This window comes from Camelus dromedarius, chromosome 19, assembly GCF_036321535.1.
Source record: "Camelus dromedarius isolate mCamDro1 chromosome 19, mCamDro1.pat, whole genome shotgun sequence".
NCBI classification, from domain to species: domain Eukaryota; kingdom Metazoa; phylum Chordata; class Mammalia; order Artiodactyla; family Camelidae; genus Camelus; species Camelus dromedarius.
This window is the reverse complement of record NC_087454.1, coordinates 839,266-1,408,424: the sequence shown is the minus strand read 5'-3', so window position 1 is coordinate 1,408,424 and position 569,159 is coordinate 839,266. Positions and strand designations below refer to the sequence as shown.

The window sequence follows — 569,159 nt, the reverse complement described above, 5'->3', positions numbered from 1 at the left end:
AGCGCCCAGAAGACGAGAGCAGTGAGGACAGGAGAGAGCCCAGGAGAGACCTTCTGTGGAAAATCTCAGGCATGTTCTGACCAGAATAACGCAGCAAACCTCCGTGCCCACGGACAGCCTCAGTGATGACCAGCTCCGGGCCACGCAGTCTCCCCTGCACCCCCACCCCACCACCTCACCCCACTGGAGTGTCCCGAGGCAAACCCCAGGCCCCAAACCGCTCCCTTCACGGTACTTTCATATGCAGGGAGAGCACACTTAAACTAGGATAAGTTTGTCACAGAGAAGGTGCCTATGAACTCCAAGGGAAAGCAAAACTGGAAAACAAGCAAAAGCAATGCCACTGAAGGGACATGTGAAGGACCGGGTGGGGCAGCGGGGAAAGGCATTCGCCCCCAGGAAGATTTCTCAGACTTTGATTACGGTTTACTTTTGAAATAGACGTAAGAATCCATCACACTCCTTTTTTCCTAATCAAAACTGCAGCAGAAATCAGTTAATTGAGAAATAAGATAGAGATTAGGGGGAAGAACCCATTCACCCTGTAAGGTTAAACATGAAAGAAACATATTTGAGCTGCGCTGGTCCGTGGTCGCAACACTTTCTAAATATATGGGCCGTGACCATATTTTTAAAGTTTATGTTTATTTTGCTTCGTTCCACGAGATGTAAACCGGGATATTCAGTTATAAAACAACATTTTATGGCTTCTGGGTAATTCCCCGAGAGAGGAAAATAAAGTTTATCTCCCCCCCGAAAAGTGATAAATGTTTAACGAAGCATCTAGACCGTTCCCCTTAAAGGTTAGGCATGACTTCTGAGAATATTTTTATACGCATCTGATTTCTTCCACCCGAATTTAGTTGATGAATCAGAATCCAGGTGTGAGTGTGGAAAAAAGGAAAGAAACCTGTGTCTCTAAAAGCAGGATTTAGTCCTCAGGCCAGGGCTCGTCCTGGCAGCTGCGAGTTCTGTCCCCGGGAAGGGTCACAGCTCGTCAGGAAGAAACACCCCGTCAGAGCTTGTGGACAAGAGCCTGGGATGTCAGCCCCGCTCAGCCGGCCAGCTCCTGAAGAATGGGCGCGAGGACCCCATGTGTCACACACAGAGATGGCTCCACACGCACACGCCACCAAGGGCCCTCTGGGCCAAAGGCAGTTTTCAACCCAACTAGGTCTGGAAAAGGAAAGAACCAACCAGAAACAAATGTATGGAAATCTGCTTAGAATAAACAAAGATTTCCAAGCGAAAGAGGAAAAATCTCGCCACGGCCCATTTGGGGTTTCACCCTAGGTCACCCTCTCTGAGAAGCCCTAGACGCGATGACCCTTCTGGAGGCCACCCTGCACCCACATCGGGTGTGCCCGGGGCTCCGTCACCCGCGTGCGGAGGGGCTGAGCAGGACTGTGGTGTTGAGTCCCGTGTGCCAGTGTGCGCTGTGCTCAGAGGCACCCTCACTCCTGCCCCTCACTTCCTTAGGGCATACGTGCTGCCTCCTTCCTGCACCTCTGGTTCCCATGACACGGAATTCAGGAGCAGGGGGCTGGAAATCTCTCCGTGTTCTGTGGGGCTGCGGGGCCACCAGGCCCTGCCCCCGCCGAGGACCCCTCCTGCCCAAGCCCCGTCCCAGTCCTGTCCCCAATGCCCCCTTCCACCCGGGACGGGGGGCGCCGAGCCTGGCTGCCGACCCAAGTGGACTTTCTCTCCCTCGGGTTTGTTTTCTCAGCTGGTGGCCCGCGCTCTGTTCCAGCACCGCCAGGGCTGGTGGAAAGCGGGGCCCTCCAAAACCTAACGGTCCATCATTGTAAAGAAGTGGTTTGGAGCCAAGAAGGGCGCCCAGTTCAGCTCCGCGCCCGGCCCGCTCTGTTTCCTTAGTGCGTGGGAGGGAGCGCTGTGTGCGTGGCTCACGTCTCACACTCCGCCTGCAGGAAGCCCGCCAGCCCGGGCCGGGGCTCCTCAGGCCTTCCTCCTCCTCGGTGCCTAGCCTTCCCGCCACTTACGCTCCGTCTCCCTGCTTTTCACCAAACACACAGGCGCTCGGCCTCCACCGTCCATACCCCGAGGGGCGGTGTGTCTCCTCCCAGACACCTGTCCTCCTGGCACTCCAGCGACCCTTCGCCTCATCCTTTCTCTCTCTGACCAAATGCCATGAGAGCTGGATTTCAAGAGCCTGGCTCACAGCTTCTCACTGGGAGCTGAGAGGACGGAGTCCTGAGAACCCAGCTCCTTCCTGACACGCCCTACGGCTGGGCCTTCTCCTTTCCCCTCAGCCTGTAAGTGGTCCCTGTGCCTTGTCTCCAAAGAGCCCCCGCCAGTCGGCTCCACGGTGAGAGCAGACACTCAGCCAGGCTGCTCTCTTTGATGGGAGGGGGCAGCGTGGAGGGTGACCAGTGAGTAGGGCTGACACACCAAAGCCCCCACCGCGGCCGGGACAGAACCCGTCCACCTGCCACGAGGCTGCTCAACCAGCAGCCCCGGTCTCAGGCCAGGCCAGGAGGAGAGGCAGAGCGTCAGCAAGGGACTCCCTTCCCGGTGGCCCAGGTGTGGCCGTGGTCCTTTGTGCATTGTATTCTCAGGGGTCAGGGCCCAGAGCAGGGAAGGCAGTGAAAAGGAAAGAGGGCCTGAAAGGACGAGAAGGGGCAACGGGAGGAGGGGGACAGCATGGCCCCCAGACTTTGGCCGGTCTCACGAGCCACCCAAACACCAGCTTCTAACTTCGAGCTGTCAAGACTCATCTCCCAGAAAACTCGGAGCCGAGAAGAAGGCATAATCTCCTGGAAAGGGACCCCCCAGTTTCTCCGGATGTTCTGCTTTACTCTGTGGGGAGGGAAAGGCCTCGGCTGAGAGAAGCAAGCATGTTGGCCCTGGAGGAGGAAGGTCACCGAGTGCGAGCAGCTTATTCGCCTTTGGAAATATTACGTTTCAGCAGAAGGAGCCAGGAATAAGGTATCATTTGTTAACTTTGCTAATCCACGAAGCACACGTTGGACAGCGGAGCCATCGTGTGGGGCTCTCCGCTGCGCGCCCTCCAACAAGGAAACGGGCCCCGCCGAGTCTGGGTGTGGTGCGCTCTAAGACCACATAAAGCTTTCAGCAGCTTTGTGCAACGTTGATTTTTATTTTCAGGAACAGCACACATTGAATCCGTACAACAGGGAGAAACCGCGGCCTCCCCTCTCCTCTTCGGGAAGTGCGTGACTAGTAAATTGCTGGACAGTTCAAATGGTTTGTGGTGATTTTACCACATCAGCTCCAGAATACAGGAGCTGTGTTTTGTGTGTGTGGTGGGCTTTCTCCTAAGTGAAAGATCCCAGGACTGTAGGCACGTGTTGAGTTAACAGGAGTGTTTGTGTCCGGCTTCTCATTCCGCTGACAGAAAGCTGGGGCCTAGATGGGGTCAAGGCAGGCGTGAGTGCACGAGCCAGCGTGGGGACGGGGGCGGGGACAGGGACCTGGCCGTGCGCAGACCAGGAGGGCAGGGACGAGTACGGAGTGGGAGGTCGGCTGGTGGCCGCCCAGCCACCCAGCCGCCCAGCGCTCTGTCCACTGCCGGCGACTCATCTTAGCTTGGGCTGTGGGGCAGCAGCTCTGTCTTTCCTCCAAACAGTCCTTTGATTTACAGTCTGCAGGGGCAGGGGCGGGGGTCAGAGCCCGTGCCAGGTGCCATGGACAAGACGGTGCTGGAGATGCCGTTTCCTGGAAACCCGACCCCTCAGCAGCCTGTTCTGCGTGACTTGCAAGTGCTCCGCCCGGACTGGCCAGAACCTGCCGGCGGCGTCTTCCTTCCTCATTCCCATGACACGGGACAGGGCGGGGCAGGCAAGGACAGAGGGCGAACTGAAAATACAGGCTGAAAGGGTCCCTTTCTTTGATTCCCGTTCCCCTGACAATGACCCGTCTGAGGAAGTGGGTGGCTGACAGGAGAGACAAGTGACAGATGGAGTGAATCAGAGGCTAAACCACAGTCGGGAAGGTGGGCCGGCCCCCAGGGTCACGGTGCTGCTGCCAGCCTAGAGCACAGCACCGGCTCGGCCCGGCAGAGGCAGCCGTGGGCAGGCCACCCCTCCCTCTTCCCCCGGGGCAGGCCTGGACCATGGGCCTTCCCTCCCCCTGCTCTCAGGGGCCAGCTCAGCGAAGCTCATGGGCCACGTCAGGCCACACGGACTCTCTGGAGAGGTTTGCTGGAGAGACACAGAGAGAACTGCCGACCACCCAGTCCTGGAACGCGAGCCTTCAGTGGCTCACCTGGGAGCACGGCCAGCGGGCAGGAGAGCAGATGGAGAGCCTGGGCGGAGGGAAGGGAGGGCCGATCTGTTACGCCCAAGGTCAGACCCGGCCCTCTCAGGACATCCCCACTGGCGTTAAGTCAGCAGCTGCAGTTCTATCGCCGGCCGAAGAAAGACAGGACCCGCGATGCCGTGTTCTCTCCACACCACCGGGAGGGTGGGACGGCTGTGAAGCCACGGCGAGTCCTGCCAGAAAGGCCAGCACGTTAGGCCCAATCATGTCCCACTAAGCATTAACCCAGGCGGGCTTCTTGGAGGAGGGTACACAACAGCAGTGGCCGCCGCTTTGTCCACTGCTTAGACCAAGTGTGAACCGAGTTACGGCGGAGGCGTGTGCCGGTTACACTGGCCTCACAGACAGAGGCCATCTGCACTCAGGGGCCATTTGCTGGTTGAGGGCAAACAGAAGGAGAGGATGTGGGGCAGAGGGGCTCGGGTCTGGGGTTATTACATCCTGAGCTGCCTGCAGGACACCAACGTTGGAGTCCAGTTGGCACGTCCGAGGACCACTCTGAGGCTGGGCATGGAGATGTGGGCTGGAGACACCAAATTTGGAGCCGACGACATGGGGCCCAAACCATGGACACAGGTGGACAAGCATGCGAGAGGGATGACCACAGGTCTTCTTCAGGTCGGTGATCTTTAGAGGCCAAGACAAGGGACAGGGAACCAGAAAGGAAGGGACAAGGATGGCTGAGAGGGAGGAGGAGGACCTGTGGGGAACGAAATCTCGGACCCACATTTCTGAAAGCAGTCGGTGAAACCAGATGCCCACAGAGGCTGAAATGCAGAGGAGCCGGCAACTGTCCCCTGCACTCGGTGATCTGGGGTGACAGTGACACGCCCCGCCCCAGACGTCGGGGTGCTGCCCCCACCTCCTTCCCAGGGAGCCCGCGTCTCTCCGAGCCCTTCCCGGAGCCTCGGCTGTCTTCTTGCTGTGTCTCCTCCAAACCTCCAGGGCAGCTCTCAGCACACTCCCGGGAAATGACTCCCCTCCACACTGTTCTCCTACAAGACTACTAGCTCCGTAACTGCAGTAGAATTTGCATGTAGAGTGACAGCTCAGCCAGCACTCACACAAGCGTGCCCCGGCGTAGCCCCAGCCAGGTCAGGACTCATGCGTGTGCTTCTAGGACCCGAGGCGCCTGCCCCCGCCCCTTCCCGCTCTCCTGACACGTCACCATAGACTCGCGCTGCCTGCTCTGAATGTAATATAAATGGAATCGCAGAGTGTGTGCCTCTGGAGACGGAGATGCATGTTTCTGCTCCAACACGGGTCACCAGGTTGTTACCCATGGCCACCATCTGTTCTGAAGGTGGAAGAGCTACACCACAGCTCCTGGACCCACGTGTCTGTCACCGGACCTGTGAAATCTGGAGACCCAGATGGTGGGTGAAGAACAGTGAGTCATCCCCCCCGCCATGGGCCCAGGGCTCCCTCGCAGGGGTGCACGCCCAGGGGTGCAGGGCTGGCTCTGTCCTTTGACCTTTTGTCCTCGGCACTCCATCCCACATGTCAGGCCAACAGAGCGGACATCTAGAAAGTACAAGCTGCCCTTGAAATCATAAACAGCTTTCCAACAGAGCTCTTACAAGAAGTTAAATTTAATGCCACTTAATAGGGTCTTCATGGTATTAGCAGCGAATACTTTTAGGTCAGTCTCCAAGCAGGTGTATCAAAATTGAAGGGACAGGCCAAAAGCTCAGTTAGCAAGAGACATAAGCCCCTCTTCTTAGAGAACTCATATCCAAGATCAAATTGTTTTTTCAAGAAAATTATGTAATTTCAGTAAATGAGGTAAACAGCCCTTGAAATGAATGGGGCGGAATACAGAGAATCGGTTGCACCGCGGGCTCAGGAAGTAGACCGCAGTCTTGCCCGGGGAAGGGCGGGTGAGACACACGATCTGGAAGGAGGTCGGGGCCAGGGCAACTGCTTTTGCACAGGAAGTACGTTTGGGCAGAAACTGGGCTTCAGCAGGTGCCTCAGCAAGCGCCCAGGAACAACAGGACAAGAAAGAACCTCACCGACCAAGGTCCCAAAGTTACACTTTCCTCTGTGAATACCTGCTTTGGTTTCCACCGGTTAGAAGAAGTAAATACCAGGGAGGCGTGAGAAATGGGCTTTGGTGGCCGGGAGCACCGTGCCAGCCTTGGCTCTGCCTGCCACCACCTTCTCTTCCTTTCTCCCCTGATGGGCAGAATATGACCGCACGTTTGGCCTGAGTTTGCAAGAAAAGAAGTGAAGCCTTAACTCAAAGAAAAGATGAAAGGAACTGTCAGAGGCATAACTTCTGGTTTGGACCCAGGCCTCGTCTTTGTCCCTTCTCACCCCACCCTCCCACCCCGGCTCACCCTTCGCCCCAAGGGTGACCCAAGTCCACATGTGCAGTCAGAGTTTTTTGGCCTTTTTCTAGGTCTCCTCCCACCCTCTTGGAACTCTTTCCAAGGAAGGGGGAATAACTCCTTGCTTACCCAGCTTAAACTATCGATACCAAAGGGTTAAACAAATAATTCAGGCAGAGGGTGATGAGGAGGGTGAGCTCCAGGCCACTGACTGTGACTGGCAGACGCTGATAAGAAGCGCAGGGCCAGCTGGAAAAGGAATGAACACAAAGAGAGGGTCGGCCCTGGGGAACAAACGAGCATGTCAGCTCTGACCCCACCCTCTGTTTCCACTGGCATTTGTTTGCTCTGTGCTCTCTCACGTTAACAACGTATGAGGGTCTGAGTGGAAAACAGCCTGAAAAAACAAGACTTTATGGGAGACAGTGACATTGTTTTCACTGTGGCACAGGGATTTGTGGAACTGGAGACACTGGGGTCTCTGGGTCTGGGAGTGAGGGGTCTGCTCGCCTAAGTTGGTGACACGAGCTTCCTGCGATGCTTGGTCTTGGCAGTTCAGAAATTCCAACGAGGATTTACATCTAAGGAGGCATAGGGAACCTGTGGTCACAACTCCAAGGGCAGCGTTTACACTGGGTGTCACTGGGGCGCAGATTAGGAAGGGACACTGTGACTGACTGCACTTCTGTGTCGAACGTTGGCCACATATCCTGAGATATCCAGGACACCGTCAGATGTTAAATTGGGTTCCTCACTGTCTCGGTAAGTCTACTCCAGATGTCAGGGTCCCAAGTCCTGTGTTTGGGGAACACACACACACACACACACACACACACGCATATATGCACATACATACAAACACACATACACACAAATACACACATGCACATACATACACACATGTACACACATACACATAGGCACATACACACACACACAGTGTGAGCCTGCCGGGTGGAGGGGCGGGCAGTGGCTGCAGGACCTACAAGGAGCAGCCCCCCGGGGGAGCCCCCGCTGACCCCCCTCTGCCGCCGCCCTCTCCTGTCTCTACGCACCCAAGTCCGACAGTCAATTTGCTCTAGTTCAGTTCTTAACTAGCAATTGTTAGAAAGTGTGGGAGGTCCAACTAAACCAAAAGTTCCCACAAAAGGCAAGCACACAGCAGGGTATAAAGCAGATAGATGATCGACAAGCAATTCTTTCTTTGACTTGACAGTGCCCCCTCCTTTTACTAGATATGCTGAAGGTCTCTTTCCTGAAGAAGTAACCTCTTCTTAAGGAACATACAGCTTCTAATAGCACTGAAAACTCCTGTCTCCGACCACCACCTTCGCTCTCTTGCTCAGCCCCTCTGATCGCCAACTCAGTGACGCATCCGCCTCATGGCTGCCTCTAACCCTCCCAACCTGGCCCCTCCGCGAGCCACTCTCAAGCGAGACCCCGCCTTAAACTCACTCAGCCTAAACCCCGCAGTGAGTCACTTCTCTGCACATACATCCTCAACTCTCTGCTTCTTTCTGGCTTGGTCCTGTTTCCTTAACAAAAAATACAATCTCAGTTAGGTCTGACTCCCAAGAAACTTAATTCTTCTTCACTTACCTCATCCTCTTCCCACCATTCACCACTCATGCTCCTTGGTATTTACCCAAATCTACATCCACACAAAAACTTGCACATGTAAGTTTATAGCAGCTTTACCCAAAACTGCCAAAACTTGGAGGCTACCAAGATGTCCTTCGGCAGGTGGATGGATAAGCAAGCTGTGGTCCATCCAGCCAAAAGAGTATTAGCCAACGCTAAAACGAAATGGGCTATCAGGCCATGGAAAGACGTGGAAAACCTTAAATGCATATTACTGAGTAAAAGGAGCCAATCTGAAAAGGCTGCTTAGTGTATTTTCCATCTATATGACACTCTGCAGGAGGCAGGCTGTGACAATATGGAGACTGTGAAAATATCAGTGGCTGCCAGAGGCTGGCAGGGGGAGGGGTTTTAGGGCATAGAATCACTCTGTGTGACACTGCAACACTGGGGACATGTCACACACGTGTCCGAACCTGCAAAATATGCAACACCGAGTGACCCATAATGTAAACTGTGAGCTCTGAGTGACAATCGCTGTAACAAGTGTCCCTCTCTGGGGGGGAGGCTGTTAATTCAGTAAACGGTGCACGTCTGGGGGCAGGAGTCAGGCGGGAAATCTCTGGACCTTCCAAATTTGCTACGACCCTAAAGCTGCCCTAAAAATACATACAGTTGTTAAGAATGCCTGTAGGTTGCTGAGATTCCCTGTCCTGCTGGAAGCATCAGACCTGCGGGAGTGAGGAAGGAGAATGTTCAGTTTTGCAAAGCTCTCCAGGAAACTCACATCCCTGCCACGTGCCCACGAGGGCCACACGCTAGAGCTCTTAGACTTCAACACAGTGGTTTTCAAATTTCTCTTTAGTTTTTGAACCCTGTCTTTAAGTATCAGCCTATAATTTCCTAATAGGTCAACTCTGATTTAAGCCCACAGAAGGGGGTCCTCGGAAAAGCACGTCTCCTTGCAGTGGCCTCCGAGGGACAGGGCTGGCCTCCCCAAGGCTTCGTACAGGTCTGTGACAGAAGGTGTAACTCAAGGCCGACTTCTTTCAGGAAATGCTATAAAGTCAACCTGTTAAGCAATTCCACCGTCACTTCTCCTCATTAAATGCGGCCTCACTAATGTCCACATGACTCCCCCTGGAAGATCTGCACGCACTTCACTCCTTCACTTCATCCAGAGCTTTACTCAAACGCCAGCTCCTCAAAGACGCCTCCCTGGTCCACACTCCCTACTCCCGCCCTTATCAACACCTGGAATTATACAGCATGTGTATATTCAGATTTGGGTACTTGGCAGAGATTATCTTGAAATAAAAGCAGTGACCCTGTCACTACAAGGTAAACGACAATCAGTCTCATTGACAATCATAAAAATTTGAGCTATCTAGTAAAAATTAGTCTAGGAAAACATGATCTATCACTGCGAGCAGCCTACCGATGCTTTAGGACTTTTTGATGAGTTTGGTGGTGATACTATGAATGTGACATTTTGATACTGTGAATGAAATATGTCAACATTTAGAAAATATAAAAAACTCAATGAGAGCCCAGGAACAACTTGGTCAGCTGGCCTTCCACAAGGGCACCAAGAACAGTGTTTTCAACAAGTGGTGCTGGGAAAACTGGACACCCACGTGCAAAAGTTGATGCTGATCTTAAACATACACAAAAATTAGCTCAAAATCCACCCTAAATGTAAGACCTTAAACTGTAGAACTCTTAGAAGGAAGAATTGATGGAAAGTTTCATGACATTGGTTTGGCAAGGACTTCCTGAACACGATACCAAAACCACAGGCAAAAAAAGTAAAAAGATACAAATTGGACTATATCAAAATTAAAAACTTCTGCGCATCAAAGGACACCATCAACAGAGTGAAAAGGAAACCTATGAAATAATAGAAAATATCTGCAAGTCATATACATGAGAAGGGTTGATATGAAGACGAAAACTCCTGCAACTCAACAACAATAAACAAATAACTTGATTAAAAAGTGGGCAAAGAAGATACAGAAACGGCCAAAAAGTACGTGAAAAGATGCTCAACATCATTAGTCATAAGAGCAATGAAAATCAAAATCACAATGAGATATTGCCTCACATCCATTAAGATATTTACCATTTTTTTTTTTAAGGAAAAGAAGTGTTGGCAAGGGTGTAGAGAAATTGGAACCCTTGTGCTGTCCTGGTGGTGGAGCTGTAAAACGGTGCAGCCACTATGGAAAGTAGTAAGGCGTTAAATTACATGCAGAATAGAATTGACATATGGTCCAGTCATTCCACTTCCAGGCATCCTTCTAAAAGAACTGAAAGCAGGGTCTCCAACAGATATTTGCAAACCCATGAGCAATGCAACACTATTCTCAACAGCCAAGAGGCAGAGGCAACCAAAGTGTCCACTGATGGATAAATAGATAAACAAAACGTGGTCTATGCATACAGCGGAGTGCTGTTCAGCCTTAAAAAGAAAGGAAATTATAACATAGGATATACCTCAGAGGAACCTTGAGGACATTACGCTCAATGAAATAAGCCAATCGCAAAAGGACAAAAACTGTGATTCCACTTACACGAGGTACCTAGAGGAGTCAAATGGTAAACTTTTTTAATGGTACAGAATTGCAGTTTTGCAAGATGAAAAAGTTTAGGAACTTGGTTGCACAACAATGTGATTATGCTTAACTTTATTGAACCGTACACTTAAGAATGGTTAAGATGGTAAATTTCATGTTATGCACTTTTTTTCACAGAAAAAATTTTAATTAAAAACCTCTATCATCAAATGACACAAGCCAACAGAGTGAAAAGGCAACCCACAGAACGGAAGAAGTATTTGTAAAGCATATATCTGATAAGATGTTAATATCCATCATATATAAAAGCCCCTACAACTGAACAACAGAAAACCAAGTAACTGATTCAGAAATGAGGAGAGAATTTGAATGGCCACTTCTTCAAAGAAGATACACAAAGGCCAACGAGCACGAGGAGAGGTGGTAGACCAGTCGTTAGGAAAAGCACGGCCAGAGCACAGTGAGCTCCCACTTCGCGCCCCCCAGGACGGCTGCTGTCATGGCTGACTTTGCGTGTCAGCCTGGCCGGTCCAGGCGGTGCCGACAGCTGGTCAAACACTGCTCTGAGCGTGTCTGTGAGGGTGTCCGGGGATGCGATCAGCATCGATCAGACAGACGTCAGACTGTCGCCCACGATGTGAGTGTGCCTCCTCACATCCAGCTGAAGCCCGAGCAGACCCAGACGGCTGAGCAGAGGGAACTTCTCCTTCTCTTTCAGTTTTTCAAGATGGAAAGAGTCTTGGAGATGGAGGGTGTGATGGCTGCATGGCCAGGTGAATGCACTTAAAACTACGGCCCTGTACACTTAAAAATGGTCAAGACGGTGAATTTTATGTTATGCCTATATTACCACAATTTTAAAATAAAGAAATAAATAAAAATTATTCATGGGCGAAAAAGAGCCAAAGTACAAAATACACCAATGGATTTTGCAGTAGCGTGGTTCCAAAATTCAAGGATACTGTTCCAGAGCCTACGTTACACCTAACTTTTAATAATTATCATTAATTTTTTATGAAGACTCAGAGAAGAATAATTATAATTATCCAAAAGGCTATTAAAGTATTCTCCTTTTGCAGGTACATCTATGTGAGCCCAGATTTTCTCCATACACTTCAATCAGAACAACAGACTGAACGCAAAGCAAGTAGGAGAATCCAATTGTCTTCAGAAAGGAAGGTGATCTGCAAAAATGTAAAACAATGCCACTCTACTCACTAATTGTTTTGTTTTGGAAACTGCCATTTTCATAAAATTATGGTTCTTATGTCAACATGTAACAGGTTTACCATTTTTATATGAATTAATAAGCATTTTTCAATTTGCTCAGTTTTGACTTCTAATATATTGAATATCTGCAGATACACTGTGCATGAAGAGTCTTCAGCAACGTTTCTGAGTGAGAAGGGGCACCAAAGCCAAGACGTCTGAAAACTACTGATTCAAACCAGTGCACCACAGAGGATAAGGCATTCAGTCCTTTTCTTTCTCCTCGACCCTTGAATGACTACAGCTTTAATTAACAGACAGAATTCAGGCAGCCGCACTCAGGGGGCCAGCAGTGTGAACCTAGCATCATTGGGCTGACATCACGATGTCAGTGGGGCTGTCTACCCTCCCGAGGCTTCAGGGGGGAATCCGTTTCTAGCCTCTTGCAGGTTTGGGGGTTGCCAGCCTCCCCTGGCTTGTGGCCACATCACTCCAGTCTCTCCTCCACCTTCAGCGGGTCTCCACTGTCTGGCACCTTCCACGCTCTCTGTTATGTGACTGGATTGGATGCCACCTGTTTCACTGTGTAGGTCAAGCAACCCCATCAAAATTACATTCATTTAATATTTCATGAGGTCCAAACAGTGTCAATTTTTAAAATTTGACTTGTTCATAGTGGTTGCTTTTTAGTGTTTTCTCAATCCACAATAAAGGGGTACTAAGAAGGCAATGGGGCAACGCCCGACCACCTGGCCATGAGTCTCAGCTCCTCACCTCCGAGTTGTGCCCTTAGGAGAGCCAGTCGTTCTTGGGGCATCAGTCTGCTCATCTGAAAACGGGGTGCTGACAACACTGCCCACGTAGGACTGCTGCGGGTGAGACGAGTCGATCCCTGTGAAGGCCTAGCCCAGCACCCTGAGGACGGTAAGCATTCTGCATATCAGTTGTCATTACTGATGTCATGTGAATGAGGGTAACAGGGAGAAGTTGGATGCGGTTAGGACTGAGGTCACGGGAACCGGGATGGCTGCTGCTGCTACACTTACACTTGGTGCTGAGGACGTATCTGTTCGACAAGTCACAGGGCACCGGCCCCCGGGGCCCCCACCAGGCACCACTTGCATTTCACCTACCTCTCACGGGTCTCCCTGCCCCCGCGCACCCCAAGGGCACCTGCACACGACAGGGGGCAGCTCTGGAGACGGTCCAAAGCCGGAGGCAGTGGGGGCTTCTCCCTGGCTTTGGGCCTAGCCTCTTTCTGAACGTGAATAGGATACGTTTTTGGAGAAGTGACAGCATGTTTTCTGTGAATAGCTGCGTCACTTTTATTCCTCTTCCTGTTTCCACCATTTGGAGTATTTATAAAGTTTTCCATTTGATCCTTTTTTGGGACAGACAGCTTGTTTGGAAAAAAGGGACCAATAACCACTAAGTAGAATGGATCCCAAGGAGCCGGCCCTACAAAGAGCATCGTCGGCAGGGCCCCTCCTGCCCCAGGGTGGAGGGAGGCCGTCCGGGTTGGGATGCAGGGGCGCGAGGATGTGAACGCAGCAGGACAACGTCAGGTCCGCGTGGAGCGGACCACCAGGCTGCTTTTTCTGCTCTCGCCTGGAATTCATTTTCAGTCGATACGTGTGTGCAAAAGCACAAAGGCAGTTGCCCAGAAGACAGGACGGAAAACGAGGGTTATTGCAGGTGGTGCTGAACGGCTCTGTGGTTTCTCTCCCACAGGAATCCAGAAAGGGAGGCTCTGTAGATCTGTCTCCAGAAACTAAGTCCTGAGTGTGAGCAGGGAAGCAACGGGCCATAGAGCGAACGCCTGGGATGGAGGAGGACTGGGGCCACCGGTCCGCAAACACGATGTGTTTGTGGGGGGGCCTTGCTGCCAGCCTGCTGAGTTCTCAAGGCCCAGCGACTACTTTCTGAACCCAAACAAATGAGTCAGTGCATTTCCCAGAACGGGTTTTCAAGCCGGCTTCCTTGCCATGCTGGAGACCCAACCAGCCCATTTATAACACGCCGTTTCAGGGCACGGTGAGAGCCGCCCAGCGCAGCACCCAGCGCCGACACAGGGCCGCGGCGCGCGCCCTCCTCGAAGCCCCTCTGGCTGAAGGTGTCCCCGGGCCCTGACTCCTCAAAGGAAGATGCCCACTGTGCTGAGGAGCCCGGGTGTCACATCGCGGGCACGGCGAGGGTCCTTTCTGTGTGGCTTCCTTTCAGTCTGTCTGACCTTTAAGGAGAGAACACCTGGAGACTGGCTCTCGGCCCTGTCGCCACCGTCAGGAGTGAGTCTCCTCCAAGTGATGGCTCTGTGGTCTGGCAGCAGAGGCCTGACCTTTCCAGGCAGCCCGGTGGCGGGGCCAGTCCTTGGTAAGGCCGGCTCACGTGGCTGGGGCCGGACTCAGAACCAGGGGGACGGGCGAGCGTCAGAACGCCCCCAGAACGGCCAGCAGGATGCACAGCTGGCCTAGCGAGGCGGCGCTGGAGAGGGCTCCCCAGGCCGATGGCCAGCAGGTGCTCTGCCCGCGCTCAGGTGTTCTACCAGGAAGTGTCCAAAGCTCTTCCTTGTAGGATGTTACTCAAATTCAAGCGAGTATTATAAAAGTCACAGCAAAGTATTTAGCCGTATTAAGTAAGTAGACCATTCATCACAGTAAAGGAAAGGGAGCTGGGAGCTAACGTACTTCTAAGCATTTCATTCAAGGGAGAAGGAGGAGGGGAAACACATAATATATCTTAGGAACATTAACGTCCTGTTATTGTTAGGAACTGCTGGGACCTCATTAGAGCCTATGAAAACATCATCTGTAAGTACTGAAAGGCCATAAATCGCCAGTCGTCCACGGAGAAGGCAGGTAAAGGGGGAAGAAAAGAGGGGGGCGAGGGAACAGGAGAGCTGCCATACCTCTGTTGGTTTCCTCGCCAACACGCGAGCCAGGCTTGCCGCCGACTGGCTTCCCAGAAGGATTATGTGAATTCGGCTTCCTGACACAGGTTGATATGGTTGGAGACCATATTTATTATTTTAAAGTAATTATCGACAGTTAATAAAATCAGTTTAGGAGAGTTTTTTTTCTTTTCTGTTTTCATACTGTTACCTCTCAGCAGTCTTGGTTCTTCCTTGGACATGGAAATTCCTTTTCATAAACTTCATCCTGGGACTAAAATTGAGCCAGTTCTGAAGAGCTGAGCAGAAATTAAGCATTAAGGTTAAAGTTGCTCATTTTGGACGAACTCAGCGTTGTCCCTGGATCCACGGATGATGGCAGACAGCCAAGGAGCATCTTCCAGGCCAAATGCCTTTGCAAGATTACGGGACTACACAGTTCATCTGTTCTCTAGTGGAACTGGAAAATGGTCCCAGATAATAAGTAACTGTGCTCTTCTCGGGAAGAAAAACAAGATGCGCAGCTTCAGCAGCGAGGTCTGTGGAGAGGAGCCAGCAGAGTGACTGCGGCAACAAGAACACGCCAGCTGAGAGGGGACTCTCTTGATAAACAGACTGTAGTGTCTTCCACACCCAATAAATACCACTCTTTTCTATAAAAGAGATTAGCTGGTTCTTCAGTTGGCCAGTCTGTTTTATGACAAAAATTCTTTAATATCTGAGCAGCTTTTATATGTGGAGAGGAAAACACGCTCCCTGTTTTTCGTACTTTTTTTTATCATCATTGATCATTTTTTAAACACTTAACACTTCCCTAAATATTTTACCCACTACTTTCATAAACTGATCAAATAAAAAGCTAAATTATTAAATAGCTATTAAATATAAGGTTATGAAGTTACAAAATTTGATTCAACATTAAACAAATGATTGATAACAAAAATGAATGAGAGTCTTCCAAAGACTTAATGGGTCTTTAAGTCCTTCCGGCGCTCTGAGCACGTTAGGACGCATTATTACAATGAAAGTGAATTACAACGAACACACGATGGATCACTGCACTTACATCCAAGCTGGGTTACTAAAGAGTTAGTTCCACAGATTTAACTTTGCTTCTCTATTCGTTATTCTTATTAGTGCTCTAATTTCTTTCTGGAGCACAAAATTCACTCATGTAACCAAGAAAGCTAGGTTAATTTTTCAGACGAGCTGACTGCAGACATGCCTTTTGAGACCGAAGACAAGATTTAGGCAGCTTCCAAGGAAACTGGCCAAGTTCACTCACCCAGGCCCCTTGTTACAGTTGCTTGTTCCATTACTTCAGAAATTCTCCTGATGACTAGTTTTGGAAATTTTGATGTGTTTTGATTTTTGTGACCTTAATATTTATTATCAATAACAAGCAGTGTTTATTTGGCATGTCTTGTCTGTACTATATATCTGATACAAGTTCACTTTTTGGCTCTCATTCTAAGTAAGACCCAGTTTGGTTTACTGAAATCAAAGCTTTTGGTTGATCTGGGTCTATGAAATATTGTAACATTTCTTTCTCATCAACCATTAGAAGCCATTCGTCATCTCCCTTTGTGTTTAGGGGGCTGGGGTGGTTTCGTCCCCATCTTTAGGGTCCCAGGTCCCCGTCCCCTCCATCTGCCTTCACACGTAGACTCGATTAAGTAAGTGCGACACAGAAACGAGCAGAACGCTTCTGAAAGAAACTGAGGAGCCCAGAGAAACGGCCTCCTGTGCACATGCACAGAGTGCGTTTTAAACTTGACTTTGTGTGCACTTTGAAGGTGAGCACCACCTGATCGCCACTGTGACCCTCTGTCAGCACCTGTCCCATCATCTCAGCACCATGGTCTCTAAGTGTGGTCCCAGGTGAACCACATGCCCCACCTGGGAACTTGGGAGAAATTCTAGTTCTCTGGTTCCGTCCCAGACCCACTGAGTAAGAGACCCTAAGAGCAGGGCCCGAGAGCGGGACTGTTGGGTCATAGGGTAACTCTATTTCCAGTCTTTTGAGAAATCTCCATACTGTTTTCCACAGTGGCCGCACCAAACTGCATTCCCACCGGCAGTGTCGGAGGGTTTCCTTTTCTCCACACCCTCTCCAGCATATATCCTTCGTGGGCTTTTGAACGATGGCCGTTCTGACTGGCGTGAGGTGATACCTCATTCTAGTTTTGATTTGCGTTTCTCTGATAATTAGCGATATTGAGCATTTTTTCATGTGCCTATTGGTCATTTGTACGTCTTCACTGGAGAATTGTTTGTTTAGGTCTTCTGCCCATTTTTGGATTGGGTTGTTTGTTTTTTTGTTATTAAGTTGTATAAGCTGTTTGTATATTCTGGAAATTAAGCCCTTGTCAGTCACATTGTTTGCAAATATTTTCTCTCATTCGTGGTAAGTTGTTTTTTTATTTTATTTATGGTTTCCTTTGCTGTGCAAGAAGTTATGTTTAATTAGGTCCCATTTGTTTATTTTTGCTCTTATTTCTGTTGCCTCAGTAGACTGCCCTACGAGAACATCACTAAGATTTATGTCAGAGAATGTTTGCGTATGTTCTATTCTAGGAAGTTTATGGCATCTTGTCTTATGTTTGAGTCTTTAAGCCATTTTGAGTTTATTTTTGTGTATGGTGTGAGGGAGTGCTCTAACTTCACTGATTTACACGTGGCTGTCCAGCTTTCCCAGCACCCCTTGTCCAAGAGGCTGTTTTTCCTCCAGTGTATATTCTTGCCTTGTTTGTCAAAGAGTAACTGACTGTAAGTGTGTGGGTTTATTTCTAGTCCATCGATCCATATGTCTCTTTTTATGCCAATACTACACTGTTTTGATTACTGTAGCTTATGTGCAGCAACATGGATGGCCCTGGAGATTGTCATACTAAATGAAGTAAACCAGGAAGAGAAAGAGAAATACCATGATACCACTTATGTGTGGAATCCAAACAAAAGGGGGGGGGCACAAATGAACTTATTTACAAAATGGAGACAGACTCAAAGACAGAAAACAAATTTATGGTTACCAGAGGGATTAGGGGATGGGGAGGGATAAATTGGGAGTTTGGGTTTAGCAGATACAAACTACCATATAAAAAATAGATAAACAGCAAGGTCCTACTGTACAGCACAGGGAACTATATTCAATACCTTGTAACAGCCCATAATGAAAAAAATATGTACCTATACATGTATAACTGAATCACTGTGCTGTACACCAGAAACTAACACAACACGGTAAATCTACTACAATAAAAAAGAAAAAGAGCAGGGTCCACAGTCCATGTTCCCACTCATCCACTTGCGTGCCACGTAACTGGCGCACGCAGACATTTGATGGCTTCTGCTACAGCGTCTCCAGCGAGCACTGTCTTGTCTCCTTATCTCCTTGCACCTGCAGTCATCATATAGAAGGTTATAGTGAGATGTGCCCCAAACGTTGAGATTACTAATCCCTGAGGATGAAGCCAGCAGGAATGATTGCTTACTGGAACAGTTCTGTCCTGAAGAAATAACCAACCCTATGAAGTGTCACAGGGATGTATTACGATGAAGACAGGAGCGTGCTAAGTCAAGTCACAGAAACTGAGAACAACAATCTAACTAATGGAATTAAAACTTAAATCAAGGAGAATGAGTCTTAAAACAGGGAAACTGTGTAGAGAGTGGGGGGAGGGGGGATGTGAAATAACAAAAGATATATTCATTGGCCTCTGCCCTCCTCCATTCCCTGGTTCCTGACACAGAGCTCCCTAAATCCCTTGGCATTCCCTGGGTGACAAGAGTGTCTTTTGTTCTAATGAAGCGACTCCCGGTGGACTTCTAGAGAGCTTCCAGACGGGGCCTGGTCACCAGAAAGACCCAACCATGATTAGAGGCTTGACCTTTAAGCCCCACCCTCCATCCGTCAGGGAGGGGCAGGGCTGCAGACTGAGGGGGTCATGCCCACATAAGGATGCCACCATTAAAATCCCCAAAGTACTTGTTCTGAGAGTGCTGGTTGCTCAACACGTGGCGGTGCTGGAGGCTGGCACACCTGGAGGTGGCGTGGAAGCTCCACCCCTTCTGTACCTTGCCCTGTGCGTCTCTTCCCTTAGGGTGTTCATCTGTGTCCTTTATCATATCCTTTTATATTAAGCCAGTAAATGTAAGTAAGTGTCTCCCTGAGTTCTGTGAGCCAATCTAGCAAATTATCAAACCCAAGGAGCAGGTAGTGGGGACCCTCATTTACAGCCCATCAGTCAGAAGCACAGAGGATGATCTGGGCCTCGTGATCGGCATCTGAGTAGAGGGAGGGCAATCTTGTGGGACTAAGCTCCTAACCGCCTGTGGGACCCAACATTAATTCTAGGCACAGAGTGTTAGAATTGAGTTAAATTATAGGATACCCAGCTGGTGTCAGAGACTGCGTGATGGAAAACCTATACCTCTCGTGTAAGAAGGGAAGTGTGGTGTGTGTGTGGTTTGGGAGATTAAAGGAGAAGCACGGGAACATCTTCCTTATATAGAAAAAAGAGATTCTTTGCAAAAGGCTAAGAACTCTGGGGCCTAGAAAATGTTACTCTGTTCTGAACAGGGACCATTTAGCTGCCCCTCTCTGCCCTACATGCAAGCTAGTTATGCTGCTGCGGGAAGTCACACAACTGTATAGACGTGTCTGCTGTGAATTCTTGATTTTCAGCTTTGGTTGGGCCAAGAATATATTCTACCATCTTCCTACTTGCCTTAAGTCAGACTTGCCTAAAACTCGTCACACCATCACCTGGACCTTCGCTCTCAAAATGCAGCCCTGCTGCCAGTTCAGAGAGAAAAGAAGCCATCAGATCCGAGATCCCTCAGATTCCTGCTGTGAGACACACGGACTCAATCTGCAAACACAACATCCTTTCTTCTTCCTTCCCACTCCTGGGCACACATCCGGAAAAGACGACAACTCTTAACTCGAAAAGATACACGTGCCCCGGTGTTCACAGCAGCACTATTTACAGTAGCCAAGACATGGAAACAACTTAAATGTCCATCAACAGAGGACTGGATAAAGAAGATGTGGTGTATTTATACAATGGAATACTACTTGGCCATGAAAAATGAAATATTGCCATTTGCAGCAACACGGATGGACTTAGAGATTGTCATACGACGTGAAGTCAGACAGAGGAAGACAAATATCATATATCACTTACATGTGGAATCTAAAAAAAGGACACAAATGAACTTATCTATAAAACAGAGACAGACTCACAGACATAGAAAACAAACTTATGGTTACCAGGGGGAAAGGGATAAATTAGGAATTTGGGATTAACAGATACACACTACTATATATAAAATATATTCTCCTAAAAGTCTATACTCAGTCAAATTATTTTTTCAAGAAGAAGAAATAATTGACATAGAAAACAAACTATGGTTACCAAAGGAGAAAGGGCAGGGCAGAGATAAATTAGGAGTTTGGGATTAACATATATATATTACTATACATAAATTAGATAAACAGCAAGGACCTATTGTATAGCCCAGGGAACTATATTCAATTTCTTGTAATAACATACAATGAAAAAGAATCTGAAAAGAAAAAAAACTATGTATATGTATAATTGAATTGCTTTGCTGTACAACTGAAACAAACATTTTAAATCAACTATACTACAATAAAAATTTTTAAAAAGAAATTGTTTCAGAAAAACAAAACCTGACAGAGCTTAGCTCAACAGACTCTTTCAAGGCCTGAATTACAAGTAGAAATTCTAAAGAATACAAAAACTACTAGAAATTAAAAGAAAAAATAAAATATTTGATAACTTCAAATTTTAAAAATTGATTTTCATCAAAAGACATTTTGAAGAGAATGAGAAAACAAGAGAAAAAGGGAAGAAGACACTTGCGATATGAGTAATCCACGAACTCTAGTCTCCACCCTATGTAAAGCGCTCCTACTACTTACCAAGAATAACACAACACACCCAAACAGGCATGCACACACCAAAACCCCAGATGGGCAACAGACATACTTTAAATGCTGAAATTTATTAGGAAATGCAAACTAAAGTCACAATGAGATGCCACCACACCAGGTTGTCAAGTATCTTCAGGCTTGCTGATACCAAGTGTTGGCTTTCATACACTGCTGTTGAGGGTATAAACCAAGAGCAGGATGTTACGGACGGTAATAATAGAGGTACATTTTCAAACTGGGAGATTTGGGATGAACTTTCTAAAAATTTAGCTGAGATCAAAGAATAAGGAGTTGGTAGGATCAAGTAATTTCCAGGTAGAGAGAACACTTTGTACAAAGGTCTGAACTGAAAAAGGACTTGGCGTGTTTGAGGCACTGAAGGACAGTCAGGTGGCTGAAGCAGAAGGAGCGAGGGGCACAGGGCCAGAGCAGCACAGGACTGAGACCCACAAGGTAGGCAGGAGACGTGCCTGCAGGCCGCCTCATGGATTCCGATGACTATCCTGAGCCGCTGGAGGCCATCGAAGGGCTCAGGCAAAGGAATGACGTTCTCAGATATACATTTCAAAGATCTCTCTGGTCAGCAGTAGGAAAACGGGTTGAGTGTGTGCGTGTGCAAGATTGGATACAGGAAAACCACTTGGCCTTTTTCCATAATCCAGGCAATTAATGATGATGACATAGTCTAGGGAGGAGTAAAACAGACTGTGAATATTTAGGAAGTGAAACTGGCAGAACCTGTGGTGGCCTGGATGTGGTGCTGAGGAGGAAGGGGAACACACAGGATGACTCTGGTGTCCGGGGTCTGCCTTGTAACACCAGCGGCACTGGGGGCCATACGTGTGCTGAGGGAGGCAGCCCTGGAAGGGGACACGGCTGTGTGAGGAAGGGAGAACCAGTCCAGCTCTGTACATGCTGATTCTGAGATGCTCATTTTGCCTCCAGGTACAGATGTGGAGCATGCACGTGGCATGTAAATCTAGATGCAGCAGGGTCCCGCGGCTGGCTCACCACGCCGCGCCTCTCACCACGCCGCCTTCAGTGGTATCGTGTCAGTGGCTCAGTCTTGGCTGTGGTGAGAATACTTACACCATGGAGACTGGCAAATGCTGTACTTCAGGGTCTTCCCCTCTGGAGGCCGGCTGTTAAACATCTACCTGCGCAGCCCTCTGGACCCGAGGAGACGTCTGGTCTGGAGATACAAGACCCGGGGGGCCGCGGGAGGCGCTTGGCTGAACTGCACTCAGCAGAAGCTCATTCTCCACACGGAGCTGGGAGTCTAAGCAGGGAACCTGCCCTGCCATCCCCGGAACACCGCCTGCTGCTGCCGGATGAGCCCAACAAGCTGGGGATAGTTTTATAAGAAAAGGAGTGAAAAGGAAATGTTTGCCAAAGAATGCCAACTCTCCCCGTTCCTGGCCTGCTCTTGTGGCCAGGCACGCGCAGCGGCCCCAGGTTTGTGTGCGTGTTCCCTTTCCTGGACTTGCTTTCTGGGGATCCTTCGTGGCTTGATGCCAGCCCTGTGGACACCACATGGGCGGCAGGCCTTATGCACACCTGGCCCCCCGACCTTCCACCCAGGCACAGGCAGGCGGACGGCGTAAGAGCCCTGCCGACAGCCTGTTTCCACCCACAGAACCACGTCCTTCCAGGCAGCACATGGAAGCAGAGCTGCAGGAAACAGTGGCCAAGGGGTCTGTCAACTGGAGCAGGTCGTCTGGCTCAAAGAAGCGCTCCCAGGGCTTGTGATGCAGGGGTCTGGGGGCAGCTCTGCCCTGGGGGAGGTCCTGCCACACCTTCAGCAACACAGCTCTCACCACGTGACCGCGATCAGCACCTGCCTCTGCGGTGGGACTTCACAGCCTCCCCAGAACGTCCACATCTAGTCTCTCAGTCTCTCACCTTCCTCTTCCACAGCAGTTTGGGGAGTCGAAAGCACAAGCACTGCTGTCGTCCTCCGCTGCACACGTGCAGTAAGTAACTGAGGCTCAGAAAGTGTAGCTTTCCAGCCCCTGAAATTAACATGGGCCACCCAGCAACATGGTGCTAAGACTGAGCAACATTCATGCCAAGGGTTTCCCATTTCTGCTCTCCAGCGTCTTGTGGTTGGCTTCCCTGCCTTCTCCGGGTTTGAATTCCAGGCGATGGAAATCATTTGTACTTACAATGGAACATATAATTCTATGTATAATTGTATCTATTAGTAACAGTATCTAGTTTGTCTTCAGAAACGTCCAAACAGGTAAGACTGCTTTTCTACGAGGTCCCAGGAAGAGCTCCAAGCAGTGTTCATCGTATATGTGTTAACATAAATTATAATATAAAAAGTGGTTTTAAAAGTAACCTTCCTCTAATTTTAAAAGTAGGGTATATGTTTGTATTATAAAATTTAGAAAATCAGGAGTAATCATTCGTAATTAATATTCAAAACAAAAACATTTGGTGTAGTGGAAACATTAAAATAAACATCAGCGTAAGTATATAACCCACCAAGATGGTGCCTATCTGGAAAGTGCGCTCATTTGAGAGTATCAGTCGTGGTGTTTACGGTATGATGAATACTCGTGTGTGTGTGCTCACACGTCCACATTTTTCACATCTCGCCCTGCAGACTCCCCTCAGGTGCCCACCTTAGCGGGGACCTCTGGGGCGCTGTGGACTGTGAGACCCTGACTCCGGGGGGCTAGGATGTCCCCAGCGCTCCGTGCCCGCCGGTGTTCACCTGTGTGCAGCCCCTGCCACGTGCAGCAGGGCTGACTGCATAACAGGAAGTTCCAGAAATGAGGAGTCCTGACTCCGAAGACTGGATGACTAAAGACACTGTGGCTTCATCTTGCTCTCTTTCGGGTCTCTCCCTCTGAGGGAAATCAGCCACCAAGCCATGAGGATGCTCGAGGAGCCCCACCGACGGGGCCTCGCGGACTGGGATCCAGGCCTTGGGATGAGGCTGCCACAGCAGACTGGACTACAACCTCATGAGAGGCACCAAGCCAGAACACCCGGCCGAGACACTCCTGAATTCCTGATTTGCAGAAACTATGAATTAATAACCCTTTATTGCTGGTTTAAGCCAGCAAGTCTGCAGCAATAGATAACTAAGACATGGGCTCTAAGCCAGGCAACCTAGCTGAAATCCAGGCCTTGGGAAACTCACTTCACCTCTTATTTACACATTCTTTGAACTTGAAATAATACTTACCTCAAAGCATCGCTTTAAAGAGCAAATGTGATCCTATAACACAGAAGTGCTTGGCACAAGGCTGACATTCTTAGAATGGCTAATTCATACCAGTTTTCCCAGAGCTTTCTCAGTTTGGTACTGCAGGTCCAGCACCAGGAGAACCTCCTCACCCAGGGCAGACAGCTAGGTGGTCACTCTAACGTTCACTGGAATTGTCTGAAGGTGAAAGGTGTCAGCGGTAAAGAGTTAAGCAAGGAAGTCTCGCAGCCGCAGGTAGACCAGCCCACATCCTAACCTCCCCACAATGAAGGGACTCCGGCTACAGGGTTTCATCGCTGTGCTGTGAGACCCGGACTCCAGGCTGCACTTCTCAGAGGCTCTGCAGTGACTGCAGAGGCATCTGGTCTGCTAGGAGCTCTGCCATCTCCATCACTCTGGCCTTCAGGGAGATTCGGGCTCTGCCCTTGACCGTTCCTTCTGAAGGATGGGGTGGGGCCTGACCCACACCACCACCAAGACTCGTCTAGAGCACCTCCCTGCTGCACACACTGCTGAAGTCTGCGGAACTGGAAGAAAAATACCACTTCTCCCATGTGAGAAACGGCTACTCCAGAGCCCAGTGCGTAAGCCTGACCTCAGGGGCCCTACCAGGCAGGCTCCCTGGCCAGTCTCGAGTCGGCCTCCACCGGTGGAGGCCCCTGGGTGCCCCAGGCTCCTCAGAGTCCACCTCCCTCTGTTCTGCCTGGAGTTCTCACCCACAGGCCTCCTCGCACGGGCACATCTCCCCCATCTGCCCGCAAAGGACCAGCTCCCTCTCACGCTGCACGTCTATGCCGGGGCCCTGCTCCCTCTTGGAAAGCTCCTCCCCCTCCCAGGGAGCAGTGCCTGTCCAGCAGACACAGCAAGTCACATCATGGTTGCCTCTTTGTCTGCCTGTCCCTGCCTGCCCTCTGCCCCCATCTCAGTCTACTCAAGCTCAAGACCTATGTCTCATCCCTCCTCCTCCCCATAATAGTGCCCACCACATAATAGATGCCCAATAAGTAATCCTTGACTGAGCGCACAAACACATGAATAAATGCCTTTCATTCCCCTTGGCTCCACTTCCCGATGACCAACAACCGGAAAGCAGAGAAAAATGCTCCTTCCCCCAGGAGCACAGTTTGCTGTTTGCCACGGGGTTGGGGGCAGGACTGCTGGCCCAGCGCTGGCCCGCGAGGCCGAGGCGGACGCAGACTGACAGCACCTCACTGTCAGGGACAGCCCACCCCAAGCCAAGGCCCAGTCTGCTAATCACTCGTGAAGAATGACCTGTTTTCTGTCCACAGTGCTCTTTTCAGAAGTCAAGAATAAAAGTAAGGAATCTTGAGAGAGTTTTCTTTCTTCTTTAAAACAAAACGACATGGACCTGGACTGGACCCTTTGACAAACTCCAGTGCTCGGTGTATTCCTTGTAATTGGGAGCTCCCACCCTCAGCTACTGAATTACCCGCCGGCAGACGTGCCCGTGGGGAGCCAGGTCGTTGGGGTAACACACAGGAATGAGTAGCAGGCAGGCCCTGGGGTCCCGGCCCTGCGGACAAAGGTGGGCAGCACAGGTCACGTGAATGAGCACGTGGGCTGCTGCAGGGCTGGGCTTCCTGCCAGCCGTGCCTGTTTCATGCAGCACGCGTCTCAGCGGAGAGAAGAGGAATGCCTTCCAGAAACCCCGGCACCCCGACATCTGGTTTAGTGCTCTTCCCAGCTGCCTGAATAAAGTGACTTGCTGCTTTCAAAATCAGGTCAAAGTAAATCAAGGGGAAGGATGTTTTGACAAACAGACTTCACTCCCTCTGGTAAACAAGAAAAAACGGAAAAAAGAAAAAGTCAAGGCCAAGCCTTGTGAGGAGGAGCAGGAGTGGGCAGCCTGCGGTACCCGAGCGGATGAAACTCTAAGACAGCCTGTCTGCTAGGATGTGAACAGGGCAGGGGAGCAGCTGCATCTCACAAGCCTGCTTTACTAGGAATTTGCTATGATGAGGCTGCTATTTGGACGCAAGCATCACGCTGTCCGGGGTTCTCCCAGACAGAGTGAAGGATCAAGGCAAGAGTGAGTCGGACTGACCCCTGCAGCCGCCCGCGTCGAGGGGAGGGAGGCAACGTCAGTTGACCGTCTTGTCCTTTTACGTATATTCTTTGAAGTCATCCTTGCTACAAAAGCTGAAAGGACAGTGTTCTCACCTCAACTTTATGAGTCAGATTAAGCACCTTGAGTGCTCGCAACCAAGAAACGGCAGCTCCTGGCCCGTGGCGCCGCTGCTGTTCCAGCGTGTGCCGCGCCGCCTCCAGGCCGCGTCCTCGCGTGGCCGTCTCAGACCCCGTCCCGTGCCAGGGGTGAGCCGCTCTGTCCTCTAGTTCCTTGCAGAGTTCCCTGGACCTCTGACAGTCGTAGCAGGCCGTGGGTCAGAGCTCCTCAGCAAGCCTGGGGCTCGAGGCTCAGAGCTCTGCGTCACTTCTCAGTCCTGCCTTCTGTGACACTGGGACTTCAGATATTTTCCACAAGTCGGAGGGAGTGTCAAGGTAACTGCATAAAACTCACACTCACTTATGATTCTCTCTCTTTTTTTTCAATTTGAAAATCCAAATTTTGCATCTGCTCACAGAGCCTTGTCTGGAATTAACCAGACAAAGTGATACCCTTGCACTATAGAGTGGGTGCAGAACTAAGGACGTGAACTGAATTTATAGCAGGTGCCCTTTCTTGCCAAGAAACTCATCCAACTGGGGTTGGAAAACCAACCCTCAAATGCTGGGTATTAATTGGACCCTTGGCCAAAACAGTCCCTCTATCAGCCAGTTAAGGCCCTTGGAGCAAGTGCACACTGTTATCCAGAGCCAACACACACGGCTCACGCCCAGTCACACACCACTGCCTCCCTCTGCCCCCTCATCTCCAGCGACTTGAGTTTCCCTTCTCCAGTCTGCTGGCAAAATCAGGGGGCTTTGGAAGTTCTCCAGGGCCCAACTACCCGTGAGTATTAAAAAAAGCAGCCATGGCTAGTTCCTGAGACTTGCGGAAAGTTTGTGAATTTTCAGCAACGGTCCTGGAGGAATTTGTGTTCTTCTGGAAAGAGACAGCGAGAAGTGGGAACCACGAGAGTGAGAATTCTGGAGGCCAGTGGATGGTTGAAATGGGTAGAAGACGTGCCGGTGCCTCACTACCTTCCTTTCCAATCTGGAAGGAGTGTGTATTCAGGACCTGCACTCCCTCTGTGGTTAGTTTCCAGGCTGGTGTGTACCAGTGACAAACGTGTTACCCGCGGCTGACTGAGAAGACCCGTAAGCCAGAAGCCTGAGCATCCCTGGACTTGGACTCTGTCGCCTTTCTAGCGAAGGGACCCTGGGCAGGGGACCTAAACTCTCACACTCCTGTGCTGTTGACATCAGTTGCCGAATGGTTGAAGGAAAAACTGTTTCACACACTGCACACGTAGCGCGTCCTCATTGCCTGTTACTCATTCTTGATATTGCTCTCTGCTGACCATTCTCCCAAAGCCTCCCTAACTCAGTGGATGACTCCTCTCCACAAAAAATAAGCATAACGTAAAACAGAGAAAAACCAGGTCCTACTGCACAGCGTGGGGAACTATACTCAATACCTTGTAATTGCCTACAATAGAAAAGAACATGAAAAGGAGCACATATGTACGTATGTACAACTGACTCACTGTGCTGTACATTAGAAATTAACACAACACTGTAAATCGACCGTACTTCAATTAAAAAAAACAAAAGTATGTGATTGGACATGATTCAAGCCCCAAATCTGGAAAACTGTTTTCTAACAGAGGCCAGAGGTTTTCCTATGTACACACACACACGTAGACCAGGCTAAGCCCTGGGAGACTGTCTGGTGAACTGCAGAGTGCGGGTGTCCAGCCGCACGTGTAAGAAGCAGTAGGGCTCTTTTGATCTATGACCAGAGGACAGGGAACCAAGGCAACTGCAATGTAGTTTTGGCCAAAGAGAGCAGGTTCACTCGAAATATTCCAGTCGTTAAGGAAAATGTGAAGGCTTTTTATGGACTGAATTATCTGGAAAATTGCTTCAGGCTCCCCGAGCATCAGTATCCAGTGACATACGACTTCCGTACTGCACACAAGCTGCATGGCAGCCACAGACGCAATAGTGACCAGTCATGACAGACTGAGTGGGGAGGGGACATTCCCAGCTGACAGCCATCAGCTCACATGGCTCAATGGCACTAGATGTCATCACCTGCCTGAGCAGTGGCTCTGCGGGGCGGTGCCAGCCTGGTCTGACTGGCTGCAAGAAAGCCAACTGTGATGTTCAAAAAAGGAGAAAGATTTCACTTTGAACTTTCTGGTATTATTCCTGACAGTTGTCCAAGATCTGGCACAGTTGGTTTTGTCCAAGAAAAATGTAGTGGCTACCACAATGATCATTCATGGAGTAGCCTCAGAATTCTTTGCTCCCAAGCCAAACATGAAGTGTGTTATGAAAAAAAAATCATCGCTGTGCATCCATCTGTGCCCCTCGATTCCCCCTCCTTCATTAAACTGCCTTGTCATCGTCACATTTCTCATCTTTCCCTTCCCCACATCTGCCCTGACCGTTAAAGTAATACAAAGACACAAGCATCCGTCCAACATGCATTTTTACTGAGTTCCCTCCATACACAGGAGGCTGAAGGTTGATGCTGAGGTTGGAGGAGTAAGAAACTTGTGCGAACGGCCAGCAGGACCTGTGAAGAAGCAAAGGCCTTATTCTGGGGCCACAGGAAAGATGTTCACCAGGGCCACGGCTAGCTAGACTTGTGACAACTTGGATCGCAAGTGACAGAATTCTCACTCAATTAGCCTAAGCAGCAAAGGGACAGAAGAGCATCACATGCCCTGCAGGCAGAGGCCAGAAGCCGCTTCGCTGCGGGATCCAGGGACCAAGGTGGCGCCCTTCCCCCTATCCCTTGTTCTTTGGCTCCCGTTCCTGTGTCCAGTGCTCTGCCTGCAAGTTCCAGGCCTTTCCCATCCTTTCGGACAGTGTGCTCAGAGAAGAGTGCCTGCTGCTGCCTCCCCACATCCACGGCATCTCCCACACAGTCTGTCACAAGCCCAGAGGGTTTGCAGCCTCTCTCAGGGGAGCCAGAGGGCCGCGGTCCTCCCTGAGTGGCTGGTCCAAGTAACTGAGAATCGCCTGCCCAGAACTGCATGAAAATGTGTGTGCACGTGTGTGCTCACAGCTGCGGTGTGTGTCTGTGCACGTGTGTGTGTGTGAGACGGAAGAAGAAAAGAATGGAAAAGGGAGGCCCAAGGGGAGGGGTCAGAGTAACAGCCTGAACCAGCTGGTGCCCGGAAGGTGGAGGGACAGGTGTGGGGACATCACAGGGCAGGGAAGCACCCAGGGAGGGTGGGACCAGGACCGGCCAGGCGCTGGTGTGGGGGACTCCACGGGTCCCGTGGTACGGACTGACATAAGGGAAAATTGAATAGAAGCAGGTCTGTGGGATGGCTTTGGTTTCCTGGTTTTGTTTCTTAACACACATTCAGACTTAATTTTAAGTCAAAGGCTATTCCTGAAAATTGTGAGCCATAAGGGATAGTGTCATCAGAGCTGCTATAAAGGAATCTAAGACGTATAGTTTCCTCTTTGAGGCTTGAGATCTAACACAGACACCATTAAAGAACACCCTGAGATGGCACAGATGCAAAATGATTATTTTTTACCACATGTAATAAAATGGAGCACAGAAATAAAATATTGCCTCAAACTGAGAATGGTTAGAATTTATGATTTTTTTGGGTAACAGGTAAATATTTTTAGCATTCATGGGATAATTAAATACATGTAATTAAATAAATGAGGACAAGTTGACAAAAACAGGAATACAGTGACAGGGCAAGCACTGGTACTAAAACAGATGTTAGACAGGTGGAAAGTAAGCAGGCAGGCGGATAAACTAGTTCCCAAATCATCATAACCTGGGTGGCTTAAAGCAACAGAAACATTCTCTTAGAATCTGAAGGCTGGAAGTCTGAGATCAAGGTCTCAACAGGACCACACACTCCCTGCAGGGACTCTGGGGAGGATCCTTTCTGTCTCAGCTTCTGGGGGCTCCTGGAGGTCCTTGGCTCGTGGGTGCATCACTGCAATGTCTGCCCCCGTGGTCACAGGCCCCCTGCTCCCCTCTCTGTGTCTCTCCCTGTGTGTCTCTTGTAAAGACACCTGTCACGGGGTGTAGGGCTACCCAGATAATCTAAGATGATCTCATTTTCAGGTCCTTCACTCAGTTACCTCTGCAAAGATTCTTTTTCCAAATAAGGTCATATTCACAGATTCGGGGAATTAAGACGTGGACATATCATTTTGAGGGTTCTCCATTTCACCCCTACTGTGTAGACAGATAATAGACAGGGCTTCCATTTGTATGCTACATTTTATTAAATTCCACTCAGTGTCCAGTCTTATTTATTCTCTTCTCCTAATTACAGAACTTCTGCAACTTAAGCAGCTCTGAGTCTCCAGCATTAGTTTTACCGCATCATTTTGGGCCATAAGCTCACAAAGGACTACATTTTTAAAAAGATGATTGTCAAACCAGATGCTAGAAGCTCTCATGAGACACTCTATAATTTAAACCACAGGCTCCTTGGGCTGTGTTTTAAGAAGGACAGTCCTATAATAAAAATACTGTGCGTACTTCCCCTTGGCCTTGCACAGGCCTAGTTGCACAAAGCCCATCACCTGTGAGCAGGCAAGCTTCTGGGACTGGATGGGTGGGTGTAAAGCAAGTACTTGCTTGAAATCTGTCTCTCAGCCAAGAAATAGTCACCATGCCCACAGCGCCAAGACTGGCAGTTCCTGGACACAGTTACAATATAAGGCAAGTCTATGGAAAAAAGGTATTTTAAGAGTATCCCATCCCTTTAATCGTCTGTTCTTCATTGCTGAAAGAACTTAAAAATAAATAAAATAAAATAATCTGTTCGGGACAGTGGAAGAGGAAGACTGGGGTTTACTTCTGTTTAATTTCCAAGATGCAAACAACCAAAAGAAAACTTTAGACTTTTTCTGCCCCACAGACTGTTCTGGGTGGACTGGCTGCATGGCTGTCAGCGAAAGCATGGTGCGTGGTGAGGCCACTGGCCTATGGCAGTGGGCCTGGGGGGAGGGGTGTGTGTGTAACGGGCTGGAAAAGCGAAACGAAAGAAAAAGATGTTTTTATCAGGAAAAGGTTCAATATACAGTAGTTGAGTATAATAGATACATTTGTTCATTTTAATTGATCAATTATCTCTCAATTTATAACTTTCATTTTCCTTCATTTTAGTGAAAGTTCTGCGACTAAGCGTATAAAATGGCTAATAATGCTTTTTATTGCCATAATCTAGCCATATTTCCATCTATGTGCCAAAATAAAACAGAGAGAAATTATGTTTATTATTTTTAAAAGAACTAATTTAAGCCATTGTGGTAACATCTCTCTGGCAAGTTTAGAGTAACCTTCAGCCCAGTTACAAATGCAAACCCTGTGTAGAACGTTTGGCTTATTTCTTCTGTTCTGTAGGAAGAGCTTCTGTTTTATCTTTCACTTTATGCAAACACTTTTTTGTTTTTTCGATGTATTCTTGGATATATATGCACCACAAATTACACGAAGAGTTAAAGAAATGTTCCAAGTGAAAACCTCCTCTACTTGCCTGTTACCTTCTGGACATTTCAAGCAGAGGAAAGTTAATCCACATAAGTACTCACTTAAGTATCTCCAACAACCCATGTACATATCTCAACATTTATCTTCCTTTTACTCTTTGTTTGTGTTGAAAGCTTCTTCACTTAAAAAAAAAAACCTTGCAATACAGCATTCCTTTGAGCAGAAATTCCATTAATAGGGCCAGAATTATGTAGGAAATAAAATGAGCTAGAACTAGTATTATTCACTTATACTTACAGTTTAATACCATATTATTAAATTTTCAGTTCCTATTATTAAAATGACATTTATATCCTATTCAACTGCCTGGATAAAAAAAAAAAATCAGCTCTTGAGAAGCACAGTGACCAAGTGCAGAATAAACTATAATGCTTAGAATTAACTGATTCTATTACTCAACAAAAATAAAAAGTATCATGTAAGTGGTAAAGGTTGCCGAGAACAGCTGGAAAATACTGCCCTCTTGATAGGAGTTACCTTAATTGTGAAGTAATTCCCAAGCCAGGATATCATTATTTAAATGTGCTTTTCTGTCCCCTGGGCAGTATTTTACTATTTTGCGTCTAACTAATAAAGTTTACCTCAGTTGTTTATTTATAGTTATTGCTGTCAGTTGCCAAGCCAATAAAATACATAAACCCTATTATTTATCACAAGAAATACGTGTGTTTTACAGACACTTATGTAAACTTTCTGTGCAGTTTACAGGTTCTGTAACCGATAGTTAGTCTCTAAACATCTGAGACAGCTTCTGCCTGAGGGCAGCGTTTCCCAGCTGTGACATTAAACATTAGTCACTACCTATTTTGTAAGATTTTTAAATTAATACACGTTATGACTCCACATTCAATTAGTACTCCATTCATCCAGTCGCACGCCTCCTGGGTGCCAGGCGCCGTGTCAGGTCCTGGGGCTACGAAAGACGTTATTGGTGAAGGAGGGCTCAGTGTCCCTCACCTTCCTGACAGTGCAGCCTATCGGACTCTGAACTCTGAGAAAGAGGCAATGAGGACACACCTGCCAGCTTTTGCTTTAATATAATTTTAAACAGGACTTCTTTCCTGGGGAATTCACAAGAAGCCAGTTGCCAAAACTAAAAGAAAATGATGATGATAATGATGATGATGATGATGATGATAATTATAAAAAGAAGACTCTCTGAAGAGCATTATGGGTCCCATTTCAGTCCGGGGAACAGAACCAGGTGATGTCTAAAACGGACCAAGCGAAGAGCAGGGGGACCAGGTGCACCATGACCAGCCTGACCTGCATGATGTTCAGCCACAGCGCCACCTTGGGCGGGCTCTCAGAGCAACCTTCTATGCTGAACAGCACAGTCAGCACCTTCCGGTGCTGGTTAGTTGTAGATGAGATACAGTTATACACAAAAACTCCTTATTTGCAGAGCACTGAATGAGAGATACTGAGCCATGGCTCCTGGGGAAATACAGGGTTAGGCTCCCACGAGCCTCTGATCAGAACATTTTTGTTAACTGATCAACACAGAACCTGCTTTATGCATGCTTCTGTTCAAAGATACCTTCTTTGATATACATTACTGTTTCGTTAATACCGAGCTCAGGGCCAGCAGCACTGTGACTCTGTTCATCCAACACACGCATTTTCTCCTTGAGAAGTCATGACTTTCAGTCATGCTCTCAGGAGGACCAGATGGCATTCATCACTCCACCTGGGGGCCACTAAACAGAGAAATCACCAACAAAAGGCACAAAAGTGCAAAAACCGGGGCCCTAAGTTGACCTGCAAAATGACACTTGTTTATAGAATGAGAACTGAACCAAAGAGGCAGAGCATCCACCTCACCTGAGACCACGTGCATCAGGCAACCCAATCTGCTGCTGCTCTGTGCATGTCCACAAACGACCACCAAAGCCCCGGAAGTGCTGATCCCGGGGTTACAGACAAATGTCAGTGAGTAGGCGAATTCACAAATACTGAGGAGCAATTTATGAGTCTGTCAAGACATTTTTAAATTTTTATTGAGAAAATGATCAAACATACAGAAAAATAGAGAGAAGAACTTTTTTTATATCTGAATCTCTTTTCTCAAAATCACCTCTATGACGTGCACGTTTCAGAAGGTGAAATGTGCCCGCATTCCTCAGATGGCGGCACATGAGCTCACAGCCTGCGGGGCTGATGGGCTGTCACCTGGCATTGGCCCCGCTGGGTCTTTTGAGAATCAGCGATGACTGGAAACCATTCTGAACGTGTCATGATGAACAAATGGGAGAGTTATAAGTAGGGGTGAAAAAAAGCCTTTTATTTGGGAAAAACAGGGATTAACGGGTGAAAAGAGAATTTACTCATCAAGGATACGTGAACCGTACTCTGTCACTTAGAGCCCAGCACAAGCCTAGAGGTGACAGCGTCCCGCTGCCGGCGATGAGGTAACAGCTCTCCATGTCTGCAGAGCATCTGGGTGGATTCTAAACAACCCAATATGCTGCAGAAAATTGACCCCCAAAAGCTGCTCTAAGGAAGTGTCCTGGTTGGAAAACTCAAGGGTAAACTCAAGTGTGGGCTACGTGGGTGTGAAGTGACTGCTCGGAGGAATTTTTAGAATTTCAAACAGAAACCTCTTTACCCAGGAGTTTACAATACTAACTGCCAAAACCAAAAGCAAGTTACAATGATGAAAGAACCCAAACTGCTTACAAAGAAAGGAGAAGAAATCCTTCTTTTTGGGCAAAGAAACTAAAGATTCAAGAAACCAAACTGGTTAGAAAGAAAGGAGAAGAAATCCTTTTTGGGCAAAGAAACTAAAGATTCTTTTTCTCTAAGTTTCACATTCATCTTTTTAAAAAAATATTTCTTCCCATAAAATGTCACAGCATAGTAAGCACTCGTACCATAAAATCTCAAGGATACTTTCTAAGCAGTTTTGTTTTCACTCACATTCCTGAAATGAGCACAGAAATTGAAACATCTGCCTTATGCCTGTGAATTTCAGACCCTAAACACATACCTCAGTGGACTTTGAGAGCCTAACACATTCTTAACCAAAGGCCATTTGGATTACCTTTCCCTCCCCTGTTCGTGCCATTTTCCAAAGCAGGAAACGTATCATGTATCCTATCATTTGACCCAAACCAATTTTTCTGGGTTTCATGGTCATCATCTCCCTCTTCCTGGAACAGAAAGCTTGAAAATGTTGCCAAAAGTAATTCAGACTTTGCCGCTGGTCACTTCCTAGACAAGGCTGCCTCGACGACCAATACCTGGTTGCCTGACGTGTCAGTTTGTGTAATGAGATCCTGCTGTCCGTCGTGTGGACAGACGTTTGAAGAGGACGCAAGACAGAGGGCTAAGTCAGCCTCAGTCACCTACCCCTGATGAGTCAGGGGAGACAGAAGTCACTGCGATAACGGGTTTTGTCGAGGGGAAAACAAAATTTAGGAAGCCAGGAACTAAATAGGATGCCAGCCACATGTTAAAATACGTCTTTTTAAGGCACCAGGATTGGCGGAGGAGGGGGGTGAGGCAGAAGTGAGCCAGCATCAAATTAGGGTGGCTGGCTTTGTCCTTCATCAGTCGGTGCTGGCTCACTTCCTAGACCATTCAATCTATCTTCATTTCTCTGGCAGCTGACATTTGCCTGCAACAAGGCATTCCTAAGACGACACGATCCAAGAATGTCTTTTATTTACATTATGATATTCAACACAGCCCTTATTTCTTAATTCACATAAGTAAAGACATCTTAAACTTCTCATTTAGCATAAAGCAATACTCTGTGCTCTGATCAAAGACCGTAACTCCTGGGCTCCTTTTGCCTGGCTAATTTCACTACAATGTTCTCCTTCAAAGAATTAGTAGTTTTATTTTTAAAAGAAAGAATAGAGAAGAGCAGGCAGTGAGACTGTGACTTCAGCAAAAAATGGGTTGTCAAATTTGGAATAACCATCTAAAGATTAAATGTCCTTTCCAAAAAGGTTAGTAATACTTAGACGGTGACCAATTACCACCCATCCAATTGGGTTCCTTTCCTTAGTGACACTTTTATCTTGGTTTTAAAAACTGCACAGTGTCCAAAGAATGAATTCCTTACTCAGAAAATTTTAATATCAACTTCCACTTCGATTTGGGGAAACTGTTTCTACCAAAATTAGACAGAACTATTTATATAATTTCTTGGTACCATCAATGCTGAAAAAATTTTAAAAATTAGGACTTTTTTTACCCAAAGAGAAATACCATCATGATATTTCTCCCTCAACTCATCTCCTTCACATTCCATATTCATTATTTCCTGAATCAAGGACAGTGTGTACCTCACACATTAATCGTACATCTGGGACATCCAGCCAGCACTTTTTGACGTGTGTTTGTGTGTGTGTGTGTGTGTGTGTGTGTGTGTGTGTGTTAGAGCCTTATTTATTCCATCAGCCATGTCCTCATTGATTCCTCAGCACAACTCAACCATTCACATACGTAGACATACACGTGTATTTCTGCCATGTAGTCAAAATCTGGGCTTTATCTATTTGATGTGCTTGTGCTGAAGGTTCACTGGCCACAAGATGGGCTCTGTTGCTCAGTCTTTCCACTGACTAAAGCTACTGGGAATGCCATTCATACTGGCTCTGTGTTTGCAGAAGGAACAAGATACTATAACTTGAGTTTAACAGAGCATGGCCAGAACATATGTATATTACCCAGAGTGCCAGCAGGGCACTTGGCCAGGAGAAGCAGATGCGTAGAGGCAGGGCTCTTTCTACTTTCCTGGGCCTCCCCTCCCTGTCTTTGACCATAGTCAGCTCTTCCCTGATGGAGGCTGCCTGTCTCACTGCAGCAGAGATAATTAAGAAGCAAGAGAGCACTCCAAAATGGCAACGTAGGAAGATCCTGAACTCATCTCCTCCCACGGACACAACATCTACAACCATGTATAAAATAATTCCCTTGGAAAGGGACCTGAAAACTAGATGAATGGTCTCCATAACAGAGGATAGCACTGAGATGGCTGGGAGAGGCAGAGAGAGGGTCTCACCAAGGAAGAACCCACACCCCAGCCATGGAAACCCACGACAGGGAGGGGTCACAGATCTCTTCCCTGAGGAGAAAGGGATGTGAGCTCCTCTGTCCTGCACCCGAGAGACAAGCCCCCAAACACCTGGCCTTGAAAACCATCAGGAAACACATCCAGGAAAACTGTAAGTCTGCTCTTAAAGGGCCCACATGCAGACTCACTCAGCCTAAAAGCCAGCACAAAAACACCAGATTGAAAAGTGCATAGACCATTAGGGAAGGGGACACATTTACTAATCTCGAAGCCTCCACAGAGAGGCAGCAATCAGTTGGGATGCTCCCCAGGGAAAGAGTCGCTGCTGGAGCCACTTCTGTGATCTCAGGCTACCTTGCTAATTCTGGTGCTGGCAGTTGAGAAGAGAGAGAGAGAGAAAATGCCAGAAAAATTATTTGAAAAGATAGTGGCTGGAAACTTCCCTAATCTGGGGAAGGAAAGTGACATCCAGGTCCAGGAAGTCCAGAGACTTCCAAATAAGATAAATCCAAAGATACACATCCTAAGACACATTATAATTAAAATGGTAAAAGTTAAAGAGAGAACCTTAAAAGCAGCAAGAGAAAAACAGTTGCATACAAGGGAAACCCCAGGCTATCAGCAGATTTTTTCAGTAGAAACTCTGAAGTCCAGAAGGGAGTGGCATGAGGCATATGCAAAGTGCTGAAAGGAAAAAATTTCCAGACAAGAACTCTCTACCCAGCAAAGTTATCACTCAGAATTGAAGGAGAGATCAAGAGTTTTCCAGATAAGCAGACACTAAGCAAGTTCATCACCACTGAACTGGCCTTACTAGAAATGTTAAAGGGACTTCTAATTAAGCATAAAAGAAGTGACACTAATCAATATAAGAGAACCCAAGAAAGTAAACATCTCACTGGAAAGGTAAATGTATAATAACGGCAGTGGATCAATCACTTGTAAAACAGGCATGAAGATTAAGAGACAAAAGTAATAAAATTAACTAAAATTCAGTACTTAGTTAAGGGATGCATAAAATAAAAATATGTAAAATGTGTCATTGAAAGTATAAAATGGTGGGAGGAGTAAAAAGATAAAGCTTTGAAATGTGATCAAATTTAAGCTGTTACCCACTTAAAACAAGCTACTGTTCACAGTAACCACAAGAAAAAAAGACTTACAGTAAATATACAAAAGAAAATGGGAAAGAAATCTAAACATAGCACTAGAGAAAACTACCAAACACAAGGAAAGAAAGAACAAGAAGAATGAAGGAACAGAGAGGAACCACAAAAACAGCCAGAAAACAGTTAACAAAATGGAAATAACTACATACTATCAATAACTACTTTAAATGTAAATGGACTGAACACGCCAATCAAAAGACATAGAGTGGCTGAATGGAGGGAAAACAACAACAACGACAACAAGAGCCATCTATATTCTGCCTAAAAGAGATTCACTTCAGAAGAAAGAACACACACAGACTGAAAGTGAAGGGATGGAAAAAGATGTTCTATGCATAGGAAAATGAAAGGAAAAGAAGCCAGAGTAGCCAAACTCGTATCAGAAAAAATAGACTTTAAGGCAAAGATTGCAATATAAGACAAAGGAAGGCATTACACAATAATAAAAGGTCAATACAGCAAGAGGGTATAACATTTATAAATGTATATGCACCCAACAGAGAAGCACCAAGACATATAAAGCAAATATTAACCGACTGAGAGGGAGAAATTAAAAGCAATACAATAATAGGAGACTTTAATATCTCACTTACATCAATGGATAGATCATCCAAACAGAAAATCAATAAGGAAACGCTTGCCTTTAATGACACATTAGACCATACGGAGTTAATAGAGAGCTACAGAACATTCCATGAAAAGCAGAAGAATACACATTCTTCTCAAGTGCACATGGAACATTCTCCAGGATAGATCACATGTTAGGTCACAAAACAAATCTTCATAAATCCTAGAAGTTTATATCATATCAAGCATCTCCTTCAGCCACATGGTATGAAACTAGAAATCAGTCAAGGAAAAAGTGAGAAAAACCACAAAAATATGGAGATTAAACAACATGCTCTTGAACAATCAATCGGTCATCATAGGAGAAATCAAGGGAGAAATAAAAATACCTTGAGATAAATAAAAACAAAAATACAATATACAAAAATATAAAGGATGCAACAAAATTGGTTCTAAGAGGGAAATTCATAGTATTATAGCCCAACCTCAAGAAACAAAAATAATTGCAAATAAAAAATCTAACTTTACACCTAAAGGAATTACAAAAAGAATAATCGAAGTCCAAAATTAGTAGAAGGAAGGAAATAACAAATATCAGAGCAGAAATAAATGAAATAGAGACTTAAAAAATAGAAAAATAAAAAAACTAACATCTGATTCTTTAAAACTATAAAAAAAAGTCAAACCTTTAGCTAGACTAACCAAGAAAAAGAGAAGATTCAAATAAATAACTTCAGAAATGAATGAGAAGTTTCAGTTGATACCACAGAAATATAAAGAATCATAAGAGACTACTATGAATAATTATACGCTAACAAATTGGACAACCTAGAAGAAATGGATAAATTCCAAGAAATATACAATTTCCCAAGACTGAATTATGAAGAAATAGAAAATCTTAATAAACTGATTACTAGCAAGGAGATTGAATCAGTAATCAAACATCTCCCAACAAATAAAAGCTGAGGACAAGACGGCTTCACGGGTGAATTCTACCAAATATTTAAAGAAAGGTTAACAGTCATGGTTCTCAAACTCCTCAAAAAAAACTGAAGAGGATAGAAGACTTCCAAACACATTTTACGAGGGCAGCATCACCCTGATACCAAAACCAGACAAAGGTGCCACAAAAAAAAGGAAAATTACAGGCCAATATCCTTGATGAACATAGATGCAAAAATCCTCAACAAAATATTAGCAAACTGAATGCAACAATATCATTAAAAGAATCATATATCACAATCAAGTGATATTTATTCCAGAGATACAAGGATGGTTCAACATCTGCAAATCATGACACATCACATTAACAAAGTGAAGGCTAAAAATCACATGACCATCTCAATAGATGCAAAAATTTGACAAAATCCAACATCCACTTATGATTAAAAAAAAAAAAACTCTCAACACAGTGGTATAGAAGGAATATACCTCAACATAATAAAGGCCATATATGACAAGCACTAACATCATTCTCAATGGTGAAAAGCTGAAAGTTTTCCTCAAAGATCAGGAACAAGACCAGGATGCCCACTCTTGCCACTTTTATTCAACATAGTATTGGAAGTCCCAGCCACAGCAATTAGGCAAGAAAAATAAATAAAATGCATTCAAACTGGAAAAGAAAAAGCAAAACTACCACTATTTGCAGATGACATGATACTGTATGTAAGAAATCCTAAAGATGCCACCAAAAAAAAAAAAAATCATTAGAACTAATACATGAATTGAGTAAAGTCACAAGGAGTCTTCTTCCCACTATACTAGTTGCCTCTCTACCCGATTTCCACACTGGATTTTAGTAGAGTGGCTAATTTTTGTATAACTTGACCATCAGATGACATTCATTCTTCTCTCCTTGTTTTTAACAAGATTGAGCAAGAAAAGACTGCAGAATAAACAAGTTGTAAACATTTAAACACAAATTTACTTTTCACATCAGTTCACCTGGGAGGAGAGGTGGGAAAGAGACACCTCTTACATAACTATCTCACTGCCTCCTGCTGCGGAGATACTAAAGGAACCGGAGATACTAAAGGAACCGCCGTTGCCTCAAAGGTGTTAAGAATGCCTAGAATCACATGCACTTGAAAGAGAGCCCTGAGTGTCAATGAGATCAGTGCTGCAATGTGCGTCCGAGGTCAGGGGTGGGAAACGTGACCTCTGAGAAATAGCACTGGCTCTGAGAAGTCCCACAAGAACAGTTTAACAGTCCTTAACCTGGAACTGACTGCAGGGCCTTCCCTTTGCCCCTCTCTCCCTCCTTTTTTCCTTTCTTCCATTTTCCCCTCCCTCCATCTCTGTTTCTTCCTTCTTCACTATTTTTGGAGCCCCTCACAAGACTAGTGGAGGAACACTCTTTATGGAAGGATTCTAGTCACCCCGAATGGCTTGCTGCAGAAACAGACCAGAGCCTCCGTCACACTGATAAAGGCTCCGCCTCTCTCAGAAAGATTCTCCTCAGTGAGACAGGAGGGTCCTGACTTCCCAGGGGTACGAGAATTCACCGAGTCAGTCATGCATGATGCTTGAAGTGGCAGGACACACGGTAAATGTTCAACACGCGGGAGCTCCTGTCATTGTGTTACTGTCTTTAATTACCGGGCTCACCCTGGTAGATGCACCTTCTCTGAGACGTTCATGGTTGTGGGGGTGGTATGTTCAGAACAGTCCTCTTGATGGCAACCACCTCTGAGTCAACAAATGAACTGGATGCTTGCAAGACTTTCTATTTTTAACATTTTTTTAACCAACCTCTCTTACTGGTAGGTGGTGGGTGGCAGCTGTTTGCAATTACAGCCATCTATGTGGTCCACAGGTGAGCCAGGGCTGGGACTCTGGCTTTTTGTGACACATTTTCAAGTAACTCGCTGCCACATTGCCCTTGGCAGCCAAGCCACATTCAGTGGAATTGTGCTAAAAGAGACGTGCGAAGTGAGGGCTTCCTAAAAACAGAAGGTGACTCATGCTCGTAAACGGTCATCACCATGGTAACTCTTGAAACACGCTGCCTAGTCTGGGCTGACGGGGGTTGGGGGTGGCGGGGTGGACCTTTGGGCACGTCCATGAACCCTCTGTGGTTGACACTATTGGGTTTCCCTCTGGGGCTTCTTCCTCCATCTTTACTCATGTGGCCAGGAGACAGGTTGGTGCTGACCAAAGGGCTCCTCGGCCAAGCAGGAAGACGATCTCCTTCCTGGATTGCTGCAAACCCTGGACCACACGGGGCCAACCCGAGGGTAGCTGCCATCAACCACAGTGTGGGTGGACTGGGGTGGGGGCTGCTTGTTTTAAAATCATGAGATACCAAAACCAAGCAAATAGTTACATAAAAGACGTTCGGCATATATGCCCTCTTTTCGTCACTGTAAGAGCTACCAAGCCCTAGAATAAGGGAAAGGCAGCTTGGGGAGACTCTTCATTAGAAAAGCACCTTGAGCTCTCTACATGTGTGTTCACTCCAGCGGCCCCACTCCTGGCTGTGACTCTGGATGAGCCTGATTTTCCCCATCTGGCTGTGGGTGTGCTCACACAACTGCATGTGCATGTGTGTTGTGGGCACACATCTGGTATGTGTGTCTACTGGGTGGAGAGGATCTGTGTGGTGTGTGTGTGTCGGGTTGTGAGGTGTGTTAGGTATGTGGCTGTGACCGTGTGTTGCACGTGTTTGTGTGATGTGTCTATATCAAGGGACAGATGCTCCCGGCGTGAATAGAAAGGATCTTCCCCCAAATAAAAAAACTCGTCGTGCCCTCCCCTTGGTCACTGCCAGGGCTGAGCTTAGCACCGGTCACACAGCACAGGGGGCAGATAACCACCCCGGGCACACACTGCGGGAGGAATAAAGTATACAGATGTGCTCCCAGATGCCAGTGGTATTCCTGCACTTTGTGCTGTATCAGTGACTGTCAAATATTAAAACAGGACATCTGTTTTCACCACTTCTTTCTAATCTGCCCATGTTTACAGCCTTGGAACAGAAGAAGGAGTCAGGAAGAAAGGAGAGTAGGAAGAGAGAGGAGATGAGATGGAAGGGGAGAAGGAGAACCAGACACAGCACTAGGAGTGGGCCAAGGAGACGGTGGGACTGACACGTGCCACGGAGAGGACCCACTCCAACCACCCTGATGCTGGGAATAAGAGCCAGGTGTGTCTGAGGACAGGTGTCTGAGGACAGGTGAGCTAGCGGCTGCACACTGTCATCACCCTCACCTGCGTGCTCCCACCTGTGCTGTGCTGGCTGGCCTGGGGCTGCAGGTTCAAAGTGGGGTTTGTGTGCCCATTCCCTTGTGAAAAGTGTTGAATTTTCCCCCAGTGCACACTTTTACATAATTGTTCATGTTCTTGTTCATAATGAGAATAACACGATACTCATGCAAAGAACCCAGGTGTTCTGGAACAGTCCTCTTTCAGGTAAAAGCTCTGGGCGGGGCGGCAGGGGGACATATTAGCTGTCATCTGATAGACTCTACATCCAGTGCAAAACCTCCCCTCTCCCAGTTTCCCTTGAAATGAAACCAAACCAAATTATGATCATTACCAACAGCTGACTAGCATAAACGACACTGGCCAGCAATGCAGGGGCTCAGTGATCGGGCTGGTTTTCCCATAAAACGCTGAGTAAATAAACTTCTAACCTCCATTTCCATCTGTCTAGGGATTTTAAACATGTTCGTTAAACTCATTCACAGAACGTCACAGCCAGAAGGGACTTTAGAGATTATCTGTGCAAGTATCTCATTTTTAGATGGGAAACTGATGCCCAAATGTATAAATGACCTGCCCAAGGGCCCTGGCATGTTTGCTGGGAGCGAGGCTAAGCCCTGAAAGTGTGCTCTCTGCTCCGGGTTCCCCGCGGCCGTCAAGGACCGGAGCCCGCCTGTGACACAGAGCAAGCTGGCTCAGGGGGGCTGCTTCTCTGAACGAGCAGGAAGAGGGCCTCTACTGCTGACTTCATTTAAAGGTCTTTCAGTGAATCCGGTTGCAAACACATCTGTGCCGCTCACGAGAGACGGTGTGCGGCTGGCTGTGAGGACACACAGACGTTCAGTAGACTCTGCCTCTACACTTCCTCTCGCGTCGTCCTTTGCAGAATAAGACAGGTTCCCAGTCTCTTTCAGGGCATCTGTATCTAATCGGCCTGAGTGAGGAAGGGGCAGAAAGCATCACTAAGGAGCATTCTTGAACTTGAAGCGAGGCACTCTTACCTCCTGTGAAATATGTGTGCGCGCATCTGTCTTGCTCAGAAAGAAATATGAGAGCAAAGTTTCCTTCTTTGAGGGAAAGAGAAAGAGGCCAATATATTACAAGCTCAGAGCATAAGAGACTTTGGCAAATACAGACTGGCCTGTCTGCTTTATTACTTTTGAGATTATGTGGAAACTAGGTGGGTGGGAAAGCACCACTTCCCTCTGTGCCGACTGAAACAATGGCGTAGCTACCTCCAGCTGTGAACTGTGACAGGGACGAGGTCTCGATACTTGGACGTGGACCCCAGATGAGGCAAGGGGAGGCTGAAAAGCAGAGTTTGCAAGTCCTCAGGGATACACGACCCACATGTCTGCAGACGTCTTCATTTCTTCATTCCTCAGAAGCTTCCACTGACATGCCTGGGCTCAGGCTCCGTGCTGCCTGCAGTTCCCCTCCAGTCACCTTGGCCTGTGTAACCCCACACGTGCTTCCGGCCTCAGCTGAAGTCCGATTTCCTGAGGTGTTTTCCTGCCTGACTGAACCTGTGTTCCCTACCTCCGGGTCCCAGGGGCTCGGGGTGCCTCTCCCACACTCGTGCAAACCCCGGCCCTGCCAGGCTGGGAGTCACAACAGGTGAAGCACACCTGTCCACTCACAGCTGTCTCCCCACACCCAGCGGAACACTCGGCACATGGGGAGCCCTCAGCACGTCCTTTTGGCTGGAGAGATGGGGACGCATCCTCTCTTCTTTCAGAGGCTGTGTTCCAAATACCTCTTTTCAAACTACAGAAGGAAAAGCCCTTATTTTTCTCAAGTCCTGCTTTCTTGACCACTTTCCTGCACTGAAATAGTTTTAAGGGGAGCACAGATTGTGGAAGATCAGGCCAACTCCCTGCCATCTGCATTGGCAGAGAATTTCACTTAAGATTCCCAGAAAATGGCTGAGATGTGGCGAACGTGCAGGACAGCCCCAGACAATACGGAAGTAAATGGCGTGACTGGGTCCCAATACAGTATTACCTACAAAACCGGGTTCAGGCTGGGTTTGGCCTAGGGCCAGAGTCTGCCCACCCTGATCTAAATGACGCATTGAGACCAATGAAGGCATAGCAGAGAGTTAAAGCACCACCTCCTAGTGCTTTGAATCAAGAGAAATGATGGGAGAACAGAATCACTTTGCAGAAGAGGATAAAATGGTCATACTGAATTAAAAATGGGAAAAACTAAACCTTAATTTTCAATACTGTATTCACATTGAAAGCAGTGATTTGGTATAAAATCCTTTATAGCACTGATCAATAGATAAAGCACTATAAACATAAATGTAGACTTACAATATAAAATTCTGTAACGTATCTGCAGAATTTATAAATAAATGGAGCTTATGCATAGTTTTTTGACTGCACATACTCACATATTAAACATACTTAAACCCCAGGGTATTCTGTGAGGATTTTTTTTCTTTAAAAGAGGCTGTCTGAACACTTCAGGCTGAGAACCACTGGCCTAGACGGAACTGACGCTCTGACGAAGCTCTTCAACGTTCAAGGAAGCTCAGGAACTAAACAGCATAAAGTGTCAAAGGCCAGACTCCAGTAAGAACTCGTTCAAAGGCCCCGTTTGCACCATCATAGCAGCTTCTCAGTAGGAAGGGGTCTTGGTCGGTTGGTCGAATGTCAGGTTTCTTTTTGGGCTGTTTAGCTTTGTTGCCTTAGTTTCAACATCCCAGGTAGTGTTCTAATCAACACGGAAGTGAGAAAGCACTCAGGTGTGGGTCCTTTTGGAGAGACAGTATGATGAAGCCTATGAAGCTGATACACACGTGTGTGCACACGCGCACACACACACACTCACCAAACAAGCTTGTGGAAGGGGGGTGCTCTGGCACATCTGAAGTCCGCTTGGTTAAGGCCTGTTTCCCCAGTGTTGTCTCACTGCCCAGTGTGACGCTACTGCTCTTTTTTGTGAATGTTCTTCATCAGATTAGGGAACTTTCTATTCCTGGTTTGCTGGGACTTTTTATCATGAAGGAGTATTCAATTTTGTCCAGGGTTTTTCCTTCATCCATCAACATGGTCATATGATTTCCCCATTTTTTCCCCTACTAATCTGATGAATTACATTGATTGAGTCTCAAATGCTAAACCACCCTGGGTTCCTGGAATAAACCACACTTGGCATGATGTATTATCCCTTTGATACATCACTGGATCTCGTTTGCTAATAATTTTGTTGGGGAGTTTAGCATCTTGTAATTTTCCTTTCTTGTAATGTCTTTTTCAGGTTTTGATATTCAGGGTAGACTGGCCTCGTAAAAAGAGAAAGCATTCCCTTTTTCCTATGTTCTGGAAAAGTCTGTCTAACTTAATTATTGTTTCATCCTTAAATGTTTGGAAGAACTGACCAGTGAAACCATCTGGACCTAATTTTATCTCATATAAAGGATCTTAGAAATCCTTACTTCACTTTTTCATAACAGGACGAAAGTCGACATAGAGATCAGATTATAGACTGGAGCTGCCACCTCTGAGTACCTCCCACACCGCACCTCCCAGCCCTCACCCTTATCTTATCCCTGGACGTGAAGGGACGTGGGGCACCTCGTCCCCACAGCCTCATCAGCATAAACCCTCCAGCATGTTGAGCAGCACAATGAGTAACCGGAGGCCAGTGGAATAGTTACCAGAATAGACTGTCTGATACACTTCCCTCATGTACAGGGATCCAGACGTCGTGAGGCTCAAGGTTCTGAATCAGGCAAAATAAGGCACGTTCTGCTAGGGCAGCAGGCAAGTCCAGACCCTTGGGGGCTTCCTCTGTTGCCCACAGCACAGGTCCTGCTGGAGGACCCCTGGCCCAGCTAAGCAGCTGCTCCTGCCTGGAGCTGTCCTGCCAGAGGTGCAGAGGGTGGGGAGACAGAGAACTGAGTTCCCGTATGTGGCAGGGGTCACAGCACTTACGTCCTGCTCATCTCAGCAGGACAGTCCAAACAGAGCCAGGCAGGGCAGGGATGAACTTGAGCCACAAGCTCTAACCAGATCAGAGCAACGGTCTTGGCGTCCCCAGCCCGAGCTGCTCTCTCCTGGACAAGAAACCTACCCACTCAAGGCCTCATCTCCTGAGGAAGTAAAAATAACACCCCCAAGGAGGACGTGTGACCACGCACCGACCGTGCCTGTCACAAACACTCAACAAGGGTAATCATCGTGACTCCTCACTGTGTGCAGTAGTTCCTTGTGGGGGAGGGGAGAGGAGAGCAGGAAAAGAGTACGTGGGGGGTGCGTTCATATAGTTGGAAAACACTGAAACGCACCTTCCTCCGAGGACAGGATCACGTTCTGAGAGACGGCTGAGAACTTGGTCTGCATGGGCCTGTGTCAATACCGTCAGCCACCAAGCGCCACAGAGCCCGTCTGTAAGTGTCTGCACCCACCTGTCGTGAAGCAGACAGACCAGCCTCAATGGGCTGGACTATGCCGTCCCCAAGTTTCCACTCCAGGGAGCAACGTCTACTGCGATTGAAGATTTTACTTCAGTTGGAATCTGTCAAATACCACAGAGAAACCACAACTGAACTCTCTTAGCAAAGGTCAAGATTTGTGGAAATGAAAACAAAGAAAACAAACGAAAGAAAAATCTTCTTCAAAACAAGAGAACAGTCTTCTTCAACTTTAGGAAGAAATGACCCACTTTTTCTTTATGGACTATCAGGTACAAAGCATTATAATAAAGTGTATGTATTCCAGGGAAGTAAATCAATCAACAATTGTGAATTAAATTCCTACTATGTGCAACAGCTCTTGGAATGTGGGTCATTTGCTTTTCCAACTGCAACCATTATTCAACTTTCTAGGCAGAACCTTCTCGGTTGTTGGCTGGGTCAGAAGAGGTCAGCACGAAACCCGATTTTAAAATGCAGTTTGGAAGGATGAACTTCCAAGGGGCCGCAACAAGCAAGCACACAGCAGGATTACAGAATAGCTGTCCCCTGTCAACAGTGGCCTTCCCCACACTTTGTTCCTTCAGGAGGGCCGTCTGGAAGCAGTGACTCTACCTCACTGGGTGTTTGGGCCGATGGCCTGGAGTAAGCCGTGACCCTCTTGTTAAACAGAAAGGGGGTCTCTGAGGAAGCCCCTCGGCATCTGGGATTCCACTTGCTCCCCCGCCTCTCTCTGGCCTCCACAAGGTCCACCTGATTCTGCAGCCCATCAGCCCCTGGCCCCTTCTGCTCACATTTACAAAGAACAGCTGTGTCTCGGACTCTGCACCGGATCACAGAGCTACAGAGCAGAGGAAACGCTAGGCCGCACTTCTGAGAAAGTCGCAATCCGGTAGGAAAGCGCGGTGTGAGCGGGGGCCGCACGAGGGAACTGCTGGCAACCTCAAGCGTGTGCATGCCCCCAGGTTCATCAGAGCGGGGACCCCCCCCCCGCCACCCCTACAGACTGACAGGACTTCCAGGGTCAGGATTCCTCTGTCCTTGGAGGAGATGCACTCCCTTGCTCTCTTCTGGATGTGGAAACCCTGGAAGGCTCCCCCACCACCTTCCTCAGCAGCCCTGAGGTCCCCTGGCCTGCCTCTCACGGCCCCCGGCACCGCACCCTCCTCCTTTACTGGCCACATGGGTCCTCCCAGGCCCCGCAGCCCCTCCTCTCTGTCTGCGTGAGTCCACTTGCATCCCTTCCCCTCAACTCCCAGTGCTGGGAGGACCCAGACTCTCCCAAGGCCTCCCTCCCTCCCTGGGGGCACACGGCTTCAGACCTTCTTCAGGTCCACGATGAGGTGAGGACTCCCTGGGTGGCATGACTGTTTTCCACTCAGTCCTGGAAACACACTGGCATCATCACTTCTCCTTTTCAGGCACCGCTGCTGGGACAGGCCTAGATCTCTGGAATACCTGGCAGGTGGGGGGACCTCCTCCCGGATATTCCGGCCACTCATTTCGTGGTCCTGAGTCAGCGCCATGGCCTGGGGCTGTGAGAGCAGCACACTGCACAACTTCAGGAGCGGACCACTGGGTCCGAGGGAAGATGCACACTCAACTTCACACGGAAACTAGGGTTTTCCAGAGTGACTGGACCAGTTTGCACTCCTGTTAGCAACGCCCCATCTCCCCACATTTCTGTCAGCGCTTGCGTCACCCGGCCTTCTAACTGTTGCCATTCTGATGAGTCTGGTGGTTTCCACTGCTGCTGCTTCTAGAGCTGGACTGTCGTTGACACTGGGCTCTTTCGTTTGTAGTCTGTCCTGGTCATGAGCCTGTGTCAGAGTGGGTACTGGGAAATATGCTCAGCCTGTATGGTATACTTAAAGATGACAGATAAGAGACAGCCAGTCCCCGACGTGGGAACTCTAAAGGCATCTCCTCCGCGGGTCCTCACAACCACACTGGTCCAGGGCTTTCCCACAGTCCTACTGTGGTGACCAGGCGCACCGCCGAGACAGTGAAGGGGCGACGGGACCACGGGCGGCACAGGCACAAGCTTTGCACTGAAGTTCCAGGACTGACAGCGGTGACGGCTGCCCAACAGTGTGGATGCAGTTAATGCCACTGAACTGCCACTTAGAAATGATGGAAATCATGAGCCTTATTGGTTTACTCTACCACTGTCTTTAAAAGCCACTCTGGCTGCTTTGTGGAGAACTGGCTGGGAAGACAGGAGTGGAAGCAGAAAGACCAGCCAGAAGCGACCACAGAGCCGAGGCAGGAGACAGGACTTAGACTGGGGGGGGCGGGGAAGAGCAGGTGTGGATGGAGTGGATTTGGGAATCCAAGCATTTCCCTCTTAACACCATTAATTTGTTTCTGAAAATCACCCATTGTTTGGAGATGGAAAAAAGTTACACTGCTTTGCAGGGTTTCCTAAAACATAACTGCAACATAGAAACACAGAGGCAGTATCTAATGTTAGGATGTAAAATGCTTAAATGATCACCTCCTGATCTTCAGATACTGAATGTGATTGTTGCACACCCTGCATTAACTTGGTTTGTAGGCAGGAACACGTACAGCCAGTTACACTACAGCATAAATGCTTTGTTTACAGTGACCCATGAATTCATTGGCTTAAAAAATGCAGACAAAAATTCACAGTAGGGAACTGCTGCTTGCTTTATTCACAGTTCCCGGGGATCAGAGCGCAGCCGTCGTGGTGAGGGGCAGGGTATGTGTAATTGTCTCCTGCAAGCAGAGATGCCGGCATGGAAGGGTGGAGCACGCAAGCTCCTCCTTCGTGATGACACTGCGCTGCTCATCCTGGAACCTCACCTCTGCATTTCGTACTGTGTGACGTAACAGATTTCCAAATTATTAAAGTGAAAAGAAAAAGCACTTATACTAGTTTACTTTGTGGCTCTCCAGCTGGTTCAGCGACATCGTCATGCTGCCCGGTTCTACGTGCTGATACATCTCGCACTAGGCTCCCACTCGTGAGCTCACCAGACTAAGACTGCAGGCGAGTTAGAGGAGAGGTCCCAGGATGCAGGGGGGAAAAACTTGCTTATAGATAATCTGCCAAATGATGATCTCTACTTGGAGGATTTAAAATGAATTTTTCTTATTAAAGTACATTTTTGAGAAGGAAGAAAGACATGCTATCATATATACACTTAAAAAGATTGAGGTAAAATGTAGCCAGTCATCCATGGGCTAATCCATATTAATTTAATATAAAAATACAGCATGCCAGCTTTTTCTGAGTGTGCATCTGAACTAGAGGTCTCAGGAGTCCTTATTAATAAAACATGATGCTGCTTCTGAGCAGGAGCCCTGGGGAACGGTGCTGACAAGAAGGAAAAGGCAAGGAAACTTCAGAGTCTGGTCTGCTGGAAAGGGGGATTAAAAATACCCACAAGAAGAAAAGCGAGAATTAGAAAAAATACAGCTGCACTTTTTTTGAATCTCTAATCTTTTCTCCTTCCATATATTATTTAGCAGAGGTGTTGCTGTAATAGGTTCTCAATAAACACAGCAGATACAGAATGAAGGAGTGAGTGAACGAACGAGTGAACAGCTGGCCGAGGCGCATCACCTGGGACCGTGTCTGTGGAGGGCGGCGGAGAGTGTGGGAGGTGATGCTCAGGAGCCGAGGACTTGGCAGTAACTTACCTCCTCTTCCTTGCCCCCCATGGTGGCACAGCCTCCCTCTCCGAGAGCAGGTCTAATGGCTGCACGGAGCCCTAAAACCTAACTATGGCTTCATCCCTTGATGTAAGCCTCTAATTGTGAAATCACGTGTACTCTGCTGGGTTTTTATGCTGTGCATTTTACGCATCAACACACAATATAAATTTTAAAAACTTTTGAGGGCCAAAAGACTTTTAAAATATGATGGAAAAAAAGTGGGCCAATTAATGTGTGGGCAAGTCCAAAAAAAATGGCTTAGTTATGCTCCATAAGTTCACTGTTCAAGTAGGACTCAGAGTCAAAACCACCACTAATTTAAACCTCCATCCTTGTCCTGACTCAGAAACACATTTTGACAGCGTAGTCGACCTGATCTAGCCACTCAGGGCCTCCATTCCCCCAACAAAAAAGGGCCGGATCAGGCAGGGCCGCAGAGTCAGTCATTCCGCGCTTGCAGTGAGTAGTGGTTTAAACTACTGTCGGAAGAAGTACATACACCCAGCGCTCTGACTGGACTGCAGCCACCAAGGAAGAAACCTGGGCTGCTCTCCAAGAATCTTAAAACTTACTTAGAATTTTAAGTTGTGTTGCTTTATGGATACAAACTGAATCTGTTTTTAACTGAAATATTTGATTTGTGTGCTCATACAAACACTGTTAGTTATCCAACACCAACTTCCAACGTTACAGAAGTTATTTTAAGTCTAAATGTATGCCTACTAGTGTTCGGGGGAGGTGCTGTTTTTTAGCCTGCAATTCTAAAATCGTGCCTAGGAACAGACGTTCCTGTCTTTAGGCATTAATGCTACCCTTCAAGTTACATATGTTGGAAAACTGAAGTATGGTATCATCATTTTGTGCAGATTTAGATATTTTAGCTGACCTAAAAATCACAAAATATACAGCATTTATGGTTTTATGGAGATTTCCCTAAACCAACCCACCCTTCCACCCCCACTTCTAAGGAATCTGGCCCATTACAGTTGCACAAACGTCACTTATATGTGTTTCTTCCACGCAGCTTCTATGTTTTAAACTGATTGTACACATTCTATTCAGAACGAATACAAAAGTAATGTCAAATGCAGCCATATTACAGAAACAGTAGCAAAAATGTTTGGTTAAACTAATTTCTAATCAAATGTGTGGTTCCCAGCACGTTTATTGGGAAGTGGCTTTCTGCAGTAAAAGGTACATACAGACATAAACATCAGGACTTAATGATTAAATCAATGTAGCTCCATTAAAATAATAGTGTTCTAGATCCACGAAGAATGGATTCAAAGTACAAAGAATCAGTCACTGGACCCTCACTTTAACCAGTAATTTTAAATTTCCCTCTCACCATTTAATGAATGAGATACAAACAGCTAATGCAAGTTTCACCTCTTTTCCTTAATTTATCTTCAATATGCGTACATTTTTTGTAGATACTGACAGGCATATGCAGAATAGATAAACAAGATTATACTGTATAGCACAGGGAAATATATACAAGATCTTGTGGTAGCTCACAGCAAAAAAAAAAATGTGACAATGAATATATGTTCATATATGACTGAAAACTTGTGCTCTACACTGGAATTTGACACAACATTGTAAAATGACTATAGCTCAATTTTAAAAAGTTTAAAAAAATAAATAAAAATGAAAAGACAAAAAAGCTGGAACCAGAGATATTTACAAAAGGAATCATTAGCACCACAAAGATTTATAACTCCTGCAACTTTCTTAAGTATACTGGAAATGGTTGTAGCCGTACGTGATCCCAACACATATCAACTCATATAGAAAAAACCAATCACACATAAAGGCACATTTCTGTGAAGTCCACTGGTAAGGGAAAGTAAAGAGTCTGAACTGTTAAGTAGAGGAGTTTTGCATTTACAGCAGTTTCTATAAACCTTGACACAAACAGAATTCCATGATGAGGCCAGCAGGTGGCGGTATTGACTACATGGGAACAGCCTGAACCTGGCTGGAACTTACTGTTTCAAGAGTAACTCCCAAGAAATACAAATGAGTTAATCTTATCTGTGTTTTGAAACTTTCAAAGATACTATTCCATCCTATCAGAGACTACTGTGAACTCCCTTTGTAAAGCCTGGTGATCCACCTATTTCTCTTGGCTCCATGTCTCACATTCAAGAGACGGGGGTGTCTTTCGTTTCCAAGTCTCCGTAACCAGTGGAACACACTTTATCTATTTCACAGCAAGACAGGCACCGCTGTTTACCTTGCCTAGGACAGAGTTTTGGAACGACAAGAGAATTTTCCTATCAACAGGCAGAGCCCCACATGCCTGAGACAAAAACAAGTTTACGTCTGGAGTTACAAACACAACAAGACGGCAGCCTGCTCAGATTAGTTTATACACCACTATCAAGTCAGGATCTTCTGACAACCTTCTCTTTTACTGTATTTTTATTTGATATCACTTATCTGTGGTTTTTTTCCTTTGCTCACAAAGTGGAACAATCTCTGACATGAGGACCTGGAATCACACCAACAAGATAAAAGTGAAAGTGGTCACAGCGGCGAGGACACGCTTTACAAACGTAGGTGCTGGTGCAACAACTTTGGGACCAAAGGTTTTGGGCTTGCTGTAAGTGTTCCTTCCAGGAGGCACTGCTGAAATGCTCCATGAGTTGTTTACCCCTTTCAAGTAGGGCAGGGGTTGGCAAACTTCTTAAAGGGCCAGAAAGAAAATACTTTAGGTTTTGAGAGTCAACAGGCAAAATTGAGGATATTTTGTGTGTACCTACACAACCATTTAATAGTGTAAGGACCAGTCTTAATGCAAGAACGGCACAATACCCGCTGGCAGACCAGATCTGGCGTCCAGGCCATAGTCTGCCTACTACTTTCTAGAGAATAAACTCTACTGTGGGTTTTTCTAGCCAAGTGCAAAGACTCTCAGATAGATTCTCGCCTTGTACATTGTGTTAAATTTTTTCTATTTAAATTTTTTCCCTGATTAAAGCTATATGGAATTTCATACTAATCTTTTGTATTTTTAAACATATATTGTATTATTGTTATTAAGAAACAAAAATCCTGGACCTGAGATCAGAAAATTTGGTCCAAAAGACACTCATGATGCCGTCCACAGGGCTGGGTTTGGTGAGGGACCTTGTGGGGGGTGGGCTCGGGGCAGGCCGAAGAGAAAACAGCCACAAATAAACAGCCATAATGCTGTGCACAATGTGCAAATCACAGTATAAGCTTTCCAGTAAAAGCTTTACTTAGAAAGCCTTTGAACACTGTGTTAATGTTTTAATTGAAATTTAAAATTTATACTTTTTAAAAATCATTAGCACTGTAGGCTTTTACAGAAAAGATTCCCCTTCTTGCCAACTTCGGGCCGCACAGCACGTTCCCCCACAGCAACTGTGGACGTCTGTGCTCTGGAGATCTGCGGGACTAATGAACTCATCTGCAGAATTTAGAATGAGATGCGAGTTTCGGGTTCACAGTTTCTTTTTCTTCCATTTCCCCAGATCACAGGATACTTCACGAAGCAGATTAGCCAGTAGGAGAAGAGAGGCGTGAACCACAGGCCCGCTCAGTCGCGGTTTCACCTTCGGCCCGCAGCGCAGTCAGAGGTACGCGCAGAAGCTTGCGTTGCAGGAGGGAGGAGAAAAAACGCACAGGCATGCCGTGCACTGGGCCCTGCCCTGCGGCTGAGAGGGGCCTTTGGCAGAGCTCAGTCCAGCCCTCCAGTTTTGCAGGTGGGTAACTGCGCCCCGAGCACTGTGGCAGTTTACTCAAAGGCACACAGCAGGGCACTGACTGGGCTTACGCGCAGTCCCCTTAAGACAAACTTTACAGTTCCAAGAGTAGAGCTGAGAGACTTATCTTTTTCTTAGTAAATGAGTTTTTACTTAGACTCACAAGACGAGCACGCATTACAAGCTAACGTGAACGCCTCCTGGCACTGTCAGAGATCCAGCAACAACGGGGTCTAAGGGGCACAGCTCACCACTCCAGGCTGGTTCTGGTGTCAACCATCGAGTTGTGAGGCAGTTAATTTGCTCAGCCAGCCTGTAGATGCCCAGGAAACTGAATTCTGCATCCTTTGGGTGGGGACCAGTCACACTGTGTCTGCAGCCCCCAATCACAGCACTGGGCTGCCTCGGACCACTGCAGAGAGAAAGTCAGTGGGCCCTACCTTTGGTGGAATCACCAAAGAGAGACCAGGCATTTCAAAGCTGGGCTCTCCACAAACAAAAACAGACCAATCCTTTACATACATAAAATAAACAAAAGCCTCTCACACCTTTACATATAAACACAGCAAACTGCATTGTTACAATCAAGTCACATCAGTAAATGTTGTTTTTAGATTTAAGGCTTTGGGACACTCTGTGACCCACAAAATAAATTGTTATCCCAAAGTGGCATTTGCTCAGGGGGTTCCAGGATGCTGAAGTGGGTTGCCCGTGGGCCCCACCAAGACAGTCTACACATCTGGGTTCCAGGCGACTAGGACGGTTTCCATTCTACTAAGTTGTGCCACCTTCTAACCTGTAACCTCATCACCACTCAGCCTCTCCACTCATCTGTCCACCCTTCCCAAAGGAAATGGGAGGATTTTTTTTTTTTCATTTTACCTTACTTCCTAAGATGTTTTCCAATACGAAAGCAGACAAATGCCAACTGCAATGTGCAAACTGGCTTGTAGAAGGCAAATCTGGAGCCGCCCCAGGCCCAGAGGTGGCCCTCTTCTCTTCCATAGGGAAGACAACCTCTGCAGGCACCATTTTCCGGGCCAGCCTAGCTCACCGCTCTTCTTGAAAATTTTCTTTCAAAGCAGTGGCCTAGAGGGGGCTGTCATCACAGCAACCCCAAAGTGCCCCAGACACTGGCTGGGCCAATCAGAGCCCATCGCAGAGCTGTTTTTAACTGAAGGTGGCCTGGAAGAGTTTTTACTTCTCTGGTTGCAAGGTCTTAAAGAAGTGAGCCTCAATCTCCCGGGGCCCTGCCCTGGCTCTGTGATGGAGCCTCTCTGGAGCAGGAAAGACAAGCAGAGTCAGAGGCGAGGCTGAGAGAGACAGAGAGAGGCAGAGAGAGATTCTTACAATAGTAAGTCTTCCAAACCACGAGCAGAGTGTCCTTCCATTCGTTTGCACTTTCTTTGATTTCTTTCGTTAACATTTTAGTTTTCAGTATATAGGCCTCTCACCTTCTTGGTAAAATTTATCTTAGGTATTTTACTCTTTTTTTGATACAAGTGTAAATGAGATGATTTTCTCAGTTTTTTGGACAGTTTGTTATTATGTATAGAAACATGACAGATTTCTGCATATTGATTTTGTATTCTACAGCTCTACTCAATTTATTAGTTCTAAGTGTTTTAGTGGAGGCTTTAGGGTTTTCATAGATCATCTGATGTTATCTGCAAAGAGTGACAATTTTATTTCTCCAATCTAGATTACTTTTATTTCTTTTAATTGCATAATTGCCTTGGGTAGGACTTTGAATACTATGCTGAATAAAAGTGGCAAGGGTGGGCATCCTTGTCTTGTTCTTGATCTTAGAGGAAAAGCTTTCAGCTTTTCACCACTGAATACGGTGTCAGCTGTGGGCTTGTCATATATGGCCTTTATTAGGTTCCCTCCATACCTACTTTGTGAGTTTTTATCATGTCAGATGCTCTACTGAGATGATGAGATGATTTCAGCCTGCATTTTGTCAGTGTGCTGTATCAGGCTGACTGATCTGCAAATGCTGACCCATCCTTGCATCCCTGGGATAAACCCTACTTGATTGTGGTGTCTCATCCTCTGAATACACTGTTGAATTTGGTTTGCTAATGTTTTATTGAGAGTTCCTGCATCTCGCTCACTTGGGATATTTCTTTTCTTGTGGAGTCCCTGTCTGAGTTTTGGGATCAGGGTAAAGCTGTCCTCATAAAATAAATTTGGAAGCATTCCTTCCTCTTCTGTTTTTTGGAAGGATTAGAGAAAAATTAGTGTTAATTCTTCATTGAATGTTTGGTAGACTTTACCAGTGAAGCTGTCTGGTCCTGGACTTTTGCTTGTTGCGAAGTTTTTGATTACTGATTCAATCTCTGTACTAGTAATTGTCTGTTTAGATTTTTCTATTTCTTCATGATTCAGTCTTGGTAGGTTGTATCCATTTCTAGGAATTTATCCATTTCTCCATTTTTGTTTAATTCCCTGGCCTTTTATTGTTCATAGTACTCTCTTATGATCCTTTGTATTTCTGTGGTTTACATTGTAGTATCTCTTCTTTCATTCTGATTTTATTTATTTGATTCTTTTTTTTTTTTTTTTTGGTGACTCTATCCAAAGTTTCATCAATTTTGTTTATCTTTTCGAAGAATCAACTTAATTTCATTGGTGTTTTCTATTGTCTTTTTAGTCTCTGTTTCATTTTATTCCACTCTGATCTTTGTTATTTTCTTCATTGTACTAACTTCGGGGTTCATTTGTTCTTCTCTTTCTAGTTCCTTAAGGTATAAATTTAGGTTGTTTATTTGATATCTTTCTTGTTTCTTGATGTAGGCATTTATCACTATAAATTTGCCTCTTAGAACTGCTTTTGCTGCATCCTGTGAGTTTTGATATGTTATACTTCCATTTTCATTTGTCTCAAGGTATTTTTTTCTCTCGATTTCTTCTTGAACAATAGTTGCTCAGTAACAAGTTTTTAAATCTCCACATATTCATAGTTTCATCTTTTTTATTTGCATGATTAAATTATGGTGCACTCGATTTTTGCTAGAAAGTTTTGAAATAGGACTTTTAGGAGACTTTGACCTATATTTTTGTCACTTTCTTGACCGTTGAGTTTATAGAGGAAAGATGGATCCTGTAGATCCTTTTCTAGGTCAGTCCAACCAGCTTTCCTCATCCAGGATTTAGCATCTGAGGTTCTGACCAGCATGTGTACAAGTTGATATAGGTCAGGTAATCCTAGGTCTTATGTCTTAAGTTCTTCTGTAAATATCTGCTGGTCTTGCTTGAGTTTAGGGAAATCTTTCATTATAGTTTTTAATTCAGCTCAGATCCAAGGTTTAAATTCTACAGCTGTCTGCATATGAGACTCGTGGGAGGGAAACAACTGCATTTTGGGTGTTAGGAGAGTTGTCTGGAAAACTTAGGGCATCTGAAGAAGGAGAAGTTGAGAGAGCAGCTGATGGAGGCACAGGAGGAGGAGGATCAAAAGGATGAGGAGGAGAAGGACAGCTGGACATCAAAATGGGTCTAGTTTACTCAGGTTTGCTGAATTGCTCATCAGCTTCAGTCAAAGAAACTTTTAGTGAAGACTTCTGACTCAGAATTTTGTTTGGAGACCTCTGCATATCAATAAAAAAATGCTGCCCATTGGGTCCAAGAAATATTATTTCCTTTCTTCTTCTCAAATAAATAATTGTGTTCAAATCAAATATTCCCCAGAGTGGCTACTGAAGGCCTATATCATCTTTGGTGAAGTTTTGCCACTTAGAAAGAGAGGCACAAAGATTAGGGTTGTAAAGACAGTACATACAAGCAGCAGCACTTTTTCAAGGTATAGGAGAGGATTTAGACTTAGACAACCCCATGAGAGCTGGCAACGGTCAGGAGGAACATAATGCTTATCTCCCCATGTCTCAGCCCCCTGCCTGACAGTTGGCTCCCTCCAAATGTAGGAGTCTACTCCCCACAATCCGTGCCCCCAAAAGGCAGAAAAATAGCGAGAACATTCTCTGTTCTCAAAACTCTCAGGACACAAAATCAAGACAGAAGGGGAGCCTCATTAATCAGATTTATTGGTGACCCGATGCAGAATTTGTCCCAGTAGACGCTGGTCTGGTGAGACCTGCAGATGCACAGATCTGCAAAGTCAGCCCAAACAAAAGCCTGTGTCCTGCCCCGTGGTTCTCCTTCTTATGACAGCACAACACAAAACTGAGAAACAAAAGACAGCAAAAAGGGATGGGAAAGAATGGCCTGACTCCACTAAAGAGGCCAAAATAATGGGAATCAGTATCAAAAGCTGGGTTTCAAACCGAGAATGAACAGCTAAGGACCCCAACACAGAGAGAGTGGAGTTTAGACCCAGTGCTGAGCCACCTTATCAGTGCTGTGAGCAGCCAGGTGCAAGGGGCCCCTGGGGTCCAAACCTAGGGTCCACACCTGGCTGAGGGCTGGGCTCCATGGCAACAGGCAGTGCAAGTCGTGTATCAGCGGGACCTTCACTATAACTATGGAAATAAACAAAGACCAACCAAATGAGAAAATCCCACACTTACGTTTGCCAGAGACTCAAAGCCAGGAAAAGGAGCAGGAAAGCTTTACAGTGGAATCAAGGGAAGGCTTCAGGTGTGCCCTGACTGGAGGCTGTTGACCTGGGGAAGCTGTCAGCAGGGGACGTAAAAGAGGGTGTACGTGCGATTGGTTAGGGGTGTGTATTTGGATTTCTCTGGTGCTACGTTGGAAACGGGGGTAAAATTAGGGAAGCTATCAGTTGTTAATCAAGTCCTGGCCAACTGGGCTGATTATTACAGAGAAGTTATTGTATGGCTTCCTGTACTGGTTGCTACAGACAGTGATTTGGTTTTCTGAACTGGTGACTGTAGGTAATGGGTTGGATTCCTGGGGTGGTTGCTGCAGATTATGGGTCAGAGCTCTATTCTATGTAGACAACCATCTGGCTGTTGTCCGTTGGTGTGTTCAGTCTCAGCCCAGAGCCTTCAACTCTTTTGCTCCTGGGACTTTGTCTTATGTGGATGAAAGGAGCTGTGGACATGGTTACACATAGCAACGCTGTTTTGAGAGAAAAAAGGAAAGACTGAAATAAGCAAAATCTCTCTCCTCGGGGCACAGGAAGAATCAGTGAGAGTGCATCCCTGTAACGGGATACTAAGTGAGTGTCCCCTTCTCCGTGTCCCCAGGTCCCTTACACTCATGTGGCACCCGTCCTGTGTCAGACTCCTCTAACGCATGCTTAAGGAAACAGAAGCAAAATTTAACTTTATTAACTGTTGTGTCCTCTCAATAAATATTTGTCAGTTGAGAGTGAAATACAGGGTAGCTGTTTCTCTCCATTCAGAGGCTAGGCAGTCATAAAAAGCAGTGCAGAGTTTAAATTTCACAAACAGAAAAACACAATTCCATAAATTAAGGCAAGTTTATTTTACCATGAATTTGGATGTTAGAACAGAACACATTTACAGAAGCAACGTGACTGCTAATTCAAATTAAAGAAGGTTCTTGGGACATTAGCGAACAGAATCGGTCCGCAGGCTCCTTCTCTAAAGGCCCAGATGGTAAATATTTTGGGCTTCAAGGCTCATACTGTATCTGCCACCTATTCTTCTTTGTTGTTTGTAAGTATGCTTGCTTAACAACCTTTTAAAAATGTAAAACCTTCCTTATTTCTAGAGCTGTATAAAAACAAGTCACACACTGGATTTGGAGGTTACAGATGTCTGTTGAAAAGCCAAAGTCCCCTGACTTCTTTCTTGAGAGAGGACGCTGGAGGAGTATCTGAGTCTGAAAATCTAACTATCACAGGAAGGGTGTCAAGTGGACTCTTTCAGGCAGAGAAACAGCGGAAGAAAAGAGACCGAGTGCCTCCAGAAACACCTGGAGGACTTGCTGAGACCCAGGTCACATGGGGCCTTGTTCCCCTGTGACGCTAAGGTTTCTTGTCCAGGTCCTCATCTTGAGACCCACTGCTGTAGAGATGGAATCACTAAGTGACTGCCTAGCCTCTGGTTGGAGAGAAACAGCTACCCTGCATTTCACTCTCAGCCAACAAATATTTATTTAGAGGACCTCAGGTCCTTACTTTGTGCAGCCTTTCCTTTGCTGCATCATTAAGACTCTTCTCGCAACTAAAACAATGTTTCGAGGCATTAATTCCTGTCTCTGCTGCCAGTGTGTCAGGCCCTCCACGGACGGCAGACTGAAACTCCAGTCTCCCCCCATTTTGAGGACAAAGGGAAGAGAAGGTTGTCAAGCCTGTAGCATCCCCTAAGGAGCAGCCTGGGAACGAGAACACAGCAAGAATCCAGGAGTATGACCCCTCTGAACCGGGGCCTCTGCGCTGCCACTCCCGGAGGCAAGCCCAGTGCCGAAGGCTGCTGACCTGCCAGGAACCAGGGCAGAAGGAAGTGGCAGCCTGTGTAACCAGTTCAGCCAGTCTTCAAGGGCCTGAGGCTCCAAGACTGTACAGGGTTTGATCTTTTATTTTTTTCTATTTTACATGCATTTATTTCATTCTGTTCACGTTGTACAATGTTTCACAACCTACAAAGTACAGAAGCCTAATCCATTTTCCAATGCCAGGTCAGAGCTAAGCTGTGGAAAAGGAAAACAGTGCAGCAAGTTCCAGGAAGAGCTGGGTGTCCGGCAGCAGGCCTGCTGCCCAGCACGCTGGGTGTGGGAGGCTGCAGGGGGACCTCCCTGTTCCTGCCATGAGGCCTCCTCGGTTCAGTGTGTCTTTCCTTTTGAGGGCAGGACCAGGGAACTTAGAACAGGTCTGACACAGATTGCTTCTACTCCATTCGGGTTAAAATTCATTGGGCATTTGCAACAGAGCTGTTTGAAATAAACCTCATTTGGTCCAGAAATGCACTCTCCTGTCTGGTCTTACAATATTTACAATGAAAATAGCACTACTTTGGATCTATAACCGGCTTCCTGAGTGGGCCTGCCGCATCTCCTTCGGCCTCTGGCTCCTCCTGTCTCCAGGACTCTGGCAACCTCCTGTCACCTCTGATTCTGACCTTGGTGGCCAGACTGCTCCCTGACCCCCACCCCAGGATCTCCTGGTCTTCTCCATCCTTCTGCAGCTGAATCAGGCCCCTGGGTCCACCTGGCCAGCAGGGGGGCCTTGTGTACAGTGCTGCCCGGGGAAGCACTGTGCGCAGTGCCAGGCCCGGCAAGTGCGGGGCCTGCGGACCCACCTGCATGCACACCTCCTAGATGCTGGCCTCCGGCAGCCTCACATGCAAGCTGGGTTCACCCAGGAGATGACAGCTCTAAGCTGTGCCTTCTTGGAGGGGTACGTGCAGTAGTTTTCTGGCTGGAAAAGTCGGGGGACCGGTGCTGTGCCTCCAGGCAGAATGCTTGTGCTTGGAGTCCAGGCTGGGCCAAAGGCAGGAGTCCCATGACCCTGGCAGGAGCTGTGGGAACAGCCTTCACCACCTCCATGCACCCAGGTGCCATGGACCATCCTGGTGCCCAAGTTTGTGCGTGTCCTTGTCTAGCCTTCCACCTTCACCTGCCCCTTCCTTCCCCTGATGAAGCAGGTTCTCACCCTTTCCTGGTGGATGCATATGTCAGCGTCAGCCTGGTTTACCACCTTCCTGAGCCCCATCTGGCTGTGTCAGCTGTGCCGCTGTCCCGCTACACCGCATGCAGTGTCTCCCTGGCACGCAGACAGGCTCATTTGCTGAATTGGTTTACGTGCAGACTTAGAACAGTGCCGCTGGTAACTGGTGCTGCTCAAGTCCCAAGTCCCAGCACTCGCTATTATTACCTTCGGCACCTAAGCAAGGCTGGGCTTTCCGCGAGAGCTCAGTAAATATTTTTTAAATGAATGAACAAACAAACAGTATGACTCATGGTTATGAGGCCACCCCCTTCCCCAAGGTTCCTGCAGTTCACCCATTGTCCTTGGAAACACTAATTGCTTAGGAAAATCCAGACCCCATCGGGCAGACTTTGAAAGACCCCACCCCCAAGGCCTGAAGCCTGTGTCAGTCATAAAACACTCTCCCAGGGGTTCCAACAGAGTGAATGTGTCCTGTGAATAAGATGGGGAAGGGGCTCTTTAAGGAACAGCTCTTCCCACAGGGTGTGCCTGAAGGCACAGGTGTGGGAGACCAGGGAGCACTGTGCTTATGTTACTTCTCTGGATCATGGGTAGCAATTCCAGTTTAAACAGCCAGTGGGGGAGGAGGGTGGGAGTGTGGGGGAGAAGGAAGAGAGTAATTCTTAAAAAAGCTAAATGTATAAACAACGAGTTTATACTGTATAGCACAGGAAACTATATTCAGTATCTTGTAGTAAAATATGGTGAAAAAGAATAGGAAAACAAGCATATGTATGTTCCTGTATGACTGAAGCATTGTGCTGTACACCAGAAATTGACACACGGTAAACTGACTATACTTCAATGAAAATATTAAAAAAAAAAAAAAAAGCTACTGAGCAGCCAGCAGAGTGACAACTTCAGTTATTTCCAGTAAGAGAAACGCAGAGGGAGCTGGTAGCAGGACTGCATCTGCTCAGGGAGAACGTTCTGAAGAACCAAGAAGTCGTCACCTCTTATGCGGAAAAGAGGAACAGGAGACTAGTGGGTGGTAGTGTAAACATGTAAAACCACAGTTTTAAAATTTTTTCCGAACTTCAAAATTTATTTAGCAGAACACCTGTTGGGGGGAGGGCTCTTTTTGCTTTGTTACTAATTGCTAACATTACTGCATAAGTGTCAGAATTTCTAACTTAAAACTTTCTGAGATTTTTCTTTGTGGCCTTTACATGATCAGTTTTTACAAAGTTACAGAAACATTTTAAAAGAATGATTATACAACTGTAAAGATTCCACAAAAAAACTATTAGAACTAATGAATTCAGCTGAATTGAGGATGCAAAATCAACATGCAAAAATAATTTGCATTTCTATTCTATACCTTAACAATGAACAATCCAAAAAAGAAATAAAGAAAACGATACTTCCAATGGTATCAAAAAGAATAATATACTTATTAACTTAACCAAAGAGGCAAAAGACTTGTATACTAAAACTACAAATCAGTTCTGAAAGAAATTTAAGGACACAAATGTATGGAAGAATGTCCCATGTTCATGGATTGGAAGACTTAATATTGTTATGATGACAGTACCATCCAAAGCAACCTACATATTCAATGTAAACTCTATTAAAATCTCACTGATGTTTTTTGCAGAAATAGAAAAATCCATCCTAAAATTCATATGAAATTCTAAGAGACTCCAAACAGCTGAAACAGTCTTGAGAAAGAAGAACATGGTTGGAGGACTCACCCCTGTTATTTTAAAAACTACTACAAACCAAACAAAAACAAACCAAAACTGTAAATACTGGCACAGGGATAGACCAATGGAACAGAACAGAGAGCACAGAAATAAACCCCTACATCTATGATCAATTAATTTTGGACAAGGGTGCCGAGATCATTCAGTGGAGAAAAGACAGTGTTTTCAACAAATGATTTTGAGAAAACTGGACCTCTACATTGCAAAGTAGTGAAGTTGGGCCCTTGCCTTATACCACACACAAATGTTAGCTCAGATGGATCACAGGCCTAAACATAAGCATAAAGGTAACTCTCACAAGAAAACACAGGGGAAGCTTTAAGGCATTGGGTTTGGCAGTGATTCCTTGGATGTGACACCAAAAGCACAGGCAAAACAATGTAAAAATAGGTAAGTGGGACTTCTTCAAAACCAAAAACTCTGACTCACTGGAAAACAGTATCAAGAGTGAGAAGACAAACCTAAGAATGAGAGGAAGTATCTGCAAAGCATACAGATCAGAGTTTCATATTCAAAATATATAAAGAGCTTCTAAAACTCAACAACAACAACAAAAATAACCCAATTTTAAAATGGGCAAAAGACTTGAATAGACATATCTCCAACGAAGATATTCAAATGGCCAATAAGCACATGAAAAGATGCTCAACACCACAAGCCATGAAGGAAATGCAAATCAAAATCACAATGAGACGACACTTCACACCCTTCAGGGTGGTTAGCAAGGATGTGGCTAAGTCAGGACCCCACACACCCCTGCTAGTTAATACGAAATGCTGCAGCCGGTGTGGAATACGGTGATTCCTCAAAAAGTTAACATAGGATTGCCATGTGATCCAACAATTCCACTTCTTGGTATATACCCAAAAGTATTGAAAGCAGAGATTCAAACAGGTATTTGTAAATCAGTGTTCACGGCAGCTTCATCCAGAATAGCGAGAAGATGGAAAAATCTCAAATGTCCACTGAGAAAAAGAGGAGACACCAGCGTCAAAGCAGCGTAAGTCGTTCTTCCTCCCCAACCCCCTTTTTCGACAATCAATCCGACATCCATAATTGAACAAAAGCACCTCTGCACATTACACCAAGGGACCCGGGAGGTTTCCAGCCCATCTGTTCATCCAAAGATAAACAGGACCTCAGTAAGGGCTGCAGATCCCAAAGAGGCAGTGAACCTGCCACACTCCTGCTCGTGGTGACCAGAAACCAAGAACCTGGAGAGCGCAAAACTGAGCAGATACCCACAGCGGAGAGAATTTGTGAACTCCAGCCTGCCTGAGGGAAGACTTCAGCACTCCACAGGAGTGGGACAGAGATGAGTCTGGATGCAGAGAAGAGTCAGGAACTCATGAAGGTGGCCCCCTCCCCAGGGCAACACTGCAGGGGCCTGGGCTTTTGGTGGCAGCTGTTGGGGCCTCCCAGCAGAGAAGGTGGAAAGCTAAAGTGGTGAGTGACCACCTCGCTACACAAGCTGTGCAGGCTGCAGGGGGAGTAATCCACCTCCCCAGCATCACCAGAGTTCTGAGAAGGGACTCCAGGACTGGGGGAGAGAGGAGAGATGGAATGAAGCAGATGACAATAATAAATGGCACTGTTCCTGTATCAGGGCCTCAGCAGGACGTCCTCCCACAAACCTCTGGGGGCAGGGGTCAGATCGATGTTGTCAAAGGGTACAAACCTGCAACAAGCAGTAAAAAGTCCTAGAGATCCAATGCACAGTATAGTCAATACAGACAACTGTATTATTATAATCATTAATCTTGCTAAGAGACTAGAACTTAATTCCAATTACTAAAGAAATGATAATTATGTAATGTGACAGAAGTGCTAATTATTGCTACAATGGCAAACATGTTACAATGTATGTGTATCAAATTAACATATTATACACCTTAAATTTACAGTTATTGTACAAATATATTTCAATTTAAAAATGAGACAATAGTAAAATCATTATAGCTTACAATAAAAAATGTCCACTGATCGATGAAAGTATAAACAAAATGTGGATCACCCACAATGGAATACTCTTCAGCTTTAAACAGGAAAGAAAACCTGACACCTGTGGCAACATGGATGAACCTTGAAAATATAGTAAGTGAAATACGCCAGATGAAAAGAACAAATATTGTGATTCCACTTATCTGACGTACCAAAAAATAGGGAAATTCAAAAGAAAAAAAGTATTCAATGTCTCTTTTCCTCTACCTTGCCTGCTTTCTTCCTGATTTACACGCTGGTCTTGGATTGACACCACCTTGCTTCTTCAGTCCCACCAGATGCCGTCATTCCTCGTCTACTGTTCACTAGGTTTACCAGGTATTCACCACTGTCCTTAAGCTTTATCTCTCTTGCACATCAGATCTTCCACTAGGATTATCTTCTTTTGCTTGCAGTATGTTCATTAGTATTTCCTTAAGTGGGGGCCTGCTGAGAGTGAATTCTGTTTTTATTTATCGGAAGATGCTGCTTTCCAGCTCACTTTTGGAAAGGTATTTTTTGCTGGTTATAGAACACACGGTTGGCAGTATGCTGAGTTCTGACTTCAGGGCCGCTGTTGAGAAGCTTGCTTTTGCGCTGTTAGTATTTTGAATGTAGCTGCCTGTAAGATGTTCTTTGTCCTTCATGAGTTTTATTAAGATTTGTTATTGGACTATGGTATCTACCTGAAGCTAGAAAAGAGTTTCTTTTCACTCAGTGGGCTTCTTGAATTTGTGAACTGGTGGTCTTTCATTAGTTCTAGAAAATCCTCAACAATCATCTCAAACATTACCTGTCATTTTCTCTGCTTCTTTGGAACTCCAGTTAGACATCTTAGAGCTCAACTTTCTAATCCTTCTTCTATCTTTTGTTCCTTTCGTTTCTCTATGCTACATTCTGGATAATGTATTCTGACCTGCTTCTCAACTTGTTCATTTTCTCTGCAGCAGAGGTGAACCTTCTGTTAAACAATCCAACATTGGATTTTAAAACATTTTTAAAGTTTTTTTTTTTATTTTCCATTTCTTATTCTATTTTCTAGTTCTTTTTTAGATTTACCAGGTCACTTTTCATAGGGTTCTATTCCCCATATATAATTTTTCTTTAAACATAGTGAATATGACTGTTTTATGATCAATAATTTCATTACCTAAAGTCTTTGCAAGGCTGTATCTGAAAAATTAGGTTCCTGTCCACGATACAGTGTATCTATGATACTTTTTTATTGTGTGCTAGGTGCTGTCCATAAAAAATTACTTGTGGACATTCTTTTGAGGCTTAAGATAGAAGTACCTCTACCCACTTGCCAGGTATCTTGTGGCTCTGTCAGTCCAGGGCCACTTACTTGATTTTATCTTTTTACTTTTTAAACAATGCTATTGAGATATAATTACATAAAACTTACATATTTTAATTATATATATATATATATGTATATCAGTGACTTTTGAAAATGTTTACAGCTACGTAACCACCACTGACATCGTGATATAGAATATTTTTCTCCTTGGAAAGTTCCCTTGTGCTCTGTGGTAATCCTTCTTTCCCACCATCAACCTCAAACAGCCACTAATCTGCTTTCTGTCATTCTACATCAGTTTAGCCTGCTCTAGAATTTCATATAAATAGAATCATAGAGTATGCATGATTCTGTGTCTACCTACTTAGCTCAGCCTTATGTTTTTGACATCTATTCATGCTGTGTGTACCAGTAATTTGCTCTTTTAATTTCAGACTAGTAATTCACAGCATAAATACATATTAATTTATTTATCCATTCTCCAGTTCATGGACACTTGAAGTTTTTCCAGGTTTTGGTCATTATGAATAAGGTTGCCATGAACAGTTACTTACAAATATTTCTGTAAACGTGCTGGGTCATGTGGGTGGTACAGGAATGACTTTATGAGAAACTATCAGAGTGCCTTCCAAAGGGATTGTACCAAGCTAACATTTAAATACACTTAAGGCTTAAATATTTCTGACCATGTAGGAGACATGAGTGTGTGCTACAGATACAGGTGGGGAGCTAAGGATCACCACATCTGGGACATGTTTCCCTGCCCTCCACTCCACCTCTGCTCAGCTCAGGGACAACTTTTCTTGCAGATGCCTGGTCAGAGTTCACTTCTGATATACTTTACCCTGGGGTCTAGCCCTTTCCACAACCCCCCGCTTCTTAGGCTGACCATGGAATTTGCTTTCTGTCACCTCCTGAAGTCATCAAAACCAAAGACTGGGTGCACTGGTGTCAGCAAATGCCCTCAAATGCCTTCTTGCTTTGCTGTTAGATTTTGGATAGCCAATTCCTTACACCTTGGCAGTTTTCTGATGCTTTTAATAAAGTATCTTTTATATTTTATCCAAAACTTTAGGTGTTTTCAGGCTGAGGGTTGGTTCCAACAATTTAGACCACGTTGACAAAGTGTTCTTTCCTTTCCTCTCCTCTGTTGTATCAGAAGACAGATCTGTTTTATATTTTACTGATGTTTCTAAATTATCTGAATTTTTGTAGTGGGTATGTGTTCCACTTACAATCAATAAAAATAATACATGCATTTTCAATTTGAATTAAAAGATCTACTGTGGTTATCTTTAAATTTTTCTGAAAATAAGCTGTGCCTAATTTTTCCTGAAGGCACATGGTGGAAAACTACGAGGAGCACTTTCCCTGTTTCCTTTAAAAGAGCCAAGTTTTGTGTCTCATGGAGGAGGGGTGAAGGCAGGTGTGGGCTTAGAGTAGCAGGCACAACACCAGACTAGTTATTGTGGTCAAACTGTGTCCCCCCAAAAGACACGCTGAAGTCCTAAAAGAATGTGACCTTATTTGGAAAAAGGGTCCTTGCAGATGTAAGTAATTAAGATGAAGTCACACTGGAGTAGGGTGGGGCCTGAATTAAATATTACTTATAAGAAGAGAGAACAAAGACAGCGACACACAGGAGAGCATCATGTGAATATGGAGGTAGAGACTGGAGTGACGCACTGACAAGGCAGGTGATGCCAGCACTGCCAGCAGCCGGAGGCCAGAAGCGAGTCGTGAACCGGACTCCCCCTCACAACCTCATAGGGAACCAACCCTTCTGACAACTTGATCTTGGGCTGCTAACCTCCAGGACCGTGAAAAAGTAAATTTCTGTTTTAAGCCACCTAGTTTGTGGTACTTTGTTCCACCAGCCCCGGAAAACTAACTCACAAGTGGAAGAAAAAGTTCTATGCAGGAGTTCATTAGTGTGGAAGAGTAGGGAAAGCCCAAATCCTAGTGGCAGACGGTGTGAGTCTGAGTATAGTGCAAACCGCTTGGGATAGATCTGGATACATCACTCTCAGGCCCATGCAGTGTCAGGACCTCTGTAGTGTGGACATGTGAGCCAGACCCGAGAGCTACTCTAAAGGCGTGGCTGCACAAAGTAGGGGGACACCCTGAGCAGCAGCATTGCTGGGCCCAAAAGACAGTATGACCTAGACTGTGAGCATCTTGGTTGCACCCCTGGGGTGTGGTTTAACATGTTCCTCTGTCTCCTTCTGTTAACCAGAAATACACGACAGCATCCATTTCAGGGGTGGCCTAGATGACACTGCACAAAAATGACCAGATTCAGGGGCTACAGACAGTACTGGCGTATGGACAACAGTGTGGAGGCTCCCTATCACTCCATGTCTGGGTATTTGTCCAAAGAATTGAAAACAGGATCTCAGAGAGCTATCTGCACTCCCAGGTTCACTCCAGCATTATTCACATCACAGCCAAGATGTGGAAACAGCCTACATATCCACCAATTGATGAATGGATAAAGAAATGTGGTCTACGCATACAACAAAATATTATTTATCCCTGTGAAGGAAGGAAATCTGTCCATGGAAGAAGGAAACATGTTATAACATGGATGAACCATGAGGACGTTATACTAAGTACAATAAACCAGTCCCAGAAGGACAAATGCTACGTGAATTCATTTAAATGAAGTATCTGGAGATATCAAACTCACAAAAGCAGAAATGAACGCAGCAGAACTGGGGCTGCCAGGGAGTGGGGGTGGGTAGAGAAAGGGTAGAGAGTGCCAGTCGTGAAAGGTGGGAAATGCCTGGGGTCTGCTGTACAACAGTGTGCCTGCAGTTAAATACCATAAATCCCTCAGTCTGTGAATCAAACTTACACAAGAAGAATTAATGGGAGGAAAATGTTCATTCTGTGTGTATATGGGAGGCCTCAGAGAAACAAAATGAAATTCCCAAAGAGCTGACCAGAATCAGAGGCTTATATACCATTTTAACAAAGGGCGATAAATTCGTACAGAAAGGCCAAGACAAACGAAAAGAGTCTGGGCTCTCAGGGGCAGTACATTTGGGAAAGTAAACGTCTGGGAGAAACCAGCAGAAGGTATTCAGTAAGGTCTGTTTATGCAGGTGCATCTCGGTATGTTCCATCTCCTGTGACAAAGATTGAGCCTCACTTCCTGTTATGGGGGGGGACACCTTCACCAGGGAAATGTGCATCCTCCCTTGAGGCAGATAGGTAGAAGGCAGAAAGCTTCCCTGGTGTCTGCTTTTTCTCTCTGTTTTCATTTCAAAATGATTCTTATGCCTCAGTGGCATATTTCGGGGTGGCCTATTCTGATCCCCTTCAATGTCTTCCTCAAGGTTAAGAGCCACCTGGGCTTAACACCTGGCCTTTCCCGGGCACGTCGTCCTGGGCTTGGCTAGGCTGGCAGCTCTGTGACCATCAGGAACCAGACTCCTCCCACCTGCTGCTCTGCCTCCTCGTCCCCCACGCTTGGTGCTGGAGCTCCAGCTGTGACAGCACGTTCTAGCCGGCAGGGAAGGGCGGCGGGAAGGGCAGCAGGGAGAACACCATGTCCCCCTCCGGTTAGGACACTAACTGGCTAAACGATTCTCTGCACTGGGTACAGAGTGCTAAGAACCCGTCACCCATCTCAGCGGAGCCAAGAGGCCTGATACACTGGATTCCTCTTGCAAAGTGGGGGGTTTCTCACATTTCCACCGTATGGCTAATATTTTCTGGTAGCAATAAAGTAAGATTTCACACTTTTTTTTTTTCCAATCGTCTCTGCCAGTGATCGAGCAGAAACACACCCTGGTATTCAAATAAAGTGACTTCTGCCGTGGAAAAAGCCAAGCCTTAAGCTATAAAACTTCAAAACCAATCTAAAATTGGTATAGCAACTCCCAAAGAGCCCTTACATCATTAAAAATGGAGTGGAAATGTTAAAATTGAATTTTCAAAGGCCAGAGGTATGGGATATTTTCTGCATAGATGTCAGTAAGGTGTTTCAGTGGTGCCACTGTGAGACAAATAAAACAGGGCTGATGTGGTGCGTATACTCATATGTGCTTTTTCCGGGATTCTCGTCATCTTTGATTTTCTTGTTCCTGGAAAAGGCTTACTCAACCATGAGGCTTTTTTTGTAATAAGACCTTTCCAAAGGTCTCTGGTTCAATGGCACTCAATAAATCTTTTAAAGTAGTAAAATTGAAAGCAACATTTTTTAAATGCCCCAGGACAATATCCTGTCTCACAAACATTAGGGTTAGTACTCAAGGAAGAGAATTTTTGGTAGAACACTGGCAGAGTTTAGCGCAGCATCCTCACAACAGTCTGGAAGAGATCTCCAAGAGCTCACTCCCTGGTGAGGAAAGCCAAACTTTATCAAGAGGATGATGATTAGATTATTGAGGATACTCTGGTCCCTGATCTAGCAGTGATTCTCCACCGTCAGCAACCTGATGATAGGCAGGCTACAAGGAATCATAAAGAAAGAAAGAAAGGACATTCCAGTCCCTTCTGGTGATGCATACCTCACTATTCCAGGCAAAGATGAGATATCCAGCTGTTAAACGTTTTTTTTAATCAGAATTTCAGACTACTAAAATGTATGCTTATAAAGAATAGAGTATTATACCTATTTGTGAAAAGATATCCTATTTCACATTTTAGAGAGTATTTTATTTTGAATTAAATAAAATCATTATTTCCTTAAAAACTTGAATTTGTAGGTTCTAAGATGTGACTAAGCCCTACTTTACTACTGTAGGGATCCACTGGACCCCCACGGTTTGTATAAAGATTATTTTAAAAAGTGGAAACATTTGGGTTTGATGGGGCTCAGAGCAGGCTGCCCCAAAATATGATACTTTGGCATACTGATTATTTTGAACAAAAGTTACTTAAGAAACAGCCAATGCATGAAGGACACTCTTACCCTCCTCTGTTCCCCTGAAAGTATGAAATAAATCTCCCTTGTGAAAGGTACCCTCCCTGTACCAGGAGGTAGACAGACATCTTTATCACCAGAGATAGAGAATTTAGAGCCAAGAAGACTGTTTAAACAAACCTGTTACTTCTACACTAATTTACTACCCAAAGCCCAAACTTCTTTGTCTTGTCAATTCTTCACAAATTTATTGTTTCTTTGTCTAATAGGTATAAAAGCTGCCTGCTTTGGCCACTTCTTTGAGTCTCGTATTTCTATGAGCTCCCATATACAGGAATTAAATTCGTATTTCTCCTATTAATCTGTCTCATGTCAATTTAATTATTAGACCAGTCAAAGAGCTTAGAAGAGAAAAGAGGAAAAGTCGTTCTCCCCTACAGTTTTGGCAAGTGAGCCAGGAGACGGTATCGGCTGGAAGCTGTTCTCCAGGGCTGCTGCCGCTGAGGGTCCTGGGACTTCTGGTCAGCGCTGGCAGAAGGGGAGGATTCCTACCACATCAGTCCCCCACATCTCTGCACGTGGAGTTGGTCTGTTAAAAGCCAGAGTGGTGAGAGCCCTTTTCTTTTTCTGAATTTAGATCAGTAGGAGAAGACATCTGTGTAAACTGGTTCCTGGGGTGCAGCGACTCTAGTAAAGATCTGCTTTGAGTATCTTGCATTCTGTGGACTCTGTCCTCTCAGATATCAGTTGTTCTCTTTAGTCTGTTTTTTGCGTCACCTGTCATAAGAAGGAAAACCACAGAGCAGAACACAGGCATAGGTCCTGTACGCCCGTTATTCAAGCTGGCCTCACACACCGGTGAGGTCACGCTTCTCACCAGAATGGCGTCTGTTTAGACAAACTTTGCTGTAGGTCCCTGATGTAAAAACCGGATGAAGGTTCAGTTTCATGCTATTCTAGGCCCTGAGAGCTTGGTCGATGACTAGTGAGAATATTCAGTCTGGCCTCTGCCACCCAGAAAGCGCGTACACTACGATACAGCTGGCAGCCATTCCAACAGACTGGGATTCCAAGACACAAGTCACAAGTGTGCTCTTCGTTCAGCCGCCAGCTCTCAGGGGAGTCTGTCATAAGGGATCACAATCCACAAAGGGCCTCTGTCATCTCCACTTTCACCACTCATAACAAGAAGAGGTGAAAGAAATCTTCACCCAACAAGATGTTGTGCTTATAAAATTCAAAAGACTCCACAGAAAAACTATCACAATTCCTCAGTAAATTTAACAAGTTCATGAAGTGAGATCAACATAAAAAAATCAATCGTATTTTTAATATTAGCAACAAACCAACAGAAAAATGAAATTTGGAAGATGACAGTTTACAATAACTTCAAAAATAGATGAAAAACCTCGGAGTAAATCTAATAAAAAAAAAGTGTTAACACCTCTACATCAAAAACTACAAACCACTACTGAGAGAAACTGAAGTACTGTAAACGAATGGAAGGTTATATTATGTTCTCGGATTGGAGGACTCAATACTGTAGCGATTTGAGGTCTCCTGAAATTAACAGAGTTAAACTGAGAATTTAGCAGATGTCTTGAGGGAAATCCAACAGAGTACAGGGGTCAGTTGCCTACCTCTTTTCTCAAAAAAATCTAGCCTCTAAGTCTCTAATTTTGTCTTGGTAAGAAACCTCTTCTGTTCTTAGCAGGAATCATATCCGCAATCTCTTGGCCTGAAATCTTGGTCTCTTGCTCTACACCCAGAATCAACAAGCGCCCTGAGGGAAAAGCGGCTGTACACTGTCAGCTCAATTCTCTGCATGGTCCTCCCTTCTCCAGGATTTTGTGCCCTTAATTCCACTTGCTCAGCAGTACGTAGAGGCTTCCAAAACTTATTTCTAGACTACGGATTTGCCTGACTTTTCTAGCTGTTCTTAGAGGGTGTATTGTGCAATCTATGTGTTCTGTCACACCTGGACCCTGGTTATCTTTTTCAAACACAAGTTTTACTATATTCTCCTCAGCCTGACTTCCTTATTGCCCACAGAATAAAATCCAAACTCCTTACCAGATAAGACAAGTTCCTGTTCACCATCTGGTCCTGTGTACCTTTCTAGCCTTATCTCCTTCTGCCCCCTTTCATTCACCCTGTAACAGTCAAACTGAACTGTTCATCAATCCTCGAACATGTCGTACGCCCCCACCTTCTGAAGCCTCTTCACATGCTGTATCTCTTACTGGAAATTCACTTTCCCTTAAATCCTTCCAAGCTACTCCATCATTAAGACACACCTTAAATGCCACTTCTTCTATGAAGCCATTGCCAATGCTCCCAGACACAGTGAGACACTCCTTCCCGTAAGTGCCCATGCTGATGCTTCCATTTTCACACTCCCTTTGGTTACGACATGTTAATGTATCTGTCTTCTCCAACAGACTCTGAGATACTTGAAGGCAAGGCTGTGCTATGATGGCTCTTGTATTTTCAGTGTCCAGCACGATGCTTGTCATATAAAACACTCAGGTTTAGGAGATCTTGTTTCGTATTTTTTCACCAAGAGCCCTTGAACTTTTTTCTACTTGCTATCCTAACCATTCCACTTTCCCCTTTTGCCTTTCACAGCCAGACATTACCACAAATTATCTCCAATTCTACATTAATTACCTCAATTTCCCCATCATCCAATGCTTCCTCCTCCACTAAAATTTGGAAATTGCCCTCACCACTTTACAGAAACAACACTCTTGAAACCTCCAATAATTTCCTTCTCATTATGTAACTTTTTAAAAAATATATTGTATGTAAGACAAAACAATCAACAGGCACATGGAAGATGCCCAGTATCACTAATCATCAGGCAGATGCAAGTCAAAACCGTAATGAGATATCACCTCACACCTGTCAGAATGGCTATTATCAAAAATACAAGAAATAGCAAGTGTTGGTAAGGATGTGGAGAAAAGGGAATCCTTGTGCACTGCTGGTGGGGGTGTAAACTGGTGTAGTCACTGTGGAAACCACCACAGAGGTTCCTGAAAAAATTAAAAATGGAACTCCCATATGATCCAGCAATTGTACTTCTGGGGATTTAGCCAAAGCAACAAACACACTAAGTCAAAAAGATATCTGCACCCCCATGTTTACTGCAGCATTATCGCCAACAGCCAAGACATGGAAACAACCTGTGTTCATCAACAGATAAACAGATTAAAAAATACGGAACACCCCCCCCACACACACACACCATGGAATGTTATTTAGCCATAAAAAAGAAGGAAATCCTGCCATTTGTGACAACATGGATGGACCCTGAGGGCATTATACTGAGATAAAATCAGAGAGAGAAAGACAAATACTGAATTTTCTCACTTACATGTGAAATCTTGTTTAAAAATTGAACTCGAGAGGGCAGCGCAGGGTCCCCTAGCCTTGCGGAATGTAAATTGGTGCAGCCACTGTGGAAAACAGTACGAGGTTCCAACAAAGACTAAAAGTAGAACTGCCTTATGATCTAGCAATTCCACCTGTGGTTACATATCCAGAAAAAATGAAAACAGTAATTAGAAAAAATGCACGCACCCAATGTTCATAGCAGCACTATTTACAATAGCCAAGACATAACAACCTAAGTGTCCATCACCAGATGACTGGATAAAGAAGTTGTATATATATATACACAATGCAGTATTATTTAGCCATTAAAAAGAAAAGAATGAAATTCTGCCATTTGCAGCAATGTGGATGGATCTAGAGAATATTATGCTTAGTGAATAAGTCAGACATCGAAAGAAAAATACTGTATGATATCATTTGTATCTAGAATCTAAAAAATAATGTATATGAATGTATATGCAAAACAGAAACAGACTCAGATATAGAAAACTAGTGGTTACAAAAGGAGGGCTGGTAGGGGCCAATGAGGGATGTGGGGTTAAGAGATACAAACTACTATATATAATTATAACATAGACAAGCAACAAGGGTTTATTGCATAGAACAGGGAAATAGAGCCATTGTTTTTAAATTATTTTTAATGGAGTATAATCTGTAAAAATACTGAATCACAATGCTGTATACCAGAAACTATTATTATAAGTCAACTATATTTCAATTTTTTAAAAAATCGAGGTCACAGATATGGAGAACAGATAGAATGATTGCTAGAAGTGGGGTTGGGGGAGGTGAGCGAAATGGGTGAAGGTGGTCAGAAAAGTACAAACTTTCAGTTGTAAGAGAAATAAGCCCTGGGGATGTAATGTACAGCAAGGTGACTGTTAACAACACTGTATTGTATATTTGGAACTTGCTTAAAGAGTAGGCTTAAAAGTGTTCATCGCAGGAAAAAATTGTAACTATGCGTGGCAATGGATGTTAACTAAACTTACTGTGATAATTATTTTGCAATAAACACATCAAACCATTTAGGTTGTAGATCTAAAATTAATACAATGTGCTATATGTCAATTATATGCCAATTTAAAATAATTAAAACGTATTTGTATATAGTTTGCTTTTCGGATAGACTGTTAAAAGTGGACAGTAGAAAGTTTGTGGGTATTTCCACCAGAAGCTCTTACACTTACTAAGTCAGACAACAAACGAAGGCCATCTGCCAAGGTCTTACCTAATCGCATCCCGCTAAGTCTCCTCCGTATCCGCCAAGACTGCAGATCATCGTCTTCGGATCTCCTTGCTCCGCTGTGACAGTGCGCCCCTCTGGCACTGGCTCACCCCCACTTCTTCTGTGTACCGACTCGTGTGGGCCTGAAAGAGAATCCAAAGGGAAATGGTCAAAGCTTGATGGGCCGTGACCAGCTGACGAGACAGCAGCAGTGACCGCACCTCAGCCCAGCTGTGGTCACCGGGCTGCCCTTTCTGGGGTCCACAGTCAGGAGCAGGGGCTGAGGACACGACTACCCCAGGTCACTGAGTGAAGGCCCAGGCGGACCCCACATGACTGGGAAATGGGGCTGGAGAAGAACAACAATCATGCGAGAGGGGAAGCAGCACTGGTGACAAGCCACAAACGTGCACCGCACGCCGGTCAGGGCGCCCAGGCGAGGTCGGGAGGGGCGGGGGTGCGTCTCCGGCTGGCGGCGGCAAAGCGCCCGGGAGCCCCGGACCCGCCGCACTCGGCCCCGCGGGTCCTCCCGCGGCCCGGGCTTCCCCCAGCCCCTGCGTACTCGCCCCGGCGCTCCCTGCAGCCCGCCTGCCTCCTCAGGTGCCCACCTGCCCTCAGCACTGCCGCAGCGGCACGGGGCGGGGGGTCCTCCGACGTCACCAAGCCTACGCGTGCGGCCTTCTCCTCGGACTCAGAGCTGCGGCTTTCTGATTCCCCACTGGGTATTCCTGTCACCAGCAAAGCCCGGAACGACCCCCGGGAACTGAAAACAGAACCTGGGTAATGAAGTCTAACCTTCCTTTCCCTTCGTGCTTGGTGGCGCGGCCGCGTGCAGAGGCCTCGCCGGGCCCTTCAGACCAACTTCCTGGTGCGAAAGAGCGGCACCTGCACCTCGGCTCCGTGCGCAGAAGCCCCGCCCACAGCACGGGACTCAAGATGGCGGCGGCGGGCCGTGCGCAGAGAGGCTGCACCTGCTCGGGACCGGAGCCTGAGCGGCGCAGCCACGCCCACCCACGAGAACCCCGCCCCCTCCCCAACCTATAAAATGGCGCCGCCCCGCTTGGCGCGAGCTTGTGCACTTATTTCTTATCCCGGGAGGTTGCTTTCGTTTGCTTCTGAACGGAATGGCCGTCTGGTTCTGCTGGCTCGAGTGACACATGGGAGGAGGACCTTGTAGGGGACCAACTCAAAAAGGTCAGTAACGTTACCTCCTCAATGTCCTTTCATCTCAGAATCCTACTCGTCGTCTTCCCCTCAGACTTCTGACTTGCCCATTCCTGTGAGGACTTAACCCGCTTGGGCGTCTGTTTCCTCATCTGAAAACGAGTGATTTCCGTACAGAGCTGTGGGGGTGAGACAGTAGCGGTGTGAGCGCTGCCGAGGCTCCGGCGGGTTTGCGCTCCTGCGAGGGGGCTGCGCGGCTGTCCCCCGGGTCCCCGCCCGGTCCTTCCCGGAGCGGGGTCTCCGCCGCCCTGCCGCCTTCCGCCAGGACGGGCCCCGTCGGTCAAGGCCTGACATACCGCTGGTCTCGTCCTCGGCTTCAGAGCCTTTCTTCTTCCCGTTTTATTAGGAAACATTGTAAACGCAGAGCAAAGTTAAAAGAGTTGTATAACAAACATCCGTGCCCACTGTGAGCGAGTCACTGTACACTCGCTTTGTTGCATGTCTTTCCATCCATCCGTCCATCTTAGTTTTGGAGGCGTTTAAAAATAAATTACAGTCATCAATGCACGTCCCTGTAAATACTCAATTTAAATGTCATCACCTTGGGTCTCTCTTTGTTGCCAGTTTTTCTTCCTTGATAAAACTCATGTATGATGTAATGTACAAATCTTCTGTGTCCATTCACTGTTTTTACCAATGAATGTACCCTTTTACCCAATTCTGTATCAAGATACAGAATTATTACCATCACCCCCCAAAGTTTCCTGATACCCCTTGTCAGTCATCTCCCACTTTTCCTCCGCAAAGTAACCGTGGTTCTGAGTTTTGTTTTGGTTTGGGGTTTTTTGCACTTAGATGAGTTTTGTCTGGCCGTATTAATTCACAGCGACGTAAACCATGAAGTAGTCTTCTAATTAGTTTCCCTGCCTCAGCTAAAGTTCCTCTTTCTATCTTAATTCATTGCTCATCCGGAAGCTAAAATCATCTCCTGAAGCGCCTCTTTGTCATCCACACCACCCACCCTGTTTCCTAATCTCATCACCTGTGAAGTGCCAGTTGCTGACATGGACCGACCCCCACGTGGCTCCAGCCTGTTTTGAGCTTCAGTTCCACCCTCCTGGGGTATAAAACTTTTGAACCTCACTCAAGGCATCACACACTGCCTTGGATTTAGTTAGTTGTAGAAAACTGGACCAAAAGCACTTTGAAGACCACAGAAGTGTCCCAAGATCTTTTTATGCCACAATATCTGAGAATTTCCTTGTACATAATTAGATATTCATGGAATAAACTGATGAATTTGAAAAGGAGAATGAATGATATTGGAAAAGAGACTGAATTGGAAAAGGGAGTGTCTTTTAACTGTCTGACACTACCCCAGCATTAACTTGGATTAGTTATACTTAACTGTGTCTGTCTCATGAGAACAGGCCTGTAAAAATTCCCCAAAGAACCCTGCAAATTGTAGAGATGAGAAAAAGAGAGACAGTTGGTGGTCAAGAAGGGAAATTCTCTGAAATTTTTGATTAGGATTCTAACGTGTAATCTTATGCCACTGATACAGAGATTGAAATTTAGATCTTTCTGAGTTACTTCTTGTCAACTAAAGACCCTAATGTTCTAGTTTCACATGTAGAGCTAAGAGCAGTTGGTCTCAACTGTGTCTGCATACTAGAAGCACCAGAGGAGCTTTTAAAATCTCCTGATGCCCTCACTCCACCTTCAGCGATCCTGATTCCGTCTGTCTGGGGTTCAGCCCAGGCTTGGTATGCTTTTAAAGCTCTCCAGGTGATTCTAATGTGTAGTCGTCACTGCCAGATGAATGGTTCTTACACAGAGACTCAGCCTCACAGTCTGTGATAAATACACAAGCAAATTTAATGTTACTTTCCTTCCCTCCAGAGACCCAGTGGGAAAGGAAAGAAAATTCCAAGCCAAAGAGGAGAATTAGGGGTATTAGTTTTTTACCACTGCTGGCAGAGTAAGAGCATGTGTATACCAGGGAGAAGAGGAGAGGATTTTTCTAAGAGCTACAGGTTCTTGGAAAGCTGGGCCCTTCCTCTTAGAGCTGGAAGAAGAGCTGGTCAGCCACTACCAGGCAGGAATCACATCAGCAGTAAGGTTCATACAAACCCTCTTGCTTCACACTGTCCCAGGGAGCTGCCCTGGGCTTGGGCGGCTCAGCAACGTGGGAAGTGACCAGGAGGGCAGGGATGGAGGGTTTGCAGGCAGAAATAACCATCATCCTTTGAGAAAGTCATAACCAGAAGACATTCACTTACTGTATTTCCAGTGTAGGGTTGGGGCCTGTCTTATGGGAGGGTTGGGAGCAGAATGGGTCAGTCAAGTTTCCATCTAACAACCAAAGGAAATCAGTGGCCCTCAACCATGTCACTTCATGGTAGTCATGGAAAGTAGTATAGTCGTCCATTCACTAGTAAACTGCAGGGGATGGCAAGGAATCTGGATGGACTTGGTGAAAACACCATTGCTTTTGCTTTGCATTGTACAGTTAAAAGAAAATAAATGATAAGTATTCAGGAAAATATTATATACTGAATCTGCTTAAAATTTCCAAATAAAATCTGATTGAAACTTTTTAAAATAAAATTGAACTTGTTTTGAAACCAAGCAGGACCCTGAAGAGCCTTTTGGGGTACAAATGCCCCTCTGTGCCCCCTTGTTTCATGTTTGTAATAAAAAGGCTTTCATCTCCTAGGCCTTCCCCAGATCCAAAGAGCAGACTCAAGCAGTTGACAGGACAACAGAGTTACAGGACTCCTAGGTCCTCCTGAAGGGATACTGATAGCAATCTGCCACATTGATTGCACCCAAGCCAGTGCATCCATGCCAGGATCTCAGTTCCAAGTCGCCACCCTCCAGCCACTGTTTCCTATTTTGTTTCTGGCTTCTTCCAGCACTTCCACAGTCGTCCTGTCTTGCCAGGACCCACTGCACATCAGTCAATCCACACTCACTGTCCCTCACCCCTCATTTCCTCCCTTCTCTCCTTGTTGATGTTAATTCCATGTTTTATCACTATCAACACGCTCTTCTATTCACCCTCCTCCTCTCTCGTTGGTCATACCCCTTTACCAAAATCGCAGTTCTGGATAAATCCAACTCTCTGCGTGGGCCATGCAGTTGAACACAACCCAAGAAAAACTCTTTAATATGCTGACTGGTCTTGCTTTTGAATAGGTGACAACTAACTGAGTGATCCCTTAGGGTTGCCAGGCATTGTCCCTGATCTGTTTGCATTTCTGCTTTTCTAGATGACTCTCACACCCCCTCCTCAAGTTTCTAACACCTCCCCCATCCTCACTCTGAGCCAATAACCGTACTTTCTCCTTAACTGAGAAAATGGAAACAAACAGAAAAGAGTCCCACAAGCCCTACTACCACACACCACCTCTGCTAACCTGTGCGCCTACCCTGTGCCCTGTTTCTGTGGATTAGTCGTCTGAGACCCCAGGGAAGGCTGGCCTGTGCCTGTCCCTCTTGTCCCCTCAGGGTCACCACCGTAGCAGACCTCCCTTGTCTCTCTCCTGCATCACTGGTTTGGTCCTTCCTAGCTGGATTGTCCCCATATACAACGAACACACAATTATTTTATGTAGCCCCATTTCCCCTTCTAGTCCCTTCCATTTCTCTCCTTCCTTTTGTAGCAAAACCAATCCAAACTCCTACCTTTGCTGTTTTCAGTTTCCATCTCTTTGTTTTCTCCTCATTTCACTCCAAGTACCACCAACTAAAACTGTTTCTGGCAAGGTTATGCATCAAGCACCCTGCTGCCAAACCCACTGGCCAATTCTCTGTCCTCATCTTATTTGAACAATTAGCAGCATTAGACACCGTTGATCACTCTTCCCTTAAAAGACTTTTTTTCCTTGACTCCCAGGGTACCACACTCTCCTGATTTTTCCTACTGGCTATGCCTCATTTCTCCAAATTCTCAATGTTGGAGGACCTCAGGCCTCAGACTTCAGACAGCTCTTCCTATCTATACTCATTCTCTTTATATGTCATCTGTGTGCAGTCTGACTCTCCCATCTTGTGTCTCTAAGTCAATTCCTGCCCCCTGAACCCCAGACTGAAATATCCTACATCCTGCTCAGTAGCTCCTTCAGATGCCTAAAAAGCATCTTGAACCTAACACATCCAAAACTGACCTCCTGTCTCCCACCCAAACCTGTTTCTTCTCACAGTCTTCTCCAGCTTAATTAATAGCATGCCCATTCTTCCAATTGCTCAGGCCTAAAACCTCAAAGTGACCTTTGACTTCTTTCTTTCTCCTCACTTTCTAATCCTTTAGCAGATTCTGTTTAGTATACATTTAAGTTGTATCAAAGTACAACCCTTCTGACCCTCTCACTGCTACTATCTTGGTCAAAGCCTACATTAGCATGTGTTGCCTGGGCTATTTGAGTAGTTTCTTAACTATTCTTTCTGTTCCTTCCTTTCCCCTCAAACACTCTATTCTCAACACAGCAGCCAAACTGACCCTTTAAATATGTAAGTTAGATAATTTACTCTTCTATTTAAACCTCCCAATGGCTTCTCCTCTCACTTAGCATAAAAGGTAACATCACAGAATTGACTACAGTTCTCTACCTGACTATTATCTATAGCTATATAACAAAGCAACCCAAAACTTGGCTGCATAAAATGACACTTAATTGTTTTATGTATTAGGTCACAATTTGGTCAGGAATCTGGGAGCATCTGAACTGAGTAACTCTGGCTGAAGGGCTCTCATGAGGTTGCAGTCAAGCTGCTGGCCAGGCTTAATCATTTCAAGTATCTGCTGAGGCTAAAGGATCCACTTCCAAGCTCACTCATGTAACTGGTGGCCAGCTTCAGTTTCTCGAAAGATGCCAGACTGAGGTCCTCAGCTTCTCACTATGCCGTGTGGTCCTCTCCATAGGGCTGCTCCCAGCATCCCATCTGTCATTTTCTCTTTGCTCGAAGTGAGTGAATTGGTGTAACCACACTCAAAGGAAGAGATCACACAAAGGAGGGAATCCCAGGAGCTGGGGATCTCTGCAGCCACCTCGGAGACTGCCCACCATGGTGATCTTTCATGCTGCACCCTCTCAGCCCCCAGCCCCTAGTTCGTAGTACTCCAGGCTCTCTGGCGCTTTCCTTTTCCCTGTGAGAGCCAAGCACATAGTCAACTCAGAGCTTTTGCCTTTACTTTCCCTCAGCCTTGAGCACATTCCTCCAATTCCTTCATGGCTTGCTCCCTTACTTCTTTTATATTTTTGTTGAAATATCACCTTCCCAGTGAGACCTTCTCGAACCATACAGTCTAGAAACACAGCCCTCTGCTTCAACCTCTTGATACCCTCTATCCCCTTCTCTACTCTCTTTTCCTATTTTTCATATTGATTTCTAACATACTGTTTTACTTATTTATTTGTTTATTTTCTAACTGCTCTCTCTGCTGTGGTATCTTCTTAACTGGCTCCTAGGCCTTCAATGTTGCATTCCTTCTATAACCAAACGAGTATGCTATTAAAAAGGCACATGTGACAGTTATTGTTTCACATTCTAAAACTCTTCAGTGACTTGTGAGAGCCCAAAGCAGTTGACTTGTTGGGTGGGGCAAGACCAAGCTAGGATCAATACTGACCTCTAGAAGGTCATTTAGAACTAAATGTGTGTGGTAGCAAACAATGTTGGTTCTCTGCATACATCCCTCCTGTGGGACTTAACACTTCCATGTTTCCAACTTCATCTGTTTTTGAAGAAATATTCTACACCCCCAATCATATCAGCAGCCTTCAAACAAGATTAACAGAAGTTGGAGTATAAATACCTCTGCTCCTACACCCTGGTGAGATAACTAAAAAGTGCTATTCTATGCTGTTTTCAAGTTTTCCTACATGATTAGGCTCAGTCACCTGTATTATCAGCAGTAGCTAGCTTGATAACACACCCTGAACTGGTTGCCTTCCATTCTTTGTATCACTTTCTCTCTCCACTACTGGATTTCTTGCAGCTGCCAAATAGACTACTTGCATTTAAATTCTGTCTCAATATCTGATTAAGAAATACTCCTAACCAAAACAAGGTATAGGGAGAGTCACAGCTGGGCATCAGGAAGCCTGGTATGCCAGATGTCTCGGGGTGATACAACCCAGTAGTGAACTTTCCCTCCCCAAATGTCAGTAACAGTCTAGCTCCTTACAGTGGCAAATAAGGTCCATCACTGCCTATTTTCAGCTTTCTTCTCCAGTTCCATTTCCAACTCACCTTTTGAGGTTCAGTCCCTTGTTTTACCTTTGGATGCCATTTTGTTTGTTTGTTTTTAGACCCTAATTCTGTCATTCCAGATTAAATTCAGAATAGCAAAAAGGATAAAGAATCATACCTATCTGGTATAATCCCCAGATTCATTTCTGAGAATGGTCCTCTAGGTCCACTCTGGTGATCCACATGGTTGGTGGCTCTGAAAGTATCTAAACTTCTAGAGATCCTTAAGGAAGCCGGTGGGTCTAGAAATGTCTCAGCCAGAGTTCTTTAGTTGTTCGAGAATGGAATGCACTTGACCTAATCTTGTACATCTTGGGTTCTCAAGTGGCAGAAAAATTTCACCAATTAGGTTCATTATGATTGTGGAGTTACCATAATTACTGATTCGCTGAACCAAGTTACATTATCCACTAATGCTTAGTTTCATTTCACTTAATTTCATTACTGGAAGTTTAGGTAACAGAGTGGTGCCCATAGCTTTGTTTCACCCTATCAAACTTTATGATCTGTTAACACCTCCTAAGTCAGAATGCTTGAGATTTTCCCTGTCTTGGTTTGTGATAAGCATGGAGGAAGAGTTAGAGAGCTAGTGGGCACCTTGAGTTTACCTAGTTCCCTTTCCTGTTTTCCTGTTAACTCTCTGGGATAGAGAGTTATCTCACTTCTACAGATCAAAGCTCTGTAATGATTCACATTATACTACTTCCCGGCTAACCCGGCGTTAACAATCAGTTATCACATCGCCTGGTAGGCAGTAGGCACTTATATTTTCTGAGTGAAGGCTGAATAAGTACAAAGTCCAATCTGAGTTTAAATATAGGTTCCTTTTGTCTTTCTTGGACTTCAGCAAACAAAACTCCCCAGCGTTTTCCTCAAAGCCCTTTATTGGACCTGAAGAGAACACAAAATTTCTTGACAAAATTACTTTTTAAAACTTTTTAACAGGAGCAATTTTTTTTTTTTTTGCTTTTAACATTTTATTGGTAATTCTGGTTACTAGTATCAGTATTTTAGGGAGGAACACTGAATCCAATAAACTGAAAAGGCTTGCACAGATAGAGTGAAGAAGAAGGAAGGAGAACGAACATTCCTGACCTTGAATGTCATCATCCAAAAGGATTAATTTTTAAGCTGCCCCCATAAAATAGAACCAACAGTTAGAAGAACAGCATTGTCTGTTTCTCATTAAGGTTCAATTCAGTAAGTATTTATTGAATGTCTTTCCAGTGCATTCTGGGCATGTTGAAAGAAATAAAATGCACAGTCTTGCTTTTGAGGAGCTGGTAAGTCCAGACGTGCTCTACTTTCTCCACAGTGTTTTAATTCATTAAGAACTCTGTCTTGGTTTTATATAACCCAAGAAGGCTTCTGCAGGGAACACTAGTTCCTAGTGTTTACATGCCTTAGAGCTTTGAGTCAGGAGGCAGAGAAAAGACAGGTAGGGAGGTGTGAAACTTTTTAACTGACCAAGAGTTTCCGTTCACCTTGAATTCTCTTTCATTTTTGCTATTTCATGTTTTTTTCCCTGTATTTCTAAATGCAATCAAAAATTTATGCTGGATCCCAAAGACGTTCATATAAACATTCTATATATAAATGAAATTCCCAGTGTAGCAGAGTGGACTGTATGCTATTGTGAAGAAATGCTTTATAACTTTTCCTTCTATTTATTCTCATTGCCCTTTACAACTCCATGAATTAGCCCTTTATGTGAATTTTTTTTCAGGGATTTTTAAAAAGACAGGCAACAGTTTCTTAAAATTTGCAATAACCATTCTTAGATGACACATTATAAGGTTTTGGACCCAATTCCAACGTGTGCTTTTTAGGGAGCGTTCCCACGCCACCAAGGAGCAACTCTCTTACACCAGCTGGGTGTCCCACAGTTCAACTCAGTTTTTACACTGTTTATCTGAAGATAGCATCAGATCCCACAGGCTAAGGGCTCAGCCCCATGGGTCTGCCTTTCATTGCTGACACCAAACACAAGCCCAGGTTGTCACCTGTGCTTCTGACTGACTGGCTACAGACTGCCACGACCCTCTCCATAGCTGGGACTAATTTGCTAGAGTGGCTCCCAGAACTCAGGGTGCCCATGGACTCAGCTGGATTAGTGACTGATGGCAGTTCCCAGTGTGGGTGACTAGGTATCCATTCCAAGGGGCAGAAGTTCTTCACCCCACACCCTTTATCCTTTCTCCTAACAAACCACTTATTTCTGTGAGCCAGGGCCATTCTAGAAAAATCCCATTTCTCTGACACCAACTAAAGGCTTTGGTCACCAAGTCCAACGTGTGGAGGGGGGTTCTGAGTTGTTCTTCTACCGCTTAGAGACCTTGAGGGACAACTGTTATCTCTGCTGTTACTGTGATCAGCATAGGTCTTTTTTTTTTTTTTTTTTTTTAAGACTTGCTATTTTAGGTTCACAGTAAAATTGAGAGGAACGTATAGAGATTTCTCATATACATCCTCCCCCTACACGTGCACAGTGTCCTGCATTATCTACATTTTTACTGTCACCATAGTTTTGCCTTTTCCAGAATGTCATACAGTTGGAATCATACACTATATAGCTTTCTCAGATTAGCTTCTTTCACTTAGTAATATGCATCATTCCATGTCTTTAGTAAGTTTCCTCCATGCCTTTTTATGACTTAATAGTTCATATCTTTTAAGCATGGAGTAATATTCCATTGTCCAGATGTACCACAGTTTACTTAGCCATTCACTATTGGGAAAAATAAACTCGCACTCACAGTAACAACATAAATTATAAAACCTTGGCATGAATCTAGTAAGAAAAGTGTTTGAGCTATGTGACAAAAAAATATAAAACTTTAAAGTTCTAAATTAAAGCATGGATACAATTCTATAAAAACATAAATACTTTGTATTAATCTGTTCATTTAAAGTTATTCCCCCTTGAAAATCCCAGTGGAAAGATTAACAAGGTGATTCTTGTATTTTTTCAGAAAGAAAAAATATACAGTTATAGAAAGGAAAATCTGAAAATGAAGACCTGTACAGAGTAAAATGATATAACAAATATACTGTATGCAATAAAGCTATTATATTAAAAGGATTTGGTATTGAAAAAGGAATAGATAATTAAATGAATCAATGAAACAGATGAGATTCTGGTAATAAGATTCATATATAAATTGTAGTTTAAGATACAATGAAAGAAAAATAGACTAATCAATAGATGGCTTTGAGATAATTGGCTATCCATTTGAGAAAAAAATATTACATTTTACATAAAAATACAAATATAGGAAAAATTAGGCAACAGTTCTATAATCTTGCTGTGAGGAGTTATCTTTCTAAATAAATACTAAAAACAAAGGAAAAATGAAAAGCAACTTAATGGGAGTGAGTATTTGTAACATAAAATAACAGAGTATTGCTATTCATCATACATAAAAAGCATTAACAAATCTGTAAGAAGATAAACAACCCAACGGAAGACGGACAAAATGTATGTCATGATGATTTAGGGAAAAATAAATAAAATTTGTAAAATAACCATTTGAAGAAATGCTCAACTTCACTAATAATCAAGAACATGTAAATTACAAAGCCACTTACACCATCAGGTTTTGGAGAGTTCCAGACCGCATACTCAGTTTGGTGAATGGGCTGGAGAATCGGGTATATTTAAGCACTGTAAGTGGACATGTAAACCACCGTTACCTCTGGGGAAGGCAGCTTGGATCCTCTGGTCCAGTATCTGGCATATGGCAGTCATGTAATGAGCATCTGTTGACTTAATGCGAGAAGACGTCTGTGAATGGAAAAAGCTTGGACTTTGCTGTCAGAGTTGAATTTTATTCCTGGCCCTGTCATTTATTTACTAAGTAAACTTCAAGCAATTTTCTTCACTTCCTTAGGCTCCAACTTCCTTTTCTAGAAAATGGAGATACTTCCTATCTTTCAGAGCTCCGAGAAACAATGAAACAACACACATGCAGTGTTTCATCCAATGGCCCCCAAATTAAAGGAGCTGGATAAATGGAAGACTTGCCTCTCCCACACGGTTTCTCTGGCCACCTAGGACAACCCCACATCCTCAGAACACTTTACCAGTCTCTTTTTACATCCTCCTTCCTGGTTATCCATCACCTCTGCTTAAATCCAGCCTTCCCAAATCTGCCCTTTTATGCTGCCAACCATTCATTCAAATATTCACGGTGAGAATAGGATTCACTGTCACATCGGTCTTTTGACAGACTCATCATCACTGGCTTTTGTGGGTTGAATTGTATCCCCCAAAAGATGTCCCAACCTGAGGCTTCTGGGAATGGGACCTTATTTGGAAATAAGATCTTTGCAGATGTGATCGAGTTAAATGAGGTCACACTGGAGGAAGATACGCCTTAAATCAGTACGACTCAGTGTCCTTATAAAAAGAGGGAAATTTGGACTCATGCATGTGCTGGGAGAACTCCAAGGGATGATGGAGGCAGAGGCTGAAGGGATGCTAAGGCTAATTGGTAAGTACAGGAAACTTGGAAGAGGCAAGGGGAGATCCTCTCCCAGAGTCCTCAAAGGGAACGCAGCCGTTCTGACACCCTGGTTTCAGACTTCTAGCCTCCAGACTGTGAGACAGTAAATCTGTTCTAAGGCACCAAGTCTGTGGCACTTTGGTAAGGCAGCCCCAGGAGACTACCCCACAGATCATCTGATACCAATTTTTGGCTTAGTAACAGTCTGTGGAACAAACAGAGGCAACACCTGGTTTTAATAATTCTGGATAAATTCCCTAAAATATAAGCTTGGTTTTTTAACATGAAGTGAAGCTTAGACAAGAGGGGAATATTTAATGATTAGGTGGGTAAAAAAAATTCTAAGGAAACAAAGCAACATAGTAGTTCTCAGGCCACCTAGCCTGAGGAAGGATGGTTACAGGTTGGATTCCCAGCCAGTGAGCCCGGAAGACCCACGTTTCCCTGGCAGTGTGGAGATGACATGCTCTTAGCAGCCACTCGAGTTCTGTGGCTGCTGGGTTCCTTTCTCCTGTGCTGCGTGGTAGCCTAGAGGTCTATATCACTGAGACCACATTGCATTGTGAGTGACAGAATACTCAGAGTGGTTTAAAAAATCAAGAACTTAACTATCTCACATAACAAGAAGCCTAAAGGTAAGAAGTTTGAGGATTGGTTCCAAATTTCTTCTCTACAATTTTTGACTTGCCCTTATAGTCACAAGATGGCTGCTGCAGCTCCAGGCATCTTGCCCTCAGAGAACAACACCCAAAAGCAGAAGGTGGGAAAACCCTTTCCAGAAGTTCTCAGCAGACTCTGTCTTGTGTTAGGCCCTGATTTCTTAGGTCTGGAGCTGTCAGAGCTAATGGACATGCAAGCCCACAGCTTTCATAGTTACACGCTTTCAGGGTGACTGTGCATGTTCGGAGCCTGAGTTTATTAAATAACCAGTGGATAATGCACCAGTGTGGCATTGGGTGCTTAGTCAGAACCCCACCTGGAATCTGGATGTGGATCTAGGTGACGTGCCTGTCAGAGAGTTTTTGAAGCCATAATTATGTAAATATGCTGATTTTCCAGGTTGATATATTTTAAGTCTTAATAGTTAATCTCCACAAATGGCTCTCCCAAATAGCCATGCCTCTGAGTATTCACGCTTTGCTGCAGCCCCTTCCCCCAGAATATGGGCTGGCTTGCTTTTGACCAATAGAATATGCATGACTCCTGCATGAGCCTGGATCATACAAAGCCTGGGACTCTTGGAACGTTTCCTCTTGTGAAGCCAGCTGCCCTGTAATAGAATTCCCACCCTCAGAAGTCCGAGCTAGCCACAGAGAGAGGACGCATGGAGAGCAAGAGCTGCCCAGCTGGCCTCTGGTTACCCCACCCACGCATGAGGCCTGTGGGTGGACTTTCAGTGCAATCAGTCCTTCAGAAGATTCCAGCCCCCAGCCCCAGATGCCATTTGACTGTAACCAGAAGGGTGACCTTACTGACAACTTGCCATCTTAACATAGTCAACACACAGAACTACAAGTGATGATAATTTTTTGTTGACGCCACCAGATTTTGGGGCCTTTAAAGAGAGGGTGTGGTGGACAGACACTAGGGTCAGTAATTTCCAACTCCTAGTATTTAAGCCTTCGTGGGATCCCCTCCCCTGAGTGAGAGTGGGATCTGTGACTTGCTTCTAATCAACAGAATGTGGCAAAGGTGATGGGATGTCACTGCCTTTTTGGGTTATGTCATACAAGACTCTGTCTTAGGATACTGGAGTGAGGATTCTCTTCGCTGGCTTGATGCAGAGAGCAGCCACATCAAGGAAGTCCATAGAGCAAGGGATAGCAGGTGGCCCCTAGGGCCTAAGGCTGGACTCTTCTGAGGGCCAGCAAAAAGCCAGGGTCCTCAGTCACACATCCACACAGAAATGAATTCTGCCACCCACCCAATGAACTTGGAAGCAGATTCTTCCCCTGTCAAGCCCCAGATGAGAACATAGCCCAGGTGAATTCTTAGTTGCAGTCACATGAGAGACCCTGAGCAGGGGACCCAGACTAACCTTGCCCAGATTCCTACCCACAGAAACTGAGATAGTAGATGTGTATTGTTTTCAGCTGCTACGTTTGTGGTGATTAGTTACATAGCATAGGAAACTAATGCAAGGGGTGAGTGTATTTTGCATGAGGAGGGAGGTGAATTGAGTGGCCAAGGATGGCCTGTGGTAGACAGTTTCCAAAGAGGGCCCTCTGCATGTTCACACTGCTCCTGACAGCAAGAGGTGGGCTCTAATTCCCTCCTCTGGAGTTTGGGCTGGTTTTCCTCGGTGTTTCGTTTTGACCAAAGGAATGTGATGGAAGTGATGTTCTGAGACTTCAAGGTTATCATAAGGAGGCTTGAAGTTTCTTCTGAGGTCCTTCAGAACCCCCATGCTTGGTAGTCCTGACCCACTGTGCAAACTGTTTGCCATGCTGACATGGCCACGTGGAGAGACCAGCTGGAGAGGGAGGCCTGGCCAGCTTACCCCCTAGCCGAGCCCAGCCTCCCAGCCTTCCCTGCAAGGCACCAGACTGTGAGTGAAGATTTTCTGGGCTCTTCAGACCATACTCACCATCACTGTATACCTCCCAGTGAGCCCATTTGATGTCCTGAGGAGCAGAAGTACAGCCCAGTGGATCTCAGCTCGAATTACAGACCCAGAGAATGGTGACCAGTAATCAGGCGGGATCTGGCTGGGCCTCTTCCAGGAAAGGCAGAATATCACCAGCGCTAACCTAGGGTGTCTCCCGTGGGAGTGAGGATACGGGGACACAACGGCAGAACAGTGTCCCCATAGCATCTCTTTGGGTTGCACCGCATGAACACGTCGGTCCTTCTTAACAAGGAGAACGGAATTGTCACGGTGAGTTCAGACTCGTCTGCACTCTCTGTGGGAGCTTGTTTCCTCCCGCACTTGCTGGACGCTCCTGCGCTGGGGGTCCCCAGCGTCCGCCGTCACTCACGGCGGCAGCAGCACCGCCAGTTCTGATGTAGCCTCAGCTCTCCTTGCTGCTTGCCGGCAGCTGAAGCTTCTGCCCACCCCTCCCACTCTCTGCTCTTCACAGAGGTCCCGAGAGGGCAGCTCGCTCAGGCAGGGCTTACAGGGCTTACTTGAAGAACTTAGGGTGAAACGCTGCAGAGCTGCATCTGAGGATTATTTGGTGGCTCCATCCACTGCCACAGCAGAAGTGAATCTTTTTATGAATGATTAGGATACGATCGAGGATGGAGCCCAGGGACTCTTCAGACCTCCTTCTAATCCTGGAGAAGATCCTTGAGGCATGGCTCCCAGAGATGGAAAGAAGTCCTCCGTTGGTGGGGAGGAGGGGGCCATTTAAAAAAATGTATTAGGATCAAACTTCTTTTCACCATTCCTCCCAGGAGGACAAGCAGATTCTCTTCTGCATAGGATTTGTGGTACTTGCCTTTATAATCCTGACATTCCTCCGTTCCTCATATGGATTAGGCCCCAGCCAAGGCCTTGTTAGGCATACAGGCCCTGCAGGGCTGGTTGGAAGCCACTGCTAGTTGAAATGGACTCGGCCTGGAGGAGCTTGAAATTTATGACAGCATCTTGAGTATTTTCAACATGCTAGTGCAGATGGTAGAGTTTTCTGGAATGAGAATCCTTAAGATTAAAAACGAGACCTGTATCTTAACCTTGAGGCAATTTCGACATATAAGGATCAGACTAGTAGCCAGGGGCTGGAAAGTTTTCGTAGGCGGTCAAGGGGGTTTTATCACCTCATCTAATTTAAAGAATAATGTGTTACGTCACCTCTAGTGTTTTGTGTTACTGGAGATTCACTTTGTACTGAGCAAGGCTTTAGGAAATACCACAAAGAGGGGATTGAGCACATATGCCGTTCTCACACCCAGAGAGGATGCTGAAAATCAGAGCCAAGGAAGACTCTAAGCTTCACGTGTTCCTCCCAGGGTTGATGACAGTAATGGGAAAACAGCATTGTGTGCCTCGAGTGGAGATTCTGATTAGACGTCGGGGCCTCGAGGCTCTGCTCCCTGGGATTTTGTGAATTAGGCAACTGAGATCACCCAAGTGGAAGACTTTCCCAGTGGATAGCTCTTTTAGCTTGAAAATTATTAGTCTGGCTAAAAAAACCTGACAGTCTGAAAACAAAGAAGGGAGTGGCAAGGTGATGTTATACACACGTGCTCCACTAGAGATGGAGGTCTGTGTAACCCAGCCCAGAATGCATACTTGCAAGGCACGTTTTCCTGAAGACGGAGAGCTCTCTGATGGAAAGTTGTACAAGTGAGGACATGAGGAATACACGTCTTCAACTATTTTGAATACATTTTCCCTTTTCTAAAAGCATGGTCTAAAAAACTTGCCATAGTGTGATTTCATTAGTCAAGGGGGATACCCCAGAGTGGAGGTGACAGGTTTCAGGAAGTACTTACAACCCTCTGGGCTGTCTCACTATTTCCTCTTAATTCTGTTTCTAAAATTCTGCTGCTCCTGCTGCGAATATTAAAAAAGGAGATGCATGTTAATCTCATTCTGAAGAGAAGCATAGTGGTAGAACAGAGATCTAAGCTGTTCCAATGGATTTTATCAGATTCTACTTAAAAATTCACTACTATCCTGCTCTTTTTCCCTGAGAACCATTTACACCACAGAAAACTGGTATAAATCCTGAAATGGAGGAAAAGTAAAAAGGAAATGGTCTCTTCTTCTTCCCTGTATGTTTTCCCTGCTACATCTTTTCCTGCCCCAACACACGCACACGCACAAGGAGCCATTTCATTGGCCTCTCAGTGGAGGGTAGGAGCACCGCGTCTCTTCTCCTGTCTGTCCTGCTTGGTCGCTCAGTGGACAGTGGAACACAAACCACTTGAGAGCATTTCAAGTAGAAAGGGATTTAGGGCAAGAGATTCCATTTACAAACTCTTTGCAAGAAAAGTTTGGCAGTTAAAAAAATAAACTTAAACATGTAATTACCATTTGGCCCAGCAATTACACTCTTGGGCAAAATGAAAACTATAGTCACAGAAAAACCTTTACGTGAATATTTGTAGCAGCTTTATTTACAGCAGCCCCAAACTTTCTAGCCCAGATACCCTTCAATGGGTGAACGGCTCAGCGAACTTGGAGCAACCTCACTGTGGACAACTACTCAACAGTAAGGAGTGAACTTTTTGTTTTTTCTTTAAATGGAGAGACTGATTACTGCACCCAGGAGCATACTAAGCATATGCTCTCCCACTGAGCTATACCCACCCCCCAAAAGGAATGAGCTACTGATACACACAATTTGAAAGGATCTCCAGGAAACTTAGGCTGAGTGAAAAAAGCTAACCCCCAAAGATTGCAAGCTGTATGATTCCACTTTTGACACTTTTTGAAGAGACAAAACTTTAGAGGTGGAGGACAGACATTAGGGTTGGGGCTGTAAAAAGACAGCAGGAGGCATCCTTGTATCGTTAGACCTGTCTGGTGTTTTGACCTTGGTGGTAGATAAATGAACCTACGCACGTGGTAAAATGGCACAGAATCACACCCTGAGGTGCCAGTGAGTACACTGGGGAAAGCTGAATAACAGCGGCAAGTCGTGTCAATGTCAGTGTCTTGCTTGTGATATTGCACTGAAGGTTTTGGGCAAGTGACCATGGGGGAGGTTGGGTAAAGGGCACATGGGATGTCACTGTGATATTTCTCACAAATACACTTGGATCTACAATAATCTTAATAAAAACCTTGGTTTAAAAAAAAATCTTTGTAGGGAGTAGAGGAACAGAAGCTAGAGGGCTCTGATGCCAAGCTACGCACCGTAGCTGTAGGCCAGAATTTAGGAAGCTGCTGCTGCCACCACCCCAGTTAGCTCTCGTACTCATGAGACTTGTGACAGACCCTAAACTTGGAATCCAGTTGCCAGAAACTTTCAGGTCAGTGTGCCCAGCAGTAGAAAGATGGCTCCCGTTTCACTTCCACGTGCCACATGTCTTGACTGGTAGAACTCAATTTCCAAAACACTAGATGCAAAATGATCTGGAAGTGTGGGTTTTAGCACTTCAGTTTTTCCAAACAGAATATGGAATGGGATTGGAAGAGCCAGTCATGATTTCTACCATTACCAGCCACTAGCTGTGTGACCTTGGCAACAGGTTTTACAAGCTGCATTCACCATTCTTCGATGACACATTATAAGGCTCTGGACACCATTCCACTGTGTGTTTTGGGGAAGGTTTCCCATATCACGTAGGAGTAATTCGACATCAGCTGGGTGTCCTACAGTGCAACTCAGTTCTAACACTTCTTACCCTGAGGGCTCCGTCTGTAAGCCAAGAAGAGAGGCTGCAGGAGGAACTAATCCTGCGATACCTTGATCTTGGAGTTCCAGCCTCCAGAGTGAAAGGAAGCAGATGTCCATCGTTTAAGCCCTCTGCCTGTGGAACTTTGTGATGGCAGCCTTAGCAAACCAATGTACTGCCCTATGACTGTTACCGGGCCCTCTCTAGACTCGTGGACAGCAAGACAGTAAAAATGAACGTCACTCCCACAAGACTCCTAGGCAAGCAAAGCTTTTTATTAAGAGGAGAGCTTGTGCGCAAGGGAGAAGGGGGAAGAAAGTCCCAGCTCCCCAAGGACTTTCAGGGAAGGGGTTTTAAAGGCAGCAAGAGGGAGGGCACACAGGGTGCATGGTCAGCTTGGGCTCAGTTCTCAGATGGGTGCCATCAAGGGGAACTTTCCAGCATTATCAACCTTCTGGTTTCTGGTTTCAACCAGTCTGGGGTCTGCATGCTTGCCGTCAGCAGTTTTCACCGGGCGGGGGCAGGGTGGGGGTGCGTCTGTCTGCTTCCGGCCAAATAACTTAGGATGTGTGTCAGGCCTTTACCTACGTCTTTCAGGGAACTTGGAGTTCGGAGATTCTGCTCTGTGGCAGATTTAGAGTCCTGCTTTTGTCCTTTGGCGATTGTGTACATATATCAGTGGAGCAGAGGTGGAGCTAGTCTTTTACTCCGAAGGTCTTTGGTTATGGTCTCAGAAGCCCCTACCTTCAGGGGCTTTGTTTTCCTGGGCCTGTCAGTCCCACTTGCTCTAGGCCGTTCCCTTGGTCCTTTCCACAGTGACTGTACTCTTGTCTCCCTGTCTCACCACCCTTCTGCAGAGCAGTTTTCTAGAGAAATATCCTTTTTAAACTTTCCACTGTGTCTCTGAACTACCATTTCCCTCAATATTTTGCAATAATTTTATTTACAGGCCCCCAAGTATAATTGATTTTCTTTCCACGGAACTTCTACTGTCACGCCTCTCACCAGGACAGGCGAGTGTCCAGTGTCCAGCAGTGTGATGGGAGGCCTCAGCTGCAGGGTAATCTTGGCACGTCCTCCCTAAGTATCCACTTGTTCAGCAGTTTTGGGGAAATGTTAAATAATTTACCTGCAAATTTATTCAAAGCATGTTTATACTAAAACAAACGTTAAGTTTTTAATGTGATCGTTTCAAATTCAAAGACTTTTTTTGATTATAGTGGGATCCCCTGAGTGAAAGTGTTTCCTCTCCTCTGCCTCAGGGCCTCTTCATTCACCGCGGAGGCAGCCCTGTGCCACTGCAAGAAACAGACGTTCCTTCAGTCCTTCTCTGCACAGAATGGGTAGAGAGGCAAGTGAAACCAAAGGCAAGTCTCCCTACAAAGCTAAGGAGTCTTCCTGACACGCTCAGGGGACAGCGGGATGTTAATCAAATCCTGATCTTTCCTGTCTTGGGATTTGAGGTCTGTAAGGGGTCTTGCAGCCACTCAGGTTGTGATGTGAGGTGTGGGTCGGCGTTGATCTATCGGGGAGAGGAATATGCAGTGCAGAGAAGCGGAGCAGTGGAGACATGAAAGTTCCTGTTTCTGCCCTGGACTCCAGCCCACTGCTTAGGTACACACACCTGCTACCCCGCCAGTGTCTGAGTCAGCTCTCCTGCTTTCTCTGCCCAACGTGCAGCTACCACATGGAAGCCAAATTCAACAGACATTAAGCTAGGACCCCACCTTGATTGCATTTGAATTATCTCTTGAAATTGGACATGTCCAGGTTCACTGACCCATGAGGTCTTTTCAGTATTTCCTTATGCTGCACATGGGTGGGGCTGGAGAATTTCTTGTCGTGGCCTTCCTGGCCTCTGACTAGAACATTTTGAATCGAGTTACTTGTAACATCGTGCGTGGTCCTAAGCCTCAGAAAAATGCGAGAAGGGCCCCAAAGCAGGCTAGCAGTGAGGCCAGTCATTCCCCACACCAGTGATCGCATTCAGGGGCCTTGTATCACTAGTGCCCTTCAGGAAGCGCAGAACCGGACTCCTCAAAAGGCATTACAACAGCTTTCCAGGAATTACTTTCGAAGCCGATGACCCAGGACCCGTGACCCCTAGATTGGGAATTCAGGGCCTTCTATCAGAACGGTCAGCCCCGAGTTCCTCCCAGCATCCTCGGGTACTATGAGGATTCCTAGGAGATTCGGAGGGTGGAGGGGAGGACGTGCAGACGGTGAAGACCTGGCCCCGCCGGCCCGCCCGGTCTACTCCCCGCCCTTGCAAGGGGTAGGCCTGGCGCCAAAACCGGGCATCCTAGCCTCTCCAGAGGATGCGCACCTGCCGGCGTAGACTCCGCCCAAAGCCCCGCCCCTCAGGCGCAGGCCCCGCCCGGAGCCCCGCCCCGCCAGGCCCGCGCGCCGCCGGCGGGGAGGGCGGGGCCTGCCGCCGGCGCGGCGGAGCGTCGCGCGGTGACGCGGCTGACGCGGCGCCCGCTAGGCCGCAGCCCCGCCGCCGGCCTCCCCGCCCCCGGCCCGCCCCGGCCGGCCTCCCGGGCGGCCCTGTCAGAGTGTGGCGGCCGGCCGAGCGGAGCGCTCGGTTCCTGCAGCCGGTCAGGCGGCTCGCGCGGCACACCCCCGTCCCTCGGCGCCTCCGCCTCAGCCCGGGGACATGGCCCACGCGCCGGCGCGCTGCCCCAGCGCCCGCGGCGCCGGGGACGGTGAGACGGGCAAGCCCAGGAAGGTGGCGCTCATCACGGGCATCACGGGCCAGGTGAGCGAGGGCGGGGGCCGCGGGCACGTGTGCGCTCGCCGGCCTCGGGGGACGGCTCCGGGGCGCGTGGCGGGCGGGACGCCGGCGTCCGGGCTGAGGTCCGCACGCGAGCCAGGGTCCGCCCGGCCGCCCGCCCGCGGGGAGGGCCGGGGTCTGGGGCGCGGGTCGCTCGCCGGCCCTGCGGATGCCCGGACGCGGGCGGAGGCTTCCGTGCTGAGCTGCCCTCGTCGGGCTTCCAGACCGACAAGGAAATAAAAGCGGGGCTGTGCTGTCACAGACCAGGAAATGTTTTCGTGTTCTGTGTTTGTGTTTTAATAAAAAGCACACGTCGCAGAAACTTCTGTAATCACACGCACCCGAGATTCGCCGCTCGCACCTGTCGTGTGGGACCGGCCGGTCCCCGCTCCCAGCCGCCGGCCCGGGAGGAGCTGCCCCGAAGCCGGCACCGCGTGCAGCGGGCATGGCTGGGGCCGGCCGGCCTCCGTGTCCTCCTGAGCGGTGCCGTCCGACACTCAGTGCTCGTGAAATGATTGTGTAGAAAAAAATGTGTGCCTGCCCCTGGAGTTCTCCTGGTGGTGGCCAGCAGTATTACTGTGAAATAAAGGTGGTAATAGTACTAGCTAATGCATGTTGTGCTTATTACATTCCAGTCACTTGGCTCATTGAATTTTCACAACTATTCTTCGCGGGGGTAATTTTATGATCCCCACTTCACAGATGTGGAAACTGAGGCCTGAGGTCAAACAACTAGGAAGTGTCCAGTTGGGATTGGAACTGCTCTCAGAGCTCTCTAGGTTAGAAAGGAAGTTGAAATTGTCTAGACTTACAGTCAAAGAATGTTGGACAGTTTTAACTGCCGGATACCTGATTACTTTCTGGTTATTCATGCATCTTACTCTGTTTAAGGTAATTACGATAAACACATGTTTGAAAGCTGATGGTAGAGCTATGTGGGCAGGGATCTGAGGTTGAGGTAGAGAACCATTAAATTCAGTCAAGGGCCTATATGCTTTCAGTATCGTCAGGGAGTTAGTTAAGCTGTTAATGTAACTATTGGTAGAGCTCAGACCAATTTAAGTGACCAGCAGTATGCATCCATGCAGGTTAGAAATGAAACCTGGTTTGGAGCCGTGAGTGCAGTCATCTGGTTGGTACCCAGTGGCCAGGGATGTACCCCAGTGGCCCGGCCTGCTTTGTCCTATAGGCTGCCACTGGGGTGTCTTCCTGAGCACGTGTTCAGCATGCTACTCCCTGGCCAGACATTTTGACTCCCCACTTCATTTCCAACTTTACTGCTTGAATGTCAGGCTCCTTTTAACCTCTGCACCAGTATCTCCCTCTTCCCTCCAGCACCCACCCTCGGCATGTCCCCTGACTTGTTGGGTGTTGTGTTGGCTCCTGCAGCCCCCAGCACAGAACTCTTGTTGCCATGTGAATCCTTGCTCACAGAGTTTACTGCTCTGCTCTGTTTTGCATTTATCTTCTAGCACAGTGACTCCCAGCGTGGGTATCACCGTCTCTGGAGTGTGGTTAGTGCAGGGTTCTGAAAGTCCAACCTGGTGTCTTTTTTCCTAATATTCTTGGGTGAGAGCTTACTGAGCTACTTATCCTGCTAACCATTTTATATATCCCTACCTAAGAGGCTGATACAATTTTTGTCCCCATTTTACACCTGGCTAAGTGAGGTTAAGTATGTGTTCGCCGAGGGCGCACACCTCCTGAGCGTCAGAGCTGAGATTTGAACCCAGGAGTTGCTCGGAGCCATTTTGTTGTATTGCCTCTGTGGTAAGCCGCACACATTAAATTACAGGGTGTGTGTGTGTGTGTGTGTTTGAAAGTGAGAGAGGGAGGGGAAGAGAGAGAGAGATGTGGGGGAGACAGAGATGGTTTTACTCTAAGACAGGTGGTCTCAGATTCACGGTGAGGGGAGCTGCGCTCAGGGCTCCCATGACAGGTGTTGTCCCAAGTTGTCCCAAGTTGTCCCACTTGAGGACGAGTGCCGGTGGCCAGGCTGCCTGTCTGCTGTGCGTCTGTAGTGCTCGCTGTCAGCAGTTGGTCCAGCTTCCTTCCTTTTCTCTCTTATTGACACAGTAGTTGTGAATCCTTTCCCAAAGTTCTTTACCTTATTAAATCACCTTGAAGAAAATCAGGCTCTGGCCTGGCCTTGTTGCCTTCCGCCCTGTGCAGCCACCCCCAGGGTTCACCTCTGTTGTCTCGTCATGAGGGAACGTTCATGCTGTGATTTGGAGTATCACTGCCTTGTACCTCTTGGGGACATTATTTTGTGGCTGAGTGCCCTCACAAGTCCTACTTTTTTAACTCAACTAAAAGCAGCTGTATTCTGACTAAACCAGCCAAGTGTAGCCATTCCAGGCTTTGTGTTTTCGTTTCTTTGTATTTACATATATGCAGTCCCTGTTGGCTGTGTAGGTAATTTACATATCTTAGTTCTTTGATGGTACTTTTCCCAGTGTTCTCAGTTCTCTGATCATTTTTACAGGAAGAGATGAAAATGAAGCAGGGTGCCTTTCCCTGCCCAGACCCCAGGCTTCTGGTGGAGGGTTGAAAGCCAGTATCCAACGGGTGGGCTCCTCAGGAGCAGGGAGGCCTGGGGTTCAGCGTGGGTGAAGGTATCTGGATGAAAACTGACTGGAGAGTTGCCCGAGAGCCCCAACGAGCACGAAGCCGATCAGAGCGTTCAGTGTGCTGGGGAGTCGAGGTGGGAGGTGGGAGGTGGGAGGTGAGATGCTGGATTGCGTGAGCCTTCTCCCACCTGCACGCCGACCTGAGTTTCAGCTCCGGGTTTGCTCGCTGTGCCCTTAGACACTTCCTTCCTTCCTCTCTGCAGAGGGGGTTGTCCGTGCCGTCAAGCCCAGGTTTGGTTTTCCTTAGGAGATTCAGGAGTCCCCTATTCTGGACTCTTGTACCTGTTTGTAAGCTGGAAAATCTTTTGGCCTGCAAAATGCTCTTAGCAGATTCTTTGACTTGACTTTCCCTCTGGTGGGTTAGTTTTGTCTGCAGAGATGCTCCCTTGACCTGAGAGTGGCTTCCCGCTTCTCATCCACTGTGCAGCCCATCCTGGCTACTAGCAGCGCTTTACTTCATACCTCCTAAACTTCCAGTGGCAATTTTTTTTTTCATGCTTAATTAATCTTTTCTTTCAGAAGCAATTGCATTTGGTGTAAATCATCTTCTACTTAGTAACAGGAGTATGAGTGACCAAATTACTTCAGTCAACAAATGTTTGAGTGCCAGCTACGTGTCGGGCAGACAAAAGTGAGCATCCTGTGACACCGATGTTCCAGATGGTGATGGTGACAGGGCGATAGGTGGGTGACAGTAATTGACGGTGTTGAGTGTTCACTTAGTGTCAGGCAGTGTTCAGCCGCCTTCCACCGCTTCTGAAGCCGCGGAGCCCTCCTCTGAGGCGGTTTTCTTATTACCCCCAAGGAACACAGGTTCACGGTATTGTCCAAAGATCACTCTTTATCCTTGTTTGCAAAGTCAGATTTGAAATATAAATACCAGCAATTGTGTTTTCTATCAAGTTTGTAATTCGTATCAACAAGTACATTCTAAGGAGAAGTAAATAATTTGTGTATCAAATTAGAAAAATAAAACATATTCAAGAGCTTTTTTTTTCCTTGCAGTTGTGGAAAGGTGTGGATTATAGGAGTAAAATAAGCCTGTGTTAATCACTGCATGCCCCTCATTTGATTTTCTTTGCTGTTATTGGGGTCAGACCATTAGTTAATTCGTGGGAGGGCCCATGTTGACAGCTAATCATGCAAACCTTCTGGAGGCTGGGACTCTGTCTTGGAGCCATTGGAGGAGGAGGTGGATTTCTTTGCCCACTTGGTTTTGAACTACTGCTCAGCTCCTTGGGAGCTGTATTGCTGTGGGCAGGTTGTTTACCTTTGCTGCCAGGTTGGAAGAGTTATGCCTCCCAAATAGGAAAGGAGTCGGCCCATTGCTAGAATGGACCTTCTCTTCACAGCGCCAACAAGATGATAAGCGTCCTGGACTTCTAGGAAAAGATGCTGTACGTGGACGTATGAATAGTTAGCCGTGGGTTGTTCAGGGATCTGTTATCTAGGGGCAGAAAGTTCCACAGTACTTGGAATCGGCCACAGGCTGTAAGGTACTGGGAGGCCAACACATTTGACGTCCGCTGAGTCTTACAGTGCAAAGCAGATCTGGGAGCCGGGCTTATCTTCCCTTCTAAGAGGATTGTGGGCCGTGGACTCCACTCTAAATCTTCCTTGCTGTGATTTGCAGTCTGGGATGAAAGCCTTGGCATAATCGGAAACGAGAAAGATACCTCGAGTGCTGTCCTGGTTTGATCAAAGACTGTCGTGTGGTAGGAACATTTTTTCTGTCTTTACATTCCATATAATTAATTGATTAACTGAGGAAAGAATGTGGACCTGAGAATCGGGCTGAGCTGCACCAAGTAACTGTAAGGCCTCAATTTTTTCTTGATCCGTATTGCCTGGGGAAGGCGCGACCTGGTGGCCTCTGAAGGCTGTTCAGAGTAAAGTGCTGTGAGCTCGGGATCGAACACCAAGTTGTAACTGGTTGTGCGCAAAAAAGTCTCGTGCTTAACGAGTGCAGTCCTTTAATACCAGTTTTAAAACTAAGGCCAATAGGAGAATTCAAAAAATTACAGAACCAGTGAACTGTTAACTGCAGCGAATCACAAGGCGATCTCCCCTTAAATAAAAACGATCTAAAGTATTAATGCGACAGATTTATTGAGCATCACTTCCCTTGAACGTTTTTGGTTATAAATGCCGTTGTGTTAAAAGATTAGTTGTGAGGCCTTTCTGGAGGAAGCTGGGCTGTCTGGGGACCACCTGTGTGCTTCTTTATTCTCCTTTTTGACGTGGAAGTCTCCATAGTCTTGTATCCAGCCAAGGATGTTCCTGTTTTCATGCTCACTTTTCTGTCTTAAAAGCAGTTTGTCCGGCCTTTACCGTTTATTCTATTTGGAGACCTTGGCAATTATTTGATCAGATACATTTAAGTTTGTACCAGGGAATCACAGACCAAGTGAAGAAACATTTATGAACTGTCATCTTGTGATGACATAACCTACAGGGCAGGTCAGATTGGTTTTTTTTGGCTGATCAAATTTGAATTTAACAGAATATTTCCAGTATAGTCCCTAATGGTGAGTTAGTGTGAGCCAGGCAGTTGATTTTTTTTAGGGTTTGATAATTAATTTTTGAGCCAGTATCATGGCCAGAGACATACGTGTATAAAATCAGATGGCTTTGTTTTCTACTAGAATACTAGGCATACGGTTACTTGAACGAGTATGCAGTTTTGTGTGTTTTGTTCACTGTAGTATCCTCACCACTTAATGTGTGGAGTGTAAGACGTGGTCCTGGACTCGGGACTCAGTCGACAGGGAGGGAGGAAGCAGAGGTGCAGGAACCGAGATGTGATGCTGTGCCTGTGGCTCCTGGTGGGAAGAGGACCAGCTTTGTAGATTGTGGGGAGGGGGTGAGGTCATGGGGACTGGTGCAGTTGGGAAGGCTGCGTGGGTGGGGCTCCAAGGACAGTCAGGTTTAGAGAGGGGTGCCGAGGGCACTGAAGAGGCTGGTGCAGGGATGGAGTTCTGGGAAATAGTCCACTGAAAGTCCAGAGGTCCAGATGCTGGCAGGCCTTGAGCAGCAGGGTCGGGGCTTGGGTTTGATGAAGCAGGCAGCAGGGGAGGCTGCGAGTGACAGAAAGAGCTCAGCCTTGGGTTAGTCTGAAACCTGGGCTCAAATCCTGCTTTAAAAAAAGTGCATTTAAAGACCTCTGCCACTTACTGGCTGAGCATCCTTGCGTGGGTTTCTTCATAACCTTGAACCCTAGTTTCCTCTTCTTTAAGAGGCAGTTAGTTATACCCACATCACCAGCTGACGTGCAGATCAGATGTGATGCCCAGCACGTGCTGTCTGTGAAAGTGTAGTGCTTATTCTTTCTTGTGTTCTGTGGGGTACGTTCTCCAGGAGGGGAAGAATGTGCAGGATGGAGAGGGTTTTGAGAGGGTGTTGGTGTAGACGACAGAGTGGGTTTAGGAGTAAACACGGAGCCAGGGAGACCTGCCGGGAGTCTCCTGTAGGTAGGGATGAGGATGGAGGTACAGCAGTGCTGCTTGTGGAGGAGGAAAGGGGACCGGGGGACCACAGGCCTGTGCAATCGGGTGGGTGCGGGGAGGGAGGGGAGGAGGTGGAGGCTGGTGTTGCCACGCCAGACACGCAGTCACTGGGCGATGTTGCCACGCCAGACACACAGTCACTGGGGAGGATGGCCGGTTTTCTGGGGCAGGTAGTGAATTCAGTTTTGTTCCTGCTGAGTTTGAGGTGTAAGCATGACGTCTAAGTTCTGATAACCTGTGGGCATTTAAAACATAAGCCCGGAATGCAGGTGAGAGGTCGTGGCCACACAGGCCTTCTCCCGGCCTGGACCACAGCCGTGAGGCGGGGGACCCCTGTGTGGCCTGCTGCCCAGTCCTCTTGCCCACCCCCAGAACCTTCTGTGGTTCCTGCTTCCTGGCGTATGACGAGCTTTCCCCCTTTCGTTTCACGGCTGAAGTTAACAAGCTTACTTCAGTTTTACCTCAGTTCTCCCTCCCTGCCTCCCTATTGACGTCTGTATTCCTAATGCCACACCCTTGTCTGAGATCCCTTCAGCTTTCAGATTGTTGCCTGTTTGAGGAATATTGGGAATCCCACGTTTTGAGACTAATTGGAAGCAAGGCGTTCAGTCCCCTTAGCCCTTCCCGTAGGGGCTCAGTGCCTACAGTGGGGTGACTGTGTGACGCGGACCAGCAGGTGGTCCCGCGGGTGGAAAACCTGAGATTGCATCTTGTCAAGGGGCCGAACCTAGTCTTTGGCAGGTCGGTAAGCAGTTTTCTCGCCAAGTTTTGTGTAGTAACTCATTGCTTGTAGAAATAGAGATACTAAGTATTTACTAAGTATTTTGGAAGGTCTTCACAGAGTGGTTGCGCCTCGCGCTTGGTCCTGCGTCTGTGCGCAGTCACCGAGTTTGAAGTGGTGCTGGAGTGAGCAGCCCAGTCCGGAGAGCAGATAGTTTGTTCGTTCACGAGGAGGGAAAGTGCTGCGAGTTTGCACCTCTGACCGTCTTTCTTTTCTTGTTTTTTTCTTTTTAATAACATGATTTCCTATATTTCTTAGAAGAGCACTCTTTTTAGTAACTTTTCACAAAAGTAGTTGGTTTTTCAGTGTTCTTTTTTAATACTTTTATATTTGTTCTTTAAAAATGATGAATGGAAGTTTTACAGACATGTGTAGGCCACAGTATTGTTTTTTGGTGACCGTTGTTGATAAACATAAGCATAATTTCTTTTAGCTTAAAGTGGAATTCCTCAAAATGTAATCTTGCTTGCAAGAGGCCTACTGGAGTGGACGGAGTCCCGGAGACAGAGGACAGGGTGATGAGAGGCCCAAGGTTGCTTCAGGCTGGCTGGGCTCCTGTGTCCCTGATGGTGGCCTGAGGCACGGTGCTCCCGGGTCCGACAGGACCTGGTTACTCAGGGCTCGGCGGCTGTCGGGGCTTCACTTTGCTCCAGATCCGCAGGCCCCCCGAGGCCTGTGGGGAAGGGGTGGCAGGTTGAGGTCCATGCTGCAAACGCAATGGGTGTGCGTCACAGTTGAGAAACCCTAGGGTTAGGGAGCTCTGCTTTTCCATGGGGGCTGCTAGTGCATCCGCCCCACCTTTGCCTGGGAGGTAGACACTACCTTTGTTGTTTGGGATAGCAAACAAATCCTCCCTCTGCTCCAGAGAGAGGGACCTGCCTCTGTCTTAAAAGCCCGTCTCCTTTACAGAGCACCTTTGACAGCCAGCACTGAACAGGAGCGGGTGGGACCCAGGGAGGAATGCCTCCCGGCTCCGTGTACTCGGTATGGGTGGAAACTCAGCAGCTTGACAGTGTAGAGAAGTCCCCCCCCCCCCACTTCTCTGCACATCCTTATGGGGAGCTGGACCCTTGTCTTGGATCCCTATTTTCTGTCCTTTTTACCTGAAGAACAAAATGGCAAGACCTGGGCTTGGTGCTTAGTGTGGAGCGGATGCACGGGCCTTGCCTGCTGTACGTCTTCTGTTTTGCTGTGCCTGGAGGGGCGGGCAGCGCAGGAGGACTGCCTCTGGAGATGCTGAGGAGGTTTAATCGGACAGGTTGGTCACTGCTGGCCTGAAGAACCCCAACTCAGAAGGACTCTTCTCCAGCCCAGGGGAAGAGCACACCCATGCTTCCCCCCGGCCGATCGCAGCTGGGGTGCTGTGTTCTGTCTTCCTCAGCAGGCCCCTGTGGGGACACATGCTGGCACTCATTTTTTATTTACCCACTGATGAATGTAAATTTTCTTCATTACTCTTAATGCTTTTTCCTGCTTCATTTAAAATCATACCTACCTTACCGTTCTTGGCTTTGCCTTGGGATCACCCTGCCCTTCACGAGCGCGCCTGTCTAGTGCCCGTGGCCTGATCGCGCACCCTGCCCTCCGGGGAGAAACAGGAGGTCTTGCCAGGTTTCTAAAGGTCCCTCAAGTCTTGGGGATTGTGAGTCCTGGTGCTCTTACCAGCATGTACTCTGACAACCTGCACGCTTTGTCAGGCTGGGTCTGCTGTTCTGCACTGAAGGAATGCTTTCTTCGAGGCAGGTCAGGCGGCACGACTGCTTAGCAGGTCAGAGGGCTCGGTGTGGCCTGCGGCTCTGCGCTGCTCAGCGGTCGTTTCGCTTCCCGGTGGTATTAGCCGTATGTGTGTATGTTATTTCCTAGTTTTCAGAGCATTTAAAAAGTCATTTCCACTGTTCTAAGTGGTGTTCTGCGAGGCAGGCAGAGCAGGGATTGCTTCGTTTTATAGGTGTGATGACCAAGACCAGAGTGGTCAAATGTTTCATAGTGTCTTGGGGCTGGTGACCAAGAACACGGTGACTCCCAGGTTTTTCTGCCCTCTTCCAGATCACCAAAGTTTACTAGATTTAATTTTTCTACGTTTTGTCACCAGTGTTTTAATCCAGGCTGGTGTTTTCCTTTACGTTCCGTGAACGGACTGTGTAGGTAGAGTAATGCCCCCACTCCAGCCTCAGGTTGTCCACGTCCTAGTTTTGGAACCTGTGAGTATGTTACCTCTTGTGGCAAAAGGGACTTCGCGGATGTGGTTCAATAAGGGGTTTTGAGATGGGGAGAAGGCCCTGGATTATCTGAGTCTGATATTGTAGGGGATCTTTAAATGGGGAGGAGGGAGACAGAAGTGTCAGGAAGGTGGCATTGTGAGGAAGACTCACCTGGCCAGTGCTGGCTTTGAAGACAGAAGGGGCCACAAGCTGAGGAACATGGCAGCCTCTGGAAGCTGGGAGAGGCCAGGGAAGGGGCCCTCCCCGGAGCACCCAGAAAGCACCAAGGCTGGTTGACTTGTGGCTTTCAGACTTCTGACCTGCTGAATTGTAAGGGCTGTTTTAAGCCATTACAGTTTATGGTAACTTTTTCTTTCTGCCTTCCTTTTCCAGCCCTCATTCATTTCCTTCATGTTGGAATTCTTTGCACATTTATAATTATCCCACAAATATTTTTGTACGCCTTCTGCGGGTGAGACATCCCTTCCTTTGGTGTTACGGAGAACACCCGATGTCCCCGTGCTCAAGGACCGTGATCTGATGAGCAGCATGGATGGGTCACTTCAGCAGGTGTTTATTCAGCACTTGAGCTCTGCAGGCACTTTAATGGCCTGTGGAGTCTGTGCCAACATGCTCCTAGGAGAAAGCTGTTCTGTCATCACCACCATTATTGTTCTGAAAATAGAGTTCTCCTGTTTTAATTGTTTAGATTTACATGTAGGTGAAAACAGCAAACAGACTCGAGGATACGGAGAACAAGCAGTGATCACCCGAGGGGAGGGAAGTGGGGGAGGGCGGAAGAGGTGAAGGGTCTAGAGGTACAAACTGTTCATGTCACTGAATGCAACTATGTGTGTCCTCTGCAAGGTGAGGCCAAAAAAATACCCAAACATCGGATTTTTGGAACAGAGATTTATTGCCAAGCAAGTAGAACGAATGGCTTGTGCCCCCCAAAACCCCCAACCCTCCGGAGTTCAGCTGAGCGTTTTCGAGGCCTGGGTGGGAGCGGGGGGGCTAGTTCCGGGGTGTGTGATCAGCTGTGCACAGCTCTGGTTGGTTGATGTGGTCAGTCCTTAGGTGCCGGAAGGCCTAGGGGCCATGTGCTCATGATCATCAAGCAGTTCATTTCTTCCACTTGGTGGTGGTTTTTAGCATCTGAAAAACTCAGGACATCTGCACGAGATGCTATTATCTGGGTGCTTCAGAGGGGAGCCACAGCAGAGCATACGGGGAGGGTCTGTCCCGGGAGGGCCCCACAGGATCCTGCTCTGTTACAGTTCCCCCCGTTTCTGTGATGCTTCTCAGTCTTGAGAAGGGTGCCGGACAAGAAGGGGAATGACGTTGTGGACAGAGAGTTTCATCGTGAACTCGGCAGAGGAGCTCGGTTTCTGTCTCCAATCCGGTTTCATCCTTCCCCAGATCTTTCAGGGAGTGGGGCGATGACAGCTCTGGCTACTTCTGCTGAAACAGGGCATAGTCCTACCTCGATTTGGAGGCTGGACACTGAGTTGGAAATATTCCTGAGGTCCAAGTCATGAATCTGAGTCATGGGTCTGAGTCTTCTGTGATTAAGATCTCATTCCCTGAGGACTTCAGGAGAATGATCCTGAGAACTAGTCTGGACCTGGCACTTTGGGGGAGACTTGTAGCCAGGTAGCCAGTTGTCTACTTTTATCCAAGTAGGTTTTAATTTTTGATGTGGGATTAACATAACAGGAGCTATTGGCCATTATACATCTTTTTTTTCTGCTAACATCTGATCTAAAGCAATTGTCTAAAAATTTAATATTTACAAGAGGAGACCCTGAGGTCATAAGTTTGCAGCTGCCAGCAGACACCACTCTGAGAACTGCTGGTGGTATCCCAAGTATGATGCAGCTCAGAAAGTCAGGTTCTCATCAAAACAGGAATGTGCCTGAGATCATGTCCACAGTGGCCACCTAGTTTTCCTTGGGTGTCTGAACCACAGCTACTCCGTTTAGACTTTGAAATGCATTCCCCTCCTCAAGCCCAAAGCAAATGTACAACCCATATCCAAAAGGCAATAAAATAAACTTTACTGACCAAAGCAGCCCAAGTCAAACCACGTATAAGTCAGAGTGACTACCCTGGACCTCAGTATGTGCAGATCTCCCCGTCATTCCCCCTTTTGATTGCAACTCTTTCGGTAGAAAGCATTGGTGATCAAAACAGCTGTCTGTCATGCTGGGTGGTAGCTCCTGCCCCACGTGTAGGTCATGCCCCTTGGTGCTGGGCGTCCTTTATATTTGCCTAGTTATCCATATGGGGGAAACTAACCAGATATCGCGAACAGGCTCCTAGGTATGCTAACAGGGAAGCACTTTACAGGCCGTACGTTTGTCACTTACACCCAGCTGTTACACAAGCATCGTACGTGTGCTGTTAGCAGTAGACTTAAAGTGAGCATTGGTATACATCCTGAGTAGTTGCAATCTGACAACTGCATTCGCGAATTCTCTGTCCTAAACACAGCGGGCAATATTGGTAGGGAGACAATGGTAAATTTCAATTAGAAAACAGATTAAAAGCCAGTGGTACTTCAGGCAAGATCAGAGAACTGTAGCCGTGTTCATCAGTTCTCTCTGCAACAGTTCCATGAAATCAGAGTTTTCCTTAGACTTTTTAAATATCTTACCCAGCTTAGCAGCATGATTGAAAGAGACCTGTACTTGTCAGGAAGTCCCCTTTATGAGTCTAAGCTAATGGCCAGAACCATGACTGATAGCGTTATACCAGGACAGATCCACATTTTAGAAGCTCCACATAATTTCCAGAATGTCCACATCAACGTTTATCCATAGCATATAATCGAGGAGGCTTACCAGTTAGTTGACAATGCTTCCCCTGCAATTTAATGTAAACAGCCAATCCTAGTCAAGTATTTTTCTCCGAGATGTCTCAGGGGCCCTCTGAAGCATCCCAAAATCAGCTGAAATCAAAAGAAGTTCAATTAGAATTTGATAGGAAGTTTGTCAGAAATAGCAAATTAAGTTTCATACAATCTGTTATCAGAAGCATTCCAAGTAAACTTGTTCTCTTAACAAGTGAAGAACCAAATCTAGTCCTAAAGCAGGCTACTTTTAATAACAAAACCCACTTACCTAATTAGGTTTAATTTCTGCCTGACCATGCACAAAACTCCTTCTTTAGGGCTCCCTTTCTACAAACTTCCCACAACTTTCTGTATCCATTAGTTCGTCCCTTATTTTTTTCTCCATCCCGAAACAACCAGCTCTAGGACCAAATCACTTTATTTTCCCTTAAAAAAAAAAAAGAGTAGAAGTGCATTTTGTTAACTCAAAACACACATCCCACTTTCCTGCTGTATATTGAAATGTTTCCCCCATTAATTTTAGTAGCTTCAATTACATACTTAAATTAGAATCCTCAGTTCTTAAGAACCTTAATTTCTAGTGAATGTGTCAGTATCTTAGCTTGGGAATGACCTAACTACTCAACTATTCAGTGAACTTCCATCATTTAACCCAGTTCAGCACACCTCTAAAGTGTCAAGTTATCAAGTATCTGGAGAGATTATTTTCAATTAGATATTCCTAAAACGTGGTTATTTCTAAAGAGTTCACCCAAAAGCTCTTATCTCATTTGCATTCAATTCACTTACAAGAATATTATACCGAGTTAATTCATTTTTTCTTTCTGCTGACAGAACAGGGTCTGCAACAGAAACATGAACTTAACTGACTTTCAGTAAGTCTACGCACTACTGACCGAAATAAATGCACAGCCCAAAAGTTGAGAGTTACGTTTTATTTGGTGGACATTCTGAGGACCCTTCGAGCCCGGGATGACGGCCTCTCAGATCGCTCTGAGGGACTGCTCCGAAGAGGTAGGGGAGGAGCTAGGGTATATAGGAGCTTTACAACAAAGACCAGGTAGTCAGAATATTAAAAGATTACTTGTTATCTAAAGAAAACCAGGCATCTCAAGTTAAAGAATTTAGCGCTTTTTTATGTATGGGAGGAAGCAAACATTTGGGCTTATTGAATTCATCCCTTTGATAAGCACCTAACTATCTGGAGCCAGTATCCTGTCGTTTCTTATTCTGAGTCCCCTCAGAGGGCACCATTGTGAGTGGCTGCAGAGTTTGGGCTGCAGGCTTGTCTTCACTGGGGGGTGGCGGCAGCAGCTGATGACTTGATGGCTTCAGCATTCTTTGTTTACTGATATGGCGTGCAGTATTCTTCATTCACAGCACAATAAAAGACACCTCTGTATTGATTATACCAGCAAGCTTAAGCTAGCTTTAATATCAGGTATTGAAACAAAGCAGGACCCTGTGGGGTCCTCCCCTGTTCCTTGTTTGTAGGAAGTAGGCTTCATTCAGCCTCCCTGACCTTCCCTGAATCCCAAAGGGCAGTTTCAAAGGATTGCTAATCCAAGAAGAGAGAGATAATGTTGAAACAAGGAAAGAACAGCCAAGAAAACAGTGCATCTTTGGGCAGGATCCTGGTTCCTCCTCACGGAATATAGGTAACAGTATCTTTGAGTCCTGCAGGAACTGAGGCCCCCACCCAGGTGAAGGATGGTAACTTCAAGCTGAGCACGGAATTCCTGGAACACTGCCCTAGTACCTCCCCACCGGCCAGTCAGAAGGAAGTCACACACCTGCAGCCCTCGCCAGAAATTTTGCCTATAGAAACTTTGCCTGAAGACCATCAGGCAGTCAGGGTTTTTTGAGCACGAACCACCTGTTCCCCTTGCTTGGCCCTGCAATAAACCTTTCTTTGCTCCAAACTCCAGTGTTCCGGTCTGGCCTCACTGTGCGGCAGGCATACAAACTTTTGTTCGGTAACGATATCAATAAAATACTATTTCCTAGATCACACAAACCTGAAACTTGTTCTGTCTAGCTTCTTTTCTGCTTAGCATTTGTAAGCATTTACTTTTAAGTCAATTAGAGCTCACTCACAAGTTGTTTTTTTTTTTTTTGTTTTTTTTTTTTTTTTACGTAAAGGCAGAACCAGAGATCTCAGTTTTTCCACAAGAGTTTAAAAAAGCTTTTTTTTTCTCCCTTGAAAGCCCAGGTAGATCATTTGCATTTCAAAGGTACAGGAAGGAAAATGTAAATTCCTCTAACTGCTTTTACAAAACACGACCATCTTGGCTGTTTTCAGGGCTTTTTTTCCCTCCCAGTTCCCAAATATCCACTTCAGTTTAAAGAAGTAACAGATTCTCTCTCATTCACATGCCTCACTTTCAGCAAAACTATGAAGAGAGAACAGAATTTGGATTCTGGTACTGAGACACCCCCCCCCCCCCCAAAGAACAGCCAAATTGCAAAAGGCCCACTTTGATATAATAGCAGAGTCATTAGGAGCCACTGTTCTCCAGGTCTCTGAGAGTTCTGAGTCCACAGTGTTACAACAAAAAATACTGTCTTTCACTCATGGGAGCATAGCTGAAGATCTCCCAGTTTTGCAGAATATATCCAAGGGGACTATAAGTTGGAACAGAGCTCTGATCATCCATACTTAATTATTCACAGCTAACGTCAGATATTAAGCAAACAGCAATTCAAATGGTCATAATTCCCTCGCCCCCAAAGGGGAGAACCCCAACCAGTGACCCGTCAGAGATGAAGCTGAGAGATCAAGGCTAGAGAGGGAAAACGCAGACCACGGCTCTGCCACAGGTGCGGCCAGTGCAGCAGGGGAGGGTCCCTGGTCTCAGCTGGCCAGCACACGTGCTGATACACCCACACGCATGCAAACAACAAACGTCGTCCCACAAACAAAACATCAGTGAGGTGTAGGCCCCGGATTCCACTTCCAACTCTCAGATGGAGAGCTTCCAGCGAGCCCAGAATGGCTCAATTCCTGGGTGGGAATGAACCCAGGTGGAGCGGGTAGAATTTTTCATCCTGCTCAAGCCAGAGTGGCTCACCCAAAAATGATACACACAAAAACACAAAACAGCAAATAAGCTATGATCGCACAGACAGAGAATCAAAAATGTCTTAAAATCCCACTTCCACTCCCAGACGGAGGCCTCCAAACATCCTCCCAGCTCTCCAAAGAGAAGGGACCTAGGTGGCCGCCTTCCCGGTGGAGCCCAGAAGGAGTGGAGAGAATCTCCAGCCTGCACAAGCTGGAGCGACTCACCCCCAGTGACACCGAATGTGGACACAGTTGTGGACGTTTCTTGGCTCCAAACAGTCTCGTGCTGGGGTGGCTGAGGCTGTCGGGCAGGTCAGTCCCTCCCCATTCCCTTGAGCAAAGTGAGCTCTGCAGCTGCTGGGACCCAGGGAAGGGGCTGCCCCCGGCCAGAGTCAACCTGCCATGGGCACAGACTCCTAGGCTGAGCCTCACCAAAATTATCACAAAAGCAGATTCGTGGGCCCAATACACAGTTGAGCCAAAAAATACCAAAACATCGGAGTTGGGAGCAAAGATAGGTTGATTGCTGGGCCGAGCAACGAGGACAAGTGGCCTGTGCCCCCAAAACTCCCTGACCTCTGCGCAGGGTTTCAGCTGAGCACGTTTAAAGGGAGCAGAAGGCGGGGCGTCCCAGGGTGTGTGGTCAGCTATGCACATTTCTCTGATTGGTTCATTGGGGGGGGGGGGATCAGTTTACGTGCCAGAAAGCCTGGGGGCTACATACTCTCCATCATCAAGTAGTTAATTTTTTCCATTTGGTGGTTTTTAGCATCTGAAAAACTCAGGAAATCTGCAGGAGATACTGTCTTCTGGGTACTTCGTAGGGGAGCTCCAGCAGAGTCTACAGGGAGAGGTCAGCAGAGGTCCGGGAAGGCCCCATAGAGTCCTGCTGGTGCACACCAGGTGCAACATAAGTTACAAGGATGCAGTGCACAGCACGGGGCATGTAGCCAGTGTTTTATAATAGCTTTGTATGGAGTATGAGCTACAAAAATGCACACCTGAGACTCACATAACATTATAAATCAACCATACTAAAATAATTAAACAGCAGAATTCTCTTTTGTTGGCTTTGAGGAAGCCAGTGGCCTTGTCAGCAGGGAACTGTGGTGACATCTAGGGGCTGAGGGTGGTCTCCTGGTGACGGCCAGCGAGGTAAGGCCTTTGGTCCTAGAGCCACAATAACTGAGTTCTGCCAACAGACAGAGCCAACGCTCAGATCCACTCAGGCTTTAGGTGAGACTTGACACCTGACTTGTAGCTCAGAGATGACCCGGCCGCACGGGCCAGGCTCCAGACCAGAGAGAACATGAACTAGTAAAGGTGGGGCGATTTCAGCTGCCGACCTGGCGGTGGTGCTGTTTTGCAGGGGGGGGGGGCAACGAGTGCGCACTGAGGTATTGCCACAGCGCGCCAGCATTAGCTAAGGTAGTGTGCACGCCCTGTCAGCGGCGTGAATACACACTGCGGTCCCCGGGGCACGGCGTGGTAGGGGAGGTGGCGGAAAACCTCACGGAGGAGGTGCTTCTGAGCTGCGCTCTAGGCGGCAGTAGGACTTGAGATGGTCACTTCTCCGGGCAGAGGGGCGTGGCCACAGGTGTTGTCTGGTTCTCAGGACTCAAATATAAATCTCCTGGCCTGTGGTGACCACTTTCTGTGCATCTGGCCTGCACGATCTAGAGCAGGGCTGAATGGTGGACACTGGGGCTGCCGGGAGACCCTGGGGTTACTGCCCTTCCACTGCCGCGGCCTCCCGGGGTCCTGTTCACTCCTGGGCGCCATGACGGTGCACGGCAGGTCTTGGTTGGCTGTGTGAGATTTCGCTTTCTGCCACTTCCTTTGGCTGTGGGGCGGGCTCCCACCCGACAGAGCCTGCCAGGGAGCTCGCAGAGCCAGGATCGCGGGGCCCTCGCAGCCCTGGCCCTGCAGCTGTCCTCAGTCTCTGCCGTGCTTAGAGGGGCTATGCAAATTACTGTGTTGTTTCAACTTTAGCTTGGAGCCTGAAACTGAAAGCAAGTTTTGGGGAACTTCTGAGTGGTTTGACTTGGTTTTGTGAGGTTGGGCAGCCCCAGATACAAGGTCAAGGATGAATAGGAAGGTGTTGGGGGGTTGTCTCTGAGGGGAGATGACAATACAAAATATATTTTTCAGAGTTTGACATTTCTACATTTAAATACAAACGTTGGGAAGGAGATGTAGGAGTTGGAACAAATTCTGAAATGTCTCTGCTGTTTTGTCTTTCAGCTTTTTTGTGACCTCTGATGGTTTTTCATTTGACCACCTCGTCTATCTTGACTAATTTAGGAAGTTTTGAATTATTTCAACTTACATAGTATTGTCTTTCCGTTGAGCTGTGTTTTAACCTTTACTGACATTTGAGCATTTAGGTTTTATGCTATCTAAGCATAGCCAAAAGTTTATACTGTTGCCCAGCTGTTATTTAATTTTGATTTTAATTCCTAAAAATAAGGGAGTGTTTTAGAAGGAATTCCTTCGTTGAGCCAGGCCAGTGGTTGGGAGCCCGGCTAGAAGTGCTTGGAGACCCTTTGTGGGGCAGCACTTAGTGGGGGCTTAGGGTCGGTCCAGAGACCTGCTCCTGCTGGGCTTTTGAACCACACAGGCCCCCCCCTCCGCCCTGGGCTTGGGTTTTCTTCTCGTCCAGTGCGCGTTCCAGGACAGGCATGAATGCGCAGCTGGCGTCCAGAAGTGGATGTCTCCCCGTGCCTTCCTCGCAGGTATAATGGAAACTGCTCTGAGGAGGATGCTGACCACTGCGGATGGCATTCAGGGCCACTCGGGTTTGGGAAGGGCTCCAGGGTTGGCCTCTGCAGGGCCCCACGGAGCCCGTCTCAGGAGAGGCGGCCACGTTCCTGGGCATCTGGGCCACAGTGCGCATGCAGCCGAGGCTGCCCCAGGGGCTCTGGGCAGGAAGGAGCCTTTGAGGTTTATGAGGCAGGGGTCCAGGTGGGACCAGCTGGGTTACGGTTTGCCTTCCTCAGGTGGAACAGCAGGGTATGCTTTGAAAGTGTAATGTAGCTTTATACCCTGACGTTTTTAGTTGCAGTAAGGTTGTGTTAACACGCACATAGTTTTGCTTGGTGATTTTGGCAAAGTGGGCATTTCTGGCATCCTAGTCCTGGCCGGGGAGCAGAGAGGAGTCGTTGCTAGAGGAAGGGGAGAGCCAGTGGCGTGGGTCTGGACTGCAGCACTCTCTGGCGTGTCCGCCTGCACGGCTCCCGTCTGCGCCAGGAGGACTGGAGCCCCCAGAGCTGGGAGGGATGCTCTGAATGCCGCACGTTACGGGCCTCTGGAGCCAGGTTTGTTTTCCGCTGGGTGCTCTCCTGTGCAGAAATGGGTGGCAGGTGACAGGTCGCCGATTTGCCAGCGTATTTTTGGAAGGGTTTGTTGACACACACCCTCCAGACCAGCGAGGACCAGTCCAGAGGGCAGGTCGGTTAAGGTAGGGACAGAGAGGGGCTGGGGTGGGCAGCGAGGAAAGAGGGTAGCAGCAGGCTGCAGGTGATGAGATGTTGTATGTGGTGAGCACTGAGTGACAGTCACATTGACACAGCCTTGCTGTTTGTGTCCAAGAGAAGCCAAGCCTGCGCTGACAGGTGTCTGCCTTCTTGTCTCTTGAGGGAAAGCTGTGCCTCTGCAGCTCGGGGGTTCTGTCCAGGTTCGGCTCCAGCGGGTCAAAGTTGCTGCTGACTCTCCTTCCGTGCTCTGCTCCCTAGTGGAAGGATGGCGTGGGCAGGTGTCCCTTGGCACCCAGAACTGGGAAGGGGGCTGCAGGCAGGTTCTGGGCAGCCCTCCCCGTGGCCGAGCCCAGAGGATCTGGGCCACCTTCTCCTCACTCGCATGGCTGTGGGGATCCAGCTGCCCCTGTGACCTGTGGCACACCTGTGCAGAGCAGCCCCTTATTCTGGAGTCTGACAGAGACAGCCCTGTCCTGCCCACCCGGCCCTTCAGCTCAGCTGGGACTAACGTGTCGCCTTGCTCACGGTGCCCGTCTGCTCCTGCTGGCGTTTCTTCTCCCACTCACTCTCTAGGAGTTCCTGAAACTCTCACCAGGGTCAGCCATTTCTCTAGATCTGGAGCACATTCCAAAAGAATCCTTTATTTTCCTTTTTGGTGTCTTGATCTGCGATTTCAGTCCTCTCTGAAGAAATGCAGCGGCTTTTGCCGCTGAAGGCGGAACCGTCTGTAAAGTGTGGATGGCTCTCAGGGCGGGTGGCACACCGGAATCACTTGGGGAGCTTGAAAAGGTCTTGGCCCTTCCTATGTTCAGTTTGGTGGGTTTAGGATGGGACTTAGACTCTGCTGTTTGTGAAAATGTTCCCAGTCCTTCAGGACGAGCCTGAGCAGAGACCTGCCGGTCACAGGGAATGTGACAGTGACTGGAAGATGAAGCCATTTTTTCCTTAGCATTTTCCCCATTTAAGAAAGTAATAATGCACGCTCATGCTCACTACAGAAAAGTTGGAAAGGTTAGGAGGATATAAAGGATCAGGGGAAAACCCCCTCATAATTAGTCAAATCAGAACCAACCACAGGCAGCATCATCGTTATCTTTTTCTCACTGTTTTGTCCGTTTCTAATTCCTTCACTGCTTTTCAGAACACGTTCCTGGCCTGCAGTAGGATGTGGCTCTCCGGGGGATCTGGGCTCTTTCCTGGGTGCGTCCCAGGAGTCAGCAGTTGTTCTGATGGAGCACAGGGGTGTCGTGGCTGCAGAACTCGCCTCCGGGTTCAGGGCGAGGAGAATCCGGACCTCAAGGTTTCTCATCGTGTCACCCACCTGGCACCTCCGAGGCCCCTGTGACAGTTGTCACCGACTTCTGCTTGTATGTCTTAGTTCAAAAGTTATTCATTTTTGCTGGTTTTCTGTTTTGAGTGAAATTATGTACTTTAGGGGAATAAATGCAAATAGGAGCAGAGTCCATTTATTTAGACGTGTTAAATGCAAAACCAGTAAAGGAGCATCTCTGTAATGGTCCCTGAGGACGCGGTTAGGGGCTCACACTCCGCCCATCCCGACTGGGAGGTTTCACACCTTCGTTGTTGGGCCTGTTGCCCTGGGTGCATTTGTAAGGTAACTTTTATTAATGATACAGTCTATGAAAGCACTGAACGCGATTTATTAATATTTAAATTTAATTACAACACATAGCAGCGCCAGAATGTTGTTGCATTTCTATTTTTGTGGACAGTTATGTGTGAACCTAACAGAGCCAGCTGGCGATCACGGTTTCACCGGCCTCTTCGTGCCCAGACATGTCCTTTCAGAGTTTGTGGACATGTCCTGGCCCTGCTGCAGAGGGGATGCTCACTTCAAGGTTTTATATTATTTCTCCCCGAGAACTGGGACTCTGCACCCACGGCCAGTGCTGGCGGAAGTCAGGTGTGTGCTTGGTGAGCGCTGGGGGGGTGAGGTAGAGAGTCCTCACCTGCTGAAGGTTCCGTCTGGATTTCTGTGGATTTCCTCCTCTTGAAAGTTGGCCTTGTGCTGTGTGGACGTGGGGAGCTGTGGGAAGGAGACAGAGCACAGGGTGGGAGTCTTGACTGCCCACCCTGCTGGGTGTCATCTCTTAGAGACTGTTCCTTGTGTGACTTGTTTTCTTTCCCCCCACCCCCGTTTCTTTCTTTTCACAGTTGTCAACCCCCTGCCCCCCTGCACAGGGAGACCTTCCCTCTTCTTTGTGAGGTTAGGCCTTCAGGGCTCGGAGTGGGAACAGCTTATCCGGGGACAGAGTTCACATGCTGGAAGTGAGATACAGGAGCTCTGTACCTGCTGTCCCCGCCCTCCTGCGGTCCTTGCCCTCCTGCATCCCCGGGTTGCCTTGTAGGTGCTCACTGTGCCTTAGGAGAGCTTAGAAAACAAACAGTGGAATCTTAATTAAATAGACTCTGGAAGGAGCACTCAGGATGTTTGCAGGTCGAGGTCCGGTGGAGACCTCTTTCCTGAACCCACCCCCGTGTCCCGCCCTGTGAGCACTTCCTTGTTCTACTCTGTGCTGACGTTCTACGGTCTTTCCCTCCTGATCCAGCTTGATGTGTAATTGCAGGTGCCTTTCTGCTTCCTTTTTGCTGCGATATTGATCATCAGTGTTGGTCTATAGCAAACACGCTGATCCGGACGCAGACTGGAAAATGTGGGCTGGCAGCAGTTCATGCTTCCCAGGGAGCACCCGGACCAGCCGGATGAGCTACGTGGCAGGAGCAGGGCCCTCAGTCAGGCGGAGGCGCAGTGTGTTCTGGCCCCTGCCGTTCAGAACGTCCAGGCGATACAGGCCTGGGTTTGAAGTCACGCAGATGCACCTGTCTTCCAGTTCTTCGATGTGTAGCTTTGAGGCCTCTCTGCGCCTCGGTTTTCTCTTCTATAAAATGGGCACGGCAATGCTGCCTGCCTCGGAGGGTGAGGGTGGATGAGACATGCATGTTGAGGACACAGGGAGGACACGCCCGGCCCCTGGCGGGTAGTAAGACGTTCTCACTGTTCACGCTCTCACTATTACCACCTGGGCGCTAGTCTCCTTGCCCCAGAGTTGCTTCCCTGTAGATGTGCTCTCATTAGACAGGACACCCCACCAGCTCTTCTTTTCGTGTCTGAGCAGCCATGTTTCTGTGCGGGGACTGGGTGTCAGTCAGCAAGCGCTGTGCTCGGGACGTTGTCCACACGTGTTCTGAGACAGCAATACCGAGCTCCACTGAGCATTTCTGAGCACTGATCCCTTTTGCTCCTGTAATGATAGCCTTACATGCTGAAAGGTTAAAACTACCTGATGCACTCTTACAGTTAATGTATTTTTCCTACAAGAAGCATTGTTGGGATCTTTTAATTGGGAAGCAGTTGGTTGCAAATTGAAGACAGTTTCCAGTTTATTGGCGCATCGCAGGGCTTTGGCCATCACTCCCGCACTGGGGGTGCCTGGTCGTCTGAGTCTGGCGCCCAGGGGCTGCCTTCAGGTCATGTACCCGTTAGAGCCCCTGCAGTGAAAGCTGAGTTACAGCGAAGGTCTGCGTCTGCAGGAACGTGAAGAGCGCCTCCACTGACTGCCCCGCGGCCTCACAGCAGAGTGTCTGCAGTCACCGTGCCCACTGCCTCCTCTCTTAAGGACTGTCCACCTCACTGCACTGGTTACTCTCCCGTCACAGCCTGAAACCCCAGTATCTGAGGTCACTGAAGACCTTTCGTGGCTAAACACTTGTCGTTGTCTTCCTAGCTTTCTCGGCCCCGCTGTCGCCACGAGGCACTTTTTCCTGGTTTTTCTTCTTCCTCACGGTCAGTGCTGCCGCCTCCTCCTCCCTGACCCCACAAAGGTGGCTGCATCTTAAGGTCCCACTCCAGGCTCTCTTCCCTGTCCTGCTACGGCCTGTGGCTGCAGCTGCAGCCTCTCCCCTCTCGGGAGTCCCGGGGCGCTGTCTCCAGTCGGAACTGTTCTGGACGCCTCAGCGTTTCCAGGGAGCTGTTTCGTAGGCAGCTCCGGCTCCACTGGCTAGAGGTGAGCTTGCCCTTCCCTCCATCCTGCTCATCGTTCTGTTCCCAGCGAGTTCAGAGCCAAGGTCAGAAATCCTGCCCTCTTCCCCCACGCCTTCCGTCCCCACCAGGTCCTGCTGGGTTCACCCAGTCACGGGGCTCCCGCAGTTGTGTCTGTGGTCCCCTCGCCGCCCCGCTGGGTCCCCGAGTCCTGCCTGGGGTGCTGTAGTCCCCTCCTCCCTGGCCGCAGTTCTTGCCTCCCCCTTTCCGTTCATCTGCTGCCAGTGAGTTCCAGCTAAAATGACCATCTGGTCTCGTCACCCCTCGGTGGCTCTCTTGCCGAAGGGGACGTGTGACCCCCCAGCACCTGGGCCCCTGGTGACCAGTGCTTTCCTGCCTCTGCAGCACTGCCCCTCTGCCAGGCGTGTGCACCCCGGCATCCGGTGCTCCCCATATCTGCATTCGTCAGGGTCTCCGGGGGTGGGGTGTGTGGATTCAGGAAGGCGGAGGTTTACGAGGAGAACTGGCTTACCTGGGAGTCTAGTAAACCCAAAATCCACGGGGCCGGCTGGAGACCCCGGGGAGAGCTGACATTGCAGGGAGTCCTGAGTCCAAAGGGGGCTGGAGTCAGAGTCCTACCTCCTTGGGTGAGGCCTTTGGCTGAGCGGATGGAGCCCGTTCCGCTGGGGGTGGGGGTAGGGGTGGGGGGTGCCTGCCTTACTCAGGTCTGCTGCTCTGAGCATTGGTCACAGTACAGAATACCTTCATGGCGACCTGCAGACTGTGTTTGACCAAATACCTGGGCACCGTAGTCCCGCTCAGAGGACACAGAAAGTTAACCATCACAGTATCTTTCTTAGCCTCTCTTGAGTTCTCTCTCCGTGCACACATTTCTCCACACCACCCCCAGGCCTGAGGTGCCCACCGACTGCCCGTCCGCCCGGAGCCCGCCCCTGCCCGGCCTCCCCAGCCACCCCGTTCAGCTGGTGGTTGCCTGGGTCACAGCAGTGTTTCTCTGCCTTACGTCTTCTCCACTTGCTTGTCTTCCTGGACAGAATGACGATGGCTCGAGGACTGAGCCTCTGTCCCACCCAGTCTCCACGGCGTGAGCCCGTGGTGCACGCAGAGCAGCTGCGCAGTGAGAGAGTGAGAAGGTGGAGGGGTGGAGAAGTTTGGGCCAAAGGGTCTGAGACGAGCGGTGGGAGTGGAAGCAGACTGGGGAGAAGAGTGGCGGTTTGGGAACCACCCCAAGGCGAGGAGTCACCCGTCACAGTGGCAGGTGGGGTCTGTAATCCTCAGGGGAATTAGGTCTGCAGTCGGATCAAAACGAGGGTCCGAGTGGACCCCTGAGAAGGTCCAGAACTCAGCGCCAGAGTGCATTTCCCGGGGGGGCTGTTCCCGCGGTGTCCTGAGTTTGCGGCTCTGACGCTGTGACTGTCGCTTGTCCAAATTCCGCAGGTTAGATGCTTCTTGCTAATCAGCTCTGGGTGGGTGAGCCCATCAGAAACATGTCTTTTGTTTTTCATTATCTTGGAGAATAATCTGGGTGGAGTTTCTGTATAACTTCTATTTCTTATTTAAGATGACCTGTTTCTTTTTGACCCTTCAGCTTTCATTTTCTCTTTTTTCTCCTCATGGTGGCCTGGCTGCCTCTTAAAGGGGCCGCACTGAGCTTCCTGCTTGCCTTGTGGGCCGAGGCTACCAGTCTGTCTCATACTGCACAGTGCGTTCTGAAAGTAATCTTTCCTTTTGTTTTTGTTTGGGACTGCTTTAATAGTAAGAGTTTCTAATGAAGTCTTTTACTCATACTGTGAAATTCACTAAGGTCACTTTGTAAAGGAACATTTTCGATGACACTTTATGATAATGTAATACTGTATCTAGGGGAGCCCAGACAAGGTAAAATGCAGTTGAAGTCATGTGGACGGGTGAATGAATGGCGGCACTGAAGGTGAGGGTGGAATTCTGCAGTGAAGCCAGGTGCAGAGTACCGTGGACCCCTTCTCAGAGGAGGCACAGCTTTGTCTCTAAGCTTTACTGCAACCAAAACACAGAGAGAAATACAGTTGCTCGCACAAATCATGGTATATGAGAAAAAAAGCAACTTGCTGAAATCTGGGCACATTTTTGTTGGATTTCCCTGTTGAAGTCAGTGCCCAGTAGGACGGTCCATCCACTGCGTGGTCCTCGAGCTGAGGTGACTGGTCTGTGACAAGATGGGCACAGAAGTGGTGGTCACTTTCGCTGCTTCTCTAGCAGGTAGCATCGCAGTGGCACCTGGTTCCGCGCTTGGAGCTGGAGGGACGTGGGCTCCCAGCTCCCTGAGAATCTCGCTTTTACTCAGATTTTATTTTATTTTAAAATTTCATCCATTTTTTGAGTGTGTCATAATTCACCTAATTTAAATACGGAGAGTATGAATAGGTGTCCAGGTGAGGCTCCCTCCCCAGCCCTCCTGTCAGAGGCGCACCTGAGCCTGTGGCCTGTGTGCCGTGTTCAGCTCGGGGTGGAGGACCCGTGGCCTCAGACAACTGTCTGGGGACCCGGGTGGGCCCTGGGCCCGTGGGGCGGCCGCGTGGGCCCGCGGCGGGCTGGCCTGGGCGCCGAGTCGGTGCAGGCATGCTGTGCAGCCTGGTCTTGGAAGCCCGTGGCGAGGGGAGGGAAGGAGCGGCTTCTGCTTCCAGGCGCAGTGTCGGTGAGATGGACACTGATGGTTGGCGGGGACTGGCTGCTCCCTGTGCTCGGAGCTGGCCTCAGGGCCCACGTCCTCCCTCACACAGAGGAGCCATACTGACTGTCGTCCGGAGGAATTTCGCAGTGGACGTTACCTAACCTTGGCTGGGAAATCGCCTCAGCAAACAGCTATAGAGCATTTATAATTCTGAGCAATTTACATTCTTATTCATCTTCTTAGATGTGTCCCGAATGTGCCAAGATGCAGCCTGGGCCCCTGGAGGCATGGACTTGCTGCTCAGGGGAGTGGCACCTTCTCTTTGAACGAGGGGCTAAGTAACAACCGTGCTGGTGTGGAGGGAGCAGGCCACAGCAGGTTGGGTATGAAGGGCCCAGGCTCTGGGTCCGGTTTTGGGACTTTGTGACCCGATAAACTTCACCCCCAGAACCTCGGTTTCTCAATCTATTGAATGAGGATAATTGACCCTTGAGTGCAGGGCTGTTGGCACAGAGCCCAGCTCACAGCAAGTGGTGTGTCATCTCTTCTCTGAAACACTTGAAAATACACACACATTAAACTGTGTAAAGCATCCCACATCACAAACGCCCGTGTCTAGGTTTCTTGAAGGGCTGTCACATGGGAGGGATGAAAACACAGGTTGCGGTAGAGTCCTGCGCTCTCTAGGGTGGGGCGGGCAGGCGCCTGCTTTCCGCTCCCCGAGGTGCATCCCTTAGTGTCCGGCAGAGACAGGCCCGTGATCCAGGAGACAGTGGTGGACTCAGGTATTTTGTGGTTCCTGGGTCTCCTGATGTGACTGCTCTGCTGTCATCTGGCACCTCGTGTGGGCGCAGGTGTTTCCATCCCTAGGTTTTCTCAGTACAACCATGAGGAGAGGGAGCCTGGGTCTTTCGAGGCGCAGAAAGGTGGGGTCCGTTTTGTTGTTTGTCACTTTCCTTCCCTTTAACCTCCCAGTTTCCAGAGGGTGGATTCTGGTTATCTTGGTACTCAGATGAGTTCATTGTAACCCTGCAGCTTTCTTTTCCTTTTGCTCCCTGAGGTTTTCCTTGCAGCTCTGCTGATGTTTTTTAAAAAGGGGTGAGTTAGAAAATGGCTCGTCAGGCTTGGGTTGGAGATTGCTGTGTGGTCAGGGTGCGGCTGTGGGGAGAGGTGACGGGGAGACCCCGGGTCCCCAGGCCCGTGTGACGCTGGGCTTTACCGGCCGCTGCTCCGCGCCCCTGGGGCCCGGGAGCGTCTGCTTTCAGTCAGTCTTGGAGACACAGCTGAAACAGCCCCAGAGCCCGAGTGAACATGAGTAAAATATTGCTTGACTTTTTATCATCTGGAGCAAAGCTCATCTTGTCTTTCCTTCTTTCAAAGAAGGGCTGTTGTTTCTTGGGAGCTTTGGCTCTGGTTCACTCCGTAAGTGTTCCCGCGGTGGGCGGTGTGCACCGGGCCCTCGTGGGGCTGGGCCGTCCAGAGAAGAGGAAGGGCCGCCTTGCCCTCAGCGCGTTCTCTTACTTTCATTAAAGTGCCCTGAAACGCCGTGACCCGCACCAAAAGCCATTTTACTTACCATCTAAGTCGCACGAAGGTTAACAGCAGCTGGGCCGTCCGGGTGCCTGTGTGCGCCAGGCCCTGAGTGTGCTGAGAGGTCCGCGTGTTTGGACTTCCTGAGGGGACCATCACTTCGTAAGTCATTTACCAAATTATTGCAAGCGTGGCTTGATGTTCAGTGTTTAAAACGGGGTTGGGAGGCCTTTTCTCGCCTCACACCTCAGCGAAAGACAGAGTTCAAAAGCAAGTTGGTGAAGTTATATATACAGTTCCTTTAAAATTAAACAACAAGCCACAAATAGGAACTTTCACCTAATACTAAAATACTGTATTATATACAATATGCTATTGTATTTTATTATATAAATGTTACATTGTGTTATAACAACATCAGAGTTTATTACAAATATACCGTGGCCTGTATTACGGGAAAGCACTTGTAGCCGAGCTCCCCAGCTCTGGGTGCAGAGCAGACTGAGCGAGTCCAGGTGAAGACGCACAGAGGAGCCCGGGGAGGGCGCTTTTCCTAGTGACGGGCGGGGTGGTTGGTGGGAGTGGAGGAGAAGCCGGAGGGGAGAAGAGGGGAGGGCCAGGTGGGAGGGTGGGGGCGCAGGGGGGCTGAGAAGGTTTTAAGCAGATCACAGTGAGGTGTCCCAGCAAGGGCTTCACAGACACTGGCTTCTGATGATCACGACCCCTCTCCCCTGGGGCCCTGCTCACCAGGTACCACTGACCCCCGCGTGGAGGGGTCGCCGCAGCTCCCCGCCCACCTCTCCTGCCCACCTTCTAGCCCACCTCCCTTGCCTGGCGGGGTCGGAGCACTGCTGGCCCCCAGGACTCAGTGAGCAGCTGGAGACGGGTGTGTGCGTGGGGGCCTGTGCCACTTCGGTCCTTGTGCTGGTGGTGGGCGGGCTATGCTGGGCTTGGGCCCAAGGGCACGGTGGCTGGAGGGGTCCCCGGTGTGGGGGTGGTTGAGTTCAGTGTCTCTAAAGAGGACTCTAAAGAGGACCTACCCACGCAGGGGCCCCAGGGGAGGGGTCACGCAGGCAGGGGCCCCTGTGCGGGTAGGTCGGGTGTGTAGTGTACCTGGAGCACATGTGAGATGCCGTGTGCTCGGGATACACCTGAACTTAGTAATTCTGTTTTATCCTTAGAAGTAAAATTTTCATCTGTGAGAATCGGCCGTAGCAGTTCTAAATGAGATGGTTTTTTAAAAACTCTTCTTGGATTTCAGACCCTTGGACTGAAGCCTGGACCTTCGTGCACGGAGAGGCATGTGTGCAGCAGGTGTGTGCACGGGCACAGACGCACGCACAGGGCCCCTGCGGCGCGCCTGCCCCTCCGGTCCAGCTGCGGCTGCTTTTCTACAGCCCTGCGTCAGCAGACAGCGCGCTTCTCTCAGTGTCCACGTTTCACTGATCGTGGATCTGGGCACTGGGAAGTGACACTGACCGTTACTCTCTTTACAGAGTTTAACAACGTCATCCACCTGTTCCTGAACTTTAAATACTATAAAGTTAGCAATTAAAATTATTCCCTGATATGAGTCCTTTAAAGTTGTATACATCGTCCTCTTTAAAAAGGCATTTTAATCCCAAATATTTAAAATTTTTACTTATACTCTACCTTACCCTGAAAATGATATAAGGCAACTTTATTTATGAGTTTGAACTTTTTATTAAGGAAATTTTCAAATATACACTAAAATGGAAGTCACAGCATATTGGTCCTCCACATACTTGTCACTCTGCGATGCAACAATTATTAGCTGGTAGCAAAGTTTATTTCATGTGTAGCTTTATATTCTTCCATGACCCCCTCCCCCAAGTTTCTAACAGCAAATTCTGGGCACATTATTACAGCTGTATTTATTTAGAGTAATTTTATCTGTAAAAGATTCTCTTTAAAAACAACCGTACTGCCATTATTGTATTTAACAACTTAATGCGAACAATGAGGTATCTGTCAGTATTCAGATTTCTCCAGTTGTCTCGCAGTTGTTTTTAATGATTTGTTTGCTTGAATCAGCATCCAGATAAGGCCCATATGTTGCAATTGGCTTGTGTCTCTTAAGTCTTTTAATCTCCTTAAACCACTTCCCTCCTTCCTACCTTCTCTCCCTTCCTGCCTCCTTGTCGCTGCCCCTCCCCATCTTTCTCTCCCTTCTCCCCTCTGTCTCTCTGCTTCTGTCTCTCTCTCTGTCTCTGTATTTCCTTGTCTCTGTCTCTCTCAGTCCTTTCTGTCTCTCTGTCTCTGTGCTTCTGTCTTTTTCTCTGTCTCTCTCAGTGTCTCTGTCTCTGTGTCTCTCGCCTCTCTTGGATGAAGGTATCAGCTGTTCGCTGTGTCTTGTGCCCGTAGCGTGACTCTGGCTGGCTCAGCCACTCCCACCCCCGTGCTTCCTGAGGTGGTCGTAGGTGTGAAGGCTTGGTCAGCCTCGGTCTCGATGCAGGGGTGGGCGAGGGCACGGGTCGGGTCGTTTGCGGCTGGACTTCCGTCGGGAGGTGTAGCACATCTTGTTTTTCTCCCTGTAGTGACAGCAGCCATGGAGGGTCACTGTCAGGATCCATTGTTTTATTAGAGGCTGCAAAGTGGTGACAGTGGAATTCTGTAGCCCCTTCTTCATCAATCAGCTGAAATACTTCTAAAAAGAGAAGCTTGGTTATCCTGAGGCACAGGAAAGACAAAATAGTCAGTTCTTTTTCTTAATCAGTTTTTACTGAGTTGGTCCATCCTGTCTTCTAATGGCCTGTTTTTTGGCACCGTTACTGACTCGTGGATTCCGTATTTCTGCCGTGTTCCGGTCCGCGGTGCTTTGTTGCTGCTCACGTGGCCTGGCCTGTGGCCTCGGCGTCCTCTGGTGCCGCTGTGGTGGTCTCTGCTTCCGCCGCTTCCTGGGGTGACCGGACCGTCCCTGTGTTTTTCTGCTCCAAATCTGGAATCAGTTATTTCTCCAGGGAGCTCAGGGCAGGTTTATTTTCACGTTGAAAGTCTTTAAATAAAAAACGCACAGTCTTTCCTTTGTTTATTGTGCTGCTGCTGCAGCACGGACTTCGGTCGGAGCTTCGTTTCTCTCTTGGGCGTGGCGTCTGGTGCTGTGTTTTGCGCGTCATGGGGCTTAGTACGCATTTGCCACGCCATGCTGTGATCTCTTACTGGACCAGCAGCTCGGGGAGCGGGGGTTCTGTCCTCCTCTGCCTCTGGGGGTGAGCCCTGGCCGCCCTGGTCTGGGTGCTCGGCCACGACCCACGTGCCTTGTTGCACAGGCTGGCCTGTCAGCTGTTCCACGCTGAGCAGCTTCTCAGTCGTTGCAGGTGCCTTTGTACCGGCACGTGTACAGCTGTCGCCCCCAAGTCCCTCGCTGCTGCTGGTCCCCCTCCTGAGATCTGAGCTCAGACCCAGAGACGCGGCCCCACGGCCCCCTGCCCGCCTCGGCCTGCTCGTTGTGGGTGCGTCTGCCCGCACTGCGACCGGGCCTTCCAGGCCTGCCACGGTTTCATTCAGTATTTTACTCCACCTGTGCCCCTGCCCCCAGTAATAGAACTCTGTACCTTTATGACAAAATTCATTTGTATTTTATTTGCTCTTTTTTCCAAGTCAGTGAACATCAAAAATCTCATTTAGTTCCTACAGCTGCTCCTTCAGGATTGTCGGGTCTATGTTGAATTTCCATTTCACGAGAGAAGAAAACTGGAAGCTGGAAAGCTTAGTGGGTTAGTGGGCCTCCCGTCCCCGCGAGTCAGTGATGGGTGGGTGAGCAGCCGGAACGAGGCCTGAGGGCTTCAGGGGTCTCCTCGGGGCCTCACCAACACCCGTAACTCGGGGGACTCCTGGCCAAGGATTCTGAGGCACCTTTGAGTCTAGAGGGGCTAAGATGGCTTTCCTGAGTCACACCTGCTCCCTTCTGTTGACCTTGTTCTGCGCTATGGTTTTACGATTTCCAGTCCATGCTGTGAATGGAGATTTGCAGTGAGACCCCGTGTGCCCGTTACCGAGGTAAGGGAGTTGGGGAGTCAGGGGCAGCCGGGGGTGGTTTTCACTTCCCTGGCCCTGGGTCCTTCAGCCGCCTGCAGAGAAGTCAAAGCCACGTGCCACACAGGAGAAACTGTAAGAAAAAGTGACACTTTTCTTTTTAAAAATTTAAACTGATTTTTTTTTAAAACAGAACTAGCTATTCAGAAAAAAAATGACTCTTTTTACTTAATTGGAAGATAACAATGTGCTCTGTGGTCTGAGGTCAGAGTCCGTGTTGGGCCACGCAAGTGCATGATGATCTTAAGGTCATTCTCAAGCAGTAAAACTCAGCATTTCTAATTTAGTTTTCAAGAGTTGATGTCACTTCAGTTTCCTGGAAGAGACAGCCAGAAGAGTAAGCAGCCCCTTCCTAGTGCGAAGGCCGCCGGAGACGTTTTCTGCAGCAAGCGCGCTTTTCACGCAACTGCATGGAGATGTGCCTTTCTCAGAGAAGACGCACGTTTAAGTGTCAATTCTAACTGCATAGGGAGTGTCTTGTAACTTGTATTGTTTTCTAAAAATTGTAATGGTCTCACAGTTTTGTCCATTTGATTTTTCATTTCTTTTCCTGTCATGCATATTCTTCAGAGTTGTAGTCCTGCAAATGCTCTCTGCTGAAACAGGTTTGTCTAAGTTGGGGAAAATTCTAAACCGTTAATGTGTTCATGTGCTTGCGTGTTTAAGTCACTGAGAAAGGCCTTCCTGGACTCTAACAGCCCCAGGTAGAAAATTACAGCCTTGAGGATAACACTCAGGGAGTCAGCTGAAGTGCTGGTGCTTTGTAATTAAATCCAGATGTCACAAAAAGCTCATGTCCGAGGGAGTGTAACTTCTCTTTATCACATCATAACGTAGCACATCTAGTTGACTTTTTAATCAATTGAATTACAGAGAAATTTAACACAGGTTCTGAATGAAAAACAAGTAGGCACTATGAAGTTCTCCACACAGTTCTACTGTAATTACTTAATTGAATGAACTGTAACTTAGAAGGGATGGGTTGAATTATCGATTGTTGAAAGCTTAATTGAATTTTAGGTGATTGAACTGGGAAAGATGACAGGGAAGTTGCTTAAGTGCTATGTCTTGCAGGAGTACTTAATTCTAATTCCCATTTTGGCTTACCTGACAGATTAGAAGTTGTTAACTTGGTAGTTTTGTTTTCAAATGGAATAAATATTTTTATGGGAATTTGGAATTCTGCAGTAAATTTCTGGCCTCATTTTTACTAATACTTTCTGATCCTATAGCACAGAAGACTTTAAGAGCACTAATGAAAAAACAGAATTTTTTTGCCTTACATGTCCTTTGAAAGTTTGAAAAAAGGGAGGAATTTCACTATAAAAGAGCAGCTTTGGGCAGAAGCCCTCCTTAAACATGCAGGACAGAGTACTATTGTACTGGTCTTATCTGAGGTTTAAAGTATACATTAGAGGATGCTAGCAGGAAGAGTGGTTGAAGATAATCAGGTGTTATTTGGAACACAGATGCTCCGTCAGCGCCCTTGCAGGAGCGGGGCTCCTGCTGTGACGCCTGCAGCAGGCACTTGCTGGGTGTCCTCCCTGCTCAGGCCCCGTGCTGAGGACCGGGCGCAGCAGCCGGAGGGCGCCTCGGCCGCCGTCCCCCCGCGGGCGCCCCAGACACCCTTCCTGTGTCTCCTGGGATCCTGGTGGGGCGGGGTGGGGGCAGACGCACAGTACACCAGCCAGCTGAGAAAGCCGACTATCTCTTCGGAGTACGGCCACTCTTCTGGGAAGCCCGCTGCCGACCCCCTGTCACGTCTGTGCTGAGCCGTGTGCACCCCTCGCCCACCGTGGGCGCCCTCCCAGGGCCGAGTTGCACGGGGAGGGGTGGGATTTCGTTAGAAAACAGCTGGTGAGCAGACACGCGCCAGCGCGCTGTCTCCTGACAGCCAGGGTGTCCTGAATGTTCACTGTGTGCGGGGCCAGCTGCGCTCAGTGCTGCGTGTGCAGGATTGCACTTCACCCTTCTGCCCGTGCAAGCGTGGGTGCAGGAGCCGAGGGTGCAGAGGAGAGCTTGGCCCAGGCAGTGCTCTGGCCCTGGGCCGCGAGCCCGGCTCTCGGGCCCCAGACCTCGCCTTCTCCAAGTGCCGTCTGTGAAGTGTTCCATGCACACTGGTTAACGATAATAAAAGAGGAATTGAAAAGCGGAGTTGGTGAACGTTCGTTCAATAGCTAGAAACCTCGGCTGACACGAAGCCTCTTGCTTCTCTACAGGGTGGAGCAAACTGCTGCTGTCCTTGTCACTGCTTCTGTGTGCCGCAGCATGTCACCTGGGTGCACGCCCAGGCTGTCCCTCGTGGCTGCTGTCAGCGAGGTCCCGGGTCCTCCGTCCGCCTGTCCTCATGCCGCTCCTCGTGGCAGTGCTGAGCTGGGCACCTGGCTCAGAGAGCCTTTATTTCATTGAAATAGCTTAAGAATCAGTCTTCAGCTCCGTGTTAAACGTTGTGATAAATCATGTGTTAAAATCCCCAAGACAGATTTTCTCCTTAATTTAAGGTTTAGTCTGTTTTATATCTTAGTTTGTCCTTTTTCAGGACCACTTACCCAGTTTTTAGAGATTTCAGTAAATGCACGTGTTTGGTAACACTAAGTATAAGTCGTGTACGCAGTGGGAGTTTTCCTCAAATTCGGCTCTTCAGTGTGTGTCTGGGTGTGGGTGTGTGAAAGCTACGTCACACTTCAGGGTTTGAACGTGGCTTTTATGTTTCTGCACTTCGTACTTGTGAAGTCTTAGACGGCCGGTGTCCCAGGCCTGCCTGTCCTGGAGGAGGTCTTGCCCAGGGACACCTGCCTGTTGTGCAGAGAAGGCAGTCCTGGGACTGGGGAGACATGAGCCGTCACGTCTGGAAGGGAACGCGTAGCGGCATCTGCCCGCAAAAGGTGCTAACTCTGAGCTCAGCACGGGGCCACCAGTGCTCTTATGTGGTCTCCTAGCGATGCTTGAAACAACACCCAAACAAGCAAAGCCTGTCATGTGCTAATCCTGAATGCTGTCGTCATTTGACGTAAAGGATAACGCCTGAATAGTTAGGAAGCAGCCTCCGGAGAGGAGATTTTGTAAGAAGCCTGGGGGTTGAGCCCTGGGCTTCTCTGATAGTATCCTTTCTTTGCAACTGCCATGTGAGTACTCACTCTGGGTCCGCACCGTAGGCCAGGACGCTCACTAATAGGTAAGGCGATGGGGACCCCCAAGGGACGGTGACCCGGGAGTGCCAGAAGGGGTTTCCAGAGCTGAGCCTGGGGCCTCGTTCAGCCGCGCCCCTGCCCTGGTCCCTGGGCAGAGCCGCAGTGTTGGGTGAGCGTCCGTGCCGGCGGCCGCCCCGGGGTTCTTACCTGTGCCGCTGAGAAGGGTGGGTGCCCTTCACGCAAGGCTTCCTTGCTTCTCCTTAAGTAAGGCTGGTGCTAGGGCGTGTTCAGACGGGTGGGCCAAAGCTGCCTTGTTGTCATCTGTTCTGCAGGCCTTAGGTCCAGCTATTTAACAAAAATGGGCAAGTTTTACTTGAAGAAAATAATGAAAAACGATCTTTCTGAAATTGTGGGTTCTCAAATTACCACGTCTTGGGCACGCGGTTTTCTAAAGTGCTTTTACTTCCCTTTGGGAATTTCAGCTGCACAGGCCTCGTGCAGAGTCTGGGCTGCCCTCAGCCTGCGGGGAGGGTTTTGAGCAGACATGTGAACGGTTTCCTCTGATGCAGACCCTTGGGCTGTGAGCAGCGCCACCTCCTCAGGCCCCGTGGGGCGGTGAGGAAAGTGTGTGTCCGCGCCATGTACGCCTGGCACGTGGTTCTGTGGCTGCAACGTGTGGTGGCCTAGGAGTAGTAGCTGCCCGCTTCACCTTCGCTGTGGACTTAATGTGGATCCCGAGGTGAGTTGCTCGGCCTTTCTTTGTACAGTTTTGCCGTCCACGAATCGGGATGGAGAGTGGTGATAACGCAGCCACACTGTCAGCTCTGATACAGCCGGAGACAGAACAGGCCACGCTTCAAGATGACGGACGGATTCTTTCTAATCTGGGAAGGGGACACTAGTCCACCTCTGCCAGCTCACCTCCCGCAGCCCAGGTCTTGCACGTGCCTGGGAAGAGCTCCTGGATTGGCAGGTGTACACACATGCTTAACTTCTTGATTCCCAAGGTCCTCATGTAGAGAAATCATCTCAAGTCTTCCTACCCAGAGGAATTTACTTGTGTAACCCCCTCAGGCTTAAGAAAGTTGCTTCTGGCAATGTCAGTATTGCGGTCTCCTGGGTGACCTTCCTGGGAGGCCTTTCCTGACAGAAGTGAAGGAGGGTCTGAGAGGAGGACGCTTTTGTTTTTATTTAAGGGTGGTGTGCACACAGCTCTCGTGGACAGCATTCAGCCTCCAGCAGTATCACTGAGCCTCGTCAGAGCAGCGCAGATGAGCTGATGGGCAGTTTGAACCTGATACACATTTTCTAGCTTGATGACAGTCCCAAACTCTGTCATTATCGCTGCAGTGATTTGTTTTTGTTGTGGCCTTGGAGGCCAGTCAGTGGTTCACCGTTCGGAGTGAGCTTGAAGGGCGGCATCTTCCGGCCTTATTAGCAGGTACTCTGATGCTGTGCCTGCATTCTGGCCGAGGAGTGATGCTCTGTGGGGCTTCCGAAAGGGCTGCTGCAAGGGAGTGGGGAGGAGCGCCCCCTTAGCCCTTCCCTGCTGCCTGGTGTGCGGATGCAGTGTCTGGAGCTCCAGCTGCAGTGTTGGGTGATGAAGCAGACCAAGGACGGAAGCCAGAGACATGGAGGGAGCTTGTCGATCTGGCGTCAGCGCCGCACCAGCCCTGGACTGCTGCCCGCCAGGCTGCTCTTATGTGATGCAGCTGCAACCAGTTTTGGGGAACTTATATTTTCATGGTCATCTTCGACTTTAGCGGCACAATTGTGAACGTCGTGAATGAGCAGATCTTGGGGGGTTCATAAATGTGCCCCTCCTCCCTTCATGGCCCCTAGCAGTCAGTACTCAGTCCAGGTTGCAAGTAAGGAAATCCTCAGATTACAGAGTATCAGTGCACTGTTCCTGGACACATATGCCTGGAAAACTTTACACACAGGTCCTCAGAGTATGCTCCCCAGATCAGCGGCTCTGGCACCAACTGGGAACTTGTTTGTAGTCTCCAGGCCACACCCAGACCTTCAGATTAGAACTCTGGACGGAGGGCCCAGCAGTCTTTGTAACGGGGGATTCAGATGCAGACCAAGGCGTGGGGCCCACTGCTTTGAGATCTTCTGCATCTCCTCCCTCCAGCAGACGAAGCGGACTGCGCTTATGGGGTCGGCCCAGCCACAGTGGGCTGGTTGGGTTTGAAGTTGATGAAAATGGCCATGTGGTTTCTGCTCAAGTTGTTCTCCCACATTTACTGTGGACCCACGAAGGAGCGCTTAAACACGCGTGTGACTCAGCGGAAGAGAGGAGTGTACTCAGGCTTGCCGTGCCTTCCAGCGCTTCCCCAGGACCACTCATGTTTGCCAGTCAGTGCAGCCCACCTGGCGTGAGAGCCCAGGGCCATCCAGCAGCACTCGGAACGGCCCTTTGTTTGACTTCAGATTTGGATATCGGTGCTTTTTATTATGTTCTCTGTTCTACCATCAAACTACGTCAGTGAAAGATGGACAAATTGCTGAAAAAGGCAGCGTAGAAAAACTGACTCGTGATGGAACAGAGCACACGCATGGCAGCGTGTCCACTAAGGAGGCCGACAGCGTTGTCAGAATGCCGCCCTCACACACATGCAGAAGCCCCGCCAAGCAAAGACCCGGGGGCTGGGCTGAGCGTGGGAAAGGGAGCCGGCATGCAGCGCCCGGGGCAGCAGAAGGCAGGGGGCCCGAGCGGCAGGTGCGCGGTGCTGAGGCCAGAGCTCCCTGGTGAGGTCTCTGACGTGTGCAGAGCCACGTCTCTGAGGACCTGGAAGACCCTGGCCGGGCATTTGGGGTTTATTCTCATGAAACTGGGAACGAATTGGGGGGTGTTGTGCTCTGATCTGAGGTTCGACAGGCCTGTTCCGGCTGCGGTGCTGGAGGGTGGACTGTAGAGGGCAGCAGAGGGTGGGGGGGCCAGCTGGAGGCTGTTAGGATGGTTTGGATTCCAGGAAATTGTGACTTGGATGGGAGGGCGCGGTGGGAAGAGGTCGGATTTGGAAAGTGTGTTGGAGGCAGAATGCATGGGGTTTGCTGCAGAACTGGGCTTGAGGAGATGGGCTTGTCGGTGAGGAAGTGTTATGCGCGGCTAATGTGCCCCGAGCAGAGGGCGAAGAATCCGGCGTTCTGGACCCCAGGCCGCACTGCGCTGCTCCGTGCGCACTGGTCAGCTCTCGTCATGTCTCAGCTGCCCCGTTCGCAGAGTGCACGCCGCCCGCCTGGGAGGCTGCGGGGAGAGTGAAGTGAGAAGAGGCACGTCAGGCGTTGCGAACAAGACCTGTCAGAGGCAAGTGGTCGACTCTGACATAGTGACCTTTTGGCAGACAGTCATTACTGCTTCCCTCCGCAAAAGTTTTCACATAAAAAGCGTCAGTGTTGGCAGAGGCTCCCTGTCAGGACACACGCTGTGGGTGAGCTCTGCTGTGGGAACAGTGGCTGTCTCAGCGCTGGCCTGGCGGTGACTCAGTAGGAGGGCAGACAGACGCCCTGCCGGGGGCCTGGGCTCAGCCGGACGGAGCGCTCGGCCAGGCCCAGGCCCAGGCACTTTGCTGCAGGTTCACAGTAGGATGAGGTGGTGATCCCTGGTGGTCCAGAGCACCAGGACAGAGCTGCCCTGCTGCATAACGGCCAACAAAGAGGTGTTGGCGTCATGGCCTCCGCTACAGGCCAGTCCACGGCTCCAGGGACAGGAGCTTCGCACACCGTGCACAGGCGGCACTCTCGTAGCACAGGCACCCCAACGCATTGGTTTGCCACTGTCTGCAGCAGCTTTCTTTAAGAATGCCTGTCACTCAGATTAAGGAGGTGTGAGGTTGTTCAGAGAGCCCTCAGCCTCGCCTCAAGGGAAACCAGACCCTCCCCACACCGCACCCCCTGAAGAAAAATGATAAATGCTGATATATTTCCAGCCACGCTTATTTTATCTCACTGGTAATTTTTACTTGTTCAAAACGCATTGGTTTTCCTAAGCTAGTATATGACCATTTAAAATGGTTCATTTCTGGGACTGCTGTGAAGATGCTTCCCGCCCTCCCTCATCCTCCTGAAAGGGCCCCTGCAGGTGCCCGTCTAGGGATACATCACTGCGACCCCCCTAGACTCCTTACATTTCTTTGGCAAGCCAGTTAGACACTATTTTGAAAACACAAAGTGCATTTTAGAGTCAACCACTTTCTCCAAATCGTTATGGAAAACACTGCAGGGACGTTTTAAAAATCATTTAAGAAAATCTTGACACGTGAAACAGAAATTGCAGCCTAAACGTCACAGCAGCATGGACACAGGCTCCCACAGTGGGGCCGCTGTACTGTGTCTGGAGAAACTTGGCATTTTGTGTGAGCACAAGTCAATCGCAGGAACTCGGTCATAAATGCCCCGGTTTCCTGCCGGTGTGGGCCTCTCCGCCGCTGCCGCGGGCTGGCAGGAGCACGCGCGTGAATAGCAGCTGGCAGTGAAGCCCGGCGGGGAAGGCAGTGTTATTTTTAAGTTGGGGACTTGTTTTTCATACTTTTCTTTTCGTACATATTCTTTCCCAATTTTACCATCATTTTTCATTTCAAAATTGAATAAATGTCCTCAAAGTGACAGGAAAGACTACATTGAATCAATAAATGTAACTCCCTCCAGCCCCCCAGTGGCCTCAAATAACTTCAGTACATAAGCATCAGCCTTTTATTAATTGGACAGGCCTTCAAAAATGAGGAAAAGTAATTTATGTTGGCAATTTGATTAACAGGCTTCCTATGAACACACATTCCTATAAAACTAACAAGTATGAACCATTCAAGACACACCAAGAGAAGTTCTTAGAAACCTTTCAAATGAAAATACTGCAGACTACTCCAGGCAGAGTGGGTGCATGGCCCCCACCCAGAGGCCTTAGCTGCTGGACTCCAGCTGGCTTTCTGCAGAACCTGTCACGTATGAAAGGCTGGGGTTGCTTCTCCAGGAGTGTGACCGTGATCTGGGGGACCTTCTTTGTTTCCTCCTCTGCATCAGACCCTGTCCACTATGGTCCAGAACCGAGGGCACAGCTCGTCTTCATTAGAGTGAGAGGAATTTCAGTTCCGAAGCAGTGCATTCTGTTGAGATGAGCACAACCAACTTGGTGCCGTGTTAAATTCAGTAGCTCCTCCGGGCCTCCCCACCCCCCACCCCCTTTCCATGATGTCGGTCTCTGGGCCTGTGGGCCATCATGGCTGCCCCTGTGTACGTGGTTTTCATTGGTTAGCTGCATCCCCGTGAACATAGTCAGGCTCCTCCGCCCAGTCAGGGGCACAGAGAGAATTGCAAGGTAGTCAAATGAGCATTTGAGTTGAAACCAGACATTCAGGCACACTGATGTTGGAGAAAATTGTATCTGTTGAAGACAAAGAAACTGAGAAGGGCGGCAGTCTCCCACGACTGTGCGAAGCCCATATCGAGCTCCTGGAGCCAGCAGGGGCGAGGCATGCTTGGCCATCATGTCATTATTCGTTATGAGGTCGTGCTGGTTGACAACAACAAGAGTGGCTGACATAAATGTATTGGAAAGGACCCCGTAGTGGATACTGAGTTATTTTTTAAAGTTTTTTTCCCCCTAAAACCACTCTATGAGGCTTGAGTTTTAAAAAAAAAATCGTTTTCGTACTCAGAATACTTAAGAATTTTCTGTGCTCATCTGAGATTTTTCTTGTTACCATGTTGAACATCTGCACAATGGGTTGAACTAAAACACACGAAAAGAGCTTGGACCCAACACACAGCCCACGAGAGAAAAGGCCATCCGGGGACCGCTGAACGGTCACATCAGAAGTCAGGCTGCGTCTGTGAGCGCTTGCTTACTGTTGAGAATGAAATAACTACCTGTTGGCATGATTTATGTTGTTCTTTTCAACGTACTAGGTTAAACCATGTGAAATCACCAACATGCCACCATTTTGACCCATAAATGTTGCAGCATTGTCTGGCTCAGGATAGAATTTAGTTTCCAGATTTCAGGTGGTTGCTATTACAGTCATTCGTGTAAGAATTCGCCCAGCTTTTTAATTCACGTGCCCGGGCCTGAGGACAAGCCAGCAACACAGAAAGAACCCAAGAGTGCGGAGCTGTGGGGCCTCAGGGGTCCTAGGGCGGCGGGCCCTTGAGCACCAAGGTGGTACCTCCCAGCGTAGACTATAACGAGCAGTCGTTTGGGTTCTTCCAAACTGGGTTCTCATGCCAGGAAGGCTGCGCTGACTGGCCAGCCCCGGGGGAGCCTCTGAGAGGCTGTTCCCACTTCCTCGAGGGCGGCCTGATCTCTTGCATGAATTGATGCGTCTTTTTTTTGCTTAGTGTATCTGAAGCCCTGTCACTGAGTTCATACTTTTTAAAGAAAGATTGCTGTTTTTTAAAAAATGAAGTCACTCGCTTGCCATTTCTTTATCCCTGGAATATTCCTTGTTCTGAAGTCTTCTTTGTCTGATACTAATTGTCTTGTGGTTAGTGTTTGTATTGTGTATCTAAAACTGTGTGTCTTTGAGTTTAATAGCACCCTGATCTACTAATTTAGAGGCCAGACTTCTGAAAGTCTTAGTTATTTGGAAAAAACGAAGCTTCCTAGGCACTTAGTCCTCACGTATCTGCAGTGACGCCTACCCCGTCTCCCTGCCGCCACCCCGCTGCCTGTATCCTCTTCAGTGCCGTGAATCAGTGTGACCCTTCGTGTGTAATGCCATCCTCTCCCTAAAACCCGTGCTTTTCAGAAAAAGCCAGAGTCCTTAACGGGCCTGTAGCCTTTCAGGAAATGGTTCCTGCTGCTTCTTCAACCCTGTTTCCTACCACTTTTCCCCTCTGGCCCAGCCCCGCCGGCCGCCTTGCCATCCTGTGACTGCACCAGGTGCCCTCTGCCCAGGGCCTTTGCACGGGCCGTTCCCACCGCCTCCCTTCCCCGCCCTGCTAAATGCCGACTCCTCACGAGGCTGCCCTGAGTTCTGTTGTAAACAGGGGCCCCTCTGCCCCCCCAAGTCTCTCTGCAGCACTTTGACCCAAAGCATGCGCATTGTCCATCCCCCTTGAAGTTTAGGGGCTAAGATTATACTCCCCACCGGGTCCCTACTGCCTGGAGTGCCACCGGACACACGAGATGTGTGGCAGACTTGTTCAGTCAGTGGATGGGTGTGTTCGTACCCAGAGTGAGGCTTCCAGGTGACAGCGTTTGTACGTGCGCGTGTGCGCGCATGCGTGTGTGTATTTGTATGTAACTAGTATTTCCAGTCTGCTCTGGGCTGGAACGGTGTTTACTATATGATTTGGGATTTTTAAACCCTTTATCTTTTGGAAATATGATTTTCAGACTTTCCAGTTTGTTTTTAAGCAGTTATTCCCTGTATCTGCTCTGTACTTGGTACTGTTTCTCAGTACTGCTGAAAAGTGGTCGGCAGGCAGGTAAGAGTCCTGCTGTTAAGAAGTTCATACTTGAGTAAAGGAGACGGAAATAAGTGAAGATAATTTCAACAGGTGAGAAATACCATGAGAACCGTTTCAGGAACAGGCGTAGTTTGGGCCGTGGGCCGGGGTCCTGCAGTGGGCTGTGGATAAGCAGGCTTCCTGAGGAGGTGTCCCAGGAGCTGAAAAGTGGACAGGAGGAGTCAGCAGCTCGGAGGAGGTGCTGGGGCAGCAGTGGCTGGGGCTGGGGGGGATGGGCAGAGAGCAAGCGGGGGCCAGCCCTGTAGTTTCCGGGTTGCATTATATCCCAGTTGAAATGGGGAGCCAGTGAAAGGACATCTGATTTATATTGTATAAAGATCTCTAGCTGCTGGTGAGTTGTTGTGTCAGGGAGTTAATTTATTTTGGGTTCCTGTTAAGGTCTAATAGAGAGATTTTAGTATAATACTTAATTTTTATTGCCATCCATAAAAGTGGAATTTTTTTCATTAAATGGGTTTTAGGGAAATCTCAATTATTAAATAAACAACACCATGTATTGTGGACATGACAGTTAAAAACACAGTAAATTAGACTAAATATATATACCATTAGGACAAATAAAATTGAACAATATTGGATTATAAAGTCTTATATGATGAAATAGGAAATTGCATTTCAAAATTGCATTTTTAATATTTCAAATGTTGAAATTACTTTTCAAATGAGTAGATTGTTAGAAATTAGAGGCTCAGCTTTGTGAATAAGGACAGCACGCTCTCTCGCTAGGGCAGCAGCGCGAACGTTCGCCTCACCCGCGTTGCCGCCTTCGTTCGAGCGCTCCTGCCTCTTCCCTGAGCTGGGCGCGGCCACCGGTGGGCCCGCGGCGCCTGGCGGACGGCTGTGCTGCTGCTGGTCCGGGGCCTGAGGCCTCCGCCGCCTGGGTTCCGGGCCCCACGGGGTGCCCGGGCGGCCCACCCTCGAACTTGGTGCGAAGGCTGATGTGGGGCAGAGGCTGTGACAGTTCTCCGTTTCCGGTCTCATGCAGTCAGCCATGGTTTTCTGATTCTGTGAAGTGCCTTCTCTCAGGAAAGTAGAGCTTGCCTTTCTCAGTTCTTGTCTGCAGCTCTTTTTCCTTCACCGCTCCGTTCCCTCCCCTTTTTGTTTCTAAACCCAGTGATCCCTGGGGCGCGATTAGAAATTGGTAGAACCTTAGACCTTCCAGTCACTGCGGAGTCGGATCACGCTTCCCACGGCGCGGGAAGGAACCAGCCGGGCGGAAAGCTGCGGCACTGCAGGAGGGGCGGGGCGCGCGCGCTCAGCCGGGCCGAGCCTCTCCGTGTTCTGGACGTATTTCTCTTCCTTACAGTATTTTTTCCTGTAATGAGGCGGGCAGTGCTGAGATACCTGCTAACAAGGTAACCTCTTGAGGACGCGTACAGTCTTTCAGGAATTACATACATTTGTGTGTGTGCACGTGTATAAATGTATGTATGTGGGAAAGTGTGTGCATGCATGTGTGTTCACGTGGGTATGTGCACGTGTGTCTGTGTATGTGCGTGTGTGCATGTGGGTGTGTGCATGCGGGTGTGTGTGCATGTGTATAAATGTATGCATGTGGGAAAGTATGCATGTAGGTGTGTATGCATGTGTGTTCATGTGGGTGTGCATGTGTCTGTGTGCACATGTGTGTACATGTGGTTATGTGCCCATGTGGGTGTGTGCATGTGGGTGTGTATAAATGTATGCATATGGGAAAGTATGCATGTAGGTGTGTGTGTTCATGTAGGTGTGTGCATGTGTGTGCATGTAGGCATGTGTGCATGTGCAAAAGTGTGTTTGTGGGTGTATGTGTCCACATGTCCGGATTGCTCGTCATGGTCGAGGAAGTCAGCCCTCTAGCTCCTGGTTGAGGTCTGCGTTCTTTGTTCCTCCTGTCATCAGCCAGCCCTGGTTTCAGCTTGCAGGGGCTGCGAACCTCAGGAAATTACGAGTGCCTTCTCGTCACCTGCTGCGGGCGCCTCTCACCGGCTCCTTGTTACGGATGGGACAGCGTCTCCCTGGTGGTGAATGACCAGCTGGGGTTTGAACCCTGACCTTCTGACTCAAAAGCTCAGCCCCTCCCGCCAGCACCCTTTTTGTTTCTTAAAGAGACGCATGAAAGACTGGGACTTAAACCTACTGTTGGCCCTGCAGACTGTAAGACTAAGGGAAGGCTGGCTTCTTAAGGAGTGTTCTTCCTTGTCGCCCCTGCCTTGCCACAGACCTCGTGGGAAAGCAGTGCCCTGGTTTCTCACAGTGCTGTTTATTTCATGGTAGCCTAAAATTAGGAAGTTTTGAAAATTAAAGCCATATTGTCTGGTTCAAGCGTTTCAGGGAAATGAGACCCTTTGATGTGCACTGGGGAAAATGCCCCTCGACCGTGTCCCGAGCCTGCATCCCTCTCCTGGATGTGCTCACACCCTGGTGCTCCCCTGCGAAGGCAAATGGTGCAGAACCAGGCAGGCCTTTTTACGGGAAGTCTAGTCATTTTTATAGACCTGGCCAGTGACGTGGTCAGGGTTAGCAACTTGCTCCAGACCACACAAGGAGCTAGAGAAACAGCTGGCCAGAGAGCCGCCGCCTTCCAGCCAAATGGTCTTTTCCTAAAACTATCTACCTCCCTCAGGAAACTGGTCTTTTAATAGCAGCCTCGCCTCCACCAAGAACCTGGGCTGGAGGATGGATAGAGCCTCCTCTCCCTTCGTGTTTCCACCCGGCACACTGTGTGGCTCAGAACCCGGGTGAGCCCGGGGCGCGAGCACCTTGACTGGAGGTGCCGCGTCCACCCCCCAGGAAAATCGGGGGAGCAGAGGCTGTCGTGAGTGAGTTAGCTGCTGGTTCCGCTAGAGCTGGGCTTGGTGGTTCTTCACGGACCAGATCGCTGGAGCCTCGGTGAGGCGGCTGCCTGCCCCGGGAGGGGGTGGGGCTGCTGCCAGACAGGCCACCCCGCCCCCGTCACTGGTTGAGAGACTGAAAGTGTCACTGTTTTCCCCACTTGGAGTCAGGCTGTATGTAATCCTGGCCACCATCACCGCCAGGCCTGTCTCAGGTCCCTGGCTGGGAGGCTTCTCTCGTTCAAGGGGAAGGTCTGCCCTGGACACTCTGCTTCTGTAAAAATCCCAGCACCTTGAAGTCTCTTTGGGAGTTCCTGTGGTGGACGTGAGCTGATGTCAAGCAGTCGTGGAGACTGACATCCTGCAACTCTCCTCTTACAGACAGAGAACACCTCTTTAACTTTCCTCTGTTTTTCAAGCCGTGTCTCTTTGGCACCTCTCACTACCTTGTTGACAGTGAAAACTGTCCCGTTGGAAGCTGCGTCTGCTCTGTTCTGAACTGCCCAGACCTAGGCAAGGCGTAAAAAAGCCACCCGCAGGCCTGCTGTGTGGTCTCCAGTTGCTGAGCTCTTTGGATTCGGTGTTCAGTGTGGGCTTTGCCACGCAGAAGTCCACGAGGACCGTCGCAGAGACCTGCGGGGAAGAGGCTCACCTGGCCTTACGCGGCCAGCAGCAGTTAATTCCACAAGTGCCTCTGCGTGCAGTTGTGCGGTGTGACGTGCACTGTCACTGACTTGGGGTGGGCGTGCGTTCGGTCAGCTCGACGGCGAGCGGACCAGGAAGTGCGGCCAGCGCAGTGAGCGAGGCCTGCCGCCAGGGGGCGCCAGTCCCTGCCAGCTCCGCTCAGCTCTGCCCTGAGACGCTTGAGTGAAAACCCTCTGAGAAGTGACTTTTCCCCCACAGTCTTGGAGAGCTAAAGCAGAAATTGTGTGCCTGGCTAGGATTTACAAGCTTTCGGGTCCACACACAGTGCTTTGCTTAGGCTTAGATAAAAGCTTGAACAGTATTTCCCTTTTTGGCTGAAGTAGGTGCCCCCAAATTGTCATTTGAGGATGTTATGATAATCCACTTTGCTATTTATTTTGACATATACTTTCCACAGTTACAAATAAAATTAATAGACATTTTGAAACTCAGTCAGGCTGGTTTATATTATTTTATGTTTCTGTTCTTTGGAAAGGGAGGAGACAGCACCTGAGAAATCAACACGTAATTTTTGTGGACTTCTTATTTCACAGGAAGAATGGGTTTTTAAAACCTGTTTTATTCCATGAGAAGGGAGTTGTTCTGTAGCTTACCACTAACACTAGACAAAAAGCACTAAGAAGCCAAAACAGTTCCTTTGTTTTAGAATACACGTGCAATAAAGTGCAAGTAAAATTAACCCTTGGGTACTTCTTTTGGTAGATCGGGGGATAGCATCTTCATTTTGGTTTTTTTACTTTTTAATTTTCAATCACAGATTTCCTGGAATTAGGATTTTTTTTCTTGGTAAGCTTAAGGCAATTAGAAAATAAAACACTTCTTCAAAAAATTTAGTGTCCAGTTTCCTGTTTATGTGGGTCTTTTTCTTTCTGCTTCAGCTTTTGGACAGAGTCACTTGCATTACATAATAGAAAAGGGAAGGAAGGTGAAATTCAAATCAGGTTTTTTTTTTTTCTTCTTTGTACTAATTCTTAAACCTTTTGCTGGAGAAAAGAATGAAATGAGGTTTTAAAAACATGTTTTAAGATGGCCGTGATTTTATTTACTCTGTTAACGTTATGCAAGTGCAATTACGTCAGAAAGAAAACCAAAATCTTCATTGATACTGTTAAACATGCTGTTTTCTTGTCCTCTTTTGTGAAGCAGAGGCTGGTAATTCCCAGGATAAGTTTGAGGAGTGGTTGTGAGCAACAGAAGAGCCGTCGCTTGGCTGTGGTTGGTCAGGAGCGGTGTTCCTGGGTCTGAAAGCCTTGATATACGTTCCACTGCCTGTACTGATTTCCCCTTTACTTGGGTAGCCATGTGGTAACCAGGAGTCTTCAACAATGGACCTTTGTTAAGGTTTTAATTTCTGTCAAGGAAATTGATGTGACTTTAAAAAACTCTTGCTGTGTGAGAACAGTGTAGACCAAGTTGCATGTTTCCCCTCCCCCATGATTAGGAAAATAAAACAACAAAAAGTGTGTGTGGGTAGCACTTTTTATTTCTGCTTCTCTTCTATTTATTTTGGTGGCTTGGAATCTTTTTTGTCATAATGATAAGCAAGTTGATGAAGGAAGTCAAATTGGTAGAAAATATGTAAGGATATAATTTAGTGTTACAATATTTTTTTACATAGTATGTATTTATTGGGTTTAAACAACTTTGTGTGTGTGTGTTTAAAATGTCCCATAAGGAGCTGACCTTTAAGAATCGTGAAGCACATTTTCCCCAACTTTATTTTTCCTATTTCTTTATAAGGCTTTAAAGTTTTTTTTGCATTGTGAATATTTTAATGCCATTTCCTCCTGCTTTAGAACTCTTTTAAATTTGTTTCATTTTTTTGTATGTTGCTTCCGAAATTACAGTGAATTTAAAAATTAAGCCCTGATGTGTGCAGAATATTGAAGTGCATTGATCAGTCGGTGCCTCCCCCCAGGCACACAGGCCAGCTGTTGACAACGCTGAGATTAAGTCAGGATTTCCCGAGGCGTGGGAACCGCCTGGCCTGACTTGCGTCGTGCTGAACTGAGGAGGAAGGTAGTATTTATGCGCCTCTTTTTACAGCGCTTTCACTAAGCTTCCCCTGTTTCGGGTCCATGTGGCCATTTTGGGAGTATTTGATGCCTTTACAATCCTAAAATGAAATTCATGGATAACATCTCTTGACTACATACATTAAATTTTTTAAAAATCCATATAATGTTTTTATGACAGCCAAAAAAAAAAAATGAAAGGAAAGTAGTTGATAAGGGAACCTGTGTTTCTGCACATGAATGTGTGGACGCTGCCGCGCTGGAGCCTCTGCTGCGCCTCGTGTGGGGTCGGGCGTGGCGGCTACAGGTGTGACCGAGACGCCCGTGGGCGGCTGTGCAGCTCGGCAGTGCTGGCAGCCGTGCTGCTGGCATCACCGTTTTTTAAGGTGGTCCAGTTTGGTTAAGTCTGGAATAAAGTGGTAGTTTTTCTTAACCCGTACTTTGTAGCTTGTGCTTTGTGTCTGTAAAAACCCACTTGGATTCATCCTCAGATAATTGTAAATGATTATTTTAAATGCACAGGAATATCCAGCAGGACTCTGGGAGGCTGTGGGGACACAGGACAGTCTTTGGCTGTGCACTCCCGGGCACTGCAGTGCGACCCCAGCCTTCCTGGCCTTCCCAGCAGGTGCCACGGCACCGCCCCGCTGCGGCAGCCCGGAAGTCTCCAGAAATGCCCAGAGCCTGAAGGGGACGAGCCCGGGGTGCATCTCCCGCAAACCGCCCGGCCATGTTCATTCACCCCCACTGTCTAGAGCCGTCTTCGTGGCTGGTAGTGATGGGTGCTGGGGAGTCGAGGGTGGTGACACTGGCTTCCTTCCCGAGAGGGCCCACCCTTGAATGCGACACCACAGATGTGTGCTGTGGAAGGGAAGGAGAGGTGACGTGGTCGCAGGTGGGATCCAGAAAAAGTCAGGTGCGAGTCATTACTGAGATAAGCTGTTCCCCCAACCTTCGCGTCCTCTCCTGTCGCAGCCGGCCCTCAGGGTCCTGGGCAGGGGCCGCTGCGGCGGGGAGCCCTGGTGGCAGTTCAGCTCTGCCCCTTACAAGCAGGGGGACTGCGAACAAAACCTCACGTGTCCCAGGGCCGGCTCTGTGATCTGTAGAAGCGAGGACAGTGAAGCAACCTCCCTAGTAAGATCGCTGTCAGAGTTAAGTGAGAAGCGTTGTGTAAAGAGAGCGCAGTGTCTCACAGCGGGAGGTGTGTGCCCGCTTGTCCTTCGCTGCCTCTTAGCAGAACAGAAAGCTGGCAGTAACTGGGTCCGGGTTTCTCTAATACGAGACTGTTTGCTCTTTTATTACAAATATTAAACAAGTAAAATTCCCGTGGTTCGTAATATCAGGTGTTCATTCCACACCTGCTCTTCCCCCTCCCTGGTTATTTTCTTTAGAAACAAAATATAAAAGAAAAAGCATTTTGTACTTTACGTGGAAGTTGGAGATTGAATGTTTTCAGTTGGCTCGGTTGCCTTCCTGACTTGACGACCTCACCTCTGCCTTGAAACTGAGGAGAAAAGGAGACAGGAGACGTGGAGGGTCAGACAGAGGCCTGCTGAAATACATGTTACCTTACCGAAGTCTGCGAAAGGTTCACGCTAACTGTACACGCTATCCCCAGAGCTCCCGGAGCTCCGTCACTGAAAGGAGAGTGGCTTGTTCCACGTTGTCACCAACCTGGTAGTCATGGAGCCACAGGTATCTCGGTCACACAAAGTTGGAGCAGAGCTGGTCTTGTGCTACAGTGGTTCGTACTGGTAGACCTTAGTCATCAGTTACGTGGTAGAATGTGGAAGCCATTCCCCCAAACCAGTGGAGTGTAGACCGAGAAGAATTGCTGTCAGATACGGAAGCGTGTTTCCAGTCCTCCAGAGAGGCGTCCTGGCTTCTCGTTCTGCACATGCCATCAAAGTGAGTGTGCTCTGGAGGTGTCCCCAGAACTACGACGGCAGGAGAGGACCTGCGGAGCGAGCGGGGCTCCACAGGGCCGTGGTTCCAGTTCTTGCTTCCGGGCCTTGTCCAGACCCAGTCAGCCAGGATTTCCTAGGGTGCGGACTGGGGTCTTTGCTTCGATTCTGATGAAAGAATTGTGTGGGTTAGGGCATCGCCGCCCTGGACTGGGAAATTGACCCCGCAGAGGTGAAGACCAGCCTGCGCCTGTGGTGGTTCGCTCTGTGTCTCTGCTGGCTGTTCCCCCTGAGTCTCGGAGACGACACAGGTAGAAAGAAACGTCTGTCCTCCTGACTGCCCCCAACTCCTAGTCCTGCTGTCGGCTGGATCTGTGCCCCCCGTTCCGCAGGCTCAGGACGTCTGTTCCTCTGAATGGCTTTCTGCTCCCTTTGTCCTCAGCCCGTTTACTGCCGTGTGTTCTGTCCCTGTCATTTTTCTGATGTCCTCGTCCCTTCTCGGTGCCACTGTTCCTGTCTGTTTTCATTAACCCTCACCTGGGATCTGCGGTCTCGGTGGTTTTGCTGGCCCCCTCTTGCCCCCCAGTTCAGGCACGTGTGAGGTCTGTTCTGAGAGCACCTGCTGGTATCGTGTGGTAACTGCAGTGCCGAGCGCTCCCGCCCTTCCGCAGGGTCCGCACAGCTTTCGGTCTCCTGCGTGTGGCTGGTGTGGCCGAGGTGGACGGGGACTGTGGTTCTACCCTTGTCCCCCTGTCCTCACCGCTACATTGTTGCCTGCGGGGACGCGTGTCCCTACGGGGGCCTCTCCCTGTTGCTCTCCTGTGCGTCGTGACCAGCTCAGGTGTCAGGTGCTCGAGGAAGGCTGCCTGGTCCCTCCTTTCCCGGACGTGCCCTCGTCTGCCCTGGAGTCATCCACTGTGCGTGATGGCTTCTTGGTTGTTGGCTGTCCTTGTTGTTGTGCATAGAGCCCCTTGAGAACCGAGACTCACCTTGAAACCCCTGCAATGTTTAGTGAGGAACCTTAGATGTTCCAGGCGAGGCAACAACCATGTGTGGGTTCTTTAAAATTGAAATCACCCAGAAAATCTTCCCCTGCTGCAAGGAGTAAGAATTGCAAGGTCGGGAGTTTATTTGTGGATACTAACTGCTGTGTATAAAATAGACACGCGGCAGGTTTCTTCTGTACAGCACAGAGGACTGCACTGACTATGCTGTAGTAACCTATAATGGAAAAGAATGTGAAAGCAAATACATGTGTGTATCTGTGTGACCAGAACACCACGCTGTGCACCAGAAATTGACACAACGTTGTAAACTGACTAGACTTCAATTAAAAAAACAAGAATCGCAGCCTCGCTACCTTTTCCTAGTTCAGCATGAACCCCATCCCTGCAGAGGAGCATTCGGGGACCTCCAGGGGCCGGTTGGTGATGTGACTGTGGTGGACCCTATCAGACGCTGCAGTGAGGCAGCGGGAGAGGCTGAAAGAAGGTTCTTGATACTGTTTTCATAGGCAGCTTTAAATAACCTTTGGTTTAGGAAGTAAAGTATTAAATATGGGAAAGCTAAAATTACTTCTATTTGACCACAGATGAGTTTTAGCTACATTGGACCTGGTGTCAGAGGAGAGAATTCCGAGTATTTGGGTAAAATCATCAAGTCCATGCCCCCGTTCTGTGCAGGGGGAGCCCTGTGCCTCCGTTGCTGCCTCCCTCGGCACCCTCCCTCCTCCGTGGGGATGGGCATCCTGCCGCCTGGGGGCCTGGCCGGCTGTCGGCCTGGCTGTGTGGGCGGGTGACTTATCCGCTGTTGAGGGACGTGGAGTGGGTGCTGGCCGTGCCCGAGCTGAGCTGACCGGTCCACATGGAGCCTGGAGACCGGGCGTCTCTGCTTCCGGGGGAAATTACCCATGGGTGTTGTTTTCTGGTGTTTTAGAGGCAAGAACTGAATTCATTGACTCTGAAATGAGAGTACTGGTTTCAATCCATAACTTTCTGCTTCTTAGTAAGTGACTGTATTGAAAACACTTTTGAACAACCAGTCTTTTGAAAACAGCAGTCTCAGCGTGAGGACCTTGCTCATTCCGTCCTCGTGTGGACGCCGTCCTCTGTCACCCCTAACGGGAGGAAAGGCAGACAGGAGTCCCGGCCCCGCGTGCTGGTCCTTCTGTCCTGCTTGCTTGACATGTTGTCCTCGGCAGAGGCACTTAATTTCATTTCAAATCTCAGTGTTCTCTTCTGGAAACGGGGAATCGTGTTGGCACCGCGCTCGTGGGCTTGTGGGTGGGGGCAGCGGGCCGAGGGGTTACGTGAGACACCCCGAGCACTGTCTCTCTCGTGACGCGAGGTTTTTCTGCGAGGCGTTTCCATGCTTCCATTTCAGGTTTTGTCTGAGAGCTTGGTACCTTTCCAGGGAGCAGCTTAGGTCTCCTGGGTTGAGAGTCAAGCTTGTGGCCGTGACTAATGGGGCCACAGGTAAATTGAATCCAGAGAACTGTGAATGCTTGTCGAGTGATGAATGGAAGAATGGGGCTTATTTCCCAAGCACGTTATGGGGTCTGCTAGTCACTGTGGCTTCGCCCCGGCCAGCAGAGTGGAGCTGAAGCAGAGTCTGGAGATACAGGAAGGTCCCTCCTCGGCCTGAGTCCACTGACCGGCTGCCGGCGTCATCTCTCCTGCCCCAGCGCTGAAAAGGGCTAGCTGAGCCCAGCTGGGTGTAGTCTGTGAACATGACTTTGAAGGAGGAGTACCGCAGGTCCTGAGTGCTGCCATTGCAACATCAGTCACGCAGCCCTGCTGCGTAGTGAGACACCAAGTGTGGTCACCCTGAGAGCAGCATGTGTACGACATTCTAATGGTCTGGCAAAGGTTTTAAAACAGTTACTGTTTTTCAACGTAGAGAATCACTAATGTTGAACAGTAGGCCCTGCTTTTAGTTGAAAGTATCGAATTTACCACATATGGCATTATGTATAAATGTGTGTACTTCCGTATGTATTTATTTCTGAAATGTGGCAGGAGCTCAAGCAACAGCTGCTTTTAGGTGCCCGTTTGGGTCAGAACAGCACCCTGGGAGGGTGTGGCGTGTGGCCACCGTGGCTTCGGCCCTGCGCCTTGATTAGTCACATCTTGATAAGTGAACCCGTGTAGGCGCTTGTGTGGTTCAGTCCTTGCTTGACAGAATGGAATTTTTTTCTTTAAATTAGTAAACAAACTAAACAATGGTCTTCAGTGTGTGTTAGAGTGAATGCTTGAGGGCAGCTGGCAGGGACACCAAATGCAGAGCCGAGCGCTGGTGGCAAGTTCGCCTTAGTGGCGCAGGGCTGGGTCCCCATTGCCTCCGCAGCGGTGGCTGCGGGGTGGGGCTCGCCGTGGCCCTCCATCCGCGTGGCTTCACGTCTTCAGTTGCTTTAGCGGACATCTTCAAATGGCACCCTTGGCCTTATTTTGGGGATCAGTGAAGCTAAATAGGTAAATGTAGGTCAGGTTCCAGTAATTGGTTTTCCTATTTTTAGGGGTGGGCCCGGTTCTGTGCTGCAGTAACATAAGCGAGTGAGTTTGCAGTTGCTGCACAGGTAATGTTCTAATAACACTGCACATCAAAAACAACAACCCCAGCAAACCTGAAACGCGAGCAGCTTTCATCTTCCTGTCTTCCCCTTTCTTCTTGTCCGTATGCACACTTGGGTTTTACGTGGTGAAATTCATTGCTTTCTGGGGCCAGGATGGCTGTGTTTGTGCCACCTGGCAGCTTCGGTAGCGGCAGCTTCGGTGAATGAAGCTTATCCAGGTTGAGAATCAATGCTGCAGACATCATGCTGAGTTTAATAGAATAAAAATTTAACACATGTATGTCAATGGATTCACTTTTTGAGAGATACTTACTAAATATCTCTGGTTCTCCATTTTCTCATCTGTAAAATGGGGATGGTATCAGCTGAGGGGTTTGAGGAGCTGGAGGAACAGGAGTGGGGAGGGTGTGAGCTTGTGTGTGGGACTCCAGACACTCAGGGCGTGGCCCCGGAGGGCCCCAGCACGTTCTGAACGGGCTTCATTTTTAACCACCAGCTGACGAGGTCTGAGGAAGAGTAGTTATATATGCAGCAGGTTTAACATCAGCCTGGCCCCAGGGTGGCAGCTGGAACTGTCTGCTGAGGCACCGAGTCTGCCGTGGGAGGAATTCTGAGTGTCTTCACTGACCTGGGACGTGGGTGAAGGAACTCGCAGGTAGGGTGGAAGGACGCTGGCCGGAGGCACTGAGCACAAATCTTGGCGGCTCAGCTGTGGAAGTGAGTAAGGTGGCTGCTGGAGGGCCACTGTTGTTGGCTTCAGACACTGGTGAAGATGTAGTGTAATTCTTCCTCGTTGTTGGATCCTCAAAACTGGTATCTGATTGGTCACACGTTTAGAAGTAGTGAGTTTTATTTTTTAGTTAGGATTTGTGAAAATATCTGGTTGAATTTTTATTGATTTATAACGCACACACAGAAATACGTGCGGAAGTCGTGTAAAGCTCAATGAACTGTCGCAAGTGGGTCCACCTGTGCAACCAAGAACGGGCATCGGCTTCGCTCAGGCCCCGACACTCGCTTTCTTCCTCCCTCCTCCCCACAAGTAACCAGTCTCTTCCCAGCCGGCACTGTAGACAGAGCTTGCTTTTTACATGTGTTTGATTACAGAAAATTGTAAACGTACACAAAATAAACACGACAGCCTAGCGGACCCATCCCTAGCTTCAGCCACTGCTGAGGGTCTGCCCCATCTGTGTCATCTGAGCTTCACCCCGTTCCTCATTTTGCTACTTTTTCAGTCCCTTGTTTTTGTGACGTAAGATGTAAGTACTTTTAAAGGCGCGAATCTAAACCGAGCAGTTGTGAGGAATAAGAGCCCCCATATAACCTTCACAGTTGAAGAAGAGAATGTTTTCATCTCCCCAGAACATTTCTCGTGCTCCCTCCCCGGCGATTCGCCTCTCCCAGGGGCACCCACTGCTGTGACTTTTCCACCGCAGGTCCGTTTCGGCTGAAATCAGACCACGTGTGGTATTTGATGTCCAGCTTGCTCCCTCGGCACAGCGCTTACGAGGTGCACCCGCCACGTGCGTTTCAGCCTCTTCTCTCCACACCACTGAGGGTGGTTCTGCCCCAAAGCCCCACAGCCCGCACGTCATTTTCCTGTTGGGGACGTGTGGGGCATCTCCTCCAGGAACACTCTTTTTTTTAATTGAAGTATAGTTGATTGACAGCACTGTGTTAATTTCAGGTGTACAGCCACGTGATTTGGTTGTACCTATGTATGTGTATATCTGTACTCTTGTGACTCCATTGTAGGCTATTACAAGATATTGAATGTAGTTCTCAGTGCTACAGAGTAAATCTTTTTTATCTATTTTATGTGTAGTGATGTGTATCTGTTAATCCCATACTCTCAGTTTATCCCTCCCCCTTTCCTCTTTGGTAACCGTGAGTTTGTTGTCTATGTCTGTGGGTCCGTTTCTGTTTTATAAATAAGTTCATTTGTACTATTTTTTAGGTTCCACATATAAGTGATATCATACACTGTTTGGTTTTTTCTGTCTGACTCACTTCATTTTAGGATAATGCCCTCAAGATCCATCTGTGCTGTTGCAAATGGCAACATTTCATTCTTTTTTGTGGCTGAGTAGTATTCCATTCTATATGTAGACTGCAACTTCTTTATCCACTCACCTGCTGATGGACAGTCAGGTTGCTTCCATGTCTTGACTGTTGATAGTGCCGCTGTGACCATTGGAAATTGCAAGTAGTGATTTTGATCAGTTATTTGACCACTGTGTAACATAAAGACCATGCAGTCAGAGGGGTGCAGTGTTTCAGGAACAGACGGTGATGCGTGTGGACGCGAGGGCTGCACCTGGGCCGGCGGCACGCCGCGCGCCTGATCGTGCTCTGCAGGAGGGAATTGTTGTTCTTGACGTGAAACTAAAATGCTTAGGCTGTTGTGCAACATGGCTCCACGTGCACCTTTCCCGTCTAGCTGGGCTGTTCTCTTGCAGTCTTCACTGATCAGCTAAGTGCTGAGCATTTTGCAGAAGCCAGGGAAGGCCTTGGCGTCACAGTGGAGTTCAGATCCTGGTTTTGCCTGCGGTCTTGACTGCCCCCCTCCCCGCCCTGGGTCTCCCCACAGAACCCGAGCTCTGTGAGCCAGGTCCTGCTCTGCCATCCATCGACACAGCTCCATCCCAGAACAGCGCCCGGTGCCGATGGCAGGAGTAAACAGCGACTCGGTGCCGAGTGTGTCCAAGCGGGGAGTGTGGCCGTGTGCCCAGGCCCTGGGAGACGCGCAGGAAACTAGATGCCCTGTGGGAACGTGTTAGGGCAGGGTTTTGACCATGGCCACTAATAATTGAAATTTCAAGGGTATGTTTTGTACGTCTTCTTTTTTATTCCATTTTTTAAAGAAACTCACTTTTACTGTACTTTATAAAAAAGTAGTTCCGTGATAGATTGGAAAGGAAGAGAAAGGCTCCTTTCATCACAGGCAGCGTGAGAAGTACTCTGCGGCAGAGTGGCAGGTGCTGATGCCGGGTGAGTGCAGGTCAGGAAAGGCCGCCCTGAAGGTAAGATTTGAGCTAAAGTCTGAGGATCCAGAGATCTTTCTAGGCCTCCGGGCAGCAACAAGCCTAGTCAGTTCTGTTCTAGGGACGGGAGAGGCCGGGCGCACAGTAAGAAAGTGAGGAGGAGGAGCTGGGAGGTGGGCAAGGGCCTCTTGATGTTGACAGCGAGGTTGAGCGCCGACTGGCTGATTGTCGAATGGTTTCCAGCAGGGACATGGTGTGGTCTCTCATTCCTAGTTTAAAAAGATGGCTTTCGCAATGTGGACGTTAGGTTCAGGAGTGGAGGAGAAGGTACCCGTCAGGAGACTGGTGTCCTCCTCCAGGGGAGAGTGACGGTGGAGTGGGCAGGAAGGTGCTGACCACAGACTCGTCTGTGTGGGGTTTGAAGTTGCACGGATGGGACTTGCTGACTGGATTTGGAGAGGAAAGATGGGAGGCCAGGGTGGATCCTAAGTGTTTGTCTTGATAATTTGGATGAACAGAGATGCCATTTGTTGAAGGGAAAGACACTTTTTGAAGAGGGTTGGGTGGGAGTTGGGAACTGAGAAGTGTTACCTTCCTTGCTCCTGTATGCCTTCTCACAAACCCTTTGAAAGTGGGACTCCACAGTTTTGACTTACGAAATACGGGTGACTTGGCGAGGAAATCCCTAGTGAAGTAGGCCACTAGGAGCCTCCAGCTGGCTCTCATGGCTCAGAGACGTTGGAGAAAGAAATCTGTTTGTTAATCAAATATTTTGGAAACTCAGAAAAATTCTTTGGACCGCTGGGAGGATGTGTCCACGTTAGCTGTTGCTTATTCCGGACGCGCATCCTGCTGTGTGTCTGCTTAGCTGGCAGGTGTTTGTGTCAGCTCACCCTGCAGAGGAGCAGCTGCCCAGCTGGTGAGGGGTGGCCTTGTGGGCAGTCCTACAGCTTTGCCATGCAGTGTCCTTTCCTTCAGGCAATGAGAGAAAAAAAGGGAACAATGCAACTTGCATATTAGCTTTTCGCTCCTGAACTTTGTTTTCAAAACTACTTTTGTGTTTGCTGATACCCCGTTTTTTCTTTAGTAAATTCAAATGGTGAAAAAGGTGACTCCAGACTGTCAGGCTGCCCGGGAAAGGTGCACACCAGAACTAGTCTGCTTCTCAGCCGTCCTCCAGACTGGCGACTGTGCGGGGTGCTGGTCACAGATTTCATCATGAGTCTTGACCTTTTCCAAACATCTCTACTCTGAGGGGCTCTGTGTGACATGGCCGTGCACTTGGGCAGCCTGGTGGGAGCACTGCTCCTGCCCTGTTTCCTCGTCTGTAAAATGGGAGTAAAAACAGCCCTGGTCAGATGGAGACAATACTGGTTGTGCGCGTGGACACTGAGTTTTTAATAAGTGCAAAGTGCTTAGAACAGTTGTGAGGGTGTTAGGTGTCAAGCAGGCATTATTACTGTCACTGAGAACAGCCTTCCTGGATGTTTTGTTCCTGGCGTGAGTCTGGGGGCAGTGGAGCCGGGGGCGGTGATGGAGCCGGGGCCGCAGGGCTGCTGCCTGCCTTCATTCCCCCGGGGGTCCCTGCAGGGCCGTGGGGGTCACATCCCCACATGGAACTCACCTTCCTCAAGGGCGTGGTGGAGTCTCCTCGCCCAAGAGTTTCCTCTTTGAGCTCAGGAAGTCTTTGATTTAGTTCTGTCGAGCCCGGGAGCCGTGTTCTTGTTATTTGTAAACTGCTTGAACTTGCTGCGCCTTTTTAAAGGCTAACAGTGTTTCAGTCACCTTGCACTTGCCCTTCTCATACAGCTGGAGATGCACTGTTTCTCTTTTTGAATGAATGCTTTTTACGTTAACTTACGTCAATAACTAAAACATCTTTTCCAAGAAGCCAAAATGTGATGGTTTCTTAGGTCCCCAAATCTGGCCAGCCCTGAGAGTCCTCGGGGAGGTCTTGGACACGGTTGTGCTGGGCTGTGCCACGTTGCCGGCCCCCTGGTGGCTGTGACGGTGGGTGAGGGTCTCGGGCGCGGTGCGCTTGGGTGGCGGCCCCTCCCTGCCCCACACAGAAGGACAGGGAGGTGGCGCACAGGGCCCCGCCGCCCCCAGCTGCAGGTCTTCTACTGCTTCCTGTATTTTGAGTATGTCATCGAGCCTTAAAAAAGTCAGCGCCTTTCAATTCTGTTCCCATTTGTTGTATTGTTCTTTGACCATCTGAATAGCACTGGGGATGAAAATGAAATGAAAAAAAATCAGGACAGTCATACCCTTAAAACAGAAGAATCTTCTTTATCTAGAAAAATGTGAACGATTCTGCAGGCGTAGTTTTGAAAAAGTGAAATAGGGGGTTTGAACATGGAGTTCTAAATTTTTCTGTGTAAGGCCTGAAGATACCTTGATAGAACAGAATGGGAGGAAATACTTCGACCTTTTCTTAAAGTGCGTTTGCAGGCATTTGCTCGAATCCCCAGGCTTCCTGAGTGGGCAGGAAAGTTCACATTTTTTGAGATTCGACACTTCTGAGCCTCCAGCATCTAATCACAGAACCTTCACACAGAAGATGCTCAACAAACATTTACTGAACAAGTGAGAGGGTCCAGGGTGCAGGACTAGGTGGTGTTTGCCAGGGCCCACTTGTCTGTAACCTGGCACTGAGCCTCTCCGTTCTGCTTAACAGTTGTGCTGTGCTGGCACCTGGGGCTGGAATCCCGATGTGTGCCTTTGCTGGTGACCTGGCCTTTGTCTGGTGGTGCAGCTTGATTTGCTCCTGGGTGTACTGGTGACACCCGCCTGCCCCCTCCAGTCCTTAGGATGAGGGGGAGTGTTACCTGGCTCCTGACACGCAGGTGCTTGAGGTGTAGAAGCTGTTCCTAAAACTGACCTAGCGACACGCCAGCCTGGCACGTGGCGGACGTGGACGCGCCCATTTATAATCTGAGTGCAGGCTTTGTCTCCGTGTGGGGACTGATGCTGCAGGGCTCACACACCGAGCTGTCTTCCTTTGCGCCTCATCTGCAGCACGACCTTTGCAGGTGGTCGGGTGAATCCGTTTTCCCTGACGACTGACGTGAACGGACCTTCCCGTCTGCACTGCCTGTCGGTACAGCTGCAGGGTGTGCCCGCGCAGTCAGGACTGAGGACTTACACGGAGACGCAGGAATGCGCGGCGAACTCTCCTGTGTCCTCAGTCCCCGCTTTTGAACCCTGAACTCGCGCGTCCGCCTGCCTTCCTGCCCCCTGCGCCTGCGGGCCTGGGACAACATGGCCGCATCTGGTGTGCATTAGCTTTATCATTCCCGCCGCTGGCGCAGGTGGCCTGAGAGGGTTCGTTCTGAGGTGTGTTGGCTTAATCTGTGGACTTGTGCTTTCGCTCGTTCGATTTCTCACAGTGAACGGAAAGTTTCCACCGCTCACCCCGTCCTTGGGGGGAGCTGTAGGTATCAGCGGGGGGACAGGAAGCTCTCTGTTTGCCTGTGTGACGCTGGAAGGCTGTGGGCCATACGTTTTCTTTGGAGTGTATCTGACTGTTTCCTAAGTGTTGATAAGTAGTGGTTTGTTATTTTTAAGGTAACCTGAAATTGCAGGTTTGGTTTCCTTTTTGTTCCATGAATTACTTAGTGTAGTTGTTTTTTTTTTTTTTTAATTTTTTTTCAGTTTCAGCTTTATTTTTACTATAAAGTTTTTCTTCACTTAAATGTTACTTAAAAATAATGTTTGCTATTTTTTTCCAATCCAGAGAAGAGTGAAGAGGCGCCCACAACCCCACTGTCTATCTATTAATATTTTTAAGGTAATAAAAGCAGCAGCCATTCATGGCCAGACAGCGGAAGCAGTTCAGGAGAGAACAGCATGGTAGCACGTAATTCTTCCTGGGAAGAAGCCATATTTATTGACACTATCTGCATAGATCTTTCTTTTGTTTTAAAAGTAACACAGAAGGAGTCGTGGTGACGTAGTTCCAGCCTTGATTTCTCACTTGATGACATACCTTGGACGTCTTCACTTGTTCATGTACATAAGGCTGTAGGATTCTTTTCTTTTTAATGGGGTTGTAATATTTTAAATATAAAGTTGGTCACTAATTTTGCTGCTTTGGAAATTGAGACTGTGGCTTTGTTATATTTATACGTGTTGGGAACTTTCTGAGGTTTTCTTTGTGTCCTGATACGGTATCAGTTTTTTTAAATGTTCCATTCATGCTTAGAAGCGAGGTAATTTTTCATACGTGAGTTACACAGTCTGATAGAAATCCGTTACCTCCACCAGCTGCATGGCTCCCGTCCGCTGCGCTCTGTGCGTTTCCCTGCCGGTCCGTCAGGCGGAGCCGCGTGCGCTGTGGCCCTCTGGGTTCTGTGGGGCCTGTTCTCCCTGCACCTGGAGCAGCTTCGCTTCCTCTTCAGGCCGGTGACATTTGACACACAAAAATTCACAGCCGTTCCATCTTAACCATTGTTCCGCTCAGAGCTTCTGCCTGGAAATCTGCTTTGTCTCATGTCAGTGTCGCCGCCCCCTCTCTTGTATGTTTACCTGCTGCGTGTTTATCAGACCTGTTTTTTTTTGAGAGGTGGTATCTTATTTTTTCCCCTAACCTGAGAGGCTTTCACAGGAAGTTGAATTCATTTATAATGACCATCATAGCCGGTAAGTCTGGACATGCTTCTGTTCTGCCTTCTTATTTCTTAGTTTTACTGTGTTCTTGCCTCACGTGGGGGTGGGGAGGTTTGTTGCGCCATGTACCCTGCCTTTTCCTGGTGTCTCCACAGTGCTTGGAAGGCGCCTGCTGTGAACTCTGCAGTCGGAGAGAGCGCCGCAGACCCGCCTGCCGCCAGGGTCGTGTCCCGCCCTTCCGTGGGCCGCCTTTGCCCTGCGCTGCCTTTCCCGCAGCTGGAGACCGGGCGTCTGCGGTCCGTGTGGCCGAGTCGATGTCACTCCAAGGACTCTCACCTGCTGTCTGCTGGATGGCCGTCTTCTCCCTCTGTCCCCACGTGGTTGTCCCTCGGGCTGTGCTGTCTGTGTCCTGATGCTTCTCACAAGGACACCAGTCATGTTGGACTGAGACACGACCTCCCTTTCCTTCAGTTACCTCTTTAAAGGCCCCGTTTTCAAATACAGTCGCCTCCTGAGGTCCTGGGGTCAGGACCTCCGCATGTGGGCTTCAGGAGGACCGTTCATCTCCTAACACCTAATGTCCTGTGAAGGTGGAATTTTTTAAACTGTCCTGATGGACACATTTCATGTGTTTCAATCCATTGCAGTCATTGTCAGTGAGTTATTGTCACTGTCCAGCGTCCTTCAGACATAACCCAGTGTTCTTGAATACTTTCTTGCTTTCTACATCCTTCTGGATCAAGGTGTTTAGACCATCTCGCTGCCCAGACCTACAGTCAGCTGTTTCTTCCAGGACTCTGGGTTGCTTTAGTGGGATCTCATGCCAGGTGATTCTAAGTACCTGGTCTGTGGAAACCTCATGGCTGGGCCTGTTTATGGTCACAGTGCGGGAGGCGCTGCAGGGTGGCCATTAAGGTGTGTGCTCCGGAGCGCCCCCTGCCCAGATGCAGCCTCACCCCACGATGCACATGCGTTGCCAGCTCGGCCCCTGGCAAGGCTCCCAGCTTCTCTGCACCTTAATCCCATCACCACACTCGTTTGGCCACTGGTGGTAGGAGCGCCGTGAAGGCAAGGGCTTCCTCTGGACCTTCACAGCTCTGCTTTGAGCACCTGGACCTGGGCCTGGCACATAATTTGCACTCAGTAAATATTTGTTCAATGAATGTATCTATGAAATGAAAATAATCTCTTATTTTGATTATCTCTTATAGGGTAATGAGATACTTGGGGATAATGTTTATAAAATGCTCATTCCTGTCGAGACCTGTGAAAGGTCTAAGATTTTACCCAACTTATAGGCTAACAAGATGGCCTGCCAGTTTCATGGGAAGTGGCAGAAGCCTTAAGACTCCTGGGTCAGAGATAGAAGGCTTTCCTACTTGCAGCAGCAGCAGTGACCCAGGGGCTGCGTTCTCCTACTCTCAGTGCCCAGCCTGTTTTCTCCGGGCGACGTGAAGACCGCAGGGTGAGATCTGTGCCCGTGGTGGCTACGTGGGGGACAGGAGCCCCAGGCTTGGGGAGCCTGAGTCTTTCACGGTGGGCAGCAAGCCGACTGTTCTGGGGGGACATGCTCTATCACTATACAGACGTCCTTGAAAAGACAGTTTGGAGCAACAGGGCACCCAGTGCCTCGCTTGCAAGATGTGCAGAAACCTGAGAGAGCGCACTGATTCGTGTGGTCGGTCCACACCAGCCACCACTGTGGTGCTGTGGTGGCCGTGTGCTCACTTCCCGGCCCGACCAACAGGTCTCTTCTTGCTGCCTTCGTCTGGTCCTCGTTTAACCCTTCCCTGCCCATCTTTTCCTGGATGTGTACTTTGTGGGTTTTGACACTTTCATCATAATTTGACTTGCTACTTTTGATTGCTTGTTAATTTCAAGCTGGGTGTGTGTGCTTGTGTGCACGTGCGTGTTTTAAATCGTAGCCCTTACCTCTGCAGTAACCCTCTCTGCACTCGAGCTTTGGTCTTCCTGGGTGTGGCGGAGTGCGTCTGCTTCTCCCCTTCTCTCCCACCACCACTCTTTCTTCCCTCCATGCCTCCCCTCCCCCTCCTCTTTCCCGTTTGTGTGGACTCTGTCTGGCGGACTGTCACACAAGGCCTCCTGTCTTGCCAGAGGACTGATGTGGGGACACTAAATGTTTCTGCACCCTCTTCCTCTTTTCCTGTTATTCTTCTTGTCATTTGAATGTGGGTAAGGGCTGGCCCTGCGTCTCATGAGACCCTGGGAACTCGTGTGACAGTCTCATGTACTTTACTCCTCAGGTTAAAAACACAGACTGCTGACCTCAGGCTCGTGGGTTCCTGAACTCCCTTACTATTGTGTGTTTGTAATTTTTAATGGTATCGTTTTGATTGACAGATACTTACTAGTAATTTTTGTTAGTCTGGGTCATACATGTTTTTAGAGTTTTAAGTCTTCCAAAAAAGGAAACTGGGCAAGTGGGTGAGTCTTTAACGTGATTTTGCTTTTTCACTTAGTTTAGGATGTGCAGGAACAGGGGTAAGGCCTTGAAGCAGTCTGGCAGTACCAGGCTTCTCCTGCCATCTCTTTTCTGTTACCCAGCGTGGAGCACATCCTGTCCGGGCGGGGAGTGGGGTCGAGGACCCCGTCCAGAGCTGGAAGAGGCCCCTGCATCTGTTCCCTCGGATGCTGCATGTGAGGGTGGTGTTCTGATGGAGGAGGGGTGTGACCTAAAAATCGCAGGTCCTGGCAACGATTTTATGAAAGTAAAGGGAAAAATAAGTTGTTCTCCATGGCCTCATCGAGTTGCAGTTGTGATCATTCATTTCTCACAGCCTCTGTTTCCCGGCAGGTTTAAAACTGCCTTTTTTTGGGGAGAGTGGGGGCTGCCTGGTTGCTTTAAACTGTTACATGTACTGTTGTTGAGTGAGCTGTTTCTTGTGAGGATTTTTGAGCTTTTTTTTTTTTTATATCACATGGACTTTTGGTTAACTACTTTTATAAAAACGTATCTTCACTTTCACTCTCCAGTTTCTCAGCGTGCCTCCCGGCTCTCGTCCCCGGTTTATGTCTGGTGGTCGTGACGCCGCCTGTGTTTGAAGTTATCCCAGGTACTAAAAAGGTGAATGAGCTTTAGTTTTTCCCCGAGAAAGTCGATCGTGGAGTCTAATGTGAAATCCACGAATTCTCTTTGAATCTTAATCTTTTTAAACACTATCTACTGCTTAAAACATTTAGCAGTAAGGTGATATGGTTCCCAATCTCTGCACTGTGTCTTGTCAATAATACATCCAGATGGAGTTAAAAATATCAGTTATTATATCTGTTCTCTTGTCTATACTTAGAAATCCATGAAAATTCAGGGTAAACTTTATTCCTCTAAATATTCAGAAGCAGAGTTCCTTTAATTATTCTGATCTTGCCATCAGTGGTTGTATTAAACTTATATTTAGAAACAGAGTCCTTATTTGGCATAGATTTTGCCCCATTTTGAGAGTTTGTTTTAAAATAAGCAGTTGACGTGTTCTGGCTGGCATTTGAAGAATGTGACTAATTCATTCAGCTTCAGAGAGTGTAGCAAAGAGAGGAAGAGGCTCAGAGGCCCCGGCGTGCGGGGCAGGAGTCCTCTGAGGACACACGGCGACAGGGTGCGAGGTGTCCGCACACACAGCGATGCGACGGGAGGTGCGGTGACAGTTCCAGCTCCGCGTGCCGGGGCTCTCGTTCTGTTATGGATGTGACCGTTTGCTCACTCTCACTTATTTCCACTCCTGAGCCTTAGGCCTTGAGGTGGTCCCGGCGAGGCTGTCGGCCCGGAGGGAGCTGTGTCCCCCGTCCCACTGTGGTCGGCAGCACCCCATCCCCTTCCCTCCCGCTGCGTGTGCACGTGTGCACCTCGAGGGCCGAGGAGCTGGGAGGAACTGCCACGTCAGCGATGCCCACGCCCTGTTCTTCTGAGGAGGGATGGAGAGCAGGGAGGAGGAGAACTTAGGAAAAACAAAGATGGAAGCGGCTCCCTGGAGGAGCTTGTCCCTGCTCAGTGCAGAGGCCGAAAGGACGCCCCACAGGGGGAGCCACGCTGTTGTTGGAGACACGTCCTGCCTCGGCGTTGGCGACACTCACCTGACCCGGGTCCGGGATGGTGGACCCTGGCAAATGCTGCCGAGAAGGCTCCTCCATCCTCGAGAGCTCCCAACCTGCTGAGCGTGAGTCCACAGGGACTCCACGCCCAAGAGAAAAAGACAAGAGTTATGCCCGGGGGACTAGTGGGCTGATGCGGACGGCGGTGTGCGTGCGCCCCAGGAGGGTGGGCGTTGCTGACACGGGGGCTATGACTTGTGGTGGGGCGGGCAGGGCGCGTGGGGAGTCCTCGGGGGAGCAGCGTGTGGGCAGGCCTGGTAGGGAGAGCGAGCAGGTAAAGTGATGGAGACATCACCTGTGGGTGCGGAGGGAGACTGCGAGGGAGGAGGTGGGGTGCTGCGCATCTCGCTGGAGGAACGAGGTGTTTGATGGCGGGGTGGGGGAGGGGGTAGAGTTGAAGAGGGTTGATGCTGTCGGTGTTGGGTTCTGGATGGCGCTCTGGTAGGTCACAGTCCTGTGGACGAGGGTTAGACGGAGGGGGTGAGGCTGTGGCCAGAGAGGCCTGCCGCAGTCCAGACGGGGGAGTGACGGGGCCCTGAGGGGAGAGAAGGAGGTGGCTGTGAGCCAGTGTGGAGGACACAGCTCCCTTGGGAGCGACTGACTGACCGGGGCACCGGAGGGAACAAGGTTCTAGGGCCCAGAGTCAGATCTGCGTTTGAATTCCCGCTGAGGGTCCTTGCTAATGTCCCTGGGTCCTCGGAGCCTGTTTCTCCTCCTGTGCCCTGAGTTCTCTCACAGGATGTTTTGAAGGTTAAAACTAGAAGAGATAATTCGAATTGTAACACTTCCTTAGTGGAGGGCCTGATGAGGAGTAGCAGCCCGGAGGCCGGCAGCTGTCAACCATGATGATGTTGGTTTTACTGTTGGGGACTTGCCCTAGGAATTGTGACTCGCTGGAGCTGCAGGAAGACGTGGGCAGGAGCGGCCTGGCTTCCACTCACTCTCCTGGATGCTCGATGCTCTTCTGCAGTCTGGGGACTGCCTTCGGCTCTGGGAGATGGCACATCCCCGTCACGTGAACACTCGCTCCCCGGTTTTCTCACTCTGTTCGCCGGGCTGCCTGTAGAATGCTGGTTGGCGCTGGTCAGTCTGTCCCTCGCGTTTCTTCTGTATTTTCCGTCTTTCTTCTTCCTTATGAGTCATGGTGGGTGACTTCTTCCAACTTGCTAGTTATTATTTTTCACCTTTGTCCAGCCTACTGGTCAACCCATCTTTGAGTTTTTCACTTTGATGGCTATGTATTTTAACCTCTGGAATTTCTGTGTTTCTTTTGCAGAGCTGCCTGTTTTTATTTCATACTGTCCTGTTCTTACATTATGAATTTGACTCCTTTCTTCATTTCTTGCACATAGTTATTTTAAAGCCCGCGTTTAATGGTGCAGCTCCAGAAATCAGAAAGTGTTGTAACAGTTCGGTTGGTTGGCTGGCTGACACAGGGACTGGGAAGTGGCTGAACTTGACCTGGAAGCTGAGGGACACTGGAATATTAGAATGGGTTCACTGTTTAAGACCTGCTGACCCACCCGGGGAGGGGGTCACAAGACACCCCTTTCCCCACAGCTGGGAGGGGCCCAGGAGCCTTCGGGAGCTTGGATCGCTGTTTTCTGGGGGCTCAGCCTTGCGGTGGGAACTGGAGTCACCGAAGAGGGGAACCTAAATGCCAGGGGAGTAATCAGGTCCCGGGAGCAGGGGCCAAGGGGCAGCGCTCAACCCCCCGAGGCCAGTAGGCACGGCTGTTGTAACGGACCCAGAGTCAAAGCGGCGATCGGACAGTCTGTGGCCCGACTGGTCGAGGGCCATGTTCCTAGAAGCGAAACTGACAGGAAGGCCGCCGAGTTCTTCCTTGGTCTGTGTGGGCAGAGGTGTTCCGGGCCAAGTGGGCAGGAGCCTGACCCGAATCATAAAAACGAGGGGTCACATCCCCTCAATCAGTGCCCAGCCTTGAGCCAGGTTGTAGACCCAGAACCCCTCAAACGAAGGGGAGGCCAGCTCTTCTTGAGAAGGACCCCCCGTCCACTGCCAGAAATTCACGCTGCTAGTCTTTCTCCCAGCCTTCACCAGCGGGACCTGCGGCCTTTGCAAGGGTGACCGTGTACGGGGGAGAGGGAGACAACTGGGTTTTCAGGCTCTGAACTGATCTAGTTCTGGGAGACCCTGGGCCTGAGTGGACACTAGCTCCGGGAGATGCACAGTGTCACAGGTCAGAGCAGCTGCGCACGGAGTCAGACCGTCAGTGGAATTTTGCCTGAGGTCCGTCTCACGGTGGGTCCCGAGCCTGTCCTGTGGTCATTTCCCCAGCTGTGGATGAGTAAGTCCCTCATGGACTCACGCTCAGCAGGCCGTCGGGAGCTCTCGAGGATGGAGGAGCCTTCTCGGCAGCATTTGCCAGGGCCCACCAACCCGGACCTGGGTCAGGTGAGTGTCGCCAACGCCGAGGCAGGACGTGTCTCCAACAACAGCGTGGCTCCCCCTGCGGGGCGTCCTTTCAGCCTCTGCACTGAGCCAGGGACAAGCTCCTCCAGGGAGCCGCTCCCACCTAAGTTCTCCTCCTCCCTGCTCTCCATTCCCCCTCAGAAGAACAGGGCGTGGGCATCGCTGACGTGGCAGTTCCTCCCGGCTCCCCACCTCGGCCCTCGGGGTGCACACGTACACACGCAGCGGGGGGACGGGGAGGGGGGCTGCTGTGCTCTGTCGTCGGGTGGGTATGGAGGTGCAGGCTGGGCTGAGCAGGCCTGGGGGTGTGTGGGGCTGCAGGAAGACGTGGCTTCCTGATCCGTCCCACTGACCCTTCTCCCACCTTGCGTCCGTGTCCTTGCAGGGGCTCCCGGGGTCAGCTGTCAGAGCAAGAGAATGTGGCCTGGTTTTCGGTGGTTCTGTCAGTCTCCCTGACGGACAGCAGAGCCGGGAACTCCTCCCGGCGGGCAGAACTGTAAGCCGGGCGCCCGGCTGTTCACTGCGCCTGGAGGGTTAGGTGGTCAGATGTACGATACGGGCGGACCCCTGGGTGTGGGGCCAGTGGTTTGGCTGGATGGTCAGGGACTTGGGAGAAACGTGAGTGGAAAATTGGTGACAGGGAAATTTGAGGAAGAGATATGTGGATAGACCTGTCTGAATGGGCAGGAACATTTGCGTCCCATGTGAACGCTCACCTAAGGGTGACCTCAGCAGAGGAGGATTTTTCTGTGGGTCCCAGTCAGCCTCTTCCCCCTGCCCTGTCGCCGCCCAGGGGGCTCCTGAGCACAGTGGCCGTGTGGCGGGGTGGAGGTGGTACTTGGGCCCAGCAGTGTGGCTCTCTCCTCACCAAGGCTGACCCGGCTTCGGCAGAGGCCAGCGTGGGGCCCCTGAAAGGGCACCTTCCCGGACGGCCGGGCAGCTACGTGTGGCACCGTCATCACGTTGGACCACTTCCCTCACGGGCCGGGCAGCGTTTACTGGAGTAGATACTTCCTCTAGACACAGGCTTGCCCTCCCTGCACGCCCAGGCCACCACGCGTGGACTGCCAGGCTGCCTGCCCCACCTCCTGCAGCTCTGCTCCCGACGGGCCAGCCCTCCTCCCCAGTCCCCCCGCTGTCCCAAAGCAGCTGGCTTGGCCCAACAGTGGAGTGGCGGTTTTCCTGGTCCTCGGTCATGGTTTGGATAGTATTTTGTTGTCATCTGGGCCACACAGTCACTGTCATTCAGTGTTACACACTGAGCCCCCAGGGCCGATGTCGAGGCTCCAATGGACACTCGAGCACCTTCCCAGCCTCCCGCCGGCAGCGCAGCGGTGGCGTCAGTGAGAAAACTGGAGGGCTTTCTGAATCGACAGGCTGCCGCCCCTCTCATTTTCATTCTTAGATGTGGTCACGGAGCACTTACGGCAACCGCGAAGGGTGGCCGCAGGCACACGGGATGGCGGGAACGGGGTGAGAGTGTGGGGTCCCAGGACCTGGAGACCAGGCCGGGGCACCAGCCCCGGGGAAGCAGTGGCGGGAGGAAGGCGCATGTGTCACCTGCACCACCCTGGCCTCCGTCCGACCCAGGACCGATCCAGTGAGTCTTGCATGCGGCCCCATCGCACAGCGCCAGGAAGGGATGTGTGTGTGTGTGTGTGTGTGTGTGTGTGTGTGTGTGTGGTGGAACAGGAAAACCTAGTACCTTTGATCCCATCATTTGAACCAGGAATAATAAATGTAACTATTTTAAGTATGAAGTTTAGAATTCCAACCCGGAAACACAAAAACAAATTTACTCTTTTCTGTTAAGCAATCAGATCTGCTTGCTCGTGGCAGACAAATAGTTTCAAGCCCCAGAGGTATAAGGAAAAAATTATGGGAAAGAACTTTGTGAACAGATGTCTATTATTTGATTTTAGCTGTGGAAAACCACAGTCTTAATTTGTGGAACACTGGTGTTCCGTGGGAGGAGAATTTGAGAACCGCTGGACTTGTCTGATCGGTTCCTCTTCACCGGGGCCCTGCTAACCGGGTCTTGCTCCACACTTCAAGGCCGCATCGCTGCAGGCGGAGCCGTGAGAGCCGGGCGCCCACGCTGTGGGTCAGGTGTGCTGTCTGTCCTCGGAAGCTGGGCTCCTCTTTTTAACCCGGCGCTGGGACACGCACCCTGGGGTGGCTCTGGGGCTGGGCAGCCTCCAGAGACTGCCTCTGAAAGCCGTGACCTTATCAGGCAGAGACAGTTTCCTGTGTCGTTAAGATGTTCCTTGGCAGAATATTATTTTTCTTGGTGAATGTATTGTGGTGTAAACCATGCACGCAGAGCCAGCTCTCTGTTCTCCTGAGTGAATTAGCTGTATTGTCGCTTATCTGTGGCAGATCTTGCTTTTAAGTTTATTGACAGGGACTCCTGTCATTAGTGACTTGCTCAGTTGAGGTCTTGGCTTTCTTTTTATTCTGCTTTTTTTTTTTTTTTTTTTTTTTTTGCAGCCTGAGTCACAGCCAGGAAGTCCTTTGAAACCAAACCCTTATTTGTGTTTCAGGGAGAGTTCGGGAAATGGTAACTCTGCTTAAAAAGGCGCTTTGGTTTCTCTGCTGAGGTCCTTCATTGTTTCACTAGCCTGGTGTGTGTTCTTGTTCTGTCCAAGAGGCGTTGTCCAGGGGCCTGTGTGGGGACCTGGGTCTTCCCAGCCGCCTGTGGGTCAGCGCATCACAGCACACCTTTGTTACGATGTTGGAAATGAATTTCCAGAGCCTCACGTACGTCCGGGTGGAAATCCAGGCATCCTCAGAGAAACACTCAGAGGCTTTCCTCTCTTCTGTCCCCTGCCTTGTTTGTAAATCTTGTCCCGGTTCCCAGTGTGGTGGGCACGGTGGGTGCTCTGTGAACACCTGCTGTCACTCATGGCACTCGATACTACTTAACAGCTTGTTTCAGTTGATGAGTGAAACTAACTTATACGTAGTATCAGAGATTATTAGACTCTGAATTTTTCTTAGCATAATACTTTGGACAAAGTTTATTAAAAATATCTCAAAGAGCAGCAAGGTATGTTTTGCAAGAATAACAGTACATACCTAGGGAAGTGATATTTGTTAGCATACTTGTAATCTGTGTTTAGCAAACTGAGTTGTCTTTAAAACATTAATTTAGAAATATGCGTATCAACTGATTAATCTGGAGTTGGTTCTTCCTGTCTGAGATGGTCTCCATCTGCCAGGTGGTGCCATCGCAGGGCTCCCTCCCCAGGGCTTCGTGCAGGTTAAAGGAGAGACACTGTTTGTTAGATGCTTCGCGGGACCGAGACGCTCCCCATTAGTGCTGGCCGCTCTCATCAGCTCCTCTGGCGAAGGATGACTGCCCAGATCCACTCTTCTCAGAGTTTAGATGTTGTATGTGCCTTAAGCTGCTATTTATAAAGATAAAAACGATTGTAAAAAGCTTTTGGAAAATATGGTACTATGTGTTTTTTATAAGTAGAGAAATTTACATTTGTCTTTTAAAATTTATTTAAAATATGTTAGTTTTAGGCTTAACTATATCATAGGTAACTCTAAAAGCATTGAATTATATTTGCAGTTAAATAATTTTTGTTGGCTTCCGTGTTCATTTACGGTTCTGTGCATGGTGCTCACATAATGTGACCATAAAGCTGCATATTTGCGCATATTACTCACAAAGAATTTTTTAGAATAACGCTTTGGCCCACGTTTGATGTATATGCTAAGGTTTGGGCTTGGTTTAGCTTCACAAGTGGTGGTGGTGAGACTTTGGTTGTATTTTGTAACGTGTGAAAATTCTGAAAATGCTCTGAGGAAACAGAGGAAAAATGCATCATTGTTTTTTTAATACGGCCAAGAAGGTATGTTTGCTGTCGTGTACCCAGAGCGTGTAATTACCGGCCCTCCCCCTGCCCTTCACTCTTATTTTCCATGATTTAATTTTCTGTAGAGTTAACTTTGAAGGTTCTTGGTGTAAGTGGCTGTGTTTGTCAAGCCAGCTGAGGACTTGGGAACGACCACCTCACTCCGCCGGCAGGCCGGTGCTCACTAAGGTGGACACACCGAGGGGAGGAAGAGCCGGAGTGGCCGTGTCTGGATGTGGTGGTTTGGGTGACGGTCGGGGAGAAGTCGGAAGGCAGTTTGCTCAGCCCCCGTCCCCGGCCTTCCCCACAGCGGTGCGGGAGGGTCAGGGCAGTGGACTTAGGACAGGCAGATGGCCAGCAGGTACCCAGTGGGGATTTCTACAAAGGGGGACCAGCTGTGCCCTGGGATTCTCGACGCGGCTGCCGGTTCCTAGTTCAGGTCCTCTGACGCGTGGTCACAAGGGAAGCACATCTGGGCATCAAGATGGTAGGGGTTTGAGGTTGATTGGAAATTGTGCTTCATATTTCTTCTTCACTTTTCAGGGGGAGAAAGCCCCAGACGATGGTCGCAGGCCATCTGTGCTGTACTCTGGTGTTCTGTTCTGACTGTACTCCAGGAAGCGTGCTCTTCCTCTAGACAGAGGCTCCCTCTCGGAGGAACCGTCTGAATGGGAGCTGGGACAGCCTGTTGGTTTCTGTTCCGCTGTGTACACGTCTAGGGCATGTGTGCTTTTTGTTTGCTTTTTTAACATTACCAGTGCTGTGAAGGGAAAAGAAGGCTTGGAACCAGCAGGGTGGCGACGGGGCCACTGTGGGAGCCGAGAGTGAAAGAAGGTGCTGTGGAGGGGAGGGGTGGGTGTGGCTGGGGCTGAGGTTCGTTTTTGTCTCTGCGATCCCGTCAGAGACAATAGTGAATCACAGGGTGCCAGGCCGGCGGGTTTGAATGCTGCTTTCCAAACAGAGGCGTCTCCCCCAGACACACGGGAAAGGCTAACACACGCGGCCTGTTCTGCTTGTAGTTTCGCCCTCGCGGGTCAGAGGAGTCCTGCTGAACGGTGCCAGCATCATTTAGGCTGGAACACATATTGTATTGGGTAACAGAGGAATTTAAAAATTCCTGTTGTTTTTCCCCGGGGCGCTCTCCCCCAGTGGGCTGGCGGTGAAGTACTTTTGCAAGTGTCCCCATTCATCTCCGACTGATGCAGGATGCGAAGTGGCTTGCGGTTTCCTAATTATTGAAGCCCTAATTTCTTTGGCAGGTCTGTCCTCTGTAGATTTCCTTTTGGCAGCAGAAATGTGCACTCCTGTGACACGATGAGCTCTGGCTCCTTTCGTGCAGGAGACGTTCGTGTGATGGGGGATCTTTTGTGTCCGGAGCTCCAGCTCAGCTGTCCTTGTCAGTGGGCTGAAGTGGGGTTTCACCACTTGCTTGTTTCCTGGCTCCCTTGAAACGAATCTGACACCGATGACCCCCTTCCACCCCAGACATCACCGTGTCGTGATTTCCACATTCAGAAGGAAGACGCAGACTCTAAAGAGGCTTGAGCTCTGGAGCACTTGTCTAGCGGGAGTCTCTCTGGGACCTCGGTGCCTGAAGCGTGTGGTTCACGGATGAGCAGTGTCCCCGAGAGCCTGACAGACTTGCAGAGCCTCGGCCCCGCTGCCGCCCGCGGAGTCAGAGCGTGCGTGGTGACAAGGTCCTGTTGTTTGGGTACACAGTCAAGTGTGGGAAGCGCTGCTCCGGAGCCCACGGAGCCCACCAAGACCACCTGTGCACCACGGCTCTTCCGGGCGGGGCTGCTAGTGGTTTAATCACTCATTTCCGCACTTTACGCAAAAGCGAAATTCCTCTGAAATACAAAGGGATAGAGTTTATTATGTGCATAGATAGGGAAAAATCAGAATTGGTTCTGTGTTTCTACATTCTCTTTGGCAAGTTTAGCAATGTGGGCAAAGCTGTGACATTTGGCTCTTATTTAAAACTCCGAGTGCTTTTTTGCTTTCGTCTCGTTTTCATAGGACATCTGAGAGGGTATGGGTTGATATTTGGTGAAAGGAAAACAGAGCGTATTCAGTGTGGAAATTAGGAAGCTCTCATGCAGAGGGACAAAAATAATGTCTACCCCAAATATACATGTGCTTTAACAGTGTTGTTTTGAATCACATTCTCTGTTCCTTACTGACTTTAGGATAAGGAGAAGGTAATTTACATTGTTGGTCACATTATGAAATTAAAAATTTTTTTATTAAGAAAACCTAAAGTATCAATACAGTCTGTTTAGGTAGTTACCAGTGATATATTCTGAGACTGTATTTTAAAAAAACCAAAGACCTTTTAGCTTGTTGTGAAAATCAGTTTTGGTCGTGGGCCTAACTCATTAGTTCGTTCATTTCTTTCGTCATTTACTTCTTGGGCGTATGGTTTGGGATAACACTTGTGTGAGGCATGGCTCTCTCCCTCCAGGACTCGGAAGTCTTCATTAGATTTTCTTAATAAAAAAATGAGTATCGTTTTTTTTAAGTGAGAGCATTTGTTTCAAGTTACAGAATAGGAACATACATATAACTGAATTCCCTCGGAAGGATGTTCTCGAGTGATTGAAATGTGTCTGCCCCTAGTGTTTCTCCTTCACACTTTGCCTTGAAAGTGTAACATACAACTTAACACATAGGGAAGAACCGGTTTTTAAGGTGCTAAGTAGTGTATTTAATTTTCTAAGCCCTGGGGCAGAAAGTGGCAGCAACTGAACAGATTTTAAAAAATGCACTCTACCATCTCTTCAGATTTTCCTTAACGTTTAATAACAACATGTTAAGTGTCCCACCTTCCGTGAATCTTTAAAAGAAGAAGTAACCCCAATACTCGCTTTTAATAAATGCCAAAAATGATTTTAATTTGCTTTTGTGGTTGGTTTATTCGTTACAGCTGTTTGATTTTGTAAATAGACCGGTCCGGTCTAAAATATCTTTTCAAGTTATGGCCACTGTATTTGGTTCCATGTACCTACATTTCAACTCACATCTGAAAAATCTTCAGAGAAGCCACTTTCAGCAGAATCGCTGACTCTCGCCCTCCCCTACAAGAGGGAGGACAGTCGGATGGAGCTGATGCTTAAGAGGAAATTGGCATCACGGGCCTTCCTCCCACACTTCATTTTTCTTAAGGAAGTGGTATTCCCAAGTGCTCCATTAATGGCGACTCCTGTGCACATGGTGCCTAAATGTGAAATATTTAAAACAAGTATGTTCTTCTTATCTGCTGCCTGGGACACACCAGCCTCCTCCTGTGGGTCAGACACAGTAAGGCTGAAATGTTGAGCCGTCGCGTATTGGTGGCACGGAAACCAAATGCTTCCTTTTACATGAGAGACGCCTAGAATAAATTTTGGGCATTCGATCACAAGGTTTAGCTACAAAAGATATACCCCCAAATGGTAATTACCTTTCAAGTCAGTCTAGAAGTCTACTCAGGTTTTGGAAACTGTCCACAATTTTCTGCTTTCTTTATTAATTGTCAAATTAAGAGAAAAAAATCCTTGTCTTTTTGTACTTTACCGTCTCCTTTTGTGTTCTGTCTGTTAAGTGTAATCATTGGGGAATGGTAGAGATAAACTTGGTTAGACATAAACTTTTAACTGGTGATAACAAATATCTCTGATTTGCATCATCTGCATGTATCATGTTGGGCCCATAAAGCCTCATGGAAAGAAGTGAGATTGTTTCCTTAAGTTGGGTTCTGGAGTCCCTGTGCCCATGTGGTGGGAGGGCCTGACACCCGTGTCCTTGAGGATGAGCCTCACCTCTGGTTTGGGAAATACATTTCACACATAAAGTGTGATTACATGTATTATGAGTTAAAGAACATAAGAGGTTATGAAAGAACGGTTAAAATAACCAGCCTCTTGAAGGTTTAATATTAGGTTGAGCCACGTGAAATAGGTAAAAAGCTGTATGTAACTGAACTGTTGACCAGATTTCGTATGGTTCAACCCATCACGGTACTCTTTGGAATTGTCTGGTTTGGTCTAAGCTAAACTTTAAAAAAAAAAAAATCTCAATAGACTTTTCTAGAACTTGCCTTTAGCCAGATAAAAATCAACATTGGATTGGGTCTGGCTAGAAGTTCAGGTCCTTAGTGATAAAGAGTTTGAAAAATTTAGCTTTTCCTCTGATCATTCATTTAATTACAACTCGATGCATGCGTTTATTGATATGTTGTTTAGTCTCATACTGTAAACTTAGAATTAGTCAAGAGAAAAGTTTTGAGTGGCACCAGACGGCAAACATCTGGATGTTGAGTGGCCTAAGCTTAGGTGGAAAAAATCTTTCAGTGAGTTTGAGTTGGAAAAAGAGTTGGTACATACTTGTGGTCATTGACTTTCTTTCCTAGTTTATGTGCCAAAATCAGAATTATGGATCCTAACCACTTCCCAGTATCTTAATTTAATTTTGAGTATAAGAGTGCTTTTCAAACATTGTTTTTGTGTGTTAGTTAATGAAAATTATTAACAGAAATCTGAACTGAACAGAAAATTTATTTATGTGCCATTTTGATACTGAATGGAATTTCTGAAATAGAAGTGAAAGATTCCCCAAATAGGATCACTTTATGTATTCACAAGGCATTTTTCTTTTAAGTCCAAAAAAATGTGGATTGGGCCAATGTCCTTAGAAGAAGAAAGACTAAACATACTCCATGTGTTTTCCACTTCTGTATCTAAAATCTACCATGAAATATCAAATCTTTTTATTTGAATTTTTAGTAAATGTGATTGTGACTTGGAGTTGAACGTGCCATGGGAAAGAACAGTTGGAAGATAGTTACACAGGGAAACGTAAAAGCAGCCTTAATAAATACGTTCTGACTTTTTATGCGAAATGTTATGTGGACAAGGCAGAAATCAAACTGTAGAAAGTCTCTCATCACGTTTACCCCTAGTGGGCTCTTCTCCCCTCAGACTACAGTTCTTGGTGCATCTTTTCAAAAATGTTCTTATGCGCAAGCCAGTACGTATCCTTTACAAATTTGCATAAACGTTATATTTTACACGAAAGTCTGCCCCTTGCTGGACTAAACAGCCTTGTTCACGCACATGAATGAAGCTGAATAAAAGTATGGTGTTGATACCTTGTTTTGATTTACATTTATTTTGTTTTGAGTAGGGGTCCATATCTTGCATGTAACATTTATTTTCTATTTATGTATACATTTTCTGTTAATTGCCTGTTCATAGCTGCGTCTTTTTCCTACTGGACTGCTTGGTTTTTTTCTGGGCATGTTCTTTGTGGGCGTTCGCTCTTTTTGCCGTATTGAAGATAATTTTTTCCCCTTCATTTTCTCATTTTGTTTTTAACGATTTGGTATTTTTTGGCCCTACAGAAATCTTAAATTTTTCTGTCATCAGTCAAGTTATCAGTCTTCCTCTTTACAATCTGGATATTGCATCCTGCTTAATGTATTCCCTGCTCTAAGATTATAAATACACGTGTCCATCTTCTAGTGTTTGTAAGCTTTGCTTGTTAGGCCTGAATTTTATTTTGGTGTAAGGACTGGGGTAGGGTTGTGACTTAATTTGTTTTTTTCCTAAAATGCTGTATCCCAGCATCATTCGTTCAATAGTCCATCTTTCCTCCGTCGGCTGACACGCTGCTTGTGCCTTCCGCTGCATTCCTGTGTGTTTGGGGCTGTGTCCAGGCTTCGGTTGCATCACCGTGTCTCTCTGCTATCTTATGTTTCATGATACATAATTTTCATGACCAACAGGATTTTATCCCTCCTACTAATCTTTTTTGGAATTTCTAGATTATTCTTGCATGTTTATTTGACTCTAGTGTATAATTTTGCTGCTTTCTGTCCAAAAACCTATAATCTGCATTGAATCAAATTTAAGGTTAATTAGGGCTCAGTGATATCGTCGTAATGTTAAACCTTCTAATCCAAGGGCAAGGATTATCCTAGAATATTTGAAAAGACCTCTGTTTATACATCTTTGAAGAGTTTAAAGCTTGCTTTATGTGATTATTATTAATATATAACTCTATTTTGGGTATTTAAATTTTGTTGCTAGTATAAATAAGATATTTCCCCCCAGTTTAATTTTATTGTTTTTATATTGGAAAACTCTTGATTTTGAATAATAATTTTGTAACCAGCTAATTTAAAAGAGTTTTGTTTTTTAGGTGTACAATTACATCATCTACAAAATGATCATTTTTATGTTCTTTCTCATCTAATTGTCTTCATTTGTAGCAGGAAGAAATCCTTATCTTTTAAATACTTTCTAAATTTGACCAGTAAAATACTTTGAATTTACTTTGATTATAAATAGCTTTTTAAGGAAGGTCCTTTTGAATATAGTTTTCTGTTTAATAAAAGGAATTTAAGTACCACTTTTAAAGAAATAAAACCAAATCATAAGGAAATAAAGACATGGACTTAGGTATTTGTTTACATTATTATTTTCATTTCCTAGGACTGTCTATGTTTATGACATTGACCTGTCAGCTTGTGTGTGGCCCATAAATATGGTGGACTTTCCACCAGAAGACGCAAACTTTAATTTGGAAGCCTACACAGATCAGCAAATGCCATTTTAGGTCAGTGTTTCTGACACCTTTTGGTAAGAGAATGTGCACTATTTTAAGGAGTGTATTTTAAATTAGAAGTCATGTAATTATTTTAATTTATCTCAGGAAAAAAGTATTTCCTCTGTTTCTAGTATGTGTTTTTGTGGTTGACTTTTGCTTAAAAATGAGGTTAAGGACAAACCAAGGTAATTTAAAGAAAAAAGTAAAAATAGTATATAAATGTCAGAAAGCTTTTAAAGCGTGAGAGAGATTGAAATTTGGAAAATCCAGTTTGGGATTAACAATATTGTACACACCTTTTCAGAGAACAGGAGCAGTCTTCTATGTGTTTTGTCAATAGCAGTACTTAATAATAATACTGAAGGTAAGAATGATACTGGGGATTATTGTGAGCCAGCGATTGCATTCAGAGATTTTCTACATTACGGTGCACTGGTTGTCAGAGCTCATCTTCCTAGTCGCACATTCTCGGTGAGACGGTGGGGCGCACTTGCATGAGACTGCATGGCTAGCCAGTGGCTGTCTTGCACATTCATCGTGAACTTTATTCAGAATCCACTTTGACTCATTCAAATTTATGTGACAGTTATTTTTTGAAATTTATACTTCCCTTTAGGGAATCTTCAGTAAATATATAGTATTTTTAAGCTAATTTGCTTTTATAGACAAAAACATAAGAATACCTTGTCTCAGTACATCCTGCTGTATCACTGATAACTCAGGCATCTCTAAGGGACATTCGCCAGTGTAAGAGCAGGTCCAATCAGATTTATATTCACAGTTGCTAAATATTCAAGCTGGTTGGAAGCTGTGAACTCTGACTGTGGTCTGTATAATTTTTTTTGTGGAATGGAAAACGATAACTTATATTTGGTATTGCATAACAAAGAAAGAAGAATTGATCCACTTAGAAATATGAGCTAACCACAACACTTTCAAATTTATTGAGTGATTAGAACTCAATATATGGTGAATATCTACAAAGCTTGCAGAAACATCCAGTCTACTGAACGTTATTTAGTATTAATTATTGTGCGTTATTCATCTGAAATAATTGCTCCTTATAGGTGGAAGTAAGTTCAGAGATTACTTTAGAATTCAAGCTCTAATTTTGTAGTTGAGAAAACTAAAGCCAAAAGCAGGAAGCGATTTTCCCACAGGGCAGCGTGGTAAGTGACAAAGCCAGGTGGGCGCCGGCCCACGTCCCTCCAGTCCCGCGGAGGTGGCCTCGCGTCACAGGGAGAAGGAGACCTGACACCTGGGGGACGGGCCCCACTCGGAGGAATTCCTCACCGATTTCGCCTCTGTGGGAAATTCTGGTTTGGTTGTTGTCTAGTCAGTTCCTAGCACTGTTCGTCTTTCTGTACCTCGTCCTAAAAGAAAATCGCTGACAAGTGTTTGTTCCTCCCCGGCAGCGTGTGCTGGGTGGAACGAGCGCTGCTGGCAGAGGTAACGAAGCACTCATGGCCCGGACCCCTGGGGCCGCATCACGGCGGCGTTAGCCTCCAGCGCCTGTGGTTCTTAGTGCAAAGTGAGTTTCAGGGACCACCCTCCACCGCAGACCGACATAGAGCGCCTTCTAAGTATTCCTTCTGCTTCCGGGATGCATAAGGTACTTTGAAGACACTTTAAAAAAAAAAAAAAAGAAAAAGAGAGCTCCTAGACGGAAACCTGGGCGCAGTTACTGCGTGCGTCGCGGGCGGGGATGTGCCTTGCGCTCCATCTGCCCACAGCTTGTAAAGTCAGTTAAATATAGTCCCGGCCGGGCTCTGGAACAGCAAATAGGAAAGAAGGGAAAGCTGGGGGCGTGCTGGTGAAAAACACTTCAAAGTAATTTATTTTGACGCTTCTTAAAGGCGTCTTTGTAAATGCACTTTTAAATAGCAGTTCTGTTTCCTGACTCCCCGCGAGAGCGCAGAAGGGCCCGGGTTGAGGAGGGCTGGCGTGGGAATGCTTTCGGCTCTGTGGCTGCGTGTGTAGGGCGGCTGCTCTCCTCCGCGCCGCACGGGCGGTTTTGTTTTGTTTTGTTTTTTCTTAATGGACCTACATTCAGGTGCCTGCAAAGCCAGTTCGTGGCACACACCTTGTATAATCCTCACCGTCAAGTTTCCAAAGAGAAGGAGACACAGAAATGGCCCAATGCTCAGTAGCAGTTTGGGGAATAAATAGAAAAGGCCCCCATCCTGTTATCCTTCCATCCATTCCAGTGACGTCAGCCAAGCCGACTGCCTCTTCAAGCCAAACTGCTGTCTTCTCCATGGATTTCCCCATTAATAAGGAAACAGCTACCTGCCTTCCCCGGTTAGGTAACTGCTCTGATGCAGAGCGTGTAGCCTCCTTACGCGTCTGACGCAACCGCGGGCGGCAGTAGAACAGTTTCTGTTACTTTTTACATCGTCTGTGTTTTGTGTTGTCAAGGCCTGGTTTCCTCACTGGTGAAGGGGTTAGACTCGGCTGCCCTCCAGGGCCTCTCCAGGGCTAATTGTGTGGTTCATCACTGCGTCGAGGATGCTTTGGGGCCCCCGCGGGCCGACTCCCGCTGCTCTCCCGCTGCATTTCCACTCCCCGCGAACGTCGCTCCCGGGGACTTGCTCGTGGCTTTTCATGAGGCCCAGCCCCGGGAACGCCACCTCTTTCACAAAACTGATGGGACCCGGCGCCGTGTGACAGCAGGTCTGAGAGCCCCTGCCCTGGGCCGCCGCCGCCTTAGATGTGGGCACGAGCCCGCGCCGAGGATGCTTTCAAGGCCGGTGTTTATACTCGGCCGCCCTACTTAGGGCTTCGAAGTGCATGTGGAGCCCCTGAATAGATCTATTAACTGGAGGTTTTCACCCTGCAAGTCAGAATTTACCACTCTCGGCTTAGTCACACCGGCACTTAATTTATTTTGGATCAGCCCCTTTAGCAGGGAACTTAAGGTTTCACTGCTCAAAAAATGCTTTTGAAGCGTTATTTACTCTGTTGCTCACTCAACATCTGACAAAAATGTGAAAATGCTTCCAGGAATAGTAAAAATGTGTTTCAAAATACTGGACTGAAACAGGAGGTTTAGTTCTGTGATCTGGGTGCCCCGCTTCGAGAATGTCTAATATACAACCTTCAGAGACGCTTTGACACAGGAGTCTTTGAAATTCGGATACTCCTACCATATTTTAAATGTGAGTCAATATATAAATATTTTGTTAAGACGTGTTGTCAGCAACACATCTATTTCGTTATGCATAAAATCTACTTTTAGTTTCTAAGTTGCTGAATTGTCTAGTGTGCTCAGGGGGCTTTCTCTAAAGCACTTTTACTAGGCTTGGATGCATCTTTATATTTTTTGGAGAATCTTAGAAACAGTTCCGTTTTGTAGCGTGATCTGCATTGTAAGCCTCTCATTAAGGACTGAATCTCTGAAAACTGCAAGATTGTTGCTGACCTCACTGGATTGACGGTGACGGTGTGCGTCTCTGGCGAGGGGAGGGCTCCACGGGTGACTGGGGGGGGGGCTCCAGAGGGAGGACCCAGGAACGATGATGCAGACGTTTCCAGCATCTTAAAGCCAGACAAGAGATAATTAATTCCAGGGTTTCAGTGTTACAGTAATCTGAGTGTAGGTCTTTCCTCCCCCTCTGGAGTATTATCAGAATATCTTAAACTTTTGGACTAAGTCGCTGGAAAGTTCAGGTTCAGGATCTCGTGCGTGCTTCTGGGCTGGCAACCCCTGTCACGCAGCACTGAAGTGAGGGGCTTTTTGAGTCTCAACAGAGTCTGCTGGGCCAGAGGTTAAGAATTTCCATCTTGATTTTGTTCACGATTTGTTTCAGAGCATCATTTTTGCAGTTTGGCCACCTGGTAACTTCTTTTAGTTTTCATCAAAACTGATTAGTTTTCTGAATGTTTATTTTCCTCCAAAGTACTGCCTTTGACTAACATATCACAAGAATATAGATATTCTAAATTTAAGAAGTAGCCGAATCAGCCTGAGTCAGACTGGAACCGCATATTCTTCTGCTGCCTGGTCCCGCAGCTTCAGCTCTCGGCGTTGGGGGGTCATCAGTGACTCCGTCTTTTGTGTCTTCACATCCCCTACCAAGGGGTCTCCTTCTGCTCTGCTTATTGAGTTCCTTTACATCTTCAAAAGGCTGTCCCCAAATTCATCTTGGCAGATTGTACCTGACAGCTCTCTTCCTGGATATAGACTACATTTAGAGAAAATGTTAACCGCTTTCTGTGCAAGCAGCTCTATAGTAGAAAACGCTCCGAGGAAAGATGGACAGTTTCTCACGCCCCCGTAGGAACCTACTCTCTCGTTGCAGAAGCCAGAAAAGGAAAATCAAACATCCACATATAGAGATCATTTTTTTTCTCCTTGAGGGGGTGGCTAAGGAGCAGGTTCGCGTGTGCGCGAACGCCAGAGCAGGGGAGAGGTTAATTACGTTAGAATACCTGAAGGAGCCCAGAGACTGGCTTTTTCTGATATTATCCTAGAATTCAGCTCTTTAAGAGCTGTAGGGGCCATTAGGGATTATGTAATTTAATTAAATTCCAGTCTTTTATTACCAGAGGTTGCTTACTAGACATGTCCATTTAAGTATTTTGTTATTGCCTAAAACCCAAAATGCCTAAAATTAATTATGTTTCCCACCAAACCAGCCCCCAGTGTCCCCCATCCTCTTCCCAGTCCCCCCAGTGTGCGCCGTCCTCCAGTCTCCCCAGTGTGAGCCCCCCCCGGCCCCCCCAGTGTGCACCGTCCTCCTGGTCCCCCAGTGTACGCTGTCCTCCCAGTCCACCTGGCTCCTCCTTTTCTCTGCCCTAAACTCGTGACGTTGCCTGTCTTTTCCGTGTTATCACCACCCTGGTTTAGGAGCTCAGCCACCATTTTCTGAACCATGAGGTGGCTTTCTGCGGAGTCTCCCTTCCCACTGCTTTTCCGGTTTTCCATCAGTCCTGTTCACCCTACGGATCCTGAAGCCATGCATTTTCACGGATGTTGAACTTAGTGATTTAACAGTTACGTGCAGTGTGCAGATTGTGGCTGGGCCTTGGGTTAAAAAATAAAAAACTACTAAGACATTTTGAGGGCAGTTGGGAAACTTAAAAGCTGACTTTTTTAACAGTACTGAGGTCACAGGAGAGTTTCCATCTCCTTAGAGGTTGCCTGCCAAGGACGTACCATGAAGGTGAAGTGTTGTCTCCGTCTGGCTTCCCACTGGGCCCCGCCCGCCGGAGGGCGCGCGTGCCCGAGGCAGGGAGACAGGGCGAAGGTGAGAAACTGGACATTGTTTCATCGACTTTGATGTCGATGTGAAATTTTTCAAGATGAAAAGTTGGGGGGGAAATCTGCGATTACTGCGGAGACTATAGGCAGGTTTCGGGTCCCGTGGCAGCACCGTGGCTTGGCAGCGAGGGCGGAGAAGTCCTCGCGGGGCGCGGCCGTGCGCCCCGGGGGGCGGGGTCGGGGTGGGTGGAGCCTGGCGCCCCGGGGGGGGTCGGGGTCGGGGTGGGTGGAGCCTGGCGCCCCGGGGGGGCGGGGTGGGTGGAGCCTGGCGGTCCCGGGGGGCAGGGGGTCGCGGGCCGGCACGCCTCTGACCTGGGCATCACCTGCGCTGCGCCTGGGCGCCGGCTGGTCTGCACGCGCTCCCCCTGTGCCCGTTCTCCAGCCTCCTCAGAGCAGCTGTGCCGCCAAGGGTCCGTTCCTGCTTGTTGTCCTGTCTGGGCTTCCCTGCTGCCCTCTCCAGCTCTGCGTCCAGTGACCAGTGATTTGAACTATTCTTGGAATAGCACTGTCAGCTCCTTGGTTCTGGTCCTTCTTTTTTCCCTCTCTGCAAACTTCCAGCCCTGAATCAGTCTATTTTTTTCCCCTTTAACCTTGCTTGTGCTGAAATGACTGACTGTTCCTGGGAAAAAGTAACCCAAGTACGTATACGGTCTCCCTTTTTACTCAGAGTTTCCAGGCTCCTTCGGGCTCACGGTGGCCACCCTGTGTGGTCGGCCTTCTGCTCTCCTGACGAGAAGTGGCCAAGTCTACCTCTTTCCTCAAGCTCCCCGGTCAGTCTTGAGCTGCTGGCCTTTAGCGAGTCACCTTGCTTTTTAGTTCTCGACATACCCTGCCTCCTCTTTCCCCTCTGAGCTTTCTGCATCCGTGCCCACCCTTCTCCCGGCCTGGGGGGACCTTGTCTGTCCCGCTCAGACCCGGCCTTTTCCATCTCCGCTGGAGCCTGGTCCCTGGCTGGACCCGACGGCTGCTCTTCCCTTCTGCTTGTCCATCCGTCTCTCTCCATTGGCTCCCTTCCCCAGCCTGCTGGCCTGTCCTAATCTCTTCCTTCTTAAGGAATAATGTTTACCATTTATTAAGGGCCTGTTTTATGCCATGTGCTTTATTTTTAATTAGGAAATACTCAATACATGAAAAATAATGTGTAATATCTATGCAATTTATGAAGCATAATGACGATAAAATGAAAACTGGGTTAGTCTTCCTCTAACTTAAAAAAATAGTAGTCCTGGTTAAAGCCCCCTGAGTGCCCCTGCTGCCAAAGCCAGGGGGGCCCACACTGTGACTCGGGCCTGCGCTGGGTAGTTCCGTGTGCCTTTTGCTCATAAACGTTATTCTGTACGGTATGCGATGGCCGTACCTAACTGACCACGAAGTCAAAGAATACAGAACACCTGTTTTTTTTCCAGTTTGACTGAACTATAGTTGACACACAGAGCTGTGTAAGTTTAAGATGTTCAGCAAGGTGACTTGACTCACATGTATTGTGACATGATCACCACAGTGAGTGTAATTATCGTCCATCATCTCAAAAAAATGGTGTTTTTCCCTTGTGACGAGAGCTCTTAGATCCCTTCTCTTAGCAGCTCCCTTGTACAGCACACAGCAGCGTTCGGTGTAGCCACCGGGTGCACAGTTCGTCCCTGGTGTTTATCTTGTAGCTGGAGTTTGTAGCTTCCACCACCGTCCTCCAGTCTGCGTCCCCTCACCCTCTGCCTCTGGCAACCACAAGTCTGATCTCTTTCTAGGAGGTTTTTTAAGAGTCCACACGTAAGTGAGATCATACAGTACTTGTCCTTCTGTGTCTGACTTTATTTCATTAGCATAATGGCCTCAAGGTCCACTCATGTTGTCAAAAATGGCAAGGTTTCCTGCTTTTTAGTGGCTGAGTAATATTCTGTTGTGTGTACACTAGGACTTCTTTATCCATTCGTCCGTCAGTGGACACCGAGGCTGTTTCCACGTTGTGACTGTCGTGAACAATGCTGCTGTGAGCATGGGGTGCAGCAGTCAGAACATCTCATTCTGACTCTGTGCAGTGCTTCCTCCTAGCCGTGTGACCTGCCTTCACCTCCCCAGGACTTCATTCCCACCCTGGAGATTGAGATACCCCCGCCCCCCCGCTTGCAGGTTGTTCACGGGGCTGGCGCCCACAGAGCAGGGCTGCTGTTTCTGCCCTGCGGGAAGTGCTGCCTGCTGCTGTTACTGTTAGCACATACACCGACACAACTCTCCTCGCCCACGTTCTCATCCTCTGAAGTGCAAAGCTTCTCTGTGACACTCCATCTGGAACATCAGTAGATACTTGACGCACGAAAGAAAGAGTGAAGAGATACGTGTGGCCTTTGGGAGCCAGGGTGTGAAACGTGCTCGCAGGAAACACTTTTTATTTGGTTAGGCTGTTGGGATGGAGTGATAGTTAAATGAGAGTTTTAAGTTCTTTACTAGAAAACTGAGCTTTAATCAGTTGGACCCGTGGTTTCTCAATGGTCTACTGGAGAGGCCCTGGTGGCCTGGAGGGGCCGGGGGCTGGGGGATGTGACACCAGGGCAGGGAGGCCAAGAGCATGGAGGGGACCCCCCCCCCATTTCCAAGTCCTTCCACAGCTCCCCTGCCTTGAAACCAGAGAGCTCTGCTTCAGTTTTGCTGGAAAGGGGCCTTAGTTGTGGGAGTAGCCCAGCCGCTTGTCCCGGTGTGCTGGGTGCAGGGTGGCCTGGCTGCTGGAGGCGGGAGGACCAGGCAGGGCCCAGCGAGGCAGGTGCAAGTGGACAGCACTGTTGACAGAGAGACAGAGAGAGACAGGTGGACAGACAGAGAGGGAGAGAGAGAGAGAGAGAGAGAGAGAGAGGCCCATGTGTACTCCATGTTCTAAGGCAGGGAGACCAAAGCGTCCAGCGGACGGTTTTGGTACGTGAGTGGCAGGCAGGGTGGGGGCACGTCTGCTGGAGGACAGGGCCTGAGACGAGACAGCACGCACACTGCGCTTTGCTTCCTGAGCAGACGCGAGCGGCGCTCTGAGTGCCTGTGAACAGCGTGCTGGGTCCCAGCCCGCGCTGTGTCGTGGGCCTGTCCTCCCAGCCCTGTGGTCCCACACGGGGGGCTGCAGCCCATCGGCAGTGACACACAAGGGAGGTGACAGCAGCTGCCAAGGAAAGAGCTGAGTGCTTGAGTGGTTCGGACGGGCAAGCCAGGCCCAGCCAGGGCGGAGCAGGTCATGAAGCACTTTCTGAAGAAAGGATGGTCAAAGTCACATCTCAAATCATGGGCGTCATGCTTGGTGGGGGCATGGAAGGTGGATGGTCAGGAGGGTCGAGGAAGAAGGAGCAGCCTGTGGAGCTGGGGAGGGATGGATGAAGCCAGAGCGGGTCCGTGCAGCTGGAGGCAGGGCCCCGGGAGCCAGGGCCCTGGGAGCAGGACGGGGCCTCCTGGAGCCTGTGGTTCCTGACAGCCAGCCGCAGGTGCGGGGAGATGGGGCTCCTCCTGAACCCTGTCTGGCACCGCCACAGCTATCCTGGCCGCTCCCCATTCTCTCCCATCTTACCTTAGTTTTCTGGGGCTCTGACAGAGCAAAATATCACAGATTGGGTCCCTTAAACAGCAACGGTTTATTTTTGCACAGTTCTGAAAACTCACAGCTCTGGAAGTCCAGGATCAAGGGATCTGAAGGGTTGGCTGCTTCCTAAGGCCACGAGGGAGGGTCTGTCCAGGCCTGTCCTCTCGCCTTTGGTGGCTTATGGGCCATGTTTGGTATCTTTTGGCTTCTCCTGTCTCTCCCTCCGTCTTCACTTGCTGTCGCCCCATGTGTCTGGGTCCAAGTTTCCCCTCTGTGCCGGGTACCAGTCAGGGTAGTTTGGAGTCCACCTCACTCTACTGTGACCTCATCTTAACTAATTCATCCTCAGTGACCCTGTTTCCAAATAAGGTCGAATTCTCAGATACTGGGAGTTAGGACTTCAGGATATGAATTCTCAGGGGGACACTATTCAGTGTGTGACTGGTCCCTCTTTGAGCTTGGTGCTATGTTTTTAGAAAACAGTCCCTTCAGATGTGAACTTTTTCTCCTCTTTGTCCTAAGGCCTAGAGACAAAAACAGAATTGAAACTGGCTTGTAGTAAACATGCAGTAAAATTTACATAATAAGGTCTTTGTTCACATGTCATGATTTACCTCCACCTTGCAAGAAAATACAAGTGCCCATTGTTGAGTGTTAACCTGTTAGACAGTTGCTGCCAAGTGGATGTTATTAACCTGAAACCAGTGGGACCCACATGTGTGTTCTGATGGGGGTGGGGGAGACGGAGGGGGAGAGGGAAAGAGAGACAGAGACACAGGGACAGGGAGAGACAGAGAGACACAGACGGCCAGACAGGAACAGAGAGACAGACACAGGGACAGACAAGGACAGAGACAGGGACAGGCATGGAGTGCAGGTAGAGCTGAGCCTGACTTCCCGGGTGTGGTCAGAGTTTGCAGCAGGTGCCCAGCGGACCCTGGGGGACTGCGGGGTGGGTGTGAGGCCGCTGGGCCCCAAGGAGCTGCAGGCAGCTGCATAGGTCCAGGGGCTGGAGAGCGGCTCCCGGCCACCTGCTCGTCCTTCCCCTCGTCCTGCGGTTCTTTGCGCCTGGGGACCTGCTGTCCATTCAGAGGGTGTTGCACGTGGTGTGAATTCTTCCTCCTCCCGCAGTCTTCCTGCCCATCCGAGTCCACGGTCAGCCCTGGGCCACTGTTGCGGGTTTTGTGACGGCTGGTTCCACCCCGTGGGCGTGTGAGGGGCGGCCGCTCTAGTGGGTGAGTGTCTGTGCTGCAGCTTAGTAACAGCATGGCTGCTACCCCTGGTTCAGCACAGTAGTTTTTCTTCAGTTAGTATTCCGGCGACGCATGTGTGTGACAGAGAGGCCTGCGGCCAGCTCGGGGCGTGGGGTCTTAGAGCGGAGGAAGTGTCTTGGTGTTCAGGGCCCAGGTCCTGCCAGCGAGGGCCGTCTCCTCCCGTGATGGCTGTGCAGCCAGCGGCCTGCCCCGCAGTCTCCAGGCTGGCCGGGCCCCTTCGCGCAGGTGTCCCTGAGGGCTTCCTGGGGGCCCGCCCCACTCCCTGGAGTACTTCATTGCTGGCTTTTTTTTGGTCCTCCTTCGTAGCCCAGTTTTTCTGTTTCATTTTGGTCCTTCAGCTACTTGAAGGCACTGCTATTTTGTCCCCCCTTGAATATTTTCTTTGGGAACAACACTTTCCATTCTTTTACGCCGTGTCTCATTTGTTATTGTCTGAAGTCACTTTAGCTTGCCCGTGTCCCTTAGAAGACTGGAACCACCTCCTGGAGCTGGTGGTTTTATGCAGATACGGGCAGAGAAGCCTCCTGTGCTGTTACGCATTGCGTTTCCCAGGGTGGCAGGTCCCGCACCGTGGAGACCTGGCGTCCAGCCTTGTGTCGTCCAAGGCCTCCTCAGCCAAGTGGGGAGCTCCTGCGAGTGTTTCTCGGAAGCCTCCGGTGGTGCTGTGTCATGTGTCTGTGTGCAGCTCATGCTCACCGGCCTGAACCACGTGCCTTCCAGAGTGTGTCTCGGGTCAGGGTTTCCCTGGCTGCGTTGGGGACCATGAAGAGCGGAGTGCTAACAGGTGCTGTCTCGGCCCTTGGAGGGCGTGGGTGCCTGTCACCGAGGGACCTGGGACACGCTGCTCCTGGCGCTCTGCCTGCTGACTCCCAGGCTGCCCTGCTCGCTGAGGCCCTGAGAGGCCTGTGGTGATGGTTTTCCTTTCCTAGGGCTGCTCCCCCAACCCCCCATGCAGGGGGTTAAAATTGCAGATTTGTCCCCTCTCCATCCTGGAGGCCAGACGTGGGCAGGCAGCTGGCACCCTGCGACTTGTGGCCCCACCAGTACTGTCTCCTCCCTTTCCCCTGCCTGAAATCCCTCTGGGCCTTCCTCTTGCAAGCACGCCTGTGATGGGATGCAGGGCCCACCCAGGTAATCCAAGATCATCTCCCAGCTCAAGATCCTGGCCTCGGTCACATCTGCAGAGCAGTTTTTGGTGTAAGACCACATTCACTGGTGGCAGGGCTCGGGCCGTGGCCGTGTCTTCGGGGGCTGGGATCTGTCCTGCCGCGGTGATGCGACCGCTCGCCGTCATCTGTCCTCTCCGGCGCAGCAGGCTTTGCTCCGCTCCTCCTGCCCACTCCTCCGTGGCCCGGGTTGCTTTCCCCTCATCCGCAGTGTTTATCTTCACGCTCAAGTCTTCCTCCTCTTTCACTGTGCCTTCCTGTCCGTCCCGTCTCCCTACTTTCAGTGGCGAGGTGGGTCAGTTTATAGGTGTGACACACCCTGCCCCTCCTGTGTCGTTGCTCCTAGGCTCTGTGCCCTTGTTGACCTGTGGACAGTGTGGGACAGCGGGCGGGAGTCTCTGGAGTCAGACTGTCTGGGTCTCTGTCCCAGGCTCATTGGGGAACAGCTGTGTGACTTTGGGTGCGTCATATAACTGCTTCTGCCTACGTGTCATTGTCTGTAAAGGGTGGTAATTAAATACTTTAAAGAGTTGTGAGAATTACATACATTAATAAATGTAAATTGCTGAGAACACAGCCTGTCCACAGTCATAGGCCCAAGCCACATGTGGCCCTTGAACAATGAAGATGTGCTTTTCATGACTGGGGATTGGAATTCTTAAAATGGAAGCAAAATCAAACGTGTTTCTGTTAAACACACTTCCTCGTGTTGGTAGGACTGCATTCAGTGTAACTGATTATTTTGCGCAGGTCTTGGTGGTTTCACTAGTTTATTCACTTCAGTTTTTTGCCCCGTGTTCCGTCTAACATTGTAATTTATTTATTTGACTATTTTATGTAGACAGCATGACTTTCAATGATGCATGTACAACAGTGTTGGTAGTTAAACTGAGATGTTTATCATTTTTTTTTAATGACGTGTAGTCAGTTTACAGTGTCGGGTCAGTTTCTGGTGTGCAGCACAATGCTTCAGCCACACATGAACATACATGTATTCCTTTTCATATTCTTTTTCATTAAAGGTTATTGCAAGATATTGAATGAGATGTTTATAATTTTAATTAAAATATAATTGCACTATTTTTCTAGTTAAAATAAGTGTAGACCAATTTTAAAGTTTAAACCAAAGGCACACGGCTGTTGCAGAACTGAGTGCAGAGACAGAAGCTGGTGCTACGGTCAGAGCAGCGAGGCTGGGAGACAGGGCTTCCGTGCTGAACTGTGTCTGCAGTTTGCTGGGCCTGAGCAGATCAGAAAATGTTAAGGGATATTTTCAACAAATCCATAGTGGATTTGATTAGAAGTTTCTTCTCAAAGGTCTGAAAAGAAATTAATGCATTTATTTGCCTGAAATCTGAATTAAATATCCAGTAAGTTAAAAAATTTTAACAGGATGTGAGCTTGTAACTTTGGTCACTATAAAATAATTTGGATTAATGCACGAAAGGGGAAACTGTTTTTAGAGAGTTGGCAAAAGACATTATTTCAGTTAATGAAGTTTTATTAGAAAATTATGAGAATAGACAAAAAATGTTTTACAGAAATTTAAAGATATTTAGTTAAATCCTCAAACAGTTGCCTGTAGAATCCAAGGTCTCCCTAACATTATCAAAGATCAGTTGACTTAAAACTTCAAGCACTTTTTTTTAGCTTTACACAGACTGTTAGTCTGTGCCCGGTAATACACTGGACACCCTTTTTCTCAAAGGATTTCAAAATTTACCAAGAAATACTATAAATTTTTGGCCAGAAATGCCAAATTTGTAGCATAGATATTTCTGAATGTTTTACATATGTCAAAGGAGAATTTCAGATGGATATGAAAGAATTAATTTCTATCATGACAGATAGTTCTCTGGCTATATGAGGTCAAATATTTTCATTTATTAGAATTTTAAAACAAGAGACTGATATTCCTCTTACTGCTCATCCTGCTATGTTCTGAAGCTAACTGTCAAGAGTGTCGCAGGTACCATATAAAAATGGATCGGTCTGCACATGGAAAGCAGTGACTCATAGCCAGTCAGTAGACCTGTGGGGGAGGTGGGGGCTGAGGGCGTGGTCGCAGGTCTTTGCCGGTGCTCGTCCTTGGAGTCACCGATGAGCTTTACAGAACTGCTGGAACTTTTACTCCAGTATAAGATTTTCTTTTCTATCTTGAAACACAAGGAACTGTTGCGGCATAGTCAGAAATTATAAAGAAAACACGATGGAGTGATACATGTTTTCTTGCTCGTATCACACTGCTTTTTTTTTATTTTTAAAAAATTGTATAGTCAGTTTACAATGTGTCAATTTCTGGTGTACAGCATAAAGTTTCAGTCATACATATACATACATATATTCATTTTCATATCTTTTTCATTATAGGTTACTACAAGATATTGAATATTGTTCCCTGTGCTATACAGTAGAAACTTATTGTTTATCTATTTTTATGTATAGTGGCTAACATTTGTAAATCTCAAATTCCCAAATTGATCCCCTCCCACCCCCTTTCCCCAGTAACCATAAGATTGTTTACTAAGTCTGCCAATCTATTTCTGTTTTGTAGATAAGTTCATAATGTCCTCTTTTTTTTTGTTAAGATACCACGTATGAGTGATATCATATAGTATTTTTCTTTCTCTTTCTGGCTTACTTCACTTAGAATGATGATCTCCAGGTCCATTCATGTTGTTGTAAGTGGCATTATTTTATTCTTTTTCATGGCTGAGTAATATTCCATTGAATAAATACACCACAGCTTCTTTATCCAGTCATCTGTCCATAGGCACTTAGGTTTGCACTGCCTTTGAATGAGCTAAATTTGAAGCTCTAAGAAAAGGACAGCTTGTTTGTGCTCACCTAGGGAGGTATGAGAATTATGTTGAAATGAAAGGTTTCCATAATACAAATCAATAATAACGATCTTACACATTTTTGTAACATGAATCAATATTCAGAAAAGTCTTATTTTTAATAGTGTTACATAAACTGGCTGTAAAAGCTAGGCAGACCTGGAAGAACACTCTCAGAGCTGCTTTCCCATTTGTGCAAATGCTCCTTTGGAGTCACGGTTAATACTTGACACAGTTGTTAGAGAGTCATTGAGCTCACTGAGCAGATGTGGATTTTAAGCTGATAGACTTTTGCTCTAAAGTCAGATCAGATTTTATTAAAACAAAGTGAATCAATTTTGCCAACGTGTATACGAATGTTAAAGGAAAGTGATTTTTTGATACTGAGTTCAGTTTTTGGAAGAATTTTAAGTATATGTACTTGATACAACCTGGGTATGTGGATTTACTTTTTCAACTGCCAACTTTATGAAATCTAAATATAGATTTCTGAAAAAGTATTTCTAAAGAAAATTTAGATCTGAACTGAGATGTGCTGTAAGTATAAAATAACAGATTTCAAAGACTTTAATACAAAAAAGAACGTAAAATATCTCGTTAGTAATTTTTCATTAACAGTACTGGTCTGATAGGATTCTGGATACGTTGGGTTAAATAAACATACTGTTAAAATTAACTTTTACAGATTTTTTACCTTTTTAAAATTGGCTACTGGAAAATGTAAAATGACACATGGTCACAGTATTTCTACTGGCCGGTATCAGCCTCACACATCCCGGCGTCCACGGCATAAGTGTCTGCACTGACACGGTGGTGCTGGTGACGAGGATGTGCTGACTCCTGTCCTCTCACTAGACCATAAATCCACAGGGCAGGAAGCGCGCCTCCCCCGACTTGCGTTTGCTGTATCGCGTTGCACGTTCCTTTAGATTTAATAGATGTTTACCTGTTGACTGGTTGTTGCGGGATCTGCTTTTCACATTCAAACTACAGACTTACTTTTTTTTATCCTCAGGATAATGGCATGAAAGTCCCTTTGAGTGAGCACACAGACACACACATGTATACGCACACACAGGGTGTTCTGTGCCGCATCCTTGAAGGAGGGCTGGTTGTAATCAGTCATTCTTAATGGTGGATTGTTGCAAACGTCATTGATGATGCTTATTTAAAGATGGTTTTTACTAAACTTTATATGAGTTTTATATGCATGTATTAGTTAATTAAAAAGCTTTAAAAAACCTGCTGTGGCATCTTATTGTGGTTGAAATACTTTTATTTCGATTGAAAGAGATGTATTGTGGACTAATATTGTAGCGCAGACCAGACAAATCGGTTTCCCATACTGCCGAGTTCCCTGACTAGCTGTGTGACCTTGAACAGAGGGTTTACGCTTTCTGAAGTTCAGTTTTCTCACGTGGAAAAATGGGGCTGATACCAGCTGTGTCACCCGCATGTTGTGAGATACGAATGGGAGGACTATCTTAGCAATCAAGAATTACGGAAATGTAAGGTATTCTTAACTGATGGAAATAAATACTTCGAAGAACATATGTGCTATAATGTAAGCTTGAATTAACTGCATCTATTAAAAGGTGTGGCTTAGGGTGAGAGCCCATCTGAACTTTAAGCCTAGTGTTCTGGTAGGAAAAGGAACCACTCCCAGTTTTTCTGAATGTATGATCCAGGTCTACAAACATAGTCAGATACCCTGCACAAGTCATGCACATCAGGAGGGAGACCGTCTGGGAAGCAACGCCGCAGTTAGATATTTAGGTACTACAAAACTGGACCGCAAGGTGGTTGCAGTCAGGTGAGACAGGGTTAGGGACACGTGGGGTCAGTCTGGGGCCCTGGCACGGTTGGGAGTTTGGAGCTGATGTGACCAAGATGGGGAACATGTCCAGTTCCTACTCGAGTGGACACTTTTCACCTAGAGAATCACCTCCCACCCCTCGACACCCTTACAAAACTCTGGTCTTCAGTGGTGGGGATTCTTGATAATGTTTCCTCTCAGTCCTGTTGAGTGGAGATTTAGAGGTGCACGGCTGGGTGAGAGCTGAGCCCCGTGGCTGTGAAAGACGACAAAATGACAAGATGGAAACAACCAGAAGCAGAAGCCCACGGAGTCTGACCCGCAGACGGTACCTTTGTCCTGGTCTGTGTAGGGACCGGCGTCTGGAAGGCAGTGACACGAGGCAGGGCCGCGAGCATGATGTGGCACGTCCTCTTACATACGTGGTTTTCCCCCCAGAGTGTTTTTTTGATGCCTCTCTGAGTGGCAGAACCTTAATGCGTAATACAGAAAAGCTGACAAGTAAATAGAGGTCTCCTGTCCACGAGACTGCGCTGTCCGGGGAGCACCTGCCCGCAGACGCCGCACCGCACGGAGACCAGCAGCGACCCGGTGGTCACGGGCGCTCCCACGCCGCGCCGTCCCCCTGGCCCCCGGGCTCTGAGTGTCGGCTTCATTAGGTTTGTGATACGCAGCTCTCTGGGTGGACACTCGCAGGTGTCTCCACGTGCACTCCCGTGCGCGGGCTTGAGTTCCGTCTGCCGTTCAGTGGCTTTAAGTTCTACAAACCACAGTTGTTAAGCTGGGTCTTTCCTCTGTGATTCACAGCGTCTCCAGCCTGGCGGGGCTCTGCAGAGGTGGGTCGGGGTGCCGAGTGGTGACGTTTCTGTCACAGCACACACGTGGGACAGGGACAGCTGTAGCTGGACTGCACCAACTAGTTGTATCCCTGAAGGAAACGGGTAAAGACAGCAAGAATATTTGTAAATGGTTAAATCCTGCTTGTCACCAGCAGTGACGGTTCAGTGTCAACCTGATTGGCGAACGTGCCGTTACATGGGGGGTACGTAGTCGTCAGCACATGTCTCCTCTTGTTACTCCTATGACCTTTTAAAGCCAGTAAACAAAAGGACATTTGTTTTGTCTTCCTCCGTTAGCCAGGACACAAATTATAAAAAGAAATGCACTAGGAAACGTTAATAAATCAGGTAAATGCTAAAATTTAATAACTCTTTTCTTTTCAGTACTAAGGTTTTTTTTTCTTCCAAATTTAAAGTTTCTCATTAAGCATGGCCTTGAACGCTGGACAGAGTGCAGCTCTGTTTGAGTTAGAGTACCTGCAGGAAATCATTTCCTCTGTAAATCACTTGGATGAGTAGAACTACGTAAGCATGAAATTTGCAGAGAAACAGCCTCTAGTTGTGTGGACTGTCGCTCTGAGAGATAATGAGAAAGGGAACAGGAAGGAGAGAAACTCTGTTTTCAATTGTTGTCCAATTTTAATTTATATATATTTACTGCAAAGATTATTTTTAAGCATGAAGTGTGCTGGTAATTTATTGCTGATTTCCCTAGAGATCTGAACTAATCTCTGTCAGTGTACTTGGAGCCTTGAGTTACAGAGACCTTCAGTTAGTACATTGTTCTTAGCTTGAAAGGCGCTACTCACAGCGCACTGACCTGGCCGGTTAGGCAGATCTGTGACGGACTTTGACAGGGATGTGCGTCTTGTGTTTCTCCTGTTTCTTCCCTCCTTGATTTCACGCTTGGGGTGGTGTTTATGTCCCCAGGGCCGTGCGCCATCCAGGACCGTTGAAGGTGGGTGGGCAGTGTTTTGGACCTTGTCTATCACCCCCCAGCCCTGCCTGTGGCCGGGCTGTGCGTCTGCAGGGGTCCCTGCGAGCAGAGCACGTTGATGCACTGTGCAGGTTACATGGATGCTTTCGCTTCCTGCCCACGTGTGGGCTTGCTGATGTCTGTCAGGTGTAGGGGCCTGAGCCTCCCTGGGCCGGGGAGTGCCTGGCCTCCCAGATCCTTGTCAGAGCAACGGGGCCGGGACGCAGTCTCTCCTCTCCTCTTGGTCCTGTCTTCCCCGACACCTGCGGCCAGGCGGACGTTCCCTGTCCACTGGTCTGTGACAATGCGTTGTTAGTGCATCCTACGGAGACCGGGTTTTGTGATGACACGTCTGCGGGCCCGTCAGTGTGGGGTGACTGAACCTATCAGTGAAGCAGACTGCCGTGTGACTAATTCATGACAAACCTGAACAGTGTGAATCCTCACTCTGGCTCCTGCCTGGGGTCGTGGGCGGGTGCTGGCTGTCCGGTGGCTGTTTGTGACGTGGAGGTGACAACAGTGCCAGCTCCACGGGGTCACTGTGAAGATGGAAAGGTTAGCAGACCTACGGCGCTCGCAGCGCAGCGGGCGTATGCCGAGAGCATCCTCTTCTTACCATTGTCATCGCCGACTGTAGTGACATCCCTGCAGGACAGGAGCCAGCGTGCGTGTCAAGAATGGGAGAGAGAAAAGGCCCAGAGGTTCGGACAGAAGGAGCTTGCATTTCAAGAACACAGTGGGAGGCGGTCCTCGAGTACTTGGCGCTTCTGTTCGCGCGGATGCGAGCAGGCCAGTTCATGCGCGTCGCGTGCGCCAGCGCACGGGCAGGCGCTCAACGGACGCCTCTAACACGTGACTTTTGAGGCCTTTGAGACTTTTCTGGGGCTGTGTTGGAGAGTGTGTGTTGTCCTAATTATCTAAAATTAAAAATTAAAATTATGTTTCTGTGCTTCGTTAGTAGCTCTTCCTTCTAGCTCGCTCTTCTTACAGTGTTTGCCCGCGTGGCAGAAATTCACTTTGCCGTGCGGGGTCCGGGGCACTGCACGTGCCGCGTGGAGGTCAGGTTCTGGTGTTTTCATTCTTTGCTCAGTGAACTAAGAGTTTACAACAGTCATTTTCAGTTTGAAAGGAACGTGTGTCTTAAATCAGGTTATTGTGGGTGTTCTGCCACTAAAGATCTGCTCATCTGTTTCAGAGTATTTTTTGAGTGGCTTTTGTTGGAGATAAACATTAGTCAATGTTAGATATGCTCTAGGTACAGAGAAGGACAAGCTACCTGGCAAAATACAGCCTTCTAGAGAAATGCGTAAGAAACATAAAAGATAAGAATAAATAAGCCCCAGAAGAAATGTTGTCTGTGGTCATAAACACAAACCTTTCAGTATTAATACTAAGCAGAAAACAGAAAGAAAAACATCACTTTTTAACCTATCAAACTGGGAAAATATTCTTTCTGAAATTAACCTCTTAGGTCATTTCTCCCCTCTGTGATGTTTTATGTTGAGTTTGCCACTGGACACAAGACTTAACGTTAGAATCTTTTGAACCTGCATGTTAACTTGAGATTAACATTAGAGAAATTGTGAAAATGCTTGGGGGAAGTACTCGGGGAGATGGTAGACCAGGAGGTACTGGGCCTGCGTCTAGAGCTGCTTCTGGCCTTCCAGCTCCTCGCGGTTTATGGGCGGTCTTGTGGTGGCAGCAGAGCCACTGTCGCCCCGGACGCATGTGGGCGGCGCCTGTGCCGGCTGAGCACCTGCCGAGGGGCTCCTTCCCCAGCGAGAGGGTCGGTGGGGGCGGGTTCCGGGCGGGGTGGCTCAGCCCTGGGCTGCTGCGCAGGGTGTTGGTCACGTTTCTGGGTCACTGTGCTCCTCTCAAAGGACGCGCAAGCTGGTGCTCTGGCGACAGCAGCTTTTATGGGGAAGTGATTTTCATCTCTAAGGACTACAAGACATGGGAGTTATTTGTGTGCTTTCAATAGTGGTATGTCCGCATTTTCCTGGTTCCTGTTTACCAGGGAGTCAGCTGGTTATCGCATTCCTACCAATCGTCGGCTGCGTTCTTGTTCTTCGCTCTGGTCACGTGCGTGTGTTTCGGGTGGTTCTCCACTGTAGGCTTTAGTCCAGGCTCTTCATTTTAGATCTTTTTGTAGTACTTTTTAGTGAAAAATTCTGAGATCTGAGAGTTTGGAGACTGACTTTTCCTTTCCTTTCCTTTCCTTTCCTTTCCTTTCCTTTCCTTTCCTTTCCTTTCCTTTCCTTTCCTTTCCTTTCCTCTTCTCTTCTTTCTTTCTTTCTTTCTTTCTTTCTTTCTTTCTTTCTTTCTTTCTTTCTTTCTTTCTTTCTTTCTTTCTTTCTTTCTTTCTTTCTTTCTTTCTTTCGTTCTTTTACACTAAACATTTTAATGTTGTGAATCTCAATTTCCTGATCTGTAAAGTGACAGTTGGATTAATTAATCCCTGTGGTCTTTGAATTCTGTGGGTCTGACAGAGACTTTGTGCAGTGATTTGTGCCACGGATGCGAGCCAGGTGGAAGCACTTCTCAGATATATTCTGCTTCAGGCTTCTTCCCGCGCAGGGGCTAATCTTCCCATGGAAGTTTTCATTCCAGTTCAGAACAATGTCTGTCAGTCTTTGAGGTGTGTGTACATCTCCCACTGGAAGTGCAGATTACTTTGGTATTGGAGCTGGTGTGAGCTGGAGAGATGCTTACCTTAGAGTGACTCGAGCACACGGACTTGAAGCGCGCAGGCCGTGCCGTGAACGTCCCTGCCACTTACGGAACGGTGTTTATTTCTTGCTGCTGGAGATGGTCTACACAAAGGGGTTCGCTTTAGTAGTGGCCTTCTTTAGCCCAATACTACCCAGCTCCTCTGCTTGAAGAAGCTGCCAGACGGTGCGAGCCAGAAACACGCAGGACAGTGGGGTGTGCAGCTCGGGGACCAGGTCCTCAAGTTGCGCACAAGAAAGTGCCCTGCCCTTTGTTCCTCTGGGCAGAAGTGAATCCACGTTGGAAGAGAGAAGAGCGATGCTGTCTCTCCTCGGCAGGAAGGGACACAGCCTGGCACCTGCGTTTCGGACTTGGAGGACGTGGTGGACGTGGTGGCCGTGAGGGCCGTGAGGGCTTATTTCAGTCTCCTCGGAAACTCTCTGTGCTTCCTTCAGCTTTTTACAAATGTGCAATTTTAGGTAATTTGATACTTCAGTCAAGGTATGATTCGGTTATTTCTGGAACTACTGTGAATTTTACCTGGAACAGTTCTGAGGACTCCATGGAAGGTGCCGAGCATCGGCGCCCAAGGTGGATTGGGCCACAGGCATCAGGCACCCCCGAAATCTGAGCATTTTGGGCCCAGGGCAGTTTTCCTGCCCACTTGGCCTGCAGCCGCCAGCCCAAGTCCACCCCCAGACCGCGCTGCGCTGCTTCCCAAGTCGTGCGCGTGCCCGCGAGAGGCCGGAGGGAGCCCTGCGCTGCGTCCTGCCCCTCCTCCCGGCTCCGGGTGTCCTCCGGTGATGGGGTCTCTCTGCCTCCGGTCACTTGATTAAACTAGAAGCACCGTTTGATCCATAAAACACCCTGTAATGGAAATGACCAAATCAGTGTGGTTTGAAAATTGAGTCTGTTATGGTCTTTTCCTTATTTTGTTGGGTTTGCACATGTTTTGGTAGGCCTGGTGGAAGAGGCTGTCCCCGAGGTCAGAGTCATGGGGGACCGGGGGCCTCATCCTGGCCCCCTGCCCCGCCTGCCTCCCATGCCTCGCGTGCCGAGCGGCTGCTTGCCTTCCAGGCGAGTTCCTGCAAGAGCAAGGTAGCAGACCGCGGCCAAAGCCATGGTGCTTACGTAAAACGTCAGTTACAGCATTTAGCCTGGCATGGGTGCTCTCACCAACCACGTGCGAAGTTAAATTGAGAAGAGTCACAGCTGGAACAATTACACGTTTTCTGCAACAAGGACTGAACCCCGCCTGGAATGTATCCCAGATCTGTTGTGTTCCCAGTGAACAAGTTGTTGCAATTTAGCCTGTGAGGTCCTTGGTGTTGAGGAGTTAAGTGTCAGCCTCTCACGTTGGTTGCAGGTTCTCAGCTGCCATAACATTTGTCTTCAGTCTGTGGAAGCATCTTTGGAGGGGGGGCTTTGATACAGGGGCCGGGGGCCCGGAGACCAGGAGCCCTCGCCCTGCTGGGTTCCCACACTGTGCAGCTGGGCCCTATCACTTGGGAGACCTGGCAAGGAAGTGAGGGGGAAGTGAGTGCGGCTGCTGGTGCAGAATGTTCCAGCGCGGCTGGAAAGTTTGAGAACGGCCCGGGCGAGAAGAACGAGACCTATTGACAGGGTTCGGCCCTGGGCAGGCCTGTTTCACATCAGCGCTCTGAGTAATCACTGCTCGCCCTCCCCCGCCGTCTCCCACACTTTCACCTCTGCCTTTTGGTTGTGTGTTTTTTTTTTTTTCATTCTAGGCAACCCTGGTGGAACACAAAGCAGTTTAACTTTTTCTTCTAAGAGAAATGATAAGATGTGGTATAGTGTTGTCTGCTTCAAAATGACACCACCACCAACAAAAACAAAGCAAAACGTACTTCCTAGAGCCATCTGAGCGTCTGTAAAATTACTGTTACTGCTATTGTGAGGGTTTTTTCCTATTAAGCTGTGTTCTTATTGTTCGGTTTGTAAGACCACTGATTGTTCTCAGATTTCCTGTCGTCCTGTGGACCCATCTGTCTCGTCCTGGATTGTTTGGCTCTGTTGTCTGATTGACTTTGCACGTCGGGTATGTAAAGCCACACAATTGTGTGCATATCCTCAGACTGAGGGGGAGAGGAATACACAGACAGTTTTTCTTCATCCCCTGTGAGTCTGTAAACCAGAGTATTTATGTCCAGGAGTCAGAAGGAAATTTGCTGGAGGTTTTAATGAACCACAAACTGTGTCTCTTGCCCACTGCACCCTGTCATCCTGCCTGAGTCTCTGTGTGACTTTTGCGCAGATGTAGTGAACGCTTCCTTGGCAGCCCTGCCATTTTCAGGACCCACAGGACGTCTCCAGTTCCACCTCGAAGTTAAGTAATGACAGTAATGAAGCCGCCCCTGTTTTTCTTTTCCCTGGAATATGTGGTAGGAACTTTTGAATCTCAGAGGGATATTTGAAGCTTTCTCACGCTGAGGAGACCAAGGAAACCCAAATATTCCCAAACAGTTTTTAAAAATTTTTTAATTATTATTATTAGGGGGGAGATAATTAGGTTTGTATGTGTATTTATTTTTAGAGGAGGTGCTGGGGACTGAACCCAGGGCCTTGTGCGTGCTAGGCGTGTGCTCTGCCACTTGAGCTATGCCTTCCCCCACAACCAGTCTCCAGCACACACATTTCCAGTAGTTGGAGCCTCTCATTTTTGTGTTAAGTCTGGAGGGGGTGGAGGGGACCCCCCCAGGCAGAAGGCAGAAGGGCAGTTCCAGGGTTGACTGCAGAACACCCTGGCGGTAGCCCAGCTCATTTTCTGAGCAGGGCTGGCGATGTTTTACTGAACCTCTGGACTGTGCTCTCATTCCCTGTGCCTCTTAATACTTTAATTAGATGACTCTCATACCTTCTTTCCATAAAAGTGACACATGGAATGTTTCACAGAGACCTCCCCCTTGCCTAGAAATTTTTTAAAGAATTTTGAAAAATGAGATGAGCATCTCTGTGTTTAGACACCTGCATCATAATGTAGAAACTAACTGCATGGTTTAAGATACTTATTATTTAGATACTTCTTATTTTATAAAAAATAAGCACCCCCCTTTTATTGAAAGTCTGCATGTACCTGCACGCCGCACACTCAGTGATGATGTAAATCTGACCCTGTCCCCACCCCCACCCCACCCCAACCCTAAACCCTTTCTTTGGTGACTTTCCAGAAGCCTTGGGTTAGAAGCCAGCTCCACCAGTACCCGAAGGCCGCCCCCGAGAGTGCCCCCCACCTCCCCTGCACTTGCCCTGCCCCACCAGCCCGGGGCCCCTGTCTCATCCCTCCCCCGGGACCCTTTTCACAGCACCCCCCCCCCATGTTAGTCAGGTTCCTGCTCCGTGTTCCTGCAGCTCACGGCCTTCCGCTTTGCCGCGTGCAGTGTGCACCTTGCACAGAGCTGCCAAGGGCAAAACCTGACCCCAGACCATGTGACTCCCAAGTGCTCCCTGTTGCCTGGACCGCATCCCTGGGGTTCACTTCTTTCTCGGGACGTGATGACGGGGACACTTTCCTGGGCTCCGGCGGTGTGCCCGTGAAGCAGTGCCTGTGCAAGAGCGCGGGGACAGTGTCACCATCAGTGTCTGTACTGTTTTCTGTTGTCGCGTGAGCCTCCACTCGGCTCCTGGAGCCGCTGCGACGCGGGGGGCGCCATTGTCCTGGCCTCTCGGGGCTGATCTTGTCACTTTCCTTCTCTTCCCAGGATGGCTCCTACTTGGCCGAGTTCCTGCTGGAGAAGGGCTACGAGGTGAGCGCCCCGGAGCCGCCGCAGGCTGGTGGGACCGTGGACACGGCGGCCTCGCTTCCTCTGCTGCCGTCCTGCTGCGTGTGTTTTCCACCGGACGCTGATAACAAATCCCAATCAGGGGAAGAAGGTGCCTCCGGGCTTGTAACCGCGCCAGCTCATTGTGCTGTTTATCTGCGGCCGAGCGCTGGTGGCTTCCCCTGTCCCTAGCATTTCACTGCTCTGCATGCTTCCCACACTCTCAGCCGCAGCCCGTGGTGGGGTCAGCGTGTGACGTCACGTGCGGCACAATAAAGGCCCCTCACGGGGACGTCACTTAGCTCGGAGCTTGCACAGGGCGACAGGAGCTAGGCTGATCTTTGGCAAGCTTGAATGAAAGTTTGCACTTTGAGATTTCTCTTTCTAGTGGGCAGCCAGGGTTTCGTGGGCCGGCCTGCGTCTGCTTGTCCTCCCCCCGCCCTCCTTCCCACACCTGTCCCGCTCTCCCTGGAGGAAGCAAGGGTTTACGTGTTAGACTGCGGGTAGCTCAGTGGTGCTCTTACCTTTTTTGAGAACAGTTTTCAGATGCGCACAGCTCTGTAAGTTCACGCGGGACAGAACCGAACTGCCCAGGACCCACCTGTTCCGGGCATGCTGATGGTAGTAATTACAGATTCCGTGTTTCCCCAGGGGCAGGTGCGCTGTTTACAAACTGTGTTCTCTGGGCAGATGGAAAAACAACAGCAAGGACTTGGGTGTCTAAACACCCACAGAATTCGAAGGAAAGGAACCTAGCTTTCTCACTGTTGCTCAGAACCTTTTCTGTGAACTTTGACTTTTAGACTTTAGGAGGTCTTAGCAGGGATGTTTACACCTCTGTGTCCTTGTCCAGAGCTGTGTACATCTCGTGATGTCAAAATAAGGCGGATGTAATTATGAAAAGATACACGTGCACATGCTCGTGTGCACAGATGCCTTGATAATTGAGTGACAAATCCATGTTCTGCAGAGCAGGGATTTTTAGGGTATATTGTATATAGAAGAGTTGGTTTTAGGTAAAGACTGATACGTATTCAGGCTGGACCAACTCGATGCATTAATAATTCTAAAAGGAAAGGTTTGTCAGAGAGACAGACTTGTTTCAGCCACTGGGATCAGCTGACAGGGGATTGCTCGCTGAGGAGGGGTTAGTGATGTGGCTCTGCACCCAGTGAGCCTTGGCTCACTGGGAGGGGCTAATAATTGAGTAATCCTGACAGGGCCAGCCCCCCCACCGCCCCGCCCCGAACACGGCACTTGTCAGTTTAATGTGGAGGAGGAAAACTTTCCTCAACCCTGTCGGGGTCCCTGGCTGGGCCTGAAAATTAAATTGAAAGCATACAAATTTATTTAATAGAAGTTTTATGTGACATGGGAGTCGTCATAAGAGAATGGCTTGGGGGTTCTCAACCTTCAGTGGGTGGCGAACCCCTGGGGGCCCCAGCGAAGGCACGCAGGTGGCTGAGTCAGCGGTCTGGGAGCCGGCCCTCCTAGCAGGCCTGTCGTTGCTGCCAGGGCTCTAGGTAGGTCCTGCAGTTTGAGAACCACTGTAATGAAGGTGCAGATGAGATCATTTAATTACACGGTGAAGATGAACAACATTTCTTAAGAAACCGTGGTGTGTAGGACCTGGCTTCCCCGAGCTCTCTTGTTATTTGGAATCTAGTCTTTGTGTAAGGACTGCCACAGGCTCGGAAAGGACTGGAAAGCACATGCTTTGGGGTGGCAGAGTATCAACCCTGGGAGAGGAGCCACAGATGCCGAAACAGGCTGCATGCGGGCTGGTTCCTCCTGGACAGGGAAGGGGCGGTCCTCGGGGGCCGGCAGCTCCGGGCCAGCCCTGCAGGATGCAGACTGGGCGGCCGGACCCGACGGGAAAGCGGCAGTTCGGGGGGGAAGCGGGTTGAGGACAGAGGCGGGCGGCTGGGGAGAGAGGAGGGGCGGCTCTGGCCCCAGACGGCCTCTGTGTGGAGGCGGCAGAGCACGTGAGACACGTTCCTTTGCTTCTCTAACTAGAAAACTGGTAAGGGTCTAAGAAGCTGGAAGCAGCGCTAAACGCTTGAGTGTGGCTTGAGAAGGAGGTCAGGTACCGATAGGTCTGCTGGCTGCGATCAGTTGCCTTGTGTGACCTCACGCATTAGATTTCTGAGGCTGGGAGGCCTGGTCACCTAATGTGGCCACTGAAGTCCACGCGTGGGATCGTGCCCTGAACGGATGACTTCATGTGGGAAAGAAGGGTTGTTTCATCGCTGGTCCGCTTGGCAGAGAAGAGACTGTTGAAAGCTTTTAAAGCTGTGGTTTTCAGAGCGGCTCCGTTCTTGAGTTGCTCACAATTAGACATGACGGAAGGCACCGAAAGCCTGGGGCTCAGCCACGTTCATTATTTATAGAGTATCTCACAGGTGTCATCCCACGGTGAGGAAGACTGAGAATTCTCAGGTTTTATAGAAAATCATCCTTTAAAACTTTACACGTTTGCGTGAACACACTGTTGAAGTGCGGAGCCTAATGCTCCTGACACGCTTCCTGCCAGCTCGGAGCCAGGCTGGTGCGCCGGGCCGTCCAGCTCGCTGTGGTGAGGAGGCCCTTGGGCTCAGTGTGTCCTCCTCCCCTGGCCCTTGTGGGCTCTGGGCCTCCCTGAGACGTGGGTGGTGGGCGTGGCCGCTCCCGCGGTGCCCTGAGCCGAGGGGGACACGCAGGAACCTTGGTCTAGACGGTGTGGTGCAGGAGTGGCTGGCGGCCCCGCGCCTGGTGCCGGCAAGCCCAGGGGTGCTGATGGTGGAGGCGGCCCAGTGTGTCAGGGACAGGAGGGCGTGTGGCACTGCCTCGGTCCCAGCCCCGTGCTGGGATCTCTGGTCATCAGGGAAGAAGGAAACCTGCAAAGTGAAGCTCCCGTGGAGCTCATTCTGGTTTCAGGTGCCTTCCGAGGATCCGCGTTGGCAGAGACGCCCTCAACATGCTTCTGTCCTCATTTGGTACAAAATACAGAGAGAAACCAGGAAATGAAAGACAAGGTTAAACCCTTGAAAAGCTAAAATCTATCTGGGAGTACATGAAAAATCTGTATTAAATACTTGGTAACAACTACAACACAGTGTATCAGAAATTAAAAGAGAGAAGAGGTAAATTGTGGGTTTCCCTTCCAGGAAAGAACCTGAAGCCAGGGAGTGTCAGGAGGACAGGAAAGAGGGGTTTTGGGGACTGTGCTGGTGCTGTCTCTGGGAGATCGTGTGTTGGAACCAGGGTTCCTGTGCACCCCGTCTTACTGTGAGAACACGTGACCGACTTTTTCCAAGTTGTTGGGTATCCTAGAAGCCTTAGTTAAAAAAAAAAAGGCAAAGCTTTTGTGGCTTCCACTCAGCCCACGCTGAGCGTCGGCATGAGGGGCCACATCCCCTGGTACCACGACCACGTGCTGGGGGCGTGGTCTCAGGCAGCAGTAGGCATGTGGTTGTGAAGATTAGGTGAGCTGACGTGTGTGGAGTGCAGTGTCTGTCACGGTCACTGCCACGGACATGCCAGCGATCAAGGTGACCTTCTCAGAAGGCAGGTGGCGGTAACATCCCAGGAGGCATCCTTGCCCCCAGGAGAAATCTAGACACTGAAGAGCTTTAAATCCAGTGGCAATCATTTTCTGTTTTCTTGACTGTAATCAGCCAGTCAGTGCATCCATCAATCAGCGTGTCTCTGTTCTGCTGCCTAATCTGACTCTAGGTTTTGAAGTCAGTCCAGCTTTGTTCTGACATTGAGAGAACTTGAAATTTTCCTTTTCTCAATTAGTTAAATGGGACATGAGGTTTGTTTGTCAAAAATACTTCCGTTTAAGACTTCAGTTTTTCAGGATTCTATTTTGTTTTTGAACTGCTACAATTTAATAATGATTTTGACTAAGTTTATAGGGGAGCAAATGTAACTCATTTATCTTTGCACTTTGGTTTTCTAACTCATTTCCTTTTCTCCAAAAATCCTTATAAAAACAAACAACCCCCCATCCCTCCTGTAAAGAAAAAGCCTCTAACCTCAAATTCCTAACTAGATCATCCAGTGTGCACACATTTCGGCTCGTCTTCGTGTTTGTTCTCGCCTGTCTCAGAAGTAGACCCAGCCTCCAGTGGTTCTTAGAATAATGCTTGCTGTCATGGGTTAAGCATTTGGCAGATGTCTCTTTCCCTGTGCACACATACCAAAAGTTGGGAGTGAGGGGAAATTAAAACACAGTTGTTTTTTTTTTTTTGGTATTAAAAAAAAAAAAAGACCCCAAAGCTAGTGCCTAATGGTTTTGGTTTTAAGTGTGACAGTAGTGTCCTGAGTTATTTGTTTGAACTGCCTTTGGGTAACTGTGATTTTCATACTGGATCCATCAATACCCTGAATGATTTAATCAGGCCTTTATGTAAAATGTTTACATATATAGCATTTCTCTTTGGTTTGGGCTGCGGGAGTATGTGACTTACCGAGAAACCAGCAATCAAGAGAAAAAACAGACTAAACCAGATTACTTATTTTATTATCTGTTTTTAGAACATATAAATTCCTCTCTGTCCAATTAATTATCAGCCTACATCTGAGAAATCTGTTTCAGAAATGACTTTGGTGCTAAACACCAGTTTTGACATGTAGAAGTATGTATGTGAACTTGAATTTTATTAAACAAAATTTATTAAGTTTATAGAGTAGTTCAGCTTTACAATTAAGTAACAACTTGAAAAATTGGAGACCGTGAATCTGAGTAAATTTTAAGCTTAATGTAAATGTTACTTTCTTTACTTCTAAATTGAGTAACAGATATGTTTACCCGAATCTCAATTTAAATGTTTCCTAGATTTTACGTTTTGCCCTCCAGAGTGTCACCCAAGTTTGTGATGCTCCCATCTCGAAATGTTGTCACGTTGCCCAGATTTCCCTGGTCTGGTTCTTTCGGAAAATGATGTGGACGAATGCTTTTCTCTTTGGCTGAAGCCACCAGCCAACAGCATGATTAATTGTGGGTGTGTCCTTTGTAGAAGTCAGTTTCTCACTATGCCATGTAGAATGACGGCGACATTTCTTTCTATTCGAAAGAGAGTCTTAAGTGCTTATAATTTCCCCCCTGCATTTGGAATATTTGAGTCATGCCAAGGATTAATTTTTTGTTTGAAACAGACAGAAAACGATTGAGTTAAAATATAGAAGTGTATTCAGCTGGAAAGAAACTACCCAATGTTGGAAGGGACACTTCTAAAATAAGAGAAGGGTTAAAACTGCCAGCAGTGGAGGTGGCGCTCGGGCAGCCGCTGACCGCGCTGGTGTCGGTCGCCGGCACAGAGGCAGCAGTCTTGACACAGAAGGGAGTGAGGGCGGGTCCTGGACAATGTCTCTAACGTGTCCGACACAAAACAGCCTTCTCTTCAGTACCAGACGGGTATGCGTTCTTGTTCCGATGACTTTTTTCACTCACACATACCATGGGTAAGCCAAAGATGAAAATTTTTAAAACTTCCCTCTTCAGTTGAGTTTCCTCCATGTCTTAAACCTGGCAGCACAGCAGTCTCGTCCCTAACCATTGCTGTCGCCCTTCCTTGGCTCCTCCACACGCCTGCGCTGCGGCAGCTGTGCCTCCTGGCACCGCGGGCCCGCGCTGTGTGCGGGGCGGGTGTGAGATGCAGGGCCCGGGCCCTGGGGGGTGGCGCTTCGGGCCCCCCCCCCCCCCCGCCCCGAGCTCTGAGTGAGAGGCCGGCCAGGGCTGTTTGCCCGATCTGGCCTCACGTGGTCTGTCTGCGGTTTCAAATGGAAGAGATATTTTTGTCAGCAGCAGGACTGTAAACGTGTATGTGTTTGGAAAGGAGACATTTCAGTATCTACAACCAAGCACTCACTGTGAAGTCACACAATTATCTAATTACTTTCATTGAGGCTGCAGTAAAGACGCTGGAGGAAGGTGGGGGAGGGTGCTGGTGGCAGGCGGGCTGGGGCTGGGGGGACCGTCAGCCTTAGGGCGACTTCTCGTAATTTGGAAATAACGTCTACACCTGAGAGTTGCATATTTTTCCACAAAGCTGGACACGAGCAGAATAACTCCTGAACTGCTCCTCACTCCTTGCTGCACATTTGTGATTGGTTCTTGTCTTCCCTTCCACGCTGTGAAAATGCAGGTCCACGGAATCGTCCGGCGCTCCAGTTCGTTCAACACGGGCCGGATTGAACACCTGTACAAGAACCCCCAGGCGCATATCGAAGGAAGTAAGTCGTTCTCTCCAAACTCTCTGTGTAACTTCCTGTTAGCGCTAAGGTATTTTCAAACGTCATTTTTCTCACAGCCTCACATCGCACGTATTTACCCACAGTTACCTGCATTGAGTGCTGTCTGCACGCTTTGCAAACCCTGCCCTGGGCCTCAGGGTCACCTTGGTTAGGCTGTAGCAGGGGTTCCAGTCAGGACGTGCCGCCCAGGAGCCCAGAGCAGACCTGCCTCTGATCCCCCTTCTCCCCATGTCCCTGTCCCCGCCAGTGAGGTCAAGTTAAGCAGTCTTTGTACATACTTGATTTTTCAAATAATTTGTGAAGACAGGTCCAAAAACGGATGGCAATCAAGGTCATTGTCAGTGTTTGCGGCTGTTACTTCCGTTAATAAAACTGTCTGCACAACACGGTGGTGGCGATTTCTCATTTATCTTTCCAGCAGTTCCTGAGGTTGTGACCAAGACCTTTTTATAGATAGTGGCAGAGAGAGGCTGTGACTTTATCAGGGCCACACCCCTTGTGAAAGACAGAGCTGGGACGAGGACACTGGCTTTTAGCTCCAGGTTCAGCCTGCTTCGCTCATCCAGGTTTCCAGCGGGCAGGGCTGACCCCGGCAGCTTGTAAACCATAAGTGAGCTTGTACTCACCTCTGGGCCCCGAGTGCTTGAAGGTTCGGGCCACTTGTACAGGTCGATGACCTCCTGTTGTCCCGAGTAAGGCTTTCCAGTGTAGTATCTCGGTCATTCAGTGACGCCTCCTTGAACACTGTTACCGCTTTGTGCAGAGTGCAGAGCCGTGTGACCGTTGGATCTAGACGTAGAGCAGGATCACGTAGAAATAATGAGTGTCCAGTCAGCAAGCCGCCCATCTGCCTGTGTCACCTCCTGACGCTGATGACGCCCGTGGGAGGACCTGTGTAGACTGAGGGTTGGAAGAGGCTAGTTGTCCTGCAATCAGCTGTGTCCTGCATCAGGCATTTCGTGGGTGGCTGAGAACTGGTGTTTACGAAGGACCTAAAAATCGCTGGATGCGAGTATCTGAGTAGAGCCATCCTCGCTGCTGTTGGTACCACGGACTTCTTGAGAGAATGCACACTGTTTCCACGTTTTCTTTGTCTGACCCTCACTCTTATGTAACATGTCTTATCACCTAGGAGTCACAAAGCATGTTCATTGTGTAGCATCTGCCATGGTATTATGTCTTTTAAAAAAGTTCATCTGAGTTTTTACGAGTTCTTTATGGATGTGGGCGATGGATGTGAATTTCATTCTGCTGTTTAGTTTCTTTAAAAGTGTCCGTCATAGCCTGCTACTCTGGTTTTCAGACTTTCAGAATATACATTCCAATTTTGATATTTTAAAAAAACGGGCAGCTGTTGCTTCCTTGTGTCTGACGGTGTGTTTTTGAATCCTGAAGACATGAAGCTGCACTACGGTGACCTCACCGACAGCACCTGCCTCGTGAAGATCATCAACGAGGTGAAGCCCACGGAGATCTACAACCTCGGGGCCCAGAGCCACGTCAAGGTCAGCCGCCCGCGTCGCTCTGCTTCCTCTGCTGTTCCTGGGCTGTTCTGGGGTCTGCTTCTGCCTGTGGCTTCTTGGGACGACGACACAGCCACCACACCCAGTCCTCGAGTCTCACTGTTGATGTTAGTTTGGGTATTAATGAATCCTAGTAGAAATGCTGATACATTTTTAAAAAGTGCGTTGTCTGTTATTGAAAACCTTAATTGCTAACATCAAAACAGCAGTATTCATTCTGGGGGGTTGATCTTAGAGTCACGAACCCTGCTTCAGTGTATTTTCTGCCGTTTCAAATCACATTGTGAATGCAGTGTTTTGTTAAAATGTTGGAAAATGTTAAGTCAATGAAACTTCTATTCTAATATTAATTTTTGGTAGTGATTATATTACTGGCTGAGAAAAAAAGATCTTTGAGTCCCAATATGTTAAATTTAGTGGAATTAGCTTTTTATTGTAAGTAGTCAGTTATTGGAAGAAAAGCTGTTTCTAGCCTCTTGTCTCCTCAGTGTGACGCAGGGCATGTGATTCGTCGCCCTTTATGCAGGTTCTCTGGTAGTCTGTCTGCCTCTCCTGCAGCTTTTCAGTAAACCCGAGAAGCCAATCCCCGGGGCTCTAGCAGTGCGCTCCGTCCGAGGGTTTGTTGCTATCCCCTCGTGCTAACTCAGTGAGTGGAATTTGAAGCCAGGGATGATACGAGTTCTGTTGGGATACTTACTCCATCAGGATATTAGTGGAGCTTAGAAATAAAAACAGGTAACTCTAACTTAAAACAGCCCACATCCCCCCAAAAAAGGTCCAGAAAAATCTGTCGGCATTTTTTAGCCGTTTAATGAAGAAATTGGCAGTCTCACTTCAGAAGGTATCTGGAGTGATCTGCTGCTCCTCCGTACCCCAGCCCTGGGCGGAGTGGAGCCTCACGCCCTTGTGTAAAGTTGCCAGCAGGTGGAATGAGCAGCCGTGGAGCGCAGGGGGCGCGGCGAAGGGCTGAGCCCGCGTACGTGGCGGGGGCCAGGTCTCCAGCCTGAGCGTGAGCCCCACGCGCACTTCGCTCTCACGCGAGCCGTGGCCGCGGCCCCCTGCAGTCGGCAGCCTGCTCTCATCTGTCTGTGCTGTCTCAGGAGCAGCTCTTCCTCTCTTACCCTCTGAACGCTGTTCTGGACCTGGACCTGAGCCCTGGGCTGGAGAAGGCGTCAGGGCCTCCAGGTCAGAGCGGAGCTGTTTTCGCCAGTGTTTCTAATGTAATTTCCACCGAAAGGGTGTCCACACCTCCTCTGCCCCGCAGGTCGCCCTCCTGCCCGTGGAGAAGCAGTGGCCCTCAGCCCGCTGGAGGCCGTTGGTGCCCCTTCCCTGTGACCGCCACCCCGCCGCACGCCGTGCCCCAGATAAAACGGGGTGTTTGGGAACGAACGCTCTGTGATTCGCTTTCCTTCAGATTAACCCATTTCCTTTGTGGTGGACAGTGGGGTTATCACCTCTACAAGTCATAACTGGCGTGGTGGGTCATAACTAACTGGCATGGCGGGTCATAACTGGCGTGGTGGGTCGTAACTGGCATGGTGGGAAGACGCAGGAAGGTTATAAAGGTTTGTTTATGGGGGCCCTGTCCCTGTCATTCTGGTATTAAATAAGCCAGTCTTTCCCTTTTTCCCTTTCTGTGGTTCAGAAAGTTTGATACACTTGCCTTCCTTCAAGTGCCCTTAGTGTCTGTACCGTGAGCGCAGAAGGCACGGGAGGCTGAGCTGATTCCCTCTGCGTTGCTCTGTGTGTGAAGTTTATCTGCTTTTGTTCTGTTTTGCTTTTTCTCCTGAAGGCCAGTTAATTGGCAGAAATGGTGCTTGTTAATTGACTATGAACTTTGGCTTGTGAGACTGTTTGCCCGCAACAGTATTGGTGTGCGTGGTGGAGTGGGGGCCCGGGGATGTGTAAAACCCACCTCTGTGGGGGCTCCGCTCTCACAGGGGTGACCTGTGACCAGTGACAGGGCTGCCGCTGGTGTCTGTGAGTCTGCAGAGACAGGGGAGCGAGGGCGTCAGGCTGAGGAGCTGGGGCACGGTGTCGAGGAGGAGATTCAGGAAGAAAGTTTCCAGATGTCCCAATTGGGAACTGGTGGTTGAAACAGAGGTCCTAACACGAGGCCAAGAGTGAGAGGCAAGAAGACTGGGAACATTCTGCGGCACGATGCACGTTCTGGATTAGTGAGCAGAGAGTCTGGGGGAGAAATGGGAGGTGGGGTCACTGGGAGGCTGGGCTGGGCTTGGGCACCTGTCTGCTTTTGAACAGGAGAGAAGTAGATTTAGAGATGAGTCTAGAGGTGAGGCTTCAGGGGAGATTGGAAGCTGCTGGGGGAAGAAGGAGGCAGGGGTGAGTGTGAGGAGGACGGAACAGTAGGCCTGACCCCTCCGCAGGCGAGACGCAGATGAGGAGGAGGGACTACGGGGCTGTTGGAGTTGGCTGGGGACGTCACGGGCTCCCTCCTGGGTTCGCTGTGCCGCAGCACCTGCAGGACACTCAGGTGGAGTAGGTCAGGGGCATTTAAAACATGCTGTGGGACTGGGGGAGATTTGGGGTTGAGGGGTGTGAGTTCAGCTCTGGGTTCTTGAGATGCCAAAGAGCAGTGGACAGAAGACTGACCCTCGGGGGCATGGGTGCATTTAGAGTTGAGGGAGTCGTCGCGGAGGACGAGACAGTGGGTAATGGAGAGGCAGGAGGGGGTGTCGGGGGCGTGAGGCCCATGCAGAGGTCAGTGGCCCCTGCAGTTAGGTTGGGGAGGACCTGTGACTTCTAGAAAAAGCATTCCAGTGACAGGACGGAAGAGCCAGCCAGAGGCAGGGGGTCTGGAGGTTGGGGGTTGTGCGGGCAGCGCACTGGAAGTCCCTGGGCCAGGGGAGCGGGAGCTTGACCGTGAGGCGCCCCTCAGCACGCGCTGCGGCTGCCGGGCCTCCCGCAGGTTTCCCGTGTGTGAGTGTCCGGGGGGGCCCCGAGCACCTGAGGCTGGGGTGTGTCCCGGTGGTGCTGCCTCTGGTCTGGGGCGCCACGTTGAGAACCCCTGCTCTGATGTGTCGGGCTCCTCAGTCTGTCCGTGTGCAGCACGTGCCCTAGATTCCTTCTTCATAGGCCTTCTTCCTTCCATGCGTCAGCTGTTGAATTCGATATAAAATCGTCCTGTTCCCTGGCAGCTAATGACGATGTGAGCCTCTAAGGTCCTCCACATTCAGTCTTTTTCTGAGCCACATGTGGTCCAGGAGAACGGAGACTTCTTGGGGACTCCTGGTGTCTTAGAGGAACAGTGTGAGCACAGCCCACTGTCAGTGTCTTTTGAAAGCCCATTTCCACACCAGTGCTTCTTCTGTGATCTAACGTCAGACTGACTCTTAGTCATGGAAAGAGTGGGTGTGGGGAGGGGCTGGCCTGGTGGCAGCTGGTGATGACAGACTGTGGTGGCTGGGGACGTGGCTTTGCCCCCACCGACCAAGGCTCTGCGCTGGGCTTGGGCCGTCTGCCTGTCCTTCCAGCAGCTTCTTTCGGGTTAGGAAGGAAAAAACATGTATTTTCCTTCCTTACAACTAATTTCTCTGTATTAATCAGCTTTCTAGGATTTGTTGTATTTGTAGACAATAGTTTTTAAGCACAAGTTCTTTCTGACATGGGGTGTTTGTAAGAAGTTAATTCGAATACATTCTGAGTGTTTGGTTTGGAGCTCTGTAGAAAGGAGGCTCTAATATTATCAGCACACTTCGTGTTGCATCTTGAATCCGTGACTTGTAGACGGAGCGTTGTTTGTGTTGGCTTCTGCTTACACAGAATAACATCTTCTATCGCTCTCACTTCCAGTTAATTTGATGTGGGCTATGGTATGCTAAAAGTAAGGAAAATAAAATAATAGGAAGTTGGTCTGGTTTCCTGTAGGAAACCAATGAAGATGAAATTGGTTCTTGGAATAAACCCACAGCAGTCTGGGAAATACTGACTGAAGACATTTTTCTGAATCATAAACAGAAAAATTATGAGTCATGAAGTGTAGGTCATTCAGAGGCTGATTTGATCTTCTGTAGGAGAAAGTGAGCGATGACTGAAATGTACTAGTTATTAAAAGCAGTTAAGCCTAGCCTGCTGACATCACCCGAGTAGGAACAAGTTAGCCCCTGCGCAGTCAGCCCTGCTCGTTTTCGTGGGGATGTGTGTTAGGAGCCTGCTTTATTGTTCTTTTAAAGTTTTGTACCGTGTAAATAATAGTTTTTCAGCACTTTCTGCCTTAAATTCCGTATCTGTTCACCATTAGTCACTGTCCTGGTTTTGGATTTTTCCACCATTCGTCACAGCTTCTTTGGGAACCTGACTTCATTCTCGAAGTCACTCTGCTGGACAAGACCCTTCTACAGTGAATCTCGCCCGGTGTTACCATTCTGTTTCACAGTGTTGTGCTGAGAAATAATTTAATATGATTTTCATTTTACAAGTGAAGTTTCCTGCTCAAAGGCACACCTTTGGTTACTCGCCAGGCCTTGAGACTTTGTATTTGACAGTTTAAAGACCATCCAAGAAAATGATTATCTCTGTTAGTAATAATTCTCATGTAAAATACCTCACTTCACGTCCCGTCTCTCCCCGGATACGCAGGCTTCCCCTTAAGCTTACTCTTTCCCTTATGTCTTTAGTGGAGACAGAACATCATCTCTTTTGACTTCTGCGATGCTTTCAGATCCCTCCTCAGTGGTGAAGACCGTTATTACAACGTCTTCCTTGAATTTCTCTCATTCGAATTGAATGACTCTGTCCATGTCTCTCTGATTATCTTTATTATTTCCTTTTCAGCTCTCCGTAAGTCATTTGTTTGCTGTTTCCTGACAGCTAGGAGGCCTACGTGCCCAGAAGGTAGCCCGGGGCGCGGCCCGCGGAGAGGGAGCAGGATTTCCTTGTCCAGCCATGTGGGACCAGCGAGCAGATCTGAACTCGGGGCACAGGGGCCGAGTCTCAGTCGTCCTCCGGGCGGGACGTCCGGCCTGGGAAGCCAGGCAGGAAGCAGAGCTGACTGGGAGCCAGGACGCTGGAGCCTGGCTGGCCGAGTCAGCCTCCCTCCGAGCGAGGGGAGGCGGGAGGGCCAGTGCAGGGGGTGGAACGGGCGGCCCTGGGGAGGGATGGAGCAAGGGGGTCAGGCTCCTGAGGGGAAGAACTTCGTCTCCAGTGGTCCCGACCCCACATCGCCTCCCACTCTGCTGGGCTGCGCTGACAGGGAGGGGACAGGGCCCTGGGGAGCTGTACGGCCAGGGCAGGTGCCTGGCTGGACGTCTGCTGGGTGCCTGACTAACCAGCTCTGAACAAGACAAGGTGCACGTCCAGGAGGGTCAGGGCGGCCTGGTGAAAAGCCGGGGCTAACCGCGCAGAGGAGGGCTCTCCTGTGCCTTTGCTCATTCATGGATTTTGGGCCCTGGGGGCCTGACAGGGAGGTGGGAGGGAGAGGACAATGAGGAGTAGCAGGGGCACTGCTGCTGGGAAGGGGGCTGTCGCTGTCAGGACACCCCTAGACGTGGGGGGGTTGAGCCCACACCCCCTGCGTTGCAGGTCCCCAGTCCGTCAGTCCGGTGTCCTGGCCACCTCACGCCTTTCTCCAGGCCTGTCCAGCGGGCTCCCGCTGCACCGATGGTGATGAGAGTTGGAGTAGATGACTGTCACGGGGCAGGAGGAGGGGCTGTCCTGAGACCCTGCCATACACGCAGAAGTTCTCCCAGGGGGCCCCCAGGACGCGTTCTAAAGCTTCAGATCCAGACCGGCCCCGAGCATGTCTCTGGCTTCAGCTCAGACCCACCCGCTCCCCGGGAAGTGAGCACCCACCTCGGCTGGGGGTCCAAGGCTGTGCAGAGGGCTACACTCTTGCTAGGTCTTGGCTGCCTCCTTCCCTCACCTGCCCCCAAGCTTCGCTCAGATGTCAGCGTCTCGGCCAGGCCTCCTGACCCTCCTGTTGACCAGGGAGTTCCCCGGGGGGCCGGTCCATCCTGCAGGAGGAGGCTGGTCTGCGGGGTGGGGGAGCAGTGGGAGGGTGGGACATGACATGTGGCACTCTGTCCCCCTCCCCGTCCTGTCCCGGGTGCGCTCAGCTCCTCGTGCGGCTCAGTGGGTGTCCGGAGAGGAGGACGCCAGGTGGGCCGCCGGCTCCAGTGCCCCGCGCGGGGCCTGCCCTTGGCCCTGCTCCGACTGGAACCGTGTGCAGAAAGGCTTTCCTCATTCGGAGGCCTGGAGTTCCTGCCGCGGAAACGTCACTGGTGACGACATGTCATAGGAGGGAAGTGATGTTTGGACCCTTTGTGTTTTATTAAATTGGCCGTGGAATTCCGAGGCGGAGGAGATCTTGGCGATGAGCCAGCTCGAGCCTGTGTCACAAAGTGCCGCCGGGACGGCGCGTCTGGTCCCACCGCGGTCCTAGGGGCCGGGCATCACTGCGCTGTGAGGGGAGGACAGCCAGGACCCACCGCTCTGGTCACTTCCCCCCACACCACACAGTGCAGCGGGTTTGAGTTAAAAACACTGCTTTTCCTCGCCGGAGGGAACTGGTTATAATGATCACCATATGAGTAGTGTTTGCATAGCTGGGAAGATGCCCAAATACAGCCATCGAGGTGCGATGTTAGCACAGAAGAGATACGAAAACAGAGTCAGTGTGGAGGGAAAGGGGCACCACAGGGCTGATCAGCAGGAACAGTCACAGTCTTTCTGGTTTGGAGACTTCAGCTCAGTTCAGCTCAGTATCTGCGTTGAGTGCCTATGCTGTGCTATGCCTGAGTTTCCCTAAAAGCCGTGGGAGGCTGATGGTATTTGCTACTTACGGAATCAGAAGAATCAGCAGCTTGATAACCAGAAAGACTAATTTGTTCCTATTAATGGACTTATTTTTTAAAGAAATTGCCAAGTCAGCTTACTGTCAATTAACCTGTTTTCTAAGATTTAAAAATAAATACTTCTGGTTTAATTCTGCAGAGACATTTTGGTCCACATTTTGATACACACAGACTACAGCGCTGCCCTGGGTCTCTGAGGATGCCTTAGTCTGCTTCGTAGATTACAAATTAATACAGGCTCATATATTTTATGAGATTTAAGATTAATGCTTACATTTTCATATGTAATTTTTACATGTGCTCAGAGCAACATAAAATCACTCTAGTTTGCAAGAAAAGTATTAACATTGGAATTGTGAAGGTCCCTAGTGGGCAGAGGGCTTCCCCTGTGAAGAGTGGTGAGAGAGACTCTGAGGACGTGAGTATCGCAGGAGTGTGTCTGCATGCAGACCTGACGTCCACGCACTCTGTAGTGTGTCGCCTCTGGAGGAATTAGCTCCCTTCTCAGGGAAGTGAGGAAGGTGAGTGGATGGATGCTGGATGCTTTTTCCCTCCACAGGCCTGTGGCCTCGGCGACGACAAACCTCTGTGCTCAAGTGAGCCTGCGCTTTTACTTACTCTGTTCTCCCGTCTTCATTCCTTTCTGATCAGCCCCGCTGTCTGTCACCTGGGCGGCCCCCGTGACATTCAATAATTTGATTACCGCTTTAGTTTGTTACAAGGTGAAGTTGCAATATAAGAAGCCTTTTTCATTGTATAGTTTAATGGTTGTGCTTGTCCTAAACTCCACTCCTGTAAGTGTGGTTAATCAGGGTAGCATTTTTTATCTTATGTTCATGAGGGCAGCTCGGGGCCGTACTCTGCTGGTGGGTCCCCGTGTGTCATCTGGCTCAAATTCTCCTTGGAAGCCTGTTACGGATTTGAGCAATTGAATTCAAATCTAAAACCACTTAAATAGTCCTTTATAGTCCATTAAGAGTTTATATGAGAGAGAAAACTCTATGAAAGTTCTCTCCTCCCTGTTCAAACAGATTGTTCTGTTTTATTAGATCTAGGTGGTATTGTAATTTTGATAACAGCTAATAATGTTCGGAATTTCTCTTATAAATTAGTGGACCACACAAAGGTATGTTTGTTGGGCTTTGTCCTCTTAATTCACTTAAAATAGAGACTGGTTTACTACATAAAATCCAAAGTATTGTTTTAGCTTTGCAACAGTTCAGGTAAAATTAATGCAAATAGCTAAATGAACACGTGTATCTTAACATCAATTTCTAGATACATCTATAAACACAAATGGTAAACAAATAGTAAGTCAGTGAAGGTACTGTGAGTGAAGCTTTTTGTTTTGGACTTTTAACGATGAGTGGAAAACTCGTTTTGGATTCCCAATCAGATTAGAATGCATAATGTACATAAACTGAGTTGTAGACATAAATAATACCTTGTTTAATACCACAGATAATATATTTGCCCCCTTACCCCCCTGGCCCACACAGAACTTGTGTGTAAATTTAAGAATTTAAACTTAACTGCTCCTTTAAAACACCAAATAGAGCTTGGTATCAAGTAAGATTTCTACATTATCCTTTTAGTACAAATGGAGTTTATAGAATTCTCTTTGTTAAAGTTGGATCCTTGAAGTTGGTGTAATAAGATAAAATGAAACCTTTTCTATTTCAAAGAAATTTAACGTGTGACATCTTTTTTTGTGTATTTCTACTGTAAATCATGAATTAGTTACCTTACCAGTGCCAGCAAGAAATAAATTAATTTGTTTAATTTGGATTTCCATGTTTTGAAAAATACCTGGCATCAAAGATTATTAGGTTTCATTATGTTACTCCTTCTGGTAATATTCACATGACGTGTGTGTTGCTTGGGGATGTTAATTTAAACGTCATTCGTGTTGAAGTCAAATGTGCTTTATTTGTAAGCAACTGTGCAGAAAGGCTTGGTTTGGCTCGTTAAGCTACGTTAAGTTCGTCATTAGAATCGCTCGGGCTGAGAGTTCCTTGGAAGTGTTGAGTTTTAGGTGATGAGCTGCGCTTGCACGTGTGGCAATGATAATGTCGATGATGGAGCCGGGCTGTTCTCCGAGGCTGGCCTGCTGGTAGCTGCCGCGCAGTTCGGGGGGGTGGGGGGGCAAGTCGGCGGAGGGAGGCAGCCGCGGCCAGCTTTCCGCTGCATTGGACTTGTCAGGGTGGAAGCTCTTCATGCGTCTCCTTCACGCACTCACCCATGCGTTTTACTGGTGCCAGTTATTTTAACAGTAAAAAGTCTCCTACAAGTCAGTAGTGTTGACAAAATAAAGCTTTAGGGAGCATTCTTGAGGACTAGTAACGCATCTTTAGTCCTGATTGGAAATATCAATCTTTACTTTTACTGTGTGGATTAATTGTTAAGTGGTTTGTTTTGCTTAAGGGTCTTATGTGGTTCACCCTGGAGTGATCTTCTTGTTTGTGTGTTTTTTTGACACTGACATTTGTCAGGACAGCTCAGAGCCAGCGTATCAGCCTCCAGGAAGCCCGGGAGGCGCTCTCAGGCTCGAACTGACTTCTCTCTTCCCTGGAAAAGAATCGTTGAGTGTCTGACAGTGATTAGGTGATTATTGGATCACAGCATTTGAGTTACTGGTGATTTAAATAATATGAGCGGGTACTTTTTTATCTGGTTTCCATGCACTCACTTTACCTTAAACACTACGAGAGCGATCATTTCATTGCATCGTTTGGCAAGATATTTTGATCGCAATTTTGCAAAATTCATTAATTTCATTTAAGTGACTTAAAACTTCAACTTTTCTTGTTACCATTTCTCTTTCTTTCTTTCTTTCTTTCTTTCTTTCTTTCTTTCTTTCTTTCTTTCTTTCTTTCTTTCTTTCTTTCTTTCTTCTTCTTCTTTTTTTTTTTTTACATTTCAACTGCTTCTTTTTCAATCATAGCCCTGAGGAAGTGGCCGTATTAGCTAAAATCTGTCAACAGCAACAGTGGAAAGAACTGCCGGTTTGGGTTTATGTTCAGTGACGCGTGTTCGGTGCTTTTTCAGTTTTAGGACGCTGCTTCACGGGGAATAAATAGAAACTCCGTGGGGAAGCAAATTATTCCTGAAGCTTCCCTTGTCATCCATCTGGATTAGCGAGAGGTGGCTCTTCTGGGAGAGGGGGCACTTGCTGGGGCAGGAGGCGTGCTGTGCTTGGCTGTGCACATAGATGGCAGCAGAGAGTCACAGACGGCGGGAGGAAGGAAAAGATGAGCGGGGTACAAACTGACTTGCCCCGCGTGGTGCCTGTGTCCGCAGTCAAACAGTGAGAAAGCAAGCCACCGTTGGTAACACCCGAGCTAGGAGAGAGGAAGGCTGTGAGGAGCTAGAGTGTACTGAGCTTCCGGACAAGTCCTGGGGGGAAGGCTCACTCTCTTAAGGTATGTCCCCCTCTCCTGTAAGACGGTGGAAATCAGCTAGGATAACACGCAGGTCAAAATGAAGAGACAGGGAAGGGCTGGGGAGGGGAGAGGGAGGGGAGGGGAATCCGGACACGGGCTGCAGCGGGAGGGGCGGCCCGCTGCCCGCGTGCTGCGCTGTGGAGCTTGGCCTGCACGTCTCCTCCTCAGTTAAGCAAGTTACAAAGAGGAAATGTCAGTCCACGAACCAGGCAAACATTCCAGGGGAACATTTGCTCAAATGTCAGCGTTTCAGAAAACAGAACTGCAGTCTGTTATGGTCTGGTCCCCACGCTGGATTTGCTGTTAAACATACAAGTTCAAATGTGTTTCTTCAGAATGCACTCGCAATTAACAAGTCATTTTACGTCTTAATGAGCATTCCTCCGTGATGACATAATCACTGCAAAAGGTGACAGTCATCAGTACAATTAATATTTAATATGTGTCTGCTTCTGAGAACCTTTCTGTGGCTACCCACAAATTTCCAAGGTAGTTTTCAAGTTTCAGAATTGAATGTGGTGAAATCACAGACTTGAGGATCGAATGAAGTAAAATCGTGTTAATTAGAAATGTGACATGGAAGCAAGATATAAAAAAGCAGTGTGTCGCGTGCCCTGAACCAGCGAATCCTGTCAGTGTCCCTCCCCGTGCGCTTGGCCGGCCCCTCCGTAGCTCCGAGTCGCCATGGCTGTGCTCAGGAAGACGGCTCCCTACCCTGCACTTTCCTCTGCTCTGCTCTCGGGCGATTTAGTACCACAGGCCAACCTCTGTGTCACAGAGTCCCTTCCACAGTGTGTGTAACCAGTTGCTCAAACAGCGTCTGGCAAGTCTCTCTTGTGACAGCAACTTATTTCTCACGTAATTATTTTTTTTAGTAAATTTGATATCTTAACAACCCCTTCCCTCATTTCTGGGTTCAAAAAAATAACACTTACTATAATTTATTTCTCCTCCCTCACGAAGGCTTACTTGACAGCGAGTCTCCGTCCCTCTCCTGAGGCGGGGGGCGGGCACGCGGTGGCCGGGCCGACAGGCCTCGCTGCTGTCGGGATGAAGCTGGAGGTGGATCCCGGCCGCCGCTCGTCGCTTACTAGTGATACGTGGTTATGCCCTGTCCCACATCCATGGACACGGAAGATACATGCTTACGCAGTATGTTGTTTTTCTGTTTCAAGCCATCTGTGTGTGGACTTCAGATGTGCACAGATGAGTTCGTGTTACTCTCACTGTTTCGTGCTGTGGGCTGTGTAAACACAAGAAGTAAGACAAATTTAAACTCATCAAAATTTGAATTGGATTCTAAACATGTAATTCTTTTATTATTTTCTGGGCTTTCAGTTTAGTTAATTACATGGATTTTTTTTTAGAAGATAAACTCTTACCATCACACAGTTCTTAAAATCAAAGTCTATTGTTTGAATGAGTGGCAGTTATATGTCAATTTCTTTATAAATTATTGTCAAAGTAGCAAATGTATTTGTTTCAGATTTAGGTCTGAAAGTACATGATTTGTTTTAGATTAACACGTGCTGTTTGAGAACAACTGTTAGCCAGAATGTAGTATGTTTTGAAGGTGACATTATACTTTTTCTTTTATGCTTTCTGTCTCTCTTTGGGCCATCATTGAGCTTAGACCGTGTGCTTTAGTACCATGCAGATTATTTGTGTGACCTTTCACTGCAGCAGTTTCCCAAAAAAAGGGCAATATCGCAACACCACTTCCTCCAGCTTCTTGGTTTCAAAGAATCGTGCCTGAAGTAGGCAAATCTAACAGAAGGACATTGTTTTAAAACTTTTTCTTTTAACCAATGTATTGGTTTTCTTAATATTAGCACTGGCACATTAGTGTTCTGTGATAAAACGTTTAAAATATTTTACATAGGTAGATAAATATAGAATAATTAAAACATTTTCAACTTGTTTACAGCCTTTTAAATGGATTTTAGAAGGGATGCACTTAATAAATAATTTTTGATGCACTTTTAAGCTAGAAAATCTGACTTTATGTGAGCTATAGAGGTCTTTCAAATTTTTATTGGCAGCTTATAACCGATTGTAATTTGTGGTGGCTTTACATTTGTAAAATGAATCTTACAAAATCTTGGCTATTTGAAAATTTGCTGGTAGCTTATGTAATGCTTGTCTTGACTATGCCCAAATTGTGCTTTTTAAAAAAAACCTGATAAAAATGTTGAATATGCAGATATTTTTAAATTCTTCAAATTGATAGACAAGAGAGACTTATAACCCCAAAGCATAGTTTCTCATGTGACCATTGCTTTTCATGGAGTGTTAATCATCAGTGGAAAAATGGATTAATGTCATATAAATGCCCTGAAGTTCAATTTTGGCTCCAAATTGATCCTTTTAAAAATTCCTTTCTTCTTTTCCACAGGCTGCGTCTTTGTTTTGGGGCCGAGCACTTGAGCTCGTAATGTGTTCTTTGAGGAGGGACTTCCCATAGGCCTGACGTGCCCTTGTGCTGGGAGAGGCGCACGTCCCTGGTGCTGTCTCTGCCCTCCTCTGCGCTGCTCTCTCGCTCAGTTTCTCCTGGAAGGTCCGCTGGAGGGGCTGCACATCGTCCCGGCGCAGCTCTGCTGGCACAGGATCAGAGGCTAATCCGTGAAACACAGTTTAAAAACTCTCCAAGGTGTGAAATATTAGCTTGTCATTTTTTCTCGAGTTTTCTCTTTTGACAAGCTTTGTTGAATTTTCTTCTTTTTTCCGTATGTGTTCTGCCGTGCTAATTCTGAAGGAATTTATAGATGTATCATTTGGGAAAAGATGTATTTTAACTGACAACATAAATATCCCAGTTACACAGTTATCTGGTCAGAGATTTTAAATCACAAACTAGTGAAAATTTGTTCTTTATAATGTAGCATAAATTACATTTAGTGTTTTCAGTAAAAACTTTTCAGTAAAAGTTTGACATGAACACTGTCACTTTTTTTTAAAAAGAAACCTTAATATCAGCTTATACGCTCATGAAATATTTAATAGAAACATTGCAGGGTAATTTTATCTTCTTTCATAATAGAAGTTTACAAAGCGTTTTGACTTGCCTTGCTCATTTTCCTACAAATACCAGTGCAGTTGAGAACTTGCAGTGGCGTCGGTCCTCGCACTGAGTTAGGCTTCTGTGTGTGGAGCACCAGCGACAAGGTGCAGGGGCGGGAGGCTCACCTTCACTTCCAAGGGCCCGGCAGTTCCTCCGCGTGACCCGAATTCCAGCTGTTAGCCCATGACGTCTGCGTTGTGTTCCAATCACAGGTTTGTCTGAGGTTTTTTCAGTGTTAGCTGTGTGACCTGGTGCTGTTTGCAGCATCACGACCTCTCACTGCTGTGGGCTCTGCTGCTGTCGTTTTCTGTTTATTTGCAATCCTCCGTCTGTGTTCAACTGAAGACACATGTTTGTTGCCACCTGCCAGACCCCTTACTGAATAATCTGTACTTTATTTAACTTGTGTTGTGACCGTAGACCTTTATGAACAGAGCTTCATAAAATTAAATCGTTTGTTGTTTATACAGATACGTTAGTGAAACATCGCGTAATGATGAAAACACTGATTGTCGGAACATTTAAGACATTAAGAAAGGACGGTACAGCTCGGTGTTAGAGTGCGTGCCTAGCATGCACGAGGTCCTGGATTCAACCCCCAGTGCCTCTGTTAAAAATAATAATAATAAATAAATGAGCCTCGCTACCTCCCACCACTAAAAAAAAGAAAAAAAATTAAAGACATTAAAAAGACATTTAAACATCACTAATGTCTGAAAATTTGTAAGTTGTTTGTCTTTTAGAAGTTTATGATAAATCTAAAAGATAACCATAGTTTAGTATGTTGAAAATTAATAGGTACGTATTTATTTAACCCAGTTTCAATTATTTAATTATTCTATGATTTAAGCCTCATTGGTCTTATGTCTGTGATCAATATATTGAAATGTAAAACATTCTCAGTACTAGCACAGGGTGTTTTTTCTTTATGAGGAGAAATAAAAGGAATTAGACTAGCCAGAGTCTTTTTAGTCATGTAGAGCAAAACTTCTGAGTCGAGCATGTAACTTCTCTGGACCTCAGTTTTCTCATCTGTAAAATGGGGATATGAGGCTTTGTGAAGTAAGGGTTAGGTTAAATGCTCTCTAAGATCTCTTTCAACCCTAAAATTGTGTGATTTTATGATTTGTTTTAGCAGTCGTGTTATACTTATCAATATAAATTACATCTTGTGTAATGTAAACGTTAAGTGTTAATAAAAACTAAGGATGAGAAGTTCAAACAATCTCTCTTAAAAACCATACTTTTGGGGAAGAATCAATGGACAGGTTTTAGTGTATAGTGATTTTCTCAAGAAATATGTGAAATCCTCATTTAGAGCAGACTTGCATCTTTTAGGACATTCACTGCAGGAGAGTGGTAACGAGGTGTTTGCCTTGTAGGATGACGAGTTTGACATGTCAGTATTGGCGACTCTACTGTATGTGTGTTAAGTGGGGGCTTACAGTGGGAAGTGTGGTGGTTAAGTATGGACAATGATTTTAGAAAACAAAAAGTGAAAGTTTAAAAGCTGTGTCTGTAAAAGATAACATAATTTTACTAGCACAGCCCAAATCCATCAGCTGGCAGGAAAAAAATAATTAGAAGGTTTAATTCCCAAGATGTTTATTTTTTGTTAATGTTTTTCTCTGAGTAAGGGGATTGTCTATTCCTAGAGTTTATAAAAGTCACAGGAAGTCCATAGCTCTTCTTTTCCTCTTAGCTACGTTGTATTTAAATGCTGCGTTCCCAAGTGAAAGACGCCTGCAATAAACGTCCGTGGGTCCGGTTACTGTTAAGTCGTCCAGGTTCCTTTCCCACTTAGTGGCATTTCATGCATTCCAGGCGACAGACCTGCTTTTAGGTTGGTTTCTTAAGCGTACTGTCAGTCTTACTTTAACCCCAATTAGGGCATTCCTAAATATTTACTCTGAGCTTTTTATAAGTTTCCTTATATGATGTGAAAATCTTAAGTTTTGTGCAGGGATTGCTGTAAGTGTAATTCAAATAATTATGTAAAAGCTTTCCTCGTGTCTTTCTTCTGTGCAAGTACTCTAAGTATTCACGAATTTGTTCCTAAATGAAGTTATAATTTACATATAAATTCTTAGGTAGTTCTTTATCTTTTGCTAGCTGCAATAAAAGCTTAAAATTTTCAAGTAGATTACTTTCTTTGTGACTAAATCTTCATTATTTGAAGAGCGATTATAAAAACAACTTAACGTATAATTTTAAAAAAAATATCCTAGCTTCTTTGGTTTTACTACTAAAAGGAAATACTTAGCCAGCTTTGCACTGTGTTTGCCATGCTTTGCGTAGCTCACTGACATTTTTTTTTCAGCTGTGGTACTGAATTTAGAAAATACTTGAAAATTAATTATGGACTATGATTAGTGGCCACAGCATATCTGTTTGACATTTCTTTTGTTGTCACCATCCTAGCTGTCTAGACTGGGCCTACCTTCTTGTAATGGCAAGATCCTAGTCCAATTCTTTCAGTTTTTTTTTTTTTTTTTCCTACTAGCTAACTGAATCTTACAGACGTTCAGCTCCTTGCTTGGGGTCGCCCCGGGTCCAGCAGCTCGGGTGTGGGGGCAGAGCGAGGCCTGGAGGTGAGGCTCTCCTGCTCTTTGTCCAGGGCTCAGCCTTCCCTGCCATTGCCTCTCGCTTGCTTTGTCAAAGGGTGACGTGGATGGATGGCTTGGAATTCTTTCAAAGCCTTTTCTCTGTAATAATGATGGCAAAGATGTCAAGCATTTGTCAGGGGCCACTAATACATGTTGTGACAGCAGTTTTGGGGGGGGAAGGTGGATTTATTACTAATAAAACATTAGAACTCTTATGTTTAAAGCCAGCATGATTTACATTCGGTTCACCCCTCCTTGCTCTGCCTGCCCATTTTGATTTAAGCGGCCCTGCCGGTTCACCGCCGTGCTGGCCACCCCTGCACCGCCACCCCGGGCAGATAGCTGGTGGATGGGAGGTGAAAGGGCGTCGATAGGACCAGCTGCTTGCTGGCTCTCAAGAACAGCAGGCCAGGCGCTGTTCTGTGGGGGTTGTGTGCACTCTTACCTAGAATAATAAAATGTGAGAATGCAGAATCTTCAGATTCTGAAAATCCAACGGTCTGGAACAGCCTCTTTTGGACTTTCGGGTGTTCGTGCAGTTCTTCTGTTTATTGCCTGGAACTTGCAAACTTGCGTGGTTTATTTTCCCTTTTCCTCTCAAGTAGCATCATTTTCTTTATATTTCACACAGCGTGATAACCTTAAAATGAAACCTGTGAAGTAGATTCTCGTTGCCTGTCAGTATACACACAGAAAAGACGAAACGCTGATTCTTTGACCCTTAAACACATGGCCAGCTTAAAATACAAGACCCGTGATCAGTAGCTTAAATGTTCTCTAGACGTGTGTATACACGACCGAAAAACACGCTGGTGTTGGCTTTGGGGTTGTCGTGACGGGAGAGGGGTTGTCACGAGGGACCTGCGCCTCAGGACTGTTACCCGTCTGCTCTGATGTGGGAGCCCCCTCATCGGGCAGGGGTCGAGGAGGCTTTCCTGTCCCCAGGCTTGGGAGAACTCTCTTCCCTAAGTCTGTCCTGGAAGTGGGGAGCGGTGTGTGGACCTCACAGCCTGACAGCCGACTGAAATACTTTTCAGAGCTAACCGTACGTTGTTCTTAATGGTTCTGAATTGCCTCTGACCTAGTGACAGCTATTACCCTCCGTACCATTTTCCTCAAAATGGCAAACCATTGATGGAGTGGTTTCCACTCATCAGTTAACACTGAGAGTTTTATTTCTGAAACAGACACAGTGAATACTTCCCCTATTGGATTGTGCTTAAATTGTGCTCAAGTTTACAAGTGTATTGTGTTTTCTTAAAACAGAAGCACATTCTAGTAATAAAAGAAAAGTGAGTTAAATATATATATTTTTTAAATTTGGAAATCATAAAATATACTTTATTTCTCTGTAAAGCTTTTATGCTGCTTCGAAACAACCTGATGTGTAAACCCTTAATTTAGAAAACAAAGTAGGATCATCATGTTTAACTATAAAATGAGCGTTTACTTTGTAAAGGAATTCATTTGGGGCTGCTTTTTAGTACACATTCTGTATCAGTTTCCTGAACGTTAAGACGCGTCCTTACGGCCTGTGGATTAGAAGACAGTTATGTAACGTCGGAGCTGTGTCTCTGACGGCGACGGGGCTGAGCTCTGTGTGGCCACTGGATGTCCGGGCGTTCCTTTCTGTGAAATGCCTTTTCCTAGTCTTTGTCCGTTCAGTTCTCCTGCCGTTTTTATTGCTGATTTGTAGGAATTCCTATAAATCTGTTATCAGTTAAATGTCGCTGTAAATACACTATTCCAGTTTGTCACTTCGTTGCTGACTTTGTGGTGTCCTTCACTGAGCCTGAGTCTTAATTTTTGCTTTTTTGTGGTCAAGGCCTTTTAGGGGTGCTTCGTGGAGTCTGTGTGAGAAGTGCCCTCGTGGACAGCGTGCCTTCTCAGGGTCCGCCGCTGCGGGGGCCCTTTGGGCTCCTTTAGAAGTTGTCACCCAGTGTGTGTTGTTGGAAGGGCTCACACCCTAGACTGAGACCAGACGACCCCCACGCTTGCTTCAGCTTTGCAATTCCAAGATTCTATCAGACGAGGGAGAGCAAAGGGCGGTGCGGTCTGAAGCCCACACCAGGCTTGCGGGAGACCTCCTGTGTGCCCCCGAATGGGAGACGCCGCTCAGTCTCAGGCGCACTGTCGTTTTATTTTACGGACCATTGGGAAGTAGTAGGCTTTTCTAACTAGCCTGTGACACAGTTCTTCCTACCCCTTAAAGTTCTTTCATTTCACACTTACTGAAAAGGTCACGTAGACTTACTAGCACAGATTTGCATTAGGTTTTACTCCTGTGCACGTCCCAAAGCAGAACACAAGTGAAAGGAGACGTGGACTTGCAGACCTTCCTTCCGTGACAGTAGCTGCTTCCGCTAATGCCACATCTGTGTCCCACTGGGTCCTTCTGGTCCTTCCTGTGTGCGGTGACTTGTTCTCGGCCGGACGAGCCTGTGGGTGCAGGTGGGGGGCAGGCGGTCCTCGCACCCGGCCCAGCCTAAGGGGCAGCCGATGGTGGAGGTACCACGGTGGGGAAGGTGGCCTCTGTGGGCTGGCGGCGTCCGTGCCGCGCTGTCAAACTCGATGCCGTTTGTTTAGTGCCCCCTGGTCCACACCAGGGCAACAACCAGCCGCCGTCTGGCTCTGAGCGAGAAAGCCGCGATGTTTCAGCGTGGGTGAGGGTGAGCCTGTGCGCACCTGCGCGGGCTGAGCGAGCCTGGGGTTTCGCGGGGCGGCTCCTCCTGCCTTTTGTGCAGCGGGGCCTTCCCTGCGGCGGCCCCGGCTGAGCACCAACCGCCTGCAGCTTCTTGCCAGGAGGCCCCACGGTCAACCGAAGCTGCTTCTCCCCAGTCTCCGGGCCGCCGGCTTGCTCTCCCCGGACCCCAGGCCGCAGCACAGCTGCCCTCTTCTGTGCTCGCACGGGCCTGCCGTCGGCCCTCTCCCCCCGTGCGCAGCCCGTGGCATCCCTCGTGAGGTGCAGGGTTGGCCAGGCCCGCGGCGCCGCCGTGGCCGCCGTCTGGCCTTCTGTGCAGGCCAGGCCACTGCTCTGGTGGCAGCCTGCTCTGCTGCTGGGTGACCATGAAGAGGCCCACGTCTTTCTCAGGGTTTGGCCACCTGCTGTGTTTGCTTCCACCCTACTTTTATCGTCTAATATTTGGGCCTCCTGGAGGGCTTCAGATCTGCCTTTGGGTCACTATCCCATACGTGGAAGTCAGACATTTCCAGCCTGCAGTGACAGAAAAATTAAAACTTTATTCTGGGATGCAGTGTCCAGTGTCACTGCCACCTCTAGCGTGACATTTTCTCGTGCATGCGGGGTGTTTCCTAAGCCTGTCCACCCCCCTGACGTGGATGTTGGGCCGAGCAGACGGGACGGAGCCCGTGTTGCCCCCAGCAGGGTGTTCCCGGGGGTCAGTGTCAGCGCTGGCCTTGGGCTCCTGCCGGGAGGGTAGTTCAGACAATTAGAGTCTCCCTGCTTCCTCGCCATCCTCTCCATGATCGTCATGGCGAGCTTGATTGAGGCTTGAAGATTGCGGAATTTGCACAGGATTATTTCTGGAGCAATCTGTCTTCTACCTTAAGCACTGGTTTTCCATTATATCAGCTCTTTTAAAGTGTTTTCAATGAAATTTTGTTCCTAAATTACAGAAGTAACAAAGCGTCAGAGCAAATTTGGAAAATCAACAACCGTTGTCTAAAATCGTAACTCTGGCACTATGTTCTGCTGGGTGTTTTTAATGTTTTTCTTTCTAGTCTGTTGACTTATATGGACTCACAACATGCATTCAGCTGTGTGTTTTTTTAAATAAAATTTTTATAAAATAATTCTTTTTTAAATAATAGGCAGCGTTTCAGTGGCTGTATAATCTTACGTGTCTTTTCATTTGAAGAATCACCTAGGGCGATTTTTTAACTTTACATTTATATTGAACATGAAAGTTAAAATGCCCTCACACATTTTTATTATTTTTCTGGCTCCTCTCCCTGACTGTCTGCAGTGGGTACTGTGATGGGCATCAGCTGCCGCCTCTGGCTAGGGGTTAGTTGAATCCGTGCTGACCATCTGAAATGGTCATTCCTTTTTTTTTTTTTTTTTTTTTTTCCTGACATTACTTTTTAAGACAAATCCATGGTTTTGTTTTCTCATTTTTTCTTATTTTACAAAAATTAAGAGTATGTAATGCAAACAAAACCTCAGGTTTTGGGTCTGTTTTTTTTTTTTTTTTCCAGGTGTTTTCTTTGTCTTCTTTTAAATACTAAAGAATGTTGGTGGTCCTGTAGACGTGTTTTTCTTTTCAAATAGAGATTTCTGAGTGCCCGACAGGAATGGCACAGGCTACGTGGGTTTGAGCTGAGTTCTCAGTCCATTTAGGTCCACCTGGGGAGACTGGTCACGTGGGGAACAGAGCTGGTGGTGAGACTATGGATTTCCTGCTTTGCCCTACTTTTTATAGTTTTGGCATGTTTCAATGGGCAGGTTCAAAACACAGCCCAGAAAACAGAATAATGAATAATTTTTTTTCTCTGAATTTGTATAATCGTAACTATTGGCTTATTACACATACCTCTGTATTTCCTGACAGCCTTCCAGTATCTTTCCTTAGCCATCAAACGTTCTGCTTTATTTAGAATACCATCCACATTGCCATTAAATTAAGTCGTTCTTTTCTCTGGAATGTCTCAGGCTCTCTGGGTGAGCTTTTGTTTTTACTCCCCAGAGAAATGCACTGAATTCTGAGTCTCTGTTTCATTTTGAGGGAACGTCTGTAGTGTTTCCTTCTTCCGTGCTCACCGATACGGATGTCAGTGCTGGCACATGGTCTGTGCTCACTGCTAAGAGGTCTTAAGCAAGCCCGTACGTTTCCTAGACCGATAGAACCCCCGGGTCTTAGAAAGTCACCCAGCCTGGCTCTGCATCTGGCACTTGACTTTTCTCGGTCTGCGTCTGTTGCCCACAACCTGGTTGGCACCCGTCTGCAACACGATGAGTGCTAAAACTGTCCCAGGCGCTGCACGTGTGCCCAGAAGACGGAAATAGTTAACGGCAGCCCCTCTTCCTCGAGCAAACTTGAGTGGAGGTGATATTGCGGGAGAAGAACAGAGAGGGCCGTGTGACCTTGGATGAGGGGTGAGTAGCTCTGAGGATGCAGGCGGTTTGGAGGAGAGGTGATGTCGGGGGAAACTGCAGAGAGGGGGCTGCGTCAGAGCTGTGCTTTGGGAGATGGTCGGAGAAGGGAGCTGGTTCCGAGAGGACGGTTGGGCCGAGATGGGCTTGTGCGGGTGGGGGCGGGGGGCGCAGCGAGGAGCGCCGCGTCCACCCGCTGCCCCCCTGCGACCACCCTGACTGGCCGCTCCGCCCTCAGACGGTCCTGCTGGAAGACCTCTGTCCCTGTAGCTGGCTCTGCACCCGTGGGGTCTAGCTTTGCCCTTGGGAACCCACGCAAGACAAGTCCAATCATTGTGTTACGTTTCTGCTCTTGAGTTTGGGGAAGGTTGCTACTCCCACGTGTGCGCCCCTCCCGACTTCAGCCCGGCCCCCTCTCCTCCGGGGCGCCCGCCCTGCTCCCTCCAGGTGTCCCCACCCCCCACTTGCGGATTCAGGGTCCCACGACTCTCCTGCCTCTGGCTTCTGACCCGCTGAACTTGGTGTTTGCTCGGGGTTGCGGCAGACAGCTAATGGTGTTTTGGTGTGTGTTGGTTTCACATCCATCCAAACATCTGGTGAGGACATTTCAGACCACACTGGGCTTTCTATGAAGATACTTCAAGAGTGAGCAGCTCCAGCTGAACATCGTGACGTCTCCCCTACTATAAACCTAGACGCGATTTAGTTGGCAACTCAGAAGTGGAGCGTGGAAACGAAATGAGATACGCTCCCCCGTGGCGGTCGCATTGTACACCCCAAAGGGATCAATGCTGATACTGCGCATAAAGTGAGCTTTCATGAAAGCTCGGAGTTTCCAAATATTTATCATGGCAGTGTTCTGCACTTAAATCACGTCGTGAATGTAGTGTCGTTTTCCCTTTTAGTTCCGTTAGGCCGATGGTTTGAACTAGTAAGTGATGAGACCTTGAAACTTCAGCCGAGTCCTTCTTTGATACTGTAGAGCACATACTCCACTCGGGTTGTGGACTTGTTCACGTTACTTTATGCCATTATAAACATAGTAAGAGTTCAAATATTTTTAAGTATTTGTTTTAATTTGAACTAGTATCAGTATAAATCAAAGTTCCGTTCCAAGAGCTTTCGGGTTTTGTGCCACCATAATTAAGATTGAGAAACGAGGTTTTTTCGTTTTGTTGCTCTAGCCTGTGATTTAAATCCCAGAAAGCAATGTAAAGCGGGTCATTTTATAAACTTAGGAGTTTTAAAAACCTGTCCTTGTGTGTTCAGGTTGAGTATTGCTTTGAGAACTTCAGAGATTTGTTGGTATTTGGCACGCACGGCGTCCAGGGTGTTCCCTGTGTGTTTGCGGGCGGCTGGCCTAGTGAAGTAACTTGTTTCTAGCGGTAAATAACTTTGTTTATGCCTAGCAAGCGAATGTGTCCATCTTGGTTTGGCAAATACTAATTTTTTTTAAGTGTGGGAATTTCTTTTACATGTTTTCTTTTTTTCTTTTTTTGCCAGGAGATTTTGGACCAGATATTTTCTTAGTTTACCACAATAGTTTCTGTGTACAGAGATTTGAATTCATTGTTTTGTTCCATATCCAGGGACACTGTAGGCTAGATTATTTGGATCAAATTTTCTATTGAAAACAACTGAAAATACAGGATAAAAAGTCTGAAATCTCCTTAAATAACAGAAGAATAAACAAGATTGTAAGCAGCTCAGGAAGGTGGGGCAGTCAGCCACACATTCAGGCTGTTTTAATCCTGACAGCGTTTGGGCAACTGGAACGAGCCTGACAGTCTTGTGCGATGAGCGAGGCAGAGGTGAAAGGCCAGTGTCCCTGGGTTTAGGGTGAACTCGGTGTAAACCCAGCTCCACCTCCAGGCGGTGCCACAGGAGAGTCGCTCTGGTGCTCGGCAGAGCGGAGTGGAGGGAACTCCCGGGCAGGTGTCCCCCACGCTGCCCTCAGGCGTGTTACAATCCGGAACCATATCACCTGGTAGCCCAGAGCCTTTTACACCAAGGTTTAGTTTTAGGAATTCACAGATTCGTAGAACCCTTAGGTTCCTGACAGAAGCTACCAGGATTCCCCTCCGGAGGAAGTCGGCACGAGGACGCCTCCCCAGCGGCTGCACGAGGGTGCGCGGTGCGCTGTGGGAAGTGACCGGACGCCGGAGAGACGCCGTCTCTGCTGAGCCCCCTCCTGTCTCTGCCGCCCCTTCCCTTCCTCCTCGTGCTCCCCTCGCCTCTCCCCCGTGCTGTCCGCGCTCCTCGGGGCCTGCAGCGGCTCAGGGTCCTCACGGACCGTTAGTCCTCGTTCCTCGTGTGCCATCTGGTCGGCTTCTTCCTTGTCACCTCACAGTCTGTTTGTAGAGCCTTCCAGTTGACCTTGGGCTCATTCTTTTCCTTCCCAAATTCAACAGCAAACCAGGCTCAGGCTGATCAGGTCCGTTCCCAGAGCCCTTCCGTCGTTCCCAAGTGAACGTTCCACCTGGTCTCTCTGTGGTCTGGTCACAGCCAGACCCCCCTTCGTTACACGGAGGCTGGGCCGAGGCACTGGGACCTGGGTGATGGTTTAGGGCCGCACATTCCCACGGCGCGGCGCGTGCCGGGGTGGTAGCCTGCACGCTCGCCTCGAAGCTCCTTGAAGAATGACCATTCTTTTCTTTTGTTTTACTGTTGGCACTGGCTCTTCATAGAGTGATTTACACGTAGTAATTGTGCAACAGACATTCACTGAGTGAACCAGTGACCAAGAGAAAGCAGGTGACAGCTTGGCTGAGAGGACGCGTGAGTTCCAAGGCGGGCGCAGGCCCGTGGGAGGGACTCCGTGCTGACTGGCGCCCTTGGGTTTGCAGGACATTTTCTTGAGTCTTCTAATCAGTCTCCGCTTGTCTTCATGCTGGCCTGTGGTACAGGCGGAGCAGACGCCTGTCCCTGCCTTTCCACCGGCAGGCTCACTTCTCGCCGGGCGTTCGAGTCCCTTCTGGAAGCACTGACTGCCCCCGACCGTGCGCCCCCACTTCTGCTCCCGACTGCGGGCTTGTTCTCTGGCCTGGGCTCCCAGCGCTAATTAGCCTTGTAACCTTGGCAAGACACTTGTCCCTTTTCGCCTGTAGCATTTTCACCTGTAAGATTGATACTCCTCGTCACAGCGTTTTATCACAGCTGTCTGCTTCTCATTCTGACCTCTTTAAGCACCGCTCTTTCCCCATTCCAGTGCGTGAGCAGGTGAGACAGGTAGGCGGGTGAGCGCCGAGCTGGCTGGTAAGCCCAGAGCGCCTCCTGAAACTCTTGCGGGGTTAGGAAAGCAAAGCCCTTACTTGTGCAAACAGAACACGTCGGCAGAGTGTGTACAGTGAGCTAACAAGCGTCTTGGGACACAAAACTTGGGCAATGGAGATAAGCTACCTTGATTATAGACGTGTCACTCAATCCGGAATTTTGGCAAAAAATAAAAACTTCTTTGATGTTGATAATGTTTTAGAGCAAAGAGTCAAACTGTGACAGGTCTTGGGACCATTCAGAGTTCAAGGCCCGCAGCTTGCGTCCGGAGCGGGTGCAGTGGCGCTCAGGGGCACGGGAGCGCGCAACGTGGCCCGGTGCTGACGCAGGTGGTTCCGCTGGCGTAGCATTTAGCGGGCGCCTGCAGTTTCCAGGCGTTGGGGATCAGCATGGCCGTCTGTCCTCTCGTTTGAAAAGTGGAGATGAAATCATGGGCCCGCATGCGAATTCCGTCTCTTCTGGTGGAAATTCTCCCAGGGAGATTTCTGCTAAGACTACATTTGGAGAGAATCCATGGGCCCCGGAGGTGTTCCTGCAGCAGTGTCACGCTGACCCCCTTCTGTAGGTGGGTGTCCCTTGTGGCAGCTTGTCTGGTGGCGACGCCGAGTCCTTCGGCTCGAGGAGCACCTCCTGCAGTCGGGACGAGGGACGAAGGAGCAGCGGCCACTCTTTCATCCACAAGAAAGGAGAGGTTTCTTCAGGTGGACGCGTGAGGTGTGTTTCTTCAGGAGGGAGTCGCACCGTGCTCTCCCTGGCCCCTCCAATCTGTCCGACGGGGTTTCCAAGGACCCCAACCGTTCGTCACGGCCTGTGCTTTGTGGTCTGTGCTGTGTGGGACCCACACCCACCGTGCTCGCAGGGCTGGAGAAGCCCGCGTGAGGCCGAGGTGCTCGGAGCCTCGTGGGTGACACCTGTGGTAATAACTCTTTAGTATTTTAGCTCAGCATTTCATCAGGTTTTTGTATGTTAATATTTTATTTGGAGCAGTATTGTGATTTTCCAAGTGAGTTCTCTGATGGAAACTCCTGGATCCACGAAGGACACAGGCAAATATTTGAGAGCTTTCTTCCTGCTCCCGACAGCAGCTGCCACCAGGGCACAGTATCGTCCTAAGAGGGGGACCTGCAGCCCGAGCGCTCCCCATCAGAGCCCTTCTCCCGTGGCCTTGGCGGAGCGCGGAGGGCCTGGGGTCACACTGCCACCCCTTCCTCGTGTGGCCCTCTGCCGGCCCATGGCCCAGAGGGAGGGAAGACACCTGATGTGTGCAGGCAGAGCGCATCCCAGCCACAGCTGCCTTCACAGGGGCTGTTGTGCGGATTGACGAGCGTGCCGGTGCGGGGAGCCTTCCTCACTCACCACAGGACGGAGGCCCCGGCCCGAGGTGGCGGCTGCGGTGAGGCCCGCCCTCTGCTCCCTGAGCCCGCTGTTCTCTCGAGACTTCGGTGGAGCTGCTCCTTGGCCAGTGTGCCTTGGAAGGTCCGGGCCTCAGTGTGTGGGGTCAGGGGTCAGGGTGACGGGGACCCAGGGTGTGCACGGTGTGATTTTCCTTTGTACAAGACTACGTGCTTCTCTGGACTGTGTCCTGGAACAAAAGGAGTGTTGCTTCCAGCAGAGGGTGAAAGCGGGGGGGGACGTCAGCTGGGGTTTGCAGGTCCCGCCGCCGCCAGGCTTAGGCGGCAGGCGTCACTGCCGCCTGCAGGTAAAGGGCCAGCGCCTCAGACTCCGCGTTAGTGGGGTGCTCCTCTGGGTGTCACCTCGGAAGGAAGGAAAGCTCGTGCTGGGGGCAGTGTCTGTTTTCACCTGTGTGGGCCGACCACACCCCGTGAGTAGGGAGACCCTGGATTTGAATACAGGTCTGTGTGACGACCGAAATGTCTGAATTTCACGGTAGATGTTTTCCTTCTGATGAGACTGACGTGAAAAAGTCAAGTAGAAGTAGGGGCATAAGGGTGCTGGAAACAGGTGCGCAGGCAGGTGACTGAAGGATGATGGTCTTCCTTCAGGGTGAACCGTCATCCCACCTTGAATTAAGACCGTCATGGTTTCAGTCATTTGCTCGACTTCGTGAGCAGGTAAGCTTGGTTGACTTGTGAAGCGAAAGAGCTGCAGGTGAGGAAAGGGAAATGAGGAGGTGTGAGCCACGTTACAGGTGTCTGGGGGGCCGTGTGGAAGGGAGGGAGAGCCGGGTGGAGCCCGGCATTTGGGGCGTGCTCCTAAAGGCTCCTAAGGCAAGAGAAGCCCTCTTTGCTGTTTGCTTTTTTGGAGGAAGAGGGACCGCTTCCAGGAACCTAAGGACCCCGTGACGCTGGTTAAGCGTTGCTGCAGAAGAGGCGGGCTTCTCTGAGGGCGCGCGCGTCAGTTCAGGGTGTTTGCTGGCTTCCTTGGCTCGCCTGGAAAACTGGCGAAACCTGGCAAAGGAGCGGGCTCCTAGGGTTTGCACTGACTGCAGAAGTTGGTTATGGGTTTACGTGACAGTTGCGCGGCTGGTCCTTGCACTTCAGTTGTGTTAGGAAGACCCCGACGCAGGGGATGGCCCGCTCCGGTCTGCTCGGCCTGTCTGTGGGCCAGACTCTTCCTTCTGGGAAGCTGAAGGCAAGAGTTTTATTGGGATTATTTTATTACAGCTTCTTGCTGTGAATCGAAGGGTAATTGGCTGATCGAGGCGCTGGTAGCAATTTCAGAGATTGGAAAATTGGTTCTCCGTCTGCCGCTTGAACAAATAAGCAGCTTCTCGAATGTACAACCAACTAGTTCATTCAAAACGGTGTCTTTGCAGGGAGGCCCCCTGTTCCCTGGTTTATTGTGGTCTGTGCGAGTTAGAAGACTTTCCCCCCTCAGCCCCCCAAACCCAGAAATGCAGGTGCGCCTCCGTTACAGGTGGAGGTGCGCGGGCGCGCACAGGCTTAGGCGCAGAGCGCCCATGACGACGGGGCAGAGGCTGAGGCTGCCTGGTCAAGGGGGCTTCGTCATCTGACCCGAGACTCGGCGGGAGAAGTGAGTTACCAGCATGTCCCTGGAATGCAGAGTCCAGCGCAGAACTTTACATACAGAGGCTGCTCCATAAAATATTTGTCAATTTGCTTCTTTCTACCAGAACTGTCCTTGAGACATAGGATTTTGACCGCTGATTTATGATTCATTGTATCTTGAATATCGTTTATTTAGCATGAATTTTTCTTTCTCTTCAAGTTGAAATAATTTCTGTTAATGGGGGACATTAGAATGTCTACCCCCCAATTAACTGGAAGGTTTTGGTAAAAGCAGACCTGTCAGGAATCACTAGCGAATGGTAAATACACCGTAATTTCAAAATTGCTTGATGACGGGCCTTCCCGACACACTGCAGTGGCACTGAAGACTCAGGACGCAGGAAGGCGCGCGGGGAAGCTGAGCCCCTGTCGTGAGTCGGGGCAGACGTGCTTTCCGAGGGCACAGACGCCGCCTTCGACCCCGTGGTGACATCTCGGTGGGAACGTCCCTGATTTGATTCTTATGCCTTAAATAGTTGTCATGCTTCTTGTTTTTCTGCCCGTTTTGTACTTTGTAACCCACTGGAGTAACTCAAGGAGTTTCTGTGGGTTTGCACTTTCCCAGGGCTGTCAGAGAACACTCTGAGGGTTAGAGGTGACCTGCAGTACTTTAACTGTTGTTGTTAATTGTCCAGTAATAATACGGCTTTGGGGCAGTTAGCTTAGACACTGTGGCAGGTCTCCTCTGGTCTCGGTGACCGGGACTCCGTGTGGCTCCTGTTGGGAAAGTCAAGGTGTGGCTGAGGACCACCTTGGCCTTCACCAGGTGCGCACCTTGTGTGGAGTCTGCACGTGTTAAACGTATCTACTCTTGTGCTGATTAAAACCCACGGTGTCTGTTTTTAAACCTCAGTCTGATTTTACCCTGAATGCCTGCATTTTGTGTTTCAGACAAATGCTAATGTTTTATGAGACTTCCAAAAACAGTGGATTACAGAAAGTGGAGATGTGTCTTTTAAAAAAGACGTCTTATGAAGAACAGGTAGGCTCGAGTACTTGCCAGGAGCAAGGTGTGTAATTGTGGGTACGTCGTTTAACTGTTTGGGGCTCAGTTTTTATTATCTGTCAAATAAGGATATTAGGTTAGATCGATGTTTTCAGACTTTCTGCCTCCTGGAACCCACAGTAAGAAATACACTTGTGAAGAAGTGTGGTGCACACATGTGAGTGTGTCAGAAATGACAGTAGTTTGGAGCAGAGCAGAGCAGAGCAGAGCGCTTCCCCACGACGTGCAGTTCGTTCTTTGTGCTGTTTTCAATTAACTTCGAGACCTACAACCGTCACTTCTCGTTTGGAAAGCACAAGATTAGATGTCCTCAGGCCTATCAATTTTAGAATTTAACACTGAACTTTGGAAATCAATTTTATAATTTTTTGACAGAAAATACAAGTGAGTTTTTGGCAGTGACAAACTTGTAATTCTCACTGTAACGTGGTTGGGGGTCCGAGCTCCTGGCTTTGTGGGTGGAGCGGGCAGGTGCCGTGTGGTACTCCCAGGCTGGGTGGTCACCTGGGCACTGCCTGGGCCAGCAGCAGTGACCCCTGCCCCCGTGTCGTCCTTCGGAGCTGAAGTCACCAGGACTCGGCAACCCAGATTCTAATGGCAGGCTGATCAGACAGAAGAAGAGGTGTGACATTTACTCGTGTGCCACCCGACTTCCCCGGTTATGAAGAGGAAATCTCTGCAGTGCGTCGGGGGACGTGGCACGGGAGCCAAAACTCTGGTCGGTGACTTCGAGCAGTGGGGCCTCGCGATGTGTGTGTCTGCTCATTGTGGGTCTGTGTGTGACTCGAGTGCCCCGCGGGGGACACTTACTGTGTCGTGTGTCTTTGGGTCTTGCTTCTTGTCTTCACTTTGGATGTTACTACTGTGCGTGTGCTGCTCCGTCCTGGGTGGGATGAGCAGTAGATGTGGATGTCGAGCACGTTAGAACAACGAGCTGGTTACAGCCCCCTGCAGTGTGTGGCCATGGTGAGACTGAGCTGGACGTTGGGCTGGTGGTCACAACACCCTCTGCTCGCTTGTCCTCCTGGGGGCAGATGCTCTGGGCGTGGGCAGTGTTTCTGGGACCCACCTTTGTGGGTGTCATTTTGCCCAGGGAGGTGGGGGGTGGTCTCAGGAACAAGCGCATTTACTCAGGACTTCCAAAACCCTCATGAAAGCAGATGGGAAAGGGGGTGCTACGTACCCTGGGCTTTCCGGGCGGGTACCCCTCCTCTAGAAAGGACAAGAGGGTTGCAGTCAAAGCCACTCTTGTCCGTCGTGGCTTGGGGAGTGCGGAGTGTGCCCGAGACCGTTGTTCGTCTTGCAGGTAAAAGGCAGATGCGTTTAGGACCCAAGGTTGGAGGAGCGAGACCGGGTTGGTTGGTAGACCAGATGACTAGGTGGGGGCGGTGGCGGGGGCAGTGGCGGGGGCAGTGGCGGGGGCAGTGGCGGGGGCAGTGGCGGGGGCAGGAGGCCCGGGACAGCCCAGGGCAGGACGTGGACAGACAGGCCTGCAGGGCCTGGAGGAGCTCAGCAGGGAGGGGCTGGGCCTCCAGGGAAGGGGCCGGGCCACTCTCCTGCCAGGCACCTCGCAGCGCTGGGAGGAAGCCCCCGGCTGCGGACCGTGTGTTGCGGGGGTCAGGGCACCCGCCCTGCCCTGAGTTCTTGTTCTGTTTGTACTGGCGTTTTCCTTGCGCTAAGTCATGATTTTACCATGATCCTTTTTTTCTGGCTTCAGAAGTTTAAAATATAGAACATGGGTGTCTCCCTGAGGCTGACATCAAACATTCGCTGATATACTCGATGAACAAAGCTTTAGTAAAAACATCAAACTGGTCTGTGGTGTTTTCTGCTCTCCCGTACAGCAGGGGATGTTATCTCAATTTTACTGAAAATCGAGGCTCCTCTTAGTTGTCATATGAAATTGCCATTTTGAGGCCCCAGATGGTTGACTATCAGCTGTATCAGGTCGTTCAACCTCGTGACTTACCGAAGATCAATCACCCAGAAAGTGGCATTCCGACTCGCGTCTGATGACCCCAAATCCTGTCTTCATTTTTTCCTACCGTCCTATATGGAATTTACCTCATTTAAAACCTCACCCAGTGCCCAAAGGTGTTGTCCTGCTCCGATGCTGAAGTCCGACGCACATTCGAGACTGGCAGCAGGAAGTGGGGCAGGGATGGTCACAGGGGACATCTTGTCCACTGTTGTTTGGAGTAAGGGTTTCGGAGGGAGGGGGGCTGCTGGGTTCCCCGTGTAACTGCCTCTAAGTCCCTTTATTTACTGAAGGTGAGCGTGGTTGTGGGGCTGGGACTGAAGCAGAAGGCCGTTCCTGCGAAGCCCAGTGTGTTCCTTCCCCACGTGTCTCCGAGTGCCTGCTCCCCCTCCTGGAGACCGGGGTGCCCTCCCAAGATGCGGGAAGGCGGGGAGTAACTGGATACGCTTAGAAACGGTGCCTCCCCGTCCCGAGCTCTTCCCGAGGTGCTCACGTGCGCTCTGTGCAGACGTGGCAGGACATGGCAGGTGGGAGCTGTATTAATTTTCCCTGTGCCCTGACTGTCTAATCTAAACATTCCAACGTTGAAAACAAAGCCGACAGTTGATATTTCTAGGGAAGGGTCACTGAGCCTCAGATGGGTAAAAAGAACATATGCAGAAAGAAAACAGTATTTGGATGCAGACTATCCGAACCCAAGACAGAGAAGGGTCACACACTCGTCCCTTGCAAGGGGGCAGAAATTCACAGATGTGTTTGTGATTTCACCAGCTACAGGGATTTCGAATGTTGAAATGGCACTTGGAACAGGAAGATGGGGTTCAGATCAGAGCACAGTGAGTAACAAAGTGGAAATGTTGTTATTCTAGCAGCTCACAGACGCTTCATTGTGCTTCCTCTGCTCAGTCCTGGCGAGATGGTCTTGAAAGAGTGATGCCTGTTGTTCTTGGCGTTTATTGATTTTCTTCCATGCAGTGTGCAGGCCCTGCTGCTTGTCCTAAAATACTGAAATTGAGAGAAGACTGACTTTGGATGACTTCCAGTGTGTCTCCGTCAGAAATGGGCCACTCAGAGACAAAACCATGACTCCCACAGTCCACTCCCTACTGCTATGAACCCGCAATTTATAGTTCATTCGCTTAATAGCTTTGAGAGAATTGGAAATTCCAGCCTGGTTTGGAGCAGAACTACTTCCGTGCTCCGTCAGCTCTATCACAGAGAAAGGTCGGCAGCCCGAGGCACGCTGGGCGCCCTGCGTTCTGCAGGTGGCGTGGAGACCACCCGTGGGGCTGTGGGGGGCTACGGGGTAGAGTGACGGGGCAAAGAGGCTTTCCCCCGTCCCCCCCGGCTTTGCAGGTTCTAGGGGATCTGAACTGTAGAAACAGAATGAGCTGTGTTTTAAGTAAACCCCTGCCGACTTGTGCTATGACGAGTCGTGTGAAGGGAGAGTGACCACGCAGGGCATGTTCAGGGCAGTCCCCCGCCAGCCCGCTGACGCACACGCGGGTCTCTGCCCTGACGAAGGTGGGTGTGCGAGTGGACGGAGGGCGTTCCCGTTGTTTCTGCTCATTTTTCCTTTGGGGCCTCTATGCTGGTGTTTGCATTTAGAGGCTCAGGAAACGAGGCCTGGGTGTGTGGTGTGAACCGCCCAGGGTCACGTTAAAAGTGGAGAACATGGGCACAGACGGCGTACGGGGCCATCTCGGGGTCGGGCGGTCGTCACCAAGTTGCTCCCTGTCCTGCCGCCCGGGAAGCTGTCAGTATGGCAGTTGAGGGGGTGAGAGTTTTAGTTCCTTCTCTCTCTGTTTTTTAAGTAAAGGAGCCCATGTGTCATTGTTTTCCAGTGTTTTAGTCCTTGCTGTTGTTGTGCAGGAATACGGGACGCTTACTCTTGGTTAGAGACCCAGCCTCTGGCCCGTCTTCAGTCTCCTGTCTTCCCTCCGTTGTCCTGCTCAGGCCCCATTTCGGGAGCTCCTTTCACGTGGGAGGCAGCTGGGGGGGCGAATGAAGGCGCACGGCTTTGTTTTTGTCCTCGGGAAGCTCATCATGGGGCAGAGGGCTTCCGGGGGGAATCCCAGAGGCCTCAGCCCGCCTGGCGCCCCCTGCACTCACACTGAAGGAACGAAGGTGTCTATAAGATTCCTTAGTTCAGTTCAACTCTCCAGGCAAGGAGGACGTGCAGGGAGAACTGAGCACTCGGCCCTGACGTGTCTGCTGTGGACCTCAGCTGGCGGTGCAGGAGTTGAGGGCTACGGGTCGAGTTTGGCCCGGTTAACACCTGGACGTGGGGCTCTGGGGTGCACTTGCTGGGAAATCCCTCCTGCGGGCAGCCATGTGGGGTGGGGGAGGCGTCGGGAAGCGTGCGTGACCCCGGCCGTGCTGGGCGGGCGTCTGTGCCTTGGGGCCGGGGAGTCGTGCACGAGTCACGCTGTGTGGGGTGGGAGTGGTGAGGCGGGCAGCATCCTCGAGGACCAAGCCGCGTCCAGCGTTGCTGGGTCTGTGGTGCGTGCTCTGGACGTGGCTGTGTCAGAGCCGGGGAGAGGAGGGAGTGGAAGGAGCGGGGGGTTGTGGGGGTGCTGGGAAGGGAGCGGGGGGCAGTGAGTGCGGGTCCTGGGGCCACGGTGGGGAGAACCGGACCAGACACGGCCTTCGGACTGAGGGGCGCAGGTGTGCTTGGGGCGGCTGTGAGGTCCCCTGACTTCTGTCGTGTGGTGTCTCCTTCCCTTTGTTATTCGATTTTTAAGGGTCCTCAGTATTAATGTCTCTAAACATCTATAAAAATGTGTTTTTGGTTAGTATATTTTATCACTTTTCCAGCCTCCGCTCTGTGTCTTCCTTCATCAAATTGCTAGATCTTAAATAAAGGACATGTATCACCATGTCCTACAGAACTTGCTTCCTTTGTAATTTTCTGTGTTTTATTTTGTATCCTTAAATCCATTATTCTGAGACAGCGTCCACAGGCGTTAGACGGCCAGGGAGGGCCATGGCGTGAAAATGGCACGGGGGCGGGGCACTGCCCTGCGGCTGGCCTGTGTGTCCCCAGCACAGGGGCTTCGCGGAAGTCTGAGCGGATGTCTGGTGAAGGAGGGGGGACAGGTGTGTGCTCAGCATGGGAGACCCCTTACCGCCAAGGGTCTCAGCTCTCGTCGCAGTCCTGTCCCAGGGGGCCCTGGACAGTCTGAGCCGGGCCACCACCGCCCCCACGGCCACGCCTGTCACTCTGAGAGCCAGTGTGGAGTCGGGTGAAAGTGTGCCCCGTGATTTGAAGCCCACCCTGTACCTTCCAGGTGAGCGTGCAGACGAGATGTTTAGCGTTTTGGAATACAGTTTTCTGTGAAGCAGCACGATAATAGGAAATAATATAAAAATTGTTCACGTGGATTATGGCATTTGCTTGTGCAAACATAACAGAAGTAAATTAACTGCAAATGCTTGGAGTGGTAAGAATATGTAATAATACTTTTTCTTTACGCCCCATTTCTCTATTATCTTAGCTTTATGACATTAAAATATATGTCAGATATCAAAGACCGCCTCTTGTTGAACTGTTGGTAGTTGAGTTAAAACCGTAACTTTCGTGACTGACTTGCTAGGATTTGAGCTTATTTTGAAGAAGAGTGAGATGGAACCTAGCCACACTCGTCTGTCCTTGTTGAATGTGGAGGTAGTTCCCCTTTCATGATCATCTTCCCTCTGCAGAGGTTATGTGATTGCAAAGGTCAGCACGCGTAATCTCGTTCACCGAGGTCTAGCCAGACCCTCAGGTGTCAGTGCCCCAAGAGAGAAGTCCTGCTTTATTTACCCGGTGAGAATAGCCATTAAAATACTATGTTGCGATTGTGTATGAACTGGGTATTTAAAAAATAGCACGTGAGCTCCTTGTTATGGGCAGACAGGGTGGATAAATTTCTTTCCCCGAAGGTTCTTCGGTGCCTGCAGTGAGCGGGGCATGGGTGAGTTCTGAGTGGATGTTTTTATCCGCACTGTTTGCAGGACCTGCTCTATACCGCGTGCGCAGCCTGAGGTATTGTTAGTTATTTCTTAGTTTGGAGAAGTTTTGCATGTGTTAAATTCGGGTGGGCACGAGACACTTCCTCGTAAGTCCTAGTTCTGGAGTAACACAGAATGACTTTCCTCCTTTTTACGTAAATCTTCCTTCCTCTGGAACACAAGACACCCCTCCTCTGTGTGTTCCCCACTGTCCCGGAGCCCCACCCAGCGCAGCGCGCTGGCCGCCCTGGCCCGTGAGCACCTCTGCTCGGACAGGATGCGTCCTGCGGGCTCAGCGGTGCCGACGCCTCCCTGATGCGGCAGGTATCCCTCCACTTGCGTGGCTGACACCGTCTTAGCTTTTTTGATTTTTACGCCACTCTGAAAGGCCTAAGTGCTCTGCTCTTTAACACATTCCTGGCTTAACTGCTGTCCAGTCATGTGTCTCCCTTCCTAGATGGGGAGATTTATGTAACTGTGAATGTCCGATGTTGCAATTTGTCCTCCTAATTTTGATCCAAAAGCTATTTAAAATTGTTTGTTGGGTTGACTGGTTCCCTGGCTGCTCGGAAACCCAGAGAGATGGAGCGTCACCATCGCCTTCTCCTCGAGAGCCTGGCCTGTGCAGGGATTTAGGCTTCTATTATCCTGCCTGTTTTGCTCTCCTGTCTTCTGTTTGTTATGTGATTTGCATCGTAGGGAAGTCAGAACGTCACCTCCACCCTCTTAGGATCTCAGGCTGGGCTCGAGATCTAAATCGACGCAAGAGAGGGGCACCCGGAGTCTCCCCGTGCAGGGCCCAGGGAGGGCAAGGCCGCAGCGTGCTCGCACCAGGCGTGGAAGGGGCCGCGGGCACTGAGAGCTGTGCAGCAGGTCGGCTTGGACTGTGTCCTCGGCCCCCACGCCCCAGGTCTGTGGCGAGCAGCTCTTTCCTCCTGGGGTCGGAGGCTCCTTCCCATGGGAGATCTCTGCTGCCTTCAGGGCGGAAGGAGGTCAGGGCACTCTCAGTGCTCCTGCTGTTTTCCAGGTACCTTTGGCTCAAAATACCCCTTAAGCCAAAGTGGCATGCTTTGCGGTGGCGGGTTCGGCCACCTTTGGGGTGGATCTGTAATTAAATATCCAAGACTTTCGGTAGAAGACTGGCTTGCGCCCCAGTGCTTTCGGTCATGCTTCCTTACTTGGTTTGCTGCTCACGTGCTCTGACGAGGATTTCAGAGAAGAGACTTTCAGGGTAGCAGTGGGGAGAGGTTGGGAATGTGGGGTCTGGAGCTTGGGGTCTGGGCCCAAACCCTGCCTCTGCCGTTTTCTGGCTTTTGTGACTTTGGACGAGACACTTAGTCCTTCTCTGCCCCGTTTCCTTATCTCTGAGATGGATAATAATGGTACTGACGTCATAGGGTTGTTGTGAGGGTAATAGAGATGTGAGTGGGGTGCTCAGCGTGACTCCCCCTCCAAAAAAAAAAAAAAAAGCACTGTATCAGTGGAATGTTGTGGGACTCATAACAAATCACCTGATGTGAAATCGGCCTACCTCTGGAAGCCAGGGAGGCGGGACCCCTTCTGTCTTCCCACACCAGCTACACTGACCCGACCAGCCTGGAACCCTCCACTCCCCCCGGGACAGCTAAGTGCAGGCGGCAGGGCTGGGGACCAGAGCCCAGGAAAAGGTGTTGAGGGGCGTGGAGTGGGGCCGCAGGGAAGGAGGAGGACATGGACGGAGCGTGTCTGCCGGCCAGCCCTGGGAGGGCGGCCGGGCGGCTTCCAGCAGGGGGCTCAGTTCCCCCCCATCCCCCTACGTTTCTTGTGAACCTCCTCTTGGGCTTGGGGTCTCTTTTTCTCCTTCCCAAAACACTTTGAATGTTGACAAACTGAAAGGTAGGTAATTACCCTTATACAGTTGTGCTCATTAACTGATGACAGTGTGCTGCTTCAGAACGCAGACTCAGGAAGTAGCTCCCTGAGCTTGCGTCACCCTCTGCGATCCGTGTAATGTGTGCAGACATAATTACGACGGGTTTGCTCTTCGGGTGGTGGGGACCCCGAGATCTGCTCTCTGTGTTTGGAAAACCCTCTGGTGAGGCACCGTTTGTTGGGGTTTGACTTGGCGAGGCATCTTTTCCAGGTGGTCCGTGATTAGTTCTTCGTTCTTGGCATCTTTATTTGCAGGTCATCTGTTTATGTAACCTGGTTGGTCCGTCACCCGGGCCTGTAGCTTCGCCGGTAACATCTGTTAGCTCGTGACTGTCTGTGACCAGCGGTGCTGGGGGCGTCAACGAGGTTTATTTACTGCTGTTCTCTCTCACCTGCTCCAAGTGCTTGTAACTTTCAAGCAGCTTTTCCCGACCGGTTCTTGCCGCACATTTGGCTTGCAACAAAAGTGACTTTTGTCTTGTGACGGAAGTGGGCCCAGCTGTCTGACATCATGACAGGTGGGGCAGTGTTGAGGGCAGTGGAGACGCCAGCTTCCACACGCCTTGTTCCCTCTGGCCTGGGCTCCGCTCGCGGGTCCCTGGCGGCCCTGTGGCCTGAGCCTCCTTTGCCGGCTTGGGAACGTGCCTGCGGGAACCAGCCCGCGGCGGGCTCGGCTGCAGGGGCAGCGTGGCCGTGGACGCATTCTGCGTTAGCAGTTACTAAACGGTCTGGTTTTATTTCTAGTGCTGAGAATCGTTTGTAGCATTTGCCGTGGTTTGCTTTTGTTTCTGTGTAGTTTCCCACTCCGTGAAGCTCGGCCGTGGTCCTCATGGTTGTGAATACTTGTACTTTTTGGTTCCTTTGCCTTTTACACCTCAAGTATGGACATGTATTTACTTTAAAATTGAAAAAAATACAAGAAGTCTCTGCCACTGTAGACAAATGAATTCCTTTAGAAATGAGGCCTTTCTCTTGCTGACTGGGTGTCTTTAATCTTGGAAGTACCAGAGTCTGTTATTAGAGCAGGAATTGATGCAAAAGTTTAGCCTCATCCCTACTTCAGGGTTTGTTAAAACACCCTCCCTTCCTTGCAGTCAGAGAAGGTACACAGTCAGCGTTTTAAGTCCCACGCTTCCCGCTCGTGGGTAACAGCTGTGTCCCCGGCTCCCTGGAACAAACGCCGTGTGTGTAAGCTCTGACCGAGGCAGACTGGTGGCGATGACTGCAGCGTACTGGGGGCAGTGGGCTTTGTGGACCTGTCTACCCCACAAGTGAGGAGGAGCCATGAGTATCTTCATTTCACAGGCAAGGAGACTAAGGCTCGGGAGAACCGACTGACGCTCTCCAGGACGTCCCAGACCAGTGGGGTCACGTGAGCTGCTGACCGTGCACGGCCCGGCCACCTTTCCCCGAGGCTTTACACTAATGCGTCCAGCTTGACGATGAAATCAATGCGTTCCAACGTAAAACTTGGCGACTTGGATCACCAATAAAGGTGTTGTTTTTTTAATTTGATTTTTGGTTGTTAGATGCGTGAAGGAAGAAGGACTGGCCTTAAGATGTTAGCGGACGGGTACTTCTGAACGTGGTTGATGTACATATTCACTGAAGCTGGAGCCCGCTTCCTCTCAGGTCAGCGCAGACTCCCACACTTCTGGGCTCTCCCGATGCCTGCGGTCCCCGTCCTGAGCGTAGGAACCCTTCCCCTAACTTGCTGCAAACAGCACGTGTTCTGACCCAACAATGAAAACCACCAACAACATACTCACAGTTTTTTTCCCCGAGTTGGACCTATGTGTGCAGTTCTGTGAGATTCCCAGCACACAGGTGATGTTTCTCGAAGGCAGGAAGTGGCCCAGAAGAACGACTGTTGTCACGGCTGTTCGGGCCTGTCAGGGTGCCCCTTCTGCGCCGGCCCCCTTCAGTGCGTGAACTAGAGCTTCTTCTGGGTCCTGGGGACACATCCCCGCAACCCCGTGACCATGCCTCGGGGCCAGTGCAGGGAGTGTTGCTGGCAGAACACTTTCACTGGTTTCTTGTGCTGATCTCGGCATAATTGGGGTCAGGAACATGTTGCGTGAATGGCTATCACTGAGTTCTCAGTTTTCCTCAGCTGCAGACTCTCAGCACTGGGAAATGACCCAAGCCCACGACCTTGCAGTGACTTAGGGCGCCAGGTGTCAAAGTCACAACTCACAGCCAGAGCAACACTGAGAGCTCTTAACGCAGGTGAGGGTAGAGGGTGACCAGTGAGACAGAACGTAAACCAGCAGTGTGCCCCTCTGCCCTCTTGTCCCTCGGGGCTGCTGTGAGCATCCGGACGGAGGTGCAGGAACGTGGGTTGGTAGCCACCTACGAAGGTCGTTACTGCTGAGCAACGTGTGACATCATTCTCACCCCCCAGAGGGGCAGCGGCAGCCCTGGGAGATGTGGGGGGACCACCAACCCACCGGGAAGTGGTTCCCTCTGCTTCCAGGATGCCATGGTCGTTTCTTCCTTGCCGGGCTCTGGACCCAGAGGAGGTGGTCTGGGTGAAGGCTGTGGGTGTGGGCTGAGGGCCGGGAAGGCCGTGTTCGAGCAGCCCTGCTGGCAGTGTGAGCTGGGTGATGAGGACCCGTGACAGCCACTCTGCTCGTGGGCAGGCCGGGCCCGGGGCTGGGGTGTCAGGGTCCAGGTGGACGTTTGACTTGCAGGACTGTGTGAGGGAAACCAGACCCCCTCCTTTGGAGCGTGTTGGCCTCTTCCTGGACGGGGAGCTTGGCGTCCGTGTAACCACCACCCCCAGACCCCTTCCCAGGGCACCGGCGCTGGTGTAGGAGATGCTCCTCGGGGTCTTGGGTGCCCCCCCGCCTCCAGACAGCCCTGTGTGGACGCCTTCCCTGGGCGCCTTTAGCCTTTACCTCGGAGTAAGACAAAGGTAAACTTCTCTTCCACTCGACTTCTTCCAGACATGATAGTAGTTACTGTGGCGCGTCTTCATTCCACGTTAATTCCTCGCGGCCTTTTTCACAGCTTTCCGCGGGCGCGCACCCCCCCACCCCCCATCCACAAAACCTGCACCCCGATAACCCACAGAGCGGGCGTGGCGCGCCGGCCCACGCGGGGAGCGCCCCGCCCGCCCCGCCCCGGGAGCTGCTGCCCGCACGTAGCGCGGACGACTGCGGCCCCTGTGGGCCGCCGGGGTCGCCCTGGGGCCGGGCGAGCTCCGGTTAATTAAAGTCGGCTTTGTTTCCTCTTCCTGCCGGTCCACCAGTGGGTCTGCGCCACCGTCATTCTGGCCTCGTGAGCTTTTTGCTTCTGCTTCTCTGTCCTGGGCCTGGCGTTTTAGTCTCTCACTGCTCATTTCCCCCGAGTGCACTGGCAGAGACCCTGGTGCCCGCGCTTCCGCGCCTCTGTCAGGGCTGCCCTTCCTCCCAGCTCACTGGCCTCTCTTTCCAGCTTTTGTCGCTGACACACTCGATCTCAGGACTGAATATGCGGATGGACGGACCAGGCCAAGGCCGCGGGCAGTGCCGGTGCTGGGTCTGAGCTGGGTCAGCACTGCTCGGCCCGCAGGCCCGCCCTGCCCAGCGTGGCGTCTGTGATGGTGATTCACACTTATGTTTAATTAGTTACAATGAAGTGAAATGAAACCCTCAGTCCCCAGGTTGCCAGAGCCCACGTGCGCTGCCGGGCAGCAGTGGTGCAGGATGCTTCTGTCTCGCAGGACGTTCTCCCACACGGCGTTTCTCTGCACAGGTGTCGGGCCCTTGGCCATGAAAGAGCAGGAGATGCTGCGAATCGTGCGTCCGCGGCTCCCCCGCTGGTGCCTTGAGCTTACTGTCGCAGGTCCCCACGGTGACGCGGTGGCTTACAGTGGCTTGCGTGGTGACCCAGTGTACGTGGGGATCCGGCAGTTTTCACAGAAAAGATGCAGTTTAATTTGTGTTTTGAAGAATGACTGTGATTTGAGAGTCGATGTCAGAGGAATTGCCACTTTCTTGGGGGAAGCTGGAAATACAGATGGAAATGAGTAATTCAACACGTGGAGGTTGGAGTGTGCGAGGGTTTCAAATGTACCCAGACAAGGAAGAATAAACACATAAACATGAAGCGAATGCGCGCGTGTGTGAAGCACTGCCGCAGTGCAAGTGTGGACTGGGGGCAGCCCTCAGTGGCTCGCTCGCTCCCTCGCACGCACCTGTGGGGCCCGGCGTGGTCCTGGCCCTGAGCGGTGTAGGGAGAGCCAGGGTCTCTGCCCCCCAGGGGCTCACGGGTCAGTGGGACACGCAGACAGAAGCAGGTGGCCGTGTGCTGTGCTTGAGACCAGATGTCCTTGGGAGGAAGGCCACTAGGGTGGGAAGGTTACCCCATCTCTCGAGGTGGCAGTTTTACCAGGACGGCGGCGCCCTGAGTGCTGGGGGCTGGGGGCTGCTGCGTGCCCGTCACCTCAGCTCACGGGGGCCGCCAGCCGTGCTGCCTCCACGCGGACACAGGTTCCCATTCTCAGCCGCCCCAAAGGCACTGGGAATACAGTCTCATTTAAAACTGTGATGAGGTTAAATTAAGATCCCACGAGCATCAGAAGGCTTTTGGTTGGCGTACAGTCAGCGTGTTGTTACCTGGGGCAGCTCACGGGCGGTGGGAGTCATGCCGCGTGTGGGTGGAAAGCAGGTGACCGGCAGTCGAGTGGACTGGTCCCCCGGGCACGTGAGGGGCGTGTTCTATGTGCAGAGATGGTGCATTTAACCTTCATCATGGAGTAATAATAGCAGGGTTTTAGGTGACGATTTTGAGGCAGCTAGAAAGCCACAAAACTTGAAACGCGCGTGACTCCAAATCCCAGCCCCGGGACCCCTCCTGCACTGACTGCCGCGTCGTCAATCCACAGGCCGGTGTGTACTACCTAGTGCTGGTTGGGGCCTTTTAGGTGACGCGATGAGAAGCCCACGGACTGCGTGGGATCCCAGCTAACGTTCCCAGTCCTTCAGCAGCTTAGTCCTGCCCGAGGCCGAGGGGCGAGACGGTTGAGAAGGAGAAAATGACGCGACCGTCTTGAGGCAAGATTCTGGGCAGGGCAAGCGCCGGCCACAGCCAGACGTGGCGGCGTGTGGGAGGGCGGCGGGCGTCACAGGGTCAACAGTGAGCCGGGGCGGTGAGGGCGGTGCCCCCGTGTCACTGGTGTGCAGGTGTTGGGACGGCACGCCTGGGTGTGGTGTCCTTTGTGTTTATCCTGCTTGGTGTTTGCTGAGCTTTATGAATCTGTAACTTAAAGACTTTTACCCTATTGGGAAAATTTATTTGTTCTGCACTACTGTCTTCTTTCTCTCTGGGAACCCAGTTGTGGAGGTGCTTTACTGTCATCCGGAAGGTCCCTGAGGTCTTCTCATTTTGTGCGGTGACTCCCCTCAGCTCCTGAGAGTCCGGAGCTGCGTTTGCTCCGTCTTCAGCGTCGCCGCCCTTTCCTTCGTCCTCACCCACCTGCTGCGAAGGCCATTTGCTGCTTAGCAAAGCCCATTTCATGTCAGTGCAATGTTTTTTTTTGGATCTAGAGTTTTTATTTGGTTCTTTTTCCCAAATAGATCCTGTTTCTCTAGTGAGATTTCAGCTCATTCGTCACGAGTGAATTTTCCTGGATGTCCTTGGTCGGAGTCACCGGAGCTGCTGACCCGACACCCGGACCGTCTCGGCACCAGCCTTTGCTGATTATCTTGTCTTGTGAGACTGGGTCAGGCTTTCCTTTCTGGATTCTGTTACATTCCTCCTAATGGTGTTGATTTTTCTGTTTTTTTGTTTTTGCAAAAAGATGATTTGGATGACTGAGACTGCAGGTCCGTGGGAGATTCGGCCATGTTTACACACAGGCTGTGCATTGAGGCTTCTGTCCCTGCCTCTGCCGGGACTCCCCGGCACTGCCAGCCTCGTTTCTGGTAGCTGTGGTTGCCCTAAACGCTGCTGTCCTTTGGTTCTTCAAGCCGGTGAAACAGTGGGTTTCCTGTCTCTGCTTGGTACAAATGGGAGCCTCCCCTTAGGCTAAAATTCATGAAAAACACGGAAGTCACTTGGAGTTATTCCTTCTTTATCTCTGTTGCAGGTGTCACCTCCATCCAGAATCTGCTTTTGGATGCTCTCAAATATCTTGGCTGTTGTGTTGTGTTGTGTTGTGTTGAAGTTGCCCAAGGTTTACAGTTCTTATCTGCAGACAGTTCACAAAACAGGCATTTTTTTCCTTCCTTTTTAAGAGGATGCTTCTGGACTGCTTACTTTTTAATATTTGCAAGTGTTTTTTTGTGACGGAGACATATGTAAAGGTTACATTCTGTGTTGGAAGCAGAGTGAAATTTCCGCACTCCAGCGTGCTGGAGGGGAGGGTTACAGCTTGTGTGTCATTTCCCACGAGAACTGAATGTACGGCTTTGACACTTGGGTTTCTTTCCTGAGTGTAATTTATTCTGAATTCTGAATGAGCACATTTGTATGTTTCTTGTAGCAATTAGAATGTTTTCTTTAATATTTTGAAACATTTGATTTGATAATAAGATACTAGCTTTCACAAATCAAGTGTAAAAGCTTTGACTATTCAAGTAATTCCATGGATGGAGGGCATGAATATAAGTGACTTACTATTGTGTAAATTTTTATATAATGATAGAAAAAAGACTGATTAATATGATAATTGCCCAACTATTTACTTGATTTACATAATTTTAACCTAATTGGCAATGCATATGCATCAAAGAAATATTTTATATTAAGTTATTCTGTGATTATAGCACAAAAATCTAGAGTTTTTTGCTTGATCATATTGAATCTAAAACATTAATTTTCTCAATGTATTTAATCTCTTATTTTACATTATGTGCTGCAAAATTTTAGTCTGTTGAGAACGTTATTAAGTTAGAAATGTGTGTCTCTGTCTTCTATGATTTTCTCAAATTTGAACTTTTTGATACAGTATTTGACAGGGCAACTAAAAAAAGTTAATAGGTATGAGCGAGGATGTGAAAAATTATCCTGAAAAATTAAAAAATATAAAATTTGTTTTTTTATTTGCTAATTTGTTGAAAATCACAGAAAAGCCCACTAGAGCCCAAACTCATGAAACGCCTCACGCCAGTCCACGTCGTGTGAATGTGTGTGTTTGGGGATTTAATTATACTCGTTTTTATGTATTATTTCTGAATTCTTTGTACTTCCACTTTATCATGACCAAACATGGGACTTTATTTTCAAACAGTGTCCGTATAAGACATTTACTTTTTAAAAATCATAGGATGGTAATATTTTATGATAATGTTTTAAAACTTAAATTTATTAATATTTTGGATTCACGAATATATATATGTATGTCTGTTTTGGGGAAAAGTAACAGATAGATTCTCTTGCAAAGATTGTTCAGTTTTGGAAATTAACTATCTTTCTTAGCAATCTCTTGTCATTTAAAACTGGGGATAAAAAAAGTCAAGAGGTGGTTTAACAGGATGCGTCAGCTGCAAGGAGCAGAAAACCCAACTAAAAGTCCGCCAAACAATGAAAAGGTTTTCAACTTGCATAACAGGAAGTCTGGGCACAGGGCCAGGTCAGTGGTGTCAGCGTGGACAGAAGCTCCTTCCGTGTTTTTGGCCTGACAGCCTTATCGTATTCACTTGGTTCTAGGGCTAGTCCCCTCATTGTCACAAAATGGTTGCTATAGCTCCAGACATCCCGACTTTCTTCCATGAAGGTATTATTAGAGGGGAAAACCTTTTCCTGGTGTTTCCTCATATCTCCTTGGTCAGGGGATAGAATTATCATAACTGGTTTGCAGCAATTATGATTTGCTTTCTCAGTCTAGACCATGTGTTTCCTGACCACACAGCAGAGTGAATACTAGAACAAAATTAGGACTTTGGCTGCCAGCAAGGAAGGGGTGGGAGGGAGACTGTTGTTCTTACAAACAGATTTTAGATAATGAACAACTTTTCATTCAGTTCCTTGAAAGAGCCGTTTTCTCTTGCTTCTGGGACCTTATTGCTGTCTGGAATTTTCTTCTCCTCCACCTAATAGATTCTTTCTTGTATTTTAACTCTGAGCTTAGATATAATTTCTTTGGGGAAGTCTTTCTATGTATGAGAAAGAAAGAAAAGAAAAGGAGACTTGGAGGCCAAAAGCAGTGCTACAGATATATATTACCTTTACAATGATAAAGATTCCGTTCCGAGGAAGAGATAACAATTCTAGATTTGTCTGCACTTAGCAACCTAGCTTCAAACTGTATAAAGCAGAAATGACCAAATAAGATGGGAAGTAGACAAATGGTAACCATAGCAGATTTTACCATGCTTTCCTTATAACTGCTAGAAGGAAACAAAATGTATATAAATACAGCAAAATGGAACAACGTGATTAACTCACTAGAGACAGGAAATACATCTCGTGGCTTCGTACACACTTGGGGCAGCTTCGCAGCCTCAGTCTCTTCCAGGGATCGTAAAAGAAACAACACTCCCCAGCTCGTTTAAGGAAGCAGTATAACTTCGATGGTGTAAGTTAACAAGAACATGAAGAGAAAAAGACACTGCAGACCACTCTCACTAGTGACCTTTCATACAAAAACCTGTACGCAAGGCCAGCAACATACAGTAAGGCTGGCACATTGTTAGCCAAGTGAGTGCATTCCAGGAATGCACGTATTTAGCATTTTAAAGTTAATTTCTATTTTATCATGTTACTTAAATAAAGGTGAAAAAATTATTTATTTTCTCACCAGAAGCAGAAAATTATCTGATAATAATGGAACTTATAGTGTGTACCACAGTGTGCTGCTTAGTCTCACGCCGGTGCGGTCACGGACAGTCACAGACGTCACCATCGTCATCATCACCATCATCAGCATCTCATCAAGCTGTCGTGCTGTGCACTGGAGGTCAGCGGAGCTCCAGCTTTCTGGAGGCTCGAGGGAGAACGTCCCGCCTTCCTGCTTCCGGAGGTGCGCATGCCCCGTCGCTCGTGGCTGCACCCCCCCGCTCTGTCTTTGTGCTGCCGTGGCTCGTGGCTGCACCCCCTGCTCTGTCGTCGTGCTGCCGTGGCTCATGGCTGCATCCCCCTGCTCTGTCTTCGTGCTTTCGTGGCTCGTGGCTGCACCCCCGCTCTGTCTTCGTGCCGCCGTGGCTCGTGGCTGCACCCCCCACTCTGTCTTTGAGCCATCTCTGACTGACTTTCCTGCTTCTCTCCGCCTTAAAAGGGCCCCAGGGATCGTACTGGGCCCACCTTGCTAATCCGGGACACTTAACCATTTCATGATCCTGGACTGAATCACACGTGCAGAGACCTTTTGCTGTGAGACAGGTCGTATTCACTGTTCCTGGTCGGAGGACGTGGACATCTTTGGGGGAGTGTCATTCTGCCTAGCGCAGCGTAGCTAAAGAAAGTGTACAAAGAACATTGTGCGTAATTACGAAAATCCTTCTGCTGTTGGAATGAGAAGGCTGCCCGCTGACACCATGCTGTTTGACTTTGCGATGGAGGACGTAGCCAGTGCCACTGGGCAAATAGGAAAACAAAATAATTAAAATTCAGGTTTGAGAAGGAAGAAACCCCCTTATTGTTTGCAGATGAGCATGACCGTGTACAAAGGAAAATCCAGAAGAACCTGTAGACATATTATTAGAGTTAATATGTAATTTTAGGAACGGACTTAGCTTGGCCTCTCATGACAAAATACCATAGTCTGGATGTCTGAAACAGACTTCTTTCTCAAGGTTCTGAAAGCTGGAAGTCCAAGACCCAGGTGCAGCGGGATCGGTGCGGGCGAGGGCTCTGGCTTGTAGACGGTGACTTCCCACTGTGTCCTCACGTGGTGCTGGTGGGGCTTTGTGGCGTGTGCTCTTCGCGGGCCCCCCTCCCGTCATGAGGCCCCTGCTCACCTGGTCTTGCCTGACCCCGACTAGCTCCCAGGGCTTCTCCTCCAGATACCGTCTCACTGGGTGTTGGGGCTTCTGCATGTGAATTTGGGGGGGACACACTAACTCCATGGCATTCCACTCCCGATCCGTCAGAGCTCAAGTCCTTCTTGCATACAAAGTACGTTCATTCCACCTTCCGCGGAAGTCTGGAACGTTTTTTCACCCAAGTTCTTTGCCATTTTATAACAGAATTAATCGCCTTTCCTCCAGTTTCTGATAAGTGATCCTCGTTCCTGTCCGAGACCGTACCAGACTCGTCCTCGGCACCCGTTTCCAGTCTACATTTCAGGTCCCCTCCAGCCCCCGCCCAAGTACCCAGTTTAAAAGCTGCGTCCACGCTTCCAGGTACCTGTGAGAGCAGCTCGGCTCTCAGTACCGGCACCTGCCTTCTGCCGTGACAGATTCCATCGCCTGGGGCTTAACCCTCCGAGATCCACTTTCTCGTGGTTCTGGGGGCTGCACGTCGATGGTCCGGCTGACTGGGCCCCGGGCGAGGGCTCCGTTCCTGGTGGGCGGACGGCTGGCGCCTTCCTGCTGTTTCCTCCGTGTCCGGGAGGGAGAGAGGGAGCTCTGGTGTCCCTTCTCACAAGGGCACCAGTCTCACCTGGAGGGCCCCACACCAGGACCCCTGTGACCTTGTCTGACCCTACTTACCTTGTAAAGGCCCCACCCCCAATGCCATCATGTTGGGGTTAGGGCTTCGGCATAGACATTTGGGGGACACAGATGTTCAGTCCATAACAGGGTATTGCCAGATACAAAATCAATACAGTGAATAAAATCAGTTTTATTTCTGTACCACAGCAATAGGCAGAAAACGGAATATTAGAAAGATTGTTTACAGTAGCAGAAAAATGTCAAATGTGGTTAAAAAAATGTACGGTATCACAACAGGAAAAAGCACTGGGAGGAGTTACAAAAGGCCTAAGCAAAGGAGGTGAAGTGTCAGAAGACGTAGATTCTTCCCTGACACCGCTGTGGGTTCTTTATCGCAATCCCAGCAGGTAGGTGTGCACGTGAGCCGACAGGCTGGTGGTCAAGTGTGTGTGGAAGTGCAGAGGGACGGGGACACCACACCCCGTGGGAGGAGACAGCTCGGGGCGGCTCAGTTGTTCACGACGATTCGTGTGAAGTCACGGTAGTTAAAGCACTGAGGTGTCGGCCTGACAGCACCAAGGACGGAGGGAGAGCAGAGGCGTGAGCGCCAGCACGGTATGCGCACTGTCCTGCCCACAGCTGGCCACGTGGAAGAACCTTGCACCACGTGTGACGGCTCCAGGTGGGCTGTAGGTCTGAGTGTTGAAGCAAAGTAAGTCATCTTCTAGGCCATCATTAGCAGAGTGTTTTCATGACTCAGTGTAGGGGAAGGTTTTTCATCCAGGACGTAAAAAGTTCACCAGATTAGTTGCTTGGTCTTTGCGGCTGGAATTACTTCCTGCCTGTCAGCTGTCAGGGAGCTGGAGGAAGGAGAAGTCTACACCGGGAGAGTGAGCACTGAGCTCCTGGGCACTGGCTTTAAGGGTTTTTGCACCTTGCAGTGGTGGTGTTGGTACGCAGTGTAGATGCGGTGGTCGAGCATTGAAGAAACACTGGCCCAGCTTCATCGGGCAGCCTCTGGAGTGGCAGCCCGGTTATCAGACTGATGCCTGGTTTTCTAAAATGAGATGTAGTTTGACAGACAGAATATTCTTTATGGGGTGACAATGCTTTTTAAAAATACTCACGATGTATAATTTTACTTTATGAGACTTTAGTCTTAAAAATTATGTGAACGATTTGGATATAATTCAGTTTAAAAACAACCATACCAGACAACTTGCTACTTTAGAGGAATTCCACGCAGCGTTTGCTTTACAAAGACAGAGATCCCTCTGGGGCCAGGAACTGTGCGTCGCCCCATGCCTCCGGGCCACTGCTTCCTGGGGTTGTGCACAAGGATGCTTCGCTTGCGTACTTTGTGCTCATATGTTAATACAACTCAGACTGTGCACGGCCATCAACAGAGACGGGTCACTTTGTGTTCCAGTGGGTAACATCAGACGTCCGTCACGGCGAGCCTGTAACTTAGGGTGTGAGTTGGGTGTTGGTGTTAGTATGTGTATGTTCAGGCTGCTTCTGATTTTTGTGTCTGGAGTTTGTCCAAACGTACCTGTGAAGTGACATTTGTACTCGGCATAGTCAGCCTCCGGTAATCCCCGCATGCGTGCGAGCCTGCCTGTGGTCCCGAGAGTGCACGGTGGGGGGTGTTTCTGCTTGGATGTAAGAGTAACTCCGCAGACCATCCCTTGCGGCAAGGAGCAGGGTGGACGTGGGGTGAGCGGAGCACTTCCGGTGTCACACCCACTGCCTCTGTTTCTTCATCACTCCCCTCCGACGGGTTCCTTGCTTTCTCTCCACGTGGCTGGTTGGGGTGCACTTCTGCCGTTCGCACCGGAAGTTTTTCTGGTAGTCTCCAAGTGTGTATGTTCTTACAGGATCATACTTAATGCACAGTTGTTGTTTAGAACACGTGTGAAGCGGTGTGTTCACCAGACCCCCGCTCTCCCCTTCCCCCCGTCCCGGGGGCCCCAGCGGGTGAGGGTCTGGGAGGGACCCGCCGTCTGCAGTGCACGGTGGGGAGGACATCGAGGGTTCAGTGGGCAGAGTGGCCTGGGTGTCCAGAGGGCTCCGTAAAAACGTCCCAGGCACGATGGTTTAATTAAATGGCCTCAGATGAGCGTCACGGGGGCTGTTCTCGCGACCTGCAGCCTTTTACGTCACACACCACGTTCTCCGGGCAACTGTAATGGCCACGCTCCCCTGTGCTTTATCTCTTCATTTACTGCTTTGTCACAGGGGTGCGCACCGCGGCGCTCTTCTGGGCGTCGTTCCTCCATTTTGTCGCCCTTTGCAGAAGGCTTTGCGGTCATTAGAGATCCTGCTTCTGCAGGCACCACGTGTGCATGCTTTGTACGTGGGTGCACGTGGGCCTCCTGTGGCCTCATGCTGACCACTCGCTGGCGCTCACCTTGCTCCAGAGATGCCGACTTCGGCGAGGGAGCTGGCTTCTCTCGCCTCTGGTTCCACTGCTCGGTGCCCTTGCAGCTGTTTCTTTCTTTTTTTTCTTGTATTTCTTTAATTGAAATGTAGTCAGTTTACAATGTTGTGTCAGTCCTGGTGCACAGCACAGCGCTCCAGTCACATGTGAACACGCATACATTTGTTTTCATGTTCTTTTTCACCATGGGCTGCTACAGGATACCGGATAGAGCTCCCCGTGCTCTCGCAGCTCTGAGAGCGGATGTGTTTTTCTGTTCAAGTCAGCGTGCCCTCTGGTAGTAAGGAACAGGTGACTAACGGGCACAGGGATGGTGTGGCGAGCGTGTTCGCTGCAAAGTGCCAGTGTTTCAGACAGCAGGTGGGCCAGTAGGTTGTGTTCCTGTTTCCCAGTGCACATTCTGAATAGTAGCCGCTCTCTGTTTTCAGACACACTGGTTCTGTCTCTAAACTGCCAGCTCACACGATTGCATCTGCTTCGGTAGGATTTCGGCCCAGTGGACGGGCTCGCATGACTCGATACTGACGGGCGTTGATGACCGTGCACGTTGGACTGGCCTTCAGTTTGGTCCTTGTAACCTGGAGGCCAGGCGCTCCCTCATCCGCATTTTCTCTCCCTCTGTGTGGAGAGATGATTGTGGTCTAGCGGTCCTCTTATTCAGGTGGCGGGGAACCGTGTGGGGCCGCGCTCTTGGGGGAGCGTGTGCAGCAAGGTTCGCCCTCCCCCTGTGTTCGGTTAGCATCTCCAGGCAGAGGTTCTCAGTAGCTGAGACTCTGAATTGATCACGTTTTTGACCTCAGATGTCATCTTGCTAGTGGCAGCTGAGAGCAGCGTGTGTCCCTGCGGGGCCGAGCCGCCCCTGGTCGGGCGGTGCGTTTCTGCGGGGCGCTTCCTTGCTGCTTGCTTCTCCCAGGCCTTTGCGTCCGGGGAGCGCCTTCGAGAAAAGCGACCTGGAGCCGTGTCTCCTTGCAGGGTTTTTGCTTTTCATCTCTCGTCCCCACACAGCAGGACGTGGCTCTGCCAGTCAGCCTGGTCTCGCTGCGGCAGAGGGGCCGGTGGGGCAGGACAGGACTGGTGCGCAGGGCGCCGAGCACCCAGACCTGCCGTCTTCCCCGGCCTGCTGGCCCGCTTTCCAGCTTCTGCCCTGAGAGCTCACCTATCAAGACACTTTGTCGGTGGGAGGGATGTGGTGTGACCCTTCACTTAGCTCTGCCCTGGCTCCCAGTCTGTCAGCAGACAGCTGCCTTGCACCCACAGGCCTGCGTCCCCACCCTTTGCTGGGGACACTTCCTGGGCTGGGGACAAACCCACATTGTGTCGCCGGGGTGGGAGGGGCTGGGCCCACGGCAGGCTCTGCTCCACGAGGCGTCTTTGGTGAGCCAGGCCTTCCCCCCTGGATTTCAGGGCTCAAGGCTAATGTTAGGTGCAAGGCTTACCGAGTGAGTGGGTGCACTGCAGACACAGGGCGGAGGAGGGGCCGGGGTTCACACTACCTGTGCCGGGGGTGCGGTGTCCTGTCTTCTCTGCCCTCGCTCTCCTCCGGCCCGTCTGCATTTACTCCTCATCTTTCTGCTTTAGGAACAATGTGCACGTTAGCAACTTTGAGACCCTAGTGATGAGAAGGCCAGCTCCAGGGTCTGTAAACACTGGGGAGACCCCGAGACAGGCGGGGTGTCCAGGCTCCCTCGTCACAGCCTCGTTTGTAGAAACTGCTTTAAAATGTGGCTGAACAATGATGCTGTCACAGACGTGCAGTTTTCTTCTGGGCGCAAGGCGGGACCCACCCTCCCCGCCCATTTGATCTCTGACTTTCCTGAGCCGGTTTCCTTTGCTGCCCGCGCCCCCGCCCCTCATTGTTCTGGAAGCTTAGCCAGGATGCAGCGTCTTTGTTCCTGGGGGTCCGGGATGAGCAGCCCCGCCGTGAGGGGACCCGTGTGGCAGTGGGGATGTTCTGCTTGAAGGCTCCTGTTCCTGCCACGTGGCAGCGCTCTGACCCACTCAGACTTGGAATCAGTCCGCTTTGCCTTCCTTTTGCACCGTTTGCAAATCTCCACTAAGATTTTCATCTCTCTCCTACTTTCCTTTCTTTTCCTTCTACAAGAAAGAGCATTCAGGAGGGGAGGGCCTCGGCGAGCCCCGGCCCACGCAGCGCCGAGCGGACGATCGGTGTGCCCTTTCTGTTGGGCGCTCTTCAGTGGAGACGCCTCTCACTAGGGAACATGGACGCTCGTGACTCTGCCGAGGCTCTTCTGTCTCCTGAGTCCCCACCGCCACCTCCTTTCTGCCTCCAGAAACGAATCCCAGTGGAGCAGAGGAGACGTAGAGGCGTGCAGGGAGTGCTTATTGTGAACCCCGCTTCTGACGGTGCATCCTTCGGCCCAGGTGCCGCAGGAGGACCTGCACCCACACTGACGTGGGGGACACTGCCTGCCAGGTTTCAGGACAGCAGCACCGCACTGGCTCTCTGGCCTCTCCATGAAGCAGCTCTGTCTTCGGTTTATTTCCCCTGGAACGCTCTTCATGGAGATAACCGCGCACTCTCAGTACGTCCTCTGTTTACATCCTGACATTTACAGGAAGACAATTATCATTAATCAGCATATATGATTCTATTGTTTAAAGCTGTCTTGGCGCTTTGCCTGGAGCCCTGCTCATTTGGAATAGACAGTGGACAGACACTGCAGCGGACAACCCAGGAGTGTCTGCGCACGCACTGGGGACGGCTGAAGCCCGGAGCCGTAGAAGTGCCTGCGACAGACCTTCCCACGTGGACATCCCTGGGGCTTCTAGGTGCGGCAGCAAACCAACCCGATGTTCAGCAACAAGATGCTGAAAAGCAGTGATCTTGTTTGCAGTGAGCAAACGTGTTACAGAATCAGTAAGTGAGTTTATTCCTGCGACGTGCATTTATAAAAGACGGCGTCATGATCTGTTTCACTGCTGTGTTTAGATCTTTATCCAGCCAGAACCTAATTTATCAACACCTTGTTATCTTAAATGCTTTCCACAGCAGGGTCATAAATCCTCCCTAAAAGGGCCTCATTTCACCCTGTAATTAAGTCTCCCTGATCCCCTTCACGGACTTGAGAAGGGAGTTAAGGGTTTGTTGATTTTCATTATGCGCACAAATGCTTGTGTTACATCCAAGCGGGCTGGAAGGAGAACGCTGTCCTCGCCAGATTCGAGCTTCACTTAGGTTAGCTCCCGTGATGCATATGACGGGGTGGGGGGGTGCACAGAAGTGAGTGGGAGAGCCTGGAGGACTCGCGAGACACAGAAAAGAGGAAAACGTGGAAGAGACGGCATCAAGGTGGAGGCGGGAGGCGAGAGCAGTGGGTGCCTCTGTGGGCAGTAAAGGAAGACTTGCTGAAGGCTGACTCGTTACTCGGGTTGGCCCTGAGGATGGAGGAGCCTTGAACTTCAGGAGATGAGAGGGGAGACACGGCGCAGAGGTGCGGAGGAGCACGGGGGAAAGGAAGTCTGCCCCGCGGGCGAGCGGGGGACGTGCCCTCGGCGGTTCGCGGGGAGGCCTGCCTGAGCTGGCCGAGCCTGGACCGGCTTCTGTCTGTGACCCTCGGAGTGGTGTGATGCTGAGAGTCTGGAATCCTGGAAGGCAGCCTAGGGAACTGTGTTTGCTCAGGTAGTAGGAGGTTTGGAAGTGGTCGACTCGGCGGTGTGGCCGGTCGCGGCGCTGTGGGGGCGGCGGGGGCTTCTGCCGTTCCTCTCCGCCATCCTCCCCGCACGCCCTTCCACGTGGTCTCTGGGAGGTCGCCTCGCTGGGGCAGGGGTTCCCAGACAACACCTGGAGAACTGTCGCTTTGGGTAAATGGCTGCAGGCGTGGCCTGGGGGCCAGACGAGCCCGGAGGTCGGACGGCTGCTGCACTCTGTGACAGCGTCGCTCAGCGGTCGCTCACTTCCTAGCCGGTGCACCCGGTCGGAGTGCACAGTTCAGTGGTTTTTAGCACATTCACAAAGTTGTGCCACCGTTGTCACAGTTGGCCTTGAACGTTGTCGTCACCCCAGAAAGAAAGCCCTTTCCTGTCACAGTCGCTGGTTCCGTCCAAGACCCTCAACCCGTGGCAGCTCCTCCGCACCCCCCGCCTCTGTGGCTGGGCCTGTTCTGCACACTTCAGGTAAATGGGTCACATAATACGCAGTCTGTTGTAACTGGCAGTCACTGCATTTTTAAACGGTTGTAAAAGAAAAACACAAAGAATGTACAACAGATTGTGTATGGCCTGCAGAGTTTAAAGCATTGACTGTCCAGCCCTTAACAGAAAGGCCTGTGGACTTGCCATAGGTCAGTGTGCGTTTTTGGTCAGAGGGATTTTTGAGCACCTCCCTCCTATATACGTACTACGTGCATTTACGCAAATACGTGTATTTGTACATTGTGTACCCTAGTCCAGTACCATGTATTGTATAAATTATTCATTCAAAAATTGAAATGAAAGCGATAAAAACAAGTATAAAAGCTTGAGTGTTTTTCCATTTCTCGGTGAAGGATTCTGTGTGCCTCTCTACGGGTGCATGTTCCGCTCAGGATCGGTGAGGCCGGGATATTTATTTATAAATAGACGGCATTAGAAACATCTCGGCATTTATCAAGAACACAGGACCCAGGCCTCAGAGCTCCTGAGAGACTCCGAGTTGAACCGGAGAACCTGCATCCTGCGAGAACCTGGTGATTCTGACGTCAGTCGGGCCCCCTGCCCTGCCCTGCCCTCGGCTCTTGGGTCCCGCGTACGGGCCCGTGGCAGGGACAGTGCCGGGAACCTCGGGCCCAAGAAAGCAAATTTCCAGGAACGTTCATATCATGAGAACATCCTTTTAAGACATACATTTCTTCTGAGGAATCGAACATTGCCGCTTTGTCCTTGGGAAATACCCTGAAGGCAGTTTAAGCTTCAGAGATCAAGTGAAGAGTTTGGTGGGTGCCTGACCAGTTTCAACACGCGTGTTTTCCAGAATGTCTGTGAGGGCTTCCTCGGGCCCCGGGACAGAAGTGCTGGAAATCCTTCCCCCCGTCTGCCATCAGACCATGCGGTGCTTCTTGAGGGGGGTGAATGCTGCGCCAGTTAGTGGTGTAGGAGCAGGATAACCGGACCTTCGGGGGCTTCTCGGAGCGCCCTCCCTGTTAACTGCACAGTTGGGTTTATGGTTTCTTTAAGCAATTACTATTCATTGGTTAATGAATCATTGAATCATTGACTCAGTGATTTTGCGTATATCATTCCGTGGTCATATGGTTTGGCTCAAATGACAAATGAAGACAACATCCATTTAAAATAATCCAGGAAAGGGAAAGACTGGGGCTCCACAGACCTCGGTCTTTCTCTTCCTGCCTGGCTGTTCATTCAGCTGGTTCATTCGTTCGGCAAGATTTATATATTCTTTCCTCTGAGTCAGTACCGGTAACTTTGTTCAGCCACATGTTAACAAGGGCTTTATTTATTTCACTTTCATTTTTGTGACTTTTAATTTGGGAATTTTAAAAATGAAATTTGAAAAATTCCCAACTGTTGTTAAAGGTTTTCTTTGCACTCCCTCCTTCCAGGATTCAGTGAGTTGCGTCGCCAGCCAGTGAGAGCAACTGTTCTGTGTCTGTCGAGATGGGTTGCGTTCCAAGGACGACACTGTTTTCACGGTGCCCTTTTGGGAGGTGGTTCAGCTAGCAGTTGAATTGGCAGGTTTGCAATAATGCGTGGAGCTCTGACTACTAGTTACGTTGCTGGTTAAATCAGACTCCTTGTGAGCAAGTCACTTCTTCTTGTTTGCCTGGATGTGTATTGTTACTTCTGTAAGCGCCACAAGGCCAGGGATCTTTGTTTTGTTCTCTGGGCTTGCTAGGCGCCTAAAATAATATCTGTCACTCGGTAAATATTTAATGAATGAGTGGATTCCAGGACTTATTTTGAAAAGGGTTTAAGGAGTATTAAGGAGTATTAAGGAGTGCAGTGATACGTCCAATATGCTGAGAGAAAATAGACTTAATATTGCTGAGGAAGAAGCTGAGACAGTGGGAAAGTGTAGGTGGGACAGTACCAGGAACGAGATCAGTGTGCAGATCACACATGTGAAATTCGACCGACTTCCCGCTGAAGGGGTGTAGGTTTGGCTTGGAGATTTCCAGCTGCACAGGATTCTGTATCAGGCAGATAAAAGGCAAATTAGATTTACTGTCCCTTCAGCGTCCTTGACCTTGACCTTGACAAAAGCGTCCCTTTCGGATGCTCAATGTTGATCACAGGGAGACAGGGGCGGAGTGTGTCTGTCACCCCCACCAGGAGGGCGGTTCAGTGTGGGCCTTGCGGACGCCGCGCCAGCCAGCGCCGCCAGTGCCCCGACGAGGGCCGCGAATGTTCCCTTCCCTTTGATCATCTGTGCTTGTTCCTTGTGGACCTTTGTGTGTCCACATTTTCAATATTAGTTCTGATTGTAAAATTACACACTTTCAATAGAGGTGCCGAGTTTAGAGGAAACGAGGCCATGATAAAACACAAAGCGCTTTTTTCTCAGAAAGCGTTTTATTAAAATGTTCGTTGTACTTTCAAAGTCTTAAAACTGTAGAGGCCACAAAGTGATGGCCGTGAACCTAATACTTCCTAAAGGTATGGCTATCTAAAAATCAGAAGAGAACGTGCCAAGCCTTTAGGGTTTAATGGCCTGCCCGCCTCTTCCCTGCTGTCTCTCCTTGGCCCCCGGCCCCTGACGGCCAGTAACAGGCGGTTCTCACACCCCGCTTTGCTCTTTCCCTGGACCCCGCCTGGCTGTCTTCACACGTCTCACGGGCTGTGTTCTCTGTGACACCATTCCTGGTCACCACGTCTAGAACTACACGCGTGTGCGCGCGCACACACACGAACACGCACACGCACGCATGCTCTCTCTGTCCCTCCGTCGCTCTGTCTTCTCCCTGCAGCACCGGCCACCGGCCGGCACGTTACTTGCCCACCTGGTCGGGCGCCTCTCCGACTGTGTCTTTGTCTGCTGCTCAGGCCTGTGCCTTCAGTGCCTGGGGGACCTGGGCCATAGACAAGGTTCCATGTTTGCTGAGTGAATGGGTTCCCAGCTCCTGTTGAGACATTGATGAGCACTGAGCCCAGTCAGGTTCCTGTGTGGGGACGGTCACCTGAGGCCAGGCAGGAGGGGAGAGAGCTCTCCAGTTCACCGCTTCTCTCGGTGGTGGTGGTGGCGGTGCCACCCTGCACGCCCGCATCAAGCCGTGCACGTCAACACGGTGGCTCCTTTGTGCTCACGGAAGCCTGAGGGGCGCGGCGCGGGGTCCACTGGCAGCGTGTTTACATCACATGCTTGCCCTGTGGGCGCTTGGCTCTGTGACCCCGACGTGGACTCGTATGACCCTTGTCATGGGAGAGTGCTGTCAGCGTCGTGATTGGCCCTGTTTGTGCGAAGGGGCCTGGAGGAGAGCCTCGTTACTGTACTGGTGTTGAGCCACATCCTGGGCTTTTCACATTTTAGCGAAACGTGGGCTGTGCGTCGCGGTTTCCAGGCAGAACGTGTTGGCCTGGGGACGCCCGCATCTGGCGAAGCCCTTCCAGCCGTCTGACTGTGCGTGCTCAGCGTGCTCGGTGCGCGCTGCCTTCTTTGGAGAAGTGTGCGTGTTGGCAAGTGTGCTGCTTCTAAAACAATCCATTGCTTTCCCCATCAGAAAGCGGCAGCTCCAAAGGAGCTGTTACAGCAAGTCTTAAACGTTCTCTGCTCGCATCTCGCTGATCCCTGGAGGGGCTGGAGCCTTTGAGACACACTGTGGTCAAGTCTGTTGTACCAACTCCGCTTGCTGCAAATCCCTGGGGAAATTTTAGATAAGAAAGCATTTTATGTGGTCCATGCAAAAAAACATCGGGGCGACACTGAAAGTTGTGGTTCCCTCCTTAACCTCTCCCTACAAATTCTCAGGTGCTGAGAGAAAGACAGCCCAGGGTCCTTCTTTACAGGCAGCAGAGGAAGTTTGCCTTGGTCCACTGCTTCTTGGCTTTCCTGCTTCACAAATTTGACGCAGGTTTTCTTGTCTCCCATCCCTAGAGGTACTTCAAGAAAGTGTGGGTAGAAATTTAATCTTGTTCACTCTTTACTTTGAAATCAGCTTTTAAAAAAGTCCAGAGCAAGGGCTCAGGCTCTGGAGGGGACCGGCGGTTGCCGGCCGTGGGGGAGCTCCGGCGGCCGTGCAGGGCGGGCTGACAGGTGGGGGTGTCCCTGGGTGGGCACCCATTTCCCTCGCCTTCAACCCGGCCACTTGTCTGGATTGTCTGTAAGCAGCTCACTCTCTCCTGGGAAGAAACACAGCTCAACAGTTAGATAGCATGCATGTCTGTCCCACGGTCATGACTTGATCAGGACTAGTTCAAAATCCTGAGGGACCCAGAGAAAGGAAAATCATCTCTCTTGCCGCCTCTTCCACACCCCAGTGTGTGATTCAGAGTGACACAAAATTTAAATTCATGCTTAAATTAACATAGCTTCTTTGAAATATTTCCTTGAAATAGTTCGATGTCAAAATTCTAGATAACTTTATTACAGACAAACTGTTTCTCTTTTGGGGTGACCCGTGGCACCTCAAACACATGCTTTTTTCAGCCCGTGATGTGGTCCAGCAGGAGGTCAGCCCCCGAGCCCGTGGGAACACAATGCAAGGATATTCCCTGTGGAACGAGCATGTGTGTCCCGGCCGTGTGAAACGTGCCGCTCACGTCGTGGGGAGACGGCGGGCTGGACGGGAGGCGCAGTGTGTGGTCCGGGCTGCCTTCCACGTGCCCACGCCCTGGACAAAGTGTAATGAGGTTTTGCTAGGTATTTTGCATCCCTCTTAGTTGAGGCTCCAAGAAACAGCAAAATGCCCCAAGGACTCTCGGCCGACGGTGAGGAGGAAGATGTGGGGTCAGGAGCAGGGCACGCCGACAATTGGACAGTCATCAGCCGAGTCATTAAATAAGGGTTGTGATTTATTTCACTGTAGTTGAAAAATATCTGATGAGGGTGTGTGCGAGACAGAAAGGGTGGGGAGGACACAGGGAGAGGGCGATGGGAGGCTGAAAATGGTGGCCGGAGTCGAGTTCAAGTTAATGCTTGCCGGGACGCTGACTGGGCTCGTTTTTCTGTCTTGAAGGAGCCCAGACTTTAACACAAGGCTTTGCGTTTCTTAGACACACACAATATATGTTTTTTACTTTATGGTGAAGCTCTTAGGAAATCTCCACCTCCTCATTCCCTCTGGTTAGAAAAAAGCTCCGCGGCCAAGCCATCTATCTTGTGTAATTATCCTCATAAACCTCCGAAGTACGCTCCTCTCCCGACGCGGCGCTGGCGTGGGTCCGGGCACAGTCCCCAGCGCGGTAATTACAGGTCCTAAGAGGAGTGCCGCCGTCAGGATTTACCGCCTTTGCTGCGGACGCATAAATCATCCCGCGGAGCGGTGAGTGGACGGCCGCGCAGCGCTTTGTTTGCGTTGGGCGTTCTCTGCAGCTTCTCCGCGTGAGGGCTAGGGCGTCCGAGGCCCTTTGTAGAGGGTGCTTATCGTTAATAGAAAGCAGCATGTGTGCGTCCTGCAGGCCCGCTTCCTTATTTAAAGTGGGCATCCTTCCTCCCCTGCGATGTGTTTCCTCTCTCGTTGCAGGACCGAGGGCCAGGCCTTTGTAAGCCCTTAAAGGCACATCCCTTCCAGATGACCTTTTGTCCTGAGCGGCTGAGATGTATTGTTTAGTCCGCTCAGAATTACACGGGGTGTCCTAGGAATTTTTGCTTTGGTTAATTAAATTTGGAAACGTGTCATTTTTTCCTATTATAAAGCGTAAATGAAAGTGCAGTCAAATTGATTTTGGAGCTCTGGTAGATGAGATAATTGCAAGCGGGTAAATGATTTAGGATTTGAAAATACGTGTGCCTTTTCTCTGCTGAGAGAAACTTGAAACATATTTAACTCCACTTAAATTATCTCCTCGTCTGGGCCCCTTTCCACTCATAAAGGTGTTACGTCCACGTTATGCTGAGCAAACTCATCCTGACCAGTGGTACCAAACAGAGGGAGACTCCGCTTGAATAAAGCATTCTTTTTACACTTAAAGATGACACAGGACCCGCAGCTGAGCTTACGAAAAGCCGCAAGATGCTGTGTGTGTAAGACCTCGTCAGGCCCTCGTACAGTTGGTATCGCTAAGGTTCCTCTTTTGCCAAGAATTTTTTGTTTCTCTGTAACTATTCAAAGTTTTTTTTAAAACCTTTGTTCAAAGAACTGTAGACACTGGAACTTTTTTTAATCGGAGAGCACAGAAGAAAGGTCTGTGCAGGGATGGTAAGTTGATTAGTTCTAGAACTATAGAAAGCCAGTTTGATTATGCAGATAATTTCCTGAAGTTTTTACTTTTCGTTTATCATATATTTTTAATAAAAGAATTTGGCGTCAACTTTATGAAACCTAAGTTTATGACTTCTTGTTAAGTCTGTATCGTGACACGCCACTCCACCTTCCCTTCCAGTAACTGCAACGTGCTCTGTGGTCCTCTGGTTACCTGCGACCTGCTTCTGGAAGCGTCTTGTCTCTTATTTGCTATTCACACATCAGTAAATTCTGCTGTTCCCGCAGAGTCGCCAAATCTGCTGTCCCTGCGCGTTCCTGTTCTCAGTCCAGACTCTAGCACTCTCCCCCTGTCTTCTTTTCCTTGTAAGAACCCCCGCTATATTTCTGCATATCTTATATACCCACATAAAAACCGTCTTTCTCTGCCTCCCACTTGAAGAAGCATCACCCAGGCCCCCTTCTGAACACACCAGAAATCAAGGCAAGAGGAAGAGAGCCGCCCTGGGTGTCAGAGCCCTGCCGGTTCCGCTCCCTGTCGGACGCCTTGGTTTCCTCCCACACCTTTGCCGGTTGTCCCCGCAGCTCAGCGGACCCCGTGACCTCCTGGCCGGTGTGTCTCCCCTGCCCCAGCCGTTCCCGGCCCCTGCCCTGGCCCGGGGCCACGTCAGAACACCCAGCTCAAAAGGACGGACAGGGATGGCGTCTTCCCGGAGCCTTTGTCGCTAGAGGCTCCTGTTTCACACCATCCCTCTCCGGTCTCAGCTCTTTGTCCGCTGTGCTGCTGTTGCTTGTATGTGTGCTAATACATATCTCGTAGTTTCTGGCTTTTATTTTAATTTTATTTTAATTTTTAAATTTAAAAAATTTTTAAATTTTATTTTAATTTTTAATTTTTATTCTGTTTTTTCCTTGGACTTTATTCTTGTCTTATTTCTTATAGGATCCATATCCTTCTTTGGAAAAAATTTTTGACTCATTTCCTGCTTCTTGGTAACATCTCAGAAGTAGTGCAAAGGTCTTCCATAGGCAAGATTCAGTAAGCCAATGAGGATGTGACATTCATTTTATAAAGTTGCTAGTTTAGACGTGGTTTCTGTTTACGAAGATCCCACTTTCTCTGGTGGCCAGGCCGTCCACCCCTCAGCCACCCACACGGGGCTCCGTGGAGTTCACACCGCGGCGTCTCAAGGGTGTCGTCAAAACCCGTCCTTGTGAATCCTGGCAAACGTTGCCAGGCTGCGAGCAGTTTAGGAAGTGTTACTGCTGAGACGGAACGTTCTGCTGGGAGCTTGTGCAGAAAACACACACACACACACACACACACACACACACACACACACACACACACACACACACACACACACACACACACACACACACACACACACACACACACACACACACACACACACACACACACACACTGACGCTCACGGCCAGGCTGCACCTGTAGCCGGTGAAGTCGAAAATAAAAACGTCGGTTCCACGTGGTTTTCTTGGTGGTTTCAAACAGCGGATTCTCGTTTGCCAAGAAGCATGGTTGTGAATTAATAGTAAACCTTCTCTTCATGTTTCGTGTGTAAATTGCAGGGGTCGTTTCATGTGACCCCGTGTTTGAAAAGTCCTTTCTGTCCTCATTCTCCACTTCACCAGACCCGCCGCTCGGCCGTGAGGACGTACGTTTGCATCAGGGTGGAGGGCGATGCAGGCGGGTGGGGCCGGGGAGCCTCTGGCTCTGAACTGAGAGAAGCTGGGTCGGTTCCCCACCCGAGGTGAAGGGAGCCACGCGGCCACAAAGCCTGGGGCCTGCGGCGCGGGGCCCGGGTGGGCCCTTCAGCCCCGATGCCCGTGGAGCGCTGTTGTATTTGGCAGCCGAGTGGTGCTAACTGAGCTGAAGTGATAGTTCTGAGGGTTAAACCTTTTACATTAAAAGTATTACAGTAAAGCCTGAGCATTTAAGCAAAATGTGCTAAGCAATCTTAAATTTCATTGTAAGAGTGATTTTTTTCATGTTAAAAACCTTTAGAGGCCATGGAGCCGTTTAAAAAACTTTTTTTTTCTTTAAGAAAAGATGACATCTTAGAGTAAGGGAGATGTGATAAGTTAACGTGTGACTGGTGAAGTCGCCCTCTTCACAGCCAAACAAGCATTATTTCTCCGTAGGTTTGTTAGGGTGAAGAAAGAACTTGCCCCACCCCCCGTTTTTTTTTTTTCTTCATTTTTCATATTCCAAATGCTGACTTCAGCTTGAAGCATGTGTCCACGTGGCCAGAGAACATCCCCGCTTGGCCCCGGCGTGCTTCTTTGCTCTTCCTGCGTGGCTGTTCACCCGTTCGTTCATTTTAAATCCAAAGGTGAAGGGACAAGGTAGAGAGAACTTTCTTTTAAGCTAGCACAGTTGTTATTCATGAAATATGTGAGTTTGAATTTACTTGGCTAATAACAGCATATATAAAGTTAATAAATGCTTGATTTGACATTTTTTCAAGTTCAAAAAGAAAGAAATCCTCATTTGTGTGTGTGCACATGCACACATTAAGAGCTCTAAATATTTATTTTAACAGTCTCGAAGCTCGTTAAATGGCCATTTTATCCTGGCCATTTAATAGGCACTCATTAAATATTTATCGAACACACACACACACACACCCCCCATCAGATTTAGAAAGCCAATAGTTTAAGTTTTGAATTCTTCCAGTATCTTTTTATGTCAGACCTTCGTTTATGGGTTTAGCAATATGTGGATACAAATGGAAATAGATTTCCTTTCAAAAGCAAAACAAAATCAATTCTAATATCGTCTGCTTTTTTGGGCACTTTGTTCTGTTTCTTCTTCCATTTAATGTTAAGCTCCTTTAGTCCTTTTTCCCCCGGAATGATTGCGGTAAAGGTGATGACGACATTCCCGCAAGGTGTTAACGTTGCTCATGGTCGCTGTGGATTTATCTTTTTCCTTGTTTGTGATTACCGTGTCTTTTTGGTGGATGGTTTGATCGGTATGTAGTGTGCCTCATTGTTCTTGTTACTACTAGGATTTAAAGCAGAAAGAGGACTAGTATTTCTGAACCAACTTTCTTTTTGTAAGTAGTTGCCTGGGATTTCTTTTTCTGTTATTTTTTTCAACCATTCAGTGTCCTTTTGCTTTAGTATATAGTTATAAAAAAAAAAAGAATTAGGCATTTCTTTCTTGTGAGTTCAGTTTTTATTATTTATCGCTTTCACGGAGAATTTAATGTTTTTACATTTATTGTTACAGCTGCCGTGCAGGTGCTTGTTTCTGTCTCAGTGTGTGTTTCCTACTTTTTCTTGGCGTGTCTTGTGTCGTCTTTTCTCCTTCAGTTACTCTGAGTCTTCAATTTCTTTTTCCTCAGCTACCGGTTCAGAAGTTGCACTGTTTCCGTTCGTGTTCTTCTTGCTGTGATGCTTAGTTTCAACACCCATACTTGGTAAAGTCTAACCTGACTCACGGTGCTCCCCGCCCCGCAGACATTAAGCGGACCAGCGGCCTCCAGCCCCCAGCGCACTGCTGCCCAGTATTCTCCCTCTACCCTGTGCGTATCTCTGAAATTCATCATGATTATTGCTCTGTTTTTAAACATAGCTCAGAACTTTTTTGGGTTTAGCCATATGCTTACCAGCTAATTTACTCGGTCTTCCTTCTTTCCTCCTGTTCCTGCTTGTTTGTGGTCCTTGAGTGGTGGTTTTAGTGAAGGTATGAGCTGTAAACCCTCTACCTGTGTCTGAGAATACGTTAGTTTTGCTACACACGGGGGTGGTAGTCTGGCTGGTGTTTGGATGTTCTGTCTACTCCTCAGTCCATCCATTGATGACTTTGTTACTGGTTTACACACTGTATGGAACTTCTACTTGGTGCCTTTTTCAGTTCTCCCCTCCTTGCTTCGTAGTTGCTTCTTCTACCTCTTTGATGACTTCAAACACACCTGCTTCAGAGAGCCTGTCACACTCTCACCTCCCAGTCCTGGAGCGAAGGTTCTCCTGGGAGCTGACTCTGCTTTCTGCACAGGGTGGGGGGCCTGGGCTGTGGCAGGCTCCCTGCAGGGGCTTTGCCTCGGTGCGGGCAGCACCCAACACGTCCCCCTGGGTCCAGCCAAGTTTTTATGTTGTGAATTCTGAGAATTGTAGCGCAGAACAGTTTGTTCATTCAACAAATAGTACGAGGAAGCGACAGATGTCCTGTCCTTTTGTAGCTTGTAACCACCCTAATTAATGACACACTTCAAAGAGTTTCAAGTAGGTGTAAATATGACAGGAGCAGCTTTATTCTAACGTCTACATAAAGATGAGTTTAACTCGACAGCAGAAGCACATACTCAGGTAGCTGCCACTATTTTCAACGTCAGTGAAATTTGATGTGAGTTTGAGGACGGTTTTCAATATAACGTAAAATGAAATTCCAGTCAGCTGTTTGAAAAATGCCTGAAACGCCTCTGGGAACGCAGTTTGACAATTGTTCACCTAATTCTAGGCCCTGCGTCAGGACTGCCTGACCCGGTCTGCCAGGTAGGCCCAGGATCTGCGTCCAGAAGGAGAAGAACTGTAGATGGCAATTATAAATGCTTTCCAAAAATTCTTAATTATGTGTTAAGAACACACGGCTCTTGAAGGCAAGTGGCTTTGTTTTCCTCAGAAAGCAAGCTGATTCGAGTTTCAGGGGCTTTTCTTGGTGTTCTGAAGCCCCAAAATTGCCTGCCTGCAGCACTCTAATCAGCTTCCAGATGACGTACATAGAAAGCAGAGCCTTATCTTTCTTAGGAATGCTGTTCTCTCGTATATTCAAATACAGAGCGAAAATCAAAAATGCAGATTTGGGTCTAGAGTGTCTGGGCCCAGCACCGTGGTCTGTGCGTGATAACAAACGCTGTGTTTCCCAGACGCTCAGTTTTCTGCCGGGTTAAACGTGGGGGCGGCTTTCGTTTTGTAATCTGCGTAACTGCTAGCACGTTTAGCAGGTGATCTCACTTGTAATTTTTTTCCCCTCCTTTTAAAATTTAAATTTTAAAAATGATTGACTCGCTGTGATGTTTTGAATAACGTGTAGCATTACTGTACTGCTTTTCTCGGTTTTCATAAAGCTTTTATTTACTTATTTTTAGTTCTTATTTTTTTATTGAAGTGTAGTCGATTTACAGCGTTAGGTTCAGGTGTTCAGCAGGGCGATTCAGGTGTACACAACATGCATGTGTAAGTATGTAGACAGACGATATTTCCTTTTTACCTTCTGAATCCCACAGAGGTAGAGGATACCAGAAAAGTGCTCCAGCACTGTCCCTCGGCTTCGGGAACGCCAGTCGCTGCCAGTCAGGGTCCAGGAGGCGCCCCTCGGTGCTCGTGTCGTGTGCACTGCTCGCATGTGGTGCCTTGAAGGTGGCCTGCACCCTCTGCACATGTGTTTGCTCTGCTTTTCTTCAGCCCCCACCCCCATGAAGTTAAAACTTGTGCCCCGACTCTGGTTTCTCTAGACTCTGCTCCCCGTCCTTTGGGCGCCACATCCCCCTGGTGGTGGTGTAACTGACAGACGTCGCCCGTGCAGCTCCACCCCGTCGTCTCGCGAGGTGCAGGGCCTGTCAGGCCGTAAGACAGATGCAAAACTCGGGTTTCCGTGAAAAGCGTTCCCTCGACCTCAGGCCCAGCTCTCCTCGTCCTTCGGTGTAAGTGGGGTGACCCCAGGGCCACTTGAGGTTTGCTGGCGTCAAGAGAGACAGTGGCCGGGTGTGATGAGGCTTCGCCGTCTCACCCGCTTTACATCGTGGCTACGCAGCCGAGGAGGCCTGGCTCCTGCCGCGGCCGCTGGGCGCTGTGGGTTGGTCGCCTCTCCTCCCAGCCTGGCTGGGCTGGACGGGCCGCCATGTGTCGGGAGCCGCCTCCGCAGACGGGCGGGGCGGGACCCCACTTGGAACCGGTCTCCGGTGGCTGTGACTGCTGTGCTCTGCCACTGGGCCGCCTTACGCCCAGGGCTAGAGCTTGAGAGGTCAAAGGTCAAAAGGTGGAGGCTGAGTCATGAGTGTTTTGCACATTGTATTAATTTTTAGCTCTTTTTCTCTTTTTGTATCTTCATTTCTGTATTTACAGTTTCTGGAGACTGGACCCTTGAGCGTCTGCGCTCAGCCTCTGGGTGCTCATTTTCCCTCTCGGCTGCTAGGAAAAGGCACTGCGGTCTCCCCATCTGCGGAGGGCGTATTCTCATGGTCCTGAGGCCTCGACAGGCAGCATCGCGGCTGTCGTCACTGCTGTTACTTCAGACATTAGCTCGTTTATCCTTTCTTTTGTGCTGTATTCCTAAATTTTAGGTTTAGTAGATGAAGAGGATCAGCATTTGGCTCCTGGGAGTGTCTGGTTATAAATAGACCGGAAAGTCTCAGCACGGGGGCTGCCACCTCCCTCAGCCCCTCACAAATACTTGAAAGCAAATGATTCATCAAGTAGAATCACTAAGCACAGAAAGCTGCCAATCTGTAGAATCTGACCCCTCCTAATCAGAGCGAGGCAGCAGGACGTTGAGTTCCTGCCCTGCACCTGATTGAAGCCAAACGCACAGGGGACAGCTGGCCAAGGAGGAAGCGCGGGGCCGCCCCAGCGGGGGTGCGAGAGCGGCAGACGTGTGGAGGAGAGTGACTTTAGAAAGCCTGCCACGTTTGTTTTATTTTTCCAGATATGCCTAGTAGATAAGCACAGTTTCAAGCTTCAAGCTTTTCAGTAGCATTCCAGGTAAGATTTAAGGAAAACAAACCTATGTGCGATTTAAGCAGCATGTCTTCCTGTGCAGGTGGGTGTGTTATTTTCAGATAATTCTGTTATCATCTGATTTTGCAAGTTTTCCCTGTAGACATTTATCGTAGCTATTGAAACATCACTTTATATATATATATTTATATATAAAAAAATGACATATAAGTATATGTAATAACGTAAATAAATACAATCACACATGTAAATAAATATATTTATATAAATAAACATGATATGTATTTATAAATAGAATGTAATATATTTATATAAAATGTGCTTATGTATATAAAACACAATATATGTTTATATATAAAACACTTAATATATGTTTATATATAAAACGCTTAATAAAACTGAAATTCAATGGGGGAAAACATTTACATATATATATATAAAAAATATTAAGATCTTATGTTATTTTGGTTCCTAAATCTTGCTGCTTAGGACTCTGTGCTTCCTCTCTGGTGCTGTTACACCCCGGCAGTGAACGAGTGCCGGTTGCTCCACATCTTCCCCGGCATCTGGTGGTGGCAGGGCTCCAGTTGTGGTCGTCCCGACAGGCCTGTAGTGGCGTCTCGCTGTTCTGATTTGCGTTTCCCTAATCACGCAGGACGTGGCGCGTCTTTCCGTGTGCCTGTTTGCCGTCTGTGTGTCTTTATTGGTGAGGTGTGAGCCGTGTACTTGAATCGTTTGCTTTTAATTTGTCACGTGTTTTTGGCCTTATCTTTTTTTGCCTTATTTGGGTTGAACTGGGTATTTTAAAACATTTCAACAGTCTCCATCGCATTTGTCTGCACATCTTTGTTTAAATGTTCGGCGAGCGCGCTCATGCTTTGGGACCGCGTGCGTCTGTCTTGCCAGTCTCTGCTCGGTCCTGCGGGCGGCGCTGCGCCCTGCCCCGTGTCTGTCGGGGGCGACGACAGTAAGCCGCCTTCACTCATTCTGGTCTTGGTGCCATTATTTTCATAGGTTGCCCTTTTACATATCTTTGTAACCTGACAATTTGTTGTTATTTTTGGTTCGAACAACTTTGAAGAAATGTTTAAATGAGTCAAGGAGTCATACTCACTTCTGACACTCTTCATTCTCTGTACAGATGCGGATTTCCACGTGATACAGGTTTGGTTCAACCTGGAGCACTTCTGGTTCCATTTTATGTAGCACCTGTCTTCTCTCAGTAAATCTTCTCAGCTATTGTTTGTCTGAAACAAACACTTTATTTCACCTTCTTTTTTAAGGTTTTTTTTTTTGATTGGACATAGAATACTAGTAACTTTCAGCCGTTTTAAGATCTTCCTCCCTTTGTATTCTGTTTTACATCGTCTGACAAGTAATCCCAGTCATTTTTGTCTTTGTTTCCTGGTAGAGCTTTTCCCCTCTGCTTTTTAGCAGTTTCCCTATGTCCTGGTTTACAGTAGTTTTATTATCATAACCTAAACTATATGGTTTTCTAGGTGTTTATCCTTCTTGGGATTCATTAGGTTTCTTGGATCTGAAGGATTCAAATTATGGTTCTTCATTAAATTATGATTGTCGGCTGTTATATCTAGAAATATTGGCTTGTATTTCAATACATGTGTATTTGACCACTTAATATTTTCCCATTTACCACTGAGGCTGTGTTCAAAGTAAATCTAAGTGATGTCTTTTGATGAATAGCATAACACGGATGTTTTGATTCTTGGTGGAATTTTGCAGCTTTCTTCGCTTTCCATTCCTAATTGGGATTAGTAATTTTGATCATATTTTAATATTTATTCTCCCTTTCAATTTGTACTATCTTTTCTTTACCAGTTTTCATCTCTTCCTTCTCTGATTTTTTTGGTACAGATTAAATTTTCTCTCTGATTTAGCCTCCTCTTAGACCCGCCTTGCCTCACCTTGACCTGTGTCTGCTGCTTTGAACGTGTCATTGTCTTTTGAATTAAATGCAAGGCTTTCAGGCTTAACGTATGGTTCTTTTCAAATCCCTTTAGATTTTATATATACATACAGTTTTCCCCTCTTTTCCCAGCTTTCTTCTCTTCGCTGCTTCCTTTCTTTCCTTGGGATCCTGTTACTCGGTTCAGATTTGGCATTTCAATTAAAAGAAGAGAGGCTGTGGGTAGTTTTTCTTCGGCCTTTCAAGCCCCATTGGGGGCCCGTTTCCTTCACTGATTGTTCTTTGTTCAAAGGGACAAACGTTAGAAATCCTTTTGGAATATTAGAGCCCAGAGTTCCCCTGAGCCCTCCGTGGTCGTGAGTGATGTGACATGTGACAGACTGAGGAGTAAGTTTTGTCTTGCTGCCATTTCAAGAGAGAAAGCCTCCTGTTCTCTGGGACAGACGTCCCTCTTTCTGGGTTGATGTCTGTATGGTGTCATTTATTTGGATGTGGGCCAGTAATGACTGATTTCAAATGCCCTGCTCGTGATTTTCTTCTGCTGATTGTATATTTATACGTATTTTTCTTCACCTCATCTCTTAATACGGTGAGTACGCATCTAATACGTTTCTTAAAATCATTCAGGACATTTTGAAAACCTCCTTGAGCTGACACAGTCTTTTTCCCTGTGTCTTACTTACCCTTGGAGTCTGCTGGTCACCTTCCTGTGTTAGATTGTGGTGTTCTGTGTTTGCAGACATCCCCGAGTTGTCTAGAACTGCTAGTTCTGCAGCAGAGATGGTTTTGAAGTCACTGTGCACAACAGAATGAAGCAGGTTTTAAAAAACGAAATTCTGGAAAAAAGTTGAAGGTGATTTGTGGAAAACCAGACACTTGGGGGGCGCGGCATGTACCACCCGGTTGCTCCGCTTACCCAGCGCCCGGCTTCCAGGTGGCTGACCAGCCCGCGTGGCCCGCAGCGCAGCGGGCTCTGGCAGTTCTGCCTGGAGTGATGCAGGCACAGCTGGAAGCTTCCCGGGCTCCGGGCTGGCGCGTGTGGCGCTGATCCCCGGCCTTTAACGTCACGTCCCTGAGGCGCGTGCAACTTCCCAGAGCTTCAGGCTGGGAGTCTTGGAACCTTCTCTGGCTTTGCCAGCAGTTAGTTATAGGCCCTAAGATCTCTGAAGTGTGCTTTTCCAAACCACTGGTTCCTACATCTCACTGGACGTGCAGAGGTGACGCTCCCCACCCCTCGAGGTTCTGGCCGCACGGGTCTGGGACGCGGGAAGTACATGTACGGGGCGCCACCTCGGAGGCGCCGCTCCCTGCGGAGTCGGGCTGGCCGCTGCTCACCTGCGGCTTCGTCGATGGGAGTCGGGAAGGGCAGAGCGTGGGCTCTGCGTAGTTTAGGAACGGACGGCCCCGCATGTGCTCTCAGATGTGACAGGCTGTCAAGAAGTGGAACTAGGTTCAAACTCAGCCACTTTCCTCATTTGTCAGGTTAGAAAATAATACCCAAGTCGTGGACTGTTGTACGAAATACCGGACGTAAAATGGGAGCTGTGAGCCAGTGCTTTCAGCTTGCTGCCTGCTTCGTTTTCACAAACTCGGTCACCAACCCGGCTGCTTGCTTTTCTGGCGAAGCAGGTGAGAGAGAAAGCAGAAACCAGAGCACGACCCCAGGAAACACGTGGCTGGTCGGGCCTCTTCCGAGCCCAGGTGGGCGCCGGAGGGGCACGTGGCTGGAGCATCGGGAGCTGAGCGAACATTTGGCAGGGTTCTCAGGAAGAGCATGGAGCACTGGTGGTCTGAGACTCATTCCAGAGCTAAAATATTTTGGTCTTTTTTCTGAATTGAGCCATTTTCTAGTACCATGGCCTGTGGGTGTGGCTTGAGGAAAATGTAAGCTAAGTTCCTAAGTTTCAGCCCGGTGCCTGTGACACGCGCTTCTCTCTTCTCCAGTGGTACAGACTGTTAGCGTCTCAGCCCCTGACCCGCAAGCTCAGGGTGAGCTGTGAGTCACGCAGCCCCTGTCACGGGCAGCGGTCAAAGAGGTGCCAGGACACCCTGACGGCTGCGTCACTGTACAGCCTGCTCCAGAGTCCCTTCTGCATCAGGTCGTCCCCGCCGCTGCCGGGGAGGAAGAGCCTGACACGGCAGCGTGAGAAGTGACGCTGTAAACACTCACATCCAGCCGCATGTTCAAGTTATTAATCAAGAATGCATATGGGAAGCAGTAGGGATGTTTTGTATTTGTAAAAACGATGTTGAAAATAGCTTCCTTCTGAGATTTAGCGCCAAGAAGATGCTTCAGCCTTCTGAGGAGCCGACGCACATCGTCTTAACCAGACAGTGGGAGAGGGTGGGATGGTGTCTGAGCTCATCATTCTGTTCTATTTCTGAAGCACTTTTGGTGTAAATAGAGTGTGAATTACAAGTTTTGGAATTCGTATTTCAGAAGAAAATGGGGTAGAAATTACAACTTTTCAAATATTCTGAAATCAAACAAAATAATAAAATGAGGTCACAGTGTGCTTTCTTTACAAGACATGGTAGTGAGCCTTTAAGGTTTTATGTCTAAGTTACAGATGAACCAGAAAAGAGCCACGTAACCAGACACACGGGAAGCGGGAATATACCCATTGGCACAGCTGAGTTAACTGCTTTTCTGAGAATCCTCCTGTTATGTGAACATTTTTTCCCCCGAAATGTAGCCCTTTCTAATGTCATCAGCTTAACTGGGAAGAGCTAAACGTTGTCAACAGTGCAGCTGGCTCTAAACTTCAAACCACGAGAAGAAATGAAAAGTTTAGGCCCTTTTATGAGAAAACCAAGTAAATCTGAGAACATAGTGAGGGAACGGAGTGTAATCCCACATTCAAGAGAACGTGGACAGAAAATGAGAAGTCGCAAGGGGATATTAATTAACTTCAAGGGTAAATTTCTCGTGGAATTTTTTGTTCTAAATCACCAGGGAGGCAGTGTTTTCCAGAGGTGCGCGTGCTCAGACCCGTGAGAGAACGTCATTGCTTGTAATTAGGAGGCCGCTTTTGGTGCGTTAGAACGGTGTCGTTTTGAGCTGCTGTTTCTTCAGTGAGCCGCGCACTCTGTGTTCCCCACAGAGAGAGTGAGAGGACACCTTGGGGGGGTGCCTTCCTGGGATAGGTGCACCCCCGGGGACGCTGAGCCCCTGCCTTGCACACCTTGAGACTCTTGGCGACTCCACCCCATCGAAACTTGCCGAAAATCAGTCTCAAAAATTTAAAAAGTTGCTCAAAATTTATTATTTTGTGTTATATTTTTAAGAGTACAAATACCAGTCTACGTGAAACCTTCTTTTCCCTTCTGTCACTTCTTTTCTACCTCTAGGAAAAGTCACAAGACAGGACATTACTTAACAGCGGGTTGGTGGTGACCCCTCAGAGAAACTTCCACTGAAGTGTACTGTTCAAAACTCGTCTAGGCTCGAGGGCAGAGAATTCGCGGTCTCCCCTGGGGCTGCCCTCCTGCCTGCTCTGATTGATAACTTCACGCACTTCGGGTTCATGTAAATTAATTTAAAGGTCGGGCTGATGTGTTTTTGTGATGATTGATGTATTGGGGGAAGTTAAATACTTTGCTAACTTTTTGGTTACAGGATGGAAAAGGTGGTGGAGAATGATTGGTGGGCAGACAGCAACACGATGTTGAAAAGTGTGTTTTCAGTTAAGACAGGGAAAATGCATAAGTAAAACAGAATAAAAACATATGTAAAAATTCACTTTTAGGTTTACCTATTAATAAATAGAAGTCGGTTTTGAGGCAGCTGTTAAGACTGCGTTGCTATGAACAGAGATTCAGGACCAGTTCTCCTCCTTCGCCCCGAAGCCAGGGGCTCGGATGATTTCTGTCTGTCTGTCCGTCCGTGCAGCCGGGTGGAGGTGGCGGGCTCAGGCAGAGCTGTTCTGACTGCCGCTGGTTGTGCTTTTCTGGAGCTCAGAAGATTGTTGAACTAGAGACGTGGGTTTAGGGGTGATTAGCGTGTAAGGGGAACTGAATGTGAAGCAGTCAGTCTGGCAGAGAGAGCTCTATGGGGCGAAGGTGGTCTTTGGGAAAACCAGGAGGTAAGGCTGTCCTGGGTGGGAAGGGCCTGGCTAAGGGTGATGAGAGAAGTCGGAGGAGAGTTAGGAGTTGATGGGGTCCAGAAACCACAGGAAGGGTGCATTTTAAGAAGCATGGAACAGTCTCATGTAGTGACAGCGTCAGAATACTGCCGACCGGAGCAGATCCAGCTGTCTGGAAGCCTTTCGTTGGAGGCGTGTGCCAACTGGCGTATCTCTGGTTTTCTCCGTGAGATTGGACACACTGGTTTTGGGGCTGGAGAAGACGAATGGTTGGGTTTTAGTCGGATTAATGGAAGATCAGGAGGTGAGGGCTTGGTCCTGGTAGGATGAGTAAGGAATACACAGGCTTTCCCCAGTCTCAGCGCAATTTCTCATAGACGGTAAGCCAACAGAAACGACAACTATGAACCTTGGTTTCGCATGTTCAGGGGCCAGTTGATTTAGGCCGTGAACTCCCGTGTCTGTCCACGCCACGCCACACGAATTGTCTCTCCTCTTTCCTTCTGAGCTGAAATCATGGAGGGGCAGTCATTCTTGGTGGGCTGAGCAGCCCTGTGGGCTGGCTGGCTGACTTCCTTGCCCCTCGCTTGGCCTGTGCAGTTGGCTCCCTGAATGCTGGTGATACTCACCATCGTGCACAGGGCCCTGTGTTTTGAGGTAATTTAAAACCTTATTAATCCAGGCCCCACTGAGTCAGGATTTGAGCAATTCCAGACACAGGCTTATTAAAACTCACCGTAACAGTCTCTGAAAAAAAGTTCCACTGAGCAAACTAATAGTGCAAACAAGATTTTAGCAAGAATGTTCAAAGTACTTAAAACAGGGCTTTGTTTATAAGCACCCGTAAGTACTTCTTAAGTACTTCAGAAGCTCTCACTGACTTATAAACCACCTACGCACTCATTGCAAATCACCCTCATCTCGTTATGGAATCTGTGGATTGATACTTGGCGAGATTTTATTAGTCTAATTCCAGTTGCTGTGTTGTAGACACTAGTGTTCAGCAGCTGATGTCAAACATTAGCGCAAGCAATTTTCTAAAGAGCAGTGGTAAATCCAAACACCAGAAACCCATCGAGAGCGCGCTTAAAATTCAAGTCCGTCTTTGTACTCCTGGCTGTTCTGTCCCACGGTCCTGAGAACCATTAGCCCTGCACTCTGCACGCGCAGTTTTCAGAACTGTCAGTGGCTGGAATGTTCCGAATTCCTTTCCCTGCTTCCTGACTGACGGTCCCAGAAGCCCAGAACTCGGTATCAGCCACGAGGCCGGTGGTGTTTCAGGAAGCGTCAGTCAGTAAGAGTATCGGACCTGCCACAGAGGGTGGTGGAGTCTCTGCGTCAAGTCCTCTGTGTCCGGGGATCAGGGGCTGTCCGGGTTCCCCAGTGTAAATAATATGTTTTATCACTTGGAAGGACTTGTGATGAGAACGACTTTAATTTTTTGAATTAGCTAATATTATAGTAAATTACTAAGTGATTGTAAAATTCAAAAAATGACGAAATTCTGCTGTCAAGTTTTGAGTTGCATTGCGGTTGCCGCGGCGGCTGTCGTGCGGAAGGGAGAAGGAACGGCGGCTCCCTGACGGGCCCGCCCTGCTGGCACCCACTGAGCCCCACACCCAGAAAAGGTGCTTTGGAAAACTGGCTGCTGGAAACCTCGTCTGCCCTTGTGGGGGTCAGTGTGGGTGACTGGCAGATAGTCCCTAAGCTGTGGGTCCCAGAGGTTGCCCTGTGGGGTGCCGTTTCGGCAACACTCTCTAAAAAGGGTTAATACGTAATTTAAAATGGAGAGATACACTCCCAGATGCGTTTTATTTCAGTGCCCACTGAGCCACTGAGTGCTTTGTACTCTTGAAGAGGAGGGCCTTTGGTGGCAAGCTGAATTGCAGCCGTGGAAGATCTAGTTACGTGGTGTGCAGCACAGGACATTACGCGAATATAGCATTGGTTCCCAGTGTAACATGTGGTGCGGATGTCGAAATGTCAAAATACAAATGCCTACAACCGCTCTCGACCAGAAATTTAGGGCAAAACAACCTTCCTGGGTAAACGCAGCGCTGGAAAGGGGTCAGAATACACAGGCTTTGGTGCAGTTGTAGCTTAGAATGATGGCTGTGGCCCTAACCTGGGGCAGTGCTTTCCCTTCCCCTCGAGAGGCGTCGAGTCAGCCCTGAGAGGACTTGATCCCTCCCTGGTCCCCGGCGGGCCTCAGTGCTGCCACCGCGCCGCAGGGGGACCCCTCCGAGGCGGGGAGCGCGCGGCGCGGCTGCTCCGGTCAGGGAGGACGCCGGCCCCGTGTGGCGCCTCGCTGCCAGCGGCCTGTCCGACTCCGGGGAGGGCCCTTGGGATTTGCTGCTGTTGCCGCTCGGGAGTGTTGCTTCCCCTTGTGTCACAGATCCTCGTGGGGTCGGGTCGGGTATGAAGACCAGGGCTGTCTGCACGGACGGCTTAGTGAGCAGAGTGCTTGCTGGGCGTTCAGTTTGGCAGTGCTTGGACTCCTTGGAATTGTAAGTAAATTATTTTATTTATGGTTTCTCAATTTGCAGAATTGCAATAATATGCATCCTCTCCTTACCTCAAAGGGGTTTGAGGGGTGTTAATGAAATAATATCTGAAACCTCTGTGGGCTCCTGCGGCCGCCGCGGAGACAAACGATACCGCCCTCTGTCAGCGGCAGTACCAGCCCGGCTCGCCCCGCGTACGGACTGACTGCGGCTCGGCAGTGAATCTTCCCCCGTGTGGCCCCCAATTGTCATCCTGACGCCCCTTTGCAGGGACGTTAGCTCAGAAAGCGTGCACTTAATCATCGAGCTGTTGTAGAAGGCGGCCTTGTGTTGGCCGGGAGTCTGCATAGTCAGACAGGCCCTGCGCGTTGGAGGTACTCTTAATTTTTCCATGACTTTTGTTAGTTGGAACGCAGGTTCACAGACGCTCCACCTTTTCAAAACAACCTGCATACCGAGAGCTTCTCCACAGCCGGGTAAGACTGATAGACGTCTTTTCTGGCGTTATTTCAAAATGCCACTAAAAGCCATTGACTCATGCACTTTAAATGGGGGAGCTGTGAATGAAATCTCCAGTTGTGAACATGTGATTACAGTTTGATAAAGCCGCTGCTTTTAAAAAGTAGGGCTGAGCAACCGTGTGACTCCCCAGCACAGAACATTCACCACGTGGAAAGGCGACGTCGTCTGACAGGCCCTTTGGGCCCCGCCTCACCCGCCCCCGCCTGCGGTCGGCCCTCCTCCCCCGTCCACACGGCCTGCCCCGTCCGCCCTCCTCCCCCGTCCACACGGCCTGCCCCGTCCGCACGGCCTTCCCCGTCCACACGGCCTGCCCCGCCCTGTTGCGGCGGATTCACGGAAGCCTCGGTGCTTCTGAGCGCTCCACGTGCGAGCTCTTCCCAGGTATTTGGTGGCCTGCCGTCTCGCTCCCGTGGGGTCTCTGTTGGGATGGCACCTCTCAGCAGGCAGAGACGCTGCGTGTCACCCGTCACTGGGAGGGACCCAAACCTGACCCCCAGGCTCTTTAAAGCCTCTGGAGCCCCTCGGCCCACCCCAGGGTGCCTGAGCTCCCCGCCTGGCAGATGCCACCCCGTCCTGCTGGCGGCCCTGCCGTGACCACCTGCCCTCGGCTGGCCCTTCACTTTCTAACACGGAACCTGTTCAGAGCTAACCCACTCTCCTGCCTCCGTTTCTCCCTCCCCAACTTCACTTGTTTATTCTTCTAAGACTTGAAATCCTCCAAATAAACTTGTATTGTCTAATTCTGCTTGAATTTCTGATTATTTTCATTGTAAACACTTGTAAGCTAATATGTTTTGTGTCCACAACATTTTGTCTTTTTTATATCCTGCTTTTAAAACTGTATAAAATACCTTTTTTTTCCAGTTTATGCTCTTTTCTGGAATTAGATGTACAGTTGATATTAGTGTTTCTGCTTTTTACTTTGTTAGCATTTGTTTTCCCCTTGTTTCCAGTCTTTCTGCTTCATATTTTGGGCATTTGCCTTGATAATAGCACCTTAATTAAAATTTTAAAGGACTCCAAGGACTTTTGAGTCTTAGAGGAATTCAAGGCACTCACATCTGTTTGACTACTGACCTGTCTGTCCCAAAGCCTGCCATCATGGTTTACGTTTTTGGAAACTTGTTGTGCTCTCTCTCTCTTTCTTTCCTTGTTTCTGACGGCTCTCACTCACCTCCTCTTCTCGGAGCTGTGGCCCGCCCCCAGCTGTGGGAGCTCTGCATTCCAGCTCCGCTTTGCTCCTTGTTTCTCATAAGAACACTTGAAACTATGAATTCCAGGAATTTAATAGTATCCGCATCTCACTGCGTCCTTGCCAAGGATAAAAGGAAATTTCGTGCATGCTTTTTGCTTATCTGCTCTTCCCCACTTGAATCCTAGGTTTTTAGAAATCATCTGTATTTTAAATACTAGATCAGATTTTTTTTTACATTGTACCTTTTAAGTTTTAATATCTTTCCGAACAATTGCAGCCAATTCCACAGCCGCATTATCAAACGTGGTTTGGGCTAATTATGATTTTTATTGTCTTCATTGCTTGCTGCTCGCTGGTTGAATCATTCGTTGGGGTTTTTCCCTTCTGAAATGCTGCCACAAGTACTCTTGCTGGAGAAGAGTGCATTGGTGGGTGCTTTCTGAGGACTCTCACTTTTGAACATGGTTTTATCTTCACGTTTAATGTTACGTTGTGTTTCAGCTCTGGTCACAGTCCTTTCGCTCAGATTGTGTGCTGCTTGCCCCGCCGTCTTTAGCGTTTAGACACTGTTTACAGCGCCTCTTCCCTGTCCCCCCCCAGCTCCCCCGGGGCTCCCGGAGACCCCTCCTAGTTTCGCACTTAGAAATGCCCACATCCGGGTGGCCTGGGCTCTGCTCCCCAGGGACGATTTCCCTGTGGCTGAAGGCCCCTCTGTCCTCGTGGGTTCCAGAGCCGCGGCCCCAGCTGTACCGGGTGTGCTTCTTGTTTGTCTCTCATCAGTTTCCTGCACATCCTGGAGGATTACTGAGTTGGTTTCAGGTCAAGAATTTGGTTTTCTTCCGTGTTTTACTTGATTACCTGAAGTCTCCAGCGAGCATCTTGGCTGAGCAGTGGTGTTTTAATTTCCTCCAGCTCTTCCTCGGTCCTTCGTTGTTCCTAATATTTTACACAGTATCTCGTCCTGCTGCTGAGCTGACGCCCTGAGGGAGGGCCTTTTCCCTGAATCACTCGGTTTGCCCCCTCCTGGTTTTGCACACTGACCCTCCGGTGCGGCCTGTGATTCTTCACTGCTGGGTCGTTTGCATGGAAGGTGTGAACTGATCAGGGCTGGTGGTGGACCCCGCCCTCAGTGGGTTGGGCGTCTCTGCTCTCCCCTGGGGCCTCTGCGCACCAAATGGTCAATGGGGATAAGCTCCACAGGGGTCCACAGGCCAAAAGGGAGCATCCCCTCCAGGTGTGACGCCTGGGAACGGGCGAGGCCGCAGCCCCTTCTAGGAAGCCCCCAGGATGTTGAGTGGGACATCTTCTGTTTCTGCAGGACGGGTGATCTGTGCCCACAGCAGCGCGCCTCGAGGGGCGAGGTCCGGATTCATGAGGTCAGCAGCTGTGCCCCCCCACTTCCTGGGACTCAGAACTCACACTTTCTCTCTCCCCCCACAACCACCTCTCCCCTGCCGTCAGAGCAGACTGTGTAGGAAGCGGGGAGAGTCATCAGGCAGGGGCCTCGGCCTCCTGGGGCTGCCGTGGCCCTTCCCTCCTCTCACCAAGCTCAGAGGGGCGGGTGTCACAGGAACTGCCTGGGAAATTGGTGCTGCTCCAGGAAAGACTGCATCTCAGTTCTGGGTTGGAAATCTGTGTAGGTGATGTGGCTGGAGCTCTTGGTTGTCCCCCGTTCTCAGTTCTCCCCTTCTCAGTGATAGAATTCTGAATGTTTACTGAGTACATGTTCTTCTGTAATAATTATATTTCCAGCTCCCATTATAGCTAGGTGTGGGTGTGTGCGTGTGCGTGCGCGTGTGCGCACGTGTGTAACGAGGAAGGGAGGAATCCTCTTTGTGGGAAGGTGATGTCATGGCAGGAACCATGGCAGCCACTTTGCAGCAAGGGTTGGGAACCATATTATGTGGGTAGTGGAACAGGACCCTTAATAGTTGTGGGGCTGCCAGACTAGCCTTGTCTCTAGGCTTTTGTAAGTGAAAGAGGAGCTTTCTTCTTGTATGAGCGTCTCTTTTCTATCAATTTCATATGAGCCCAGTCCCAGCTACTGGAGGCAGTCTCCCCGAGCAGAGGGGGAGAGAACTGGAGAGAAGTGGCAGGGCAGACAGGAAGGATAGCAGTGGAGGAGCCACCCTCTGGTCAGGAAGGCTGGCTGCCCAGCAGGGACACCTGGCGCGGACAGACTGTGGGGTGTCCAACTGAGGCAGCTGTCGGGGTGGGGAGTGGACCAGGAGAGGCGGGCTCAGAGCCAGACTCCCTGCTCGGGGAACTGTGCGGTGGTCCAGCGGCCCCATGCCCCAGGCCCCTTGAAGGATTCACTTCAGCAAATTAGGCTGGAATCGTCGTGTGTCCATCTGCCACCCAGCGACCCAGCTGGTTGTTGGGTGGAGAGGCGGGAACTGTAACCCCGAGCAGTGAAGCAGGCCTGGGAAGAGGGAGGGTCCCTACAGCAGGTTGGGCCCTGCCCTGCAGTCAGAGGTGCTGGGTCGGAGGGAGGATCAGAGTAGAGTGCGCCTTGCCCACCCGTGCCTGGTGCCGCCGCCGGCCTGCCTCGGGGAGCGGCGGCGTCCGGAGGGCCCAGGAGGGTCCGGGACCTGCCTGCGGGGCTGCGAGTCCCGTGGCCGGAGGTGGGATACTGGGAGGTGCCTGGTGGGGCGTTGGGGGAGGAGCTGCATCTCATGTTGGTTTCCGCAGGTGCACTGTCTCCATGGACCTGGGCCCCGTGGGAACGCTGATGGGGGGAGTTGCTTCTCTTTCCCTGTCCTCCCTGAGACGAGGCAGCAGTGGAACGTGTCGGCCACCCTCCGTGTCTGGAGGCTCCGACAGAGCCCCGAGCATGTGGCTTTGTTCTGCCTTCACTCCCTCTCCTCACCCCGGGGCGGGGTCTGGGGGGCATGTGGTCACAGCTACCTCGTCCAGCAGGGAGTGTGCCCAGGGCAGGGGAGCTGGGGTGCAGGGGCTCCCACATCCCCTCCGCACCGATGGGCCTCGTCTCCATCGTGAGAGGTCTGTGGCCCCACATCTCAGAGCAGTCGTCCCTGCCATGGGAGCCTGGGGCGTCACGGCCCTGGCCACCGGGCTTCTGTGGCTTCTGTGGCCCATTTCTCCCTGGCCGTGTTGACAGCCAGATGGCTGCTTTGGGCCTGCAAGCTCCTCCAGGACTGTGGGGTGACTGCCTGCCTGTGAGGTTTCACCCTCTGCGTGTGTCCTGTTACTGGTAACTCAGCCCTGGCTGCTTTCCCCCATCAATCTGAACACACACGAGTGAATGAAACGTGTTACCTGCTGTGCTGTGTCAGTAAACAGAGGATTCTGCAGCCATCGAGCCGTTGCCTGCAGCCACCAGGATGCTGGGCCCTGAGGGCCTCAGGGTGGAAGCAGGATGCCCGCCACCCTGAGGGTGTCCCCTGAGGGCCTCAGGGTGGGAAGCACAGGACACTGGCCCTGGAGAGCCACAGTGCGCATCCCAGGAATGAAGTCAGTGAGCCCCGACTCCTGCGTCTTCCATGCAGGGGACAGCGCGCGGTTCCTCAACTTGAGCCACCTGGTCTTTAGCGAGCAGGACTCTCTTGATGTGCCGACCACCGGGTCGTGTTCCAAGACCTCCTCCCTCTCCTGGCTCCTCCCCTGCCTCGTCGGAGAGGCCCTTCCAGCCTGTGAGGGGCGCCTCCGGGCTTCAGGGCTTAGAAGGGCCCCCAGCAAAGCGTAACTGACTTCTAGGTTGTGCTTTTTCTCCCGTTGGCATGTGCTTCATGTTCAGACGTTCTTTCATTTTCTTTTGTTAGGTGGCCCTGCCTTGTGTTTCAGACTGTTTGCTGTTGGTCTTAATTGTATGTCGCTGTGCTGATTTCAGAATGATTTCTTCTTTAAAGGGGAAGTTCTCTGTGCCTCCGAGTGCCTGGTTTCCCGTGCCCGTCCGCCTTCTGTCCCGGCTCATCAGAAGTGCCACGACTGCTCGAGGCCCAGACCCCTCGGGGCGTGCTTACTGCCCCCACCCGGGCGTGTCGTCTCGCTTCCCGGAGCTCTGACTGTGCCCTGAAGCGGTCTCAGCGTTGCTGTGTGTGTGTGGCCCTGGTTCCCTGCAGGCCTGTCACGGCGGAGACTGTTCCCAGAGCCTGCGCCGTGCCGGCTGGTGAAGTGTCCCCGTGCTTGCTGGGCTCACGTACGGTGTGCCTTCCTGACGCTCGGTGGAAGTCACACGCCGCAGGGTGCGGACTGTCGCCTGTCACTTCCCTCCCGGGGAGACGGAATCACTAAGACTCGCTCTCAGGAGGCGCAGCTGAGGCTTCGGTCCTCTCCTCTCACACGTCCGCTTCATGGCAAGATCGTCCCGTTTGTTTTGGTTGGAAGGTGTTGTGAGTGTGTTGTGTTCAGGGAGAGTAATTCAACTGTTTTTAGTGTAAAAAGAACAAGAAAATAAAATAGTGTGGGTTTATATGTCTTGGGAGCCAAAGAATATGAGTACAAATTGAATGAACAAGAAAATTATTCAGATTCTAACTATAACGTGTGCTTACAAAACCCGTCTTTAAATTCCTTCCTCGTAAGTTCCCTGTGCGTCCCGACAGCAGTTTCCATCGGGGGGGCCTGTCAGAGGCCCGTCTCCACCTGCTTCCCAAGCCAGGAACTTAGGTCCAATGACTTGTATCAGGAGGGTGTGGAGGTGGGTGGTCAGGGGTGGACGGGAGGGTGTGGAGGTGGGGGGGGTCAGGGGTGGATGGGGGTGTGGAGGTGGAGGGGTCAGGGGTGGACGGGAGGGTGTGGAGGTGGGGGGGTCGGGGTGGATGGGGGTGTGGAGGTGGGGGGGTCAGAGGTGGACGGGAGGGTGTGGAGGTGGGGGGGTCAGAGGTGGACGGGAGGGTGTGGAGGTGGGGGGGTCAGAGGTGGACGGGAGGGTGTGGAGGTGGGGGGGTCAGAGGTGGACGGGAGGGTGTGGAGGTGGGGGGGTCAGAGGTGGACGGGAGGGTGTGGAGGTGGGGGGGTCGGGGTGGATGGGGTGTGGAGGTGGGGGGGTCAGGGGTGGACGGGAGGGTGTGGAGGTGGGGGGGTCAGAGGTGGACGGGAGGGTGTGGAGGTGGGGGGGTCAGAGGTGGACGGGAGGTGTGGAGGGGGGGTCAGAGGTGGACGGGAGGGTGTGGAGATGGGGGGGGTCAGAGGTGGATGGGGGTGTGGAGGTGGGGGGGTCAGAGGTGGACGGGAGGGTGTGGAGGTGGGGGGGTCAGAGGTGGACGGGAGGGTGTGGAGGTGGGGGGGTCAGAGGTGGACGGGAGGTGTGGAGGGGGGGTCAGAGGTGGACGGGAGGGTGTGGAGGTGGGGGTGTCAGAGGTGGATGGGGGTGTGGAGGTGGGGGGGTCAGAGGTGGACGGGAGGGTGTGGAGGTGGGGGGGTCAGAGGTGGACGGGAGGGTGTGGAGGTGGGGGGGGCAGAGCCTCATGGATCTGGGGAGACCTCGCATCTCGGGTCCATGATGCTGGAAAACAGGAAAGTGGCAGCCAGCTGAAGTCCCACTTAATTAAGTTCCAGATGTGACTAACGATGCATCTTTGTCTCTCTTTAAAAAGAGCTTTTTTGAACTTACGCAAACCCCTCTACCCTTTACCTATGTTCTCTCTAAGTGGAGGGGTCATTAAAGATTGCGGTCTCGAGAATAAATTAAATGTTGTGACATTAGCTTTAACTTAAAACAGTGCAAAAACTTAGAGTTTTCTGATGACCTTTGAGGACAGACACAGAGGAGTGAGGTGTTCTGAAGAGGGGGTGCAGCGCGCGTCTGTAGGGGTGTCTTTGTCTGCCGCTGGGTGATAGGCCTTTACCTCGTGGTCAGGGTTCCTCTGGTATTTCCCACCTGCTCTGAGCAGGGTCCTCCCGGGAGGCGCCGTGTGCACAGACTGAGGCCCTCAGGGAGGCGGCGGGCCGCTGGACCCAAGGACGCACTCTCCCAGGTGGTAGAGGAAAGTCTGCCTCGGCTCCTGGGGCCGAGGGGCTTTGCCAAAAGGAGGATGAGAAAATGTATTCTGAATTAATAAGAAAGACGACCTAGAACACACGATCATCGGCAACCTGATTCTAAATCACAGCCACCCTGTGTTTAGGAAGAAGAAGCACCATATTAAATTGCAGGAAGAACTGGGCCACCAGTGTCTGGCCAGGGGCACAGAAAACATGACCGTGGAGGGGCCGCTGGTGAGGGGCGGGGCTGGTGGCAGCAGGTTGCTTCCTTGTGTCACTGCTTTTCCCTGGTGTCAGTCCCAGCTCCACGGCTTGCTGACTGTGACCTGGGAGAGCCTTCGCTGCCCTCAGCGTGGTTTTCCCCAGTGTGAGTGAAGCACCTGTGGTGGTGGTTTCTGACGCACAGACTTGTGCTGGTGCTGGGAGGACCGCGTGCGGGGGGAGACCTGGGCCAGGGCTGGCCTCCTGCACGCGCCCTCGCTGGGACCGCCTGTCGCTGTGTTTGCTCCTGAGGTCAGTGGAGCCTCCTTCACCTGAATGTGCAGCCTGACCCCGCATCCCCATTCCCGGCTTCTTCCCCTGCACGCCTCTGACCACCGTGAGACTCGTCTGCATCGCACCCCTTCAGACAGGCCGCGCGAGGAGGTCAGCCCCCCGCGGGCAGGGCTTTTGCTGGGTCCCCGCACCGTCTCCCTGGTGCCTCCGGCAGGGCCAGGGCCGTGTGAGTCGCTCTCTCAATGTTTACCGGAATACTTAAAGATGACCAAATGCTGCTTTTGCAAATGTTGTGACTGTATCTGCAGGAAAAAGTGAAAGAAAAGTCAGATGCGAGGAGCTTCCATGTCAGGGAGGCACGACAACTTTCGATGGGCTTTAAGCTCTGAGCGTATTTGAAATGTATGTCTATAAATAGAAAAGAGTGAAAAATCGTTGTCGAAAAAGGGTTTTAAAAATTCCTTTCCCACATTTAGTCTCAGTCTCCTTTTCCCTTGACACAAATAAGGGAAAACGAATGGGCTATCTTCTTACATCTTCATACTGATGTTCTCTGGTGATTTCTCAAGTCCCTTTTCTGCCTCTCAACTTCCGAGCAGCAGTTAAGCCCCTCGCACAGCTGGGTCTGGCTTGTGCGCTCAGACGCACGGGGCACTGGAGCCACTCGCTGCGCGGGGCGGGCGCTGTCCCCAGCAGCACGACCGTTTCTGGCGCGCCTGCTTGGTTGCGGTGCTTTGCGCGTGGAGCCGAGAGCGGTGCTTGGTCTCCTACGGAAGGTGCGGCGAGTTGCTTCTCTGCTCGTTCTCCATCGCTCTTACCTTCCGTCGCCACCCAGATTCAGTGTCAAGCTGAGCATTTTTGAGCAGTGGTTTGGAGATTATCCTGAAAGATAAATTGCTGTTACCAAATATCCCTGACAGCTCCCCAGATCATTAAATTAACAGCAGTGAACGGAGAGAGAACTAAAACTAATGGCCAGATTAAGGGTTCCTGACAGGAGGTTAGAATCGTTGTGATTTGCAGGGTCTCAGGGGACCCCCTTCACCCCCATCTCATTTTCACGTTGAAGTTTCCGTTTGTGCGAGCTTGTCCTTTGTGTAGAAGTTGAAGATAAGCTGTCGCAAACTTCCGTGGTTGTGCAGCCCCTCGTGCTGACCGACTCAAGGCAGCTTTCTTCGTTATTTGATTCTTCATATATTTCCTGCTCCCTTGAAGGTAGTGAAAGATTAGGCTTCCTGGGGGGAACTGGGAGTCTAAACCAAATCGCCGACGCTTCTCAGAAATGCCAGTTCTGAGTCACTGAGGGCGGTCAGGCTAGACGTGTCCCCACCTGGCGTCGGCCGGTCCGGGCTGCGCTCCCGCCCTCCTGGCGGTTAACGTCCAGAGCAGCCCTGGTGCCTCCGGGAGGCAGCGCAGGCAGCCTCAGCTCGTCCAGCTTCGGAGCACTCCCAGGGAAGGTCATGCTCTCAGACGTGTCTAAGAACACAAAGAACATCATTCGCAAATTGCCCGTGATTTAAGCCCTTGTCTTACTGCAATAAATCTCAAAGGAAAGTGATGTTCTTTTGCGTAACAGAAACGCTGGAACTTGAAATTACTGGTGCTCACGTGTTTTCTAGGTTGTTGATTTTCAAACTATCGTAAATATGCCCGAGCTGGGTGCGTGGTGTGTCGTGGGGAACGAAGTGGGCATACTCAGCATGGAGGGGCGCCGGGGCCGGACGCCCGCTGCGCTCGGGACTTGCTCACTCTGTGCAAGCGGCTCTCGGCCCCGCAGACCGCTGCCGCTGCCCGCCCTCGAAGGCCTGGTCTGGTGGTCCAGCTCGGTCTCCCTCCTCTTTCCATGCAACCTCTGTTACGCTCCTGACTCTGTGCTGGGTGATGAGGGTCGAGGGAAGACGTACGTCTGCGGAAAGCACACCCATTCCTGCCGTCTGTTCTTGCCGTGATGTTCAGGTGTGTTTCCTAAAGACTGCACCTTGCTTCTGTCTTCACAGCTTGGGTTTTGCTGACTGCTTTATTTCCAGAATTTTGAGTCTTTTCCAACTCTGTTCTTACTTCATTTTGCCTGTTTTTCAAAATTATTTCTCGTTTTTAGCTGAGTTTTTCTTGGTCCCTTTGGGGTGTAATGTCAAGGTTACAGAGATGTTGAAGAGAAAAGTTTACTGTCGGTTCAGATGCAGTGTTAGCTCCATCTCCTCTGGAGTAAATTCTTCCGTGGGGTGTAGATCTTTCTGGTTCTGTCTTTAACATTAATATTCTTTTTTAAAAATTTGGTTCACAGGCCTATATTAAATAGGAGCCCCTCTCGCTTTCTGCCTTATCCCTTCTTGTTGAGCTTCGTACTGGCCACCGCCAGCCTCTAGAATGTTCTAGTCCAGAACCACGTTATGGCTTAGAGTCTCCAGGGAGCCCTGACACCGGGCAGCAGGCTGTCTGGTCGGCCGTAGACCCTTCTGGCGTCTTGGGGCAGATCCTCACGTGAAGCTGTCGGCTGCCATGGGCCCCTCATTGTGGACAACTCGGCTTTATGTTGACACAGACAAAAAGACAAAGTTCCAGGCTGGCAGAAGCAGCTTTTTTGTCTTCCTTTCATGGGCTGCATAATTGTGCCCCAGTCCTTGGTTTTAAACTGCAAGTGTGGCTTGAGCCCTCTCCCCGCCAGACGCCGTTAGCCTGTTCACCTGTCACTCCCGAGAGCTGAACACCCCCGGCCTGAGCGGAGGCTTGATCTCCAGCAGGGCTGTGGCTGGGCCTCGACACCTGCTCTGTCTCAGTGTCTCCTGTTTGGAGTTAAGGCCGCACAACTATGTGTTTTTAATTTTCTTCTTTCTACGGCCGTCATTGCTGTGCTCAGAGTGTCACGGACAGAGGGCTGTGGCCTTACAATGGCAGGTGACAGGCCTCAGTGATGTGTCTTGAGGGCAGGAGTAAATCATTGTTTGGAGTTATTACGCTAAGGTGTTGGTATCCACCTGAAAGCTGTGGGAGCCATTACACTTTTAGAAGGATGTGTCCTGGTTGGATTTTACGTTTTAGGAGAGTAATTCGGTACCTGGTGGATGGATTTTCAGAAGGCCAGGGAGGAGGTTGGCAGCTGTGTGGAGGGTCCACATGAAGGGTCGTGAGGGGCCCAGGCGCGAAGTGGTGGGTTCCTGCAGGCACTAGCTGGGGTTGCCAGGGGGTTACAGGCCACCCAGCGCCGCCCAGTGTCCTTCACCTTCCAGGCCAGCCTTGCTTCCGGACTGCTCCTCGGGTCCCGCGGCTACTGGCTGTCTGGAGCAGGAGGCTGCGCGTCTGCCTGCTCCCTTGCTTCTCCTGGTGTGGGCTGGGTGCTGCCGCGAGGCACGGGCGCGTGCGGTCACGTGGGAGTGACGGCGGAGGGCTGAGTCCCGAGGGGGCCACGGGCTGCTGGTGACAGGGTGAGGGCTGGAGCCCGCGTTTCGTCTGCCGTGACCGGTGACTGCGTGTCAGCCCGTCCCGTCTCTTCTGCCTGCCTGCCTGCCTGTCTGCCTGCCCCAGCGGCATCTTCCTCGCCTGGGCAGGTCACTCTCATAACAAGCCCATGTTTCTCTGCTTCACAGAACTCGCAGGTTCTCCGTCTTCTTTTCCTGCTAAACTCCGACCTGGGTGCTGACTGTTTTCCTCTTTACTCCGAAATCAGCCTCCTCCTGGTTTCATGTGTCTGTTTGCCTGACCTGCTGTAGGTGCAGCCGTCACCCCCCCGCCACCCCGTCCTCAGGGCCTCAGTGTCCCCGCTTTCTCACGTCCGCTCAGGCCTCAAGGGAACAGAAACTGACCTACGGAGCAGCAGGCCACAAATTGGACAGCATTCAAAAAAAAAAAATAAGACATATATCCTGTCCAGTGAGACCTTTGTTTTCCTGTAAAATCTGAATTTTGTGCTGCACAGCACTTTTGATGTGGAAAAAACCATGAAAACACAGCATTTTCTCCACATTTTTTGTTACAGAAAGATACTATTTTAAAAATGCTGCCTAACACCACTGAACGAGCACTGAAAGCGTTAGTAACAGTCGCACTGTGATTGGCTTCTTGGAGATGCTGCCACACATGCTGAATTGCCTTAATCTCATGCTCACGTCGGGTTTTTGCATCATTTTGCTGTTGTGAAAATGATCTCTCTTTAGAACTAACACATGGAACTTAGCAATAGGCGTCCAGAGAGGAAGGAGCAATTTTGAAATCACGGTGTTTCCCAAGGACGCCTGCTGTATTTGGTGATACTGAAATGCTTTTCTTGTTCATTCCCTCGAGAACTACGCCTGCCTTCCCCGTGGTGCGCCGGGCACAGGGCTCCGCGCTCAGTGGAGACCGCCATGGGGGTGAGTTAGTCCCTGCCTCGAAAATTCACGGTTTCTTGATTTGCACATGTTAACCGCTATATATGAAAATAGATAAAAAACCAGATTTCTTCTGTACGGCACAGGCAACTATATTCAATATCTTGTAATAACCTTTAATGAAAAAGAATATGAAAGCCAGTAGATGTATGTATATGCGTGACTGGGACACTGTGCTGCACACCAGAAACTGACACATTGTAACTGACTGTACTTCAATTAAAAAAAATTAATAAAATAAAATTCATGGTTTCTTTTATGCAAAATCTGCTTCTCAAGAGAATGAGTTGCTCCAAAGGGAGCGTATTAAGCAGATTGTTTTCAGGTGGGGCTCCCTTCTGTCTTGTTAATTGAGTGCTCCATCGGACCTCGGGGAAGGGCGTGCCTCATTTAGGTCTCCTGGACTCCCCACGAGCTGGCTTGTGAGCGCTCTGTTACATCCTTTATCACTGCACAAAGCCTTAGTCATCGCAGCCACTTCCTGGCTGAGGGCTCACAAACGGGAGAGCGCGAACTTTCTTTTAACTCTCTCCCCACATGACAGCTGCTCTGTTTCCTTGAGCATTTTCCCTGTGCTCCGGACACCGTGAGTTCCAGACGCTGTCCTTATGGCACGTTACCTCCACTGCGCAGGAACGCGGGGCACTGCTTTCTCGTTTGCTCTGCTCTGTGGGGGACACTCCACGTTTTCTTGGTCTTTCAGCATCGAACCAAAGCCTGGTATCTTCAGGAAGTCCTCTGAGGCTGTGGGTCCATCGTGCTTTTTTTCCTCTCCTGTTTCTTAAGTGCGTTATCTCCAATGGTCTGGTCTGAAATGTTTTGCCATTTTCCAAGCCTTTCAGGCAGCTCCATGTGATCTGCAAGTTACTGTTTATAATTGATTTTTCACTGTTCTGGAAAAACAATGAAAGTTTGGAGATTTTCATCCGGTACCTCCTTTCCCAGATTGTTTTGAGTAAGGACAGCCCCTAGACTCGCCGGGGACGGGATCCGCTTCTGTGTTTTTGTTCCTGGCTGCAGCGCTCTGTCTGTGCGTTCCGGGGTGGGGTGCTGGGCAGGGAGCCCGGAGCCCCTGCTGGCGCGTAAGGGGTGGGGTTTCCTCCCACCAGCAGAGCTTCTGTGATCACTTTGTAAATGCACGTGTCGAGGCCTCTGAGTGTCTGGGTGACCCCACCCGTGTTTCCCCCTTACTCCTCCTTACCTGCGTGACTGTCCCTTAGAGTTTTGACCCCTAACTGCCCGTGGAGCTGGCCCATTACCGTTCACTTGCTAGATTTTTCTCTGAAAACTACACCCCTCACTTGAGTCCCCTGCAGTGCGGCTGCCGCTTGCTTCTTACTAGCCTGCTGGCGTCTTCATCACGGAGGACTTCCCACCCCTCAGGCTCGGCGCTTTGTCTGCCTCCCAGTTCTCCTCCGAGGTCTAGGAAGTTCGCTGTCCCCCCCCCCCCCAACTTCAGGTGGCAGTTCGGGACGGGAGTGCCCTTGTCCTCACGGCGAGCAGAGTGGAAAGCCCCCACCTCTTTAAAATGATTCCGGGTCATTGAAAGCCAGCCCCCTCTCTGCTCCCCCCGCTGGGCTTCGCCGGCTCCCCGCGCAGCCCGTGTCCCCCGGGAGCGCCTGGCTCTTCCTCCAGCGCCTCCGCTTCGACGCCGTCAGCAGAACGCCCAGCTTTCTTGTGACATGTCACTTACTTCAACGAGCATTTTGCGCGTTTCTCCCAGAGGACTAGGTATTTTTTCCGTATTAGTCCTTCTAAAACTGATACACTAGATGCCGTTTTTGGAAGAAAAAGTAGGTCAGGAGATGGGGGGCGAAGGACAGAAAACAGTTTGTTGCCCACGTGACATGCGGGGCCATAGTCAGTCTTGCCTAGTGGCTCACAGCCGCTGGGCCACGGGTCCCCTGGGCCACAGCTCCCTGCGCCGAACTGTTTCCCGCCGGAAGCTTTAGCTCCCCGTGCGGGGTGACGCACCCTCCCACGTGGAGGGCCGAGCCCCGCGTTACACGCCTGCGGCCTGTGGCAGCTTCTCAGACGCACTTAGCCGTTTCAGTGAGTTCTCACGTTTCTGTTCTGATGGTCTGTTAACTGAAGGGTGACTGGCTGTTCAGCTGTGAAGTGGGCTCCATTCCCACTTCCAGGGGGCGGCCCTTCCTGGGGGAGCACAGGGGATACTTTACAGTAACCGGGGAGACTGGGGTGCTCGCTGTGCCCGGTCCTCGGAGCTGCAGCTGAAGCAACTTGTCATGGTTTTGTCTGCGCAGAGGGCTCCCCGCGTTTCCCCCGCCCGAGTGTAACTGGCAACTGAAATTAAATCCCGCAGTCGTGTCTGCGTTACTTCAACGAAGAGTTTGAACCCTTGATCAATACCTGAAGGCTCCCGGTTAAGCACCCAATTTAAATAACCCCCTAGTCTGTCCTGTGTCCTCACACTCGCCCACGAAGCCCTCAGGACTCTTAGGTACTCTTGTGTGCGTGGCCAGAATAACCCACACATCTGCAGAGCTCAGAGCTGGTGTGGCCGTTCACCTTGACTATATGTGCAGCTCCGGTGTCACAGTGATGCCTCCGTGCGCCTGGGGGCTCCTGATGGTTAGGCGCTGATGTCAGGAATGTCGTGACTGATTCAGGCCCTAGAGGAATCGCAGATGGGACAGGTGGGACGGGACACCTTGAGGTGGCATGTGTGTCAGAGCCGGCTCTGCTGCAGGGAGCTTGGAGCTTGTGAGTGTGGCCGCACAGGGACCGAGGGCCTCGGGCTTGTCTTCCTCAGGCGTGTCCTAAAATCCTGAAACCGGCAGGCCTCCCGGTGGAGCTTCCCCTCCCCTTCTGAGGCCGGGCACTGAGTCTCAGCACTGAGGGTTACAGGGGCAGCGGCTGGATCCCTGGGTTACGGTTGCAGTGTAAAAGCCTGGCCTGTGACATCATCATGTGACTTGGCACCGTGTAGACAACCCTGGGGTGGCGCTGGTATCAGTGCCGTGATGGGCAGAGCCGTCCTGTGTGGCCGGGCGGCCGCCCCCGCAGCCTCAGACAGACAGCCAGCCATCCTCTCGGAGAGAAGGCCCACCTGGTGCTCCCACGGCTGAGGGGCGGTGCTTACCCTCAAAATGGAAGGAAATCCCAAATTTCAGGTAGAAGTTAGTGAAAATGAAGACGCATGTGTTTCTCCTCCCAATCCACGTGCCCCCGGGTTCTGTCTGTGGACCCAGAGGACCTCGGGTCGACACCCAGCGTGACCGGCTTCAGTATGTAGGCTTCCCTGCTGTTTCTGCTTGTCCACAAGGAGTCTATAGGAAACTGGGGATTTACCTCCGGGGCCGTTTTCCCATATAAAAATCATGGCAGGTTTTTCTTTGTTTTTCACCAGCTGCTAAACCTCTGTACAATGGGGAGGGAAAAGATGGCTCATTTGTGACAACTGGAGCCACAGAGTATTTTTAAATTAAGATTTTTCTACAAAACCAGGAGACTTAGTGTCATTGTCACCTTTGTTTTGCGTTCTAGCCTGTCTTAACTGGGAAAGCAAGAATAGTTTTAAGGAACTGGACCAGAGATTCCCGGGGGACACAGCAGGTGGCAAAGCATTGTGACCAAAGAGCTATCGCTGAAATGGGGGAACCCCGGCCGTTTGGAGAAGGAGACTGTCAAACGGAAGGCGTGTCCTTGAGCCCCCTGGCCTGCCTTCCTCCCCGAGTCCGTGAGTGGAGGAGCGAGCAGGTCTCAACGCAGACTTGTGCTCTTAGAGAGTGCAAACCCTTCAGAAAACCCTGAGACCCGAGCACGCTTTATCTTTTTGAGGCTGACTAGTAAACGTCTCAGTTTGCCTCTGTGGATAAACGGTAAGCTGGGGAAGAAGTCGTTGTCTGTCCAGCAGCTCTTTCCGCGTCCTGTGTACTGAGCAGGAGGGCCGAGATGGGAGAGCCTGGCTGGTGTGGGCGGTGGGCGGATGGACAGAGGCAGTGGCTTGGTCAGTTGTTAGGGAGCTTGGGTGGTTATCTTGTCCAAACACGATGAAAGTTCTGATTTCCGATGGGAGTCGTTAGTCGAGTATTTCAGAAAACTTAATGGAAACTCCATATTAATTTACGTTGAGCAAACAAAGGCTGTCCAAGATGTCACATTTGTTTAGTCTGGCTAGAATTCATCACTCCGGTGGACGAATAACCTTCTGATTGTTAGCTGTTTCAAAGTATAATTATAAATGTTTTTGAACAAAACTATAATTGCAGGAAAATAAGGAAAAATCGTATAAAATTGGCTTTTGAATGTGAGGAATAAAAGGCTCTGGGCTGGAAGCAAGGGGAGCTGAGATGGGGGCCGTGGCGGGAGGCCCTCCCTCTGCGCTGGGACCTGCCGGCCCCGTGCCTGTGGAGCAGAGCGCAGCCTGGCGTCAGGCCCCCCGAAGGGCCGCTGCTGATGTGTGCAAGGTTAACTCCTCCCGGGGTCTCTCCTCGTCTCCATCGGGACCGCAGCCTCGCTGTTTCCCAGACGTGGCCACGTCTCCACGTGCTCACGTCTGCCACCTCCTCCGGGGCCCTTCTCTGATCTGTCCTTGTCATCTCTCCCTCTTCTGGGCTTCTGTCCCCCTCACACCCCCCCCCACAACAGCCTCATAACCCTCCCAGCCACGTCTCCCTCACCCCTGCTGCATCCGTCTGTCTTCACGCCTCTGCTCTGTGCCCGTCAGGCCAGCGAGGAGGACAGGGCTTTTCCCTTCACCTTTGCCCATCCTGTGGTCAGGACACGGTGCCCTGCTGCTCTGCTCAGCATAGGGTCCTTAAACAGGGATGCGTCCCCTGGGCTGCAGCCCCTCTGGACCACCGCCTGCCTCACTCTTCCCGTCCCAGCTGCTAGGTCCCCGGCGGCTGGGCTGGGCTCCTGCGACCCGGGGAGCCTGATTCATGATGGAGAGAGATGCTTTCCTGTTGCTGTCCCTGATTAATAACTTTCCCTTGCAGATGGAGAGTCCTGCAGGGCAGTAAACGGTGCAGCTGCCTGTGTGGTCCCAGGCACTCCCAGCTCCCGGAGCCGGAGCCGGAGCCGCCTCCTGCTCTGAGAAGTCAGACATCCAGCGCAGTGCTGGTCTCCGTGTGTCTTTCCCACGTGGAGTTCTTTTGCACCAACAATCATCTCTTTTTCTGAGGTGACATTTGTATTCAGGAGACTTTGGTTCCTTCACTGAGATTTTAAAAATCAAATTTGCTTCATCTGTGAAGTTTGCTGCATTCTTAATTGTACGGTCAGGTCACTGAGAAGTTACCTGCTCAGACTTCACACCTCATGCTGTCTCGTTCCTCCAGCCACTGTTCTTAGCGCCTTCTGTGGTGGGCACTCGCTCAGTGGTGGGGAGCACGAGAAAGACAGAAAGCAAGGCTCTAGTCCTCGGGAGCTTCCGGGCCCCTGAACAGTTGAAGAGTGTTCCCTGTGGCCCCTGCGCTGGACGCTGGGATGTCGTTACTTGCTCTGTTAGCTGGGAGCCCGGCACGGAGGGCCCAGGCCTGCCGTGGCAGGTCTGGTTCAGTGAGAGCGCTCCCAGAGCTGGGGCGCTGCGCTCCGGTCTGCAGGTGGTGTGGACTTGCAGCGCAGGCTTCGGTGCCCGGACCCGGGTCCCTCCAGGGGACCATTCCTGATCGTTGTCGTCTCCGACGAGGCTGTGCTCTCCCCCTCATATAAATCAGGATAATTCTGGGCGTGTGTGTTTGTGTCTTTGAGTGTTGGTAAGTGCAGTCTGCTGTATATCTGAACTTAAGTTTACTGGTTCTTTTGACTTCGACTGCTCTGGCCCTCAGGCTCTGTGACGCCCCGCCCCGTGGGTGCCTGTCCCACTGCAGGCTCCCTGGGTTCTGGGTGACCTGCCCTCCCACACCTGCTCCATAATTACAGTCGAAGGTGGTCCTCCTTTACCCTGAGTTCTGCAGCTTATGTAATAGTGTAACTGGTAGAGCGTTGTCACGGTTGTGCTGAGGCTTTGAAATTTACACAGCGTTTTATCTGCCCTTCTTCTTAGGACGTCACCTGTTTCAACACTGTTAACTCATCAGCCTTCTTCTGTCATTCTGATAGCCCATTTTCTCTGTTCCTTTTTGTGGTTTTATTTTGATATTTGCACGTTTGACATTAAACCCCACAGTAGTTTCCGTGCTGTCTTCATTCACCCGACAAGTGCCATGACAGACACTTGGGGCGGGGGGCGGCTGCAGAGAACGAGACAGAAGCCCTGCCCTCATGGGCTCCCCGTCAGAGGGGGAGACAGGTGATGCGTGGGCCGTCAGATAAAGTAAGACGCCAAGTGGAGAAGACTGAGCAGTGTGGAGGCCCGGGCTTTGTGGGTGGAGGCCAGGTGTGTGAGGGAGACAGCTGAGCAGAGTTGGGAGAAGGAAGGTGGGCACGGGGTGGGGGAGACACGGGCCTGAGGCCTGAGGCGGGGGTGGCGCCGGGTCAGCACATGGGGCAGGGGAGGCCAGGGGTCGTGGGGGCGGTGGGAGGAGGGCAGCAGTCCGTCCTGGGAAAGGAGGTGGGACGGGGAGGTGCTGAGACTGGGTCAGTGAGGAGGGGGAGTCGGCGTGCGTCCGGGCCTTGGTCCGAGCAGCAGGTGAAGAGGTGCCGTTTGGGTTGCGGGGGGACAAGGGAGGAGAGCTCGGGCGGCGGCATCGAGGATCCCGTCTGCAGTCGGGTCAGTGTGCAGTGACGGCCCGCAGCTCAGGGAGACGGCAGAAACACGAGGTGCTGCTCAGGCCGAGGGGGCCTCAGGCCGTGTGCACAGAGGTGTGGGTTCTGGCCCTGGACTCGGCGGGACCACGGCTGAGGCAGTGGGATGTCCATGTGCAGACAGTTTGGACCTCTAACCCGTATCATATGTAAGAATGAACTAGAACTGCACTGTAGACCTAAATGTGAGAAATAAAAGTATACAGCGCTTAGAATGAAATGTAGGGTAAACCTCATGCTCTCGGGTGAAGCCGAACATTCTGAGACACGACTGCACAAGCACAGGCTACGAAAGAGAACTGAGGTGAGTCAAGCTTCTGTGCTTCGTAGGATGCCTTGACCTCACACGTGTTCCAGGCCCAGAGCGTCTCGGTGAAACTGGGAGGAAGAAGTGAAAAGACATCCCTCGTCAGGGGAGAAAGTTGCAGGTCATACATCTGACAGGAGACTTTAGCTAGAGTACATGCAGAACTTTCACGGCTCAGTAGTGGAAGGACAAATAACCAGCTTAGAGAAGTGCAGAGGGTCTGCACAGACGTCTCTCCGAGCAGGTGCACAGATGGCCGACGAGCACATGAAAGGAAGCCGAGAGCGCTGGCCGTCAGGGGAGCGAAGCCTAGGCCCCAGTGAGGAGCTTAAGCCACAGAGAGACTCGTGCGAAGCCGCCAGCTCCAGATCGCCAGAGCGTCCTGAGGAAGGAGGGGGAGGCGTCACCCTGTCTGATTTCAAACTCATGTAGAAGCTACCGTCATCGGAACAGTGTGGTGTTGGCCTAAAGCCAGACAGATCAGTGAGGCGCCACCTCACGCCAGGCAGAACGGCCCTCGTTCAAAAGTCCACAAATGGCAAATGCTGGAGAGGCTGTGGAGAAAGGGGAACCCTCCTCCGCTGCTGGTGGGAACGCAGTCTGGTGCAGCCACTGTGGGAAACAGTATGGAGAGTCCTCAAAACACTAGGAATAGACTTACCATGTGACCCAGGAATCCCGCTCCTGGGCATATATCCACAAGGAAGCCTGCTTCAAAAAGACACCTGCACCCCAATGTTCATAGCAGCGCTATTTACAATAGCCAAGACATGGAAACAGCCTAAATGTCCATCAACAGGTGACTAGATAAAGAAGAGGTGGTATATTTATACAAAGGAATACTATTCAGCCATAAAAAACAACATAATGCCATTTGCAGCAACATGGATGCTCCTGGAAAATGTCATTCTAAGTGAAGTAAGCCAGATAGAGAAAGAAAAATACCATATGAGGTCGCTCATATGTGGAATCTAAAAAACAAACAAACAAACAAAACATAAATACAAAACAGAAACAGACTCATAGACATAGAATACAAACTTGTGGTTGCCAAGGGGGTGGGGGGTGGGAAGGGACAGACTGGGATTTCAAAATGTAGAACAGATAAACAAGATTATACTGTATAGCACAGGGAAACATACACAAGATCTTATGGTAGCTCACAGAAAAATAAATGTGACTATGAATATATATATACGTTCATGTTTAACTGACAATTTGTGCTCTACACTGGAATTTGACACAACATTGTAAAATTATTATAAATCAATAAAAAATGTTAAAAGAAAAAACAGACCAAAAAAAAAAAAAAATCAGACAGATCAGTGGAACAGAACAGACAGCCCAGAAGAAAACCTACACATACGTGGTCAACAAGTGTACAACAAAGGAGGCAAGAAGATACAGCAGGAAGAGGACAGTCACTTCAGTAAACCGTGCTGGGGAAACCGGACAGCCACCTGGAGAAGAACAGAACTGGACCACTGTCTCATACCACACACAGAAGTTAACTCAAAACGGATCAGAGATTTGAACCTGAAACCTAAAACTTCTAGAGGAAAACGTAGGCAGTAAACTTGTTGATGTCAATTTGGATGATGATCTTTTGGATTTAACACCAAAACCGAAGGCCACAAAAGCAAAACTAAACGAGTGGGACTGCATCACCCTGAAAAGTCTGCTCAGCACGGGGAACCAGCAGTAAAACGAAAAGGCAGCCTCTGGAGGGGGGGCAGTGTTTGCAAACCATGCGTCTCATGAGGGGTTAGCAGTGGCAAAACAGCCGGGAACGTAGCACACAGACAGTCCGATTTGAAAAACAGGCAGAGGCTGCGGATCGACGCTTTTCCAGAGAAGACGTGGAGATGCCGACGGGGGCCTGGCGCCCAGCACCTCTCATCGTCAGGCGGGTGCCGGTCAGGGCCCTGAGACGCCCCCTCACACCCGGCAGAGTGGCCGTCGTCAGAAAGGCCAGAGGGAACACGCGCTGGGAGGATGTGGAGAAAGGGACCTGTGCACTCTGTGGCTGGGGGTGTGGGTCCGTGCAGCCAGTACTGGAAAGCAGCGTGGAGATTCCTCAGAAAATTAAAGATAGAACCACCGCACGACCCAGCAACTCCTCTTCTGGGTGCTAATCAAAGAAAACAAAGACCCCAACTAGAAAAGGCATCTGCCCCCCACGTTCACTGCAGTCTGACTCACAGCAGCCGAGACCCGGGGGCGGCCCAGGTGTGCCTGTTGGGCGAGCGGACCAAGCAGGTGCGGAGCGCGCCCGTGTGCGTGGGTGTGAACACCGCTCGTCCGAAAGGGGAGCGCGTCCTGCCTCTGCAGTGATGTGAATGGGACTTGAGGACGTCGTCCTAAGTGAGGACGGTGTACAGCCTCACGTACACGTGGAATCTGAGAAGAAATGGGCTCATAGACACGGAGAACAGGCTGGTGGTCGCCAGAGGCAGATGGCGGGGAGTGGGCAAAGTGGGGGAGGGGGTCACAGGTACAAACTCCAGTAAGAAGTGCTTTGTGGGGCTGTAACATTCAGCATGGCGACTGCAGTTACTAATACTGGATTGTGCATTTGAGAGCTGCTTAGAGAATAGATCTTAACAGTTCTCATCAAAAGAAAACAAATTTTGTAACCCTGTGTGGATGTTGACTAGATACATTGCGGTAATAATTTTGCAATATACGTGTATATCGAATCATTATGTTTTACACCTGAAACTACTATTAATGTTATGTGTCGATTGTATCTCAGTGGAAAAACCACAATGACATTCCGCTTCACACCCACCGGGACGTCTGTAATCAAAGAGACAGACCACAAAAGTGCTGGGTGGGGTGTGGAGAAACTGGAGCCCTCGCTCGCTGCCGGGGAGGCTGTGAAATGGCGCAGCCGCTTTGGAGAACAGTCTGGCATTTCCTCAGGAGGGTGCACACAGTGTTGCCAAATGACTGAGGGTACGTGTCCCAGAGAAGGGAAAATGTATGTGAAAGAGGCCAGTCACAGAGGCCGCATGTTGTACGTGGTTCCGCTTACACGGTCTGTGCAGGAAGGTGAATGCACCCGGGCGGGAGGCAGAGTGTGGCTGTTGGGCGGGGGCAGGAGGGGAAGTGACCGCGCATGGGCATGGGGTTTCTCCTGGGGATGGTGAAGATGTTCTGGAGCTAGAGGATTGTATGATGCTGTGAGTATGCTAAAAACCACCGGATTGTGTAAAACTGAATTTTGTGTTAGGCCAGTTTTATTGCAACAAACTGTTACATAAAAATAATAAAATAGCCCCCAATTTGACTTTCTCGGCTTTGGAAGGTTGTGAGTGAAACATACATACTGTCTTCTGTTTTGTCTCTTGGCTGCCACGTGAGCTTTACCCACAGGCCTGGAGGACAGAGGTGAATTCCGTGGTCGGAGTCAGGTGCCTGGTGGGCGGGCTCGGGAGGTCTCTGCGCCCCCTGAGCACAGCTGAGGTCACCGTGCTAACGGGGACACTCGGGACTGGGCAGGCTGCGCACTCAGCGGACAGCGGGAGGCACAGCCGCCCTGTGCTGCTGCGTCTGGCCAGGGACAGAGATTCTCAGCCTTACTACTTTAGGACATTTGGACATTAGGTTAATTTATTGTATTTACAAATAATGTGAGAAAAAAGCGTATCAGTCACAGTTACTTTTCTAAAGAATGTGTTCGAGAACTGGGGCAAGACACTGAATTCTCCCTTAATTCCCCCTCCTCAGGAGTCGTTCAGGGCGCACCCGCGTCTGGCCGCATTCAGTGTGCCGCAGAGGTAAACGACGTGTAGATAGGTGGTGGAATATACTGAAAGCCATTCTTGTAGGTTAAGTAAACATAAGAACTAAGTCAACTTCGCTCCAAAAGCACATGTTCTCAAACTTCATTGTGCATAAAAATCAACTGGGACTCAGTAAACCTGTGAATTTCCCAGCACCCCCCCCCCCAACCCCCAGAGGTGGTTCTGTCTGAGTGTTGAAGGAGCAGCCGGATGACCCTGAGGAGCAGGCGTCTGCGTTTTGAAAAACACTGTCGGGGGACTTCAGCCGAGAACTGGGAGGTGACACGTGTGGTCACAGCGGCCTTCGTGTTACCGCAGATAATGAAGCCCTGTCCCGTTCGATGTTAGAGACAGAGGCTGCCCCAGTCTCATTCTGCTGTTGGAAAGCACTGTTCTTGACAAGCAGAGCATTTCAGGGTAGGAGAAAGCAGAGTCCTGCTACCCCGGTGGCACCTCCGTTGCTCTTGCCGTGAATTTAGCCCCGTCTTCCCTGCTGTTCCCAGATCTCCTTCGACCTGGCCGAGTACACGGCTGACGTGGATGGGGTTGGCACCTTGCGGCTCCTGGACGCAGTCAAGACCTGCGGCCTCATCGGCTCCGTGAAGTTCTACCAGGCCTCCACCAGCGAGCTCTATGGGAAAGTGCAGGAAATACCCCAGAAGGAGACCACGCCTTTCTACCCTCGGTCGCCATACGGTGAGGGCACGCGTGGCGGGTGTTCCTGCTGAGGTTCTGTCCTGCCTCCAGCTGGCGTCCCTGCTGAGGGCCCCACTGGGGTTGGCTGAAGCGACGGTCCTGCGGGGACGCGCACCTCGTACCTGGCCGCCCGCTGGGCCTGGGCCTGCCGTTGCCTCTGGGAGGAATCCCCACCTCCCGTCCCCATCCTTGCTCACATGGCCCTTCTGTACCGATCACTTTATAAGGAGAACTCGGCCCAGCAGGACTCGTTTTACTGAGCTGTCAGGAGACTGTGCTGAAGAGATAAGGTTTCGGGTCTTTTATTTCCATTCCCCGATGAACGTCTCCCTGAGCTCCAACCCTTAAACGAAGTCTGTTACATCTAATACATTTATAAAAGGAGTATTCATGAAAGACTAAAGTGACAAAATGTGAAAGCATCTAGACTATTAAGATATCCTTTTTTTTTTTTTTTTTTTTTTTTACTTCCTAATTCCTTAAAGCTGAGAAGAAGGGAGTAAGACGCAGGAAAGGTACTTTGATATGTTGCACACACTGCCGTTGAGTTGATTGGATTGTGAAATTACAGAGGCACGGAGCTCCTGAGTGTGTCGTCACCGCATGGTTAACTGGGAAAGGGGCCTCTATTTTGTCTTGGGCTTTTGGTTCTTTTTTTTCTATCCTGACACGTTACAAATTGTAAATTTTGCACGTTGTTGCTTGTTGACGTGAAAATCACTGTCTTGTGTGATAATCACTGACTTTTTCCCTTGCTTCTCACCAGGGGCGGCGAAGCTCTACGCCTACTGGATCGTGGTGAACTTCCGAGAGGCGTACAACCTCTTCGCGGTCAACGGCATCCTCTTTAATCACGAGAGCCCCAGGAGAGGTGGGTCCGTGCACTCGCGCTTGTGTGTCTGCACCGTCCTGTGCAGAGGGGCCGTCGTCACACGTCTGTTCTCTCTCTGAGCACGTCAGTGTTGTGGTGAATGAAGAAACGTAAATCCTCCTCAGTTACTTATCAGTTTTGTTGGCTTTTCTATTCAGAGTCCCGGTTTCACTGTTTCCTTGGCTGGTCTGTCCAGCTGGGTTTCAGCCTGAGTGTCAGGACGTGTTGTGGGAACGCCCAGGGCTTGTCCCTGACGCCGCTGACTCCCGGAAGCACCGCCGGTCATCTGTCTGTTCTCACCTCGAGTCAGTAGGGTGTTCAGAAACTTGCTTTACCTTCCATTTAAGCGAACACTCAGAGATTACTATGCTTCTAGACTATTTAAGATACATTTGAAATCACTTATGTTTAGAATCGCGAGCGCGTTTTGGAGAAAACCGTATTTGTTTGCGTCGGTCTTTCCACGGTCATTGTTGAGACTGTTAGCGCCACGCCAGCTCTCCCATCCCAAGTACTAGGTTTTAAGTAAGAGAATATGTACTCCTACCATCAATTCTGATTTACTGAAGCGTGGGGCGTCTTGACAAAACACGTGCACTCTACAGAGCAAAAATCGTACGACCTGATTCTAAGAAGTTTGATTAGGTCTCACTGTCGTTTAGCCTTTTAGCTTGAGAATGCACGAGGTGTCCAGCATTGTAAGGTTTCCATGGCCGACCGTTAACGCTTAGAGCTCCGTCAGTGAGATTCCTGTGACTGTGCAGCCGCGTAATTAAACCAGCAAGTCACAAGGAAGGAGGAATGTGACACTTACAAGGTATGTTTAGTGTCAGAACCTTTCGTTTTGTAAATGTGTAAGTTAAAATTTCCCACGACGGGCTGGTGAGGCATCAGAATCCAGCCCGTGGTCCCTGTTGTGGGAAGGAAAGCAAGTGAAGGGCGGCCGAACCTTCCTGTCTCTGAATTCCGTGCTTCTGGGTGTCCTCGGCAGAGGTGGGGGGGTTTCTGCTGCTGAGCCTGGGGCCCCGGGGAGCCGCCCTCAGCGGTGGGTTCAGGCCACGACTACCGCTGCCTCCTCCGTCAGTCAGGGAGGCGCACGTTGTTACCTGGCTTCTGTGCCCCCTCAGCTTTTCCACCTGCAAGAAATACATGCAACCCCGTGTTCTGGATCAGGTTAGGATCAGGAAAGCATTCTTAGTGCAGAACGAGAAGGTGCGTGTGGTTGTCCCTCCCCGTCCTTCACTGCACACCTCCCCAGGAGAGCTGTTTTTTGTCTTTGCATTAATCACTTTTTTAAAAAATACATTTTTAAAGCAATTTTTTTTATTTGAAAGAAAAGTAAACAGTAGAGGCTGGTATAAGGAGAAAAGTAAGCCTGCCTCCCTGTGCGGACGGCCGGCCCTGCCCTGAGCCCACTGTTCACACCCTGAGGAAGTGTCGCTGGTGCCGGTCTCTGACACATGCACACAGTGTGCTGCATCTGGGGTTAACCTTTGCTAAAGACTTGACTTGTGGCATGTATCACTTTGTTTTTTTTTCATTATATATCTGGATTTTTTAAATATTCCCTATTCACATTAAATTTTTTTTTTTTTTTTTTTAGTGGGGGGAGGTAATTAAGTTTATTTATTTATTTAAACTTTTTTAATGGAGGGACTGGGGATTGAACCCAGGACCTTGTGCATGCTAAGCACGTGCTCTACCACTGAGCTACACCCTCCCCCTTGTTATGCATCTGGAAACCAATGAGATCTCATTTTTTATTTCCTTCGTATAAGCAAATAATGAAAAATGACGACTGTCGAGGTAGGTGTGCAAGTGATGTAATACTTGCTTGGTAACTGATCCTCAGTGCTCACAGCCCTTCTTGAAAATGGAAATTTCAGTTTCATACTAATTAGTCTGCCAGTGGTGTGGTCGTGTTGTCACACTTCGCTGTCGTTTTCCGCGGAGATTCTTTGCCACGCTGAGAGGGCCTCCACGGTGGGGACTGTGTCGGGTTCCTGAATCCCCAGCCCCCGCAGCGGTGCCTGTCTGCTCGTGAGCGTTCAGCAAATACCTTTCAGTGGACGAACGGAGGAACAGCTCACGTCTCGGTAAACCTTCGCTGACCTGGAAGTTAGGCGGTCTGCACTGGAGAATGCTGGGGGTTTATAGGATAGTCTCAAATAAATGCCGTCTTGCTAATTTCATACAGACAGCAGCTGAAGGTGGCCGGCTGTTCTTCTGTTTCTCACTGAGGTGCAGTTGATTTACAGTTTACATCAGTTTCAGGTGTACAACGTAGCGATTCACAGTCTTCAGAGGCTGCACGCCATTTACAGTTATTAGAAAATGCTGGGTGCTCCCAGGGTGGACGGTAGTCTTACAGCTGTTTTATACATAGTAGCTGGTGGCAAACTGCTCTGAGGGAAAGTTCAGCCTGGTAGACTTTATAAATGAACCAAACTCCCTTTAGTTCATCCTCGTATGTGCCTGTGATCGCACCAGCGCTCGGAGTGGGTTTGTCGCCTTAAGTAGGTGAGCGCTTTCTCTGACTGTTGCGCTGATGAACCTCGGCCTGGCCTCGGGCACCTCACCACAGGTGCCCTATTAAGTGGAGCCCATGTGGATGCTGCCTTTTGGGGACATGGCTTTTTTTTCTAACAAAAAGTAATTGACAAGGCTGTTTTGACTGCATGTATAACATTCCATGAGAATCTCTGACCTTAAAAAGTACAGAAGTATTTTCTAGTAGAAAGAAATTCTAGACTAGAGGTTGGCCAACGGTGGCTCACTGGCCCAGTCCAGCCCCCAGCCTGTTGTTGTAAGTGGCGCGCTGGTGGCGCTCGGCCGCGCTGGGGGTCACGCAGGACCCGCGGCCGCTTCCCTTGTAGGGGCCTGGGGCCAGCGGGCCCCACCTGCTTCCTGCTCGGCCCTGTAGGAAGGTGTCTGCTGGCCCCACTGGGGAACAGTTGGGTCTTCAACATCCCAAAACCTTCAGTTGGGTTTCTTTGTGTATATGGAAATTAATACATATATTTGTGTATGTGGAAATTAATACAAAGTGTGAAAACTTTCTGATGTAAAAATACTTATTAGCCCATCAGGTAGCGTCCTTTCTCTGAAGGAGCTTTCAGGGGATGAACAGTTGACAGCCGCCACAGTATAGTCTCCCCAGTACCGTCAGAATTTATGAGACAGAAAGGAATTTAAAGATCATTCCACTCTTTATCTCATCAGTGAAGAAACTGAAGCAGCGTGAGACTGAGTGTCCGAGGTCACAGAAGTAACAGACGTCAGCAGTGAGGCCGGGGACAGTCGTGGGGCCGGTGGGAGTGGCACACGCGTGTCCCCTTGTAGGGCTCACGCGTGTGTGGGGCTCAGAGGGAGCAGACCACACCCCCCTCCGCAGGCACAGCTGGGACTCGGCGCGAATGAAGCCCTGTTCTCTTTGCTAAAAGGCATCCATTCGTTTGGCTAAATGCAATATTCCCTGCCGGGTGTTCAGCAGAAATAGTTGCAATCAAACACCGGTTTTATAATGTTTAAGTACAAATGTGATACGAAGCGAATAACATTTCCTGAGTATCACCAAAACTGGCCAAGAGGAAAAACAGAGCTAACACGAAGGCACTAGAACCCACGTGGCAGGGAGAAGTGGTGAGGCGCTTCAGGTGCACCATAACGAGCAGCCTGACCACCGCGAGGGGACGGGGCGCTGCCCCTGGCAGACGTGCCGCCGTTTTTGGAGGATGCAGCACCTTCCCCCAAGTGTGGGCTTCAGGAGAAATCACATGGATCGGTCTAATCACAGTGTTCACCTGACTGAGAGAATCTGGCATCTTAAGGTTCATGAACTTGTGGTTTTAAATTTTAGACTTGAGCTTTTTTTTTTAACTGCCAAGTGTTTTGCTTCTTAAAATGTCTAAGTATATTTATTATCATAAGTTAATCTTCAGACTTTTTAAAACTATAATTCATGTAAAAATTAACTACTTAAGTCACAGTAAAATCCTGGAGACTTTTCCCTTTTATTTTTTCTAAAGATTGTTTTGCATTCATTGCTGTAAAGAAAAGATTAATGCTGCAGGATCGGATGCTCCCCAGGAGTGGAGGATTGGGTGACGGGAGAGGGTGACCTTGCCCCTAGAGGGTGTGTGACAGTGTCTGAGGACATTGCTGGCTGTCTCCACTGGAGGTGGGGTGTGTGGCCAGCATCTTGGGTGCCTGCAGCAGTCCTCCCGCTGGGGACAGTCGTGCTGAGAGTCGAGGGCAGCCGTCCTCACCCCCGATTTGCCACCAGGTCTAGATGAGTGTCACCTTCAGTACAGGATCTTCCTTTCCTTCCCGTGTCACTTGTGCTCTGCAGAGCCTCCTCCGGAGAGCTACGGCGGACGTTCAGCTGGACGAGGGGAAGGGCCCCGACCTGAGTAGCCCCACGGGGACCTGTGGGGCCTTCAGTGTCCTGGTGGCTGCAGGCCAGACCCCGGTCAGGGGAGCCCAGGGGACAGAGCTGTCATTCCAGGCTCTCCTGACCACTTGGGGCTGAATTCTGTCTTCAGTGAGCCCTGGTCCACAGACCCGCGTCCAGATGGGTCTGTGACCCTCCTTCCACCTCCAAAGTAAATGAGCATTTTTAGCTTTTGTCACAAATTGTAGCAAGAACACGGCTTTCCTTTGGGGTAAGCTGCAGGCTCTGTGTTCCGGTAGGAGGCGACCATTAAAACGGATTTGAGGTGGGATTTTTCAACATGTAGGATGATAGTGATGTTACTGTGTGTATTTGAGAATTCTCCTGTAAACTTATTGGCGTTCACAGGTATTTTGTGCTTTAAGAGAGAACAGAACTCACAGTGTGAATGAGACAGCCGGGACTTCCTTTCATCTAAAATCCCGATGGACAGAAAGCACTCCTCTTCCTGGACGTGTGTGTCTGTAAATAAAATAAGCCTCAAGAAATTCCGTAGTTAGTGTTGGTCAGTGTGACTGCACAGGTAAATCACGCTGCTACAGAAATACCTGGAAACAAGGAAGCCACCGTCGAACCGCCCAATGCTCTGTATTCATGTCTGTTGAAGGAGCTGTGGGAGTTTTTAGATGAGCACCGCGGCCTTAATTCACTGAGTGCAGTTCAGCTGCCCGTTGTGAGGCCGGGGCTGCGCAATGTTGCCTTAGGGCTGAGCGGAGCCTCGCAGGTTTGCACTGAACTGTATTGTCTGTGGTGAGCACTTGGACTGTGGGCCACTCATCTGGACCCACAGGTGCCGAGTGGCCTCTCCGGTTGGACCCGGGTGCTTGGAGGTTGCAGAGCCATGGGCCTGGGTTGTCCTCCTTGGAGAGATGAGCTGTAACTGCACAAACATGGAAGGCTTTTGAAGCAGTACTTGGTCTCATTGAGGTGGGTGTTACCACTGAAGAGAGTCAAGTCCTTCCCACCTGGTGAGGTGAGACTTCCGGGATTATTCAGTTGACTTTTCAAATGCTCTGCAGTTTCTGTGGCATTTGCATTTGAAGCCAGGCTGGCGACCGTCCGGTGTCGCAGGGCAGGGCTCCCCCATGTCAGCAGGCTGGGCTCTCGGGCTGAGGGTGCGTCCAGCCCCGGGACCCACGCAGACCCGTGTCCTCGTCTGCCTGACCTGTAAATGAGGGACTTTGGGCAAGTTTCTGGGTCTCTGCGAGCCTCCGTCTTCTCACCTGTGAAATGGGATGATCAGGTCTGCACGTGGGCTGTTGTGAGCAGTGAAGGACGTGATGTAAGTGAAGGGGCAGCACATCCTGACCGCTGTTCCCGCGGCCGCGGTTGCGTCTGCAGAGGGAGGGTCCGTCTGCGGCTGCCTGACCATTAAAGTGTAATGATGACAAAGGAGTGATAAGGGGCGGAGTGTGTAAAGGGACAGCCTCTTGTCTCTCTTGAGCAGGTTAAAGACGTTAAGCTCTCAGAGCGTGGTAACTGGTGGTCACGGCAGGAAAGATGCGGTCAGGGAAGTCCCGGAACAGCAGCAGGGAGTGCGGGCAGAGGAGCGTTCTCGCTCCCGCTGTTCGTGGGGTGTTGAATCCCTGGAGGTCAAGTAGGGACTAAACTCTGAGCACGAAAGCTTTCCCGAGGTGGGGGATTTAGTTCCTATGCTCACATTTTGCGGAAGAAAACGTTTTCCTGTAGAGAATTCGGGTTGGAAAGAAAGGCAGAGAAGATGGGAAAAGAAATGCCAGAAGCTAGGGGGGGAACCAGAGCCTTTTGCATGAAGTCCAGCTGATGGAGACTCGGTGCTGAAGCGGGAGCCGGCCGGCAGGGCAGACCGCCTGTGGGGGCGCCGTACACAGTGTGCGGCTAGGGCGGCGTCCTCCACTGAGATCACCGCATGTCGGCGGGTGAGGGCCACCGGAGACTTGTGCCAGGACCTCTGGGTGTCCTATCGCTGGGCAGACACTGTGCGCACACTTACAGCAAGTACAGGTAAGTTCAGTGTGAACTCAGCTCCAGGTGGGGCGGCCGCCCTTGTGGTGAGACGGCGCTGGGGCTGAGGAAGGACAGGACACAAAGGGGGAAGCAATGGTGAGACTAGGGACCCGGGGATGGAAGAACCGCTACTTCGGGGTCAGGCTACCTGCTGAGACCGTGAGCTGGGAAGAGGGCAGCTGGTGGGGACAGTGCTCGGCCCACGGAGGTCAGGACGCGTGTAGCCCCAGACTCTCGGGGGTCCGGGCCCCGAGGCCAGCAGAGTTCCTGTCCAGGAGGGTGACCGTGGTTCCTCCCTCGAGTAGTTTAATGCCAGGAGGGTGAAGACACCAGTCAACTGGTTTTGAGGACATTTAACACTTCCCAGGACCCCTAGGTTTGTTGGGGGTCAGCGGGCCGGGTGCTGGGTCTGCAGGAATCGGACACGTGGGCCTCTCTGACCTCATTGATGGGTTCAGGCTGCTGGACTCTGAGGCGTCCGGTCACCTGAATACTTTAAGTTGTGCCTGGATCGTGTTGGAGTCTGGGCTCAGCCTCTCTCAGCACATTCCTCGTCCCCTTCACGCAGCCCTAGGTCAGTGCGCACTTCCAGGTGCTGCCCTACACACATTCCTGGTCCGGACAGACCTTATGACGGGCCCGGTGAGGACCCCCCAGTGAGCACAAGTTCACCTTGAAGAAGGCTGTTTTCTGCCAGAATAGGCGTAACATTCCAATCCCACTTATAAATGTCCAGTAAATTTAAGATTTCTTAAAAGGCGCTGAAGCAGGACGTGCCCGAGGGGAAGCAGCCCACCGTTGGCTGCGGTTAAGGACGTGGAAACCCGGTCTGAGCTCAGAGGAGCGCTTCCTGGGCGGCCGTGAGGAGGTAGGCACTCGGCAGTTTTATCAACGAGGCGGGACACCTGTGCCCACAGGCTGTGACAGAAGGCTGCCTCGGGGGTCACAGGAAACGCCTCCGTCCTCACAATGAATTTGTGCAGAAGACTCCAGCCTCCTGTCAGGGAAGAGGCAGAGCTCCTCAGAGGCGCGCTGGTTAAGCTTTTTGGAGGAAGACATAATGGATGTCCTTGGGAACCTCGGTGCCCGTCTGCACCCATGTGACAGCGTGGGGCAGTCATCTTGGGGGTTTGTGATGGACACTTAATCTGAAGTGCTGAACACTTAGGAACATCTCAAAGCTGCCAGCAAAGGGAAGTGTCCCTTATAGGAAGTATGTGTGAGTCAGGGAACTGGAAGTATTATAAAGATGAGTATAATGTGCTCTTCCTTGCCGGCCCCGTAGTGGGCCAGGAGAGCCTGCGTGCAATGACAGGTGCACCTCCGCCCAGCACGCAGACCGGGGGGCTGCAGCCGCAGAGGTCGGTGTTTCTGGAGTGAACTTGCCCCCCAGAAGGAACGTTGCAGGACCTGAGTGTCCCCACTACCCCAGGGTGTGCACGGTGCCTCCACCAGCGGGAGGCTCAGGGCTGTGGATGCCCTTAGAGGGGAGCCTCACCTAGGGGGGCGTCCGGGGCAGCCCTGCTCCCCACTTGCCTGCAGCTGGGGGCTGCACCGCCCTGTGGCCCCGTCCCCAAGGCCTCCGGCCGACACTGGCTTGATTCCCCCAGTGTGTCCTCTTTCCCTGGCTGGACTCTGAGGGCTTCCAACTCTGAGATCTTCAAGCACAGTCGTTCCTGAGAAGCAGGGAGGCTCCTGAGACGATGGCCCGCGGGTTTCAGGCTTTAAGCAGCAGCGGTGAGAACGGCGGACGCGTGGTCCCTGCCGCGTGCAGGTCCTCTGCTCTTCACCTTGATCCTCGGGTCAGATGACCGAGCCGTGGTGGGAGACCCCGGGAGCGGCTGGACTGCCTTCCCGTCGGAGGTGAGGCCCCGGCGGGGCCGCCTCACTTCCCAGAAGGAGCCCCTTTCCTGCCCGATCGTTTTCCTTCAGACCTTTGTTCCCATTTTTTTTTTTTTTTGTCCTTTACTTTCTTGGCTTTTCTTCTTCAGTTTAGCAAAATGCATATTTAATTTGTGAAAAAATAAAACAGAGGAGCACAGTGTGGAAGCTTCTTTCCCGTGAACCACCAACCACAGGCGCCGCGCCCCAGGCCCCAGAGGCTCTTCTGGGAGGGGGCGCAGCTGCTGCGTGTCTAGCCTGTCTTGTCCCCGTTTTCTGTCGGGTCGAGCGTTTGCATCAAAGCCTTCTGAAGGTTTTCTTGCTTTGCAGCCTCCCTGCTGAAATGGCTCTGAGCCGGCACTGTGTTTTAAGGCTCCTTTGGGTGTGAATTTACATGCAGTGGCCCTGCCCTGCGTCTCGGGTGTCAGGACAGCGCTGAGTCCAGACGGGCCTAGAGACCAGGGCCGTCCCCGAGGTCGGAGTCCGAGCGTCGTCCAGAGGAGCGCACACACGGCTGGCCTGAAGCAGCTCCGGCCTCTGTTCTGGGTTACGGCCCAAACGTGATGCACGATGTGGGTTAAGGCATTGTTTAATGTTACTACGTCATTTCTATAGAAAAGGTGATTTCAAAGGATGATGTACGTTCTCTGTCGCCCGGTGCATCTTTCATTCCTGCATAAATCGAGTGTTTCTCCTGAGGCACGAAGTCTCACCCTTCTGCCTCTTGTTCCTCATCTCCAGGAGGGGTCATAAGGCTCTGGAGATTTTTAGATCAGGTTAGTCAATCTGGAGCCTCGGGTTGAGAGGAGCCCTGGATGACTGTGCAGCAACCCCCCGAAAGAACGGGGAGGGAATCGGCCCCTGCACTGATTGAGGCTTAAAAATGGCAAAACTCAGACAACCTTACGCAGAATAAAAAGGTGGATGTACATTGTCCTCCATGGGAAGCACAGAGGTTTGTCAAAGGCCCTGCTCCCCACCCTCCCATCCTCCCAACCTCTTCCCTCCCCTCCCCAACGGCCTCCCTGCCTCCCAGCCTCCCCCGGAGCCTCCCAGCCTCCACTGGAGCCCAGCCTCCCAGCCTCCCTGCCTCCCTGCGTGGAGGCCATGGAGGCCCCGAGCCCACCGTGGCTGCGGCCTGCTCCTCCAGCCCCACCACCCTCTCCTTTTCCATCACCGCTCCCTATCCGCAGGGTCCCTCCACGTGCAGCCAAGGGGTTCGGTTCTGTTCTCTTGCCCACTTCCCTCCTCGATCTCAGTCGGCCTCGGCCTTGGGACTGGAAATGCCCTCCCCTCCCCAAAGCCAGACCAGCAGTGCCCTCTGCCTTCGATGAGGACAGGCCGTCTCAGGAGGGGCTCAGTGCCCCCCGTGTCCTTGTCCCCAGGGGCTTAGGCAGCGCAGCTGGTGAACAGAGAGACTCAGGGTCACAGTGTGTTTCTGCAGGGCCCTCTGCACAGGCCTGTTCTGATCTGGTGGATTTTGTCTTTGTCGGGGTGGGCAGGTTTGACTGAGGTCCAGGTTCTCGGTGGGGCACTTTGCCCCCTGGGGAACTGCCGAGTCTGGAGAGGGTTGGCTGTGGCGCTGGGTCGGGGAGCTCCTGGCCCCGGGGTGGAGGCTCCGGGCGCAGGGAGGCCCCCAACAGAAGGGTACCCTGCGGCCCGAGTGCCTGTTCTGAACGAGGACGGAGGAATTTGACTGATCAGCTCTCAGGAGGGAGGCGCTGAGCTTTGGATGGAAACAGCAAAGCAGTTGGAACCTTTCTCTTTAAACATATTTATGAAGCGTTGCCCGAGGTGGCAGCTCCCAACGAGGCACAGTGTGAAAGGCCCATTGTGCAGCTGCCCGGCTGCGGCGCGCCCGGGGGTCCTGAGTACCTGCCGGGACGCGGTGTTGCCCTTGGCAGGGCCCGGCGGCAAGTGCGGCCCAGGCGCTCTAATCTCCGCGGTCGGCGCCGGCAGCCGCGACCTTCCCGGTGTCTCCTCTTCTCCGCCCTGTCTGCGCCGAGCCCGGCCCAGGCCCTTCCCAGCGGGCGGCAGAGATCACCCCGCGCTGAGGCGGGGCCCCCAGGCCGAGGTCGTGTGGGGTTCACGATAAACTGGAGCCATTTCTCTTCTCCAGTGAATGTCGTCCAAACTGTCTTTGTACTTTATCTAACTCCAAAGAAAATCTTTAACTCGAGCGCTTTCGGATGAGAGGCTGGGCAGTGGAATAGAATCTTTATTAGAGAAATTTTGGTTCCTTCCCATGCTGTCTGGATGCTGACGGGACGCGGGCACACACGCTCGTGGGTGTGCCCCCCGCAGGCCCGTGCAGGAGCTCACACCGGGCAGGCAGGAACCACTCTGCACTCAGAGCGGCTTTGCCTCTTAGGAGGTGGATGGTGTGACTGCAGGGCCAGGAAGGAGCAGGCGATGCAGGGCTGTCCCTGCTGGGGCCCCGGGGCCCCATGTTTCTGCCTTTAGTGCCACTCCATCGTTGCGTTTTGTATTTTAAAAAAACTTCCGTTAAAGTAACACGTTGGGGTGGAGATTCTGATTCTTCAGATGCTCCAGTTCTTTAGTTTCAGCGAGCGCTGCTATCCACCTCTTGGAGTTTAATGCTGGCGATTTAAGGAACGTGCGTTACAAATTTTGCAGTTCTCTTCCTTCAGTTTCTGTTGTGGAAGATACCTGACCGTGGGAGTGGTACGCTGTGCGGTTTGTGACGTCAGAGTAGGTTTGACTGAACGAGGACTGTGCGTGGACGTGCGTGCACGCTGATGTCTGAATTAGGCGTGGGAGTAAGCCAGGGAGCCCGGAACCGGTTCCGGCGCCGCCTCCGAGCTGTCGCCCCCTTGCCATGCCGCCTGGCTCCGCAGCGGGTCCTGGTCACCGGGCCCAGACCAGGGCCGGGAGGGTCCACGAAGACCAGGCGATCCTGCGGGTCGGAAGTTCACGTGGCAAAGGTGTGGTCTGCCTGGTCCTGGACGTAATTGCCGCAGAGGACTGTGTCGGGCAGGGAGGCCACGCAAGCAAAGTGGACGAGCGCCTGGCCGTAGGAAAGAAAACAAAAGCCAAATTTCCCTGAAAGTCTAACATGAAAATAAAAGTAAGTACATCCAGGATAGCACAGGTACTCACAGTGTATCCAGACGTGCAGGGAAGTGAGTTTATTTACTTCTCTAGGTCTGTCTTCATCTTCCTGGCAGGCCCCCCACGGGCGGGGGGGGGGGGCCCTAGGGACGCCGATGTGGTGCCCAGGCCTGTGGGCGCAGCGAGAAGTCTCTTTAACAGGTCCTGGGGCTGCTCAGCCTCGAATTAGAAGGACTGGCTTTGAGCCTTAACATCAAAGTGGGAGGAGAACGGCGTTAACCTGGGGCGGGGGTGGTGGGGCAGGCGGCAGGGGTCAGCGTCTCTGCGCCCCCCACCTCCCGGAAACCAGCCCGGCCTTCTCAGGAGGAGACTGTCCTTCTGAGACGTGTCCTCTGGTTTCCAGCAGGTTGAGACCACCGACCACGAGTTCGCAGTGTCACCCGCACGCAAGGGAACAAACCACCGTCAGTCACAGTCCCCAGAGAAGCAGGACGTTGGTCCCCGAAGGGCTTTAAATGTTAGAATCATCCAATTAGATGCAAAAGTATTGACCTGTTTAAATAAAATGAAAAATCATAAAGAAATAAATAACAACAGAATATTAAAAAAATAAACCCTGACAGATTTGAAAAAGAGAGAGAACTTTAGACATAAAAAAATTATACTCTATTGCAGAGAGAGGCAAAGAGATGAAAATTTAAAAAAAATTAAGAGATTGGAAGGTAAAACGGGAAGGTCTCATAACATTCTTTCCCAGAAGGAAATGGAGAAAATAAAATGGAAAGTAGAAAAGCGTGGAGACGGCTGCTGAGGAGTTTCCAGACCTGGTATTGAAAGCACGGGTTAGGGAAGCACCATCTGCCCTGAGCAGAAAACCTCGTCAGGCACACGGAGTCGAACGGAAGCTCCAGTATGCGGAAGGCGGAGAGGGTGCCTTTAACGAGAGGGAAGAGGGTGACGGACACCTTCGTGGCCCTGCGCTTACCGGGAGCAGGAGGTGGAAGCCAGAGGACGGGGGAGAGTGCCCTCGGTGTGCAAAGAGAAAGTAATCTTCCACCAGGGATGGTGTAGTTGGCATGGCTGTCTTTCAAATCTGAGCCAGGCACTTTCTCACTTTAAAGGAGCTTCTGAAGATGCATTTTGAGAAGGGAATTATGCCAGAAGAAAGATTCAGGAAGGCAGGATGGGAGAGAGACTGCGCCCAGCATTTCCAGTCCCAAATGCCGAGCAGATGCGTCCTCTCTGAGGAGGGAGACCCCGGGAGCTGTCCAGGTCAGTGAGGCAAACTAGCACCACTGAGACTGCGAGGAGACCGACCGCCTTTAAACTAATCGCTCACCAGCGGCGGCCTGACTGTTGAGCTCAGGCGAGGCGTGGAACTGCCCGTCAGCGACGTAAGATGTTCTAACAAGGCCTGATTCGTGTTCTGTCCTCTTTGTCCAAATATTATAATCTTTGATGCTTAGAATAGGTTGAGTGGGGCCCTCAAAACGATACGCCGGAGCCTGAACGTGAGCTCGTTTGCCACGTGGGCCTTTGCGGGGTGATCAGTGCAGGGCCTTGAGATGAAGGCGTTGCCCTGGATTGCCAGGGTGGACCCTGGATCCAAGGACACGTGTTGTTCCAGGAAGCAGAAGCGGCGAGGACACAGGTGCTCAGAGGAGAAGGCGACGCAGCTGCGAGCAGGGAAACTCGGACGCAGGAAGAGGCGGAGAAAGGCTCCTTCATGGATCCCCAGAAGGAGCGTGGCCTCTGGAATTTCAGACTCACGGCCTCCAGAACTGGGAGACAGCGCGTTTCAGCTGTTTTAAGCCACTCAGCTTTTGTAACTTGATCCGACACTGCTAATGGTTAAATGTATACTTTTATCAAAAAACAAACTCACCGAAGAAGCATGATTCTGAGTCTGCAGTAACACGGCACTGAAGCCAGTCTCTCTGGTGTGCCCGCCGTCTTCCCCGGCTCCCGTGGCGGGGGTGTGCGGTGAGACGGGTGCAGCTGCGGCTGGTCTGCCTCGTGTGGTCGGGGCGCCTGGCGTGCTCAGGACTGTGTGCTGCTTGCCTCAGCTGCGCAGTTGCTGGCACGAGCCTCTCCCTTGCCTGGTGGTCAAGGAGGTGGCGTCGCCCCTGCCTGGCGCCTCCTGGTGTCCGCTGCTGCCCAGCCGTCTCCCCTGGGCTCCCGGGGCGAGTCGGCCCTGCTCTGCCTGCCTCTGCTCTGCGAACGGTAGACGCAGTGCCTCGTCATCTCTTGGGCTTCTTCCTGGCTGGGGTCTTCTAGTTTAAGGCTCTCAGATTCAAGTATGTGTTTAAAGTAATTAGGCGAGTTCCGCCTTCCATGCGCTGTGACGCATCACCACACGGGTGGTCTGATTGGGGAGGGGCGCCTCCTACATCGCAGGCCGGTTGGCGAAACAGCGCCCTGACCATGGGCGGTCCTTGCTGCCTCTCTCTCCTCACCTGCACGTCGGGGGTGGTTGGACAAAGGGACCACGAAGGTCTCAGCCCTCACGTTTAATGATTTTTTATAGTTCTTGCCTAAAAACAACAGTCTTGTGTGATGAGCAAAAATGAGAGTGAATTGGAAAAAAAAATTGTGAGCCTCTCTCAAGAATAACTAGTGAAACGTATGGTAGCAACAGTAACGTTTAAAATTAATCTGAAAATTAAGCAATGTTGCACTTACAGCAATAACATCGAAGAGAATTGAGGACTTAGGAACAAATTTAACAAAAGGAGTGGCAGCCTTATTCTCTAGAAACTGCTGAATATCGCTGAAAGCAATTTCAGAAGACCTGAATAAATGGAAAGACACCCTGTGCCCATGAACTAGAAGATGTAATATTGTTAAGATGGCCAGTAATCCCGTGTCGATCCACAAATTCGACATAATCCCTCCAAAATCCCAGTTGGTGTTTTTGCAGAAATTAACAAGACGATCCTCAAGTTCGTACGGAAATTCAAGGGACCAAGAACAGCTAAAACAGTCTTAAGAAAGAACACAGTTGAGAGACTCAACACTTCTTGATTTTAAACCTTACCGTAAAGCTATGGTAATCAAGAATGTGTGGGACTGTTGTGAAGACAGATATTTAGATCAATGGAATAGAACTGAAAGTCCGAAATAAACCCATATACCTGTGGTTAACTGGTTTTCTCTAAAGGGTTCAAGACAGTTCTGATGGGAGGAAGCATAACCTTTTCAGCAGACGCGTAGCTCTGGGACAGCTGTGCGTCCAATCAGAGGAACAAGGTTGGACCCTGTCATCCTACCACACGCAAAAGCTAACAGAGATTGGGTTGAATACCTACACGTAAGAGTGAAATTAACAAAACGCATTTAAAAAATAGGAGGAACTCTTCATGACCTCTGCTGGGCAAAGCCCTTCTGGATACGACAGGAAGAGCTCATACTGCCGAAAAAATAGATATAGACAGATTGGACTTTATCAAAATTTAAAACCTTTTGTGTCTCAAAGGACACCATCAAGAAAATGAGAAGACAACCTGCACAATGAGAGGAAATACTTGCAACTTGTGTGTTTGGTAGAGGACCGGACCTAGTCCGTTTGAAGAGCTTACAGCTCCGTATTCAGAAGACAGGTAACACGCTTAAAAGACGGGCCCGGATCTGAAGGGACATCTGTCTAAAGAAGACGCACCAGCAGCCAGTGGGTGTGGACACGTGGCTGCTCGGCGTCGTCAGCCGTCAGCGAAGTGCACATCACACCACCGCGAGACGACACCCAGCGCCCACTCGCCGAGGCCGCGGAAGAACGAGCGCCCGGCCCCCGGGTGGACCGCGGCGCGGCCCTGACCCGCCGCCCCGCCGGCAGGGTCTGCCCAGGAGCTGCGCACGCCCGGCACCCAGCACCCACGCCCGGCTGGAGCCCCGGTGCTCACGGCAGCGCACTTCACCACACGAGAAAGTGGGAAGCCACCAGCCGTCCGCCTGCTGAGGAGGGACCGATGAAGTGTGGTCCAGCCACGTTACAGAATACCCTTCAGCCACGGAGACGGAAGGCAGTACTGATTCGTGTGACACGGGTGGACCCGAAAGTGCGAGGCTGAGTGAGAGAAGCCGGAGGGCCACGCGCCCTGCGACCCCACGGGTGAGAGGCGTTCTCGCAGGCAGACCTCTGGTGACAGGCAGGCGGTGAGCGAGTGGCTGCCGAGGGCCGGGTGGAGCAGTGGGGCGGCGCCTTCCTCCTGGGGTGACGGCAACGTTCTGAACCTGCCTGCAGTGCTGGCTGCCGGTCAGTGGATGTTCAGAAGGCCACTGAATTGTACGCTGTAAGTGGGCGAATTGTATGGTATGTGATTTATATCTTAATGAAGCTGTTGTAAGTAAAAACATTGAAATTCGGTTTTAAGAACTAGAAATTTCCAGTAACTTTGACTCGTTGTCCAAGGTGCTCTCTGGGCGCAGGGGAGAGCGGCTGCATACCCCAGTGTGCCGTCCCACGTCCGGCTGCGGGGAGGCCCCCGGCTTTGGGTCACGCAGCCACCGATGTGAATCCCGCTTTAGAATGGCCAGTGTGCGGGGCTTCCCCAAATCTCAGCTTCTTCCTCTACAAGACGAGGGTAACATTCTTAGCCCGTGGGTCACCCTGGAAGTCGAGTTCATGCATCTGAAGAGCTCAGCACCGTGTTGCGAGTGATGGCCGTCGTGGGAGGGGCGGTGGCCCTGGGCCCTGCGGCGTCACAAGGGCCTCGAGGGAGGCCTGTGCGCGTGCTGCCCTTCTGCCCGGATCCCTGCCCCGCTCACCGCCCTCTGGCCCTTCCTGACCCGCCAGCACACTCAGTCCAGGCTGCTCTCCTGGGGGGTGTTCCCCGCCCCACCCAGCACCTGCGTGGCAGACCCGGGCGGTCTCCGTCCCTGCAGACCTGTTGTGTCCCGGCTGGCGGCGCCGATCCGCTTGTCCCTGGAGCCCTCCTTGCGCTCCGTGAGTTCGGGGCTGCCTCTGCGTCCCGACGTCTCAGCTCAGTGCTCGTGCTTAGTGCCCTTAGTGCCGGTGGGTCCCAGCTCAGTGCTCGTGCTTAGTGCCCTTAGTGCCGGTGGAGAGAATGACCGTGAGGGCCGACTTGGACTGTGTGGACAAGGTCACTGGTTTCCACTGGACCCCTGAACGTGAGTTTACGGGCCAGTAGAATCGCCTGAACCGTGTGTGGGGAACTCCGTCTGCTGATCGCGTCACAAATTCATCTGGCAAACTGGAATGTGAGTGCAGTCCTGACATGAAAATACAAAGAGAGACCACGTTTAACTACACATTCAAATTTGTTACGAGTTAATAGAAAATAGAAGACTGCTGACTGGCGACCAGCTGAGGAGGACCGACTGCTCCTGGTAAGTACTTCATTTTGAAAGGCCCTTTTTTGAAGGAGCACGTGTGTGTTTTATAAACAGCCATGCAACGTTGAAACTGAATTTCGTAATGTACTCTATAAACTGCTAGAGAAACTGAAAAGTGGGATTTCCATGGACGTCGCGTTGTCGTGTTTCACGACATGGTGTTGGTGTAAACGTGGACACTGAGTTTGTGTGTGAGTCTAGTGTATGTTTGAACTTGTGCTGGGCTATATTCTTGCCAGAATTTAGAAAACCTATTCAGAAAAACTCCCCGGACCTCTGTGCCAGTTTCTCTAAAAGCCAAAGCCTTGTTGTAACATTCACCTCCCTGTTCCATCTGCAAAAGAACAAAGCTAACGCTACTGAGATGTAATAAATGGTGATAACAGTCTGTCTACACTGCATGAAGAAGCCGTTGCTGACGCGCTCGCATGCGTGTCACTGCCCTGAGAGGGTGCGCTGCCCGGTGTTTTGTGATCACTGTGCCTGGACACAGGGGCCTGGGTAAAACTGGCTCCGAAGTGCCTTTTAATTTGGTCCTCTTTGTGATCTCTTTAAAGTAGACAGAGGCTTTCGTTCAAGACCAGAGAACACTAAAACCGTTTCACTACGTTCTTAGTTTACGGCACCTTTCGTCCGACCGTTTCAAAATGTTTGTACCGAGCTCAGGACTGCTTTCCCGCGACGGCGCGGGGCGAGTGCGAAGCAGCACCGCAGCGCGTGCGGAGCCGCCGAGAGGCTGGGCCCCAGCGCCGAGGGCCGCGCGGCTCCTCGGGGAGGGCGAGCAGCGCTCGCGGCCGCCGGCGCGTTTCTCGTCCGTTTCTGTGAGTTACGCCCTTTCTCCCCACGAGCTCCAAAACAGCTTTATTAATAGGAATATGTGATGTTTATGTTCTTAAAAATACCAGGGTGGTCTCAGGCCCTGGCGTTTCCCCTCATACAGGCCTGCTGAATTCTCTGTTTAAAAACTGGCGTTCCGAGAGCTTTTCCCTGGCCTGGCGCCTGGGTCCCGTGTCGCAGCCGTGGAGGAGGAATGTTGAGACGTCCCCCAGAGAGGAATGTTTGTTATGAGAGTACCGCTGGCGTGACACTCGGCCTCGAGCTTCTTACCTCGTCTAAATGACAGTTAATGGTCGCCGTCTGTTTTCTTTTCTCCTCTTACTATTTTAAAGGGGGGGAAGAATGAAAGAAATGCCCAGAGGCCGAGATCGAGCCTGGTTCACCAGACTGTTAAGCGTCAGGCGCAGTCTACTGACAGTACGTCTTCTTTCTCTTTGTAGGAGCTAATTTTGTTACTCGAAAAATTAGCCGGTCAGTAGCTAAGATCCACCTTGGACAACTGGAGAGTTTCAGTTTGGGAAATCTGGACGCCAAACGAGACTGGGGCCACGCCAAGGACTACGTGGAGGTAGGAACTGACTCACTATGTTGGTAAAGATACCTGGATCAGCCGGTGCTCAAACGGCGGGCCTGAGTGCAGAGGCTGGACCCGAGGTGGCGGTGGGTCCGGCTGTGCTGGTGCCGCTGTGATGAACCCCAGACCGCTGTCCCTCCTGGCTGGGGGGCTCCACGGCGCCCTCGGCCGTGCCGCGGCTGCTGGAGGGGAAGCTTTCGTGGCGGCTCTTGTCGTGGTCAAACGAAGGTGCCGGTCACGGTCTGGAGGACGGATAAGACCGTGTTTGGACGGTGTTCTTTCCTTCCTGAAGCGTCTTCCTCTCCCCCGCCCTTGCGCCCCCTGCCCTGTCCCTGCCCACGGCACGTGTGACTGCCTGGGAAGGGCCGCGGTGTGCCAGCACTCGTTCCCAGGTCTGCAGGAGGCCGGCCTCTCTCCGCGTGTACCATCTGACGCCCTCAGATGGACACGTGTCTGCCGACTCGCCCCCAGAGCCCTGGTCTCTGGTGGCGTCCCTGCTGCTCCAGGCGGGTTGTCACCCTGCGCGCATCCACGTGTAGCTTCGCACCAGCGAGTTCTGTCCGTTAAAGAAAGAGTGTGGAGATGTGCTGGCAGGGACACGGCTACAGGAGGCCCAGGTTCTCACTCCCGGGATTTATACGCACGCTGAGTTTTGGTTGAGGTTACGTATGTTACATACACAAGTTGTGCGATTTTTCTTTAAGCAAATCGTTACGTTTTACTTTGCCTGGATTAGTAAGCTTTCCACGGCCTGTGGTGGTTCTGTGGCTGGACGTGCAGGGCACGCGGGTGACCCTGTGTGTGTCCCTGGAGTCCGCTTGGCCGTCGAGGTGCTCACAGGCTTCCTGTGCTCAGGAGACCGTTTCTGTCCTTGACCACGCCTTTCGGGGAAACCAGACCTAATTTCCTTGCTCATTGAGGAGATTCACAAAGAAGCGTGAACGTTTGCGAAGGAAGCAAACAAAGCAGCTCACCTGCTGGCAACGGCGTTGGCCTCGCAGCGTTTCCATTTTGGTTTATGACAGTTGCATGTGTTGCGTGCTCAAACACCTAAATCTGATCCATGCTGTGGACAAAAAAAGGCCCGATTTTAAATTTTAAACAACAAAACATTTAGGTCATTTACACGTGCTCTTCTGGCTGTGGGTGCAAAGACGCGTCTTCTGATAGGAGTCCTTAGATGTATTGTGAGGACGTTACATTTAAAAATGTAAGGCTACGCTTTCAGAAGTTAAAGCGGGAGAAAGGCGATGTCAGCGAGAGAAGCCGAAACTATGTGGCTTTGAGCCTGTTCACAGCCTGAGAAACGTTTTGTAAAAAGTCGCACGTTGTTTTTTAACGACACCGTTTCGGCGTGTAGCCTTCTGACCACCTGCGTGTACTTGGAGCTGCGTCGGGCTGTGTGGGTGTCCTCCTTTATCCACGGTCTTGTTCTCCAGATTCAGGAACCAAACAGACCAAATTTCAGTCTGTTTCTTTTACATTTTCGCACTGGGGCACAGAAGAAGTTTGTATTGGGAGAAACAGATTTTGGTGGTGAGAGAAACAGTACGTTGAACTGTCAATGATCCCTTCTTTTGCTTGTGTTAATTTTCTTTTTTACACTTCTCTGCTTTCCGTATATTTGAAATGAGTGTGTGTAAGCCTTTTCAATCAGGGAAAAAGATAAATGCTATTTTAAAAGCGGGCCCCCTCCCAATTCCGACAAGTCTGCATGCGACTGCTACATGGATGCGTAAGCAGCGAGGTCTTCCGTGAGCTCCGTGGGTCTGAGGGCTTCCCAGACTCACCTCACCTGCCGCCCGGCAGTCACGCCCAGCAGCGCCGCGTGTGTGAGTAAAGCCGACGGTCGCAGTTCGGGTCACGAGGTTGCCTGTGGTTCCGCCCTGATAAACTAGCCAGAGACACTGAGAGGTGAGCTGGGGTCAGGGCGGGGTCGCAAGTACCCGTAAGCTTTTCCTCTCACAGGACGGCCCTTTGCTCTTGGGACAGGCAGGTCATGAAGTGACCCGAGTCTGAACTTTTCCCAGGACGCGGCAGAAAACCATTTGAAAGACATCATGGGTCCCACTGCCTGGCGTGAACGGGGCAGGCCCCCTGGCCCAGGGGCCCTCCCGGGACGCCAGCTTGCGAGGGAGCGCCCTGAGACACAGCTGGGCTTTAATACAGCCCTTCAGCCTTTTCTCTGTTTTAACTTTATTTTTCCTTTTTATCTGGTGGGGGGTGGGTGTCAGGGAGCACAGAGCAGTAGCAAGAAGCTACTTTTAGAAATAAAAATAAGAGTAATTGCCGAATGTTCGGCTCGGTGCACGCCGGGACCTCCCCGGGGACGTTACGTACGTTGTCCTAGAGGATACGCGCCTCCTGCTGGGAGGTGCAGTCCGTCCTCCCGTGCCAGGTGCACGCGACAGGTGCAGGGGCTGAGGGGCAGGTGGGGGCCGCGCCTGCTCAGAGCCACGGCCGCCGAGGTGGGGGCAGCCCGTCCCCAGCCGCGCGCGGACCCCTGATCAGGCCGGGTGAGGGAGCAGTGGGACCGGGGAGCTTCTCGTCTCCCAGAGAGACAGAAAGTTACCTTCTCTCCGCTTCCCCTTCCTGCCACTTGTCGTCCATGGGGCAGAGAAACGTCAGGGAGCTCGCAGTGGCGGGCAGCTGTCAGACCTCAGGCCCGCTTCCCCGCTGTGTGCGGCCCCCGTGCAGAGGGTGTGCTTGGGGGCGACGAGAAGGGGGTGCCCTTCTGGTTCCTCGGCTTCTGAGTGAGTCACCTTCACGGCAACTTCGGTCTCAGCCACGGCAGAGGTCTGGGGTGAGCTGGGGGCCTCCGAGGGGCAGTGGGAGGTGGGCAGAGCTGGGGAGAGCTGTTCGCTGTGTCCCCGGCCTGCTCCCTCGTCTCCCAGTCTGCGCCGGCGTTCTGCCTCCTGCCTCAGTCCACACAGCTCTGGAGGGAGAGGCCATCTCTCCCCCCTGAGGTGTGTTGCAACGTCATCGGCAAACTGCTGTTTTTCCTCCTCAAGCTTGGGAGCGCGGCTTCATTCCCTGCTGTGTTCGAGTTCTCCAAAGGGCTGGTGGTCCCCGAGTCTGCTCCCCAGTAAGGCCTCACCTCACAGATACGCAGGACGTCGGAGCTGCCTTACCTCCTTGGCCGGGTCTGACGCGAGGGGGGGACCCACGGGGGCCGCCCCGCCCCGTAGCCCTGGGGACATGGTTGTGTTGACGAGTGAAGCCCGCACCCCCGTGCTCCTGGGATGATTATTCCACAGTTTCCATCCACAGATGGGTTAGGGGCATGGGGTGGGCACAGCACGAACACAGGTTCTCAGCTGTGTTTTAAAAGGTAAAATTGAGGATCTGACGTTAAATTGGAAAAGTGGCTCTTGGCAAACGTAAGTGTGTGTGTGGGTGGAGACGGGAGGAGGAAAGTGCACGTGGAGTGGAGTGCCGCCCGCGTGGACGCCGCCACGCCCCGTGGGCGGCAGTTACCTGTGTTGAGCGGAAGCCTGGGCTCACCCTCCTCGCTCCGCGGGTGCTGCTGTGATGATGGCCACGCCCCAGGGTCATGAAGTGACCACCTGTCCCCTCCAAAGTCACGGGTCTGCCCCTGAAGCTGGAAGTCCTGGGGAAACGGTGGGAAAAGCTTGGGGTGACTCCTTCCCTCACGCCAAAGGTGTCCCCGGAGGGCCCCGGGCCTCGCCTCCCACGGCGGGGCCGCCCGGCCCGGCCTCGCCCTCGCCCTCGCCCTGTCTCTGCCTCCTCGCCGGGGCGGCTCCTTCCTCTCTCTGTGTCCCTGTCCTCCCGTCCGCTCCCCACCCCCCACCCGTCTCCCACTTCCTGTCTGATCCCGCCCACGAGCGAACACCAGCTCTTTAACTTTAATAGCAAGACTGTTGATGTGATCGAGGTTAATTGCCCTCGTAAAGCATGACATCATCTAGATTCAGGGATGATTTTGCAGGAGACGGCGATGCTCTGTCTCTCGCTCAGAGCGGACGCTGTGCAGGCCTAGAATGACTGACACTTTGACTTGCTAGTTAACGAGCTTCCACATGGGTCATTGATTCTGTCCCACGCTCTTTATGCCTTATTGTAGCCGAGGAGTATGCAAAAGCCACCATCCTCCTGGGGCCCAATTTCCGCAGGGTCTTCCCCGGTAGCCGTTAGAGCGGCTCCAGGTGCGGGGGCCGAGCCATGCGCACGCACTCGGTGTGCCCCGATGCATGGGCTGGGACGGCCGAGTGACGGTCCCTTGCATCTTAGCAGAGGGGAGCGGGGACCTGGCTGTCCACAGAGCCCAGGCACTCACAAGTGGAGTGTTGCAGAGTCAGAGTTACCTGAAGGCGAAGTTGAGAAGCCGTCTGTGACACCGCCTGTGCGCCGTTGACTTCGGCCTCACGTAAGAACGGTCAGCGAAGCCCCTGAGGGGACGGGTCAGCTCCTCCAGCCTCGCGGCCGCAGCTGCCGTGCAGAGCCGCGTGAAATGTTGGCGACCACTTCTGCTGTGTTTTCTCATGTCGTAAAGAAAGTGGCTGCACTTGAACCGTTCCTGTTGACCGCTTCTGCAGGAGCTAGGGCCTGAGGTGTCTGAGAACGAAGCCCTCCTGCGCGCACACAGTGGGCGCTGGTGCCGCGCCTGTGTCACGCGGCGGCCGGAGGGCGCGCACTGGGCTTTGTTCCCTTGCTTGTGCGTGTGCCCCGGCCCGCCTGGCACAGGACACGCGCCCAGCACGCTTGAAATGAGTGGCCTCTCCCTATCGCATCGTTTCTTTATAAAAATTCATGAAATGAATTTATAAAAAGCTTGGAATGTGTTTCATCCCTCTTACTATTAAAATAGTGTTTCCTGTACTCAGCATGAGACATTTTCCGCTGAGTACGATCTTACAGCGTTTAGGGTTGAGTTGTGATGGATTTACTTGGTTCCAACTAAACGGTTTCGGGCGGTTTTCTGTCTCGTTGCGCGCTGACCGTGAAGGGACGCGGCCTCGCGCTCGCATGTCCGTGTGCTGCGGGGAGTTCCCCGTTACCTCTTCCGTCTGCTGGTGTTGGACCTCACTCCTCCCTTAGAAGAAGGACATCTGGGCAGACGGGAAGGGTAGAAAGAGTGATACGCTGGCCCTGACGTACCCGACAAAGTGTGCAGACCACGCGGGCAGCGTCTGTTTACAAGGTCGGGTGCCCCGCGTGCGGCTGGTGGCACTGAGCCTGCTTGTCAGAAACCTCTGCTCGTGGGGCCCGCGCGCTGTTCCCGCTCAGTTTTCCGGATGTTGTTTGGAGCAGGGTTCTTCTCAGTGGAGCAAGGTTCCCGTCATGGACCCTGTTGTTTCGGGGACTCTGACTCTCCATTCCTTCCCGTCCCCCTGGCCCTCAGACACACACGGGCTGGGGGCTGCTCACCTTCCAATGATACGTCCTTGTTTTTAAATACATGTAAAAGTCGTGAAGATTCGTGCACGGAGCGTCCGGTGGTGGCTCTGGGGAGCCCCGCAAGCATCTCAGGCTCCGTGTGTGTGTGACTCCCTTTCCTCGCCCGCTCAGAGCCCGGACGCCCCTGACTCCCGCGCAGCCACGTGAGGCCGCCCCGGGCCGGCGGTGTGGGGGCCTGGGCGGGATCTGGGAGGCAGGCCGTGTTCGTGGCAGGTGACGTGGCGTCGCCTCGTCCGTCCCGTGGCCGCGTCCCGCCGTCTGCATGCTCACCCCAGGCGTGGCGGCTGCGCCTCTGTCCTGCTCGCCGGTGTAAAGCAGAGATCAGAATCCAGGCTTCAGGGTCTCATGTGTTTTTTCTTAGAATGTCTCCTTTGGGTCAAGAATGACTTGCTGATTTTCACTGGATCTCAAATTTCAAGTTCAAAAACAAAACACAAAGTGCTTTCCCCAGACCTTTCCAACCCCGAAGGGCATCCTCTCGTGTCTGCAGACGGCTTTATCTTTTACACCTTTGGATTTGATTCCCCCAGCAAATCTCGGGCCAGGCTTAGAAGGGCAGGAATTGCTATCTGCATTTTTCGTAGGAAAAGGCCGGCTTTGGAAGGAGAAGCCCCGGGCTGCGGTCCTGGTCTAGGGCAGCCCGGGCCGTGTTCGGGTGGGTCCCCGTGAGGCAGGGCTCAGGCGTGAGGCTCCGGCCACACGAGCCTGAGACACCGGAAGAGACCGAAGTGCAATGCCAGCCCCGGGGCCCGAGCGCGCGACCCCCACCGCAGTGAGTGCTGCTTGAACGGGTATGCAGCCTTGTCGTTTGGAGGAGGGACCGACTCTGTACAGGAAATACAGGTTTAACAGAATTCATTTCACGGGATCCTTGTCTGCAGAAAACCTGAAGTTAGAAGTTGGGAGAAAGGGCAGAGGCGGCTGAAGGCCCACCGCCTTGTGTCCCTGGCGCTGAGAGCCTCACTGTGGTTAAATATCTGCCAGAGGCTTTGGGAAACCGAGGCGTCGTCCACCGGCCGGGCCAAATGAGTCATCTATTAAAATTACCCCTAATGAGTTACCGGTTTGCGTGCTTAATTGCGCATGCTGTGGCTCTGGGGCGGCCGGAGGCTCGTGGGCCCAAGGAAGCTGCAGTGGCTCCTCTCACGGCTCCATGGGGCCTTTTCCGGCTCCCCGCACGCAGCCCCTGCCCTCCCCGTCTCTCGCTGCTTTCTCTCCTCCCCTCCTTCCTCCCCCCACCCCCGATGGTGGGGGGCAGTGTCAGAACGCTCTCCTGCCAGGGTTACCAGCGTCTGGAGCGTGGACCCCCTGGCTTTGTGCCCTGAAGGCTCCCTGCAGCCAGTGAGCCTCAGAGGGTCTGGGCCCCTTCATGTGACCACACTGGGCACGTGTGAACCGCGTTCTGTAGCCAAGGGGGGGCCACTGGGTCGCCCCCACTTTCTGCAGGAGCAAAAACGTCGTGACCGTGAAGAGCTGCCTTCTGTGGAAACCGTGACCGTCACAGGAGCTTGCGTTCCACCAGGAAGGCGCGTTTGCGCCAGCACGGGTACTGAGATCTCTGGGCGCAGCTCACGTCCCACCTTGTAGCTGGCGGGGAGGCGGCCGGGCTGTGTGTCTGAGGAACTGGGAAGTTATCTCCCAGGACGGCCCTCAAACTGCTCTGAGTGTCAGTTGTTGTGTTAAAACAAAGACCTTTTTCTGAACCTGAAATACCGTTAATTAAAATATACTTTTAGCCTCTTCATTTCCAAGTTTAAGCCCTCGCGGGTCCTGAGACCTATAAACTGCTTGACGCTTGCTTTCACGAGAGTCTAGTGAGATAGATGCTGTTAGCCTTTCTCCACCTCCCAGAGGCCGAAAATAGGACTTGGAGAGAGAAGGGAGCTCAGCGTGTCTCAAACCAGACCGCCCGCCCGTGCCGCCCCGTGCCACTCGCCCCGTGCCGCCCCGTGTCACTCGCCCCGTGCCGCCCCGTGTCACTCGCCCCGTGCCGCCTGCCCATGCCGCCCCGTGCCGCCCCGTGCCGCCCCATGCCGCCCCATGCCGCGTCGATGTCAGCCCTTCACTGGGAGCTGCCCTGTGCCCGGCACCGGGATGCGCTCTCTGCCTCCGCTGGCCACAGCTGGCTCCACGAAAACCTTCTTGAAGTCAGTGGCATCTCCACTGCAGAATCAAGGCCGGTGACTGGAGTGTGACGCTCGAGGTCCCTGCCGGGGCCCCACCCCTCTCCCGCCACACCACAGCCCCTGCACCCCCCTCGCCTGAGGGCTGTGCCTGCCCCTATCGGGTCTGCGGGCTGAACCCAGCCTGGCCCCGATCAAGTCTTCAGGGGCCGCCCTCCTCCCTCAGCTGCCTCCCCGCGCTGTCCCTCAGCTCTTTGTTCACACCTCCAGTCCCTGCCGGAGCCTGGACCTGGGCTGACCAGGCCGCTTCTTGCAGGCACACACCTCTCCACGTCTGGCCCCCGGCTGTAGCCCCAGCGCCCCAGGGCGCCTCAGACGGGAGAGTGGAGGGGCCTCAAGCCAGAGCAGCTTTGCCGATCCACGTGATTTAAAAACAGCAGCGCCTGTGGGCATCCCAGCCCCTTCCTCTGGTGGATGGAGCAGTTCATCATTCAGAGAAGTTCAGAGTCTGAGTGTAACTCCAGCCCCACGGTCTTTTCACTGAAGCAGATCACGTGACCATCGGCCGTGCTGCCTGGTCCTCAGGGGGGACTGTCACCTGGTGTCACTGCATGCCTCACCTGTCACTTAGGAATCAGGCTCAGGTGTGAGTGGCAGAGGACCAGCTGGGGTTCCTGTCTCCCCAGGCCGGCTCTCTGACGGGTCCCTGTCCTGTGACCCCCAGGGCGGTGGTGGCCCCAGCCACCCTGCACAAGAACCACCCCCCCATGGCCTGGCCTGGGTCCCACAGCTCCTCTCCTCTGGGAGGGGCTCGTGGGGCCAGGTTTTTGATTCTGCGGACTCTCTGGTTGAAGGAGATGAGAAGGGGTGCTGCTGTGGAGGCGCCTGCCTCGGTCCACCTCTATGTCCACGTGTGTTTGTGGGAGGTGTGGCTCCGTCCACGCAGCCGGGACCAGTGCTGCCCCATCCCCCGGGCCCGTGTCCTCTGCCCTCCGCCCTCCCCCCTAGACCCATGTCCTGGGCCATCCCACCCCTAGACCTGTGCTGTCCCCACCCCCTGGACCTGTGTCCCCTGCTGTCCCACAGGGGCTTCCTGTGCTTGTGAACAACCAAGTTAAAGTGGATGTGCCGGCAGCACAGCCTGGATTTATACCTGGACCGATGGGTTCCTTGTTTAAGTGTCTGCGACGCTTCACAGGTGCCGAGTCCACACGGGCACATGCGACTGTTCCCTGCGACTCTGTGGCGCTGCCCGGTTCAGGGTTGCTGGTCACCCTCCCCATCGAGCAGGCCGTTCAGGTCTGCGGTGCAGAGCGGGGTGTCACTCTGACTCCTGCTCTCCCCCCACGCCGCGGCTGGCGTCGGTGGGAACGGAGCGCGCAGCTCTGCTTGTCTAATTTACATGAGTCTCCCTGCTAGCTTTCCGTTTCACCGTATCTGCATTTTTGCATTTGACCTATTACCGCTTTTTTAGTTTTATAAAGAAAAAAAGTGCATCCTCAGCAGAACCACCTGGCTCTGTTTCCTGTCCCTCGGCAGCTGGATGTGTGCTCTGGCAAGGCCGCCCTGCGGTTCTCAGAGCGCTGCTGTTACACTGGTGGTCTCGGAACTCAACTAGAGTGATGGAAAAGTTACACTGTGGGCTTCTTTCAAGTCTAAAGTTTCCAAGGTGAAAAAAATGCATATTATTGTCATTTTTGACATAGCACTGTTTTTTTTTCTGTAACTGAAATATAGTCCTTTAAAAAGAATTACACCATTCTGTTCTTTGAGGAAGAAAACTTCTAAAATTTCTTTTAGGTAGGGGGCTACCAAATTTGCCTGCCAGCCAGCTGAGGCAGCTGTGAATGTAATAGACCTGTTTTACAAATTTTCTTAAATTAGGGTCAGTTAACAATAACTAGTTTTTTAATTGAGGTGCAGTTTGCATATTTGTTTGTGTACCTCGTAATGATTTGATATTTGTATATATTGGGAAATGATCACCACAGTAAGTCTAGGTAACATCTGTCACCTTAGTTACACATTTTTTGTTTGTTTTCTTTTTTGTGATGGGAACTTTTAAGATCAGCTCTCTTGACAGCTTTCAAGTATGCGACACGATGCTGTCAGCTGTGGCCACCATGTGTGCTTTAACCCCCACGACTTGTTTACCTTATCGCTGGAGGCTTATGCCTTTTGACCGCTTCCTCGGCCCCACCACCCCCACGCCGGCACCCGCCAGCCTGTTCTCTGTATCCTATCTGTGAGCTCCGTTCTGTTTGTTGTATTTTTTGGATTCCACGTAGGAGTGAGGTCAAGCAGTATGTGTCTTTCTCTCTCTGACGTATGCACCCAGCATAATGCCCTAAGGTCCATCCGTGTTGTTGCAAACGGCAAGATTCCCTTCCTTTTCGGGGCTGAATAATATTCCTTTTAAAATTCATATATAAACTAACCATTTTTCTTAAAAGATCATATAACAACAATAAAGGATCAAATTAGCAATAAATAATAACCATAAGCAACTTTTACTACTGAAGGAGTTTCTTTACTCAGTTCCTACTTCACGTGACAGGTGGTGAGGGAAAGCTTCTCTTGAAAGGTGGTTTGTGACACTGCCCTGGCCTGTCAGTGCCCTCAGAGCTCAGCTGGCGCTGACTGTTTCCACAGAGGTGTGTGTGCATGGTGGTGAAATTCGGTATTTTTATGTTGTAACGTTCCTATACTTTGAAAATTGTCTGAGCAAATGTGCACTTATTTTTCGTTTTCTGAAAGACCGCTTTTAAATCTAACATCATTGTTTTTAGAAACAAATCAAGGCGTTTTTTTACAGTCAAAGGTCTTGTTGGTTGTTCCCCGCCCCTCCGCCACGTGCACCTCACCTGGCGGCTCAGACACACGAGCCGTGGTGGGAGGAAGGCCCTCGTGGCATCTTCTTTGTAGGGACCGTGGATAAAAGGCACTACTTCTCCCCAGTTTTATCAGGATACATGTAATGTGCTTACGGTCAACAAGAGGAGGGACTCAAATTTAAGTTAGAGCCCCCTCCACAAGGCTTTAATTAAGCCACTTCTTTTTGGTGATTAGGAATGAAAACCTCTAAAATAATAGGGCTGTGAAATCTCTGCTTCTCCCCCCACGTTCAGCAAACCGAACCTCAGACTTGTGAGCTCAGGGGAGGGTTTGGAGACGTTGCAGGGCTCTCTGCCCCAGGGGGTCCGTCCTTCGTGGCGTTTCCCCCGCGGGCGTCGCTGAGCCTGAATGCGGCGGGAAGGCAGGCAGAGCTCAGGGACCGCTCCTTTTTCACTTCAAGAGGAGGAGAAAAAGTTAAAAATTGAGGCCAGTAAAAGTTAATGAGGAACACTTAAATCCTTTAATGGATGACTTTCTGTTGCAAGTCAGGATGGTCAAAGCTGTTACGTGCGCGTGGCAGCGTCCTCGCGCTGTGGTGACACCTCTCCCTTGAGAAGGAGCCAAGCTTGGACACTTGGACAAGCTCAACTGTTTTTTTAAGGTGGGGGGGAGAACAGGCACTAGGTATTAAAACAAAGATTTGGCTTTGGGGTTTTGGGTTTTTTCTTTTTGCCATTTTCCCCTTAGTTGACAGGGTACTGAATAAAGCGGTTATCAGCAGAGTGACCGTTTCTAACTGTCTCTTTGTGCTTGGAAATTTATTTTGGGATGGGAAACATTCCCCAAACCCAGAGGGTACACTTAATATGCCAGTTTTCATTTGAGAAGAATTGAGTTTCAGTTGTAGGTGTTTTGGGATGTGGCCTGACTCAACATCCAGCGTTAATGGTCCAAGATAGAGCAGCTGCACTTTCTGCCTGGCCTTCTTGGGGGGACGTTCGCGTGCCCCTGGAGACAGCTTCCCTAGCTCTGGTTACTTGGCTCTGTGTGGAGAGAGCGCTCATTACTTCTAGGAACGTTCCCCTTGGACGGCCCTGTCTGTTTCCCAGGTCGAATAGATGGTGTGCACCGCTGTTTTCTTTGCGTCAGAAATGAGCTAGACCCTCACTCCATCCCCGACTGCAGGGATCCTGCCCTGGACCGCCTTGAAAGAGGTCCTCCCATCACTGGGATGAGTAAGGAAGCCCGACCGTCCCCACACGGGGACCACCGCAGCGTCGAGGGTGCTGTGGAATGAGGCTAGGCGCTGCTAATGCGGTGATCTTTTTGGGTAAAAGTAATCAGTCGCGTCGCCCTTTCTCTGGAGTGATCAGTGGTCTTTCTTAAAAGCGCAGCCCCGCTTTTCCTACAGCAGCTTTCTAAGGCTGACACCCAGGGCGTTTGGCGCACACTTCCACCATGCTTCCTCGAGGGCACTACGCCCCTGAGCTGTTTTTATTAAAGTAAAAGCTGTGCTGGCGGCACGTGTCCCTGAATGGAGGCTGGCGTCTTGTGTGTCTGCCTGCTGCTTTCTCGGCCCGTGCGGCCGTGCGCGGGGCGGGGAGCGTCCCTCCGCTCTGGGCTGGGTCCCTGGCCTGCGCCCCTGCCTCCAGCTGTGCGCTTGGGACAGATCACCCACCACCCGAGCTGGGCCTGCTCGCTTGAGTGAGGGGCTGGAGTCGGACGTCCTGTAAGGTCCATAACCTGAGAGCTTGAGTCCAGCTTGGTGAACACTTTGTCCGTGGAAGTCTAATTACCGTCCAGTGTGAACGTATTGTTTTTAACGATGCAGATGCCTTCGCGCTTGGCCGTTGCGAGATCCCAAAGTGAAACAACGCATACAGCCCCAAATCGTCCTTTTATTCTCAATTTTCGTCAGTTATTCTAGAATCATGTGAGCGAACATTGATTTCTTTTTCCACCAGGATAACAGATGCTACAGAACATGACTACCCCATAGAAACACTAATTCAAGCTACACACACGCAAGGCATCAAATTTTTGTGAGTTAAAATTTTCTCTTAAGCAACATTTGAAAAAGTAAAAAGGAACGGGTGAAATTAATCTTGATGTTTTGTTTAACCCATTATTACCCACAATACCACTGAATGTGTCAAAAATACAAAATGTCATCAAGACATCTTCTAGGCCTTCTCATTCCCCGGGCGACGTCATCACAGCCCGACGGGTGTTTTACACGCTGCGGCGCGTCTCCGCGCAGTCACACTCAGGCCGGCCCCACGGCAGTGAGTGCTGCGCCAGCAGCCTGTGCGTTTCTGGGTTTGGGATCTGCCTCCTCGCACACAGGCTGCCTGCTCCCAAACCAGCGCTCAGCTGCGCTCTCGAGTCCCAGGAGGGGCCTCCGTGAGAACACAGGGCCCGCTTGCTTGAACGATGCTTTTCCTGGACAAGCAGCTTGTGCTGCTTCTCTGTGCAGTTGTCTGGCTCAACAGTCGGTGGCCTGTCCTTGTCCCACAGAGGGGGCCCATGGGGACCATGGCCAGGTGGTCCCTGCTGCTGAAGGGGGTCCCAGAGCCCCTGTTCCTCGTCTCTTCCCAGAGCGAGGCTTTCCAGGGAGGCTTCCAAGTGGCTGCAGCCTGCACCACGCCAGCCACGCTGGACAGTTCCCCCTTCTGGGGCGCACATCACCCCTGTGACCGCCGGCCACGGGACAGTCGCCGTGACCTGGGGGCACCAGTTAAAGGGAGGCAGCTCGAGCCTGGGGCAGGTCCTTGTGCCGTCCAGAGAATCCCAGAGTGCTTTTATGAAAAGGACCTTAGGAAGTGTGTACTTGTTGACATAGGATTAACCATGAGGACAGAGTGTATCTTTGGGTCTTTGTTTAGACCAGGCAGATTCACTGTTCTCTCAGACAGGTGGTTCGGAGATGGGCGAAGTCGCGCTGTCCGGTGGAGCTCTGGGCTGGTTTAGTGCTTTCCCTGAGGACTAAGAGCCGTGTAGCTCGGCAGCTTTAGCTGCGCCTTCCTGTGTGGCGTGTCCCGCCTGGCTCTGCAGGCTGCCAGACCTCGCTAGTCACAGAAACCCAAATGCCTGTTTGAAGGGACTTCATCATCTCCTGGAGTGCTCTTTTGTTCTCAGGGGCAGCAATACAAATAAATTAAACTCTTCTGATTTTGGTGGTTGGATACCCCGGGTTCCCAGGCGAATCCGTGTTGTCCTTTCCTTTGATGCAGCAGCTTTGTTGGTCAGGATCTCAAGTCAGTTTTGTTTCTTTTTTTTTGGTAGTGTTTTCTAATTATAGAAACGTGGGTGTTTTAACTCCTCTGGGGCTGAGATGCTCGCCGTTAGGGTCAGACATGAGTCTGGGGCAAACCTGGGATTTTGACCCAGGACTCTTGATTCTTGGATTTCTGCCCTCAACTTTAGCTACTTAAAAATATGAAGAAACAGGATTCTGCAGCTCATTCTAGTGCAAGTCCAAATGCATGAGCGCAAACAGCCACCGCAAACCCCGGTGTCCCTGTGCGGACGAGGGTCGGAGTGGTGACCGGCAGAAGCAGGTCAGGAGGAGGGGAGACTCGGCAGACGGAGGGCTGCCTCTCGGGACCCTCTACTGCTTCCTGGGCAGTTGTTCAGCTGGGTGATGACGTTCAAATGACACAGTCTTTGTGGAACTTTATGTGACAACTCAGATTACATGTATCTCACAGAAAACTCTTGATTCCACTAAGTATTTTTTTACCAAAAGAAATTCAGAACAAAATTGGTCAACTCATAAACTGCTTGGCAAAGAGAGACTTCAGATGAGATTTGTAAGTGAAAAAAAAAAAAAAAAAAAGAAAAGGAACATGTATTTTAAAATGGCATCCTTTGCTGACCGATGGGGCACTGTCTCCAGTACACAGGCACACCACATGTTACTCACAACCCCGTGTTGATTTAAGACTGCACTGGCAGAACCAGGGCGCCTGGTTATCGCACAGCTGGTGGTGTTTCGTGGCCAAATGGGAGTCAGGGTCTCGGATTCTGTGGGTTTCGGGCCGCAGGGGCGCACCCTGCTGGGACTTGCCTGCCGCGTCCTGGACGATGACTGCCAGCAGAGGGGGACCCGCACCCAAGGGACGCCCCATCCTGCATGAGCTGTTGGGGGGTGGGCTCTGAACAGGATGGCATGGCCGCAGGTCTCCACCTGCTGCTCACCCAGTCCTGCAGTTCATCAGCGCAGACCCTGTCTGGTCCCGGCGCCGCCGTTTCTGGTGATCCTTGTCGCGGCTCGGCGTCACTCAGTGGTTTCAGGTGCAGATGGCTGTGTTTTTGGGAACAGTGTCTGCGCGTGGTTCTGTGAGGGAGGCTGGCGGTGATGCACACTGGCTGCTTGGTGCTCCTTCTCCTGCGCTCAGGGCCCAGCGCCCCTCTCCCCACTGTGGGGCCACCCCACCTCCAGCCCCCGAGCTGTGTCAGTGCTGTGGACGGGGGGCACAGGTGAGCCCCACCTAGTCCTCCTCCACCCGGTCTCTGGCCGCAGGACACCTGTGTGAGCTCCAGGAGTGCCGCATCTGATGCAGGAAGAGCTTGCCAACAGCCCTGCAGAAGTGGTGTTTTTATCCCCGTTTTGCAAGTGAAGAGGAGGAGGCCGGGTCTGGCCGACTGATGCCCGGGGACGGGAGGCGGCTGCTGGGGAGTTGGTGAGCGGGGTCCCTTACGGGCTCTCCCTGGCCTCTCAGGCCCTTGTCCCCTTTCCTCTGCTTTCAACTCATTTCCCCCGCTATCCCCCCAGGGGAACGTCACTTTGCTTCTGATGGTTTTTAACACTTGTCCTTTGTCGCCCGCGTGTTCCCTGGACCCGAGGCCCTGGACGTGCTGTCAGAGTATCGCCGTCCTGGGGGACCAGGGCCTGCCAGCAGTTGGAGACCCTGGTAAGGACTCTGCCATGTGCGGGGCCTCTGTGCACCCTCAGGTGGCACTTGGGTCCCTGTCCTGGCTGAGCTCAAGGAGATGGCAGAGTCCACAGCATGCCATCCAGGCCTCGGCTGGGGAGGGGTGTTGTTTCTGTCCTGGGAGGGCTGGATCTAGCAGCAGATTCATCAGTTACATCTGCTAACTCCTTTGTGTTTGCTGGGATAACTCTGCCTTCTTTTGACTGGACTCTGTCTGCCTGAAACAGATCAGCATGGGGAACCTGCCCTTAGCTGCATCAGCCAGAGGACGCTGGTGCTGCTGCCTGGGGAGGGCGTCCTGTGGGTTCTCCTCCAGGTGGGGCGGCGGGAGGGGCCGGGCAGGACCGCAGCGCCCCACATGCAGACGCAGTGCTTACCGACACCCCCGCCGGCAGTCCTCCTTCTCCCAGAGATAAGGCCGGGCTCCCAGCCCTCTGCGTCCGGCCAGCTGCTTCAGGGACGGTTTTCTCTCCTCCATGATTGTGTTTGTTCTGTCCAATTTTATGTTGTTTAAATCTTCGGTTTTTTAAAAGGGCTTTCTCAGAGGCCGTTCTCTCCTGAACCGTTTGTCCTGCGGCCTCGGAAGTCTGGAGGGCCTGTCCTCAGGTCACGCGCTCTGCCTTCAACAGCGCTTTTCTGTTCTGGGCTGGCCCTCCTCCCCAGAGCTGAAATAAATCAAAGTTGGTGGAGACTCAGTCGCAATAAATCAAGGCCTGTCCGGAGCTGGAGCCTGCCTAGTCAAAATGTCACAGCTTGGCTTTCGCTGAGGATTAATTAAAGGCCTGATATAAAGCCCAGATGTGCTCCAGGAGAGCAGCGAGCTGCCTGGTGGCTGCGTCTCCCCGGGCTCTGCCCACCCAGGAGGACGCGGGAGCAGGGCGGGGAAGGCCCCTGAGGTTGGGAGGGCGTGGGGGGCCCACCAGCACATCGGAGTGGACTTCATCTCTTTGGAGGGAACGGCACAAGCTTCCAGCAAGGAGTCAGACTGCGTGTGTCCAGTCTTTAAGTGGAAGGGAAGTGAAAGTGCTCAGAGAGGTGTGCTAACTGAGGAAGACAAAGAGAATGAGCCCAGTAAAGTGCTTTCATTGTAAAAAGCAAATAAATAAAAACCTGTAAGGAGATTAATGTCTGGTTCACACTGAACTTGTAAACTTTTTAGACCAAAGAAGCTGCGGGATAAAACACTTGGAGGTGTTTCTGTTCACGGAGAGCTGGATTGGACGGAAGTGGCTGCTGCATTAGGAGCTACTCCCAGCCCTTCCTTCAGGCCTGCGTGGTTCCGTGTGACCATCCCAAAGGGCCCCTGATTAAATCCCCCGCACAAACCTGCGAGCAAGTGTGTGTGCAGCGTGAACTGATTCTCCATATGTGCAAACAAAATACTGCATTTGAAACGGAAAACAAGAAATAACTTGTAATTTGAAACCATACGTGGTGGCCGTGTTTTTGTACGATTTTAAGCTTAGTATCAACCACTGTAGAAATTTGATTCTGAAGTTGGAATAAAAGACACCATCAAAGACTAACAGTACGTCAACAATCCTTTCTCGTGGAATGTGTTTGCTTTCCTTACTGACTGGCTGAAAGTCAGCTGTTTAGAAACTTCATAAACAAAACAAAGTGCATCTCCTGATTGCTACATCACGTATAATGAATAATCAGTGCTAACAACTGGAATACTTTGATAGGAAGAAACGAGGCTCTTGGTGACCAGGAGAGCTTGCTTTTTTATATAGCATATCTTTATGTTAACATTGAGCTTTTCTCAGTAGAAAGTTCTGCTTTTCCGGAATGCTAGACGTTTTCACAGTGCTGTGTTGATGTTTACTCTCCGGACATGAACATTCTGTTTTTCATGAACTTAAATAGCATATATGTTAAACAGGCTTCAGAGAAACATTGTGGTTTCAACTGAAGTGATCTAAATGTTTTTGTAACTGTTATTTGTAAATATTTAAATATACAACCATACCCAATTTTAACGATTTTTTTTAACCTAATGAACTTTTATTGGCCACATTATAAGTGATTATGTATGGCTTCGTAGCATTTTTCATTGCATAGTCTGATTCTTGTGGCTGGAGTGGCAATTTAAATAAACTTTTTAGCATACCTGTGCAATTTCTTAGAAATTACAGTTCCACCCTTTTTTTCAGATGATCAAGCTCTGTATTTCTGTTGAAACTATCGAGGACTGGTGGGCCACTTGGGGTTATTAAGGGTCTGGCAACATGGTACTTGGTTTTCTGAGGCCTTCCTCAAGGACCCTTGGCTTGTTTCATTCGACTCCCTGGGAAAAAGTAATTCATTGCAAACTTGCGTTTCCATTAATCCAGAGAGCTGACATGCTCGGAAGGATTTCCGTTTCATGCTTTATTGCTTAGTCCATAAGTAACTTTCACGCTTGCTGTTGCTTCTTGCCCTGTGTCTAAATTTTAGTGGGACTGTGCAGGGTTGAAGAGCCCAGGTCACGTCTCTAGAGTGAAAACTGGGTTTTAAGAGACAGGAGGTTTAGGGAAATAAGCATTCTTTACCGCCCATGTTAAGCCCTCCCGCACCCTCGCCTCTCACCACGTAGACGGGCTCCACGCTGCTAGAACTTAGTCAGCTGGCAGTCGGCGGATGAACTGGCATGTGACGTTCAGAGTTTCCAACCCAGTAGGCTGTTGTTTTATTTTTAATCTGGGGTGTTTTCACCTTTGAATAAAATTATGCCCTTTCATCTCTGGACCGCAGCCTTCCCACCCGCAGCGGCCCTTCTCCTCTGTCTTGCCTCGTGGTCCGTGCAGCCTCCCACGCGGCGAGGTGCTGCTTAGTTACTGTGCGTCTGTCTCCCTGTTCCCTTTGGTTTCTTCGGCGTCTGAGTAACGAGCACATGGACGAGCTGTTTGTGGGGGAGGGGGAGGCGCCGGGCCGGGCAGGTGTCTCTGCAGGTGGGTGAGGGGAGCTCCCAGGCTTCTCCGACTGCCCTTCAAGACTCCTGCCCGGAAGTGCCCCAGCCCTGGGGGAGGGCCGCCAGGCTTCCCCTGGTGCTTCGTGTCTGGGGAAGACGCCGCGGCCTCTGTTGCGATGACTTCGTTTCTGGGAACGGTAATGCGTGATCCGCAGGGGCTACTGGAGTTCCCCAAGCGGGTGGCCTGGCTCCCAGAATAACCTTCCCACTGTGTACTTTTCCTTCTGTATTTTCAATCGCACAGAGGTAAAAAGCGAATGTGACAAACCTCGCGTGGTTTTGGTCAGAGTGAATGTGAGCACCGTCGCAGTGGCCCGGCCTGAGCCAGCCGGCACGTCTCATCCTCGAGCCCGGGTATTAACACGCTACGACCATTCAGAGAAGTCTGACCGAGAACTTGCTGTAGCCAGAAGTCAGCATTAGGTTCCACAGCTGAGGCCGCAAGTGCACCTTCATTCACACCGGCTGTCTGCAGCCTGAGCACGGGGCAGTGGTGTGACCGCAGGCCTGCGTGCCCCGAGGGGTGGAGGCTGGGGAGGAAGGAGACAGCTGTGGCGTCGCCCGCCTGTCCCCCCAGGACAGCCGTGGGTTCGCGCAGCAGCTGGGCGCAGGTGAGTTGTCGGGAACTCTCCTTCCGGGGCGTCCACCAGAAGTGCTTTTCTGGAGTTAGGCAGCCCCACCTTCGGTGTCTGACATTTCAGACTAGAAGGTGCACTTAGAAGCTGGCTACTTTGATTAGATGCAGAAATGAAGACTGGAAGAAGTCAGTGACTTACCTGGCGGCGTCCAGCAGACCTGGGAACGGGCCTGTCAGCCTCTGTGGCTGCTGTGTTTTCTTTCCACCATTGTCTCTTATTATTGCGTTATTTTAAAGACCGGTAGAGGTTGACCGTCAAACATCGTGATTAGTGTCTGAAAATACATTCCTCCGTATGCTTATGAAATGTGTACTTTTTGTGCGTATATTATACTTCAGTAAAAGTCATCTTTAAAACATCGTGATTTATGAAACTTGACATCATACTTACCAGCATGGGTTCTTTTGAACATGTTTTTAATGGTAATAAGTGTTTAGCTCTTCAGTTCAAGGAGGTGGTTATAAAGGATGGATTGGATGGCTGCTCTGGGCTCCGTGCGGATGTGCCAGGCAGCCCCTCCCTTCCTGCACGCTCGGCAGTTCCGCGGTGGCCGTACCCGGTGGAAGCGCTGGCTCCCTCCGGCTGAGTGGTGTCCGCTGTGCCTGCTCAGGAACCACCTTCCGGGGTGGCTGGGCTGGGATCGGACCCCGAGGCCACCCTGTCCTGCTGCCCCAGCCCCTCCTCCGGCACAGGGGGTCCTGCTTCTCACTGCTTCCTTCCCGGGAAGGGTCAGTTCATTGAGCAGAGACCTAAGCCTTTCCCGCTGACCCACGCTGGGTTGGGGGGGCGTCCTGTCCTGGGCGACTGTGTCTTTGGCCACTTCTTTGCGGTCACATCCCCACTGATTCCGTCTTCAGTGAAGATTAGACATGTTTACGAAACAGCCTGAGCTGAGGTTCTGCTGAAGCCTTAGGAGATTGTTTTTTAGCTTTGAAATTTAATATTTTTTATAGTAAACTTATTAAAACTTCTTCTCTTTTCCTCATTTCCTGCAACGGCCCGAGGGATTTTCCCCTTTGGTCCCCTGCAGCCTTCCTCTCCGGGCTTTCTGAGTGAAGTCTCCTCTGACGGGACCCACTCTGGAAGAGTCTCCTAAGTCGTCGTTACCTCTTTGCCACCTTGAGAAACGTCACCCCGGCTTGCGTGACCGCTGTCCACGCAGCCCTGGTGCCCGGGAACAGCGGTTTCAAGTCTCGTCTTGGTGATAAAGTTGGACGCTGTTTCAGATTCCGGGTCGTGAGTGTTGGGTCAGAGCCTTCAGGAAAACCTGACACGGGAATTGTTCCCAGTGGACATCTCACCAGCCCGCAGCCAGACGGGGACAGGGACAGGGGTGGGGGGGACAGAGAGCCCTCCTTCGGTTCCTTCTCCCATGGCCCCTCCTGGTCGTCTTGACGGGACGAGCATCTGTGAAGACCGAGGCCGTTGGCCTTGCACCTCTGTCCTGACTGGTTCGGTCTTTGCCTCCCGGCCTTTGTCGCATGGCAGTCCGCTTGCCGTACTTCTGGCAGTCTTACTCGTCTGCCGTCGTGAGCCCATCAGGGCGTCCGCATCTGTCCCACTCACTCCTCAGTCCCCAGCCGCCGGCCTTCCTGGTGCATCACACGGCGAGAGGCTCACCAGACGGCGGGCGAGGAGCTGTGGCGCCCCGCACCCTCCCCCGCGTGGCCACGGTGCTGTTCCCATCCCCGAACCAGGGCCGTTTGCTGCTCCCTCGGGTCCTGGAGTCAGTTGTGTGATCTCCCTTCCAGGCGCCACTCGGGGGCGAGGCCGTGGAAACTTCGGCACTGAGTGCGCGTTGACGCCTGGTCCACAGTCACCTAACGAGCCAGTGAGCCAGCACCGTCCCAGCAAGGAGGGAGGACACTGCTGTTTTGTCCAATTCTAGGAAAGGGAGCCGGTCATTGGAATGGATGGGCTGATGGGTCAGGTGGCAGGGGCGCATCCCGGGCCAGTCTCCTGGCCTTGGGACCTGTGGTGTCCATCACACTGCCCCGCTCCTGGGTGTGAAACCTGCCTCGTGACTGCTCTCCAGGGAAGAGGTTTCCAGGTCCCCAGGGGCTGGGCTGCAGTGCAGAGGAGGGGTCTGGGCTGCAGTCGGTCGTCATGCTGCTGCGGGCACAGGTCCTGTGGGATGGGCAGGTCTGCGTTGGCCAGACGTGTAGTGAATTTAAAAAAAAAAAGGATGAAACCCACAAACTGCCAAGAGTTGCTGATATGCAAACTGCCGGTCCGTCTAAACCTGGCGCGTCCGGTGCTTAACGCGCTGATTTTCTACACAAAGCTCAGCTGGGGGTGAACGAGGCAGCAGTGCTCTGGATGGAGGGGACACGCCGGGTACGTGGTGACCGAGAAAGGAAAATGTGAGTTCGGGTTGTATCACAGCCTTGGCTCCTCAGAGCTGCTCCGAGTTGTCTCCGAGGAGACTGGGGGCACCTCCCCTGGGACCTTCCGGGCCACCAGGAGATGGGGCAGCCCCTCTGCCCTCCCTGAGGGCATGCCGTCGAGCGTGGAGGCCGTATTCGGGAACCCATGCCCACACCCAGGTCTGTCCGTCCGAGAGAGCGTTCCTCCGAGTTCCTGAAGGGGGTCAGCTCCCCAGCTGCAGTCAACCCTCGTGACCAGTAAACATCCCCTGCTGAAAACAGAGGCAGAGTGGGGCTTCCCTGGGCGTCAGGAGACTCCTAACGTCCTGTGCGTATCCCTCTGCCCGGGCGCGCCGGCCCTGCAGGCAGCAGTCACCCGTTCACTGTTTCCTCTCGAATACTTGGTGTGGCTAAGCACCCAGCAGGGCAGGCGCTGCTGGCATCAGCACAGAGACTGAGCCAGGGAGTTCCTAAGGTCCCTTGCACTTCTGATTTTTAAAAGCCCAAACAATGTAACTCGGGAGGTTTCTTTTCTTTGGTGTGTTCTGTGGTGGACGCGAGCAGGAGGCAAGGCTCTGAGGGTCTGTCTCCCTGTGGGGCAGGTTGGCTGTGGGGTCCGAACCCCGTGCAGAAAGGGCGGCTCTGGTCCGGGTCCAGCCCGCACGAGGGGTCCGCATCCTCAGGGTTTAAGGGGCTGCTTCTCAGTGAAGGGGGCCTGGGGTCACTCAGCATCAGACGTGGGACTCCTGCCCCGAGAGCCGGAGTCGGCGCCGCGGCCCCTGCCCCGCCCCAGGCCTCGTGCGTCCTGGGCTCACGAGCTCCCGGCCTGTCTTCCGCAGCAACAGCTGGAGGTTGGTGTGTGATGGCTCTGTCTTTTCACTTTTGAATTAGAACGTCCAAAACTCTTCCTTTCCAGGCTCCGTGAGTTATTTGCACAGACTCAGACCCGTGTCCCGCGTGGGGGTGAGGAGTCCCAGCAGCTGGTTCACAGAGACGACACTTGTAGACCCGGAGCGTTCACCTCCCGGGGCTCCCCACCGGGTGCTCCGGGGTGAGCTCTCCCAGCGCCGTGAAAACACAGAGCCAGGCCTTTCTGGTTTATGCGCGTTTTGAAAGCCTACATCCTTGGCCTTCTGCGCTGCGTCAGACTCCTTGAAGTTTAGAGCCCCCTGTTCCGACGTAAAAGCGCCGGGCTGCCTGAGAAGAGCCAGCGCCGCAGCTCGGGAACCGCCAGGCAGGCGCCTCCTGCGTGGTCCTGGGCAGAGGGCGCCCCTCGCAGGGGGCGCCCCCGTGTGCCCGGACAGCCTCTGTGAACCTGTCGCCCCGCACCCCTCCCGCACCAGCACCCACGCTGTGGGCTTCCCGCCTACCGGTGGCTGTGGCCGTGGCCGTGGTCCTGCTTCAGCGCAGACACTCTTCCTCTTTGGCTGCACTGGGGGCTGGAGCCGGAGCTGGAACTCCGCTGTCCTCCTGAGCCTGGTGCCCGGGACTTAGCACCTACTAGCAACCTGCTTTCTGTGCAGGCTTTTGTAACATTTAGCACAAATTCAGCTAATTTCTCCCTCTCAAAACAATGACGTGGCCGGGAAGGCCGCCTCCTTCCAGCAACCTCAGGGCCGCTGCCAGGGAGCCTCGGAGAATTCACGCCCTTTAATGCTCAGCAGAAGACAAGCACTCAGGACGCACAGTTAGGACCTAAAGGAGGTTTTAGTTGGCGTTTCTGGCAAATTTTGTGCTGTGTTTATACGTACAGATGATACAGTAATCGGTCCAGGTTTGGTTATATGTGAATTTGCAGATAAGTGATTTTGATAAATCACAACAGCTGAAAATTAGAAGTTCCCACGCATGTACTCACCCCCTGTATGAAAAGTAACTTAGTCAGTGGAACAGGTACGTTGTACGTGGTTCAGACTCCTTTCAATCCCTGAAGAGTTTAGAAATACACTTTTTCTGAGATTTCCACCTTTAATGCTGATACTTGGTTTTAGTCAAAAAGAAGAAAACCCAGCAGAGCACGTTTCCTTCATCGTATCCTGAACACTGCACACTCCCCCGAGCTTAGCGAGGCGTGGTTCCCACGTGGATGAGGGAGTCAGGTGCGTCCAGGTCGGACGCTGTTTTAAACCGAGTGTATTCTGTGAAATATTGTACGAAATGTGTGCAGTTTCTGTGAAAATTCTAAACATAGAACAGTCAAGTCAAAGAGAAAGATTTCTTCGCTGAATCTCCTTTCCTCTACAGGTGCTGTTTTCAGAAATTAAACTGCTTGTCAACTCTTCGCATTTCTTAACGCTAATTCCTCATCATACTGTTTCAAGATATACTAACACAGCATAAATGTTTTCCCTGGAGCCCCCAAAATCCACCCAAGTGCCACTTAAAAGTGAAGCTGTGAAGACAATTTCTTAGTTTCTTTTTGACGTTCGGTACTTGAATTTTAGTGAGAAAGCTTTCAGATTTTAAATACTTTAGTAGGTGAAGAAAGCCGTGAGTGGGGGGTGGGGGCAACTGTGCATTTGCCTCCACGACTGCACACGTCACCCTGCGTCCCTGCATCTCGGGGTCGCGATGGGACAAGCAGAGGGGCTGGGGTGGGGTGCCCACGAGGGCTGCTGGCTGGGCGCACGGCCGACAGGCCCCGGATAATCGGCAAGTTCATCTTGTTACTCACTTCTCTCTGTATGAGCTGGATCTGTACAGGACAGCATGGCGGGAATGATTACTTAAAGCGCGGGCGCCCCTTGGGAGATTGTGCAGTGCTGGAATGTTCTGTGCTTGCTTGCTCCAGCAGGACGGCCGCCAGCCACGTGTGACTTCTCAGCCCTCAAACGGTGTGGCTGGTATAGCCAAGGAGCTCGGTTTTCAAGTGTGTCCTTTTTTTAAATTGAAGTATAGTTAGTTTACAATGTGTTGATGGTCTCTGGTGTACAGGGTATGATTCAGTTGTACACGTATGTTCCTTTCCATATTCTTTTTCATTACAGGTTATTACATGGTACTGAATACAGCTCCCTGTGCTGTACACTGTGACCCTGTTGCTTCAATTTTGTCCATTTTAATTAAAGTAAACTTAAATGGTCACGTGTGGCCTGTGGCTCCCAGAATGGACGTGGGGACCTGGAGTCTGCTGGCTTGTAGGCTGCACCACACGTGCTCCTGGGAATGTGTGTGAAGCTTATCACGGCTCATCCTGGGCAGGGAAGGATGCCGACCAACACAGAGTCCCCAAAAATGAAAAACAATGCAGCGGGGAAAACAGCCCATTTTTCCAGAGACCCCAGAGTTCTGGGTCACCTCCGGCAGACGGCAGGCAGGCTTAGCTGGACAGAGTCGAGGGGGTGACAGGCAGTCTGGGCACCACCCTCAGGCACTCCCGACTCACAGCCCGTGGGGTGAGATCGCTCCCCACGCCAGGCGGCGCCGCAGATCGCACTGTGCGGACTCCTGGGGCCTCTGTGACCTCTGACCCGGTTCGGAGTTACGCCATCTGCAAGCGGCCCTGGAAGAGAGGACTTGTGCCGGGAAATTACGGCTCCTACTGGAGAGAAAACAATGTCTTTTGCTCGGAATTTGCTTTGAGGGGATGTGGTCTTTTAACATAAGGTCTGAAACTGTTAGTGGGTAAAGTAAGGAAACCCGGCGCCCGACCAGCAGGCCCGCCCTGCATGCCCCCGCCGGGACCCGGGTCGGGCGCCGGGCACACCTGAGAGCCTGGCGAGACGCCGCCCCGGCTCCATGGGGCTCAAAGGCTGTCACCGAAAGCTCGGCTTTTAACATGTGATTCAAAAAGAGGTAAGTATTTAAAAGCACGATTTTTTTCACTCCCACCCTCTCTCTCTCTGGAGCTTCTGGCAGAGGAGCCCGCGGTGTTCGGCGTGTGCTCGGCCCCTCACTGGGCAGTAACTCTCTCACTAGACTGTCCAGCGATGGGTGCGCTGTCTTGCTTTCCTCACCACAGGAGAGGAAGGCTCTAGGTGAAAATGAGATGTGTGTGTTCTCGCTGGAAACTGTAAGGAAAGCACAAAGCGGCATTTGAGAAACTTGATATCATAGTCGCTTCCGTGACTATCTTACTGTTATTCAATGTTTCAGTATTAAAATTAGCTGGTTGTATAAAGAAGGGGAATTTTTCCACAGCCAAGTGATTTTCATAGGACAGGATTAATATACGTCTGTAAAACCCTTGGCTTCCAACCACGGCCATTCCTGCAGTGGTTTCCCCACGGCTGTTCTCGGAGCGGCAGTGAGATCAGATTAGAAGTGTGAGTGAAATATTATTGCAGTCAATTAAAGCATTAGGCTCATAAATCGATCAATAATTTTTCAAGAACATGATAGGTCATGATTTCATTTCATTGAAGAAAAATGTGATAGCTAAGATGAAAAGACGTGTTTATTTTTGTGTCAGGTATTCCGTGATTAGTTAATTAAATATTTTCATCAGCTGGGCTGACCCCGTCTCTCGCTCCAGATGGATTTCCTGACTTGCCCGCATCCTCTGACTCCCCGCAGCCCCTCCGCTCAGACCTCTTCCTTCCAGAAGGCTCCCGGCCGAGCGTCCTTGGTGGAAACCCAAGGTCTCGGGCTGGAAGAGGTTCACGGCAGGTCAGATATTCTCCAGTATGTGTTCTGAAGGGTTGGTGGAGCTAATTAAATTTCTCGTGTTCATTAACTCCTCCCCGTCCACTCCACCCTGGCTCGGCGGCTTCACATGGATCCAGTTTAGTCTCAATGCACCTTATTCACACGGTCTTTATTGCCGCCGTGGCTGGGCCAGCTGTCCCGCTGCCCGGCTGCCTCAGGTTTCCCGATTTAGCTCTGGAAATGATTTCAGCATGGCAAAAACTTCTCACTGGCCAATTTGGAAAACAGGGTTCAGTTTGTGCAGAAAGCTGAAAATGGCAGCCGAAGTTGCAAATGAGGCTGGAGCAGGGACAGCGGGGGCTGCAGGGATGAGAAGCCCTTCCCCTTCCGATGCGCCTGCCCCCCACCCCCGCCCGGGTGGGTCCGAGTTCTGAAATTGAGGGGGCGGGGGATTCAGTTTCAGCCTTGCACTTGTGTGTCCCCTTGGCCGGCTCCTCCGGCCGCGGCTGCTGTAAACACGGGCTGGTGGGGCCCCTCCCCCAGCTGGAGGGGACCGGGCGGCGGTGCCAGGAGGAGGCCGAGCGCCAGCAGGGTCACATGTCTCGTCTGGGCGCCGCCCGCCGGGATGGGGAAGCGGCTGGCCGCTGTGACGAGGACACAGGACACGGTCTGACCCCGGTGGGCCAAGGCTTGGACGCCCACGTTCACCCGCCGGGGTGAGAGTGCCCTGCCTTGCACAAACCCACTGAGCTAAACCACCTGCTAGGTGTGGGTCTGTCTCTTAGATCCGAGTTCCCCGTGAGTAATTCACGCGGGCCTTAAGGTTGATTAAAAGTGGGTTTATCGTGGGCTTTTGTAAAAGATACGCTACTGCAGCTCGCAAGGCGGATCCTGGGTTCCGAAGGCTGGCTGGTTTCTTGCGGGGACAGTGTGTGTCATCGCTTTCTCGCCGGGTGTGCCCTCCAGTCCCCGAGAGAGAGGGGATGTTGCCTGGAACGCGGGTCGTTGGAAGTGGGCGCTGTGTCATCGCTGCTGTGCTGCTTCTGTACCTGGAGCTTGCGATCACAAAATAAGCAAGTTCACAGCTCATCGTTTTTCCTGCAGAGAACACGAAGTTCTGAATAATTTCAAAAGCCTCCTACCCTCAGACGTCAGCACTGACCGCGAGAACCCCCTCTGTTGGGGTGCTGCTGAGGCGCGGCTGTGGCCTGGCGAGCGCGGCCGGGTTGTGGAGGCCTGCGCTTCCCCGGCCGCGCCTGCATCTAGACCAGATGCTGGTGTCGCCCTGCAACTCTGCTCCCCGCGTCCGGGAGCCCCCTCTGTGCCATCCCCGTCGAGAGGGTCTCAGACTTCTAGTGTGCGTGAGAATGACTTGGAAGTTCTGTTCAGCACAGAGCGGGGGTTCCACCCGCGGAGTTTCTCATGGAGTGTCTCTGAGTGGGTCCCAAGAAGTGCGTTTTTTGAACAGTTTCCCAGGTGACCCCCCTCGTGGCACCACCTTTGAGAACTGCCGTCCCAGACGTTCAGCCCTGTCCTGACCCAGCAGTAGGAGAGGGCTCGCCGGTTCTCAAAGCTGGCAGTTCTGCAGGCCTGACGAAAAGCGTGGCGAGTGTGGCTAACACTGTGTCGTGAACTTGACGTCTGCAGAGGGCAGATCGTAAGTGTTCTCACAGTGCTGTGTTGCTTAGCTTGGTTGTGGTGATCATTTCACAGTGTGTCCACGTATCCAGCTATCACATTGGATACCTTAAACACATCGAATTTTTGTCAGTTATACGTCACTAGAGCTGAGAAAAGTTAGCCTGTCCGGCTAAATTAGGAGCTCAAATATTTACACCAAGTCAATCATTTCTTTGGTGTAGTCGGAAGTTTTCTAATCATCCAGGACCACTCCTAATGTTTCTCCAAATTCACATCGCCTGTTCCAGAAGTTCGGAGATTCGGCTGAGCCTGGGGGACCTTGCTCCGACACAGCCGTTCTCAGCTCCCAGGCCCCAGCACCTTGGGTGCCTCACTCTGGCCACCAGCGGTGTGGTCACTTGGATTTGGAAAGCTCAGGCTGCCAGGTTAGATGGACTGAGGGCTCGGCCGGCCAGAAGCCACCAGCATTGGATTTAGGACAGGGTCACTGAGAGCGTAAAGGGAAGGACAGGTGGAAAAGGTCTGTGGAAGTGGCGCAGTCGGGCGAGCCTCCCCGACTCCGTGGCCTCTGCTCTAAATGGCAATAAGAATATCTGCTTGTGGGTGTTTTGTTAGGGTTATTAAAAAGTATTATTGAAAAAATATAGTTGCTAAATAATTGGTAAAGAATAAAGCCCTCAAATAGAGTGTCACGGGTTCCCACTCAGGGCGAGTTCCTTACTCCTCTGCACCTCTGTTTTCTCACCTGTGGAATGGGTGTCCTGGAGGCACTCACCTCATGCGACTGTGGTGACGAGTCAGGAGGAGTCCCTGTGGCAGGGCCCAGTCCTGAGCGCCCAGGGATGTAAGTGCAGCTGCAGCCACTGCTGTCACCACCGCTGAGAGTCAGCGCGAAGACCGACAGCGGAGAAGAAGAAACATTTCCCCCAGCTGTTAACGAGAGCTCTCCTGGTTTAATCTCTGTGCACCTTACAGCCTGAAGCTGTTGTCATGACTTAGCCATCTCTTCGTACAGTAACCTCTGACGTGCAAGCTTCAGTCTTTTTACCCTGTCGGGGTGATAAGTGTAGTAAAATTAATGCTGTTTTGTTCCTGATCTTTAAACTTTTTTAAAAAATTGAAATACAATCAGTTACAATGTGTCAGTTCCTGGTGTACAGCATCATGTCCCAGGCATGCGTGTACGTGTATATATATGTATGTATATTCATTTTCATATTCCTTTTCCATTAAAGGTTATTGCAATATAATTAATATGTTAAACCATTTTTATTGTGGTTAATTTACAATGTTGTCTTAGTTTCAGTGATTCCATCACGTGTATGTATATATACATATATTCTTTTTTAGATTTTTTTCCATTATAGGTTATCCCAAGATACTGAATATAGGTCCCTGTTCTAACTAGGTCCTAACATGTTAACAAGTAGGTCCTTGTTGTTTATCTGTTTTATATATAGTATTGTGTGTATGTTAATCCCATACTCCCAATTTACTGCCCCCCCTTTCCCCTTTGGTAACCATAAGTTTCTTTTCTATGTCTGTGAGTCTGTTTCTATTTTGTGAATGAGTTCATTTGTATTATTTTTTAGACTCCACATATAAGTGGTCTCATATGATTTTGGTCTTTTTTCTGTCTGACTTACTTCACTTAGTATGACAATCTCTGGGTCCACCCATGTTGCTGCAAATGGCATTTTTCATTCTTCTTTCTGGCTGAGCAGTATTCCATTGTATAAATATACCACAGCTTCTTTATCCAGTCATTTGTCGATGGACACTTAAGTTGCTTCCACATCTTGGCTGTTGTAAACAGTGCTTCTGTGAACACTGGGGTGCATGTATCTTTTCAAATTAGAGTTTTCTCCGATACATGCCCAGGAGTGGGACTGCTGGATCATGTGGTATCTCTGTGTTTAGTTTTTTAAGGAAACTTCAGACTATTCTCCGTAGTGGCTGCACCAATTTACATTATATTATATTTACATTGTTCTTGATTTTTTTAAAGTGTAATTAATTGAAATAAAGTAGATAAATCACAGTGTGAGGCGGCCATTGCTCACTGCCCAGTCCTGGATCAGAGGTGGTTGCCCCATCAGGTGACCCTAAGGGGCCTTCTCTCATCTCTGAGGCTGTGAACACACTTGCTGTTGGACCCGCAGCCGCCGTGAGTGCAGCCCTCCTGACATCTGCCCACTTGGGTCCACACGGCAGCGTCTGTAGCTGTGTTTGCCGTCCTTCTCTGGGATGTGATGAAGCTATTTGATTTATCGCAGAATAAAATCGGTGCCATTTCTGGTCCTCCTTTTCCCATTGATATTTTAGTGCTTGTTTAGTGCTTGTTATAGTCAAATTCCAACAGAATTACACAACTGAGAAAGAATGACTTGATAGGTCCTGAAAGTATAGACCCTAATGGATTTCTGATGAAGACGGGACTGGAAGGCAGTGTGTTAAGTTCTTGAGGTCGGACACTCAGTTATATTTTTAGGGGACATTCTTGGCATTGCTTCTACCTTTTGGGAGGAGGGCTATCATAACTTTTCTTCTTTTCTCAGACAAATGACCAAGCAGGAAATATTTTATAAATTACAGAAACATTCACATCGCACAGCGGGCTGGGATTCCCCACTAAGCCGCCAGTCCCCCGCCCTCTGCGTTTCTGCGGACAGCCGTCATCAGGGCGGCCCGAGGACCATGCACAGCCTCGAGGTGGCCTCGTCCCTTCCCCAGGCGATCTCTGCGAACCACAAACGCAGGGTGCTTGTGGCTCCGTGAAAGCGCTGTGGGGTCCCTCTGCCTCTGTGGCCTCGGCTGGGGCCGGCTGGGACATATCCCGCCACTTCTGCGCCTCTTCCTTGGTGTGAGGGAGCGACGTGAAGCTCAGACTGAACACTCGCCTTCTTTCCGTGGCTTTGCAGACACATTAATTTGATGTATGTTGAAGATAAACAAGCAGAAAGAGAGCGAGTGGGAGAGCCCACTTATTCTCAGAGAGCAATTCTGTTCCAGCTTCAGAATAAGAAATAATTATATTTATCTCTGCAACGTGGAGATAACTGGGCTGTAAATTCATTTCCACACAGGCTTCCTGATAAATTACAGTTTCGCTCTATTCCAGAATCTGAAGTCCAGCAGGACGTTTCTGGGTCAAGTGCTCTGGGCCCTCTGACCCTCTTCTTTATAACAAGAGCTTTATCCCCTTAAATCCATAAATTATGTGGAGCATCCTTTTAACTTCTCAGGAGGGAGGTGCCAGAGTGCTTAAATGTTTCCTGTTTTATCAGAGTTCTCTATTCATTTTTCACTCATTTCAGCGTAGTTTCCTCCTGTAATTAAACCAGCATTTCAGAATTTCACATTGGGTAGGGAGCCCACCGACAAATGACAGAAGTTTGTGGCTTAAATAGATAAATCTTGGGTCCCCGCCAGGAGGTAAATAACTAACTTCTAGTCAAGCAATTTAGCAGCGCGCGGCGACGAGGTCGGGCTGCTCAGGGCACTGGAGCTTAATGCACTTTTTAATGAGTAAATCATTGCTCACTGGTGCTCTCATAATTTAACTCCCTTTTTAATATACAGCCCAAGAGTTATGCCCCTAAAAAGCAAGTGAGGTTCCCTAAGGGCCGGAGGGGACTGGGAACGGTTACAAACGAGCATGACACGAACGTGAACCAGTGGGTTTTGGAATTCCTGCTTCACTTATCACTTGGTGGCTGCAGGCTCCGGCGGCAAGCGTGGGGACTGCATTATGTTAGCCTCAAAACTAAATGCTAATATCTCTGGTGTTTTCACATTCCCCACCATATTTGGTAAATTGGACTGGCTTAGACCCCTGAGGGCTGCCAAGAGTCTTGTTGGCAAAAATGCCACTTTGGTGAAGACATAACTGACCGCCAGTCTTATTTCTAGGCTCCTCCTGGCCGAACCTGCACCATTTCCTCCCCGGGACTCTGGGGCTTGTACGCTTTATTCAGCGTGATGATCTGAGTTATTTGTAAACTGCCCTCCTGTATCATGTTCTCCTTCGTGGGCAGTGGATAATTCTCACAAAGGAAGCCCTCAGGTGTGTAGGGTTAATGAATGGTTGCATTGATCTGCTTCTCACACAGGTGTTTGCTTGGCTGCTCAGGACCGGCTGGTGAGAAAAGCTAAGACCCGAGGATGGGACAGTGACAGGCATTCAGGTTCCCACGTGTAGGCTGGTTGGGGCTTTCCCTTTAAGCTGAGGCTCTTGCTCCAGTTACAGTTCCCTTACAGCCAAGTCTTGGCTGAAAACGATGTGCTGAATGGTACTTAGGTGGCTGTGTTCCACCCGTCGGGTCTCAACGAGCCGGAAGCAGAGCCAGGTGACGAGGCTTGTGACAACTGAGGGATACGTAGTTCTGATGAAATAAACACGTAACGATGTGTTTGAGTCTCATGATAAGGACACATAAAGCACGAGTCCAAAATTCCTTTTTGGTATATTTTATATTTAAGTTGAATTAGCATTAAAATTTTAATGGTGCTATTTTAATGATGAAACTTCTAGATCACTTAGCTTAGGATACAAAATAATGCGTAGATATTAGATAGAAGGAAAAGTGTCTAAGTCCCGGGGCGCTGACTTTCCGTCCCTCGCCTGCTCTTTGCTCTGTAATGTCTGTGCAAGGTTAGAGTCACCGAAAGGTTTTCAGTAATACAGGGCTACAGACTAGAAAGCTGATAAACCTGAGGGCCCTTCTAAATCTGTTTTGTAACATATGTAGAAAGATCTTTTTATTATTTGAAATATTCTTTAAAATACTTAATTTGTGTTTAATTTACATTTTTATTAGTAACTTTTAAAATCCATTGATCAATATATAAAAAATAGATCAAAGGACCATTGTGATTGATTCTGTAAGATGTTTTCTAAGAAAGAAGGTCTAGCGTGTTATTCTCGGTTCCGCACGTTACCCAGGTGTAGGAGTGGCCTTCTCTCGGGTGGTGGCTGGCCCCGTGTCAGGAGCTGCTCCGGCCGGCTGGAGTGACCCCCCTCTGATGTCCAGTCCTCACACGTACGTGTGCGGGGTCTCGACGCTGCTTTACAGGTGGAGACCGGGGGCCCGAGGTGTGTAACTGCAGAGGCGGGGAGACCTGAGCCGGTCCCCGTGCTCTCCTCTTAATCTCGCTGCCTCATCCTTGTACATCTGTGCCCGGACGTCGTCACACGGCGGATTCAGGAGCCAGAGTGTCCACAGAGGCCAGTGGCGGCCACGCCGGCGCAGGTAACACCCAGCAGTGAAACCCGTCAGGATCCTCTCGGGCACTGACTCTCTGTCTGTAGGTCACTCGCTGGCTGTTGCCAAGGGCGCTAGGATTAATTTTGGAGTTTTTTCCCCTCCTGAGTCCACGTGTGGCATTTCTTCATTCCACTATTTCTCTCTCGTCTCTTGAAGGGACCCTAAGTTGTGATTACTGTGCCGGAATTCTCTCTCCCTCCAGTTCCGAGGGACCGAGGGCTGTAAAGAATTCTCAGACCCCTGCTGCCTGGTGAACAGGCTTAATTTAGACAGCGTCAACTGTGTGTTCCAGTTTGGAAATGCCACACCATGTTTTTAAGCCAATGCCTTCCTTGGTTGATTTAGAAAAAAAGGTTCTAAAAATAAAATACTTACCGTAAGTAAACCTACGTACATGCGTGTTCAAAAATAACCACTTCGATTATCTTTCGTGGACGACAGTTCCCTGACAGGACCCTTTATTAACGCTCCCTGCAGCTGCAAGTTCAGGCCTCAGCACTGTTCCTGCCCGGGGCTCCGCAGAGCTGCCGGCCCTCCCTCCTCTTGTGATTCCTCCAGGTCTCCCCGACTGCCGGTCCCCTCGCCAGACCGTGAGCGATGTCTCCTGCCTCGTCCCGCTGTGCGTCCTGCAGGGAAGCAGATGCCCTGGGTCACGGGGGTAACCTGAGTCCTGTTTTTTCCAGTAAGCACAGTGGGATTTCTGGGACGAGAGCTGGAGCAGTCCTGCCGAAACGCTGAGATGAGAGATGAGAGGTGCAGTGGAAAACAGAGCAGGCATTTTTTGGTAGATAAATTTGTCTCATTTACGCAGCTCCTGTTTTAATCACATCTTTGCAGTTTCCAGGAGGACGTGTTAGTTCTCCAGGGCCGCCTGTGTGACGGCAGCACGCGGCCCTGGTGGGGCTGCGAGGCAGGGTGGGCGACGACGAGCTTCAGGGCTTCCTCCAGCATCACTTCCCTCAAACCTTGTTCCTGGAGGGCAGGCCCCTCGACTTCCAATCTCAGTTGTTTGTGTTTTTTTTTTTTTTAATTTCTTAATGATTTTTTTTAACATTTTTTACTGATTTATAATCATTTTACAATGTTGTGTCAAATTCCAGTGTTCAGCACAATTTTTCAGTCATACATGGACGTATACACACTCGTCACATTTTTTTCTCTGTGAGCTGCCATAAGATCTTGTGTATATTTCCCTGTGCTATACAGCATAATCTTGTTTATCTATTCTACAATTCTGAAATCCCGTCTATCCCTTCCCACCCTCCGCCCCCTTGGCAACCACAAGTCTGTATTCTCTGTCTATGAGTCTATTTCTGTCCTGTATTTACGCTTTGTTTTTGTTTGTTTGTTTGTTTTTTAGATTCCACATATGAGCAATCTCATATGGTATTTTTCTTTCTCTTTGTGGCTTACTTCACTTAGGATGACATTCTCCAGGAGCATCCATGTTGCTGCAAATGGCATTATGTTGTCGGTTTTTATGGCTGAGTAGTATTCCATTGTATAAATACACCACATCGCCTTTATCCAGTCACCTGTTGATGGACATTTAGGCTGTTTCCATGTTTTGGCTATTGTAAATAGTGCTGCTATGAACATTGGGGTGCAGGTTAATGATCTTTTAAAAAATGATCTTTATTGACCTCCCGAGTTTGACTTTCACTCCGAAGGCTTGGCTGCAAATAGGTCACCGCTCAGCGTGGGGCTGCAGCCTCTCCTCTTGTTTCACCTCCTGGTTCACTTCGTCCGCATTCTGGACGCACGTCCAGGTCGATTACGTGCCATGGGTTCCGTTTCTGCAGGAGAAGCCTCTGCTCCAGTCTCTCTGGTCTTTGATTCTCTCTGTTGCCTCATCCTGCCTGGTCCTTCTTTACTAGACGGACGTCGTCTTTACTGAGAACAGACGCATATTCTTTTCTAAAATGTCTTCCCGACTGCCCCGGCGGGGACCACGGCGCCCGCAGCTGTGTGCACCGTGACTGAGTGGCCAGACCAGAGCCGCATCCACGGCTCCAGGTGGAACCGGGTTCCGTGCAGTTCTGGGTAGGACGGGCGTGAGGAGACCCAGCTCCGCCCAGGAAAGTTTAAAGGTTTTCTCATAACAGTGAAATACTTTTGCAAGCGTCCCTTCCCCTCCTTTCACTGTCACACTGTGCCTTTGTGCCCCTGCAAGCAACTCCTCTTAGAAAACACGTCCTCACTTGCTGTTACTCACTCTGCCACGTGTCAGTGATTCGCTGACGTGGTCTCTCCCCACACCTCCCAAAGCGCTCTGCGCACCTCAGATGCTGTGAGTGGTCAGATGTTCTTGAAGCAAAACGAGCAGCGCCCCCCAGACCCTCGACCCCAGAGCCGGGTCAGCAGGGTTGTCACCCGGAAAGGCTGCCCCGCCAGGCCAGGGAGCGACCTGCTGCCTCTCGGAGCTCCCCCCTCCCCCATCTCCTGCGTGGTCCCCAGATCAGAACTCGTTACCTGAGGGCAGGATGCCGTCTGTCCCAGCTGGACCCGGCCGGTTGACGGGTCAGTCTGCCAGGATGTTCACCACCAAGTACCAGGTGTCCTGCTGCTCAAACGCAGAGTAAAAAGGACCGAAAATCTGCAGCGAAAGGAATTTGTCTCTGTTACTCAATATGAAAAACTTGAGTAGAATGCTGAGAAATAAGAATACATCTCTCTCCTCAAGAAATGTTTAGTTTTATATTTAACATAAAAATGCCTGCACTGGCTCAGAATTCTGAAGTCATTCCCCCCGACCAGCTTGCGTCCTTAGGGGCCGCTGCCTCAACCGGCCGAGGTTGCATCTCGAAAACTCTGAGAAGTTCTGCCCCTTGCTTGGTAGCCAAGGCGTCCTTGTCGCCCGTGTCTAGATATTTTTCTGTGTTTTGTCCCCAGTGTTCGTTTAAATAGAAAATAAGCATAAATAATTACTTTCTTTTGCATGTTCATAACTAAGTTTTAAAAATGCTCCTTGAATTCTTTTTCCCTCTTTTTCTTTATTCACAACTTCTTGTAATTATTCATAATTGCCATGACCTCAGAGGACCTGCTGTGTGGCGGACAGGCTCGCGGAATCAGTCCCAGGAAGCGGTGCTGCGCGTGGCGGTGGCTCTGGGCCCGGGAGTGTTAGGGAGAGCGAGGGCTGCTTTAAACCCTACTGTATGTCATTTGCTCTCTTGATTACATTTCTACTGGGAAAACATTCAGCCTTTCAGAGTCTTTTAAATTTTATTCTTTAGGGCTGTTTTCCAAATACCTAATCACTTACCTGGTTCTCCACTGGATTCTGCAGGAAGTACGCTGGCTTCATTTGCTCCTGAATTCGTATTTCCAGGGATTAAACAGTGTCTGTTAAGGGCATTGACATCTACACTGATGGGCACTTTGTTCATCCTACCCCTGTCACACCTCTGTAAGTGTGACTTTCTTCTTCACACAGAGTTCTGCGGGGCCGGTGGACGTGTCAGGGCCCGGCTGCGGGACTCAGCGTTGCAGTCCCCCATGTGCATGCCCCGGAGCACACCTGAGGGGCCCCCAGTGGTCGCTGGTGACAGTTTTGAGTGTTGACACAACCCTTAGCACACCGATGGTTGTACACATGGGAGGCTCCATGAGGAATTAACCACGGCAGATTGCTTCACACAGCGACCTGAAGGACTTTTTAGAGATGCCGTTCCTGCGTGCAGCTAGGCCAGGACGGGGCCAGTCATGTGCGCAGGTGCGCTGAGCGCAGACAGGTGTGGCTGACATCTGCGTGGTGGACCTTTGCCTCCAAGAGCTAAAGCGTTTTGCTCATAGATCTTAGAAGTCGTGTAAATTTACTCCCCGAGGAAGCATCCCTCGGACAGTGTGAAATTCCTCTCACCCCACCTCCCAGGGTACGCGGGGTAAGGATCAGCCCGGCTGGGTGGCCGAGGACACGGCGCACCTGCCAGCACCTCCCTCAGTGTTCCACAGACGGATGGTGGACGCTCCTGTGTGGCGTAGCCGAGGTCTGAGAGGATGACGGCAGCCTGGCGAGAAAGTCCGCCTTCGTCCCGCCCTTCTCCGCCCCTCACCTCTTTCCGTCAGTGGGGCTGCCGTACACCTGGGCACCTGGGGCGGACTGGGACCGCCCTCCGGTGGGTCTGACTGTGACACTTCAGGGAAGTCGTGTGAATGCAGGGTTGGAGGAGGCAGTTCCAGCCGTGGGACTTCTCCAAGGTGACCCAGTGGGAGGGAAGGCCTGCCGCCCGTCGGTGGGTGAGAAACCGCTGGAGGCCAGTCTCCGCTCTCCCAGAAGGACCACCGCTCCACTGCCGAGTCGTAGCAGGAAGTCGTTCTGCTGTGCGTTTTCGCTGCAACGTTCCCCCAGGTAGTTCTTCCCCCACAGTCACTTCTGGTTTGTCCACCGGGGAAGAGGCCAAGATGACCAGAGGACTGTGTACATAATTATCTTATTTTTCACTGTGAAGCCAGAAGGAAGGGAAGAGGTTTATTTCATGGCATCTTCTAAGTACGTCTGTTGAACAAACAGAAGCCAGTAATAACACCGAACTCTTGTATTGATGCCAGTGTTCAGAAAGCTCTCCTCGGGAAGCCGCAGTTCATCAGCCCTCACAGAAGCCCCAGTTAGTGAGCGCTGTTGTCCCCACGTGAGCCGAGGGACACGAGGGCCACCAAAGCTCAGCGGTGCCCAGAGGTGGGCTGCGAATCCGGGTCCCCTGCTCGCAGCCTCACCCCACGGCCTCCCGGCAGCCAGCACAAGGGTGTTTCTTTAACGAACCTTCACGTTTATTTTCATTCTGTTTACTGCGACACGAGGATGACATCCTCTGGTTAAAGATCGAAGATTATTTACAGCAGTAAGCACAGCGCTTACACATTTCACTTCAAAGCCTCTTCGTTTTTACCACCTTCAGCTCCTGAGCGTAACTGAAAACACAGGCTGTATTTTTAACGTTAGCGACGTTGAATTACCTTTTTTTAATGAAGATGCAGTTGAAGACACATAAGGTTATTTGGCTTACAGATTTTAAACCATGAGATTAACAATCTGTTATTCCTGTTCTGAGCAGATTTTACTTTGTCAAGTTTACTTTGGCATAATTGGCAAATAGGAGTTACGAAAATACTTGGCAGTACTCAAGATAAAAAACCCGTCGAGAACATCCCGAGATAGCTACAGTGACATTAGGAGCAGTCATGAGGATTCCATACTCGGAAAATGTCTTACAATTTCTGATCTGTGTGTAACTCTGGTGTTTAATGGTTTTGAGACAGGCATAGAGTGCCGTGGCATTCATTTTGTGTGCACGTGTGTTAATTCAATGACTAAAATGTTTTATGACTTGTAGCATGTATATTCACTTAAGAATCTTTTTAATCCTAACACTCCACGGTTGTTTTGTTTGTGTGTGTGTGTTATGTAGTATGTAACTAGAAAACAGGTAAGAGATATTTACATATTTTCTATAAAATCTGAATCATAAACATCAAAGTTGAGGTTCTTTTAAATTAGTTCAAATTCATTCATTTGGAAGAGTTTTTTGGACTAGAACTTTTTTGGGTATTCTTACAGTATTTTACAGTTTTGTCTTCTTTTTATTTGAACTATTCATGCCCAAGAATAGGTGACCTCAAATATGAGGCAGTCCCGTGTCTTCCAAACAGAAGAAACAAAAATATTCTAGGTCAACTGAATATTTAAGACTTTAGGAATGTGGACAGAATGGTCAAATGACTATAAATGTTTCACTTACTAAATTAAGTACATACTCATATTTTAAATAATGTTAGGATATTTAGAAATACTGGAGCTTTTTCTTCCCCCTTTTTTACGGGGCCGTTTTATCCAATGTCCTCAGACACGTCTTCAGTGCCTCACTCCGCCTGCCCAGGCGCCCCCGAGGTTGGGGGTCGGGCTCCCCGCCCCCGACACAGGACTCGTTAGGGGCCGCTCAGGCTTCCTGGACAGCAGACTCGTGTAACTGCTCACAGTAATTACAGCTCACTTTTACCTCTTTTGAAAAACGGGTTCTGATTTCGCGTGACCCCTCGAGTCGTGGAAACGCGGATTGACAGTGTTATTTCAAGTTAACGTGTCCTCCTCTTGCTCTGCACGCCCCCCGCCCCAAGCTGGGCGCTCAGACTGATGGAGTTGAGCGGCTGCCCCTGATATGTGGGGCTTTGTCAGGACCTGGACTCAGGGGCCGCCGGGAGGAGTTAAGCATTTCAGCCTCGCTGTGGGAGAAGCATCCCCGTCTCTTCCTGCGTCGCCTCTTGGATTTCACGTTTCTTCTTCCGCTTTGGCTTTTCTGTAAAACCAAAGCAACAAAGGTGAAATGCCATCGAGCCAAAGCGAACAACTGGTTTCAGGGACAGAGTGACTGCTGGCTCAGGGGCCAGAGGCAGGTGATGTGTCGTCCCCGGGTGGGACAGCCCCCCCATGATGGACGGGTCCCCCATGACGACGGGTCCCCTCCTGGGTCGTCTGCCTCCCACGAGGTGCGCAGCTTAGCTCCGGGGCGGCCGTGGCTGTGGGGGACCCGAGAGCAGTCAGCGATGGTTTCACGCTAGGCGGGGCGAGGGGAGGGGAGCCCGGGAGCCTCTGTCGTCGGAAGGGGACACGTGCCTTCCCCTCTGAGCGGGGGGCGCTGCGCTGTGCTTCCCCGCGGTCACCGCAAGCTCTTCCCGATTCCACCTATCTCAGCAGCTGGCCTCATGAGGCACCCGCAGCCCCTGGTGCAGAGCTGGAACCCCATCACTTACAAACAAGCAACGGGTGGGGCAGGGACGAGTTAGGAGCGTGGGATCAGCAGATACAAACTCCTGTACGTAAAGGAGAGACAGCAAGGTCCTGCTGTCCAGCACAGGGACCTGCGCTCAATACCTCGGAATAACCTACAGCGGAAAAGAACATACACATTCACATACGTGTGTGTAGCTGAAGCACGACACTGCCCACCAGGGACTGACTCAACACCGTGAGTCGGCTGTATCTTAATTAAGAAGCAACAACACACAGCTGCTTTGGGCTGCTCCGCCCTCCACCTGTGGCGTCTCTGGCCTGGTCTCTGACCCGCCTGGTCCCCAGGCCGCGTCCTCCGTGTCCTGACTGCCAAGTGTTGGGCTCTGTGAGCGCCCCGTGTCCAGGGAAAGTGGCCCCGCTGTCAGCGTCCTCTGGGCAGTCGTGGCTCCTGAGTCCTTCCTCCCGGAACAGTGGCTTGTGCTCGCCTCCCAGAGGGGGCGGCGGGGGACTCGGACATGTGGATCCAGGTGACGAGTGACCACCGTGTCAAGGGAAGGCACTGGGAAGGGGCCGAGTCACCGCACCGTCTGATTCGCACTCCCGTGTCGCGATAAAGTCGCATCCCTGGGCTCACCTGGTGGGGGGGGACCCTCTCCATCCCCGAGCCCTCCCAGGAGCCCCCCTACCTGGGGGCTGGCTCTCACTGTCGCTGTCACCGTCCCTCTAAGAGCCCGAGATGGGGCTGGGGTGCCCCGGCCGGCTGCCCTCGCTGTCCGAGCTCTTTCCTCTCCTGTGAAGTAACTCGCCCGGCCCCTGAAGGTGCAGGGTTGCAGCTGTCCCTGAGCCCGAGTGGCCGGGGTGCCCGCGCTGCGCCGCAGCTCTGCGGAGGCCTGACGCAGGGAGGCCGGAGTGGCCCCGGCTGCAGACTCGCGGCTGCCATCTGTGCTGTGTAACGCCTGTCATCCCCAGTGAGTCATTAGAAGGTTCCCCTTAATGGGGCTTTGAAGGGCTGGCGGCTTGGGCGGGTCCATAAATTCCACACACAGCCCCTGACGGGGCTGGCTAATTGCTTGCTCTTTGACTTACTAGGATCAACTGAGTTAAATAATTTGTCACATGTGTGGCTTGTAATAAATAATGTGAGCGGCCGTTCTGTGAGCTGTTCTGGTGATATACTGTCACACGTAGCGAGCAAACGTGGGCTATTTTATCGCAGGATGGTCACATTCCGTGGAAACTGACAGAGCAGTGGAGGGGGGCACCAGGACGAGTCAGTTACAAACGAATGCGTGCACTTCTCCTTCGGCCCTCCCATGAAGCTTTAATCAGCATTTTTCTGGGTTATTAGGTGTGTGTGTCACACACCATGCAAGTCGCAGGCAGAAGAATATAAAGAGTGAGCGTTGCACGGTCGTCGTGGATGTGGGTCAATGATGACAGTGCGTCTGATCCCCGTGGGGGGGGGCGAGCTGTCCCCACTAGCGGCCTGTCCTCCGTCTGCTCAGGATCCGGGCCACATTTCTGCCGTGGACTGTGCTCAGGGCGTGGACGTCCGTCCACTGCAAGGACAGGGAGGAGCCAGGACTCGGGCAGGGAGAGGTTAATTTGTACACGGGGATCTGGGAGGGTAACTGTGCAGTCATGGGGTGCAGGCTGCTCTGTCGGGGTCTAGGCTTCACCTGCCCCGTGAACACGCGGGGGCCCGAGGATGCATGATGTCCCAGCATGTCTGGGCCGCCTGGCTTTGAGGTCAATGTCACGTATTGTTTGCTTTCAGAGAAGAAGGAAAAAGGGGAAAAGGGCAAGTTTCTTGCCGTGTTCCTAATCTTGGTCTGGACTTTGTTCTTGTAGAAAGTATTATGTGACTAATAAGAAAAGAACTGAGCAGCTTGTAACTTTAAAAAAAAAAAACCCGTATAAGACACATCACACTGGCTGTCATCATCACCCGCCAGGGCAGCTTAAAGCAGCGGCCTCACTGCGTCAGGGTGGATGCCGGCTTCTGGCGGGAAGGGGCTGCGCCCCTCTTTGTGGGGTCGCGGGATCCGTCCTCTCGCCGTTTCCCGGGTCCTGTCTGCGCAGGGGGACCGGCCCGGTTCACCTGGGCTTTCCTTCGCTTTTCATTTGAAATCTGCTTGCTTGTCCCTGCTCCCCGGAGCGCTCAGCTGAGGTAATAATGGTCTTAACTAACACTACTATGGCAACTTTAAAAATTAAAATGCTGCATTAACATGCCTCAGAATTAACGTTCTTGTGCCGTCTTCTCTAATGACCTATTCTTTTTCTCTCTTTGAATGTATTTACTCAGGGTTTTAGTATATCTCTATGCTTGCACATTATCACGAGACAACAGGCAATAAAAATGCCAGAAAGTCGCAAACAGTGAGGCCAAGAAGTCACACGCAGGCCCCAGCTGGAGGGTTTCCCTGCCCGCCCCGCCAGCCCTTCCGTAACCAGGGCGCACTGTGATGAGTTATCGGCTGAAGTGTGCGGGGGTAGGGCTGGGGGTGGGGGGTGCTGTGTGCGCTTTGGAGACCTGAGGGGAAGCCCCCCGAGCCCGGAGTGGCCCGGGTGCCGGGCTGTCACCCAGCGCGTGGGGCAGGTGGCGCGGGGCCGGCGCTGGCGATGTTTGCGTGAGTAAATCAGTCAGTTGATAGAACATACCCTGCCAGCCTTCTGTGAAGTGATACAAAGAAAAATGAAACTGTTCATGGGCTTAACGTAGCTAGTCGTGTGTTTTGAATACTATTCCTAAATGACTTCAAACGTCACAGGTGGGTCTTGGGTGTAAGGAAAAGAATGATCCTATTGAAAGGAGTACGTGGAAGGAAGGGTGTATTCGAAGGTATTCGTCTCACGGTGCCTGGCGCCAGAGTACACGTCCTCCTCTCCAAAGACAAAATGCACTGAGGTTGTGCACACACCACCCGCCTGAGGCTCCGTGCGTCACGGGCAAGGAGCCGCTGGGATGCTGCAGCCGTGCTGTGTGCATGTGGGTGCGCCTGGAGGGGCTCAGGCAGAGGAAGATCCAATTGTAGGTTGATGGGCACGAGTACCTGTTCTGCTTCTGAGCGTTGCGTGCGTGATGGTCACTGAAAATGCAGACGGGCAGAGCATCCTCCTGGTGCTCCGCAGTCGGCTGTGGGGTGGGGGGCGTCCCTGCAGCGACCACAGACTGCGCTGCTCACACGGTCCTATCACGGCGGCCACATGTTGTCACCAGGTGTGTGGGCGGGAACACTGCGGAGTGTGTCTGCCCCGGAAGCACGTTCCCGGGCGTGATCGCAGACCACCTCCACCCACAGCCGCCCCCCCCCCCCCCGCTTGGAGGCACCTCCTTTGGGGCTCCCAGGCCCCCCCGCTGCCTCCCCTCTGTGGAGACTGAGAGAACGTCCTGAGAAAGCGGCCCTCCTGCACTGATGACAGTTGCCCCCCAGGAGGAGGGCCGTGGCGGTGGTGGGGGAGACCCCTTCTGTCCTGACCAGGTGTCCCCAGGGTGACGTGGAGATGGCACCGAAGGCTCGGGACAGACTTGCGTCTTTCTGCAGCGTGGGCCGGATCCTGGGCTCTGCAGTGTCTTTTCCTGCGGATCTCAGCTCTCTTTTCCGCCTGTGAATGTTTCTGCCGTCTACTCTCCCTGCGGACAAGCAGGGCCAGCTGGTCCAGGGTTTTTCAGTTCCACTGTCTGAAGCGTTACCGCTCGAACATGGAAGCACTGTGGCCATCACCCAGATGGACAGTTCAGACACCCACGTGCCCGACGTCCCCCAGGGCGGCTTTCACGGGCCTCCGCCTCCTGCCAGAGCGAGTCTGAAGTCAGTGCTGCGAGGAGGGACCCACCAGCCTCTTTGCTGCCTCCAGTTAGGCGGCCTTGGCGGAGCACACGGGGCGGCAGGTGCGCGGCCTGCCCGCGGCTGACCCACGTGCCTTCCCCTTCCCAGGGCTCTTAAAGCAAGGAAGGACGGAAACCAGAGGAGCACTTCAGCACCCCCAGCGGCACCCTCACCAGCTTCCCCGGTGCTGCTGGGCGGTGTGCACGTACGAGCATCCCGCTCCTGCCAGAGCGAGCTCTCCTGAGAACCGGCGCCCTCCTCGCGCAGGCTGCGCGGCCCCCCACCCCGTCCGCTGGGAGCCGGGAGGCGCCTGACGCTCCCCCCGCTGCCGCCCCGGCCCGGCATCAGGCCTGTCTCTCAGCATCTCCTTCTGTGCTGTCATGCCGGCCGCACCCACTGGCACTAGGAGACGTCCGAGATCACTTCTGCAAGGAAGGGCACGTAAGTTATGAGTCATTAATTTAAAGTGAACATTTTAAACTTAAAATATACATAAAGGGTCTGCTCCCGATTTCTCTTCTTCCCCAGTTTAATTGAGATGTAACTGGCACATGGCGCTGCGCAGTTGAAGGCGTGCTGCAGTGTGAGGGCAGCCCTCACAGTGTGGGATGGGCCCCATGAGAGCCACACCTGTCCTCACGAGGGATAGAAAAATGTTTCTTTCCTCACAATGAGAACTTTTAGGTTCTGCTCTCTCACCATCTTTCAAATATGCCACACGGCACTGCCACCTGCGGTCACCACGTTGGCCACACGGCACTGCCACCTGAGGTCACCACGTTGGCCACGTGGCACGGCCACCTGCGGTCACCCTGCTGTGTGCCACGGCCCCGTGCTCACTTGTCATTCACCCACAGCTGTGCATCTTTGTGGTCCTGATTTCCCAGAGCCACTTCGCCTGGATGTTACGTCCCCAGATGCACAGTCATCCTACAGGTACTGAACATCTGTTTGTCACCTTTGAACAGAATGTGCAGGAAAGAGCCCTCGACCGAAGTCAGAGATTTAGGAAGGAACCCCAGCCCTGCGCCTGTGACACCGCCGAGGTAAATTTCATCTGTGAAGTTCTTTAACCCAAAGAGCCTTTAAACCATGAAGTGAAGGAAGGAATGTAAGGATGCCCACCTCGGTGCTGTGCAGTTCCCTCCACTCTTTTGTGCCCGGCGTCGAGGCGGTCTTGTGATGACGTGCACTCAGTCCCTGACGCTAAGTGCTTTCAGCCCAAATCCCGCTGCCCCCCCCCCCCGCCACCGTGGGTCATGTGTACACTCACCCACCCTCAGCCCGTCAGCACAGGGCAGTGTTGCCCCGGCTCCCTGTCCGGGATACACTGGTGACCACGTTTGCGGGTGAGCAGCTGCTGATTGCAGAACAGCTGTTGAGGGGCAGGGTGAGCTTTCAGGAGCTGCCCGCTGAGAGCCGCCTCAGCGGGGAGAGGACCCCATGAGAGCGGGGCCGGTTCGTGGTGGTGTTGGCGCCGCGTCCCAGCGCTCTGCCTTCCACTGCCCGTGCCCCCGCGTGTGTGCTCTCCGTAGTCTCACTCTCAGCCACCTTGAACTTTTATTCTGATCTGTTTTCTGAGAATTTTCCTTTGACTTACTGGTTTATTTTTATTAAGCACCTTAAAGCCATGCTTGTGAATAATTCAGAATCACTTGAGCGGCGGAGGGAGGCTTGCTCTCACATCCCCACGCCCCGAGGCGCGTGCCCCTTGTTTCCCGGGATCTGCGCGGTGGGGGCCTCGTGTGAGCGCCAGGGGAGGCTGTCGGGTTTCTGTTCTGGGGCTGGGCCAGCCTTAGGGTGCCAAGAGCTCTGGTGGCCTGAGTGCAGTGTTGTGGTGAGTGGACTCTAGGTTTGCCGAAGTTCCTCCTGTCTGCATTTGACCCCAAGCCCTATCAGACCTGTAAGACGTAACCTGTTGTCACCTTTTAAAGCTCACGCCTAACTGCGGGTACCACCCTGTGCTGGTGTGCGTAGAACAAGTCTTGGTTAACAGAGGAAGAAACCCTTTCTTTATGGAAAACACGTAAGGATTATGTACGATCCTGAATTAACCACTGTTTTAAAGTCCTTATTTTGACTCCTATCGTTTCCTTCAAAAATACAGTATGTGGATATTTCAACTTTAAAAATTGTTGCAATTTACAACGCTTTTGAGTCCAAAGTAAATATTAGAGAATTCACATATTAAAGAATTCACCAGAGTTAGTATCATCCGAAGGAAACACTTAGAATCCTTGTAGAAGTATTGTTAGTAAATTGGGAAACATGGCTGAATACATCCTGGCAGTTTGTCCGAAGTGTATTTTTGCGTAAACTGAAAGACGGCACCGATTCCTTGGTACCATTTGGGGCGCTCACTAAAAAGTTAACTAAACTATCAGTGTTACAAACTAGGGAATGTATTTCTGCTGTCGTTCCGCCAGTGGTGTGCAGTGTGTTTTCTTCCTGGAGGGGCATGACTTCCGCCCGGGCAGCGCATGCTGCCTGGGGACCGGGGGCCCCCCAAGGGCCCAGGCAGAGCGGCCGCCCCGAGTCCCCAGCCTGCAGCCCGCGCTCCCAGCCAGACACCCTGCCCAGCTGTTCCTTTTCCAAAGTTAAGGGTAAAACCTGCACGTTACTGTCAGTTTGAACAACCGCTCAGGTGTGTCCTTCACGGTGGGCCCAGCAGGCATTTCCACCACCTTCGGGGGCGGGGCCCGGCGGCCTTGAACTGGCTGCGGCGGAGAGGCTGCGGCCCAGGCTTTGCGGCCACGTCTAGGCCCGCTCGCACACACCCTGCGACCTGCTCTCTGCACGGCACGCGGTAGCTCCAACCACTTAACATTTTTAAGCCTTTTTTCCCGTCTGTAATGTAAACTCTGTGAAGCTCACGCTGTTTCCAAGCGGATCCCCTTCAGTAAGTCCGCTCGGCACAATGACACCTTTGTTCTGGGCCGCGTTTGCAGATCCATGTATGTGTATCCACACACGCACTGTCTAATATTTATCTGGTCTGGAATAAGCATTAATCTTTAATTACTGTATAAACATCTTAAACAGGTGTGGGATAACTGCGCTCCCCAAAAATGCAGTGTTTATCTCCTGGCGGCCGGATGGCCCGGGCCCCGCGGCCCGACGGCTCCCACCGCCTGAGCCCGAGGTGCAAGCTGAGCAGCGGTGGGCAGAGGGCGAAGAAATGCCCCAAATCCCACATGAATCAGGAATTTCCAGTTATAAATTATGCACCACCATAACAGCCTCGACCACAGTTTGTGAGCCAGGAATGGAGTTTGGGGTAGTTTACAGCAGAAAAATGTGTTTTTCTGTGCGGGTGGGGGCTGTGGTGGTGGTGGGTCGGGGGCTGTGTGTCCCCCTGCCGTTTTGTCCTTCCTGGGGATTGTGCACTCTCGGCCGCCTTTCTTGGGGCTGCGCACGGAGCCTGTGGTGTGAGTTGATATAAAGCAGCATTTTTCTCACTGCCTTCGGGAACAATGAGGGCTCTGTTAGCGAGGGCCCCGGCCTCTGCAGACGGCCTCGCCGGCTGCATGGCTGGTGGAGCCCAGGTTCAAAGCCGTCGGCCTCCAAGTGCTTTAATTCAGCATTATTTTTGCTGCTCTAACTTTTTTTTTTTTTTTTTTTTTTTTTACATAAACCTTCTGAGGTCTCCTTGTTTGGTGGGGAACTGAGCGGTGACTTTTTATAATTAGATTAAAGTTAATCAAATGAAGACTTGGATATTTTTTAATGTCATTTAATCTGCTTCTCCTCCTCTTCTCCCATGGATTTTATCACCCTAGCTTAATTTGTTGTAAAATTTCGCCTCGTTTTTGCCTAGTTCCAGGTTTTCCAGTTTGAAAAAAGTAGAGGACAGCAGATATTTTCAGGCATCTTTGTTTTTCCTGGAAAAAGCGTAAACGGAGCTGTGCGTGTCCTGCGTGACCCCAGATAGTTGCTCTCTCCCTGCTACGCTTTCTCCTGTTGCAAACCTACAGGTTGAAGAAGAAAAGGGAGAGAGGGAAAATAAATACACACGAGGGCAAAGCGGGGAAGAAAGGCTGTAAGAGCCCCTCGGCTGAGAGCTGCTTCTTACAGAAAGCAGTCTGTCTGTGGGGAGCGCGGGCTGCGGACGTCAGGGCACTTTGGTGGGTTTCAGGTGAGGACGCCGTGAAGAAGGGAACGGGTGAGCGCAGATGGTGGAGTTTCTGTGCTGCAGCAATAAAAATTGAAACGTTCTTTCTCGTTGGGTCCAAATTTATATTCTCTAGAACATGTTTTGCAAATGAACTTTGAAAACAAGGCAAAAATGGTCCTTTTGCCCAACACTGTTGCAAACTCTGGACACCACAGGAAATGTAACCTTATTTAGAATCTCCATCTTCGGATCTGGAGGGAGGGGCCACAGGGGGGCCGCTGGTTGGAGTTTGACAAGCATCCTTTCTGCGTGGACCCGGGGTCAGGTTTCCAGTTTGCTGGGCTGAAGGCAGGGGGGTGGGGGTGCCGAGGGTCTGGTTCTGATTTTTAAGTGGTGTTAAGAAGGTCAAGGTTCACATTTTTTCCGTCTTACCCTGAGTTCATCACCGGCATTCTCCCTTTGCCACATGCAGTAAACACTCTACGTGGACGGAGACGGGACGGCGGTCGTAGGTTTGCTTCCACCACGGCTGCGCGCTGACACCCACCGTGTGAAACAGAAGACCCGCGTGCCTGTAGATGGGCCTGCTGCGTCAGAGTTTGGACCCGTTGTCTGATGATTAGCATGTTCGGTTAACGTTTCTTATTTATAGTAGAAATAAATGATCTGCTATTTCTAATCTGTGAGAATAAGAATAGAGGGCTTTTTGATTAATTCATTAATTTTCCTTTGTCACGGTTAAATTTATACTTCCATTTTTGAAAGTGCTGTTAGGAGCTACATTGTGGAAAGATGCATGGCGTTGAAATTCTGTATCTTTTTTTTTTTTTCTAAAACAGAAGTTAACTGTTGCTTCCCAAATCCCTGCTTTGAAAGATTAATCAAAGTGCCATTCCTATGTAGCAATTCCAGTAAATAATAAGAAAAGTTATGTAAGTAACTCTGATGTCTCTGTGTTTTATCTTCTTGGGGTTGTTTCTGAACCGATAATAAGCTACAAAACATATTTCTTAGTTTTGTAAAAAGTGACTTAAAATTTTTATAAGTAACATGTCATGGTCTGGACTCTTAGATAATTTAATCTTCTCAATTGAAAATGATGACATTTCCCACTGGTTTATTGGCTAATCTGACATTGGCTACTGTCTTTTTAAGGGCACGCACTAGAAAATACATTTCTTTGTTTTTGAATCTGTCAGGACTCTAAGCGTCGGTGACTTGTCATGTTGGTCGAAAGCACAGATGAGGAGGGCGGGCGTGTGTGGGAGGTGTGGGCCGTGCAGTGGTAAGCACGCGCTTTGCGGGAACAGCAGAGCAGAGGGTTTTACGGGCGGTCACGGAGCCGCGCTGCTCAGGCTCGCGAATTCGCGTGTTCCTGTTGTGGGAACTGAAGCAGATGGGAACGTGTCTAAACCTTCAGGAGTGAATTTAATTTATAAGATTTTTAAAAAGCTTTTAGGAGGTGTCAGAATCTTCAAATTATTAATAATAAAATAGCACGTTCTCATGCTACACAAAAGTTTGGGTTTTTTTAAAGCTGTCCCGATACTGCATGTAAATTTGGAGGTGTGGGCTAAGGTCACCAGGAGGCCTCCCTCCCTCCCCTGTTTTCACTGGAACATGCGTGTGCGCGCGCGCACACACACAGCGCTTCCCCGTGTTGGGCGCGCTCTGTGCGGAGTCGCTGTGCGCGCACATCACATAGCGCCTCGGCGTGCGCAGCCAAACGCTGCGCGCGCCGCCTCCCGTCCGCTCCCCTGTGCGCAGACCTGCTGAGACAGGTGGGAAAAGTGCGCCCTGTGAGGTGAAATTCTAAAACACGTTCCTTTTCACTTGCTGGTTTTCCCTGCAGTGAGGTCTCCTCAACATGTTCAAAGACAGGAGGGGTTGTGATTGGAACGCCTTCCAGAGCTCGCTGGTAGACCCGGTCCCTGGCCACGGCTCGGCCATCTCTCACGGTCACAGGAAGACGGGTCACGGGAGCAGCAGGGAGGAGGCAGGCTGTGTCTGCAGCCACGTTCCCCGCGAGCGCTTCCGTCCTGCTCTGCGGAGGGAACACACAAGCATCGCGTCCTCCCTGCTGAAAAGCAGGCAGTGGAAGCGGTTCAGCTTCTAAGCGGCTGCGGCTCTCAGCGCAGCTCCGGGGCGGCTCTGCTTTGGGGTGTTTCCTCAGTGTTCTGGGTCAGGTGCTCATGCAGGTTTTGCACGTGGAAGAGAGAGCGCTGCTCGGAAAGACGCGTTCCCTACAGTGTCGGAATCGCCACACGCATGACAATGAGGTCTCCCCCCTACTCACTTCTCGGGGATGTCCATTGTTTTAGCCTGAAGAAAATTGTCACTCCGTGGTACAAAATAATAAATCCACCATTTTTCACCTGGGAAAACACTACACGAATCAAATGATCAATGTTTTCGAGTGAGCCTGATGCCGGTGTCAACCCAGGATCTTGCTGGGTGCAACTGGGAGAGGTCCTTCGGCAGAGACAGGTCCGCACGAGCGCTGACAGGCTGTGGGAACATGTAAGTCACAGGCTCCTTTTACCAAAGACTTTAGCGTTTGTTAGCCTCGCTCTGGCTGATGTGGAGAATTTTTCCGAGACACACGTTTGATGGATTCAGCGACCTCCTCCTCCTGGCTGGCTGTGCCGGCCCCGCGCCTGGCCCCACCGCTGATGGGCTCAGGTGACGCTGTCCCCCGGCGGCCCGAAGCCGCCCGCAGGGCCCCAGTCCACTCCTGTTGTCTCCCGTGTGCGGCGTGTTTGTGTAAAGGGAGCACCACTGTTTCAGTTTGAAATAGTGAAGGAAATAACTTCTTCTTCTATTTCAGTGCCGAGGGGTCACCTGCAGTCTCTGAAGTAAATAAATGGGCTTGACTCATCAAATAAGACACTATTTTTATTGGTCTGGTTTATGAAGAGTGAGAAGTCCCAGTGCAGAACTATCTGTTCATTCATCATCATCACCCTTCCTGTTCAAGTGATTTTCTGTAAATCCCAGTCAAATGCCCAAAGGTTTAAAATGCAACTGAGGCTTGGACCTGGGGGCAGGGCGACGGAAACACACGTTCCCTCTGAAGCTCCCTTACTACTCTGAGGTCTGCACGACACCTCTGTTCTCTGCCCTTAAACTTATTCAAGAATATTTTCTTTTCAGTTTGCATTGCAATGAAATTGAGTTTCAGTATAAGAGAGAAAATATATTTTGTCTTTGTAATCTAGGCTGACCTTTTCAGAGGCAAAGTCCGACAGGACACGTGTGCTCATGAGCCCCTGGACTCTATGTGGCCGGGGACGGAAGTGCGTCTGTCCCCAGGAGGGGCTGTGGCAGCAGTCAGCCTGTCCTCCAGCTTCCCTGGGACCCCCTGCTTTTCTCACCGCTGACATTGCTGCTTCAGGCCCTGAGATGAGAGGATGGAGCAGACCGCGTGCTGCGGGAGTGCAGCCCTGAGGCTGCTTTTTCCACAGGACCAGGCTCTCCGATTCCCCTCCGAAGGCAGGACCGAGGAGCTCACCCCCTGGCTGTGCGGTAGAGCTGGGCTGGATCCCCGATTCCACTGGCTGAGATGACATTCAGAGCCTTCTGGCATCTGTTTTTTGAGATTATTCAACCTTCCAGCTCCTAAGGTTTCTGGACGACCCAAGGCTAACTTGCCGGCCACCAGAGAGAGGCGGACAGAGAATCGCGCTTTTGGTGACTGAGGTCAGCATCATTTAGTCAGCAATTTTAAACGTCACTTAGAAACTACTTCAGTTTACACCGTCGCCGAAAGTAGAAACTTGAAAGCTACGTTTTCACATGTGAGAGATTGTTGCTTAGTAGAGGAAATAGGAATCATCTACATTGTCTCCGAGGTCAAAATATTATTTTGTAAGAAGGACTTTACTTCGTGTGAGCAGTGAACGGCGCAGGGTCCTCCTCAGTCTTCCCACCCAGAGCCCTTGGATTCCCAGTGCTGTTGCTTCACTGTGCAGACTCCTTTTGTTTTGCTTAAATACATGTTATCTTCTTGTTGCACTTTGATTACGTACGTCACCTCCCGGAAGGAACACTGTCGGCCCCGAAGTTCGGGGCTGTGGGTCCAGTTTCCCGGCCTCCACATCCCGAGAGCCCCCCGACCCTGCGAGCACGTGCCCTGCAGGTGACGCCTCAGGCTCCTCTCCGTGACCGAGCCCAAAGCAGACGTCTGTTTGGTTTAACTGCACGGAGCACCAGGCAGAGGAAAGACAGCTTGTTTCTGTAATCCATCCGTTCTTGAATCGAGAGGCTGGAGGTGCCTTCCCCGACAGTGGGCTCTGCCGAGACGTGGGTGGAGGGGCTGGCCCTGGCGTGGAGCAGAAGCACTCAGGTCCCTGCCTCCGTCCCCCCAGCGCTTGGCTGTGTGCCGCTCAGCACGCTGGGGGACCTGACTTACTAAACCTCCCACGAGTAGGATTTTGCTTCCTAACTGAGCTCCTAAAATCCAAACCTGTGGACCAGACCTTTCTCCCTTTCACAGTTGACAACATAAGGTCTGAGACTCTTTCCCTCCCTTGGGGGCACTGTAGATAGATCGGTGAAAAGTACCACCTCGTTGTCTTGCGGTCAGGTCTGTGGAAGCGCGCCTTCTGTACGGTGCAGCGCACCCTCCCGAGCGTGCGGGTCCCTGGCTCTGTGACTGCACGTGGTTCTGTACCCAGCACACATGGAGCTGCGGGTCAGTCCATCACCGCGGCGGTTCCCCTGTTCCTCTGTCATCAGCCTCCCCCACCCCCCCACGCCTCACCCTGCGGCCAGCAGCGGGTCTTCTGCCCTGCAGCGCCTCCTCTGACAGCACAGCGTGGAAGTGTGGTCCTTGGCGGCGGCGGCAGCAGCCTGAGTCTGCTGTTCACTTGCCTTCACCCCGTGGCTGCACGTCGTCCCATTGCTGAGTGGCAGCCCGTCATGAGGATCGGCTGTTCTTTTATTTTTATCACTGAGGTTCGGGTCACAGTGTCGTGTCAGTCTCCGGCGCACAGCGTAGTGTTTCAGTCCTGCACACACAGACGTGGCTGCTTTTCATGTTCTTTTCACTGTGGGTCAATACAGGGTATTGAAGATGGCTCCCTGTCCTGTGCAGAAGGAACCTGTTGTTTATCTATTTTATATACAGTCATCAGCATCTGCACATCTCCAGCTCCCAATTTATCGCTTCCCATCCCCTTTCCCCCTGGTCACCATAAGTTTGGTGTCTAAGTCTGTGAGTCTGTTTCTGTTTTGTAAATAAGTTCAGTTGTGTCTTTATTTTGGATTCCACATATGACTGATATCATATGGTATTTTTCTTTCTGGCTTACTTCACTTAGAATGATTACCTCTAGGTCCATCTATGTTCCTGCAAATGGCATTGTTTTATTCTTTTTTCAAGGCTGAGTAGTATTCCATTGTATAAATATACCACAACTCCTTTATCCAGAAATCTGTCGATGGACATTTAGGTTCCTTCCATGTCTTGACTGTTGTAAATAGTGCTGCTGTGAACATTGGGGTGCATGCAGTTTTTTGAATTAGAGTTCCCTCCGGATATATGCCCAGGGGTGGGATTACTGTATCACATGGTAAGTCTATTTTTAGTTTTCTGAGGAATCTCCATACTGTTTTCCACAGTGGCTGCACCAAACTGCATTCCCACCAGCAGTGTAGGAGGGTTCCCTTTTCTCCACGCCCTCTCCAGATTTATTGTTTGTGGACCTTTGAATGATGGCCATTCTGACTGGCGTGAGGTGATACCTCATTGTAGTTTTGATGTGTGTTTCTCTGATAATTAGCGATGTTGAGCATTTTTTCATGTGTCTATTGACAATTTGTATGTCTTCATTGGAGAACTGCTTGTTTAGGTCTTCTGCCCATTTTTGGATTGGGTGGGGGTTTTTTGTTATTAAGTCATATGAGCTGTTTATATATTATGGAAATTAAGCCCTTGTCAGTCGCATCATTTGCAAATAGCTGTTCTTTAACTGGAAAAGAATTACAGAACTTTATTATACCATTTTAATTAAATACCAAATATATATTATATGTATACCTCATTTTTTAAGTCTATATAATTAAAGTTGGTCAATGATTTATTTTGAATGTGTTTTTTTATTTTTAACTCACAATTATGTAGCTGTTTTGTGGGGTTTTAATTTCTATTTCCTGAACGAGTCTCTCTTCCTCACTAGAATATGAAACGTAGAAGGGCCACGGGGAACAGGACAGCCTTGTGGTCAGCAGGGATCAGCCTGCATTACAAGCTTCTAGTCCGTCCGTGTTAACCAGGGTCTTCTCATCCTGTAAAATCTGGACTCAGTACTACTTTCTTAATAGAAGGATGAGTATGTTTGTTTAGTAAGTAAATTGTGGTGCCTGTTCTTTGGGGGCAATCGAGCGTTAGGATTTGTAGGGTGAATATGACTGTTCGAGGGCCATGGCCTCATCTGGGCAGCCCTCCCGACGGCTCAGGGACTCTCACCGGCTGGGGCCACGACCAACCTGTGGTGGGCGGCCGGGGCTGATGGACTCCAGGCCCCTCGCTCTCCCTCCGCGGCCCGTGGTCTTTGGACAGGCTGTTCAAAGCAAGGGCTTTGGTGCCATTTTTCGTCCCTTACAGAACAGATGCAAAAAGGCAGGCAGGCAGTCCCATCCTGCGATGGGGGTGGAGGGAGGAAGCCCAGCCCCCGGGGGGAGGGTGACTTACTGAGGCAGTTAGACTATTTCATTGCCCTCTTGCTGGCCATTATTGCTGAAATTTTGCAATTTTAGGCCAAACTGAACCAATTTCTTGTATTAAATGTTCTCCTCCAGTGTACTACAGTTCAGCCTAGTCTGACCTTCTGCCTAAGAAAGCTCTTGGTTTGTTCTCTGTCCCGAGCCCCATTTCAGGGAGCCCTCTGTGGACGGCCCTCCCGTCATCGGCCGTTCCGGGGGCGCACTCTGCCCACAGAGCAGAAGCAGCACTCGGGTCCTGGGTGGGTTTCTGTTTCCCTCTGAGGCCTCACTGTGGACCGCTTAGCTCCTAGGGGTGCTGTGGTCGGATGTCAGGAAAAATCACACCAAAACAAGCTAGCTGGTTAATGGCTGCGAAGAGCCCAGCCGAGCCGCCGCTTCTGCGCGGGTCTGAGAACAAGCCAGCGACAGAACGTGTCTCCCCCAAGCTGAGGGCCTGCCGCAGGGCTGCTGGGGCCGCCTTCGTCCCGGGAGGAAAGGCGCTGGGTTGGGGCTGCCACCTCTCCTTCGGTGTGGCCTGCCAGCACTTGTAACTGATCTAAAACCATTGAAGTTCTCTGTTAAAAAGTTGAATAGATTAACCTCCCATGTAGACAGTAAGGAAAAAAAGAAAAAAGGTCGTCATGTTGGTTGAGTTCTCAGGAGATCAGTCGATCATTCTTGATGTTAATGACGCTGGGAAGGGCTGCAGACGTGTTGGAATCGGCTCTTCACGGTTACCAGTGAGACGGCTGTGGGAGGTGAGAGAGCCTCGACTCTGGGGGCCGGAAATAAACATCTGACTTTACTCATCCGTCTCCCTCTTCACGACGGCTCTTTGCCTGTTCTCATTCCTACTCGGTAATACGTGGCGCGCTCCTCAGCGAAAAGTGATTGGAAGGAGGCAAATCTAAGCCCAACAGCAGCGTGAAGTAGCAGAAGAGAGAGGTGGAAGCCTGGCGACAAGCGAAGCATTGTTATTGAAAGGTTTTGGAAAAAAGCCTCTTTCGCGTTGCTGGCCCGGGTGGGAAGTTTGGTCCCTGGTACAGAGCCATACAGCTGCGCACAATATACAGGAAGGTTAACAGCATATTTGGTGCGTTTATAACTTCCCTGGGGCATTTTAACAGTAAAAATAGTGATTGTTAACCCGGCCCATCTGAACTTAAATATGAGCTTACTTTGCAAGAAATGAGGGGGAACGTCTCAGCGCTTTTCTCTAGGTTTCATACTGTTTGAAGGTTTCACATTATGGGTCCTTTTTGTCTGATTTCATGTGTTTTATTCCACGTGCTGAGGTACTTGGAGTCATAGGCTAATTCGGCATGAGACTCGCAGCTCTCAGCTCCGACTTTCCTCCGACAAGGAGGGACTTAGAGCTTCACAAACGTGATACACACTGGACTCCGGGATGGCTCCACGTGGCTCACGAATGTGCACGAGCCCGTGTGGATGTGGTGGTAGTTCACGTGAAACTCGGTCTGGTGAGTTTCCAGGGTGGTGGTCACAGCCATAGCGCCCTTTGCTTGTGATCAGAGAAACGCAGCTTCCAACGGCGGCAACTTCTAGACGCTCAGAATATTTATGACTTAATTAATAAACAAAACCAAGTCTGCACAGGGAACAGGGCTCGGGCCTGCTGCAAAGTAGTGCGAAGGGTACAAATGTGTCTCGTGACGTCCGGGCGGGCAGAGAAGGCGGGGCCCGTGTTCTCAGGCTTCGGGACACCTGCCTTCTGCCTGCTGGTTCTCAGACTCACAAACAGGAAGCCGGTGAGTTCCATCTTAAGAGGCCATTCCTGATAAAAAGAAGTTTAGGAACACCCTCCAAATCAGCCCCTACTGTGACCCTAAATCAGCCAACCATCAGCCGGAGCCAGACCGCGGTTTCCACATGTAAAGAGCTGGAGGTCCTGGACCGGACGTCCCTCCCCGCCCCAGGTCCAGCATGAGCACAGCCAGCACCTGGGCCTCCGTGTGTCCACGGGCCTCAGCGGACTGCAGTGATCACTGCTGCGGGAGTCCCGGGCTCCCGTCCTGAAACATGAGAACAGCCAGACCCAGTCCCTGGGTGGGTGTGTGTCCCTCCATCCCAACGGAGACCTGTCCTAGCTGTGTGCGTGGGAACGAGTCGGGACGGTCTAAGACAGCAGCCTCGGGCATGTCTGCAGAGGCCAGAGGACACTGCTGCGTGCCAGTGCTGCCTGGGGGACGCGTGTCATTCCCTGGGCGTGTGGTACACGTGTGCAGCCCAGGGTTGACGTCATCTGTCTAATTCCTTAGACAATTGTGCTTAGAAACCCATGAACACTCTTCAGTATTGCGCACGCTCTCTCTCCCCGTTGCACTGAAGACGTGCTGCCCCTGCTCCAGATGGACCTCGGAAGTGAGTCTGTCACTTCCCCAGCACTGTGGGCCATGCGGGGGTGAGTCCCCGGCGAGGCAGCAGAACTCCCCAGGGGGCTAAGGAGCCCTTCTGAGTCCAGCTCTTGGAAGCTGGCTGCCGGAGCCAGGCCGGAGCCCCCACGTGTCGAACCCTGCTGGCAATACAGGCTCCTTCTCTCTGTCTGTCGGGGGCATCTTGTCCCGGGGGCTGCAGCTGTCACACCCTAGCGGCTGCCAGGGGAGCAAGCCGGCATCCCCCGAGCCCTGACCCCCCACCTGAAAGGAGGGTCCCCTGCAGCTGCAGGCCATTAAAATGCAAGTTGTGCACGCAGGTCAGCTCCCAGCTTTGAGAGCTCTGCCCCATCCGTGGTGAAGTCTGGCACTCCATACGTCACGGGGAATGTTTTTCAGGCCAGGAGGATTCCTTTGATTTATAGAAGCAGAGGGAGAGGGTGTAGGTACTGAGCTGCGAGTGGGGATGTTCGCAGGCCACCTCTGCAGTGGGGGAGACGCAGTCGTCTGTGGCTGAGCACCAGGCCAGGTGAGCTACACTGAAGGGTCTCGGGTTCGGCAGCTTTATTCACCAGAGTCAGGAGATGACAGTAGTTGCGGCATCTTAAACACATCATTATCACCGTCGCCACCAACAGCTGATGCATTTGAGCCCAATTGTTACCAAACGCAGCCTGTGCGCCCACGGGAGCCTGAGGGTCCTGCACAGCCTCTCGGACTCTGGAGCTGAGGCTGGAACAGGCACATGGTGTGTGAAGGTCTGTAAACCCCACCTCCCGCCTCCAGGATCTCCCTAGAAGGAGAGTACGCACACGCGTCCGTCCGGCACGTCCGCGTGTGTGTGCGTGGGCGCAAGTGTGTGCTACGGAAGTAACAGTAGTGGCCGGGGACAGGAAGGAGAATACATGATGCAGCGCCTAAAGTGTGTTGGCAGGGTAAACGTAAATTCCATTTTAAACGTTTCAGAGTCTGGGAGGGTGACTGTGTGTTTTTTCCTGAAAAAATATGATTTCCCTCAATCTGCTGATTGGCCGCCTGCTTTGGGGAAACAGAAGTAACCCTTTAATGGCATGGTCCCGTCGAAGGCTTTGCCTGACACGCGACCCTCGGTCCTTTCCCCTCTGGTGGGTGACGCGGTTTGCTACCCTGTGACGCGGCCAGGACAGCAGCTGAGGGGAGACGCGGGGGGCCTGGGGGAGAGCTGTCGGCCAGCCCTGAACATGGGCCTGGGGGGTCCTGGACTCTGATGCTCAGTCTCTGTTCTGTCTGGTGGGAACTGCCGGCCCTGCCCGGCCTCCAGCCTCCTGCCATCGTCCACTCTGTTCAGTAGGGGCCTCCCCTCGACCACAGACGTGAATCTCCACGACTTGGGCTGGAATGGCGGTGTCGGCAAATGGCGGTGACGGGAGGACGCCGAGGCTCACGGCTGTGGGTGGGCGCGGGGGCCCCCTTCCAGCATGTCTGGTCTGCGCTCTCCCCACCCATCCCGGCTGGTCACGGGGCACATGGGCCCCCGCGTCTTCCCTGACACACGGCACGGAGGTGGACTGACTGACCCACTGATAGAACACAGGCGTCAACTCTGCACTTGTCGGGAGCAGAGCGGAGGGGCGGTGTCTGGTGCCAGGAGCACCGGCCGGGAGCCCCACGGCGGCTTCCCTGACCGAGAACCCCAGCCGGCAGCATTTCCGCCCCGCTGATGAGAGCAGAGACAGGCTCAGTGCCCGCACAGGGCCCCGTGTTCCTCACCTCCCTTTTCTTTCTTTACTCTGATTGCCTCTGGGCTTTAGAGTAAGTCGTCCTTAGGGTAAGGAGGGTGTAGCGCAGTGGTAGAGCGCCTGCTTAGCATACGTGAGGTGCTGGGTTCAGTCCCCAGTACCGCCACCAAGAAACAAATAAATTAAGTAAATAAATCTAACTGCTTCCCCGGCAAAGAAAAAGGAAAAGAGAAAGTCACCCTTAGCAAGAAAGTATGATAATCACACGATGGTCAGAGGAAGCGTGTCCTACCCTAAACGCACACAGGCAACACACACAGACACTTTAGGCCCCGGGAGAAGGGTTCTGTGAGCGAGGCCTGTGGGTCCCTGGGGAGCAGGGGCACCGGCCCGTGGGTGATTTCCACCCTAACGTGGGACAGCTCCTTGGGGCCCCGGGTAGGCTTCCAGAACAGTCTCAGCCTCGCCATGGCTGACACCTGGGGCCCTGCACTCCCACCTGTCCTGTTGGCAGCCTGGCTTCTGCCCCAGTAGCACCCCCTCCCCCCGTGGTGTCAGCCACCCGTCCCCAGACATCACCGCACGCCCCCGGCGGACAGAACCTCCCCAGCTGAGAACCACTGTCTGTAAGGCTGGGTGGTGCTGGAGGGTTGAAGGTCATCATAGTCTTCTGTGTTTCGGCTTTTACAACGACAAAATCTGAGTTTTTAAAACTCAAATCCCGGGTCAGTACGTGGTCTTTTTGGCCTTGGTTTCAGGAAAATGAAGCCACCAGGGCACATTTCCTGGCCAGAGGCCTTGCCCGCACACTCCGGGGACAGGGACTCCCTTCCTCTGAGTCTGCTCGACCCGAGTCTGCACAGGAGAAACTGGTGAGCGTTAAAAATAAGACTTCTTGAATAAGTACTTTTCCCAGTTTTACAGAATGAAACCGTTTTTGCTACCAAATTTTACCTGGGTGTGAATTTTTACAACTGTGATATTAATCCTTGAAAAGAGGTTTTTATAATGGAAACGCTGACACACCTTGGCTGCCCTGCCTCCACGGGTCAGTGTGTTACTCCTCTCCTGACCGAGTCTTGTTCTGAGAACAGTGGCGGCATTGTGCGCCTCTGCACGCACGGGGCTGCGGGACCGGGAGGGAAGGATTTGGCAGTGATACCAGAGTGGGGGAAGCAGCTTAAAATACAATGTACACCTTGGTGCATGACTCACTCATTCAGCTCGGGGGATTTTCTCAGATGGATGCCGAGGTCTGACGCACACAGGACTCGTGTGCTCCATCGCCCACGGTCGGTCGGCCCAGTGACAGCGCCTTCGGGTTGCCTCTTCCAGGCCGCCTTCCCGAGCCCTGAGCTGCAGAAGTGCTTGCCCCGTTGTGAGTGTTCCCTTTAGTCAACTCATCACTCCACTGTAGTCACACGTAGGCCTCGCTTTAGACACAGCGCGCAGTAACGTGCTCTGTCCGGCCCCACGTACGTGGCGGTCCTCATGCGCACGCCGCGTGCCATTGTCTCCTGCGGGATCTTGAGACACCCTTTTACAAAGATGATGCCGCGTGCTTGGTGTCACCAGTGTTGCATGTCTCAGGCACTTTCCAGAAGTTCCCTGTGTGCACCTGGTGAGGAGGAAAGGAAAGAAATGGAGGAGATTCTGGCAAGGCCCACGCGCACCTCCAACCAGGGCAGACCTGAGAGTCTTCTGTCAGTGGTGCAGACTTCAGGGCTGACAGCCTCTTCCTCACCTCCTCTGCCATCCCCAGGAGCAGAGGAAACAGTGGGCATAGTTAATAATGAGAGTCAAGAGGGAAAAGTGAGAATGAGAAAGATGAGGTGCAGAATTTTCAAAGCACCAATTGCAGGAAAAACAGAGAAGGGAAAAGCTTGGGGCAAATAAACAGTGAGGCTGCCTGTAAACTCACTGCGGGGGCACACAAGGCAGAGGGCGCGTCTCCACGTCTGGAACGGACGTCCTGACTCCCATTCCTGGGTTAACTCGCCGGGCGAAAATCTTGCAGAGATAGAAGGCGTACGGGGAAGACCTGACGGGAAGGGGGCGCGGCAGACGGAGCCTGTTGTCTCCTTCGGGTCCTGGGCGTGCACGCTGCGGGCGTGGGTGCCTTCACCTGGGCGTGCAGCTGCCCGTCTCCGTCAGCCACTGCTGCCGTGATCGGCACTCTGAGCTCCGCCGGGCTCCCAGGCCCTGGTGGTTGAGGGACAGCGAGGGGGAGCGTCGTGGTTTGGGGGCACCCTGTGATGCAATCTGGGGTCCACGGCCCGCGAGGCAGGGGTGCCGTGCGGTCTGTTACAGACCCAACCCACGCGTGGCCACGTGCTCGGCTGTGCCTGCACACAGCCTCCCACTCATTCCTCGTTCAGAAGAGTGACTCTCTCCCAATGACAGGGGCCTGTTCTGAGTAAGGAACGGAAGCGGGGCCTGAGGTGGGGGATGCCTGCCTTACAGAGGTGACCGTCCTCGGTCGCCCCGGGCCTTCATTCAGGCACTTGATGTGGGTAGTTCTCAGTTCCAGCTTTTCTTGATTTCGGTTACTAGGTTTAAAAATCTGGCGTTTGGTGGGCAACACCGGCTAAGGGGAAGCCCCCAGCAGTTTGGGGGCCCCTCCTTGTTGGTTTCCCGGTATCAGCCCCACAGACACGTCCCCTGTTAACCGCCCCTGTGCTGCTACTCAGCGTGGGGTCTGCCGCGCGGACTTAAGGTATAGCGCAGGCAAGGAGCGAATTCCTGCCCCGAAGCGCCTAACTTTCATAACGTCTGTTATTTCCAGTCAACCTCTCGGGCATACGCGTAGCCGTCTATTATTGTTCACCAAACGCATCTGAATGTTTCAATGGCATCAGCAAACACCTAAAACTGATTTCCTTTTGCAGTAAAATATGCGCAGTTTTTCTCGGTCTTCCATCCCTCCACGTTAATAACAATTAAGAGGTCAGAGACAGGCTCAGTACCGCCCGTCACTCAGCCTCCCCTCAGTGTTCGGAACAAGCACGTTCTCTGAATATGCTAGCCAGGCTGCCTTACGTTCCAGCCTTCTTCCTCCTCTTTCTTCCGTCTGATGTGCAAGAAGGGGTGTGTGATTGATGGCGACTCCTCCCGCCGCCCCTCCGGTGAATCTCCGCGTCCTCAGCCTCGCACCGCCCGCCTGATAGAGCGTTTGCCGTTGTTTATAGTCTGTTATCCCTGGGATTGGCTTTCCGTGTAATAAAGCACTAAAAATCTCGTAGAGTAGGATCAACTTGGGTGTTCTGCGGTCTGCACGGCGGTGGTTACGCCTAATTCCCACAGCAGAGCGGGAAGCGGAGGGAGCGCCGTGAAGAGCAGGGGCGGGGGCTGCAGCCGAGGGAGCCCTCCCCGGGGGCAGGCTCGGGCAGGGGCAGTGTTTCTAAGGGGGGCAGTGACACTTAAGTGAGGTCGGTCTCAGGAAGCAGTCATGGGTCTGGATCCAATAACGCATCATTGGCCGCGTCTGGAATAGATCGGGGGGAGTTAAGTGAGCTCTTCCCTGCCGGGAGCTCCTCGCTGTGCACTCTGCGCCTGTTGGCCTCCTAGCCCCTAGTTTGACCCTGTTCCCTTTCTAAATTAATGCATCTCCAATTCCCTAATCTAGACATTTTTTTTAAATCTCATGTTTCTTTGTTTCCACCCAATTTGAGGAAATAGCAGAGGAGTTTTCAACTGTTTACCCAGAGGCAAAATTAACAGGTGCATTTGGGGTTCTTCTCAGACCCACCCAGCCCGCCGTGGGCCTGGCCCAGTTGCAGTTCTGAGAAACAGGCCGGCGTTGTGAATTAATTGAAAACCGACCAGGGTGAAAAGCGTAGCTCAGGGGCCTGGATGAGAGCTTCTCCGCGTCCTGTGGAGGGGCCTCCACGCCTGCGTCGCAGCAGGGACTTTCCCAGGAACAGCACTTGGGAACCGGAAGGGCCCCTGGTTAGCAGAGCCTGGGGACGTGCTCGCCCCCAGCGGCGGCCGGCGCGGGGAGAGGCGCTTGCCAGGCCGCGGCTGTTCGGAGCAGGGGGTGCGGGAGCCTGCGCGCGTGCGCGTGGGGAGCTCTTGGAAGCGGATGCACCAGGGGAGAGCGAGGTCCCCAGGCCCCCCCCCCAGGAACGTGAGGTCGGTTTGCGGGGAAACAGGTGGGGTTTTACGTACACAAACGTCGTCAGGTACAAAAGCTCTTTAAGGCCTAACTTCCTCGTTGTGAAAAACGACCTTTATATTTTGCAAAGAACACCCACTTTTTCTGAGCAAGTCTGGCTCCACGAAAAGGATCTTGAAAAGTCCTTTGTTAGAGGGAAGAGATTGCAAAACAGTGTCCCACAAGCCAGGCAGCGTGGCTGCCCTGTGCGACCCGGCCGAGAGCCCCGTCTGAGCCGCGGGCTCCCGGACGTCCTGGGCTGATGCCTACCTTCCCTCGGCTCAGAGCGAGGAGGTTAGAAAGTCAGGCTCAGAGGACAGCACAGCCTCGGCAATTCTAGGATCTGTCTTTCCAGCGACGGGATTATCTCGCCCCTGAAACCTGAGAACGTTACTGCGTGTTCACAGGTGACAAAGAAGGAGGCTTCGTGTCTTATTCACAAGGGAGGGCAGTGATGTGTGTCTGGCTCCTTTCCCCGCTCTGGCCGCTTCCGGGGGTCATGGTGCACACGGTCGCGCTCGGCTGGGCTGATTCACCAGCACGCGGGCCCTGTGGATGCAGGAACGTTCCAGCTGTGCGCTTCCCGTGTTCAGAGTCCTTCCTGAACGCCTGTGACCAGCTTTCTCCCCTGAAATGTAGCATTTTTTTCACTTGTTAACTGAGTACGTATTAAGCACCGGGCACAAGCCTTCAGCGCATCACACGCTCACCAGGGACTGGCTGAAGGTGAATTTAATCAGTGAGTGACGAAGGAGGAGAAACCCTCCTAGGCCCACGCTTGCGGGTCTGGGCTGCTGGTTCGCGGGCAGCGGTGACTGTGGCCCCCAGGGGACATCTGGCAGCGTCTAGAGACAGTGGGGATTGTCACGACTGAGGGCAGCACTGCCAGCACCAGGAGGGTGGGGCCCGGGAGGCTGCCTCACGTCCTGCGGCCTCGGGACCAAAACTCCCCTGCCTGGATCAGCAGCAGGCCGCCCTCCCCGCCAACCCGGCGACTCCTCCGTGCACGGCTTTCAGCTGCGCTCTGGTTCCACATTTTTGTCTCCAGTCCAGACCTCTCCCTGCGCCCGGCCCTGTGCAGTCTGACCTTTAGACGTTCCCACCCTGGCATCTCCGGGGCTGTTCAGGCACCGTGTCGAGGACGAGTTCCCCGGCTGTCCTCCCAGCGTTTGCTGATAGCACCCTGCCTGGTGCCCGGCCCGCATGAAAAGCAGAAAACAGTACTTTGTTAAATCGAATTGCCTAAGTGACCCCGGGCAGAGAGTCATGAGGGTCAAGACGGCCGCTGATAGGAGTTCAGAGTGCGATCGGGGCTTCCCGCCTTCGGGGCCGTGAGGGCCGGAGGGGGCGGGAGGGATCGGGCCGTGGGAACTGTAGGCACTGGAAGGTTCTGGAGTCCCCAACGGGGTGTGTGCTCAGGGAAGCAGCAGCGGAGAAAGTGGGAAGATAAGTTGGAGGCTGCGAAGCAAAGCTGAGAAGCCCGCACGGCGCTGTGTGGCAGTGGGAGCCGTGAAGACCGGGGTTGCCGTATTTGCAGGGGATCCAGGAAGATGACCCCAACAGCAGCACTGAGACCACCCACTGCCTCTCGCCTTGCGTCCTTCGCGTCCGTTTCGGAGTCACTTCCTCAAGTCTTCCCCAGTTCCCAGCGCTTGGCTCAGCGCCCTGTGTGGGCTCCCGCGGTGCCTCAGACTTCCCCGAGAATCCTGTCGGCCTCCTCGCTCCTCCCGCGGTGCTGCTCTCCCCTCAGACTGTGCACTCTCAAGGCAGGGCCGCATCGGCCTTGCTCCCCGAGCTCTCAGGCCCCACGGAGGCAGGAGTGATGTCAGCTGCGGCTTTTCCCCAGGAGTCTCTTCCACTGGAATCGTTCGATTTGCCAGAGTTTGTGCCTTTTGGATCAGAGAGGGATCTGCTACACCCTAAATGATGCGGGTGGCGAAAGCTCTAAATTCAGAGAGATCTGTCCGGGCGCTGCCCCAGGGCCGGGCTCCACAGCAGGGCGACCTCCCCTCTGGACGCTCCTCCAGCTCTGCCTGCCTGCCCTGCGGGCCCTAGTTTCCCAGAATTTAGGGGAGGAAATAGGGCGTCCGAAGCTGCAGAGGTGGTTTTCTTGCTCTGTGTCACCCCCGCTGACGCACCCTTCCTTCCAAACTCTGGTTCCCCTTCCACACGCGAAGTTTTCCCGTCTGTCCGAGTCCCGGTGGAGAGAAACTTCTTCGTTATCTTTTTATGAACTATGGTTCACTTTATGTTGGAGTAGCTGTGTTTCCTTTTATTGCTTTTGAGAATTTTAGAGACGAGAAGACCTTGGAGGTCATGGTGCCTGGCCCCCTCCTCCCACCCCCTCCTCACATTATGAGGGCCTGCCCAGGGCCCACCCTGCAGGCCGGGCTCCATGCCTGCCCCGCGTGTGTCCTGCATGAATGTCCTGCGAGGACCTAGCACGGCGCCCTTGGACCTGGAAAGTCTCCATCGTGTTACAGGGCCCACTCGGTACCTGTGGGAGGAGAAGCGTCTGCCTGGGGAATGAAGGCCATTCTGCTGCGATCCGTGCGCGTTTCCTGGGCGAGCGTGTGCGCGCGCGCACGTGCTGTGTGTCTCTGTGAGTGTCTGTGATCCCCACTGAGAAACGCTGCAAAGAGAATGTGGACGCGCTTTTCCTCCACTGGAGGCATGAATACCGTCTTGACTGTGGGACGATAAACTGCGAATAGTAACTCTGTCAGCTTTCTGTCACGAACGCAGTCTGTGCCCTTACACGAGCCACTCACTTTAATGCCGGACCTTGGAGATCTCGTGGGTTCGGTCCCAGGCCACCGCGGTGAAACAAACATCACGGCGAAGTAAGCTGCACGAACGCTCTGGCTTCCCAGGGCTCATGCAGCTGTGTTCACCGTGAGCTGTCGCCTGTGAGGTGCGCGACAGCATTCTGTCTGAAAAACGCACGCACCTCAATTAAAGCACACTTTACTGCTGACACTGCTGACCGTCACCTGACAACGCACGGCTGCCACGAGCCCTCAGTCTGTAAAACACACCGAGTCTGCAGGTTGCGGTCAAGCAACGCGCGGGCACGCGAGGGCTGCCTGTGGGGAGAGAGGTCGCCGGCCTGGCGGTGGCGTCGGCAGGTTAGCGCCCTCTCAGCTGCAGGACGTCCTGTGACACCGACACAGTTTGTCTCGCCGCTACTTCAAATGTTTCTACTTTTCACCGGTGACCAGAGTCACGTTTCATGCCCAGGTGGAACATGAGCGAAACATTGGGAAGACGTGACTCAAACGCATGGAGGTTTAGCGGCGGGCACTGAGCAGGGCGAGGACGCCCGGGGCTGCTAGGCCCACTTTCCTTCTGTGGAGAGAGCCTCGTGGCTTAGCCGTCACCCGTCCGCACTGAGGAACGTCACCTTGGAGTTTGCAAGTGCGGCTCTCTGGTGCTGACCTCTTCTACTTGCACGAAGTTATCTGAGAGGAGAGGCAGCCTCCTATAAAAAGTGTGTGTTTGGACTTGGCCCAGAAGTTGCTTTGAAACGTCCCTTCTTGTGGCCCTGCTGCTGACAGTTGCCGGGAAGAGGCAGTTTGGGAAGCTTGTACATTCGTCATCTTTGCTGGTGTTGCCAACCAAAATATTCTAAACAACAAAGGACACACTGCTGGAATCTGATTTTTTTTTTTTTGTATCTTTCCAGAAAAAAAAAAAGGTGTAAGTTGCTGTATATCTTGGTACAAAATTTTGAAAGATTTCCTCTGATAATGACGATTGTCTGTCCATGATTTTCAGAAATTTCAAACCCAATGTACAAAAGATGTCAAGTGTTTTCGAGTTTAAAATTCAGGTTAAATGCAAAAAGTGTGGTATGGCAAGGGTTTTGTGCTGAATCCTGAAGCAGGGGAAAGCTGTTTGAGGCCGTGTGCTGTGAGGGGAAGCGCTCCTAGGCCCTCGGGGGCGCGGTCACCGTCTGTGCCGCCCACCCGCCCTCAGCAGGGACCCACCCTCGTCTCTGATTTGAGAGTCACTCATTCTACGTGGAGCTGCTGGGGTTGTTTGTTTTGCTTTTGGCTTCTTTTTTGTTTTGACAACACACCACAGTTGGATGAGAAATAGAGTTTGGAGGCAAACTTGCACTCGGGCCCCTGCTCCACACCCCGCCAGTGGTGGGCTCCTGGGGAGCAGGCCTGGGGCCGGGACGCCCAGCGCCTGGTGGGGTCCAGGCAGCGGGAGCTGGCCTGGGGGCCCACCTGCCCTCAGTGAGAGTAAAACCCGGGGTCGGGGAGGAAAGTGCTGCGCCTGCGAGTCTGAACAGAAAGCTGACAGCACCCTCACCAGCACCAAAGACCGGCCGTGGACGCCGCCCTTCCCGCCCACTGTCTGGGGGCCCTGCTCGCTGGGTTTCACAGCGCAGTCCTTGCGTTGGAGGGTCCGGTGACATAGGAGTCTGGAGGCCCAGGGGCTGACTCTGTCTCCTCTGTGCCCCACGTGGTCGTGGTCCTGGCCGTGGCCTGCTCCGAGCGTGAACCGACCTGCCTGGCCCAGGCCGCGCCCTGCCGCTCCGCGGGGCCCCAGCTGGGTGTGGGCAGTGGTGCTGTCATGTTGGCATGTGGCTTATCGCCCACACCTCCCACTGTCTACCACCCAGGCGGAGCCCGGCCAGGCAGGGGCTGGGTGCTTTCTGACCCCAGATGTACACTTTGAGCCCCATCTCCCTGCCTCCCCACCAAATTAGGTAGTTTCAGCTCTGAGTAACAGAAGATTTGCGTCACGCGGCCTTAATGGTAAGGAAATGTGTTGTCGCACATGGCCTGACGTCCAGAGAGGGCTGGGCTTCACCTGGCGAATCCAGGGGTTGCCCGGGGCCCAGGCTGCCGCTCCCTGCTGCCCCGTGTCCACCGCCTCCCCTGGCTGGTCCCTGAGCGGGGCTGCAGGCCAGCTGCCAAGAGCGGTCAGGGCCACGTTCCCTCCATCAGAAGAGCAGCGATGCCCACCGCTTTCCTGGGGGCCCCTCACCAGCCCCAGCTCACTGCCTTGTCTCGAGTCACAGGCCGGCCACTCCTGGGCCCTCTGCTCTGACTGTCCCTCCCAGATGAGGTCTGTGGTCAGCCCCCAGGGCCCAGGTGTGAGCTGTTCAGTCCGTCCTGGCCTGCTCTCAGGGAGGGAGGAGGTGGGAAATTACTACCGCAGAAGACTTCCTGGAGGAGGAGAATTTTGCTGAGTTTTGAAGAATGAGTAGAGTTAGGAGTTAGGAAGAGATTGTATGTGGGTGGAACAGCCTGTTGAGGGCTGAGAAGTCTGAAGTCACATGACCCAGTGAGGGGCCCAGGCACAAGGGCTGCAGAGCTTGAGAGTAATGAGGTGACGGTGGGGGGGCGTTCAGGCTGTGGCCAAGCCTGAGTGCCGCTCTGGTGTCCCCACCCGTACAAGGGAGGCTCTGCACCAGGACCACAGAGGGGAGGATGGGAGCAAGTGGCCTCAGAGGAGTCCTTCCTGGCCGGCGGAAACTGAGGAGCACGATGAAGGGGCCCGGGTCCTCCAGCCTCCACGACGCTCGTGTCAGCGCCGCTCTGCACAGAGTGTGTCGCGCACACACACGCCCACACACGCACCCAGAGATTTACACGGCAGTGGCATCGCAGCAAACCCGGGTGTGTGCGCAAAATATTGACCCCTCATTTCTCTTCCTCGTAGAGCAGTTCCAGCCTCCCCTGCCCAGTCTCCAGGACTATTTTAAATGAACAGTTTCTCTTGTCTGAGGACGCGAAAAAGTGTCTTAAAAAAAAAAAAAAGAGATCTGGTGATTTCCAGCCAGCCGTGCCCTGGTCTTAGGGAAGAATCATTCCTTTCACGGACCCCTGAGATTTGGTTACCAGCTGCCCGTGTGCTTGCTGGGGTCCAGGTCAGTTTCATTTCGTAGTGAGGGTTTGGAAGGAAACAGAACATTTTCCCGCGTCACGTTTCTTACAAATGACTGAGTACGCTTGGTCAGCCTCCTCCCTGCCCGGAGTGCACCTCTGAACTCAGACCAGACTGGAAGCAGGACGGCCTTGGGCTACGCCGGGATGCCCTAAAGCCGGGGATGCGGACAGAGCCCGCTTTGCACCCGCGCGCCCAGCCCGTCTGCGCCCCTCTGAGTGGGACCCCGAGACCTAGCGGCCTCGTTCCCCTGCTGCTCTGGCTCTTTTACGTCGCTGAACCATTAGGTGACAAAACGTGGGAAAATTACGGAGAATTTAAAATGTGTTGCTCGTCTGGCCTCTGATGCCCAGACCGCGTGCAGCCCTCAGGGGGACAGCAGCCATGCCCCTCGGACACGTTGTCTGTGAGTCTGTTTGGACTTGGACGGTGCACCAAGCAGCCTGCCGCCCGCGTGGGGACCATGGTGCCGCCTCCCGAGACCACCGAGGACCCGCCGGGAGGGCCCGCCCCGGATTGTTTCAGAAGTGCCGCTGATTCACTGTCTGCTCCTCGCGGAAGACAGCCTCGGGACCCCTGGGTTTCGGCACCCGAGTCCACACAGCGCCCTCCGCAGGCGTGCACCCACCCAGACCTTGGGGTCTTAGAGGAGCAAAGTGAGCCTTTGCCCGAATTTAGGCTCCCCGCGCAGGCTCCTCCCGCAGCCCCTCGCCTCTCTCCACTCTGGGCCGGCCACTGCCACCCCCGCAAACCTGGCAGGCGTCTCTGGTGGCAGCCTCGCCCGTGTGCGGCTGCTGCTGGGACCGTGTTTACGCCCCACTCAGAACAGTCCCTGAGAACCTGCTGCGCTCCAGGCGGCGTGTCCGTCCTGAAGGGACGCTGGCGGCGCTGCCCAGCCGTGCGGCCCTGAAATGTCTCGGCAGAACAGCGTCCGTGTGTCTTCTCACACGTGGTGTTGCCTGCGAGGGCTTTTTCTCCCCAGTCTTTGGGATGAAAATACTTTTCTAAATTCTCACATCCTAGGAGTCCTTGTTTTGTGTGTTCGAGGCCCTGGGAGCCTTAGTCCAGGTCAGGAAGAATGTGGTCCTGCCTCGCGGAGTTCCCAGCTGCAACGCCTGGAGGGGTTAAAAAATGCACCTCCGACACCAGGCCTCAGTGAAGCCGGTTTCAAACAAAGGAACGGAGGGTGGCAGCTGCCAGAGCGTCCCTTTCGTGACTGTGAGCTGAGAGTGAGGCTGGCACTAACCCTCCCCCCGGGGCTCAGGGCCCTGGAGAGCCCATGGGGCAGCCCCTGGCCGCCCAGCCTGCTGGCCCCGACCCAGTCGGCTGGCCTCGGCACCCAGCCTGTTCCTTCCAGCACGGTGCTTTGCGTGGCAGAGCGAGGGTGGCACGGAAGGTTTTCCTTCCAGGTTCCGGGCGAGCGTCACGGCATCAGCCGGGACGGCTCACCTGCCCTGGGTTGACTGGCGTGGCCAGAATGATGGATCTGAGATGCACTTGAAGGGATCGCTGTACACAACCAGTTTAAAAGCTGGTAAATATTTAAGGGTCAGGGGTTAAACGTCGAAGCCGCAGCGCTTGGGCTCAGCTCCATAAAGTATCGAGAATGACTGCTAATTAAATCCAGGGCGTATTTCACCAAAGGGAAATACACTTGACAGCTAACAACCGATACCGGATTACCACCTCGCAGAGGTGAGGGATCAAGCTAGTGACTGTCGGTGGTGAGCAGGGTTAGCCCAGTACTCGCTGGGGGCTGACTGCTTACAGCCACGCTTCCCACCCTGAACAGGTCAGTCTTCTGAGTCAAAAGTAAGTGCTTCCAAAAGGATGTGCCTGGGTCCCTGCTCACTTCTCGTTCAAAGATGAATGCCCTGGGCTGCAGGTCCCGGGAACAACTGCAGTCCGAAGACACGCTCGCTTTTTTTTCCTGAGCTGCAGTGTTTTCTGCGATCATAATTACTGCCCAGTGTAATAACCAGCTTTGAAATCAGATAAATTTGATTTCTAAACTAGTACGGCAGATTGAAAGCAGGGAAGCGTCAGCTGAGGGTGTGAGAGCCCTTTCCTGGTTGCGCGCTGGCGGTGCTCAGACGCGGGGTTTGCACTTGAGTTCGGCATTCTTCGACGGGCAGGTCATCTGGACGCTGCTCGAGCGGCCCCACCTCGGGGAGGAGCTGTTTACCTCAGGGTGAGCTGCGCCGGAGGAGCACGAAGCAAACAGAGGGGTTGTAGTATTTTAATAGCTGTGTTTACATGCAGATCTCGAGATTATTTCTGCATTAGGTGATTTATGGGGCTACATTAAGTAAATCACACTTGGAGTGCTGCTTCAGAGGGATGAGTCACAAAATGCTGCCACTTGCCCTCCTGTCCGAGGCGGGCTCGAAGGGAAACCGTAAGAATCTTGATGCTAATCAAGACGTGGTCCCGTTCACCTTACTGCTTCAGCCATTTAAGGTTTTGATTTACATGGATACGTTTGTTTCAAGGAAGACGGTCTAACCCGAAGTTTCACGGAGCTAAGTTCCTGCAGGAAAAAGAAGTAGCCAGAGCCGTTCCCCTCCCTCATCCTGTGGCTCCTGCAGGCTGCACTGATTACCACGCAGTTTGTTCTTGAGGTATTGGTCATATCAATTAAGTCGTTAAGAGTAATTTCAATAATGCTCGTGTTTGAGAGAACTGCATAGCAGACATGATTCCCCGTAATGAGACTCTTAAAGTCGGCTGGAGCCGAGTCCTCTCTTCTGACTCCCTCCGCGTTCACTTAGTTGGAGGGGACATTTTTAATATGTCTGGCTCTAAGTAATTAGTTTGCAGATCTGTAATGTGAGATGTTGTCAGAGCTGAGCTGAGTCCGAGAAGGAAAGCGAAGCCCCTCCCTCCCCAGTTTATGAGCTTTTCCTGTCTCTGGAGGCCCCCCTGCGAGGGCGCAGCACCTGGGAGCTCAGGGCCTGGGAGGTTTGCATCAAAAGCATAACATACCCCTGACAGGTGCCTGTCGCTGACCTTCCTGCACCTCTGCCCGTCGGTGGGAAAAGCTGCGCTTTCCTTGGCCAGGCCCGCGAGAGCTCGGGCCCCGCCGCCTGGGGGGCTGGCCCCCGCAGCCGCCCTCCAGCTCCTCTTCCTCTGGGGCTGGAGATCCTGTCCAGACCTGTGGGAAAGTGCCCAGGGCGTCCGCCCTCCCACTGCTCTTTCCCGCCGGCCCGGAGGGAACTCCCAACAGGAAGGTCTCATTAGCCTGGAAGCACATCCCGCCTCCCATGTGCCTTTTTGGCTCCAGCAGCAGAAAGTGCGGGGAGGGCCAGCTCACACTGCAGATACGAGGTTCTCCCTTCAGTCATAATCGCTTTGCTCCCGCAGAGAATTTTCCTACTAATTTCCTTCACCAGGCAAGGGTTAATCATCCTGCATTCCTGCCCACACAGGCTCAGCTTTGGGAGGGGTCGGTGCACTGGCCAGCGCCCCAAGGGCAGATTCGGGAGCCAGCAGTCACAGGGCATTGGAACTGAGTCCTCAGTGAGGCGCAGGGCGCTTCGGGCCTGACCTCTTCAGAGGCTGGTTTGTCTGATCTGAGGGGAACTTGCTACAGTTCTGGAGAAGTGGCCACGTCGCTCCACCGGGAAGGAGCTGTCTGTTTCCACCCGCCGCTGCCCGCGCGTAGATGCAGAAAGTCCGCTCGGTAATGGCACACAAGTGCAGCCAGCTGGTAGCAGGCTGTGCCTTCTCGAGTCGGCCTCGTTGCCTGAACGTGCGCCTCGCTCCCCCCCCCCCCCCGTGCCATGTTTCTACATTTTTGGGTGTGATTTAAATTTTATTTTTAAAGTCTGACAGTGACACATGTGAACACTCTGAAAATCAAACCTTGTCTGAACATAGCTTCAGGAGTTGGCGGAAGTGGAACAAATGAAATGTAAGACCTGCACTTCCTGTGTATGGGTTTTTAGCCTTTTCCCAAACTTTCTCTATTGTAAACTTGAAGCAGAGTCTTATCAGCAAGCCACACAGAGTAGCAGCTGGAGGTCATTAAACCCCTCTGTCCGAGCTATTCTTCTTCATTACCTTTTTCCTGACAAGCCTCGCTCTGCACAGAAATGTAACTTCGCGACAGAGATTTATGTCATTCAGGTGTCCTCCCTGCCAGATGAGCGCCTGAGTGCAGAAGAAAGGGGTCTGCAGCATCCGTAGAAGCTGACAAGCAGAGGACGAATTCCCGCGGAGCAGGGGTTACCGACAGCGTGTCATCGAGCGCTCTGCCCGTCTCCTGTCCAGAGGCTCTCTTCGTGTGAAGAGTGTTTTCCTGCAAACTGAAACAGCCAAGACGTCTTACTCTATGAAAGCAGGACCGTTTGCTGCTGTATCAGAAAATACTCCGAACGCTTTCAGATTCAGTGAAACGTTAAACTGCCTCACTCAGCAGCGTGGTAGAAAATGCGGACGGACGTCCAGCCGTAAGGGCACATTGGAGCGAGCCGTGCAGGCGTCTCTGAGTTCAGTGCAACCGCGTAACCGTTGTTGGGGTGGTGGTGACACACCTCCCCCATCTGTGAGCCTCCAGTTTGGTCTTTGCTAGATTCCACGCGTCAAAGTCTGACTTCGGAGTGAGGCATTTTTCTTTCAGTGACACATCAGGACCCCTGGGAAAGAGACGTGTATCTGTCAGCTAAGGCACCTGGGAATTAAAAAATACATTTAAAATAATAAAGCAAATAAAAAAATCCCTAATGACCCTCTGGAACATTCAGTTGATAGCCTCCTCAGTCCTTGATATAAATGGTTACTTTTTACTGTATTACCAAATGGGTATCTTTAAGAACTGTTGTAACCAAAAAGCACCTGCTATGTGTAATTTTATCCAAGGTTTGTCACAGTCAGCTATTCAGCTGATACTTATGTCCACCTACCTGCACCTTCTGTCTGAATTAGATACACCGAAGTCTGAGGACAGAAAATAGATGATTCGTCAAACCTAAAAAGATAAACCTACTTGAGTGATTTTTAAAAAATTTTTTTTTTCTTCTGCACAGGTTCTTTTTTTAATTGAAGTACAGTCGGTTACAATGTGTCAATTTCTGGTACACAGCACAATGTCTCAGTCATACACACATACCCACGTACATTTGTTTTCATATTCTTTTTCACTAAAGTTTATTTCAAAATATTGAATATAGTTTCCTGTGCTATACAGAAGAAATTTTTTATGTATTTATTATTTATTTATTTATTTATTTTATATGTAGTGGTTAATATTTGCAAATCTCGAACTCCCAAATTTATCTCTTCCCACCTCCTCCCCCTGGTAACCATACACTTGTTTACTAGGTCTATGAGTCTATTTCTGTTTTGTAAATAAGTTCATTAGTGTCTTCTTTTTTCTTTTTTTAGATTCCACATATGAGTGTTATCATACGGCATTTTTCTTTCTCTTTCTGGCTTACTTCACTCAGGATGATGATCACCAGATCCATCCACATTGCTGCAAATGGCATTATTTTATTCTTTTTTATGGCTGAGTAGTATTCCATTGTATAAATATGCCACAGCTTCTTAATCCAGTCATCTGTCGATGGACATTTAGGTTGTTTCCATGTCCTTGAGTGATTCAAATGTGACTATTACTCAGATGATGATGGTTTCATAGCAATGTATCTCCTTTTGTTTTACCCTTGTCTCACATTATCTTCTGTAAAAATGGGGTAAAAATTCCCCGAGTCTGACATAACAACGCCCCCTGAGTCTGGCTGTATTTCCACTCAGGAGCTCCCCCCACTGCTGGCAGGACGGAGGACTCAGGCCGCCCATCCCCATGTCCCCTCTCCGGGCCCACTCCTTACCCTGCAGCCAGCCGGATGTCCTGTCCTGTCCCCAAAGAGCTTCCCAGACAGCCTCCCCGGCCCAGCACTGGGCGCTGTGCCCCTGCCCACACCCACATCGCCTCTGGTCTCAGCTGCTTGGCACTGGACAACTGGACACTGGCCTGTTCGTCCCTTCTCCCTGTGCAAGAGGCGTCACCCGCGGGGAGTGAGTGTGTGCGACCCCGGGAAGCAAGAGGAAGACCCCTTCATGTGCGCAGAGACCCGGGCCTGGAGAAGCGGCAGAGAGGTTGCCCCAGCCCTGCACACAGTAAACACAGATTTCTGACTAAAACACCTGGCGTCTTAGACAGCGTTAGAAGTGGTTTTGCCGACTTCCCTAGAAACGTCTGAACTCACGAGCGGGTCTTCTGACGTCTGGCCACACGCTGCTCTGGGCCCTGTCTGGGCTGTCTCGATGGCTTGTCTCATTAGTGGCCTGGAAGCCCCTCAGGCCCACTCATGATGCTTTAAAATCGCCTCCCGTCCGCCGCCCCCACCTCCGCCTGGAAGCTCAGTGTACGGATGGCGAGGCGTGTATTAGTCGATGCTTAATAAGCAGTTGCTGAAAATGTGAAAATTGAAAATGGAGCAGAGCGTCGCTCGAGGCGGACAGACGGCGGACCCTGATTTTAGATCAAACTCAAGGACCAAAGCATTAAACTCAACTGATCAGGTATCGCTGGTTAGAGCCACAGAACAGAATTAAGATAAGATGTAAAAATCCAAAACACTTCTCTTAATTTTTCTTTTTTCCTTTCTTTGGGGCAAGGGTGGGGTGGCCTGAGCCCATCAGTAGAGATCTAAGTGGTGTCAGTGTGGTGTGGCACGGGCGGGGCGTGCGCGGGAGTGAGAGCATTCCCGGGGGCGCCTGGGTGCGGGGGCAGGGGCCGGGCAGGGGGCTGTCAGGGATGGATGAAGACGGCTCAGGACACGCCTTGTTGATTTTTGAGACTTTAACCATGTGAGTGCAATATCTGCAGAGATAAATGAGGTATTGTGGAATTGCAGCATGAGATGCAGCTTAACAAGAAATTGCCTTTCGATTCGTTCTCTGTAAGAAGGTAGTCCTGTATTCAGGTTAGAAGGATATTAAAAACCAAACACTGGTGCTTAAAGCAGCTCTCACAAAAGCACTGAAAAGAAAGGGTTTTGCTGTGTTTTATTATTTAATGAAAGAGGGAGTTGCTTGCTCTCCGCACAGATGTCAGGCCCCAAGGAAAGATGGATCCCAACTGGGCCAGGGGCGGAAGACGGAGGGGGGGGGGCCGCTGACACTCGCCCGGGGCCGGCCCTCCGAGCCTCTGCTAGGGGACGCGCAGCAGCCTGGGCCCGGCAGTCCTGCCAGATGGAAATGAGTACCTTGAAATAGGCCAACTTTTTTTTTCCCACCACCACAGACATTTTAAATGAAATCTCTTTTAGATTTGAGTGTTTTCTAACCTTCAGGGGACCCTCAATGAAACCTTGTACAGCATCTTTCATTTTCTTGCTACTTGATGAAATTAAGTATCAGCTGGTTTTCATTTCAAAGCATGCCAAACATTCTAACCTGCAAATCAGTAACTCTTCCCTTTTCAATTTTAACTGCTAGGTTTTAACATATTAACCCTTAATAATGTCTTTAAGTTTTTGATAAATTTTAGCTGAAACCCCAGCCCCGCCCTGGTGACCCCGTCATGTCTGTGTGCCCACGACTTACAAGACCTCGCTCGTGAAGGGCAGGGCACTCTGTGCTGGAATGCGCACGCTGGGACTGTGAGGGGAGCGTGTTTCCCACTCAGACGCTCGGAGAAGCTAGCCAACTGCCTCTGCATTTATTTTGTTTATTTAATGAGCAACTCTGGCTCGTGTTAATTTCTGCCTCCATAAATTTCCGGGCTCTTGAATGATGAAGATTTTTCACCCACTGCCCTCCCATCTGAAAACTGTTTTGAAACAGCCGTGGTTGTCGTTTTCTGCTTTGCTGGCAGAACTGGGTCATCCCCACAGTGTGGGGTGTGAGGGTTTGTTTTCTGCACAGAGCTGTCCGGGGTCAACACTTCCCTTTCGAGCGGCCTGTTGTTTACTTGGGCTGTGTTCCCTCGGGGAGGAGGAGGGAGGAAAGACAAGGCAGGAGTCGCACACGCTGTCCCGGGGTCTCGGTCGCACCTCACAGAGCCGCTGCGACGGCCCGCCCCTCAGGGCTGCGGGTGTGCATGTCCACTTTCCATCCGACGCCCGGACGACGAGCTTCCTGCGTGGAAGCGCAGACCACCTGACGCCGGCGCTGGGGTTGCGAGCCTCCTGTTTCTGGGAGCTGAGGACACCCTCAGTTTGGGCAGCAAAGCCCGGTGTCCCCCCCGATGACTGCCGTGCCCAAGGGTCCCTGTCACCCCTGCTCCTCCAGCCCTCGTCGCCAAAGATGGAGCCTGGTGCTGGCCGAGCTGGGCAGAGGTCCAGGGGCACCGGTGACTTCCTGTCCTTTGTGTGAGTGGCCAGAGGCCCCAGGGCTGACAGTGGGTTCACTCAGGTCTGCCAACCACCTCCAGTAGCCAATGCCCTTCTTGCCACGCTCTGCGGGCGACCTGTGACTTGGAAAGTGGCCGCAGAGTGAAGTGCACCGGGGGCATCTCATGTCCACGCCCCAGGTTTCTCCGGCCCGCGTTCCACAGAGCTCGGCTTATACAGAAGGGAACAGTTCACGTGCGTTAACGGCGTTTGCAAGCGCACTTCTCAGCATGGGGTTGTCGGGCCTCGCCGAGGAAGTGCTGTTCATTCTGATCTGGGAACGTTAGACCCGCATCTGTGTTCGCAAGAGAAACCTGACAGGAGCACCACGCTTATGCTTGTGGACTTGCTTTCGAAGGATAGCTTTAAAATTATAAGACTTTTGGCAAATCATCTTCTAGATGTGAATGAAGGGGGCTGCGTTTTCCAGAGTGATGGGTGAATTTCACGGACCAGTGTAAACCCGGCGCGTTCTCCGCGAGGCCCTCCTCTCTCCATCCGTCCTTGTCTCTGGGACGTCGGGTGCCGAGCACCAGGCAACGCTGATACCTTGTTGATAAGAACAGTGAGCCGCATGTTTCTGAACAGATACAGTTTAACATTCGCTGTCTTCTCAGCAAAAATAACCTCATCAAGGTGTGTTATTGGCTTTTTTTTTTTTCAACTGGAGAAGACTTCTACCTTTGCTAGTGTGGAAAAATACTCATTTCTTAGGCTTTTCTCCCATCTCCCTTCTTGTCTCCATCCCTAAGGTACAGGGAGCCCCGGGGCACTGGCACTGGGGTCGGCGTCTGGCGCGCAGACTGGCGGACACAGTCCTTCTGGTCCAGGTGTTTGGCGTCTGGGCTGCCGGTTCTCAGTCAGTGGCACTGGCCGGAGGCACGTCGGTTGTCACAGCCAGGGGATGCTGTTGGTGCCTGGCGGGTACGCGTCCCTCACAGGACAGACCCGGGATGGTGGGCCATGTAACACGAGATGCCAGTCATGCTGGGTGAGGCACCCGAATGGAGAGCGAGCGGCTCTGCTCAGCGGAACTTTGATGATGAAACGGCCCTCTGTCTGCGCTGTCCCACGCGGCAGCCACTGGCCACACGTGTGTTCTGAGCACCTGAAATGTGACTAGTGTGATCGAAACGGAATTTTATAGTTACTTCATTTTTATTAATTAAAATTAAAGTTAAACGCTGCTTGTGGCTGGTGGCTGTTGTATTGGACGGCGCGCGTCTACAAGAGGAGACCAGTGGCTTACCCGTGGTTACAGCTCCGCGCCAGGGAACCTTGGCTCCCGCGTGTCACAGGGACACAGGGCAAAGACGCGGGGCGAGGGCGGCTTTCTGGGATCACAGCGCACAGGGCGATTCTTAGCTGTGTGTGGAAGAGCTAACAAGCCCCACACGTGCCCACGCGTGACGTGATTGACCCTAAGATGAGTCTCCCATCTACCTGGTGAGGGTCAAATGGGCTTGGGGGGGGTAACGTGAATAGCACCCTTTTAGGGGAAAGCGTCTACTTGTAACGTTTAACTTTTCAATTTAGTTATACAAACATTGAAAATAACATATATGTAATATAATATAATATTAAAAATAATAAACATCATATATGTATGTGTGTCTATATATATCCAAAAGAAACTCTTACTCGAAAAGACACACGCTCCCCAGTGTTCCCAGCGGCACTATTTACAGTGAGCAAGACATGGAAGCAACCTCATGTCCATACACAGACGACTGGTTTAAGAAGCTGTGGTGTATTTATACAGTGGAACACTGCTCGGCCATAGAAGGGTCATGCCATCTGCAGCAGCAACACGGAGGGACCTAGAGATGATCATACTAAGTGAAGTAAGTCGGACAGAGAAAGACAAACTTATTCCACTTACATGTGGGATCTAAAAAAATTTATACAAATGAACTTATTTACAAAACAGGAACAGACTCACAGACACAGAAAACAAACTAATGGTGATCAAAGAGGAAGGTGGGGAAAGATAAATTAGGAGTTTGGGACTTGCAGAAACAAACTACTATATATAAAATAGATACACAACAAGGTCCTGCTGTACAGCACAGGGAACTACATTCAGTATCTTGTAATAACCTGTAATGAAAAAATACATATATAAATGTATAACTGAATCACTTTCCTGGACACCAGGAACTAACACAACATTGTAAATCAACAACACTTCAAAAAAAAATAAAATCACACATACATATACGTTTTATATACATATATATATACATAAGTTAGGCTGGATCATTCCAGTTCAAGGAAAGGGAATGAACGCGTGGGCTGGTTTCTGCCACCACCTCGGGCCCCTTTAGGAAGACAATAAAAGAAAGGATCGACACGCTCATAATGTCAAAACCGGAGGAGGGATTTTGCCTGACTTCCGCATGCAGAGCAGATCACAGAGTGTTCGCGAGCTGAGCGGCATGGAAGAGACTGCGGTTTGAATTGCACTTTTCCAAGTCGCCATGCATGTGGCTCCTCTGCGCTCGTCTCCGTGCCCCGAGTCTCAGGTGGAGCTGAGACTCTGCGTTTCCTCCCAGGTTCCCAGGGACACAGGTGCTGCGGATCCCAGGACCACACGCCGGGGGTCGAGGTCCTGGAAGGCGTGGGGAGGGAGCCCGTCTGCCCCGCAGACCCACGACAGCTCTCCGTTAAAGTGGACACCTGTCTCAGAGGGCGGAAGTCACTGACGGGTCTGAAGTCAGGGGATTAACTCAGGGTCTGTCTGTGAAATGCTTGCACACGCTGCTTGTACCTGTAAAGTGGAGACACTCTGCAGGGTCCAGAGCAGCTCCCCGCGTGGAACACACAGAGCTGAGGTGTCTGCGGTCCTGACACCGTATTACTTCTGGTCTTCAGGGGATCCTCGGTGTAACAGCTGACTGCGCCTAGAGCAGAGCTCACCACCTCCACAGAGCAGGACGTGAACGCTGTAAAGAAGCAACGGGGGATAGGAGAGAGTGGTCGAATGTTAAAAATGTAATTGCTAAAATAATTTTTCCAATAAGAAGCTAAAACTAGGCCAGGGCATAATGCAAAAAGATAAACAGAAAATATGGGGCGGGGAGGCGTACCGGATAAATCTGGGGAGGTCCGTTTTCTGACTAAAAGTCATTGGAGAAAAATTCCCAGAGCGTTAAGAGAGCCTTGGGCTGAGAGGTCCGTGAGGCTGGCGAGGTAGCAGAAGCCCTCGCACGCCCGCCGTGGAGGAGTTCCAGAGCCCGGAGCAGAGGGGAGATCTGGAGCGCTTCTGGAGAAGTAAGTACAGGCCCCCGCAACCCAGCAAGAAGCTGCCTCGGCCCAGGGCTTCCTGCCGGCAGCAAAGGGCACTGGGACGGGGCTGAGCACGACCTTCAGATTTCTGAGAAGAATTGTTTTAATCAAGTTTTCCTCGCTCATCTGCACTGTCAGTCCAGTAGGAAAACCGAGGTCTGTTCTGAGACATCCCTCTCCTGCAACTCCTGGGAAATGAGAGAGAACCCAAAACAGACACGAAACGGGAGCTCTGACACAGGCGCCCCGTGGAAGGAGTCCCTGGTCGGGCGGCTGCGGTTCAGGCCTGCTGAGTGACCGGGACAGGTTAGAACAGACTCAGACGCTTGAAGACGGTGCCTTCACGCCGACTACACGCTGCAAGCAACAGAGAAGATGGACAGGACAGTGGAGGGTGTGCGTTACGGCGATGTCTTATGACTTTGCCAATAAGAGCTTTTGGGAAAACGGAACGCTGAGATAGTCATGGTCCAAATACGTCGCAGACTAAAGGAGAATTCGCTTTTTGAAACTTCATTTTGGAAAATTTTAAGCATACAGATCTAGGCAGTACGACACAAGGAACCTTCAGGCGCCCGCCCCCCAGCCCCGTCGGGGCGTCTGCGAACTCTACACTTCGACCTACTCCTCTCGCCACGTGTGAGTTTTAAGCAAACCCCAGGCGTGGTGCTCCGTGTGACGTAATAGTGCCAGCAGGATCCTCGTCTTGAGAGGCACAGGCTGCGAGTCTCAGGGGAGGAGGTGTCGCCGGAGCACACTGCCTGCCCGCGGAGGGCGGCGCTGTTCGCCTGGCTGCTGCAGCGCGGAAGGCTTGCTTGGCCTCCGGTGTGTACGGCGAGCCTGTGACAAGCCGCGGATTTCTCGATTGTGAGCGGAGAACCGAGCGCGGATGTTCCTAACTTGACAGCGAGAAATTGCAGGTACAAGTGGACAAACGGAGACCACGATGTCCTTTGTGATTTGCGCCAAAACCCCTACTCAGCTTCACTTGCGAAGGGTTTTGGTCCTCGTCTCTCGTACCAGGGACCTTGGTGTTTGGTGCGCATCTTTTATTAAAAAAAAAAAAAAAAAAAAAAAAAAAAAAAAGCAGCTCAGTTCTTTGGGCCATTAAGTTGGTTTCACTAAAATGTCTTTAACTTGCTACAAACCCCTTGGTCACTACAGCTATTCTAGCATTCCTTGCAGGCTCGGGCAGTCACCCCGACCCCGTTACCCCCCAGGATGCTGTGATACGCGAGTTCCGTGCAGAGTTCTGAGTGTGCCTTCACGAAGGGCACCCTGCAGGCGTGCCGAGCTCAGGTGACACCTGCTTCCTCCCGTGCTCAGGGACCCACATCTAGGTGTGGGGATGGCCCTGAATGTGCTCAGGTTTGGGTTTTCTTTTTTTTAATCATTTGCGAACTTTAGTGGTACTGATGGTGACAGATTTCTTGTGAGCCATCTGAGAAGTAAGTACCTCCCGCTGGAGGCATGTAGCTCCTCACTTGAAAGTGGTTGTTCGGCAGTGCACTTCATCATGGCGTAGCGGTGCCAAAGGCTGGAACAAGGAGGTAAACTCATACTTTATCTTCTTTCAAGACATAAATTCAGACGATGTGTGGAGATTCCTGAGCTACTGCCACGAGACCCACAGAATTAAACGCTGGGTGTGTCGTTACCGACCGAGAACACGAGAACATTTTCTACTCATAAAACACTACTGTTTGTCAAATGGAGCAGAAGACAGTGAGGCCTCCATGTCATCCCCCTTTTGCAAAGACTGGAGGGCACGGCCAGAGACGTTAGAGACGTCAGAAGCGCAAGTTCAAGCAGAGCAGTGTCCGTTCCCACAAGTGTGTGTTCTCATCCGTCACCCAAATTCTTTATGGAAAGTTACAGTTTGCTAAGCATGTTACTTACATTAGGTCATCTGTTCCTCACTCTGAGACTGAAATAGTCAGGGCAGGTGGTATTAACCTTAATTATAAATAAATTAACTAAGATTCCAGAGGGCTGAGTGGCCAGCCTGGGGCCTCATGGTTAGCGCATGAAGGACTGGACCCAAATCCTTGCCCTTTTCCTTCTCATTTCCTTTTCTGAGTATGCTGCAGAGCCTTTCTCTGTGGTTACCATGTGGACTGCACTGAACTCCTAACGCCGTAACAGGCTAATGGAATTTATACCAGTTTAATGTGGGTACAGCTCGTTCTGTTACTGACGCCACAGACTACCTCCTCCGTTGTGTGCCCACTAGCATAGATGAATAAGTATCTTTTCATACACCTGCCTTTTAAGTAACATAGAAAATGAAAGGGTTACCAACCAGAGTGACAGCAGCACTCGCCCTCTGTAATGTTTCCGCAGCCATCTTCCCTGGGCTCTTGGTGTCTTCATGGGGCTTTGAGTCACTGTCTAGCTTCCTTCGCTTCCTTAGCATTTGTTTATCCGGGGTGGGTCTTCATTTTTGAAGGACAGTTTTGCTGGGTATGAAATTCGCATCTGACAGTGTTCTCCTCTCAGCACTTTGAATGTACCAGCCAGTGGCTCTCTGGCTCTAGGGTGTCTGGTGAGACTCTGGCTGCGATCTTTGCGCACTCCTTGCGTCTGTGAGGGTCTTCTCTCCCGCTGCCTCCAAGGTCCTCTCTTTGCCTTAATCTTTTGGCAGTTAGATTGTGCGTCTTGACGTAGATCTGTTTTGAGTTATCCTGCTTGTTTGTCTAGCTTCTTTGATTTGTAGAATCCTGTCTTTCATCAGATTTGGAAGTTTTCAGCCATGATTTCTTCAAACAGTCTTTCTGGCCCTTTTCTCACTCTGCTTCCTTGGGAGCCCGGGACTCCCACAATGCGTATCTGGGTCTGCTTGTGGGGCCCCACGGGTCCCTTAGGCTCTGCCCCCTTTGCTTCATTATTTTTTTCTTTCTGTCCCCCATACTAAGTCATTTCACGTTTCCTACCTTCAGGTCTGCTGATTCTCTGCTTGCTCAAACCGACTTTTGAACCCTTGTACCATATTTTTCATTTTAGTTACTTACTTTTCAGTTCCAGCACTTCGTTGTAGTTTCCATCTCTCTCCTGATCGTCTCTTTTTGTTCCCAGGCCGTTTTCCTGACTTTGCTGTGTGCCCTTTGAGCATCTTTTGCAGTTGTTTGCTTTAGTGAATCTGAAGGCTAAGCTTCCTCAGGTACGTTTCCTGCCGACTTATTTTGTTCCTTTGAGCAGGTCATACTTTCCTATTTCTCTTCTGTTGTTGAAAAGTGGGCATTTGAATTTGATGATATGTTAACTCTGGAAATCAGATTCTCCTTAGCCCCAGAGTCCACGTTTGTTTTCGTTCTGTTTGTGTTGCTGTGGGGTGTGTTTTTGCCAGGGTCATCCTAAGGTGAAAGATTCCGGTCTTCTTGGGATTTTGTGAGGCTGCAACTTTCCCTGGGTAGGCACACCTAAATTTCTGAACTTGCAGTCGTTTTTGAATGTCAACAAAGCAAAACAAAACAAAACACCAGGTGTAGTTCATTTGGGTCCCCTGGAAGCTGTTTCAGCCAATGGGGTTAAAACAATGGAAAGATTCTTACCTTTTAATGAAACCAATTTGTGAGATTGTTAATGTCAGAGGTTCTGCCTTAGGACTCTTTCCAAACATAAAATGCAGTGCCTTGACGTTAGTGTGTGTTCAGTAGATATTTGTTAAACATCTTAAACAGTAACTGTATAAATCCTTCATTTTATACGTTCAACTGACCGTTGAACAACACTGGTTTGAAGTGCAGAGGTCCACTGATAATGATTTTTTTTCTAGTAAATACTAAAGTACCACATGATCCAAGGTTGGTTAAATTCATGGATGAGGAACTAAGTGTACAAAGTACCCCTGGGTCCGGAGGGCCGATTGTAAAGTTACATGTGCATTTTCGACTGCACCAGCTTTAACTCCTGCATCATTCAAGGGTCAGTCGTATTCCGTTGCTAACATGAAATAATTTCAGATAGCATTTGACGTGTATGAGGGGCCTTAGATCATTCTTGATAAGACCTCAGAATTGAAAAGTAACCAGGTTTGTCTAGTTAAAATCAGGCTGCTTTAACTTGTCTCATTGATTTGGATTCGTAAAGATACCTTTATAGTATCTGCAGAAAGGATTTGCTTAGCATGTGAACAGCTTAAGCAAAGTGAAACTGATGCCTCCCTACACCAAACTTTTAAACATTTGGCATGATTTTAGGAGCCTCTATTTGTGCAAAAACAGTTTGTGAATATGGATGTTGAGTCTGCATGCACACGTAGATCTCGTCGGCTCCCCACTTGGAAACACCGCATGGTCCCCTTACACAGGTATTTAAGCTAGTTCTTCAGACTAGACTAGCTTTACTTATTCAGCGTAGCTGAATTAAGCCAAGATTTAATTCGCTTCTCTGCTATTCTGCAGACCTTAAGTATTGTAGTACACTTGGTCTAGTACATTTTTTAAAGTTAAGAAAATGTATGCTTTGTGAAATGTTTAGGTTTTCTGTATCTCCTATGGACGTGTTCCCACAAAAGTCAGATTTTTAAAAAAAAAATTTTTTTTTATTGAGGTATAGTCAGTTTACAGTATTGTGTCAATTTCTGGTGTACAGCACAATTCTTCAGTCATACATATATTCATTTTCATACTATTTTTCATTGTAAGCTACTACAAGATATTGAATTTATTTCCCTGTGCTCTACAGTATAAACTTGTTTATCTAGTTTATATATACTAGCAAATCTCGAACTCCCAGGTTATCCCTTACCACCCCCACTCCCCCTGGCAACCATAAGTCTGTATTCTATGTCTGTGAGTCTGTTTCTGTTTTATATATGTTCATATTTTTTTTAGATATGAGTGATAGTATATGATATTTTTCTTTCTCTTTCTGGCTTACTTCGCTTAGAATGACAATCTCCAGGGCCATCCATGTTGCTGCAAATGGCATTATTTTTGTCATTTTTATGGCTGAATAGTATTCCATCATATAAACATACCACAACTTCTTTATGCAGTCATCTGTTGATGGACATTTAGGTTGTCTCCATGTCTTGGCTATTGTAAATAGTGCTGCTATGAACACTGGGGTGCAGGTGTCATCCTGAAGTAGGGTTCCCTCTGGATATATGCCCAGGAGCGGGATTGCTGGGTCATACGGTAAGTCTGTTTTTAGTCTTTTGAGGAATCTCCATACTGTTTCCCACAGTGGCTGCACCAAACTGCATTCCCATCGGCAGTATAGGAGGGTTCCCTTTTCTCCACACCCTCTCCAGCATTTCTCTTTGTGGACTTTTGAATGATGGCCATTCTGGCTGGTGTGAGGTGATACCTCATTGTAGTTTTGGTTTGCATTTCTCTGATAACCTCATTGTAGTTTTGGTTTGCATTTCTCTGATAATTAGTGATATTGAGCATTTTTTCATGTGCCTATTGATCATTTGTATGTCTTCCTTGGAGAATTGCTTGTTTAGGTCTTCTGCCCATTTTTGGATTGGGTTGTTTGTTTTTTTCTTATTAAGTCTATGAGCTGTTTATATATTCTGGAGATCAAGCCCTTGTCTGTTTCATCTTTTGCAAGTATTTTCTCCCATTCTGTAGGTTGTTTTGTTTTGCTTATGGTTTCCTTTGCTGTGCAAAAGCTTGTAAGTTTGATTGGGTCTCGTTTGTTTATTTTTGCTTCTATTTCTATTGCTTGGGTAGACTGCCCTAGGAGAACATTGCTGAGATGTACGTGAGATAATGTTTTGCCTACGTTTTCTTCTAGGAGATTTATTGTGTATTGTCTTATGTTTAAGTCTTTAAGCCATTTAGAGTTTATTTTTGTATATGGTGTGAGGGAGTGCTCTAGCTTCATTGATTTACATGCTGCTGTCCAGTTTTCCCAACACCATTTGCTACAGAGACTGTCTTTATTCCATTGTATGTTTTTGCCTCCTTTGTCAAAGACTAATTGACCAAAAGTTTGTGGGTTCAGTTCTAGGCTCTCTGTTCTGTTCCATCGGTCCATATGTCTGTTTCTGTACCAGTACCATGCTGTCTTGATGACTGCAGCTCTGTAGTGTTGTCTGATGTCTGGGAGGGTTATTCCTCCAGCCTCATTCTTTTTCTTCAGTAATGCTTTTGCAATTCTGGGTCTTTTGTGATTCCATATAAATTTTAATATGACTTGTTCTATGACATATGTCCTGGGTAATTTGATAGGGATTGCATTAGATCTGTAGATTGCCTTGGGCAGTACGGCCGTTTTAACAGTATTGATTCTTCCAATCCAGGAGCATGGGATATGTTTCCATTTTTTAAAGTCTTCTTTAATTTCCTTAATCGGTGTTTTGTAGTTCTCCATGTACAAATCTTTCACCTCTTTGGTCAGATTTATTCCTAGATATTTTATTACTTTGGGTGCTATTTTAAAAAGGGTTGCTTCTTTACTTTCTTTTCCTGTTGATTCATCATTAGCGTAAAGACACACAACTGACTTTTGTACCTTGACGTAGCATCCTGCTACCTTGCCGAATTCTTTGATTAGTTCTAGCAGTTTTTGTGTAGAGCTTCTAGGGTTTTCTGTATACAGTGTCACATCGTCTGCATACAGTGAAGAGTCAGATATTTTGAAGGACACTCCACATTAACCTCCATCAGGAACATTCTCGGCTTTGGTGCGTGTGGAGACCCCAGGCATCGTATCCCAGTGCAGCTTTGAATGGTGACTGACCCCCACAAGGGGATTTACTTATTTGCAAGTAAAGGATTTAACTGTTTAAAAAAGGTTTTAAAAAACGCTGTGTGGTTCCCCACCCTCCATTCTTCTCCACCTCTGTGATTCCTGGCCCAAGGCAAAGTGGCTTCAGAGAAACAATAAAGTAGTAAGCACCTTTGATACGCAAGGCACTATTCTGGTGCTCGAGGTGAGCTAAATTCAACAGTGCCTGCCCCCGCATCTAAGGTCATGGCTAGGGGTGAGAAGGCAGCAGTGACAGGGACAGAATCCACGGCAGAGGGCAGGGGAGAGGAAGAGCGCAGCTTCGCTGTGAGGATGTTCCAACAGCGGCTGCAAGACTGAGCATTAAAATGCACCAGGCGTGTGACACGCACTCTTCTGTTTGGTCCTCACGTCCTGGCTGTTCAACACTGCCCCCACCTCAGAAGGATGCTGTGAGCGTGGGGGGTGTCGGTGGTGTGCGGAAGGTGCCTGGCAGCCCCACACCCGGACCCGGGGTTGGAGTTGGGCCCCTACCTCAGTCCTGCAAATGCTGCCCCACTGAATGCCTGGGCAGACACACAAGCAGAGTCTCCAGGCATTTTGAAAGGCGAGAATTTGGGGGTGTTTTTCCAGAACAGAGGGGTCAGCAGGAATCATGATATTAAAAAAGTGTGGACATATTCAGAGCCTGAGTAGTTCAGTGTGGACGGAAGAGCAGGGCTGTAGAAAAGGAAACCGACAGCAGAGGGAAGTGGGAGGATGCCATGGGCAGCGCGGAGGCAGGTACCTGCATCCTTTCCCTCCCGCGGGATGCTGCCTTCACTGGGGACCCAGCGGGGCTGCAGCCCCCAGGCTTGTGAAACGGTGCCATCCTGGACCAGGAGGCGGAAGGCAAAACCATCCCCTGGCTCAAGGGTCACCGTCCAAGGGGGGCGGCGGGAGCAGGTGGGGGCAGGGCGGAGAAGCCCCTGGACCGGCAGGGGGTAGTGGGGGAGGACGGCCTCGGGGGGCGGGATTCGGTAACATCATCGCCAGATAAGACACACGGGAGACACGGCTTTCTCCGGAGGTGGGCTTGCGTCCCAGGCCCCGGTAGCGCTGGGCTGCTAGAAGTGGCCGTGCTGCTGTGGCAAAGGGGGTTTGGGGTTTGTTTTGTCTTACCATGGAGAGCTTCCTGTGAAAATTTAGACTCTCAACAAAAGCACACATGTATTTATACATTCTAACCTAATTTTAGGATCTAACAGACCCCCCCCAGGAAGTCCGCCCACCGGCCTGGCTTAGAGATCTTTACGCTAGAACGCAGATACTTAGTGGATGAATTTGCTGAAAAACAGTGTGGAAATGGAAAGGGAAGTCGGGTAAGGTCACAGCTTTAGGAAATGCCAAGCTTGGTGCATGCGAGGGAGAGGCGGGGCGGGGTGGGAGTCACGGGTGGGGCGAGGCCAGGGCCGGGGAGACCACCAGAGGCCCCGAGAGCCGGGGTTCAGGAGGACACGACCAGGACCAGGTCCCGTGGGGCTGAGCAGCCTCGTTTGCCTTCTTGAAGAGACCCGTGTGAGGAGAGGACTGCCTTTGCCCTGAAAGGGGGTGGCGAGAAACCCGAGATCATACAGTATTGTGTTAATCTTATGTCAAAACACGTAACGTGCATTTTTCCAGCAACTTCTAACTCAGGAAAAAAAGTCAAACATCTTGTAGGTACCCACCATTCTGTGTAAAGTTCTGGAGGGCATTTAAATACAAAAATTAGGCAATTTTATGTATGTTTTTACAAATAACTGAATTTTATGTATCAGTGAGTTTTGCCAAGTATTTTGCATAGTTCTGGTATGCATACCAAATCTTTTTTTTTAATGAGCTCTAAATTTAAAAAATACAGAAAGTCACTGAAATTGAGAGGATGTTTAGAAAAAAGGAAATCCTGTGGTAGAAATGACCCAAATATAAATGGCCCAATATTTTCATGTTGGTTCAAGTATTTTTCGTAACATTTTGTGTTTGGAAGAAAAGCTGGCTATTTCTTCTCTCGGAATTCTCTTTACCAGGGAAACTTTTAACTAGGCTGGAAAACCTACACCCCAAAGCTCTTGTGTGCGTTACAGGTCTTCGTAAAATCACATTTCATTCCATTATATAGATCATTTAAACAATTAGCAATATTGAAGTAGTTAAAACATTAACGAGGTATTTTGCCCAAGTGAAAACAGATTCCCGTGACCTCACTTTTCCAGTGTAAGAAAAAGCGACTCTTAGGATGCAAATAAATTTCATACGTGCTTCTGCTCGTGGTCTGTTTGTGCCCCACTCCCAGCGCTTGGACGTGACAGGTAACTCCGTCGCTCCTCTCTCCCTGTCTCCCATGTATCTGGGCGTCAGCTGTTAAGCCTAAAAGCATATTGACGCTTTTCTTGAACTTTCTCATGGCTCCGTATTTTGTTTCTGTGATTCTCTCTGCTCTTTGAATTTGTCCAATGCCTACGGGCTTGGAGTTCCGACTGGAATTTTTTTCTCCTCTTTTTAGTTGTAAGGAACTCACTTCCTAGGAAAATAGTCAGATACTGTCATGACTCCCAGTAACATGTGACCTGAAACTTACCCCAGCACTTCTCAGAGTGACGAGTTTCTTAACGTGTTTGGGCTTTGCCAGACCATCGCATGCTTCAACATAGAGCCCTGGTTTTGAGTTTCCAAATGCATTCACTTTGAATAATTTTATAATGTTAATACTTTCAAACGGGAGGTGTGGGCTGGGGCGGAAGGCTGCTTCGGCAGGCGTCCCCCGGCTCGGGTAACCTGTCGCCCGGTTTCATAACGCGGAGGCCCGCGAACAAGAAGCCGCTTGTCAGAGCCGTCTGTTTCCTGGTAGTTTACACACCAGAAACTGAAATCTGAGAACAGCACTTGAAGGAAAACAAAGAGCTTTACAGTGTTTTTTTTTTTCTTTTCAGGAAAACACACAGAAGCTAATTTTAGCTTCTTGATCAGATTGACCCAGCCTTTAACCCTGGCAAACGCTACCACCACACACTTCCAATAGACAATAGTTTGCATACCAGCCCCGCACTGGAAACAGATGTGCGGCCGTGCTGGCCTCCCTCCGAGGCTCAGCCCGGTGCTGTGCTCATCCCCGAAACGGGGTCCTTCCCAACTGGGGTAAACACTGGGGCTGCTTGCACATTTGTCTACAAGCTTGCCTGACTTCTTAAAAAATTCACTGTGGCACGGTTGTGTTCTGACCCGAGCTTCAGAATATCATTCACTGGAGCAACATCTCTTGGCTTCAGCATGAATTTTATCCTGAGGAAAAAAAAAGAAAGAAATTGTTAGCAGCTGCGCTTTTCATGAGTGATGGTTACACAGTTTATATATTAAAACGTTTGGAATGCGAACAATTACCTCTTTTACTTTCTCACCGAGTCTCCTATAGTTTATATAAATTGCATTTTTATTACCAAAGAAATGTCAGCCTCCGCTCCTCACCCCCGCCGGGGCCGGCCACACCAGGCCCACTCCGTGGAGCGCCTGCCCGCCCGCCGCCGGCCACCGTCCCCATTCCCGGTCCAGGCCTTGTCCCCGTCCCCTTTCCCCAGCCGCCCGGCCTCGGGGGCTGCCCGGCCCAGTAGTACCGCAGAGCCTCTTCTCGGAACCCCTGAGAGACCCACTGGCTTCTGAGATGCTAGAGTTGGCCCATTTTTGCCAGGAGACAAGAAACGAATGTCTGTGTTTCCCTGGGCAGTGAAAATTGCCCCAACGGGATGGCTTTAATTGGGTGTAATGTCTGTCTGTCTGTGGAGTGCATGTGTGGGAGACAGAGAGCAGCGTTCTTTGAGTACTTTCCATCACTATTTTGGTAAATTCCTTGGAAGCTCTTGGCTCTGTGAGTTCACTGAAATTTCACCACTGAAGGACTGTGGCATCCGAGCCAGGACCCCAGGGCCTGGTTCCCTGCCGGACCCTCACCCTTGTGTGCAGAGCGACCTAGTGACCAGCCAGGGTGTTCTTAAGGCTTCACAGGCATGAGGTCCTAACTGATCAACTGTGTCTGTAAAATAGGAGTCGGGGGGGGGGGGTGCCTGGTACCTTCACAGAGCCGTGACTTTATGTGACACGGCCTCACGTGATTCGTGGTGCGTGTCCGAATTTTAGAAATTCAGTGAAATTTCTCTTCGGCATTTGCGCAAGTTGCCTTTTCTTTAAAACATTCTTCTCTCTGAAAAATAATCGTGGGCACCGTTTATCCCTCTGGGTGAGTCATTTGCATTAAATTTAAATAGTGTTCTGGGAGATCATAATTCACCTGTATGGAATCGCACCAAGTAAATAAATGTCAGACTGCTATAACCATAATTGCATATTAAATATATTTGATGCAAAAAGCATTGTAAATTTTATAGGGAACAGAAGCAATTATTGGTCAGATTCCTGTACCAAAACACTATTTCTTATATTTGCAAGTGAATACCCCAATAGCTACGTTTTAACTTTGTGAAGGGAATTTGAACTATTTTCCTGGAATTTCTGTTTGACTGCCAAAGGGGGAAAATTCTCATTGGATTTTGATTGTGAAATCCAATACTTTTTATGTGTATGTTTTTATTACCAAGGGGTTCTTTATCCACACTTAGTTTTTTTCATCATAAAGTTCATGCCTCTTCTTTCAGTAACGCGTGAAGAGCAGAGTCCACCCTAAGCTTGTCCTCCCCACTTACAGTTGATGCTAAATGTGTTTTCAAGTGTGAGTTTCACGTCATCAGCGCCGGGTCAAAGACAGATAGCTTATAAACTGCGGCAACAGACAAGGAAGTGCAGTTTCATTAAATAATGGCTGTCTTATCACAGGGGTTTCTGTTAGTACCAGACGGAAGTTTTTGTGTGATGTGTGTATTTATTGTTGTGCGTGTTGCCAAAGTAAATACTCCAGATCGCAGCGGTAGTTTCTGCTTAGCATGAAGCGTCCCGACGTGCGCCGTGCCGCCCCGTTTCACGTGGCGTTTTCACCGGCACGGTGGGCCAGGGAGGCTGACGTCACCCCCGCAGCTTCTGCCTGTCCTGTTCTGGTCTCTCTGGAGAAACCTAACCCAAAGTACAGATTTTTTAATGGATATAAAGAAAGCCCTTTCAAGGAGCGGACCTCTTCCAAGAGACTTTGCTGATGTGACAAGCTACAGCTGGCAGTTTTCGTAAGAAATGCTGAAACCCGCTGGCTGGATCTCTCTGGAGTTTGCTGGAACAGGCACCTGGGGCTGGGGGGGAGCTAACCCATCTTAACCCTTTATGTCCCTCAGTCGCCCTGTAGGTCAGTGGTGTTCTCTTTGGTCTGAGGCAAAGAAGAGTGAAGTGACTTCCCAGGACCCCATGAGGGTAAATAGTAGATCTGGGATTGACACCAGGCTCCCTCCCGAACTCCAAAATGCAAAGCATTTATTCTTATAACCTGCTGTATATGTGTGTAATCTAGTGTGTTTGTACATGTGTGTACACATGCGTATACATGTGTGTTTATGTGTGTGGATGTGTATATACGCATGTATACATATGTATGTATATACACGTGAATATATATGCATGTGGACCTGTGTGTATATATACTGTGTGATGCGTGCACACATATACATGTGTGTGCACCTGTACGCATGTATGTACATGTGTGTATACACGTGTGAGCGTGTGTACATATGCATGTGTGTGTATGTGTGTACACGTGTGTGTGTGCTTGTACTAGTACCCCCCACCCCATCACCCAGGTAGCATTTCTTCTCTCACTTGCGAGAAAAATTTTTAGAGAAACCCTAACTTTGAGTCATTACAAAGCTGAGTCATTACAGTACTCTGCCCTTGATCTTCTAATTTTGGAACTTCATCAGCTCTGCCTTCTCTTGGCTAATGCATTTTCCTTGACCCCGTGAAGCTTCCCAGAGTGTGCAGGTCCAGGTTCTGGTACCGTGGCCGCCCTCTGTCACATCTGACCCGTGAGCACGCGCCGGTGTCTGCACCCTCTCCCACCGCCTGCGGCTTCTCTAGCTTTCTGTCGGCCTGGTGATTAGGAGGAATATTTTAGGACCCACTCTGTATTTCAGAAAACTTAACAGAGGATTCACTTTTCCCTCTTTTTGTTAGCTTTTCACAGCATTATAATTTTTCTTTCCTTTGCATTTTCCTTAAGAAAGAAAGAAAGAAGCCCATGGCTTCATTTTATTATCGCCTCGTTCAGGGTGTCCCAGCCAGGGTTGCCTTTTCTCCTCTGACCAGGCCTTTCCCCTTCCGAGGGGCCGCTCAGTGACTGGCGTGCAGGTTGGGAGCTCCCCGGAAAGCCAGGGGTGCTCCTGCCCCGTCTGCCCTGGAGCTGCTGCCCTACAAGGACAGAAGCAATTAACGTGTTTGTTCTGCTGCAAAGTAAATGGCCTACTGAGAACTTGTTTGTATTTTTATATGTTTTTATGGTTAATGTTTTCAGTGACCCATGTTATAAAGTAAACTGTAACTGCTTCTGTAAACATGTTACCGTAGTAAAGCAAAACTGTATATTCCGAGATATTTATATCACTTCACTCAAAGCCTTGGAGTGAAACTTTAAAAAGAAAAAAAAGATTTCTTCCCAAACATTTCAGTTAGAAACTCGATTTCAGATCCTTGGCAGTCCTCTGCCCAGGCTTTCTGACATGATTGTTGAATAACATGTTATTATACGTGGGGGAAGAATAGTTCTTTTGTTGGCTGCATTACATTTTGTGGTGAAATTGGAGAAAACAAATCATTAAGGAAGTCTATTTTGGTTCAAGACATTACACGCTCATGACGAGTCTGTTTTTCGACCTTGCCAAGTTAAAAGAAAATGCAGACCCAGTGGTGCTGGGACAGGAAGGCGCGCTGCAGCCCTCAGCCCATCAGCAGCGTCGTGTGTGCGGGGGTGCAGGGCGCGCGGCACCCGGAGACGTGCGCAGACGCCACACACACGTGGTCCCACCACTGTCCCTACGCGGGGTCACCGCCAATTCGCTCACGATGCCTTCCTAGACGCTGCCCCAGAAGAGAGGAGAGCGATCCGTTCTCGATGGAACGTGAACTCTGGGAGCCTCGCCCAGACCTGCTCCCCTGCGGCAGCCTCCCCAGTCTCCCCAGACTGTCACCACACCGCCGCTGAGACGCCCACCGAGGCGGCGGCTGTGGTCAAAAGGCAAAAAGAAGACCTTCCACAGCTTTAGAAGAACCCGTGTGTGTGTGTATCCGTGTGTTGCAGTTAGCATGTTGGAGTCAACTTTGTTTGAAAGAGGTGAGAAAGTCTGTTATGTCTTTGTACACAAGAGGATGTATTACTTTTATATCAAGTTTATTTTAAAAAATAGAAAACAAAGCAAAATGCATTAGGGCCTTCTGTGACTTGCCAGCAGCAGTCTGACACACCCTCTCTCTCGACATCTGTGCTTATGAGGGAGCGCCATTCGTGTCCGCGGACAAATCTCAGTGGCGTTTTGTGGAGCCACTGGAATACAGTGACCGTGAGCTCCTGAGCTCTGGGAGGCAGCTCGGCTCAGTCCTGGTGGATGTGATTTAAGACAGCTGAGTGAGCTCTGTGACCCTCAGTTTCCTCATCTAGAAGTAAGTCATAAAAACATCAGTTCCACTAAGATGGTCCACAGATGAGTGGAGATTAAAGCTGCGAGCACGTGGCGGAATTCCCGTGAATACAACCCGGAACCTGCTGAGCGCACAGTAGGCTCTCATAAATCAGGAAGGAGGATAAATGATTACTTCTCCCCCAGCCCCTCCCCTGCCCGCCCTTCTCACCGGTGCGACTCCTCCTTGCAGACGGCGGGGATCCTTAGCGAACACCACCTGTTAGAGATAGGACACGTATTCGGTGTCACGGACAAAGACGTCTTTTACCAGCTGAAGTTCTTTGTTTTCTCCTTTGTTTTGCAATATTCTCTCAGCCAGGGTTTTCCTGTGAAAGCAAGCTGCACGAGAAGAACGGAGGCCGGACCTCAGAACCAGGTGTCAGGCCGACAGAGGGCCGCCCCTCGTGGCCGAGTGATGAAGTAGGAAGTTATCCGCAGAGCTTGCCTTGGCCTTTTTTACTCCTCCTGTTCTTTTTCATTAAAAAAAAAGAAAGGAAGGAAGGGAGGGAAGGAGGGAGGGAAAAAAGAAAGGAGCTGAGAGACGTGTCCTAGCTTGTGTGGCCGGGAGTGGGCTCCTTTTAAAATCTCACTTGAACAACTTAGTGACTCGTTACAGTGGAAGACGGTCCAAAGCATGTGGGTCATCACAAAGGAGAAAAACAAACCAAAGTCCGCGCTGACTTTCCCTCAGTTTTCCAAGAAACAGGTTGTTCCCTGGTCTCGTCATCAGGCAGAGGGGAGGTTCCCTCCCAGACCCGAGTGTCTGCCTCCGTCCGTGTGATCAGGAACGCCGGGACCACCAGTCGCCTTCTTTCGGAATTTAATAGCAAAACCAAAGGCACTGAGGTTTCCTACCACACCTTTTTCCCCCACAAAATAAAGAAGTTATCTCATGGTTACTTTGTGAAAATATCACGTACTCTTTATATATTTGCATATATAACTTACTGGGTTAAAAATAGTATTTATGGGGCTGACACTGTAAACTCGCCTCAAACCTAAGGTGGATTGCTGAAATTTTTTAATTAAGTGAACTGCTTTTTTATTGCAGGCTGTGTATGCATTGGGAAAAAGTTGTCTTAAATGATCCTAAAGCGTCTCAAAATACAGAAAAGTCCCAGCCTCCTGTGTTGAAAGAGATGCACTGTATTCTGGGGAGCGGGTGGGTAGCTAACCCCCAGTGGAATTTATTTCGTCTTAAAGAGGGGCATTTCCTAACATGATCTTGTGTGTTTTGTGTTAGAATTTATGATGTTTTCTTGCATGCCTGCTACTGTCCCCAAATGTGGTCTGTTTTTTCACATTTGATTTAAAGTAAACACTTTTTTGTTTCTTAGCACAAATCAACGAAATACCGAACTGTCCCCCTGTCATTTTTAATTAGAAACTGAAACATCCTGAAGCTGAAAATATCAAGAAATTGTACAAAATCGTAAAATAAATACCAGTAGTTTAATTGGTTGTTGCATTAAGATGCTGAGAGACTGAGCTGTAAAGCAGAACTATTTCAGTGCGTGAACTTTGGATTACATACACGGTTTTTTCTCAAAAACATAAAGTGCCTTCACATTAAATCTGCTCATCTTCCACTTGAGGGCTCTTTAAAACTATAGACACTGAGTGGCTTTTATATTATCAAGTCGTCGTGAAACCCCCGTTCAGCTCGCCCTCCTCCCCCCACGGCACATGGACGGCGTAGAGCAGCCTGGGTGGTCCCGCCGGCTCCGGAGGCGGCCGCCCTCCTTCTTTGGGCGCCTTATCTTGGGTCTTAATGCTGAGAACATTACGGGGCTCATCATAAGGGTCCGAGAGTCTTCCTGGTCCCCAGCGTACCCTTATTTTAGAAGGAGAAAAAGCCCTCTGGCCACGGTCCTTTGAAAGTGGGGGCTTCTCCTCCGTGAGGAAGGCCGAGCGGCTGGCTGCAAACCCTCCGGCAGCCAAGGGAGGTGCAGGCTGACGCTCACGCTCAAACTGATGTTCTGAGTTGGTGTAAAATTCTGTGGTCAGTGTTAGTTTTTATCGACGTGTGGGAGCTGCTGAAATGAAAATGGAAACACAGAAAGGGGGGAACAGGCTTCCGGTCACCCTGGTGCTTGGAGCTGCACCTCAGGCCAGAGTCTCACGGTTTCCTCCCAAGGAACAGCTCTGCCTTGTAACCCAGCCCCCGCGCTGCTGTCCGTGAGGCTGAGTGTTACTGCTTATGTTCAACAACGCGTAGCGCTCATTCGGTGACTTTCCCCGACACTTCAGTTTCCAACCAGAGGCAGCAGGATGGACTTTTCTGTGTTTAGCTGACCGGTGCTGAGAAGCATTTAAAAGTCGTATTTGGAGAGCGTAAGTTGGCAGAGGCTTCTGTGACTAAAGGAAAGTCAGCGAGTGGCTTCTTCTCTCATACTGGGTCTTAAGTGTCTCGTGGGGGTGTCGTAACCCTCTGGAAGATGCTCTGGTTAAAACCTCGGAAGCCCTTCTGCTTCCTCAGCCGCCCAGAGCTAATCGCTCCCAAGGTTCCTCTTCCGGGATCTGACGATGCTCTGCCTCCTGGGACACGGTGTGCAGTTCTCAGATGAAAAAGGAAGCCCGTTAGAGTTCCTTCTTTTCCTAAAGCCGGATGGACGGAGGAACGGCGGAGGGGTAGTGGCTCCTAAAGTGACTTCACTTCGGCACCTGAGCTCTGGGTTTTCCTTCTGACCTTTCATCTAAAGAACCCTTTAAATGATTGCTTTATTTATTGGTTTTTATTTTCAAACATTCTTGCAAATAGATATTGATACTTAATGTCTCACTTAAAAGCATATAATTACTGAGAACTATTAAAGAGATAAAGCAAGGCAAGCTCTAGCAAAAAATGCTCTATTCCCAATGCGCATTCTTTCCGTGCTGGAGTCCAAGGGGTTTACATCAGGCTGGAACTGTTTTGGTTCCGAAAACAGATAAAATACAGAGTGTGCACCCCCACAGCAAGTCTGGGGGTTCACACCCGGACGCCAGCCTGCCTGCGGCCCCCAGTGACGCTGCGGCCCCGCCTCTGCGTGGCTCTGGGCCCGGCCCGGGTGTGGGTCCGGGAAGAGCTGCCATCCTCCCCCAGCTGGTGCCCCTGCTGGCCTCTCTGTCCACCCCCCTCTCTCTCTGCCCCTCCCCCTCCCCCTTGTGCCCTCCCCACCTTCCTTGTCCCCCCACATCCTCTTCCTGAACTTCCTTGGAGATTCCACAGCTGCGGACACTGGGAATCTCTGGTTTCCCAATTCAACATGAGTGACACAAAGCCTCAAATCACCGGGTTCCAGTTCACCGACTTCGGCCTCCCCTTCTCCCTCCGCAGGAGAGCCAGGCGTCCCTCATCCCACCCGCGCCGCCCCGGGGCACCTTTGCCCTCCTCTCGCCCGCCTGGGCCACCCGGCCTCTCTCTGCCTGAGGACGCCGGTCACCCCTGCGGGCCCTGAGCGCACAGCTCACCTGCGAGTGCTGCCCCCGCCGCCTTCACCCCACTCAGAACAGTTCCTCCCGCCGCTGTGCGTCCTTGGCGTCGTGGACAGAGCTGTGTTTCAGCTTCAGCATGGTCCCCCTCTCCTCCTTGCCTGTGATTTCCACGACAACAGGACGGTATCATTGTCTTGTAAACTGAGCACTGGAGCTGGAACACAGTAGGTGCTCAGTGAACGCTCGTTGGGTGACTAAGATGAGAGAGTACCAAGCTTCTCGTTCTAAAATTATGTGGTTTTTTCTGTTTGTTTGTTTGTTTGTTTTATGTCAGTGATGTTTTATTATTACTTTAAATCTGAACCACATATTACCAACATTGAAAGTTTTATACAGCTAAGTAATTGAATATTTTCTATTATATAGAATATTATGTGTTTTTAAATAAGGAACTTAATTCCAGTGCCTTTGTGTTAGCTACCCAAGGAGAACTGTCTGGACACAGTCCTCTCTGTAGTGGACTGTCAGGCTCCTTCAGAGAACGGCGGGTCGCGGAAGGGGACAAGGAACCAGTGAGGCGCTGCTCCCGAGCATGCGTTCCCACTGCACACGGGGCGGCGGAGGGGCAGCGGCAGTGCCGCGTTCAGCGAGAACGAGGGCGTGCTTATCGTGACAGGAGGCTCCTACTCCTCCCAGTGAGTCCCCGAAAGCATCATGGAGGTCTTTAGTTAAAAAAAAATGGGGGAACAATCAGACTGTTGGTAGAGATTTTACATATAAAATTGTGTATGTGGAAGATATAGTAAAATGTAATAATCTACCATAATTAAAAGCAGTTCTCATTTCTTTCATTTATTCAACATGGCATTTAATCACCTCCCGAGTGCAGAATACCACGAAGGAAGCTCGGCTGAGAGTAGCCGCCACGACCCGCTTGTGCGGATGTCTGCGCGGGGCCGCTCGGGTCACAGCTGCACACTCAGGGTTAGGAAAGCCCTCAAGACTCTCTTCTTAGGTGGCCTCTGTGAAACAGGACAGACTTCCGTGGACAAAAAGGAAGGTTTTTAAAGAATTATTTCATCATTTCAACCTCTGTGGGCCTGAGAGTTGTCCCAGCACAGCAGGGCCTCTGCCGTCCGCCTTTCTAAGTCCTGGGAGACCAAGAGAAGATGTTGGAATGATCTGTCCTCTTAGCGTGGACAGCCTCGTCCACAGGAGTCAGAGCCCTCCCGGAGCCGCTGCAGCTCGCCTGTGGAGTCCTGGGGGGGAGAGCCTGTGTGGCGGGGGAGGGCGGGGAGCCGGGCCCCGGACCTCCCACCTCATCGCCTGCCTGAGCCCCCGGCGTGGCGGACACACCCCCCTTTCCGCAGAAGACAGTGGACTTTCACAACCAGCCTCTTCTGTTCTAGTTTTCGGAATTGGTTGCCACAAAGATAAATTTTTACCTTCCAAGATTGTTCTCTTTTAAAAGCTGAAAATGCTGGACTGTGATCATCAGTGTCGTCGTGAGTTAGCCACGCAAAGAACCATCTTTCCAAACGCCAGTCTGGCCTGGTCACTGGCCTGCTTGCCAGCGAGGTGATGTCCACCCTGCCCTTCGGCAGAGAGATGCCCCCCCGTGGTCCCCTCCTACCTCCCCCGTCTCCCTGTCTGTCCCCTGGACAGACCAGCTCCCCCCACGCATCCTGCCCAGCACAGCCTCTCCTGAGCCTGCCTCCCCGCCTCCAGCCAGGTTAGTGCCCTTCGTCTGCACATCCCAGCCCCGTGTCCTCCTCCTCCAGACACGCGCTCCGGGGACGGCAGGGCTGAGCCTGACGCCCTCGGCACCCCAGCCCCTGGCCTCGGGGTGAGCGGACAGCAACGCTCAGTATGTGTGCACTGAATAAATGCAAGGACTATGAATCAATTTGAATCAATTTAAAAATTGATATTAGTTTAAAAAGATAACCTTCCGAGGTTCATCTCTGTGGCACCTGTTAGATATCTTGACGTATGCAAGTAAGACGGTGCCGTAAACTCTGTTTCAGGGCTGACCGAGTTTTGCCCTTTGAAGCCACCGGGCGATGGTCCGGTCTCCTCGGTGCCACTGCCATAAACGCCCCGGAGAGGTCCGTCCGTCACCCCCCCGCCGCCCTCCTGTCCCTGCCGAGTAAATCCCGATCTATCCTCAGATCTCAGAGTTCTTTCACTGGCCCCCTCCTCTGTCGCTGACTCTTTAATTTACACGTTCAGTTGGCTGGTTCCCGTTACTCGGCCTACAAATCTGTCCTGTGTCATCTAGTCTGAGTAATTTACAACCTCCATAAAATGCCACGTAGAGGCGCTTTTCTACATTTTTGAGTAATGGTGAGAAAGAATTGCCCTGGGAATCAAAAATCCAATGAGTCATAGATTATTTTGTTATTTATGACCAGAGAGTGGTCATTGACAATATTTGGCAATTTTACAGCTATGAACCTAGGCTATTGTGCTTTAGAATGTAATTTATTAAGCAAATAAAACTCTCGCTGGTAATGGGTCCTGTTAAGTCTGGGGACCACGTGGGCTCCGGGCCCGTACAGCTGGGGAGGTTTCACAGTGGCCACATGCATCTTGGATGTCTGGACACCAGTATTTTACACTTACTTCATGGTTTTATTTATTCAGTTGCCTTTATATTCTTGATTGGATTCTGACCAACCATTTTGGTTTCAGAAGTCATCAGCTTTGAGGAGAGAGGGAGGAGCCTGGAGAAAATTAAATGAATTTATGTTGAAAAAGCATAAATCCTTCTTCATTCGATGTAATATTTAGTAAATTCAGGCTTTAAAGAAACACCAGATGTGTTCATGGAAAATAACTGATGTAAAATCATCTTTGAAAAAGAAAAAGACAAGGACCGCAAACTTAATTAAATATACTCGAGGGAGAGATTAGGGACCTAGATACGGAAGTAGGTAGGTCTGTATATGCCTGCACACACGCACACACACATACACACAGGCACACACAACATGCACATGCACACACACACACAAACACATACACACACGCACACACACATACACACAACACATGCACGCACACATGCACACGCACATACACACAGACGTGCACACACAGAGCAGACTCTAGTGCAAACGGTGCGCGTGAGCAATTAGGATTTCTTTTTGTCTTTTGATTCTTCATTTATGTCAGCAGTATTTTGTAATGTTGACCTCAGTTTAATTCCAACCATCCTTACCTTTTAGTCTGTTTAGAGAAAAAGATAATCGTGAGTTTCTCAGCCAAATCAGCCGATCGTTTTCTAAACAGCTGCGTTACACAGTGCTTACCTTTTGTTGTTTTCTAAGCTGGAAATCTACTTCTTTCGGTTCAGTTGTTTTGCTTGTATATCTGACAAATTCCAGGATTAAAGAAATTCGGTGACATCCTTACCAGCATGAAACGTGCTCAAGAACACGTTTCAAAAGCCAAACTCCAAATCCCAGTCAACAGGAAAACCCCAAGAGTGTCCCTTCCATTAAGTAAGTTCAGGACGTTGATCACGTCTAGCATCCATCCTGCACGTAACAAACTCAGCCTCGCCGCGGTCCGTGCCTCACCTCTGTGTGGAACAGAGCGGGCAAGTAAGACTTCCGTGTGTACGCGGAACATACGTCTGAGGAAAAAGGCTAGGAGGAAATGAAACAGCCACGCCATCAGGCCGGCCGTGCCTCGTCCAGGCTCTCACCGCCGTTTCACGCCCGGTTAGAATTTCCCACTTACCTTCTTGCCTCCTGGTTGAACTGAAAGCTTCTTGTCATTTTATCAACGGTGCACGACCCCCAGCACGGGGTCAGGTGGCAGAGATGCTCGGATGCCCCACCAGCCGCCGGCTGGCTGGCTGTGTTGATCCTGCTTCTCAGGACAGTGGACATGCTCAGTCCGACGCCGGGGTGCTCTCGGCTTTTGCTTTGCCGATGTGCAGGCGCCTTTCTGTCGCCCAGGGGTGACGTGCTCGGTCCGCTGCGTGTGATGTGGCTGTTTTCTCCCGGCCTCAGGGCTGCCTTTTCAGTTTCTCAGCGGTTTCTTCTGATGAGCGGTTTTCCACCGTCATCAAGTCCAGTGGATCATTTTCCCTTCAGGGTTAGTGCTGTTGTGTCTTCCTTGAGAATCTGCGTATCTCCATGGTCCTGCTTCTCCGAGAAGCTTCGTCGTGTTAGCTTTCAAATGGGGAGCTGTGGTCCAGCCAAGACCAGTCTTGTGTATGGTGTGAGGCGGGGTGGGGCGTCCATTTTTCCCCGTCAGATACCCAGTTTCTCTAGGACTTCACTGGAAACGCCTTCCTTTGCCCCACCGAATTGCTGTGATGTCTGTGCCAAAAATTTACCTGGGTGTCTTTGCTGAAAATTAGAATATATGAGGTTTTGAAATTCATCCTTCCAACCATAATTCTTCCAGTAAACCTTAACCGAGTTCATGTTATGGTCGTTGTCAAGACCGCGCAACTCACAGACGGGGTTCTGCTCTCATGGGCTTTTTACAGTCCACGGCTCTACCCTTTGGCTCAGATGGAAGGAGATTTTACAGGGGAGCAAGGAGCACTGTGAGCACAGGGTCCCTGTCAGTAAGCCTCGTTTCCTCTAATCTGTTCTCTGAATTATAAAAATAAAAGTTGCGACTGAAAAAGAAAAAGCGATTGGAAGACAGAGCATGCTTTTCCAAAGCACACAAACTACCCCCCCCCCCCCATGTTGAGATTCCCTGGTCTAAATGAAGGACAAGCGTGCGCATCATATCTGTGTCACCGGGGCTGAATGCATCGGCGACGGACAAGGCTTGAAGGCTGAGCGCGGGACCCCTTTCGTCCTCAGCCTGGCCGATGTGTAGAGACTGAACAGGGGTTTCAGCTCCGAGGGGGGGACCTTTTGCTGATGTGTAAATTTGAGTGGTATTCATGCTTCTACTTTTGAAAGATAGCTGTTGCTTAAATAAAACCCTGTGCTTCGATCGTCGGTATCAGTGTGTGAAAATAGCAACAGAGCCTTTTTGCTGCTTTGAAATGTAAGAATCCTGAAGTCTAGCCTAGGCGAATTCAGGCCCATCATATGTCACTGACACAGACTAATGGCTGTAATAACAGAGGGCTTTTGTACCGAAACCAAAAGGGATAGAGGTGAAATGGTGTTTCCACAGCCCCATTTGTTAAGTTACAAACGGGCCCCCAGACCCGGTCTCCCGACCATGTAGTTTCTTTGGATAGTGGACGGGGCACCGGTGCCCAAATTCAGAGGCTTTTTCTGACTTGAATTGCTTTGACAACATAGGGCCTAACCCAGAGGAGTCTGCCTTTTGAGTCCAAAACTGAGGTCTCCACTTGTAAGAACAGAGTTTGAAATTCACAGGAACTTTTGGTGAGGTGCTCAGGGCTTTGTCAGTGCGATCAGCAAGCCCTAGGCCCTGTCTCACAGGGGCAGGAATAGCCCTCCTAAAGCTGATTTTAAATGTCCAAGTGTTTCTTCACCACTGAGGCCTAGCTTGGACCTGAAGCAGAGTTGGCTCTCTGCATACATTTTTACACACCGACCACAGTTACAAATTCCCACATTTTCATGCAGATTGAAACTGCGCAGTAGAGTGGCCCGGATTGGAAGCGGTCTCGATGCCCTGGACCAAGTTCCGTGGACTGCTTTCCTCTCAGAGCACCCCCCACCCCGACTCTCGCACGTCATTGAGGGTCTCCGACCACTTCTCTTGTGGGTCGTGTCTGCCAACACGTGCCATCTGAGAAAACAAAGCTGTAATACCTGAGAGGTGTTTACTGATTCTTTAAAAAATAACGTGGTAACTTGAATAACATATTTTATGAAGAACGTCTATTTGTGAAAACAAAAAAGTCAGATAGAGCAGTGGCATCGTTTCACATTTTAGAGCCCCATTCGCGTCTGGATTAATGGAAGACGACTGAATTCTCTCACCTGCTGCTGCAGTCACACGAGGTCACAAACCATGTGGCCTTGGAGGGCTCCTGCACCCTCGTGACAGAGGCAGAGTGGCAGCCAGTGTCTCCTGCTGTTAGGAAAAAAGACTGACTCACAGGGTCTCAGGCAGGGACCTCCGGGTCCCCAGGTCACACTGTGAGACCCCGTGCGGTTGGATTGCTGACCTGCTCCGTCAGTGCAGCGCAGCGGCAGGACACCTTCTGCGACACAGGAACGTGTGTTTAATAATCTATGCTCCCGACTTGGAAAATGAGAAGTGTGTCTTAGAATATTTAAGTGCATAAGAACACAACAGGAAAAAGGAAGATAAAGCATACATTTCGAACTTCCGATATCAGCGCTTAGCCAGATCAAACAGCACGATGTGAAGCCATCTCAGAGGCCAAGCCAAGACGCCACCTATGGAAACCTGAGGATGTGAGGGCAGCGCTGCGTCCGTGCGGCGGAGAGAGCCCCACCAGCCCCTAAAAGGAGGTGAAGAAGGGCAGAAAGCTGATACTCTTCAGCATGACACAGACAGCAGCATGTCCACCTCAATTTCCCTTTGAAATGGAAAGCCACTCAGCTTCTTTAGAAGGCTCGCTCCAGGATACTTGGAGCCCAACTTTTTTTTCCTCAGACAAAAGCTTTAAATTTTGTTGAAGCACTTGGGAAAATACTCCCGGAGCTCTGGAGCTCTGTGCCGTGAGGCTGGGCAGAGGTGACCTTGGGCTGCAGGATGTTAACGGCAATGTGTTTCAGCTGCCAGTGAAGACGAGCTTGTGACGGTGAAGAGCTTTAGAACAACACAAAACAGAGTGCACCCATTTCTGTTGTGTAAAGATGTCTGCTGAGTTTCTGGGAAGTTTTTAGAACTTTCTATGATTGATCTCAGTTTTGCGTTTAGTATGTTAAGGATTTCTGTACTTCCAAGCGGAAGTGTATACAGCTCATGATGAACAAGAGGCTTGTGTGTCCTGGTATCGGGGTGGGGGGCGTGTGATGCGCTCGGACGCCCTGCAGGCCCGAAAGTTCCGATTCGCTGGCAGGGTTAGCGTAAGGTGGCACTTTTCACCCCAAATCGCAGAAGTAATGGAGGGGAAAGCAGAGGGGAGCGGAAGCGAGGGGCACTGTCCCCAGCAGGGGACCGGGCTCCGAGCGCTGGGCTGGCGCTTGCGAGCCTGGAGGGGGCACGCGGGAGGGAGATGCTTGCATCAGGACCACGCGTGTGCCAAGGCAAACCCTCCAGCCTGCTCCGCACGCCGTACGTAGAAGGATCCTGTTGTTGCTGCTTCCTTGGAGAAGGGAGCTTGTCCATCAAACTGGCCACATTTAAGGAATGGAGCCTGTGCAGGAACCCCACCACGTGCTGGTGAAAGTTCCATCTCCAACTCGAGTCACGGCTGTATCTTGTCATCTGTTTTGTTCTGCTGCTGACCGGGAAGGTTACTACCCCTCAACTTTCCCTGCAGCCCTGGGATGGGAGCGGCCCTTTCAGGACGTGCAGGGAAATCAGACACGGACTGACACCTGTGAGCGGGAACAGGCGAGAGCACTGGCGCTTCACCCCCCCCCCTCGCAGCTCGAGGGCTCCCTGCGCCTCCAGGGGGGGCTTGCCCCCTCCTTCTGAGCCTCCCCCTCCCCCACCTCATTTCCCCTCCCTGTAACCCAACACTTTCGGCAACTGGAGGCCCAAATAGTCTTGTTAACTTAAAAGTTTTCCTTCAGATTTATTGACCCAGCAGAGTTGACCGGGGTGCGTGCTGATCAACACCTCGCAGGCATTTCTTTAATTATTGGGCTGGCCTCTCCAGGGCCTCGTAAAAAATTGCAGCGTGAGTTAGTAATAAAGTCACTATGTATTTATTTACTTGCTTATTTATTTATGCATTTATTTATTTGGGAGTGGGGGACTGGGGCTTCCTAAGGGAAGCCTCTGCCTCCTGCCATAAGTTTGTAGCTTTAGCCTTGATAATGCTGTGGTTGAACAGTCCTCCAGGGCTGCTCGCTGAGAGAGATTAAACCATAATTAAACTGCACTGGGAGCAAGGAGGGACGGAAAAAAGAAAAAAAAACTGTGGTTTCATAAAGCAGAAAAGAAATACATTGAGTGGTGTTTACAGCCCAGGGACCTTTTTTTTTTTTTTTTTTTTGCCATCTTGACTACAAAACAGTCTTATTTTTAGCCAGCCAAGGTTTTGCAAGAATGCTGCATCAATCCCACAGCTCTGTTCTTTGTAATAATTGCAGCAAGCTGGTCCCAGATCACCAGTAACTAACTGCGAGCAGGAGGGAGACATTTCTCAAACATACAGTGCCGATGAAATTTGCCATAACACTATGAATTATGTCGGCTGCCTGCATGAAGTTCCACATAATGGGAGAAAAGAATTTAACTGGATCTTAATTGAACGTACAGCTACATAATATCCTTTTGTTTGGGCTCAAAAATGGATTTTTTTTTAACCTCCTTATCAGTGCCGCTATTAAATATTGTGGCTCTCCGGCTATCAGTCTCCGATCAGCACAGTTAGTGCCTTTTACCTTCCAAGGAAGTGCACTCCGAGCCAGCTGGAGCCCGAGAAACGGAGGAGCTGGGGAAGGTCGTAATTGAAACAGGCGACTGCTTCGGCAGACAGGAAATAAAAGGAAGACTGGCCCTCCAACGGATTAAATTAGATGTTTCAAATTCAGACAGTATCAGGAAGAAGAAGAAGACTTATGCTGGGGGGGAGAAGGTAACAGTAAGTTCATTCAGCGGACTCCCTCCTCCCTCCTGACACGCGTTTCTGAGGGACCCTCCCGCCGCGCCCCGCCCCGCAGCGGAGTGGCAGGTCACAACCACCCTCTCCCTCCCGCCTGCCCTCTCCCTCCCGGAGCCCTTTGGTATTTCATTTCCATAAATTAGGCGTGAAATTGTGTTGGGCTGAGGATGCCTGAGTTCAGCTGTTTTGTAGATGGAAAGGAAAGTCCTTCAGACCTAAAGCAAAAACATTTTTTTAAATATGCTTCCTGCCTATTAGTTTGAGATATGCCTGTTAGAGAAAATGCTTGCTCTGTAGAAACCCTCTTTTTTCTTTTCCACCTCACAGAATTCTGTCTTGTCCCCCATTTTAAGTCAAGCAGCGTGGGACTGAGTGCCGACTGTACACACGGGCGTCTCTGGCGTTCACAGGTTCACTGAGATGATGTTAGCACGTACAGAATCCACGTGCTCAGTGAAGACGCGTACCACTGTGTTAAAGTAAACTTTTCAGGAAGTAGGTTTTATTTTATCTTGGAACAATCAGCTAAAACTTGTTGGAGCATTTTTTTTCTTCCACTTTTCTACACTGGTGCCACATCTCAGTTTTTCTATTAAAGCAAATATGGGCCTTTGTTTAACACAATTTGTTTAAATATCCAAATTCAGAGTTTGTTACCAGCAATGCCCGGGACCTTGCTTTTAAGGTCAGTGCCTGCTTCAGCATCACAGCATCCAGTGCCGTTTATTTATGGGGCGGAGGGGGTCTCGTTGGCGAGGCCTTTTCTCTGAGAAAAGTGTATCAGCGCACTGACAGCTTCACCAGCTAAAACTCCTGCAGCCTCCTCTCTGCCCCCCTGCAGGCTGGTAGCCGGAGCGTCACTGTAGCAGGCGGTGGAACGCCACCTTGAAGACTGGGAGTGCTCCTGTTTCTCCTGCTCAGAGGCTCCCCGAGTTCCTAACCCTCGCCTTTGAGAGGGGTGGGCTGGGCCGGGCCTCGGTCCTCAGGTGCGCTCACTGTTCCAGCTTCTCGGATGAAGCCCTGGGCAGATTCCCCGGCCTGCGCCTGCGTCTGCTTGGCCCGCCCCACCTCTCTCCCGGGGGGAGAGGTGGGGCGGGGGGCACATCCTGTGAGTGGGCTTTGCACGGGAAGTGTGGGGGGTCACCTGCACTCCAGCTGGATGGCTTTGTGTGGCCGAAAGCTGTGACTGCTGTGTTACGGTTCTGTTCAGAGGGTTTGAGCCTCAGACAGTCACGGTCCAGCAAGACTGTTCTGATCGCGCAGCTGCCGAGCAGCCGCTGGGACCGGCGGCATGGACTGCAATACCCACGCGTGTCGTTTCCTTCCACGGCCGGGCTTTCTCCTCCACGTAAATAGCGCGGCTTAGCGTTGTCGGGCGCAGAGGAGCGGGCTAGAAATGCCCGCCCGTGCTCCCAGGAAGCCCGCCGTGCTCAGCTTCCTACAGAAGGCGCACTCCTCCCCTCCCGAAGGGTCGCTCCAACCTGGGCCTCAGAGAACGGGGACATTTCACAGAGAACTCTGGTTTCTGCACTGAGGATGGGCCGTGCCGACCTGGGTCTCAGGTCGGGGCTGAGTGTTCCAAAGGGTGCCTGAAAGCGGACCGTCCTCGGGGCGGGGGTCGGGGTGACGGGGCTGCCAGCTGCCAGGACCTGTCACCCCACAGCCTGCGATGGACACACCCTCCAGGAATTCTGACCCCGAGCCCCTCCTGCAGAAGGTCTCCCCAGAAGTTTGCCCCATACCCCACGTCTTCAGGAGGCCCGTGTTCTTGGCGGCCCAAGCACGTCTGTGCGTTCAGACGCAGACGTCCAGGCCTCATTGTGGTCCTGGCTGTGTCTGCCTTTCCCAGGCTCTGCGGGGTCGATGGTCGCCCGGCCAGACCGTTAGGAGGTGGGCATTTGCGGACCGCGACACGTGCTTACCTCCGTGGTGGTGTCTGCTGTCGGCCTCGCCGTGGCCCTCCTGAGACGGGCTGCACTGGTCTCCACTTTTGCCAATTAGTCAGTAGAAACTTGGAGACTCCAAGGAATTCCCCAGTATCAGCGTGGCTGGGCTGTGGAGGTGCTAGGATCCACACCCAGGTTTCTCAGAATCTGGAGCCTCTTCATTTCCATGTATCTCGAGTACTTAAACTGGACCTTACTTACTTTGAAGACCTCGTCCATTGAGCAGAGCGGATTCCAGAAGGCGGCCGCCGTGGGTGCCATCAGCAGCCTGGGCACAGTGGGGAGGGGGAGGGCTGGCCACCGGGGAAGAGGTCAAGGCTGGTCCCTGCAGGCGCTGCCGGACTGTCCGCTGCGTCCTCTTTCCCTGCAGATGAGCTCTGAATAGCAGTGATTTTAATTACAAAGGAAAATGGACACCGAGGTGCAGATGACCTCCTAGCCTTAAGCCCCTGGAGAGTTTGCTAGTTCAGGTAAGCCTCTGAGACGAACATGCGGGAGGCCTGGGGAGTGGGGCTGAGTTTTCTTGTCTGTTCCGTGGGCGTCCTCAGACTCGCATGTCTCGCTTAGTAGGTGTGGCCGTGAAGTGAGCCCTTGCAGGTCCGTCATGCACTAATGGGCAGAGATATGGATGGACACACGGCCAGAGCTGCCTTCTCCAGCCTCTCCCCTCAGGGCCCCCCCCCCTTCCTCTGCTCTCCTGAGGGTCCCGGGACACCCATCTGTTCTAGAGTGCGGCTGAGGGGAGGTGAGCCAGAGCCCTGTTCTCCTGCCTTCCTCAGCCTCCTTTGACAATAATGAAGACCTTCAGGCTTGCAGTAAAGGTCTATCTTGGTGGATGTTTTCCTGTTGAAAACACACCCATCAGGGCATCAGTTTTGAACCTGGAAGCTGGGGCAAAGGAACTGAGGGCTTGTGCACCTGGGCCGAGTCACCTATCCCCCCGTCCTTCGTGGAAGGTGCTGCGTGGCCACAGCTCAGGGCCTTTCCAGCCAGTGTGGTCTGGGCCCCACATCAGGGTCACTCGCTCTTACCGCTGAAAAACTTGGCATTTTAGAGAGAACCTGTTTTTTATTATCTGAACGTTGAGGGCAAGAAAGGGGACAGCTGACTCCTGCCAGGTGGGGGAGGGGGCTCTGGGCCTGGGCCTGGACCTGGCTGGGGACCTGCCCGCACTCCGTTTCCCCACCCGTCTCCTCCGCCGGCTCCCCGTCCCTTCTCTTGCTCATCTATGGACGAAACGAGGTCCTGGGGATTGTTAAGAGCAGAGGTTTTGAAAGTCCCTCTGGTGATGGAAACGCCTTTTAACTGGCTCGGGAAGGGCTGTCCGAGCCCAGAGCACTGTCGTGGGACCGAAATCAAATTGGGGGTCCAGCTCCTTGCCCCCTCGAATTCACGGCCCACTCGCCCGAGCGAGAAGCACACTTGCAGGCGGCAGAAGGCAGGCTGGGGCTGCCCTGGTGTGTCACAGCCTGCAGCTCACACCCCAGTGCAGGTGGCAGCAGGGCCGGCTCCAGGCTGCGCAGGGCCCAGCCAGAAAGCGGGGTCTGATTGCAAGGCCGGCGCTGGTGACATGGCTCAGGGTGGCCGGTTCTGTGCCACATCCAGGGGACATTCCCGCAGAGGACTCCCAGACAGGAGCACGCGAGAGGAGGAATGCTTTCTCCTGGAGATACGGCAGGTTGCTGGCTGCGGGGAGGTCCCCGTCTGATCAGAAAGAGGCTCCCGCTGCCCCCCCCCCCGCTACACTCCCCCAGGTCCCAGCAGGGCTGGTGCTGTTCAGAGCCTCCCACACGGGTTTGCACAAGGCCTGGTGGTTCTACAGGTTCTGCTCTTCCCTGGAAAGAACTGAGTACAGGAACGTTTCCTTAATACGTGCTTGAAAGTCTGGTTTCTTTCAGAATTGTCCAGGATAGTCATCTGCTTGAAAATTATAAGACAATGGCGTGGGATTGCATTTTTCAGGAATAGCTTTTTAAATCCTTAAAAGTTTTTCTCTTAAGAGGGGAGTGTGTGTGTCTGATTGCTGTGTAATTAGAAGTAAATTCAAATCAGAATTTGGGCAAGATTGGCCCCTTCCACATGCAGCCACAGTTGAAATTTCTAGAATTACAGGATGTTTTTCTGAAGCTGGTACAAACTTAGATTGAAACCAAAACTGGGAAAGTGTGAAAACTTGGTGTCCTCTGACTGCTCGGTACAAGAATGACAGGAGGGTGTTTTCCACGAGTCCCTTTGCATGTACATAAAACCAGGAAGTGACTCTGTGACATTCCTAACGTTAACACCCCAAGTGAGTCAGAGACAGAGTTGGAACACAGTTAGAGGGCCCTGCCTGCCCGCCTGTCATTTCAGAGGGCCGAGCCTGCCCTGGTCACACGGCGGCCCCGGGGCAGCTCTCCTTGGGGCCCGGGGTGCCCATCCGGTGCCAGCGCTCAGCTCAGAGCCAGTCTGCGGTTCAGACCCCAGCTCTGCCGCTTCCTGGGCCCGGCTGGCTCTCCCGTTCTTTGTGCTTCGGTGTCTCTGTTTGTAAAATGGACACAGTGATGTATTTACCTCCCAGGATTCCAACCAGGGATTGATCACGTCCGTGAAATGCTCGAGACAGTGACTAGTTTTCAGTGTTGGCCCCCGTGGAGGGAGCGCTGTGGGACTGGCCCCTGCCGCCGAGCTTCGCGGCGTCACACAAAGGAGAACACCACACAGCGGTCCCAGGGGAGGTCACACGGGCGAAACAAGCCTGTGACGACGTTCGTTACCTGAACTAAAGGCGGAAGGCAGAGGATTTTTTTTGAGCCCGGCACACCTGTGCTCTTATCACGCGGGCTCTAGGATTTAAATTATTCAGTGCAGCAGAATTACGAGCTGGTGACCATCTGACATGGGGTTAGCGACACCATTCCTCCTGCTTCCCGGGGCCTTTGGAATAAACATTTCTCACCCAAAGCGAGGTGACACTTCCCCGGACGGGCGTAATATCTGCGAGTGGGAAAGGACCCCTGCAACGTAGCAAACGAGGAAAACTCCCTGTGGTCGGAGGAAGGGGGCTTTGCAAACTCCACACCAAGGAGGGGAAGGCCGGTTCCCTGCTTCCTCGAGTTGTCTGCTCCCGAAACAAAGTGAGCATTTGGAAGGAAAACGCAGCAAAGTCATATTTTGTGTTTGTTGTTTTTAATTGAAATGGGGAGGCAGATGAGTGGACGTACGTAGGAGTTCAGAATTCCAAGTTGACACAAAGTTTGAAGGTTATGACTGGAGAAGTTAGTGTCCCAAGGAAACTTTCCAAAATAGCATCGAATCTGAAACCCCAAACCGGGCTTGGTCGTTACGAGCACTCGGGGAGCTTCGTAAAATCAGGCGTTCCAGGCCCCTCAGCAGCTCGCCTAATTGCAATCTGCAGAAGTCAGGCTTGAGAATTTATATTTTTAAAGCACTCCAGGTGATTCAGAACACACATGGTCAAAGTGTAGTGTGTAACCTGCACCAGCTTTGTTTCTTCAGCCAGTTTTTTGGAGCCCTATCTTGATGAAGAGTAAGAAAGCTTACACGTCTTTCCCTGCGTGTTTTCCTGCATAAGATAAAACGACCGGGGACCCCGGTGCTCGGTAAGCCTCGGGGAGAAGTGTCGGGGCGGAGCCAGCGTGGAGGGACCTCTTTCCTCGGAGTTCTGCCCTCGGTCATGCTGCAGGCCCCCCCCCACCCCCACCCCACGCCCACCCTCTCGGGCAGGGGCACCTTCCCACCGAGGTCAAGCCTGGTGCTGCCGCTTTCTCTTGGGCTGCAGACATCCCCCTCCTCCAGGGAGGAGGGGAGGGAGCTGCCGCCCCGCCGCCTCCCGTCCCGGCTGCTGGCCGCCACACACGCAGGGGATGTGCTCAGGACGTTACCAGCACTTGTCCGGGGGTTTCTTTAGGGTCTCATTGCAAATGTCTCCTGCATATCTTTAGAGCAAAGCACTGTTTAAATTGGGCGAACACAGTGTGAGTGAAGTGCTTTCGGGTAGGGGCGCCCTTTCACAGGGTTCCTGTGTCACTGTGGCGCTTGTTCCACTGTCGAAGCCTTTCGTGTGGACTTCCTGTTCACACGTGATCACTTTAGGTTTTATTTGACTCCAAGGCGTGGTTCTTACTAATTTGCTCATTTGTCACTTCGTGGTTAATATTTTTAAATCTGAATTTTTTTTCAGCTTTTCGTTGTTCTCCAGTGAGGAAATACAGCACCGAGATCATCTTTCTAATAGCTGATTTAAAAGATATAAATATGGAAAAAGAGACGGGGCTGTTGGGAAAGTTAGCTTCCACACGGTCATTTAAGCGGATAGGCCAGCACTGTCTGCATTTCTCTCATTTGATGGGTTTTAGGGATAACTGAGAGCTCCTAGTGGAACAAAAAAAAAAAAAGTCACTACTTTGGAGTCTTTGGTAGCACGTAGAAATCTTTATATAAAAATGCTCTCATTTAGAACATCCAGGACATTACTAACATCAAAATACATTTAGCCTGGAGCGGGACGTTTTCATCTCCACTTCAAAGGCGCCAAATGAATTTTATATCCTGGGGTAACAATGACAAGCATGCCCAGTACATGCACACGTGAAGGTCCCTTCACTGAAGACACGCGGCTTTTAGTCAACCTGTGAAGTGATCTGGGCACCACTGTTCACACTCGGAGTTGAGAGGAAACTCAGGGAAACAATACTGATCGTCCCTTCTTCCTCAGACAGGGCGCCAGCCTGCTTCTTCTGTGAAGTCAGACCAAGGCCAGAGCCCCCAGGCTAACGCACTTCCAGGAGTTCATCTTCACTTCTGTCCCCGGCCATACCGCCAGCTCGGCCACCTGTGCCTCAACCACCAGACCCCAGCTCCCCGCAAAACGCCACAGTTTCCTTTCCTCGTGACTTTTGCTCGTCTGTCTGCGTGTCCGTGTCTGCACCACCTCAGCAGTTTGTACGGTGTTACGGTTCCCCCAGTTTTTTCTCAAAGAACTGATTTCTTAGAGAATGTCTTAGATTGAGAAGTGCTCAAAGTTGGTGTGTAATAAATCTGAAGAAAGGATTTGGAATGTAATTTTTTAAAGTTGATGTAGAGCTGATTTACAGTGCTGTGTTAGTTTCAGGTGCACAGCACAGTGATTCATGTCCCTTCTCAAGTTCTGTTCCATTATAGGTTACTACAGGCTACTGAATGTGGTTCCCTGCGCGGTACAGTAGGACCTTATTGTGTATCTATTTTATATATAGTAGTGTGTATCTGTAAATCCCAAACTCCTAATTTATCCCTCCCCCACTTTCCCCTTTGGTAACCGTAAGTTTGTTTTCTATGTCTGTGAGTCTGTTTCTGTTTTGTAAATAAGTTCATTTGTTTCCTTTTTTAGATTCCACGAATAAGTGATATCATATGATATTTGTCTTTCTCTGTCAGACTTCATTTAGTATGATAATCTCTAGATCCATCCATTTTGCTGCAAATGGCATTATTTCATTCTTTTTTGTGGCTGAGTAGTATTCCATTGTGTATATATACCACAGCTTCTTTATCCAGTCATCTGTCGAAGGACATTTAGGTGCTTCCATGTCTTGTCTATTGTATATAGTGCTGCTATGAACACTGGGTTTTATGGATCTTTTCAAATTAGAGTTCCCTCCAGATATATGCCCAGAAGTAGGATTGCTGGATCATATGATGACTCTCTCTTCAGTTTTTTAAGGAATCTCCAGACTGTTTTCCATAATGGCTGTACCAACTTCCATTCCCACCAGCAGTGTAGGAGGGTTCCCTTTTCTCCACACCCTCTCCAGCATTTATTGTTTGTGGACTTTTTAACGATGACCATTCTGACCTGGGTGAGGTAATACCTTGTTGTGGCTTTGATTTCCATTTCTCTGATAATTAGTGATATTGAGCATTCTTCCACATGCCTATGGGCCATCTGCATGTCTTCATTAGAGAAATGTCTGTTTAAGTCTTCTGCCCATTTTTTGACTGGGTTGCTTTTTTTGTCGTTAAGTTGTATAAGCTGTTTGTATATCTGGAAATTAAGCCCTGTCAGTGGAATGTAATTATCAAATTGTGGGACTCTCCATGGGTTTGTCATAAAGGAGAAAGAACTTGCTGGGTGGTGGTTATGGTATTGAAAATTCACTTCAGAGGGTGAGGAGAGGCAGGGAGGGTTTAGCTCAGTGGTAGAGCGCGTGCTTAGCATGCACGAGGTCCTGGCTTCAAAGCCCAGTACCCCTGTTATAAACAAACAGACCTAATTACCTCCCCCCAAAAAATCTAAAAAATTTTTATAATGGGAGTAGGAGGAAATGATCAAGTGACTATTTGAAGAAAATTCCCCAGAACTGAAGAGGCGGAATCTTGAGATTGCAAAAGCTTCACGAGTGTCTGGCTCCGTGAATGACAAAGACCCACCTCAAAGGCCGCTGCTGTAAAATGTCAACGCTGGGACTGAAGAGAAGATCCTAAAACTTCCAGGAGAAAAAACAGATTTCTTAACAAATGATCAAGAGAAGAAGCAGGAGCAAAAATGGTGTGGTGTTACGTTCTAGTGCTGGCACGCGAAGCCAGTGAAGCCAGCCTCCGGATTTGGGAAGTGATGCTTCGTCGGAGACCCTGAACCTGTTCAGAGTGTTACAGACATTCCCAAACGTGCGTCACTTTCAGAGAAATTATTCTCAGTGCACTTTTCTGAGAGAGCGTCTGGAGAACATGCTCCACCAACACAAGAAGATAAAGGCGTGGGACTCGGGAGGTTGGGGGTCTGACCAAGAGAGGAGGACACACATTCCCAGGTGACAGTATGGAGCCCAGGGTGACAGCACGAGGCCCAGGGTGACAACACGGAGCCCAGGTGACAGCACGGAGCCCAGAATGACAGCACGGAGCCCGGAGTGACAGCACAGAGCCCAGAGTGACATCGCAGAGCCAGGTCATGACAGCAGCAGGTTGAGAGCAAACCGTCAGTGCCTGAAGGTGGCGGCTTTGGGAGGCATGTCTCGAGGAGAAGAGTCAGAAGGAAGCAGTGAGTCCAGACCCGCCTGAGGCCGCGGGAAGGTCCTTCTTACAAGAGCTGCTGGGCGTGAGAAGCTCACATACACGCGAAAGACCAGTCAGATGAAAAAACCAGCAGCTGGTAAATACGGTGGAGAGAGGGGTTTTTGAGAAGCTGCAATCATGATCCACTGATTAATAATGGCTACTGTGAAAACTGATGTAACCAAAAGTTGAGAAGTAATTGTGGATGGAAAGTAGGGCTTAAAAGTGTGTCAACATGCTGAGAACCCCCTGCTGATGTAATCAGACGTCCATAGTTGATGCCTGAAGTGGACTAAGCAGCCGATAAAAGAATAAACTCCTATCCTTCATCCAGACTGTCACGGTGCTGAAAGGCGCCCTGGAGCCTGACGGGCAGGAGGGAGTTCCATTTTTTATTGTGATTTCAGTACTTTTTAATTTCTTACATTATTTACATGTAATATTTTGGTTAGTTTAAACATTAACTTGAAAACAAATACAATTTGACTGTATGTTATAGGCAGCATTGAAGTAAAACGTATGTGCAGTTTTCGTCTTTACTAAACGTATCAGGATGCAGCCTGCCTGCCAGAAGCAAGAAGGAAGATCTGTGCCGCTGTTAACCGAGGTGTAATTGACGTGCAACGTGGTTCAGTGCTTGTGTATCTTGCAGAATGTCGCAGTAAGTCTAGTTAGTGGCCGTCACCCAGAGAGCTAAACATTCTTTTCCTTCTGATGAGAACGTTTAAGATCTCTCTGAACAACTTCTAAACGTGCAGTACAGCATTATTAACCATAGTTAGTGCAGTGAGATGTTAATTTCGTTTATGGGGAAAGAAGTGTGTTAATTTCTTCTTGTTGTTGATACAAATTACCGCAGACCTAGTGATTTAGAACAGCTCTGCTGTGGACAGAATTGTGTCCCCCCACGTAGTGACCTTTGGAGGTGGGGTTTTGGGGAGGGTGGGGCCCTCGTGATGGGGTTCCTGTGAGCAGGCACAGGACTGAAAGGTGGGCTCTGCAAGCCCAGAAGAGAGCTGGGGCCAGGCCTGAACCTGCTGGTGCCCGGACCTCAGACCCACAGGGACAGCTGTCTGTGGTTTAACACTGGGTCTGCGGCATCGTGGGTGGGCAGCCTGAGCAGACTAAGACATGCACAAGCACACCGCCTCACAGTCCTGGAGGTCAAAGTCTGGGTGGGACTCAGAGGCCAAAATCGAGGTGCTGGCAGAGCTCTGCTCCTTCCGGAGGCTCGGGAGAGCCTGTCCTGGCCCTGTCCAGCTCCTGGAGGCTGCGTGTGCTCCTCGGCTTGTGCCCCCCGCCCTCACATCACATCACATCACATCACTCCCACCTCTGCTTCGTCCTCTGCTTCTCTGGTCCTCCTGCTTCCTGCGGAAGACCCTGCGGTTACACTGGGCTCACCCGCTAACCAGGGCCGTCCCCCAGCCCAAGACCCTTAGTCACGCCTGCAAGTCACAGTGCCGGGTGAAGTGGCATGTTCACAGTTAGGGGCTAGGACACGCTGGGGGGCTGTCATGCAGCCCAGCTCTCGGGGAGTGAGGGGCCAGCGGTGAGCAAACAGCTCCTCTACTCTTAATCCCAGGCATCTGGGGTGTTGTCGGGGGACTGACACTTGCGTAAAACCACGTTCCTTGTTACATTCATCCAAGAAGATTTGAATTTAATTTCAGTTATAACTGTAACTATTGAAAACCTGGATATTTGGGAAAATTTGAAATTTCACAGGTAATTTGCTTTGTCTCCCTGGAAACAGGTAAATAAGTCATTGACAGTTAGGAGTTAGATGCGTGTGTCAAACAACTGAGATTAAAACCCACCTGCACCGCTTTCCGCGGCGGGAGTTTGGATGAGTTCCCCAATCTCTGTAAATCTTGACGTCCTCATCTGTAAAACAGAGCGCCGCAGTGTCTGCCCCCGGGTCGCTGCGAGGTGGTGCCTGACGCACCAAAGACGGTCAGCGAGTGTGAGCTACTGCTGCTGCTTTGTCCATCGATGGTCCCTCTTCTGACGGAGGGGCTGGTCTGTAGCCCTCGGCCCTGGGGGTCACTCCTGAGCTGCCACACGCGCAGTGACACCGTTGATGCAAGTAAGTGGGACAGGTTAAGACTGTTCACAGAAGGAGCAAGGGAGAAAATTTCATGAAAAATAGTAACTTCTGCAGCAGCCGTAAAATTTTTGCAATGTGTATTTAAGAGCAAAAGAAATGTATCTTAATGGATACAAGATGGGAAAAATAATGAACGATATCAGAGTGAATCAAAAGTCATTTTAATTATTGGAGCTAATAAATGTACAGATGATGTCATTTAAAAGGAGTGAGATTATACGCCTGTCTTTTGAATGTGAGCGTGATTTAGCCGTGTCGCTGACAGCCAGATGCGGTAAGAAGATTTCGCTGCCCAGCTCTGTTTAACTCATGTAATAAAGAATCTGACTCGGCTTTGTCCCCCATTCCTGGACCGGAGGCTCTGCGCCCTCGGCGTTTCCTAGGTGACAGGAGCATCCTTTTTCTCTGCGGTGGGCTGCTGGACCGTCTGAGGGCGGGGCTGGCCGTGTGGACGTGCCCCAGGACGGGAGGGCTGGGGCTCCAGCCCCGGGAGGTCAGCCGGCCGCCTGGCCTGTGGGGAGAGGGGGCTGGGGGTGAGGTTCAGCGACACAGCAGGCAGTTCAGTCAAGTAGGTCACGAGCCCCGGTGCTCGCTGGGTGCCACGGCTCAGGGGAGCTTCCTGCCCGGGGGCCGCGTGATGCGTGGAGGGTGTTGCGTTCTGAGGACCCGGGGGCGTCAGGGTTGAAGCATGCGGACCACCCCGTGTGTGCCTTTGTGTCTCGTCCTGATGTGTGGGGCTTCCCTCCTGAGCTCTGGAGTCACTCTAGTGCCCCGCGAACCTGAGGGGCGTCATGGGAACCCCTGGTCTTGTAGCTGGTTGGTCAGGATGGCGGCGGCCTAGGGCCCCCAAACTTGTGGCCGCCGTGAGGGAGGCAGTCTTGTTGGGGGCTGTGGGGGCCCGTCCGGCGGGCAGGGTGAGAGTTACCGAATCGTGTCGCAGTTCTGCACTAACAAATGGGGCGGGGGTGGGGGCAGGTGAAAGAAAACCCAGAAATCTAAGACAGCTAATGAAGTCAAGCGTGTGGCTTTGAACGTTATTTGACCTAAAATACAGGGTGCTGAGTCACGTCAGGCGCCTTTGAGCCACGTGGAGCCGGCACCCCGAGCTGGTGTTTGGCCCTAGAGGGGGGCTCGTAGGACCCGACTGAAGGGCTTTCCCTCCCCTGGAGTGCTGGTGCCGTGCCCTCCTGCCCTGCGGTTCCCCTCCTGCTGGTCAGGTGTCAGAAACCTCCGCCTCCTCCCCTGCTGTTCCCATCAGATCTCCTCAGGCGTTTCTGCCAGAGACCCCAGCCCCGCCAGCCCCCCTGCCTGGGAATGGACTGGCCCACGCCCCAAAAAGGAATCCGTTTGCAGGCTCATGCCCCGCCCTGCTTTTCAGTTGAGGAAGACATTGAAGGCCCCAGTGGCGTCCCCAGGGGCACACGCCGCACCTGTGGATGTGTGCCCTCCCTCCGGGCCCTCCAGCCTGTCCCCCATCCCTCCCCCGCCGCGGCCTCGGTGGCGGCCGCCTGGTCGCTGCCCCGTGACCAGCGGTCTCCGCTCTGAGCCTGCGTCTGGCCTTTTCTCAGTGTCTGTTCTGACCTCTGAGTATCAATATTCCAGTTCATGTAGTCCTGAAACTAACCCGACTTCAATAAAAAGAAGATTCCTGTTTGACGTCTGGGCGGCTGAGACCTGGAGATGGCCCGCCCAGGGTGCGGGGGGAGCACACGGTGGGGCTGGGCCCCCAGCTGCCGCCCCCTCTGGGCTGCGCACGGCTGGGCACACGGCGGGCTTCGGACCCAGGAGCCTCTCGGTGACCAGGCCCCCGGCAGTGTGTGTCCTGAGAAGGCACTCTGGACAAGACTGCCCTCCTCCTCCCGCCACCACTGTAGGTGACGTGAAATTTCCTTGTGCTCTATTTCTGCTTTGGAGGGTCAGTTCTCTCCTTAGTAGCTCGGAAAGTGTCTTTCCACCTCCTCCTCTGGTGGAAGGCATCTCAGGCACCCAGGGCCTCCTCGCCTGCCTTTGTCACGTTTTTGGTCTACAGACTTCACGTGTTAATTTGGTTGCAAAAAACAGAGTTCAACCAATTGACGTTTACATTTTAAAAAACCCATAAATCAAGGGAGCATCTCAAGACCTGTTTTTCCCTTATTGTAAGTGAGGTTCCCGTGAGTGGCTGGCAGGACCAGCCGACGGAGAGTGGGCCCCTGTTTGCAGGGATGGGCTTACCACGTGGTGGGCAGCTGGGGTTCACGCGGAGACTCATTAAACAAAGCAGCGGTGGCAGCTACCTCCTGCAGGCGCGCTCTCGGAGGTGCAGTGCCCGCACTCTCCCGCCCTGGCGAGCCTCTTACACTTGGTTTTACGTCTCTCTCATTTTCCTGACTGTTCCTGACACTTTCTGACCTCACAGTACTTTTATTATTATTTTTATTGCTACTATAACAATGATAATTTAAGGGCCTGATTTATATGACGGTAACTTAGCCGAGGGGGAGATTAAGACATACCCAGAAAACGCGCTGTGAATGTTCAAGCCTGTTAGGCTTTCGTTTTTATTAAGTGGGAGACTTTTGTTTTGACACAGATGAGTTGGGAGAGTCATGAGTGACTGCAGGGCTGTGTTTGCTGGGGCCCCTGGCCGGGCGTCCGCAGGCTGGGGACACTTCAGCGAAGGCGTCTGCAGCTGGTCACCATACAGGACACTCAACTTACTCAGTTTCTTCCTTCCTTCCTTTCTTTCTGAGTAATTGATAGCCATTCTTTTGTTCTTTCTGTAGTAAATTTTCAGGAAGATTAAAATGGCACAAATTGTGGACAGATTTCTTTTATGGGAATAATTCCGGTGTGTAAGTGTCTCGTCCGGGGGGGGGGGGGCAGACCACCTGCACTCACAGCAGAAAGCAGTCTCCCGGGAGGGTGGGCGGCACCTGGGCCCCCGTGGACCCGCTGGGGCCGGAGCTGGGTTTGCAGCCTGAAGCCCGCTGCGTGGACCTAGGTGCCGAGATCCCCCGCCTGCCCCCGAAGCCGCGGCCTCCCGCGGGAGTCGGCCCAGAGCCCAGCCCAGCCCGCCGTCCTCCTGGTCCCCCCAGCGGCCTCCACTGCACGCGGACCCTCTGCCCGGGTCCTAGACCGGCTCACTGCCGTCTCCCTGTCTCTGAATCGCCCTTACCAGCCGCAGTGATGGTTGTGATTCAGTGGATTTCGGTGAGCTGATGTGAACCGGGCTATTGCTTTGTTATTACAGCACCTCTGTGGAGTCACTACAATGCCGTCGTGTGCAGGATAAACGGGGTGGCCTGGGCATCGTTAGGCGGACTTGCCAGGGCTGCGCTGGGACGTCGGGCTGAGTGAGCAGCACGCTGGCTTGGGTGCTTTTCCCCTGAGCCGCCGTTGTGTCAGCATCTCTCTCTGTCCAGAGGTTCAGCTTTCTGGCTGAGAGCCGTCTCTGCTGGCCCTGCCTCACCTCCCTCGTCAGCACTCGTTCTGGCTCTGTTTCTAGGGACGTCTTTACCTCTTCCTGGGAGTAACTGGGTGTTGGAGGGCGAGCAGAGAACAGGGCCCTTCTGAAGCCCAGAGAAGCTGCAGGTCACCCAGGGTGGCAGGTCCTGCCGCCCCACAGGCTCTTCCAGAACCTTCCCCTCAGGTGGCCTCTGTGGGAAGCTCGGTGAACGGAATGTGCCCGAGATGGGACAGGTCCCACCGGACCTACTGTCCTGGGTGCTTGCCCTTGGGGCCCAGTGGTCCCCCTCGGAGAAACCTCGAGTTAGCCCCAGGGCTCACAGCCAGCAGTCAGCATGGGCCTCTGGACACGGCTGTCCAGCCCCTAGCCTGAGTGTCGTCCACCTGAGGCCCCAGATGACACCTCTGTCCACACTGCTCACCCAGAGAATTCGTGACCATAATAAACGGTGGTTTTAGGTCACCGCCTTCGGGGTACTGTTACTTGGCCCTTGTGACCGTGACATTCACTAGAGGACTGGTTCAGACCGCACAGCACGCTGCCATGGCCGTCACGCGGGGGGCCTGTGGCCACCCAGCACCAGTGGACGTGCTGGCCTCTGCGTCCACTGACCCCAGACCACACGAGCGCCAAACCAAGGTGTGGCTTGTCTCTCCTGTCTGGTGAACCCAGCAGTCTCGGGATGTTGGGAATATGTGGTTTGCCCTGCTTGTGAGGAAGAAACTGGAGGTTGGGACCCTGCCGGCTCCCTGCACGCGCAGGGAGGCAGCGGCCCCGTCCCCAAGCGCGCCTCCTGGTATCCCCGTGTCCAGGCCACCCAGTGCGTGTTTCAGAGCAGACTGACCTGTCCTTCTGGGCCTTCCTGCCCGCCAACTGAAGTGAAGGGGTGGGAAGTCCCCTAGGGTGTGAGGGCCTCGTCCCTGAGTCAGTACGGGGAAGGCTGTCTTTAAATGCCCAGCTGGACGGAGGACGCAGGGCTCGAGGAGGGGTTGTGCTGGTTGGGCGTGGCTGTCCGGGACTGCGGCCACTGAGCCTGAAGCCCGGCGAGTCTGGACTGAGATGGCTGATAGTGTGACGTGGACGCTGGATTTGAAGGAGGACAAGAGACGAGTGTGCAGTGTCTCATAACTGTTGTGTGAATTACTGGTCGAGACAGGATGGGTTAAGTCAGATAGTGCTAAAACTCACTTCACCTAGCTCTCTTTTCACTGCGGCACCTGGAGGTTAGTCCCCTCTGTGGTGACAGTGTATTTCCAGGGGACGGGCTGCGCTGAGGCCCTGAGACCCCGGGTTTGTCATTGCGGTTACCTGACCGCAAGCAGTGGTACCACGGAGGTCACTCGCAGGCCGCGTCCCCACAGCAGTGTCCTGCTCTTCTCTGAGAGACCGATTTCTCCAGAATGAGGTGTTACCTTCACGGCCCAAACTTCACCCTAAGTGTTCCTGAGCACAGCTGTCCCGTGCTGTCCTGCAGGGCAACAGGGTTCCGCCAAACGCCGTCGCGGCGTCCGTCGCCATGGTCAGGGCTAGATCACGCGCCCCGAGGAAAAGAGGCCTGCGACGCCGCCTCTCCCAGCCACGCCCCGTCCCAGCTCTCCTCTGGCAAGACTGCCCGCTACTTGGTGGAGTTTTTCTTAGCCCACTACCCAGAGAGCTCGTTTTTGTTCTTTATACTTTGTGCTGAAGATTTATTAAGAGCACAAATAAAAACGTGTTTTTAATCCTGTTGTGCAGTTACACAGCATCTGGGTTTGGTATAGCCAGAGAACTTCGTGAACTACACCCCAACCCCGTTTGGCCAACGTGAGCCTCTGCTGGGAAGCAGTGGGCTGGCTCCTTGGGGCGTCGGGCCTTCCCGTGCAGGGATTTATTCTGGTCCTTGCCTTGTGACACTAGAAAGTCATTGTTTATGCTGCTTTAGAAAATATTTGATGGTGGAACACGGATTATTTTTTTACCAAAACTACCCTGGAAAGCTCTCCTTTCCTTTCGGCGTGTTTCCTGGGTAGTAATGTTTCAAGCAGGGCCGCGCGGTCTGAAGCGGTGCCGGCGTGTGGCAGCGATCCGCCGCTCGGGTCTGTGGAGGCAGGTCTGTGAGGCACCTGACGATGGAATCAGTTTGTGTTACGTGTAACGCAGAGGAAACTCAGCTGCCATGGGGTCAGCCTCGTGCAAAAGAAGTGAAACCCAGCCCCACAGAAGCCCTGAAAAGAGGGTTCATTCTCTTCTGCAGTCTCTGAAGAGGTGGCAGGGGGTGTCAGTCACAGGACGCAAAGCAGTGGGTCCCCAAGCCCCTTGTGCCCACCTGCCCGAGTGCCTCGTCTCTGCCCCCTGGGCCCAGACTCTGCTTTGAAACCCCCGTCCCCCCGAGTCCCGCTGCCCACTCACCGGCCTCTGGGCTCCCCTCCAGCCGGTGTCCCTCAGCACCAGACCGTCTCAGGTCAGACACTGGACATCCTCGGGCAGGTGCGGGGACAGAGGCTTGTGAAAACCAACAAGTGAACTTTCCTGGTCTCGGTTACATATCGTTATGCTTAGAAAATGTTTTTAATTTGGCAATCATAAACAGTCCACCTGCAGCGTGCGAAGTATCACTTCTATTGCAGCAGATTTAACTTCCTCGTATTTTGCTAGTGGCAGGGCTCTGACTAAAGTTGACAAGTTTCCATGCTTTGGGGTTTTTTTTTAAAAGACTGGCCTATCTAGCCTGACCACCTACCTGATTATCACAAGTCCAGGGCTGACCGTAGACGCGGGGGAAGGGGCAAGACTTCGTAAGTCACCCAAGCCAGCCTTAACTTACCAACGCCTTCTCTGCCGCTAAGGACCGGAGAGCCGGTGTCCGTGTCCGTGTCCGTGTGTGTGTGTGTGTCCGTGTGTGTGTGTGCGTGTGTGTGTGTGTGTTTGCGAGAACCAGCGAGCTGCATTGCCAGGTAGCTGTTTCCACATTTCTCTCTTTTGTGTATTTTCGGCAGTAATACACTTGCTGCCTCTTAAGACGCTGAACTTGTATTCCTTCCGGCAGGCCTGCTGTCCCCCGTGTGAAACGTCACGGCTCTTCTTGGGGAAAAGGAAACGTTCTCCTCCACTACGTGTGCTGTGTTATTTCAGCTCATGACTGGTTTCGGATTTTGTGTCCCAAGAGGAGCAGGACTGTGGCCTCCTTTTGAGTCACTTTGAACGGACATGTGGCTCCTGACCTCGGAAACGTGTTCGTCTGAGGTTCATCAGGCTGCGCCCCGGGTGCAGTGGGAGAGAGGCCCCCTGTGTCCGCCGGGCCACCCAGCAGCCTCGTCAAAATTTCAGAGTCCGGTGAAGCTGCACCTGTCCAACCTCCGGGGCTGGCCTTCCGGAAAGCGGGGCTGTCAGGGGCTCTGAGCTTGGGGCCGGGCAGTCAAGCCCTCGGCCCCCGGGTCAAGCCTGCCTGCTTCCCTCTGACCGCGCCCGTCCGCCAGGGAAACAGCAGTGCCTCCTCGACAGGGTGGTTCTGGGAATGGGACCAGCGGGCGAGCACAGTACCTGGAGCGTTGGACGTGTTTAATAACGTTGTTTAATAAACATGTTATTTCGTTTCGATCAACATGGCCGTTTCGCCTGTGTTCCTTCTTTCCCGGTAGCTCCTAACTCTCTCTTTGCCAGGACTGAGTTAACATCGCCGAGCTCTGAGAATCAGACGTTTGGCCGTGAGGCACTTCTGTCCAGAGTCTCTGGACGAGATCACTCGTCTCTCTGTGGGGGAGACCACGTCGCTGGGACCACGTTGCTGGGGCCACGTCGCTGGGGCCACGTCGATGCTGCGTGACAGTCCCATTTGCTCTAGATTCAGATTCTTCCTGGTCCTCACGGAGACCTTGAAAGATACTAGAAGCAAGACTGTAGGAGGCAGGACTTTGACTCGCAGCCCCTGTGTCCGTGTGGGCAGCGGCTGCGAGCGGGGGGCGTGCGGTGTGCTCCCGGGTTCACATCCGGGATCCGTCCCCGGCTCCTCTGAGGCGTGGCTTCTGCGTGGGGCCTGAGGGGGCTGCTGGGAGGGCATGTCCTCAAGAGGCCAGAAGTGGGGCGGCCGGCGGGGTGGGAGGCCTGACCGTCCAACTGCTCCGGGACGCCGATGTGCCTACTCCTGACAGCGAGCGTGCGGGGCTGCGGGGCTGGTCAGGGCAGCCGCGTTCGTCTGGACCCCCGAGAACGTGAAGAGCCTGGATCTGCTCAGTGGCGTTTCTGTCCCTCCACGAGCGGGAGGGACAGACGCATGCAGTACTGAACAGGGCTAGTCCAGGTGCGAGACGCCACGCTTCTGCTCACCTGACGCCCCGCCAGGGGCAGGTGCACTGTGTCTCCCGGAAGTCTGGGGCCGGTCGGGAAGCTTCCTTCCAGGTCGTAGCCTCTAGAAGTTTCTCAGTCGCTCATAGTTCTTTTGTCGTTTTTGGAAAGGATTTGGAGGAAGGAGGCCCGGGAAGGGTCCCAGGCTGTGACCTTGGGCCTTGGGGAACTCCTGTGGAGGCAGACGCCCAGCTCAGAAGCACTGGGCAGGGGGCGGTCAGCAGGGCTGTGTCGGCAGGGCCTGGGTCGGAGGGGCACCCTGGGGAGGGGACACCCATCCTCCAGTTTCCTATCAGGTGGCATCTGGGGCGGAAGGGCTCCCGGCAGTGGCCGCCGGGGAGACCAGCCTGAGGAGGGCCGGCCTGACTGGTAAACGGGGTGACCGGCCTGTGCAGGGGGCAGGGCAGGCCCCGCGCGGTGACAGGGCCGCCCTCCAAAGGCCAGCACAGCAATGGGAAACCTGGCCTGCACTGCCCAGGCCCCGCGGACGCGTCTGGGGTCACTGTAGCGTCAGCGGGCTGTTTCCTAGCTGGCAGGAAGGGAAAGTTCCCCCCAGTGACAGGCAGAAGCAGTGGCCATGGGGCCCGTGTGGGCCCGCAGAGCCCACCCTGAAAGTGGACGGACGGCCACGGTCACTGACGTTTCTCTGATCCTGCAGTTTGGGGCGTCGGGCCGCGTTGCTGTTTTATGGCATGTTTTACAAACTACCTTATTTTGGATGTTGGAACAGCCGGGCCAGAGTGAGTTCCAGGTCAGGAAGCCGCCCCTCCTGCCGGGCTCCGCGGCGCGGCAGCGCCCCGCCATCTCCCGGACCTTTCCCGCAGCTCGTTTATCTTTCAGGTGCCCTAATCACTGCCTTCAGTCAGTATTCCGTTCTCCTAAACAGGCAATTATCTACGTTGTCACTTTTGCCTTTGCTCTTTTGACCCGGGGGTCACAGAGGCCCGGCTGTAACTGGATCCAGCAGAGTTATTCCCTTACCTGCCATATAAACAGTCATCCCAGCAAAATGAGACCCAAGGGGGCCTTTGGAGAGGTGTTGAGAAGGCCAGTCTAACCCGATCCTTTATTCGCTCTTTAAGGAATGCAGCACTGTTTTGGCACTCTATCAAAATAAAACAAAGTTCCATTTTTCAGCTTCTTGTTTTAAAGCGTGCACCCCTGAGCTGACAAACGCTTCTTTGTGGCCTCCTTTACTGAAATTTCCACTCAGCTCTTCCATCTGTTGGCTGTGTTTACCGCTGTTTCTAGGGAAAGAATTCAGCGTTTCACCTTTATTTGGGGTGTAAGGTCATAAAACTGTCTGGATTATTTCAGCTATATTTATACCAAACTTAATATTGCTCCTTTAACAGGTTTAAAGCTTTGAATTCCCTGCTTCATTATTCACGGCGAGCAGCCGGAGAGGACAGTTTGTGGTTTACGCGGGAAGGCGTTCTGTGTCCCCGTGCTGTCCCCGCGCAGCTCCCCAGAGCTGTTCTGGCCTGTGAGCTGCGTCCAGAGAGCAGCTGCGGACGCTCCAGGCCCGTCCCCACACATGGTGCCAGTGCCCGCGCTGCATTTCAGGGGCACACCCGCTCTGCACGCCCCTTTTCCTAGAAACGTTCATGTCATTGTCATCTGGGAAAACTACGACTGCTGGTCGTATGTGTGTGTGTGTGCATGTGTACGTGCATGTGTACATGTGTGTGTGCATGTTTAGTGTGTGTGCACGCACGTGTAATGTGTGTATCTGTGTGCATTGTGTGCATGTGTGTATCCATGTGCACACGTGTAAATGCATGTGCATGTGTGCGTGCATTGTGTGGGTGTGTATGCATGTGTGCACGTCTGTGTCTTTACGTGTGTGTGCACATGTATGCATATGTGAGTGTGCATATATGCGTGTGTACGTGTGTGTGTGCGTATGTGTGTGTGTATTTAAGTTTCCCAAAACAAGGTGACCTCAGCCTTCAGCTATACATTTGGAACGACATCAAAAAGAAATGTAGAAATAGTATAAAACAAAAGTACACACAGATTGTTTTTCTTCCTAGAATTGCCACACCAAAATGTCTGTAAAGTTTGGTGCATTTCCCAGGGCAGCCTGCGCTTCGAGGACGCGGTGTGGTGACGCAGAAAGGACGTGGCCTTTGAGGAGGGCCTGTTCGCAGCTGGTGCGGGTTGTGTGGCGTTAGCATAGGCTGCGTCTAACTCACTTCTTCTGCCGTCAAACAGGAGGGTGCCGCCCGCGTGGATACCCCGCGAGGGTGGGGGCGGGGGGGGGGCATGCGGCCGGGACCTGGCCTGTGGTGGGGGTCCCCGGGGCGGGCTTTATCTTCGTTGGGCCGACCCAGGGAAGGGGTACTGGAGTCTGTGACCTGGGCCAGGTGACCCTGCAGACAGTCCGTGCTGGTGCCTCCTCGGCTGTTGGGCTGATGACCCGGAGCCGGGCCGCGACCTCGCGGACCTCGACGGAAGGAGTCAGTCTTGCCCCTTCTGTTTGGTTGTCCTTGTTACCAGGCTCCGGGGCTGGAGGCTGATGCGAGCACTCTGGGGATTCGGTTCGGTGCCACCTGTGACCCGGAGCCTGAGCTGGAGCCAGAGGGCCACGTGCCTCCTGGGAGGGGCCGCTGCCCGCTGGAGGATGAGCGTCGAGGCCCCGAGGCCCCCAGCGCCGGGCAGGTGTCGTGCTCTGTGACCACAGGAACACCTTAGTTTTAAGTGGGACTCTCCGTATTTTAACAACATTTGTTTAAAGAGAGGCAACCACTACCCCATGACTTTCCAAATGCAGAAGGAATTGAGAAATGGTGCTCACTCAGCGCCGCCGTGGCAGCATCCCCTTGCGCGGGGCGTGCTGCCGGGTCCGGGTCGTGCCGGGTCCGTGTAGGGCAGTGGCAGAGCCCGCTGCACTCCCAGCAGAACACTGCCCTGACACCCCACGCCTCCCCTCCCCGTTTTCTTTTCACCATAAAGATAGAAAAGAACAAACATTCAGTTTAGAAACATGAAGAAAAAATACCCAGCGTGTAGACCATCGAGCGGTCAAATTTTTGAAGACGCGGCACAGCTCTCTGTAGACCAGTCCTGGAGAACAATATTCTGACTCACACACAACGCAGGCCCTCGGGGGCCATTCCTGTCCCCTCATGTCAGGGCGGCGGGGGCGCATTTGACAGGGTGCTGCCTCTTCCCACCCCCAGAGTCCTGGACGGGGCGTCAGGCTGGTCACTGAGTTGCCATCCACGTGCAGGCTTCAGACGTGATGTGTTTGGGGTCTGGTAAACACAAGCTCAAGGGGCTCCGGGGCACAGTGGGGTCAGGCCCTTCGCGGCCGGCGTGGCGCCGTGCTGACGGACGCGCTGATCTGCAGGCCGTGGTGCTGGGCGTCTAGCAGGTGGCAGCGGAGTGTCAGATTGTGACGCGCGAGTACAGGTTTTCCACAGAATGAAAGGAAAGGCCACCTTCTCTAACAGACAAAGGTGCCCTTTGGGCCGGAGCCGCACAGGGAGTGGCAGTGGCTGTGTTAGTTGGCGCTGACATGGTCCCGGCCCTTGTGTGGGTGGAGGTGAGGCCATTGTGGGCTGGAGGGAGGTGGGAGCACCGAGACGGCCCTGGGCCTCCCCGTAAAACCCCCACCCCGCGGAGGCGTTTGCCGACCGGGGGGGTCTCTACCTCTTCTCTTGAAGGTTTGGGTCCCTGAGTTGTTTTATGTATTCTCATAATCATCTTAAGTGTTATGGATTTTAATTAAAGGATTGTCTTTAGAAGACCTGCCTTTGGAAGGAGCCAGAGACAAGGGGCCGTGGAGTGCCCTCAGCTTCGGCGTGGAAAGCCCCCGTCCCCTGTCCCTGCCGCCAGGAACGGGCGGCTGCTTGCCGGGTCCCCAGGGAATCCCTCCGTAGTGAGTCGTGGCTCTGCCTCCGACTGGCTGCTCCCCCTCAGCTCCCTGAAACTCAGGTTCCCTCCTGCCGTCAGAGGTCATCCAAGGTCTTCATTCTTACACGTGGTCCGGTCACAGTGGCTGGCAGTCACTGGACAGCTGCAGTGACCAGTGTGAAAATCTACTCTCCGTAAGGAAACCTGTGGAAACCATTCCTTCCTGAGTTTGGGTCACTTCCAGCTGCCGTGAGATCCGTGCTTCTCTGAACCAGAACTGCTGCACACGTGTTTCCAGCGTGAACCTCAGCTTGAAACGTCCTTCTAGATTTCTGGGGAGACAGACGGGCAGAGTGTGTGTGTGTTTACGTCCGTGTTGGCCTGTGTCTGCACACTGACGCACGGCCGTCGCTGGGGGATGCTGACGGGCCCTGATCCACTTTAATGGCCTAGTGAGAGATTGCGTCATGCTTTGTTTCACAAAATATGAAAACTGTCTGCAGCTGGGAAGGAATGGCCCTCATCATTCTTGTGGGACCTGCTCCTTATCTTGCACCAGCTCATGACTCTGCGTGTCCTCCCTGCGTGCAGAAGGCCCTCAGGGAGATGCTGCAACCAAGATGCTCTTTCCGCCGGAGGGGGAGGCTCAGCCCTGCGACGCGGGGCTGCTGAGGCACCAGTGAGCTGAGACCGTCTGCGTCCCACAGCAGACACTGTCCTGTCCTTCGTTCTACGCGTGCGAACAGTGCAGCTGAGGGGAGACGCGGGAGGTTCATCCTTAGGGCTTTGATTGATGTGTTTTTGAGGCCTTGCCTCCGACATGCTCGGTGTTCTTTGGGGATTCTGCAAGAAACGACAACGGCCACGGCCTTCCTTCAGGTTTCCTCGTGTTAGTTCTGTGTTACGCTGGTATTGACTCTGAGCGGCTGTAGGCGTTTCTGTGCTTCCAGCTGAAGCCGGTGCTCGAAGACTGCGTCTAGTTCCTGGTTTTCAAAAATGTGTTGTGTCCAGCGGTCTGAGCCTTTGCCCTAATAATAGATATTTGGGCTCTAAGATAAAGGCCAGCTCTGAATGGATCTGATGTTTCTTGAGAACAAGCTGCACTTCTTAGTGTTGAAATCGTCTAAATCCTCCCCCAGGAGACTCATATTAACTCATTCTTGGGATGAGATGGGACTTCCTTGACGGGGTTTATTTCCCACATTCCCTCAAGAAGAATCGAGCCCTGCAGTTCATAGTTCGCCGTCGCTGGCTGAGAACTGGGCCCCGTCCACGGGAGCTGTCCGAGCTGCTGACCACGAGTTCTGAGTCGACCGCTGACCCATTCCAGGGTGAACTGCTCGGTCCCCTTGCCGGGGCTGCGAAGATGTCACGGCAGGTGTGCTCGGACGTCCCTCTGCTGTCACGCGCCTGCCAGGTGCTGGTCCTCTGTCGCCACTTGCTGTGGCTCGGAGGTGCCCAGAGCCCTTGGCTGAGGTGGTTTAGCACAGGTGAGCATTGGGCACCGCCCCTCCCGACCCTGCAGAGCCCTGAACACTCGGAGCCACGGACAGACAGGCCTCCCGTCACCACGGCATTCAAGGAACGGAGTCAAGTCTGAGGAACTGTTACTTCAGTTGACGCCGCTGCTTACCAGGGGCCACTGTAACTATTGAGAGTCCTCGGTTAACCCGGATAACTTAGCTGTTTCTCTCAAACAGTGCACGTGTCCTGAAGCTAACAGAGTGGACCCTCGGTGCTTCCAGACTGCCCTAAACGCACGAAGTATCGAGTCCCGGCTCTGCTTTTCCCCTTGAACTTCCCCTGAGTCCCGCGCGCCGCCCGGGCAGAGCCGAGGTCGTGCCCGGCCTTTGCCTTAACCTCCTGCGTGAGCCCAAGGTTTACAGTTAGGGGTTTCGGTCACTGCCGTTCCCAAAGAAAGACGATGCCACTTTTTGGTAATGGTCCCAGCTAGGGCTGACCCAGGCTCCCCGTGCAACCCTGTCCCTCCTATTTTCTCTGAAACATGCACCCTGGCTGAATCCCGAGGACAGCAAATGGGAGTATGGAGGCAGTGCTGTCAGTAAAACCCTTCCACAAACTGGTTGTTGACCAGCTACCACCAGCAGAGGCGTTTAGAAGAAATAAAGAATATTTCTTTTCATTTCTAGCTTTCTCTTCGGGAGCGTAGGAGACCTGGACCAGCTCCTCCCCGTCAGCCTTTCCCCACAGCCACCAGCCTGCTGTCCAGGTCCACAGGGACCCAGGCCGGTGACAGGGCATCCTTCAGGGCTGTCAGTCTAGACCACCTGGCACCAGACGGGGGATCCCGCTGTGCGCCAGACGGGTGCCCCTGTTCCCTGACTCTGCTTGAGCCGCTTTCTTTCAGGAGCTAAGTGTAATCTGTGAAGAGTCTAGCCGCCCCGGGGGCAGTCCCGGCGCGGGGCCCTGGGAGTCTCCCAAGGCCCTGTCCGTGTTTGAGAGGTCGCCTCGCAGAGTCAGAAGGTCAGCTCGGACGCCTTTTCTTTCAGGAAAGTCACAGACATCAGAATCGCTCTGCACACACCGCAGGAGCGTCCCCATCCAGGCGGAAGGATGCAGGTTGCTTTCCCCTCAGTGTGGTCCTTCCTGCCCTGCCCTCGGGGGTAAAACAGCGCACTGGGTTTGACGGTGGTCTTCGGCACGCTGCCTTTCCCCCCCTTTTTCCTCGCTGCAGTGACTGAAAGTAACGCGAGATTCTGGAGATGCCCGGGGGCCGTGTGCACCTGGCGCCCCTCCTCTGGTCCGCGAGACCCCCCTCGGGAAGTCACGGGTGTCCGGGTCGGGCTGCTCTTGGCCTCGTCTGTCTTCCCTTCCTGTGGCTCTCAAGCTGCTCTTGAGGCTGACCGCCTCCTTGTTAGGCGATCACACTTCCCAGTCGCTCCTCTTTGCCCTTTGGAATGTGTACGGTATTAGTGTGTCGTGAGGGACCGGCAGTCGCTGTAACAGACATGCCCCCCCGGCCGGACGCACCAGAGGGGACGGAGCTGTCAGCCCTCCTTTGAGCCCCTTCTGCGCCGGCCGCTGAGTGACTCCCGCAAGCCAGTTAGCGTCTCCCTTCCCTGGTGCTCTCGGGGGAAGGGGGAGCCGTACGCCTGCCGGTTGAGCTCAGAGTCGTGTGCGCCTCGGGAGGCATTTGTGAGCGTGTGCCCCGAGCAGGCGGGCTGGGTCGCCGCGGGGCACGTGCCCCTGGCTTACTCAGCGGAGGGCATCCTCGTGCAGATGCGTGGTGGTCGCCGTCTCACTGACCTGCTCCGTGGGCCAGCCGCTCTTACACACGCTGCCGCTCGTTTCCTCGTGTCTTGCTTCAAGGCTTGCAGGAGAGGCATGTCGCCCTTACTCGACAGTTGAAGCGACTTGCCCAGTGCCCTGGACACTGAGCGGCAGAGCTGGGCTGCCGGCCAGGGTCTGTCCGGGCCCCGGCTTTCCTCACCGTCTCTCTGCGTCCTAACCTGGGGGGGAGAGGAGCCGGCCTCCATGGGACGCGGATGACACCGGTTCGTGGTTCATCTGGCTGCCTCGCAGCTGACCAGCCGCAGAGTCGTCGCATTTTCAGGCTGAGATATCTTTGCTCCAAAAGAACAGAGTGTCTGAGGGCCGGGGGGGCAGGGGACTTGGCACACGAGGCACAGAAGTGAGTGAGTTTCAGCGTGGCCGTGTCTCAGAGACCTTTTATTGATGATGCCTGTTTAATTTCAGTTGATTTTATTCATGTATCTTGTGTGACCCTCATAAAGAATGTGTTAAGTCAGAGCCCTGGGCTTCAAGCTGTAGCAAACACATCTTCGTTCGTTACCTTGACAGCTTTATTTTTAAAGGATCATCATTTTTAGAACTTTCAAAACAGTTGACGGGAAGCTTTTGGTAGACGCCTTCTTCCTTCACCGAGAAGAGCACGGCGACGCTGCTGCTCAGGTCTGCCTCCCACGTCCCCTTCCCGGGGCGATTCTTGCTTCCTGCCCACTGGTCGGCTCTCAGAACGGGAAGGCAAGCTTGACTTCATACACCCGACAGCTAACGTTTGTATGGTGGTTTGCCGGACAAAGAAAGCACTGTTCACGCCCGCTGTCTCGCTCCCAGGGCTGGGGTCACCGTCAGGGGCTCGGGACCAGACGGGGAGGCTGCCGGCCTCAGGGCGCCCCGGCTGCGCCGACAGGCCCACCCCCGTCTGCTCCACTTCAGCGCGGATTCTCCCCTGCAGGGCCCACCCCTTCCCTCTCCGCGCCCCACCCAGCCTCGCGTCCCACCCCCAGCTTGGCCTGTGACTGTGACCCAGACGGCGGCGCGAGCGAGCTAGCGAGAGGCGAGGGGAACCGTGTGCTGTCCCCGTGGGTCAGGGATCTCTCACCTCTCGGCCAAAGAGAGCCTTCGAGGGACGTCTGCGACTCTCGTAAACCCTGCCAAGGTGTGCCCTGTGCAGGCCCCCACGTGTGTCTCCCGTGAGGAAGGCACCCTCCTGATTGCTCACCAGCTTCGTGACCCAGCAAAGGCAACAATCACTGCTTTACGAAATTAAGCAGACAGCCCAAAATATTCTGAGGTTTTATTTAGCATTCATAAGAGACCAAATCATCAGAAAGCTAGATTTAATAACCTCTGTGTTACCTAAAGGCTGCCGAGATGTCACGTCTGAGCAAATGGAGTTTGGTTTGTTAGAGCTTAAACCTAATGAGGTTGACGGTTGGGTTTCAGTCTTCCCGTCGGCCAGTCAGCGGCTCCGTCCTGGAGCCACGGGGGTCACTGAGCCCCACCTGCCATCTTGGAAATGCCCGTGGTGGGTTAAAGAAAAGGCTGAAGTTGGGGCGACCCCATCAGTCCAGCCCTGTGTTCCTGTGCTGTTTGTCTGCTCATAGCCTCAGTTTGAATACAGCTCACGCTTCACAGTCTCCAGTGTTTTATTTCCCCAGCTTTGAGAGAGTGTTTAAACCCACCTTTTGACATTCAGGAGTTTTGTTTCCTCGCCAACGGCACTGCAGGCCTCCCGCTCGCGGGGTCCCGTCCCTCCCCCTGTAAACCGCATGCAGGCCCGTGGGAGACCGTGTCCTGCTGGCACCCGTCGGCACTGTGAGGTCACTGGAGGTGCGTCACACAGAACCACCGGGTCAGCGCAGGGCTTTTCTAGGACCTAATCACATGGGTAGGCAACCTGATGTAAAGTGTAATATTCTAGCACATAATCCTCATCGCTGAGCACGTGGCTGTAACAGCAGGACATGGTGGAATCCAAGGAAGCCGCCGTTCCTCCTCCGGGGCATAGTGCTCTGCACCTCCTATCTCCTCCAGTAAATCAGGGCACAGCACGCGGAATGCAAAGGGAAAATGCCTAAAGGTGCACAGAAACGTTTAAAAGTGCCCAGCATAACGTCCAGTCTGCAAAATGTCAGTGGATGAGTAACAGTGTATGACAGCTGTGAAGAGCCAACGTCACAGATTGCAAATATTCTAAAGAAACAAAAGGTTTTTTAAATCAAAGCAAACACTGCACGTTGTGGTTTAGGAGCTAATGAGAAACCCTTATTCATCAAACAGTTGGTCAGCATCGCACTTCTTTGGCTGAAGCAGGAGGGCGCCAGCGAGTGCCGCAAGGCTGAATCCTTCCACGTTTCACTGGTCACGTTTTGTAGCCAGGCTGCTTTCACACCTTTGTTAGAGCTCGCCTTCCAATGAAAGTGCTAGGAGCAAGGGACGAAACGGCGTCCTTGCACTCTTTGCCCGCATCTCAGTAGTTACACCGTCGTCCTCAACATTCACCGCGTGTTCTCTCCAGTACCTGCAGCTACACGACGGCGTGTCCCTGCGACACCGCCTGCCCTGCCGAGCGGACACCAGGCGTTCCCGTGTTTGCGCACATACACATGGTGGATGACTCGCGTTACCTGTTGAAGTTTCCCGTTTCCCAATTTGAGAGATATTTAAAGGCTGAGGTACTGAAATGTTTATTTTTGACCTCAGGATCTTACTGCTTCATATAGTAACACGTAAACAGGCTGAATACTTATTTTTAACAGCGCTACACCCACTTTTTACCTCTGCCGTGGGACTGGGGTCTGGTCAGCCGAGGTCAAGAAGGACACTTGGCGTGGCCGCGCTGTCGTCAGTGAACTCTGTCCCCAAGCATGGACGCTGGACGTCTCTACAGCAGCTGAGAGCCGGGATTAACTCGGATCATCTCGACTTCTGCTTTTAATGAAATTCTCTCCCTTGTGTTTTCATGTTTGGAGGAGAGTCCGGAGTTACTCCTGCTAATTTAGCCAGGCCATGCCCTGGGGGCTGTCACAGGCTTCCCTGACCTCTCCGGAGAGGGACGGGTGCATTAGACATTCCTGAGAAACTGGAGACCAGCAGCCCCCAGAGAGTTTGCAGAGAAACTCGCCCCGGACTCACTGCCAGATGCTCAGGTCGCCTTTCAGCACTTGTCTGACGTCTCTCTCAGCCCGTCTGGCTCCTCGCGGGGGTCAGTCTGGGGACTGGGAGAGGCGGCCACTCCGAGACGTCCAGGGAGGCCGAGGACAGGCCCTCTGTCCCCGTGTGGTTGTCTGCAGTGCGTGCAGGGAGGTGGAAGAGCCTGGGGAGCTGTGCTGGATTTTGCTTGGCCTTTTTAATTTTTTCTGAACTCCAGATCTACTTTAGATGAACTGGCATTTTTATTCCACAAATAATGATTCCCTGACTTTGACGACTGAAATACAAGGGTGGTGGTGGTTCTTCTTAACCAGGAGCTCTGAGACTAATTGTTCTGGGTTGGTATTAGCTGCTTTACAAAGGGTGTCTTCTCTTGTGTATTCAGTGACATTTGGGGCCAGTGCCGGGGGGGGGGGGCTGGTACTGGAAAATGTTTCTGGTTTGAAAAGTCTATTCTCTTTGTGGTTTGCATTTCCTATATCAAGAATTTCAGAAAAAGTGGGAAGCGAGTGTCTTCTTAAATGTGGCAGCTATGCTGTGAACAAACCAAGAAGCTGCACTTCCTGGCTTGTCCGTTTTGCTTGCTCGTGACCTGAGTGGAGCTCAGCGCGTCCTGCGGTGGCGGCGTGCGGACAAGGGCGCAAGGGCCTTGCTCAAGTTTGTGCTCAAGTCATCTCACGAGCTGGACCACTGGTGTGCTTTGTTCCTAGTCCAGGCGATGTTTTATTTATTTATTGTTTTAGCTAACAGTTACAATTTGAGAGTTTTTAAAAACATAATCCTTAGTTTTTAGCATTTCAGATGTACAGTTTCTCTTATATAAAATAACAGAAGAGCCGGAGAGACTGGTTCCAACATCCCCGAACGGGAACTGTCCTCCTGCACAGGAGGGCTCGCTGCCCCTAAGGCCAGGGGGAGGTCCTGCAGGCCACCCGGGCGAACCCAGCCGGCACTCCTGAAGGCACTGGCATCGCCAGCCTGCCTGGGACCCTCCCTCCACTGCTGTGTTAAAAGAGAAATCACTTTTCAAAGTAAAGTGCTTTTGTTCACTGGAAAGTCACTCCTAGTTTGGGGATAAAAGCAGACATAATATTACAGTCATCTCTCCACTGACTCACAGTATGGTTCTCAGATGCCTTACGTCCTGCGTGGAGACCCAGGAAGGCGGCTGTCCTGGAAGGCGGGCGTGGGCCCTGTGCCAGGCCCGTCTCTGGAGCATCGCGTTGGGCCCTGTGTCCTTGTCTGCAAGGCCCCGTGACCTTCTCCTGCTCAGTTTGCAGTGATTTACTTCACATCTGCTTGGGTTTCCCGTCTTACCTCGTTTCTCTGTCAAAAATGTGACCACAGAGTCGGACTTGCTGATGCTCTCAGGGAGGATGTAACCGAATCTTCGAGTTCTGTGCAGAGATCCCGTTTTGAAGACAGGGACCCTCCCAGCGGTCACCCCCACTGCACCGCCATCGTTTTCACGAGGTGCCGCGGGTCTGTGCGGGTGGCTGGTTGGACCCCCGCCGTGGAGGGTGTCTGCCCCTGACGTCCGGAGCAGAGCCATTCACCAGGGACCCAGGGATGCTGCAGAGACCCCTTGGTGTCAGGCTGCAAAGTGGGAAGGAGGGGGCTCCCGTGCTGAGCCTTGGGCGCCCTGCTGGGGCCGCTCACGCTCTGCCTCCTAAACCAGCATGTGTCCAGAGGGTGCGGGGCCACGAGCCTTCCCCTCGCCGGGGGTGTCTTGGGCGCTGGAGAGAATCTGGCACAGGGCGTGTTTTCATGGGACTGCTGGTCACACTCGGCCTCTGCCATTGCATTTAGACGGGGTGGACCGGGTGGAAACCGGCAGGGTGGTCAGGAAATCTGCCTTCTGTTCCCCGTTCTGCCGCCGCATGACCTTTTGAAGGTCGCCTCCCATCCAGCACGTCTCAGTTTCTCCATCTGTAAAATAAGATGATGAAATTTACGTTCTTTTCGGGAGACGTGTTAGGGAAGTCCTTCCGGTGATTTTCTTCAAAACCACGGCAGGTGAGTGCTTCTCGGGGCTCTGAGCCACCCTCCGGGTCACTGTCTCTCTGTCCGGGGGGGTTTCTCAGACCACAGCCTTCCTGCTGCCTGTTGATGGGCCGTATGCCCACTCGCCTCCTTGTTAACACAGCCCCGCTCTGGGAAGAGAGGCGGTGGACGTGGGAGCTCCTTTTGCCAAAATAAACAGTGAGGTTTGGAAACATTCAGACCAAGATAATTAGGACAATGCTGTGAACAAAAGATGGCATTAGACCTATTATTGTGCTTAATTTGGAATCCAGTTCCAAAAAGCACAATCTCCAGTTAACTGATGTGTTTTAAAGGGTTTGGCTTGTTTATTTGTTTTAAGATTTCATTTGTTGGAATCTTCTGATCACTCCTCAGTTCAGGCTCCACTTACGGGTTTTTCTACTTCATTGGAAAATATTGGAAAAATATCTGTTTTTCTGTCAACACCTTGTTGACTGCTTAGGGTACAGCTTTGCACAAAGGAACACGATTAACCCCAACTGATGAAGGTCAGTCTCTAGCAGAAATGAGCTCAGGCTCCCCCGTCTAGCGCAGATTTAGTTTCCTGAAATAGCAGAGCCCCACGTGTGAGACAAATACATAAATCACCAGGCTTTTAATGCTCTTTCAAAACTTGACTATAACCGACACACTTCGGGCAAGGAATCAGAAATTCTTCAGGATGGAAATGCTGAAGCCACGGATTCCGTTCTAAAGCACATTTCTGAAGGAATCAGTGGTCTGAGAAACGCTGTGTTTTCATGGCGAGTAAGACAACAGGCCGTGGACTTGCCGCGCGCAGCTTGGCGGCCGCTGCGGACTCTGACCTCTTGGGCATCAACCCAGGATCTTCTCCAGCAATGTCATCATTTACGGTCGCAGCAGCGCTCAGTACGTCACAGCGTGCTCTCAAGAGCTGACCCAGCCGGGACCCAACCCTGTAACCTGCGAGAAAATTGCGGGTGAATTAGTGACTTGTCTGAGGTGACCAGCCCGGCGTCTCAGAACTTCTGTCCAAGTTCTCTTCACTGCATCACACTGAGACCACCCGTCTTCCTGTCCAAACACGTCACCTGGGAAGCCGGACCTGAGGCAGGCTGTGACTCCCGGACCTGGGCCTCTGCGTGTTGGTGGCGGTCCCTCCCGAGGGTGCTCCGTGTCGGGCCTCCCACCACAGGCTCAGCTTCAAGGAGTCGCCTCACCTTGTAGGAGGGTGCGCAGCCCATCCCAGGAAGGGCTCCTGGGCCCCTGGTGCTGCTGGAAACAGTGTCTCCTTTTTCAAACCACCCTTTTCCCTTGGCTCCTTCACTTCCTTGGCAGGAGGAGCTGCATCAGACGGGGAGCGGCGGCCCCGGGTGCCGGCCCCGCTCCCTCAGACCCTCCCGACCGGCAGCCGTGCCACGAAGAGCAGGGGTCTCAGCAGGGGAGGCAGTTTCCGCTGGTGACCAGGACATCTGTGCCCCCAGCCAGGGACCCTTTTCCTTCTTAGATGCAAACGCCCGAAATCCATCCCTTTCTCGGGGGTCCTGACCCAGCACTGAGTCAGAGGCACAGCAGCTCATGCAGAGCGAGGTTCTCTCCCCTGGCAAGTCGTTCTGTGCCATCAGCTCCCTGGGGGAGGCCCGAGGCTCAGTTTCTCTTTCCGCCCCTGCTTGTCGTGGGGTCGGGGGTCACACACGGGCCAGCAGCGGTCTGAGGTGGGGGCTGGGAGCAGGGCCAGCTGTCAGTGCAGCTGCACGCCCACCCCTCACCCGCCAGGCCCTCGGCGTCTGGGGGACCGCCCCCCCAGGCAGCCAGCTGAGCCCTGGGGAGATGCCGGGGTGTGGGCTCCCGGGCCTGGCGACCGGATTTCCCGAGGGGCCCAGTTCATTGGCTTTCCGGCCCACTGCCTGGTGGTCTCACTGGACTCTGAACTGGATTTGTTCTTTCTCACTTCTGCTTATGAGGATTCAGTCGAAGACGCCCCGACAGCGGGGCGCAGCGAGAAGGGCTCCTCACCTGCCTTCCGGTCTGGACAGGCAGCACCCGAGCGCGACCCTCAGCTCTGCCCACAGGTCACCTTCACCGCTTGTTGTTCCTCTGCGATTTCAGAAGGGACGCAGCAGAAGTGGGAGCTGCTGGCTCGGTGTCGGCTGAGCAGAAAGTGTGACTCACGCTGGCTCACGTACAAGAGCAGTGAAAGGACACGGAATACCACTTTAAAGTGACCAGGTTCTTAAATTAATCTATGATTTTTGGAGCGAATGTTCAGTAGCTGTTCTTAAATCAATAACATTGATTTAAAAACAATTTACCAGTGTTACCCTGTGCCTCGCGGAGGAGGATTCAGTCCTGAGATGTTATCAGCTGGCTTTCTGATGCCCCCTTAGTAAGTGTGGGCGGTGGAGACACCAGCGAGCTCCGGGACGACGCGCTCTCTCCCAGGAGGGGCCCCATCACCAAGAACATCTCTTTCGTAAACACCACGGCTCTCCTTCTCGGAAGGCTGGAGGCCGAGGGAGCGCGGCTCCTCTCCCCGCCAAGCCTTGCGTCACGAGCCTTCGAGATCAATAAGAACATTGTGGTGGTTATTTCATAGCTGATTAACTTACGCGTCTGCAAGCCAGCGCTTGACTTGAAAGGCTGGTCTGGTTTCTCGCGGGCCTTCGCCGGCCTGTCCCGGCTCCCAGCCCTGGGACTGCCCTTCCCCGACCACAGCCGGGCCCAGCCCCGCAGTTTCGTGGTGAGTAACTGTCAGCTGGACCCGGCTTCTGTGAAAGCACATTGTGTCTGTTCGGTCAGAACCACAATGGCAAGATCGCTGGGGAGGAAGGGCAGAGCGGAGCCGAAAGCCCAGCGACACCTGGCTGTGGACGCTCGGCCTGGAAGGGACAGAGAACGTGGCAGCCGTTTTCTTGATGACAAGGATAAACGCAGACACTGGGAGGCAGTGAGCACTTGGTGATGAGACGCTGCAGAGAGGCGTGACGGAGAAACCGCCCGTGGGCTTCCCCGCGCACGGCTGGCACACTGTGTTTCTTGGCTTTTCCGTAACTGGCTGACGTAGTATTGTATCTTAATTCATGACAGGCTCCTGGGACTTCCTCCTGGCGCTTTTGTGTCCCTCCATGCTGCCTTTCTGTTTCATTTTCAGGGAAATGGAACCCTTGGGCCGCAGAGCTGGAGCGTGGTTTTGTTGTGTCTGAGACTGCTTTCAATTTCTGCAATTGTGGGGTACATAAGCCACTGTGCACTTGGGAAAAACACTGGCAGAAAAGCAGAATGGTGGAGCCTCTTGCTTTTCATTGCTAGTGAGATTTCCCAACTGAAGCTACTCTGTTCTGTTTTGCCTCTGGCTAACATCTCGAGATCAGCCATAAAGCTCCATGCAAATACTTTCATGTATTAAAAGAACAATATTTTGACACTCATTGACACTGCAAGAAAACACAACACTAAATTAGTGTTCAGGGAAACAATGAAGTCCTTGTTCATTCACATGAGACGAAGGTGAAGACGTCGGGTGGTGCCAGCAGGGAAGACGGCCCCTCGGCTCTGCACCATCAGCGCTTGCTGGTGTCTCCTGGGAGTAGACGGCCTTTTGTTGCGATTAACGCATCTTGAGCGGTCACTGACACCTGTCGGACTATTGAAAGTTTTAGTCCCCAAAAATAGATGTGTATTCTTCAGAATCTGGTCATCTGCATAGAGCTTCTCTACAGGTTTTGTTTGTTTTGGTTGGTTTTGCAGGGGGAGTGTTTTAGAATTTTTAAGTACTTGATTATGTTAAATATTTTGAAAATAATCAATTCAGCTTATCAAAGGCTTGTTTTTCTAGATTTCATCTAAAGTTATAAAGACGCAAAAAAAAAAAAAAACCTCCCATCACTGTCTGCGTGGTTTTAAAAGAGTCAAACTTTTAGGAGCACTCTTGAATTATTATTATTATTTTTTTTTAATTTGGAGAGCATGAAGGAGCTTCTGGTCTAATTTTCAGCGGTGTGGAGGGCATACTGTCTCTAAAAAACTACTGTGTTTTCACATGTAGTGGAATTTCTAGCCACCCCCGCTCCACATCACTAGGCTCAAATGTGACTGTTGCAATAAACGTTTTCTTAAATATAACTGGCTTCCCTTCGCGTCTCTCCAGTCAAGGGCGGTGCTGAGTCAGCATCCAGGAAGTAACTACGACGCTCGTGGGTGCGACCAGGCTGGTAGGAGCAGTCTGGCCCCCCAGAGGAACCAAGCTTGTATGCTGTTTATGCTGGGGAATTTTATATTTAGCAACCAGAAATTAAAGGCAGAATGATTAAATCTCAGTCTGTTCAAGCACAGTTTTGAGAGTGCTGAGTGGGAGAGTGGCCTTTGAGTTGAGGTCTGGATCTCTGTGAACGAGGACGTTGTGGGCAGACACGTTTGGGATGGGCTGAGAGGACACCAGACCCCTATCACAAATACCACGCGTGCCCGGGCCTGCAGACCTCGTGGGAGCTGGGGGACGCACCGTCACCGCGCCTACGGGGCTGAGAAGCGGAGGGTCGGACCTTGTGATCACCTGTAACCGTAAGGAGCAGGAAACGAAGCCGTACACCTGCGACCGCGTCCCTGTGCCGTGCGCCGGAAACGAACACACTGTCGGCCGCCTATACTTCAATTAAATAATTCTAAGAGATAAGGAAGGTTATGGGAAAAACTGAAAAAGGGGAAAAAAAGCAGAAGGTGGGGAATTCCCTGGAGCACCCCCGTGCTGTAACCCCTGCCTCCCCCTCGGGCTCCTGCACCCCCTCCGGCGGTGCCCGTCCCGTGAGCTCGTGCTCCTCGGCTGCCGCGGTCCTCCTGGGGGGCTCGAGGTCCGGGGGCTGCCGCACCCCTTGGAACTGCCTCCTGGAGCCTGACGGCCGGCTGGGCCCGCGCGCGCAGACCGACAAGGCGCCGGCGTCGTGCTTGGACCCAGCCATCTTCATCCAAGGCTGGCGGCACCCAGGGCAGAACTGACCCAGAGAGATTCAGGTGGGGTGGGGACTCTGTAGCTGGGCAGTGGGCTCCACTTTCCCGGGCTCTGCGCGCCTGTCCCTTGACCCCCGCCCACCCAGGCCAGTAGTCCCTATCTCCCCTCCTCTCCACCCAGGCAGCCCCCCACCCCCACCCCGGGCTCTGCAGTGTGGCTTCTCCCACAGGCCTCCCACGCGACAGTCATGCAGCCCCGCCCAGCGTGGCCCTGCGCGCTCAGACTCTCGAGACCCTGCTGGGCCCAGAACGTGTCAGGTGTCCATCCCTGAGAAGGGAGCTGGAGGCGGGAGGCACGGGGCCGCCCTCCTGGCGGGCACGCTCCTCTGTAGGGCAGTGGGTGGGACGGCTGCTTAGCATGAAGGTGTCTGAAAGCTTCCCTGCCTGGTGTCTCCTGGGTGCTCCCTGGGGTTCGTCTCGGAAGTTCTTCCTTACATCAGATGTTGGACTTCTAGAACCCTTTTCCCACGTAAATGTTGGAAGTCCGTCAGGCAGACGTGGCATCTCCCTTCTCTGTCCCTGCCTGGCGTCCTCCCCAGCTCCGGCACGGTGCCTGGCCCCTCGCAGGCATTGAGTGAATCCCCTTGGTGGAGTGGCCTGGTCCCCAGGTAGCTCACAGACATCCACGCAGCTGCGCTAACAGCCACTGATAACGGAGTTCCACAGCCTCGCACGTTAGTGTAATGCAGTCAAGAGAAGATAAGCTGGGACAGAGCCTGTGGTCCCGCCGCTGGCTCGGCCAGGTGTGTGACTTTAGGCGGATCACGTTGTCTCCCAGGTGTCAGCTGTTTACCTGCCTTTTAAATGAGCTGCACCGAATGAGGCCATCTCCAAGGTCCCTTCCAGCTGCACGATTCTGCGGCCCTGACTGACAGAGTCAGGAGTAAATTCACTCCACCCTTGGGCCCTTCCTCCCCATGCTGCATCTGGATGCGAGGGTGCTCATGGAGACGAGCTGGGTCCTCCCGGCCCCAGAGCCCTCTCCAGCCATGTCATCTCTGTCGCCTGTGTCACCGCCGTCACGGGAGATACAGTCCTCGAGCACTGTCCCAGGACCTCTTCCTCTGTTAACTGATTTCATCCTGAAAACAACCCTTTGAGGTCGGTACCACGATCGTCCTCATTTTTGAAGCAGTGGGAGACCAAGGACCTTTTCAGAAGTTGCTCTCCAAGCGGCCCACAAAGCCTGAGCTCCAGTGTGGTCCCCAACCCAGCGCATCAGCTTTGCCCTGGAACTCGTTAGAAATGCAAGTTTTCAGGCCTCACCCCAGGTCTATGGAATCAGCACATCTGGGGCCAGAGGAGGCCAGCAGTCCACGTCTTGACCTTCCAGACGGTTCTAATGCAGCTAAAATTCGAGAGCTCCTGCCTCTGGGTTAGCCCTGCACATCGACCTGCCCTCAGTGGTTCTCTGGGCGTTGACTCCCCGGTGTCCCAAAGCCGAGGGTGTGGCATCACTGCCATTTGTACATAGAGGACGCAAGCCTTCAGGTGTCAGACAGTCCTAACCTGGGAGCTGGTCACGCTGCTTTTCCAGCTCTCTCTCTCTGAGTTGGCATTGCTGGTGGAATCAATCCAGGCAAAGTCAGGAGGCAGAGACACTTGCAGAGGAGTGGGGAGTGGGGACTCATCCAGCTGTGCTGCGGCGGTGCAGAGGCTGCCTCCACGGTGCCCCGGCAGGATCTTCCGACGGCCGAGCGGCAGGGGGAGGGCGGTGCACCTTGTGGGCGTCGGCGTGCCGTCCTTCGCGGGGCCGCTCTGTGCTCCGCACTGTCCCAGGAGTGCCCATGCACAGCACTGAGCATCCAGAGCCCAGTCTGAACTGAATATGCATGCTGGACCTCAAACGCTTAGTACACAGAAAAATGATGTAAAATACCTTGATAAGAGTCTGCACTGAAGTGAGAGTGTACTTATTGTATGTATTGTGTTAAGTAAAACGTTAAAGTTAGTGTCACCTTTTTACTTTTAAAATGTGGCTGATAGACACCGTAGATTGCAGACGTGGCTTCCATCATGACTCTGCTGGGCAGCACTGTGTTAGCGAGACTAAGCGTGCGACGTCCCACCTGCATTTCCCCGGATGCACATGTGTGGTGTGTGTGCAGTTTGCAGTTGTAGGTAACGACGGTTGTCAGCACTGGAACTGAGACGTCGATGGCGAGGCAGGACCTATTACTCAAGGGAGCCCAGAACCAGCCCCGAAGTTGGATTCCAAAGGTCAGAGTCAGACGGAGGCAGGGCCAGGTGGTGGGGATGGGTTCGGGGGGCCAGGCTACAGAAGAGTCCGAGCTGGCTCCCTGGGAGTGCGTGGGGGTGGCTGGGACCACGAGCGGGGAGTGGGCGGCCGGGGGTGTGGGGCCACGCCCCGCTGCACCCCGGAGCTTTTCTGCTGCTCCTGCTGAGCCGGGAGCCACATCTCAGTGGCTCACCTGGGCCTGCGAGTGGGCGCAGGTAATTGGAAACACCTGGCTGAGGTAGGAGGCTGGGCCGGCTCCAGGGAGCAACCACTTCTGGGAAGTGTGTTGTGACAATGGTGGTATCAGGGCCAAGTTTGAGCATTTGTTAAGTCGCAAGGACCTGAAGTGTGACTCCATGTCCCATCCTGGACCGTGAAGTGTCGCTGCCTTCTTATAACCCCGCCACCGCCCGGGGTCCAAGGGAAACGGAGCCTTCCATTCAGGGAAACCACAGGCTGAAGTGCTTGAATTAAAGGCAAATACAGGCGCCACGGCTCTACTGAAACTGCCATCCGAGGACGGCCCGCCACCCAGACTGCCCTCTCGCAGTGGTTCGGTGCCCTCTTCCCACAGGGGAGCTGTTTCCTTGGGCTGGATCTGGGCTGACCTGTAACCAGCAGTACATGGGGAACATGGCCCTGGGGCACTTCCAGGCCGAGGCCTCGTGGGGCCATTGGAGGCCGTGCAGCTTGTTTTGTACAGAAATGGGGGCTGGATCCGACAAGAGACAGGGGGCCCGCGGAGAGCTGAGGCCCCCGGCAGCAAGGATGCAGGTAGCCCCGGCCAGTCACCGCGGCCAGCGGCATGGGGAGGGGCGAGCGATCCCAGCCCTCCGGACCCTGAGCACGCAGAGACCTGAGCAGCAGGGAGGTTTAGGCCAGTGTTTCGGGAGCCACGGGGGACACCTGGACATCCTTGGTTCCTGTGCACGTTTCTCATTGTTCCTTTCACACGTCGTCTCACAGTCACATGACCTGGACACACAGACTTGCTTTGCACTCAGAGTGCGTTGTGCTGAACACACCCACGTGTCTGTGGAAGAGGCTCACATTGACCTCCAGTCCTGAAAGTCCCACAGAGCAGAGTTCCATCGGGCAGAGAGTGTCTTATTTCCACCACAGGATGGCAGGGAGGCTGCGGGAGGAGAGGCCAGGCCCGCCGTCCCAGGCACAGCCCCCTGGCTGAGGGCACTCGGTGCGGACTTCATGCCCCGGGACCCCCGGGCTGTCCTGGGCCACGCTCAGCGTCATGGCGCTGGAGGCGGAGGGCAGCCCTGGCCTGGGGCAGAGAGTGCGGTGGGGCGGGTGAGGGTGGAGAGAAGGTCGAAGGGGCTGCGAGCTGCCCCCCTGCAGTTCCCTGCTCCTCCGTGCTCAGCCCGGCAGCAAATGTCCAGCAGTAATGGGGAAGGTGAGTGGGTGTGGGAGAGGCCACGAGGAGGAGAGAACGGGAGCGCGTCCCGCGGAGCAGCACAGAGGGAAACACCTGGACTCAAAGAAATTAGAGGCAACGCAGTTTTGTTCCATCTGCTGAAAGTCAGAGCAGGTGAACGAGAGCCCATGGGCCAGTCCTCGGTTTCATGAATTGTGTTTCCTTGGCGCGTGGTCACACCCACTGGTTTGTGTCCCTGGCTGTTTCTGTGCCCCAGCAGGAGAGGTGATCAGTTGTGTGAGATGCGTGCGGCCTGCAAGCCTGGAGTGTTTACTCTCTGGTGCTTTAAGAAAACATTTGCAGACCCCTGACTTAAAGGAAATAAATGAAAGAGTTAAGCTAGAGGTGATCAGGAAAGATGTGGACAAGGAAAAGAAGATCATTCTAGAGACTGAAGCCACATTAGCAAGAAAATTTAAGAAGTTATGGTATATTTATATAATGGAATGCTACTTAGCAATAAAAAAGAATGAAATAATGCCATTTGCTGCAACATGGATGGACCTGGAGAACGTCATTCTAAGTGAAGTAAGCCAGAAAGAGAAAGAAAAATATATGATATCACTTATATGTGAAATCTTAAAAAAAAAAAAAGACACAAGTGAACTTATTTACAAAACAGAAACAGACTCACAGACACAGAAAACAAACTTACGGTGACCAGGAGGAAAGGGGGTGGGAAGGGATAAACTGGGAGCTGGAGATGTGCAGATGCTGACTACTCTGTATGAAATAAACAACAAGTTTCAACAACAAGTGTCTTGTAGTAACCTGTAATGAAAAAGAATATGAAAATGAACACGTGTGTGTGTGTGTGTGTATGTGTATGGCTGAAACACGCTGTCCACCAGAAACTAACACGCTGTAAATTGACTGTACTTCAATGAAGAAATTTAAAAATAAAAATAAATGTGACTCAAAACAGCCAGATGAACAAGCAGCAGGAAGTCCCCTGAAGTGATGTGGGAAGGAGCAGAAATATGATGAGGCAGGAGGCGTAGACGGGGAAGGCAGAAGGAAAGGAGCCTGGAAAGGAGACAGACACGCTGGGGAGAGATGTGCTCAAGCAGAAGAAGTAAACATGTCACCTGAATTGCCTGCACGTGGACAGAGCCAGGTGGCGGCCCAGAAGCCACTTCAGGACGGCCAGCACAGGACAGGAGATTCGGGCTTCGTGCTGCTCCACAACCCTGTGGCCTGTGGGCAGTGTCCCTGCTGGCCAACGGGACAAGCGCTGGCCCGGCCTCTTTCCACGCGTGTGGCATCAGCGTTGAAGGCTGTGCTCACAGCAAGGGCTGGGTAGCTTCCCAAGTTGCCTTTTACTACGTTTGGTGTTCTTATCAGTTTGTTATCTAATGATTTTTTTCCTGCCCAATAACTCTGTGTCTTTAAAATGGCTGGAAGGGCCTTAATCAAAGGGATCCACGAGCCAGTGTTTTGGCCTGGGAATGAATTAATAGATTGAGTGGCTGGTTTTATACTGATGGTTTTCTTGATACACTGTCCTTGTTAGTCATTCGGCACCTGTTTCCAACCATGTCAGCGTAAGGGGTCCTCCCTCGGCTAACCCTCAGGCCGACCTGTGTGGTCCCACAAAGTGCAAGGCCCGGCCCGGGGCTACTTGAAGTCCGGCTTCAGACAGAAAACACCAGGCGGTCATGCTGAAGGCGGCTCCTGAGCAAGGCTTACAGAGCCAGCCGTGGGGACAGATCCACCCTGGGAATCCTTCCTTGGGAGTTTTCATTTCCGTTTGTTCAGGGGCCTGTGATCTTCGCTGGGACGATTTCGTCGGCGCTGTTCCCGCTTACAGCTACATGGCGGTGTGTACAGATCGCTTCTGTGACAGTAGCCCGCAAAGCAGAGGCGCGGGGCTGAAACGGCCGCCGCCAGATAAACACGGTTAAACATAAGCTTGGTTAACAAACCTGCTCTTCACGGATGGCAGCTCAGTTAATCAGTGTCCGCGGCTCGGATACTGAGCTGGAGGTTAACGGCGAGGTGGAAGCAGTTGTCGAATCCAGGTCTTTAATACAAACACACATCACACCCCGAAAGGCATGCGTGGAATCAGGCGTGGTCACCGGGCTGTGCTGGTGCACTTGGCAGTTCTCCTCCAGTGGCCTGGCGGTGAGCCGCCCGAGCCACCAAGTCAAGGAAAGAGGAGGACCTTCACTGCCCGCTTCCGCGTTCGTGATCTGAATGGCCAAAGAGTCGCTCGGGGGGAGCAGCGTTTGGGGAGGGGGGGTTTAAATGAAGGTTTTATTTTGACTTCTCTAAATCAGACCTGTAAACCAGCTAGGTTAGTGACAGTGACAAGAGAGCACATGTCTGAACTGAGCAAACTCTCACAGCCGTCTGGACGTCACCGTCCAACGTCGGGGACTTGGGAGGCAGGTTTCCCCGGCTCTGTGTGCCTTAAAGGCGAGATGCCACATGTGAGGCATGGTTCAAAAGCCGCACTGTTCGTTTGCCGTTCAGGGACATTTTTATGTGGAAGAGTCCCAAGCCATGGTACATTCCTCAACTGACTGTCCCCCCTCCACCGTGGGATGGACGAAAAATAAAAAGCAGGTCATGTTTTCGCTCCACTGGTGATCGGGTCAGGGCTGAGAGCAAACACGTGCTGACGAGGTGGGTCTGTCAGTCGTGGCCCCCGGGGCCCTGACGGGATATGGGACGATGCCGTCTTTTGCCTCGTTCCTTGAGAGCCAAGTCTGCGTGGGGGGACTGACGTCTAAGACGCGCGGCCCCAGATCGTTTCTCCAGGCACGAGCCAGGGCTGGTGGCGATGTGATCTCAGGCTGTGGCCTGGCCGGGTCCTGTCTCAGATGTCCAGCATGTGGACAGGAAGGTGGGGAGAGGTGAGCTTCGCCTGGCTTGTGCCATCCATCAGGAAGGAAATGGACCAGACCCACGTGTGCAGCTGCGAGGGGGCCGAGCGCCGGGCACTTCCCACACAGGGGCCTTTGTGTCCCAGACGTGGTCTAGCACCGTGACAGGCCTCGGCTGTGCAGCAAATTCCTAATCGCGATCAGTCCAGGACACACGGTCATTCATCTTCTAACCCCGAGTGTCACCTGTTCTTCATTGACCGCTCAGTAACCGTCCATTATGCTCGGTGGAAATTTAAACAAAGCCCCTTTCCCTCTGTTGAAACCAGGAATCCCTTCAGTAATAACAAATAAATCTGGAGTCGTATGTCCTTCCCTTCTCCGTCCCAGACTGGGGTCTGGGACGCTGTGAACTTTAAAGGAAATGCCTAGAAATGGAGAGGTCAAAGGCCACAGATCGTCTGAGGGGAAGGAAAGAGCAGGTCCTTGGTGCCCAGGCCTGTGGAAGTGAGAGGCTCCCACTGACCGTGACGCCCCTGGGCTGGGACCAGCATGCGGGAGCTTGTGCCGGTGTGTGAAGTCGTCCGCCACCAGCCAGGAGCCATGTGTTCCCGTTGCTCTTAGCAGCCCCTTGCTTTCTCTCTCGTGGCTGAAGATACGATTTCTTCAAGACCGTTCTAGCACAACATAGCATCTCAAAAGAAATGAAATAAGCTGAGCAGTCCTGAAAGACCTGTTTGAAATGTTATTTTTAGACTGGAAATTCGAGGAAAACACATTTAATTATATACACTAATCCCTCAGAAAAATGTTCAAATAGGAATTCTAGCCAGAAGCATAATTTAATTTTTCCTAAAAACTTTGAAGGTATTTTGAAGAAAACCAAAACACGTCTGCGTGTGTGTGTGTGTGTGTGTACATGAGCGTGAGTGTGTGCTCACACATGTGGGAGACAGAGCCTCAGCTTAGCTGGGGATGTGACCACAGGGCAGCTCGGCCCCAGAGACGCCCACGTGCTGTGTGTTGTCACAGGGAGACCCGGCGAGACCAGAGGTCCACGGCAGGGCCCAGACTGGTTCTGGGAAGGGGTCCACCAGGGCGGGAACACAGACACCAGGAGGGGCCCCACGGCCTCCGACCAGGTGCCCACGACAGAGGGGGGCTCTTGGGGCGTCGCAGCAGAGCGCCCGGGCCCAGGCTTGGCAGCGCGCGGCCCGCAGACCCGTGCTGGTGGGCGGCCCCAACGCGGCACACGTGCTGTGCCTTTCTGCGGCTCATCGGGCTTTGGCACTAATATAATTCATGAAAATTGTTTTTATTTTGTTTTTTATCGACGCGTAGTCGATTTACAATGTTCGTTTCAGGTGCACAGCAAAGCGATTCAGTTACACACGTCCACACATACACACATGTATTTCCAGGTTCTTCTCCACTGAGCTTATTTCAAGAAACCGAGTGTAGCTCCCTGGGCTGCACAGCAGGCCCTGCTGTTCGTCTGTTTACGTGTAGTCCCGTGTACCTGTTAGTTCCGAGGTCCTCATCTGTCCCTCCCCTCGTGCACAACTTTGAAAGCATTGCGGCTGAATTCATCAGCTGTGGCCTCTTGGCGCCGAATGGAAGGGTAGACCTTTCAATGGCGTGAACTAAACTCTGCGGCGAGTCAGTGTCGCCTGTCACTTTTCAGCGTCGCTGTCCCTCTGCGGGTGCCGCGTCCCCAAGGCCTATGGAATGGCCGGGAATCTCTTCTTCCTGAGAACCAAGAAATACAAACCATTCACGAGAAAAATGCCGTAAATTCAGGTGAATACAGAGGAATTAAACTCTGTTGGCTGCGTTTTCTGGAAGAAAGTAAGTTGCTTCATTGATTCCTGAAACCTGTTCCTCAGCTTCCCCGTAGCAGCTGGGGACACTGTCTGACTGTTTTCTTAAAACATTAGAACAAGAGTTCCGTGCACATGATTTTGGGGACTGTTCAAATGAGGTGCTTATCGGTTTGACCTATTTTGTTTTGAAAAGTGGGTGGGGGTAATGATAAAAACATTGATTTTTTTTTGGTCTTAGATTTTTTCCTAGAGACGGCTGTCAGATACCAGCTGAAATCCTCATCTTCTGTCTTGTAAACTAAATCTTTGAAATCAGCGTGCCGCTCCGGGTGCTGGGGGAGGGTCTCCGCCGAGTGGGACCCTGATTTGGGTCTGACGTGTGCAGCCGCGTACTGCCCACTAGACTTCCCGCTCCCCTTGAAACAGCGGGTCTGTGCGACGCCCCCACCGAGCCCGACCTCAGACGCTGTGGCTGAAACCCTGACTCCGCGCACACGTCTTCACCGCCATGTAACTTGTTAACAGCAGTCGTGCCCCTTGTACCTGAGTGTTTTTCCCTTAAGGTTCTCGATTATCTTGCTTTTTGATGTCACCACGTTGGTAAATTTCCATCTTCATTGCTAAGAACTCTGGTTCTGCTTTTGAGGATGACTATCTGTCCTGAAGTGATGCTCCCTTACGTTCTGTCCACGACACAAAGGAGAATCAGGCGAGGCTCTTTAAACCCTGATTTTCTTAAAGGTGGTCTGAAAGGTTATTCACTGCACACGCTCGTCAACGTCTGGTTCCTCCAACCTGTGGTCCGGGGCCTGCTGCATGCGGTTCCCCTGGTGCCCAGACCGGGATGCTGCCGCATGCTCACCCCCAGCCTGCGGCGTCTGGGCTGGGATGTCCCCAGGCGATCCTGACGCAGCTGAGAGCTGAGAGCCGGGACTGTTCGCGGTGGTCAGAATAGTGTATTAAGTTCATGGTCATCGTCTGGATACATGGGTCAGAGTGTCTAAACCAGGAGGCAGCGGACCTCGGTGGCCAGAGTCGCTGCCCTGGAACCCGAGGGGGTGACACTTAGGAGCCACGGGTCAGCAGCAGCGAACGCGGCTTCCCAGAGGAGGCAGCTGCGCCAGCCGGGGCCTGTCAGATTGCTGCTCTGCTTTGCTTCGGTGCCGGCTCCTTCGAAGCCTTGCGCCAGCCCTGCGGGAGGACCTCTGGTCTCCCGCCACCCTGTCGGGACCAGCGCGTGCGGTCAGACCCCCGCAGGGGGTCTCTGGCCCAGGCGGGCCGCCTTTCCCCCCGTCCGCACCCACCTGTGTGCACTGACGGCAGCCCCCCCCCCCGGGGCGGCAGGCACTCCTGTAACGGGTCTGCTCTCGTTCCAGGCCATGTGGCTGATGCTGCAGAGCGACGAGCCGGAGGACTTCGTCATAGCCACCGGGGAGGTCCACAGCGTCCGGGAGTTCGTGGAGAAGTCGTTTCTGCACATTGGGAAGACCATCGTGTGAGTGAGCCCGAGGCCGGCCTCTGTCCCCGGCAGACGTCCGCGCGCGCTCGGCCCCTGTTCTGTCCTCCTCTTTGCTGTCTCGTAAAAGTGCGGACCAGGGACTCTGCTCCCGTTAAAGTCTGTGTCCACCATCTGAGCTCAGTCTTTCAAGAATTTCTTATCTTTTTAATTTTTTAATGTATTTTTAAGATCTTTAACTTTTTAATTTAAAAAATCTTATTGTGGTTCATACACGTGGTTTACTATGATTTTACTATCAGTAATTCTACCCTTAACACATCCATGTGATCACGTTACACAAGCTTTTAATACTTTCACTTTATATTTTAAAAGTTTGAAACCATGCAAAAGCTTCAAATACATCACCAGCAAGTTCCTTTTCTCTGAACCACTGAGAGTAGGTTGCCGACGGGAGGCGCCGTCACCATCCACTTCTGTGTGTCTCCCACTGCCCGCGTGACCGCGGCACAGCCAGCAGCGTCAGGAACTTCGCAGCCGTGGGTTCTGGCGGTCTGAGCTGCGGGCCCCACACGGCCGCTGCTGGCTGGGCCAGCGCCGTACCAAACGATCACGTACAACGTCCGCTTGCTGCGGTGCACACGTTTGGAAGTCAGATTTTTGTCGGAATATTTGAAAGATGGGGGGAAATCTTCATTGTAGGTGCAAGAGTCTTCTTTTCTGGTGATTTTTTTATTGTGGCAAAAAATGTAATATAAAGTTTACCACTTCAGTCATTCTTAAAATTACAACTCAGTGGCATTAGCTACAGCCACAACGTTCTACAACCGTCACCGCCATCCACCCACCCGCAGAACTCCTTCCATGCTCCCACACTGAAGCTCTGTCCCCACTAGACACTGGCCCCCGGCCCCACCCCCGCAGCCCCTGGCCCCACCGTTCACCGCACTCTCTGTCTCCGCGAATTTGACGGCTCTGGGAAACTCAGGAGTGGAATCATCCAGTGTCTGTCCGCTGCGTCTGGCTTACGTCCCTGAGCACAGAGCCCTCAGGTTCCTCTGTGCTGTCGCAGGCGCCAGCATTTCACTCCTGGGTAGGGCTGAGTGGTGCTTCCGTGTGTGGACGGACCGTGTTCTGCTTGTCCGTCATCTGCTGTTGGACACCTGGGCTGCTTCCCGGGTCTGGCTGCAGTGAGTAACGCTGCTGCAGACGTGGGTGTGCAAATACCTGCTCCGGCCCCTGCTTTCAGTTCTTTGGGGTGTATTCTGGGGAGTGGAATTGCTGGGTCACGTGGTAATTCAGTGTTTAACTTCTTGATTCACTTTTAAAATATAAGGAAGAATGTCCACTTCTAGCTATGAAGGAATAACAGAAATCAGATGAAACCTTCTGTCTTAAAGTAGGAAACAGTATAGAGTGTGTAAAGCCGCGGTTGGACGTGGCAGTGCAGGGCTGTGATCCCGGGCAGAACAGAAACCAAAGAGGCGGGCCTGCAGCCCCCGGCCGCCCTCCCGGGGCGGAGTCCCCACCCGGGAGCCGGGAGGGCACCTCTGGTCGAGAAGAGCGGTTTGGCCGAGTCGAGGAGGTAGAGGTCAGAACGCAGACAGCCTTGGGCACCCGGACGTGTGCGCAGACGTCTGGGAAGGTGGGCTCTGCAAAGAAAAAGAGCTCCAGAAACACCAGAGGGATCCCACTGCGTCTCCACCGAAGAGGACGAAGATGTTCCGCAGCTTGGATGAGGCCTGCCTGGGCGCTGGAACTGAGGGCTTCCTCGCGCTCACTGGGCCTGGGAGGCGTCTGCGCTCCGACCAGCCCTGGTGGGAGGCCGGGTGCGCACCGGAGGGAGCGGTACGGCTTCCGGAAGGGCTGAGCCTCGGGCACAGGACAGTTCCTCGAGCAAAGGCTGCTCTCCACCCAGGCTCTCGAAGTCTACATGCAAACTTCAGAAGAATCATCTGGACACAGATAACTGAGCCTCCTGCCACAGCCAAGCCCAGCGTTCTCCAAGGGAAGACCGCAAAATCTGGACTCAACAACGTAACACTCTTCATGTCCAGCATTCAGCCAGACTTTGCCGGAACGCCGAGCAGCAGGAAAGTGCACCCCGTAAGCACGAGGCAAACAGACCAAGGAACGATGCTGCTGGTCTGTGCCGGGAAGGATGGGAACATGGCCGCCAAACGATGTCCAAGTGTTTTAAGAAAAGCATGACTATGGGGAGGAGATAGAGAGAAATGTACGCATCTAAAAAGAGCCAGGTGGACCTTCTAGAGATGAAAACTTGAGTCTCCGAAATGAGGAGCCCACTGTTGGCACTGCGAACAGGTGAGACGCTGCAGAAGAAAAGCCAGAGAGCTTACGACGTCATGTTGGAAATGGTCCAAGACTCGCAGAGAGAAAGGTCTGACAGGAGATGGCAGGTTCTGGTTACCGCGGGGCCCCGACCGGCCCCCGTCTGTGTCCGTGGGGCCCCGGGGGACCAGGGGGCCCGGGAAGAGAAACAAAGAACCACCAAGAACTTCCCAGATTATGGAAGATAAATGCTAAAGAGAACATTTTAAAAGCAGCCAGAGGAAAAAGAGAACTACTTACAGAGGAGCAAATATAAGGCAGGCCTGTCGTCAGGAGCCGTGCTGCAGGAAGACAGCGGAGCTCGAGCTCCGACTGGGAGCCGTTTCAGGACCGGAAGACAGGCGGAGGCTGACGCGGCTGTCACCAGCAAGCACGTGGCCAGAAGGACGGCGAGACTAGTTTGAAGCTTGGATGTGCGTGGAAGGAACGGTCCATAGTTTTCTTTTTTGGTGATGTCTCTGGTTTTGATATCGCAGTGACGGTGGCTTCGTGGAATGAGTGAGAATCTTTTGAGCCAGAGAAACAGTCAATGTGTGCAAAAATAAAAGTTGTTTCTCTCCCACTTCTTTAAGGACTTTAAAAATTTAACGATAGTTGATTTACAATATTGTTTTTTTAACCTCATTTTAAAATTTCTTTAAAAGGCAAAGAAATAAAATAAAATAAAATAAAAATGTTGAAATAAAAATGCTGACAGTATATTACGAGGTTTCTCGTACACGTGTGCGTAAGTCGCACCACAGCAGTGGCACGGCGCGGGGCACGGGTGGAAACGTCACCTGTGTTGTTTGTAAGACTCTTGCGCAGGATGCGATCGGCGTGGAATTACTGGAAGACAGACCGCAGTAAGCTGAAGTGTGTGCTGTACCGTCTGGAGCAGCTGCTAGCACAGAACAAGGTGAAAAATAGCAGTAAGCCAACAGTGGGGTTCAAGTGGAACCCCCAAAGATGTCCATTTAGAGAATGCGGGAAAAGAGGGCGTGTGAACAGGCGAGAGGGGACGGGTGGAGGACACAGCGCCGAGAATCACGTCCGTCCCGGCGCTCTGAAGCCTCTAATTAGAAGAGTGAGATCGCTGGACTCGATAAAAGAGCCCTGTGCCACCCACAGGGACACACGTTAAGCGTGAACACACCGGTGGCCTGAAGTCAAAGGACGGAAATATAAACCATCCAGACGGTAGCCACAGGGAAACCGGAGCGGCTCTACTTCTGTGCGACAAGTTAGACTTCATTCAATTAGGAGTAAAGGGTCATTTCATACCTTAACGGGGTTGATCCATCGTGAAGACATGACACTCGTACACACATACGTCCCCAGCCACAGATACTTCACAGGCCGACAGAGCTGAGGGGGAGGAAGGATGGGCGAGCTCTGTGTCTTTGTGCTTCGGTGCTTCCTTCGTGAGCGGCAGGACAAGCAGACAGAAAACCCGAGGAGCCGGGTGACCGAGCAGCACAGGGGCCCTCCCTGACCTACGTGGCGTTTCGAGCACACCACCCAGCACACTTCTAAATACCTCACAGGTCAAAAAGAAGTCACAGGGAAATTAGAATATATTTTGAATCAAATGAAAATGAAGGCAGCACACCGAAGTTTGTGGGATACTGTTGAAGTGCTGCTGAGAGGGAAGCTTATGGCTTTGAATATTAATATTAAAAAAGAAGACCCCAGGCCAGTTCTCCAAGCTTCCATCTTAAGAAGCCAGACGCAGAAGAGCAAATTAAATCCAGTGCGAACAGAACCAAGGAGACAAGAAAAACAGAGATCGGTGAAACAGAAAACACTGGAGGAGATCAGTGCAACCAGAACTGGGATAAGCCTCCATCCAGCCTGATCCAGAAGAAAAGAGCAAACAGATTACACTCCGCAGAAGCAGAAGAGGGCGCGTCCTGTGTGCTGCGCAGCGGTGTCGCTGAGCAGGGCTGCGCCGCGTGTCCGGGCGGGCCCTCCCCTCCCGCAGACGAGGCCCAGGAAGGCGCGGAGCCAGCCTCACTGGGTCTACTTCCGACTTGGACAGTGACCCCCACCTTGTTTCAGTGACAGACTGGACTGCGGATCAAGTGCTGGCTTCCTGACAGACGTGGCCTTCGAGTGCTCTAGAACGCTTCGGGGAAATCAAGAACTGCTCCTGAACCCCTCGATAAAAGGGGGAGGGTTGTGAGGTCTGCCAGCGTGGGGTGAAGTGCAGGCTCTCCAGCCGGTCCGTCGCGTCTCCTCAGAGGCCCCCACCTGTGCCCCCACCTGCGCGGTCTGGGCTGTGGGAACAGAGCGTTCACAGTGCATCTGAAGTGTGGAATTCCTTCTCAGGGCCGGATAATGAAAGCAGGATGGCTTGACGAGCGCTGTCTGCGAGTCGTGGTCCAGTGTTTGTTTTCTTCCCAGCGTCCTTCCCGGGTTCTTCCGTGGGCCCCAGGCAGCAACATACCGATCTCAGCTGGATGCCGGGCAGGGGAGCCAGGGCTGCTCCCCGGCCCGGCCCCGCTGCAGCTGTGACTTTCGACAGGGCCAGCGAGTCCTTCTTGGGAACAGTGTCCGCACAGTCAGACGCCCGGCAGAAATGAGCAAAGAAAACACACCGGGAGGGAACAAAGCTTGGAGAGCCGGGGCGGGGGCTGAACCTCGGGACTTCTCCAGACCCTCTTTCTCCCAAGGATGCTGATTTCATTTCTCTCTCTCGTGACTCTGTCGATTCTGTTCCCAAGACGCCCGTTCTGCTCTGCACACAGCGTGGCACGATCTCGTGACCTGTGACAGCACAGCCCGGCGCCCTGTTCCCTGGGCCTGAACCCCCACTCTGCAGCTTCCCAGGGCCGTCATCCACTCTGTGCCTCCGCGTCTCCCCTGTGGGACGGGGACAGTGACAGTACCTGCCTCCCAGGGGCGGGTGGAGGTTAACTGTGCGGAGAGATGAGAAGCAGCCAGGACAGGCCTGACGCGTCTGCGTCTGCGTCAGCGATAACACGGGTAATGGTGGGAAATGGTGTTTGTCAGCAGAGCATGTGAGGGGCAAGTGAAACGTGAAAACAGAAGGACTGGCCAACTGATGATATGTTTGGGGACAAGAAAAGTAACTAAAGTCACACAGTTTCATGCTTGTGTGACCAGAAGGATTTACCAGACAGGTAGTTGCAGGAGGAAGGACGGGGCCCATCCCAGCCAGGGCGTTGTGGCCCCAGGAAGACCTCTGCCGCCTCCGGGCAGTAAAGGCCATTTGGCAGGATTGTGACACCTTCTGGCTGCGTTTTTCTCCTGGAGAGCCGAGGTTCTCAAGTGTGGTGCTCTGCGGGTCGCTGGGGAGCTTGTGAAAATGCAGATTTGGGATGAATAGGTCTGGGCGGGGCCTGGGGCTCTGAACCTCTAAGGAGACTGCTGGTCCCTGGACCGCACCCTGCGCAGCAGAGCCGGGGGGGGGGGGGGCCTGGAGCCTCCAGAGTGGCAGGGACCCTCTGGACCTCGTCTTTGGTTGCCTGTGACTGCCTTCTCCCTTGGCTGGACAGGCCACCCCTTAAGGGCAGCATGAGGTTCTGGGCCCACCTTGGTGTCACACACGTGCTGCATAAGTCGACGTGTCCATGAATCAGTAATGGAAGAAGAGACCCGGGAAGTGAGGGGTTTGACTTTAGGGTTTGTGTGTGTGTGGCGGGGGGAGGGGCGGCAGATTTCTTTAAAATGGAAAAAGCTAAAAATTCCAGGTTTCCCGTGAAACCAGCGAAGAAGGCCTGCGGCTGGTTTAGTTCCTTCCCTCCCCGTTCCTTCTGCCCCTCACACCTCCAGTGAGCCCTGAGGTCACTTGAGTTGTAGTTGAATTGAATCAGAAGTGGGTTGAATTTATCATCTGGTAAACTGAGATAAAGCGTTCTCTGGACGCCCCATTTCTGACATCGGTGACTCTGGGACTGCTCTTGGGGGCACGAGGAGCCCTGAAAGCCTGGAGTCTTACCTGCCTGCCTTCTTTCATACGGTTTGAAAGAGAGCAGCCGGAGGAAGACTGGGGTCTCCAAAGGGCAACGCCGGAGTTTCTGGAAATACTGGCCCCTAACGTGGGACGAGCGAGACCCCGGTCACCTTGGAGCCCGAGGAGCTCGTGGTTCACCAGGAACCGGCCACGCCGCCAGTGCCTCGGGGGTCAAGCACTTCCTGCAACTGAACGTATAAGGTGGTTTGCTTCGTTCAAAGATGACAACGGCAGTCTGTCGAGAGCAGCACTGGGCACTGGAGAACGTCTGAGGGCTTACCTCTGGGGGGACGTTTACCATGCTTTCCTGTGACGTTTTGCATTTTAAACCATTCGCCACTGACTGCTTACATCCCAAGAATAAGCAGAAGTCCGTACATGCACGACCGAGCCCTTGTTAAGGTCGCCGTCGGGTAATTCTGCTTCTGAATTGTAGTGTGGGGAGCACAACCTGTAACTTGAATTTTATACGTCACTTTTCACGCACCTGCATTTTCTTCCTTACTTAACTGTCAGACATAAGTTTGTTCTGCATAAAAACGTGCGGGAGACTGATCATACTAACAAGAGAAGATGAAGACGAGGGAGGCGCACGTGTGGGCCTTTTCATTTTAACTGCAAAGCTGGAGTTGAGACGTTAGAGACAGAGCAGGGGGACGTAAGATCATCTTTGCGTGCAGCTCCGTCTTCTCCGTCGTCTTTCCTGCTTCGAGGAAGCTGTGTTCTTTTGGGGACGCGCAGATGTGCTGTGAGCTTGTGCTGAGATTGAGGGGTTTTTTTTACATCTTTTTAATAGAGAATTCCTGTTGCTTTTACGTGACGCTGCACAGGTGTTATTGGAACGAACCCTGGAGGAGGAGTGAGTACCCTTTCCTCTACAGGGGAGGCAACGCCACGCCTTACTTTCTAAAAATAAGTACACGTTTTGTTTGTGTTTTCTGAAGGAATAAAGTGTGACGTTTTGTTATTAGAGTATTTTAAGCTCCAAATTTGTGAGCGATGACATACAGAAATTCTTATTTTTTTAAATGGGTGAAGTGTCTGTGCTGATGAAACAAAGCCCCCAGCGTAACGGAGGTGTTTGTCAGGAAGGGGAGACATGAACGAGCACGTCTAGGGGTCAGAGTCCCTTTGTCTTTAGGGCCTGAAGCTGAGCTCAGTGCAGCCTCAGGGACCTGCGGTCCAGGCCTTGGGATGCTGCGGGCCCTCGCGCGGAGGGCAGGGTTGGCAGCATTTCTGGGGACACAGCCTAACACAGTCCCAGAGGGACAGACCCTTTCATGACAGCTGCTCACTTAGGGCAGTCCCGAGGAGGGGCCTGGCTGGTCCCCCAGGTCCCGCGGCCTCCTGTAGCCCAGTCATTGTGGACGGAGAGTGACCGGGCCCCGAGCTTGTCCTGGTCTCGGGGACGGGGACTCTGTGCCTGGCAGCCCCGCAGAGTTCCAGGGTTTGAGTGGGAGAGGGGTGGGGCCCTCTGCCAACGGGGGGTGTTACTCTAGAATAAAGGCGAGCAGAGGTGCCGGCAGACAGCAGTAGTGAGCGGGGAGTGGGAGCCCAGAAGGGTGCCGCGGGCCGCACACCCGTTCGGCTCAGCTCCAGGCTGAGGCTGTGCTTCACTGAGAAGGGGACGGAGGCACAGAGACTCTCCACGCCCACCAGGGCCACCCAGCTGACGGGCAGAAAAGCCGGGGTCCAGACATGATGTTGTGCTTTCATCCTTCCAGGGTCTGGCCTCCCCAGGATGGTCTCCATGCTGTGATGGCTGCGTGCAGACCAAGGCCAGGGCCCAGGGAGGGCGGTGAGCCTTGGCTTCTGCACGTTCGAGGCCCGAGTTCCAATGAAAAGAGCCAGGTGGGAAGGGTCTCTCCAGGGAAATGCCCACGCCATGTGGCTGTGGACTTCCTCTGTCGCCAGAAGCAAGTCCCAGCTCCCGGAGCGCCTCCCGTGTATGGGTCTGCACCTGCTGTCCGCCACACTCAGGGCTCTGTGTCTGGCCTCACTGGGCCTGACGGATGGACGCATAAAGGCAGCCTGTCCATGACGTCCTCCCGGGAGGCCGTGGTCACTGGAGTCCCCCGAGTCCGGGAGCAAGGCCTTCAGCGCAGTTCACTCCCAATGGGGTGACAGCTGCAGAGGGTCCTCCCAAGAGGCCAGGGCAGGCAGGGGCCTGGGCCACACCCCAGGGACGTGGACATGGACGTGGACAAGGGGTGGCCAGGTGCCAGCAGTTAAGACGGAGACTCTGGCCTGCTGTGCTTTGCCCACTTGAAGGAAGGTGCAGACACTTCCTCTAAATCCCGGACCTTCTCCTAAGCCTCGCGTACATGGCCTTCCCATCCGACAGGCCAGTGAGTACCCATAGCATTCTCACCTGGCTGTTTGGGGATCTGTTGTAACTTCCTGTTGCTTCCACTGTTTTTCTAAATGTCCATTGACGTTTTCACTGAAAAGACGTGACCAGCATGTTGCCATCTGTACATTTAGAGGTGGCACAGATACTGCTCCTGGAGCCTGGCTTCACCGAGTGGCTTCTGCTCTGAATTATGAGAACACAGTCGCTGGCCGCGGGTCAGTAGCAGGTACTCAGGGAGCGGCCGTACCGCACGCCGTGCTGGGACCACGTGGTGCGACGTCGGCGATTCAGCCCCTGCCGGTCATTTGCGTGGAGGAGGCACCCTTGTGACAACACCTGTTTCTTCCCCGAACATCCCGCCGTGTGAGAGAGTGTGTGTGTGATGTGTGTGTGAGTGTGTGCGTCTGGAGGAGGCCGTGTGGGCCGGGTTCGGCTCTGCTCCTCATGTCCCAGCGGCTTCTTCCTAAATGAGCTGAAAAGGAAGCGCTTTTCTCCTGCAGTTGAAATGACAACATAAACCAAACAGGCTGATGCTTGTCCTGACTAATTTTCTGTCCTTAATCTTGTTGAATGTTGAGAAGAGAGTTGTAGGAACAGCCCGCCACTGTGAGTGCCACGGCGGGGAGGTGGGGGCTCAGCCAATGGAAACATTTTTCATCGTTTGTGGTGTCGTATCTGCACTTTCAGTCAAAACAACAAGGCCAACGTTATTATACGTTTAAAAAGAAACTCGTTTCCAAAAGCCTCCTGGCTGAGATAACAGGCGTCCTGGGCTCCTGCACACTCCCCCTAACTGGGACCTGTTTCCTGGGTGGGGTCCCGGCCCCTGGGCCTGAGGTTGGGGGGAGGGTGGGGTGGCTCCGGGGCACGTCCTGTGTCCCCAAGGCTGGCACGTCTGGGACTGTGTCTGATTTGCTTTATGGGAAAACACATCCTTCCAGTCAGTCATGTTGGAGGAACAGAAATTCCCATGACGCACATTAAGGGGTCTGTTTCGGAGGGAGGTCCGAAGGAAAATCCCGGCTCTGCGTTTTCTCCTGCAGGAAGATTTCATGCTGTAGCTGAGTTTCTGTGCTCCGTGGTCTCTTCAGACCCCCTCTGACCCGGAGCTCTAGCCCCACCTGCGGTGTGCTGCCTCTGTCTTTGCATCCGACCGTCTCACCGACTGCGTGACATCTGTGCGACCAAGAGGTAGAAACATCACTTGGCATGTGCCGTGGGGCTGGGAGAAGCCTGCCAGGAGCCTGTCCCTGCTGTGGGCGCTGGGAGAGCCCGGCGGAGACACCCCACCAGACCCAGGCCTTCAGCAGTACCTCTGCCGCATCTAGTCGTGGTGCGGAGAGTCAGGCTCTGCACTCCAGCCTCGGCCCTCCCACAGTGGGAAGGCTAAGCCCTACCGTGACTAGCACCTACTAATGTCTGAGATACGTGGGGTCTTAACCCATTGAAAACTCCAAAATAAAGCTGTCTAAGTGAGGAGAACTTTTACTGGAGCAGCAGGTTTTTGACAGTGACAGTGTGGGTCTGGGGTGAGCCCTCGTGTCACCGGGGCCTTGGGGGCTGGGGCAGCCCTCACTCCACTCCACGTGGAGCTGATACAACTTACTGGGGAGCAGGTCAGATAAGCTCTTTAACCAAAGAGCCGTCGGATCCTCAGAGCGACGGCTGCCCTGTTAAACTCAGCAGAGTCTCCACAACGTGCTGCCTACCCGGCGTGACAGTTTTCTCTCGGTGCCAGACGCATCTAAGCGAACCAGGGCATCTCCTCGCCTTGAGGAGCGTAGGTGCTAACTGGGTGACAGTAAGAACGCACTGTTCACAGACACACACGAGTGGACGATGGTGCCGTGCAGACTTATCAGTGCCAAGGTGGAAGTGTGGTGATCGAGGTTGGAGTGAGGTCTGCAGGAAGGCGGATATAAGTGGGCCCTCGGCCAAAGCAGGAGATGTGGCTGAGAGATAGGAAGAGGGAAGGCACTCCAGGTGGGTGGAATGGCGTGGAGGCAGGAGTTGGTGAACTGTGGGGGCCGCGGGCAGGCTGGCAGGCGGGTTGGACCAGCCGGGCCACACTGGAGCCCGGCAAGACACACACGCCTATGGCCTAACCCTCTGCTTCTGGAGCTGCCCACTCGTTCTCGCGTCTTAGCGCCACACCCTCCCTGCAGCCAACAAACACCCTGGCCTCCACGCTTCTGCTAGGTGCCCGGCCAGGCCCTCTGGTGGCCCTGTCTGCCTCCGGCCCCCGCCACACATTGCTGTGGGGGCCACCAGGCTTCGAGCCCTTCAAGGACAGAGACTCGTGCCTGCATCCTCAGCGCCCGACTCAGCTCAGTGCCCAGTACTCAGCAGGCACCCGGTCAGGATTCGTGGGAGGTGGGAGGTGAGCTTGGGTGCAGAGAGGAGGGCAGAGGACAGACAGCCCTGAACTGTGGCCTGGATTCTCCGACAGAGGTGCGGCTCTAGTCCCTGAATGGCCTCCTCCCCACCGCGGCCCCTTGGTAGGACCGACACACATTCTGCTTCATCCCGTAAAGGAAGGGAAACCCCACCTACAGGCTTTGCAGGCGGACGGGATGCCCTGGCTGGGCTGAAAGGAATAATAAAGCAGGCGGATAGAACAGGATGAGCAGATGGACAGCCAGGCTCGTCAGAAGCCGGCCGTGCCTGTGAGCTCGCCTGCACGGTCACCGCACGCTTGCCGCACAGTGGAGTGGAGGGGACAGTGTGGGTCTTTTTTATTTGATCTCCTGAACCTCCCTCCTCAGAGAGGAGCACACAGGCTCTCTCCCCTGAGTTAATCACACCACCGAGTTCCTACCGACACAGCAGGATGGAAGACAGGTGGAGGTCAGGCATCTCGATTTAATAGCGTCCAGTGACGCTGGTGGAAAAGAAGGCGAGGGAAGAACTGAGCAACCCACAAGCCTCACTGGCAGTAACGTTTGGGACCCCCCCACCCCCGTAGTACGGACAGTGTCCTTGTCAGAAGACATCAGCCTTCTGCCCCCTCCAGCCGTGAGAGGGAGGCGACCTCCAAGCCCGTCCCCGCCGGCGGCTAAGCGCGCCAGAGCCCCTCCCAGGTGTGCGCTACAGCGTGCCCGCCTGCCGCCGCGGGTGCGCGCATCGGCCGGCTTCCCGCGGCCCAGGGCTGGGGAGCTCAGCTTTGTAAAGGTAGCCGTTACTCTGACAGGTCCCGAGACGGCTGACACCTGGATTTAGATGTTGTGAACTGATGAGCGCAGCGTGACAGCTGGAGCTCCTTGTTAGTGACAGTGATCATTACTGAGGACGTCAAGTGGGAGACCGAGCACACGTGGAGGCCTGGAGTCTCGTTTTGGACCCACGCACAGTTCTCACTTACACGTGCACATGTCTCCAAGTGCACCGCCCCCACGTGCACACGTCCCACGGGCACCCCCCCCCACGGGTACACATCTCCACATACACGCATCTCCATGTGCACCGCCCCCACGTGCACGTCCCCAAGTGCACGCGTCTCCATGGGCACCCCTGTACGTGTCTCCACGTACCTGCGTCTCGATGGGCACCGTCCCCACGTGCACGCGTCTCCATGGGCACACCCCCCCGTACGCGTCTCCGCGTACATGCGTTTCGATGTGCACCGCCCCCACGTGCACATGTCTCCATGGCATACACCCCCTCCCCCGTTCGCGTCTCCACCTACATGCGTCTCGATGGGCACCGTCCCCACGTGCACGCGTCTCCATGGGCACACCCCCCCCGTACGCGTCTCCATGTACATGCGTTTCGATGTGCACCGCCCCCACGTGCACATGTCTCCATGGGGACACCCAGACCCCGTACGTGACTCCACGGTATGCGTCTCCACGTCCACGTGCACAAGTCGTATCTTCCCGCCGGTGCTGCCTTTCAGGAGTGAGAGCAGGCTTGGGGATTAAAACAAGGGACTCGCCGTCCCCTTCACCCCTGCTCCACCGGCCGGTGCCCCCGCCAGTATCTGGGACGGTCCCTCCTCCTGGCCTTCGGCTTCCGCCTGCCTTCTCAAGAAACTCGCCATCCGCCCTCCTCCACCATCAGCATCGTGAGGTGCTCAGATCCTCCCCGTCTTTAAGAAGTGCACCCTTCTCCTCCTCGCCCATGGAGCCACAAGGTGCGGAGGGGTCGGCTCTCCTCCCTCTCTCCCTCTTCCCCTCATCCGCTTCCACCCCCGCCCCCATCACTCCATCAGAGCAGCTCTTCCAACACCCCGGGACCTGCTTCAGCTCCGGAATCCTCCTTGACGCCCGGGCCCCTCCCCAGACATCCCCCTCCCCCCGTCATGTGCCCTGCAGTGTCCTCCGTGGAGGAGCCTGGAGCTGGACTGATGGTGGCTCCAAACATCAGCTGCTCCCGCGCCCATCCTGGAGGCCGGGTCGGGGAGGGAGAGGCTGGATGTGGGTAGGGGGAGGCCAGGTGGGGGAGGGGATAGGCCAGGTGGGGGGGCGGGGGGGAGGGGAGGTCGGGTTGGGGTAGGGGGGAGGCTGCGTCGGGGAGGAGGGGCCAGTGGGAACCTGGCGGGCCCCCTGGCATCAGCAGGGCCCCAGCCGACAGCCCTGCTGTATGTGAAGCTCCTGTTCGTAGGGGTTTTTTTCTTCACTTTTTCTCTGGTTACTGCAGCACCTAATTTAAACTCTGATCACCAGCAGGAAGCAGCCCAACCCCACCAGTCTCACCCTGCACACCCCTACTTTCCCAGCTGGTCCTACCCGCCGTCTGGGCCATCCCGCCGCCCTTCACCCTGAGACAGGAGATGTGCTCCTGCTCCTGTAAATGTCCTGATTCTCCTCAAGATGAGCGTTTGCCCTGCTCTGTGGTTCTGTGTCCTCTCTCTCTGGAGATCCTGTTTACAGTGTCGCACACTTCCAGGGGGTCACGTTGGCATTTGCCTCCATGTGTCTGAATAATGCGCTTTTATTGCTGGTCCTTGATGCCCTCCCTCCAGGCAGGCATCTGTTCGGGAAACCCTTCTTCAAAGCCAGAGCTCTGGCCCCGGTGGCCCTGGCCCCATGCTCTGTCCTCTTGTGGTTTGGGTCCCGGTGGGTTATGTTCGGTGTCGCTCTGTCCTGACTGAGCAGTGATTCCATTCCAGGAAACCGGCCCTGTTTTCTGTACAGCTGCCCCTTGCTTACGGTGGAGCTGACCATTGTTCTTCTCCGTGAGCCTCACTTTCTGTGTGCTTATCACCCACTTTCCCTCAGTCACCCAGAAGGTGTTCAGGCCCCTGGGTCGCCGTCAGGCATGTCTCCCGGAGCAGACCCTCTGGAGCCTTCTGGCCTGATCCCACCCGGACTGGTGGGCCGTTGCCGTCCCCTACTTTCCAACGTCCTTTTAAAGACTCCGTGGTTTGGTGAAGCACAATCTTGATTACTCTCCTGCGAATGCTGCAGGGAAGCGAACATTTTTTGCCCCAGCACATCTGAAAGTATCCCTGTTCGTCCTCAGAATCAGTCAGGCAGCTGAGGTGCATTTACTATGTTGGAGGTACTTTTCCTTCAGAACTCTGCAGCTCTGCTCCCTTGCCTTTAGTTTTCATGTTTCCGTGGGAACCCAGGCCACTCTTCCTCCTTGTCCCCACGACCCCTGCACAGGCATCTCGGTCCCCAAGCTCTGAGACCCTGTGGGACTGGCATCTAGTCCTGGCCGGAATCTGGGTGCTCTGCAGGGCCTTTCAGTCTGGAAACGCATATTCTGCTTTGATCAATTTTCTGATTTCATTTAAGATAACTTCTGTCCTTACTCTGCCTCTGGAAATCCTATTATACTGACCTCTTGAGGCCATCTTCCGATTTTTATCTTCCCTGTTCACAGCTACATCTTTTTGCTCTACTTTCTGGAAGGTTTCTTTAATTTGATCTTCAAAATCTCCTCTTGAATTCTTAATTTTCTGAATTTTTTTCAACTTACAAATCTTTTTTTTCCCAAACTGTCCTTCTTCATGTTGGCTTTGGTTTCTTTGATGTCTTCCCTTATTTCTCTGAAGACATTAGCGATGGTGTGTGTGAAGTTTTCATTCCGTTCTGTTTTTTAATTACCTTCTCTGTTTGTTCTGTTTCCTCCAAGCTGCTGTTTTCCATTTGCCTGTTGTTGCCTGATTGGTGTCTTCCGTAAGTGTGGTTTTCCTCACATGCCTGTCTCCTAATCCTTGGCTTTCTGCTCATGTTTAGAAGTGGGGGACTGAAGAGCTGGGCGGGGGTGCTGAGGACGTGGTTAGAGCGTGGTGGCTTTCGGTCATTCTAGGTGCTCAGAAGGGCCATTCAGATGGAGACTAAGCCCAGAGTAGAGTTCCCAGCCTCCCCGAGAAGGGGACCAGCCTGACCCCAGCCTCCCCCCATTAGGGGACCAGCCTGACCCCAGCCTCCCCCCAGAAGGGGACCAGCCTGACCCCAGTCTCTCCCCAGGAGGGGACCAGCCTGACCCCAGCCTCCCCCCAGAAGGGGACCAGCCTGACCCAAGTCTCTCCCCAGGAGGGGACCAGCCTGACCCCAGCCTCCCCCTGGAAGGGGACCAGCCTGACCCCAATACCCGGCTTGGGGCCGAGGAGTCTCAGGGTTCAGAGTACAATCTACTTACCTTTCCTGTTCTCCACGTGGTGGCCCCAGCCTTGCGGGGCCCAGTGGCCTTCTCCAACAATGAAATACTATCCCAATGCTGTCAAAAAAGTGAATTGAAGCTAGAACATTCCAATGATGGAGCAGAAATAAAGCTTGTGAGGCCAGTTTATGTCTCTGATACCAAACCTATGCCCACAGTCCAGCCATGATCAACTTTGAATGTCCATCCTCAGTGACACCGTAATCCACATGGTCAAGTAACTAATGCTCTATTCTGGCCTTTGATCCCCACGTGACCTGATCCAGATTTGATCACAGACTGTCCTGTTGTCACAGGGTTCATGTCCAGCCGATAAGACAAACCAGTTCTGACTGAAGATAAGCATGAAAGTCAAACCTTGCTTTGTAACTTCTTTTCTTTCTTTGCTCAAAGGTTCCATTTGTAAAAATATTCAAGTTGTATAGTGTTTTTTTTAGTTTGGATGCTAGTTTGTAGAAATCCAAAGGTCAGCTTTAGGCCAGTGGCTTCATTTCTTTAAAAATGAGGATGGAAAATGGAACTCCAGCAAGAAGCTGGTTTTGAAACTGGTGAACATATGCCCTCAATTTATGACAAGGGAGGGGAGCAGGCGGCTGACCCTTAACTGTTGTCAACTGAGGACGTTTAAGGAAAAAACCTTGAGTTCAGACACTGTAGTAGCTGAATTGGGGAGGACGTTTAAGGAAAAAACCTTGAGTTCAGACACCGTAGTAGCTGAATTGGGGAGGACGTTTAAGGAAAAAACCTTGAGTTCAGACACCGTAGTAGCTGAATTGGGGAGGACGAGATGCTGATACACCTCCCTTGGTGGGAAGTGAGCCAATTCGTTATGTGGTTTTTGGAGGTTTCATCATCTGAGATGTGTTGTGGGGCCACCCTGACTGGCAGAGTGAGAGGACTTGTGTGCAGGAAAGGGATGCAATGAATGGTTAAGTAGGGTCTGAAACTTACTCCAAGATGGAATGCACAGGATTTACTGTAAATATCCCTAACACTACAAAAATGGAAAGTAGAAGACATGAATTAATTCATAGTAATTGATTTTATCAAGCATAGTCTAAAGAACAAAATCTTTGAAATCCCTGAATGTTGCCCATTTCCTTATTCTGGCTGATCTGTTCATTTCTGAAGTCTTAACTTCTGAACCCATCATGATTTTTTTTTAAAGAGGGTAGAAACCCTACCTTTTTTGAAATAGATCTGGAAAGGCTTTGGTTCACTGTTGCCCTAAAACTCGGTGAAGCATCAACTCCCGAGTTCCCACGCTCCCGCAGGGGGAGGGGCTGCAGCCCCGCCAGGTGCTCCCGAGCAGTTAGGGGCTGACCGAGTCTGTCTCCTTTACAGGTGGGAAGGAAAGGATGAAAATGAGGTGGGCAGATGCAAGGAGACCGGCAAAGTGCACGTGACCGTGGATCTCAAGTACTACCGGCCCACTGAAGTGGTGAGGACGCGGGGCCGGGCAGGGCGGGCCACGTGGGCGGGGCGGGGCCACGTGGGCGGGGCGGGGCGGGGCCACACGGGCTGGGCGGGCCATGTGGGCGGGGCAGGGCCACGTGGGCGGGGCGGCCACGTGGACAGGGTGGGGCGGGGCCACGCTGCGCCAGTGGTGCGGTGGGGGGAGGCTCTCTGACAATCCTACACGCGCGGCCACGCCCCACGGCTCGGGCCTCTGTCACCTCCGGTGCGCACTTCCCAGACCAGAGTCCAGGTGGCTGGATCTGAGATGTTCTTCTCGCCATGAAATCCACTGCTGAGTAAAGGAAAACCAGGGTCCAACACACCCAGGGAAACGGTTGCTTTCAGAAATGGAGGTTCATGTCAAAGGCAGAGCTCATCAGCTGAGTCCCTGGCTGATGGCCGAGCCCGGGTCCCTGCAGGACGTCTGCCTCCCCAGGCCCCGCGACCTGCAGGGCTGGAGACCAGGAGGGCCGCTGCTGCCGGGGTCGGCGCTCACTCGCACACTCACGTGCACACTCACACGTACTCACACTCTCCTGCACACCCGCCTGCACTCACAGCCCGAGCCCGGGAGCCCTGCACACTTGTTAGGCCTCAGCTCCAGTGTCGTCCTGCTCATGAACCCTTTTCTGGCCACATCGTTCCACCGCCGGAGTTTCTGCCCTCCCCTGTCCGTGTGATGCGCCGCACGCAGCTATATCACAACAGCTGTTTTAATTCATTGTGCTCACCTGTTTTCTTGTTTTTCTCCAAAGAGTTTCTCCAAACTGTGAACTCTTTGAGGATAAGGACGTTTCAGTATCTTAGACGATAACAAACTCAGAGCTTGACACACGATGGACGGGCGGGTGGTGGGTAAAGGCCTGCGTCTCTAAATACAGGACTTCCCACAGTGAGAGATGACGCAGAGGTTGTTAGAAGGTAACCTCCTGCTTTCCCCAATTATAAAAACTTCCCACTTGGTGTTGTCACATTACTGTGGTCCCCCTCTGGTGACTACACTCAGTGTGCAAAATGTCCCTAATGGTGACAGAAAGCAGGTGTCTTTAGAGAGAAGTGCTCAAACCTGGTGATTGCCTAGTGTCTGTTAACTGCGAAGGGAGAATCCTTTTGGACTGTTCTGCCTGCGTTTTGAACCACATTCCTGTCTGGCGTACAACCTCTGCGGGACCGGGCAGCCCGGGGAGGGAAGGCTGAAAGTCAGCGCGTCCGCACTGAGCACCCCTCGAAAGGTCTCGTTTCAGACAAAAGAAGGAGCTTCATTCCATGCGCTCGTCCGCACGAGGGTGAAGGAGGGCAAGCAGCCGCGAGGGGAGCGGGCTCGGGCTGGGCATCATCCTGCCAGGCCGGGCCACGCGGGGCTTCCCTGCCAACAGTGGTGCCCTGAGCTGCTGGGGTGGGTGCACCCGGGAGAGGATGTGCTGGGGGCGGGGGGCACACCCGCCGACACAGCAGGGCCTGTCTGGAGCCCCATCTCTTCGAGAGGGGTGCCCCAGCCGCCCCTTCCCTGAGCTCTGAGATGCCCTGAACCGGCTCATCCCGTGGGGGGGAATTCCTGAACCAGCAGAAACCATGACCCTCTCAACAGCTGAAATGCGGCCCCCTCTCTCTCCTTTCTCAAAATAGTTTCAAAAGTTAGGAAGTCGTAAGAGTGGCCTGGCAGTCTTCTTCCTTGGGCAAGGCGTGGGGCTGAGGACAGGACGAGAGGGCTCGCCGAACAAGAAAAGGGCCCTTGGGCTAATGAGACGGTCCTCTGAGTCCGGCCGACCCTGCTTCCTGCTGAGACTCTCCCCACGTTTCTTTGGTTCGTAGAAACGTCACCACCACACCCGTCGTGCAGGTCCGTCTGCCAGGGGGTCATCTGCGCGTCAGAGCCGCGTCCTGTTTCACAGGCTTGCTTTTTCTTCGTCTCTCACTCTCCTCCGATTCCCTACACTGCTGGGTTGTGGACTTTCCGCTGCGCTTCATCTTTCTCAGCCTGCAGGCTACACTCGTCCCGTCCCTGCCTCTCGGCCTCGGTCTGCGGGGTGGGCTCCTCGCCGACAGGCAGACCTCACTTTTAACCTCGTTTCTCAGAGCGGTGGTTTTCCCAGAACTTGGATTGACTTAGCCTTCCGCTGAGCCACCCCGGAGGAGGGCGACCGGGACGGCAGGCCGCCCCGGGAGGGAGCTCACGCACAGGTTCGGGGCCGACAGCTCCAGGGAGTCGTGGGCATGAATCCTGCAAACCCCTGGACATGGGGTGGCCCAGCCGTTCTCCCGCGTCTGAGTCGTGATCCCCCTTCTCTGGGTCAAGTCCATCCCACCGGTGCTTCTGGCAACTTCTCATTCTTCCTCGAGTTCTAGAGAAGTGTGTTCTCCTGACTGGCCTGTCTCGCATCCTCAGCACGTGGGCCACTCCGAAGCCAAAGGCATAAGCTAGATCTTAAAGTCAGGTGGCTCCAAGGATGACCAAAAGAAAAAATAACCGTGAAGAAAACGGAGGAGCGGTGGGGAGCAGTAAGGACATCTCAGGCCTCGGAACACCAGCATCCTTAAGCCAGACCCAGGGAGGTAAAGCTCTGGGTTGTTGTTTGAATGAGAGTCAGACCAAGGCTGGCTGTTTACCTGTGGTGGGCCAGGGCGACCCCCAGGGAGACCACCAGGGAGCCGACCTCAGGGCCGATCACGCTTTCCTTGTGGGCTTTGCCACCACAGAACCTTCAGGCCTGCTCCTGCGCCAACAAGGGGACCTGAAAGTTTTTGTCCTGCACAGAGGACCCTGGCGTTCAGTTAGAACCGATTTGTGTTCCCTCCCTGTAAAGCTCTGGGCTTCCCTTGAATGTCTGGGAGTTCTGCTGCCATGGAGAGCTTGACCCCGGACATTAGACCTTCAGGCTCCCATCGCCCCTGCATCCCAGCATTTGGTGATGGCGATGTCAGTACTGGAGCTCTGTGCCTCTCCAGCCTCCTGGCCTGTCCCCAGTGTTCTCTGCATGTGTCCATGTGCACAGAGCCCTCGCCACCTGCGTCCACACCTGGACAAGCAGTGGCGCTGACCGCTGAGTTCAAAGCTGTCCCTCACCAGGTGGTGACCCGAGGCAGGTGCCTCCACAGTGCCTCTGTTCGCCTGTCTTTAAAAATGGGATTAAGAGTAGAACCTCTTTGAGGGGAGGGCATAGCTCAGCGGAAGTGCGCGTGCTTAGCGTGCACGAGGTCCTGGGTTCAATCACAGTGCCTCCATTTAATTAGTTAATTAACTAACTTAGAAAATTAATAGAATCTCTTCCAAAGAGTTGCTGGAGAATTGATGGGGTCGGTGATACAAAATGCTCCTCCAAACAGTGTCTGGCTTACAGTAAAATACCCAATATTTATGTTGTTATTTATTTATTCATTCAGCAAGAATTTGCCACACCCCGTGATAGACCCTAAGAATTCAGCAAAGACGAGGCGCAGCCCTCCCGTCCCCTGGAGATGTAGGTGGAGGGTGCGGCTCGGTTACCACACCCAGTCCTTATTCCAAGCAGAATGACATCGTCGGTGAATGGCGCGCATTTACCACTAAAAAGCGAATAGAGAGCATGGTAGGATCAGAGCTTGCAGCAGACAGTGACGTGCACGCACACGCTTTGGCTTTTTTATTCTTGCTTTATCTTGGTTTTTGCCCTTTCCGATCCTCTGTCTGAAGATTCAGCAGCTGTGCAGTGGAATTGTGTAACTGTGGGAAGTCAGTCCTGACCTATTGACTCAAAATAGCCACAAAGATGCTTTCTTTCTGTTTGAGATTTTTCAACTTGGAAACTTCACAGAAGTCGGACTAAGGAGCATTCACCCTAATGTGCCAAATCTCTGACCACACCCAGTGGTCAATCCACGTAAAAAAAGAGAAAACCAGGTTTTTTCTGTTTTTCAGTGAAACTTGTTTCTGCAGAGCGTTTTAGGAAGGGGCATGGGAAACGCATCCACAGGTCAGCATCGAAGTCACCTGTTGTTCCGAAACACCTGAATTTAAGTTCTGCCGGCGACGGAACTGAATTCCTCCTCGTGGGGTCCTTTCCTTTGCCGTGCACTTCTCGCGCTGCGGTACTTCTAATGTGCTTAGTTGTGCCTGGCATTTGTTGTATTTGCTTAGCCACATAACGTTTAGTCCCATTCTTTACAGACAGTAGAAGAAATCCTGATTAAATTCTAGAGCTGGGAGAGTAGCGACTTCAAAACCCAGCAAGCTGCTCAAAACGGACACCTTCCTTCAGTAAAAACACGCGGCCTGTTTCTAATCAGATTACCGTGTGCTTGTCGAGTTGTCCTCTCAGCAAACTTTTCCTAATATTTTCCTGTAAATGCTGTTGAGTTAAATGGCCCATAATTGCTAGGCTATCTCCTGGCCCTGTTTGGAATACAGCTGCGTAACACTTTCCAGACCCCAGGAACCTGATCTGTGGGCAGAAGGCTCGTACACACACCAGTCAGCGCTGCCCCGCCACCTCCACGCACGGGGTCGGAGACTGGGCCTCTCCTCCCTCCCGCCTCCTCACGCCTCCCACCCGCCGAGCAGGAACTCCAACCCTCCCTTCCTGCCGCCCCCCCACCCCGCCCTCCTGACCCCTCCGCTCTCACCAACCCCCACTCTGCTTTGCTCCCTCCAGGTTCCCACGGGTGGGAGCCAGTGCAGGGCGAGTCCCTCCCTTTCTGGTCCCTGGGCCGGTCCGGGGGGAGGCTGGGCGGCTGGCTCCGTGGGCTTGAAACTGCACATCCCCACATCCCCACACCCTCTGCCTTCAGGGCCGCCAGACCGCGGGGGTGTGGAGTCCGGCCGCCAGTGCCGCCCCCAGTGCTTCCTCTGCTCTAGTTCTCTGAACTTCTCACTGCTTGTGCTTTACAGATAGTCTGTGTCTCTAAGTCGCTGTTTATGTATTCTCGGCCTCGCTCCTGGCTCTTCGCAGTGATCTTTCTATCCTCCCTTAATCGCACTGGCCTCGCCTGCCCTTTCCCTTCCTTGGACTTAACCAGCAGAGCTTGAAGTTCCAGTCTCTTCAGCGGATCCTCAGCTATTCCAGGGGGCGGACCCCATACTTCACAGGACCCCTGCGAAGCCCCCAGAGCGATAACATTCCTCCCAAAGCCTGTGTCCTTCCCTTGGCCACTGTCCCCTCAAGAATGTCTCGTCCCTAATGAGATAATAATTGTGTCCCGACTGGAGTGCCCCCAAGTTCCTCCTGGTTTTCCTTGAAGCTGTTACGATTAGATCCAGATTAGGATGATGTCATTACAGGTTCGAAGGTCTCTGTGACTGTGCATAGCTATGTGCCTTCCCTTATTTGAAATGTTTTTTTGCGCATCCTGGAAACTCTCTAGCATCCTTACTGCAGACGCTTGCATTCCTGGCACCAGTAGGGAGTTCCTATAAAATCTGCCTTTCTTCCCAGAAAGCCGTCCAGGTCCTGACTGCCTTCATGTGTAATCATAGCGGTGACCTCTTGCCATCTGGGAAATAAGCTCCAGAATCTTGGAAGCCCCTCTGGGCCTCTGCAGCCGCTTCCCTGGGGGAGAGCTGGGGTCCACCTGCCGGGCGGGGCCCAGGTGCCTCGCAGACCGAGCCCTGCGGGAGGCGGGGTCTGCCCTCCCCACTTCAGCCTCATCCCCTGCCCGGCCCGGCCTGTGAGCTCTCCATCCCAGAATTTGAGAAGCCCCGATTGGCCACTCTTTGCCTGCTTTTCACGCGGCTCGGCAGTGGTCTCCCTGCTCGAACAGCCGTATCTAACTTCTGAAGTAACAGTAGTTCAGGACTCTGTTCCCGGAGCCCTCACAGGTAACACTGTCCCTCTTCCTGTTTCCTGCTCTGCTCTGCTTTACGCTCCCAGCAAGGCCAGCCCTTCCGACGTCGTGCCCGGTGTCTGCCCGGGGCTCCTGCTGGCCTGGGCCTCGCCCTCGAGCCGCCCCGGCCTCGCGCCCACACCCCGGACTCCCGCAGCCCGGTTTCCTCGCTCACTGTCGCACCTGCCAGCGCAGCTGACGCGCGCTTGGCGGCCGTTGTCAGAAATCTCCGAGGTCGTGTGCGCAGCTGATGGCCTTGCTGACTCCGAGCGCGGCTCTGTCCTACGCGGTTACACCTCGTGTGCTTGGCCTGGCGGTAAATCCCTGCTTCCATTCACCACTGTTTAGAACAGACTGTACTTAAGGGCAAACTGCAGCCTTGCCTTTTGTGACGCTGCAGAAGGCGTCCCTGGTGGGGGAGGCGCGCGCGGCTTCGTGACGCCTGGTGTGAGAATACCGCAGGTCCTGAAGGTTTCTCCAGTTTTTGGCATTCATTACAGCAATCCTTTAAGTAGGCATTCATCGTGAGCACATAAAATACAATTCTCATTTCCCTTCAGCTTCTCAGAAGATGTCAGTGTTTATAAAACAGATTATCCTCATGTGATTGCGGTCTTAGAGATTTACTGCAAAAGGAGTGTCTGTTGAGTTCCTGCTGTGGACGTGAGCCCTCGTAGCACCGTGGGATGGACGCGGGCGGGCGAGGGGAGGCCCCTGTCCGACAGTGACTGTCCCCAGGTGAGGGGGCAGCGCAGAGCTGTGGGCCAGTCCAGGGCGGGACCAGGGGAGCTCACTGAACCGGGGCAGTGGAGGCGAGAAACACAGAGAGAGATGCCAGGACGTTGCAGGGAGGGGGACCAGGGGTTGGGAACCAGGTCGGATGGTGCCGTGGTGGACGGGCAGGATGTGCGGGTTAGCAATGAATGGTGGTGGCGGCCTAGATGCCAAAGCCCCCCCCAGGGGCCCGGGGAGAGGTCTCACTTGCAGTGGGGGCATCGAGCTGGCGCTGGGAGCTGGTGTAGGGAGGTGAGGTTTAGGGCCAGACATGCAGGAGGAGAAGTGAGGCCCTGGGAGGAGCACTGGGGGAGGCAGGTGTGGGAGGCAGGAGCTGGGTGGATGCAGGAGTTAAATCTCAGGAACAGGTTGTGAAGAAGTCGGTTACGAATTCACACACTAAGCATTTGTATCCACAAGCCATAGGGCTGACTAAAGTGCCTTCGCCCTCGGTAATTATCCCCTGTCTTCAAGGCTCCTCGAGGCTTAAAGGACTGACACCAAAGAGCTGCCATTAGCTGGCAGTGATTGCCATCTCGGTCCAGGCAAAACTGAATTTCAGACGTAAGCAGAGACCTCATTTCAAATTGATGTGCCCTGGAAGGCCGGATGCGACGCGCTGGAGAATTCTCCAAGATGAAAGGGCTCCCGTAAGTACAGGTGCCTGGCGCTGCGTGTTGCCGCCTTTGTTACTGTCATCATCTTAATCATCGTCATCATCACCGTCAGGTTCTCCTGTGGCATCGCTAGTATCAGAAGACATCTGAGCGGACTCCCTGAGCCCTTTGCTCCTGAGGTTTTCTTTGATTTAAATGTTCACTTCTGTACCTGGACAGCTTCCTGCAGAAAGGATGTTGGCTCTCAGCACCGCCAGCCCTGATCTCCTGCCCCAGGGGTGGAAGCGGTGAGGGTGGTGAGAGAGGGGGCGTGGAGTGGGCGACCTTCTCTGATTCTGCCTACACTCCGCGTCCCCGGAGGCTCTCCAGGCCTGAGAGCCAGCAAATTCCTTGGCTGCTCCCAGAATTTAGGTATCGCTCACAGGCCAGAGATCAACTGCCAAAGAGAAGACCCCAGACCGCGTCCCTCCCTTATCTGCCGACCCCACCCCCTCCTCCCCGGAAATGCTCCTGCAAATTCTCTCTCTGCCGGATGTCACCTTTACAGCCTCAAATCTGTCTTGCTTCCCTGCTGCCGTCGTAACAAATTATCACAAACTTAGCAGCTTAAAACTGCGCAGATTCTTTATCTCGGCGATCTAGAGGTCGGAGGTCTGCGTTGCGTTTCACTGGACTAAAATCAAGGTGTTGACGAAGCTGTGTATCTTCTAGAGGCTCGACGGTTCTTGGACGACGGGGGATTCTGTTGGCGTTTAATCACCAGGCCCCTCGCTGGGCCACGGCGCTTTCTGCTGTGCGGCAGGCACGTTCTCAAGAAGAGGTGGCGGACTCCAGTTAGGGGCGGTTTTACGTGTCATAATGTGCTCGTTACACTCAAAACACAGCTAACACGCACTGGGCGGCTGAGAACGCCGTGGAACGTGGCTGGTCTGAGGGGGCAGCAGGCATGGGACAGCAGTGGGGGTCCTTGGGGGGCGCGCCTGGGGGGGCTTGTGGTTTGAACGAGAGACACAGAGCCCTCGCGGGGGACGGGAGGCGCCCCGGGGTGCACCGCGGGCGGGGACCCTGTGCTTTCTTCCTTCCGTCTCCTTCCTCGTGCATCCCCGCCTTCTCTTTCCTGGCCGCGTGAGTCTCAGAACCAGCCCCGTGTTGTCCTCAAGCGCCACGAAGCCACCTGTCTTCTGACGCACGGTCTCTGACCACTGGCCGGTCACACTCCGCGCTGTCCTCTCCCCTGTTCCTTCAAGTTTCTTAAACCAGTCTTGTGCTTGAGACTGAACCTTAGACGCTTTGCAGCTGTTCTGATGATCGAAGGGCCACGTGGGGATCCGGACGGCCTTTCTTTCATGAGAGAGATGAGTTCATCTCATAAACACGGGTCCTCAAACTGTCATTCCCAGAAGGTCCGTCTAAACAGGCTTTTTTTTTTTAACCATATTCTTCCACTTTAGAATGAAACATCTCCCTGTTTCACAGGGATTTTGTTGAGAATGAAATCAGTTCTGTGGGCAGTGCTGCTATGGAGACCCCGAAGGTTTGATGTTCGGGTGGTTTCTGGTGCTTTCGGAGAGCGGGTCAGCAGCGGGGAAGTGCCGAGCTGGACCGTCCGACACCCTGTGCAGCTCCTGGGACTGTGGCAGGCTCACGGCTCACGAAGGCCAGTTAGGGAGATGTTGAAGAAAAATACTTGCTGCTGCTTTGGTTTTAGTTTTGGAAGATGGGAAGGTCTGTATCCCTTCCCGAAATCCTGAAATTTCAAAGAAAGTACAGTGGTCGTTTGAGTATGTGCTGCCGGCTTGCATTATGAGTTTTAAAGGCCTGAGTCTCAGCGGTTTTATTCCCAGTCCTCAGACTTCCCCAAATCTCCTCAGAGCTCCTGACAGCTCTTCTGTTGTTCCCATGGTCACGCAGGGCGGGACGCTTTCCCGCCGGCCTCAGTGGGCATACTGAGGACACGGGAGTTACTGGTTCCAGGGCCGTGCACACGTCAGCCCAGGGGAAGCCTCCCGGCCCCTCAGGCACGGGTCCCCCTGGACTGTGCGTGGGGTTCCCGCCCGGGCCTTGGGGCAGGAGTGACGGCGGGCGGCTCTGGGTGGCACAGGCGGGGACAACCTGAGGAGCGCACGTTTGCCCCTCAGAGAGCCTGTCGTGCTTTCCAGACAGCTCGGCTGCAGGCAGGATCACCCAGACCCACCCGGGAGCCCATGGCCGGACGGGCGTGGGCAGGTTCGCACTGCCTCTGTGTGTCCGACCGTGAAGCCAAATCCACGTTCCGGTCCTCCCGCCCCCGTCTCAGTGGGGCTCCGGCTCCCAGGTGAGGGGAGCGGCCGGCGAGGGCAGCTCCTGCTGGCAGTGTCACTTACGCTGACACGTGCGGGAGTCAGAGTCCGTGGGTCCGTGGGTGCGATGAGGAGGAAGGAGAGAGCGAGGGTGTGGGCAGAGTGGCTGTGATTTTCCTGTGGGTCCTCACGCCGAGCGCGGGCCCTGAGAGGACAGAGGGACCGCTTTCCCGTGGGCTGTGCATCCGGGATGGGGGCCTGTTCTCGGGTTGGGTGTGAATCACCTCCCACCTGCCCCCAGAGGGGATGGCGGGTCCCAGGGCGCGGCCCCCTCCCCTGGCTGCCCAGGGAGGGGACGTGGCAAACAGCCCGGCGGGCCACGCCCCACCCCAGAGGGAGGGAGAGGCACCCGATACCTCCACAGCCCGTCGGCGAGTCCGGTCGGCTCACCCCCTCTGGACCGCGGTGCTGAGGGAGTGGCCCTCGCCCCGCTCCTCTTGAATGTGTTTGCGGAGGGCCAGCCCTTCCCTGTGGTCATCGGGTCTGTGTGACTAAATACAGACGGAAGCCTGACGTCTGTCCCCAGCGGCCACCTGCCTGGCCGCGTCTCTCCCCGTCCAGCAGCCTCTCAGCGTGGCTGGGCCCTCATCGTCCCCTGCTCACAGCGCGATCAGTTTGGGGTGAACACGGTGCCGTGGCCACCGCTTTCAGCGCTCTGTGGCAGGGACCACTGCCCGTCTGTGTCCGCTTGGCGCCGTGTCCGTGTGTCCAACTCAGACCCCCTCCTCCCCTGCCCTAGCTGATAACCCCAGGGGGCTCTGCTCCCAGCCTCCTCCAAAATCCAAACCAAACACCCATTTCACACTGGAAACACTCTCCTTTCCCTTTCTGCATTCTTTCTGCATTTTTCATGATGTGGCTCTTTTTTTTTTTTAAGCAATTCAGTCTCTTTTCTGTCCTCCTTGCTCGGTCTTTACAATTTTTCCAGACACCTGGACTTCACGCCCGGGTCTGTGTGTCACGGGCGCAGACGTGACCTGTGCGCCTGGTTCTCGGCCTGAGTCCAGGCGAGGCGGCAGCCTTCCTGCGCCTTCTGTCTGGGCACCTGGTGCCGGACGCGCACTGAGGACCAGAGGCGCAGCCGTGGCTGCTCACGGAGACCATCGGTGCCGCGCTGGTCTGTTCATCTCGAGGAGGCACGGGCAGACTCGTGGCCGGGCGATCGGGAGTGAAGACAGAGCCGCACTTGAAAGCCGGGCGTTCCGTTATCTTCCTCTTCAGCCCGACTCACCGCCCGCTGCCCGGGCGTCTAAGTGAATGGTGTTGTGCTCAACCGCACAAAAGTGCTGGGAGGGTAAACGCCTGTTTGAAGCACGCTGAGAGCGCACAATCAAAGACGCCAAATTGGCGTGAATCGGTATGATTGTTACCAGCGGAAACTCCCCAGGCCTCTGGATTAACGTGCCTGCGTTAGTCAGCACCCCTGGGCCCGCCCTGAAGCCCCAGGCCTCTCCCTTCTCTCTCGGGGGCGTCTGTCCATCCAGGTGTTGGAGGGACTCAGAGGGGGTCGTGGAAGTTTAAACAGAGGACACGTGTCGGGTGCCGGCAGACCTGGGGCGAGGGGCTGGAGCAGGTTTGTGGGGCACGTTCTGGGGTGACTGTCCCGAGGCCGCCTGGCGCCGGCACATTCCTGTCCCATGTCGTCATCCCGTGTGGCCGGCTCACGCAAGCTGACTGCAAAGATGGCTCTCCCAGCCTTCCCGAGGCACTTAAGGGGGAAACCAGGGTGCCCCGGCGGTCTCGGGTGCAGACGGACTGGCAGCACAGAGATAAGCAAGGTGGGCTGAGCTGTGGGAGTTGTGAGGCGTACCCCAAATTGCAGGCTGTGGGGGGGCGGGTTCCCTGCCAACAGCAGCAAAACGGGTTCCCCCTTCACTCCCCAGCGATGTGTTTCACTTTGGATGTAAAAGCCAGTGCTGTTCTGGGTGTACAACTCCCACCACCCGTGCCCTTAGGGAAGTGACCAGAGACCAGTTAAAAGTGAACTGTCCCCTCCGGCAGTGAGCAGAATGCAGGCGTGCTGTTAAGGGCGGCCCCTCGCCCATGGCTCCCAGCCTGGGATCCGGGAAGCTGGTAAAAGTGCAGTTTTCTGGGGCGCATCCTCCAAGCAGGTGCGCAGTGTGGGGCCCAGGCCTCTTCAGGGACGGGGTGGGTCCCCGGTCGGGGCAGCGGCACCCCGTCTGCCGTCGGGTGACACAGCCAACTCGGCTCTCCCCACCTGTCTTCAGCCTCGTTGAGAGTCAGATGAAGGCTGGTTCTCCCCCGGGGAAGCGTGTGATTCCCGGCATTAATCCTTCCCCCCCAGGCGTCCACGCCGAGCGAGTCAAACCGCAGTGGGGCTCGCCCCGTGCCCCGCTGGCCCCGTGTGCTCGCTGGGCCCCGGTGTCCTCTGTGGGGTGTATTTCCTAAATGCTCGTCCCAAGCGGCTAGAGCTTCCACATGTGTCATCTGGTGATGTCGTCCCCTCCACAAGTCGGTGGCCAAGCCCCCTGTGACTCCGGTGGGCACTTAGGGAACGGTGCTGGCTCTCCCCTACCCAGCAGAGTGTGGAGATACTCCGCCCCCGGGGAGGGGAGTCTTGGGACCTGCACGGTGAACTTGGCAGCCTCAGAAGATCGTTCACCGATGAAAGTTGATGGTAGCAATGTGGGAGTCGAGGCCTTGGGCCCAGACAGCCTTAGTTTCCCCCAGCGCCTTCGAGGAGACGCAGGTCCAAGTGCGCTGCAGCCGAGGGCTCCCTGGCCGCGTCTTCGCAGCCGTGCGTCTTGGACTCTTTGTGACAAAGCTCCCCCCCCCCCAGTAGCGCCCTGTGCACCTCTCTGATCGGCTGAAGGTTTGTGACACAAGACCTGCTGATTCTGGGTTTGATGACCGAGCACGCGAGCCCCACGGACGTGCACGGGAAAGGGGAGAGGGAGTGAGCTGGCCACGGCAGGCAGCAGATCCATCAGTTTGACTGATCGTCTCCGCCAGGCTGACGCGTGGGTCCGCTGCGTCGTTCGGGCCGCAGGCGTGTGTGCGCACAAAGCTTCCCCGTCCGGTGGGCGGGGGTGTTGGCCGAGTGCTGGGACCGGCCGACTTGACAGACGTGCTGAGGTAAACAGCCTGGCTTCTGCGGGGACGTGTTGACAAGCAGTGATTCTCGGGAAGCCCCCAGCTGAGCCTGGGCTCAGACTTCGGGGATTTAGACAATATGAAAACGATTTTTTAAGATCTGAAGTCCTTTCCATCAGGCGAGCTCGTTTGGTTGGGGTTTATGTTATCGTTTTCTATACACATGCGAGTTTTACTGTTTCCCAGAAACAGTCAGGCAGTTAAGCCAAAGCCGTTGTGCGAGGTGCAGACTCGTCCCCCCCGAGGGCCCCGCTGTCGAGCTGGGCAGGTTTACAGCTAAAGACGGTTTCCAGGGAGAGACACGACTTTCTCCTTTCCCCCAAACTTCAAACCCTCAGTTCTAGCTCGAAAGCCTGGTTCCAGCGTGACTCCCTGAGAAGCCTCTCTTCCTCTCTTTCTCTGACGGAAGCACCATCTCAAGGCTGCGTGAGGGCAGCTTCAGAGTCTCAGGAGGCCGAGGGCTGAGCCTTGTTGGCTCCCATGAGCTCGGCCCGAGCATCTGGCCCGGCCCTGCTGGGGCACCAGGGCAGCTGTCCTGCGGAGGTCCCTGGGTCCGACCCCCAAGGGGGTGTGACGCGCTGCCCTGCAGTCGGGCTGTCCTGGAAGCCGCCTTCTGCCTGCGACCTCCAGTCACTCTCAGGCCCCCGGCTCTCCTCTGTGGCACAGGCCGTGCTTGCCCCGCCCGGTGGCCTCAACTGCAAAGCCAGGAGCAGAGTTAGGCGACGCGTTCAGAGGACACCAGCCATCCAGCCACCTGCAGGAGCGAGGCTGGGAGCCAAGACAAGCCGGCCGCAGGTCCACGGATCCTGCTCTCCCCCAGCGCTCCCCCGGGCAGGGGTGGCGGCCCTGCTGGGGCACGTCACCCGCCGTGTCACCTGTCCTCCTGTGGGGCTGGCGCTTACCTGAGCGGTGCCGCTGGTTCACATTTAAAGGAAAAGCCAAAGCTGTGAGACACGGCCCAGGGGGACGTGAGCCCCGGTGGTTCCTGGCTTTCCCGGGTGACAGGGCTCTCCCCTGGGGCCCCGAAGGCCCACCTGCTGTCAGGGTGTCCGTCGGAATTCTTAGAGGAGATGGCGCGACTGAACAAGAAGAACGTCCTCCCAGAGTTTACGGAGTTTGTAATGCGCAGAGGTGGAGGACAGACCTGCTTCTCCCACGATCTGAGCCAGTTCATCCCACTTGTCCAAAGTGATGGCACTTCTCCCCAGGACCCTCTTTGTTCCCAGACTACATCCTGAGCAGTGAGGCCTGGGCCGCCCGGTGGCAGGTCCCCACCCCACCGGGTCCCCACTCAGGCCCGTCCTGCTAGGGACAGCCTGGCGGCTCACTGGCGGTGCTGGTGGAGAGGGCCTGCCTGGCACCACAGTGACCGCCTTCCCACCCAAGAGGCCTGGGACACGCCGCCTTCTGTTCACGCGAGTCCTGGCCTCGTGACAAGTGGCTCGTGGCCACGATCTCCAGGCCTGACGGGGTGAGGACCAGACCTTCCCCATCGGTGCTTCTGGACAACTCCTCTCTGAGCCATTGACGTGGGTGGAAGGGGTTTATGTTGCTTACCCCTTTCCTTGTAGGAAATGCATAGGAAGTTTAATTTCCTGTGTGACTAGGGGGTGCGCAGCCTGTTTGGTGAAGTTGGTGCAATGATACATCGGTCCTTGGAACGTGTTCCTCCCAGAAGTCATGTTTCAAGAGCTGTTAGGGCCTGGCGCTGCCCGGTCAAAGCCTGTTTTCCTGGGAACATATCTAAAGTGCTAGTTAAAATACTGTGACTAGTCCCCAGGGTGGTTTCTCTCTGGAGGCGCATGTCCTGAGCTCCAGACCTGGTCCTTCCAGAGTGGGCGGTGGGGAGGACAGGAGGCAGCCTCTGGGGTCAGCCCGTGCGGTGCCCCCCCCCGACCCGGCGAAGCTCTGACTCCTCATGCGGGCTGGCCAGTCTGTCCTTAAAGCATCTTCTCCCCTTTGAGGCCTGGAAGGACCTTTATGTGACGGACGGGTCAGGGATGGGAAGATAGATGCTTTGAAAAATCAGTCTTTTGACCTTGAAGCCTTACAAGTGGGTTTTGCTTTTCTTCAAGTCACAGAAAAGCATGGTGACCAGAGACGTGGTTCTCGTGGCACATGGAGATGTAATTTTAATTCCTTCTCTTCCCAACCAATAATAATATTGAAATTTGGGGTAAACAACATTTGAGAGGCACTGAAACTTGAGACTCACTTAACTGCTAAAATACTACCCTCTTGTCCACAAACCACTCCTGTGAATGTTTCCATGCCCAGTTCAGTTGACAGCAAGTTTGGAAAGTCACAAGCAAGGCACTAGTGAGAGATGCCGAGGGCTTCCTCACCGCCCCTAAGACACTGGCATGAGGGTTCGCCCTTGGAGTAACGTCCTTAGGGCTCAGAGACCTTTGGACAGGACAGCATCCGGTCCCGAGAGTTTGCGCGAGACTTCAGACGAGCACGACGCAGAGATGCCTTCATCCAGACCGCGGAGTGACTGAGCAGAGAGCCTGGGACGAAGTGCAGGGGGAGAGAACAGGTCAGACAGGGTGCCCGCAGCGGCGGGGGGCGGCCTGGCCACGGGGAAGAGCGGTGGATGGTCACCCAGGCTGCGCGGGATGCTGGGCCCGTGCGGGCTTCCCCCAGCCCCCTGACGAGCAAGTGTCCCCTTAAAGTGGGAGAAGAAAGGAGCATTTTAGCCACAGACCTCAGCGTTGTTCGTTGGTTAAAATAAAGCTTGAGGCAGGAGGCGAGTGTGTCCACCGGGCGTCCAGTTAGAAGGAGCAGGGGGGACCCGCACCGCCCCCCACCTCCCACCAGCGCCAAGCCTTTGGTTCCAGCTCCTCCCTCCCTCCCTGGTGCACGTCACCCCTGCTGCCCCGGCCCTTCCTCGTTGTCCTCAGCTGCGGAGCCGCCTGGATAACCTTCCGAAGCACAACCCACGTGTCCCTCCTGCCCGGCGTCTTCCGGACCCGTCACCCTGACGTCACTGTCTGGCTCCTGCCAGGGGGACCCGGGAGCCCACCGCCTCCCAGGACGGGATGTGACCTCATGCCCCGACCCCCGGCTCCTGAGCTCCCAGGGGCGCTGGGCTTCCTTCCCCCTGACACCTGCACGCCACCCCAGGTGAACCGTCCACCCCACGCGGTCCCAGACCCAGGCTCCCACAGTCCAGAAGCTCTGGAGACATCGGCGTGTTTCTAGTGTCCCAGGCGGCAGCGAAGTCTGGCCTGCCCCGGCCCAGGATGCATCCATGTCGTCTAGTGTGGACGCTCACCGTTTCCCATTATTTTGCTGAAGAAGCACGAGTCTGACTACGGGGAACTGGGGCTGGATTAGCGTGGCCGCATGACCTGTGTCCAGCTCTCGGGAGGACAATGGGGGCGCTGGCAGAGGCTCCCCGGGACGGGGCAGATGGGCACTGTCCTGGACGGACCAGGGCGGAGGTTCACCTGTGTGTGTGACACACATCACACTGTCGTCAAAGCCAAAAGCCCCAATTCCAAAGTGCTCCCCAAAGGTTCACGTGAGCACCCGTGTCCAACGGCTGTTCTGTGCCGCTTTCCGCACGTACGTGGAGGGAGGGGTTCTGTGCAGACGCGTGCTCAGCCATCGGTGCCCGGGGCTTGAATGGATGTGAACATCCACCCCTTCGGCTTCAGTGGGGTTTCCTGGCCGTGCGTACAGCGGGCACATTGTTCTGGGAAGTCTGTCCCGCACTTCCACGCAGAGTGTCGTCACCGGATGCTCCAGCAGCACTTAACGTCCAGCTGTACCGGAGCTGTGACCCACCACCATCAGGCACCAGGAAAGGGCCCCCGCAGCCAGCCGGCCGGCCGGACACGCGTGGGTCAGCCTCTGCGGCGTGGAGGCTCCGGGGCAGCTCTGCAGGGACGGGTCGCACGCAGGCGTCTTCTCACCGCCTCGTCCACAGCGGTGGAATCCTGCAGGGGTGTCTGTCTGTCCAGCCCCTCTTTTGTGGATATTCTTTGAGCCCTGCGGTTCCTCCTCTCCGGGCTCACCGCCTCCCGTGGAACCGCCACGGGGACTTCCTTTTCCGTGGGCCCCTCCTCACCCGTCCCCTGCAGCGGGTCCTGCCTCATGGGGCCCACCCAGCTCAGAGCCACCCTGTTCACACACACGTCCCCCATGCAGGCAGGGCGCCCACCCCACAGGCATCCATCCTGGAACCCTCTGCCTTTTCGCAGGCTGTGCCACCCCCAGGGGCTTGCTCCCCCCTCGACGGCCCCACTGCATAGAGAGTCCGCAGCGCACTCCTCGGTCCTCGTTAAGGCGCTGTTCCTTGTTGGCCGACGGTTGTCAGCGCTGAGCTTGTCCCCTTAGCAAAGCTGTTCGCGCGTTGGAGTCGAGGCCTGCGTCTCATCTTGCCGGTGCCCCCTCCACGGTCCTGTCACTGAAACAGACGGATGACAGGTGCCTCGTCCTGCGGGGCCAGAGCCCTAGAGAGTCAGGTGCACTGGCACTCAGGGTCACGTCTGCTGTGCGGGAGGGCCATGTTCCTAAACTTACTGTCACAAGAAGCCCCTGCCAGGGGTGAAGGGGAGGGGAGGAGGGGTGTGATACTTCAAGTCCTAAACCTGGATCTGAAAACCGAGTTAAAAGGAGACACAGCCTGACGGCCCCGCACCTGGGACAGCCTGCGGTCGAGCTGTCTGCACCTCAGGGTGAACCGGGAGAGGCCAGGGTTCTGGGGACGCAGTCCTGTCCTGGTGGCGTTCGTGGTGGGTGTCCGGTGCATTACCGGGTGAGGGGAGGAGGCTGTGTCTCTTGATGGATGCAAAATAGCTGTTCTTCCCCGTACAGAAGCCACATTAAGAAACGCTTCTTGAATGGAAGTTCCTGAGCACCGGAGCTGCAGGCTGCTCTTTGACAGGGCACGTTTGGGTGTGTTGTGCATCAGGGTGGAGCTGGAGATGAGGTGAACTGGGGTTCACGGCAACCCTCAGAACTTTTACAGACTATCGGTTAAACTGTCTGCTTTCCCGGGTTAGGGGGGGTGGCGAGGGGAGAGAAAAGCAGAGGGCGGGGAAGGGCCACAGGACTGTGCCCCGCGGGGCGCCAGCTCTGGGACACAGGCAGTCGGTGCTTGTGCTGCGTCCTTGTCCTGTTTGGGGGAGATTTCAGCTCTTCCAGCCAAACTCGCGGCCACTGCGAGCCTTGGCGTCTGCCCAGCACATCCCGTCCTCCGCATGTGTGGGCTGGTGTCCAGCACTTTGGGAGACCCTCCGTGGACAGTGCCCTGGGATGTGGCCGCCGTCCTAGGTCAGCACGCCTGACCGCTGCCCTCCTTGGCAGGGGCCCCGCGGGGCCGTCACAGAAGAAATGATCTTTCAGGGAGGAGCGACTCCCAGGGCGGCAGAGGGGCCGAGGCTGCGTGCTGACTGAGCTCCACGTCCTCGAGACCCGCAGTGCTTTCAGCCCGCAGCCCCGCCGCCGGCCAGCTGCATGAACTCGGGCAAGCCTTGGCTTCCTCGTACTTAAAGCGGGAGCGTCGTGTCTACTTTACAGCGTCGTCCCGGAGAGTAAGATGGGTGCATGTAAACGCAGCCACCTGTGGGCGAGTGCTCCCCACCCGGTTAAGATGGGGGGACCGTGCTTGTGGCAACGGAGTCTTGCTCTCTGAAGTAGGCAGAAGCCATCCACGGCCACCCTTGTCCACGGATGTCAGGTGCTTCCGTGTGTCCAGCGAGAGCGAACTGTGCACGGAGGGACAGAGACCAGACTCTCCCTCCCCAGCACGTGCGAAACATCTGGAAAAGTGCTTCTCAGTGCGCTGGACGCCAGGCCGTGGAGAACAGTGACCCTGAGAAATGGAAACAGCTGAACACGCCCTCTCAGTGCCCCAGTCCCGCCGCGCGAGAGTGTCCAGGGCAGCGCGTGGGGCCGGGAGTCCGGCAGCACCGGCAGACTCCCTGCGATGGGAGGACAGGAGGACACAGGACGGAGCAGCTCGGACGGCTCCGGGCATCTGCTATGTGCCCCCCTGCCCCCCCCCCCGTTTATGCCGGAGTGTGCTGACCAGCACATGCGTGTGAGGAAGCCATCCGAGGCCGGGAGGACCACCACCAGGCTTAGAGCGCCCGGCGTTCACACGGCGCTGGCTGGGAAAGGGCAGAACCCGCAGGCGCGGGTCGGAGCTGGAGGGTCTCGCCTCTGCAGGATTTACTAGCCCTGCGCTGGGCGCTGGGCGCTGGGCCAGGCCTGCCTGACAGAGCTTCAGAGGAAGACCCGGAGGACCACACTGCTTCCAGGTGAGCTAGCTGTGTCCCGGGGCAACATGCCAGAGTGTTTGCAATAATACAGACATGTCTACCACCCCACGAGGTAAACTTCACAACGTATGGCATCCAGCCAAAAATCACCACCTTTACAGGAGGGTATGTCCCCTAATGAGGAGGAAAAGAATCTATGAAAGCCAGCCTAGAACTGGCACAGATGCCGATGTCGGCAGCAGGGACCTTAAGCCAGTTTTTAGACCCTGCTCCACATGTCAAGAGTTAGGCAGAAGGAAGACAGTTGAACCCGAAGAGACGAAATCCGTACGGCCCGCCGTGGAAGTCCTGTCGGGCAGAATTAACGGTAGATGACCCTGCGGAAGGAAAGACCGGTGGCCTGGAAGCCCCAGCAGCGGAGAGCCGACCCAAACGAGCACAGGAAAAACGCTCTTCAAAGAACGAGCAGTGTCAGGCCTGCAGGACCACTTCAGGTGCCCTCAAGTACACATGGTCGGGGCCCTGCAGAGGGGAGGGCAGAAGAGATGTTTGAAGAAATAAGGAATAGAGTTTCTCCAAATTTCACGAACACTATAAACGCACAGATCCCAAAAGCTCAACCAACCCCAAGCGCAAAACCGGAAGGAAGTGCGCCTCGCTGCCTCGTAATCAAACGGCACGGCGACACGGAGAGCACGTAGAGGACCCGCGCACACGGGGCCAGAGACGAGGGCTGCCGCGGCGGGAAGGCCACGCTGCGCCCTGGCAGGCGGCTCCGCGGCCCGACCGGGGGACGCCCGTGAGGCGGTTCCCAGAGCTGCTCCGGGAGCATCGTGAACCAAGACTGTGCGAGCTGATCCTCGTAGAAGCAGCGCTGGGGCGTGGCAGCGTGCAGCCGCTGCGCTGGCTCAGCAGGCGCTGTCTTCGCCCTCGGTCTTGCCTGCAGTTACGCCTCGGCCTCACTCGACCTGTGCTGTTGAATATTCACTTACTAGGCCAGGCAGCGTCCGCTCGGCGGAAGGGGACCGTGGCTCCGATCGAACTTGACTGGTTTCTCAGAAGGTGTTGAAGATCCCCAGCCGCAGGACGCTGGGGCACACGGGGTCTGTGTTGCAGTGGGCAGAGGGGAGGCGGCTCGGACAGCAGCCCTGGGAATGGAGCAGCAGAGGGAAGGGAGGGAGAGCTGCATGCCGTGGGTGGCGGAGCGGGCCCTGGAGTTACCAGTTGACCTGCTCAGGTCGCCAGCGTGTGTATCACGGACGCTGCAGTGCCCGGTTCAGAGGTGTGGGTGTTGTTCTGGGCCCTGCCTCTTGCAGCTGCACGCCGGCTGTGACTCAGGCAGGGGCTCTGGGTTGCTCCACCGCCGGATGGCTTGACTCATGAGACGGTTCATTCAGAGAATAAAAGTCACTTCATAGTGGCTAGTGAAAGCTTTTCAGTACTCGTTGCAAAGTCGTTGAGAGGCCGACACTTAAGTAATTTTATGGGCTCTCTCAGCTCATGAGTGCAGGCCCTGGGGGTGGGGCACAGTCGAGGAGGAGGGGGCATGGAGGGCACGCCCTTCCGTGTCTGCATCCGGCCCAGGGCAAATGCGGGGCCCCACACTGCCCGTCCTCTCCAGTGGCTTAGGACAGACACCTGACACGGCTGACCGTCTGTAATGGTCCCCTGGTGCTGATGGGGGCACAGGAGGTCCCATTTCAGAGCCTCATTTCTCAGTGCAGCCCTCACAACAGGACTGTTTTTTAAGAAAGTCATCCAACAGCCGCGACGGTAGAAACGTGTGTTCTCCGAGGTAGGTTTAGGAGATCTCCAGTGCAGATGACGGTGTGCCAAGCCCACCACTTACCTCCCGCCGAAGTTTGTGTTTATATGGAGAGCTGACTCTTTTTAACGGAATCCCATTCCTCGAATAGATACAAGTCTGGAGAAGCGCTGCTCTGGAACCCCGCACGCCCCTCCCAAGGGCGGCTGGCACCTTTGTGGGACTGCTGCTTTATGTGATCCTAACGCCCCAATCGAAGACTCTCCCAGCAGTGTGTTAGAAATAAGCTGAGCTCGACGTGGGAGTGTCAAGTCCTCAGACAGATGCTCCCGCTTGGCTTGTACTGGAGGGAGTGGCCTCCTGCGAGTGCCGAGGGCTGTGGTGCCGCGACCGGGGACGTGTGCGGACCGTGGCCGGGACGGCGGTACCGGGGCAGAGCCGACAGGAGGGAGGACTCAGGCCATCCCAGAGGGCGGCGGGAACTGGAGGCAGACTGGTGTGGGAGCAGGTCAGAGCTGGGTCCCATCCAGCCCTTCCCACCGTGGGGCCGTGGCCATCTGCCGGGTTTCCGCCCGAGTGGCGGGAGTGACACCCACCCTGCTGGGTCTCGGGGACCAGTAGGAACAGTCAGCCCGACACGCAGTCGGCTCCCAGCACCTGCAGTGGGCACTTCTGCCGGACCCTCTCCTCTTGGACCCACACTCCTCCTTCAGCGAGCCCATTTCCCCCCCTTGATTGGGAAACGCACACCCGAATCAGCCCCGCCGCCTCCTCCCGCCAGGCCGCCTGCTCCCGCCAGGCCGCCTGCTCCCGCCAGGAACTCCCTCCCCAGCTTCCCCAGGGCATCCTTCCTTGCCCCTGCAGCTCATCCTCAGGCAATGCGACACATTTAAAGTGACGTGGGCTCACGTTTCTGCTCCCTCGGGCCCTCCCCGGCTCCCCACCTCCCCCAGCCGCCCCCCAGGAGCCCGGAGAAACAGCAACCCCTCACAGCCCACCCTCCCCTGCCTCGCGTCCCCGTCCTCAGAGTGGAGGCTCGGCCCGAGGCTGTTTCGTGCCCCCCGTCTCCCGAGGACTCGGCCAGCACCCAGCAATCTGCCCCCTGACCACCTGTTGGTGGGCTGGTTAGTACTGGTCCCTGCTGGTCTCTGCACACCACTGAGGGAGAGGCCTGCGGTTCAGCGGAAGGCTTTCTGGGCCCAGACTCAGAGCACCTGGGCCTGCACGCAGTCCTGACCTTGATGCTCACACCTGTCTGACCTTGGGCGTGATCTCCCCAGCACCTGGGCCTCGTCCTCCGGCCTGCAGACGGGGCCTGGGCCATCCAGTGGTCCTGAGACGTGACCGGGGACCGCATGCTGCGGCCTGTCCCCGCCCTCCCGCCCTCCCAGACGGCAAAGCCGCAGGGAACACAGGGGCCTGAACCCTGCGCCTCTCCGTTGTGGGAGGAGTTGTGTCCGCGGACAGCTGGGTACCCTGGGAGGACACTGGTGTGGTGAGGGTCTTACCAGCCGCCCTGTTCCCCTCATCTTGGAAGCAGTCATAGTTGTGATCTTGCCTGAAACTGGGATGGACCAGAAGCCCACAAAGCTCCAGTCCTACCTGTGGCTCCAGACCTCCCACCTTCCTTTACTTAAAGTAGACGTCACCGGGGATGGAGGGAAGGAGGTTTTGCAGTACTTCAACAGATGGCGCTGCTGGGAGCTATTACCTGACTATAAAAATTAAATTCCAGCTTTACTAACTTAAAAAAATCTCATTAAAACCTTGGTGTTGCTCCTGGGGTGGTACGTGACTTTGTTTCGTCCTTTACCGAGTTCACAGTGGCGAGTGGCTCTGACCGTCCATGCGGTGAAGCTGGCCCGGGGCACAGAGCGGCCGGCCCCCAGAGGCGCCTCCTCGGGCGTCCCGTGCACGGTTGCCCGGCGCTGCCTTAGAAACACACACGGCGCTCTGCGTGGAGGGAAGGAGGGCGCCACGTGCACCTGAGCTAGTCCAGTTGGGCTTCTGACGTAAGGACAAGCGAATCAGGGTCTGTTTATCTGGATGCTTGAACGAGATGCAGATACGGTCTTAAGTGACGGCACTTCTGAGCAGAACACCGCGGCTGACCAGCAGGACTGGGGGGAGAGGCATGTCCCCCCGGGTCCAGGGAGGAGAGGGCTTGTAGAGAACGCTGGCCCGGGTGTCGGCCGGGCCGCCTGCCCTCGGTCCCCAGCCCCTTCCCTCCCCGCCAGCGCTCCCCCCTGGCCTCCAGCGAGGTCGCTCTCATTACACGGCCGTGCACCGGCTCCTGGGCGTGGGGTCCCTGGTTGCATACTTCAGCGCAGGTTACAGATACTTGGCAGGCTTCCTCTTGCTGTGGGAACCAGACAAGTCCTAACACCTACTGAGCGCTGAGCACTGCGGTGCCAGAGAGTGGCGGCGGCCTGGTGCCAGGGCGCGGAGCCTGCGGTGGCTGGGCCCACGGTCCCTCGGCCGTGGCCCCGGCCAGAGCGGCCTGCGCTGTGAGTCCCGGGCTCCCACCCTGCCGCCTGATGGACCGTCCCCCAGCGTGGGCAGAAATCAGGGTTCAGGTGTTCGCAGCAGAAGGCTTCAGTATGTGACGGTGAAAATGCATTAATCAGTGACCCAAGAAACGCTGCGTGAAACAGCCGTGGTTTCTCCCTCACATGGACCTGAGGTCCCCACTTCCGTGCCCTTGGCCCTGCCCACCTTCTTTGGCCAGATCTCCCTGTCGGACGCAGGTGCCCAGCGCCTGCCCCACTTGGACACCGGGGAGGTTCCTGCAGGAGGAAGGGCGGCCCGTGAGGGAACTGGTCACCTGGGTTTGGAAGGCTGAGCTCAGGACTCTGACAGGAGGAGAGATGGGGGACAGCGTCGCGTGGCCTTCTAATCACTTTTTAATATTAAACAGCGGTTTCCTTTGCTACCTAGCACCTAGCAGACACAGAAGTGCTGTCTGTGTAGAGCTGACCCCTGAGCGGCGGAGGGGCTGAGGGGCTGCGCGGTGGGGGCTCCGAGCGCAGCTTGGGGTCGGCCCGGGGCTGCAGGTCCCGGCGCCCGCGCTCCGGTGGGGGAGCAGCCCCGGAGCGCTGGGTGAAAACGGGGCAGGTGGCACCTGGTCCTCCCGCATCACTTCTCAAGTCTCACTGCCTCATTACTTTTGGTAGGTAAGCAGTGAACAAGGGGGCGGTTCTGTGTCAGAAGCACTTGAAGGGAAGACAGCACTTGAGGCTGAGGTCAGGTCAGCGCGGCTTTGGTGACAGGCAGCATCAGCGCGGCTGGGACAGGTGCTAATCCTGAGTGACAGCTGCTCGGGGCCAGGTCCCGAGCGTGGCTTCCCCCAACCCCGGCTCCACTGAGGTGCACCCTGTTTACAGTGAGAATCGCTCACTGTCAGCGTCCAGGCGAGGGAGCTTTGGCGATGCGTACAACTGTGTGACCATCACCCGCAGAGTCCCCTCCTGCTCTTCTGCACACGGCCACTCCCCTACGATTGGTCGGACTCACTTTGTCTCTTCTGAGTGTCACAGGCAGGGAATTGTCCACGCGGAGTCTGGGCTTTGGCGAGTTTCACGGGATGGCGTCTGTGCGTCCACGGCGCTCCTGTGGGTCCTTCAGGGCTGTGCCCAGTCGTGCGGTGCCTTCAGCAGCTGAGGGTCCCTGGGTGGTGTCCTTCCGGGGAGATAAGAGTGTCACTGCCTTGAAACTCACACACGAGGTTTGTGGGGACACGTTATTTTTATGGGGTAAATTCTCAAGGAGTGGCGCTGGCGCAGGCGGGAGGTGTATTTTAGGCCACGGACGAACTGATCTCAGAGTTGCTCTGCTGTCTTGCCTCCGGCAGCAGCGTCTGAGCCCTGGCTGCTCCACGTTGCTTCTCAAGGACACTGTAAACGCGGTGCTGCTGCCACTGTGAGGACACCGAGGCCTGAAGAAGGCACGGGACCCGCGGGGGCCCAGAGCTGAGAGGGGCAGGTTCCGTTTATGCTAAAGCACGCCTATCGATGCCAAAAGCCCACTCTTTCTCTCTTCTAGAATGTTCTCAAAGGTAGCAGGACTTCCATCGATAACCTCGGGATTTAGGGCCGATGAAATGTGACGAGTCACTCTACGACCTCACCTCGGTTGTAAACACAGAGTTGGGCGCGTGCAGAGCAACCTTGGGTTAAATGGGAACAAATTCAGGGAGGACGCAGTGGGATGAGAACAGCCCTCGGTCTAAGGCTTTCGTTCCCCAACACCAGCCTGTGTCACCTTCACCTGCCCCCTGCCCCTCCCTGGAAACCGGGGTTACACCAGCACATTCCTGTTTGCTGAAGGCAGGAGCAAAGCCAGCCCTGGAGCCAGGGTCCCCGGCCTCTGACATTAGCCTCTCGACCAGTTTCTTGGGGTCAAATAATTTGTCCTTTGTGACAGGGCTGAAAACAGACCTCCTAAGACCTTTAAAACTAGAGCCATCAGTGGGACAAAATGTGTATTACGGGAACTGACCCTCAACTGACAGGAAACTGATGAAACCAGCACAGCGTGGTCATCCTCCACGGGGCCTGTCCAGAGGCCTCAGAGTGGGCACCTCCAGGACCAACGGGACCAACAGAGATTCTTCCTTTAATGAATTTAAGTATCAGAAGATTTTGCAGAAAAATCCAGATTCTTCGTCTGAGGAATTGGAAGACTTTCAGCCGTGGGGGCACATCCCTGGCTGACGGCGCCTGCCTGCTTGCCGGCGCCTGGGTGTGGCCTGGTCCACGCGGTCGGCGAGGGTTCCAGAGCGGCCAGCCGGGACCCCTCTGAGTGGAAAGTCTTTGTCTAGAGAGGCCACACTCTGGCACGACTGGCCCCGACTTGGGGTCCCTGTCCAGGCTCTGACAGCATGCTGCTGTTCCCATCTGAGTGCGGCGTTACAGGGTGCTGTAGGGTTCTCCTGGGTATGGACCCCTTTCTCTTCATACTTGTCTTAGGATAAATTACAGGATAAAACAGACGGGTCCCGTCAGATTTCCCACAGCTGCACGTGCATCGGTGTTTAGAAAGCACCGACGTTTTGGAAGAGGGAGCACGCCAAAGCCTAGGGCAAGCCGGTGCTGGGGGCCGGCGCTGGCACGTGCAGGGCTTAGAGTGGGGCCAGGTCTTCCAGGTCTAAACCCCACAGTCCTTCCACTAAAGTCAGAGGAGAGCTTTCCAGGTGAATATACACCAGGTGGATTTTCGAGAGTCAGATTCACAGCATTCTTCATTCACCTTCCAGCGTGAAGCCCGAACGGCTGGGGGGCGTGGAGGGGCCCCCTCCAGCCGGGCCTCCAGCCCCCACCCCGCAGAGCCACACCCGTGGTCCTGGGCGGGGACCACGGAGCTCCGGCGGTTCCCCACAGCCTCAGACCTGGGCTTTTCAGCTGTGCCTCGTTGGAGCCCTGCGTGCTCGAACACAGCCACCCCGAGTGACAAAGAAGGGACTCTTCCCTCAACGGGACAGACTCTGTGATGTCCTGCGTGTCAGTCAAGCCGGAGCCTTGTCACGTTGGACGAGCGCCGGCATGTCCAGGTGGCAGAGCACCGCCTCAGGGCAGGTGTGCAGGCACATTCCTTCCTGCACAGATGCACACGCTGTGCTCGCCCCCTCTCTGGGTGCGTGTGTGCACGTGTACATGTGTGTGCGTGCACGTGTGTGTGTGTGTGTGTGTGTGTTGTTCTTTCCTCTTCCCTCTCTCCTGGGGAGGCAGCAAGAGGCGTGGACTGTCAGAGGGAACAGGCCCAGTGTTGAATGATCTCTCGCCCAGTTCTGTGACTTTGCTTCAGGAAACGTCACCCGGGGGATTTGTCACGAGAAGCAGCCTCTTAGGTCACTTGTGTCATGTGGGGGTGACACGCAGTCTCAGGCACTCAGCTGGCTGGGCTTCTCTGCAGACTTGGCTCTGCAGTTTGGGGATGGGGAGCTCTCTGAGCACGGGCAGTTAGGGGAGCCCGGGCTGTGATTCTGACAACTCAGACACTGCCCCTCGGTCCGCTTTCCCTTCCACGTGACGACCTCCGAGGACCTTTCCACGTGACAGTCCGTGTTGTGGCTCAGCACCTGAGGGAGGGAGGCCCGAAGGCAGGCGCCACTGCCAGTGTCAGAAACGGAGCCACATCAAGATCAGAGCCAAAATCTGAGCGAGCCGTAGGCGGGGCGGGGTTCGGAAGACAGAGGTTTGAGAGGAGACATAGCTGTCGCAGGCAAGGGGATTCTGAGATCTGGGGTGGGACCCAGCTATTTCTGTCCTGGAGTGGCTCAGGCCCCCGTCCGTCACTGTTGCTCACCTCCTACCCTCCTGTCCACCCGCCCGCTGCCCAGGGCACGTCTTGTCACTTTGGAGGAATCGGGAAGGGCGCAGCTGTGTTAGCTGCAGGGAGATTCTGCTCTGTGAGCAAAGGTCACCTCTGAGGCTCGGTGACGCTGACTGGTCTGTGCAACAGCCAGATGTAAAACACGAAAGCGTCTCTTAGGCAGGAGAGTCTCCTCTCTGGGAGCGTCTGAAAACGTAACCTACACAGTAAGTAGTTTCAGTTCACAGCAGCTCACCTGGCCCCGTGTGTGCAGCTACAGACTAGTTGACGGGAGTGATCAACCTGGCAGGAATTCGTGCACCATCCCTGCGTTCATCACATGCAACATCCAAGAACAATATATTCCATTGTCAATCTTTTATTTTGTTTTCTTTCCTTTTATCCCCCCCACTTGTCTCCAGGAGACCAATTAATTGTTCAAAGGTAATATATAGAGGAGATTTCAAGAGCATTTACCTTGGCACCGTCTCTGCCCCTTTGCGGTCTGGCTAACAATAAAGCTAAAGTTTGTTTTGTAGTGATGGTTCCAGTTGGACTGGAATCTCTTTGAAGTCCCTGCAGTTCGCTGTTGTGAGAGCGCAAGGTATTATTTGACTGCAATAGAACGCTCTCTGTGCGCTATCAGACGGTGCTGCGCGCTGCACTGCAGCGGCTTGCAGGGCCAGACTCGCCCTCGGAGGTGCTCGGCGCGAGCGGAGCGCCCGGCCCACACAGAGAGCCTTTCTCACACCCGCGGCGCCCGGTCCTTGCCTCGTGGGCCCTGAACTCCCCGCGGGGCCGAGGCCGGCGATGCGGGGGGAGCAAGGAGCAGGTGTGAACAGGCCGGCACTGGTCGGTGGGGGGGGGGGGGGGGGCGGGAGCCTGGCCTGAGGCCGCAGGAGCCCCGACCCAGGCGGCGTCAGGTCCGGCCTCTGGGCTCTTGCGTCAGCTGACCTAAATTATTTAACGCTGTCGTCACCTCGGAGTAAATATAGTCATTGTCCTGCGCTCTATTTATACTTTAAAGCTCTCTCCCGCCCACCCAATGGCCGGGAGCGGTCTGCGTGCTTCCGAGGAAGTGGGTGTCCCGGGCTCCCTGTGCGGCTTTGGGCCCAGCACAGAGGGGGCTTCAGGCGGGTTCTGCTCCTTCGAGGTGCGTGTCCGGAGCGTCAGGGCCGAGGCGCTGTGCCCTGGACGCAGGAGCCCCGTTGCAGTGGTGTCCCCCTGTTTGCACAGAGTGTGTACGTGTGTGTGCACGCACACCTTGGGGGCTGTGCACATCTTTTGAAAAGCAGTTTTGTCTAGGGTTTTGGTAAACAGCTCTCACTTAGACAGTGTGTTCCTTGGCTACTGGAGCCTTGCTCCAGGTATCAGAAAGCGCCGTGGTGGGCGCTCACTTTAAACAAATAATGAAGCCCTTGTAGTGTTTAGTGACACAGCTGACTGGGCTGTGTTCCACTGCTTGTGTAAATGAAGATGTTGTAAGTGATTTTTTATGATAAGTTTAAATAACCAAAAGAAATGCCTGAAAATATATTTTGGCACAGGGAAATCCCTCCTTACAGGAATTTATAAATATGTCATGTGGAAAAATAATTATGGTCTACTTTAATCTTTTCACCTCTGAGTCGTAAGTTAAAACGTTCTACCTGTCTGGTTTCTACACCCCCCCCCCACCTTGTATGTTACCTTTCCATATCGGATCTGAGCTGTGTTTAGTTGGGGAGGAAAACAGATTAAAAGTCCACTGGACTCACGGTTTCCACTGCGACGCATCAGAGTGGGGACGTTCGCGCCCCGTCGTCACAAGAAGAGAGCTCAACAAGCTGACAGCCACCTGCTCTTCCGAGGTCTGCCAGAGGGTTGCGGTCACAGGCCAAACGCTGCCCCCACATTGGAGAGAGCGGTGAATGCAAAGCTTGCCGGGAGCAGACGCTTCCCCGGGCCAGCGGCACATGTGCAGGGAGGCTGGTTGGTGGCTGGAAGCTGAGCGTGGGCTGTTGAGAGACCAGAACTCGCAGGGCCCAGCACTTCCATAGCTTCGCCCGCAGGAGCCCTGCTGGTTCTCAGGGTGGAGGCAGAGGAAGGTCACCCCACGCTGGTGAGATCCGTCCAGAGCTCCCTGCTCCCTCCCCTCCAGGGAAGCCGTTCTCCCAGCGCGTCGCTGCCTCGGGGGAAGCAGACACCTGGCTCGAGCCCTCCCCTCTCGCTTCAGAGGGAGAGGGGACCTGGGGCACTTGTGCAGGTCACAGCCAGGGACACGGGCCCAGGCGCAGACAGAGAAGTAGGCACAGGAACACGGAGGATTTCTCCCCGCCCCCCTTTACACATCAGCGGGCTCCCACGGGGCAGCGGGGGCTTACGGCGGAAGACCCCGCGAGGCTCAGACCCCATTTAAGGAGGAGTCTCTGGGGAAACCCAGAGGCAAACAGGGAGACAAACACAAGGACACTGGAGGAAATTCTAGCCTCTGACTCCCACAGCTACATTGACAGCAAACACAGCCTGACTCCTGGCCAGATAAACACGAGAGCTCACACTTAGCTCCTCTTCTCCAAGATGTCAAGTCCAGCCTTTAACTACAAGACATGCTAAAAAGCAAACCACAGAGTTTGAGGAGACAAAGCAGGCACCAGAACCAGCCTGAGACAGAGACGAGATCTGGGGACTCTCAGAGTTTCAGTTAAAACAGCTATGATCAGCGGGCTGAGGGTGCTAAGGGAAGAAGTGGACACCACATAGGAGCCGGTGGGCAGTGAAAGCAGACAGATGGAGACGCTAAGAAAGAGTCAAAAGGAAATGCTAGAAACCAAAAACTCTAACAGAAATGAAGAACGCCTTTGGTGGGCCCAGCAGCGGACTGGGCCGGGCTGAGGACAGAATCCGTGGGCTTGAAGAGACGTCAGCAGAGACCTCCGAAACTGAAGAACAAAGAGGGAAAAACATGAAAAATCTGGAACAGGACCCAAGAGTCGTGGAAAGTTATGGCAGGTACAACATACACATAACGGGAGCAGCAGAGCGAGAAGGAAGACAGAGCAGAAGCAATATTAGGAGTAAAAATGGCTGAGATGTTTCCAAAATTAATGACAGATGCCAAACCACAGCATGAGGAAGCTCGGAGACCTCCAAACAGGACGAATGCCAGCAGGTTTATAGCTGAGTGTGTCCTGTTCAAAGTGCAGAGAACCAAAGACAAAGGGGACAATCTGGAAAGAAGCCAGAGGAAGAGGCACCTTCCTTGTGCTGGGACGGGGTAAGCATTAGGTCGGACTTCTCGGTGGAAACCACGCGCACAGCAGGAGTGGAGTGAGATATTTAAAGTGTTGAAAGGGAACACCACCAACCTAGAATTCTGTATGTGGTGAAATCATCCTTCAAAAGTGAAGGAGAAGTAAAGACTTTCTCAAACAAATAGAAATTAAGGGAATTTCTCATCAGTAGACTTGCCTTAAAATGGCATTAACAAGTTTTTCATAAAGAAGGTAAGTAACATAAGACACATTGGTGGACGTTGACAGATTGATTGTAACATTTGTGTGGAAGGCAGAGCACCCAGGACAGCCAGGGCAACACTGACGAGGAACAGAGTCGGCGAGCTGTCCCTGCTTCAGGGCCACTGTCACTGTCAGGCGTCAGTGGTCAAGACGGTGCAGTGTTGGCAAAAGAGAAGACAGATCGATCCCTGGACAGAACCGGCAGCCGAGGAGCAGACCCAGGCCCACGGTCAGCGAGGCTCTGACACGGGAGCAAAGGTGTGTCACTGAGAGAGGAGAGTCTTCTCCACAAGCAGCACTGGAACAACTAGAAACCTACATGCAAACAAAAAGGAAAAAGAATCTAGACCCAGACCTTAGATCCAGCACAGGAATCAAGTCCGAATGGATCACGGACCTAAATGTAAAATGCAAAACTGAAAAGCTTCTAGAACATGGTACAGGAGGACATCTAGAGGGTCCAGGGACCTTGAAGGTTTTAGTTACACCACCAAAGATGACCTTGGAGTTTTCAGTTAAAACACCAAAAACACAGTCCACAAAAGGAGAAGTTCATTAAGTGAGACATCGTTAAAATTAAAACCTTTTGCTTTGTGAAAGACACTGTTAAGAAAAAAAAATCACAGACTTGGAAAAAAATCTTTGTAAAACCCACATTTGGTAAAAGGTTGGTATCCAAAATATATGAAGAACTCTTAAAATTCAACAATAAGAATACGAACAATCCAATTTGAAAATGGGCGAAAGGTCTAAACAGACACCTCACCAAAAAGGACACACAGACGGCAGGTAAACACGAGAAAGGATGCTCCGCGTCGTATGTCATCAGGGAGACGAGTTAAAACCACAGTGAGGCAGCGCCAGGCGACTGAGTGCAGAACGCCAGGCGCTGGCAGGGGCGTGGAGCGGCAGGAACCCCACGCTGCGCTGGGGGGACAGTGCACTGGTGCGGCCGCTGTGGCGGAGTGTTTGGAGATTCTTAAAAAGTTAACGTAATCTTCGCATCGGATCCAGCCATCACGCTGTTGGTATTTACCCAGCGGAGTTGAAAACTTACGTCCACGTAAAAGCTGCGTATGACTGTTTATAGCAAATGTGCTGGTAATCACCAGAATGGGAAGCAAGCAGGACGTCCTCCAGCAGGTGAATGGACAAAGCGTGGTCCGTGCAGGCAACGGAGCGTTATTCAGTACGAGAAAGAAACCGGCCATCGAGACGCACGGCACCGTTACGGAGGCACCGGAAGTGCATTTCACCAAGCGGAAGACGCCGAGCTGAGGAGGAAGCCCCGCACTGCGCGATGGCGCCCCTGACATCCGGGAGGAGGCAGAGCCATGGAGGCAGTAGGGGCCCCGGTTCCAGGGATTGGGGGGAGGGAGGGAGGCGGCGTGGGGTGGGGTGCAGGGTCTATAAGGCAGCAGAACTCTGTGCAGCCCCCGACACCGTGCGTTCGCTGAACCCGTAGGATCGCACAACAGGGGCACACCCCGTGTCCACTGTGGGCACCAGCTTTAGTTGACGCATCAGAGTTGGCTCATCGGTTGTAACAAAGATACCGCCCTGCTTCCAGGTATTAATGATGGGGGAGTTGTGCCGGGGGTGGGGAGGAAGGGGTTTGTGGGAACTCCATGTACTTTCCGTATAATTTTTTTGTAAAGCTGGAAAAAAAAAAAAAAAAAGGCCCTTTGACAAACTAGCTGAAGAGAAGTCAAAGGGAGAAACTTGGAGCCTTGTCGAGCCCAGGAAGCAGGGGGCCCGGGGAAGGGCCCGGTGGCGCCCTGAGCACCCGCCCTGCGGGTCAGGGGCTGAGCAGGCCTCAGTGTGTGAAGGATGGCAGCCTAGACAGCCTGGGATGGGGGGCAGTGGCGTGGGCGTTTGCGCTGGTGGTGCTGGCCTGGATCTGGAGGGGCTCCCCGAAGCCCCAGACCTCTTTTGTTTTCGCCAAGCTCCAGCCGCGGTGGGCCCGCTCCGTGCTCTGCCCGTCCACGCTGTGTTAAAGGCGTGGGGTTGGTGTCGGAGCTGAGACTTCGCCTGTTTCTAATCGGCGCACATTTAGGAATAAATGCCTCGTACATCACAGCAGTGGTGACTTCATCCCATGTTCCTGCGCACCCTCCTGGGAGCTGCATTTCCATCCATTTGTGACTATAAGCCTGACACCAGGGGCCACCTTCCAAGGAGCGCAGGGTGTTGCTGGTGACCTTGGCCTGATCCCAGCGGCCAGCTCTCACCTCCTGGCCACCCTGGTGCATCACAGAAGAGCAGTCTGTGTCCTCTGGACGAGGCATCGCTGGGGGGGAGGGGTTCCTGACACACGTGCACCCGCACGACCGTGTTTGCAACCTCAGGAAGGAGGGTGGGGACTGACGGCCACCGACGCTGGCGCCTCCGGAAGTCCTGGGTTGCGGGAGAGGGTCAGTTCAGTGCGCTGCTGACAGCCCACAGTGTCTGTTTGCCGGTTCTGTGGTTTGCAGGATGGAGCCATCAGATCTTTGCCCCAAATTTGTGCACTCAGGCCTCCTGGAGGCCCCAAGGTTGCTGGGAGGTGAGCAGCATGGAAATGAGCTTCACTGTCTAGAATTTCGAAAAACCCTGCAGCTATGTGGTGACAGCAAACTGAGCAGAAGTCAGCCGCCTGCCCACCCGGAGGAGGGGAGGCGTGGCTCTGGGAGCCAGGAGCTTTCAGGCTTCAGAAGGAAGATGCATTTTGTTAAGAAGTGCTAGGTGCTCACCCCGGGCCGTGGTTTGACCTGCGGATGACTTCAGCTTTTGGAAACATGGAATGCAGAGTGAAAACTGAAAATGCAGCTGAAGACAGACGGCGTTGTGAGATGATTATCTCTCAGTACGGCTGTGCCGTTGTTACCTTCGGAAGGTTACGTTTGGAGAATGGAGGTCCACTGGCCTCGTTTTAAATGTCCTTTTAATTATAAAGCCAACTTAGAAAAGATTCTAGTTTTTTTCGTATTCATGCACTTTTTTCCTGTCTTGTCCCAGTGTGGAGAAAGGAATTCTATTTAAATGTCTGACCTGCTCATTAATTAAGGAACCCCAGGCATCAGTTAGTTTTGACAAGCCCCGCATTCCCGCGTGTGTTACGTAGAGTGGGAAAGGTTCATCTAATCACCCGTCTCCGCAAGCTTCGCCTTCTCGTTCACGAGGAAAGGGGCACAGAAACACTTCATACTGAAATAGCTTTTTCAAATCGAACCAAGAACCTTGCTCCTGGAAACTGTGCACAGCGCCTGCTTCTGGAAGTCATTTTTCCCTCTAAACAAACACTGAAGCCCAAAGATGGGAAGAGCCTAGAACCTGAACTGTGCGCCTCGGCCGGCCTCAGTGCCTTTCACCCCACGAAATACGCATCTTCAGTCTCCTCCTCTGAAGAAAGAAAAAAAACTGTGATTCTCGTAATCAGGCGACTGAGACGTGTGGCATTTCCGTAGGCCTCCGTGTTCGGGTGACAGGAGCTCTTGTGTCACAGACTCGGACGCCTGCTCCCCGCACACCTGTCAGTCTGCCCTGGCTCCAATGGGCGTGAGGTTCAGGGTGAAGGTCCCTTTGTTAACTCCCCAGCTTTGTTGTGCTGAGATGACACCCTGAGCTTGTTTGATCTGGCAAAAGCCAGACGACGAGCAGCACATATTACAGAAACCTGATTTCCGCGTGGGCAGGGCTCTTCCCTCCACGGAGCGTGTTCTGCTCTGACGTTTGGCCTCCTTTTTCTCCCGACGTCTCTGAAGCTAATTACATTTTCTGCCTGTTTTTTTAAATGTAAAATTTGCAATTCAAAGACTTTTAAAAATCTTTCTGATAACACGTTTTTCAAAGCAGACTGTAAATCTTATAATCAGACACCTATTTGCTCACCAGCGAACTATCTTAACATTTCAACAGAAAGTGACAGTACCCTCCTTATTTGGAGGCTAAGCCACAAAGAGACTGAATACTGTTTTTATATAAAGTTAAAAAAAATTAAGCAGGTATTTCCAGTGTTGGTTTTCTCTTGAAATAACCTTACATTGAAACATGTTTACTTATAAGTTATGAATATATTCTCACATTGGATAGACCATCTAAGTTCGTCCGTCTGGAATCTTAGTAAGTGGCGGGGCCGTGGTCACTGGCTCACTCCTCCGGGGCGCGTGTGCAGGCCGGGACTCCCCAGACGTCGGCTACGAGCAGACACGGGGAAATCCCAGGGGCGCCCCCTCAGGGTCTGAGTGGGGAGAGGGCCCCAACTGCCGGCGGGAAAAAAGCCTAACCTGGACAATAAGTGTGTTCAGCTGTCTTAAGTGTCCAAGCTACTGATAAGAGGGACACTTTTTTTTTTTCATTTTTTCCTGGGATGGCCACCTTAACTTTAGAGTAAACATTGGGGACAGAAGAAAAAAAACTCATAAAAATATGACTTACAAAAATACAACAGTGTCTCAGGCGCGCTCTCCCACGCACTCCTGTGACGCCATTACACCAACTGGTCGTCAGAAAGGACTGTCACCGTCAACTTTCCGTTTGTGAAGGGTTCTGATTCTTTCAGCATGTTCCTATGGTTTTGTGGAGCCGCAGACCCCCGGCAGGCCCCCTCGCTGCTGTCAGACACGGCTGCTGTTAACAGATGTTTGGGTTCCGTCAGCTGACTTCATGAGGGGCTCTGGGAACGGGTGTTTATACTAAGCCTAAATTGATAGGGCAAGTTTAATGCAGTCGGGTCAAAGGTACAGCTGCTTAGCCGGGCTCATCAGCCACTCAAGTTTCAGCCTCGGTTTATAAAGAAAGGGCTGCGGTGATAACATCTGGCTGTTGAGCGTGACTGCGTTTTGCCTCCTATGATTGAACGGAATTTAATGGTGGGGAGGGGGGAACCCAGGGCAATTTCATCCCTGAATTATGGTTCCAGATAGATTAGGCAAAGTGGCAGGCTGATCAGCAGGGTCCGGCCACCTAGCAGGCTGGTGAGCGGCCTCGCTCCCCCCGGTTCCCCCCGCCCCGACCACCCCACCCTGCCCGCTCCAGCCCGCTCTCTGGTGATGCTCGTCCGGCTGGCTGCGACGCGCCGCTCAGGGAGGAGCGACTGCCAGGGAACCTGTGCTCCCAGGAGGGCTGCGGACCCGCTGGGCGTGAGCACACCCACCCCTGGGCAGGGGGTGCCCGGCTGGGCTCCTGCTGCCGGAGGAAGGAGGCGAAGTAGCTCTGACGTCCACCATCCTGCCAGCTTGCCTGCTTCAGGCCAGGGTTATGAGGACACTGTGACCTTGGGGCCAAAACACGTGTGTCGTAAGCCAACTCTCAGCACCGCAGGAGAGGACTGCGGCTCCTCCAGCCAGGGCCCGGCGCGGTTGAGCCCAGGGCCTCTGGGGCCGAGCTCTGAATGTGCAGCAGCCCCGTCAGCCATCGCAGCGGCGCGAGAAGCGGACTGTGTGCATCGGCCTCCACGTCACCCCGGGTCTGTGAAAGTGTCCTTCCCTTAGCCTTTCGGTCGCTGTGTGTCTGTACAACATCTTAAATTTGCAAAAACTGCTTTTAGTGTCAGCAGGCAGGTAGACCAAACTTCCGTAAGTGATGGCAGAGACGACCCTCCCCATGCAGTCAGGCTGGGAGGGCGGGAAGCAGGGCCACCATGTTCGCCGTGTTTCTGCACAAACGCGGAGTGATGTTCCTGGCCCTGGTGCGCGATCAGGACCAGTAGGGGAGGCGCCCTGGCCCCGCAGAGGCTGTGGGGCGAGACGCGGGCGAGACGCAGGTGAGAGGACCTCGGGGGGACTTGATCCCAGTCCTGGGGCCTCACAGCCGTCCGGCCTCCGGGGGCTCCCCGAGCCTTTGTTTCTTCATTGTAGTCGGGGCTGGTGTCTCGTCTACTTTCCTGCGCGTACTTACCCCGCGTTGTGCGAGAGTCGAAGGAGACCTAAAGCCCTTGTCGAGCCCCAGGCCCACGTGAACAGGAGAGTCGCCGTCACTGCCCCGCTGGTGGTCCCTTTGGCTGACACCTGGCGATGGGATGGGGGCAAGTTTAACTCTTCGAGGTCGCCGAAGTTAGAAATAAGGCCCCCGAAGGGAACTTCCTGCCTGTTAGGTAACACAGCTGACCTAGCAGACCCAGACGTACCAAGCGGCTGCATTAAGGGCAGTAGTTAGGAGTCGCCGTTTTTCAGCTGCAAGGTCGTTTTCAGCAGGTCTCCTCATCGCAGGGGGATGTTGAAGGCGGAGCCATCGGGTGGCGCGGATCCTTGTCCGCCCTACGCCCCTTCCTCCTCCAGTCCCTTTGTCTCCACCTCAACTCAGTGACCGTCCGCAAAGCGCGTCTCCCGACCAAACGCGAAGCAGGCACATGGGGCCACCGGGCGAGGAGTCCCCATGAAAGAGGAAAACTGGGCCCCAAAACTGCAGCCACGCTGCCCTGTCCCGTCCCCGTCAGAGGCTCTTCCCCGCCCGAGAAGGAAGATGGGAGAAAATACAAAGTGAGCCTAAGGTGAGCCTTCACTCCTTTGCGCTAAGCAGCCAAGGGCCGGCCGCCCTCGCCCTTCCGTGTTAATGGCCACCCGCAGTCTCGGTCCGCGGGCTGGCCTGTGACTTCCCTGGCGCGTGGAGCTGAAACTCTCCAAAGTAATCTCGACTACACACTTTGGGTCCTGAGGAGCACAGGCCACCTTGGGGTACAGCGGGAACAGACGGACCCCCCACCGCCGCTTCCCTGCCAGGCTGTGTCCCAGGGAGCTACAGACGGGGAACGTCTGTGGACAGACGGACGCACTTCCACAGCACATGTCGTGTGAAGGCGATTCTGGTGAAGGAAGACGTGTGAATCCTGCGGTTAGGTCCATTCTACTTCAGCCGTTCCAGCTCTTCCAGTGGGGGTGGCAGGTGGAGCCTGAGCCCGTGCCGCCGTGGTCTGCACAGCCCAGTCTCCGTCTTCTCCCCGACTGAAATGCCCGGAGTCCTGCCTGCTCGGAGGTGCAGGATGATCGTCCTAATCCGGGCCTGGCTTGAATTCTGTGTCGCCCTGAAAACTGACCACTGGGACTCAACCTCTCATCCCTGAAGTGAGGAGGCCCACCTTGTGACGTTGGCCCAGTGGGGTAGGTCTGGGGCTTGGGTGAGCGGGTGCCTCACAGCTCCCCGAGCCCTGGCGCCAGCGTCTTGTGGCTTCTCAGTCACCTCCCTGTCTCCCCTGCTGCCACTGCTGCTGTCCTGGTGACGCTGGGCTCTCCTCGCCCCACCACCCGCTCTTCAGCTGTGACCCTGGCTCTCCCGGCCACCTGCCTCCAGACGTCCCCCTCCAGCCGGACATGAGGCCACTTCCCACATGGTAGGGGAGCACCCACAGAGGGTCCGTCCTTCCTCCACTGTGGCTGGGCCCAGAGCACAGCGCCTGCCGCGTCTCGGTCAGACTCCCACTGAGGGTCCTGGGTGGGAAGGTGATCAAGAACCAGACAGGACAGATGGCCTGGGCTCCCTTCTGACGGCGGGCAGCATCTGCTGCAGCCGCAGGCCCCAGGAGGGGTGAGGGCTTAGGCTGGGCGGAGCCCGGTGACTGCACCTAGCACACCGTGCGATTCGGAGCAGGTGCTTCTAGTTGTTTCTAGACCCACTTCAGGCTTGTCGTGTGCTCAGACAAGCCACACAAGCGGTCTGTTTCCTTGCATGCCAAGTGGGGTAATGACCCTTACCTGCATCACAGGGGCGTCGTGCGAATTAATTAACGTTTGTGAAGAGCTTGGAAAATGCTCAGCTGGTGACGCGTTGAGGGACCCTGAGGATGGACCTCGTGTGTCATTAGAGCCCCCCCCAGGCCCCATCACTCACCGAGACGCCCGGGCTCTGACAGCACCCACTGTGCCGTCCACCCGGGGCCTCGGCTTAGCCCAGCGGGTTGACCGCCTACGGCGTGGGATGCAGCTACGACCCCTGGACCCGCGGTAGCCTGCCGGAAGCCGGGAGGACCCGCCGTGTGTTTGCTGTTCGTGGTGCTTGCTGGGGTTTCTCTCCCCGCTCACGTGGCGACACTCGGATGCAGGTTAAAACCTGCCCGCTGGGGCTTGCGGCCTCTTCAGACCGTATCTCAGGGTCAAGGTGGGAGGCCGTCTGGTGAGACCAGCGCGGACAGACTTGCAAATCCGAGGGACTCCTCTGGAATGGAAGAGGCCCTGACGCGCTTGTCCTCCGGGCGGCACCCTGGAGGTGCCGGGTGCTGCGGTGCGCACGCCTGTCCCTGGCCGCCTGTCCCTGGCGGTCATGTCTGTCTGAAAAAGGCTCAGCAGGATTTGGATGTTAGATTCGCCATCGTCTGTGATGCTGTTTTCTGCACCTCACAAACCAAACAGGTGGGTGGAACTCGGGTCCCAGGCAGCTAATGATCAGAACAGGAAGCGTCGGTCCCCAGCCGGGTCTGAGCTCTGTCTCTTGTCCAGTTGATGGCAGAAGTCGTGCCCGCCACTTAGGGTCCGACCGCGCTCAGTGCCGGCGACTCACCGAGGGGCGATCCTGCACGTCCTCCCCCTCGTGCTCCTCCGCTTCCTCCTCACGTGTCCTCTCCGCCCCCGCCGCCTTTCTGGAGCGATCCGTGTGGCGTCAGCGGCCCTTCTCTTCGGGGCAGTGTGTGCATTTTTCTGGATGTTGGGGCTCTAAGCCTCAAGACTCCGTGAGCCCCAGCCTTTCAGGTTTTGTCTGAAGAGTTAAGTCCAAAAGGAGATTTTTCAAACCCCTGTAACCGAAGTTCTTGGCTTTACAGGAAAGACTCTCTCCAGCCCCATCAGCGCCCCTCGCGTCCGATGGCAGGTGGGTTGATGGCCTTGCCGCCCCTTTCCCGCCAGCACCCTGGGTGACCAGCTGGGCTTCCGACTCGCCGAGGCAGGGAGGCGTGAGTGCGTCCCTCCAGGTGCCACTTAGACCCTCCTGAGGAGCACAGCCGGCCTCGGGTCAGGGCCCCTGCGCCCCACGCGGAGCCCGGGTTGAAGAGGCCTCCTTGCCTAGTGAGCCTCCGCCGCCTTGTAGGGGAATAAAGCGGGTTGAGAGCTGACATCGCTGTTTTCACAAAATGGACCTCGCCATTTTGACCGTCTTTTGGCTTCAGTTTCCTGAGTAACCAGGCGTCTTTCAAGCGCCGGCGTTTTCCTCTAGGCCCCCGGGAGTTCGCCCTGGCAGATGGTCGGGTGATGGTGCCCACCCCCTGTGGGGTCCTCGCGGCTGGAGCCCCACGTGGGGCGAGGAGGAGCAGGGAGAGCGGGGCACCCCTCGGTCTCCCTGCGTCCCCAGGCGGGACTGGTGGGCGGGAGGCTGGCCCCTCGACGCACCTGTTACGGGGCAGCCATGCTCTAACACTCGTGTGGGGCGGTGGCGGGACTAGTGGGGTGACTGAAGGCCCCTCAGGTTCGGTTGAGGAGGCTGAATGGTACCGCGTGGGAATCGGGCCACAGTGAAGGCGTGAGGCAAGCCCCAGCACCCGGTGTCCCAGCACCGACCCCCTCCCGCCGCCCAGGGCCCCACCGGCCCCAGAGGCCCAGCAGGGAGTCATTCAGGCGTTAGAGGGCCGGTGGCCCTCCCTGCCCGCCCACCGGGCTCTCCTCCCCAGGCACACCCGCCTCGGTCCTCGGACGTTTCTGGCCAGGGCCTGGCTGGGGTGACGGCACCACGCTGCCAGAGTGACATCACTGCCGTTACTGCCCCCCCAGGCCTGGTGTCTCGGCCTGGGGGGTAGGAGGGAGGTCAGCTGCGTGAGCTTACATGCTTTAAATATTCCAGATTCTATGGTTTTGAAAAGAATTATAAGCATGTATGTTGATTTTTTAAATCTTACTTGTTTATGCCTTTAAAATTTAGTCAATCCAAGAAATTCCTTGTTTCTTGGTGGTCAGTAGACTTGACGTGACTGAGTGCGCCGTCAGGTAGACCGGGCAGGGCGTGGAGAACTGGTCCCCCGGCCCACGCCGCGTCCCCAGCTCCACGCCAGGCGGTCCCCTCTGGGCCTCCTGGGGGCTGGGTGGGGGCACAGGTCAGTGGAGTCCGGGGGGGAAAGCTGTAGATAAAACAAGATTTCACAGACTGTGGCTTCAGCTTTGAAACCGTGAGCGTGTTGGAATGTGCTCATTAGAGAAGCAACGCTAATTAAAATTGATATTTTCGCCCAAGTCCCCATAAAGAGAGCGCGTCGTGTACACACACCTTTGGGGTGGAGGACGGAGATTCTTGCAGTCAGCTCGTGGTGGGCCCCCCGCTGGCGGGAAGACAGCCCCCAAGATAAGGTTGTTGGGGATTCAGGGATGCGTTTCCTCAGTCCTCATTTGGAAATCTGATTGCAAACTCACACCTTCCAGTGTCAGCTACGTGGAGGGAGGGGCTGTGGCGGGAGCCAGGCCACGTGGCACGGTGAACTTGGCCTTCCGAGGTCTGACTGGCTGGCCTTACCGCACCCCCGACCAACCCTGGGCCCTGCAGACGCCACCTCGCGAAGTGGAGGCTGTCCCCAGGCCACTTGAGAGCTCCAGCACCAGCGGCGAGGTGACGCTGGCTCGCAAGGTGCTGGAAGGTTTGAGTCGCCTTTATCTGGACAGTGGCCAGGCCGTGTCGAACAGTCCCGTGAGTGCAGGCAGCTCGCCTGCGCGAAGAAGAAAGAAGAGCTTCCACCTCGTGGATTTGGCAGATGTCACACGGCTGGGGTGCCGGGGTCGGGCGCCCAGGGTTCGAGTGCCACCTCGCAGCGTCTGTGCAGCCTCAGTCCAGCTTCCGAACTCCTTTGTCAGTCTCTTCGTAAGTGAGCTGGGCGTCAGGGTGTCCTGGACGTCAGGTTGTGACCCTGACTGTGACGCTGTCGGTCACCACAATGACCTACCCATCGGCCAAATAAAACGCTCTCGGGCGATGTATATGGACAGTCTTTACACCCTCCTTTCTAGTTTTGTGTTGAAAATGGATTTCAACCTTAAAAAAAAAAAAAAACTAGTGTGAATATTTTACTTACATTTGAAAATTCTTCACTTAAGAAAGATTTACATGTGTCAGTTGAGCCTGAGATAGTCAGCTGGGCGGCTTCGGAAGTTTGAAAGAGCAGTGAGAGTCACGCAGTCACCCGTGCGCTTCAGCAGCTCTGCATGTTCAGCCTCATGGTGGGACCAGCACCGCAGTAGGTTCTCACGACGCAGAAATTAAGGCTCCGATGCCCGCTGGAGAAGTGGCTGGGGGACACCTTCTGAAAGTTAAAGGCGCGTCAGTGTTCATTGCTGTGTTTATTCAGTGGTTTGTTTATTTTTAAGTTGAGCATTGATGGAGTTTTTTTATTGTGGCAAAACACACACGCATTTTACCGTGCTGACCATTTGCAAGCGTACGGCTCAGTGGGGCTGGCTACGTCCACGCTGTTGGGAGACCACCGCCACACCCCCTCCCCAGACCTCTTCCACGTCCCGGCTGCAGGTCGGCGTCCAGCCCCTCCCCGGCCCCTGGCCAGCACCGCCCCCCCCTTCTCTGTGGATCCAGGGACGCTAGGACCTCACAGGACTGGAACCGTGCGGTTTTTGTCTTTTTGCGACTGGCTGAGCGTCGTGTGCTCAGGGTCCTTCCACGTTGTAGCAGGTGTCAGGGTTTCCTTCCTTTTCAAAGCTGCGTAGGACTCCACTGTGTGCACACGCCTCACTCTGTGTCTGTCGCCTGTGGGTGGGCGCTGGGGTGGCTCCGCCCTCAGCTGCTGTGAATGTGGGCGCACAGATGTCTGCTCAGGACCCTGCCTCCGGTTATTTTGGACAGACACCCAGAAGTGGAACTGCTGGGTTACATTTTAGTTCTGCTTTTACTTTTCTGAGGAGCCTCCACGCGGTTTTCCGCAGCGGCTGCCCCGACAGTACCCCCACGCCCTCATCAACACCTTTATCATTTCTGAGTGGCCGTCCCGTGGGCGAGAAGCAGCGGCACCCGTGGCTGGTGTGTCCGTGCGTGTCAGCAGCTCTCACCTGCTGTTGCCTGTTCGCGTGTCTTGGAGGAAACGTCTGTTCGAGTCCTTGCCCACTTTTTCACTCAGGACGTGTGTTTCACTGCTGGGCTCTGCGGGTCCCTTGTATGTTCTGGACCTTATCAGACACGTGACTTTCAGACACTTTCTCCCACGGCTGCCTTTGCATCCTGCTCTTTGTGCTCTTGATGCACAGAAGCTTCAAGTTTGGGCGTGGTCCCGTGCACCATTGCCTGTGCTTTTGGTGGCATATCCAAGAATGTGCTGCCAGATCCAGGGTCACAAGCCTTCTCCCTTATGTTCTCTCTTAACAGTTTTGTAAGTTTAGCTCTAAGGCTTAGATCCCTCATCCATGATGAGTTGATTTTTGTAAGCGGTGTAAGGTCAGGTCCAGCTTCATTCTGTTGCGTGTGGATGTCCGGCTTTTCGGCCGCTTGTCCTTTCCCCACTGAATGGTCTTGGCGCCTTTGTTGAAAAGTGGTTGCTCGTACATGCAAGGGTTTAATTCTGGAATCTCTGTTCCATCCCCCTGGTGTGTTTGTCTGTCTTTCTGCCAGCACCACACCGCTGTGACTAGCATAGCTCAGTCGTAAGTTTGGAAGTCAGGAAGTGTGAGACCTCCAACTTTGTTCTTTTTTTCAAGATTCTTTTGTCTATTCCCAAACCCGTGAGTTTTAGGATGGAGTCTTATATCTGCCCCAAAAATTGCAGTTTGAACACGGATGGCATTGGGCGTGTAGGCGTCTCTGGGTGGTGCTGCCATCTTGACATGGGAAGCCCTTGAATCCACGAACACAGGGTGAGTTTCCATTTATTTGTCTTTTGCAGCTATTTTTGACGTTCCATTAAAAGCACAGCACCAGCTTAGATCTTGGAGAAAAGGAAAAATGAATCTTCTTTCCTGGAGTGGACCACAGGCCAGTCTGAATCAGACAGGTTCTAAGAATGAGTCAGACAGAGATGAGAAGTGGCCCCAGTGGAGCACATCAGGGTTGACACCTGCAGGGTCAGAGGACCGCGCGTTAGGACCCGCAGGAGACTGAGCTGAGTGCACAGGCCGGGGGAGAGGCAGGGAGGCCAGGAGCCTGGTGGGCGGTGACCCGGCTGCCCGAGGAGGGAGAGAAGGAGGCCCCACAAGCCTGGAGTGATGGGGGCACTGAGCCTCGGGTGACCAGCTGTGTGTGTGTGTGTGTGTGTGTGTGTCAGCCTGTGCCCGTCCAACACGCAGGAGGGATGCACGGAGTGTGGACGAAGGGAGCCCGTCGGCGGTGTCTGGGCGGCCAGAAAGCAAACCTGCAGTTTCTCAAGCGTGGGCCTCCCGGGAGAGCCTCTCCTGACCTCCCGCCACTGGTTCTAGCACTTAGCCCTCCGGCGAAGGTTTGTGACGGTCACTGTCCGCGACGAGACGTAGCCGTCGGTGCGGAGGGTAGCAGGTGAGCGCGTGGCTTCTGGCGCTGCGTGCTCGGGAGAAGGGCGTTGCGCGGTGACGGTGCAGGCAGGCAGGGTGGACACCGTGTCGGCGAGGTGGCCGGGACTGCAGACCCCCAAACACCCGTGCTGTCCACCCTCCCCCCGATCCCTGAGGCCCGGCCTCCAGCCAGAGACCCACAAGTAGGCGCCGAGAGGTCACCGCAGAAACCTGGAAGCTGACGGTCACACCGTGTGACCCTAAGTAAAGGCCCACGGTGGGGTCACTTCCTGCGGGGTCAGAGCGGGGAGTGGTGGGGGTGGCCTCTGGGTATGAGACCCGGTGTGTCCTAGCCCCTGGCCGCAGCCGTCCCCCACGGCCTCGCACTGCCGGGTGGCTGTGCGCTCAGCGTCGTCGGAGCCCTGGTGGCCCAGGACCCAGAGATGGAGGCTCCTGGAGCATCTGAGGGGGGCCTCCTTCCCTTCCCTTCCCGGTCCCTCCCTGCAAGGACCAGAAATGCCGTCTGGGCCACGTCGTCAGGTTGGTGCGTGAGGCCCGCAGCGCGCTCGGGGGCCCCGATCTGCCTGACTTTCCCAGCCCGTCCCTGAGTGTCCTAACCTGGGGAACAGGTGTGAGCTCAGACACCGCGAGAACAGGCCAGGGGTGAGTGTGGGCCGCGGCCTAGGTGCCCCAGCAGGCCCAGGGCCGCCTGCCCAACCAGACCTGAGGGCCGGGAGCGCTGGTGGAGGTGGCGAGGCCCAGCAAGACCAGACCGATTCAGGTGCGGTGCCCCTGCGGCCCAGCCCTGCTGAGCCCAGGCCCGGATTTTGTCCCGCAAGGGGCCGGGGGAGCCCCCGTCCTCACTGGTGCCCCCGCTCTGCCCCAGAGGGCACGGGGGCCTCTGAGCATTTTCCTGCTCCGTTCATGCGTGTTCGCGTCTCTCTCAGTCTAACAGGACTGTCGCAGTCCTTTAAGGCACTTAGTTAGAGGCAGTGAGGCTAGAGGTTCCCCTCTGTGCTTGCGTCCTGCTCTGCGGGGTGCTGCCGGGGTGCAAGGAGCCCCTGGAACGAGCCGTCTGGGGGCACTGGGAGGGGCCGGCCCTTCCAGGAGCCACTTCCACGTTCAGGAGGAGACGGCGTGTCCCCGGCTGTCTTCTTGGCACGTGGATGCACCCAGAGAGGAGCTGCTGGGCCAGGGCAGAGCCCACCTGCCCTCCTGCCTTTGGGGGTGCAGCCGCCTCCACGGTTTGAGCTCTGGGCGCCTTGCTGGTGGTGTTCACACCAGTCTCCGCTCAGTGGGCAGGGATGGGCACCGCTGCGGCCTCAGAGCCGGTCAGACAGCCGGGCAGCCACTCGGGCCCTTTCAGGGGGTGAGGGTCAGCGCCACCGGCCAGGAGACGCGCCGGGAGGGCCTTTCTGTCCTTCCTAGGGGGCCTGGAAGGCACGTCTAGAAAACACTTCTGAAACCAGGAGCCCGCCACCTGCATGAGGGAACAAGACAGGTTAGCACTGTTTTCTCAAAGAGCTGGCGGGACCTTCCATCCCAGGGATAGCACCGGAGCAACACAGAAATGTCTAGAGAGGACGCGGTAAACTTCCCTCCAGTGCAGGGAAGAGGTGGCTGGGAGGGTCACGAGGGTGACCGGCCCTTGTCTGGGTGGAGCTGGAATGTGGCAAAAGGAGGCGGGGCGCTTTGCCGCGCAGCTGCGCTGCGGTGAGGAAGGCGCCAGCTGGACCTGCTGCGACTGCGCGTGTGTAACGTGCTTCCCTGTGCAGGTGCGGTGACAGGACTTCACTCCTCTGGGAATCGTGGTTGGACGGGGGGCTCACCAGGAGACGGAAACGCACCCTCAAATGTGCTCCACGGAAGGTGGCGTGCACAGCGTCACCTGTGTGATGCCACCACCATCAGATGGTGGGTTAGGCTTAGAGGCCGAGTAACTGCCAGATGGGTGACCCCTGAATTGACGTCTGAGCCCAAGTTCCCCCATCTGCTAAGAAGGGAGTGGCGCGTCCTTGAAGCCTGGCAGGGTGAGCCTGGCGGACGGTGTGCCCCGCCGGCAGCAGACCCTGCCCCCAGTCTGCCCCTGAGAAGGCGTCACGGCGTCCCACACCCGGAAACCCAGCCCCGTGGAAGTGATTTTCAGAAAAACCTGAAACCTAGCATGGGAGTGGTCTTTTGCAGACAACATTTGAAGTCAATGCTTTTTTTAAAATAACACTTATAAATCACATATCTGTATTTAAAAAGGATGCCTTAAAATTAATCTCATGTTCTCTGTTTCTGATTTTGTGGTGTTGCCTTTTCGGCCATTATATCTGGAAATTCAGAGATAATTCAGAACAAGCTCACGGAGGAGCTGTGAGGAGGCTGTTCATGTTTCTGAGCCTTTATCAGCAGGTCTCTGGCACGACCAGCAGAGAAATTAAACACAGAGGCCACAGCCGATGGTTCCCACAGTATTTTTACACTTTGACCTATAAAATGGAGCTATTTTAATGAAAATGCTTTCACTTAAATTTGCTAATAGCTGTGACGTTTCATCATTTGGGAGTGGGAACTAGGGCCGAGGTCTGACGGCTCTCTGTGCAGAGCAGCTCTGCGCGTTCACTGGGGAGGCGCTGAAGGAGCAGAGGGGAATGTAACTGCACATTCTTCACATGCGTCCAGAACCGTGCTTCGCTCTGACACCAAGGCTTTCGGGCTCAGCAGAACCGTTGCCCGCCCCATGTTTCTCCTGTGAGAGCGATAGCACTGTGCTGCCAGCGGTGACGTTAGGCCACACCTCGGGTTGCCGCCCTCGAGCGGTGACATAAAACATCGCGGCACCTCGCACGTCGCTGACGCTGCTCCGAGGACAGTTCAAAATAAGTGAGCAGCTCAGGGTTTTCTTCAGGTCAGAGGAGATGCCGAAACGTGCTGGTACACGAGAACCATCCGGGGCCCTTCCCTCTGAGCTCTTCCCTGCAGAACAGCCATTCTGCCGGTGCCGTCACTGCCACAGAGCCGTGGTAGGAACACCCTGACAAGAGAGGCCTGTCCTCGAAAATCAGGGGAAGAGCTCAAAGCAAGGATGAGGTCCCTCTTCAGCAGGTGTCCTGGGGGCCTCGCTGCGGCAGCGTCTTTGCTGGGCCCGGGCCTGGCGCTAATGGACTTGACGGGGCTTCTCCACCACGGCGGGCACTGCAGCGATAGCAACAGCCCCTGCGCCCCCAGAAGCCGGACGGGGCAGGGGGGTCCGGGCTGGTCCTCGGGGGAGGGTTTGAGGTAGGGGGGTGTCCCGTGGAGTCTGGGGCCTTCTGAGAAGGAGTTGCTCATCCTCCCCACTGCGGCCTGAGAAGGTTTCCATGATCCTTCCAGGCGGACCCCAGACCCCATACTCGGCAGAGCCTGGTCTCGCACCTCCATCCCCTTAACCCCCCACTGACCCCGCTAGCGACCCTGCGGGCGAGCCACAGTCCTTGGTCTCCCGTCCGTCTCCCGCCTGTCCTCTGCTCAGCCAGAGGTGCTGTGCTTTGTCTCTGGAGCTAAGTCTCGGCCCCAGGATGCTCCCGGACCCTTCCGCCTACTGGGGATGTCCTGTTTTTTAAATTTTTTAAAAAGCTGCCTAAATTCTTGGTGGCACAGGCCAGACCAAAGGAGCCCGGCGCCTCTCCCAGCATCTCTGTGAATGACCCAGCTTCTGGGAACTTCCTGCTTCTGCTGAGCACCCTTGCTCACTCTGAATGTCCTTCCGTTTTCCACACGACATAGCAGGTCAGATGTTCTGTAAGTTCAAGGCTTTGGTAGAGAGAGAAGCTGAGGAAGTAAACTCTACAACCGCACGTTGGACCGGCCCCCTTTGCAGTCCCTGGTCAGAATCAAGCTCCTCACCCTCTGGCATCTACCCCGCAGCCCCGCCAGGTCGTGACACCTTCACGCAGAGCTCGGCCCCTCCGTCCGCACTGCCGCCAAGCCAGGAGGGACAGGGCGGGACCGGGCCTGGCCGCCTGTGCCCGGGGGAGTGTCCGCGTGGTCTGTAGGAGGCAGACTGACCGCCTGACGGGCTCTCTGGGGCCCGGCTGTGAGCTGACCTCCACATGGCCCCAGGGCGTTTAGCTGTATGTCCAAAGCCCAGAACCCGGGACGTGGGGGCATTCGAGCCGTCGTCTTCGCTGAGTTTCTGGCTACAGGAAGGCGGGGAGCCCTGTGTACCTGCCTGCTCCGTGGTTAATCCCACGTGTCCTGAGTGTGGTCGGAGAGGACTGGAAAACAAACCTGATAAAACAGGTTGGGATCAAATTGTCAAAGATTCTGAAAGTCAGAGCAAGAGCTGGGACTTTATTTGGCGAGTGGTAGAGATTTCTGTGGGGGAATGGGCAGGGTCCCCGGGGGGCAGGGCGCCGGTCTGTGACGGGCGTGGGGGTGGTTCCTCATCTCATCACGCAAGTGTCCGTGACCTGAGGCCGCAAAAGGAGGACCCGAACACTGGCGTCTGGGAAAGATTTGGGGGTGAATGACGTGGGCACAGGTAGGCGAGGGAGCTACACCGACCATGACTTTAAACCCCTGGGAGAGGCCGGCAGGGGCGGCGGGGGAGCTAATGGTGACAACGCAGCCGGAAAGGGAGCAGGTGTATGTACTGAGGGAGTGTGCAGGAAGCCCCCACACACCTCACGGGCCCTGCCAGGGGGCGAGATACGATTTCACTTGATCTGGGTGGGGGAGGAAGTGCAGTGATCAGGACCCAGGGCCCCACGGCACCCTCACTTGAGAGTGGGCGTGTCTCTGGCGCTAAGCTGAGGGGGAGAATCACGGTGTGGTGGGTGAAGGCACGTCGTATGTGGAGGCAACGGAAGGGACGGGGTGTGGGGCTCAGAGGCCCCGGGGTGCATGCCTGATTGTGGTTGCACCATCTGGAAATTTCCACCCAGACGGTGGCACCAGGGCAGCCGTGGCACCAAGAGAAGACACTGGAGCCTGGGACTGTGCCCACCAGACCACCAGGATCACTAGAAGTGGGGGCTCCAGTCTCCTGCCCTGGCACTGGCTGGGGTCAGAGCAGCGGCCCGGGTGTCAGCACACTGACCCCAAGTCAGGGTTTTAGCTGCTCTGGTAAAATGGATAGAATTCCAACCAGGGAACTTGGGGGGAGCACAAGGTGGTGAGGAAACCGGGAGCAAAGGACAGTCGGCGTCAAAGCCCAGAGTCCTGGGGGCTTGGTTCCCTGCTCGGTGGGGTCTGCGTTGGGCGGGGGGTCTGGGGCGGTGCGGCAGAGTCAGATGCTGCGTCCAGTGGAGCTGAAGGGCCCCCGGTCACGGCCGCAGTACCAGGACAGAATGGCTGTGCGGCATCCACAGGCAACCACAGCTCCCATGTCCCCTCAAGGGGCCAGGTGTCACCTGGCTGGTGGGAGCCCTCCTGGGGTTGGTCACGGGAAGGGCCACATGTCCTCACATCCTTGGACGAGGCTGCAGGCATGGGCCTGCTGGGCCTGGTCTGCACAGCCGAAGGGGTGTCCAGGGAGGACCGGCAGGAGGCGGGGAGTCAGGCCCACCCAGCGGGATGCCTGCCCGGGCAGCTGGGGGCTGGATGGGGTTCGGGGACGAGCCCTGGGAGCCAGTGGGCTAAGCCAGGTCAGACCGTGACCTCCAGGGGCTCCTCTCCAGGGCGCCCTCCCCGTTCTTGCTCAGCATTTTAAGGGACGTTCGTGGGCTCCACCTGCCTCATTGAAGCAACTTGGGAGCCCTTGAGACAGGAGTAATGGAAGCGAGAGGCCAGCTGGGGTGGGTGGGAGTGGAGTGTCCAGTGCACGCTGGGTGGCCGGGCTCCTTGGAGGAGGAGAAGGGGTGCTTTCCCTTGTAACGCCCACCCTGTTCCCAGAAACAGCCAGGCTGGGGACCCCGGCTGAGGAGACACTGTCCCTGCCCTCGGAGTGCGTGTGGTCTGAGGAGGTGACTCTCGGACACTCTCTGAGGACCCTGCAGAGGTGCAGACCGCTCGGCCTGGCCCAGGGTCCACCACGTCCACTGTTGACAGAGCCCACAGTTTGTGGGAGTCCCCGGGGGAGGTGGGAGAATGAGCACCCTGGCTCTAGGCGTCCCCGTCCCGACAGCCAGGAGCCCCATCCTCAGCCCGCAGTGGGTGGGGGGCTGTGTCCACGCAGAGGGGACCTCTTTTAAGGCCGAGCAGAGGCCTCCTGACACGGGAGCGGCCTTCAGCAGGGCAGCGGGCCCATGGGAACTGTCTCCCATTTGCACTGTGATTCACGATCAGGCATCCATCATGGCATGCAGCCTTGGGAAGCAGGGGACCCCGAGTGTCCACTTGACAGCCCGAGGTCCCTGGGCCCTGGCAGAGCCTGGCTGCTTGTGGCCTTGCTCCCAGGCGTCCAGGGCTGCCCTCATGGGAATGAGCGTCTGAAGCTCAGTTTCCTCACCACAGGCGGCCTCCACCCGCACCCCCTGCGTGGACACCCACACGCGGCTGCACGGGGAGCGTGTGCCGGACCCCCTGGGCAGAGGTGCGTGGCCTGGCCAGGGAGGCCTCCCTCCGGGTCACCTGCCCTCACCCAGCTCCACTCGGGAGCAAAGCCGGGAGTGCAGGGCTGAGGCCACTGGGGCAGGACTGGCTGTGGCCTCGGCCGTCTTGGAGGGCGAGGATCCCTCGGGAGGTGCAGAGCGGGGCTGAGAGGCGCTGGGTAAGCAGCGCTCGGGAAAGGGACTTTGCGTTCTCGTCCCGTGGTCCCTCTCTACGCAGGTGAGTGAGGGAAGCTGCAGTTACCACAGGGCCTCGCCTTCTGCTGCCCGCTGTCCCCGCCGTCCCCGCTGTCCCGCCGGGTCCCGGGAGAGTCGGGCTGCACCCTGGGAAAGGGCGGCCTCAGGAGCCGCTTCCTCTGCCAGCAGCTTCTGTGGCCTGGACGTGGCCAGAATGCTGGGACCCCCTGGGCCTCTCTGGCATCTGTTCGCAGAGCGCACCTGCGCGTCGGCGGCTTCATCAGGTTACTGAGCACGAGGAACACGGCACAGGTGTCCCTGAGACGGTTCCTGGAGGTGCCAGGAGTCCACCCCTCGTTTCCTCGAGCGTCTCTCCTGCGTCACCTCCCAGCCCCTTGCTCATGACGGACGACAGCACATCTCGGGCGTGGACTCGCTCCACAGTGGGCGGCGGAAGTGGGTGCTGCCCTGCGGCTGGGGGTTGGGCAGCCCGTGCAGGGGGCAATCCCCACGTTTCTGTGGCCAGTGACCCCCCCCCCCCACATCTGGGCAGAGCCCTCCTGTGCAGGACACTTCCACACGCACAGAAGTGTGGTTTCAGGCAGGCTGGCGGAGTGGACCCCACTCTGTTTCATCCGCGGACACAGCAGCCACTCTCCATTGTGGGCCGCGCACAGCTGGGGCCCTGGCCTGTCCACGAGGGCCCCCCGGCGCAGACCGAGCAGCTGCCAGGATCACCGTGCAGGTGTCGCGCATGGTCCCCACGCCTGCCTCCATCAGAGGCCCTGGCCACCTCCCACTGCGTCTTCCTGAGAGCGTGTGATTTTCTAGATGTTTGGTGGCTGCGGTAAATCAGGCTTTTATGATGTCGTGTGAAAGGCCACCCCCCACACTTCCTCCTGCCGCAGCCGTGGACTGAAGGGACGTGCCGGCAGGCACACTGGACACAGCCTGGCTTAACCCTTTCCTCGCTCAGCCACAGGCCCAGAGAGGCTGCCACCTCAGTTGTGGGGGGAGGTGGGGGCCTTCCTTCCGCAGCAGGACTGTGGAAGCCAGCTACCTTCTCGGAGTCGCCAGACTTCTCCCCTAAAACCGCCGCCATCAAATGAAGATTCAGAACAAGACAGCACATTGCTCGGAGCGATGAGGAGATGGTGGGTGGTGTTACAAAGCCATCTTCTGAATGAGTCTGTCTCGTAATCATGAAGATGAGAGGTCTCTGTGTCTGGCGTGGTGTGACGACGTGTTACACTCGGACTCTGCTGGGACCCTTGTCAGTGAGGATGACTCTGAAAGCGCCCTGGGCGTCCTCCCCGAATCCTTCCCCCACTGTCCCTCAGCAAGTCCCCGTCTTCGCTTCCTCCAGAACGGCCCCCGTTCGCCCCCTTCTCACCTCTGCATGCTCTCCACACCCCCGTCCAGGCCGCCTCCACCTCCCACGGGCCTCCCTCGTCTCCAGCTGAGCCTGTGCCCTCAGACCTCATGACGAGTCAGAAGCAGTGCTGGCTGCTTTCCACGTGTGACCGTGAACTCTCACAACGGCCTTGCCAGGAGGGTGGTGTTTCCCCGTCCCCAGACTCTGAGGCTAAGCCTTGCTAAGAAATTCCGCCAAGGCCACACAGCTCCGTGGCCGAGCCACAGACACAGCAGGCGTCCCCAGTGGTGCCTCTGTCTCCGGTGCCAAGGCAGCTTTGTTACTTGGATAAAATGTGTGCGTGAGGGGAGTGCGCAGATGTGAACGTGCGGCCGGGGCCACTCTGACACACACGTACCTGTCGGCGGAAGAGCATCCCCGGGGCTCCTTGCCCTCTCCGGGAAGCCGCGATCCCACCGCCACGTCGGCTGCCTGTTGTAGGGCCCCAGTCCCGCTGGACCCGCATGCGCCTCTCTTCTGCCCGGCTCTGCTGTCCGGCAGCGAGCAGCCTGCGCCGACCCCTCTGGATCGACACCTCCTTGCTGCTCAGGTCGAGGACGTAAAGCATGCTGCTCGTGGCACGTCCGGGGGGGTCTGTCCTGCTGAGCAGTGCGAGTGCTGGACCCGGAACCAGACATCCTGGCTTCCAGCCCAGCCCTCCCGCTACATGGCTCTGTGGCGCTAGTCAGGTTGTTTGGTTTAAATCTCTCTCCAGGTGCGTTGGGGTTTGTGCACTGTTTCTCTCACAAAGATAGAAAATATAAGGTGCCAGGGAACCGCGCAGTGAAGGTGCCCGGCAGCCTGAAGCTGCCCCCTGAGTGGGAAGCCAAGCGAGTGGATGAAGGGGTCACAGCAAACCTGAAGGTTCGTCCTAACTTGCCGTTCCTCCCCACCGCTCCAAAACTTTACTAACAAACGTCACAGTGCTTGCCTTAATTACTTCTCAACTGCGAAAGTCCCAGAGAAACAACCAGAAACAGAAATTCTGGGGTGGGCAGCGGCCTGGTTAGGCCTAGAATTGTTTAAAAAGTTACGGAGCGAGCGTACGCTGGCATGACCGAGCCATGGCGTTTCTGTCTTGGTTGTGGAGAAGGACGGTGGCTGCAGGGGGAGAGGCTTACTGAAGTGAGGTTCCTTGGATCTGAGTGACCCGGTCGATGTACTGTGGAGGTTACAAAGCACCCGAAGGCAGGCCCCCCGTCTGCTGCAGAAGCGTTCGTGCTGCTTACACTCTCCTTTACTCGTGTTCAAAGGCCGGCGGACGGTGCAGGGGGCTTTCTAAGGGGTGGAGTAGGTCTCCTGACAACTGGAAAGGAACAAGCTTGAGGAAAACCGCCTTCACCTCGTGCGCGTGGGTCCCCAGGTGAGGGCGCGTGCCCCGCAGAGCCGCCCCCACCCGACGGGGCTGCGCTGGCGCTGGTGTGTCATCCCTGGGGAGAGGCCACTGGGGCAGATACAGGATCTCTCGAGTTGCATTTCAGTTGTCTGGGGTTTAATCAGCTGATGGGCGGACGGGGCTGCTGGGGGCAGCAAGCACGGAGGAAGAGCCTCCAGGTCTCGTGCACCAGAGCCCCCGCCCACCTTAATTGGGCCACTTAAAGGCACTTTATCTCTTTTCCGCGGGGTTTCACCGCCTCCGACCAGCGTGGGTAATCTCCACACCCCCATCTAGTTATTAACAGCAACCAGTAATTCCCGACAGAGGCGGCGGCTTTGAAGCCTGGAACGCTGAGGTCGCAATAATCTTATCTCCCTTTCACAAGCCGGCCCTGCAGTGCCACTGTGCGTCACCCCGCATCTGCTGGGGAGAGCGAAGATGGGGCGGGAATCAGGACCGAGTCCGGTTCAGCACTCGCTCCCGTCTCCCTGGGGTGCTCCTGTGAGCACCGGGGGTCGAGAGTAGAGGCAGCCGAGAAGCCGGCGCTGCACTGGTGGCAGACTCTGGGTGGGCGGGGAGTGTGGCCCCAGATGTGTGTGCAAGGCTGCTCCCCAAACCTCATTTGCTTATTGTATGTAAAGCAGCCGCTTAGCGCCCACCTGCACGTAGGCAGCTCCCAAAGCTACTGGGCCGGGCTTCGGTTCCTCCGCCCCGTGCGCTCAGACCTGAGCCTGGAGAACCGGACAAGCCCCAGAGGCCTGCGGGCTGGACGGGGCGGCCCCGGGCCTGCACCTCTGTCCCAGGAAAGCTGACGGCAGCCTCGGGGCCGACGGCTGGGGAGAGAGGCTGGTCCCGGGGGCCGCACAGCGTCCCCTCTGCAGGGGACGCACCCCGAACTCACCTCTCCTGTCTCGGGCAAGCCTGCCTGAAAGCTCTTTCTCTAGGATACTTTTTAAAACTCTGTTTAAAAGGCAACCGGTGCGTTTAGTCCTGTGTCTCTGTCTCTTCCCCTTCCCTACCTGCATTTCTCTTCCGCTGCCACACCTCTAGACACAAGTGAAAAAAGAAGATGTGGAGGAGGAGGGCTGCCCTGTAAACGCGGGCTGGGCTCTCCCTCGCAGAGCAAGAGCGGCTCCTGCCTCGCAGATGGGCGCGTCGGGCAGCGACGCCCTCGCTCACTTTCCCAGGAAGCTCTGCGAGCGCGCTGGTGTCCGGGCCACACACAGCTGCCGGTTCCAGGGGACAAGCCTGGAACTGAGTGCTCCCTGGCCCAGCAGTGTGCGGTCACGGAGGGGTCGCAGGGCCCTGAGGCGCTCCCAGGATCAGGGCAGCACGTCCCGGGGCAGACACACGGCTCAGGTGTGAGGCCACCAGCCAGGGCCACCTGTCCCGACCGCCTCCCCGGGCGGAGCTCGGCCTCTGGCTCTGCCTCTGTTTGCTCCCTTTGCCGCTTTATCTCCACCGTCCAAGGGCAGTGGAGCCTGCACTGACAGACTGGGTTTCCCTGCGGGAGAGCCCGGGGCCCGCCGACGGACGGCCTGCTGTTTCCTCCGTGTCTCTTCTCACCCTCGCCACGACGGGAGGCCTGGCTTCACCTTCATTGTGAGTGGCGGTATGAGGGGAGAGGGCTGGCCGCCTCCCTGGGAAGGTTTCCATCCAAGGACAGGCTTGTGAGCATGCGAGAGCTCAGACCACTGCCCACAGACTCGCCGGGGACATTCCGGCCTCACCTTCAGTTCTTTCCCACCTTGCCCGCCGCGCCACGTACCCCGGATCGCGACTGGGACAGGCCGTGACCGAGTGCGTTTCCGTTTACTAGGCTTTTTGTCGCTGTTGCTCACAGGCCCGTCTTTCTGAAAAGGAGCATTTCCCCGAGAGTCAGGCTCTTCTGCTGACTCTCCGTTAGTGTAAAGTTAGATCGGGGACCAAACTCTCTGGCATCCTTTTATTCTCTGGGAGCCCCAGCTATTCCTCGGTTTTGCTTTTCTAAGGAAAGTGGAAGGAAAGAAATGAGTGTGGGGTCCCACTCACGCTCCATGGCTTAAATTCTTGAAGATGCTTCACTGATTGAAACAACATCTGGCGAAAGCGCTCACACCCCTGACACGTTTCTCTACCTGAACAGACGTCCTCCGCGAAGCTCACCAGAAGGCCTGCCGAGGAGACACGTGAGCTGAAGCAAATACTAATGTTGAATTTTCCCAATGTCATGTCAAAGAGGGAGAATGAGAAATGAGTCTGTGAGTGTTGGAAAAGTGTGTGATACAGTCTGCCCACCAGCCTCCCCACCGGAGCTTCAGGGAGAGCGGTGGGTCCCCAAGGGACTTCGTGTGCTAAGTAAGGAAGAGAATAAAGCGAGACGAGGGGAGGGACGGAAGCCCAGCCAGCGCCCTGAAGGTGTGCTGCTGCCGTGACGGAGATGGACTGGCCCCAAGGAGACGTGAGGAGAGGGACTTAGAGCAGAAGATGCGGGTGCAGCGTGGCCGGGATTTATGTGGACCACGGTGGGCTCAGGAGCGGGCTTGATGGCTTTTCCAGGATTCCGTCTGGCCCCTTTATCAGGTCACCATAACAAGAACACCCACCAGGAACGCCTGAAAAATCACTGTGGCAAGACGCCTTCCTACGAGGCTGCTGTTTGCAGCCCTGGCCGCTGGCTCCTGGACTCCAGGGCTCAAGGCTGGACAAGGCCATCGGAGGACAAGCCCTGAATGTCGAACCAGTCATCAGTCGTCCTGGAGCCTGCGGACAACGAAAGGGCTCTGGGCGTCTGGACACACGCCCTGCTGCGCAGCGAGCCCGGATCAAACGTGACAGCCATAAGTCACACGCTCAAACCGCGGAGCTCACCGAAGTCACAGCCGTGCCGCGGTGAGGGTCAGGAGCCAGGGCGTAGGAGGCGTCACAGTCACAGAGATGCCTCCCGTCTTGCTCAGAGCCTCACTGTCTCCCCTGCGGAGAAGTCCCAGGCCACCCAGCGCACAGAGTGCATGTTGGAAACTGTACGTAACCTCTTCACTTTCATTCAGCTTTTGCCCCATTGTCAGACTTGGGCTACAAGCCTGCAAACGAGGAAGGAACTCGACCTTGAGAAAAGAAGGAAGAGCAGAACAGACGAGCTGAGAGCTGATCCCGTCCTGAGAGCTGATCACACCCTAGTGGAGAGGGTTTGCAAGATGCAGAGGAAAGCTACACCGGGCCCTCTCCGGCCCCACGCGGACCCCTGAGAGCACAGTGCCCGCAGGCCGGCGGGGGCCCGATGTCGACTTCAGGGGCCTTGCCACAGCCACGGGCACCCCAGGCCTGTGCCCCGGACCTCGCAGACCAGACCGTTCCCTACGCCTTTCCTCTAGAGGACGCACCGGGGAAAAGTCAGACAGCCCTTCAGGAGGGGTTAAGAGTGAAACACGCCAGGATGTCCTGATCTTTCCCTAAAAGCTGCTCGCGGCAAAGCACAGGCCCAGTCGAGACGCCAGCTTGTAGCAGTCGGCGCTGAGGGCCACCGTGCTGTTTTCACAGAACCTCATCCTCTTCGTCTCATTGAACTTCAGGGTGACAGGCCCTTGGCCCAGGGGGAGCTGGGCTCGGCACTGAGCTGGGAGCTCTCCCTGGTACGTCTCTTGTTTCGCTGCAGTCCCTGCAGGGTAGCAAGTCTGTGTCTGAGCTTTTTCCTTAACTGTAGCTCCCTACTTGTTGTTATGTCAGAAGCTGCTTGTGGAAAAGTACAGGAAACAGAGTTACAATACAAAGCGCCCTTCCCAAGCCTGCTCAGACACTGCGGGCGCACCGGGTCCTAGGGTTCGGCCGGCCGAGGTTCGGAGCCCGGAGCCCCCTCTGCAGAGCCGGCGGACTTACAGCAGGTGTGGTGACTGAACAGCAGGCTGCCCCTTCCAGCGTGACCACGGAGCGCTGAGGAGGCCCCGCGTTGCTTCCTGAGGCCACGTTTCACAGCTCCCTCTGGGGAAAAAGAATGCGTATCGGTGTGTGACTCTCAGCAGAGCAGAAGTGTTGTAGAAGTAGACACGTTTATTTCGGGAAAGGAGAAATAAACTCGTTTGATTTTCCACTTGGATTTCCAGCTCCACGTAGCACCATCTTAGCTTGCTCATTGTTAATATTTGTAGCCTCCTCTTCCTGAAGACGCTGCATGTGGACTGCGAAGGCCGGCAGAAATAACTTGTTTGACTATTATTAAGGCTGGAGAGGAAGTCAGTACTTCAGTGAAATGCAGGGCCTTTGGGAGCTTGATTTATTCGAGCCTGAAAAGTGAGGCTGGGTGATGGAGGGGGGAGCGGCTGGCTGGGGTCTCTCTGTGCAGAATTCAGGCAAACAAACGGTGCAGAAGTGGATGCAGACGCCTTTGGCGGGGAAGGTGGCTCTGGGGGCCTGGGGGCCTGGGGGCCAGGACCCGGGCTGCCTGGCCACCCCCACGGCCTTTCCCACCTCAAGTCCACCTTCGGGGAGCCTGGGGAGAATGTGGGGCAGAAGCCTTCCAGGTACAGCTGAGTGTCACCGTCCTTGTCACTGGTCTAGGCTGTTCTTTGGAATCATGTCCCAGTGGACTGTGTATGGCCTTTTAATTTCAACCTGTTTTCAGAGCCCCCGCTGTCTTCTGTTAAAGGCCTCCTCTCTTGGGCACCGTCGGGTGAGTGCACTTGTACATGGGAAATTCGCTAAGTGTTTATCTCAGGGCCCAAAATGGCCCATTTCAAAGTCTTTTTCTTTCCTTTTTCTTCCGCCCTCCCTCCCTCCCTCTCTTCCTCCCTTTCTTCTTGGGAATCATCTTGAAATTCTCATCCGGCTTCTTGGGCCCAGGAGCTGTGAGAGCCCAGGGACTGCGGTGCAGCCCTGCGGGCACTCCTCTGGTCTCCTTCCCCGGAAGCCTCCTAAATGGAGGGAAGCAGGGAGCCCTGGGGGGTTGCCGCGCCCCCCCCCCCCCCAGTGCTGGGAGACGTCCTTTCTTGATGTGTTTTTTACATGTTGATAAAGCCTGTCAGCTGGAATGAGAAATGACTTAGGAAGCAAATGGGCCCTGGTCCGGGGCGCGGGGGAGGATGCTGCGGGCTGGTGAAGAGCGGGTGTCCCCGTGCAGGCTGTGGCTCCTTCGTGGGTCGTGAGGGGTCGGGGTCGAGATCAGCATTCCCCAGGAAGGGAGCTGAACAGAATGGCGTAGAAGTGCTGGGAGAGCAGCGCCCTGGCCGGCAAGGGGGAGGGCTGCCCGGAGAGCGCGCTTCTTCCCGTGCACGTGGGTGTCCTAGATGCGGTGAGGTCCGGAGACCGCGGCGTGGGTTGCGCCCGAGTCGGTTAGAGGGGCGCCTGTGGAGGGGAGTCGGGGAGGAGGCGAGGGAGGGGAGGGGGCGAGGGAAGGGGAGGAGGCGCGAGGAGGAGGAGGAGGGGAGCGCACTGCGGAGAAGGAGAGAGGGAGGGCGCGGCGGGAGGGCGCATCCCTCTGCGCTGGGAGACGAGCACGAATCCAAAACGGCGCTTGGAGCAGCATGCCTCACAACCCGGTGCAGAAAGAAAGTCACTAAGGCCAGCGGGACGCGGTGGCGGGCGGGTGGGGAGTGGCAGTCGCCGTGCCCGCGGCCGAGCGCGCGTCCAGAGACGCAAGGCCCGCGGGAGCGGCGCGGAGAGAAGCGCGGAGCCTGTGCGCCGCGGCGGGAGGGGACCGGCACCGCCGCCGACCCGTGCTGTCCCCCGGCCCGCAGGACTTTCTGCAGGGAGACTGCACCAAAGCCAGGCAGAAGCTCAACTGGAAACCGCGGGTCGCTTTTGATGTAAGTGTCCCCCGCGGCCGCTCGGGTCCGGGCCCCGGGAGGGGACGTGGTGGCCGGGCGGCTGGGCGCCCTGGGCCAGGAGGGCCGGGGACGGGTGGGGGGCGCCCGTGGGAGGAGGCAGAATCTCTGGTCTCACCGCGGCCCCGCGTCCTCCCGCAGGAGCTGGTGAGGGAGATGGTGGACGCCGACGTGGAGCTCATGAGGACCAACCCCAACGCCTGAGCGCCCCGCGATGCTCGATGCCTGATGCCCGCTCCCCACGCCCGGACCGACCGGCGGGCGCCGCCGAGGTTTGCAGCAGCCGGGACTTGAATCCGGTTTGCCCACTTTCCTTTCTCCGAGGCCTCCTCTGATCGGCTTTGGAAATCAAGATGTTTTAATCACAAGTTCACTTTACTTGAAATTATGTCACTAGACAACAGAAATCATGGGGCTTTCAAATGATTTTTCTCGTTTCTTATTAAAAATGGCCTTTCTGTGAACCAGCATTAACACAGTCTCTGTCTTCACAAGTTACAAAAGCAGGACCCGAGAATCCCAAAAGAAAACACAACCATGCCTTGGAGTGAAGTGGCTCCTTCTGCAGGAGCCCCTGCCAGTCCTCCTCTGTGCCTGCGACGTCGCTTTCCTGTCCTGGTGACAATAAGCCACTGTGCGGCTTATCTGGAAACCCAGGTCCTGCAGAAAGGCGGCATTCACACCCTTCACATGGGCTCTGGTCCCTGCGACTGTCATTAGAACCCACAGGGCTCGCACAATCCCAAAAGAAGGCTTGAGAAACAGAGGGAGTTAGAATAAGGAACTTGAAGGAGGGTAAATATTGCTGGAAGATTCCATGCCAGGCCCCTGGCTACCCATGCCTTTGCTTGCGGTCTCCAGTCTTACACACGAGACTCACTTCAAACCTCTTCTCAGTACTAGATTGCTCTTTAAGTCTAATTTTGATTAGTCGCTCAACCTGTTTATATTAAGTGCCTAATATATGCCAGACAGCATGCAGGTGAACTGCGTCAGGTTAATCAGAAATCCGGTTTCCCCGAGTGCATCCTTCAGGAGCCTGGCTTGGACCTCATGTGTCCGGCATGTCTGTACAGCTTCAGGCAGGTGGACACCCGCGCGGGACCCCTCCGCATCGAGCAAGGGTTTGTGTGCGGGTAGAAACCTCTGCATGAAATGCAGCATCTTGCCCCAGAACAAATTAGGTCAGGACTCTCTCTCCCCCTCCCTCCCCCTGCAAGGAAAGTAAAACTTTACGGCAAATGGAATTCCAGCCTTTGCACATGCTCCTGTGAGTGCAGCTGAACTATTTCTGAATGTCTTCAGAGGCAGGTTTATGATCTGGGGAGGACCCAGGCTCCAGCGGCTGGTGCAGGAAAGAGGGCTCTTTGTGTGGTTGCCCCAGTTGCTGTGAAAGCCTGCCGGCCAGGGGCGGCCAGGGCTCCGGTGGAGCAGAACAGGGGGCCTGAGCGGGCCCACCCGGTCTCAGGAGCTGCCCCGGGACGGGCCTTCTCCCAGCCGGGATGCTGCTAATTGGAAACAGATGGTCCCTGAAAGGCTGGGCCCCAGGACTAGGCGGGCTGGTGGGCGCACACACACACGCACACACGCACACACACAGCCACACACAGTCACGGTCACACAGATACAGGCACACACACACACAGGCACACACAGTTACACACAGGCACACACTCTCACAAACCTCGCCAGTAAATACACACACTCCCCTCAGCCTTCACCTGCTACGCAGGCACCCTCCTCTTCCTCTGACCCCTCGGCCCACACCTGCACTGCAGGAGGCCCCACTCTAGCGTGTCCCAGTGAGGACAAGAGAGGGTCAAGCAGGGGGTTAATGGGGCTCCAGTGTCACCTCGGTGTTACATTATTCTTCTCAAAACGGCCTGGAGCATCGGTCTGAAGGAGACAAGAAGTGTTTGTGGTGGCAGTCTCCTCTCTACTCCAGCGTCCACGATGGGGCTGGAGGGGCATTGGCTTCCTGGCCTCCCCGTGTGTGCTTGAAAGGAGAAAAAGGAGATTGGAGTCTGTCTGTGCTTGCTTCCTGGGCTGTGAACTTCCTCTGGATCTCCTTCCAGACAATTTTTATTGAAGGGTTTCTTCTACTTCGAATCTCAACTCAGTGTCACTGAACTTATTTCCTCCTTTTTGCTGCTCTGCCAACTTTGACTGTTGATTTTAGGGGAGATTAAAACATCTTCCACCTTGATCTTTAAAGTAAAAACCGAGAAGGTTAAACTCCAGTACCCAAACGTGAGAGCGATGTGGTCAGGCCTCACGCTCCTGCCTGAGGTGCGCAGCAAGGCGCCTGGGTCCCTGGGCAGTGCTGTTGGCAGCGTGCATCAGACTTGCCTTCCAAAGTGCGGTGGGCTGCATGCTGTCCTTTGTTAAGGAGTGAGGAGGGAGCTAGGCCCAGCCCGTAAACCTGACGCACTCCACAGCTGTCTGTGGCAGAAACAGGCAGCGCAGGCTGCCGCCCTTGCAGGGAGGTGCACACACGACAGCTCCTTGGGAAAGCGGAGGCCGGGCTCTTGGCGGGCCAGCACAGACTCCACTGCAGGGTCCTCGCGGTGTCCTTTAACCCTCGCTCCCAACACCAAGCACAGGCCGCGCATACCCTGGCCCCGTGAACGAGACCTTCCCTGCGCTCCTAAAGCTTGTGGCTGGAGGCAACACCTCAAAATTTCCTTTGAAAATAACCCTAAGTGCATTGTTCACAACTTTCTAAGCCCCGAGAAAAAGCCTTAAAGCACTCTAGGCACCTTGTTTGTACTGGGAATTCCTGCCTGGCATTCTGTTTTAAGATGTGTCCCCGTAAGTCCAAGTTCACAACTCATCTGTTTTTCAGGACCCGCAGCTCCCGCAGTCCGTGGACGGCTTGGGGCAGGGTCGTTGGGAGGTCTGCCATAAGTGTGTGCGTTTGTGTGACACAGGTCCCAAAGTGCCACCCTCGCCTCTCCCAGACTGGTAGGTTGTAATCAGCAGGGTGCCGAGGGGTCACACACAGCAGCCACAGCTGGGCTTCAAAGCCACGCCAAGCACTGCCCACCCCCCGCCATCCAGTGTCCCCTTTCCGATGGTCTGGCGCAGCTGCCCTGCCCCGAGCGTCCTGAGGCCAGGCTACCCGCGCACACCCTGGCGCGCCAGGCACCAGGGGGCCATGCCACCAGAATTAGCCCGCGTCTCTCTCTCTCTCTCATGCCATTTTGGGTCCTTGGCCGGAGAGGCCGCCTTTGCCCCCTCACGGGGTGCCCGCCAGCCGCCAGAGGCTGTCCCAAGGCCCCGTCCCCAGCACGACGGCAGGCCCCCACCCACCCTCACCCGTTCCCTCGGACGGGGCGTCTCTGCTGGGAGGCCGGCGACCGCGGCCCGACCCCAGGCCCCGGCTCCCGCCCTTCCTCCAGGGTCAGGGTTCGCACGCAGCCGACACCCCGCTCTCAGCTGCCCGCTTTGATCTCTGGACTCAGGACCCCGGAGCCCGGTGCGGAAGCCGCTGCACGGGGCCCGGGCGGGCGCGCGTGCCCCACTCCCGGCTCCGCCGCCTCCGGAGGGACCCGGACGGCAACCTCAGGGAACTGACCGCGCGCATGCGCCGGCCGCGCGCCCCTCCCCCGGCCCGGGCGGCGGGACCCCGCGCACGTGTCCCCGTGCCCAGCCTCGCGCGCCCCGGGCCCGAGCGCGGGCGGGAGCCAAGGACGCGATGGAAAACTGTGGCTAAGAAGAAAATCAGGCACGGCCCAGCCCTGGCCCCGTCCAGGCGCCAGTGCGCGAGGGGACGGCGCTCGGAAGGGCCGAAGCCCAAAACTACGATCAGGTGGGTGGGTGAACTGGGGGAGGCAGCTGCAGTGGGGCCTCCAGCGACCAACGGCCGCCCCGACGGGAGGCGCTGGGCCCAGGCCAGGGTGAGGTGGCCGCACCGCCTGAGGCCTGCCTGGGTCTGGAGCGTCCGCTCCGGGCTCGGGAGTGTATATTTGGAAGGGGTCAGGACCTCGGCTTGAGTTTGGCTTTTTATGGCGAGGAGGCCGCCAGAGAAGGGCCGTCTGGCGTGGCCTTCCTGCAGCGCCACTTCTCCCTGGCAGCTCGGCGCGGAGGGAGTCCCGGTCCCGGCGGCGCCCCCCGCTCCTCTGACCCTGCCCCGCGGACCGGTTCTGAAAAGCTGCGCTGCATCGTGTTGACTCTCAGTCACCGAACACACTGGAAACCACTGCCCTGCACCTCCCGCTACTCCGCGCAGGAAGCGCCCGCGGGGGCCAGGGCTGAGCCTGGGATGTCAGCCCTCGCGTTCTCTCCGGGACTGTCTCGCACGCAGACAGCCCGGGGCCGTGGCAGCCACCGTGGGGCCTCCCGCTTTCTCCCCAGTGGCCCCTCCACCGCCTCTCGCTGGGACCGAGCGGCTGGCAGCGAGGCCCGGACACTGCCCGCGTGTGTCTTCCGGGGTGATAATCACAAAAATCCTCCCTGGGACCGACCGCGCGGAAGCCCCCGCGGCCTCTGCTGTCCGGTGCGCCCCGGCTCCCCGGTGGCCCCGAGGCGGCTCCGACCTGGCCTGAACCCTGGCGCTGCGCGCCAGTCGCGGGAGGCTCGGACCGGCCCCCGCAGCCTCAGGGACGCCCGCCGGGTGCCGCCGGGCCGGGGATGTCGCACTAGTCGGAGGACAGCGTTGTCGTTTTTTCCTCCACTGGCAGATTTTTAAGAATCCGATCCACCGCCTAAACACGTGCTGGCCACCCCTGTCCGGTTGGTACATCTGTAGCCATTAACAAGACCCCACGCAGCCTCCGGGCCCAATGACCTGCTTTTATACTGAAGGAAATGCGAGGCCTTAAGAGTTAATGGCGCTAAATGTATTGGTTTTCCTGCTCTTCCCCTGGGTCATGAGGGAGGGAAGGTGTCTGTCTCTTCTCTCTCTCCCTCTCTCTGTGTGATCTAAACCATCCTCAAAGCACTAGAGCAAATCCCTTCACCACCCAACCTCCAGCTCTGCGTCCCCGGGGAGCCTGGCAGTGGCCTCCTCCTTCTCTAGGCCATGCCTGGGGTTCCACCACCCAGGTCAATGGAGAGGCCCCTCCGCCAGCTCTGGCGGCCTGCCTACTGCTCACTCCCGCAAACGCCCAGGGCCACCCAAGTAGCACCAGGCGGTGTTGACTTGGGGGGGGGGGCAAAGGAGCAGCCCACCCAGCGTCCTTCCTGGGAGTGACCTGCCGGTGCAGCCAGGGAAAGGGGACAGGCAGTGGGCGTGGAGGAACCCAAAGGTTCCCAGGGAAAGAAGATGCTCTTCGCGAGAAAAGCGGGAGGTGCCATCTGGGAGAGCAAGAGACCTGGGGAAGCACCTCTGGGCTTCAGTCACCCAGCCTACCACAGTGGGGAGACTCGGAGCAGAAAGCAACGCGAAGCCCTCTCTCGGGACCAGGCAGGCTGGCCTCCCCTGTCCTGTGTCTCTTCCGGGAGCTCCACCCTTCTCTCCTGTCTGAAGGCTCCCTGGCCTCTAGTGAGGAAATCCCAGATCCCACGGCAACCCTGCGATATGCTCAATATGCTGCAAGTCTGAAGTCAGTGCGGGAAAACGTCACGTCAACAACAACAGGATAATGGAAAGCAGAGGGCTTCTTTGGCGCTGGGGAGAGATGGGAGGGGGCGCAGCAGAGGTCTTCCGCTGGCCTTATGCTCCCTGCGTCATATTTTGGTTTCCAATAAGGCGGACATGGTACATTTGGCTCAATTTTCCACTTCTAATCACGTTGAGAATGTCCTGGAGAAGCGGCTTTCATTCTCCTGAACAGAGTTAGGAGCTGGAATTCCTTGGATTAAGGACTGTTCCTTTCCCAGCCGGACTTGGACACGGAACTGCCAGTGCTGCTGTGTGGCCCTGTCTGTCCGAGGCCTGAGCATGAGCTCTGGTCACGGCATCCGGTGCAGTGCCGGGTGGGCATGCGTTCCCCTGCGAGGTGGCCCAAGCTGGCTCGGGGACATCCGGGAGAGGCTTCGGCCCCAAGGCCTTCTGTGGAGGCCTGGGAGGAAGAGGGCGGGAAAAGGCAAGGACAGAGACAGGACAGAAGGGCAGAGACAGAGAGACACGCGGAACTTAATGATCACGTTGGAGTCACACTCAAAAGGGGGAGATGTAGCGAACGGGGGTGGCAGGCCACAAAGTTCCAGCTACCAACACAGAGCCCAAATAACGAAGGAAGACCGAAAATGCCATTAGTAAAAAGCTCTTTGCGAGGGACCTCTTGACCTCCTTGTAACTGAAATAGGAGCTTTCAGAAAAATGGGGTTTTTGAAACCAGCATTTAGCCCCCTAGCAAATGTCATCGGGCTTTCTCCCCATCCACGGCCACCATGTGACTCAATCAGGCTTTGCCCTGCTGGAGCCTCCTGAGCTCAGGGCTTCCTGGCCTCTGCCCACCCCCCCCCGTCACAACTCGTGGGGTGAACACTGTCATGGTCTCTCTGTCCCTTTTCTCCCCTTCTGCCTGCCTTCCCCCAAAGCTCCCTGCTTGGCTGAAGAACTCCCGGCAGAATGGGATTCTGTCCTGCCGGGCCAGCGTTATTCAATGACCACCATCAATCTTGACCCTAAAGCGACATTTGTTTATGACTGGGTGGGGAGGGCTAATGGCTTCGCGAGCAGCTCTGCAAAATGAGTCGACAGGAGTCTAAAGAGAAGGCCTTGAGACACCCGGCGGGACCCAGTGATGGGAACTGGGCTCAGAAGCAAATGGGGCTCCTCTCCAGAAGCTCCAAGATGTGGGTTGGGGATCAGAAGAAACTGTCACTCCAGCTGCCACTAACAGCACGGGAGAAGGAACACTGCTGGGTGTCAGGGCACTGTGGGTGCCTCCTGTCCCTCCTGGGCAGCCCGGCCAGGCAGCCTGGACCAGCAGAGAGTTTGGGGCCTCTCTGGGGTTTTGCGCCATTAAGAACAAAACAAACGGCTCTCCACCTGAAAAACTGAGACCCTTCCACAGGGAACAGGATGGGAGAGAAAAGGTCCTATGTCCCTTCTCCACCTATCAAAGTTCCCGGGCGCCATAGGGCTGTGAGGCACTCTTGTTTCCTGACCCTTGTTTCTGACCCCGCAGGAAACAGCAAAGAGCTTACGGGCCACCAGCACAATCGAGCCTTATTCCCCGGCAAACACCGATTATTAATGACACATACTGTGTGGCATGATAAATTGTAAAATGCATGCTTGTTTGCATGCAGCCTGTTGGAAAGGGCCTGCTAACGACATAACCCTGGAGAGCAGCACCCACCAGGTGTGCCTGGACGTGGCACGCCATGCACTGGCGTTGCCTGCTCATGGTGGAGCTCGCTAAGAAGCGCCCGCTGCCACATAGGAGACACAATACTCTTCTGAAGCTTTCTACAGAGGCTGACTTCAAAATTAGCACAGTCCCCCAGCTGGGTCCTGTCTGGTGTCCCAGGCTAATTTCAAAATTTGTTAAAATATCAAGGAGTTTTTCTTAGAATATTCTTACAGCAAAACTACCCTTGTTGCTACCAAAGATACAAATGAAACACTCAAAGCACTAGGGGATAAGTAATGCTCAGCAAGGAATAAGGCGTCTCAGGCTGGCAGGAGTTGGTTTTTCTTGAACTGGGAATGAGAATCCAAAAACAAACGTCCTGATAGTAGAGAACGTCACCTAAGTGGTTCTAAGAATCAGCTTAATGAGCAGAAACTTCTGACCTCCCACTCAAGCACAGCTTCTGAACAATGAGGTAGAAATAACTCCTTTCTCCAGATTCTAGTATAACTCAAACACCTTCCTAGACTCAGGTCCTAAAGGCCTAATTTTCAAACGCTGGAATCCAAGAAGGCAAAAATGATTGCCAAGAGGTTTCCAGGCAAGCGCTTAAAACACTCTCCCGGCTGCAGCAGCGAGGGCCCCTCTCGGAAGGGCTCCTCCTCGAAGCTGAGCGCTCCTGCCGGGCTCCCATTCCAGCCGCCGAGATCTCGGCCCAGAAAGGGCCGGCCCGGGTCGGAAGCGCCCTCCAGGACCAGCCGGGCCTCTCCTGCGCGCCGGCCCCGGTCGCAGCCCACCCTCGCCGCGGCGCCCGAGTTCCCAGCGCGGGGCCGGGCCTAGGCCGGGCCGCCGAGGCCGCGGGGACGTGGAGGGTCTCGGGCCGGAGGATTCGACCGGCCGGCCCCGCCGCCCGCGCGGCCACTCCCGGTGACCCGTGGCCTCCGCAAACCGAGCGCACACGCCGCGCGAAGACGCGGCCGGCCGGGGAGGCCCAGCGCCGCGGGGCAGGGGGACCGGGCGGGCCGGGGCCCTCCGGGCGCCGGGAGCAGTGCCCGCCGTGGCCCCTCCGCCGGGCGGCCGCGCTCCTGCACACACGTGCGTCTTCAAAACAAAGGCGGCGGGCGCGGCGCGGAGCCGGAGCCCAGAGCCACGCGGAGCCCCGGGGTCAGGCCCGCCGGCGTTGTCCCTGGTTCCCTCCTCCGCCCGCGGCTCCCGCCGCCTTGCCCTGAGCGCGGTCGTCCCGGCGCCACGACCCGGCCCGCGACTATCCCGCCTCTCTCCTGCCACCCCCCCGGGTCGGGGAGGAGGCAGGCTTGGAGAGGGGCGCGGGCGCGTCATTCCCCTAATTAACCGGGGAGCGTCCGGCCCCGGAGGCGGGCGTCGGGCCGCGGAGACGCGCCCCAGCCGGAAAGCCCGGGTGGCCCGAGCCCGCACCGCCTGCCCCCACTCGGGAAAGGGGACCAACCACGGCAGAAAGTGCGGGCTCCCGTTGCCGGGCGCAGCGCGCCTTGGGGCCCGGCCCCCTCTGGGGGGGACAGGGCCGCTGGTCACCTGCTGCAGCCGCTTCCCTCTGGGCCTGGCCAGCCCAGCTCCCGCCACCGTCCCTTTGTCCGCAAACCCCGCTCCCCGCTGGGCTAACAAAAGTGCGCGGCCGCGGGCAGGACGACATTTGTCGACGGACCCTTCCCCTTCCCAGCCCAAAGGGTGCACCTGGGAAGCGCGAGGCCGCCTTTGCCCAGGGCTCCGACTCCGGGCGGTTGGCGCCGCAGGAAGGCCGCTCCAGGCCGCTTGCCCCGGGGGACACCGGCTGGGCGTCCTGCGCGCCGCCCTGGCTGCGAGGCTGCGGCTGTGAGCCAGGGACCCAGCAAATCAGAGGCCACGTAAAGCAGTTTTTGACTGAAGTAGAGTGTATTTATTTGCAGCAATCCTTTAACAATGATCAAATTTTGACAACAAGCAACAGCAATTACTGCTAAGTGTTGCCTCTAGATCGGAGCGGCAGATAGCAGGAAACTGTATTATCTCGAAAACAAACGGAAAGGCCCTGAAAGTCTGTAATCAGATCGCCATCTCCCCAAAGTCTGATTGACAGGGCAGATCACCCTAAGATAATGAATTTATTACATTTCCTGGGTTATTTACAAGGGGGGGAGGGCCAATCCGGATTGCCCCCTAGGTTTAACTGTAAATTAACAAGAAAAATCGGGTTGAAAAGAAACCGCCTGGACTAAAATGCTCTGCTCTTTCCTCCTTCTTATTTTCGCTTTAAATCTTTTTCAGAAAATAACTGTTCTACAAACATATCTTCTAAAATAGGTTCCCAAAGATTAAATATCCCTTTCCAACCCACAGTACATTTTTTTTAAAGTCAATCCTTCTACGTAAGACATGAAGGCTAGTAAATGTGGATGAGTTATATACATACATTTAAAAACTGGCTTATTTTTCCTCTTAAAAAGGAGGGAAATTAATAGAAAAAAAATCCATCCAGCATTTGGCTCACCGGGACGTGTAATACACATCGCAGGTTTGTTTGTTTGCTTTTATGTGATACGCAAGCCAAATATTCATCTGTGTATCTGGACTCAGTCCTCTCTCTCCACACACAGGTATCACTGTGGCAAGACTGTTGCTGATTCATGGGCTTAAAATTTCCAAGTCATGTGCTGTCATTACTAAGAAAATGCATTTGTGTATATGCTACCTCAGATCTGTTTAGGAAAATACCTTTTACTAGCCACAAAGCAAGCTGACTATACAGTACATTTTGCAGAAGGTGCTGCCGGAAAAAAAAAAAAGTCTAAACAAGAAGAGACTTTCATGTAAAATTTGGCAAGGAGTAGTCAGAGGGCTTCTCCGTTTACTCAGAGATTTAGGAGAACAGGTAATTTCTAGTGTTTTAATCTCTGAAATCTTTTTTCTCATGATAATTAAGGCTGTATTAAAGTATCCAGACATATAGGTCTCATTCAAACTGAATGGTAATTTATTAATAAACAAACAATGAATATGTTCAACAGAAAGAAAGAAAAGATAGAATAAGATTAATACAGTTTCCCTTTTTATAATGAAAAAAAAAACACAATTTAAAGTTTCAGGCAATTTAACGTCAGGTTTTGGAAACACTTTCTGGCGTTTGGTCCACGACATCCAACTACAAATTAAAAATAAATTACTATGTTGCAATTTACATTTTAAAACAAGTCCATGAATAAAAAGAAAGCGATTTTCAAACATGGGGCCTTCCCCCCCCTCCTTTCCACATAGGATTAAGCAATATCTTACAGGTGAGAGGTGAAGGCAGCACGAGAGGAGAGGAGGAGGAACGCGTGCTCTCTGAAAGAAGAAGAAACTTACGTGTTATCTGGAGTAACACTGTCCTTTAATAAACCATGCCTCTGCGGTCTGTGCAAAACAGTTTACGCTTTTGTTTATTTAGATACGGCAAAGTGGGGGTGGCTCCAAATCCGTCTTTTAAGAAAATGCTTTTCTTCCTGCTGGTGTGTTGGAAGTACGGAGGGACTCTCTTCGCTGGTTTGGTGGACGTTTTTCAAGTTTTTCAAATTGGGTTTTTTGGTTTCGGTTTTGCATCGAGGATTCTTTGGCTGCTCCTGCTCCGGGGGGTCCGGTTCAGTTCGGCTAGGAGGCGGGCGGGGCGGGGGGGGGTGTTGTCAGAACTTGCTGCAGTCGTAGACGAAGGCCCCGGACGTGCGGTAAAGGGACTGGCCCGAGGGGAAGGCCATCTGACAGCTGCTGCTCCCATTCACGGGGGAGTTGTTCAGGCCGATCCTCTGCGACTCGAACATCTCTCGCACCGAGTGGAAGTTCTGCTGCTGGCCCGGGTAGCCCGCGGCCGCCGCCGCCGCGCTTGCCAGGTGGCCCAGGTCCCCGCCCGCCTGGTTCAGGTACCACGAAGCGAGGCGGCCTTGGTGGGCCACGGGGTGGTGGCCAGACTCCTGGCCGCCGCCGCCGTGGCCCAGAGAGGAAGAGCTGCTGCTGGTGGCCGGGGTCAGGGAGTAGTCGGGCAGGGGGTCGTCCACCGAGGAGCCGCCGGCGCCCGTGGGCGCGCCCTGCACGTGGCCGCCGCGCTCGCCGGCTGCGTACAGGCTCATGGCCTGCAGATTGCAGTGGTAGGTCCCGGCGCCCCCCGCCCCGCCGCCCCCGCCAGAGCTGCCTGCGCCGGAGCTCTGGCTGCAGGGGGAGCCGTACAAGGAGCTCTGGCCGGGCGAGTAGGCGCCGAGCGCCAGCGGGGGCGCAAGGCCGGCGCGCGAGGACGCGGCGGCCGGGGCCAGGAGGCTGGAGCCCAGCTCAGCGGCCGCGCCCTGCGGCGACCCCCGCAGCGACGTCATGATGTTGTCCACGCTGAAGCCCTGACTGTGCGGAGGCGCGGGCGCGGGCGCGGGCGGCGGGCCGGGCTCCGCGCCGTCCAGGCTTAGCGGACGCGCCGCCGGCAGGCCGCCCGGGGGGCTGCCCGCGCTGGACAGGCTGCTGCTGCTGCTGTCGGGGCTTTCGATTTTGGGCACCGCGGCGGCGCCCGCGCTGCCGCTGCCCAAGGCGGCGGCCGGGGACAGGGGCTGGGGCGGCGAGGGGCACGTACCGTTCTCGGTTTTGATGTCCTGGATGCGCACGGGGGGCGGCTGCGCTCCGGGCGCGGCGCCGTCGGCCTGCTCGGGCGGCGCGGGCGCGGGCTGGCGGCCGGGCGGCGGCGGCGGCTCCTTGAGGTGCAGCCGGTCCTTCTCCTCCTTGTCCTTCACGGCGTCCTTCTTCTTGAAGCGCCGCCGCCGCCGCAGGAAGCTGCCGTTCTCGAACATGTTGTAGGAGTCCGGGTCCAGCGTCCAGTAGCTGCCTTTGCCCGGCTTCTTGTCGTCGCGCGGCACCTTGACGAAGCACTCGTTGAGCGAGAGGTTGTGGCGGATGCTGTTCTGCCAGCCCTGCTTGTTGTCCCGGTAGAAAGGGAAGCGGTCCATGATGAACTGGTAGATGCCGTTCAGGGTGATCTTCTTGTCCGGAGCGTTCTGGATGGCCATGGTGATGAGCGCGATGTAGCTGTAAGGCGGCTTCACCATGTCCTTGGGCTGCGGCTGCGGCGTGTAGGGCCCGTAGGCGCGGGCCATGCCGCCCGGGTACTGCTCGGCGTGCGCCGGGTGCGAGTACACGCTCATGGGGGCCGGCATGGCGGTGTAGCCGCCCCCGGCCGCCGCCGCCGCCGCGCGGTAGTAGCTCTGCTCGCCGCCGAGGTAGGGCACCACTCCCAGGGAGTTGGGGCTGGACACGGAGTAGCGCGCCTGCATGGCCCCGCTCGCCGCCGCCGCCGCCGCCCCCCGCCCTCGCTCGGGCCGGCCGCCCAGTCCGAGTCCGGGCCCGCGGGCTGGTGCCGGGCCGCCGCCTCCCCTGCGCTCGCGACTCCGCGGCGCCTCTGGCCGCCGAGGAGGGTCGGGGCGGCGGAGAGGGCCGGACGAGGACGCGGCCCACGGCCTTGAACGCGCGCAGCCGCTTCCAGGCGGGAACGGGAGAAAGGAGCCCAAACTAGAAAACAAGAAGACGCCGGCTCGCCGCACCGCCTGCGCCTTCCAGGAGGCTCTGCCCCAGCCGCCGGCGAAGGCGGCCAGATAACCAGGGCGGGGGGCAGCGCGCCGGCCGCCTGCCCGGGCCCGCGTCACCTTTTTTTCAGTCTCTTGCGCGCCGGCCGCTTAAGGAAGCATTGGGAAAACTTCTGAACTTTTGAGCATCCGTCACCCAAGCGAGGACTTTTTTACGCAGTTACATTTTTTCCGGGCAGGGGAGCCCCGCCCCATCACGGCGGCCGCAGCCAATGGGAGGCGGGAACGCCTCCGAGGGAGCCGGAGGCCGAGCCGGGCCGGCCTGCGCCCCGCCGCGGAGGACCGAGGGGCTGACCACACGCGCGCCGGCGCGCCGGCCCGCCTGTCCTGCTCCCTCTCCCGCTCCCGCTCCCGGCCCGCGCCCCTGCCGGCGTCCGGCCCGCGCCTGGCCGGTGCCCGCAGCCGCGCGCCTCGCGCCCTGCCGCCCGCGCCAGGCCCCGTTCTCCACCCTGGGCCCTCCGCTGGACGTCCATTGTTCCCGCAGACTTCCCGGGTCCTCCAGGCCCCACGTAGATCCTTCCTCCGCCCGCTGTTCCCAGATGTCACCGAGTCCTCGAGCCGCGTCTCGCGTTGGCTCTCTCCCATTCCTTGGCTGATGTGGCCGGCTCCAGCGCCGGGATTTCCCGAGCCGCTCCTCCCCTTCTCCTCTCCCCTCCCCTCTCCCTCTCCTCTCTTCTCCTCTCCTCCCACTCCACCTCTTCCCTCCCCTCCCCTCCCCGAGCGCCAGTCTCCCTGGCTGCCCTAGGTCTCCAGGTTTCCCCCACCTGGAGGCTCTCCAGTCCTGAGCTGGGTTACAAAGGGCACTGTTCTAAGGGCTCCGTCACAGCCGAGCTCCTTTCCTGGTGGGGGAGGAGTTGTTGCCCCCACCTCTCCTTCCCCGCGACCCCTCCCCATTAGAAATAAGGGAGGGGGATATGGGGCCTTGCCTGGAGCTTGCGGCCAGGGTTGGCGATCAGGGGTGCCTGAGGTGCGCGCTGCTGGAGCCTGGGGAAGCCAGGCTCCTCTCGGGGGCTCACCGGCACCGCCCCCTCTCGTCGAGTCCGGCATCTTTCGGCTCAGAGGAGGGATCAGGCTGCAGGCTCAATGACAATAGCAGGTGTGAGGACAAGAAGCAAATAAATACGTCCCACCTCCTCCTCATGTGCGTGGCTGCCTGCTCGCAGAGATAAGGGGTGTGATTGGGGGGTGGGGGGGAGTTCAGAATCACACAGGCAGGGCGGCTCAGGGTTTCTGGGGGATAAACACAGAGGAGAATCCTCGAGCACGCGTCAGAGACTCGCAGTTTTCAGGCGACTGGGATGGAATGGGGAGGAGAGAAACGAGAGGGAAACCCCCAAGGGGCAGGAAGGAGATGGGCCTCCCTCTGCCTGCAGCGCGATTCTGCATTTTCCGGCGACGCCGAAAAGCCATTCCTGGTCCTTTACTGGAAGCTGGAGGAGCTGGCGAGTCTAGGAAGCTGTGAGGAAGAGCAACTCACACCTCCATCCCCCAAATTCTGACAATCTTTAACTGCGAGGACGTGTTGGGAAGCCTTTTGGCTGCCCGGCTCGAATCCGGCTTTCTCACTCCTCACAGTTCGAACTGCCACCCCAGTCTAGGTGTTAGCCTTGTGCAGTTTTAACATGCTGTGTTTCGGAGTGGACCCTTAAATGGAGAGAAGTGGGGGCCAGCCCCTTCTGAACTCGCCTGGTGCCGTGAAGCCCCGGCTCCCAGGCTCTGTGCGGGCCTGCTGAGCGCCTGGGCCGCTCGCGATCTTCCTTTCCTACGCGTCCGCAAGGCCGCGTCGCCACAGCTGGATGAAACACGACTTATCGGCAGGAGCCTCAGTATTCCTAAACATTTGTGGAGGGAAAGAGGTGAGAGGCCCCGAGACAGGAAAAAGGGATTCGTGTCCAGCCTCTGCACTGCACCCGGACGGAATCAGCCCCTTCGGCCGAGGCTTTCTGGGCGCTCTGGCATCAGCCTCGAGGCCGAGTGAGTCAATGGTCGCACCGAACACCTCGCCATTTGGTGACTTCGACCTTTAAACTGCGTTTCCGCTGCTCCTGGCGCGCGAGCTGGAACGCAGCGATGGCGACTCGGCCGCCGCGCGGGAGACGGTGGTGCGGCGCTGCCCCCGGTCCCCGCGCGGCCTCCCCTGCTCCCCGCTCCGCGGCCGGAGAGGTGGAAACAGCTGGTTACATAAACTGCAAATCCGACCGCGGGGCTGTGCTCGGCCCCGCTTCGGGTATAAAAGTCGCCGTGGTGAAATTAGTATCTGGCGTGTGGAAGAAAGAAGGGCGCCGTTTATGAAGATCAGCTTTCTCCTGGTCGAGCTCTGGACATTCGCCAGGAAAAGATATTTGCATTTGTGTTTTATAAGCTTCCTCGGAAGCAAACCTCCACTACACGGCTTGATTCTATTTCAAATTTCAAGTACTTGACTTACGTTATTGTTGGTGTTACACGAAAATTGAGGTGCAGAAATGGTGTCTTTGGGGAATGGGTTAAAGGTTTTATTTTCAGGTTGGAGTTTCTGCTGCCCCCCCTCTTGCTGCTCCACGGGTAGTTCAATCACTGTCTCCCCCACAGCCCTGACTCAATTGGCAGAAACGCTGCCGCCCGAAACCTTGGGCTGCTTTCTGACACCTCGTGGCTGCGGCCTGAAGGTCCCGCAGGGGACAGCGGTAATGGATGTTTGGTGGGACTGTCGATGGCCCTTGCCGCCCCATCCCCTCCCTGACCCAGCAGCGGGGTCATAATTCCCGGGGCGTCGAGGGGCCTTAGCTTCAGGAGGGGCTGACGTCACAGCCATGCCGAAACAGGCCTCCCGGGCCCTAGGCTGGAAAAGCACTGGGAAGGGGGGTGGTGAGCCCTCCAGGAAGTGCCCAGTTCGGGATGTAGTGACCCCGCAGCAGGAGGGGAGGGGTGGTGCCCCAATGCAGGCCACCAGGAGCCCGAGGAGCTCTTTTTCTTTTCTTCTAAAGAAAAAGAGAATAGGGGTCAGGGTGGGGCCCGGATTCCAGAAGAGCACTCCCGAGAAGGGTGAGCCCAGCCCGAGGTGCGAGGATTCTCCTCCAGTCAGAGAGCCCTGAGGAACTTCCCAGCGAACCGCAGCCTTGGTCAGGTGCTCTCACGGGACACGCACAGGCCCCTTCTGTCCACTGTCCCAGCGTATGCGGGCCCTGGCTCTGGGCTGTGCCGGGAAGCTGGCCTGTCGGGAGCTCGGTACCGGCTCGGGGCCGCTTGGCCCAGGAACTGGGGGAGTCAGGAAAGGCTGGCTTTCCAAGCCGAGGGAAGGGGCTCCCCGTCTAGACCTGGGGGCTTTGCAACCCAGGGGCTCCAAGTCGCCCTCACCGCAGCGAGATGGGTAGAGGATGAACGCTCCCCGCTAGACTGAAGTCACAAGCAATTGTAGCCAAGTCCGTTTCGGGGTGTCTTTGAGCTATTTAGGTACTTGACTGAGTTCTTCATATGGCCTCGTTTATGAAGACCAGAAGCCCAGGCGGGGGAGGGTAGGCGGCTGTCAGTTACTGTTATTCGTTACCAAACCGTCAGCATCAGCAGGCAGGTAGCGCTGGTCCTCCGCGGAGGGAGGGGCGGGAACGCAACGTCTGGGTGGCCGAGACTCCAGGCGGATCAACTTCTCTCTTAGCTGGGGGGTTTCTGAGTAGAGATTCTGTTAACGCAGTCTTCCTAATTCAGCTCCCTCCTTAGTAGACAAATAATTCCAACGATAAATGAAAAGAGCGTTTGTTTTTCGATTGTGTTTTAAAGACAGGGTGATCTCCATGTTTGATGATGTATTGTTTAGTTGCTCTGCTAAGGGCAGCGTCCACAGGCAGTTTCTGGGGTGGGTAATTTAACTCCCCCCCAAGACCCCAAGACAGGCCGTTC

At 51.9% G+C, this 569,159-nt stretch overlaps 2 protein-coding genes and 1 long non-coding RNA gene across 7 annotated transcripts; 1 reads left to right on the top strand and 2 right to left on the bottom strand.

Moving 5' to 3' along the window:
* Positions 1–97,365: 97,365 nt before the first annotated feature.
* GMDS (GDP-mannose 4,6-dehydratase) lies at positions 97,366–552,900 on the top strand. 5 transcript variants are annotated; one of them, XM_064476118.1, is made up of 11 exons: positions 97,366–97,607; positions 198,742–198,786; positions 204,933–205,020; positions 206,437–206,546; positions 305,115–305,307; positions 306,074–306,178; positions 324,200–324,327; positions 476,552–476,670; positions 493,251–493,347; positions 552,350–552,418; positions 552,578–552,900. In XM_064476118.1, exons 1-11 carry the CDS (start codon positions 97,506–97,508, stop codon positions 552,638–552,640), a joined length of 1,119 nt encoding a protein of 372 aa, XP_064332188.1. In that variant the 5' UTR covers positions 97,366–97,505; the 3' UTR covers positions 552,641–552,900. The 5 variants fall into 5 exon arrangements, with proteins under 5 accessions (XP_064332188.1, XP_064332189.1, XP_064332187.1 ...); XM_064476117.1 differs by lacking the exon at positions 97,366–97,607 and adding an exon at positions 117,349–117,501; XM_064476120.1 differs by lacking the exon at positions 97,366–97,607 and adding an exon at positions 152,958–153,029.
* On the bottom strand, positions 412,688–419,213 carry LOC135318594 (uncharacterized). The gene is made up of 3 exons (XR_010376762.1): positions 418,748–419,213; positions 415,043–415,172; positions 412,688–414,259 (listed from the first exon to the last, which is right to left on the bottom strand). It is a non-coding gene; the product is annotated as an uncharacterized LOC135318594 (long non-coding RNA).
* Positions 552,901–561,572: 8,672 nt separating the features above from the next.
* Positions 561,573–565,048, bottom strand: FOXC1 (forkhead box C1). Its single transcript, XM_031435299.2, has one exon. It carries the CDS (start codon positions 564,972–564,974, stop codon positions 563,355–563,357), a length of 1,620 nt encoding a protein of 539 aa, XP_031291159.2. The 5' UTR covers positions 564,975–565,048; the 3' UTR covers positions 561,573–563,354.
* Between the last annotated feature and the right edge of the window lie 4,111 nt (positions 565,049–569,159).

Coding starts and splice junctions, on each gene's coding strand:
- GMDS (XM_064476117.1), top strand. CDS start 117,364: ATGGAGCACAGGGGTGTCGTGGCTGCAGAACTCGCCTCCGGGTTCAGG. Junction 476,671..493,250: donor CACATTGGGAAGACCATCGT/GTGAGTGAGCCC, acceptor TCTCCTTTACAG/GTGGGAAGGAAAGGATGAAA. Junction 493,348..552,349: donor ACTACCGGCCCACTGAAGTG/GTGAGGACGCGG, acceptor CCCGGCCCGCAG/GACTTTCTGCAGGGAGACTG.
- FOXC1 (XM_031435299.2), bottom strand. CDS start 564,974: ATGCAGGCGCGCTACTCCGTGTCCAGCCCCAACTCCCTGGGAGTGGTG.